This window comes from Prionailurus bengalensis, chromosome B1 (genome assembly GCF_016509475.1).
Source record: "Prionailurus bengalensis isolate Pbe53 chromosome B1, Fcat_Pben_1.1_paternal_pri, whole genome shotgun sequence".
Classification (NCBI taxonomy): domain Eukaryota; kingdom Metazoa; phylum Chordata; class Mammalia; order Carnivora; family Felidae; genus Prionailurus; species Prionailurus bengalensis.
The window spans coordinates 120593071-121169786 of record NC_057344.1 but is presented as its reverse complement, the minus strand read 5'-3'; the positions used below and the strand labels follow the sequence as shown (position 1 = coordinate 121169786).

At 37.2% G+C, this 576716-nt stretch overlaps 1 protein-coding gene across 2 annotated transcripts; it reads left to right on the top strand.

Annotated features, from left to right (window-relative positions):
• Positions 1 to 216797: 216797 nt before the first annotated feature.
• On the top strand, positions 216798 to 525576 carry BANK1 (B cell scaffold protein with ankyrin repeats 1). Of its 2 annotated transcripts, none has more exons than XM_043571701.1 (17): positions 216798 to 216947; positions 250891 to 251289; positions 297506 to 297660; positions 306200 to 306338; positions 315547 to 315686; positions 338626 to 338731; positions 367051 to 367247; positions 476768 to 476843; positions 480354 to 480665; positions 485433 to 485729; positions 499921 to 499986; positions 512239 to 512414; positions 516845 to 516908; positions 522174 to 522203; positions 523222 to 523277; positions 524551 to 524568; positions 524840 to 525576. In XM_043571701.1, exons 1-17 carry the CDS (start codon positions 216878 to 216880, stop codon positions 525014 to 525016), a joined length of 2478 nt encoding a protein of 825 aa, XP_043427636.1. In that variant the 5' UTR covers positions 216798 to 216877; the 3' UTR covers positions 525017 to 525576. The 2 variants fall into 2 exon arrangements, with proteins under 2 accessions (XP_043427636.1, XP_043427628.1); XM_043571693.1 differs by having other exon boundaries at positions 216800 to 216947; positions 524504 to 524568.
• Positions 525577 to 576716: the final 51140 nt, after the last annotated feature.

Below are 576716 nucleotides of genomic sequence, written 5' to 3'. Positions count from 1 at the left end.
ATCCCTGCTGCTTTAATGTTAGATAATGAATCAATATCATTATGATAACAGACCTTTCACAAATCAAAAAAAAAAGTATGCCTAAGCAACTCACAGGAGAAAAAAATTAATATTTTTTCATTGGTTTATTATCATTTGTATTTTTTAGATTTATATTTCATACTGTTTGATTAAAGAATTCAAGTTTAAAATGGAACCTATAAAATGTGTGGGAATTAAATGTGTGGGAAATACCATTCTTATGCATTTTCTGTGGGGATGTAAATCGGCATAAACTTTTTAGAGAACAATTTGGCAATATATCAAATGTCTAAAAACTGACTTATTTCTGACATAGCAATTCTGTCAATGAAACTTAAATAAATAATCATTAATGTTTAGAGACATCCATCAATTGTTTTGTTATATTATCTTTATAATAGCAAAAGTTTGGGCTCCAGTTATATGTCAACAATATGGGATAGATAAACTTATTCAGTTAGAATCACACATCAGGATACCAGACAATAAGATTATGTTATTGATGACTGCTAAATGAGATGAAGTAAATTTCTATTCTGTTATTAAGTGAAAGAATAGGTTAGCAATTATTTTTGTATATGTATACATATACAAACACACATAGACACATATATATGGATATTTATCTATGCAATGTATATATGGATATATATCCATATGCATATATTCTCAACAAATTTTTAACAGTAGTGGCATCCTCTGTGTGAAAGAATTATAAGCTATGACTTCTTACCTGTAACTTCTACATTCTGTAAAATGAATATGTATTTTTGTTTATAATGAAAAGAAATACGAGAGGTGTTATATACATGCTGTAAGAAATTATTTTTAGATTTATAGAAAGTAACATGGAGTGAAACCTACTTCTTAGATTTTTGTGTTGGACCCATCAGTCACAAGGCCACCATGTTCAATATCCTTCTCTACCCGAAAGTGCACCTCACTTCCATATCTCAGTGGAGCAACACTGTTTCTTTTGCACACAAAGAGGCACTGATTGGACTGGAAATGTACCTGATCCAAATGTGTTCAACACATGCCTGTGGGAATCCATAACTCATCAGGGTATAAAGGGTTTTTCTTAACGTAGGAGCTGGTACTTAGATATCCCAATTACTCCTGTTCTCTCTGGAATTTATACGGAATGTGTTAGATTAATGGCCTTTTTTTTTCATGTTGAGAAGACAGATCATACACTCAACAAGAGGCAGAGAGGTCAAGAGAAAAAGATAACATGAGAAGGGAGGATGGGAAGAAGAAGAGATGGAGGAAGAGAGGGAGAAGCTTGGGTTCATCTCCATCTCCAGCAATGGCCTGCCCTAATAGTTTGCCAATTCTAATTTATACATATCCTCAAGGTGGTCTATGTAAACCTTTCATCCTTGCTGCCCCAAACTGCCAAGTGGTCATCTTCAGTTATGGGAAGGAAAGTTGATAGATACAATCACTCCTTGGATACTACATTTAGTTTACACTTGTTTAGGCATGTGGTACTAAGAGCTACTGGAGTGCATGATAGCAGAGGGGATTGTCTTTGAGACTTCTTCCTCTACGTTCTCTATTCTGAACGTGCGTGTGTGTTTGGGTAACCTATTTCACGTAAGTAGAAGTTATATTTGGGAAAAAATTTTTTTTTAACTTGTAAACAAAGGAGATGCTGAATGTGCTTTCACGATAGTGCCAGCTGGATTTCTAGAGGTTGGGCTCTTTTACAGTTCCTTTTTTTAAGTTATTTATTTATTTATTTAGAGAGACACAGAGACAGTGTGAGTTGGGGAGGGGCAGAGAGAGAGGGAGAGAGAGAATCTCAAGCAGGCTTGGCACTGTCAGCGCAGAACCCAAAGTGGGGCTCGAACCCATGAAACCACGAGATCATGACCTGAGCTGAAACTGAGAGTCGGATGCTTAACCAACTGAGCCACCCAGGCACCCCTCTTTTACAGTTCTGTAGAGCTGAGGTTAACCTATAGATTTTTCTCTGGTAGAGATGCAGATAATTTCTTTCCTGTAGAAGAGACAACCCCAAAGGATATGGCTCACTGATTTCTAAGAAATAAATCAGTTTTGTTTCTAACCCAGCTAGTCTAACCTAACAGTTCTATATTTAATTGCACATCTGAGTAGCTTCTTAAATGCTCCTTGACCTGGTCATAACATTTTACAAGTTCTCTCACTAATTAATGAATTGAATAAAATCCTTGGCATGTGTTCATTTCATAGTTGTATGACAATCCTGATTTTTACTTTTTTTTTTTTTTGAAATTATACTTTAACAGTGCTTTTCTCCATAAGTCCTCTTTTTCTTTTGGGGAAAATACTCAGTATGGTACAAGCTGACTATTGTATTTCCAGAATTCTTCCTTAATCCCAGATTTAACAATTTCTTCCTTACTATGACTCTTATATATTTAAATGGAAATATTTCATATAGGTTTTTGCTTTTGTTGTGTTTTATATGTAATTGTTGCTTGCCATCTCCAACAGATTTTGCTTGGCATAGAGCAGCCCATTCATTCTTTTGAGTTTCTTTTCATGATGCTTTAAAAACAATAGGCGGTAAATAAATGTTGTTTTATATAAGTGTTTAGTAGCCAATGTTTACTCCCTCAGAATGTCTTAAAAATTTGTTTAACTTGAAGATCACTCTTTGTCACCTACTTTTAGTCATCTGTAATGATGAGGAAGTCCACTGAGTTTTTCTCACTCCTTTACTTACAGTTCCCACTTGGTAAATGATGACATAACAAATGAGATCATTTTTTTATATCCTCCTTTATTTCTTTTTCCTGTTGACAAATATTCATTGAGACCCTCCTCTGTGTTGTGTACTGATCTGGAATTTGAATACGTACGTGAATTCAGGAAATCGCATAATAATTAGGAAGGATTGTTTGCTAAACATAGGTTTAAAGCAAGGGAGTTACCTGCAAAATTTCCAATTTCTATTCTAAGATTATTTTTTTTCAAGAATAAAGATGGAAGAAAGCAATGGAACAAAAACATCTTCCCCCTTGAACAATTTCCTTGAAAAACTAATAAATTCCTTCTAATTCTTCTATTTCATAGATTCAATGATGATTTATGCTTTATGATTTCCTACTCCCATTCTGATCTAATTCTAAACACAATTCTTTTACTTAAGGTAAACAAACTTAGTTAATAATCATTGCCATTTTTCAAATGACCTACCTTCACCAGTATTAATCTTTGCTTTCCCTAAGGAAAATCAACCAAAACAAAAACAAAAAACCAATTTGTGCTGGCATTTTTTTTTTAAAGCAGCAAAAGGGGAGCCCAAGTGGTTCAGTCAGTTAAGCGTCCAACTCTTGATTTCCGCTCAGGTCATGATCTCATGATTTGTCATATCAAGCCCTACATGGGGCTCTGTGCTGACAGTGTGGAGACTGCTTGGGATTCTCTCTCATCCTTCCTCACTGCCCCTTCCCTGCTCACTCACTATCATTCTCTCTCTCTCAAAATAAATAAATAATTTTTTTTAAAAAGCAGCAAAAGCTTAAGGAAAAAAAATTGGCCGTTAGAACTTGAAGAGAAATGTTTCATTTTACATTATTCTTTTGCTAGAAACAATACAAGTGGTCATTCACCATAGATAAAATAGTGTAAAAAAAAGGAATTGAAAGCAAAATAAAATGACCCAATATTACAGTTGACCTATTGATCACTCTTTTCAATCCATACACTAACAAAGGAGTATTCACAGAAATTGACATAACATGGTGAGTCATGGACCCAAAAGTGTCAATTAACATGTATGAGTTCATACAGCAGATTAAATTGTGCCTACATACAGCCACTGACTCAAAGATTTGGGGCAGGAATGTCTTTGGCAACCATCTAGGATAGGGTAAAATTATTTTCAAAGTTAAATGAACGTTGTGGGTGGATCCATCAACATGCCAAAAGTATTGAGGTCAGTAGTCATAATTCCATTGGCTTTGTGTGATTTCTGAGGCTGGTTTGGGGGGCAAGGACAGAGACTGTTGCTGGAGTAAAATGAGAGGGAACTTGGAAACAAAATCCAGAAAGAAAGAGCAGAATGTCACCAAGTATTGAGACAGTACTTTCCCTGCTAGTTATTAATCCAGAAGTTGCTCTCTTCCTGCTAAAATCGTAAGTGGTCTAAAAAATAATGCTCACTGCTGCATGAGATGCAGAACAATTGCTTCAAGTGATTTAATTTAGTTTACTTGGTGGAGTATCAGCATTCCATGCAGATAGGGAGAGCTATAGGGTATGAAGTAGTTAGAGTTTTCAAAATAGGGTTTAATTAAGCTGTTCTTTTTGAAGTCTGAACTTTGAGCAAATGCGGTATCAGTTCTGGTCTGATAGAGTAACCATGGTTCCAGTCTGGTATGTAATGCTGACTAGATAGAAGCACACAGGATAAGAATGATGAAGAAAGAGATGATATAATAAGTGATTCCAGTACAGAGGGAGAGTCTACTACCTGAAGAACTTTAATCCTCATAAGAAATCTTTGAGACAGGTATTATTATGCCCACTTTCCAGCTCAGGAAATTGAGGCTCAAAGAGATTAAAATATTTATTGAAAACCTAAGGACTATCACCATTTTTGTTTTCACGGCAAAATCCCACTCTGCTACTCCTGGCTCAGCATTTAATCACTTCTTTAGTGAGCAGAACTCTACTTACCCAGAAAACGATTTTGTAATGACAGCCATATGTAATATAGGGGCACATCTATGCATCTACATGGATAACGGCTCTGCTGAGGAATTCTCTTTGCATGCAACAACCTGACTCCAACTACTTACGGAAACCATAGAATATATAGGCAGGACGTCAGGGTCTGTCTGGAATGGGTGGTCAAATTGGAGAAACTGACAGGAATTGGGCCTGCTCTGAGGACTTCAGTATCAGAGACTTATGTTTTTCTCATTAGGCTTTCAGTCGCTTGTCTATTTCCCTTCAGATTTCCACATCCTTAGTAAGAAATTCTTCATGGCTTCCGCCATTTCATGTGGAGGTCAAGTGGGTTGTTATGAGATATGTGAGGGAGTGTTAGCAGCACTGATACGGTATGCGGGGATAATTGTTACTTCTATGTGTGATATGTATGTGCATACAGATAAGCATACAGTTGTATTTGACTTTGGTAAAGCATAAAGACTAAATTACAGTGGATGTATCTAATTATTCTTAAGACTTTGTTTAATCTAGGGTTTACTTTTTTAGACATTACTAAGAAGAGGTGCACAAACTAGATGGGCTAAAACTAATATTTCGCAGTAAGATTTTCCTGCCCCAAGTGAGAAAATCAAGTCCCTAAAACTTTAACTTGAATCTTAAACCTGAACAAGACCTAATATTTTTCAGAGGTTTTATACTTAACACTTAACTATACAAAGTGCTTGACAGAACATTAATTTCCTTCCTTTCTATTCATAGTTTTTCTTCACAAAATGTGCATAGGTGCTTAGCCCAAGAGAATACACAGGAGCAGTAGTAATGTTTCTAATTTAATGAAGCTAGGTTTTTCAGGATGAAAGGCTTTGGGCAGATTAACAACCACCAAAGACTTTGTTATACATTTCACTTTAAAATATTTTAGAGCGATATCATACACATGAATTTAGTCGCTCCCACAGTCTTCTTACTGAAGTGCCTCTTCTCATCGCTAGGAACAGCTTATCATGTTTCCTAGAAAGGAAGAATGTACTATACAATGATTGACATTGAAAAGATCAATTTGTCTATCTACTGAGAGTGATGCATTTACCAATACTGTGCCAATACTATCTTCTGGCATTCTGGTTTCTTCTTCTTGTACTTTCTTGTAGAACTAATAGGTGCAAAATCCAAAAAAGTCTATTCATAATAAATACTGTGAGTTTTCTCCAAAAGCAAAATTATTCGAATATAACAAGAAAGTAATGCAAGTGAATTCGTGTTCCTTAACTTTTGGGAGGCTTAGGGGAGAGAGAGAATCATATGGAGGGGATATTTTCTTTCCTCCTGTGCAAGGGCACATGGCTTTGCTCATCTGAGCTCTGAGAAGGGAAGTAATCAGCAGTTGATTTTTCTTTATTGACATATTTTCTGTTGATTATCAAAGTAATCTTCAAAAGGAAGTAAGCAAGAATTATGATGTATCAGATGCCTGGGTGGCTCAGTTGGTTAAGCAGCCAACTCTTGATTTCAGCTCAAGTCATGATCTCACAGTTTGTGAGATCGAGCCCTGCATGGGCTCTGCACTGACAGTGTGGAGACTGCTTGGGATTCTCTCTCCCTCTCTCTACCCCTCTCCTGCTCATGTGTGTTACATTTTCTCTCTCAAAACAAATAAATATATAAAATTTCTGAAAAACGAATTATGATGTATCAATTTCATATTAAGGAACATGAAAACACTGAATTCTGTACCCCAGAAACATTCATCCGCATGCCAACCAAATTCTTAGATCTTGAAGCCTGTAGGCACTATCTTCCTGGATACAGATCCTGCTCCTTTTTCCTGTTTGTGAATTCTGGAAAGCTTCAAGAAAGCAAGATGCCAATCATAGGGTAAACTGACTTTTGAGATACAACCTCCCTTGAGGCTTTACTTTATTTATTAGCAAGTGTTTCTGGTGAAAGTCGCTACATTTTCTGATGACTTCCAAGTTAGCTACTGGTAAAAGATAAATACAAGTCAAAGTAAACTTTGAAATAACTGACTTCTGAGGGTCACCTGGGTGGCTCAGTCAGGCGTCAGACTTCCACTCAGGTCATGATTTTGCAGTCTGTTGAGTTTGAGCTTGTGTTGGGCTCTGTGCTGACAGCTCGGAGACTGGAACCTGTTTTGGATTCTGTGTCTCCCTCTCTCTGCCCCTCTTCCACTCATGCCTCTGTCTCTCTCTCTCTCTCTCTTCCTGTCTCTCAAAAGTAAATAAACTTAAAAAATATATTTTTTTAAATAACTGACTTCTGAGAGCTCTGTGGGCTGTGCGTGTCTGTGCATGGGGGACAAGGGATGAGGTTGGTCACTCCCTTAGCCAAGTTTTACAGTTGTCATATATGTGAGTTTCCAGAATCTTAAAAGACAGTGAAAGCACCCTATATGTAAACAGTGTTTTAAATTATTTTTATTAATGTTTATTTTTAAAAAGAGAGACCGAGAGTGTGAGTGGGGGAGGGGCAAAGTGAGAAGGAGACATGGAATCTGAAGCAGGCTCCAGGCTCTGAGCTGTCAGCAGAGAGCCTGATGTGGGGCTCAAACTCATGAACCATGAAATCATGACCTGCGCAGAAGTCAAGACACTTAACTGACTGAGCCACCCAGGTACCCAAAGAAAACTGTGTTTTAAATAAGTAAAGACTTACACAATCCATGAAGGGAAATGAAAGAAAATAACCATATTCTTTCTATTTCATTTGAAAATGCAAAATATCCAGAAGCCCAGGAACTTCCCAGTTGCCAAGAATGCAAACCCTGGATTATATCTTCCTTCCCCAGACAATATCCCAAGTAGGTGTATGTTCTTGCAAATGGCTCAACATGCTGTCTCCCCAAAGGGGTAGCAGACAGTGTCTCTGTTATGTGCAGTCCTTATGTCCTTCCAGATGTATATGATTTATGATCTAAGTCTCAGAACTAAAAATAGTATATTTATGATGAATTTTTATGTAATCTGGCTTTTCACCTGTCAAACGGTAGGGGTGGGTACAAACATTTCTTTTTTTATATATATAAAACTTTTTAATGTTTATTTATATTTGAGAGAGACAGAGACAGTGCACAAATGAGGGAGGGGCAGAGAGAAAGGAAGACTCAGAATCTGAAGCAGGCTCCAGGCTCTGAGCTGTCACCACAGAGCCTGACACAGGGCTCGAACTCACAAGCCCTGTGAACCATGAGATCATGACTTTAGCCAAAGGCAAACGCTTAACTGACTAAGCCACCCAGGTACCCCTGGGTGCAAACATTTCTATTCCCAGAAGAAAAATCTCTTTGGAAATGGACTCTCTCCCTTGGTTCCCTATAGGATGGCCTGAAGATTGTAAGGGTATCTCTTAACCTCCTATAACATTGTTACTCTAGAACATGGAAGAAGTCATATAAATGAAAGCAAAGAAACGTAGCTGCTATCCAGACGTAGTTGTTAAGAGTTCAAAGGTGGACATCCAGCAAAGTCTAGGCTGCCGCCTACTAGCTAGTTGTGCAACACTAGGCAATTTAGCCTCCCCAAATCTTAGTTTCCCCATATGTACCAATGATATTATGTATTGCATGGGAATTTGGGAAGATGAAATAAATAAAGCAAACAGCACTATGTCTAGCATATAATAACATTAGCTAGATTATTGTTGTTGTTGTTACCAGCATAATTGTATTAAAATTAGGAGATTGAATCTAATGGCTTACGACATTGGTCACCCTTCTTGTATCTACATACATACTATTTTGTGTGCACTGCACAGCGATGAAATTCTGCATTGATTTGTCTAGTCACAATCACCACTGATTCCACTCCTAGATATGCTCTTATCTGGTTTTAACTGGGCATGTAATTAGAATGTTTTCTAAGTTATCTTGTGCTCCTATTGTTTCCTGTTTCTAATAGCATGGATCATTGTTCGGAGGACACAATATCTGTATGAAACATTGAACTTCAGGGGCACCTGGGTGGCTCAGTTGGTTAAGCATCTGACTTCAGCTCAGGTCACGATCTCGCGGTCCGTGAGTTTGAGCCCCACGTCGGGCTCTGGGCTGATGGCTCAGAGCCTGGAGCCTGTTTCCATTCTGTGTCTCCCTCTCTCTCTGCCCCTCCCCCATTCATGCTCTGTCTCTCTCTGTCTCAAAAATAAGTAAAAAAATGTTAAAAAAAATGAACTTCATAGTTCATGAGGAACTATGAAGGTAGTTACTTCATACTATTCTTTAAATTTAAAACTTTTCAGCTATCTATTACATATCATATTAGCCTTTGGTGAAAACCTCGCTCACTGAATTACAAATCTTGGTGAAATAAAGAGAACAGATTGCCATCTGTGTAGGAAAAGAAGCATAGTGTGGGTCAGTGTACTTGACCACAAAATAAGAACTGGAAACAGAATTAGAAATGGTTCTTAATGACCCAGACTGGGTTCAGTTTTCCATTCAATAAAACAATGACCACCCAATTCTTTCTTCAAGGATCTCTTTCTGCATTCTAATTAGACTCAGTGGAGCAAACTTCACCAAACATTTAGCTTTTCTTGTATAGTTCTTTCCACCAAGTCCCAGAAATTAGAGCTTTCTTCCTTTCTCAAAATTCTTCAGGCATTACTCTATTGAGGTATTGCTCCTCGAACTTTTCCTAACCTTTGGCCTGGAAAACTACTAAAACTACAGGATAGAGATGAGAAAGGAATGGCAAGAAAACACATGGTTTGACCAGGACACATTAGAGAAACGATATTCACAAGCCAGGATAATAAGAGAGAAAGGATGGATGTAGATGTCGTGTACTTAATTATAATAACATGATTCAAAAGGCCAAAAGAAAATCATAGTAAAAATTCTATATCCTATCTCTGCCTAGTCACCTAGATATTTTCTCCAGAAGCAAAGTGATTAGTTCCGAAGTGTAGATTACTCATACACTTCCACATCTGTATCTTTCCCTATATCAATATTCACAAATGGTAGCATACTATATACTCTGCACTACATTTTGCTTCTTTCATCCAAAATACATAACTTGGAGGCGTCTGGGTGGCTTAGTCGGTTAAACTTCTGACTTCAGCTCAGTTAAGCATCTGACTTTGACTCAGGTCATGATCTCACAGTTCATGAATTTGAGCCCCGCGTTGAGTTCTGTGCTGACAGCTAAGAGCCTGGGGCCTGCTTCAGATTGTGTCTCCCTCTCTCTCTGCCCCTCCCCCATTCATGCTCTGTCTCTGTGTCTCTCTCAAAAATAAACAAACATTAAAAAAATTTTAAATAGACAATTTGGAGATTATGCCACATTAATACCTAAGAATCCCCCTAATTATCTATTTAGTTGCTATGATACCTATTTATATAGTCTCTACATATTGATATTCAGCTTTTTGCCATTACTAACAACATGCAATGAACAACTTTGAATACATCTCTTTGCACATATGTGGGCATGCATTACTCAATGTTCATCTCTGAAAACAGAAACCACTGCATTTTAGGGAGGCAGGGGTTTCATACAGCGAGCTCTGTACTGACAAACCATTAGAGGTTTTTTGGCACAGCTAGAGCTCTTAGGGTGATCCTCGAGGAGCATCTCAGACTTGACAGGCCATGGGAACTCTCCTGCAAGCTCTCCAGCTATTCCTGCAATATTGAGTTCCAAAACATATCTCGTAGCTGTCATTCAGGGATCAGGAGGCTGAGATCAAGAAAAAGTTGCCACCACGGAAACTGCCTTTCCTTAGAATAGTCCAAAGAAGCAAAATACGGCTTCATGTGCATTTCTGCCTTCTAAATTTACTTGATCACATATAATTGATGAAACCCAATTTGCTTTTAGGACCCTGATCCATAGGAGTCTGAGAAATAGGATTTTGGTTTTCTAGAGTGTGCAGCAATATAAGAAGGCACTCTAGAAAAAAAGGGAGGAATCAAGGGTGTCTGAGTCAATCCAACAGAGAACACAACTGTCACTTTAATTGATGATGTTGTTCTAAAGAATTCAGAAAATCTCACACAGAAACACTGAAGATAAAAGTTTCATTAATATTACTAATTGAAATGAATGTTTTTTACTGACATTTTTGACTACTGTGGGTCAGAGCAACACCCACCTCCACTCCTCCCCAGCAACCTGCCCAACATATTCCCTTTAGCCAAAGAGGATGGTCCCAAAGAAACAGAGTTTCTTCTAGAGCAAACAGTTAGGGGAGCTTCCATATACACATATAGCTCAAGCCATGGTGATTCACTCAGGGAAGCAGCAGTGGGATTCAAGACTGTGATATTAAAGCCTCATGCCCATGGTAAGGTAAAAACAGTGGGGAAAAGGGGAGAAAGCAATACCAAGATGCTAGGAACTTGATAAAATATTCGTTTCTTGGAAGTAATAATGTTAAAGAGATTTTCTTTTTTTAATTTTTTAATGTTTATTTAAACGGAGACAGAATCCGAAGCAGGCTCCAGGCTCCGAGCTGTAAGCACAGAGCCCGATGCGGGGCTTGAACTCACAAACCATGAGATCATGACCTGAGCTGAAGTCAGATGCTCGGCTGACTGAGCCACCCAGGTGCCCCAAAGAGATTTTCTAATAAAGGTTGTCAAGTCACTGTAAGGGGCAGAAAAGTTAAGACGCAGTGTAAAGCAAAAAGACTGGATAAGCTATTGATTGGAATATGAGGTAATGGCCCATGATGTTAATAAGTGATCAAAATAGAGAAATAAAGCATAGTGATTGCTGTTATGTATTTATAGAAATGAAGAACCACGTGATCATGCTCATATTAAACTAGAACGTTTAAGATAGGAGCATATACTTACTCACTATTTGCATGTAGAAAATGACAAAGTGTGGTATGAGCAGCAGCACCAAGAAGGAATGCCCAGAAAGAATATATTAAACTCCTCTTAGAGGAGAATTTAACTAAAAGTATCAATGCTATGACTTTGATGGAGAATCACCCTACCTTAGACTGTGGAGAACTCTGTTCTGATTTTTCTGAGAATTTCTTGGAAAGGGTGAATACTAACACCTGGGCTAGGTTTTCTCTAAGCTTGGCATATCCATTCTTTCATTTGCTTAGGCTAAAATACTTGCTGTCATCTTTGTTTTTGGTTTTTTTTAACGTTTATTTATTTTTGAGACAGAGAGAGACAGAGCATGAACGGGGGTGGGGCAGAGAGAGAGGGAGACATAGAATCGGAAGCAGGCTCCAGGCTCTGAGCCATCAGTCCAGAGCCCGACGCGGGGCTGGAACTCACGGACTGCGAGATCGTGACCTGAGCTGAAGTCAGATGCTTAACCGACTGAGCCACCCAGGCGCCTTACTGGGTGTCATCTTTGACTTAGAGTTTGCTTGCTTCCTTCCTTCCTTGATTGATTGATATTTTAGAGTTAAAGAAAGAGCGTGAGTGGGGTAGAGGGGCAGAGAGTATCTTAAGCAGGCTCCACGCTCAGCACAGCCTGATGCCGGGCTGGATCCCATGACCCAGGGATTACGACTGGAGCTGAAATCAAGAGCCTGATGGCTAACTGACCGAGAGCCACCCAGGTGCCCCTAGTTTGCTTCCTAAAACGCAAAACAAAACAAACTTAAAAAAATTTTAATTATGGTAAAATACACATATCATAAAACCTGTAATCTTAATCATTTCTACATGTAAAGGTCAGTAGTGGTTAAGTACATTCACTTTCGTGCAAAGCGTCTCCAGAACTCTTTTCATCCTGAAAAATTGAAACACTATATCCCTTAAGCAACAGTTCTCTATTTCCCTCACCCCAAGCCATGCCTTTTGTGGCAACAAGCCTTCCAGTTTCTGTCTCTGAATCTGACTACTGTAGGTACCTCATATAAATGGAATCAAACAGTATAATGTGTTTTTGTGACTAGCTTATTTTACTTAGTGTAAGGTTCATCCATGTTATCAAATATGCAAGAATGTCCTTCCTTTTTAAGGCTGCTTCTTTGTTTCTTTTGGACTCACTTATCTCTCTCCTAGTCCACATCCAATTGTTATGGAATCCTCATACCTTCAAAATTAATGCAGCCCTGACCACTTCTTACTACTGCCACTGGTACCACGTGATCCCAGCCACCATCATTTCTCACCTGGATTTCTGCAACTGTCCTTCTACTTCTTCCCTTGTTCCTTGTGGTCTCTTTTCAACCCAGAACCCACAGCAATCTTGGAAAAATCAGGTCACTTCTTTGCGCAAAATTCAGCAATATCTCCTCATTTTGTTTAGAAAAGAAACCAAAATCCAAGGCGCGAGGAGCCTGCTAGCTCACCACCACCATCTTTGCTCTCCTCCAGCTCTCCTTGTCCCACCCACCCCTCTACCACGTCATACTCGCTTCCTTGTTCGTGGAACAGGCAAGCATGATCTAATAGCAATGCCCTTGCACCGGCATTTCTTTTGCTTAAGCATTTAAAGGAAATCACCTTATTGAAAGTACAGTCCACCCCATAACCCCTTATTCCCTCCACCAGGCCTTGTTTCCTCTGACAATTATCAGCATTTAAATTGCTATGTAATCTCCTTATTTATTGTTTCAATGTTTATTGTCTGTATCCCCTTGCTATATATGTACCTTTACCCATTCTGTTGATTAATGTATCCCAAACATTTAGAGCTATGCCTGACAGTGTGGGCATTTAATGAACAAATGACTGTTCTTACTGAGAAGATCACCTCTTCACACTGACAGCAGGTTGGGCAGGTGCTCTCATAGTTCATACAAGGCTGTGATAGTATATGAGTAAAGAGGGAAGCAATTAAATGCTCCCTATTTCTAGTACCCTTTCCATCCACATTTTCACACCATTAGTGCTTGCTTGCTTTTCAGGGTCCGCTGAAAAGGAGTGTGGTGCAAGCGAGGGGTTGGAGTCTAACACTCTCCAAATCCCAACTCCATTATCTAGTGACTGAATGGCTTGGTGGAAGTAAGACTTTTTATACTGAAGTTTCTTCATCTATGAAATGGGGATACTGTAAATTTGGTATGCCTCATAGGTTATGAGAATTAAAGGATATAATACATGCAAAATGCTGAACATTCAATAAAATACTTGTAGGTAAGTATAATTATAAAACACTTAAAGACAATGCATTTAGCATGCTATCTATTCCTCTATAATCTCACTTATGATTTTAATTTGCTTAATAAAATTCTCTTTTTATAGGAAGTGTATAGATAAACTTCATCCAAGCTCAGATCTGTATTAGCAAGAACTCTGATATACTAATATGTGAATTACTTTAGCATTTGTCAATTCTCAGAAGTTAAGTCCATATTCAAGTGAAAGTAAAATATATATATATATATGTTCAAATATAAGAGAATTTTGATGGTCTATTTAGCTTTTCTATAGTGCTGATCATCAAGATATGACTCACTATACCTCCAGTTCAATGGTATTTTCTCAAAATAATATTACAAATAGATAATGAGCTCTTCATAGGTTCATCTTTCAAACACTATTATTTGATGTTTCTGTTTTTAACAAAGCTTTTTTCTTAGGTAGGCCATCTGGATTATACCAGTTTAACTTTTTAAAGTTGCTATTTCTAATTAGCTTCAATTTGTCAGTTATACATCTGCATTAAGTACTTGTACTAGATATTAATCACCTTTGGGAACAAATACTTGCATAATTGATTAGTAGCTCTTGATATGGTAGCAATTTCTTCAAGAACATCCTTTAATTAAATGTGGAGGTTTAAACCAATTGTAATATATTTTTTCTTATATAAATCTGGTTTTCAATTTTTGAACCCATTACCCTAATGTTCAGTGCTATTTCCCATTTTGAAAACTCATTTTATGTGTGGGTATTTGAAATGATCAGAGATATTACCAAGAAAATGACCAATAAGCCATAAAGCTACTCAACTCATTACTGGTACAATTTATTTATTGCTGGGAAAGTTCCACTTTAGATTAGTTTGGAAGAGAGTATAAGTGTATATGTAACAGTTCCCTGAGTGTAAGGACTTATTGTCCTATCCATAATTTATTCAGGGTTTCTGCACTACCTATTAAATAAGTGTAAAATTAAGGCCACCGCGTTTAAAAATGTAGTACAGAAATATGAACTTTGAGTGGAATCAGATAAGAAACCTGAGAAATGTGCACAAATCAAAGTCTTTATTTCATTCTCCCTACTTGCATAAGAAAGCTATCACCTCCAAGTAAGACATTTCAATCTACAAACTCACCAGCATGTGGAACAGCATACAAAAAAAACACCCCAGAAAAGCCTTCTGCAAACAGGCTTCCCCAAACAGGATACATAAATCTTTCTACCAAGACTGAATGAATTAAACCCAAACCAAGGACTTAAATTATATCTAACCAAGGTGATTTCAATCTGAATTCAAACTTTTCATCATTTTCTGATAACTGGAGAGGATTTTGAATCACTTGCAGGAGATCTTGGTCAAACTCTTCAACACAAAACATTTTTTGAGAGAAAGCATGAGCGGGACATGGGTAGAGAAAGGGAGAGAGAGAATTCCAAGCAGGTTCCACACCATCAATGCAGAGCCCTATGAAGGGCTCGAACGCATGCACCGTGAGATCATGACTTGAGCCGAAGTTGGATGCTTACCTGACTGAGCCACCCAGTAAAACATTTCTTTTAAACTTGTTAAACAAAAGGAAAAGAGGAAGATGGCAGAGTGGTGTTCTGTGACCTTCCATTGGCTAGAAAGGAAGGCCCTATCTGTTAATCTTTAGAAAGCTTCACATAATCACTGAAAAAGATTTCAGGTACACTTCAGAGTGTATTTACTTTTCACCTCTGCCAATAAGTGGCATGAAGGTACAGCCTATTTTTCTTTGGCTTTCAGTGGGATTAAAAGCTCTCCTTGAACATTTCAAAAACTTGTAAGAAGAAGGTGCTTTAGAGCAGCTGGCAAAGTATATAAGACTATCGTAAAGCTTAGTTAGTTGTCTTTTATAAACACTTTAAAGATCTTTGGACCAAAGGAGCAATTCGCAGAAAACATTTTTAGTTGTTAAATAGAGTATGTGTTCATGTATGGATTTTCTTTATTTTTATTTTAGTTCATAACTACTCTTTGTGGTAAATAGGGGAAAACAAAAGATAAATATGAGGTGTTCCCTTCCTAGAAAGCAAGTGATGAGGATGGGATCCGTTTCTAGAAATGAATACGGTGAAGCGGGAATTGCAAGCCTTTGAGACATGTAAGCCGTAAGCTATGATAGTTATCATTGTTCACTGTGAATTCACAGAGTCCATGCAAGTAGGCTATTGCTGTAGATTATGGAAGAAAAGGTGTTAGAGGATGAGAAAAATTCAACTCATGATTCACCATAACAATGGCTATGAAGAAGCTCTCTCTCCAGGGAAGTGTTGCAGTGTTACAGGAAGTAGGGGTGCATCCAAATGTCTCCTGATATGAGAAAAGATTTCTAGCCTTTGTCCCAATCAGTAAGTTATTCTTCCTGACAACACTGGAGGTATGTAATCCTTTCCCTCACTGTAGTGCAGATAGAATGATACAGGAGAAAAGACCTAAGAAATAGAATGATCAGTTCACGGTGGAGAGAAATACAACACCATGGTAGAAGCCAAGAGAAAAAGCATTTCCCAGCATAGGTTGTGGGTTTGCTTGGAAGAAGGGGCACAATATAAAGGTTAATGACATGATTTTGAGATCAGTCAGACTTGCATTCACATTATAACTTATGGATTTAGGCAGGAACCCCAAGCCTCCATTTTCTTTGTTATAAACTGGAAATAAAAAGACAGCAAATGAACTAACATAGTTGCTGTGAGAGTTAAGTTGTATAATACATGTAGAATGCTTAATTAAATGCCTGATTAAAGGCTATGTGTACAAGGGCTATAGAGTTTGGGGCTGCTCTTATTTGCCTCAAGAAATCACTGATAAGAGCTATAGCTAAAATTAATTTTTTGCAAGTACATGTGCACTATCTGAAAGCAAAAGCTTTCCACTGAAATATGGACTGTTAAGAGGAAGGACAAGTGTGGCAAACAAAAGTGTTCTCAGATTTAGGAGAAACAGCATGGATTGAACTAGAGATAGGATTAAAGGCTTTTGCAGTGTCCCTAAAAATTAACGTAAGATTTGTTCTTTGTTGTCTAGATTTACATCAAGATTAACTGCAGCGTGTCCTACAGATGGTTCTTATTCTAAAGTATGTGTTTATTTATTTTCAGTCCTTACTTTTCATCTGTCTTGAATTAATAAACTTCTCCAGGTTTAGAAGATCCATTCGGGTTAGTTTCCATATACTTGCTGCAGTCTAGATTTTGGTGCCCAGAAAGAGGAAGAGTTAAAAAGTAACATTCCTTTATAGGAAACTTGCCTTAACAAGCTCTGTTCTATCTGTGTTAGTGTTATATATACACATTTGAATGTATTGATCTTAAAATGCTATGTTCTTAAATATGGTTAAAAATGTCATTTCGAACTTCCCATGAACTTCATGGGTGTCCAAGGAAACAAAAGAAAAAAATCTCTCTGTTCAGCTTTCCTCGTCTTTCTGACCAAAGGAATTGGAGAAAGAAACATTGGATTCGTTTCTCTCTGATTGCTTACTTTTTGGCTATGGAGCCCTTTTTAAGGGATGCAATGTTCTTGGATCGGACAGATTTGGTTGGGAAAGCAGAAGCCACTCAAGATATAGTTAGTGGAAAGAAAATTAATATCAAGAATTTGAGCTAGATAACTATTGGAAGAGCTGCAAAAGCAAGGATCTGAAAAGGCTCTTTCAGGAGATCTGTAAGTATAGGATTTCATGGAAGCCCCCAACAATGATTTTAGTTGCCAGTAGAGATGAAATAGGACCACAGTGAAATGCCCATAACATAAGTGAGCCACACTTCATCTATTTTCCTCTCCAGATCTTTTCTTCATCTCCCCTTCCCTGCTTTCTGTCCCAGGACACCGACTTGAATGAACTGCACTGGAGGTCCTCCTTGTCCTCCCGTTTCCAGTGGGATTTGGCCCATGAAGAGTACCAGTAGATTAGGGGTGGGGAGAAAAGTGACATTAAGAGAATTATTCTCCTGCCTCCCTTCTTTCAAGCTTACTTCAGAAAGTCTGCGTCCTATGGCTACAGGTCCTTTCTCCCAACATCCTCTTTTCAGGTTGTGGTAACTATTCCCTTTTCTCATCCTTTAAGGCTGAGGGATGATAAGAGCTCTTATTTGCCCCAGGATCCTGCACCATCCCTTATAATTCCACTATGTCTTGCAACATCTTTGTAAATACTCCTTTAGTAGATAAACACTCCTTGAGTTATTCTACCATGAGCATACCAACTGCTTCCTGGTGGGAACCTGGCTGATATGGTATTTCATACTATAAGTGGACCCAAGAAATGATCTTTAAAGATGGGTGTCAGGATTTGGGTGATTCACATTTGAAGGAGCTCAGGGATAACCTCCTGGCCAGGATAAAAGGGACATGAGTAATCTATGGCATGTGGTAGAATCTCCCTTCCTCACATTGTCATTTTCCTCTTTGGGCCTCAGCAAGCGTAAATGGGAATTAGGAACCATAAACATATGAATAAGAACATGGGATTGGAAGGCCCCATGGCAACTTGGAATGCTTTCCTCCTCTCCTGAGGTTGCATATCTGGAAGTATGCCTGCAGAGTTTCAGCCCCAAATTAAATGCTCAGTCCCTGCAGATCTCTCACCCTAAAACAGGGACACTGGTGGAAAGAAGTGGGACCATGAGATCTGGGTCGAAGACACTTGGGAAAATACGGGCTGAGACTGAGATCTTTAATCTCCATCTTCCCCTGAAATTCCCAGGCATACTGGAGGAAGGGCCTTCTCTTTCCTTCAGTCCTCCTCTGAACTAAAGTTACCATATCGCAGGCAGTTGCCTCAGGAGCTAATACTGATTTATCCCCCCAGGGCCCTCGCTGACTACTCACTGCCTTTGATCTGCCTTAATAATTAAATACCAACAAAGCCCTAAGAAGTAAAAATTATCAACAATGGCTAAGTAAAATATTTTGAAATATTTGATAAAATAAAATAAAGATAAATATGTCCTTTATGACTACACTATCTTTGGGTTTTCAAAATGGTCATTGGGTAACACAATGCTTCCCCTTTCACCCTGTAAAAGAAAGGACCATAAAAGTAATCAGGCTTGCCTAAAAATTCTACAAATATTAACTAATTCAAAGCTGTTTTGAAAGGTTTTGTCTACCATACTTAATATATATTTAAAAAACTGATAATTCAAAGAAAGCTTGACTTTTTAGTAAATTTGTGGATGTAAATGATCTTTTAATGATTGAATATTTTTCAAATTAAAAAATAAAACATATTCCTATTTCAGCTCAAAGATAGGTATATAACAGTCACCAAAGCAATTTGTTTCTCACTTTAAAAACTTTTTTTTCTCTCCTCTCTCCTCTCTCTCTCTGTCTGTCTCTCTTTGTTTTGCTGTTGTTGTTCATTTAAAGTCTGAATAAACATTAGGGGTATGATTCAATAACATGAAAATCATCAGAAGCCTGTTATTTCAGTCTTTCTTTAGATTCAATAACCAAAACATATCCCCTTGACTAAGAGTGATACAGGAATAGAAAAACTTAAGGAAACCAGAGCTGATTTAGTTTTAAAATTCCAAATAAGCTTAATGGTTTCCCATATTATACAAATTCTTCTATTGACAAAATCCCTGAGTGCTTTTTGGCCAGGTGTCAAACTATGAAATAGTGTTGCTTTCTCCATTCACATGCAACTGCTCAGCATTGCAATGCTCTAAAGCTGGATAACTTCTTCTTTTACAGGAAGAAGAATCCCATGATTATTTAGCTTATCTCAGGGAACATTCCATACCTTGTACAGATTTCCTAGATTGAGACTCTCTTGGACAATTCTGATTTACTTATGTTTATGAATGTTTGATTCTTAAATTTTTTTTTCCAAGTAGGTTATTTTATCAGGCATTATTTTTCTTAAAATTTAAGTGTCTCACAGAATTAAGTCAATTTAGGTAGCTAAATTAGTTGCTATTGCTCAGACCTGCCTTCTGGAGGAAAAAAAAAAAGGTAGAAGGCTATTTATACCTAAGGGGATATAAGATTTTATGTTAGTCCATCGCTTTGAAATGCTTGAGTTATTGAAATTTCGTGACTGCTACAGAAACCCTTAGAAAATGAATGACAAACTAAACAAATTGGAGCTTGTTTGCTATCATTTAAGGAGATTGTTATGATAAAGGAATGTACCAAAAAAGCTTCATGGTATGACTTATAATAGCAAAATAAATATAAAATAAATTAAAAATATTTAATTAAAAAACTTAGAAAAAAAATTAGCCTAGATTCTACTCTCTTAGAAGCTGAGGTGACCAATTATGCAGGAGACTCAAATGATACCTCTAGCTTTATCGCCAATAGGTAAAACCGTATTTCCAAAATGCCTAGTTAAGCAGCCTTTGCATGATCTGAAACCTGGAGATCTGAGCTTCTGAAAAAGGCATCAGAAAAAAAAAAACCTGCCCTTAAACCTCAACAGAAAAAAAACTTAAAGGTACTGTTAACAATTGGTACTGCAGTAAAATTCCAAGGTGTTGATCCTTGGGGTCACGTTTCTCAAATTGAAATATATACAGCAATTGCTTCCGACTACCGGACTTCCATTCCAGCAGGAGACCCTAAATTGATGATTTTTAGGAATTCTGAAGCTGCTGACTATATAAAGTGGACAACCTCTGCCCAAAATGACAAACTGCTGACTACAAAAGTTGGCAGTTTCTGCTCAAAACAATGGAACAAGATTAATTCTCTGATTTTTCAGCACTTCTTCCCTTTACCACCAATCTTGCTTATTGTGTTTTGTCATTCTCTATTTACCAACTAAAAGTTCTCAATAGGACCATCATCTCTACCCTTTTACTTTTGATCCTTCTTTTCTGCCAATTAAAGATCAGAAGTCTCAGGTGGTGTCTTTTTCTTACACTGTATCTACTGCTCTGATTTAACTGACTACTGACAAAATTTAATAGCCATGCTTTTAAACGCTTCAGAAGTAGATTCACTTTCACAGGTACCTCTTGGCACTTATGTTGACTTCATACATCACAAACCTCAGGCTAAAAAAAATTAGACTTTGACTTCATGTCAACAAATGCATCTGCTAATGTTATTACCATCCCATCAGTAAAATCTTATTCATCAGGAATGAGATCTATTTTAGGGCCATCCTTGTTACAGTAGTCAGTTAGTTTTCTTGAGAGATGCCACAAACTGTTTTCAGGAACTCTTTGTACTCCAGGAAATTGCCCATCTTGAGGGACAGAAATTGATTTACTTCTTATGTAAGATGATATTATTAATCTCAATACAGTCAGTGTCCCACTGGGTTACTACTTCTTACGTGGACATCAAGCTTACTCCCACCTGTCACATCTCAACTTATCCTGCGTTTTCAGGATAACTGTTTGAGATTTTCAGATTTTTATAATTGGCAACCTCCAATGGGTTATGTTTCCCTGAAAGAAATACTCAGAAACCTCTCCAAAGAGGCAAACACAGGCTACTTAGGAAAACTAGAGTGAATAACTGATTCTTTGTGCCTATTGCAGGATAATACAATTGGAAAAAGTATTCCAATGCTGGAAGACAAAATAAATGACACAAATTCTATCTGTAAGCCCAAAAAAATCATTTTAAATCTAAATTTATTATCAGAGTTGTCATGGTTAATCACATAGGTCTTAATTTTTACTTAGCTACACAAAAGGGAAAAAATTATTCTATAGCAAACACTTTTTTTTGTTCCTATGATGTTATAATTCAAGTAGAGTAGTGCATTACTAGTCTAAAGAAAAAAACAAAAGCCACCTGCTTCTCTAAAACAAACTCAGATGGATTCTGGGAAATATTTTTATTACCTGGATTTTATAATTTTGCCCCTGATTTTGAGATTTTGTTTTTGGATTTTTTTGTTTGTTTTGTTTGTTTGTGTTGTTGTTGTTGTTTTGTTTGTTTTTACAAACAGAAATATTGTATTTAGCTATTTTTAGAGGGAAAAATGTTGCCCATATTGTAACTGAAGCTGGTGGGGTAAGCCATACCAAATCCAATTGTTTTGAGAAACAAGAATACATCATGAAGACATTTTAGCTTGATGTGGTGAGGATAGAAGCTAGATTGTAATGGTTTGAAGAGTCATTGGGGAGTTAGAAAGTAGAAAGCAAAGTCTAGACTGCTTTTTCAAAAACTGTTATTTTGAAGGAATGTGCGAAAGAGAAATCTAGAGATGTGAGTTATGGAGATGGGAATGCCATCCAGTGCCCAGTTGTGGGGTTAGCCATCAATAAGACAGAACCACATCTGGTAACACATGAGGAAAGAGGTCTGTCTAAAGAATGGGGATGGTATAGGCAGGTTGTGGGCAAGATAAATGGAACAAGAAGTAGGTACTTAGGACATCACTGTTTTGTCTGCGAATTAGGTATTGAGATTATCTGCTGAGACTGAAGGTAAAAGGAAAAGGATAGAAGGTTTAAAAAATAGATGGAAAACAGATGTTGAGGAATGGAAGAGGGAAGTGAGGCCACACAGAAGGTTTTTCTGAGGAGCCTCAAATGCCGTCTTCTATTGGAAACTGGATTTGTAAGGGAACCAATGTGCAGGATTGTATATATCTCTCTAGTAGGACTCAGAAGTAGCTATTGTTTAGGAAAGGAGAAAGTGAGTTGGTGGATTGGTGCAGCTGAGATTATGTTTTATACACATGTGGTAAAATGACAAGGGAGGGGTAAGTCATCAATTAGACAAGAATGCATTTAAAGAGACGGGCCATTGGATCTGAGGTATCAAAGGCATGGACAGCTTGATGATTCATTTAGGGAACTGTACTATGTTTGTGAGGCCTCCAGCAGAAATTTCCAGTGAGCAAAAGAATGAAGATGTAACGTGAAGCAGAATAGAAATGTCCGGTAGACACTGAGACACCTGAAGAATTTGAATCTGCTATAAAAGTCAGCAATGCAAACGTAGTGAAGGAAAGGGAAGGAAAGAAGGAAGAAAGTGAAGGAAAACAGAGTTGATGGGAGAGTGACATTTCAGTTAAGGGAAAGCAGTATTCAGTCATATGGTAAATTTTGGTCTATGAAATGTAAACATTGCAACTAATTTTTTAAAAAGGGAGAGCTCTAGAAATATGTTGTTTTGCCGATATTTTAAGTATCTTGCCCACACATTATGATTTTTAGAAAGTTAAATCATTTCCCTTAACTTCAGTTTCCTCATTTGTAAAGTGGTGGCAATAATGCCTGCCTTGAAAGATTTAGGAAGAGGATTAAATAATATGGTAGGAAAGTGTATATCATAATGACAAGCATAAAACCAATGTAAATTTTCCCTATATTTTCCATAATTAATACTCACATCATGTCGTTTAAGTATTTAAAAAAAGCAGTTGGTCCTAAATTAGAAAATAGCCAATATCATCTTTTCAATTTATCCCTATCAACAGAAACATAAATTTAAGAATAGGATAGTCGAATTGGAAAATTATGTAACTTAAAATGTCAGTGCCAACAGCAGGAATAATTTAGTTAAACGGGGTACTTGGGCTCTGCCTGAAACACCAGGGAGTGAACCACCCCCGGAATCTCCACAACTTTCTCATATCTCCTTTACACCAGGCAAAGAAGTTGTGTGACTATGTGTGGGTGTTTAAATCAGAGCTCTGGAGGGCTTGGGTGTAACTGTCATGTTGCCAACTGATAACTTCCAAGGTACACATCTAGACTAGATCTCACTCTGGAACTGCTTGCCACACTTCTTCCCCTGGATAAGGCTGTACGTATATTCGACATTGTCCAGAAATAAACTCAAACCCCAAACATGCTCTCAGTCTATATTTCCTACTGTTTTGGGGGACAACTCCACACATTTAGATACCCCAAACTAAAAATATCTCAATTTCATTTTTGAATATTTTTCCTCCCTCACCAAATACCCAATAATCTAAGATTTCCCAAATTTTTCTCTGTCTGATTACTCACTTTTCATCCCTACCATGGGTCTCAGAATCTCTCACATGGACCGTTGCATATTTTTGCTACTCTAAGAGTCTCAACTTTAACCCATATCTGTGGCTGTATCTTTCTCCCTCGTCACCCATAAAACTTAAATGCAGGATCCTTATAAAGTTCCTGGTCCATGGCGAGTACTCAACAAACATTTGTTGAACTAAACAGAATTGAGGGAAAGTGGATAGTCTTTATCTGAGGAGACTCTGAGAGTTGCCATTGGAGATGAAAACTCATCTCGATAGGGTGCCCCCAGACTGTATTTTCTTTCCACCTTTTTAATTGAAGTATAGTTCGCACACAATGTTACATCAGTTTCAAGTGTACAACATAGTGATTGGGCAACTCTATACATTATGCTATGCTCACCATAAGTGTAGCTGCCATCCGCCACCGTATAACACTATTACAATAGCATTGACCATATTCCCTATGCTTTACCTTTTATTCCCTTGACTTACTCCATAACTGTAAGTGTGAACCTCCCACTATCCTTTACCCATGTTTTCCATCCCCCACCCCCACCTGGTAGCCATCAGTTTGTTTCTCTTAGTGGTATATGATAAAATACAGGAAGAGATATATAAGGTAGAAGGAACTAATCAGTTTGCAAGCAGAAATTAGAGAAAATAGACAAGACCCAAGACTTTCTGGGTTGAAAAGTAAATCACCTCTCATCCCCTCTCTTCCAGCTGGTAAAAAATTCTCAATCAAATGAGGCCTGTGGATAAATACAAAATTGTGTGAGTGACTAGGCAACCCTTTGCTAAAGGGTATTGCTATACTTGTGCAATCTGGAAGAGGGGGACATCTAAAAACTTTAAGAGTGTTCTCCCATTGCAGTCACCCACACAAACTAAATTCGAAATTTGGAAGTCATCAGCAGGTAGGTAGTACATTAAGCCAAAGAACCGAATGAGATGGGCAGACAAAAAATGGCAGGTCAATGAATAAGGGGAATCAACACAGTCAAAGAGTTATAGCAGTCTGGATTCTCTAATAAGCAAGAAAATAGAAGATGGTAATCAGTATTGGCTTGCTGTTGAGATTTCAGAGGTGCTACTCTAGTTATTAGTGATGACATGAGAGTATGTGGCAAAGGGGGAAGCAGAGGAAAAGATGAGCAGGTGTGAGGAGCCACAGTATGTGATGACTTCTTTGTGGTTGTTGACATCACCAGGAATGATAGTGGGCTTAGTGGTGGAGGGGAATCCCATGTTCTTCTGTTTTTATCCCTTGTTATATCAAGATCTGGGTGCTTTTGTTTTTGTCTCTGTCTCTTCTAAATGTCTTAGATTCTACAGAGAAATAGAAGAGATTTTAAAAAATAAGTTCTTAAACTATGGCAACTCATGAGGATTATTTTGGAAGACAATAAGCCCAAAAGATATAGGCATGAGAGAGACCAGAGCTAAGGAAGTCAGGTGGCAGATCTCTCATTTCAAGTATGTCCCCCCTTCTAGAGTGAGCTCTTCTGGAGAAGGAGGAATCTGAAAGTGAATGCTTGGGACATATCAACAAATGATCTAATATATGAGACCATATTCTTTCTAATGGATACATTTATCCATTAGAAATATGAGCATATTCTCCAGAAAACAATGGTGAAAACTAAATGAGAGGTAAAATAAAGTATTGCATATTTAGCTCTTATTCTGTTGCTAGAAATAAGTTTTTTTGGAGTCACTGAAAATTCATATTCTCCACTGCAATCTTTTAAATTCAGCAGCAGAAACAGTTTGAGTAGGAATATATCTCTAACATCATTTCATACTTAATATTATATAGGTATATGTCCATACTTTTTTCCACAGTCACTGCACCAATTTACATTCCCACTAACAGTGCATGAGGGTTCCTTTTTGTCAACACCCTCATCACTTGTTATTTCTTGTCTTTTTTATTCTAGCTATTCTGACCAGTACAAGGTGAAATCTCATTGTGGTTGATTTGCATTTTTCTGATGATTAGTGATGTTGAGCATCTTTTCCCTTGTCCGTTAGCCATCTCTACGTCTTATTTGGAAAATGTCCTCTTAAGTCTTCTGCTCATTTTTAATTAGATTGGGGTTTTTTGGGGGGTTTATTTTTGGTATTGAGTTGTATAAGTTCTTTATATATTTTTATATTATATTTTGGATATTAACCCCTTATCAGATATATCATTTGCAAATATCTTCTCCCATTTATTAGGTTGCCTTTCTGTTTTGTTGATGGTTTCCTTCACTGCTCAAAAGCTTTCTATTTTGGTGTAGTCCCAATAATTAATTTTTGCTTTTATTCCCCCTGCCTGAGGAGACATATCTAGAGAAATTTTGCTAAGGCTTATGTCAAAGAAATTATCGCCTGTTTTCTTCTATAAGTTTTATGGTATCAGATCTCACATTTAGGTCTTTGGTCTATTTTACTTTTGTGTGTGATGTAAACCAGTGGTCTAGTTTCATTCTTTTGTATGTAGCTGTCCAGTTTTCCCAGAACCATTTATTGAAGAGACTGTGTTTTCCCCACTGTATATTCTTGCCTCCTTTGTCATAGATTTAATCAACCACATAAGTATGGGTTGTTTCTGGCTGTCTGTTCTGTTCTATTGATCAATGTGTCTATGTTTATGCCAGTACCATACAATTTTTATTATTATAGGTTTTTTTGTAAACAGTATGGGAGTTCCTCAGAAAATTAAAAGTAGAAATACCATATGATCCAGTAATTCTACTACTCGGTATTTACCAAAAAAAACAAAAACAAAAGCATTTCATTGGAAAAGACATATGCACCCTTATGTTTCTTTTAGCATTATTTATAATAGCCAAGATATGGAAGCAACCTGTGCCATTGACAGATGAATGGGGAAAAAAAGATGTGGTGTGTATCTATCTATCTATCTATCTATCATCTCACATCTATCTATCTATAGATAGATAAAAAAGAATGAGATCTTGTCATTGCACCATCATGGATGGAGCTAGAGGGTATTATGCTAAGAGAGATAAGTGAGATAGCAAAAGACAAATAGCATACGATTTCACCTACATGTGGAATCTAAAAAACAAAACAAATGGGAGAAACCAACAAACAGGAAGCAGAAACAAACCCATAAATAAAGAGAACTAACTGATGATTGACCTAAGGGAAGGAGGTAAGGGGATGCGCAAAATGGGAGAAGGGGAGTGGGAAGTACACACTTCTAATTATGGAATGAATAAGTCAAGGGGATGAAAGATACAGCGTAGGAAATATAGTTAATGGTATTGTAATAGTGTTGTATGGTGACAGACTGTAGCTATACGTGTGGCGAATATAGCAAAACATAGACTCGTCAAATAACCATGTTGTATACCTGAAACTAATATAGCACTGTTTTTCAACTGTACTTCAATTAAAAAGTATATACATTAAACGGGTCTACATTTTCATGCTGACTAGACCTAAGGAAAATGGTCCAACTTTCATTACTCAAGAAGATCTATTTTAACATCTCCAAATTTCAAATATTTCCACAGAATCGCTCCATTTGTTGAAAAAATATAAAATGCTACTTAAAATGTTGTAATGCTTTCAAGTAAATTTGTACTTTAATAACCATGATAGTAACATACATATTTAATAGCAACATATATATGTATATGTATGTAGGTATGTATGTATATATGTATGTAGGCATATACAAAAAAATATATATATATACACATTTATACATATGTATATATACAAATATATATATAATATTAAAACCAATGTTTTTTGTGGTTAAGACATTTAAGTTAAGATCTATTCTCCTAGAAAATTTCAAGTATAAAATATTGTTTACTATATTTACATTGCTGCAATTAGCTTTCCAGAACTTATTCATCTTGCATCACAGAAACTTTGTAGCAACATCTCCCCATTTCATTATGTGAGGTGATGGATATGTTAATTAGCTTGATTGTAGCTCTTCTTTCACAATGTATATGTATGTCAAAATATCAAGTTATATATCTTACATCTATTCCACTTTTGTCACTTATACTAGATAAGGACGGGGGGGAATTAAAAAAAAATATATCAAATGTAGGCACTGCAGCATGAGGCCATGGAAAGAGGTGCTAACTGGGTGTCCATGAACCCATGCTCTAATTCCAGCTCTCCTATTAGTCTATCCAAAGAAGATGTTAGAGGTATTAGGTAAGATCAAGCAGCTAATCTACTCCCTCTTTTGACTCTAGTCATCATAGTCTATTTGGGACTTTGGCAGGTGATCACCTAGGATATTCTTCTTGTTATTTTAGCAGTCATCTCTGTCTCCCAGCTATGTCTGTCTTTATTTCAGTTTGGCTCCTTCTAGGATATTCAAACCTCATTCCTCAGCTAAGAGTTGTTATATGTAAAGGCATGACCTGTAACTTTAGATCAACATAAGGTCAGTTATGATTTTATTTTTCTATAACTGTAAGTTTTCAATATCATAATGAATATGTCACTTTTTTCTTTGTTGACATCATGTGAATGAGAAGAATCCATGTAGCTATGGTAGCTATTTAAAAAAACAAACAAACAAACAAAAAACTCCTCTAAGGGCGCCTGGGTGGCTCAGTCGTCTAAACAATTGACTTTGGTTCAGTCATGTTTTCACAGACTGTGGGTTCAAGCCCTGCACCAGGCTCTGTGCTGACAGCTTAGAGCCAGGAGGAGCTGGCTTCAGATTCTGTGTCTTCCTCTCTCTTTGCCCCTCCCCTGCTCACACTCTGTCTGTCTGTCTGTCTCTCTCTCTCTCTCTCAAAGATAAATAAACATTAAAAAAAGTTTTAAAAATTAAAAAAAATCTTCTGATCCTCCATGGAAAATGCACATGGACAGTGCACAAAACTAGTGTCTCCTCAGTTCTTTCTTCTTGCCTTTCTTCTTGAGCTTCTATCTTTTAAAACGTACTCCCAGTATTGTCCAATTTGCTTCATAGTTTTGACTTTCAACAGGAGAAACCAACACAAGTTTTTGTGTGGCCACGAACAATGAAGAGAGGTCATAAAAGAGGCACTCATTACCTTTCAGCATAAGCATGGGGTGGGTTGTCATATGTGGAGAGAGTACATTGAAAAGGCTTAATGCTGTAGTTTCATGTGACACACTTTTGAGAACATGGGCCCCATCTTGCTCCATTGGCCGTAGGCAACCAAGGTAACGATGAGTGCTCAGTGGTGATTAGACCATGTAGTCCGTTAAGATAAAGATGAGAGCTCAGTGGTTCTTTCCCACCAGGCCCTCCACCTCCTCCCCTTTCCCTCTCTCTTTTTTTGCGTGTACTTTCTTCTCTTTTTTTTCATTGTTCAAGGTTTATTTGGTATTTTACTTGGCATGACACTCTGATAGTTGGTTGCATTGCTTATACGTACATTTTTCTTTTTATGCTATATGGCAATGTTTGCTAGCTCCTCTGACACATATAGGTCATACAATAAAATCCTTTAGAGCAGTTTTGCACTATTGGATCACTCCCTTTTCCTCCTCCACAAATGTCTATCTTATACTAGCATTTTAGAGATTTTTAGAGGAGGGGTGCTGGGGAAAAACTTGCTGAATAACAACCTGCTTTAGCTTCTGCTTGAAATTTCACTATTAGAAAGTCATTCTTCCGGGGCGCCTGGGTGGCGCAGTCGGTTGGGCGTCCGACTTCAGCCAGGTCACGATCTCGCGGTCCGGGAGTTCGAGCCCCGCGTCAGGCTCTGGGCTGATGGCTCAGAGCCTGGAGCCTGTTTCCGATTCTGTGTCTCCCTCTCTCTCTGCCCCTCCCCCGTTCATGCTCTGTCTCTCTCTGTCCCAAAAATAAATAAACGTTGAAAAAAAAAATTAAAAAAAAAAAAAAGAAAGTCATTCTTCCATGTTTGGCAATTTTTATCCAGGTTATTTCTTTAAACTAACTTGGGGCGCCTGGGTGGCTCAGTCAGCTGAGCGACAGACTTCGGCTCAGGTCATGATCTCACGGTTTGTGGGTTCGAGCCCTGCGTCGGTTTCTGTGCTGACAGCTCAGAGCCTACAGCCTGTTTCTGATTCTGTGTCTCCCTCTCTCTCTGCCCCTCCCCCACTCATGCTTTGTCTCTCTCTGTCTCAGAAATAAGTAAAAACATTAAACTAACTTGACAGAACATTATGCATTGTCATAAGAAAACAATTTAAATTAGCTAAGCTACTGTCATGCTGCAAGTGACAACAAATGTTTTCTCTGGCAATAAGAGAATTAAAATTGTAATTAACTCTGCACTAATGGATTACAGTTCCTTTCTTGAGATAGCCCCAGGAGATAACTTTTTTTTTTCCTATATGATTGTGAATATTTCTCATAATGTTAAATTTCTGTTGCTTTCAGAGGTGCCGGGGTGGCTCAGTCGGTTAAGTATCTGACTTTGGCTCAGGTCATGATCTCACGGTTTGTGAATTCGAACCCCATGTCCGTCTCTGTGCTGAAAGCTCAGAGACTGGAGTCTGCTTCAGATTCTTTATTTCCCTCTCTCTCTGCCCTTCCCCTGCTTCTCCCCCTACTCTCTATCTCTCTCAAAAATAAACATTAACTTTTTATTTTTTATTTTTTTGCTTTCAAATAAATCAATATTTAGATTTTGGAGGGCCTATTCACCTGGTTTTCTGACTAACTTCAAGAAGACATGAAATACATTATACTACTGACCCTTGAAGAACAGGGTTTGAAATACATTTATACACGGATTCATTTTTAAAAGAATTAAGCACAGTACTCTAAATGTATTTTCTCTTCCTTATGATTTCCTTTTCTTTAGCTTATTTTATTATAAGAATGCTGTATATAATAGATATAACATACAAAGTATTTGTTAATCAACTTGATTGGCAAGGCTTTCAGCCAGCAGTTGGCTAGTAGTAGTTAAATTTGGGGGGAGTCGAAAGTTACATATGGAGATTTGCAGCTAAGCGGCAGCCTAAGGGGAAGGAGAAGGGGGTTAAGTAGGAGGTCTCTGTACCATGGCCCGTACAAAGCAAACTGCCCCAAATCCACCAGTGATAAAGCACCCAGGAAGCAACTGGCTACAAAAGCCACTCACAAGAGTGCTCCCTCTACCGGAGGGGTAAAGAAACCTCATCGTTACAGACCTAGTACTGTGGCACTCTGAAATTAGACATCATCAGATTCACAAACTTCCTTTCCAGCGTCGGATGCGAGAAATTTCTCAGGACTTCAAAACAGATCTGTGCTCTTAGACTGAAGCTATTGGTGTTTTGCAGAAGGCAAGTGAAGCCTATCTGGTGGGCCTTCTTGAAGACACCAACCTGTGTGCTACCCACGCCAAACACAGAACAATTGTGCCCAAAGACATCCAGCTAGCACACCGCATACGTGGAGAATATGATTAAGAATCCAGTATGGTGGAAAACCTTTCATTCCTTAAAAAAAATTTATTGGGGTGCCTGGGTGGCTCAGTCAAACGTCTGACTTTGACTCAGGTCATGATCTCGTGGTTGGAAGGCCCGAGCCCACACCTGGCTCTATGGTGACAGCTCAGAGTCTGGAGCCTGATTCAGATTCTGTGTCTCCCTCTCTCTGCCCCTCCCCATTTTGCACTCTATCTCTCTCCCTAAAAAATAAATAATACGCATTAATTTTTTTTTTAATTTTGTCTTCTTTCTGTTATTGATAGTTCTGAATGTTAGGTATTTTTTTTCCATAGTGTCAAAAGATAACTAAGTATATGACTGCAAGTAGAAAAATAGGGGACAGAAATCAGGTATTGGCAGTTTTTATATTTTCATGTGTGTGCGAATGTTTAATATAAATGTGGGGCCATAAAGCATTAATGTATGCCGAAATGTATCAGTAAGCAAATTTTAGTAGTTTGACTTTATCACAATTATAAACAAACCTGTTACATTTTTCTGGACAATGCAAGCATTTGGATTTTTTAGAACAAGTAAATTTCTTCTTGATAGCAACTAAATGGTGTTTGTAGCATTTTTATTCAATAGATTCCATCCATTCACTATACTTTCCTGAGTTCTCCTACATGCAATTATGTGTTTTTAATGTTGTCTGTCTTCTGTGCTGTTCCTGTAAGTTTGCTATTAAAATATATTAAACTATAAAAAATAGATTATACATGGATTTTCAACTATGTAGCGGGGGTTGGCACCCCTAACCCCAATGTTGTTCAAAGGTCAACTATATTTGTTTTACAATCAGAACTGCATGTTCTACTGTATAATCAGAATGGATCAAACATAACTATGGCACCCATCACCAATACAGCATTTGTAAAAATTAGAAAAAGAAAGGTTCCTTTTTACACTATCTTTTTATGATCATTTATATGTGTAAATACATATATGGCTTCATTGTATTTATTATTTATTTATTTCCTTATAATTCTCCAGACTACAAGCCACTCAAGAACAGGAGCCATGTTTGTTTTGTTCATTGTTTTGTTTTGTTCGGTGTATGTCCAGCGCTGTAATTAAAGGAGACAATGATATAAATCCAACAATTCTATGTGTATATATATATATATACACACATACATACATATATACATACACACATATTATATATGTGCAATACATATGTACACAATATTATATACATACTATATGGATATATAACCAAAAACAAGAACAAATATTGGTTTGCTTGTTTCAACTACACAATTTTTAGGAGTGTGGGTGGAGAGAGGGTAAAAGGTGTGGCCGTAGGTAGGAAGTAGTTCATAGCTAGGAATAAACATCGTTTAATGAAATTCATGGTTATTTCCCAAATCTCACTGTAAGCAATAGTTTTAGCATACTTTATCCCTAAATCTCTATTTAGAATATTTTTTAAATGCCATATTTTCTAAATATTTCCATATTTTCTCTTAGAGCTAGGGATGATTAGTTTACATGTACTAATCAGGAGAAGGAAACAAGAACAAATAACCCTCCGTGTACAACATATAGTAGATTATCATCCCCTTAGCAAACATTAGCCAGGCAGAGAGGAAAGTGCATAGGCTTTACAGTCAGGCAGATTCAGATTTAGACGCAGGCTAGAACACACTTTCTACAAGAAAGCCTTGGTCAAATCATTCTGACCTTTAGCTTCCTCTTTGGAACAAAAAGGGATGATAAAACCTACCTCAATGGATGGTGTGGGGATTAAATGGGATGAACTAGGGAAAGCACCCAGCATAATTCATAACATATGGTAGAAGGTCATAATTTTCCCTTTTGTTTTTCTCACCCTTGTCAAGGAGGAAGTGCTTTTCTAAATAGATTTGATTATATCGTTCATCACTTTCCTGTTAAATCTTTGAACACAGAAGGTCAGTATATTTAGCAGCTTACAAAAAATTCTATTAAGGTATCACTCTATGTTGTAACTGTTCACTTAAGGACTGGTTATGAGTCTACAGTCTGAACATCTCCAAGACAATTCTATGCCCATTCATCTCTACATCCCACTAGCTTTGTGCCTGGCATGTGGTGGGCACTTGATAAATGCTCCTTAAGCAAATATAGAGAACATAGAGTATATGAAAGGATGGAACTGCCATCATTTTAAAATTCATGAAGGTTCACTAGACAATGGTTCCCAAACATGGCTGCCCCTTGAAATGATGCCAAGAACTAGTGAAAAATTGAGGTAATAGCCGCTTTGCACTTTGTACCCAACAAATCAACAGAATTTAAACCTGGAGGTTACGGAGCAAAATAATTTGTGGGGTTTTTTTGTTTGTTTGTTTTTTTGTTTTTCTTTAACATCCTGGGTAATTTTGATGACCATGCAGGTTTGGAAGCCACAGTCTAGTGATTGGTAGTTACCAAATCATGCTTCTTAGTCTAGCTGCACCCAAATCATCTGGAGTGGGGCAATTTTATGAAATGCAGACTGTGCAAAACAAGGGAACCAAAATCTCTGGGAATGTGTCCTAATGATCTGCATTTTTTATGTACCCCCCAAAAATGTGGATATATACCAGGAAATTTGTGAACTTGTGTGCTAAGCAGTTGAAAGACTTTTTTTTAATTTCTTAAAATTGAGAATGGGAAGTGAAATAAGTGATTATTTCTTCAATGAAGAGCAGAATCATTAGAATCTCCAAGAGGTTTTCTTCAAAATAAGCAATGCCTTCCAAATTCTAATGTGCCTTGGTTGGGGGGAGGGGAGAGTCTTTATGTTGAATTTTAAAGAGCCTTGAGATTAGGATCATCTGCCCCAGGCCACTTTAGGAGACACTTTGTTTCAGAATTTTAACACATCTAGGAAAATCCCATGTGAGTTGTGATTTAGAAACTTTTGCTTTTTTGCTAAGAACACTTCACTAAAGAAATGCTACTTTATATTTCAGTTTGGGATAAATCAGTAAGAAAATTTGTTCTGCCAAGACTAATGTTTCATATCTTTAAAAAATGCTATTTTTTCTAATAACAATGCAAAAAAAATTCTATTGATTGATTCAGAAAAGATCTGCAATTTTCTATACCTACCTAACTTAATTTTAAGACTTCTAATTCTTCTCAGTACTTTTACCTATTGGCTTAGAAATAAACCTGCTGTCAGTCTTTGCAATGAAAACTCAGTCCAGAGCTGGTGGAAAACAATGCAGCAACCTAACATTGTACATTAACTTATGAAGCTCCTTCTGAGCAGAAGGAGTGATTGCCTTGTTTACAAACACCACTTAAATAAAAATCTAGGGGCACCTGGGTGACTCAGGTGGTTAAGCCTAGCTTCAGCTCAGGTCAAGATCTCAAGATCTCACGGTTTGTGAGTTCAAGCCCCACATTGGACTCTACTGTTGGCACAGAGCCTGCTTGGGATTCCCTCTCTCTCCCTCCCATCCCCTGCCCCACCCCCCCGCTCCAAATAAATAAGATATCTTTCATATATCTTCAGATATCTTTTCTCCCCGTCTGTAGCACGAGTTTCCTTTCTGTCGTTCACAGAGGCAAAGTTTTGGTTTTGATAAAGTCTAATTTATTGACTTTTTCTTGTATGGATTGTGCTTTAGATGTCACATGTAAGAAATCTTCACCAATCCCTACTTCCTAAAGATTTTTTCCGATATTTTCTCCTTAAAGTTTTACGGTTTTACATTTTACATTTAAACCTGGTTTGTTCTGAGTTAATTTTTGATTAAGTTGTTTCAGTTTAAGGTCCCAATATATGTATTTGCCTATAGATGTCCAATCCCTCTAGCACCATTTATTGAAAAGACTATCTTACATGCATTGAATTGTGATGGCATCTTTTCAAAAATGAGTTGGCCATTGTATCCTACTGCTGCTGTAAGAAATCACCACAAACTTGGTGGCTTAAACAATAGCAAATTATTATCTTATACTTGTGGAGGTCTGAAATACAACAGTGGGTTTCCCTAGGCTAATTCAAGGTATTGTGGAGGTTGTATTCTTTCTAGAGGCTCTCAGGGAGAGTTTTCTTTTTCCCTTTTCTACTTTCTAGAGGCTACCTGCATTCCTGGGTTCATGACCCCTTTCTCCATCATCAAAGCCAGCGACATAACATCTTCAAATCTCTTTTTGACTTTAACTCTTCTGCCTCTCTTTTCCACTTATAAAGACCCCTGAGATTACATTGTGCTCATTTAGGTAATCCAAGATAATCTTCCCCTCTCAGGATCCTTCATTTAATCACACCTGCAAAGTCCCTTTTGACTAGTAACCTACTATAGCACAGTTTCAAGGATAAGATATCTTTGCGGGAGACCATTACTATGGTGACTATAGTTTTGCTTGTGTGGGTCTATTTCTGGCTTCTCTGTTCTGTTCCATTGATCTGTGGATCTATCCCTCTGCCAATACCAGTCTTGATTACTTGAGTAGCTAAGTAGTAAGTCCTAAAATCAGGTAGACTGATTCTTCTCACAATATTCTTTTGTCTCAAAACTATTTGAGCCCTCCTGATTCCTTTGATTTTCTGTATAAATTTTAGAATAATCTTATCTATATAAAAAATCTTGCAGATATTTAGAAGAGGAATTGTGTTAAACCTCTATATAAATTTGGGGGAGATTTGACACCCTTAATATGACGAGTCTTCTAATCCATGAACATTCTTCTAATCCATGAGTCTCTGTTCATTTAGATTGTCTTTGATTTCTTTTTCTCAGCATTGTAGTTTAGCTTTCAAGGCCTTTATGTATTTTGTTAGATTTACAAGTAAATATTTCATTCTTTGTGAGCATTTGTAAATAATATTTAATTTTGGTTTTCATGTGCATGGTCCTTACATATAGAAATACAACTAATTTTTATATGTTAATTTTATATCCTTTGACTCTACCGAACTTGCTTATTAGTTTTAAGACTTTGTTTCTGTTGTTGATTCCTTGGGATTTTCATGTCATCTGCAATTAGAGATAGATCTTTCCTGATTTGTATGCCTCTTCCTTTTCTTGCTTTTTTGCACAGGCCAGGACTTCCAGTACTATGTTGTATAAAAGTGGAAAGATAGGAAATCCTTGCCTTTTTCCTGATCTTAGGTGAATTTCCCCTCTATTCCCAGTTTTTTGAGAGTTTTTACCTAAAATTTATGTTGAATTTCATAAAAAGCTTTCTCTGTACTCATTGATATAGTCACATGATTTTTCTTCTTTAGTTGTTAATATGATAGGATATGTTAATTGATTTTTGAGTGTTGGATCAGTTTTGCTTTTCGAGAAATTTTTTCCATTTCATCTATATTGTCAAATTGATGCATGCAGAGTTGTTGATAGTATTCCAGTACATGCTCATTTTGTAGTTATCTATGACATTTTATTTACTTATTTAGAATACATTGTTTTATTTATTTTTTAAAAATGTTTTCAGTGTTGAAAGAGAGAGAGAGAGAGAGAGAGAGAGGGAGGGAGCAGGGGAGGGGCACAGAGAGAGGGGGACAGCGGATCTGAAGCGGGCTCTGTGCTGACAGCAGAGAGCCTGATGAGTAAGCCAAAGTCAGATGCTTAACTGACTGAGCCACCCAGGTGCCCCAAATATATTGTTTTATTATAAATGAGTCTTTGGAGTACTTGAGATATGCATAATTTAGGTGATCATTCTCGAACAGGTGTCATGGGGTACCCAGTGTTGAATAGAAAAATGAAAAACTATTTTATTCTATCTTTGGTATAGAGAGGACAAGTAGATATGGCATAAAATTTGTTACGAGTCCTGACAGCCCAAAGTATTTTGCAAAAGCTTTTTAGATTATATTTTAATCCTTCATACAAACAACAGTCAGATTCTTTTTGTAATATATAATACATATATATTTACTTCACCTTGTATTCCAAATATCCCAAGTATACCAACTTAATACCTACCTCCAAAAAAGCTACAATCTATCCTATTAAAGATGAAAATATATGTAGTATTAGCAATGATTAGGTGTAACTCTATTTTTGGTTCTCTAGGAATTTTATTTTGCAACAAAATCACAGTGATGTCGTTTCACGTTCTGCAGAGTTTTGTTTCTTATTATCATTTGTACTTATTTTCAGTGCAGCCTAAGGCAAAACTGTTGCCTTGGTACCACAAAAGAATATATACCCTTTTATTTCAGCAAAGCTGAAATTCTTGTAGTTTACGCCATGCCCATTTTGATGAGTATCTCAGGATGGGGATGTCATGTACATCATATTCCTGCTTCCACTCACCATTTCTGCACCAATGGAAACGTACCTCATTAGCCTGCCAGGGCACTCTATTCCAGAAAGTAAGGCAAAAGATTGTTATTCCTTTTAACATAACCTTTCAGGCAACTATTTCCTACCCAGAAACATTACCCACAAAATGAAGTCCAGCAGCCTTCCCTATTCTATATGTTTTATGAGGAAATTATTTGAAAATAAAACAAAATAAAAAGCATGACACTGAGTTTAGACCTAAAACTTACAGGTGGTCATTTATAGGTAACATTTAAACAAAAAATTATTTGGAAATGAAAGCCTCTTTAAAGTATGCAATAGACTGACAACAGAAAAATATTATCCGAACACCATTATTCTTACAGCCATACTGTGCAAAATATGCTGAAAATTGTATGCCGCCAGATTTCACATTAATCTATGGTTCTGTATGGTTCAACAGGGATGTTTTTAAATAGTGAACACACTGGATCATCATTATCATTGTCATTATCATTATTATGATTATATTATAACTTCAAAAAGTTTATCTTAAATAAGATACCGTAAGAAAGATTTTTATTCACTCATTCCACAAATATTTCTTGAATGCTTAATAAATGTCAGCCACTATTTTCAGCTCCGAACATAATTGGGAAACAAGGAAACCAAAGTTCTGCTCCCATGAGGGATGATAAAGACAGCGAGAAATGCACAAACATTCATACATAACTGTATGCAGAGTACTGAGATAGGATGGTTAGCTGGAGAATACTTGGTAACTAATTTAGTTTGATGGGGGAGGGGTGTCTTCTCAAAGAAGCTGATAATGTGATCAGAGATGTGAATTACATAACAGAGTCAGCTTTGTGAAGTTGGGGACAGAGGAAGAACATTCCATGCAGGCAGCTGACCACATAATTTATAGACCCCCTCGCAAAGGAAAATGTGAGACCCCTTGTTCTAAAAGCAGAGAAAGTTACCATTAAATGTATTAAAATATAAAGCTTTCTCATTTCTTCTACGGTCTTTCTTTGGACTTGCCATAGTGGTTTTTTTTGTTTGTTTGTTGGTTTGTTTTTGTTTTTGTTTTTAGTTTGTTATATTAACATTACTGATATATTAATGTTATTCTAAGTGAAGAAAATTAAAATTTCTAATTATTAGATAAATGTTTCCATTCACCTTTACATTGTGTAGTGCCTGTTTTAAAAGCAAAAGTGACAGAATTTAACTCACAGTTGGCATCACGAATGCTACACAATTTTTGACTTCATAGTTTGGATATACATATACATTTAACTGATACCAGAAACATTGTACAAAATTGACTCAACTATTTTTTCAGCTATTTTTTTCACTTCTTGATAGGCACACGTTCTACAAACATTCTCTAGTTTGAACTTAGTTATAAGTAAGGAAGGATTAAAAGAGAATGAACCAAGGTTGCCCTATCTTTCTCTTTCTTTCTATACCATCATTTCCAGAATAGGTGGTTAGCTATAGCTGGGAAGATACATGAGCAAAAAAGGTGATGGATAGGGCTCTTTGATTATTCGTGCTTCTTAGGACACCACTGCTTCCTTTCTATGTTTGAAGCAAGTTCTGGTTCTCAACAGAGGGGGGTCCTCTCGGAGCTCTCGGTGTCCCTACTTACTCCGTTCTAGACATTTGCTTACCTTGTACTCATTTTGAGCCACAGTGAACTCCTACTGCACGTCGTAGGTCTGCCAGAATTCTGTGCTCCTGAGGCGCTGTAAATGCTACATGCAAATGAGCTGGCAATGAACGATGGAAATATTGTATGTATTTCCTCTGCTCACCCACGTGCTCCAGTGTGCCACTGAATTTCAGTTATGAGACACAAGTTAAAAGATAAAATTATTAAAAGATTGGAGATGGCATCAGTAGAGTACCACACCAAGTACAGTGCCCTTTTGACACCAGGGCCCTGTGTGATTGCACAGGTCACACACCCATGAATCTGGTCTTCCAGGCAGATCAAGAGCTAATATAAAAGCCTGAAAGCAGAAATGAACTTGTCACTTTTTAGAATGAGAAAGCAGCCATTGAAGCTTGGTGGGTGGAGAATGGAGGAGATGAGTTCGTTGAGGAAGGAGGTAACAGATGACCTTTGCCAGGCTTTGCTTGCCAAGGTAAGAGGTCTGATGTTTACTCTGATTTTGTTCGTTTGTTTTTTTTTTAATGTTTTTATTTATTTTTGAAGGAGAGAGAGACCGAGCATGAGTGGGGAAGGGGCAGAGAGAGAGGGAGACACAGAATCTGAAGCAGGCTCCAGGCTCTAAGCTGTCAGCACAGAGCCCGATGCGGGGCTCGAACTCACGAACTGTGAGATCATGATCTGATTTTGATGGGAGACTGTTGAAATATTATACACTAGGAACAGCATGGTTTGGTCTACATTTCTAAAAGACCATTCTTCTGTGGAGCATGATGTAGACTCAGAAAGGTGGTGGGTTGAATTATGGTGTATATAGACCATAGTATATGTCTAAAATAGTATATAGACAGAGAGATGCGCAAGATTCAGGATATTTTTGAGAAGTTACATGAACATGGCTTCTGTTGGGTTGGGTGTATGGTATGAGGGGAAAGAGCAAGAAGAGATTATTAGGGTTTTTTTTTCCTTACTCAGTGAGGTGAGGAAGTCTAGTGGTAGGGCAGGTTTGGTGGAGACAGCATATTTCTTTTGGCCAAAATGATTCTGTTGTCTGCTAAAACTCCAAGTGATTTTGCCAAATTGGCTATTTAGAATGATAGACCTAACAGTTGATGAATAAATAAATATAAACCAAAGCAATATATAAACTTACAAAGAATTGTAGATTATTTGTTAATTTCTCTCTGTAGGAGAGGTGACTAGCTCTTCTTCAGATGGTGCCGAGCTAACAAGTGCACAAATAAAATCTTCCTTTTATTTCCTCCTCTTAATAATGGGTCACTCACGGTACATACCCAGGAAGGTCTGTAGGCTCATCCATTAGAGAAGAAACAAAATCTTAGGAGCAGTGAATCATGTAGATTTTGGAATTTGTGAAGGTGGTATAAAATTTTGTTTTAATAATTACTGACAGATTACACATCCAACAGAAATAGCCTCAGATGAGATTCCAGAGGTCCTTTACTTTTGTTAGTCTTCTCTGCACTTTTCTGTTTTATTTCTCTGCTTTTTTGGATCTCTTAAATTTAAGTAGTCAAAATCAATGGGTCAAAACTGATCCTGGAAGGTTACAACCAGAAGACTAGTATCTTGACTCTACCTTTAGCCACGTGTGTTGTGGTGACTCATGCTTAGTGAGAACTTGCTTGGGCTGTTTGCGATTTGCAAGAGTGACATTAGAACAGTAATGCACCACTCTCTTACTGATATCTATCACTTCTCATCCCACAGCATCTAGGAACGATTATGTGAAAAAGAGTCACTTTCCTACCACAGGTGAAGATGTGAAAGGGGAAAGGGTGACGGGAAAAAGCACCCTGTTACGCCTCAAATAGCTACAATGATAGAGTATCTATCATATGCTAGCATTTTCTATCTTCTGTTTTTAAAACTTGAGACACCAATGCAGGATAAATGACTTAATTCCTCACTTTACAGATGATAGAACTGGTAAATTTCATCTTTGGGAATCAATTCATATTGTCAAGTGACAAAATCTGTTTTCCACTATACAACACTGCCTCTATAAACACACACACACACACACACACACACACACACACAACTTTGCCATGGAAAGTTTCCTTTTTACATACCAAATATCCATTTGCTTTTGTGTTCTAACTGGGCTCCCTAGAACGTTACTTTTAGAGGCTGATTCAATATCTAATGTTACAAATAAGAAAACCAAAGCACAAAGAGGTTAGCTGACCTATCCAATGCCACATAATAAATACATTTAATGATAGTAGCTTATTAATGTTATATATGAATTATCTAATGACATTTGCAAATTGTCCTGTTAATCAGCAAGAAGGTGTTTAATAACTGGAAGATGGGCTTGAATTTCACTTTCCTCCAAACTTCTGTGTAAAATGCAAGTTTTTATTTTGCATAGTTTAAATGAATTTGAATAGAGAAATGCAATTAGAGATAGGATTAGATTGTCTTCTGTTTAGCCTAATTCTACATTTTAGGACAAATACAACTTGTCCTTATTATTTATGAAAATTGGTTCAACTGTAATCTCATTATGTTTATTCTCAAATAGAAGCAAATATCAGAAACTATACATCCAACATGCAAATGACCATTTTTTTTTTCTGAACACATAACAAGAAAAGGATACCATAGAACTTTCCTGTAACACAAGTTAAATTGGCATGATTTACTTGGGACCATAGCAGGATCCACAAGGATTTGGATATTTCTTAGTATCTGCAATTAGATAAAATGTTAGTCACTGCATGAATGAGGCTAAGAAGGAGGGTTTTTCAGATATTATACAGCCTGAAATAAAATTAGAATGCGCTTCATTAAGGAAAGAGGTTAAAAAATTACCTCTTGGGTTTTTTTGGGTTTTTTTTCAGTGTCTCCAAAGATTTCTGAGACCTACATAAGCTGTTAACACTGTTTCAAAGTTTGTGATATTTAGGCGTTAACTCTGCAGGATGGAAACTACTTGGTTAGAAAAATAGGAAGAATAGGTAATATTTTGCAGCACTGTGAAATTCATCCAGGACCAAGTGGCCGAATGCAGTTAAGCATAACACAGTTTTAGTGGCTTATGCAAACTAGTGCTAATTTGTCCAGATCTTAATTGGAACAACTTTTCTCTGGGAGAAATGTTACTGTTCAATACAGAATGCAAGAGGTAGATGGAACATCAGGTAATGATGCCTATGCTACATGCCGAGGGAACTGTGTAAAGACTGAAGAGCAAGTAACAAAATTGCAAGAGAGAAATGTGCTCATAATGTACTCTTCGGTGAATAAAGGTTATGCTTCTATAAGGAGAGACCTCTATGAAGTACTTGACGCCTCCACTAACAGTCGCGAAATTAGCAATTAGCCAACAAATAGATCTCAAGAATCTGTGTGCTCACAGTTGTGATTGGTCCAGTGAGAAACACAGTGGCCTGTGCATGCCTGCCTTCAAGGAGTGCCCAGGGACGTCCCTAGGAAAAGAGGCTGTGACAGCAAGCTGTAAAAGGTACAGCCAACATACACAGTGATATTTTCCCACGAAGCCTAAATGTGACTCACAGAGCCATTTTGTATTCAGTTTTATAATCTCTATCATGGTAACTGTTTCGGGAAATACTATGATGAATGTCTAGAGCAGATTATGTGGATGTAGCTGTGCAATTAGGGCAATTCTCTCTGTGCTGGGCACGTGTAAAATGAGGGTAAATGAGAGTACTTCCAAGTACGGTCGTGAGATTGAAAAAAAAAGTGCCAAAATTGCTTAGCCTGATCCCAAGTCCTTCCATTCATTGTCATCAGCATCATTATCGCCATCATCATCACACAGCAAAATCTGCATGGACATTTTTGTTAATGGATAGAATTAAATGAGAATAAGAATAGAATTTTCCTCCTTATTTGCAGTAGTTTCTCTACTGGGGAAAATTGCGAGTGTGTACCTATCTTAATAGGGAACCTCAGTCCTGACATTGCAATTGCATTCACTCTTTAAAAAAAACAAAGGACTGATTATAATTCATTTCAATAAACAATTACTCAATGTGTGAATATGGTAGGCATGGTAGTAGGCATGAGCATACGAAGATACATCAAATTCATCCCACTTTCAAGAACTTTCGGCTATAGAGAGAGATTCCAACAAGTAAAGACGTTTAGTAGCTTGTGATCAGCGCTCTGATAGAGCCATTACAAGGTGCTATGGGAGCAGATTGGAAGTAGGCCTATCCCAGTCTGGAGGAGAAAGGAAGCATCTGTGAAGATTTCTTGGAAGCATTATGCAATGGGTGAGTTATATTTAGATGAAGGGGATTATAAGAACAAAACAAGGAGGCTTGCATAGACATTGTGTTTTGAGGGAACCATAAGTAGTTTTTGAATGCCTGGACTAAAGTGTAGTGTAGCAGACTTGAAAAGAAGGTATACATGTCAGCAGGGTCTAGATCACTAAAGACCTTTGATCCGACTAGAATGGCTGGTCTAGATGTGATGGCTGATAAGAATTACCATTCAGCTCATGTTCATATGTTCTTTTACTTCAATTTACTACCAATATCTGCAAATAACTCATGAAAGGATTCATGAGTGAGGAAATAAGTCAGTAACTGGCCTCAGATCCCACACCTATCTGAAGTGATAGGCAGTGTGAGCTATTGTGTGAAAAGTCAGATAGCAGAGAAACTATCCCGGCTTCTAACCTTTATCACATTGGCCTTGGGGAGAGACTAAGTCACCACTCCCATGCAAAGCAATCCTAGCTGAAGCCTGATTACATTCCTTAGATATCCATTTCTTCTTCATTCATAAGAATTAAAATTGGCCATAGCCTAACACAGCCTTCTATGCAAGTTCAGGGAATTTGGACTTGACCAAATAAGAAGTATTTCAAACTAATTAAGTTTCAAGTATAAAAACAGTATGATTCCTTCCATTTTGGAAATCACCCCCACATCAGCATGTTTCCAGATATCATTCAAATATATTGAAGATTACAGTAGGAAATGACTGAAGGCCGCAAGTGGGGTGAGAAGACTTGACTGAGTCTAAACAAGAAAAAATGAGAACCTCAACTAGGTCAGCTGCAGTGGGCATGGACTGTGGGTAAGTCTAGGAAAGACAGTCATGAGACAAACCATCAGGACTCACGACTGATATACAGAGAACCAAACAGCGATGACAAGTTCTATGTGCTTTGGCTTATTTCTGAGATGTCCACTATTCTAGAAATCTGTAACCCAATTGGCTTAGTTCATTTAGGATCAGGCCCATCTCTTCAATGTGGAAATAGATTCTACAACCCTCTTTGGACCATCTTTGTCTTAAGAATGCTGTAACAGCAGATCATAGGGATCTTACCAGTTTTACCTCTCATGGTCATGGACAATGAGAAACCAGTAATACAATATTTGATTGTATTCTCTATTTTGTATCAATCTCCTTGGCCATAAGGCAGGACAGATCTAATGCATACACACACATACAGAGGTACAGACAGTTATGGCATAAACTCATGATGAAGACTTGAGAGTATTTGAAAATTATCAAAGGAGTAAAAGTAAATACGGAACAATTCTACCCTAATATCTAAATGCTGAAAGGACCTCAACCAAATACACAATATTTGGTCAATTAGGACCTTCACACAGTGATATCTATATGTTTCCATATAATTCATGTTCAGTATGAAATTCTAATTTTCAAAAGCAGAAAAGTTTCTCTGTTTTTATTTTGATATCAGTTCCTGTTCCAGTGATATGTGGGGAGCAGTAAGAGTTCAGGTCTGGATTAAGAGGGGTGTCTGGAGGGGGCTCTGTCAGTTAAGCATCCGACTCTTGATTTCAGCTCCGGTCATGATCTCAAGGTTTGTGGGATCAAGCCCTGCATCACACTCTATGCTGCCAGCATGGAGCCTGCTTCATATTCTCTCTCTCCCTCTCTCCCTCTCTGCCCCTCCCTCCCCTCAAAATAAAGAAAAACTCTTTAAAAAAAAAAAGTAGAATAGCCTTACCTGTAACTAATCTTATTTAATACGTCTGAGTGGGCCTTGAAAAAATTTATCTTTGAAAAATAAAGGTTCTCAGAGCGATTTTATGTGCATTCAGGGTTGGAGGACACGTTTCCTAAATAAAGTTCAAATTCCTTATTACGCCATATATGGTCCTCTATTCTCTGACCCTTGCCTGCTTCCCTAGCCCCACTTCCCCACGGCAGTCTGCTTTCTACCCGTACCAAATAGCCTGCAACTCTTCAGGCATGTTAGACTGAGTTGTGTCTACCTGCCATGTCTGTCTGTATAATGCAAGAACCCAGGTTAAAATTGATTACTGACTCCGTCGGCTCCTCCTGCATTCTATAAGGACTCCTATCACAGACTATGAACACCTTGTATCAGGATCAGAAATAAGGCATTTAAAGTTGCCTGCAGGCTGCAGCTATTATATACCAAGACTGTTGGCAAAGCCAAAACATTCAGAAAAGCCCTTCCTTTGAGGAAAAACACTTTAGTAAACCTTTTTTTATGCAAAGAAAAGATCCTGATCCTACTCTGAAGGGAAAAATGGGGAGCCATAGGGGACCTAAAAGCCTCAGGATAATAGGGCTGTAGAGAATCTTGGTTTTCTGGGGAAAGAGATGTTCTGACAAGGCAAGACCAGCTTCTGACTGACAGAGAAGACAGAGAGTCCTGGATTTCAGCGTTCTTGGAGGGTCTCAAAGCAGCAGGCTGCATTCTGATCCCAAAGCAGAGGCTCTTACCCCTACTGTTTGACTTGATGCTGACTAATGGGTCTAAGCCAGAGGAGGTTAATGGACACAGAAGGAAATTTGAGAGTTCCAGGTGCCCCCCTTCTTTCTGTCAAAGACAGCAGTACCAGAAAGTGTTCAAATAACCATTCACTCTCTTAAAACAAAAAAAAAAAAACTGTAAAAGGTGATTGTTATTAGCTTATCTACAACTCTAAAAGTCCCTGGTGTGGAGGATAAGGTAAGATCTATAAGCACACAATGAACTAACTGGAAGCAAAGACAATGTCATAGGGTGGGTCTGTTTGCATTAATAATTGATACCCTTTGAGTGCTAACTATACTAGGCACTGGATGTTTCTTGGTTCATGTAATCCTCACTGTTACTTCCACCCTGGAGTGAGATAAGGTTGTGGAAGTAGAGACGTAGAGAATTCAGGGTCAAAACATTGGGCAAGTGCCAGACTGTGGTTTGCCCCTTCTCTCAGTCTAGCTAGAGCCCCTTCTTTTGACCATGTAACTTAAGAACATGCAGCCCACAATGGCAAAGGTAAGGAAAACCTACCGAAAATCTTTATTACGAATAGCAAAGGAGATTCGAATAGAAATTTTACCAGGCAATCACTTAAGTACAGCACTGACCACTGAAAAAAACATATATATGCTACAAAACAAAAAATAAATCAATGAAAGTTTTATTTAGGACCTATTTCACAGTAAAAGCAATCTCTTGGTCTGTTTGTGGCTAAGTTGCTTTTTCAGTAATAAATCTCGTTTGACGGAGTCAAATTTCTTAGTATTTTGCCTGTACCGCCATAAATTTTTATTTTATTGAAATGTATCTTCTTCCTTGTTCCATTTTATTCCATTTAATGATACTCCCCAGCTTTAATTGTACTAAAAAACCTCCTTCACCTTGTTAAGTCGATTTGGGAGTTTGTAGAAGAATCCCTCTTTGCTCCTAAGTAATTCATTTTTCTATTTGTAGGGAAAGAAATATTTTACCAACACTTTTAAAAAGAACCTGCACTGGATAGAATCTCTTCTAATTTTAAGAAAGGTAAGTACCTTTCCCACTGAAAATACAAATTCCCATAAATATGAGATAATACTGAGGAAGCCATACAAGATAAAGCCACATACATAAAGTACAGACACCAAGCTCACTTAGTATTTCTTTAAGAGATAGTCTTATTGTGATACCATAAAATGACCTATCTGAAAGGCTTTTGCTTTTTCAGTTATCTGATATAAATTGAATTTGGATAATATCGCATTGTGTTTCGCACGAGTTTCAGTGGCTGCCACTAAGCACATATTCATTTTGTCAGAGCAGTAAACTATAGAGTCTACTTGGTGGTTTTGGTGATGAAAAACTATCAGAAGGTAAAGAGCTCTCAATGGATTTGAACTAATCAAATCAGTAAAAGTTATTTGCGGCCAACTCAAAACTGCTAGAAAATGGCACATCAAGTCCTAAAGAGTAGGATAAGGAAAAATAAGTTTTTTTTTTCTATTCTCTTATAGACCAAGATGTTGTGAAGCATTCTTTGCCAATATAATACTCCAAGGGTTAGGTTTTGGTAATTAAAACTATTCACCCTTATTATTAAAATTTATCTGTATTTAAAATCTGAAGTCAACCAGCATGAAGAGCTAAATCATAATTAGTTTAATAAAACTAACCAGGGAAGTTATATGATTTGGCCGAAAACACAGAAAGTCAATGAGATGGGTCTTCATTTGAGCTTTATAATTGAGACCTATCTGTTACTGTATGCCCTAACTTACACTTTTTATTTTTTAAATAAGTTTATTTCTTTCTCTTTGAAAGAGAGGCAGAGACAGAGCAAGGGAGGGGCAAAGAGAGAGAGAGAGAGAGAGAGAGAGAGAGAGAGAGACAATCCCAAGCAGTCTCCACACTGTGTCAGTGCAGAGCTTGATGTGGGGTTCGAACTCACAATCACAAACCATGAGATCACGACTTGAGCCAAAACCAAGAGTTGGACGCTTAGCTGACTGAGCCACCCAGGCAGCCCCAACCTACCTTCCTTAATATGAAGATAATAAACTTCATCACAGGGTGGGCATTATACCAGTCATTCATCACTGCTGTTTTCACTACTGATGTCTGGCCAACAGTCAGTGTACTGTTGACAGGGTGTTTGTTTTTTTTTTTCTGTTTTCTAATGCTGGTCTTCCAGTTTTCCCATGGATGAACTGCCTTCTCCCAACTCCCCTGCTACTTCCCATTTTCCATGTGGGTCCAACTCAAATGGCCTGGCATGAATCGTTTTAGTGTTAGAAAAAAAAGTTTGAATCACCTTTAAAGATTTTTAAATTGTGAGTTATGGTCTAAATACTTGTCCTTGCATCCCAGGACTTGTCGTGTATTAATGCTTTGGGGGGAGGCTGAACATTCTCAGGCACTGATGGTTAGTTTTCTATTTCATTTTTACTGGTATCTAAGTTTCCTAATACTAATAGTAATACTTCCAGGTTAGTATTAAAATAGATTTGTGATAGCTTCCATTCCCAGATACCCAACTGCTGGACAGAGACAGAAGACAGCTGAGATCACACAGAGTGGCAAATTTAAGGTGAACATAAATAGAGTAGATGATTCCGAAAAGACTTCAATCCTCAGATCAGTAAATGAACCTGTCTTTTTATTCCTTTCAGTTTGTTTTTTAACAAACTTGGGTATTAAGTACCTATAAGCCTAATTAGTGGAAACACCATTGATTTTGGAGTCAGACCGATTTCAGTTCGAATTTCAGTTTTGCTTTTCATTAGCTATGAGAGACCTGGATAATCTGTTCTTGCTAATTCTCAGACCTGCCATTGATGAAATAAGGAGAATAGAAGACTGTGAAATTTAATGCTGACATGTAAAGTACCCAGCACATGGCGAACGTTGCCCTAGTTTGTAACGTTACATTAGTGCTCCCTCTGCACTCCTACCCCTCACCCCCACACAACATACAAAGGTGTCAGGGAAATAGAAATGAATATGACAACAGCCACCAGACTGTAAGTTCTTCTAGGACAGATCCTCTTTCCTATATACTTTTGCTTCTCCGGTCCCTGGCTCAGTGGCTAGCGTATTGTAACTCAACATGTTTGTTGGGAGAACAGGCTGTGTCGGCATATAGGAACTCACAATCTATACAGGCTAAAGATGGGCCCTCAGAAAAAAGTAGGAAAATTACACTGAAAACCACCTAGGATGTAACTCATGTAAATAGCTGGTAGGGAGAGGGAACTTAGTAGTAGCTCAGCTCCTCTGAGAAGGACTAGAGCCCAGAGGAAGAGACTCTAGGAAAGGTTAGGAGGTACTATGAATGAAATAGAGAAAGAATAGGTCACCGTTTTACACTCTCTGTCAGATCTTCGTGAGACTTTGGGAGAAGAAAGATCATGGGGGAAAGATTTTTATCATGAATTTTGGGTCATTGCTGAGAAATATCTTTAAATTAAATAGCACTAGACACAGAATCTAGGGAATCAGCGGCCTGGCTCTGTCTTAAAGTAGCCAGAATGCATTTTGGAAATGTTCATAGTCTCAGGCCTCATTTTCCCATATGTGAGTAAAGACCAATCGTTAAGATTATTCACTTAACGTTGATTCCTCACAGTGATTTTCTCCAAGAGCCCAAAGCACTGTTCCTTTACCTGTTCAGAGCTCTGAGAGAAGGGTGGGGTCTTTCCTCCAGTTGTGAAAGGCTTCTTAAAAGCACTACTGAGAAGACAGACTTTTCACTACCCTAAATTTACCTGCTTTCATTTTTATCATGACAGGACTTATTCTATATATGTTAAATAATGGTTGCAAATGGATTCTGTTACTGTGAAATAAAAGTTAAGATTCTATTCCAGTATGGTCTTAGAATATATGTTAGCAGAGCTTAATTATTACTAAATTGCGAGAGAATAACAACATGGCATCTTTACACCTGGGAGCTATTCCACTCCCTCGGTGCCTTCTATCATCCACTTTAAAAGAGTTCTCCAGCGGTTTGGCTTCATATTTTCATTATTTGACAGGCATTGACTATAGCACATGCATAGCAGTTGACCACTTCTCACCACCTTCACTGCCACTACTGTTGTCTAAGGCGCCATCTTGCTTCACCTAGATTTCCCCAAAACTGTCTTTAATCGGTATCCTTTTCTCCACCCTCATCCCTCATGAGCCCCTATTACTGTCTTCTCCATATCGCACATAGAGAGATGATAACACATTGTGAGTCATGCCACGCCTCTGCTCAAAATCCACACTGACTCCCCTTTTGGTGCTTCATAAAAAGCCAAAGGCCTTATGGGGATCCACATACTATGAGTGTGTATAATCTGTCCCCAACTTGTCTCTGCTTTGCCCTCTTCTCTTACTCTCTCCCCGTTCTCTTCATTCCAGCCATACAGGTTTTCTTGCTGTTTCACAAAACTGTCATGAATGTTCTCACTTAAGGAATTAGTGCTAGCTGTTCTCTCTGCCTATGCTGAAAAGGCCCATATGGCTTTTACCTTCACTTCCTTCATGTCTCTGTTCAAATGTCATTTTCTGTTTGAGGCCAGCCCTGACTCTATTTACACCTGGAAACCATGTAACTCTATTTACACTTCTAAACCTTTGTCTTTGGCCCTCTCCATTCCTCCTATTCTGTTTTTGTTTTTTTTTTTTCTTTTCATAGCATTTATCACTTTATAAGAAACAAAAATTATTTTATTTATTATGATTATTATTTATGTCCTTCTAAACTGACCTAAGCTCAATGAGGGTAGGATTTTGATGGTTACTGAATCTTCGCTGCCTGTAATAGCGCTTGGCGTATAGTAGGTGATCAATAAATATTTTATATAAATAATGCATATTTTATTTTTTTACTAAGTTTATTTATTCTGAGACAGAGAGCAAGTGGGTTAGGGGCAGAGAGAGAGGAGGGAGAGAGAGAATCCCAAACAGTCTCAACACTGTCAGCACAGAGCCCCTTCCAGTGCTAGAACCCACGAACCATGCGATCATGACCTGAGCCGAAATCAAGAGTCAGATGCTTAACCGACTGAGCCATCTAGGAACCCCTATGATGCATATTTTAATATTATATGTAGACATAATAAAGTCCCAAATTTTTTAAAGTGCCAATAATTAAAGAAAAAAGAACTATATATTATTTATCACTTGTGTGAAGTAAGTGCAAAAGAAAGAAACAAAGAAACAAAGAAAGTAAGATCCCTCGTAGTATGTATACTTTACAAAGACTGCATTTTTTCTGTTGTTTGTTTTGGTTTACTACTAAGAGATTGAACATACAAATGGACAATGGCCAGACCATATATACAAATAGAACTTTGACCTAAAATCTTCAGCACCTACCAAGGAAACCAATCCCCTTATCTATAATAAACAATCCAGAAAGCCAGCTTGCTGAAGTCAGACTTGCAGGAAGCCAGATTGCTGTCTCCAGTGACAGTCTAGGAAGCTAAACAATAACTTCTGCAACAGTCAGTCCCAAATGGCTTGGACGTCATGGATAACTGACAGCTTCTCTAGTTTTCGTCCCTGTTTCCAACTTAAGACCAACCAGAAGAAGCCAAATATGTGTCCCGAAGCAGTCACATAGGACATTCCACTTCTAGTTAGCCCACCTATAACTTCCTCTTGGAAAGACCCTTCAAGCAGACCTACTTTCCACTGTAAAACTTTCCAATTTCCTTGAATCTCTACCAAAATGCAAGCGACAGTAGCTGACTCCCTTACTATAGCAAGCTCAGAATAAATAGCATTTGCTTTTTTTCATTTGGTTGGTCTTTGTTTAGTATGTCTTAGTATGTCCTGAACTCCTAGAATAACACACAGTACAAACTAGGTGCTTGGTGAATACTCATTAAACGAATAAATGAATGGAAGACTAACATCATCAAGGAAAATGGCACTTAACGTCATGACATTTTTTTAACTTGCCTTAAAAGAAAAAAATGGAAATTGTTTCCCATGTACACTTCCATCTTGAGGCTGTTTAAAGCTATCTTAACTCTGTCCTGAAGAAAAAGAGAAAACTGAGTCATATTAGTAGAAGATAGGTCTTTCTGTGTGACTCAAGAAAGGATAATAAATATAGCATCTGAGGACAAGCTTTCCTTTGCATCCTGCTCATTGATTTGTCTTTGGTATCCTGAACTTCAAGGATTCCATGTAGTTTATGTGGTGGAAAAGTATCTCCTCTCTATTTCTTACCCTATCTCTCAGAGGAGTTGTCATAATCCACACGTGGTCCAGGCCAGCTTACCAGGAAACTAGGTTAGAGTCGAAACCCCAGTTAGTAGTAGAATGTGACTGTTTGCCTATAGTTTCTATAGACAAGCCAGACAAGTATATAAAAAGGGTGTCTGTGACCATAGTAGGCAGCTGGTAGGAAATTAAGAGGTTTCAGAATATGGCTACCTTTTTGTTATTTTCTACTAAAAATACTTTACCTGCTTTTCCTAATAGAACTTCTGGAAAGGTACAGGGCTGGAAATGGAGAAGGTGACTAGGTGTGAACATTGGGAACCATTGAACAATATGGTCTATAGATCACAATCAGATTTTGCAAAAGGAGTTTGAATATAAGGTAAGCAGGGAAACAAGATCCTTGAAAAGAAAAGAATACAATATAGTGGTGTTTTACGAAGACTGGGCTACCAGCCTGTGGTATTTGCCAGTAAAATTAAATTGTCAGATTTCTGTAAAATTAAATAGAATAGGTGACATTACCTCAATTTAATTTATTTATTTTAGGGGCGCCTGGGTGGCGCAGTCGGTTAAGCGTCCGACTTCAGCCAGGTCACGATCTCGCGGTCTGTGAGTTCGAGCCCCGTGTCGGGCTCTGGGCTGCTGGCTCAGAGCCTGGAGCCTGTTTCCGATTCTGTGTCTCCCTCTCTCTCTGCCCCTCCCCCGTTCATGCTCTGTCTCTCTCTGTCCCCCAAAAAATAAATAAACGTTGAAAAAAAAAATTTAAAAAAAAATTAAAAAAAAATTTATTTATTTTAAATAACTTTCTGATAATTATTTTGGATCAAATTCAGGGAAAGAAATTTCAAAGAAAACAAAAGTAAGCCCATTTCTTCCTTTTAACATCAATCTTTTCTCATAAAATGTTATTAATTCATTTTATATCAAAATATAGATTAATTTTTTGTAATGAATTAAGGCAGACAATTAACATTATATGGGTAGGAAAAATTTAAGGTGTATTTAGACTATTAAAGGGTTCATGTGGTGCACAAAGTGAGCTTTTCAAATATTAATCATGTGTGTGTACCTCTGTGTGTGTATGCGTGTGCATGCATGTGTGTGCGTGTGAAAGAGGAAGAGGAGAGGAGAGGAGAGGGGAAGAGAGGAGAGGAGAGAAGAGAAGGGAAGGGAAGGGAAGGGAAGGGAAGGGAAAGGAAGGGAAGGGAAGGGAGATAGGTGAAAAATGTATCACAATTTTTCTGAAAATTCAGTCAGGGATTGTTAATGACAAGTTAGTGGCTTAAAAGGAAAGAGTTTCAGATTTGAGAAAACCAATATAACTCACTCACCATATCCTTTTGTATATATTTAGTAAATATATATAACTGAATTTTAGGATCTCTGTTCATATTTTGAAGATGCATTTCAATGGCAAAATAGAGACAGCTTGCTAAAAGCCTTAGCAAATTTAATCGCATTAAAATTTGGAGTTAGATTCAAAAGATAATTGCAGCTGGTGATTAACAACTATATTAATAAGTGAATCAGAAACTCAACCCAGGTAACTTCCTTTATAAACGTTTTCTGGTGATACTATTATAAAAAAGGAACATTAATTATTTAATCTACTATAGTTGATTTTCAGATATTAAATTGCTGCGCTGAGCTTTTGGACTCGTGATAATCAAAATGCTAAGAACTGCAAACAAGCATTCTCTGAGCCCAGAACCACTCAGCAGCTCACCTATGATTGGGAAGAGCATTTAAGGCTCATTTGTCAATATTCATGGTCAGGTTGAGCTAGGTGAAAACATTTTCATGATATTAGAGATTATATTGTAATAAGAATTCCTTGGGAAGCCTAAAGAGATGTGTGGTATACAGCTGTTATGCTACACATTTCTGGGAAATTTTGACCAAAAGAACTAGGTTTAAACTAAACCATCTGACCTTCTAGATGTGTGACCCTGGTTATATTCCTTCTTTTTTGAGTTTGTTCTTAAGGGTAAGATCTATGACGTAGGGCAGTGGTAAACATGAAAGAAAGCATTTTTTTAAGTACTAAGAGAGTATCTGTTACATAACAGGGTCTTAGTAAATTATTTGAACAAAATAAATATTATGAAAATCTGAATAAAAGAACGAGTGAGCAAAATAAGTCTTTTGTAGTGAAGACTGGATACTGTCAGGCTCCCTTACTTCAGGAGTGTGTTTACTGGTACCACTTGAGAGCCTCGCAGTAAAGTTTAAAAGGGCATAATCTTAGGACTCTGCTGCCTGACCAATTTAAGTTCAATCATTTACTAACTTTGTATATTGGACACATTCCTTCATTTCATTATACTTCATTTCCTCGTCTGTAAAACAGAGATAAATTATCTATATACAGAGTCTTGTAGGATTAACTAATATGAGGCAAAGAAATCACATAATACCATGTCTGCAACTTGGAGTGTGGTCTTCAAATTGAATGTGTGCTCCTCGTGAGGTACATGAAGTCTTTCCAAAGGTTGCATGGGCATCGAGAGTTCGAGTGAAGTGACTAGACATATCCCGGTTTGTTTATCACAGTCCCCACTTATGTCTATTCTTACTGACCTATTATAAATGTCACCCCTCTTTACTTACACAGTGTGTGGGTTTGGTTAATAAATGTACAGTCACACTGGTTTTAAAAGAATCAACTTCCAGAGTCTCAACTTCCCTATGAATCTTTATTAAAATAATTTATCTAAAAATGCTCCTATTTCTAAAAATAATTTATCTAAAAACGGTCAAAAGTCATGCCAATTGTTCCTTCTCATATTCCTTTATGTAAACCACCCTTCTCCAACTTCATAAAGGGTATCTTTTTCTTGTCTGAGACCTTGGAAACAGAAATTCAAGGGGGCAAAGCAAAGAGGGAATTGGTAACTGTTACACCCAGACATCCAGTCCATGTCCAGCTTTCCAGATCTGTCTTTCTTAAAGTTGGGACTCAGAGGTCAAATGATTGGCAAAGGGATGTATATTAAAACATTTACTTTAACTGAAAAATTCAGCCATACGTTACCTGACCGAAAATAAATTTCATTGGCTTGATGAGGAGGACAGGTTTTGCCTATTTAATTTACAGCAAACATTTTATAATTTTAATGAGCTAAGTTTGCAGTTCCAACCCTTTTGAAAGAAACATATTTAAATTGAAGTTAAATAATTTCTTTAAAAAGTAATGTGCTGGAAAGTGTGTATTAAATTTGACAACATGTTGATATTTTCAACCTTTTCTAAACATACCATGGCAATTCTAGCAAGAGAGCTATACGCATAATTAGTAGTCATTTGCTAAGTCTTGATAAAGTTTTTTTGGTATATTTCCCAGAAACTGAAAAAGTGAATGATTCACACTGACTGGGTAAGAAATCCTTTGGTGAGTCAGATGGCTTCTACTTTACTTTAAAAAAAAAAGAAAGAATTGAGTTGCCCACTGGTATATAATTAAAAATATCTTCTGGTGAATGTTCACTATGTGATTTGTGATATGTAACTCTGAAGGAATTCAACAAATTGAGTGATAGTGCCATAATAAACCTCTTCCATTTTCATCAACTTATTTATATAAGCAACTTTTCTCATTGCTTCTATATATATACATATATATATATATATATATATATATAAATAAGAAAAGTTGTTCTAGTAAGAGGTAACATTTATTCACAAATTAATAAACAAATTAAAAAGCCCCATTCATTTTCTTGTGGGTTGAATTTCCAATAAAAATTACTTTGCATATTTAATATTTTTCAACAATTAGAAAATAGTTTTACCTGAATGAATTTATATTAGTAATGATTGCAATAGTTCAGTCAGATGATTGAATATGTTATTGCAGTAAGCAAAAGGTAAAACACTTTTAATTATTTAAACTATGAAGAAAAATTTTAGATGTGTATGGGAGAAGCTTGAAGATCAGTAATCTAGGAAATCTATCCCTGTCTCACCCCAGTTTTCTAATATATCTCCTTAAAAATTCACAGGTATTATTTTTAAAGAATATAAAGTATATTTATTTCATGCACGAGATTTTCATTTGTAAATGTCATTAATTTTGTAATTATGATTTCCTTAGTCCTATCCCTATCTTAATCTTTCTCAACTTTCCCTTCATTGTTTTCCAGTACAAATGCCCAGAGGCCTCTTAAATATGCTCCAGCTTGACCCACCGCCTCTGTCGTTATACTGATCAATTTTAAAATGTTGTTTGCTACTTGCTCTGTTAAAAGCCTCTGTTCATGGGGCGCCTGGGTGGCGCAGTCGGTTAAGCATCCGACTTCAGCCAGGTCACGAGCTCGCGGTCCGTGGGTTCGAGCCCTGCATCGGGCTCTGGGCTGATGGCTCAGAGCCTGGAGCCAGTTTCCGATTCTGTGTCTCCCTCTCTCTCTGCCCCTCCCCTGTTCATGCTTTGTCTCTCTCTGTCCCAAAAATAAATAAACGTTGAAAAAAAATATATTTATTAAAAGCCTCTGTTCATTACCACATAGCCCCAAATCTCACCTTCTCAACAAGGCCTGTTCTCACCAATTTCTCTTCTGGGTCATTCATTTTATCCTCAAATACCCTGCATTCATACTTCTCTATTTCACTTGTGCACATCTTGAAATACAGTTAAATTCTCACATACACAATCTTCCTCCTATGCTACCACCTTCCACAAGCACGTCATGCTCCAGCTATGTGGAGATGCAAGCCACTTCTCTAATAAAACATTTCCTCCGTCTAAAGACCCTTTTCCCCAATACCAAATGATTTTACTCACGTGCGAAATCTAAAAAACAAAACAAATTAATCCGTAACCAGAAACAGAATCAGATCTATAAAGACAGAGAACAAACTGTTGATTGCTAGAGAGCAGGGGTGGGGGATGGGTGAAGGAGAGTGGGAGGTACAGGCTTCCAGTTATGGAATGGATAAGTCAAAGGAGTAAAAGGCTCAGCACGGGGAATATAGTCAGTGCTATTGTAGTAGCATTGCATGATGAAGACGGTAGCTACACTTGTGGTGGTTGAATCACTGTGTTGTGCACCTGAAACTAATGTAACATTATGTGTTAACTATACTGAAATTGAAATGAAAAAAAAAAAATTAAAGTGGCACCTGGGTGGCTCAGTCAGTTAAGTGTCCGACTTCAGCTCAGGTCATGATCTCACTGTCTTTGAGTTCAAGTCTTGCGTCGGACTCTGTGCTGACAGTTCGGAGCCTGAAGCCTGCTTCATTCAGATTCTGTGTGTGTCTCTTTCTCTGCCCCTCCCCCATTCACACTTTGTCTCTCTCTCTCTCTCAAAAATAAATACATATTAAAAAAAATTAAATTAAATATGGTGTAAAGAGGCAAAGCACAAAACTACATAAGATGTTAATATTATTTTATTAATCAATAAATAATTTTCTTAGCTCTTAAAAAATAAAATAAAATACCATTTCCCTCTGGTTTCCAATTTCTCCAGCTCTCAAAATTTCCATTCATTCTTTAAGGTCTAGTTCAAATGTTACCTGTTTTAGGAAGACTTCCTGGAGCCTCCGAAGTTTTGAGTCCCACCTTTGTGATCTCATTGAATGAACTTATTTATATAACTTGTGAAATATTGTATCTATTTATTTTTGTTATTTTGCTCCCCAATCAGAATAACCAGGAAAAAGTGCTAATAAATATTTATGAAGGAAAATATCTCATGACCCTGCTCATTGGGCAGGGTTTGAATCATATAGTAGGAATTAACTGAATACCTATTGAATTACTATTTCTCGGGCAAATAGTAATTAACTGAATGAATAAAAATTTTCTTTGTGTATTTATCTTCAGTATATTAACTCAGAAAATATAAGCAACAAAAATATTGAGCTCTGTCTAATGGGTATAGATAGAAATTTAAATTGGCAGAATATATGGAACTTCTGGAAAATTGTCTCATTAATTTCAAATTTTTGGGAGCATTCACACCACATTATATGACCACAATGAAATTAATTTAAAAATAACAACAAAATATAAACAAAAATTGTCTTTAAAATTAAGAAAAGTGGGGCACCAGAGGTCCCAGTTGGTTGAGCGTCTGATTCCTGATTTCTGCTCAGTTCATGATCCTAGGGTTATGGGACCGAGCTCTGCATCAGGCTCTGCATTGAGCACAGAGCCTGCTTAAGATTCTCTCCACCCTCCTCTCCCCTACTCACTTCTCTCTCTCTCTCTCAAATAAATAATTAAAAATAAAATTAAATTAAAACCTTTAACTTGTAAGTAAAAATCATAATATAGAATAAAAATATTTATAAGCAAACAAAAATGAAAAAGCTATATAAAAAAGAATCTATGGGATACAATCAAAGCAATACTTAGAGGGAAATACAGAGCCTCAATACTTACATCACAGGGGGCAGTCCAAGATGGCAGCATAGGAAGACCTTGAACTCACCTCCTCCCATGGGCGTACCAAATCTATAGCTGTATATGGAAAAACGGCCTTGGGAAAAAAGCTAGTGAACTGTTGCTCTATCGCAAAGAAAAAAGGACCACACTGAGACAGGTAGGAGAAGCAGAGACATGTTCTGAGAAAAAGCCCAACCCCACCATGGCAACCCACAATAAGGAGGGATCTCACAAGTCCAGAGTTTCTCCCAGAGAAGAGAAGGGCTTGTGTCCTACATCTAGTGCCCTATGCCTCAGGACCTTCCCCAGAGGTATAAGCCTCTAAAACATTTATCTTAGAAAACTAACAGAGCTTACCTTCAAGAGACTGGTAGGGAATGGAGATATGCCTATTAAAGGATTCAGGTGCATTTTCAATCACTCTGAGACCCAGAGCAAAAGCAGCAGTTTGAAAAGCACCTAGGCTATAACTGAGGCAGATTCATTTGCTGATCTTGAAGCATCTGCCAGTTGCGAATCTCTCCAGAGATGGAGGTCTAGAGAGTACCAGATGGGGCACCTACCACTGCCTTGCTAGGGCCAGTGGGGGTGAGCAGGTGCAGCATTCTCCTGCTGCCATGCTGAACTGGAGTCATATGTAGACACAATACTTTCCCGCCACCTTGCTGAAATCAGCAGATGTGTACAACCAAGGCATTCTCCCACTTCCTTGCCTGCCCCACCCCCTGCACATTCCAACCGAGTTGCTAAAACTCCTGGATGCATTCAATCCACACAGGGGATGCCCCTTTACTGCATGTCCCTGGTGGCCAGGAGGGCTTGTGTTCTTGGGCTTAGTGGGATTATAACAATTGGAAAGGAGTTCTTGGTCGGCTACTACACCCAGGGCACTGCACAGAGTGTAAAATGAAGCACACCCCCCAGTTTTCTTGTGAAAAAAGACCTATTTACTTACCCTGCAGCTTCAGCCTAAGGAATAGCCTTCAGGTTTGCCACACATCTAGAAATTACGGTGGAGCTCTCAGGGAAAACAGGTAAGGAAACATCATCCTTGCATTCTCCCCTGGTCTCCCTACAGTTCATCTGTACCTCCCAGAAAGGAGCTTATTTATCCATTTGGAGCCCCAATTTTTGCAGCTATCAGCCAGGGGACACCTTCAGATCTCCTGGTTTGGTGGCCAACAGGGTTTACAATTATGGTCCCACAGGTCTGTATATATTTGCATATTTTATTTTATTTATTTTTTAAACATTTATTTATTTATTTTGAGAGAGACAGAAACAGTGTGAGTGGGAAAGGGGCAGAGAGAGAGAATCCTAAGTAGGCTCCATGCTGTTAGCACAGAAACCAATGTGGGGCTCAAACTCACGAAATCATGAGATCAAGACCTGAGCTGAAACCAAGATTCAGAAGCTAAACCGACTGAACCACTCAGGTGACACTATTTGCATATTTTAAAAGCTGCCGCCTGAGGGTCTGGCTTCTAATCAGCATGAAATTAGGTGCCCACTGAGTTCAAACCACAAGATCATTCCTCTTGGAAAATGACAGGTCTTGGCACACTCTCAACAACAAGGACCTATCCAGAATAAATCAGGCTGCTTAGACAACCACAAAGGTTCGGGAGACAAAGAAGAGCTGGGGCAAGGTTGGACAGTAAGGTTCAAATGGATCGGCAATCTAGAGGATGGGACAGCATAACTCACACAAATAGAGTAGCAAAAAAAGAAAAAGAATTTTAAAAACTGAAGATAGCTAAGGGCCTATAGAGCACCTTGAAGCAGAATAACGTCTGTGCTATAGGGGCCCCAGAAAAATTAAGAGAAAGAATCAGAAACTTATTTGAAGAAATAATGGCTGAACATGTCCCTAACCTGAGGACAGAAACAGACCCTAACCTGAGGACAGAAACAGGAAGCCCTCAGAGTTCCAAACAAGATAAACCCAAACAGATCCACACTAAGGCACAATACAGTTAAAATGTCAAAAGTCTTTTTTATTTAACGTTTACTTATTTTTGAGAGAGCAAGAGAGAGTGAGCAGGGGAGGGGCAGAGAGAGGGAGACACAATCTGAAGCAGGCTCCAGGCTCTGAGCTATCAGCACAGAGCCCGATGCAAGGTACAAACTCACAAACCACAAGATCATGACTTGAGCAGAAGTCTGCTGCTTAACTGACTGAGCCACTCGAAATTAATGAAGAAGAAAATATGTAAAGCATCAGCAAAACCCCTGAATGATGAAATTGACAATCTTTGTGGGAAGATAAAAAAAATTTTTTAACGTTTGTTTTTTTGAGAGAGAGACACAGAGCATGCAGAGAGAGAGGGAGACACAGAATCTGAAGCAGACTCCAGGCTCTGAGTGGTCAGCACAGAGCCCGATGTGGGGGCTCAAACTCACAAACCGTTAAGTCATGACCTGAGCTGAAGTTGGACGCTTAACCGACTGAGCCACCCAGGTGCACCACATGTCACTGCATTTAAAGCTTTAGAACATTTCAGTCCTATTGCCACGTAGTGCTCCTTCTCTATCCTATCCTGTTGTCTCTTTCGGTTAAATAGAACCCTGAATTTTGTATGTTTATAATAGATTTTCTTAATTGAAGTATTTAATAAAATGCACAGACCCTAAAACATTTCAACAAATAACCACACATATGTAAGATACTTCATTGCACCAAAAATTCTCCCTCCTCCTGCCAAGGCAACCATTCTTCTTTACTTTTCTGATTTCTACCACCACAAATTGGTTCATCTGTTTCTGACCTTTACATAAGTTGACTCATACTGCGTATATCCGTGTGTATGTGTGTGTGTTTCTTTTAATCCAACCGTCTCGTCTTCGTAATTCATTTTCTTTGTTGCTGAGCAATATCCCAGTGTATAAATATACCAATTTGTTCATACATTTTCCTGTTGATGGAATCTCAGACTGTTTCTAGTTTGAACTTGTTATAATATGAACAAAATATTGTTCAACAAAACCAAAAATAATATGAACATTCTTTTTCTAATTTGTTTAATGTTTATTCATTTTTGAGAGACAGAGCACTAGCAGGGGAGGGACGGAGAGAGAAGGAGACACAGAATTGGAAGCAGCTCCAGAATCTGAGCTGTCAGCACAGAACCCTACGTGGGGCTTGAATCCATGAACCGTGAGATTATGACCTGAGCCAAAGTCAGACACTAAACCAACTGAGCCACCCAGGCGCCCTGTGAGCATTCTCACACATACTTTTTTGTGGACATATTTTAACATTACTTGTGTAAATAGTTTGCAGTAGAGTTGTATTATCAGTGGGTAGGTATATATCTTCTTTATTATAAGAAGCTTCCAAGCTGTTTTCCAAAGTGCTTTTACCATTTTATATTCACACTAGAAATTTATGAGACCTTCAGTGCTCCCTTTGAAAGTGGAACTTTGAATGTCATCAGTCTTCTTAATTTTAGCTATTCGAATGTGCAAGGACTGGTTCCCACTCGAGTTTTTATTTGCATTTCCCTGATAAATAAGGTTGAACAACTTTTTATGGGCTTAATTGGCTCTGAAAAGAGTTTCTGAACTAAAGAGTTTTCCTCATTTTGGACCTAAAATTTTAAAAATAATACTATTTTTGGATTAAAAAGATGGCTTCTAGCTTGTCTTCATTACTTTTTAAAAATCTATAGACTTCTGAGTAGAAGACATTTCTTTCTCCTCTCTTAAAAATAAAGAAGGCCCATGGAAATATACAAATGACTTGGGTCAATATGTGAGGAAAAGCTTCACATGCAAACAAAAAGGAAAAAATAAACTTTAAATTGTACCCTTGGCATGACCACCCACCCCCATTCTGACCAAACAAGCACTGACAAAAACCACAATTAAAGAGTTAGAGGGAATAAAACCATAAATTCTAATTGACTTCCCTGGACTGCCTGAGAGTTCTATAATAACCCTCCATTGTGTGATCTGAAATATTTGGTAAACAAACAGAGTGATACATAACTGTCTCTCTCCAAAGATAACTGATTGATTGGATTATAAATTCACTTAAAATAAACAGAGCTCTTGTTTTTATTGGGTTATTGTAACTAGTAAAGCCTACATAAATTTAAAGTTAGAAAATTCATAAATTTCCAGAAACAAGAAAAAGAAACTTTGAATACTTGGAGAACTGTAAAGTTATGACCTTGTTTGCTATGTTACAAGATAAGGAGCATAGAAATGTGATTTATATCACACAAGTAGCAAGGGGAAAAAAACAACTAAGAACTTCAGTACTCCTAATATGCCTTAAAGGTTAAATCTGATTAAAATCTATAATTTAGGGGCACCTGGGTGGCTTAGTTAAGCGTCTGACTTCGACTCAGCTCATGATCTCAGGGCTCATGAATTTAAGCCCCGTGTCGGGCTCTGTTTTGACAGTTCAGAGCCTGGAGCCTGCTTCGGATTCTGTGTCTCCCTCTCTCTCTGCCCCTCCCCTGCTCGCTCGTGTTCTCTCTCTCTCTCTTTCTCTCTCTCTCAAAAATAAACATTTAAAAAATAAAAAAGTAAAATCTATAATTTAGTTAATAGTAATGTACCAATATTCATTATTAAATTTTGACAACTGAACCAGGGCTATGTAAAATGTTAACATTAAAGAGTACTGAGTGACAAGGAGCACAGGGACTCTCTACAACAGACGCAACTTTTCTGTAAATCTAAAACTATTCTGAAATAAATAACTCATTTAAATATATTTAGAAAGAGATAAAGCAAATATGGCACATGTTAATCATTGGCATATCTAGGAGACGGGTATATATGGGTATTCACCAGCTGATCCTTTCAACGTTTCTGTACGCTTAAAACATGTCACAATGAGATATACTTAAAAAATCACACTAGGGAGAAACAAAACAAAATGCTAGAGTTAAAAATATATATTTAGTATATAAATGTTGAAAGTCATTAAGACCATATTCCTCATCTAGAACAATTTATACTGGTTTAATAATTTTGATTTAAATAATACGTGTCATCTCCCAGATTTTATTACAGTGTGAAAAAATGATGTTGATATATCTTGGTTTATTTTAGTTTAGTTAGTAATGTTTTAGGTTATGTAAGACGTGTTTATTTTTTCATCAAAATCTTAATTCTTCTGAAATTTCTAATTTCCTATACTGATTCTAAGAGTCAAATAATTTATCATTGTTTCCAAAAAATGTAGGGAATATTTAATACACAGCTGAACTAAACTATAATAACAGTATTTTCTAAAATGGTTTACTATTTAAACTTCTTATCATGTTGCAAACCAATAGAATTAATTATTCCAAATACACTAAAATTGGCTAAAAATATTATATACTAACAAGTGACTATCAGTAGGTTTAAAAGAACATATTTTGTATTAATGTACATGTTTCTTATTAACATTCACAAATGTAAAAAGCATACATATGACCATGTCGTGATTGAGTCCGCAATAATGTTCCATATCTAACTACCTCAACTCAGTGGATTGAAAGAATAAATATTTATTTCCTTGCTCATACGTCTGTAGGTAGTCTGCACATTGGCTAGGCTGGGCTGGACTTTCAGCTCTGGGATTCAGGCTCCAGACTCTATGATGCAAGTGTATTTGTTTTGGGGTATAGACAGAAGGGCGTCAACTGCCTAGGTCATGTTTCTTTCATGGCAGATCACTGGAGCGTAAAACGGCACGTCGTATCATGAAAGAACATCTCAAGCCTCCACTCGCCTCATATTCACTAACATCCCAATGACCAAAGCCAGGCACAAGGCCAACCACAGGTCAAGGGGCAAAGAAATACACTTCATCTACCATGAGGACATGGCAAATGCCTGAAAATAAAATATTACAACAGAGCAGTGAAGGATTAGGACCAATAATGTAATCTACCTTGTATGGACATGTATAATGGTAGGCAGTTGTTTCTGGAAATTCGCTACTCTGCTCACATGTATGTCTGTGAGAGATAGTTCCAGATTTATTTGCTAGTACTTTTTGGTCTGTGACTGAAACTAATAGTGGTGATTGAGACTCTAATAAATTCAACAGCTGCAAAGAAATATAAATGTTTATGGAGAATAAATGGGTCTGATTTTTGTCGACGAAGGGAAAAAAAGCATAGATAAGTAAAATGGTCTGTTACACTAGAATGTGAAAGATAATAAACTAAGACAAATTGAGGCTCTACAGTAAAATTTAGAATATCTGAGGTAAAGTGAACCTTATTTGTCTCTGTTTATAGTGGCTGCAATAGTGAGTTTAAGATGAACAAGAAAATTTATTTAATTTTGACAAAGTGTTAGTGAGTTTATTTTAAGAAAGTTTTGGTTCTCACCGACAAATAGGATCATTATTCCCTTCCATCATTCCTCCCCCTGTTTCCTGCCCCTGGGTGACGCATCCTCCTTATTGATTCTCTTAATCCTGACTACACCTCCACATATGGTCCCTTCATTTAATTCTTTACAGTTTAAACCCTTTGGAGATTGACATCTGTTTCCTTGTGGGATCTTAACTGATATATATTCATCTCTTTGTTTTGTTTCAGAATTGCACATTTTAATGTTTAGATTTTACTTTATAGCCACCGTTGCTCGTTGTTTGGAGTATAGGAAAAAGTTCAAAATGTAACCCGATGGTCATCTTTTAAATAAAAATTATGTACATCCTTAGTGATTATCTTGGAACATATATCTATTTAACACAAAGTTTCTCAATGTTTTGTTTCCATCTTGTCCTTCAAGACACAGAAAGGTATTTCTGAGGACATAAGTGTATTAAAAATGATTCACTAGTCTTTTTTTTTTTCCAGAAGAAACACATAAAACTCCCAATTTCTTCACAAGTTTGGATCTTTCAACGAATGCACTACTCACCTTATCCCTTCCCTTTCTTTACAATGCATCTCTCTGCTCTGGTACATGAAAGTATCTGAATAAAAAGGCCCATGTAAATGCTCAGCCTAGATGGAAAAAGAGATCACACTTGCATTTGTAGCTTCAGACGTTTTATAACAAGTCTCAGACCTAAAGCTAGCATACGTGTCTGTGGTGCAGGAAATATTTCTGCATTTCCGGAAAGATGCTCTGATAGCCCTTCAAGTCCTTGCTTTGAATAAATACACTCTTTTTTTTAATTTTTCTTGATTTATTTTGTGGAGGTGGAGGGGTGGTGGGACAGAGAGAGGGAGAGAGAGAATCCCAAGCAGGCTCCGTTCGATCCTACAAACCCTGAGATCATGACCTGAGCTGAAATCCAGAGTCCACAGCTCAAACCGACTGAGCCACCAAGGTGCCCCCAGAGAAAGAAATTCTTAAGGGGAAAAGCATTGCTATCTGTCAGTTGGAAACATGAGGGACTAAAGAACAAATTTTAACAAATTAATACAGTGGGAAGTGCATAAATTCATAATTAAAACAAACCTGAGTTCAAAACCAACTCGAACAAGTTATTTGTTGGTGGAGGTCACGCAAAGAACATGACCCCTGCTTGACGCCAGCCCGACCAGCAATAAGAGGCTCCCTTGCACTTTGGAACTTACCTTCTGTGCACCGTTTCTGTAGCCACAGTGCTTTCAAGGATGCACCCACGACAGAATAATGAATTGCTGACCATATACTGACTGACTCCCTTAAGGCCGCTACATAAACTTTAATTTTTGTTTTTTTAACATTTATTTTAGTTTTGAGAGACAGAGCGTGAGCAGGGGACGGGCAGAGAGAGGGAGACACAGAATCCAAAGAAGGCTCCAGGCTCTGAGCTGTCAGTACACAGCCCGATGTGGGGCTCAAACCCTCGAACTGTGAGATCATGACTTGAGCCAAGGTCAGAAGCTTAACTGACTGAGCCACCCAGGTGCCCCTAAACTTTTAAGATTCTTATGGCAGATGAGGAGATCTACTCAAGTCTCATATGTAAGCTCTCATGCTTATTAAAACTGCTGCCTACCAATCTGGGGTGGCCTGCCTCTCTCTTCCTCTCTCCTGGTAGGCTGTGGACTGGGTCAGTTTGCGATCCAACATAATTTCATCCTTTCCAGTCTCTTCTTTTGCAGAGGAATGCCTACTTTACCCACTATGGATCATAGAAAAGGATACTAAAGAACATTTTGTCTACACTTCTTATTTATGGAAGAGTTTTTATTGAACTGGACTGAATAGAGCATAAAAGATTCCCTGTATCCTGATTGTCTTCAACCTTTCCTTGTTCCTTGCTACCTGGTAACCTTGAGCAGGTGGCTTAAAGTTGCACTGCTTCAGTTTCTTCACCTTATAATGGGGTGAATATGTGCCATGTACCCAGCACATTGTTTGGTTCATAGGAATACTCAATAAATATTATGGTTACTATTTTTGCTTTTAGAGAAAACACATACATGAGTGATATGATTGAAACAGAAAGGGCAGGGAAGAGGAGTCTAAGATATAATTTTGAAAGGAACTCATGAATAAAATAACCCAAATAAGAAATATTTAGAAAATAAGATTGGGGAACCTGGGTGGCTCAGTAGGTTGAGCATCCGACTTCGGCTCGGATCATGATCTTGAAGTTCATGAGTTCGAGCCCCACATGGGGCTCTGTTCTGACAGCTCAGAGCCTGTCTCTGCCCCTCTCCTGCTTGTGCTCTGTCTCTCTCTCAAAAATAAACATTAAGAAAAAATAATGATAATAATAAGAAAATAAGAAGATTGCATCTGGCCTTAGTATAATCATGTTTTTTCTCCTTTAAGATTCCATTGTGCTTTTCATTGCATTTCATCCCAGTTCACCTCGATGAAACAGCTGCACGGTGGTGATTGCCTGCCTCCAAAATACCGCGGGATAAGCTTGTGTTGGACAGTCAACAGGGGAGGGGTGGGTGATGCATTTTACTTTGGTAAAGTACTTGCCTTCTATGTTCATTATGTAAGTCTTCTGGATAATGGGATTACAATATTTATCTACCTCATAAGGATTGACAAAGTAAATTAACACCTCTTCATAGAAGTACATATTCAAATGTAAGTTCTAAAATTATTTATTGCAAGAAAACCAATCTCTTCTGCTGTGAACAGACAGAAAGATAGATTTTCCTGCATCCTTTGACAGTGATTTGGGGGTTTTCATGAATTTTGAAAGCTTATGAATAAAGAAAAGAGTGTAATCCCAGCAGTGAGTAGGAAGTTTATGATGAAGGATGGCATATGGATGGATGTCAGCAAGTATCAAGAACATTCAGGCGGAGATAAGGGAAGACATTGTGTGGGAGGAGTTGGCTCAGTTCTCTCAGGGTGCCAGAGATAGACCATCTCAAGTATCACCAAAATGCCGGATCCTGCCATATATTTTTCATTTATTAGCCGTGATTAAAATGTCCCCTGGAGAATTCAATTTAAAAATGTTTTTCACTCTGATAAATTGATTTTCCCACCTCAAGTGGAAGAGTTTCAGTACGACTATGAATAATAATAAAGCCAACAAAGTTAAGAGCAAAATAACAGCAATAAAATCAGATCAATGCATTCCTCTTTTGTGCCAGGCCCTTGTCATCTCATTGACTATCACAGCAAACATGTGAAGAAGGTATTATTATCCTTACTTTGCATTATGTGGAAATGGAGGCTCATGGAAGTTAAGAAACTTTGCCACAGTAACACAGGTTGGGAAGGATAGAACTAGAATTCGAACCCCAATCTATCACTTTTCAAAGCTGAATTTTTAATCCGTCTAAAATGGCATATACAACTGGTTTATATTTTCCATTGTATAGTTGACATCTGAATTGTCCATCAGCAATAAGAGAATGAATGTGAAACTTATGAACTATATTGGCTTTAATTGCTACTCACTGTTTATCCTTTTGGAAATGTTCCGAGAAAATATACCAAGAAAGCCAAGCTGCACAAGAGGTAATTTATACACTATAGAATTTTGGCTAAATAAGATTACAAAGCATTTCTCTTTTATGATAAAGTCACAATTTTTTATAGATGGCACAAATTAAAAATATTTTAAAAATAAATTGGGTTTAGTATTTCTTGAAGTATACTTAATTTTCAAAAATTCTAATACAAACCGCTGGATCTTTAATTAGAAGATAGCAGATATGCTGACATGACATCAACAAGTTAAATTGCAAATTATTTTTAAAACCTTTTCTTTCTTCTTTTTCTCCTACTCTCAAATACTCCCACTTTTATACTTCCGATTTTTTTACCTTAATTTCTAAATATTTGGCTGTGGGTTTCCTTGATGTAGAGAGAAGCATGTTTATGGTGGGAAGACTATAGAGTCTCAAATATGCCACACACATATAAACATACGCATGGTGAGTGAGAAATATTCATAAATAGTTTTGGTGTTATTATTACCAATCTCAGAATTTTTTCTTAGTTGTAAGAACAGTTAGAATATAGAAAGAGCCAAATTAGTTGACATACGCTTTACTTCTTTAATTCATATAAACAAAGATTATGAACACTGATTCATTTTCAGTTGAAATTTTTAACCTCACAGAGAACAGCTTTTAGTTGATACCTTTTAATTATACGTTTTAATATTCAGCAAGATTATTATCACCATAACTATGTGTGCAGCATAGCCTCCCCCCTTTAAAGGACTACTCTTTTTTTTTTTTAATTTTTTTTTTCAACGTTTATTTATTTTTGGGACAGAGAGAGACAGAGCATGAACGGGGGAGGGGCAGAGAGAGAGGGAGACACAGAATCGGAAACAGGCTCCAGGCTCTGAGCCATCAGCCCAGAGCCTGACGCGGGGCTCGAACTCACGGACCACGAGATCGTGACCTGGCTGAAGTCGACGCTTAACCGACTGCGCCACCCAGGCGCCCCTAGGACTACTCTTAAAAATATGCAAGTATTTGCCTTATGTCAGGTTTTCTGCTGATATCTCAGAAGAGGTGTTCCTTTAAGATAGTTATTTCTCTTAAATATGCATTTAACATGATCTAAGTGAGCTTTAATCAAGTGAACAAATTTATTTTTCATTGTTGAATCACTTAGGCAAACTGCCTCACAATGCAAGTGAAATACAAAGTGAAATAAATTTGATCAGCTAAAATATGTCTTTAAGGTAAAAGTCGCATTCAAGCTATGTTTTTATTGTTGTTGGAGGCCAGCAAACTTTATTGGGTGAAAAGAGGTGAGGCATTATATAGATAAGACATCCCATGTCCTATTGTGTAATCCACAGCCATAGAAAAACTTACTTACTAAAAGTGAAGATTGAATATACCAGCTTTAGAAATGACATGTTTTGGGGCGCCTGGGTGGCGCAGTCGGTTAAGCGTCCGACTTCAGCCAGGTCACGATCTCGCGGTCCGTGAGTTCGAGCCCCGCGTCAGGCTCTGGGCTGATGGCTCAGAGCCTGGAGCCTGTTTCCGATTCTGTGTCTCCCTCTCTCTCTGCCCCTCCCCCGTTCATGCTCTGTCTCTCTCTGTCCCAAAAGTAAATAAACGTTGAAAAAAAATTAAAAAAAAAAAAAGAAAAAAAAAAAGAAATGACATGTTTTAATGACTATTTTGCCCCTCCCCCAAACTGGGCAAAACATATACATTTTTGACAAAAATAATCCACGGATATAAACATGAATGTAAGATAGATAGTGGTTCTCAATCAGGACCAATTTTGCATCTCAGGAGACCTTTTTGATTGTCACGACTTGAGAAGTGCTTCTGACATCTTTTGGGTAGAGGCCCAGAGTGCTTTTTAATATCTTAAAATGCACAACTCTCCACAATAATTATCCAGTCCCAAATGCCAATAGTGACATTGTTGGCAACCCTTCATGTAAAGACATCTCTGATTAATATGACAGAATATTAAAAGCATTAATATGCAGGATGTCTAGAATTCAAGATCTAAAGTTAGTATATTTTGGGAGGATTGAAGTACAAGAAGGCATGTAAGAATGAGGAGGAAAATGAATAAGGCATTGAGTCTGTAGGCATCATATTCAGGAACTGAATGCAGTGAAAAACTAAGCCACGTTCTCTAAATAATACAGGTCAAGTTAGAAAAAACCTAGAGAAAAGTAGGAATGTATTAATTATATGTAAGTATTTCAACTTTAGAGTGATGAGACAACTCAATGGGAACAAGAAAGTCTTTTTAATAAGTGGTGTTGGAACAACTGGACATCGATACGAACAAAAATAAATGTAAATTCTGACTTCATACCACACACAAAAATTAACTTGAAGTAGGTCAGAGACTTCAGTGAAGACCTAAAACTATACAACTTCCAGAGGAGAATCTAGGGGGAAATCTTTGTAACCCTAGATATGTGCAAAGGCCACTGACATAGCATACAGAAAACAAGAAACAAAAATATATGTGTATATTAAAGTGTATTCAAAAGTAAAAATTTTGCTCTTCTAAAGACATCGTTTAAAAAAAAAGATAAACCATAAATTGGGAGAAAACACAAAATTTATATCAGGCAAAGGGCTTATATTCAGATTATAGGGAAAGCCCTATACTTAATTACAGGAAGACAAGCAACTTAATTAAAATACTGGCAAAGTATTTGAACAGATGAATCAAAGGAGAATAGCCAATAAACACATGAAGGGATTGTCAATATTACTCATCATTTGGGAAATGCAATTTAAGATCGTATGAAACAGCACTACCCACCCAATAGAATGGCTAAAGTTGATAAGACCAAGTGCCAGCAAGTGTGTGGAACAGCTGGAACTCTCATATACTGCTGGAGGGCGGGGGGGGGGGGGGGGCGGGGATGTAAAATGGTATGATCACTTTGGAAAAAAAGTTGACATTTTCTTAACAAGTTAAGCATATATCTACTTTATAACCCAAGAGTAATACAAGTATATATCTCTTCAATAACTTGTACTTGACTATTCATAGCAGTTTTATTTGTAATAGCCCCAAAATGGAAAAAATTCAAACGTGGATAGACAAATAGAATAGATAAACAAAGTGTACAATGTCTAAACAATGTCATACCACTTAACAATTAAAATGAACAAGAGCTGTATTAACATGCAACAAAAATGATACATCTGAACATGATAATGCTGAGTGAAAGAAGCTAGACAAAAGCAGTATATGCTCTACGATTTCATTTTCGCAAAATTCCAGAAGCAAACAAACCATATTTACCTAAATAAGTTATTGGTTGCCTGGTGACACAGGTAGAGGGAGGGATGGACTGAAAAAAAGAACTGAGGAAACTTTTGGGGCAATGGAAATATCTAAAGTGATGATTGTGGTAAGAGTTTCATGGGTATTTATATCAAATTAGACACTTTAAATCTGTGCAGCAAACTGTGTATGAATTACCTCAATAAAGTAGTAAAATTTAAAAAACTCTATAAGTATTTTTGATCAGTGTGGTGGAAGGGGCAGTGATTAAAAGCTTCCCAGTTATTTTTTTTTCTTTCTTCTTTTGAATTTTTAATTTTTTTTTTTTTTGAGAGAGAAAGAGTGCATGAGCAAGGGAAAAGGGGCACAGGGAGAGAGAGAGAGAGAGAGAGAGAGAGAGAGAATCCCAAGCAGGCTCTGTGCTCAGTGCAGAGCCAGACATGGGCATATCCCATGACTGTGGAATCATGACCTGAGCCAAAATCAAGATGCTCAACTGACTTAGCCACCCAGGTGCCCCAATGTTTCCCAGTTCTAACCGTAGAGAAGAAAATTCCCAGGCACATTCTATGTATTGAGAATTTTGAGGTCTAGTTGCCCATAGAATTGCCAACTTGATAATATATCTGAATATTGGTTTTCTTTCTTTCCCTGTTACATTCTTTCACATTCCCTACTCCTATTCCTGGGGATCCATTCTTGAAATAAACTACCTAACCTATTCTTCAGAGTCTGCTTTCTGCTGAGTACTCAAGGAAAGATATATATCGTTTCTTCAAAGTGTCTCCATACTGTAAAAATGGCGGATGATAAAGATGGCATAGGTCTGTTAGGGTCTTTCAATACAGAAGATATTTCTGAGTGATGCCTTCAGGGAGGGAAGAGCTTCCTTCTGTAGATTCCTGAATGTGTTCAATTGAATTATTCATGTGAAACTTCTCCAACTTTAAATTGTTTCACAACTTTATTTGATGTAAATATACCATGATGTTAAGAGACATATTTGCAGCCTATCCTAACACAAGGATTCACTTGAGCTCCTGTCTTCAATGAGAATTTGCAAACTTGCAACCTACTTTAGTGTCAAACGAAACTGAGATGTGTTTTGTGCATTTCATTTAGGGCTATTAGGTTGCACTTTTATTTCCCCAAGGCTAAAACAAATGGGTACTGTGTATCTTTTCATCCAAATAGGAAAATGTTCCCAGGCAAAGCTTTGGTTTGGTTTGTTATTAAGATATCATTTTAAAGTGATAATGGATGTTTGTTATCTATATCTTAAGAGTAAGCCTTAGATCTGGAGAATGGAGTCAAATGTGTGCTGGAACTTGATTGTGCCAGTTCCTGAGAGTTGAATTTGCATATCTCTTCCCAACTTTGTGTTTAGTGACATCGCATAGGCACCTTGAAATTGGCAAAGGTGAGAAAGTTTATACCATGGAAATCAGCAAATGCCACAAATCAGAGCTTTTCTTCTCCCACCCGCACCCCCTGGCTTAGTTTGTCAGGCCCTCACTGATAGAATCAACAAGAGGGCAGAGGCATACTGTGGCAATTACCCTCAGTTTATCCTCCAACCGGATGATCATTGAGCTGCCTATACAAAGTAACCATAACTTAGAGGTAAAAGGGAATGGAAACCACTTTTAAACTCTCTTACTTTGCAGATGAAAGAATGGATGTCTAGAGGGGTTAATTGATTTACTCAGCCTCACACAATTGGTTTCAGGGCTTAGACTAGAATCAGCCTCTTGATTCTTAGCAACTTGGTAGGAAAACAATTGTCTAATTATTCAAATCTGCAAGATTTGTAGATTCAACTTGACCTTAGGGGCCCAACCAAAGCTTTAAACATATTTGGGTCCAAAATCTATATTCATGCTATTCATTATGGCAAATCCTAAACAAGCCTGTAGAGATGTTTTTGTAGTTTGTTTCATTAGCAACTTCAAGTCTTTTGAGAGTTGAAGAGTCCAAGTTAACATCAACACGTAATGTACATACACAGACTCAAGTGAAAGTTAGTGCTGCTCCATGTGTCTTGAGTTCTATTTATTGGATCTAACAATAAAAGAGAGCAGTGAAACAGATCTGACTTTTCAACATCTTAATGCTTAAATAAATGACATAAAAGATACCATAATATAATATACCTAAGACCAAAAAAACACATTTATAAATATTTAGAAACAGAAAGGCAAATACATAAACACAATGTTCTCAATCTTGGACTCACAGTGCTAAAAGAGTTTTGAAGAGACCCTTAGTACACCTTTATTAGTCATTTACAAATTGGTATTTATTGAGTTAATTGATCCCAGATGACAGTCTAGACTTCATGTAGCAACTTTGTTAGCATAGTCCTATGTGTTTCTAAGTGTCTTATAGACTATGGGACATCCTGGCAATGAGAATTTTAATTCCTGTAATAGAAATATGGAAAGCATAATGTTAGTTGGGGGAAGCCTTCCTGAAGGGAGTACTTTGTTTCTCCCCCTTATCTGTGGACTATGGAAATTCTTCTCACTGCTACTTGGATGGTTTTGGGAGGTCAATGTCTCCCACCCTTCTGTGGTAAAATTTTGAGATGCAAATACTTCTAGGTATGCTCTGGGAAGAATAGCCACATCATTCTCTAAACTTTACAAAGAATTCTGTGAATCCCCCAAAGATGACAGTAAGGGAAAAGTTAATTAATTTCATGTATGGGCAGCACTGTACAATGCATTTAAATGCATGATTGCATTTATTAATCCCTCACAGTTTGAAGAAATAATATTTCCTGGCTCTGATCTGTTAGTTCTGGCTTCCTGATCTGCTCCAGCATGTTGTTAACCTCTTAACCCTCACAGTTGTTGCTAGTCAATTCTAGAGTTAATCAGGTGAATCAATATGCAGGATGGTAAATAGCTATTTTATTCATTTTGTAAATCCTTATCATTCAGTTTGCTTCCTTGGATTTATCATTATTTATCCACAAATTCTATAGAACATTGGCATCTTCTAACAGGAGCTCCCTCGGGCAAAAACTAAAGAAAGGAAACATCGTTCTGTATATAACGATAAAATATTCTATAAATTTTTGTAACTAGCCTATGAAACAAACATGTAGAATTCTATACTTAAGTGGCCCATTTTCCCTTTGATTATTCAGTACTTGGGTTTCCTTTGTTTATGGGTGAAATATGTGGCTGTAGTTTTCCACCATTCATTGGAAAGCTTTTGTCTGGACACAAAAATCGGTAAAAATATATATTGTAGCTTGATCTGAAGTTTTCATCAATTGAGCAGATGAGAAAGCAGGTGGTTACGATGAAGCAGGACAAACCTTAGATTGCTATAGGCATGACCCACTATAAAGTACAAGGGAGCAATATATAAAAGCAGCAAAGAACTGAAGGGATGGAATAATTTCATATTTCTACACACACACACACACACACACACACACACACACAAATTGGCCTAGGATTTTTTCCTCTTCAAAAGGAGATATATGACCTTCTTTCCTGGCTCATAAACGAATCTATTCAACATTTTTCAGCATGCCTACTCTCTCCCACCTTGTTGAATATATCCCACAGCCTCGGGAGAACAGAGACAAATGCTCTAATTCCTCCCCAACTATTTGAGAAGAACGTGAGATCCCAGGGTTCTACTCTGTTTATAGAAGCAGCTTTCAAAACCCAACTTAAGCTGAATTTTTTACAAGGGAAAAAAAGGTGTATTGAGTGAGATATGAGCATGGGGGGGGGGAGGGGGCTTCATGCTGTCAATATGCCCGAGAAACTATGAGGCATAGAGTAGGAATATAAGTACCATTGGTGAATTGAGTTACATCTTTGAATATCAGGCCACCAATTCTTTATGGTGCTTAAGTCCCTTATAATGAATTAGGTCATTAGGGAAATATGCTATCTATTTTTTTAATTGTTTTAATTCTTTTAGTGTTTATTTATTTTTGAGGAGAGAGACAGAGACAGAATGTGAGTGGGGGAGGGGAAGAGAGAGAGAGAGGAAGACACAGAACCTGAAGCAGGCTCTGGGCTCTGAGCTGTCAGCATAGATCCCGACGTGGGGCCCAAACTCACAAACTGGGAGATCATGACCTGAGTTGATGTTGGACACTTAATCAACTGAGCCACCCAGACGCCCCAGGAAATATCTTAATGACCTTTGTGATTTTAATGATCTTTAGAGACTTCCAGGCACATCACCATTAGTATGAAGAAGTTTTCATGTGAGACAACATAGAATAGTGTTTAAAGGCACGAGCTTTGGTGTCAGAAGGCCTGAATTGACATGTGGCTCCTTCACTAGCTGGTTGGGACCCTTGGGCAGATTTAGTAACTTGTAATTTATTTGTATGTGTCACAGTTTCTTCATGGGTAAGACTAGAGTTCTAACAGCAATTGCCTTTTTTAGGGTTATTTGTAAGGATTTCATGAATTAATGGATGCAAAATTCCCAGCACACTGCTTGCACAAGACCTTCCCAGCACAAGAGGAGGCACTCTGCCTGCAGGTTAGCTCTTGCCACTACTTGTCCTTTTGGATGTAGGAAGAGGCCAGAACTGGAGTGAGTCCCGGTATCCTGATTCTGCCAGATGTTGTCAAGTTGACAAGGCAATCTTTGGGTTTAGAGTTCTTATCTGACATAATGGCAGGGTTAATTGGCTATAGTTTATATGAAGAATAATGAAGAAATATTTAATTAATTATAGTATAATAATAACTAAAATTTATTGGTTAGTGGGGTGCCTGGGTGGCTCAGCTGGTTACGCATTTGACTCTTGATTTTGGCTCAGGTCATGATCTCCAGTTTGTGAGTTCAAGCCCCACATCAGGCTCTGTGCTAACAGCACAGATACTCTCTCTCTCTGCCCCTCCCACTCTCTCTCTCTCTCTCTCTCTCTCAAAATAAATAAACTTTAAAAAATAATAAAATTTATTGGTTAGTGTATGTGTTACTAGTTTAAATGTTTCGCATATACTAACTCATTTAATTCTTATAACAACCCTATGAGATAAGAATTACTTTGTATTATCAATTTTATAGATGAGGAAATTAAGATAGAGAGATTAGGTAACTTGATGCACAGCTAGAAAGTGACAGAGCTAGGATTCACTGCATTAAAAAGCAGGATATATAATATGATCCCATTTTTTTGAAAATAAACTATTTTATGTACATATGAACTGCATTATATATACAGTTGACCCTTGAACAACATGGATTTGAACGTTGCAGGTCCACTTATATGCATATTATCTTTTTAATTTTTTAAGTTTATGTATTTATTTTGAGAGAGAGGTAGAACAAATGAGCAGAGGAGGTGCAGACGGAGAGGGAGAGAGAAAATACCAAGCAAGGTCCGCATGATCAGCTCAGAGCCCAATGTGGGGCTAAAACTCACAAACCATGAGATCAGGACCTGAGCCAAAACCAAGAGTCAGATGCTTAACCAACTGAGCTACCCAGGTGCCCCTATCCAGGTTATTTTTGATAAATACAGTATAGGACCGTAAATGTATTTCCTCTTTCGTAGGATTTTCTTAACATATTCTTGTCTCTAGTTTACCTTGTTGTAAGAATACAGTACATAATATGCATAACATACAAAATATGTGTTCATTGACTGTTTATGTTATTGGTAAGGCCAATGGTAAGCTATTAAGTTTGTGGGGAGTCAAACGTTGTACACAGATTTTTGACTGTCCAGGGAGCACCATCACTAATCACTGTGTTGTGCAAGGGCCAACGGCATATATAAATTATATTATACACACACACATGCACACGCTGTCCAAAAGACAATTCAAAGAGCTCTAGTTGATATGAATATGTTACTGAACAAGAAACAAATCTTTGGTGAACCGGGAGACTTCAAATCTGAAAGGGGGGTGAAGCTCAGAAGCATGATGTTATAGGATGGCTTATAAACAGAGAACAAGAAAGGTGTTTAACCTTTACAATGATTTCATAATTTACAATGAGGATTTCCAGACAACAGGAGATTGGTTAAAAGTGATTACATTATACCATTTTAGGAAGACAACTTGTTTCATTTATCAGAGCCATTTACAAGGAATAACCTAAGTTAAAGTTTGCTTACGTTCATGGAATAAGCTAGATTAAGTTTTGTTTATGTGCTTTAACCAGTGGATCTTAAGTCTGATCTCCATTTAATTTATTATAATAATAATCCCCTTTTGGTCAACCTTTCAGCAAGCTGACATAGTCACCAGAACAGATAGTCATGTAGTTACTGTTGCCACCAAGGGATATTCTCCAAAATGTTAAAATGTTAAAGGAAATATATTTAAGAAGTAGAATTTAGGGTGACCTTACATTTCGTATCTTTGCTCATTGACACTTCTAATATTTCTATAGTAAACATATTACTTGAATCATAAAATAAATTGCATGCAAAAATAAATAAATGGCTTGGACTAGATGAACTTTGAGGTCTTGCTGAAAATAATATTTTGCGATTCCACATACCAGATAAATACAGTAGCAGGGAGGTTTAGCTATAGGAGGGTGAACAGTAACTACTCTCCAACCCTGGCCCCATCTGTCTCAAAACATTCCAGTAATATGCCTATTCAGGAAGGGTCACCATTGCCTGTGCTCCTGGCATCAGGAGAACTGCTGATATGGAGGGACTTGTTAATCTGTGGTAACTTCAGTGCAACCTGGAGCTTGAGCGCTTCTCCTCTGTACTAGTTCACACAGCAGCAGGGGACTAACCGAAAGGGCTGGGGGTGTCAGTGCCTGCGGTGTGTTTGGGAGAGCCATTATACAGTGACACGCAACTCGATTCTGTATGAATCCGAAAGTATGCTTCTTTTAGGTAATTCAGATGTTTCCACTAAAATGATTGCTGATCAAAATGTTCAAGAAAAGGAGGGGAGAGGAAACAGAGATTAAATACTAAAGTCTGCTGCTACTGCAGTGTTCATGTTTGAGACATTGCCATTGTGAAACATCGAAGGGGCAGGTCAAGGCTGTGCAGAGGTCTCAGGAAACAAGAAGACCAAATTTTGTTGAAAATAACATATATATATATATATATGTATATATATATGTATATATATATATATATATATATATAAAATCAAAGGCTCTATGGAAAAAATATAAACTCATTACAATTTCTTTTTTTAATGTTTTATTTATTTTTGTGGGGAGGGGTATTGCGAGAGAAGGGGACAGAGGATCTGAGGCAGGCTCTATGCTGACAGCAGCGAGCCCAATGCAGGGCTCGAACTCACGAACCATGAAATCATGACACTCAAGGACATTCATGCCAAAGGACACTCAACCAACTGAGTCACCCAGGTGCCCCAGAAACTTACTACAATTTCTAATTGTACTTATTTTATGTTAGTACTGGTCATGCCTTGAATGTGTGTGGGGTATGTTCTCTTTACAATATTTAGGATATCTTAAGGTCTTAAACTAGCTCTTGGCATCATCACACATATGATTAAACCATATGACTCTTTGGAGACAGAATAGAAAATAAAGTCTGAATGAGCGGAATATGAGCTATCGCAAATATTTCTAAGCTGCCGGCCGTGATGTTTACTTAAGCATAAATCACTGATTATTGATCACTGCATATAACTCTTTGCCAAAGATAAATACCCTTTCTCTCTGGGCCTCACTATGAATGTGATAGTATCTGAAGTATGATTTTTTTATACATACCTGAATACATCTTAAAGTTTCTCTCCTTCATAACTGAGTGAAGGGGAAAAACATTTCTTACCTGGATTAAACTTATTTGACTATTTACCATTTTAAGTCCCATGATCTCTCGTCTTTACCATCAGAGGATAATATACCCAAAGGATAGAACCAAAGGGGTTGTCTTAGGTTGTTTTAGAGAAAAGAGTAACTTCTTTATTAAAGAGGCATCAAAGAGCATTCTTCTTTATTAAACAATACGTTTAATTCTAACTTTATGTATGCATAAATATTTCCCATCTGAAATCTGATTAGTCTGTATACAGTACTTACAATCTGCTGTAACTGTTTAAGAAAATAAACATGAGCAATTTCTTTCTATAAGGAAAGAAGCTTAAACGTCAAGCGACACGTTGAAGCCAGATTCTAAGAAATAACAGAATCCTTAGGTTAGAAGAAAAGGAAGTGGATTCAGTTCTTCTGCTTCCTTCTTCTTGTCTATAACGTAAGAAGGCAAAAAACCCAGAACATGTCATGGTGGTCAATAGCCATTTTAAAAGACGAAAGGAGTATGTTCTAGGAGAGAGAGACTATATTGGGCCAATTTAGACTGAATCCCTGATGAAACACCTCACAAATGTTTACGGGTTAAATAATGACAGAAATGGAATCAATTAACTTTGTTTTAATTTGTACCATATGAACGATTTGCATGCATTTTGGAGGAAGCGATTCTGAGCTCAGTACTACCTGGGGTCCTCCTCATTTTCACTCCTTGTCACAGCCTCTGAGTTAGAGTCACAGAGCATGGAAGTCTTGCTTGCTTAAGAGACAGACAGTGCCTTCGTATTGCAACATCCTACCCTCGCTAGAATTTAGAAAGAACACATTTAAGACTGCTCAACTGGAGATTTTAAGAGTTGACAGAGGAAAACCAAATGAGGTAAAATGGTCTTGCTCTGTCAATGATTCCAATGGTGGTTTCTTTCAAAATGGAGCTAAGCCCTAGCAAGGCCATGCCAGAGCACCGGATTCTCCCCTCTTCGATAATAGCATTGAGGCCTCAAGTCTCTGGTTGTTAGCAATTCTTTGACACTGCGCAAGTGAACACATAACTCCTTTACAATTTTGATCAAACGTCAACACGTCGTTTTTGCATTCAATGAATATTTGTCTGTACTTCCTATATGCCAGGGAAATTAGTTTTCTCTAATAAAGCATCAGGAAAAAATAAGTGTGATACATATATAGCTCTAAATATGGGGCCCGCATTCTTCCTTCTCTCTCACTCTGAGGAACGTCTGTGATTGGACTTTTTTGTATATGCCCAATTGATGCCTGCCCAATTAAATAAGATATTAGAGACAGGATTTGCCAGTGCTTGACTCTGAGGCAATTCAGGAATCTCTAACCCTCAAGTTTTTTTTCAAGTATTCACTATTGATTGAATATGATTGTGATTTTCTTCTGAGAAACTCTGAGATATTCACTGAATAAGTGAATATCCCAGAAATGGGATGCTCTGCAGTTGGTTCCCAGAGTAAGATTAATGACACCATGTAGATGGTGATGACAAGGCCATGCTGAGCAGTCATGGTAGATTAGGTTATAACCATCTGTTTTCCATGTGATGTCTTAATAAACACCACTACCTACACTAAGGTGTTATTACAGTCTCCTGAGTATTTGTAGATCAGGGCACTTGGGCACAAGGAAGGACTTGTTGCATTTCCTTGAGTTACCACATGGAATGTTTGTGGCCTCCATTAAAACAGTGGTCTTATTTTACGATGCGTGTGTGTGTGTGTGTGTGTGTGTGTTTTAATTGCAAAGAACGTTTGGTGAAAGGACGCTGAGAATGGAAGGTTAGGATGAAGAGGTTTGTGTAGAAAGAAAGTAGTATGAGAAGTTAGAAAAAGTAAGACAGAAGAAAAGATATCTCTGATTTTTGACAAGAAAGAATTGAATAGAGAAAATTCTGGTTATGTATTATACTTAATATGAATACCATAATAAAAACAATAAAGAACCCCTATGATTATTTTCTAATTAAAACTACCCACCCATGATGAGCAATAGATATATATGTGTGTGTGTATGTATATATACTACCAGCAGAACACTCATTCGCTCAATAAATATTTGTGATATTTATAGGAACTTATTATATGCCAGGTAAACCAGTTTTTCCAAATAATAGATGTCTAATTTTCTCTAATAATAGATCAGGAAAAAAAAAACAAGTTTTTTCTTGTATGTATCAAACTTATTACTAATTACTATTAATTTAACTTATTAAACAATGATATCATTGATATATATTAATACTAATACTAATGTAATATATACCTATACTGATTTATTTTCATTTAAAATGCAATGAGTATATAAGATTCTATTTTTGTATAGACATCGTAACTCATGAGTTGGAAAATAACTTATTTGGAACATAACTAGTGAACACAGATGAAAAACCAAATTGAAAAAAAAAAAGAGAGCGAGAAAAGACCTGCAGAGAATAAAATATATATACTTGGGTTTATGCTCATGGGCCTTTCCACTTTATTCACAGAAGAACTCCTCAACCCTTCATTGATAACATATATCTATATATTTTTAATACAAACATCATTATGACAGTTTTGTTTAGGGGCCATTTCCAGGGAGCAAACATAAGGAGAAGAAAGGGAAACGGCCCTGTTTGAGTGAGAGCAAATAGACAATATGCAAGTTGGAGAGAACACAGTTACAGTAGTCACAATAAATAAAATGAAATGAATCTTGACCCATGTAGTTTAGGGGTAATGATCTGGCCTACCTCAGCAGCATTATTTTTCCAATATGTATTATAATTGTTGATTTTAATAACGAATTTGAGCCACCCACAAAAGGTTGCTAGGTTGACTCTTTTTTTTAGTGAGATAGAAAATTTGTAATCATTTTAGCAATATTTCTAACTAAAATTGTGAAGAAAAATTGAAAGCTTGACTCAAAACTACTTGTGAAATTTGCTTTTATAGAACATTTTCTTGGGGCACCGGGGTGGCTCAATCAGTTAACTGTCTGACTTTGACTCAGGCCATGATCTCATGGTTCCTGGGTTCAAGCCCCACGGCGGGCTCTGTGCTGACAGGTCTGAGCCTGGAGCCTGTTTCAGATTCAGTGTGTCTGTCTCTGCCTCTCCCCCACTCGTGCTCTTTCTCTCAAAATTAAATAAAGAAATTTTTAAAAAGTAAGAAACACAAAATCTTCTCTGACCCTATGCAAGATAAGGGAGTTTTTATATAATATTTAATCATTAAAACAAAAAAACTCAAAAACTGTTCTTTTGTAACCTGTCTCATTCTTCTAGATTAAATGGCTTTTAGACACTACAGATTCAGACCAGATCTTGCCAGCAAACGTCTTCTCATATTGGCTGAACATAAAATAGGTCTCCTCCTGGAGTTTTATTTTAAGCAAAGTCTATGTTTGGGCACCTGGGTGGCTCATTCGGTTAAGCATCTGACTTCAGCTCAGGTCCTGATCTCACAGTCTGTGGTTTTGAGACCCACGTCTGACTCTGTGCTGACAGCTCTGAGCCTGGAGCCTGCTTCAGATTCTGTGTCTCCCTCTCTCTTTGCCCCTTCCCCACTCACGCTCTGTCTGTCTGTCTCTCTCAAAAATAAACATTAGAAAAAAATTTTAAAAGGGGCGCCTGGGTGGCTCAGTCGGTGAAGTGGCCGACTTCGGCCCAGGTCATGATCTCGCGGTCTGTGAGTTCAAGCCCCATGTCGGGCTCTCTGCTGATGGCTCGGAGCCTGGAGCCTGTTTCGGATTCTGTGTTTCCCTCTCTCTGACCCTCCCCTGTTCATGCTCTGTCTCTCTCTGTCTCAAAAATAAATAAACATTAAAAAAGAAAAATAAAAAGAAAAGCAGAGGCGAATGTTTAAAAAACAAGAAAAAGAAAAGAATTTTTAAAAAAAGAAAAGTTTATGCTTATGAGGTCCTAGATTTGAAGATGCTGCAGTTCCATGCCAAGTGGCCATTGGCATTGTACATTTCCTGTTCCAAAAAGCCCGTTTTGGAGGCCAGGCAGGGTGAGGCCAGTGAGAAGTGGAAATTTTGCTATATTACTACCCATATCTACAAATATCCTGTTTCCTTTTTTTATTTTTTATTTTTTATTTTTTTGGCTTAAACAACAGAACTTTATTTTCTTTTAATTTTATTTTTTATTTTTTTAAATTTACATCCAAATTACCTAGCATATAGTGAAACAATGATTTCAGGAGTAGATTCCTTAATGCCCTTTACCCATTTAGTCCATCCCCCCCTCCCACAACCCCTCTCGTAACCCTCAGTTTGTTCTCCATATTTATGAGTCTCATCTGTTATGTCCCCCTCCCTGTTTTTATATTATTTTTGCTTCCATTCCCTTATGTTCATCTGTTTTGTATCTTAAAGTCCTCATATGAGTGAAGTCATATGATTTTGTCTTTCTCTGACTAATTTCTCTTAGCGTAATACCCTCCAGTTCCATCCACGTAGTTGCAAATGGCAAGATTTCATTCTTTTTGATGGCTGAGTAATACTCCATTGTATATATATACCACATTTTCTTTATCCATTCATCCATCAATGGACATTTGGGTTCTTTCCATACTTTGGCTATTGTTGATAGTGCTGCTATAAACATGGAGGTGCATGTGTCCCTTTGAAACAGCACCCCTGTATCCCTTGGATAAATGCCTAGTAGTGCAATTGCTGGGTTGTAGGGTAGTTCTATTTTTAGTTTTTTGAGGAACCTCCATACTATTTTCCAGAGTGGCTGCACCAGCTTGCATTGCCACCAACAATGCAAAATTTCTCCGCATCTTTGCCAACATCTGTTGTTGCCTGAATTGTTAATGTTAGCCATTTTGACAGGCGTAAGGTGGTATCTCATTGTGGTTTTGATTTGTATTTCCCTGATGATGAGTGATGTTGAGCCTTCCTGTTTCCTTCTTAAACTATAATGCTTTCTGCAACTTCACATTTATGCACCTCCCTGTCTTTTTCCTACTCAATTTAATATCTAATATAGCCTTTGCCCTAACTTGATATAGTGATGTTAAAATACTTTAAGTCCACTGTTTTAAAGGACATACTAAATTGATTCATGCCCAATAAGAAAATGCTAAATCCATTGCTGCCTTCCTGGGCCTTGCCTTCCACATTTTGTTACAGGCAAGAAAACAGAGCCTAATGCAAAAAGCTTGCTTAGGGGATTGAGAGAATGAGGTCTCCTTCCTGATTAACAGCAGACTAATTATGAGTTACTGTTAGGCCTGGAGGTAAATTGCCCCTATTCTGGCTTTTATAAACTCGGAAGTGTCTATGTGCCATTTTGAAAATCCTCATCCACATTCCAAATTCCACATCCAAATCTTCTCTATTAATCACTGCCCAGACTAGTTCAAGTGGGAAAAGGAAAAAGCAAAATGAAATCAACCAGAAAAAAATATATATACATAATAGGTTTTTAAAAGCTTTGAGATAAGCTGGAAATAGATCCACACCCTGTTACCCATGTGTATGACACACAAGAAAACAGTTTTAAATTTTTGAGTCTTTTTCCTTTCAATATCCAATTTGTATTTAGTGTTCATTAAACACAATAAATACTGGGAAGTTCTGTGTGTGTGTGTGTGTGTGCACACACGCACACACGCATGTTTGTTCTTTCTTTTTACCTGTAGTTTCCTGATAGTCTATGGAAATAAGACCTTCCTTTGCTGTTTCTGTGATGTACACCTGCTTTCTTGGAAAGATAAGCCACAGGTACATTTGAGAAATGGGTAGCAATGTTATTGGAGTTTATTTTAAAGCATCTACAAGGACATTGGCAACTACAGCTAAAAATCTGACTTTTGAGCTGAGAGTGGGGCTGACTATTGAGGTCTAAGGAATTGCCTCCAGTCTTTGCTAAGATTTTACCTCCTTCTATTGATTATTTTCACCCTTTTCTACTAGACAATTCTCCAGTACTTCTCTAGAACATTAGAATACTACCCCTCTCTAAAAAGATATAAAGAGACCCGCTTCTATAAAAAATAGTTCTCAAGTTAAAAATGCCAGGAAAACCTTCTCTTCATTATCCTTAAGAAGTCTTTTCAATAAATACACAAAACTCATTGAGCTTTTCTATTGATAATTCAATAGATAATTATATCTATTTGATATTATATAATTGATTACATAATCAATTATATTATATCTATATTATATCTATAGATATAATTATAGATATATTATATCTGTATATATAATATATATTAGATATTATATAGATAATTAGATATCTATATATATAATAGATATATTATATCTACATTATATCTATCTATATAATATCAATTAATTATATCTATTTGATATTATATAATTGATTATATCTAATTGATAATGCCTTGTTTATGTTTATCCCTAAGAACCATGTTCAGAGGCATATTTTCAAGTAAAGATATCAATGCCTCAGCATCTCTAAAATCTGGAATAATTTCAAAAAAGGGGGAAATACTCTTACAAGTTTGGTATTCTGTAAAATAAAAAATGAGAGCAACAATTTGAATTTTATTTTTAAATTATTGGAAATCATTAGAAATAATTGTAGGGTGTTGATTACCCAAACGCTATGAAACATCTTGATTATTTTCATTGCAACAATTTGTAATGAAATGTCATGAGTTTTATTTTTAATGCACTTTATGGTTTTTAGTTCTAAAGTTTTAGCAAGATAAAATTCAATAGCAAATAGTAAAAATAAGCTATTTAATAGCTTTTTCAGATAAATTATATACTTTCAAAAATGATTGGCTCTACAATGTTCTCCCTTGAATCTTTTTTTTTTCAGTTTTGTTTATTTATTTATTTTAAAATGTTCATCCCTTGGATCTTTAAAACGTAAGATGTAAGCAGAACTTTATATAAGAAAAAAAGTGAGTAAAAGTAAACCAATAGTTTACTATGGTAAACTATTTTCATTTACTATGAAAGTCACAGCAAATAACCTACTTAGGTTTAATGTGTTGTTGCATATTTTAAATAATATCCTTAGTTCTGAGTTAATTACTTATTAAAGCAATCATGATTATCATCAAATATGTAAGTAGGTATGTATATGGCTTGTAATAGAAATTTTGTATCTATGCCTCTCAGCTTACCTTATGACAGAAATAAGGACAAGTTCAGTATCACCATTTATTTTCCCCAGGATGGTATACTGAACCCAAGCCTGTAGGCCGTTAAAGGTTATAAAAATAGAGTTCTGTGGTCAAATAAAAATCTTGGAAATGTTTTGTAAAATTCAAACTCGTCCTTTAATATAAAGCTTCTTGTTCTATTTATGTGTTAATGTGAACTGTGGGCCTACAACAGAATGATTATTTATCGGGTTTGTTAGACAATTGCATTCGTCAGGGTTCCCCATAGAAACAGAACCAATAGGCAATACATAAGGAATTTATTACAAAGGATTGGCTTACAAGATTATGAAGGCTGAGAAGTCCCAGGATCTGCCATTTGCAAGCTGAAGGTCCAGGAAAGCTAATGGTGGATTTGCAGTCCAATCCCAAAGGCCTGAGTACCAGGGGAGTCAATGGCAGGAATCAATAGAAATAATTAGGGAATATCTCAGGGCCCGAGAACCAGGAGGCCTACAGTGTAAGTACAGAAGGCTTGAGAACTAGAAGTAGTAAGGTCTGGGGGCAGGTAAAGGAGGACGTTTCAGCTCAGAAAGCAAATTTGTCCTTTGCCTTTTTTGTTCTAATCGGGTCCTTAGTGGATTAAATGATGCCCACCTGCATTGGTGAGGGAGGTCTTTTCACTCAGTCTACACATTCAAATGCTAATCTCCTCTGGAAACACCCTCACAGACACACCCAGAAATAATGCTTTACCAGCTACCTGGGCATCTCTTAATCGAGTCAAGTTGACACATAAATTAACCACCACAACCTTGGATGTGATGAAAGATCTAAACTTTACCATTAAAATGATAGAAGGATTTTGATCATGACATTTTTAGGTAACTAAATAAAAACACATAGCTTTCGCATTTTAATTGAATATTTTTATTATATTTTATGTCATAAGGTGCCTTTTCTTTCAGAAATTGTTTGTTGACCCCCTATTAAAAATTAGACAATTTAAACTTGACCTAGATATCATAGTATGTTTTCCTGAGTTAAAAATACAACTCTCGTTCACTGTTAATCAGTCAAAGACCAGAAAAATAATGTACTGAGCTAACAAAGCTAGGTTTATTAGACTTATTGCAGTTAGGGAGAATGCCAGCTTGACCAAGTCTTCATGAGAAAGGAGACCATCTATATCAAGACATAGCTGTTAGCACTGAGAACTGAGATGATCTTGGCTTTTTCCCAAATAATCTTTGCTCAGCAAAGATAACACCATAAACCAATAAATGTTTTCACTGTTTGCTCCAGGAAATTCATGTAAATCAATTTTTCTGAGATCACAGTCTGCTCATCTGGGTAAACAGCTCCCTTTTCAAACAGCAATTTACTCAGCAAGACTCACGTCAAAACTTTTGTTTCACTGTATCTGTCAACCCCAAATTATTATAAACTTTGCCCATTCCCAGTACATTCCTGTCCCTAGAAAATTTTGAAAGACCTACTACTAGGTCTTTTGAAAGACTAACTACTTGAACTCAGATGTCAAAGTCTATAAATCTTTCCCTCTACTGCCCCGCTTCCAAGACACCGCTGACATGGTATTCTGCTTTTCTACAGTCTTCATAAACTCAGCTTCATTAATTTATGGTTTGGTGATATTTTAGAAAATTCAGCAGTAGGGTCTCAAAGAGGGTAAATTAAGTAAGGATATTTTTAGAGTGTTACATCCTGGGCAGTGTGATTTTGTAAGTCAAGGAGCTACCTGGGTTTGGGCAGAGTTTATACATAATAGTTTTGGATTGGTGAGGACAGCAAAGCAAGAGTTTTGAAGCAAATCTTGATAAGCAAGCTATTAGTCTTAATATGCGTACTCTTTTCCTCTACAGTGGTTTACAGTGTTATCTTTTAGGAGCAAATATATTTCATTGAGCAGGCAGAACATTTCTCAACTTGGTCCCAGTGTTGTTTCACATGGGAACAGAAATATATGCCTCCTCCTTGTAAATGTTTAATAAAAGGACAGGAGATCATGTTGGTTTTAGGTCTCATTGTCATGCAGATATACGATGAATATATATTCATTTGTTCACTGGAATACCTCGTTCGTTACTGGAGCATTTAAAGTAGGTCAAATTAAAAGAAGATTGTGAGGCTAACTATAAAAAATGGCTAATTTCCTACAGGACAATAAAATTGTAACATTTGTGTCTATCTTTTTTACTGGATAGACATCATGTAATTGCTTATAAGTGAATTTTTATTCACATATAAATAGCAAGTTTAACCAAGAACATTAACCTAAATAATTAAGTAATTCTTGGTTAGGCTTTTAAAAAAATATTCAGGTATGACATTAAAAAGATATGCCACCCTGCACTGGTGAGAGAGTTTTAGAAAAATTTCAAGTCTTGGAAAAATTTTAAAATACAGCAAAACATTTGGCCTCATTGCAAAATAAATAAACTCCTTCATTTAACTGTCTGCTCCACAAAACCCAGCACTCTATCTCATTAGAAGTTTTAGACTATTGTACCCAGTACGTGTTCAAGAAATCTCAGCTGAATTGCCTTTCCCTCAACCTCTACAATTCTACAGTCCTATGTGTTTATATGTAGCCCTGTTGATTCTGAGGTTTATGATTCAAGGTATTTACTATATATTACCTCATTTCATGTCTTGCTTTCCCTCCTCCCAGTCACTGCCATTACAGCTATTATCATCAGAATGCTTTAGCATAAACAACTTAAAGAGAGATGAATGAATACTGATGGTGCTTAAATGAGGCAATTTTCATAACTTTATCTGAATAACTAAAATAAAATCTTAAACAGGAAGACTGTAAATTAGGTGGACAATGATCTAAATATTTTAAATTAAGAAAGCACACTCATAGTTTTGGGGTTTTGTTCAGGGGGTAACCATCCCTGGAAAGGGTATAATCTTTATCATGGGACAAACAATCGTTACCCAGATTAGGAAGAAAGTGAAGCATAGCGATGAATGTGGTTGGAAGGAGAGTGTTGTTCTTGGATGGGATTTTGATGTATGATTTTCATCTGAAGAAAAGAACTACAAAAATCTTTGAGACAATGTGGAGCATGGAATGCTTGTGTATGATGGTAGTGGGAGGGAAATATCAGACAAAAATTAGAGGAAGAGGTGAGCAAACACAACCGGAGAGAATGTTATGTTTCAAAGCAACAGCAGTTTGGAGATATAAGTGAAACCACTTTTTCATAAACTAAAAAGCCGGAGTGAGAAATTTGACTTGATTTTTATGTGTTGAAAACAGGACTGTCATGTATTAGAAAGCTAAACTGAACACAATGTTCAGGATGTAGAAAAAGACTGAAATTGGATTGACCAGTTGAGAAACCATGGCAATAACTCAGACAAGAAGCTGTGAGAGTTTGGATAAAATGAAAACACACATCTTAGACATTTTGATGGATATGTTTACAGAATTTGATGACTGATTGAATATAAGAAAGGAAAAGAAGATAAGCAAAGATAAATCTACGATTTTTTAACGTTCATTTCTGAAATGAGGAGTTAGAGGTGTGGAGGTGGAACGGGGACAGAATCGTGAATCCAATTTAGGCATGCCAAATTCATGGGCTGCAGCTTCCAGTTGTGAGATGGATGCTAGAGGAAGAGGCTCAAAGTTGGGGAAGAAATCAGAGCTTAACATAGAGATTTGTGAATCCAGCATCATTCAACCCGTGAACATGGGTGATGTGTCTCCTGAAAATGGTACAGAAAATTAAGAGCAACTGGCAAAGTTCAAGGCCACAAGAGAAGATGCAGGAATCAAGAACAGGCATCAGTTTTTATAAGGAGGAACAAAAGAAAAGGTGCTAGGGAAAGAATATTAATTTTGGTCAGAAGAAAGCCATTCTTGGCCTTAGGGATTAAGGTTTCATTTAGGGAAAGGAGAATGTAAATAAGTTAAGAAGACATGGAAAGGTGAGAATATAGAAACAACAAGTACAGACAGAGTGCATTCAAGAAACCTGGGAGGAAGAAATGGTAGCACATGGGTGGGCACACTGAAAACAATGTTAAATGCAAGCATGTTGCTAATGATACAAACAAGAATATGATGGTTGAAGGAATGCATTAAATTAGTGAAAGAAGGAGCAAATTCCCCCAACAGTTAGGAAAAAGTAAGATCTAGATATTGGGATTAATTTTAGAGAAAATATATTTTTCAAACTAGATGGAAAGATAAGAGGATCAATATAAATGTATATATTGGTGGTATATACCATACCTATGATATCAGAGAAAAATTATGTAGATTCCCATAGGTAAGATAAGATGCAAACTTATTTTGGAATGATGCAATATTTGGGAGATGAAAAGAAGTGGGAAAGAAAAGAGAGCTTTTTATAGCAAGAGTGTATCTGCACGTATTTAGTAAATCAGCATGGAGAAGTGACCCGATGCCCCTTCTTCCTACTCATTGCTATGGGTAGCAGGGAGTTCTTGGTGAAAAGCTACAAAGATTTGTTTTATGAGCACAGAGATCTTTTGGGCAGGAAGGGGTCAAGACCTGAAGTTCTTTGCTGTGAAGTAAAAAGTTATCAAAAACTTTAGAATAGATCAGGTATCTTTTAACAAGGCTGTACAGTAAAGAAAAAAACAAGACTGCTGAAATAAGAGACAGAAAGAGGAACAATGGGCCTGAACTAAAAGTTGGAAGGTTGTAGCTCCCTTAGGTGGCTTCCACTGGAACCGACTCTAACTCAACTGTCCTGTTGGCAAACCATGTGTCCTAAGGAGGAGTCATGCAAATGAGTAAATAAAAACCCAAGTTATAAAGACCTATAACACTGAGGCTACACCTATGGGACAGCTGTTGCTGAGCATAAAATTGAAGATAGGTGCGTCCTCTGTGAGGACACTTGAAGAAACACTGCAAGACCAGCAGTTGCACTGAGAGGGCCTCGCACCAAAATGTTGGACCCTGTTGGTATTAGCAATGACAACAGACCCTGCTCTTTACAAGTATTGGAGCTACGTTGTGAGAAACCGATGTAGGCCAGCAGGGGGTGCTGCTGTAGGTCAGGTCCCACAGAGTCATAATGGGTATATCTAATCTGTTCAAATGACTAATTTGGGGGGAATCTTTATGAAACCCTGGAAAGGAAAACTCAGTGAAAGACTGTTCTTCCTGCCAGTTTGGACATACAGAAGGTGAGTTTTTATATATTTACATACGAAGACTTCTGACCCAAATTTGTCTCCCATATGGATATGGATATGGAGAAATGGAAAGATACAGGAGTTTGTTATATTAAAACAAAAAGCCTATATATGTGTGAGTGTGTGTGTGTGTGTGTGTGTGTCTGTCTGTATACACATACATATGATATTTAGACTACAAGCTTTGCTTTGACAAATTATGATTTAAGTTCTGGTTCTACTATGTACTATCAAGTTGTGTGGTTTATATGAATTATTTAAACTCTGGGAAAGGTTAAATGAGAAAAATAATACCTGCTTGGAGATATTTTACTAAGTAGTACAGATAGAGGCTATAGCTCAGTGCCGGGCTTAAATGTATGGTAATGGCAACTGCCATGATGACTTTTACCGTGTGAATTCTAACATCATGTCAACACCTAACTTACTGAGTAAATTTCTATTTCAAATTTTAGAGCTGAATAGCAGAAGGATTATTTTTTAAAACTTGTCTGTGTTCAATTAAAATGTGTGTCCCAAGAAGAGGTTAGTAAATCTGTCAATGTTGACTGAAGAGGTGTTTCTTCCCTACTCTGGGTGATCTCTTTTTATGTGGAGAGTTTTTTGATAATGATATTCTCCTGGCCCCCTTCCACTTTCTTGCACATTTTGCTCCATGGAGGATGAATGACTTAATTTGATGGGTCAGTTTGGTAGCAGAAATTGTTCATGCCTATCTCCCCCATTTGTTCTTCTTGGGAAGTAAGCTGGATACAAGGATCATGTATTTACCTTTCTTCCTGCATGCTGTGTGTACATCCTATCAGTAGCCCTGCAGGTGGGGAGGTCTGCTCCTGGGTGGGCATGCTTATCTGATTCTGGATGTCCATTTTAGACAACCCACTTGCCCAGACACTTAAACCACATTTTTCAGTTTTTCCTTCTCACAGAAATTTTAATTTCCTCTTAGAAGCGTTCACCCTCATATGGGAGACAAATAAAAACTGGTTCGTTATCAAAAACTCATATATTTTAGAAATTAGGAAAATTTTAAAAAATACAAGTGAGAGACAAACTTTAGCCTATGAAAGTATCCCAACCATCAACGTTTCTCCCAAGGGAAGGCAATTTATACTTAATCATGTGTCTCATGCAGTAGCAGCTAAAAACTCCAAATGAGGATAATCTGCTGCTATTATAGTTGCCAGCATTTTAGAATTTACAAAGTTGTTTCATAATGATTGTGATTTTTATATCAACCATACTTGTAAATAGGCACAAGAAGGGTAGGGAGATTGACGTTAAGTGACTTAACTCACAATTGTTTTATATCCAATATCTCTAATATCTATTTTATGTCTAAACTAAATAGTATGGATCCCATTTTACAGACGTGGAAACTAAGGCTTGGAAAAGTTAGGTAACTTAATTAAGATAACAGAGTTGTGTTGTTCCAAAGCTCATGTTCTCTCTATTCGATCACCCTTTGTCTTTAGAACTGATATGTGAATTCAAGTCCTATTTTACGTTCATGATACTGCTTAAAGTATTGAATTGGTTTTCATCTTACTGACATTTGTTTACTTTAATCCGATAATACCTACAGAGTTATTGCAATTCCATTTCTAATTTTAACATCAAAGGATAGAAACATAGGGTGTTCAGATATCTTCATTTCCTCAGCTAATAGCTTTGCTTTGCACAGACCACAAAGCTGAGCGCACCAAATTTGAGGATCAAAAGAATTTTAAATCCTACATACTTTAAATGTATACTTTATTTTAACCTGCTAGTGTCATTCATGCAGTTAGCAGCATGGCTAAATGCAGAGACCATTTTAAGTTGTGATGGCTATACCTGGTCGGACAAGTATGCAAGAGAGAGAAATTATTTTTCGAGAAAATTATCAAAAGAAGGGTAAACACTGAGGGTCCACAAATGAGATTTGTAATGAGTCTAAGTCTGAGGTGCTTGCATGCATGCGGGAAGTTTCTCAAAAGGAATGTATAGACTAAACACAACATTATCCTGAACCCTAAATGTAAACTTTACACAGGAAGTAATAAATGAAAATAATATTGAACCATTTTCTTTATCTTTTCAAAGCACTGTCATTTCTACTCCATTTCTACCATCTTCTAGAAAATAAATGAAAGTAACTCTCCAGGTTTGGGGAAATATTTTGAGAAATTTGCCAAGGAGAAATCTTACTGATTTATCATCCTTGATCTTATAAAATTTGCTCTTCCCTTGAAAATTGTGACTTTTGTTGTTACTCAGAAAGCTGCCCCTGGGTGAGATAGTCTCAAATAGCTGATGGAATGGGCTTATTTCATAGGCATACTTTTTTCATAGAATGGGAATGAATGTTTCCTTTTCTTGAAAAATAGAACTGCATTTTGAACCAGATGAGCTGAACATAAGCAGGGAGTCAGGGGAGGATAGTTTCCCAGAGGACAGGCTCTAGTTCACGTCAGGTACCCTCTCTTTAATGACAGAACAACTTCAGCCAAAGTTGTTCTGCTCTAAGAATCTTGTTCTCATCTATAAAACGAAAACAATGATACTACCTATTTGATATCTATATAGTTATTACTCAGAATACATTAAACAGTATTTTTTTTCCCAAAGAGAGAGCATTCACAGGAGAGAGGGGCAGAGAGAGAGAAAGAATCTTAAACAGGCTGCCCTCTCAGCATGGAGCCCAACACGGGGCTTGATGCCACAACATTGGGATCATGACCTGAGCCAAGTTCAAGAGTCAGCCACTCACACAAGTGAGCCACCCAGGCACCTCTAACCAGTGCTTTTAAAATATCAGATACATTATAATGATTCAAGGCATATTGGATATTATGATAGTGGCTATAACTCGTGCTCTGTCTCTCTCTCTCTCTCTCTCTCTCAAAAATAAATAAATGTTAAAAAAATAATAATAATTAAGAGAAATTCCTGCCCATGTATTTAGAAAGTAAAGAAAGTTTGATATGCAAAAAATATATATTTTTGGGCTTTGTACCAAGATGCACTTAAAAAAATTTCTTTAATGTTTATTTTTGAGAGAGAGAGAGAGTGTGCGTGCAAGTGGGTGAGGGGCAGAGAGAGGGAGACACAGAATCCAAAGCAGGCTCCAGGCTCTGAGCTGTCATCATAGAACCCAATGTGGGGCTTGAACCCACCAAACATATGATTATGACCTGAGCTGAAGTCACACCCTCAACCGACTGAGCCACCCAGGTGCCCCAAGATGCACTTTTTTAAAAAGTTTACTTATTTATTTTGGAGAGAGAGAGAAAGAGAGAGAATGAGTGAAGGAGTGGCAGAGAGAGGAGGGGAGACAGAGGATCCAAAGTGAACTCTGGGCTGACAACAGAGGGCTCGATGTGGGGCTCAAACTCATGGACCCTGAGATCATGACCTGAGCTGAAGTCAGACACTTAACTCACTGAGCCACCCAGATGCCTCAAGATGTACGTTCTAAGTGAAAACATTTTATGAAAGGGACCTCTGGTCATCCTAGCCTTAACTTGTGTGCTCACGTGTCTGTGTATGTGCATGTGTGTATGTGCGTGTGTGTGCGTGTGTGAAATTTTAGTTCTTTATATTCTGTGTAAATAATGAATTAGAAAAAGATTGCTCAAAGTTAATGAAAGTATTGAACTCAACTTTGAAATATTGGTATGGGTAGTTGAATTGCCTCAGCCAACTTTCTGCATCAAAGATGAAGGGCATCCTTTCCCAATTCTGGTTTATAAAGTCTCTTCCTCATAATGTCTTCCTTCAAGAAGAGAAGCTGACCAAAATGAGAAGAAGGGAGGAGTATTGAGTGGAAATGATGATTCATTACCGCAACTCCCAGCAATAGAATAATCCATTCACACAGTTCTTGGTCATCTGTTTTTCTATGCTATTATGCTAATGAATCACTGCTGTTTACTGCTTGGGAGTAGCACCTTTCAACACCTGTAAGAAAGAAACGCTGTTTGAAAGTTGGCTTCTAGGTTAGAATGCCAACAAGTTTTGTGACATGCTCTGGTTCCAAGAGCCTAGTAGCAGAAAGGACTACATTCATATTCTAAACCTGAAGAGACTGCTTCTCTTAGGAAGTGTCTCACTGGAGTGAGATCTGAAAGTCACTGTCAGGCAAAAGAGACCTGATCTGGAATTTGTCCCTATTGACTCTGGCTTATTTAAAACAGAGAAGTACAAATAAGGAGATTGAACACTGCCTTTGCATCTTAAAGAGAATTTATTCTGTTTTGGATTTACTCTCTTGGCTGTGAACTTTCCAAGATATTTTGGGCCAAGATAGCAATTACTTCTTTTCTTAGCTAATCTTGGTCTGCAAATTCAGACTTCCGAAATTAATTCTAAAATCAGTCAATTATAAAAAATATTCAAAAATGAAATAATTTGGGGGCACCTGGGTGGCTCAGGCAGTTGAGCATCTGACTCCTGACTTCAACTCAGGTCATGATCCCAGAGTTGTGGGATCCAGCCCCACATTGGGCTCTGCGCTGAGCGTGGAGCCTGTTTGGGGTTCTCCCTCTCTCTCTCTCTCTCACTCTCCCTCTACCTCTCTCCCCACTCATGCTTTTACTTGCACTCCCTCTCTCTCACAAAATTTATTTTTTTTAATTTTAAAAACTTAATTAAAAAAGAAAATGGAATAATTTGACATCTGGGGATATCACATTTAACTATATTATCCTAAGATTGTTTTGCTCAGTGTTTTGTTCAATCATTTTGTTTCTCATGCTGGATGATAAGGATAGCAAACTCCATGTTCCGGTCCGTTGGAGTTGACATATGAGGTACTTTGTCTGACTATTTTGAACATTTATCTGAGTCTGGTAATTCATTTTTATTCCTCTAATGATGTATATTCTTATTGTCTCAGTAGTGCTCTTGTAAAAGAACCAGGTTATCATCATCTATATATCTGAAAATTCCATCTCCGTGAAAGTGACTTTGAGTGATAGGATTCTCTTTGAGAGTATGATGCAGTCCCCCCAAAAGAAAGACAGAGGCTTAGAATACAAAACGGGAGACCAGTACAAACACTAATAATGCTACAGTAGCCAAGAAGTCCTAGAATCCTGGCTTCCCACATCTCACAATCAAAGGAAACAATTCCCCAGAGAGAGGCACTCTCTCCAGCTGGACATGGAAAAGAGTAAATAATACAATAAAAAATGTGAGGGATTAAATGGCAACTCAAATAATCTCTTTCCTTTTAGGTTGAGTACATTTGTTTTCTAAGCAAATGGAAAATGGGTCTTAGAAATATTATTTTAGCTAGTGTGGTGCTTTTACTCAAAAACCATTTTAAGCCCAGTCATGGTTCCAGATGGCTAGCATGGAAATCACTCAACTCACTGTAGAGGTAAAACTAAAATTTATAGCTGGGAATTTACTAGCATTTTGTTGTATGCTAGAAATTCTGAATGTTTTAGGACCTTTAATATGTCTGACTATGGTGCAGAGATATAATAAATACGCATGGTATGGTTATGCTATGACAAAACAATTTTATGCAATACACATTGTCAACTGACATATGTATGAAAGACATCAGCCTTGTCAACACTTGATCACGCATAATTCAGATGGGTTCTTTAGCAATTTAATAATTTCTTCATCCATGCTCCCTAGAGTAGACTCATTCTTTCAGAGAATATTAGTAAGAATAGTTTTTTTAAAGATTAAAATATTGACTGTTTCCATGGGGATGTTACTTCCTATCTCTTGCTGTGGGCTGTTGCTCCAGGGTTGATAGAAAAAAGTATGGATTTTTGTGGTTCTTGCCATTTGCTGAAAGTCAGTGATAACATAGTGGCACATAAATTACAATAGTTTATCTAAATTATTCTTTATCTTATGACTTTCTTGGGGACTACAACGTATCTAAATTTCCCATCATCACCTGTCACCCCAAGATATATTAAGGCATTTAATAAATTCCTTTTGTGGATTATATCCAATCAAAATATATTTCTTCATAGTCTGAAATTTGATTTTACTGAGTTAAATAAATATTTACTTAGTAGTAAATACCTGGATGATATTTACCAGGTGCTGAAGATATCGTCCGGGTCCTAGTAGACCCTGTGAAATTGCTAGATTGTAGAAATGGTAAGGACAAAGACTTTTGTGTCTTCAGCATAGATATCTTCACGGAAGCTACAAGGGCTCATAAGGTCTCTGAAATATTTTTGAGCTGTGGGATCCTAGGTTTGTAAACTATACAACATTATTTTTCCTTCTCTGAGCCTCATGATTGTGTGTAAAATGGAGATAACACCTATATTACATGGCATTCTGAGAATTAAATTAGCATATATAAAGCACCTAGTATAGTAACTGACAGAAAAGATACTCCACAAAAGGCCTTTATCCTAGTGCTAATGTTCTTAGGAGGACCATTTTCATCTAGAAACACTAGGAATTTAGAAAAGAGCATCATGGTTTGATTTGCTTGGAAGTCTTTGTGTTTACAGAGCAACAGTGATACCAGTGGCTCCAGTGCTGAACAGCTTATGTCCCAGTCAGATTCAGAGGGCAGAGCAGTGGTAGGTGCTGGAATCCAGGAGCACTGTCCAGCTTCCATTGTATTATTGTGCATCATTCAATAGAAGGGTGGTGGGTGACAACTGTAGGGAAAGCAGGGTGACAAATGTGGCTGTGGCCTGAGGCTGTGCACCAGTGGCCCTAGTACCAGAAGTGAGGCCTAAAGTAGCTGCATGTTTGGATGTATCAATGTGGATTGAAAGATTAGAGTAAATGGGAACTGACATTGTGGCAGGATGATCTTTTGTAATATTAAGAAGTAATTTAGGCATCTGGGATTTGCAGCATCAATTGCCTCAGGAAAGGAATGTTGCAGCAGAAGCTCAGTGAAACTTCAAAAGTCCTATTTCCCCGAGAGAAGTCAGGGTAGAGAGAATAATTTGTGAATCAGAACAAGGCTTACAATCCTCTGAGGCTTCAGGTTTGGGGATGAGGAGAAGAGGAAAAGGGGAAGCAAGAGAGGTAGTCATTGTGAGTGTCTGAGAAAGAGGGGAACAGTTGTATTCTTCACACAAGATGGGATTCAGCAGGGATGACCAAACCCTGAGAAGTTTTGTGGCATGTGATAGCAGAGGGCACTTGTGCCTCTTTTGTGGGTAAAGCCCAATGAAAGGTTAACACTATTTAGAGGAAAGACCAGAGTGGTTTGTCTAGGCAGATGTGTGTGTGTGACATAGTCCTGAATTGTCTGTATTACATCAGGGGTCAGGAGAAGAATGAGTTAGAGAGTCCAAAAGTGGCCAACAAATACAGAATGAGCAGGATACGGAGAAAAAAAGAGAATGAGAGGATGAAGAGAGCCCTGATGAGCATTAATTAGCCCTCCCTTTGCAAGGGATGAGAAAAAATGCATCTGTGACCCATGTGGGACAACCACTAGGGTCCATACAGGATGGCGGACATCTCAGAAAGTGATGACTAATGGTCTGATTTCCTGCACTCCCCAAATCACAGAGAAACATCGCTGAATAGGGAATCATGTGGGGTTGGGAATGAATGTCATGGACTTGCAAAGTAGGCATTGAATTTATGGTACAATTCCGTTTTTGAATTGGGATTTGTATTTGTGATACATTGGTAGGGCCCTACTTCATTTTAATCCATAGGGTTAAAAAATATGGAAATAAAGCATTTCTTTTTCCCAACTGTTCACACCCACTACTTAGAAGCCCAAACCAGTCACTGTTAAAAATAAACAACAAAATTGGGTGGGTGCTCTAGGCAAAAATTTCTTAGATTACAATTTAGCCTTTTGATATTTTTTTCCCCAAAATCAAAAAAAGGCAGTGGGACATGTGGACAAAAAATGTGACTCTATTAAAGGCAGATGGGAAGGCAGGAGGCACATGGATAGGGAAAGATGAAGATGTTGATGGGGAGGAATAACATGGGGGCCCAGACTGTCCCAAAGTAGGGAGGAGCAGGTCAAGTAGGAATTAAAGTGAGGAGAGCCAGTGAGGGAATTTATGCTGGATATGCCCCCTTCTTTGGTGAAGTGGAAGGCAAATCACCTGCTAGCTAGAATGGGGTGGGCAGAGTGGACTAGGGGAAGTAGGGAACAGGGAGCAAGGAAAGCAGAAGGGAGTGAGGGCCACTCTGGAGAATGTGTGATGAAGTCAACAAGGAAAGAACATTTGCCAAGTAGCAGTGAAAACTCAGTTGAAATTAAATAACATGAATTTATAATATGCCAGGGTAGATGTTTGCCTACTTCTTTCTTTTATCAATCTTTGCTTTATTCTAGTGGTAGTTGTTTAACCTGTTTTGTCACATGAGGAAATTATTGGTCATGTTCCTCCTTCTTTTTAAATATGCTTTTGTGTTCTCTATGAACTTTAAAATGAAATTATTTGTTTTAACTCATTGAAAGAGCATAAAATATAAGCCTAAGGAAATTTTCATATATTTTTATCGGCTTTCATATATAATAGATTTATATAGATCACTTTTATCTTTTAAATATATTTGGCATGTTATCTATGTTAGTAATACTATAGGACCCTGAGACAAAAAGAGAAAGACAAAGAGAGAGGGGAAGGAAGGGAAAGGCAAGGAAGGAGAGAGGAGAGGGGAAAAAGAGAATGGAGAAGCAACATAGTCCAGGAATTTAGAGCATCCTTCTCACAAGGTTTCTCTTATATATACAAACATGGCTATGACATTTTAAATGGCTAAGCATCCTTGAGTAAAGAAACATCTTTAAGCTTCTACTGTCTCACCTTGTTTTTTTAAACCTATATAGCCTGTAAGAAATATTGACCAAAATTAGTATACGTGGTGCACAAACAAGGCGTCTGAAGTTAGACAGACCTATGACTGGCACACAACAAGCTTTTAATAAATAACCATTATTGATAATTTTTAACAGCTTTTTGAGACTTCTTTTCTAAGGCCAGTTCTTATGTTGTAGGAGTGGAGCCGAGAGAAGAAATCAGAAGTGGGACTTGTGCACTTAGTGGCCTGAATACCACTCTGTGACTATTCATGACAGATCAGGAGCTGGTGTACTCACTATAAGAGGGACAGGTAATGCACTAGCTAGAACTATGGGCAGAGAAAGGTGATGGATGCTCAGATTGGTGCTAGGCAAGATAAAGAAGCAAGCAGAATCTATTATTGACAGACTTTTATTACAAGACCTATCTATCAAACAAAAAGAAAGGTAGAAAGGTAGAAAGAAAGAAGGAAGGAATGAGGGAAGGAAGGAAAAAAGAAAGGAAGGGAGAAAGGAAGGAAGGAAGGAGGGAAGGAGGGAGGAAGGAAGGGAGGGAGGAAGGAAGGAAGGAAGGAGGGAGGGAGGGAGTGAGGAGGGAGGAAAAAGAAAACAATTTTTTCAGTCTTAACCAGTTTTCCCTTACCTTTACCTTCACCTCACATACTCACAGAATCCACAAACTCTTGCCTTCCAGTACTTCAATTTCCTGCCAAACTTACTCAATGGCAACTAAGACTTCTGTGCTGTAGCAGCATGTTAATGGGCAGCATTTTCCTGTAAGCTGAATTACATTTGTCCCTCACCTTGCCCCAGCACATCACTTTTGTCTTATTTCCAGGACCTGATTTAGGAAGATTTGGCTTCACCCATATTTTTAAAGATGGAGGAAGAGAAGCTTTAATATCATTTTTCAACCTTACTCTTTGAATCATATTTTAGACAGATAGGAAGTGGCCTAGAAGGAGTTCAATATTCCCTATTTTCTTGCGCTTACTCCCTCTCTGCTCATTTCAGTCTTGCCAAACCCTGTGTCTTTGGGTAGCTTGCTTTCATTTGAAAGCAAAATTGATCGTGCAGCCCCTGCTTTAGCAACTCATGACTGTACACAGAGAAGGCCTTTGGCCTGGAAAATCCATCCCACTCATTTGGTTTCTAAACTCACTGGAACCTTGACAGAGAGAGTGCAAGCCTGCAAGGGAATCTTTGCTGGAAACAAAACACAGCTCCTCACTAGAGCCTTCCTTTGTGAAAAGAAGTCTGAAAGACACCTTGTGAGTACATATTAATGTCTAATATGTAAATAAATTATACCTAATAAGTTCTCAGAGGGCTATTAGCTTTTCTTAAATCCAATAAAAGCTGTCTCTCTCTTGCACTGGGCACAAATGATGAGGTTCCTTGGAAATTTTCCAAGTAAATTATTTTGGAATTATGGGAAGGGCTTTCATGGCATTAATAGTGCCTCCCATTAATTCCAGAAAGGCATTTCCCACTGACCTCTCAGTTGGCAAATCTCAAGAAACAGTTTTGTTTCTGAAAAATGTGTCTAATTTAAGTCATATCTCTAAATAGCAGCACATAAAAATGTTTCTGATATCATAAGTAAAAGAAAAAATAAATTCCATCTATGCTATGATTACAGTTATTTAAAATTCTGCATAAATGAGGATAACACGGATTAGAAAAAAGAGATGGTAAGTCCCCTGGGCTATGGAAGGTTCTCAATAAAGATTATGAGTGAACACTTAATGCACATGACAAAAAAAACTAATGTTTTATTAGAGTAGTGTAATTGTTGATAAAATTGCCCAATATTCCTTTCAATATTATATTTATTCAGCAAGTAAGTTTTTAAAAATCAATTGGTTGTATGAAATTGTTATTAAAACCCTCTATCTTTGGGGCACCTGGATGCCTTAGTCAGTTAGGCATCCGAATCTTGGTTTTGTTTCGGGTCATGATCTCACAGTTTCATGAGTTGGAGTCCCATGTTGGACTCTCTACTGGCAGTGTTAAGCCTACTTGAGATTCTCTCCCTGTCTCTCTGCCCCTCCCCCATTCACACTGTCTCTGTCTCTCTCAAAATAAATAAATGAACTTAAAAAAAAACTCTCTATCTTCTTTATAACTTTACTCTTCCCCCTGCCTCCCACTGAACTGTTCCCATCCTTCTGAGAAGTCTCTGGTGATACCAAAGCAGATTTAAGCACTATAAATATAGATTACTTAGCAGATACAAGACAATACCAGGTATATGTCACTGCATTCTCAAATTCAACACTGACCAATAACATGGCATAATTAAGGGACTATGTGATGTGTTTTCAAATAGTTTTGTTCCCCCAAACCAGCAATTTAATACTGATGCTTAAATTTTAACTTTTATAAATGTGTTCCACTGTTTGGCTCTAAATGGAGGAAGATACCTGGAGATTTAATACTTGAAGAATCTTTGGTCGTTTGTACATCGGTGTAAATAGTTTGGGAAAGGGAGAGGAAATGAGCAAGAAATTCTGGAGGTAGAAGTGCTTTCGGGACAGGGTACATTGAAGGGAGAAAGTAGCAAAGAAAGGAGAGACCAAAGGCCTACTTCCCAGGTTCTTCCCAGAGTGCACCCTGCTGTCCAAGAGTGAGCTTCATGACCATGTTGCAGTTGGGACTTGGAAGTTGCTGCTGCCATGTTCAATTGTTGACAATGTGGTTGGGATTTATGGCTTAAGAGTCAAGACACTCATGTCCAGGCTGCCTCCTGGGCTGAGGGATTCCTGAGCCAGTAGTGAGTCTATTTAGGGATTAGAGCTTTACATTTTCAGACAGGATTTGTAGTCATAATACACAGCTAGGATCATGGCACATTTAACAGTTGTTAAGAGAGTACTAGGATAATATTAAGACCAAATGTCAGGGCTTTTAATACAGTTTTCTGCTATACATTCTGAATCTACAAATTCCAACCTTTCACTTTCAATAACAAAATAAATATCTCTGATGTTAATTACAAGTTTTTTGACAGGTTTTACTACTCAATCTCCAAGCAATCCAAATTGTTTTCTTTTAGTAATTATTAATCTGTATTTTCTTTTAAATGATGAAAATTTTACTTTAAACAGAAACGATCTATTGGTCTTAGTTGTGAGAAGTTCACATTCAGCTGTTTAATTAATTATGTAACTGACTCTTGTTCAAAGTAATGAAGAATGAAACTCAGAACTCACACATCAAGGAGCCTGTAAGAGTTGTGTTTCCTGGGTTAAATATAATGACTAAATGTGTGTGTGTATGTGTGTGCACATACATACACCTATACATACATAATAGTGACTATTAGGGTAAGAAAACAAGACAGATATAATATGGTAGCAACATTTTAAAATGCTTATCATGTGCCAGACATTGTTTCAAGTACTTTACTCATTAAATTTTCAGAATTACACCATGAGGTAAATACCATTATCTTTCTCATTTTGTGGATTATGAAACTGGTTAAATCATGAGTATGTGGGGTTTTTTTTAATAGAAAAGGAGTGATTAAAACAGAGGAAATTTAGAAGGGAAAGGGAGTAGCAATTTTGTCATTTCCTTTCCTTTCAGAGCTGTTTTTAAGCATGACAGAATGAAAGATGACAGATTTTCTGGGAACAGTAACCCTTCCTTGCCACGGTCAATACTGGAAAATTAGATGAGCTATATACATGGATTTTCATTTGTAAGTTGACTTCCTTATCTATTTTATTTACATCTCATTGAAATAGTTTGATAGTTATTTCCTTTGAAGTAGATGGTATTTCTTATGACACGACATTGAAATCCATACCAACTGAGAATGCTGCTTATAGCCATGATGATACTTTTGATAGAAATAGCCTGTAAAGGGGTCAGAAATAAGTGACGCACATATTGCTTTCACAGGCAATATGTATTAATGTATTTTATGTACAGCACACACACACACACACACACACACACACACACCTGAAAAAAAAGACTAAACCATCAAAAATGCTGAGCAGTTGTTTCTGGGCAGTGAATTGATATTTTTTCTCTTTTTGGCTGCCTTTTAAAAACTGTCCACAATAAACAGGCCTCCATTTTCTGATAAAAAAACTTATAGAAGTTAATTAACCAATATTTATTACTTGGCCACCAAATACATATTATTGTACCAGGATCTTTATAGATGATACAATAATATATTAGGAAGGGCTCCTACCCTCTAGGAATTGTTTATATATTGTGGAAATAGGCACAAAGAATGGAGGCAGCATATAAATGGCATAGATACTGATTTCTTTATAACAGGAGGGAGTAATCCCTAAGAGTTGAGTTGTCAGAGGAGATTACAAAAAGGAAAAGAAATCAGGCTGGCTCTAAAAGCTAGTTCCAGTCCAAGGGGTCATGTGACTAGAAGAAGGCAGGGAATTCCTGTCAGATGTAATGGCTTCCAAAAAAAACATAAAGATAAGAAAGCACTATATTTATTTGAAACTGAGAGAATTAGTGGTAAAGAGAAACAGTGAGGTTGGTCTCAATTATGGAAGCCCTTGACTGTCATATTAATATCTGCCAAAGAGCAGATAGCTTCAGTTTCTTACTATGTGAGCCTCTCCATAGGGCTGCTCACAAAATGACTTCCCCCATAGTAAAGCGATCCAATAGTGACAGAAAAAGTGCAAGAGAAAGCTATCAAGACAGAGGCCACAGTGTCTCTTATAACCCAATCTCAGAATTGAAATTTATTTACTCTGCTTTCTTCTGTAGGCCACAGAGGCCCTGGTACAACACAGGAGGGGACTACACAAGAGTATGAATACCAGGAGGCAGGGGTCATTGGGAACCATCATGGAGTCTGGCTGTCACGGATAACTGGGCAATTTTTTCTGAATCATCTTATAGATAACTCGTTTACAAAGATGAATGTGACAACTACATGTAGTATATTTCTGCATTTAACATGATGAAATGGAGTCTTTAAAAAGAGTCATGTGCCTGATCTATTTGACATTTTTTAGTTACACTGAGAGACACATATTCCCTTGAAAGACCAATTTTAGGAAGAGTGGCACAATACTATATCCAGGAATGCCAACTATGAAATAAAACCTGAATTTTTAAAAATTTTATTGATTTATTTTGAGAGAGACAGAGACAGCACAAGCAGGAGAGGAGCAGAGAGAGAGAGGGAGAGAGAGAATCGCAAGCAGGCTCCGCTCCGCCAATGCAGAGCCCGATGCAGAGCTTAAACCCATGAATGGTGTGATCAGGACCTGAGCCAAAATCAAGAATTGAATGCTTAACCAACTGAGCCACCCAGGTGCCCCTAAAACCTGCATTTTGCTGCATATGTGAGCAGAGAAAGAGGTCTGCACTAACTCCTACTATGGGGCATACTATATGGGCAGGAGCACGGGGCCAGAGAAGTGTAGGTTTACTGCAAAGCCCCTGGAAGGATGCCATTCTGTGGAAGAGCCCTAAGTCAGGAATCCAGACTTTCAAATGCTGTGTGACACTGTCACCCTTTCTGGTCATCTGAAAAGTACATGAGTGCACTGGGGTAGGTAAAATATTTTAATTCTCTAATGACTTTGGATGTCTACCCTCTCTGCTTATCCAAAGGCCTCAGTAGCAGAGGGCTGGCCCCGACAGCATGTTAGCAACACAGTGGTGCACCTGGAGGGCTGATGGGGGCAATTAGGCTGCCTCGGCTCTTCTTGTCACTGATGTGTTTGATCATGGAAGTGAAAGTTGAAAATTGAAGAAATAAGAAAGTGAGGCCCAGAAAGATTCAGTAAGGTCACTCTTGAATATCAAAATTTTAAGGAGAAAAAGGACTATCAATAATTTACACCTGAAGAAGTAAATCTCTTAAATAATAAGTAACCAACTAGTTATTTCTAGTGAATTTTTGAAAGTGTAGTATTCACCTAAATATGTGATATATTTTTTAAGTATAATTTTTATAAGAAATAATGGCATCACAATAATTCCTACCACATATATGTGACCCAGAGTTCTGTGACCAGGTTGAGTCCAGCACTATGGGGTCAAATTTTCCTCTAACATTTATGAAAATATCATTTATGGGGTGCCTGGGTGGCTCAGTCAGTTAAGCGTCTGACTGAGGCTCAGGTCATCAGCTCATGGTTCGTGAGTTTGAGCCCCGTGTCCGGCTCTGTGTCGACAGCTCAGAGCCTGGAGCCTGCTTCAGACTCTGTGTCTCCCTCTCCCTCTGACCCTCCCCTGCTCGCACTCTGTCTCTCTCTTTCAAAAATAAACATTAAAAAAAATTTTAATATCATTTATTAATTGCTTTCTGGAAGGTCAGTATTTTTCCTGTGATTTCTGGAAATTTTCAAGGATTTATGCACACCATTCCAATTCCCAATTCCCACCTCAACCTGATTTGCACGTCTTTCTGGGTCTGGGTGATCTGTCCATCCAAGATCATCACAAACATGGGTCACAAGCCCGTGTCTGTGGTTCCCCCAAAGCATACAAGAGACACAGTATACAACATGTATTACTCTGGAGGTAGGAGCGCAGGGGGACAGGTGCTAATGGAAGGTTACACACTATCCACACAACAGAGAAAATAATTGAAAATTGAAAATTTGTCTTAAAAGACTCTGTATGGCTTCCTACTCCTAAGAGATCTTCTGAGCACAGCCTCTTACTGTGTTGGGCCTTTTTTCTTTCCAACTGGTTGTTGTATCATCCTCATTTCCATCTAATTTTTATTGTTCATTAGTTCTTGACTCTTCGTCTCCTCCTCCCCCTTATGCCCCACCCGGCACTTGCCCTTATAGCATTCTGCGTGCTCTCTGAAGACAATGCGTGTAAGGCTTCTTTCATACCCACAGCATCCACTGAAGTTTTTTCCTAAACAAAAGGCCATTTCTTCTCATATGAGCTATAGTATTCCCTGGTATGCTGAAATCCACGGCTATCATTCTGTATTATAGAACAAAGTTTCTTCATTCCTAAATATAATGTGAAAATATGAAATTATAAGCAAAAAACCAAAATAAACGTAGGACGATTGCTCTGTTATTTCTGGCACTGGTGCTGAAATATTATTTTATGTTATCAATAATAATAAACTGAAACCGTTCAGTTTTATCGGAGGTAGAACACTTTAAACCTTGTAACCAGTTTATTTGACAAGAATAGACCTTTCTAACAGTTGACAACTCATATAAAGTCAAGTGCCTAACAACCTCTTTCTATTTTGAATAATCGTGCATTATTACTTTAAATACAGTATGTTAAGCCATACACATATGTTAAGGAGGTATAACTGGCAGTGAAATGTTATGTTAGGGTTTTTTACTATTTGTTCAATAATTCTTTTAAATGTGTAGTCACCAGCTAACGTATAGCGTGTACTCAGTACATTCCATCTTCAAATGACTTCACCCACATGAGTTAATTTTTTTCCATAAGACCTCAGGGAAACAGATGAGAACTATTATCCTCTTTTCCAGGCAGGACTACGAAACAGAGAAAACTGCCTACCTTCACACAAAGAGAGAATTAGGACAAAGATACAAGAAAGGCTTTCTACTGTATTCTAACCTTGCTTATTATGATATCTATGTAGTTTTCTTCCAAATGAAAAAGAAGTTGAGTGTGGAGTTGAGACTGTTTCTCAGAAGTCATGTTGACTTCACTCTTGGTCCTTCTTTAGATCTTTTTTGGGACATTGCTTATCCTTAACCTTCACCTTGCCTTTGTTTCATTAATGTGGAAGAGAGTGACAGCTTTAGATTTTCATGTCAAGATTCTGTGAAGATAAACATAAAAAAGCAAAAGCCAAAATCAGCTATATTTTTATTTTATTTTTTAAAGTTTATTTATTTATTTTGACAGAGAGGGAGAGTGTGCATGCATGAGTGGGGGAGGGGGAGGACAGTGCAGAGCCTGATGCAGGGATCAATCTCATGAATTATGAGATCATGACATGAGTGGAAATTACGAGTCAGATGTTTGACCAACTGAGCCACCATGGGGCCCCAAAAGTCAGTTATAATTTTAAAGCCTCCAAAAGCATCACAGGAAATATCCTATGCATCAGGAGCTCATCAACCAGAGGAGCCCAAGGCCCAGGCTTTTGTAGCTGTGCTTCTAGTTTGTTTCATGTCACTGGAAATCATCTCCTTATGTGAATTTTCTTAATTCTCCAACTAATCAAAGTTTTGATTGTGTAAGTGACTTAAGTGACAGGAAAGCTTATGAATTTTTACTCTGGTAGCCAATAATTGGTGATTGCTTTGAACATTTGATATATATCTTTTTTAATATGAAAACACTCTTCTCTTCAAAATCCTCTGCCAACTTCCCATTCCACACAGAATAAAATGTGTGTGTGGTTTTTTTTACAGCTTACAAATCCCTCCTGCAGCTCTCTCTTTGCCTCCTCTATTCCAGTCACGCAGGCTTCCTTGCCCTTCCTTTGAAACAAGAACATAATCTTCCCCCACCCCCTGTTGGGCCTGTGCATTTTTTTCCCCTCTGCCGTAATTTTCCAGACTGTCTGACTTTGGGGTACCCCGAGCACTTGAAAGTGAGCCTGCTCTAAATATATGTCGGGCCTTGCTTCTTGACACAAACTTGTGACAAAGAGTTCTTAACTGTGAGAATTGTACTCATGTGCAAATATCTAAGTGTAAGGCTGTGGGTTCTTAATATGAACATCCACCTAGAAAGAATGGCATTCCCATTGAGGTCTGAAAATTATATCCTTTTTAAAAGTGCAAAAAGACACTCAGATTCTATACACAATTTTCTCTTTAAAATATCTTCGGACAATTTAGGCATAGAAAATACTGTAAGGGGTTTTCTAGTTTGTCTCCAAATTCCATAAAACATTTGCAACTAGATCAGTCTGTTTCCACCTACAAATCAGAATATTTATTGAGCTCGTATGTAATGTTCAGAGTGAAGAAAGAAAAGCCGGAAGGTCTGCCTTTAGTGTCTATTCTCCTTTCAAGTTACTGTCCATTTGGAGACATAACATAATAAGAATATAATCAGAGAAATTTCTACTCTTATCCTCTGATCCCAGCACCAATGATAAAAAGTATCTCAATATTCTCAAAGGCTGACTTCATCTCTGAACACTTCTCAGGGATAAAATCTAGGTATGCTTGCCCATCCAAGTGTTTAGGGCTGAAACTCTTTCGAATAGACTCAATGACCTTTAATAAAAATGTATTTAATCTGAATGTTTGCTTCAAGCTATAGTGATTATATTCTAGCAATGTGCTTGCACATATTTATGATGTCCTGAAAATGTGAATTCTACATGGTAAAAATAGGAATATCAATTACCACAATGTTCTAACTGCACTACACATGGTACGTGGGCAAATGACTATCACAGATACTTATAAAATTCGAGTTTTCAATAGCAATGGTTTCTTTTTCATTCCTACTAATCTCTAGGGATGCTGCAGCTGAAAACTGTTTCAAATAATATAATGCTTCTCTGCCCTTTCCTTAAAATGATTGCTATAATAGACCCATTAGCACTACAGGTATTTATATTCTGATTTTCAAAGGGTAGGCTCAGGAGATGTATGCCAAGAGTTCATTTAGTGAATTTCTACTGAGCAGCATTTTCCAGCATGTTTGAGAATGTCAATTGCAATGTGACAGATTTAATTGTTCAGCAAAGTGGAAATGTTTGCTTGGTTAATGGTGTCTTTTTAAAGCAGGGTCAGATTATTATGGAATTTTTCTAGGAAACCCACCCTTAGAACCAGAAAGAAAATTCTGATGTTATTAATTAGGAGCAGGAGAAGTTATTAGCTTTAATTTCATCAGAAATTAATCCATTATAGATTTCTCAACTTTTGTTTTTCCCATTAGGACCTTTAATCAGATCCTAGATATATCAGCAAACTGGGATTAAGAAGATAGGTTCAGACAGCCAGGCTCAGTGGTAACTCCGTTAGGATCTTCCCTGAAGAGCAGAAAAATGGAAATATTTGTGTTTATTGGGTCACGCAGATAACAATGCCAGGAATCTGTTCTATAATTCATAGGTTACAAATGAAATAAAACTGTGTCTGAGATAGTAGAGCCCAGTATTTGCAAAGATGGCCATGTTAATCAAATTCCTCTTCTCTGGGAATGTAGAAATCTGGTTTCCTCAGGCTTCTCTTGTGAGAAAACTTTTCTCTAAAACCAAAGGATTGATTTTTTTTCTAGTAAATATTTCTAGTTGATTCTAATAGTACTACTTATTTATAAAGACAATTGTTTAATGGATCAAAATGAAGTAGGCTCATCAATGAATTTCGCATTGAAGACTTGCATCTGACAGGATTTCTGCTATTTCCAAATACAGTAAGACATCAGTCTGTGGTTTGATACCAGTCCTGGGATGAGAATATCATAGAGGTTTTGAAGATTTTATAATTGTGCCGTTATGGAGTTTATTGAATGACGATAGGGAAGATGGTGTTTAAGAAGTCAGAGGCAAATCCAGCTGTAAGGAAGTTTGTGGCACAATTTTACTACCATCCCTAGGTGCAAGTTGATGCATACCATGACCGAAGTTCAGCAACGTGATGATTCAGAGATGGGAGGCAGAGCAAAAGACTCAAGAAAATTCCTGGAGCTGTCTCTATAAAATTTTACCGTTTCCTCAAAGATTCCATGTATGTGGCTCTAATGACATTCACACAGTGTGGGGCCTTAAAGAGATTGACGAAGATAGACAGCTTCACATTCAAGCCATCCAGGAAAGGACAAAGTTTCCTAGGTTTTTCCTCGTGGGACATGTTGGAGGTCTGCTATGATGATGCTTGGAATCCTAGCTGAGTTTCAGCCCATAGCTGCCTTTCAACCAGATATTTCATCCAAAGGTCACAATCCCAAGAAAACTAATAATATTAAGTGTTCCAACTTTCCTTCCTTGAGAGACACAGTAGGCCACAGTAAATATATTAGGTTACTGTCAGCTGCAAGTAGCAGGAAATCCATGTAACGATAAGGAAACAATAAAGAAAATCTACTATGACGTGGAAACTTTGGGGGATGGCACTTGTAATGTTGGTTAATTCAACAGCTTAGTGACAATATCGAAGATCCAGGTTTCCCCATACCCCACGTTTGTGTTGTCTCATTGAGCATGTCATCTATGTTTGTTCATGGTTTCAAGGCAGTCGCACCAGCTGAGGTGCATTTCCTGCACAACAATACCCACAGTCCAGATGAATAGACAGTGAATCCTTTGTTGTTGTTTGTAAGAGTGAGGGAGGTTTCCCCAGAGGCTTGTGAGCATTTACAATCTCACAACTCCTTTGACAGAATTGCACTTTTCCTCTAGTCCCAAACTAGAGCAAGAGAAAAAGAAATTCTGATTGGTATAGACCAACCAAAGAGCCCAGAACCCACTGAAGTTCATCTGATGCTTAGGAAAGAGAGGGTTCTTTGGGTGGTAGGCTGTAAATTCAGTTTCCATTTTCCTCAGCTTAACAAAGAGAAATATAGAGACACAAGCACAGGGTTTCTCTATGTTGGCACTATTGACGTTCGGGGCCAGATAATTCTTTACTGTGGAGGCCGTTCTGAGTACAGGAGGACCTGTAGCAGTTTCTCTTGCCTCTACTCAATAGATGCCCCCCCTCCTTCTAGTTGTGACAACCAAGTTGTATTCTTGGGCAAGTAGGAGGAAGAAGCAAATTCACCTCTTACTGAGATGCACTGATGTAGTGCATAGACATGAGAGAGGGAAACTGCCAACGGGTTGGCTATCATATGATGGCTTTAGGCTTGACCTGGATCTATGAACCCAATCAATGCTGAGATAGGTTGTGCATGAGTGATGTGAAGCTAAGTATGTCTCGTGTACCTCCTGAAGGCTGCTGTTTAATGTATGGGGCTTTCTGGTCAGATTTGCAGCTTTCTTTGGTGACCTATGAGCCTTTTTGTGTGTGTGTGAAATCTTCCAGGTAGTAGTCAATGTCAGAGAAAGTGCTGATGCAGGGGTCAGCAGGAAAAAAGGAAGAGGCTGACATCATGATTTCACTGGGAAAAAATATAGCTTCGTATGGGAATGTAAAGTGAGTTGTTATAATGTAATTTAATTTGGCCTGCTTAACTTATAACAGTCTTAGTCCTTGATGAATTCTCCTAGTAAATAGTTAAATGCTGTGGGAGGAGTGCACCTGAACTAAGGAACTTTAAAAATTGTCCTCCAACGTTGGGGCGTGACCTGAAGCGCCTGCTTTGAAACACACTTAACTGGAAATGGTAGAGTTTAAAAGTTTAAATTTCTTGAGCATGAAGGTAAAAATAGTCACCATATTAGATAAATTTAATAGCTAAAATAAGGCAGTTATTTAGAGAGAATGTTACTTCAAACATAAGTAATTCTGACTGCTTAGGGTCCTCTCCCTCTTTTTATTACATGTTATGTCTCATTTCGATACAAGAAAGCAATTTAAACTGCACAAAATCATGGAAAATTTGCAAGACATTTTGGGAATAGAAATAAGAAAAGATATCCCTAGAAGAGGGAAAAAAAGGTGAAAAAGAAATGAGACACACACAAAAAAATGAATAGTTGGAAAGAATGAGAGGAGATGCATGGACTGATACAGAACAAAGTACCAGGAGCGCCATCCTGCACGTAATTCACTCGGTTAATTCAAAGATTTTTTAAATGGTGTGTTCATAGTGGTGCTTGGCTGTCTCAGTCGATTAAGCATTCAACTCTTGGTTTGGGCTCAGGTCATGATCTCATGGTTCATGGGTTCAAGTCCCGCATGGGGCTCTGTGCTGACAGCACAATAATAAATAAACTTTTTTTAAAAGGTGTATTTATATTTACAAATGAAAATTTGCTACATGTTTTATGCATTGACGCTTATTTTGATTGCTCCGTGATTTTGTTTTAACATTCAACTCTGTACAGCAATAGTGGTAAGAGCACTTAATAGCTATGTGACATAGGGAACAACTCTGTGCCCCAAGTCCTGTAAAATGTGGCTACTAATAGAACCTAGTGCAGGGGGCTGTCGTGAACATTTTCCAAGTTATTTCAGGGTAAATTACCTATCATCCAGGCTAGCCTATGCCTTGAGAAAATGTTTAACTGTTGTTGCTGTTTTTAAGCTTTTAAAATTCCTATCCAGCTGATCTTGTTACTTATCTAGATTTAACCACTGTGTTCAACCTGCTAAGGTGTCAGCCTTCCCCACTAACTGAACTCATGTTTAGTGCTTCTCATCCTAATTCAGAACAGCAGAAAAACAATACTGGAGTGAAAATGTCTAGGTAGGAAACACTGAGAAGTTCAAGAATTGATCATGATTAAATTTGGGGACACTCAGATGAGTAAATACCAGTTTGTGAAGAGGTAATAGAAGCTCAGGAAGACAAAAGAAATTCTCCCAATTATTTTGATAATTGGATTTTTGAAATTGTTCAGTTGTAAAAGAGTTTGTATATGTAAAATAATATATATGTGTGTGTATACACACACACACACACACACATATATAATGCAAAGACTAATAAAACAAATATACTCATGATACAGTTTAAAAAAATAAAGCACATATTGCTGTTTAAGACCCCTGTGTGCCTCTCACTGAATTCGTGTTTATCATTCTGTTGCTTCTATTTATAAATTTATAATATATTAATAATCCCTAAGCACCATAATTGTTTGATTGTACTTTTATTTGAACTTCATATGCTAGTATCTGCTCTCTATATTTTTCTGAAACTTGCTTTTTAAAAGACAAAGTTTACTTTTTTGAGAGAGAGAGAGAAAAGGAATACAAGAAGGGAGATAAGGAATACAAGAAGGGAGATAGGGAATACAAAGGAATACAAGAGAGAGACAGAGAGAGTGAAAGCATCCCAAGCAGGCTCCACACTGTCAACACAGAGCCCAACATGAGACTCATATTCGTGAACCTTAAGATCATGAACCGAAATCAGGAGTCAGACACAGATGCTTAACCAACTCAGCCACCCAGCTGCCCCATCTGAGACTTACTTCTTATTAAAAATCAAAATTACGTTTTTGACATTCATCCATCTGGGTATGTTAGAAATCTTGTTCATTTATTACCATTGCTATACATGTTATATTGTACGACGTTTCTATTTCTTGTTTATTCACCATTCTATGGACATTTGGGGTGTTTCTAGCTATTTGTTTTCACAAAAATGTCACAATGTACATGTCTTTTGTAGCATTTGGGCAAGAGTTTTTGCAGTAGATCTTCTGGGTCAAAGAATTTAAGTATGTTTGTGGCTATAAGATAATGTCAATTGTTTTCCAAAGTGAATATGCTAATCTTTACCCCCACCAGTGGTATATAAAAGTTCCAAATGCTCTACATTCTTACCAACCCTTAGAAAAGTGAGACTTTTCAAGTTTTGCAAAATGAGGGTGTGACATGCTCTTAATTTTGGTTTCTTTGCAATAAATTTGAGCCTTTCTTTCCAATTGTACTTCCATGATTTCTTTTCTGCCAAATGCCTCTTTCTATCTTTTGCTGCTCTTAAATTATATCAGTTGTCTTTTATTGATTTGTAAAATATGTTTTTATGTTTGGAAATCTAATCAATTGATGGTTATATATGTGGTAAATATTTTCACCCAAATTTTGGCTTTTCGTATGGCTTGAGGTATCTGTGGTTGGTAGGAATATTGGTGCCAAGTTTTCACTCCTCTGTAATAGAGTGATATGTTCATACACTTTGCCATGTAGACATAGTGTCCCATGTCCAGATAAGGGTGACTATGACACCTGCCATGTTAGTGTTGGGCTTGGCCGAGTGTCTTGCCTTGGCCAACGGGCTATGAGCAGATGTGATGGCAAGCAGAGGCATTAACGTGCTTGCACGGTTCAGCTTGCCTTCTTGTGCTCCTGCTATTCTCAATAAGAAGATCATGTCCTGATTTAATCACTTGTCCAGGGAAGACACCTGGAGCAGCTGTGACCCAGTCTCAAGTCTGGAACTAAGCCCAACTGACTCACGGCTGACCCGCAGACCCATGAGCAAGAAAAATAATGCTTGTGGTTATAAGACATTTGGTTTGACATGATTTGTCACACCACATTATTACCACAAAAGCTAAGTCAGAACTAATGGGCAGAAGTCCTATAATTTAATATGGTTGAATTTATCATTCTTTTCCTTTAAAGTCTGCATATTTTATGTCTTGTTTAAATCTAGTTTCCTCCAAAGTCATAAACATATTCTCTGCATAAACACATTCTCAAACATCTTTCCTGTCCCAAGGCTATCAAGATAATCTATTATGTAGTCATTTAAGCCTATTAATAACTCAGAACTTATTCCACATATGTGTGGAATAGGGTGCAAATTTACTTTTTTTCTCATAAATTCCACAATTGTGTTAACACAATTTATTTATCCATTCTCCACTGATACACAAGTCTATCTGGTTTCCAGATGGTGGTGTGTAAACCTGTGTCAGTATCACTGTCTTTTTTTTTTAAGTTTATTTATATATTTTGAGAGAGACAGAGAGTGTGAGTAGGGGAGGGGCAGAGTGAGAAGGAGAGAGAGAATCCCAAGCTGGCTCTGTACTGTCAGTGCAGACTCAAATGCGGGGCTTGATCTCATGAACCATGAGATCATGACCTGATCCAAAATCCAGAGTCCAACGCTTAGCCATATGAGCCACCCGGGCACCCTAATATCATTGTCTTAATTCCTATAGTTTTTTTAGTATGCCTTGCTATCAGATAGGATAAGTCCTCCCTTCTTATTATTTCAGGAAATTTTAGCTCTATTTCCTCCCTTTTTTATCCTATGCATTTAAGATTATCACCTAGTTGGGGCGCCTGGGTGGTGCAGTCGGTTAAGCGTCCGACTTCAGCCAGGTCACGATCTCGCAGTCTGTGAGTTCGAGCCCCGTGTCGGGCTCTGGGCTAATGGCTCGGAGCCTGGAGCCTGTTTCCGATTCTGTGTCTCCCTCTCTCTCTGCCCCTCCCCCGTTCATGCTCTGTCTCTCTCTGTCCCAAAAATAAATAAACGTTGAAAAAAAAATTAAAAAAAAAAAAAAAGATTATCACCTAGTTAAATTCCTTGAAAACCCAGATTCATTAAGTGCTTATAGATAAATTTGGAAATATTGGACAGTTTTGCAACATTGTTTCATCATTCAGAAATTTCTTTTTGTTTACATATTTTTTATTTAATGCCTCTTAGTAAAGTTTATTATCACCTATTTCATCAGGTCTTGCACATTGTTTAAAAAAGCATTATCCTTGGTTGTTTTTTATTTTGGCACTGTTTTACAAAGTATCTTTTAAAAACTACGTTTTAAAAATGTTTGTATCTATTATGTAAAAATGCCATTATATTTTGTATAATTGATTTTTTAACCCAACACCCATGTTTAAATCCATGATTACTGTTAATAATTGATCTACATAATATTTTGAATTTTCTAGGTAGAAAATAATATCATCTGGGACTAATGATTAGATTGTTTATTCCTTTCCAATATTGATAATGTTTATTTCTTTTTTTTCATTTTCGTAGCTTATTTCCCTCAAGCGGACCTTAAGTACAATGTAGAACAGCAGTAAGAGTGGACTTCTTCCTTATTCATGAATTTAAAAGAGATGGTTTTAATTTTTCACCATTTACTATGTTTGCTGTAGGCTTTTTGTTTTTAAATTTCTTTTTTTTTTTTAACATTATTTATTATTGAGAGAAAGAGAGACACAGAGACACAGGGCATGAGCAGGGGAGGGGTAGAGAGAGGGGAAGACGCAGAATCTGAAACAGGCTCCAGGCTCTGAGCTGTCAGCACAGAGCCTGACGCGGGGCTCGAACTCACTGCGAGATCATGATCTGAGCCGAAGCCGGTGGCTTAACCAACTGAGCCACCCAGGCGTGCCTTGTTTTTATATTTCTATCACATGAGGGAAGTTCACTTCTATTCCCTACATGGTTGATGAATTTATTAAATGCTTTTACTGAATCTGTTGAGGTGATGATATACTTTTTCTCATTTAATTTGTTAATGAGGTGAATTACATGAATAGATTTTTTTTTTAATTTTTTAATGTTGATTTAGAGAGAGACAGAGAGACAAAGAGACAGAGCACAAGCAGGGGAGGGGCAGAGAGAGAGGGAGATACAGAATACTAAGCTGACTCCAGACTCTGAGCTGTCAGCACAGAGCCCAATGCAGGGCTTGAACCCACAAACCGTGAGATCATGACCTGAGCCCAAGTCGGAGACTTAACCGACTAAGCCACCCAGGCGCCCCAAGAATAGATTTTATTTTATTTTATTTTTATAATATTAACTCAACCTTCCATTCTTGGAATAAACTTAGTTTGATCATGACATCATCTGTCTCTTGATAGGTAGATAGATAGATAGATAGATGGATAAGAGATATATAGTAGCTATTGTAGCTATATTTGTAGCTATTATATAGAAATGTAATTGAATTTTGTATAACTGATTTTTAGCTATCTATATTATAGGTATATAGAGCCGAGTTTGTTTTGTTTATGTCTTATTTACAATATTGGCTTGTAGTTTTTTCTTCTTTATACTGTCCTCCAGTTTTTGAAACACAGTTATGTTAGCCTATCCAAATAAGTAGGGTGTTTTCTTTCTTTCTAGTTCCAAGAATAATAGGTGTAAAATCAGAATTATTTTTTTCTTTAATGTGTGGTGGAATACATTTGCAAAAGTCATTTGGACCTGCTGTTTCCTTTATGAAAATATTTAAAAATATTTATTCAATATCTTTGAAGGTTTTAGTATTATTTGATTTTTCTGTTGAGTTTCTATTAACTCCTATTTTTTAGGCATCTGTCCATATTATGCTGATTTTCAAATCAATTGACAAGGCATTTTTTTTAAAATATCTGCTGCATTTGCAATTATATTCTCAATTTATTCACCAAATTTTGTTTTTAGCAACTTTAGTGGCCCCCCCAAAACACCTTTTGATTTATTTGATTTTGTATTTTATTTTATGTATTTTGTATTTGGTTTCTTTTATTAGTATCTCCCAGGAGTTGTTTCATATATGTCTACTCTAAATATCATTTATTTGATATTTACAGTTGGTATAAAGGTCTGAGAATCTTATTTCCTTACGTGAAATATTCAAGCCATTCACATTTAATTGTGATCTCTGATATATTTGGGCTTATTTCTATCATCTCATTTTATACTTCCTATTCTTATTGCTTGCCCTATTTTTTCTACTTTCCTCTTGTAAAGTTTATTTTGTATTAACTGATATTTTCCTCCATTGTTACATTTTTTCATTTTCTCTTTGTTTGAAAGTTGTACAGTTTCTTAATTTTTTATGGGTTATAGTATTTATGATGCTCATGTTAAAGTTTATTCAATATTAAGTTCAAATTTAATCAGTATATTTACCCTTCTTCTTTAGAATGATTTCACTATACCCAACTTACCCAGATTTATAAGCTTCAGATTTATAATAATTCAAGCCTGTCTTTTTTAATATACACACATTTTACATTATTATTATTATTGTTTTATATTATGAACCCTTCATTAGATTTAGCCACCTCTATACTTTTCTTAATTCTCCATTCTAATGTGAATTACAAGCCTATGTCCTGGGATCATATTCCTTCTTCCTGAAATATATCTTATAAGTTACTTTAGAAAAGTTTTTGGTGATAAACTCTCAGATTCTGTATTGTTTACAAATGTCTTTGGTTGTATATAGTATGCTAGGTTGATAGTTTTTTTCTCAGCACTTCAAAGAAATTTTTTGATTGTTTTCTTGTTTTCAAAAAGTTAATAAATCAACTACCACCTGAACTGTGTGATTTTAAGTAATCTTTCTCTCTCTTTACCTGCTTATAAATTTTTTTAATGTTTTTATTTATTTTTGAGAAAGAGAGAAAGACAGAGCATGAGCAGGAGAGGGTTAGAGAGCAAGGGAGACACAGAATCCTAAGCAGGCTCCAGGCTCTGAGCTGTCAGCACAGAGCCCAGCATGGGGGTGGAAAACTCACAAACCGTGAGATTATGACCTGAGCTGAAGTCAGACACTTAACTGACTGAGCCACACAAGTGCCCCTCTCTTTACCTGCTTATAAAACCTTCTCTTTGCATATGTGTTCTGCAGTGGTGTTGCATTATGTCTAAATGAAAATGTCTTTAAAATGTATTTATCTTGCTTGGCATTAGGTGGATTTTCTAAACTTAAATACTTATTATTTAATCAATTAAGGAAAATTATCAAAGAGTCTCTTCTCAAAATTTACCATTTCCAAATTTTCTGCCTCACCATGTTCCAGAACCAGAGGCAGAGATTTATTACACCATTTACTGCACTTTCCTCACATATCCTAGTCCCTCCTTCATACTCATTATTGCTTTGTTTCTCTGTTTTAAATTCTGGGTTATTTCTTCAACTTCAATCTCTTGTTTCCTTATTATTTTTAGGTATATTTAACCTGACATTTAAGAGTCTTATTGATATAAAACATATATTCAAGGAAATATACCAATTATGCATATTTGTTTCAATAAATTATCCCATCCAGTAATTAAAACAAAACAAAACAAAACAAAGCAAAACAAAACAAAACAAAACAAACCAGACTTTATCTTTTAGAGCAGTTGCAGGTTCACAGTGAATTGAGTGGAAGGTACAGAGATTTCCCTTATATGCCCTGTCCACTCACACACACATAACCTGTCCCCATTGTTGACATTCTGCACCACGACGGTATGTTTGTCACTGTTTATGAATCTCCTTTGACACATCACGATCACCCAAAGTCCATCGTTCACATTAGGGTTTACTCTTGGTGTTGTACATTCTATGGGTATGGACAAATATATAATGATTTGCATCCCACGTTACGCTATCATACAATGTATTTTCACTGCCCTAAAAATCCTCAATGGTCTGCCCTTCTTCCCTCCCTCCTCTCTAACCCCTGCAAATCACTGATCTTTTTTGCTGTCTTTACAGTTTTTCCTTCATCAGAATGGCATATAGTTGGAGTCATACAGTGCGTAGCATTTCAAGTTGGCTTTTTTCACTTATCGATATGTATTTTAGTTTTCTCCATGTCTTTTCATGACTTTTAATAGCTCATTTTAAAAGTTTGTTTATTTGTTTATTTAGAATCCCAAGCAGGCTCTGCACTGTCAGCATAGTAACTCCTTTCTTCTAAGCACTGAATAACATTCCATTGTCTGGATGTGTTGCTGTTTATTTATCCACTTACCTACTGAAGGACATCTTGGTTGCTTCCAAGTTTGAGCAATCATAGATAGAGCTGCTATAAGTATTCATGTACAGATTTTTCTGTTGACACAGCTTCCAATTTATCTGGGTAAATACCAAGGAGCATGATTGTTATATGATATGATAAGAGTATGTTCAGTTTTTTGGAAACCACCAAATTATCTTCCAAAGTAGTTTACTATTTTGTATCCCGTTAACAGTGAGTGAGAGTTCATACTGGTCCACATCCTCCTCAGCATTTAGTATTGTCAGTTTTGGGGATGTGGGCCATTCTAATATCTGTGTGGTAGTATGTTGTTGTTTAATTTGCATATCCCTGATGGCATATGATGTGAAAAATCTTTTCATATAATTATTTACCATCTGTATGTCTTCTTTGGTGAAGTGTCTGTTCAGGTCTGTTGCCCATTTTTTTATTGGTTTGTTCATTTCTTATTATTGACTTTAAGAATTCTTTTTATATTTTGAATAACAGCCCTTTATCAAATATGTCTTTTGCAAATATTTTCTCCCAGTATGGCTTGTCTTCTCATTCTATTGACATCATATTTTGTAGAGTAGAAATTTTAAGTTTTAATGGAGTCCAAATTATCAGTTATTTCTTTCATAAATTATGCCTTTAGTGTTTTATTTTAAAAAGTCATTGCTATAACCAAAATCCCCTCTATTTTCATATATGTTATCTTCCAGAGTTTTGTAGTTTTGGATTTTACATTTATGTCTATGATATATTTTGAGTTCATTTTTGTGAAGGGTATAAATTCTGTATCGTTTCATTTTTCACATGTGGATATTTAGCTGTTACAGCACCATTTGTTGAAAAGTTAATCTTTACTCCAATGTATTTCCTTTTTTCCTTTGTCAAAGATCATTTGACTATACTTATGTGTGTCTGTTTCTAGGTTCTCTATTCCATCCCATTGATCTATTTGTCTGTTCTTTTATCAATACCACACTGTCTTTATTCCTATTATTTTATAATAAATTCTGAAATTGGGTAATGTCAGTCCTCTGACTTTGTTTTTCTCCTTCAGTTATTCTCCTTCAGGCTATTTTGGATTTTTCCCTTGTCTGTATAAACTTTTAGAATCAGTTTGTAAATATCCATAAAATAACTTGCTGAGATTTTGACTGGGATTGCATTGAATCTATAGATCAAGTTGGAAGGAACTGACATCTTGAAAGTATTGAGTCTTCCTATCTGTGAACATGGAATATCTATTTACTTCTTTGGTTCTTTCATTTGAGTTTTATAGTTTCCATTTATAGATCTTATACATATTTTGTTAGATTTACACCTAAATATTTATTTTTGGAGATGCTGATATAATGGTTTCATGTTTTTAATTTTAAATTCTACTTATTAATTATAGTATATAAGAAAGCAATTGACATTCTTATATTAACTTCATATCCTATAATCTTGTATAATCCCTTATTATTTTCAGGAGGTTTTGTTGATTATTTTGAATTTTCTACATAGATGATCATGTCTTCTCTGAACAAGGACAGTTTTATTTCTCCCTTCATAATCTGTGTACTTTTTATTTCCTTTTGTTTCATTTTGTTTGATGACATTAGCTAGAACATCCAGTGTGAATCTAAAAGGAGTGGTGAGAGGGAACATCTTTTCCTTGTTTCTGATCTTAGGGGGAAAGCTTCAAATTTCTCAACATTAAGTACTGATGTTAGCTGTTAACTGTGGCTCTTTGTAGATGTTGCTTATCAAGTTGAGAAAGCTCCGCTCTATCCCTATTTTGCTGAGAGTTTTTATTATGAATCAGTGCTGGATTTTGAGAAATGCTTTTTTCTGCATCTACTGATAGAATCATGTGATTTTTCTTCTTTAGCTTTTTGATGTATTGGATATATTAACTGATGTTCCAATGTTGAATCAGCCTTGCATACCTAAAGCAAATCTCTCTTGATCATGGTGTATAATTTTTTTATATATTGCTGGATTTGATTTGCCAATATTTTTTGAGGAATTTTGAATTTATATTCCAGAGAGATATTGATCTGCAGATTTCTCTTCCTGTAATATTTTGTCTGGTTTTGGTATGAGAGCAATACTGACCTCATAAAATGAATTAGGAAGTATTCCCTCTCTTCTGTCTTCCAGAAGAAATGATAAAATTTGGTATAATTTCTTCTTTAAATGGTTGGTAGACTTCACCAGTGAACCCATCTGAGCCTGGTGCTTTCTGTTTGGAAAGGTTATTAATTCTTGGTTCAATTTCTTTTTATTATTTTTTTACTTTAATAATTTATTTATTTTTTATAATTTACATCCAAGTTAGTTAGCACAAGGTGCAACAATGATTTCAGAGGTAGATTCCTTAAGCCTTTTACCCATTTAGCCCATCCCCCTCCAAAAAAACTCCTCCAGCAACCCTCTGTTTGTTCTCTATATTTAAGAGTCTCTTATATTTTGGCCCCTCCCTGTTTTTATATTATTTTTGCTTCCCTTCCCTTATGTTCATCTGTTTTGTATCTTAACATCCTCATATGAATGAAGTCATATCATATTTGTGTTTCTCTGACTGACTAATTTTGCTTAGCCTAATACCCTTTAGTTTCATCCACATAGTTGCAAATGGCAACATTTCATTGTTTTTGGCTGCTGAGTAATACTCCATTGTGGGTGTGTGTATGTATATAAATATACTATATATATATATATATATATATATATATATATATATATATATCTTCTTTATCCATTCATCCACTGATGTACATTTAGGCTCTTTCCATACTTAGGCTATTGTCAATAGTGCTGCTATATGTTTTTTTTTCAACGTTTATTTATTTTTGGGACAGAGAGAGACAGAGCATGAATGGGGGAGGGGCAGAGAGAGAGGGAGACACAGAATCGGAAACAGGCTCCAGGCTCTGAGCCATCAGCCCAGAGCCTGACGCGGGGCTCGAACTCACGGACTGTGAGATCGTGACCTGGCTGAAGTTGGACGCCTAACCGACTGCGCCACCCAGGCGCCCCAATAGTGCTGCTATAAACATCGGAGTGCATGTGTTCCTTTGAAACAGCATGCCTGTATCCATTGGATAAATACCTAGTAGTGCAATTGCTGGGTCATAGGGTAGTTCTATTTTTTATTTTTTAGGAACCTCCATACTGGTTTCCAGACTGGCTGCACCAGTTTGCATTCCAACCAGCAGTACAAAAGAGATCCTCTTTCTCCACATCCTCGCCATCTGTTGTTGCCAGAATTGTTAATGTTAGCCATCTGACAGGTGTAAGGTGGTATCTCATTGTGGTTTTGATTTGTATTTCCCTGATGATGAGTGATGTGGAGCATTTTTTCATGTGTCGTTTGGCCATCAGGATGTCTTCTTTGGAGAAATGTCTATTCATGTCTTTTGCCCATTTCTTCACTTGATCATTTGTTTTTTGGGTGTTGAGTTTGATAAGTTCTCTATAGATTTTGGATAATAACCCTTTATGTCATATGTCATTTGCAAATATCTTCTCCCATTCCATCAGTTACCTTTTAGTTTTGTTGATTGTTTCCTTTGCTGTGCAGAAGCTTTTTATTTTGATGAGGTCCCAATGGTTCATTGTTGCTTTGGTTTCCCTTGCCTCCAGAGACGTGTTGAGTAAGAAGTTGCTGTGGCCAAGATCAAAGAGGTTTTTGCCTGCTTTCTCCTCAAGGATTTTGATGGCTTCCTGTCTTACATTTAGGTCTTTCATCCATTTTGAGTTTATTTTTGTGTATGGTGTAAGAAAGTGGTCCAGGTTCATTTTTCTGCATGTCGCTGTCCAGTTTTCTTAACACCACTTGCTGAAGAGACTGTCTTTATTCCGATCAATATTCTTTCCTGCTTTGTCAAAGATAAGTTGGCCATACGTTTGTGGGTCCATTTCTGGGTTCTCTATTCTGTTCCATCGATCTGAGTGTCTGTTTTGACAGTGTCATACTGTCTTGATGATTACAGCTTTCTAATACATCTTAAAGTCTGGGTTTGTGATGCCTCCAGCTTTGGTTTTGTTTTTCAAGATTGCTTTGGCTATTCAGGGTCTTTTCTGTTTACATACAAATTTTAGGATTGTTTGTTCTAGCTCTGTGAAGAATGCTGGTGTTATTTTGATAGGGATTACATTGAATATGTAGATTGCTTTGGATAGTATTGACATTTTAACAATATTTGTTCTTCCTCTCCAGGAGCATGGAATCTTTTTCCATTTTTTTCTGTCTTCTTCAATTTCTTTCATAAGGTTTCTATAGTTTTCAGTGTATAGATTTTTCACCTCTTTGGTTAGATTTATTCCAAGATATTTTATTGTTTTTTGTGCGAGTGTAAATGGGATCGATTCCTTGATTTCTTTCTGTTTCTTTATTGTTGGTGTATAGGAGTGCAACTGATTTCTGTGTGTTAATTTTATATCCTGCAACTTTGCTGAAATAATGGATGAGTTCTAGCAGTTTTTTGGTGGGATCTTTTGGGTTTTCCATATAGAGTGTCATGCCATCTGCAAAAAGTGAAAGTTTGATCTCCTCCTGGCCAACTGGATGCCTTTTATTTATTTGTATTGTTGGATTTCTGAGGCTAAGATTTCCAATACTATGTTGAGTAACAGTGGTGAGAGTGGACATCCCTGTCTTCTTCCTGACCTTCGGGAGAAAGCCTCAGTTTTTCCCCATTGAGGATGATATTAGCCTTGGGTCATTCATATATGGCTTTTATGATCTTGAGGTATGATCCTTCTATCCCTACTTTCTTGAGGGTTTTTATCAAGAAAGGATGCTGTATTTTGTCAAATGCTTTCTCTGCATCTATTGAGAGGATTATGTGGTTCCTGTCCTTTATTTATTGATGTGATATATCACATTAATTGTTTTGCAGATATTAAACCAGCCCTGCATCCCAGGTATAAATCCCACTTGGTCATGGTGAATAATTTTTTCAATGTATTGTTGGATCCAGTTGGCTAGTATCTTGTTGAGGATTTTTGCATCCATGTTCATCAGGGAAATTGGTCTATAGTTCTCCTTTTTAGTGGGTTCTTTGTCTCGTTTTGGAATTAAGGAAATGCTGTCTTCATAGAGTTTGGAAGTTTCCCTCCATTCTTATTTTCTGAAACAGCTTCAAAAGAATAGATGTTAACTCTTCTTTAAATGTTTGGTAGAATTCCCCTCGAAAGCCATCTGGTCCTGGACTCTTGTTTTTTGGGAGATTTTTGATTAGTAATTAGATTTCTTTACTGGTTATGGGTCTGTTCAAATTTTCTATTTCTTCCTGTTTCAGTTTTGTTAGTGTATATGTTTCTAGGAGTTTGTCCATTTCTTCCAGATTGCCCATTTTATTGACATATAATTGCTCATAATATTCTCTTATTATTGTTTGTATTTCTGCTGTGTCGGTTGTGATCTCTCCTCTTTCATTTTTTATTTTATTTATTTCAGTCCTTTCCTTTTTCTTTTTGATCAAACTGGCTAGGGATTTATCAATTTTGTCAATTCTTTGAAAGAACCAGCTTCTGGTTTCATTGATCTGTTCTACTGCTTTTTTGGTTTCAATAGCATTAATTTCTGCTCTAATCTTTATTATTTCCTGTCTTCTGCTAGTTTTTGGTTTTATTTGCTGTTTTCCAGCTCTCTAAGGTGTAAGGTTAGGTTGTGTTTGTGACCTTTCTTCTTCTTTAGGAAGCCCTGGATTGCTATATACTTCCCTCTTATGACTGCCTTTGCTGCATCCCAGAGGTTTTGGCCTGTGGTGTTTTCATTTTTATTGGCCTTTATGTACTTTTTAATTTCCTCTTTAACTTCTTGGTTAGCCCATTCATTCTTTACCAGAATTTTCTTTAGTCTCCAACTATTTGTTATCTTTCCACATTTTTTCTTGTGGTTGATTTCAAGTTTCATAACGTTGTGGTCTGAAAATATGCATGGTATGATATCTATCATTTTGTACTTGTTGAGGGCTGATTTGTGTCCCAGTATGTGATCTATTCCAGAGAACATTCCATGTGCATTAGAGAAGAATGTATATTCTGCTGCTTTAGGATGAAATGTTCTGAATATATCTGTTAAGTCCACCCGGTGCAGTGTGTTATTCAAAGCCATTGTTTCCTTCTTGATTTTCTGTTTAGATGATCTGTCTATTGCTGTAAGTAAGGTGTTGAAGTCCCCTGCTATTATGATACTACTATCAATGAATTTATTTACATTTGTGATTTATTGTTTTACATATTTGGGTGCTGCATATTTGGAGCATAAATGTTTACAATTATTAGATCTTCTTGGTGAATAGACCCTTTAATTATGATATAATGCCCTTCTTCATCTCTTGTTACAGTCTATTTTAAAGTCTAGATTGTCTGATATAAGTACGGCTACTCCGGCTTTCTTTCAACGACCATTAGCATGACAGATGGTTCTCCATCCTCTTGCTTTCGATCTGAAGTTGTCTTTAGGTCTAAAGTGGGTCTCTTGTAAACACCATATAGATGGATTTTGTTTTATTATCCATTCTGTAACCTTATGTCTTTTTGTTGGAGCATTTAGTCCATTGACATTTAGAGTGAGTACTGAAAGAAATGAATCTATTGCCATTATATTCCCTGTAAAGTTGGAGTTTCTGGTGGTGTTCTCTGGTCCTTTCTAATCTTTGTTGCTTTTGGTGTTTTTTTCCCATCTTTTCTCCCCTCACAGAGTCCCTCTTAAATTTCTTACAGGGCTGGTTTAGTGGTCACAAACACTTTGGGAAACTTGTTATATCTCCTTCTATTTTGAATGACAGTCTTGCTGGATAAAGAATTCTTGGCTGCATATTTTTCTGATTCAGCACATTGAATACATCCTGACACTCCTTTCTGGCCTGCCAGTTTTCTGTGGATAGGTCTGCTGCAAACCTCATCTGTCTTCCCTTGTAAGTTAAGGACTTTTTTCCTTGCTGCTTTCATGATTCTTTCCTTGTCTGAGTGTTTTGTGAATTTGACTATGTGCCTCGTTAATGGTCGGTTTTTATTGAATCTAATGGGAGTCCTCTGTGCTTCCTGGATTTTGATGTCTGTGTCTTTCCCCAGGTTAGGAAAGTTTTCTGCTATGATTTGCTCACTTAACGCTTCTACTCCTTTTTCTATCTCTTCATCTTCTGGGACCACTTTGATTCTGATGTTGTTCCTTTTTAATGAGTCACTGATTTCTCTAATTCTTAAATCGTGCTCTTTTGCCTTAGTCTCCCTTTTTTTTTTCCTGCTTCATTGTTCTCCATAAGTTTGTCCACTATATCGCTGATTTGTTGATCTGCCTCATCCATCCTTGCCACTGTGGAAATCATTCGAGATTGCAGCCCAGTTATAGTATTTTTTTTATTTCATCCTGATTAGTTTTTATCTCTGCAGAAAGGGATTCTAACCTGTTTTCAACCTCAGCTAGTATTACTATTATCGTGATTCTAAATTCTGGTTAAGACATCTTGCTTGAGTCTGTGTTGATTAAGTCCCTGGCTGTCATTTCTTCCTGTTCTTTCTTTTGGGGTGAATTCCTTCATTTTGTCATTTTGAAGGAAGAAAAGGAATTAATAAGGTAAAAAAAATTTAATTAAAAAATTATAAACAACACAAATAAATAAACAACACAAATCAAATAAAGGACGCTAGATCTTAGGTGTGTTTTGGTCCGGTTGTTGAAAGGAGCTTGATAGATTAGAGAAAAAAAAGGGAAAGATAAGAAAAAAAAAAAGGAAAATGTTTGAAAATTTGAAAAAATGAATACAATGAAATAGAATAAAATGAAAGGAGGGAAGTAAAAATATAGAATTTGAAAAAATTTACAAAAAAGTAAAAAATTTAGTAGAAAAAATTTAGGAAAATAGTTTTAATAAAAAGAAAAGAATAATAAATTTTTTCTCTTTCTGTATTCAAGAATAAGAAAAGAAAAACTGAATAGATGGACCAGCAAACAGACTGAAGTATGATTGAAATTACATCAGTTTCCCCCAGAAGTCAAATTGTGAAGCACTTTATAATCCATAAACTAAGCAGGTGGAGAGACCTGTGTTCCTGAAGGGCGAGGTTGGACCGGTTGGGCAGGGCTTAATGTAATGGCTCCATTCTCCACTAGATGGCGCTACTTAGGTTAGTGGGGTGGATTGTAGTGGTGCATGTAGGTGTGTACGCACATGCATGGGAGGGGTGAAAATGAAGTCACCTAGCTACCCAGTCTCTAGTATCAGAACTCTGTTTTCTCCCAGATCAGAAATTGCACACCTCTCCTTTGTCTCCAGCTTCCATCCACTCCCTGCTTTTACACTCTCCGTGACCAAGCCATCAGGTACCAGGTGGCACCTCCCTCCTGAGTTTTATCTCAGATGCAGCTGTGTTTCCTAACCCCTCACTTCTAAGAGACTGCGGCTTTGACCCATTCTGACCCTCTGGGGAAGGGTCTTACTGAGCAATGGCCAGGTGTCTGCCAACCCCCAGGAATGTTTGTGAGACTGTGCAGCTGTCTATGCCCAGAGATTGTAGCTGTGTGCAGCCTGCCCCAGAAAAATTTCATGCAATCGTGTAGCAACAGTGTTTCATGTATTATGCTAAATCACAACATCCATCTGGTACCAGGCTTCTCCATTAATGTCCTTGTTCCAGCACCAGCTAATGTGGTTGTTCTCCAGGGTCCACTGGGACCTTTGCCTGGAGGGTGGCCCCACAGCCTTTACCAAATGTCCTCCCATCAGGGGAACTGCCTCTCCTTGTGTGGCCCAAAGGCCCCTTGGACCTCGTTCTCTGTTCCTGGAGATTTGCTCTTCCACCAAAGCACCTCCAAGTATTCATCTGCACAGTTTCAGACTTTGTGCTCCCCTGGTTATAGAGCCTTAATGGAATTTAAACCCTCTCCTTTCTTCTTTCTCCCTTTTTTGTTCAGTCCCTTGTGTACTCTTTCTTTTCTCTCCCGAGGCTTTCAGGTGTGTGGGGGGGGATGCTTTCCATACTCTACCTCCATCTCTGTCCTCTCTTCACAAGCAAAAACAGCTCCCTGCCTTCCACAGCTTCTCTCTCCCCCAGTTCACCTATCTGTGCCATGTACCTGCTGAGTTCTGTGGTTCAGGTTGTGCAGATTGTTGTGTTAATCCTCAAATCAGTTTTCTAGGTGTGAAGGATGGTTTAGTGTTGATCTGGCTGTATTTCAGAGATGAGAGAGGCAAAAGAAACTGACATGCTGTTCCGCCATCTTTGCCCCTCCCTGGTTCAATTTATTTAATGCATATAGGCCTTTTCAAATGGTCCATTTTTTTTGTATGAGTTTTGGCAAATCGTATCTCTCAAGGAATTGGTTCATTTCAACCTGTGTATCAAACTTGTGTGCATAGAATTGCTCATAGTATTCCTTTATTATCTTTTTAATGTTCATAGGATCTGTAGTGATGTTCCTTCTTTCATTTCTGACTTGTGTTTTTCTGTTTTCTTTCATAGCCAGGCTAGAGGCTTATGAATTTTATTAATATTTTCGAAGAACCAGATTTGGTTTGATTGATTTTCCCTATTGACTTTCTGTTTCCAACTTCATTTATTTCTGCTTTAACTTTTATTATTTCATTTCCTCTGCTTACTTTGAATTTAATCTGCTCTTCTTTTTCCAGTTCTATAAGGTGAATACTTAGACTATTAATTCTAGGTCTTTCTTCTTTTCTAATATATGCACTCAATGCTATAAATTTTCCTGTAAGCACTGCTTTAGCTTCATCCCACACATTTTAATAAGTTGTGTTTTCATTTTAATTTAGTTCAAAATATTTAAAAATTTCTCTTGAGATTTCTTCTATGACCTATGTATTATTTATAAGTGTATTGTTTAACTTCCATATATCTTGAGATTTTTCAAGCAATCTTTCTGATATTGATTTCTAGTTTAGTTTCATTGCAGTCTGAGAGAAGACATTGCTCAGTTGTTATTTTTTTAATTTGTTAAGGCTTGTTTTATGTCTCAAAATGTGATCTATCTTGGTGAATAGTCCATGTGATCTTCAGAAAAATGTGTAGCTTACTATTTTTGGATGAAATAATCTATAGATTATCATTTATATGATATAGATAATATCCAGTTGATTAATGGTGTTGTTGAGTTTAATTATGTCCTTACTGATATTCTGCCTGCTGGATCTGTTTCTGGGAGAAGATTGTTGAAGTCTCCAAGTATGGTATATGGTTTATCTATCTTTCCATGTAAGTCTCTTAGTTTTGCCTGACATAGCTTGATGCTTTGTTGTTAGATACATGGATATTAAGGATTGTTCTATCTTCCTGGAAAATTGATTCTTTTATAATAATGTAATGTCTTTTTTTAGCCCTGAATACTTTTTCTTGCTTTGAAGCCTGCTTTGCCTGAAATTAATATAGCTGCTCCTGCTTTCTTTTGATTTATATTAGCATGGTATATTTTCCTCCATCCATTTATTATTTTTTAAAATTTTTTAAATGTTTAATTCTTGAGAGAGAGGGGGAAGGGAATGCAGAGAAAGAGGGAGACACAGAATCCAAAGCAGGCTCCAGGCTCTGAGCAGTCATCATAGAGTCTGACGTGGGGCTCCAACTCATGAACCATGAGATCATGACCTGAGCCAAAGTTGGACACTTAACAAACTGAGTCACCCAGGCACTCCCGTTTATGTTTAACTTATATGTGTCTTTATATTTATAATGTGTTTCTTGTAGACAGCATATAGTTGGCTTTTCGTTTTGGTCCTAGCTGACAATCTCTCCCTTTTAATTGGTGCATTTAGACCACTGACATTCAAAGTGATTATTAATATAGTTGGATTAATATTTACCATATTTGTTACTGTATTCTCTTTGTTGCCCTTGTTTGTTGTTCCTGTTTTTGTTTTCTGCTCTTTTTGTACTATCTGTAGTTTTTACTGAACATTTCCTATGTTCTGATTTCTCTTTCTTTGCATTCTTTTCCTCCTCCTCCTTCTTCTTTTTCTTCTTCTTCTTCTTTTTTCTTCTCCTTCTCCTTCTCCTTTTCTTCCTTCTTCTTCTGTATTTAGTGGTTTTCCTAGAGTTTGCAATATACATTTACAACTAATACAAGTCCATATTCAAATAACACTATACCACTTCACAGGTATTGTTAGTACCTCATAACAAAGTAATCCTAATTCTTTCCTCCCATCTGTTGTATCATCACTGTCATTCATTTTTCTTATATTTATATATATATATAAGCTTATATATACATGAGATATATACATAAGCATTTATAATTTAATACATTGTTGCTATTATTTTTTTTTTAATTTTTTTTTCAACGTTTATTTATTTTTGCGACAGAGAGAGACAGAGCATGAACAGGGGAGGGGCAGAGAGAGAGGGAGACACAGAATCGGAAACTGGCTCCAGGCTCTGAGCCATCAGCCCAGAGCCTGACGCGGGGCTCGAACTCACGGACCGCGAGATCGTGACCTGGCTGAAATCGGACGCTTAACTGACTGCGCCACCCAGGCGCCCCGCTCTTATTATTTTGAACAACTGTTATCCTTTAGATCAAGAATAACAAAAACAAAAGCTTTTATTTTACCTACATTTCTTCCTTCTCTGATGCTTTTCTTTTGTTTATGTATATCCAAATTTCTTATCTGAGTTAATTTTCTTCTCTCTAAAAAACTTTTTTTAACATCTCCTTTTCAAGGCAGGACTACTGTTAAAAATTATTCTAATTTCTGTCCTAATTTTACTAAGCATAATTTTACTGAGAAACTCTTTATTCCTCCTTCACTTTTGAAGGATAATTTGTAGGGTACACAATTTTGGACTGGTGGTTTTTTTTCTCTTACACTTTAAGTATTTCAGTCCATTACCTTCTCGTGTGCATGGTTTCTTAGGGAAAAACAGATGTAATTTTTTGTTTCTCTATAGGTAAGATTTTTTTCTGCTGTGGCTTCTTTCAATATTTTTTCTTTATATTTTAATTTCTGCAGTTCAAATATGATATGCCTAGATTTTTTAAAATTTATACTAAGTGTTATTCTCTGAATCCTGGATGTTTTGTTTGATGTCTGACATTAATTTCGGGAAATTCTCAGTTATAATTGCTTCAAATATTTCCTCTGTTCCTTTCTCTTTCTTGTCTTTTGGTATTGCCTTTACATGTATGTATTATCTTTTGTAATTGTCCCAAAGTCTTTAGAAACTTTTTCTGTTGTTTTTTTCCCAGTTTTTTTCTCTTTTCTTTTTTGTTGCAGAAGTTTCTATTGACATATCATCAAGTTCAGAGATTCTGTCCATATCCTTGCCCAAACTAATGACCCATAAAAAGTATTCTTCATTTCTGTATGGTGTCTTTTATCTCTAACTTTTATTTTTGGTTCTGTCTTATAATTTTCATCTCTTTGCTTACATTGCCCATCTCTTCTTTCATGCTGTCTATTTTATTCACTATAACCTTTAGCATATTAATTAGTTATTTAAATTCCTTATTTTATGAATTCAACATCCACGCCATGTTGGAATCTGATTTTGATGATTGCTTCATCTCTATTCAAACTATATTTTTTGCCTTCAGTATGCCTTGAAATTTTTTACCTGGTAGCTGGACATGATGTACTAGGTAAAAGGAACTGTGATAAATAACCCCTTAGCAAGGTGGTGGTAAGGTGTGGGAAGGAGGGCGACATTCTATAGTCTATGATTAGGTTTCAGTTTCTTAGTAAGTCTGTGCCTCTGAATTATGAGCTTTGCAAGTGTGTCTCAGTTTTCCTTCCTTTTGGTAAGGCAGGATGGCTAGATTGGAATGAAGGAACTATCCTTTCCCCAAGATAATTAAGTCTTTGTAAAATCCCCATAATACAGGCTCTGGTAAGATTTTTTTCTTGAGGGCAGTCCTTGTTTAAAAAAACAGAATTCTCTGGTGTATTGCAAAATAGTTCCTTTTCCTCTCCAGTTCCTTTTCCTTGCCGGAATCATGAGGAGATTTCTCTCTGATATTCATTGAGAAAATCTGAGCTCCTGGAGACAAAACGCAAAAGCAGTGGAGACTTCTTATGTCTGGGTCACCCTGGAGTTTTTATTTCTTAAGTTTGTCTCCACTGAGACTCCACCAATTCACCAGTTACAATTCAGGGTTCCTGTGGGGGTTTCTGCTTGGGGTATTTACTTGTCAGTCTGTCCAATTTGGGATATAGTAATTTGCCCTGTGCCATCATTTTTCTGATGGATCTAAGAAGAGTTACTGGTTTTTCAATATGCTCAGCTCGTTGTTAGGATGGAATGTGACTTCCAAGCTTCTTACATGCTGGTCCAGAAATCAGAAGACTGCAATTCTCCCTAATGAGTAAATTTTACATTTTATGTTTTTTTTTTAATTTCTAGAATTTTTATTAGGTCGTTTTTCAAATCTTCCTGCATCATAAGCACACTTGTTTTGTTTTCTATATTTAACCATCCTGAAAATCTGAAATATTTGTGGATCTAATTCTAGTTCTTTATTCTATTTATCCAGCTCATGTATTTTTATCATCTTGTGCCTCTTTTTTTTCTTATTCTCATTGCAAACCTATGTTTATTGAAACTTTATTTGTGAGGAGTTGTGAGGCTTAGATTGAGGGTATATTCCTGCAGAGATGAATTGCTTTAATTTTTGCCAGCCACATAGAATCTCTTCTATAATTGGGCCACTTTCACTTCTTTCCTTGGTGTTTTTTGCATCATGCAGTTATTGTAATTTCAGACCTGCAATCGCTATATAGTGACTGATTCATACTTACAAATTTTCAGAGAATATTTTAACTCTCCCAATCCCATCTTTTCATCTCACACCCCCAGGGACAAAGTTACTCTGGAAAATTTTCCTTGCTGAGTTATCTTGTGGACCAGTTTGTTTCTCGTTCATTTCATAGAGGATGTAGCACATTATGGCTCCTAGATTTATGGGTGGGTTTCCAGTACAACAGCTATCCAAATGTCTTTTATCTCATATGTGGTTTTGAAATTATAACTCTATATCATTGAATATTGGTAGATATCTCATGGAAGCTGCTGACTGTAGGGCCTCTTTGAGTTCCTCTCTAGAGTCATAAGCCTGTTTCATTTTCAACCTTTGAAAGAGTTTTCCTCATTTGCTTTCACATATATAGTACATATGTGTACTAAAATAGTTTTGAAATATTTTCTACCCCAATTTTAGATACTGTGTAATGAGTTGTTTTTAGATGTATAGCTACATATTTAACTTAAAAAGAAAGCTCCTTGACAATTTAATTTTACTATTGTGTATTTCTTCACAGTAGAAAATAAAAATTCCATAGAGTTGGTATTTAAACTGAGTCATTCCCTTTGTAACAATAGTTTTGAGGTTTTCATATGTTCTTTTCATTAATTTCCCACTTATATAAGTGATTATGTCTTTTCTGCAACACACACACACACAGGCATATTTATTTGTTTTCTCTTTGAGTTAAGGCATTGGTAGTACCGGAACTGCATAGAGTCAGCTTTTTGACTTGCATCTTTATTGCACAATAATGCAAGTTTCATATCCTAAGATCTCTAGTGCAAAATTAAATACTTATTGAAAAACATTAAGTACTAAGTACTCACTAAAATGCGTTGGACTGTAGAACTAGTAACATTTAGTGTGTTGAACACAGTAAAAAACAATGGTTTTCGAACTCTCCTAAGCCCCCAACAAATTAAATAAATTAAGTAGATGGTTTAAAATAAGTATATAATATTTTGCCTATTGTTTTTGGTTTGATTAGTTTGGTGTTTATAGAATTTAATGTGTGTGGGAGGTGTTCTGTAGATATTTGTTATAGAAGCAACAGCACAAATGATATGTAGGAAGGAACCACAGTTATTTTAAAGTTTTTATTTCTTTATTTTGAGAGAGAGAGAGCAGAAGCAGGAGAGAGGCAGACAGAGAGGGAGACAGAAAATTACAAACGGGATCTGCACTGTCAGTGCAGAGCACGATGTGGGGCTCAATCCCACAAACTCTAACATCATATCCCAAGCCCAAATCAAGAGTCTGATGGTTAACTGACTGAGCCCCTAACCCTGATTAAAGTAGAAGTAATCAATACAATTTTCATGTAAATGCAATTGTGAATGAGCAGAAATCTCTACTTCTAAAAATTCATTAAGTTTTTTAATGTATATGATCAAGGACTATCAAGGAATTAAAAAAAACAACTAAGTATTTTCAGTGCAGGCAAGTTTAGTGACATCCTTTTTTTTAAATCTGCATTTTTCACATTTTTTTTTAAAGAAATCTAGTACATTGACTACTCAGTATTTAATGGTATGTTAGACATTCACCAATGTTGATCTATTTCTTGGCTATAGAAGACATCACTTCAAACCATCTTAAATGTATGCAAGACAGGATGACTTTCTCTGGCCAGTGAAATGTGAACAGGAGTGATATGTGTCACTTCTAGGCTATTTAATGGCTAGGTATTTAATGGCTAGTGTTCTGGTCTTTGAGCTTCTCCCTTGTCCTGGGGCTCTTAGAAGCCTACTATGATTTGCAGCTACCTCAAGTCTAATGTAGCCCAGAAATCTGAAACAAGGTGGCACAAGTGCCTTGGGAGTTTTCCAGATCTGTAGGTGTGTGTGTGTGTGTGTGTGTGTGTGTGTGTGTGAAAAACTAAAATTTCATTGTAGAATAGCACTGAGATTAAGAGTTATTTGTAATTGTAACAGAACTTAACCCCCACCCCACCCCTAGTATAATAGAGGTACTATAAACAAAAACATAGAGAATACAACAAGATCAGGCAAAAGAGAAAAGTTGAGATGAAGTGTTTCATATTAGAAGCATTAGCCATGTTTTAAACACACCAAGATTTCAGGGAAAACTATTTGTAGAGTGCTTATAAAAATTAGTTGAAATCTACTTCACCCCATTTTCTCAACTTCTTGAGTTTAAAATTGCTTTTTGTAGCCTATTTTATTTTGGTATAAGGTCTATGAGTCTACCTTAAATATTTTTTATGCTAGCATTCTTTGCTAAGCACAATAATTACTTATTGAATTTAATTAGTCTGGTCTGTTTCTCTGTATCTTGTTCTTCCCAGTCTGGGGTTAGCATTGGAACAAACCTCAGTTGAAATTTTAGAGGGGGTGTGATGGGGACCAATACGATTTCATAATTAGAGGTAGAGTAGACTTTATTTTCATCTTGTTTTGTTTTATAAAATTGGCTTGTTTGGGGGCGCCTGGGTGGCGCAGTCGGTTAAGCGTCCGACTTCAGCCAGGTCACGATCTCCCGGTCCGGGAGTTCAAGCCCCGCGTCAGGCTCTGGGCTGATGGCTCAGAGCCTGGAGCCAGTTTCCGATTCTGTGTCTCCCTCTCTTGCTGACCCTCCCCCGTTCATGCTCTGTCTCTGTCCCAAAAATAAATAAACGTTGAAAAAAAAATTTTTTTTTAAAATTTGCTTGTTTGGCTTCTTGGCCTGTGTCTGCATTGGGATCTTGTTGAGAGCTATTTATTTGCAGCTGTAGTACAGTGCTGGTCAGAGATGCCAGGGAGCAGCAGTGGCACAGCAGTGTTCTTCCGGACTGTTCCTGTGGTAGAAAGTTGGCTCTTGTTCCCCACTCTTGCTGCCTAGCTTTCATTTTCCACATATTTTCCAAGCCTGATTCTCTAGCCATGTAAATGATTTTTAGAAAGTTGTCCTGTCAAAAAATTCCTCTTCTTTATGATAGTCAATTTCTGTCTTTTTAAACTAAGAAGCACTCACTCTTTTAGTTTCTATATTGACAAAGTACTGAGGTGTTTTTTTTTAACTTTGGTGCAGAACACATAAACCTTTGGCTTTTTGAATCTTATTTCACATATATTATTATGTTTCCATTATTTAATCATTCATTTTGTCATATATTATAGGGATCTGTTGGGACACAGGGATGTCATATTATAATATAATATTATGTATATAATATATAATAATATATAACGTTATACAAAACATATAACTACAATAATAATATAATGTGGGTGAAGGACGTGCATGTGGTAACCTGAAGAAAAGTTCTGTGTGTGCATGTTTGTGTACGAGAGAGACACATTACATGGAATGCCTTCAATGTTAGCAAAATACGGTGAGATCTTTCTCAAATGATCAGTGTTTACAGTGAGAAAATGATCTTTGACCTCATAGAAATCTCTAAGAACACAGCTACCATTAGGAAAGGTCCGAAGGCCTCGAGAGCAGAAGTTTTAGATCAATTATCAGTCCGTTTGTCAAAGCTAATACTACAAATGAGTGGAGAACATGGTCCCTCGGTAATGTTGACAAAATACTGTTGAAAGGATAGAACCAGTGGTGCTCTATATTAACCTGAGTTTTGATTCCACGGCGTGAAGAGAAAGAGATGTAGGAAATTTGTAATTATAGTAAAATCAAGAGCTTCAACTTAATTCATCAAATATTTATTGATTACCTACTAAATGTAAGACAGTTTTCTAAATGCTATAGGTAATCAAAAGAGGAGTGACCTCTGCCCTCAAAGTATATTATTCGACTCAGTAAGTGCCTGAGCCCTATGTGTTCCAGGTACTAGTTAGTGGCAATACAAAAATAAATAATAAAAGATATTATCTCTCACAGAACACATAGTTTAGATGATGAAACAGAGCATAGAGATCTACAATATAAAGTGACAGTACAATCATAGACATGCCCCATCTAGAGAGACATCTTTAGTTGCTGGACACTTTACTATCAAATGACAATGGCACCAATAAAACAATCTCTCATTTTTTAATAGTCACAGGAAACTTTGGCTATAATGCTGCTTCTTTTTTCAGGCATGTACTTCCTAGCTTATTCATTTATTCGTGGTGTCTGCTAAACGTAATTTTACTGGGAGTAAGAAGTAAACAAAATAGACATTCGAGAATGTGTCGATCCTTTCAGGCTCCAGGTATTATAGTTGGTCCTATTCCAGAGCCTATTCAGAGGCTTTTCTTTCTCTTTGTCCTATCTCTGCACACCACTGCTGTTCTTACACCTAGACCTGTGAGTCTTTCCTAAATTGAAGCATTGCATATATAGTACTGATAATGTGATTTTTTTTTGTCGGGCATCTTATTTTCTGTCAACTTATTAACTATCATAAATGTCCATGATACAAATCAGCAAGCTTGTAATTGACTCAGAGTATGCAGACGGTGGTTTCCTAGTAAAGAGGCAGCTGAGTTTTTAGTGGGTATAGCCAAAATCCTTTACCTATTGACATACTTTACCTGGCGTTTTGAAGTTCATTAATGTTCTCCATATGTATGCTGAATTTTTCATTTCATTGTGTACCTTGGAGGCAGCGTTGGGTGGCGGAATGAGTAGTGAGAAGACCTTTTTTACAAATATTACTCACGCGGGGCGCCTGGGTGGCTCAGTCGGTTAAGCGTCCGACTTTGGCTCAGGTCACGATCTCGCGGTCCGTGAGTTCGAGCCCCGCGTGGGGCTCTGGGCTGATGGCTCAGTGTCTGGAGCCTGCTTCCGGTTCTGTGTCTCCCTCTCTCTCTGCCCCTCCCCCGTTCATGCTCTGTCTCTCTCTGTCTCAAAAATAAATAAACGTTAAAAAAAATTAAAAAAAATATATTACTCACGCAATGACAGGGCAAAATTACTGGGGGCATCTGCTAGGAGCCTCAGTTACCTTATCTGCAGAAGGGGAAAAACACTCCTCATCCCATGGGTAGCATAAGGATCAAATGAGGTACCAATTCAAAAGAGGTGTTATAATGCATATTAAGTATTCAACTAATTTGTTGCCTTCTTTATCTTAGTTATTAATATGCTATTGATTAATTTGTGTATGTAACTTACCAACAGGGGCATTCATTTTTGTCAAAAATTTTGATAAATTCACCATGAAATAAATTTCCAGACTTTCACACTGTGATTATGAAGTTCCTAAGGCTCATAAGTAGGAGGTTCATTGTTTAAAAATAGACTCACTCAGTTTCAATTTCCATGGAATAAGGTTCTGCTATTTTGGATATTATTTTTTTATCTTTCCACTTTTTTTTTACACTGTTTTCTATGATTCATTTCCATGGCTTTTAAAGGCCTAATTTTCAAAGACATAGTCTATACTTCTGTACCACTTTTAACCTTATATTCATTTAAACCTGATCTTGGTTGGCAAATACATATGACAATGAAAAGAGACACATTATCCTTGAGAAGGAACGCCTCATCTTAATCAGCTATTTTTTTTAATTAACAGCAAATGGAAAAGAGGTTTGGGGTCAGATTTAGCCCTCTCTGAACTTTATTTTCTTTCTTCATGTATTTAGAAATCACACAATTATCTTAAGCAAAATAATGTATGTCAGAACTTTATAAGTTAGAAATTACTACGTAAATGTTCATTTTTGTTATGAAAATAAGAATTGGCCTATGTTGCTAGGATAAAATGAATATAGCAAAAAACCTGATTTGTCTATTGTTTGATTAGGATGCTGTTCCAATCAGAATTGAAAAGACAAGCCCAGCGAGCGATTTATTACCCATTTTGCATTTTCTCTATTTCTTATTTTTATTTAATTTTTACTGAACCTAGATATTATATTTATTACATGGACAAGGTCAATCACAAGAGCTCTGTATTACTGATACATTTTATGAGCAATCAATCTGTTCTTAGCTTGACTATCCTATAGTACTAATACTTTTAGGTACACTTTGGACCCTTAGGGTTTTTCACTCTGGCACTTTAACTGAAACAACATCTTTTCTTTCCTCCTTAGGCCAACCAAAATCAACTTTTCTCTTTGAGAACTGAGAACCGTTTCAATCAACTAGTCCGTTGAATGTCTCAGGCTAGGGATAAAAGGGAATAGCATTAGGTATAGAAAGTTTAAGTCCTATAGGAGAGTAGATGTGGTTAGGGCTAGCAAAGTTGATTAAGGTCATGGGGAATGCATAGAGACACAGCATTTCTAAAGGTAAAAAAAAGTAGCTGAAGTCAATTTAATATTCTTAATATTTAATGTTAAACTTCCTAGCCGTGAATATGTAGAGAAAAGGTATTTTCTCAGTATAGAAATTATTGTTGAGACCACAATATCATTGAGAAGATGGTTTGCGAAGCCTGCCTCAAGGTCAAAGCTGAACCTGTAGCGTTTTAATATGAACTGAACTCTTTTGCTTAAGCCCAGGGGAATGGTTTACTTGCTATACTGGAAGGAGGAAGGGAAAAGCAGAAAAAATTGGGAAGGGAGCTAGTGAGACAGGAAGAGGGCAGCCTCCACATGATGTCTTTGCTGCTTCCCTCGTATTATTGAATCAAGTTACTAATTTCATGAAATAATGAAATACTTGGGGTGATTATTTGAGAGTAAGATTAGATATTGAGCCTGGACTTTGTGCTTAATCTAATGTGGGTTGATCTGAGACATCGTGTCCCAGGGACAAATGTGAGTCAGGGAGAACTGCAAGGAAGTGTCTGAGAACTCACAGAAATCAGAGGCCGAGTTCTATACTTTCCCATGGAAGGAAGATTAACCATTAAGATGCCACGCTAAGTTTAGGCAGGCCAGAAGGAGCCAAGGGACCCCAACACAGCATCTAAGCTGTAATACCAGAAGTTATTTTTGCTTACACATTACAAGATCCTATCTTTTCTCTTGAAAGGTAAGAAAATGGAGGCCTAAGTATCTAGGGGACTTGCTTAAAATCACAAGCCTGCACCTCTTGGCTAATAATACAATGAAGGAACCAGAATCCATTCATGCACTATTTGCAATAAGTGAGGAAAGTCCTGCCAATGAAGCGAGTCGATCCTTTAGTAAACCAGCTCACCAGTTCTGGGACTCTCTTAGAAACACATTTGACTCAGGGTGGTCCTGTATTCTCAGTCTTAGAACTAGTGGTTTTAATAACCCATTATGACCTCAAACCTCTGTATCTCATGACTACTACCCTTGGGCCATCCTTATTCACTCATCACTTCCCCTCTCTTAGCTCTTTCGTGTGCTACAATTTCTCCCTCCTGGTTTCATCCCAACCTTCTCTCTCTCCTTTAAGCCTCTTCACTATCCTTTCCTGAGTCTCCCTGTCGTGGTAAGCCACTGTTCCCATATCCCAATCTCTTCACTGTGTCCCTCATCCCCTGCTTTGCCTGACTGCTCCCCTCCCTGACACTTCTCAATCCACTGCAACTTGGCTTCTGTCCCTAATCCTTCTGCTGGAACATTTCTTATAAGAATTAAAGCGGTTGCAATATAAACTCACAAGCCTATGATCTAGGTACCATTATTATCCTCATCTGTATCAAGGAGATAATAATAGAACTGATTTCATAGAGCTAGTATGCTGATTTCATAGACTAGTATGAGCTGCAAATATGCAGTTAGCTTTCACCAGACATTTACTATTGTTACCTCGTTGTTGTTGTTGTTGTCTTTGCCCTTCTTCTAGAAATGCTATTATTCTTGGTTTCTGGCACAAGCTAAAGAAGGATTTTCATTCCTTTTTGGATACTCTCTCTGTCTCCCTTATAGCTCCTCTCCTTTTACCAGTCCTTCAAAAGTTAGTATTCTTTGGGGCTCTTCTTGAGTGATAGGCCATAAGCATTCTCTTCTCTTCCCTACAACTTCATCTACAACTCTTCATCTCTTCAACTGCATCTACTTATTGGTTCTTCTCAATTCTACCCCTAAGCCATAATCCTACCAATCTCCAGACCCTTGAGCGTAATCACTACTTCTGTTTTCCCTAGCTCAGTGAATGGCAATGCCTGCCAGCAGCCCAAGCCAAAAACTGGGTATCGTCAATGACACTTCTCCATATTCAGTCAATAATTGGACTTTTCAACTGTATCTCCTCAATATTTCTGAAATCTGTCTGCTTTGCTTCAGCCTCTGTGTCAATGACATTTCAGGACTGCATGGTCTCCTAATTGGTCTCCTTTTCTCCAGTAAAGAGTCTTTTAATCCACTGTCACAGTGAATTTATCACAGTTTGACCCCAGACCCATCCCTCACCACTTTCTGCTTGATCACTACAGTCTAACCTCCTTAAACGACCCTAAGTTCCCTCAAGATGTCCCATTCTCAGTTTAGCCCAGGGTTTTGTACATTCTTTTTTCTCTCCTTGGAAAGTCATTTTCTTCCCTTGTTGCACCCTTCATTTGGTTGATTCCTTCTCATCTTTCAGGTTTTAGCTCAGACGTTATTTTCTCTACAAAGCCTTTCCTGCTTCACTCAATCTCTGAATGAGGTCATTCTGCTATAAGCATCTAGAATGCCTGTTGTGACTCTCATCACATTGTATTGTGATTACTAACATAGTCGTCTGTCTCTCCCACTAGCCAGTAAGGACTCTTTAGCACAGAGATTGCATTTTATTTATTATTGCCTGTCTAGAAATAGTGCAGCATCTAGCATATCGGAAGTTTTTAGGGAGTGTTTATCAAAAGAATAAAAATGGACAATAAAAACCCATTTAGGGGCATCTGAGTGGCTCAGTTGGTTGAGCATCCAACTTCGGCTCAGGTCATGATCTTGCGGTTGGTGAGTTCCAGCTCCACATCAGGTTTGCTGCTGTCAGCCCGTCAGCACAGAACCTGCTTCAGATCTTCTGTCCTGCTCTCTCTGCCCTTCCCCCGCTTGTGCTTTCTCAAAAACAAATAAACATTAAAAAAGACATTTAAAATTTAAATGTGTTTTCTAACAATGGACCTCCAAATGGGGCACATACTTATATATTGTAGCAAGTTACTCTGTTTCTCAGTTGTCTAACCTGTAGAATTAAGCGGCTGCATGAAAAAAATATATATGTATATTCTTAAGCCCTTTTCAGCTCAAACGTGTTATTTTTTTCTGAAGATTACCCAATGAGAAATTCCAAATAATACCATCAAAAAACCCACTAAACTTAAACAACAACCCAAAAGAACAGTTGCCTTTTGGCTGAGTCAACAAATACTGTCTTCCTAGATCCTAAATGTAGGATGATTGTCTAATTCTATTCTAGAGTGCTTACAACTAAAGATCAATAAACAACATTCTAGATAGGAATCTAGACCATTCTAAAATAACCAAGACAATGTGTACTTTTGAATCCTGGTTTCGTACAATTGTTGATTTAATGCCGGGCCAATATTACAATGTCTGTGTTTTCACTTGAAGTTACAGCAAATGTAGAATAAAACAGTGACTTGGGAGTCACACTGCCTGGACATAGATCACTACTCCTCCAATTACTCACTGACTTTGGGCACATCTCTATTTTCTAATCTGAAAATTATAATAACAATAGTAACTAACTTAGAGTATTTTATGAAAATTAATGCACTGAGATATGCAGTTATTAAGACAGTGTCTGATATAGAGCATGAAGTCAATAAATATTGTATATTATTGTATCATCAACTTAATATTACTTTAATTCTTTTCATGTTTACTTAACTTTCAGTTAAGGGAATTTCAATATGAGATGGTCTTATGCCGTCTGTGGTATCCTTCCATCTGCCTTTCCAGAACAACCCCTTCATTGGACCACAAGATGTCACTGTTTCTGACAGTTTCCAACTTCTTGACCATCTTAAGATATTACACAATTTCAAAGGAAAGGAATGTGTGAAATTTTGGGGAGAAAAAAATGTAAAGCTATGGAATCCTTAATAAAAGTTCTCTAAAATCGTATATAACTATCAACAAAGTGTATTTTTCAAATACTACTCAAGGAGTTCATATTATACATGCCACCTCTGCAATGATGCTGACAATAATGAGGACCTGAGACTGACTGCTAAATGAATCATTTGGGGTCTTTTTATTAATTAAACCACTCAATAAAAATGTTTTCATCAGACGCAATGTATAAGATACTCAATAGGAAAGTAAATTAAATTAGACATGGAGACCACTCCAAAATAGAGGCTGATAACAGAGATAAGAGAACTACAGATAGCTGAAACCAGATTAAGAGTGATGAATATTATTTAAACAAGAAGAAATATTATGCAACAAAAAGACAACAGAGGAAAAGATGTTTCTTCAGAAAAAAAAATGTTTCTTGATAAGCAATTAGGGATGATGATATGGAAGAGAAGTATTTAAGTGAGACTTTAAAAACCAGTTGAGATCTGACATAGGGAAACGGTTTGGGGATGGTTAGTATGCGCAAAGATAAATATAGGAAAGTACAGAAAATACATGTAGAACAGTAAGAGGTTCACTTCACCTTATATGTAGGGCATATGGTAGAGGACGATAAGAAAAAAAGAGTAAAAGTATGCATTGGGATCAGATTGTCCAAGGCCTTTAATACTTCAGAATAATTGTAAAAGTGTAGCAAAGTAGGGGCACCTGGGTGGCTCAGTCAGTTGAGCATCCAACTTCGGCTCAGGTCATGATCCTGTGGTTCCTAAGTTGAAGCCCCACATCAGGGGCTGTCAGCACAGAGCCTTCTTCAGATCCTCTGTGGCTCTCTACCCCTCCCCTGCTTGCACTCTCCCCCAAAACAAATAAATATTGAGAAAAAAAAGAAGAGTAGCAAAGTAAAGTAGAGCACTGGAGATATGCATAGGTGAGTTTGAATCCTGGTTTAGGGTCTTACTATTTAGGCAAACAAACCCCACCACTTAGAGAGAAACAGAAATGCAATTTCTTGAGCTACAGGCAGTTTCCTGATTAGTAAAACGAAGCAAATAGCATAGTTGAGAAGATTGACACTAATGCCCTGTAGGCACTTGACACAGGTAAGCTATTACTGTAATTTCATCTATAGTTGATGGTTCCTCTGTCATCAGAAATTGTATTTCTATATTTAGTGAAAAGTGAGAAAGAGTTGAACTAAAGGGGCATTGAGAATGGACTTGTCCTCCGGTGAGAGCATTAGAGACCCTGCCTTGGGACCCCTTGTGTTTACTGTTGAACCAGATATTAGTGTAAATGGAGACCCTCTCAATGGAGCAAGAGTCCCTGGGACTCTTAACATGTTGAAATGCTTAACTTGCAGGTGTCAGCCTTACAACACATAACAGAATGTTAGAGCCCTGTGGGCTTTAAGGGGGAACACTCCTGGGACGGTAGACTCTTCACCTCTTCACTTTCACAAGTTCAGAAAATATGCCCTGTTTGAAGAGTTTTCAGAAGCCTGCTCATTTTGTTTTTAAGAATGAAAACCAACTCACTGATATTTGCTTCCTCTTTAGGGAGATCCTATGGATTAGGTTACAGTTAATTTTTTTTTCCTTTACTACAAATAAAAAATAAAAAATAATTATTACAGATCATGTGAGCCAAACATCATACCAGTTAGAATCTAGAACGGTGTAAATCCTCACACCCCTTTTGGAATAGTACGGCTTCCTCTAATATGGCCTTTCATGTTTTGTAGTGATTCACCTGTCCCATATCCTGAAGGACGGAGTTTTGCCTAACTTCTTTTCAGAGGCGATTCTGGAATATGTAACCAAACTCCTAATTCATTTTTTTCTCTCTTTGGGATATTTCTCCTGACAGACAAAATTGACTTTTCTGAATTTCATATCTACCTCTGTTCCCTTGAACCAAGCTAAATAATTCATTTCTCTTCCATTTCAGCTTTTTATAACATATAACCTGTTATTCTCCTCCCAGTTTGCTCTGGTTTAACCAAACTGTCCACATTTAGAGGCTGAATCATCCCTTATTTCCCTTATCATTTACTGTTGATTTGTTACTTGTGCCACTTGAATATACAGCAAAAATGCACAAAGAGCTTTCCAAGTTTGAAAATTACTTTTGTAGCTATTGTTGCCAAGGAAACCACTTTCACTGTATCTCAGTTTTATTTAGCACATGGAGTCCATTATGGGCTAGATTTTGAAGTATCACTGATAGATTTTTTTGTCTCCCTATCTTTTTCTGTAGGAAAACCAGGCATCCGTTTCAGAAAGAAGTTGAGGAAAACAGTAACTGCCCTAAGCATCAACTCTGAATACACAGACTTTATGAAACAACCAGTGGTAGGCTGAAACACTTGCTGGTGAAATATTTGGAATGAGATCAGGGGGAATGGATTTATCACAGAATTTTTGAGTGAGCCTCTAAAGATTTAACCTTGGAGATATTACTTAAGTTTCATTTTCAGCATGGCCCATCTGACCACATTATTCTTCATAGTGCCTAGTCCATTCTTTGGTATGCTAGCAGAATATTCTCCATAAACTTGTGCTTGCCATTACTATATTTTAGGAGATGTTAGACAATTATGAAAATGCTATCCAATTGTATATTTGTATCATTATATTTACATACTATATGCATTCACTTAAAAATTACCATGCTCCCTTTTCAATTAATTCAGTTAGCTGACCAGATGATAATGCTTTTTCCATCAGATTCCTCAGAATACTTGAGAAATCTAAGAAAATATTTCTAATACCTGAAAAGAATAGCTATTTGTTGATTGCAGTTCCTTCTTATGAAACAAATCACCATTTTCAGCCTTTAACAGCCCAGATTTTTAATATATCTGCCTCATATTGCCAGAGGCAGACAAGATTAAGACCCAATGAAATCAGATTTTTTCTATTATCAGTAAGCATGAGTAGCTGTTCACTACAGGCAGGTGGCTGCTTGCAACGCGGAAGTCCCATCCTGGCGTCTTCTTCACACTTCCTACCCTCCTTTATTCCTGTTAATAGGCTTGCAATCTCAGCAGGGAGGGGGGCACAGGATTTCTGCTCACAGCATCTATTTGGTTTTTGCACAGATGAATATTTAGATAAACTGGCAGGCCCTTGTTAAAACTGCAAATAAGTTGGTATTTGTCCACTTTAGTCCTGTTCTGTCTCATCTGTGGCACCCCCATTCACCCCCATTAGAACACCTGCTGTCAACCTCCTTCCCCCTAATAAAAGAAGAACATTCACACTTTGGTTGTCATATATTCACACCCATTCACACATCACTCTTTCAGTTCCAGAAAACTTACATTTCGATTGCTGCTTTGTACTTGATTCTGTACCAGATTTTTTCACATTCATTAACAGTGAGATTATGAAAAAATGATTTGTCTCCATTTGAAAAAGCTGTCACTTCTGAAATCTTTTTCAGAGGCTAGCAAATTGCAACCAAATAAACTGGGTTTCCCCCCCCCCATCTCCCCACTCCTCTGAAATTTGAAGATTTAAATGGGTAGTTTGTGGGAAAAGACAGCTTCTAATTACTTTTGCTTTAGTTTTCTTTAAAGCTGCATGAAATCTTGGGGCGCCTGGGTGGCTCAGTTGGTTGAGCGTCTGACTTCGGCTCAGGTCATGATCTCGCAGTTGATGAGTTCAAGCCCCGTGTCGGGCTCTGTGCTGACAGCTCAGAGCCTGGAGCCTTCTTCAGATTCTGAGTCTCCCTCTCTCTCTCTGTCCCTTCCCTGCTCATGTTCTGTCTCTCTCTGTCTCAAAAATAAATAAACATTAAAAAAAGAATAAAGCTGCATGAGAGTTAGTAAAGTGGTCTGAGTCCCTCCCCACTTCTAACCCTCACTACTTCCCAGGGAATGATAAACCCTGGATGTGGTTGTGTATGACCCATTTTCCAGAGCAGATAGATATACCAGAAGATATCTGAGCACCCAGTGTTTAAGTGCTTTAACCGGCCTTGCCTTTCTGTTCTCTTTTTTACCTCCCTGTACCCTGATATGCACCAACTCCCTTCTGTCCATCTTTTGGTGCCAGGCATCTAGCAGCACTTACGGGGACGTGGTTTTAGGCACTGCACTGACCATTGGCAGGTATGAGGACAAGAAAGAATTTGGTCTTCACTTTCATGAAATTGACAGTATAATAGGGGACAGAGACATAAATAGGCCTTTACAATGTGTTGTACAACAATAGGGCTGAGTACAGACTGCTACGGGAGCTGACTTGAATCACAGAACATGAGTTAGACCTAGCCAGAATAAGTGAGGGGTTGGTCAGGAGGATCCTGAGCAGGAGTGACCCATGAAGTGGGAACAGCACAGGCCAAGAATCGGGAGTGAGTAGGTGGGAGCCAGTGAGCCAATTGGCAAGAGCTGGGGATACTTCAATGTGGCCAGGCTTTTAGTCTTCACCATAAGAGAATATCAGTGTGAGGATGGCAATAATGATGATTCATTATTGATGTTGACAGTAATTGCAGATGCTGGAAAAGTAAACGTTAAAGAAAAAAATGATAATCTCGAAGAGTGATACAAGAGAAATATTAATTATAACTGCTTGCAATAACTCTTTATACTTTGTATCAAATTATATAGCAGAATATGTAGGTTCAGGATCACACTTACGGATCTAAAAGGGACCTTGTGGACCATTTGAGTCAATTCCTCATTTTACAGATGAAGAAAATGAGGATCAGTGGTATTAAGTAATAGTTTCAAGGTTGACTTGCTGGAGCAGAGCAAGGATGCCAAATTAATGAAAACATGGTCTGTTAGCTTAGCTGTAGTGTAATTTTATTACAACTAGAAACTCCACATTTATGCTTATTTTCAAGAAGTGATATTCGTGGGGCATAGTTACTTGTCCACCCTTAATTATTCCTTTTCCTTAGTTGAAATCTTCAGTGCCGTGGTTACAAAACAATGATCAACTCTCATGCCTATTTTGTTTAGTGTTGCTACTATTCCATTGTTATAGATATGAATTGGCACATCTGAAGTAATTTCACTAAATTTGCAGTGAGAATCTGGACCGTGAGTTATCAAAATGAATCCGTGCAAGTATAGAATAGAGAGAACCCATAAAATACAATTCTGAAATTAATCAGTCTGTTGGAGGACTTTGTGATGATTAAAGCCAGTGTTTGCATTATTTAAGCATTTCCGTTGGCAGATGGAGTACAGCGTGCTTCAAAGGGGACTCCCCCTAACAGAGAATAAGATTAACCATTTATTGAAATAGTAAGGATTGCACTAGAGCAGAGTAAATGGAAATAAATCTCAGGAGAAACCAAATGGGAATTATACGGGCCAATACCACAAGTTAATCCTACCCCTTTCAATCCCCAAATGCAAATGGCAAGTTGTTTTAAGGCAAAGTCTAATCTCTTTTGCATCTGTTCTCTAAAGCCTTGTGTTAGACAGATATTTCACTGAGGAGCTGGCATGCAAACGGTTTCAGGAAAATGCAAATCTAGCACTAGAATTAAAACTAAGAATTCTGAAAGTTGATAATCATTTTCTCCATTTTTCTATTTCTGATTTTAATTTCCTGAATTGAGGAAGCAAGATGGCACACCCATACATTGTCATTAGTGAACACTGGTACATATTCTTGGAACTCCCTTTTCTCAGTGAAAGTATATTGGAAACTAAAGACAGGGACACAGGTCCTGAGATACAGCTGACCTGCGTGTCAAGTCCCTGTCTTTGGCCACATACAACAACGTGCAGTCCCAAACTCAAAATATATGTACACAAGATGAAGCAAGACAAGAGTTAACATTTAATACTCTATCACTAGATGGGAAATTAATCCCAACCTCAATTTTAGTTTCCTAAAAAGCTAGGCTTAACATGTGGAAATTTCTCATTGCTTTGGTAGAGATGCCTTTTAGGTAAATCCAAATTTTTTCAAAGGGACTTCTTTGTATCTCTCTTAAGCTCATTCCGAATCTTGGCTCTTCACGTCCCAACTGTGAGGAAAAGCTGGCCTAGAAAGATGAAATCAGTAGCAAAAGAGAAGCCCAAAGAAGTGCCAGGAGCTGGGAGACAGTTGCTAAGACTTGTTTCAAGTGTTAATTTCTTGCAAAATCATGGGACTCTACTGTTCTGGAAGAAAGAACATTCAAGAGCTAGAAAGGAAAAAAATTGTCCTCTATAGACTTGCTTATGTCTCTAGTAACCTATGGTCAACAAAGTGCTCTTGGCCCCAACTGTAACTACCCTGAGGGCAAGAAACAGAATCCTTGAGGTTTCCCCCTCAAAAGAGGGAGTATAAGATAAGATCAGCAAGATAAGAAGGGGCCAATGATTATCATAACCTGTGACATGTGTAGGTTTGCATAAAAACTGTAGCAGTGGCTCAGGTGTTGGTGTGGGGACCCACGGACCACTCTTTCTTTACTTGCTTCTGGAATTAGAATCATAGGTTCACAGTATGCCAAGGTTGCAATCAACTTTTTTTTTAATTGTTTTTAAACATTTATTTATTTTTGAGACAGAGAGCATGAACAGGGGAGGGTCAGAGAAAGAGGGAGACACAGAATCTGAAACAGGCTCCAGGCTCTGAGCTGTCGGCACAGAGCCCGACGCGGGGCTCGATCCCACGGACCGCGTGATCATGACCTGAGCCAAAGTCGGACGCCCAACCGACTGAGCCACCCAGGCGCCCCTGGAAGCAACTCTTGAAGGCAGTCTAATTTATGAAATGCTTGGACCCTTTTTACTCCATTCCTGCAGGTTGGCTATGGTTCCTCCTAGAATAATTCTTGCAGACTGAATGGAAACAAGAAAGATGGAAGGAAAACAACATTAACTGTTACTATGTAGCATGTTCTGTGTTGAATGTTGTACGTATTTCACCATTTCAAACATACCATGTTTGTGAGTTATTGTATTCAATATATAACAACAGCACAACTTGTTGAAGGGTACAAATAGTCCGGCTAGGATGTCCAGTTCTTCCCGACCCCAAATCTTATCCTTCTGGCACAGCAACTTTTACATTTTTTTTTTTTAAAGTTTATTTATTTAGGGGCACCTGGGTGGCTCAGTCGGTTAAGCGGCCGACTTCGGCTCGGGTAGTGATCTCACGGTCTGTGAGTTCAAGCCCTGCGTCAGGCTCTGTGCTGACAGCTCAGAGCCTGGAGCCTGTTTCAGATTCTGTGTCTCCCTCTCTCTCTGACCCTACCCCGTTCATGCTCTGTCTCTCTCTGTCTCAAAAATAAATAAACGTTAGGGGCGCCTGGGTGGCGCAGTCGGTTAAGCGTCCGACTTCAGCCAGGTCACAATCTCGCGGTCCGTGAGTTCGAGCCCCGCGTCGGGCTCTGGGCTGATGGCTCAGAGCCTGGAGCCTGTTTCCGATTCTGTGTCTCCCTCTCTCTCTGCCCCTCCCCCGTTCATGCTCTGTCTCTCTCTGTCCCCAAAATAATAAACGTTGAAAAAAAATTAAAAAAAAAAAAAAACGTTAAAAAAAATTAAAAAAAATAAAGTTTATTTATTTATTTTGAGAGAGACAGAGAGACAGAGAAAGAGAGCACAAGTGGGGCAGGCGCACAGAGAGGGAGAGAGAGAATCCCAAGCAGGCTCTGCACTGTCAGCGCAGAGTCCCACGTGGGGCTCAATTCCATGAACCCTGAAATCATGACCTGAACTGAAATCAGTAGTCAGAGAGATGCTCAACCGAGAGAACCACCCAGGCACCCCTACAACTTGTACATTTTAATCCATGGAGCACTAATTATCTGGCACACTTAAAGGTATTGTTGAAAGGGTAATGAAGCAATTTGGGGAAACACTGAGGTGAACAATTTGAATATATTCTTTTTATTGTAGGGATTCGCAGTCTTCAACATGTAGGTGCCCTCTGTATTTCTCCCAAGTGTGATAAAAAATATTTAGTATTTATGACTATGTATTTATTTTTTTAAATTTTTTTTAATGTTTATTTATATCTGAGACAGAGAGACAGATCATGAATGGGGGAGGGACAGAGAGAGAGGGAGACACAGAATCAGAAGCAGGCTCCAGGCTCTGAGCTGTCAGCACAGAGCCCGACGCGGGGCTCGAACACACAAACCATGAGATCATGACCTGAGCCGAAGTCGGTCGTTCAACCGACTGAGCCACCCAGGCGTCCCTATTGACTATGTATTTAATATTCACAACAGGAATTCACAACCACGTCAGGGAGTCGTATCCCCATTTTATTTATGCACAAATAAAGGTTGATTAATTTGTCTAGAGTCACCCATCTGGTAATGGTAAAACTGTGATTTTGAGCCTAGAGAGTCAGGAGTCAGAACTTTTAGCCATGACACTGTGCTGGTCTTCTCCAGGACATTCTATGTTTCCTTAGCTTATTTACAACAGACGTCATGAGGGGCCACTATTCCTTACAACAGCTTTAGTGCCCAGTACTATTCTATCTTGAACGACAGGAAATAACAATATGTTCAACAATATCCATACAGGATAGCAAAAACTGCATGGCATTCATTGTTTAATATTTTACCAAGCAGCTGACCATTATGGACAAGTTGGTAGTTATATTTTCAGAAGACAGCAAAAATTAATGTGAACATTAAAAAGAGAAAACTTAATGTAATGATTATTTCCGGAAGCAAGTATTTTACTAGTGGCCTGTTGTTTCTCTTGGAATTAAGAACTTATAATTTTAGCAAATGTGGAAGGAAGCACTTTTGATTGAGTTAATTAAATTTTAAAAATTATTATTTTTACCAAAAGAGTGATACAAGTTCAGCTTATTAAGTTAAAAATAAGACATAATTAATAAAAACATTACTATAGCAATAATTATATCTGTATATATATATCTATATATATATATATAATTATATAGCCATTATTATTGAGCTCTTACTAAATGCAAAGCACAATGAAAGTTACTTTCAGTAAAGCTTCACAAAGTTGATAATTTATCTCTGTTTTGCAGACAGGGCACCAGGTCAAAGATTTCTTTGTTTTGTTTTTAAAAATAAACAAGAAAAAGAGCTTGTAATCAAACTTAGAATTCTTTGATAGAGTTCTCAAATTTGTCTACATGAGGAAAATTGATGGCCTAAACTAAGTAATAGCAGCGGGTATGGAGAGAAGTGTGTGTGTGTGTGTGTGTGTGTGTGTGTATGTGTGTGTGTATGTGTGTGTGTGTGTATACATATATATAAAAAACATATAATGTGTATATATATATAACATATAATGTATATAACAATAATATATAACAGTATTTCATCTATAACAAATATAACAATATATATGTACATATATAAAATATTAGCTTAGTAACTTTTAACAGTCATTACTCAGATGTTTTAAGCAAACTAGTGAGTTGGGACGAGGGAAAGAAAGGAGTTTAACCCAAAGAGGATAAGGGTAGAGGAGGTTTGTGAGTGGAAGCTGTTTAATTTAGTTCTAAGCACAGTGTGTTTGTAGTTTCTATGAAACTTGCTGGTGGAAACGTCTGATGGACAGTGGAAACGTGAATCTGGATTTAAGAGATTGTTTGGCAAGTGTTCAGCATACGGTCGGTGGGTGTTCAGCATACAGCAATCATAAGATCCATTGCAAGAATCAAGAGGAGTGAAGAAAGAGGGATGACGATGACATTTTAACAAGAAAGAGCTCATTAGACGTTATACTTTCCGGTGTGATTATTGACAGGTAATGGTACACAGATGGTATACAATCAAGGAAAATTTTGTTACAGTATGTCATTCATGCTATGTAAATATGTTACATAATTTTCATTAACAATAAAATATGCTAAGGAAAGAAAGCATATGGGGTTTTGATCTTCACACACAATAAATCTTCAATGAAAGAATAAAAAGACAAAATCTCCATATCTTTCATTCCTTTTCAACAAAATACATATAATCAAGATAAAAACAGGTCTGGTTTCATCAACCATGAAGAGTAACTTTTTTTTTTAATTTCCCCAAACACTGGAGTGAGATGAACTAAAAGGAAGAGGAACTCGTCTTATAATATTTTTAGTGTGAAATGCAAATGATAAAGATAATAGTGAGTCTACCTTCATCTCAAGACAGTAGCCAGAATGACTCTTTTAAAACTGAAGTCAGATCTTCACCCATCTTAAATCCTTTAGTGGCTCTTCTGGCTTTGTCCAGAGTATAAGCCACAGGCTTCACATCTATTTCTAAGGCCCCAGCTGATCATTCTCCCATTTGTTCACTGCCTTCCTCCCTTTCTCTCCTTTTTGCTAGGCATGCTCTAGCCACCTGGGCCAGTGGGTCAGAAAATGCCAGGCATGTTCCTACCATAGGACCTCTCCTCTAGCTGTTCTCTCTAGCTGCAATGCTATTCTCCAGGGATCTGCTTAGCGCCCTCCCTCTCTTACCTTCAAGACTTTGCTCAAACGGTGCCTTTTTAATAAGCCGGAGCAAGCTCTACCACACCACCCTATTTAATATTAGCAACTGCCCCTTCCCATCTATACCAGCCTTGACCTCCACTTTACCTTACTCAACTTTTTCTCAGACTATTGATGCTTCCTAACATACTATATATATTTTCTAATATACTTTCTAACATACTGTATATGTACATTGTATATATAATGCTATATATTACTTACAGTATTACAGCAAATCTAAGAATCAACAATTTAAGATGTACTATTATTTCATGCACAAGTAAAACAGAAGAAAGACTGCCAGTCCAACTGTGATATGCCATCATTTGTTAAATATACCCTAATGTGATGTTAAAATGTGAAAAAATTTCCATCCCAGACTTAATGAAATGCATATTTATCATATCTAGTTTTGTTCCCCATCTCCCTATGCCAGGATGTAAGTCTACAACAGCAAAGATCTTTGTATGTTTTGCTCACCGATATTCCCCAGGTGTTTAAAACAATACTTGCCAAGTAACAGGTTTTCAATAAATGCTTGTAGAATCAATTTATGTTTATCATTTAGAGAGAAATCATCTTGGACTAAGTAAAAATTAAATCAGAGAAAGAACGGATGTCATCACTGGGAGCCAAACATTATAAACATTATAAACTGGGAGCCAAATAGCCCAAAGATATGGCCTCTGGATTAAGAATCAATTCATGACTTTGGATGGTCATTTTGTAAGGTTAGGGACGAGTACCTTTGCAGCCGTAGACGGGATAAACAGATCATGTTCTATGCGTCAGTTATCACTGCATACCAAGTTGCCTTAAAACTTAGCAATTTAAAACGGCATTGAGGAGGGCACCTGTTGGGATGAGCACTGGGTGTTGTATGGAAACCAATTTGACAATAAATTTCATGTTAAAAAAATATTAAAAATAAAACGACACACATTTACTGTCTCATAACTTCCGTGAGTTAGGGATCTGGGCATAGCTTAGCTGGGTCCTCTGTCTCAGGCCCTCTCACAGGCTGTGCTCAAGGTATTGCCTAGGCTGCAGACACCCCAAAGCTTGACTGGAGAAAGATCTGCTTCCAAATTCATGTGGTCGTTGGCAGGATTCAGTTTCTCATGGGTCAGTGGACAGAAGTCCTCTGTCCTTTGCTGGATATTGGCCAGAGATTATCCTCAGTTTTTTGCCACATGTGCCTTCCCAATATGGCAGCTTGCTTCATCAAAGCATGCAAATCAAAAGGCAATAAAGATGATTTCCTGGCAATAAAGGTGTCAGAATCTCTTGTCGTCTAATCACAGAAGTGACATGCCATCACCTTTGCCACATTCTGTTCATTAAAAGTCAGTCATTAGGTTCACCCAGCACTCGAGGAGAAGAACATGAATATCACGAGGTAGGAATTATTGGGGATCATCTTAGAAGTCTGCCTACATTCTGTGAAAGCATCATTGGAATTGCATATGTGGGAAGAAGCATGTGTTTGCCTGTGGAGAATCTAAGGAGGATGCTTTAGTAGACACATCCCAGAGTTTATATTTTGTGATGTTCTTAAGAGAGCCACCCCTCCCTCACTTTTTATCCATAGTGGAAGGTTTCTGTTAGTAATGTCTGTTTTACCATAGCAGATTGGATAATGGATACATATCTGACTCAAGCCAACCCAATTAAATTCTACCCCATAATTTTTTATTTTTCTCTAACAGACTCTAGTTTAGTATTGCTTTCAGAAACGTTATAATCTCAGGAACTGAGACTTGATAATCCTCTGTCATGTGGAATGAGAAGCCAGAAGAAAGATCCACAGAGAAGAAAGGACAAAGATATTAAGAGACCCACAGAGACAAAAAGTGGAGTGTCTGATGGTTTTGCTGTTCACATTTCCAGGCATTTCTGTAGTAAGTTTTCATGAGACCTTTCTACATTGTTATAAGTTCCCACTTTTCTTTAAAACGAAAGCAAGCTCAAGTTGATTTTGCAACTTGCAGCCAGAGTTGTTACTAATTATCTCCTTATGAAGACCTTGAAGGTCCCTTCGCCACCGTGACTTGAATATGGCATATCGTGATCGCATTTTCTAACAAAGATGTAGGGAAAAGTTGACGAGAAGGAAAGAAAGAAGGCCTTGAGCCTTCAGTCCAAATTACAACACAGTTTAAATTCTTGGGAAAGTGGTTATTATTTCACTACTTCAACCTTTATAAGATTTTGAAACCGAGCATGCCAAGTAGGAATAGGTTTACGAGACCCCCTGTGGAACTGAAAAGGCAGGAATCTGAATGAGAGCTGCCTCAAGGCACATCTAAAGCCTAACGCCTCTGTCTCATCTCTTATTTACAGCAATATGTTTGTTTATTCAAAACTTGAAACAAAAGAGAGATACCAAACTGCAATGCCAGGTTCTTAAAATACTGCCTTAAACTAACAAACTATACTATGGTTGAATGCAAACTTTATTTGTAACCATGCTATCGTGAAGTTTTTTTCAGTTTTTCTGCAATTGCAGAAAAAAAAATCACAGAATAGTCTAGGAATCTGGAAATACTTCGACCATAAAAGAATGAGTAATAGATGAAGTGTCGTCTGCATTGCCACTTCCTCCGTTTCAATTGTTTAATCAGTCTCTAATCCTGTTCTGAGACACTGTTAGATACCAACTCACCTTTCAAAACAATACTAAACCAAAGGCTGAGTTGGAACCTTTTTTTTTTAATTTTTTAATGTTTATTTATTTGTTGAGAAAGAGAGAGACACAAGAGTGTGAGTGGGGGAGGGGCAGAGGGAGAGGGAGACACAGAATCCGAAGCAGGCTCCAGTCTCTGAGCTGTCAGCACAGGGCCCGATGCGGGGCTCAAACTCACGAACTGTGAGATCTTGACCTGAGATCATGTGAGATCATGATCAGATGCCTAACCAACTGAGCCACCCAGGTGCCCCAAGGGACCCTTGCTAATGAAGTGTCGGTTGTTTCCTTTTTCTCTCATCTTTGTTTGAACAAGATTTATATGTGTAGCTCTAGTTATGCTTAGTTTCGCTAATGTACAGTGAGTACCTGTCTCCATTTGCAGTAATCTTCCAGATCTTTAGCTAGTGACTTCTTGGTGAATGATAGCTGCATAGAATGAACTTACTTATCTATTGTTGACTCAAAGGAGATCTCCTAAACAGTAAGATTTCAGGCCAAGCCAAAGTAAAATATTAAAAAGGGGAATAGAAGCCAAAAATGGAATACTTTTGGAACTCAGTGAGTTATGTTAAAGAGCTTTACTCTTTGTTCATATTCTCATTTAGCATAAAAGTGTTGTCCTTCTTTGGTGGAGAGGCTCTGCCAAGCCAAGAGCAGAAGCTTCAGTCAACAGATCTTGCACTTACAGCATGTTCCTGAGCAAGTCACTTCAGGACAAAAGGTTTCGTAAGAAAAATCTCTGGGCTTAATTCACTGATGATTGACATAATCACATTTGTGGGGGAAATTGGCCATCTGTGAGTGGCACTCGCTGGGAGGCGTAGGTGTGAGTGGGTTGCACAGGAGCCTCCTGGGCAAATTTCTGCCAAGCTGTCCTCAGCTCAGAGGCTAAATAAAGATGAGGAACTGCCATGTAATTTTGAGATAAAGCCTTTGCAAGACCAGAAAATATTATTATCTTCATCATAAATCCGAATTGTTATGGAACATGGCAATATCACTTTAATACAGTAAGGTCTTGAAGCAAATGACGAAAGTCTGCAAATTCACAATTTTCTCTCAACTTCCAATGCTACCACCTTAATTTCTGATAATTTCGTATGTCCGTCACTACAGACATTCTAGTGGTGGTGCCTAACTGCAGTTGCTGCTATATCTGGTTTATATAGCAAGGTTCTACCAGATTATTCAACAGTTCTGAGAACTGTTCCACAACTCAGGGCCATAGTTCATTTCCAAAGAATGTAGATGCCATCGCACGCAAGGGCTCTTCCTTGTGTCGAATCCCCCTTCTCCTCCTCCCCGTTCACTCTACTTTCCTTTCCTCCTGTTCATTCTTCCTATCCTTTCCTGTCCCCTGCCCAGCCTCCCCCTAGCCCCCCCACCCCACCCCACTGCTTTGCTCCCCTTTGTATTACCTTTATAAAAACTGAAAACATATCTGAGTTCTAAAGCCTATCTGGCCTGGAGGATCCTGGATGATGGATCTTGGACCTGCGGCATTTACTGTTCTAAAGCTGCCACCGCTTTCTCTTTCCCACTAGCATGTTACAGCTTTATCCAAATGTCTATCTCAGAAACTCTTCGACTTTCTTTTCAGAAAATTTTTATATTTGAAAATGAGTGATCTCTCTCCACAAACAATGGGAGAACCACCCTTAATACTACAATGTTTTAACAAATTAATAAGTTAATTTGTTAATTTGTTTTAAAGGCCACAAACCTCCCCCACTATCCAGTGCTAGCCACCAAAGTAATTATTATAAGGGTTTAGGTGTAACATTTTATTTTCCCATATAATATATGCCTATGCAATATATATAATCATATATATATATATATTTATGAAAATGAAAACCTACAACTTTGCTATTTAACTTTTTGATTTGATATTCTACTATGATCATCTTTCTAGCTTAGCACCAACAGATCTATTCAATTCTTTTTAATGACTCCACAGCATTTCAATACTGCAGATGTGACGTGATTTATTTTATTCTTCTCCCACAGGTGAACAAAATAAACGATAAACACCCTGGAGCATACATCTGCAACTGATGAGAGATTTATAAAGGTAAAACTGCTTAGTCAGAGAGACTTGAATTTTAAATGTTAATTAAATGTTAATTTAAGATTACATTTCAAAAGCTTGTATAAATTAGCATTCTCACAAATCGGTGTGTTAGAGGTCCTAGCACCTTGCCAGAACTCCATGTTATGAAACTTTTTATCTCTTGCCAGTCTGATAAATGGAAGATGTGTCATTCTTACTGATATTTGCATTATTCTGATTACTCCTCAGGCAGACTATATTTTCTGTTTTTCTGCTCCTACTCTTATTTTTCTGCTTCCTCCTTCTTGAATTTCTGGTTTCTTCTCCAGGAAGCCCCCTTTCATTTATTTTTCTTATTAGTTTGTAGGATCATACTGTAAAGTACAAATATCAACCCTTTTCCATCTTTCATAAAATAAAATTACCAGAGATTTTCCATTGCCTCTTGACATTCTTTGTGCTCTTCACGGGTACTTTCATGTGACTGACAATCAAATCTGTCTGTTTTTTCTGTATTTACGGCATACAGACATCCATGTTTTGTTTAGGAAGGTCACTTCTACTCGCTATGTTATTCAAAAAATATTTAGTTTTAGATTTCATTTAGATTTTAATCCCTCTGGAATTTAGTTTTTAGATGGTGCAAGGATTTAGTTTTTAAAACACCAGAAGTTTTCAACAGTGGTATTGGAACAAATGGACATTCACAACGAACAAATGAATCTAGACATAGACCTGACCCCCTTCATAAAAATTAACTCAAAATGGATCACAGACCTAAAAGTAAAGTGTAAAACTATAAAACTCTTAGATGATAACATAGGAGAAAATCTTGATGACTTTAGGCGTGACAATGACTTCTTAGATACACACATCAAAGTATGATCCATGAAAATTTCATCAATAAGCTGGACTGAATTAAAATTAAAATGTTTTGCTCTGCAAAAGACAATGTCAAGACAACGAGGAGACAAGCCACAGGCTGGAAAAAATTATCTGTAATACACACATCTGATAAAAGACTATTGTTCAAAATATACTAAGAACACTTAAGACTCAACCATAAGGATATAAACAACCCAATTAAAAAGTAAGCAAGAGACTTGGACAGATACCTCACCAAAGAAGATACATACATGACAAACATGCATATGAAAAGATGCCCCACAGCTTCTGTCATCAGGGAAATGCAAATGAAAACAATGAGATACCACTGCATAGAATGGCCAAAATACCAGACACTTACAACACCAAATGCTAAAGAGAATGTGGAGAAACAGGAGCTCTCATTGGTGGGGGGAATGCAAAATTGCGCGTTTGGAAGACAGTTTGGCAGATTCTTACAAAACTAAAGATACCCTTAGCAGACAATCAAGCAACTGCATTTCTTGGCACTTAGCCAAAAGAGATGAAACTGGGGCGCCTGGGTGGCTCAGTCGGTTAAGCGTCCGACTTCAGCTCAGGTCAGATCTCGCGGTCCGTGAGTTCCAGCCCCGCGTCAGGCTCTGGGCTGATGGCTCGGAGCCTGGAGCCTGCTTCCGATTCTGTGTCTCCCTCTCTCTCTGCCCCTCCCCCATTCATGCTCTGTCTCTCTCTGTCCCCAAAATAAATAAACATTAAAAAAAAAATTAAAAAAAAGAGATGAAAATTTGTATCTACACAAAAACTTACACATGGATGTGTATAGGAGCTTTATTCATAATTGCCAAAACTTAGAAGTAATCAAGATGTCCTTCAGTGAGTAAATGGATAAGTAAACTGTACAACAACCAGACAATGGACTATTATGTATTGCTAACAAGAAATGAGCTATTAAGTCAGAAAAGACATGGAGGAAACTGAAATGCCTATCAGTAAGTGAAGGAAGTCAATCTGAAAAGACTACATACTGTATGATTCCAACTATGTGACATTCCAGAAAAAGGCAAAACTATAGAGACCATAGAAAGATCAGTGATTGCCAGAAGTTGGGGAAGGGATAAATAGGCAAGTCACAAAGGGTTTTTAGAGCAAGAGAATGCCCTGTATGATACCATAATGACAGGTACATCTCATCTTGAACCTGTCCAAACCCATAGAATGTACAATACCAAAATGGAGCCCTAATGTTAACTATGGACTTGGGGTGCTTATGATGTGTCAACGTGCACTTATCAATTGTAACAAAGGTACCACTTTCATGGGGAGTGTTGATAATGGGAGAGTCTATGCATATATGAGGGCAGGTGATTATGGGAAATCTCTGCACATCCCTCTTAATTTTGCTGCGAACTTAAAACAGCTCTTAAAAAATCCCCAAAAGAAGTATGCTTTGAAAAGAACTTGGGGCATTCATTTATTCAGCATATAAACATTATGTGAATGCCTACTGTGTGTCAGACACAGAGAGTAAAGTGCATAATGACATAGTCTTTGTTGTAAAACATCTCACTGTCTAACGGGATTTCAAAAATTAGTGCACAAAATGGATGGTTTAATACACATACAGAACTGATACAGTGCAATTAGTACTGTGTCTATCACAGGCAAAGTCTGAGGAAATTACAAGTTTATTTCTGAGATGCTGTTACTGCTCAAAGCATTTTGGGAACTCTTCTTTTGGAACTTCCTTCAGAACCTATTTTAGCATTTGAATGGAGTCTTTAAAATACCTAATTGACTGTTCCTTGTTTAATTTGGCATAAATTCTTTCTTCAGACTTGGTGGCTTTACACGAACATAAAGCAGTAAGTCTAATTTAAAATGTCCAGATTTGGAAGAGTTGTTTAGAGATTAAGTTCATTTTTATGTTTAACATTATTTACAAAGATTTAATATTCTACGCAAAGTACACATAACAAGGGCAAATCAGCAAGTGTACAAAATAAAATAATTTGATTTAAAATAGTAACAGACAGTGGCCACCTGCTGTTTGTGTTAAATATGAATAGTGTTCAGTAATGCTATCATTTATGAAACTAGAGATAGTCCCTATTTTCTACTTCTAATCTGCAGAATAGGCATAAATGAATAAAGATGTGACAGATTTAGTAATTAAAGCGTGGCTGAATTCCAAATTCACTACATTAGCAAGTTCTTTATGAGTTGTTACTTTGTAGCCTAGTGATCCAGGGATGGTCAATATAGATTAAACATGGATATTTATAGTTACCATCCTTTTGACATAAGGGCTACCTGTTGGGATAACACCTGCTTGACTTTAAACAAGGAAACAAAAAAAAAAATGGAAGGATGGGCATAAACACATACTGAAAACTAAAAACATAGATTAAATGCTATTTTAGCTACGTTACTTAGTCAAGTACCAGGGGGTGGTCATTGTGACTAAGGCACGAGAGTAATGATTGCTAAATTATCCGTAATCTAAAAGATCTTCAAAATGTAAGTAAAATATATTCCTGATTTTATTGTGCAAATGTGAAATGAATCTGAATTAATCCCAAAGACAGCTGTGGATTTAGTGACAAGAGCACTGGACTTCAAGATTCTGTTCACCGAGGATACACCTCTGGTCCACAAGCAAGTTACTTAACATTTCTGACACTCGTTTGTTCACTATAAAATATATGATACCTAAACTTACAGCATTATTTTAGTGGATAAAATAGGACAGTATATATCATTCTTCCTACAAACTGGGTGCCTATCAACAACATTATTTAAAATAAAGGAATATTTATTTATTACCAACTTTCTTCCAAAGCAAGATTCTACTTTACAGTGATGCATAACATATGACAAAGAGCACACTGTGGAGCTGAAGTGAAAGAGATTGAAAAAAAAATGCAGAATGGAGAAAGAAAGAAACCAACATAAGACTACAGTGACAACCTTAAGGCACTATACATAACTTAAATGTAGGCCTCAAACTTGGCTCTAATTTTCTGGAACTCACATACAAAGAGAGACCTTGTTAGTTACACAGCATTTGCCCATGGACAGTACTGAGTATCTGTTCTGGGTACTAAGAGTGAGCAAAGATTTCTCCTGAAGTTCTTCAAAAGGGTACATTGTTGGAAGTAATAAATGGCATCCTCAGTGGTATCCTGAAAATAGATGAAGTGACACCAACTTTAAAGAACTGTTTCTAAATAGGTTTCTTGCATTATCCCACGGAGTAACTCAGTAAACATACTTCTGTGGCTAGAAAGGTGAGGACACGTCTGTTCAGTCTTGCTTATTTACCGAGAAATTCAGGAGCTAAAGAAGTAATTACAGTCTAGGTAACTGACTTAACATAGGAGTATATTTTAGGACATCTGTAAGAGTGAAGGACTTGTGACCTCACGTAAGTCATCTTGAACAGTTTCTCTCCCAAAGAAGTTTTAAACAAATAAACAGGGCAGTGAACTTTGATTGTAATCCTTGCAAAACACATATGAGAAGCTATTTCGTGTTTCTTGTTCCACTCATTTAATATGTTTGAGCTGAGTACCATACTGGAGATGGACATATACAGCATACTGTTGTAGTTGAAAGACGATATGTGTCTGTATATGCATGTGTACATGTACGTCCACGTCTCTACATCTACATCTACATCTATACCTATATCTATTTCTACACTTATACATCTCCCCCCACATACAGATACCCACAGACATCAGGTGTTTGTGTGTGTCATCATTGATTTTGATACAGAGAAGAAGCAATGGCAGCTCATCTCATAAATCTATGAAATAATCAATCTGAAGAATGCACTATCATCTTTTTAAGGGCATGTAGATAGTTTGACAATATGGCACATTCATGGAAGCCCATTATATCTGGTGCAGAGAAGAGAGATGATTATTTTGCCCTTTCCATGTATTATTACCAAAATGTATCCCCCAGCATTCTAGAATGGTAATTCCTTTATTGAAAGTAAGGTATACATGTGGTATTCTAAGAAGTGATTTTCTAGTGAGGTTTATCTCTTTAAATGACAATAAAAATTGATCCCCTTAAGGGCTCCTGGGTGGTTCAGTTGGTTGAGCATCCGATTTTGCCTTAAGTCAAGTACTCAGGGTTTGTGAGCTCGAGCCATACATCAGGCTCACTGCTGTCAGCGCAGACCCTGCTTCAGAAACTCTGTCCCCCTCACTCTCTGCACCTCCCCTGCTTATGCTCTCTCCCTCAAAAATAAATAAACATTTGGGGCGCCTGGGTGGCTCAGTCGGTTGAGCGTCCGACTTCGGCTCAGGTTATGATCTCGCGGTCTGTGAGTTCGAGCCCCGCGTCGGGCTCTGTGCTGACAGCTCAGAGCCTGGAGCCTGTTTCAGATTCTGTGTCTCCCTCTCTCTCTGACCCTCCCCCGTTCATGCTCTGTCTCTTTCTGTCTCAAAAATAAATAAACGTTAAAAAAATAATAAATAAATAAATAAACATTTAAAAAATTTGACCCCCTTAGATATGATTCCATTTAAACGTTTGATATTACCTATATGGCATTGAGGCTCTGTTAAGTTTGCTTTTATTGTTTTTCTCTCAGTTCTTTTGATTGGATATTTTCTATAGATCATTCTTCTGATGATCTATTATGCCATCTTCAATCTGCCAATGAGTCATACATTATATTTCTTATTTCAATGTTGTATATTTTAATTTTCTGATTTTCATTTAGTTCTTTTCTGTAATTGCCATTTTTTGCCAATATTCCTCATTTGTTCTTTTTATTATGAGGATATTTCCTTGAACATACAATGGCTGCTAATTCCAACACCTGGATAATCTGTAGCTTGTTTATTAATGACAGTTTTTACTTTAATTATCCATCTTATTTTCCTATTTTGTTCACATTATTCTGAAAATGTTTCAAATTACATTCTAGAAATTGAGGATGATATGCTATACAGACACTGGATTTTGTTATCTTTCTCTGAAGAATGTCTATTTTGCTTTAGCAGACAGATACCTTAATTGTCTCTCAGGTAGAGGGTAGCAGAAGGAATTTCTTTCTCTGTTCTTTTAGTCTTCTAAGCTTTTCCTATGATCCCTGGATTCTCTCTGTTTCCTTATTCATTCTCTCTGTGCCTTATTCATTTCCAGTCTCTTTCTGTCACTTTCCATTAACTAATGTAATGCTGAATCCCATCCTCTGACTCCTTGAAATGATAAAGCTATGAGGTCTCTGCTCTTGTATTCTAACTACCCCGTATCACACATACTGATGCATCCATACAAGAAAAGCATATATATACTAGATTATATTTATACAATTTATATAATTAAATTATATATTATAATTATAAATTATAAATATATATAATTAATATATAATATTATATATAACAATATATTAATATAATTAATATATAATATTAATATATAATATATTAATATATAATTATATATTATAATTTTATATTACACATTAATTAATTTATATAATTATATAAATTATATATAATATAATATATTTAAATATAATATAGTATAATTAAATATATAATATAAAATATTTAGTATATAAAATGTATATTTATATATTATATATAATATATATATTTTTTACCTTTCCAATTTTCCTTTTTTATTTAGTGAGAAGTCATCATACATGTCCACATATCTAATTCTATTAAGTACATGTTAAATAATATCCCAGTTAAGCAACTTAGGCAGTACATGCTACTGGAAATGAAGGAAAAAAAGAGGGAAAACAGTAGGAATTCCCAGACTGAAGGGTGGACCTAGATATTTGGACAAGCATCATGACTGTTTTATTGGATTTAACTGGCCATAAGGTCTGGGTGGACAAGGGTTCCAGTTTCTCCATAACCTGGACAACGCCTATTGTCTTTTGTTTTATTTTGTTTTTTTTGATATTAACCATCTTAACAGATGTCAAGTGATATCTCATTGTGGCTTTTATTTTCATTTCCCTGATGATTGGTGAAATTGAAATTGAAAAAAGAAGATACATATAATGTAAAATAAATTCAGTATATTAAATTGTTATTTATATTAAAATATAAGACCTTTAATATAATATATGAATATATAACATGTATTATTTATTTATATATTTATATATTATATATATTTAATATATGATAAATTTCAGAGTTTATAATTGTTATCTGTGAGAGTCAGTCCAGCATAACATCTCTGTCCTAGTAGAAACAAAAATCCTCACTTTGATTATGGCCTCTGAATACATCAATATATTCTTTGCCTATTCAGTAATAAATCTTTAAAGTATTCATTTTTATATTGGCAGGAGTTTTAGAGTGTCCAGGCTACTCTGAAACAAAAAGTGCTAAAACACTTTTAGCTTGATAGTGTGGTAAAACTCCATTACAGTGCATTTACCTCAGAAAAAAGTAACTTCTATAAAGCAGAACTAGATTTGGACTATGTTTTGGAGTATGCACCAAGATAAACTATTTGTGAAACAAACATTTAGATAATTAAATGACAGCGTTTGGTTATGGAATTTTCCTGGCTGTCACTTACTAACATTTTGACGTTGGGCAATTTAATTACCCTCCATGCAGCAGTCCCTCATTTAAAAACAAAATAGTAGTGCTAACCTTGGAAACTTGTGAAAAAAAAAAAAAAGGAGTAAATATGTGGAAACTGCATTATCTGTGCATACCACTTAGCAAGTATTATATAAGTTACAGATCAGTTACAAATTGGGGAGCAACTACAAAAATAATTTTACTTTTAAAATAATTGATTGCTAGTTATTCATTCTAACTGTAACAAATGAGCTCATTCAGTTGGTGAATATTCAAGATGTTCCCATTTAATAGTAATAGGACATCATCATTTACTTATAAAAGTATACTTTTAAAGTTTTTCCTGGTTTATGGATATATCAAATTCTTTAACTCTCCTGTGAGAAACGTTTATTGCTCTGAAGATCTTTCCTATGAAATCTTACTATTGATAAAAATATTACTTACTGGAATCTGCATGGTCATTAATAACTAAGGATTATTTGTAATCAGTTATGCTTTGGGTCCAGTCAGGCAAATCCATGCCTAAAAAGTAACCAGAGATTGACATACATCAACATTCAGTAGGTTCCAGTATTTAGAATGGTCCTAAATCAGTTCTGGGGGGAAAAAAGGTTTCTTGGTTGTTTAGTTAGTTAGTTAGTTAGTTAGTTAGTTTTATCAGTTGCGTGGCCTGGGGAACTCTTCTTGGAAAGCAGTCAAAGATTTACAAAATTGCCTTGGTTTAAAACTTGGGGCTTATCAATATCAATGGCCTCTAAACTATCATTTCACTCACCAGATTCATGCTGTGTGTTACTACGCCCCCAAATGTGCTTTTATTGCCTAATTGCCTGTACTCCTACCTTTCCATAAGATTGTAGCCAAGTTTTTGCTTTTTTTAAAAAAAAAGTTTAAGTGTTTTTGAGAGATAAAGAAATTTATAATAACGTACCTTAAAATGTATAAAGCCTTATGCAACTACTATTGATTTTTGTTTTAAATGGAATCGCATTCAAGTGTTTGTTCATGTTTTTGTTTCAAATGACAGAAACCTTTTCAAGTTTCAGGCTCTAGGAAAGCGAGACTAGTATTTTTAGTGACATTTGGAGCTCAAATGAAGTATTATATATCTATCAGTGAACTGCTGGAGAAATAGAGGACAACTCACCTTGAAAGCCAGATTTAAAAAAAAAAGATGATGGGGACATGGGAGTTAATAGTATAAAACCCAAGCTTCTCACAAGCATATAATATTAAATTCATTCAGGGGCGCCTGGGTGGCGCAGTCGGTTAAGCGTCCGACTTCAGCCAGGTCACGATCTCGCGGTCCGTGAGTTCGAGCCCCGCGTCGGGCTCTGGGCTGATGGCTCAGAGCCTGGAGCCTGTTTCCGATTCTGTGTCTCCCTCTCTCTCTGCCCTTCCCCCGTTCATGCTCTGTCTCTCTCTGTCCCAAAAATAAATAAAAACATTGGGAAAAAAAAATTAAAAAAAAATATATTAAATTCGTTCAAACAGTCCACACTTTAGATCCTTAACTCTAGGGTCAGAATTGGTCACATTTCGGTATACGAATCTTACTTGTGGAAAGTGCTCCAATTGATGGAAACTATGTCCTGATGGTTATCTCCTCATTTTCCAACTTTTGCTGTGTACAGAACCTCAACCCTTGTTCTTTTGGACTCTACTTTGCACACAGAATCCAATTTTTGTTCCTTTATTGCAAGCTTGTGTCCTTCAGAGGAGGGTGGGATAAAGACCAGTCCTCAGATGTGGGTCTAGATTAGGTCTCACAATCACAGCAATGCCAGAGGAATTCTTTTCTCTTTTCAGTGACTGCTTTAGGAGTAGGAAAGTAAATAGATTGCAGTTCTGCCCAGTGAAATGTAAAGAGAAATTGTTGAGAGGCTTCTGGGGAGTTTTCTCTACTCTTAAAAAGGAACTAAAGGAAAATATATCTTTTCTTCTGGACTTGAGAAATTATTGTGCAAGGAACTAACAATGACTCAGATTGCTGCAGCCTTTTTGCAACCAAGAAAAACTTAGATATTGATTTCAAGATGGCAGAGCAGAGAGGTCAGATGACGATATGGTGTCATCATTATATTAATGAATCTTGTGATTACCTAACCTATGGGTTTTTTGTTATGTTAATGTTTTTGTGTTTAAGCGTTTCTTGGGTCTTTGGTTATTTGAATCCAACCGCATTCTAAATAACACAAAAATAAGAGTAACTCTATGTGTTATACTTTCTGGAGGGAAACCCGAAATGCAGAGGCTGAAAAAGCAAGATATTGGACAAATTTTGAAAATTCTCATGAACTGTTTACTTATGAAGTTTTTGAATCAGGCCTAGTGAAACATTCATAGGTCTGCAAAGCATTGTTAATAAATATTCAATTAAATCATTTTATTCAGGAAAGAATAAATTTGACCAAAGAAGAGAACAGGAGATATTCACATTTCTTAAAAAAAGTTTTTCTTTAAAATTAATGACAGCAAGGGGCGCCTGGGTGGCGCAGTCGGTTAAGCGTCCGACTTCAGCCAGGTCACCATCTCGCGGTCCGTGAGTTTGAGCCCCGCGTCAGGCTCTGGGCTGATGGCTCGGAGCCTGGAGCCTGTTTCCGATTCTGTGTCTCCCTCTCTGTCTGCCCCTCCCCCGTTCATGCTCTGTCTCTCTCTGTCCCAAAAATAAATAAACATTGAAAAAAAAATTTAAAAAAAAATTAATGACAGCAAAATACTAGGGACAATTTTTTTAAGCCCCAAACTAGAAGTATTTGGATCTTACCAAGGCATGTATAATGTTAAAACTTGATTTCTCTCTCTCTCCAAGAGTTTTTCAGTGCATATGGTCTTTTTATGGGTTACGATTAGTTTTAGGATTTTAGTCTGACTCGGGGTTAAGGGCTGCATCAGCTAATCAGAGTTGTAAATTGTATTAGACAAAAGCCATAACTCCACTGTCCTACTTCATAATCTTACTACATTTCAGACACACCTCCCAGTCGTGATCCTGCACCTGCTGCCTGGCGTCCTCAGTTACACAGAGAGAAGTTGTCCCCAGTGAAAGGTAAGCCATTGATTCACCTGTGTTTTCAGGACATACAGAGTGTAACTGATTTTCTACAGGCAAATTATATAGAGAGTGCAGGGGCACCATCATAGAGAAACAATGGGGAGAGAATTTACATAATTAGCAGCCAAAGGAGGTTCTTTTGTAATTATAAAGCAGATTTTATTTATGATAATAAATAATAATTATAATTATAATACACCTTATTTATTTGTTGATTACTAAGATTTTTCTATTTTTGGTTACTATTGTGTTCTGAACTTAGCTTGTCAGAGGTGGGAATCATGACTTTTCTTTCTAAATAAAATGAAGAAGAACTTAATAAGGAAGAAACCTCAGGTGTTCAATGAATGATTGATCATACATTCATTGAGCATATACTATGTGTCAGGAATGTGCTAGTTTATAAAACAACCTCTTTTCCATTTGAGAGCAAGGTGGACTACATTACTTTATTTCATGATTAAATATGTTTTAAATCCAGGAGAGTATAATTAAATGTTAAAGGCATTTGAGAGTAAGTCCTCTCTGACACTACAGCTCTTATTTGTAGTAATCTAGAGGACAGAAACGCTTTCCATATATACAGACTAACAGTTATAATGAATACCTTGACTTTGTAAAGTGGTAGGCATCCATGGAAATTTATACCTCCCACTTACATTTAGATATAAAAGCAAAATATGATATATTATTCTCCACAAATGAGCTTAACACTGAATTTCAGAAACTTAAAGCCAAGATTTTATTTTAAAGTTGCTCATAGGAACCAAGTTAAGAGTTGTCTATAGTTAAAAATTGAAAAGATCAAATCATTTAAGTGCCACTTTAATCCCAGATCAAATAAGCCCTGCCTGTCCAAGAACTAAAATCGATTTTATAACACCCATCAGAGCAGGCTCATGATTATTTCCATACTTTGCTGAAGGAAGGGTATATGTAGAAGATAGATATTCTCAAAGCTAGCTTTACCCAGCTTAACAATGCTCAGATTTAGTCAGCATTTCCAACAATTTCTGTATTTCTTATTCGCATTTTTTAAATGTCCTTTGCCCCCAATGCTAGAGTGATAATTCTTGTTGCTCAACGAAAGAATGCATTTGTAGTTGCAAAAGAAAATATTTCTCTTCACAACAGTGTTGTTCGTTTACGTGCTACCTTGTTCCATGAAGAGTTTTGAGGCAGCTTGGTATTAAGAGTACATTGCAGGGGCATCTGGGTGGCTCAGTCAGTAAGCCACTTGATTAGGGCTCAGGTCATGGTCTCACTATCATGAGATCGAGCCCCATGTTTGGCTCCATGCTGGTAGGGAAGCCTGCTTCAGATTCTCTCTCTCCCTCTCCCTCTGCCCCCACTACGAGGAAAAAAAATGAGTAGATTGCAGCCAAGTAATGGGGGGCTATGGGTGAAGTGACACAATCTGGACCACAGACATCAGAGCACATAAGGTGGGAATGTGTTGAGTGATGGCAGAACACCGGGAATGGAATAGTATGGACCCCTCCCTGTCTTCTTGTTCTGAACCTCTACAGAATGATGGGGCTGTCAAAGTCCAGGCACTGTTCACAGGTTGGAGGGAGGAGCATGGATGCAACATTGTCAGAAAACCTGAGCTGTCACTTCAGGAGGTGACTCAGACGCTCCACACTCCTTTAGAAAATGAAAGCTTAGCTCTCACCTGTCACTCAGGAAGAGTGATTTCTTCAAATTCCAACAGTCAGTAAGGTGTGATGTCAATAACGTGGGCTCTTCTCGTTCTCTGCCCTGCCTGATTATGAGACAGCTGGGGAGGGCTGTCTACTCACAGAGTCAGTCCTGTGTAAAATTGTGAATTGTGAGTTTATCTTTAGGATGATTACCTCATGTTCCTAATGCTGTGTGTCCCAGTGTTCCCCTTGCGAAGCCTCATTCAGGCTCATTTCCCCACCGGGTCAAAACTGACCTTTGTCATTTCCCAATTCCCAAAGCCCCCCTGTTCTCTACAGAAGGCTAGTAGACCTGTTAAGAAAATTACTGGTGAATATTTACATTTATGGTTAATTCACGCTATAAGGGAATTTTAACTCCACAGTCTCATTTCCCAACGAAGTTGTATTGGTATACACCTGCCCACATAATCACACGGGAGGGGAGGACAATGGGATATTTTCATTATAATTAGTATAACATGCATATAATGAAGCAATAACTTGTTGAAAATGAACAAAAGCAGGTAGTGAAATAGAGTTGTTATCAGGGAAGTTTGATGAAATGGCTACCCAGAGACATCCCTCTGCTATATTTTCTTTTTTTTTAATTTTTTTAAAAATTATTTTTCTTTATTTTTGAGAGGCAGAGACAGAGCGTGTGTGGGGCAGGGGCAGAGAGAGAGGGAGACACAGAATCCAAAGCAGGTTCCAGGCTCTGAGCCCTCAGTGCAGAGCCTGACATGGGCCCGAACTCATGAACCATGAGATCATGACCTGAGCCAAAGTGGGATGCTCAACCGATTGAGCCACCCAGGTGCCCTTATATTTTCTTTAATTTATGACAATACAGAGTTTTCTTCTAACCTTGGAGAATCTCAATGATGCAAGTGTCAAACAGTTGACTAAATTCAGGGCTTCTGGCTTATACCTACTAAAATTACAGAAGACTCAAGTAGAAAGCTGAATGTCAATGTATTAATAAACAAAAAAGAAACATAATCTTGACTTGGTGGAGTCAATGATCTTTTAGAGAGGATGAGATAAGTGAAATTAATAATAATGGTAATTAGTAGTTAACTAAATTTATTAATAAAACATTAAGTACCAGGCACTGATTAATATGCTTTACAAAAGTTGTCATCTATGGGCACCTGGGTGGCTCAGTCCGTTAAGCATCTGACTTCGGCTCAGGTCATGATCTCACGGTTCATGAGTTTGAGGCCAGCATTGGGCTCTGTGCTGACAGCCCAGAGTCTGGAGCCTGCTTGGGATTCTGTGTCCTCCTCTCTCTGCCCCTCCCCCACTCATGATCTCTCTCTTTCTCTCCCCAAAATAAATAAACATTAAAAAAAAGTTGTCATCTAATCTTTTCAACAATCCTGTAAAGTTGATGCTATCATTCTTCCTGTTTTAGAAATAAGGAGGCTGAAACACAGAGAAGTCATAAAAGTCAATTGGCCGTAGAGCTAATAGATGGTACAGCTGGCTTGTGATCTGGTGTCACCCACTCTTTCAGAGCACCTCAGTAGATGGCTTAGTAAGCACCAAAGCAGAATAAATGTTTAGATGCCTGATTTACTTCTTTAGTGATTGGTGTAAGGAACCAACCAATCCTGATTTGTTCTTAACTGGGAGAGATTTTGCCCCAGGGGACATTTGACAACATCTGGAGGCATTTTAAGTTGTCACATCTGGAAGAGGGCATTTCTACTGGCATCTAGTCCACAGAGGCCTGAAATGCTATTGAACACCCTACAATGCACAGGACATCCCCCAACAACACAGAATTAACTAGTCTAAAATGTGAACATTCCGGGGGTTCTGAAGCCCTAGTAGAAGGCAATGGGAATGAGGATTCAGTCCCTTTAGGCCACATTTGAGGAGTTCTTGGGCCAGGGTGTCTTATTATTTGCATGTTGCTTAAATGTGCACTCCCAACATGCCTTTCTGACTTGTGTTTTTCCATGTTTCAAAATGATCCATTCCCAATATACTCAAAAGTTTAATTTCCTTAGATCTGATGAAATAATGGTGTGACCATTCCCTTCCTTTCCCAGGTTATTGGTAACTCTAACACTAAAACTATCGAAGCCAACTGCAAATATTGAATTCATCTGAGGTATGATGTGACAGAAGCCAGAGTTCTGTTTTTTTCATGAGTAAAAATCACATTTTTTCATCAGGTTAGAAAACAAAATAAATTAACGAGCACTTCAAAAACATTCGATAAGCTAGGGTATTTCACTCATGTGTTCTATATCATGCTGCCATTTTCTCCTCCAGACTGCACGTTTTTATTGATTCATGTTGACACCTATCCAGCTTTATATCATTGTTTGGGGCACAAATGTATTTCTCTGTTTCAGTTGTTTGATATTGTAGCCATGTTCAATTGTGATTGCCTTCTTATTAAATGCCATTATTTTAAACTTGTGGCCAAAAAGTCCATGAGATAGTTTTTCACCAAATCCCTCAAACTTTATGAGTCAAGAGATTATGCTGAATTCCCTCCAAGAAGATTTGAAGACATATATTTTCACTAGGAATATAGAAATATATTGAGATATGAGGCCCCTGGGTGGCTCAGTCAGTTAAGCATCTGACTTTGGCTCCGGTCATGATCTCACAGTTTGTGGGTTTGAGCCCCGCATCGGGCTCTGTGCTGATGGCTCAGAGCCTGTAGCCTGCTTCAGATTCTGTGTCTCCCTCTCTCTCTGCCCCTCCCCTGTTAATGCTCTCTCTCTCTCTCTCTCTCTCTCTCTCTCTCTCTCAAAAATAAATTACCATTAAGATTAAAAAAAAGAAATACGTTGAGATAGAAATATATTGAGATATCACTATGCTAATGCACATTGTTAATCCCTGAAAGACAGCCAGATTTATTTAACCATAGAATTATTTTACTATGGGATACATATTAATATCCTTGGCAGGACACTATGGTCTCCACGACACAGCTTGAAAACCATTAAGTTTTGGTAACAAGTGAAAAAGTCTTGAAACAGTCTCAGTAGTGTGAATATCTTGTACAACCCTCTTCCATCTTGAATAGGCTAGAAAATTTTGAAACATTTGTAAACTAAGAAAAAGTATAACATGCAGAAAACGTATAGAACTCTAAGCAGTTTGGGGTTTTTTTTGTTTGTTTATTTTTAAATGTTTATTTATTATTGAGAGAGAAAGAGAGCATGCATGAGCAGGGAGGCACAGAGAGACAGAGGGAGAGAGAGAATCCCAACCAGGCTCCATGCCACAGAACCCAACACAGGGGTCTATCTCACAAAGAGTGAAGTCTTGACCTGAGCTGAAATCAAGAATTGGGCACTTAACTGACTGAGTCACCCGGGAGCCCCTAAGTAGTTTATTTTAAAAAGACTTTGAATCATATGTCATCAGGAATATCTGGAAGGAGTCCAGTGATAACTGATGAGCTTAATATTTTGTGGTTTCAAATTTGACTTCATTGAATACAATTTCCTTATCAAATACTGTTTTATAAAAACATACTTAAGAGCATAAACTGTAGAACTTATAGTTTGCCTTCAAAAGCTGAAGGCGTGTTTTGTTTTTTATCACCTGACAAAAAAATCTCAAAACTGTTTGAGAAGATAAAGTAGTGGTAGGTCAAAAAGAATCTTTAAAATTCTTCCCTTGGAGCAATACTTTCAGATGTATAGTGGATTACTTTAACTGGAAATCCCTCCCATTATAAAACCACCGCATCCTGAATAAAATGTACTTATAAGCGCATTGTTCAGCTTACAAGAAGAAAAGGCAATCTCTAGGCTAGCCCCCATAATATGCCGGTGAGCCAAAACCAGAGCCATGATCTCTGACCAGTGGACCAAAGAGACAGAAAGAACAGACAATGAGAGCAAATGTGGTATCAGGTTAAGCACAAAAGATAGCAAGGTGAGAAATTTACCTGAGAGTCCCACTTGGCTGGGATCCGCCTGGAAAGAAAAGTGGTCCCAGGCCAGCAGTCAGTAAGAGCAAAGTCAAATGATCTTGGAGGAAGCATCTCCAGTTTCAACTCTAAGGATTGCCACAGATTAAGAATGAAGGACTGTAAACTCAAAACAAAAAAACAAAAAAGGAATAAAACACAAGGAAGTTAGACTCCGCTTTTTTCTCTTGGTTTTTCTCTAACGGTTATTGTAGCAGAGATGCTACTTAACTCCAAAATCCTTTTTTCTGTCTTCTTTTCCACACACAGACCAAAACTCCCAGCCTCCTTCACGGTTAATTGTGGTCATGTGACTGAGTTCTAACCTCCGTGATGTGAGCAAATGTAATGTATACAACCTCTAGGTCTGGCCTACAAAACCCTTTCCATATGCCCTCCTCCATCATCTCTCTTCCCTTTGGCAACAGTGGTGCCAATAACCAAATGGCCTTAAAAGCCATTAAATGCCGATGGCAGGGTTTCCATCTCAACTTTCTTGCCAAATGACCATGTGGAGGCAGAGTGGGGAGTTTTCACTATATTCCTCAGCAGGAATCCCACTTTGTCATAGGAAGTGACTCATGAGTGTGATTCACTCTTGCCTGGGGAATCTTCATCGTGTCTATCCCTTCCATACTCCATCATCAACAGTCTGGACCTGAGAACAGTAAAGGTTACAAAGAAATCGGAACATTTGGCTAGATGGGACTTTGAATTGCCTTGCTTCAGGACAGCATTTGTTTTCCTGATTGGTTACAGAAGCTCTTTATATTTTAGGTATAGTAAAATCTTGCTTTTTAAAAAATTTTTTTTGATGTTTATTTATTTTTGAAGGAGAGGGAGACAGAGCGAGAGGGGGGGGAGGGGCAGAGAGAGAGGGAGACCCAGAATCTGAAGCAGGCTCCAGGCTCTGAGCTGTCAGCACAGACCCCGACGCTGGGCTCAAACCCGTAAACCACAAGATCATGACCTGAACCAAAGTCAGAGACTGAACTGACTGAGCCACCTAGGCGCCCCTACTCTTGCTTTTTAATGACATCTTTGACTTATAGAGGACAAGAAAGTAGTGTTTGACGGGGTTAATTGATGTGCTTGTGGTACAAGTGGCAAAATCATAACTAGGTGCTAGGCCTTCTGATGACAGTTTTTGGTTTTTGTTTTCCATGTGTATTCATCATTGCCTTTCTTGAAATGAGGCAATTAGAAATCCAATAAATACACGAAAGAATAATTGCACTTTGAGGATACATTTCTCCTACTTCTTGTATATTGCCCCATAGGAAAGTAATTTCTTGCTTTTTCTTGAAGACAATGTGCTGATATAACTCCTGGCACATAGTAGGTGCTTCATATGTTGTGAATGAACGAATGAATAAATGAATGTGCAGTCTCTTATGGTTAGAGAGACAAAATATAGGCTCTGCATTCAAAGAACATTCAATCTTATGGAGGTGACAAATGAGAGATAGACAGAATAACACAAAATGGGGTAAATATTATAATAGAAATAAGTGTAGCATTAATCTGATATCTAAGAAAATGTTAAAATAATTGGCAATGACTACCAAATCCCCTTCCTCAAATATATTAGCTAGGAGCACATCACCTTATAATATGACATTTCTCTTTAGTGAGAAGTAAGAGTGTAATTAGAAGTACACTGACTTTGGGGTCAGATATACCTGGGTTTAAGGTCCAGCTTTACTATTTCCCATCCAAGTAATCTTGAATGAGGTAGCTTCTTTGAACCTGAACTTCTTTGTCTATTAATATCATTAGCAATTCTAGGCCATTAGAAGGACTATATGACAATATATAGACAATATATAGAATATGACTATATTCTAGGCCATTAGAAGGACTAAATGACAATATATAGAAAGTGTTTAGCTCTTAGGAGATGCTCTGGAGACCTTGGTTCTTTTCTATGCTCCTCAGATAAATTATCTTAAATGTTGCCCATATCAAAGATTACCTGACATTTTTTGCCCATGATTATACCTTTTTAAAAACTGCCAATTTTTTCTTAGTATTTATTTATTCTTGAGAAATAGACAGAGAAAGAGCAGGGGAGGGGCAGAGAGAGACACAGAATTGGAAGCAGGCTCCAGGCTCCAAGCTATCAGCACAGAGCCTAACGCGGGGTTTAAACCCACGGACCGTGAGATCATGATCTGAGCCGAAGTCGGACACCTAACCTACTGAGCCACACAGGTGCCCCAAAGATAATGGTTTATTATCTTAACGTGGCTTTCTCCACTAGCAGAGCTTTGGACAGTTAGCAGCATACCTTAACCCTGAGACTGCGTACCTCTGTCTTACACGGAAAAACTTAGAGACAGAAATTATGCACTGATTTTAAATTCTTCAAAAATACATATGGCCTGTGGCTTTTAGGTCCCCACGATCATAGAAAGGATTAAATAAAAATATAAAATACTGAAATGCTATTTTTAAATTTTTTTTTAACGTTTATTTATTTTTGAGACAGAGAGAGACAGAGCATGAGTGAGGGAGGAGCAGAGAGAGAGGGAGACAGAATCAGAAGCAGGCTCCAGGCTCTGAGCCATCAGCCCAGCGGCCCACGCGCGGCTCGAACTCACGGACCGCGAGATCATGACCCGGGCTGAAGTCAGACGCTTAACCGACTGAGCCACCCAGGCGCCCCTGAAATGCTATTTAATAGAAGTTATACAAATGCTGAAGGGATGGCTTTCAGTAAAGATTACATGGTGTTATGTTGCCTGTTCTTAAATCATTATCTGATTTCCCAAATGGTGTGAGAGACATGTTATTGATCTGGTATACTATGCAGAACAAGTAACCAGTGGCAATTCACTGCAGCCTGTTTATGTTGAAATCTCATGTACTTCCTGCTGTGGGAGTGGGACCAGGACAGGCCCTGAAGGCCGAAGTTTACATTTCCCAAGAAGTAATTATTCTAACTCCACAAGGAATTAGTTCCTCCACTCTTTGGGTACCGGATAGTAACTGAGATATCTTCTTATTTCTGTTCCTTTTCTGGAAAACTTTGGACTACCGTGACGTGTTTATCCATTACTTACAGTTCATACTGCCATATGAAAAAGAGGGATTTTGACTTTTTTTTTTAATGTTTATTTTTGAGTTGGGGAGGGGCAGAGACAGAGGGAGACAGAGAATCCAAAGCAGGCACTGTGCAGTCAGCGCAAAGCCCTGCATGGGGCTTGAATCCATGAAGTGTGAGATTAACCTGAGCTAAAGTCAGCCCTTCAACTGACTGAGCCCCCAGGCACCCCAACAGCTTTACTTATAGAAAGTATGCTGAGTGTCCCCAAGTCACTAACTAAATCATTAATTCAGTGGCAAAATAAGTAAACATGTTTTAAAGCCATAGTTCTTTACCCTAAACTGAACTGATCTTATCAAATATTCAATATTCAATGTTTTTTTTGAGCATCAGAAATCTTAATTTTCAGATTATTTGCTTCTTTACTAAAGGAAAGTTGTTTTGGATTTTTCTCCACTATGGTGTGATTACAAGAGTTACAATAGAATCTAAAGCCTAAAAAATACTTTAACAATTGTATTTATAAATATAAAAATATGACAGGCTATCTTTTTATACCTTTGAAATATTTTTTTCAGGAAAGCCCATGTTTTGGTTCAAACTAATTTAACTGATAACAGCCTCAATGCCTCAAATTTGTAAATACAGTGCTAATATTTATGAAAAGGATAAAATTATTAAACCTTCCTTTAAAAACAACTTAGAAATTTCCTATGATTCCTTTATGTGAAGACAGCATAATGCATTCCTCTAATCATATAAAATGAAAAAACTCGGTTACTGAAACAAATGACAAGCTTTCTTGTAAAAATAAAGTATCAGAAATAGAAGTAGAATAAACATTTTTCTTCTTCCACTATTACTAATAAACATAGTACAAATAGATACAAGTGATAAATCATAAGGTAATCAATCAGATTACGCAGCACGGAGACATATATCCATAGGTAAATGTTTCCCTTATTAGAATAAAAACTCCATCCAATTTTCTCTGTAATAAAAATTATTTTTTCCTTACCTTCTGTTTGTCTTTCCTAAATCTAACCTCGAGTTCTTTTTTTTTTTTTTAATTTTTTTTTTTTCAACGTTTATTTATTTTTGGGACAGAGAGAGACAGAGCATGAACGGGGGAGGGGCAGAGAGAGAGGGAGACACAGAATCGGAAACAGGCTCCAGGCTCCGAGCCATCAGCCCAGAGCCCGACGCGGGGCTCGAACTCACGGACCGCGAGATCGTGACCTGGCTGAAGTCGGACGCTTAACCGACTGCGCCACCCAGGTGCCCCTCGAGTTCTTTTTTTTATTATTAATTAAAAGAAAAAGATAAGTATGGAAAAGAGCAAAATATCAGTGCATAGCTGGGTATTACCAAGAGAAAGTGGAAAAAAATAGGATTTCTGAAAACTTTGCAATAGACACTATCAAATATCAAGCACAAACAGAAATAAAACAAAAAATTAAGAAGAGAGTCTCAATGACCTCTAAGACAGTATCAAGTGATTTGATCCATAGATCCAAAAATTACAATAAACTTCAAGAAACATAAGCAACGAAAATAATGCAAAACACATTATAATCAAATTTCTGACAAATTCTTTATCACTTTATCTTTGAGTGACAAAAATAAAATATTAAAAGCATCCAGGAAAAAAAGCTACATTACATATAGAAACACAAGGAAGATAATGACCTTAGACTTCATATCACACATCGAATGTTCCGGAAAATTGTGTTCAGGATTGCTTTTGGTTTCCCTTCTTAATGTTCTTGACTCAGTATTTCCCCCAAATTGTCCATGGATAAAGTGTTAATTTGCTACTTCTAGAGGAAGCCTTATCTCCAAAGGTATGTCACTAATTAACTTTATCAGATTACTAAAATAAAATTTAGTATTGGATTTCTAACTTGACATACATGCAACACTCTTTTAATTGGAAAAAAAAATGACTTCAATGAACTTTTCAGTTTAGACACAATGAATGTACTTCATTAAAAAAAAAAAAAAACTTTTATTTAAAAAATGGTGTGTTTCCCCCATGAAACCTTTTCCTGAACTTTGATTGGTTCTAGTCATGCTTAAAATGGGATTTTTTATTCCACATGCCTTTACTGAGAGATATCCTTCAAGTTTCAGTCAGATAACAATTTTCAGATAGCTGAGATATCAAATAGTATGTAGGAAAAACTGAAAAACGAAGTGTCAGAAAAATTAAGCAAATGATATCTATATAATTTTAATCACTTGGAAATGTTAGATTTCTGGATTCTTAAAAGCCTACCCTCAAATTCCTCTCTCGTCTTTACTGACCTCTGTCTAGAAACATATAAATGAGATGAAACCCAAATCCATCCATTTTCTTTTTCAGGATTTTCTTTTTCTTACTATTTCATTGTCTTTCTAGGCCATGTGTTTTGATCTTTAAGCCACTTACTTGTTCTTATCTATTAAGTCTGGGTTGTTAACTCCTCAAAGAGTTCATGACCTTCACTAAAGTCTTACCACCGTGATTTTTTGCTTTTGTTCACTTAGACTAGGTACCTTCTTTCTGATATCTCCTGGCCTCGGCCTGGATTTACTCTTCCTTTTGCTTCCTGTTTCTTGTCTCTCTACAGTCTGATTTTCTTCCTTGCTTTCTCCTTTTCTGTTGGGTCCTCACATTATAGACAACATGGATGCTTCTTACTTTCTATATTGTTCTGCCCAGTCTCTGTGTTTGCCCAAATTCTGAAACTTTCCTTTTGTTTTGGTCATTGAACTTCCAGGTGCAGACTTGAATATTTCTTGCCAGTGTCCTTTCTTGGCTGCTTTTCTTGTCATTATTCACTGGGCTCACTCCCTGTCTCTTTGTTGTCAAAAATTATATTTTTGGAGAAATGCAAGCAAAAGATTTAATGGGAAAAAGGAGGGTTGAAAGAAAGAATTATGATAGAGAAATGAACTATCTGGTTTTGATAAATAAAACTGTTTGAAACTTTGGATGACAATGATGCCAGTTGAAATTATTGTCATTTCTTCCCCAACTGGAAAGGCCAGATTCCCGATAATACCCCATAGCAAAGTACATCGTTGAGAAATGTAAGAATTTATGGGGAGCACTAACAGTTGGGAGTAGGCATCATAAATGAAAGGCTTTTAGAATGTTAAGCATTATTCATATTTATTAAAATAATAACATATTAAATCAATATAATGTTGGTGACATTTTATACATACCAGATGACAAAAACTGCAAATTACTTTCCATTTATCAGCTCTTGCTTTCTTAGAAATTTTAAGTATCTATTCTCCTGAAGTCTACATATGCTGTTCACTAAATTGGTCTTTTAGCAAAACCAATTCTTACATGAGGGAAATTCTGTTACTTTTTTCCCTATATCTTTTGTTCAAACATTCAGTGCTCATACCAGCTCTGATCTTCATTGGTGGGCCCTTAAAGTGCTTTTATCAAAGGTCCGGTAATTCAATATTAAGCAGTATTACTGTTTCTTGTTATGACTTTACCCTGCAATTTAACTTTAATAGGGTAGTGTTCCTACTTTAATTCGGTGACCATCCCCTCAAGTAATATCTCTCATCTGTGGATTAAGTTCCTACCTTATTCCCCTTCTGCATGATTCTGGATCTTAATAACCTGCTAGGAGCCTATTATTTTCAAAATTTGGTCCTTTCTTACTTTCTTCAGACACCCCCTGAGCCTTTTCTCTTCTGTCACATGTTCCTTTTGTCACTGCCTCCATGGCTGCTTAGAAAGCATCAACTCTACCAGGACTCCACAGACACTTTCCTTCCTCATTGTTATCTCTTGACATATTGCAACAATCCCCAATTATGCTAAAGCACGTGTTGGGGTGTTCAGATCACCCCTGGATTCAGCCTACAGGCCTGATAGAACACCAGGATCCAGGGGCGCCTGGGTGGCACAGTCGGTTAAGCATCCGACTTCAGCCAGGTCACGATCTTGCGGTCTGTGAGTTCGAGCCCTGCGTCAGGCTCTGGGCTGATGGCTCAGAGCCTGGAGCCTGTTTCCGATTCTGTGTCTCCCTCTCTCTCTGCCCCTCCCCTGTTCATGCTCTGTCTCTCTCTGTCCCAAAAATAAATAAACGTTGAAAAAAAAATTTTTTAAAGAACACCAGGATCCATCCCCAGGGAGAAAAGGAGATTCAAAATTAGCACCTCAGTTTTTCAACATTTTCAAGATTCTCAGACAACTGAATCTGACTTTCATCATATTTCATTGACGTGGTAGTGGGTCACATCTATTCTAGACAAAAGAAAGAATAAATTCTACTTCTGTTTAAGGGGTTCATTTGACAGAACTTGGTGATTCTTTCAATGAGAGGGAGGGAGAAGTTAAGGATGACTCAGTTTCTGGTTTGGGGAACTGGGTGGCCACTGGTTCATCATCTTTCATCTGACCTGTTGCAATGACTTCCTATTAGTTCTTGCCCTCTTCTAACCTTATGTTATCTTTCTAAACAACATTTTTTTTTGTTATATTACATCCCTGCATTTAAACCTTCCAAACCTACAGTCTAAATATTTTGTAGCAGTTGAATTTCCTCACAATTCAATTATAAACTTCATGTCCTGTTCCACACACATAATCCCACTCTGACCAATCACCTGCTGAGCATATACTTTTGCATTTCTACCTCCAAACATAACATTCTGTCTATCTGCAATGTTGTTGCCACTATCGCCACCTAGAAAAATCCTGAATAGCTTTCAAAGTCTCTGTATGTGTAATACTGAAGAGGAAAGGGATATTCAAAGGCCTTAAGCCATCATGAATGTGATAAAAGACCGCTTCATTGCCCATAAAATTTAATCCCCACTGTTAAGACACATTACAGCTAGATACCATGATGTATTTTCCAGTGTAGATATTATCTTTATTTTTAATTAATAATACATGGCAGCAATATCTGAGAGCTGTCTCTAATATCACTATGTGTAGATCTTCATTATTGTTCTTTGGATACTGTGTCATGATTCGCTTACATACCTCCACCATTAAAATGCAATATAATTCATGCAACTAACTTCTCATCTTATTCTAAAAAGGAGATTGTAGACAGTTTTTAAGTTCACTAGTCAGGACTACATTTTACTCATTATTTCAAGTAGATACATAATTGACTGTTTCAAATTTTTCAAAATTAAGAAATATATAATTTACTGTGCTTAATGTAAAAATTTTTTAATTACAGTATTAGTTATTGTCTTATTGTATTATATTTTGGGCGGTGTGTTTGTTAAAGGACATAGGAAGAAGATGCTGGTTTGTGGGGGGAAGGAATATTTTCTAGACACTTCCAAGAAAAGCCTCCATGAAGGAGGAACCCCTACCCTATTTCATGTGGCTGAATTCTGAAGCATCATGGGATTTCTCTGTACCTTCAGGATGCAGAATTAAAGAGAACTGAAGCAAAAATACATGTCCAAGGTAGGCAAAAAGTCAAGAAGAGAAATGAAGAGCAGAGTTTGCAATTGAGATGAGAGAATTGGAGCAAATGGCAAACACAAGTTTGTGCAAGGAGAGATTCCTTGAAGCTTCTGGCAGAGGAAACCCAGTTTTTTTAGACTGTCTGTGGCCCTGCCTATGGATGGAAGTGAATGGGCTACTAAGCGATCCCGCAGTTCAAAACAATTCAAGGATGACACTTTTCTGGATCTTCCTGTAGGCAGTAGGCTTTCATTTCTAATGGCAAAGTGTACTGTGACCAAAAACCATGGTTTTCAGCCAATTTCACATGTGTATTGTATTTCACATGTACACATGTGTATATGTATAAATACAGAAACAGACATGCAGGGAAATTGATTTATTGCAAGAAATTGATTTATTGCAAGGAATTGGCTTATACAATCAATTATGGGAGCTGGTGACTCTAGAGTCTATAGGGCAGGCTGGCAGTTGACGCTCTTGAGTAGAGGTTGATGATGCAGTCTTGACGCAGAATTTCTTTTCTGGAAAGAAAAGATTTCTTTGCCTGTAAAGATTAGACTGTCAGCTAATTGGGTGAGGCCCATCCACATTGTTGAGGGTAATTACCTTTACTTAAAGTCAACTGATTATAGATGACCACATCTACAGAATATCTTCACAGCAATACCTGTATTAGTATTTGATTAAATAACTGAGTGCTATAGCCTACCTAAGTGGCACATAAAACGATCAAAGTCCATCTCTTGTCAACTTGGCACTCATATACATATCTTTAAACCAATACAATCTCCAAATAAAGAGAGTAACAAAGTCATACTCGTGCCCCACATGATATAACTATCCTGCATACAAGCAAAACATACTTTTTCGAAGAGAATATAAAGTCCCCGAGTGGTATTCCTTCTTCTCGATATCTTTTAACTTAACACTGTGATATAAGGTTACCTACTATTAATACATCTTATGTTACACGATAAGGGAATGAGGAAGGCAAGAAAAAAGCTTGGTGTGGATGTGTAGACACCGGGTAGGATCTCTGATTCACGTAAGTCTGATTCGGCAACCGAGTTCTTTGTGTGAACTCAAATATTAATCTTGATCTGAGGCCAAACGTTATTTCTTTTTCTCATTAATTTGGTAAGCACATAAGACATAAGACTCTATTGTCAGGTTTTTCTTTGCAGAGTAATTTGCATACCGTATGTCAAACGGGAAATTGCAGTAAATTAAAATGTGCAGCAACAAGTAGTAAGTCTGTCTCCAGAATTTAAGCTCAGCCTCATGAGACATCAAAAAAGAAATAAGTAATAACAACTGAAAATACAACAGTGAACAAGATAGATTTGGTCTTGTGAAGTCCTACCAAGAGGTTGGGAACAGAGAGCTTGTCAGAGCTTATGTAGAATAGGAGAAGGCATGTGAGCCTCGGAGGCTAATTAAAACTTGTTAGTATCACAATCAGTGCTTTGTAAGTCTGACTTCTACTGCTTGTGTTTATTTTCCTTTGGTAATCCCTAGTAGAGTTTATAGAGCTACTTAGAATATTCCAGAATTTTTCAGATGTGCCAAATAGAAGAGTTTATTCCTGCTTAGGCTGGAGATGTCTAGGGAGCATCGCACAACATGAAACTCAGGGTGATGGAGGCAAATAATCACAGGGTAAGCACTGCTTATGTCCAGATAAATAATAGAACCAGCTTACTGTACTATCAAGCATGCAATGGACAAATTTGGGTGAGTTGTATTCCAGGAAGGTTACCAGAAAGAGTGAGTTGAATATTACCAGAAAAAAAAGGTGAGTTTTGAGGCCAGTCTCTAAAGAAGCATGTGTAATACTAAGGAGGAATAGAATATTCAAAGGCCTTGAGCCATCATGAATGTGATAAAAGACCACTTCATTGCCCGTAAAATTTAATCCCACTGTTAAGACACATTACAGCTAGATACCATGATGTATTTTTCAATGTAGATCTGATCTTTATTTTTAATTAATAATACATAGCAGCAATATCTGAGAGCTAATCTATTATTTATATATCTCTTTCAAAAAGTCATTCATGCATTATATATTCAGACAGAAAATTCCTCTTATTTTATTTGAAGTTAGTTTTCAGTAGAAAATATATTAAGATGTTATCATCTACCCTGCAAAGAAAAATAAGTACAATGAAATTCACAATTCTCCCAGGTATGTGCATGTCCTGCATACTGAGGGTTAACAGTGGTTAAGACTGACTTATCACAGAGGATTTTTCTTAATGTTAAATATTTTTATTTAAAGATAAGAGGTAGTTCCATGTGTCAGTTTCAAGCTATAATTCTAAATGAGAATTAAATTAAGAAAGAATGAAGCATTTAAAAAAACTACTTCCCTAACTTGTTTCCCAGTGTGTACTTTCCCAGTGAAACTAATATGATTACCCAAGCACTGAGCACTTGTAAAAATATTTTAATAAGGCATTATATAAAAATTCAATTCAAACTGTGTTCACTAGCACTTAAAATGCAAAATACCTCACCCAACTTTGTCAGTACACAAACCATCTGCCAGTTTCTTCAATAGCTTAGAACTTTTTTCAACATCATGTAGCATTATTATTAATTTCTGTTCTTACCAAAACTTCTCAGTAACATTAGAGAAAGTAAATTAGATTTAGAGCAAACATAAGACTAAAAACTAAGGTAAAAATTGGGGGAAGTATGCTGAGAGGGAGAAAGAGAGAGAGAGGGAGAAGAACTTACCAAATACTAATCCTTGTATGCTAGAGACTGCTTCACTCATTCAACATTTATTTAACCCTTCTACAGGTAAGTTACCGTTCTAGGAACGTAGGATACATCTTTGAACCAAGCAACAGTTTACCTGTCTCAGAGCTTCCATTCTGTCTCCATATGTTTGGAATTTTTTTTTTAATTTTTTTTTCAATGTTTTTATTTATTTTTGGGACAGAGAGAGACAGAGCATGAACGGGGGAGGAGCAGAGAGAGAGGGAGACACAGAATCGGAAACAGGCTCCAGGCTCCGAGCCATCAGCCCAGAGCCTGATGCGGGGCTCGAACTCACGGACCGCGAGATCGTGACCTGGCTGAAGTCGGACGCTTAACCGACTGCGCCACCCAGGCGCCCCATGTTTGGAATTTTTAAGAACAATAAGAACAATGGCAAAAATTGAAGAAATCTTTAATTCTAATATGGGTAGTAGGAAAATATTGAATATTATTTGTAATCCTAATTATTTTTGTAAAAGCTTATTGGACAGAGCTTCCCAGAAAGTGTTAAAATAAACACCTTGCATTTCCCCTACAAAATTAAGAGCAAGTATTATTTTGATTGAGACATTTCCAATGAGTTAGCTCTCCTTTTAATACTGTCATTGCAACCCCAAGCATCAAATTCAAGATGGACGCGTTCAGTCAGTTATTCAGACATTTCTTACAGATTCACATCAAATACAAAAGCTATAGTTTCCTTAATTATTTTAGGTCTCAATGCAGCAGTTGGTAAATTACTCTTTGGGATGTTGCAGAAGCCCTAAATGACACTTAACAAAATACAGATTTTTTTCTACAAATGCATTTTCTTTTTTATTTATTTATTTTTCCATATGATCAGAGGGTGAGTCAGCCTCTGATGTTCATAGGGAAAAAAATGTTCTTTTCTTTTAAAGTTTTTTTTTTGTTTTTTTTTGTTTTTTGTTTGTTTTTTTTTTTTGAGAGAGAAGGGCAGGGGAGAGAGAGTGGAAAAGAAAGAGAATCCCAAGCAGGTTCACACTGTCTGTGGGTATCCAGACATAGGGCTAGAACTCACTAACCCTGCAATTGTGACCTAAGCTGAAATCAAGAGTCAGTCGCTTAACCAACTAAGCCACCCAGGCACCCCAAAATTATGTTATTCTAAAATTCAGTCTAACAATTTTTATTTCATTGAAACATTATGCAATTTACATTCAAGCACATTTAAAGCACAAACATTTGTATTAAATCTAAATCTTATTACTTATTTTCTTTGTATCCTATCTTTTTTTTATTAATTTAAAAAAATATTCCATTTCTGGGGTGCCTGGCTGGCTCAGTTACAAAAGTATGTGACTCTTGATCTAGGGGTTGTGAGGTAGAGCCCCATACTGGGTGTAGAGATTACTCAAAAATAAAAATAAAAATAAATATTCCATTTCTTTCCTTATTTGATGTACAGTTAACATGTTACACAATTTTTGCTCTTTTATTAGTAAATGCTTTCAGCCAGAGGTCAACAACTATGACCCATAGCCCAAGACTAGCCTGCCACCTGCTTTTGTAAATAATATTTCATTGGAACAAGTTATGTCTATTCATTTAATAATAAATTCATTTATTCATTGTCTATGACAGCTCTCATGCTACAAAAGCAGTTAAATAGTTACGACCAAGATTATATGAGGCACTTAAGGTCGTTTAGAGAACCTGCTTGCTGATCGCTGCTCTAGACTTGAACATGAATCCCTGAATTGTTACAGTCTGTCTTAAATTAGTATTACTATTCAATGGGCAGGGCAAGGTTTGCATCCTATTTCCTTTCTCTTTTTTCTTGTATTATTTGTATCATGTTTTATTTCTATATGTATTTGGAGCTTAAAAAAATGTTACTATTTAACATAATCGCTCATTTAGATTTACATAAATAATTGCACTTCTGGTCTTTTCTTACCCTTCTACATTGCTGTGGTTTCATCTAACACAATTATTCTTATCCCTAAAGAACTTCCTTTAGCATTTATATTATTGTCTCTACTGATGATAAATTCTTAGTTTATTTAATTTTTTGGTCTGAAAATGTCTTTCTTTGTCTTAATTTTGAATAATGATTTTGCAGATTATATTATTCTGTGTTGACAAAAATTTTCTATTAGCATTTATAAAATGATACTTCATTATCTCCAGACTTCAGTAGTTTCTGTTGTGTAATCAGCTGTTAAAATATAGTTGTTCCTTTGAAAATGATGTGTCTTTTTCTTTAACTGCTTTTGTGTTTTGCTTCTAGCAATTTTCATATGATGTGACTCTGAGCAATATTCTCTTTGTTTTTCATGATCAGCTTTACCAAAGTTCTTCAATTTGTAGTTTGATGTACGTATTTCACTTGTTTTGGAAAATCCTCAACCATCATTATCTTCTCAAATATTACATCTTTTCCTTTGTCACTTCCTTGGACTCCAAGGATTTCTAGGAATTTTATCACTGTGTCCCCTCTCCTTTTTTTCTGTGTTTCAATCAGTTTTCCTGTCTTCTTCCCATCTGCTAAGACCTTGATCTGTAGTTAAATCTATTTATTTAATTATTAACTTCAGGTAAATTTCCAGTTTTAGGGCTTAGTATTTTTCAGCATTATGATTTTTAAAAATTAATTTTATAGAGGTTCCATTATTCTGAGGAAATTTTCCTTTATCTGTTTAAACATATTAACTACAAGTACTTTAAGGTTCAAGTCTATAACTCAAAACTTTAAATCAACGATGTGTGTCTTCCTATTGCATTGTGTGTGTGTGTGTGTGTGTGTGTGTGTGTGTTTTCTCTTGATTTTGGACATTTATTCCTATTTCTGGACAAGACTGTTATAGTTAATTTAATGCTGGACATTGCTAATGAAAGATTGTAGAAGCTGTGGTTTATAATATCTTCCAATGGATAGAATTTTTTTTTTAGTAGACAAACTGAGGAAGATCAGCCAACTTTGATCCTAGGCTATTCCCAATTTGCATTTAGTTGAGTGGAACAGCTTTTCTGGATTGTCAGTGGATAGGCTGAGGTGCTTCCATTGGCTTTTTCTCTTTGGCAGGCACTAAACTCTAATTTTTGTCCCCTCGGCACTTGAAGACCACAAGAATCCCTGCTTAATATTTTGCCACTTAGCAGCCACTTTCTGGTGGGCTTCTGAACATAAAACTCTGTGCTTTCACAAGTTAGGAATCTGCAAATGTATCTTGGGAAAATTGTGATGTGTCTGCTGGATCCATTTTTCTGTGACTTGTTTTTTCTGAAAGTTTAGCCATCAGTTCTAGCAGCCTTGATAATCTTGAACTTTGAATTCTGTTTCTCAAGCTCAGTAAGACTACTGCAGGCTTTAACCTACTCCCTGCCGTTCTATACCTCTACTTTATGGTAGACATCAGCAATTCCCAAAGAGGTTGTGTGGGATCTAATCACAGAGTTTACTGCTCTCCTTCACTTCCATTTTCCTGGGGATTTGGTTCCTTATGTTTAGTTTGTCTTGTTCTGCAATGTTTTGAAAAAAACAGCCTTTAAAATATTTATTTAGATTTGCAGTTGTAATTGTCTTGGGGTGGGTGTGGTAGAGAAGCCATTGTCTGATAGCTACTGCAACAATAGCCAGAAATGATATTCCTACCTTAATGATTTTTATTTTAATTTTAAACTTCATCACTTCTGCTTTCCTGAGGTTTCTTTCATTGTTCTTTTTCTTACTTGTTAACTTGAAAGCTTTCTTGATCTGCTTGCATTCTTTCTTGTGTATTTTTTAAGGTTCTGTATTTTCTTCTGAGTTTCACTGTAGCTATATATTCCACAGGTCGTGGCTTTTGCTTTGTGTCCAATTCCCCTTCCTTACCTCACCATCCTGAATGTTTTGAAATTTCCCTTTGATGTCGTATTAAACCAAAAGCATGTAAGAAAGAATTGTACTGTTTTAAAATTTCTGGATGCTAAGTTTTATATCCCGGTTTTGTTACTAATGTACAATTTTATTGCATTCTAGATCATAAATACATTATTTATATTTCAGAATTTGTGGAAGCTTTTCTCAGTTTAAGATATGAATTTTGATGAGTGCTTTCATAGTGCTTGAAAACAGAGTATATTCTCTGTTTTCAGGGTACTGATCCCCTCTCGTCTGTCTCTCTGTCTCATTGACTATTTTCTGACCTGAATTCAACCTTTTTATGATCCTTATACTTCCATTTTGTTTGCACTTATACTTTACTCAATATTTTATTTTTCAACTTTCAAATCAGTTTTTCATTCTGCCTCTTGTATGTAGCTCGCAATTTTATTTTTCATTTTGTTCCCATATTTTACTTTTTAAAAAAATCTGCTTCATCTGTTCTACCTATCCCTGTCCTGCCTCCCCATTGACAACCACCAGTTTGTTCTCTGTATTTAGAAATCTGTTTCTTGGTTTCTATTTTCTTTTTCATTGTTTGTGGTTTTTTTCTTAAATTCTACCTATGAGTGAAATCAGATGGCATTTGTCTCTCTCATAGTGACTGATTTCACTAAGCATTATACCTTCTAGTTGCATCCATGTTACTGCCAATGGCAAGATCTCATTCTTTTTCACAGTTGAGTAATATTTGCGCATATATATCATATCTTCTTTATCCATTCATCCATGGATGGACACTTGAGTTGCTTCCATATCCTGGCTATAGTAAATAATGATGCACTAATGATGTTTATATCTTTTCGAATTAGTGCTTTCATGTTCTTTTGGTAAATATTCAGTAATGGAATTACCGGATTGTATGGTAATTCTATTTTAATGTATGAGGAACCTCTATGCTGCTTTTCACAGTGGCTGCACCAATTTACATTCCCACCAACACTGCACAAAGATTCTTTTTTCTCCACATACCTGTCAACACTTGTTATTTCTTGCATTTTTTTTTTATTTTAGCCATTCTGACAGGTGGAAGGTGACATTTCATTATGGTTTTGATTTGCATTTCCTTGATGATTAGTGATGTTGAACAACTTTTCATGTGTTTGTGGGCCATCCCTATCTTCTTTGGAAAAGTATTCATTCAGCCTATTCTTAAAAAAGTTTTAATTTAAATTCCAGTTAGTGGCGCCTGGGTGGCTTGGTCGGTTAAGCGTCCAACTTTGGCTCAGGTCATGATCTCACAGTCCATGAGTTCGAGCCCGCGTCGGGCTCCGTGCTGACAGCTCAGAGCCTGGGGCCTGTTTCAGATTCTTCCTCTCTCTCTGCTCCTCCCCTGTTCATGCTCTGTCTCTCTGTCACAAAAATAAATAAACGTTAAAAAAAATTCTGGTTAGTTAATATACAGTGTAATAATAGTTTTATGTATACAATATACAATATAGTGAATTCAACACTTCCATACATACTCAGTGCTCATCACAGGCACACTCTTTAATCCCTATCACCTATTTAATCTATCCTTCCACCAACCTCTTTTCTGGTAACATCAGTTACATACATCAGTTTGTTCTATTTAGTTAAGAGTCTGTTTCTTGGTTTGCCTCCCTCTCTTTCTTTTTTCCTTCACTTGTTTGTTTTGTTTCTCAAATTCCACATATGAGTGAAATCATATGGCATTTGTCCTTTGAACACTTATTTCGCTATTCTCTAGCTCCTTTTATGTTGTTATAAATGCCAAGATTTCATTCTTTTTTATGGCTGAGTAATATTCCCGTGTGTGTGTGTGTGTGTGTGTGTGTGTGTACCACATCTTCTTTATCCGTTCATCAGTTGATGATTACTTGGGCTGTTTCCATAATTGGGTTATTGTAGATAATGCTGCTACAAACATCAGTGTGCACGTATCCCTTTGAATTAGCATTTTTGTACTCTCTGGCTAACTACCTAATAATGCAAGCGCTGGATTGAGGGGTAGTTCAATCTTAAAATTTTTGCAGAACCTCCATACTGTTTTCCAGCATGGCTATACCAGTTTGCATTCCCACAAACAGTGAAAGAAGGTGACCTTTCTTCACATCCTCCCCAACACCTGTTGTTTCTTGTGTCATTGATCTTAGCCATTCTGACAGGTGTGAGGTGATATTTCATCGTCGTTTTGATTTGCATTTCCCTGATAATCAGTGATGTTGAGTATCTTTTCATGTGTCTGTTAGCCATCCGTATGTGTTCTTTGGAAAAATGTCTATTCTGTCTTCTTACCATTTTGAATTGAACTGTTCATTTTGGGGGTATTAGGTTTTATAAGTTCATTATATATTTTGGATACTAACCCTTTATCAGATATGTCATTTACTAATATGTTCTCCCATTCTGTATGTTGCCTTTTAGTTTTCTTGATTGTTTCCTTCACTGCGCAGAAAACTTATTTTGATATAGTTCCAATAGTTTATTATTGCTTTTGTTTTCCTTACCTCAGGAGACATATCTAGAAATAAGTTGCTATGGTGGATGGCAAAGAAGTTACTGCCTGTGTTCTCCTCTAGGATTTTTATGGTTTCAGGTCCCATATTTGGTCTGAAATCCATTATGAATTTATTTTTGTGTATAGTGTAAGAAAGTTGGCCAGTTTCATTCTTTCCCATGTTGCTGTCCAGTTTTCCCAACACTAATTGTTAAAGAGACATTCTTTTTCCCATTGGACATTCTTTCCTGCTTTATCAAAGATTAATTGACCATATAATTGTGGGTTCATTTCTGGGTTTTCTATTCTGTTCTATTGATCCATGTGTTATTTATTATTCCATGTGTTATTATTATCCATAATGTCTTGATCACTATAGTTTTGTAATATAACTCAAAGTCCAGAATCTGATGCCTTCAGCTTTGCTTTGCTTTTTCAAGGTTGCTTTGACTATCCAGGGTCTTTTGTGCTTCCATACAAATTTTAGGATTATTTGTTCTAGCTCTGTGAAAAATACTGGTGGTATTTTGATAAGGATTGCATTAAATGTGTAGATTCCTCCGGGTAATATAGACATTTTAAAATATATATTTATTTATTTTGAGAGAGAGAGAATATGAATAGAGGATGGGCAGAGATAGAGGAAGAGAGAGAATCCCAAGCAGGCTCCACACTGTCAGCACAGAGCCTGACATGGAGCTTGATCTCACAAACCACTGGATCATGACCTGAGCTGAAATCAAGAGTCGTGTGCTTAACCAACTGAGCCACCCAGGTGCTCCAGGTAATACAGACATTTTAACAATATTTGTTCTTCTGATCCATGAGCATGGAATGTCTTTCCATTTCTTTGTGCCATGCTTCAATTTCTTTCATCAGTGTTTTATAGTTTTCAGAATACAAGTCTTTCACCTCTTTGGTTAGATTTATTCCTAGGTATCTTACTGGTTTTGGTGCAGTTGTAAGTATGATTGATTCCCCAATTCCTCTTCCAGCTGCTTCATCATTGGTATATAGAAAAGCAACAGATTTCTATACATTGATTTTATATCCTGTGACTTTACTGAATTTAATTTTCTGTTCTAGCAGTGTGTGTGTGTGTGTGTGTGTGTGTGTGTGTGCGTGCTTGGATTTTTGGGTTTTCTATATATAGAATCATGTCATCTGCAAATAGTGAAAGTTTGACTTCTTTGTTTGCTGATTTGGATGTCTTTTCTTTTCTGTTGTCTGATTGCTATTTCTAGGACTTCCAGTACAATGTTACATAACAGTGGTGAGAGTAGACATTCCTATCTTGTTCCTGACCAGAGAGGAAAAGCTTTCAATTTTAATGGCAATGTCCCTTAACTGTTTGACTTCCTCATTCTCTACTGGTGCTTACTTGGATCACCTCTCTTTAAAAAATTAGTTGTACTCAAATCTTTATCTCAGAGTCTGCTTCTTGGGGAACCTGATTTAAGACACACTTCTATCTTCCTTTATCTCTAAATTTCTATTAGTTATATCATTCTTTAGCCCTACAGTAAGTAGAATCAGTGCTTACTGCTTTAATATGTCAATCTGTTTCTTATTTGGCTAAATTTCTATCCACAACTAGTTTTTTTCAAGAAGGTCTCAATGGAGTGATAGTCCCAGAGTTCTTTTATTTTGAAAAAAAATATTTATTTGTTGCATTTATATTAAAGAACAATTTGGCTGTGTATGACATTCTTAGTTCAAAATTAAATGTATAGCACCATTGTCCCCCTGTGTTTAATAATGCTAAAGAAAATTACATATATTAATCCCCTTTACATGTATTAATGTTTACAGGAATAACTTTTATCCTTGAAGTTTAAACACTTTATTACAATATACTATTCAAATTTTATTATTCTCAAATATGTTATGCTATTTCAGTGTGTAGCTGCAATACTTTAATATCAAAAAATTTTTCTTGAACAAAATCTTCATTCTTTTTAAGTTAATTTACTTATTTTGAGAGGGAGAGAGAGCACACACAGTAAAGCAGGGGTGGGGCAGAGAGAGAGGGAAAGAGAGAATCCTAAGCAGGCTCCACACTGTCAGGGAAGAGCCCATCACAGAGCTTGATCTCCCAAACCATGAGATCATGATCCGAGCCAACCAAGAGTTGACACCTAACTGACTGAGCCACCCAAGCACCCCTTGAGCTAAATCTTAAATATTTATTTGTTCATTTACTCAGATTTTATTGTTTTGGGACTCCAATTATGACTATATTGAATATTTTTCTTCTGGCTTCCCTAGATAAACATTCCTTCCATATTTTTTTAAGTAATCTCTACACCCAATGTGGGGCTTGAACTCATAACCTTGAGATTAAGAGTCACATGTTCTAATGACTGAGCTAGCCAGGCATCCCACCTTTCATATTTTAACTCTTCATTTATATTCTATTCAGTTCGTTTTACTTATTCCTATTCTTTATGTCCTTTATATACTTCAGAAGTTTCTAATTTTTTTGTGTGGATTCCAAATTTTTATTTCAGTTGTGATTAGATTTTTAAATTTTTTTCTTCTACTTTTTTTTAGCATAGATGACCTACATTTTATCTTTTCCTTATATATTATCTCTTTCCTGAGATCTTATATCCATGCTTTATACTCTTTATACAGAGTATACTCTTTCCTCTTTATACAGAGGAAATAGCTACATTATGATTCTAGAATATTAATGACAAGATATTTGGTTTCAATTTTCATTTTTCCATGCCAATATTTTTCTGAGTTTTTATCATCTGACTTGCTTTCTATTCCTTTCTTCCTTTTTTTTAAAAAAAATTAATGTTTATTTATTTTTGAGAGAGAGAGAGACAGAGTGTGAGTGGGGGAGGGGCAGAGAGATTGGGAGACACAGAATCCAAACGAGGCTCCCGACCCTGAACTGTTGGGACAGAGCCTGATGCTGGGCTTGAACCCATGAACTGTGAAATCATGACCTGGGCTGAAGTCAGGTGTTTAACCAACTGAGCCACCCAGTCACCCCTCTTCCTTTTTTTTACTTGTAATATTTTTGTATGTATGCATCTTGATTTGTAGTGTTTCCTATTCACGTTTTTGAGGAATTTCACTTAGGAAGGGACCTGTGATTTGATCTAGATTTATGATTATTTTACATGTGATACAGAATTAAGTTTTTTCTTCCAATCCAATAGGTAAGAGGTATTTAGGCATATCTTTTTGTAATGCAAATGTCTCATATTTCCCTCCTCCTATTTACCACATGGACAGACTATTTCTTCTTAATGGGACCTCTCTAAATAATTCTTCATTTGGCTGTATGTCTTGTGCTTTTCATACATTTATGTCAGGGAATTTTTTTTCTTTGCCAACCTTTGCCCCTGTTTCCAAAAATTCCAAATAAGAGTAGTTTGTGTTCAATGTACACCCTTTACCTTAAAAATAATACCTGCTGTTTTTTTGGTGACCAATGCCGTAAATATCTTCTCTGTACTTTTTTATCCTCCACAACTTCTACCAATTTGTGGTTTGGGGGTTTGTTGACATATAATGTATTTGAATCCGGATGTTGCCTATTTCTTGCTTTTCTTGGTGTCCAAATGGAAAAGGGGGAACTGCTATCTTTTCATCATCACCTTCAAATTGGATGTTTGATCTACATTTGACCTTAGATTTTAAGAGCATAAAGGAAGTATAGAAAACTTCTGGCCCAAGGATTTTATTTTGCAAAAGGTGAAATTCAGACTAAAGTAAAATGATATTCACAAGGCCAATACCAAACCTATTATAAATAGCAAAATAGAAATCAGTGCCAGATCTCTGGACTCTCAATCTAATGCCATTTTAACTATGCAAACTATTCCACTTCAAAACTTCTACTGGAATATGTCTCAAAGTAAGTGACTTATTAGTAAGTCAGCAAACTGTAAACATTAGAAGTGTGGATGAATTTTCTCAATTATCAAGAGGTAATTTTTAACCAACATTTCTACTGGAATGAAAAACATTTATATACGTCCAAATTAAATATTACTTTAGTTTCAGGGATTAATTAATGTGACGATCTCAGCTTTTGGAAATCATGGTGGGATTATGTTGCTATTGAACACTATGGTGCCTGGCAGGCTGAAAATGTGTGATTCCGGGTTGCCTGTAATCACTCTTTTTCAGGAGTTATCTGAGGTAAGCAAAACCAAGTGCACTTAAGTGCTTTTTGAGACTTTTCTCATTCATAATACCCATGAATTTATTCTGGTCATATGGACAACACTGGATGTAGAATAAAACAAGTTTTCTCCCTAATTCCAATTTTTAATTTATTAATTCAGCAGTATACTTTTGTGCAGATGCAGTTTTAAGCATCTGGGCGGAGAGTGATGAAAAAAAAACAGACAATATCTCTGCCTTATAGAGCTAACATTTGCTCTGGGAGACAGACAATAATTAGGTTCATAGAGAGATAGAGAGAGAGATAGATAGATAGATAGATAGATAGAATATAGATAATTGATTGTTGCCATTAAAAAAAGAAATAAGGGAGTAAGTGAATGTAGTTCCCTCATGTCTCTCCTGTCACTCACACCCATGTTTGAAGAGCTCTGGAGGCTGGAGAGGAATAGGTGTAAGGATTGTAGAACTGCAGGTTCACCACCTACATGCCATTTCAGGTTAGAGGTGGGCAGTATTTCAGCACACAGGGGTCTATCTTATTAGCATAACATGGACTTCATCTTGCCCCGCGGTTACATATTTCGAATTTTACTTCATAATGTATTGCTGTGCCATTGGGTCTGATTGAAGTGCCAAAGCAATAAGACTTCTCATGAGCTACTAGAAGAGTGATAGGGATGAGAACAACATTAGGCATAATGGAAAAAAGAACCTTATGTGGTGATATTTAAATTGAAATATAACTGATGAGAAAATTAAGGCTTGCAAAGACCTCAGGGTAGAGCAAAGGAACAACAAGAGCCTCGACATGTTTGAAGCTCAGAAAGGAGGATAGTGTAGCTGGAATATTAAGTGGAAGACAGAATGTTCAAAGATAAGGTTTGGGTAATGGGCAAAATTCAAATCATAGAAGGCCTTGAAGGCATAGAAGGGCTATGGACTCTACTCTCACTATAATAGGAAGGCATTGGTGTCTTTTTGTTTTGGTTTTGGTTTTTAGACACTACAGCAGATTTTTAAAGCCACAGAGATGAAAATAATTGCTATAGTCCCTGCTCTCAATGTCTTAAAACATTAGCTGCTTTGGTTTACAGTATAAACTTACATTTCCTATTGCTTTGACCTGAAATCAAGTGTTGTAATTTTTTTGTGATTGTTAATACCTATGTGATTTAAATTATGAAAATATATAAATGAATTATTTCTTCTTCTATGATTCCATTTTTTTTTGGTATCTATAATCACATTTACTCTATTCATTTTAACTTCTCCTTTTTTATCCCACATGGTTGGCCGGTATAATTTTTACCATCTTTTTTAAGGGAGTTTTAATCCAGAACACTGAGTAAATGATGACTGATCTTCTTATATATGGCAACCTTCCATTTTATAGTTCAATCGCCTGGAAGCCTATGCTGTATTTCAAATTAGACTGTGAATAAGGTACCATGCTTAAATGATTTCAATTCATTAACAACCAGTTATGTTATTTTCTGTGCCTGTATTATCTACATATCTTTATAAAAGTGCTTAACTTCTCTGTTGCCACATAAACAAACTACCCCAAACCTTAGTGGCTTAAAATGTGTTACTTCCCACTATTCTACAATCTGAGCTGGGTCTGTTTCATGTGGTGACTGCTAATGCCTGAATGTCCAGAATGGCTTCTTTACTCGCATGTTTCACTCCTCACCTGGAGGAGTGGCTGGAATAACTAGTAACTGGATATTTCTCTTTATTCCTATGGTTTATCCATCAGGATGGCTGGATCTCTATAAGGAGTGGCTCAGAGTTCCAAGAAAAAGCATTAAAATACCAACTCTTATGTGCGGACCCTTATTAAGCCTCTGCTTGTATTAAGTTTGTTAGTGTTCCATTGGTCAAAATCAAATGGGCAGTCTCTGATTCCATGTGGAGAGGAACTATACCAGGGCATGAATACCAGGACTGGTGCATTAGTGGACCACCAATGTAACAGCTACCATTTCCAAGGAGGAAATCCCATTTAGCTTCTGATTATCACATATAATGTTTAGATCAGGATTAGTCTGCACCATATGTGAATTCAATAGAACACTTAAGCATATAATACATTCTTACATGGCTACAATAAATGGCTGCAATTTAGGCAAAGACTAGGTTCATTACCATGAACACTTGATACAGTGATGCAGGGTTCTTCTTCCTGGGAATCTCTCATTCAGTGGGGTCTGACACTGTGAAATGGCTCAGGTTTTAAAGCTAATTTTCTTAAATATAGTTTGAACAATCTATAGATTGAACAATATCTTTGTAAGCTGCCTAGTTATTTTGTCCTAGGAGCTCCGTGTTCAATTTATCATCTCCATGGGTTTCTGCAGATCAGGCTCCCTTTTTGTCATACCAGCCTTTCTGTTAATTACGATAATTGTGCCCATTTTGGTGTTGGTGGTTAAAATGCCGGATTGCTTATTTGGGGATCCTATCATCCCCTTACCACCTGGGATCCTCCTTATATAAAAACCCTAGCCTTTAGATGACAGCTGCCACTAAGCTTCTTCACAAAGCTGGTTCCTCTCTCTGTAACACATTCTTTGTCACTTTGATAAACAGTGTTCTCTGGGCCTCTCCATAAAATAGTCATCTCAGGAGTTTTCTGTCTGCTGTAACATATGATCTTTAGCAAGCGTATCTGAACTTCTGAACTTTTAATCCCCCACGCTCTACCATTTGCCATAGCAGTTCTACTTCATGTAGTAAGAGCCATCAATTGCCCTGGGTTTCAGAGTTCTAACTAAGCAGTGTATTAGCACCATTTCCATCTCCCAAGGCTTGCCAGGATGTTAAAAACTATATCACAGGAAGGCGAACCCATGTTGAAAACCCTCCATTATTCAAATTTATATCTCACTTGATTTGCTTCGCCTCCTTCGGGATCCAGTCCTGATTCTTGCTGGCACATGTTGACATGGTCTTCCATCTTTTGATATATTGACCCTTTCTTCCTTTAGGGGGCCTATTCTTTTTTACCTGGTCATATTGCTACTGGACTCTAATTATTACTCTGGTGGTCAGGAGAGAAAATGGAGATGCATCATGTGGAGAGATGAAATATCTTGTTTTCTAAGGCCCAAGCTTGTGCATTGTTGTCAAGCGAGGGGGAAGCACCAGGCTTTTTCATGGAGAAATGGTATATTTCCTGGGAATAGAGTTTAGACGAATCTGGAGATTAAATTTTTATAGTGCATTGATCCAGAAATCCAAATATCACCGTCTCAAGTTTCAGGGTCCATTCGTTCCCAGTCAGAGCCCTGATTTTGGCATAGCACACTTGTCAGTGTTGAGAATTTGAACTTCCCTGGAGGTCTGCTTCTCATAAAATTAAGTCTTGGACCTGATCCTTAGCCTTTCCTGACCTCCAGCCACAGGGGATGAGAATCTCTTTATTCTTTATATGCTTCCCTAGGAGGAGGTTCTCTGTCTTTCAAAATTTGTTTATATTGATGATTAATCACCCTCTGCCATTTGTTTTCTTCTTTCCATGAACCAATAGCTTTTGCTACAGCCATCCAATTCCGTAGTCCTTAACACTACTATCCTCCTCAAACCTCTCATATGTCTGAGATATTACAGCCGTCAATTGACTATGTTCTACTCGCATCCCATCCGAGTTCAGCACTGAAAGATTTTTAACAGTTACACTGAAACCGCATGCCAGGAGCTATCAGTGCCAGTGATGATGTCCTCAGATTCAAATTTCATTTTAGAGTATATTTCCTAGGCCTCTCCTGGTACCAATTATCGTAAGTTCTCTGGAAGATGCATTTTGATATTTACATGTAGGAGGTTTGTTGAGAGACCCTTCAAAAATGTCCCACTTGGATAAGAGGTCCAGCCTTTTACTGTCACATTAAACACCCACTCCTGGATGCAGGTTGCCTTATAGTGAAGGTGAGCCACATTGAGCAAGACAGCTTGTTTTTGCCAAGGGCAGTTCCTAGAAAGAACACAGTTACGAGCTGTCCTTAGCCAATACTCCCAGTAGCTGGGAGGCACCTACCACAGAACTGAAGTGGCTGCTGCAGTATATATACCACAGCGGGCACTACTTTAGCCAACAGCTAAAGCCATATCTAGGCTTTCCAAGCTGATCTCATATAGTAGACATCTATTTTTTACTTATTTTTTAGTTTCTAAATGTTTATTTCTGAGAGAGAGAGAGAGAGAGAGAGAGAGAGACAGAAAGCAGAGGAGGGGCAGAGAAAGAGAGGAGGTCAGAGAATCCAGAGCCGGCTTTGTGCTGACAGCAGCAAACCCAGCGTAGGGCTTGACCTCACGAACTGCAAGATCAGGACCTGCGCCAAAGTCAGACGTTCAACTGACAGAGCCACTCAGGCGCCCCTAGACATCTATTTTTTAATCTATGCATGCCACTTCTCCCTTCTGGGAATAATTTTCCCCTTTTCCTAGGAAATTATTTCCTTCTAATCCAAGCATGTGCTCTGAACTTGTGTAGCCATCTTCCTAAATAAATATCCTGCCTCTCCAATTGGTGACTGTCCCAAAGATAAGCACCGGACCTCAGCAAGATGAATTAACATGCTCCTCACCTCCCTCCTTAACTGCAAAGATTAGCTCTTAAATCAATCTAGGTCAATTGAAGCCCTTCTTTATGAATTTTTATAACAGTTTTACTGCGATATAATTCAAATGCCATAAAATCCACCCTTTAAAAGTGGATAATTCAATCATTATTAGTATATTCATCAAGTTCCACAGTCAATCCTACTTTCTAATTTTAGAATATTTTCGTCACCACCCCCAAAATCTGAACTCTTTAGCGGTCACTCTTCATCTGCCCCTAATGCCAAGCTCTTGGCAATCACTAGTCTACTTTTTGTCTCTAAGGATTTGCCTATTCTGGATGTTTCATATAAATAAAATGATACAATATGTGGTCTTTTTTGACCTCTTTAAGTTGACATAATGTTCCATGTTGAAGCATGTGTTACTACTTCGTTGGTTTTTATTGTAGGATACTATTCCATTGTATATTACACGGACCACATTTTATAATCCATTCATCAGCTGTTGGACATTTGGGTTGTTTGCACTTTCTGACTTTTATGGAAAATGCTGCTTTGAATAGTTGTGCGCCGCGATTTTCTAAATTTGGTACCAAGAGCAACTCTCAATCCTACTCCGTTTGCCTGAGCTGGGCATGTTTTTAACCTTTTGAAAACGCTATTCTAGAATAAGAGAAAAGGAGTCAAGGGAGAGAGAACAAGCCCTTTATTTCATTTTCCCACATGTACATTGCCCAGGTACATACACCACTGCCCTTCCCATCACTTACTTAATATGATCAATTAAATATCCCATTTTGCACAAGCAGCTTTGGGCTGGGTTTCTATCATGTGCATACAAAAGAGTTCAGGCCAGTTCATGACTTCTGATAAAATCTTAAATAATACTACCAGCAGGGAAGCTATTTAAATAACTAAAGTCTAAAGTTTAGAAAAACTCACAGAGCTTCCCCCTTTCTACCTGCCTCATCTCCTTATGGAAATGAGCTGCCTGTGGAAATATCCCAAATCTTAAAGCACTAAACTCCAAAATTGACTTTGCCCAGAAGGCTCCCCAATGATATTTAATAATCTCTTCCATTTTAGGCTTAAAAAAATTGTTTTGTACCTTTATTTAGGGTTCTCTTCTATGTGAGTTAAATTGTCATTAGTTTACCGTCTGTCTCTTCATCAGACTGCACCCTCTTTGAGACCTGAGATTTTTCTTGTTCAACTTTGTATTTCGAATAGTTCTTACAGAAATTTAATCAACAAACACTGATTAATTTTTACATATTAGTCACCTATTCCATACAAGAAACTGTGATAAGCCTGGGGATAGAAAAATAAGATCTTGTAAGGGGCTTACATTTTATTATGGGAAGGCTATATTTAAATGAATAAGAATAGGGGCGCCTGGGTGGCTCAGTCGGTTAAGTGTCCGACTTCAGCTCAGGTCATGATCTTGCGGTCCGTGAGCTCGAGCTCCGCGTCGGGCTCTGTGCTGACCGCTCAGAGCCTGGAGCCTGTTTCAGATTCTGTGTCTCCCTCTCTCTCTGACCCTCCCCCATTCATGCTCTGTCTCTCTCTGTCTCAAAAATAAATAAATGTAAAAAAAATTTTTAAAAAATAAATGAATAAGAATAAACTACAGTAAGTGCTGTGATGCTAAAAATAAAAGTAAGTGCAGGGACATAAGATGTAGCCAATTCTACTCAGATCATTGAATCTTAGACTTATAGGCAAATCCACTCTTAAGCCCAGGGAGGAGATTTCCTTTAGTTTCTGACAAACGTATATAATGGTTAAATAACGGTTAATCTGTCCTGTATGTCAGTTCACTAACTAGCCCATTTCAGATTCACAAAGGAGCCACAAGTCTCAAACTAATCCGTATTGTGATTTCTGGTTCATTTGGGCCCATCTCAAATGGTGGATCTCTTCTCCCCTCTGCGTCTGAGTAGGAATTAAATAGCTAAGCTTTCTCCTGGGAACTGGAAGGATCCTAGCAGACTATTAGACCATTTGCACTAGTTATGCTTATTTGGGAGGGGATTACCCAGACCCTTGCATAAGAAGTACTTCTGCAAAGAGTGAAAAAAAAAATGACACACTTACCTCACATGTAGCTTCTTTCTTATTCTTTAAGGTTATATTGCTAATTTAAAAAATAAAGAAGTGGTGGGCCAGATAGAAATTGCAATCTATCAGAAATTGCAATCTATCATCATAGATATCATGTTCCTTTTCACTCAGTGTGAAATGTCACGAAAGAGGAAATTATCAATACAGTTTTAAAGGTATTCTAGTAATGAATAAGTTATGGTAAATATTTAGAAAAGAAAATGAACTATTTAGCTCTATGCTATATTAGTTTCACTGATCTATTGTAATTTCTTATTTTTTTGTTTTAGTGTAGGTTGGAATTCACTTGTGAAAGTAGTTTCAATGTACCAAGAGGCACTTGCCTTTTCCTGAATTAAGACTTCTTTAGAGATTGTATTTTAATTACTTTACATTGGTCAGGTGTAGGGATAATTGAACCTCAGGGAGGATCTCCCTTACTCTGAGGCTAGGCCAATTTCCTCATGCCCTTCTCTAATCTGTTAAACATCTCATATGACCCAGTGCCTACTCTATAATAATATTATTCCTTCTCTATTATAATATTGGAATACTCCACTACAATTATTTTGTTACTATTACCATTACTGTTACTATTTGTCTCATGAGAAACACCCTAAGGATAGAAATCATGGACATGACACATAGCAGATATTCAAGACATAATTGCTGAGTGACTAGATAATAATACATTAATATTGTTTTGAATATTCACTTTTTTTTCAAATTCCTTAATGCAATTTCATGGCAAGTATTCATTGCATCTATAAAACAGAGTTCTTTAATTTTTAAGTTGAATTTTTGTTAAACCTGTTAATTACTGTATTATTAAGGTCTCTTCATGAGATGCATTTTAGCACATGAAATGTCCATCCATTATATATCATTATGAGAATATTATACACATAGAAGATGCTTAGTAAATATTTATAGAGTGAAAAATAACTTTTCTTTTTAATCTTACATTTTTAAATTTATCATCCTCTAGTTCAGTTACTCTTCAATGTTATTTTCAGTCTTCCAAAATAAAAAGCACATTTTTATCAGTAGGAAACAAATGTCAGAAAATGTATATAAAATACTTTCAGTGGCGCAGGATTAAATATGTTTCTTAGATTTCTGGGCCAATTTTTCAAAGTGCTCTCCTACTTACATCTCTAGCCATTAGACAAATTCACTATACCCTAAACTTTCTGTTTTTGGGCTATTTAGGCTACCTCCGAAGAGGTAACTATACTCATGCCTTAAACTATGTATTTTCAATATAGTTTAAAATGTTCCTCTCCTATGTATATTTGACTTAGACGTGCACCACTGCCCATTCTTTTCTTCAAAAGCACGTATGGTTTTGATTCCAGGAGATCTTGAAGAAATATTTTTCATTGTTCCTTAGGGCTTCTCGGACCCAATTCCAACACGTTCGTGAGTGTGCGTGTGAGTGTGAGTGTGAGGGTGTGTATGTGTGTAGAGGCTTCCCCATACCAGCAAACAATTCTCAGACACTAGCAGAGTGTCTGAGAATTCAGCTAAATTCTGACACTACTTACCTGGAGATAGCATGAGATTTCACTTCGGGAGCTTTCACTTCAGACAGCGGTCACAAACACATGTTGTTACCTATGCTTCTGACCAAATGATTCTGAGGTTCCCATGCCTCTCTCCTTTGGCTCAATTAATTTGCTAGAATGTCTCACAGAACTCAGAAACATTTTATTTACTAGATCACCAGTTTATTATAAAAGGATAAAAATCAAGAATAGTTACATGAAAGAGGTGGATAGGAAAGGTAAGAGGGAAGGGGCACGGAGCACGGAGCCTCCAAGTTATCTCCAGGTGTACCACTCTCCCAGCACCTCCAAGTGTTCACCAACCTGTAAGCCCCTTGAACCCAGTTATTTCGGGTGTTTATGGAGGCTTCATTACGTAGGCATGACTGATTAAATTATTGCCCATTGGCAATTGAACTCAGTATCCAGCCCCTCTCCCTCCCCTCCCTAAAAGTTCAACCTGTTAATCACTTGGTGGATCCTCCTGGAAAACAGCAGCATCCTTGGGTGCTTACAAAAATGACCTAATTAACATAACAAAAGATATTATTTATCACTCTTGAGGCTTAGAAAATGCCAGAGATTTTGGTATTGTGGACACAGACCAAATATATCTGAGAAGTATATTTTGGTCATCTGAATGACCAAATACATATTTCTTATAAATCATAATATGGCAGATCCAATAAGGATGGCCTGAGATTCCCCCCAGCATTCCTCAAAAGTTCAGGATGCATGACCTCTGTATGAAGTCTTCCAAAAGAATGTAGAGCTCATGCCATTGAGAACCCCCATCCTGAAATCTTATAGATGACTCACTAAGGTAGCACAAATCCTTCATAGGTATTCTCTTAAAAAGAGGAGTTCTTACAACACAGCTGGTCTCTCAGAAGGTGGAAATGATCTCCAAACTAGCCCAGGAAAGGAGTAAAAATAATTCTCAGAATATCTACAGGAGATACTATTCTCTTGGCATTGGTTTCATGTTACAAACATTTTTGTTATTTGCTTTTGGAGAATTAAGACTTAACTTTTAGTAAGAATTCTCACCATAAAATGCTACTTTCTGTTCTTATTCCCTGTTTTAGCTTTTTAGAGAGTCCATTTTGCCACTTTTTCTTCTCTGAATGAGTGTTTCAGACACTAACTACAAAGATCTGCTTTTCATGTCATAGTCCAAGATGATCTGGACTTCAGAAGGAAATTTATTCACTTGCTTCAAATAAATGTCATTTTCTCTTCTCCTAAGTGGTTACCAGGCTACTCACCACCCTATGAAATTATGTGTTAGATGTGGAAAATAATTTCTATATTCTCTTCCAATGCTTGGATTCTGTCAAGGGGGTGCAATACTTAGAACCTGACCAGAAAACAGTAATAGCTAGTTACACCACTGGCCGAAAGAAACATCTTTGCTTCTCTTTCTGTTGAAATTTTCTTCAACTACTTTCTGTTATTGTCTTCTTATTCCAAACTCTCCCAATGTCAGTTTTTCTTTAATATGATTTATTTATAATGGAAACTTCCTCAACAATTACATTACTTACAAGAATATTCTTGATCCATCTAGTAGTCCAAAGGTATTTTTCAATTACTATAGAGCCATTTAAAATTGCTTTATCTTACACAATTCTCCACATAAACTGAAGCAGAATATCTAAAAAACAGACTTTTGAAGCAAGGGCTGAATCTTTCATCATTGTATATTCAGTGCCCAGCACTGTGCCTGGCATATACCGGCACTTACTAAACTCTTTTTGAAGGAATTAATAAATGAATAATGAAAACATGAGGAGCAATGTCTCCTTTTATCAATCCTGTCGAGAAATGAAGCTAACTGATTCAGATATTGAGAACCGTGGTGAGTTAGGTGCTAAGGAAAACATCATTAAAAATCACATTCGGATGGGGCACCTAGGTGGCTCTGTCGGTCAAGCGTCTGACTTTGGCTCAGGTCATGATCTCCCGGTTTGTGAGTTTGAGCCCTGCGTTGGGCTCTGTGCTGACAGCTCAGAGCCTGGAGCCTGCCTCGGATTCTGAGTCTCCCCGTCTCTAGGCCCCTCCTCTTCTCATGCTCTGTCTCCCTCTGTCTCTCAATAGTAAATAAATGTTCAAAAAAAATTTTAAAAACATTACGTTCGGAGTGGGGATGAAACCCGAATCTAATCAATAATTATATGGTAAAAATGGAAGCGAATTATCAGAATTCACAAACACAGAATTTTAGATTTCTCAACATTCAAATACTTTATAGTTTGGGTGTTAAAACTTAGTTATACTGGGGTGCCTGGACGGCTCAGTCCCTTAAGCGTCTGACTTCAGCTCAGGTCATGATCTCGGGGTCTGTGAGTTCGAGCCCGCATCGGGCTCTCTGCTGTCAGCTCAGAGCCTTCAGATTCTGTGTCTCCCTCTCCCTCTGCCCCTCCCTGACTCATGCTCTGTCTCTCTCTGTCTCTCAAAAATAAATAAACATAAAAAAATTTTAAAAAAGCCCTTAGATATACTGAGCAAGCTCCATTATAGCAAACTCACTTTCACCTGTTAACACATGCAGGCATATGGAAGGGGGGCAGAGTCGGCTACAGTATAAGCAGAAAACTCAGTTCCACAAGTCATCCTCAACTGAATGGAAAAGAGAAGATTCAGCATATCTACTCAGTCAGTAGAGAACAGAAGCAAGTATATAATTCAAACAGCCCTGCAGGAAGGAATATCAAATAGCTACCACAACCACGAATTGAGAATGAAATGTTGTTCCATATGGATCTAGCAAATTAATGCTAAAGGCAACTAAATATTCCTTTTTATTATTGTTCATCTCGTGCCTTTTATTTATTTTTTATCGAGGTATAGTTCACATACAATATTAGTTCCAGGTGCATAACATAGTGGTTTGACAATTATATTTTATCAAGTGTTCATCAAGATAAGTTTCATTACTGTAACCAAAAGTAAACTATACCAATATTATTTACTAAATTCCCTATGTTATGCTTTTCATCTCTTTGACTTATTCATTTTTTTAAATAATTTTTTAAGTTTATTTTGAGAGAGAGAAAGAGAGAGATCGCACATGTGCCAGTGGGGGAGGGTCACAGAAAGAGAGGGAGAAAGATAGAATCCCAAGCAGGTTCCGCACTGTCAGTGCAGAGCCCAATGTGGGGCTCGAACTCAGGAACTGTGAGATCACAACCCAAGCTGAAGTTGGACACTGAACTGACCAAGCCACCCAGGTGCTCCATGACATATTAATTTTTAACTGGAAGTTTGAACCTCTTAATCCCCTTCATCTATTTCACCTCTGGTAATCCCCCACCCTTCTGGCAATCACCAGTTTGTTTTCTGTATTTATTGTTGCTGTTGGTGGTGATGGTGGTTTGTTTTTGTTTTTTAGATTCCACATATAAGGAAATCACATGGTATTTGTTATTTTCTGTCTGACTGAGTTCACCTAGCACAGTATTCTTTAGGTTCATCTATGTCGCTGCAAATGGCAAAAATTCATTCTTTTTATGACTGAATAATATTCTGTTGTGTAGCTAGCTAGATAGATGATAGATAAAGAAGATGTGGTATATCTATCGATGCACACTTAGGTTGCTTTCATATCTTAGCTATTGTCAACAATGCTGCAATAAACATAGAGGTGCTTATATCTTTTTGAATCAGTGTTTTTGTTTTCTTCAGGAATATACCCAGAAATGAATCATATGGTAATTCTATTTTTAATTTTTTGAGGAACTTCCATACTGTTTCCCATAGTGGCTGCACCAACTTACATTCCTACCAACAGTGCACAAGTGTTCCCTTTTCTCCACATCTTCATCAACACTTGATATTTCTTGTCTTTTTTTTATATTAGCCATTCTGACTGTGGTGAGGTGATATCTTATTGTGGTTGATTTGCATTTCTCTGATAATTAGTAATATTGAGCATCTTTTTATATATCTGTTGGCCATTTCTATAACTTCTTTGGAAAAGTGCCTATTCAGATCCTCTATCCATGTTTTAATTGGATTATTTGTTTTTTCAATGTTAGGTTATATGAATTCTTTATATATTTTGGATAATAGCCCCTTATCAGATATATCATTTGCAAATATTTTCTCCCATTAAGTAGGTTGCCTTTCTGTTGATTATTTCCTTCACTGTACAAAAGCTATTTAGTTTGGTAGAGTCCCAATAGTTCATTTTTGCTTTTGTTTTTCTTGACTGAGGAGACCTAGCCAGAAAAATATTGCTAAAGTCAATGTCCAGTGTCTACCTGTGCTTTCTTTAGGGAAATTTATGGTTTCGAGTCTCACATTTAGGTCTTTAATCCCTTTTGAGTTTACTTTTGTGTATGGTAAGAAAGTAGTATGTAAGAAAGTAGTCCAATTTCATTCTTTTGCATGTAGCTGTAAAGTTTTCCCAACACCATTTATTGAAGAGACTCTCCTTTCACCATTGTGTATTCTTGCCTCCTTCATTATGGAGTAATTGACCATATAAGCATGATCTTTTTTTTTAAGTTTGTTTATTTATTTATTTTTATTTTTTATTTTTTGAGACAGAGAGAGAGAGAGAGAGAGAGAGAGAGAGAGTACACGCAAGGGAGGGGAAGAGAGAGGGGGAGAGAATTCTAAGCAGGCTCTGCACTGTCAATGCAGAACCCAACATGGGGCTCAAATTCCTGAACTATGAGATCATGACCTGAGCCGAAACCAAGAGTCAGATACTCAATCAACTGAGCCACCCAGGGGTTCCAGCATGAGTTTATTTCTAGGCTTTCTATTCCTTTCCATTGATCTGTGTGTCTATTTTTGTGCCAGTACCTCACTGTTTTGACTACTAAAGCTCAGTATTATAGTTTGAAACCTGGGATGATGATACCTCCAGCTTTGTTCTTTCTTGAGATTATTTTGACTCTTGAGATTATTTGGCTTTTGTGGCTCCATATAAATTTTAGAGTTATTTGTTCCAGTTTTGTGAAAAATGTTGTTGGAATTTTGATGGGGATTACATGAAATCTGTAGATTGCCTTAGATACCATGGATATTTTAACAATATTCTTCTAATCCATGAGCATGGTATGTTTTTACATTTATTTGTGTCTTCTTCAATTTCTTTCATCAATTTTTTATAACTTAGAATATGTTTTTCATCTCCTTGGTTAAGTTTATTCCTAAGTATTTTATTCTTTTTGATACAATTTTAAAGGGGATTGCTTTCTTAATTTATCTTTCTGTTATTTCATTTTTAGTATATAGAAATAAAACATATTTCTGTATATTACTTTTGTATCCCATTACTTTGCTGAATGTCTTTATTCTAATAGTTTTTGGTGGCGTCTTTAGGGTTTTCTGTATATAGTATTACATTATCTGCAAATAGTGACAGTTTAACTTCTTTACCAATATGGATGCCTCTTACTTCTTTTTCTTATCTGACTGCTGTGGCTAGTACTTCTAGTACTATGTTGAATACAAGGGTGAGAGTGGAAATACTTGTCTTATTCTTGATATTAGAAGAAAACTTTTCAGCTTTTCACCATTGAGTATGATGTTAGCTGTTGGTTTGTCATATATGGTCTTTGTCATGTTGAGGTATGTTACCTCTAGATCCATTTTGTTGAGAATTTTTATAATAAATGGATGTCAAATTTTGTCAAATACCTTTTCTGCATCTATTGAGGTGATCATGTGATTTTATCCTTTATTTTGTTAATGTTGTTATCATGTTGATTAATTTGTGAATATTGAACCATCCTTGCACCCCTGGAATAAATCCTACTTGATTGCAGTGAATGATCTTTTTAACATATTATTGATTTCAGCTTGCTAATATTTTATTGAGGATGTTTGCATCTATGTTCATCAGTGATACTGGCCTGAAATTTCCTCTTTTTTTTTTTTGTAGTGTCTATGGTTTAATTATCAGGTTAAAACTGGCCTCATAGAAGGAATTTGTAAGCTTTCCTCCCTCTTCTGCTTTTTAGAATAGTTTGATAAGGATAGATATTAACTCTCCTTTAAATGTTTGGTAGAATTCACCTATGAAGCCATTTGGTCCTGGACTTTTGTTTGTTGAGAGTTTTTAAATTAGCAATTCAATTTTGTTATGAATAATTAGTCTGTTTAGATTTTTTATTTCTTCCTGAATCAGTCTTGAAAGATTATATGTTTCTAGGAATTTATCCATTTCTTCTAGGTTGTCCAATTTGTTGGCATGATTTTTCATAGTGATCTCATACTTTTTAAAAAATTTAGTCTCATTTAACTTCTTTCTCATTTTGATTTCATTTATTTGAGTCCTTTTTCTCTCTATCTTGATGAGTCTATCTAAAGGTTTATAAATTTTGTTTACCTTTTCAAAGAACCAGGTCTTAGTTTCACTGAGCTCTTCTATTGTTTTAGTCTCTATTTCCTTTATTTCCATTCTTTTCTTTATGATTTCCTTTCTTCTACTAACTTTCAGCTTTGTTTTTCTTTTTCTAGTTCCTTCAGATGTAATGTTATATTGTTTAAGATTTGTCTTATTTCTTGAGGTAGGTAGGCCTGTAATGCTTTAAAATTTCCTCTTAGAATTGCTTTTGATACATCCTGAAGATTTTGAACCATTGTGTTTCCATGTTGTTTCCAGGTATTTTTTTTTAATTTTCTCTTTAATTTCTTTGTTGACCCATTGTTGTTTAGTAGCATGTTGCTTAGCTTCCACACATTTATGTTTTTTCCAGTTTTTTTCTTGTAATTGATTTCCTAGTTTCATACCATTGTGATTAAAAAAGATGCATAATATGATTTTAATATTCTTAAATTTATTGAGAATTATTTTGTGGCATAACATGTGATCTGTCCTGGAGAATGTTCCCTGTGCAGTTAAAACAAATGTATACTCTGCTATGAATATTCTTTAATATATGTTTATTTAGAAGAATATAAATTTTATTTTATTAATGAATTTCCCCACTCAATTTATCACCACAACTTGGTATGTTAGTTTCCTATTGCTGCTATAACAAGTTACGACAAGCTTAGTGGGTTAAAATAACACAAATTTATTCGTACAGTTTGGAAGTCAGAAGTTCAAAACCAGGCTTACTTGGGTTAAAGTCAAGTTTCGGCAGGGCTGGCTCCTTCTGAAGGCTCTGCAGGGGAAACCATTTCCTTGCCTTTTCCATCTTCTGGAGGCTGCCTGTATTTGTTTGTTTGTGTCTCCTTCCTCATATTCAAAGCTCATTACTCCAATCTCTGTGTCCTCACTACGTCTCTTTTCTGACTTTTCTGCCTCCATTTTATAAGTACCCTTGTGATTATATTGGGCCCACCTGCATAATCCAGGATGCTCTTCCCATCTCAAGATCCTTAACTCAGCCCCATCTTCTTTGTAATGCAAGGTAATATATACACAGGTCCTGGGGATTAAAATGTGGGAGTCTTTAGGGAGACCATTACACAGTTAGATTAGTATTAAATAATTAAGTTAAATGTGAGGAAAGATAAGACAATGAGGAAAGTTTTCAGTAACAACAAAAAAGAATTATTGCTAAGAGATTCCTTCGAACCTTCCGGGTGTTTCATCTCGTTTTGAGCTAGCAAGTGAGAAGTGTAATAACACCCTATGAAAATAACATATAATTCTAAAGATCTGGATATGTTCTTCAGAAGGAAAACTGTCCACTTAATATATATAGCCATGAAGAAGCAAAATACGACTTCACTTTTACAGGTTGCTGCTTTCGGAACAAGCAAGTAAGCAAACAAACAAACAAAAAATAGTTTTGTTTTTTAAAAGTATCCAGAATCTAAAAGTAGAAATGAAGCCAACAGCATTAGCAAAAGCACCCAGTCTGCAAAGGGTACGAAGAATCAGCCATGGCAAGTGCAACAGGGCAACAGCGAATAGGCTGAGCTGTCCATTTATTGTAACATAGTCAGCATGAGGCTCTTATAATCTCCACCAAGTGAGGTAATGATACTGAGGCCATCAGTAAGCTGCTAGGGAAAGAATACAAGGGAAGAAGTCAATGGATCCAAGAGTTTGATATATGAGAAACAAGAAACCAACTGTGGCTAGCATTTTTTGTTATTCTGTAACACAGGTAAAATCAAAAATCTGTGATTGCATGCTGCTGGTGGCATCCTGCCTGAAAAAGCAGCTCAGTGTGAGAATTACTAAGTGCCTCTTGCCTGAGAACAAAAGTGAAGCAAGAGATAACCCAGTATTTCAGACAGTATCCCTTCCTTAAGGGAGAAAGCACAGGAAAATTAAGTCAACTGTGACTAAAGATGTTCTGGACACTAAGAAACAAGACGAAATGAGTGAAAACATTTCTAAAATATCTTTTCCTAGATGCATGAGGAGTTAGAATACATGTGAGACTTAGGCCACAGCAACTGCGTGTGTCTGTGATCTCTACACGTTTTCCTATCTTTGTGAAAACAGTGTCTACTATCCTCAACAAACAGTGCCAATATTATAATGAATTGTGAGCGCAGTTCATGCCTATTCTTAAAGATATAGATGTTTATTTCTGTGACACTGTTTTTGCAGGAAAACAAAAGCACCTTTTCGATACAAATATAGGTATAACCTTGCCTATGATGTCCATGTAATCTTTAGCAATGACTTTACATCACCTTAAAAGGAAGGGGAGGATTGTAATTAAGAGGGCAAGCTATGGAATCAGATCTAGAATTGAATTCCACCTCTGTTACTTAAAACTTTTTTTTTAAGTTTGCTTATTTTGAGAGAGACAGAGACAGCACAAGTGGGGGAGAGGCAGGGAGAGAGGGAGAGAAAGAGAATCCCAAGCAAGTTCTGCACTGCCAATGCAGAGCCCCATGAGGGACTTGAACCCATGAGATCATGACCTAAGCCAAATCCAAGAGTGACTGAGCCACCCAGGTGCCCCTGTTACTTAAAACTTTTAAAATCCAGATTCCTCATTTGTAAACTATGGTTAAAGCCACATTGCTTTAAGAACCAAAGGACATGAACATTCTGAAATACTTACATAGTTGTTGGCACGTAGAATACAAAACAAAACAGGGTAGCTGTTAACAGCAACAGTAATGAAGCACAAGAATAAACAAGTAAAGAAACTAAACGTTACCTCATAACTTTTGAATAAGAGTTATATTCCCATTCAAGTACCTAAGACAAAAACAAAGCTGGGATAATTTTTGAACTTTAGTGGAGGGTTTTTAAATATTTTCTAACACAAAGTCTTATTAAATAAAGTGGTTTGAAAAAAATCAGCCCAAAATTTTAAGCACATTTTTGCTTTCATTTTTTCATTTACCAGGATTATGTTGATGTAAATTGTCCAAATGAGCATCTGAAAATGTACTTAATTATCCTGTGTATTTTAAATCTTATTCTATGTATCTTAGAAGGACGGCGTCATAAAATTACATAGCTGGCAAAGACTTCAAGGTAATTATTTCCATTTCTTCATTTAACTATGATGGTACAAGGCTCAGAAATATTCAGAATTGGGGCGCCTGGGTGGCGCAGTCGGTTAAGCGTCCGACTTCAGCCAGGTCACGATCTCACGGTCCGTGAGTTCGAGCCCCGCGTCGAGCTCTGGGCTGATGGCTCGGAGCCTGGAGCCTGCTTCCCATTCTGTGTCTCCCTCTCTCTCTGCCCCTCCCCCATTCATGCTCTGTCTCTCTCTGTCCCAAAAATAAATAAACGTTGAAAAAAAAAATTAAAAAAAAAAAAAAAAGAAATATTCAGAATTGTCCTCGTTGCCCAGATAGCAAGGTGGAGAGTCAAAATGGCAATGACAGCCTTCTCACTTCCAGTCCAGGGCTTTCCCCACACGAGGTTGCTCCATACATAGGACATATACAATGTGCTATCTGAGACTATCCTTATTAATAAAGCTTTGTGTGCGTGGAGGGAGTGAGCATTGTGTATTTCTATGGAATAAACTGAAATGCCTTTGAAGATTTGGACACTTACTTGGGGAGCATAAGGTGTAATGCTTATGTCTCTTCCTTCCTCCTCAAAGTCATCGTTGAAGTATCTTTTGTGAAGAATGAATATATTTTTATATAAACACACACATACACATATATGTAAGATATGTATATATAATACACACACACACACACACACACACACACACACACATGCAAATGTATCAGTTAGGACCCTGTCTCCACAGTGGCTTGTTTAAAAAAGACTTACACATTAGTTAGAATTGAATTCTGAAAATATTTAGCAAGGGTTTGTATGTTCCCTGCAAACCAAACCCTCTGTCTTCATTGTACTGAGCTCTCTTAGTAAACAGGTATTTATAGAAGACTATACACTTAACTTGTCAATATGATAAATTAGACAGTCTCTTGTTATGTTAGTTCCAATAAAGAAAGTCAACTTAAAGTTAATAACGACATTAAAGGAACTACCAGAAAGTAGAGAAATGTACGTGACAGTTTTCAAAATTGCTGACATTTCACATATTTCTCTAAGTTTTCTTCATTGTGGTATAAACTACAAAAACTAATCGAGTTATGTGGAAAACGTTAACATTTTGGATACTTTTATATTTATGGTATTCCTAAAAAAGACTGTATGAGATAAATAGTGGCTACACAGCTCTCCCTTTTAGATTTCTTTTCTAAAAAAGAGGGAGAGGAACATTTAAACCATGAACTATTACCGAATCTTCAATTTGATCTTCAAAAATATTTTCAATTTCAAAAAGTAAATTACTAAGTTAGAGAACCTTGAGAGAAGAAGGGACATTTATATTAAGGATCTGGGCGAAGTCTGAGTATTTCTCAGTCTTCAAAGCAAGCGAAGTTAAACCCTTACTTGGAGAATCTATTTCAATCCACGTCTTATTTTTTACCAGTTCTGACTTGGAGCAGGAGAGGGAAATAAATTTTATACGGTTTTTAAAATCACTTTGCAATTTATGAATCTAGCCTACACAGTATGGGCAAAATGAAATATATAAAAAAATTCAACTGTATATCTGCATCTACATCTTTATATCTTTATTTCTATAACCAGATCCATATATCTGTATCTATCGCTCCCCTTTCCCAGCAAGTGTCTACATCTGGTATCCCTATTTCTTCCCGGAAGTGGGGACAAAGTGGAAGACCTAGAATGGGACAAAAGCTGGAGTCACAGGTATCGCAGCTCTAAGATCTCCGGAGTGAACAGGCCCAGAGAGTGTTAGGAGAAACGAGAGCAGCCTAAAAAGCAGGCAAGCGCAAGCCCCTGGGCAGTTTCACTTCCTCAGGGCGCCCTCGCAAGGCCTCGCGGTGACCCTGTGGCCTGAGCCCACGGGCTGCGTTTCCGGGCCCTGCGGCCAGACCCGCCCGCGGTGGGCTGACGAAGGGGGGCGTCTAGAGACGATCTCGCCGAGAATCTCGGGCAGCAGAGTCCTGTCCGCAGGCTGCCTGGCTTCAGCCGCCGCGATGCTGCCTGCAGCGTCGGGCCGGGCGGGCGGGAGCCGGGAGCGGGCCCCCGGCAGCCCAGCGCCCCCAGGTGGGTGTTCGCGCGTGCGGGCGGCGGGAGGGCGAGGCCGGCCGCGCGGCTCCAGGGCTCGGCGGAGACTGCGCGCGCACCCTTCGGCGATCATTGCGCTCGGGCTGCTGAAGCCCGCGCGCGTCGGGAACCGGGGCACCGGAGCTGCCCCTTTCTTCCCGCCGCGTCTGCCGCTCGGCTGGCGACCGGGCTCCAACTGTAATGGGGGGGGGGGGGGGAGTGTGGTCTCTGGAGGGGCGGCCTGTCCGGGATCAAGTGGGAGCGCCTCTCGTTCGTCCCGTCAAAGTCCGCAACTTGAGAGTGCCTGGAACTTTCCAGAGAGCGTGGGACAGGGCCCTCTAGTTTCTCCAGGCACCTTGGAATGGGTTTTAAAGTTAAGCGCGTGTTTTAAGTTCTGCGTCATCCTAAAAATTGTGTCAACATTTTTTTTTTTTTTTCAAAACCGCTTGTCCGGTTTACCTGCCCAGCCTTTCAGAATCCAACCCGGTAAATTTCTGGGATGGACTGGGATCCGTTTAGCGGACGGGTTACTCTGGGTAGAGACCCCTCACTCCGCAGATTTTGCTACCTTGGTCAAAGGAGAAGCAGTCAATGTGGTTGAATAATTCACATAAATGGATGTTAAGGCAGTTGTACTCAGTTCTTTTTGAGTGTTTTAAATGGATTTGTGAACTAATGGTTATAAAGTGTCCAGTTTTGAAATAAAAAAAAAAAAAAGCCTTCACTTGGGTATTAAGATTACTGGAGTTGTTCACAGTGAGAAATGCAACAAGAAAATCTGAAAATAGTAAATTAGCCGAATAGAATTCTTCATAGCTTCCTAGCATTTTTAAAGGTCATGCTGCTTCTCTTGGATAGTGTGCATGTTTGACAAATACATTTTAAAAGACTGCGTTTCTTAAAATGGGAAGCATGTTTGTGACGATTTAAATGAGAAGAAAAAAATTAGAGCCCACGATATCTTGATGTGCTAACATTTGTGATTTCAGCTTAACAATTTAGTTAAATAGAATGGACTACGATTTGTTCAAACTTCATGATTGAACGGTTTAGCCAGAAAATGACTTTTATTCTCCTCGATAGTCAGGTAATACTTTGAGGGACTTGCTATTGTGAATAATGCTAGAGTGATGCGACCCAGTATTTAGTTCTGATTATTCCTGTGCTTCCTGTGTGATTTCCCCCATCTCCTTTGCTCCTTCCCAATGTGGTATTTATCACTTGCTTCATTTACCTCCTTTGGCCAAGGTAATTACATTTTTTTCTTATAAGGAGCTGACTTTTGGTATTAACCCATGCCTAGGAATAGGCCTATTCCTAGGCATGGGTTGTCTTCCATGAGTAGTTCTGATTAATTCTTCTCATATATGGAGAGCTTTTTTGTGTGTCCTTTCTGTCTGCTTTGGACAAATGTTACCACAGCATGGTAGATTTTAGCTTAATGTGGCACGTTGTGGTGAAATTAGTTCACTGCTTCATTTTAGAGAAGAGAAAGCTGAGACCCAAGTAGTGATTTTCCCATGGTCACATAACTAATTATTATTTGAAGATCATCTATTCATCACTTCGCCAACAACCTTTTATCCCCCTACAAAAGTTGTGTAGTTATAGGAGTATAAAATGGTAAACACTGTGAGTATCCAACTTGTCTTTTAATGGAAGCAGGAAGGATATGATACCCAGTACTAAAACAATGTAAAAATATGCATAGTGGATGAAAATTCCATTTAGAAATGTATTTTTCTGGTTTATGTTTAACTAGATACTGGCCACCAATATCCAAATGAGAAATTGTTTCTTTGCTTTGTTCCAAACCTAGTGATTTTAGAAACAAATTTAACTACTACCTCCAATAAGGACTATTTATTTATTAAAGCACAGACTGTTACCCACCCCGTAGTTTTTGTGTATTTTTTATTAATATTATTTGATGCCTTTTATGAAGGGAGTTAAATAAATAATTAGCTTAAAAACAAATCATCTGGGGCGCCTCTGTCAGTAAAGTGTCAGACTTCGGCTCAGGTCAAGATCTCAAGGCTCCTGGGTTTGAGCCCCGTTGGGCTCTGTGCTGACAGCCCGGAGCCTGGAGTGTGCTTTGGATTCTGTGTCTCCCTGGGTCGGCTTCCCTCCCCTGTGCACTTGTGCTCTCTCTCCCCCGGCCCCTCTCTCTCTCAAAAATAAACAGTAAAATTTTTTTTAAAAACCCAGAAGGCATCTACCGTGATTCACCATGTGCTCAATGCTTATGTATAGCTTGTGAGAGACACGGTTTGTCTGGGTCTCTCTCTCTGTCATGAAGTTCTTGAAGATTTGAAGCTTTTTATTCTGTCTTCAGTCTTCTAACATAGCAAATAACCTTGATTTCTCCTTCCAAGAAAATACCTTGGTTCTTGTTCTGGCAACTGGTGAAACTTGCCTTCTTCAGACCAGCTGGAAATGTTCAGATAAAGTTGCTTTTGCTGAGATTTTAAAAGAGAGGTAGCTCTCTTAGGGCGTTTTCATTTTAACGGGAATAATTCTGTAATATCTAATGCTTAGGGTTCCAGACTTAAACAGCAGTGTATGTGGTGTGTACTTGGAGAATCAGGGGGAACTTTTTCACCACATCTATCTGAACACATTGTAGGTGATCATGCCCTACTTTTGAAGGCCTGTGGACTCAGATTGCCTCACATCAGTCCAGCTTTATTGATTATTTGCTGTTCAATCTTAGACATATAACTAAATCTGTTATTACCTCAGTTTATCCATTTAAAAAGCAAAAGTGGAGACAATAATAATCCTTATTCAAAAGAGTCTTTTTGAGGATTGGAAGAGGAAATACATGTGAAGTGATTTTCAGGGTGCCAGAGCAAATGGTAATTGCTTAGTACATGTTAGCTATTATTTTAATTCTTAGGTCATTGGTCAATAGTGTAATATTTACATATAAAAGAGAGAGTTTTTTTGGAGAAAACAAACTCTCTGTTTATGGAGAAAATAAAATAAAATTGGGGGAAAACTTGAATGAAGCCATCAAGTTCCCACATGAAACAAATTAGGGCATATGGCTTCCTGTAGAAAGATAGTGCTATATCCTTGGGGAAATATTGTGGGTAATAGTTGTGAGAGGAGAAAAAAAAACCCACAGTGAGAAGAACTAAGGATAGAGTGATTAAAAGGGCATTAGACTAGGGCATTTACAGGAAAGAATAAAATGGGAATGATTAAGACAAATTGAGAGCATGTTTTATTTACCCATATCACAGTACCAGTTATGATCTAGTTAAAAAATATAAATATATGTGGAAAAGTAAGCATCAAACGGAAAATTATGGGATCATTCATTGAATTATAAGAAGATAGAGAATCTACCCAAATATTTACTGCTTGGTTAAAAAAAATCCAATGTAAAGAATATCATTCCTGCCAAATATAAGTCACACGTTTTAAGAATTTAAATAGCTGTTACCTGATTACCTAAGTTACAGTTGCTATTTTATTACTTTATATATTATGTAATATCATACAGTAATTTTAGAGACAGCTATGAAATAAGAATAGGAAGGGCAAACAATATAGAAGTTATTATTTAAAAATAAGCTGTTATATGGCCTTGTGATTCTTTCCTATTCTAAATATAAAGAACAGTATCCAAGTTTCACTGCAGACATTGAAATAGTCCGGGTGGTAAAAATACCAAATATTATATGGAATTATACCCCTTTGTATTTATTTTTCACTCAGATAAAAAGAATGATTTTTTTTTAGACATTTACCACTGAATAGAAATGTCTTTGTTGTTTTCAAGTGCTCCTCACTGAAATAATCCAGAAAGACCACTTCCCTTTATAATCCTAAGAAGTGATTTATCAATGCCTTACGTATGGTCTTTTACAAGATTTCCTTTGTATCCAATTAATTAAAATAAGTTATGTTTTATCATACTTTGTCATCTTTTCCTTTCTTTTAAGCTCTTCTGCTTTTCTGTATTAGTAATTCCCATGCTTCATTTTTTATGTGTTCTGTTTTATAAAGAAGACATACTAAAAAAGTACAAGAATAGTTTCTGACTTGGAATTTCATTTGCCATGTGCCTCATTTTGGGGTTATGATCCATGCTGAAGACTAAGCATCATCCTTTGATTAGGATCAATATTTTCACTCATTTTTTTTTTTGTTCTAATATAGCCATAGAAAGGCTCATGCCTAACTGTCAGAAAAATAACATAGTGTCAAGACCACTTGAAGTTTTGGCCTTCTTTTAATAGCTGCCACTAATTGTGTTACTACTTTGAATTCATATGATATGGATGTCACATTACCTTGATAGGTGAGAGCATCAAATTAGCACCTACTTTGAACAAGAAGTTATATGGCTCAGTATAAGTATATGAAAATATTTAATAATTCATTGTGTTATTTCATTTCCTACAAGAACTTGTCTAAACTATTAAAGTTGTAACTTCCAAGTCATCATATCTTTTTAGGAAGAGTTTAGAGAGCAGAGAGATACATCAAAGATGTGGGAAAGAAGCATACCACATCAAAGTGGTATGATTCTGTAAAATCATGTCACTAGAATGACAACTTGTAGAGTATTTCTTGTGACTGTGCAAAATCCCTAAGGTTTACACATTTTCCTCATTGGTTGATCACATTTTATTTAGATTTAATAGAGTGATTAAAAGTTTCAGGAGACAACTGCATTTTTAGTACAATTAGTGAACTACTGCATCACTAATGAGAAAGTCAGTGAGATAAAATTGAGGCAAAATTCTACCTTTATTTCAGTTAATGAGAAAATTTCCTTAATTCTCTCATCACTTGTCAATAAAAGTTTAAAACTTTCACTACTCCAGGCACTTATCTATAGACTGAGAACCATCCTTTATCATGTCCTATCCATCCGTGCTCGTGTTAAATGGGTAAAACCGTGGGTCATTCAGCTTCCTGGAAATAGTCACTTGGGTCAAGTATAGGCATTTAAGAGGCAGCTTGCTGCCTTTGCTTACTGGCCAGTGATGTGTGTTGTCTGCTTTTACAGATTTGTTGGACTCAACAAAGCCTTTCTTTCCTTTCAAACAAGAGATAATAAGACTGTTGTCAGTGGAAGGGGGAAGGATAATGTTTAATGACACACAATAGAGGATGACAGCCAGTTGACTCTTGTCCGCGTTGGATCATTAGCAAGATGAATGGAGAGAATTAAGGAGGACTGAAAGAGGGAGTAGTCTTAGTTTCCGACTTTCCATTTCCAGGCCACCTGCACTTGTTTTTCTGATCTGGTCTCCATAAGATGACTGTGGTATCTTTACACTCATATTCTTTTTAGGTAAGGTAGTTTGAATGAGTTTCTCTTTTTTTGGAGGAAAAAAATACATGTGGGGCTAGAATACCTGTATTTCTCAAATACCGTCTCTTCTGTTTCCATAAGCTTCTTCCCTTTTAGAGAGTTATTGTTAAGATGATGTCTATTCTGCATCTTTCATCGCAAGTTAAACAATCTGTGAATTAGGTCTTTTATGCACTGAGAATAGGATGCCTTCTAAGTCTAGTGGTTCTCCTGATAAGAATATTTGGAGTTATCTCACTCGATTACTGAAATTGAAGAAAATCCATGCAGTTATTTTTGTCTCTAAACTTAAAGTCCCTAGAGTTGGTGAGGAAACAATTCACTCAAAGGTTAATATTCTAAGAGTTAAGCACTATTAAGAAGTTTAGAATTTTGAATTATATAATTATAAAATTGTATTAATCATAAAATTACAATAGTGTTTTTTAATAGTTTTAATAGGATGTTTTTACTTCCTTAAAAATTGATAGCATATTACTTCTAGCAGATTTAAAAAATGTATTTAAATCAAGGCCTACAGAGAGAATGCTTATGACATTTAATCTTAGTAAAGGAGAAAGAGGAGGTATAAAAGTAGCATAATTTACTAGCTAGTATCGCAGTCCCTCTGGGAGATTAAGTTTTTCAAACTTAAAGCCAGCTGAGAAATCAGCATTTATTAAATGAACCATACTCTTCCCAGTAAACTGAAATACAGTTGATGCTTAAGCAACAGGAATTTGAACTGTAAGGGTCCACTTATACATGTTTTTTGTTTTTTAATAAATACAGTATAATACTGTAAGTGTATTTTCTTTTCTACATGATTTTGTTGATATTTTCTTGTCTCTAGCTTATTTTATTGTAAGAATATAGTATATAATACATATATAAAATCTGTGTTAATAGACTGTTTATGCTATTGAAAAGGCCTCCAGTCAATAGTAGGCTATTGGTAGTTAAGTTTTGGGGGAATCACAAGTTATAGGAGGGTTTTTGACTGCATAAGGGGTTGATGCCTCTAACCCCCACATTGTTCAAGTGTCATCTATTCCATTTTTGCCATACCACAAAGTCTCATGTATCCTGGAATCTGCATTCTGAATTGTCTGTTCTGTTCCACTCATGTATTTGTTTATTTCCAAGCCAATATCTGCTAAGGAAAGTTCTCCTGAGGGATCTTCTTTATTTGATTTTATTTTTTAATTTTTTTTAATGTTTAATTTTGAAAGAGAGAGAGAGAGAGAGAGAGAGAGAGAGAGAGAGAGAGAATGAGTGGGGGAGGGGCAGAGAGAGAGGGAGACACAGAATCAGAAGCAGGCTCCAGGCTCTGAGCTGTCAGCACAGAGCCCAACACGGGGCTCAAACTCATGAACTGTGACATCATGACCTGAGCCAAAGTTGGACATTTAACCTACTGAGCCACCCAGGTGCCCCCTGAGGGATCTTCTTTTCCATAATTTTCTTATTTAAGAAATCCCATAAATTTCTTATTTATTATTAATTTTTCATTACTTACGTTAAGAGATTGTTTTATCTACTTCTCCCCCTTCCATGAAACAATTGGAATATTGTGTAACACTTGATTTGGAGACATTTAATGAAAGCAATCTAGCCATTTTAGGCAGAAAGAACTTTGATATAGGAAATTAGCTTTTACATATTTGGTGTAAAGGATTTGGGAGCGATCTCTAGTCTGGACCACCAGGAGTAATTTTCCTAACTAGGCTATGGGATCCAGTTTTCATAAGTGGCCAGGGGCATCTGCTATTTTATAACCATCAGGAAGCTGGGGAATCAGGAAGAACGAGCTGTTGGCACCTGAAAGAGACTGGTGCCAGGATCCCAAGAATTTCTGGCTCATGAGCCATCTCCTATTTGCTGGATCTGCACCAATAAAAATAGATGCCTTTCATTGCATTGGAATTGTATTATATTTATATACTTATTTGGGGAGAATCAACTTTAAATGCTATTAAATCTTCTATTGGATTAATTTGAGTAGAAAATTCTGTGTATAAAAGGTCCTAGGTTTCAGAAGAAATATATAGTAACTTGGTTTATTTAAACCACATGACGAAGTTGGAAACTTTCCACTCACTCATGTTATAACCACATGAAAGTTGAACTTTCCTGTTGTGGTTCTATGAGTAAATGTAACAAGAGTTTGCTTTCTATATTTAAAATGTCTTTCCAGGTAAATGAATTTTCTCACAAAATTTATTCTTTGAATCGTTGATTGTGACCTTTGCATTAATATTATAGGAAGGAAAATATCTAATGTTTTATTAGTTTTAAACAGTATAAGATGTTACAATGAAAAAAAAGCATGCACAACCTTTTTAAAGGAATTTTGTAAATGTTTTATTTATTTTTGACAGAGAGACAAGAGTGTGAACGGCAGAGGGGCAGTGAGAAAGGGAAACACAGAATCCAAAGCAGGCTTCAGGCTCTGAGCTGTCAGTACAGAGCCAGACTGGGGGCTTGAACTCATGAACACGAGATCATGACCTGAGCTGAAGTAGGAAGCTTAACTGACTGAGCCACCCAGGTGCCCCTTAAAAGAAATTTAAGATAGATCTTTGGATATACATATAGAATTGCAGTTTAAAATATATCAAGATTTTTATTGTATTATAGAGCAGTCACCTATTCTCCTAATCTCTCACCTGTTTTCCTATACATTTTTCCAATTTAACACCGTAAATATATTTTAAAGATAACTAAATATGTCTGTGTTTGTGGATTGACTCTCTATATCAATATCTGTAACTATTCATATCAACTCAAATATGGAAACTGTCACTTATTGTGTGATTTTAAACAAATTACTCATCTAAAATCCAGTTTCTTGGGGAACCTGAGTGGCTGGCTCAGTCAGTTAAGCTGTGGACTCTTGATTTCAGCTCATGTCATGGTCTTATGGTTTGTGAGATCGAACCCCACTTACAGCTCCACGCTGAGAGTGCACAAAGCTTGCTTCTGATTCTCTCTCCCTCTCTGTCTGCTCCTCCCCCACTCATGCTTACTCTGTCTCCAAATAAATAACTTAAAAAAATTCTAAAATCCAATTTATTTATATCTGAGATAAGAAACATATCTATTTTTTATATAATTGAATGTAATTCTGTATGTTAGATGCCTGGAGCATTTATAGCAGGCGCTTAGCAAACGGCAGATATTAATACCTTCAGTATTCAAATTTCACTTTTATTAGATGGAATGTGTTTACATGATTCCTTGTCTGTATTTCTGGTGTCACATCTGAATCTCAAGATTGAGAGCTTCATGTAAATGTCCTTTTTTGTTCTCCTGTTTAACCTTTCTAATTGTTCTATTAAACACAATAATATCTCAAACATGTCTCTGGTTATTCCCTACAGATTGAACTGGATGAAACCTATGGTCTGCCAGGAAAACAAATTATGTGATTTTATATGTGAAATTGTGTGTTGTCTTCAGGGAAGCTAGTTAATGGGTAAAGAACAGTTTTCTCCCATTTTGAGAATTCAGTTTTTAAAATAATTAATGTTTATTTATTTTTGAGAGAGAGAGAGAGAGAGAGAGAGAGAGAGAGAGAGAGAGAGACAAAGCACAAACAAGGGAGGGGCAGAGAGAGAGGGAGACACAGAATCTGAAGCAGGCTCCAGGGTCTGAGCTGTCAGCACAGAGCCCGATGCGGGGCTCGAACTCACGAACCACGAGATCATGACCTGAGCCAAAGTTGGGCGCTTAACCGACTGAGCCGCCCAGGCGCCCCAAGAATTTTACATCATATTCTTTTAAAATAAAAATGTGATTAATTTTCATTTCTTTCTTCTTGAAGATTTAGCCTACAACTATAAAGTATATTATCATACATCCTCTCTGCCCCTCCCTGCAAAGAAGAAAACCAACACACACACAAAAACTGGATAATAGCAGATTCAAAGTGTCTTAGCTTTTGGGATGAAGGCATTTCTAATACCATACAAGTAAAAATAACAGTTGATTTAGTTATATAGGTAAAGATTTAGTGATATCTTCAGAATTGCTTGAATTATGTCTAAGCAGTTTACTCCTAATAGAGTATAAATCTATATAATGTCTCACTTAGATCTTTCAGGGTCCAAAGAATAATAGGAAGGTTCTCCTAAGCAAATTTCTGGTTGAGAGTAACCTATGGGTAATTAGAAAGCACATGTAATTATAGAAAGAAAGGGAGAGCTTTTCTATTTCGTTTGTGAGGACCAGTCTGCTGTGAAGTTAGCTATTAACACATGTTTCATTCCTGCTTCTGCTTAGGAGAATATAGAAGATTCATTAAAAAGTATGTTCATATTTCATTTTATTACGTTAAAATATTTTATTGCTTTATGACTCCTTAGAACAATTTTCTCAACTGGTACATATAAAAGCCTAGGCTCCTCATTCTTTAGGTAATTCTGTTACAAGACCTCTCTGTACTCATGATGAAAAGAGGAAAGAACATTTGGTAATACTTGCAGCATAGTAGGTGCTCTGTGATTGATAATTGTCATGCCTGTTGCTAGGTGAAAATGGTGGGCCACGTGGGAGATTATGAAGGGTGATTCATAATTTCTCTTACCTGATGGCCAATATCTGGAAAACCTGAGCTCATGCTTCCAGGGCTTTCTTTTTTTAGTACTGTGCTGTTCAATCTGTATTGTGTACCATATGTGTTCCTTGGAGAAAGTGTTCTGTGAAATAACTTTTGAATGTGCATACTGGGACATTCCATACTGGTCTGATAAATTTCTGCAACTAACTATGTATCTTCAGTTTTCTCTAATCCAATATTTCACGAACATATTTAACCATGGAATGCATTGTCATCTGAACACTGGTAGAGAAAGAGGGTTTTTTGCACCACGTTTTCATCCCTGTTAAATGGCAAGTAGTTCTCGAGAGGATGGTTCTTTCAAGCCCGAGATCGGTAACACTGCTTTTTGTGCGATTCCCTCAGCTCTTGGGCCTGGCCATCTTTTGAATGAGAGGGAGGTGGGCGTATAATAAGAATAGAAACAGAGGAGGGTGTACAGTAGGGAAAATGGCATTGACAGGTTGAGTAAGACACACACAATATGCCTATTTCTTTAATTCCCTTATGATTAATTCTAACTATTCAAATGAGAGCTTTGTGAAATGTGTTAGAGAAAATAGGAATAAAATCAGAAGGGGATTATCTGTTGGGGAAAGTAAAGTAGGAATGAAATGAAACTGGGAACATGTGTAAGGCATTCTAAATATAAGAATATTTTGGACTGTGTGTGTTCACGCAGTTGGTATTTCAATAGCATGTATGCATCTCAACTGATTTTGTAGGTATTTTCATTTGTCAGACTATGTAAACCTGCCACTGTGTGAATAATCATGTAAGCTATGTAAGTGACCTCACATTGTTCAAAAATTGGCATATTATTCATCAGAATATTCCAAAAATAATATCAATTTGACTACTTGGACGTAACCAGATTGTTTCCATGTTAGAAATGTGTGTCAATGAAACACACGTTTGAAGCAAGCGTATAGGTTATTAGAAGTCACCCAAATAAATTATTGCTGAAATATTTTCCTAATGGAAAAAACAGTAACTGATACAAATGCAAATAATTTAAACTGACAATTTTAGTCTTGGAGACTGGCTAACAGTTCAGGTAAGCAACACTGCTATGACAGTGACTTTTATTATTCTGATAGATCCGGTAGCCTCTGGCATCCATTCAGCAGAGGTAAGCGCATTAAGAGATGTTTGCTGATTAGCTAGTAGCACAGGAGTGACAGTAAAGTAGCCAGTTAAATTTATGAAAAAAGGATAAATGAAGTCGTTGCCATTTCTGAATGCCCTATTGCTGGGGTGTAAATCTAGTCTCAGATAATAACAACCCTGGCTTTGGCTTTCTTTTTCAAATTGGTTTGCAGAAAAGCTTTCTTTGATTATGACAAAAAGTATTAAAAATTCACAAAACCTGTCACACAAAGGTAATTTAGGGCATTTTCCAATATTAAATTAACTTTTAATCTGATAACAAGTAGTTTAGTTACTTTTACTAAAATGTCTGTAACCTTTTAATAAAACTTAGCATATTAAAAAATCTTCTGGGGCAAATAGAAAAACTATGATTAGGGTAGAAAAGTAAATGAAATTTAATACCCTCCATTTGTATCTGGAAGATGAAATAATTTTATTATTCTTTTTCTAGAATAATACATACACGTAATTGAAAGTATGTAGAGTGACTAAAAAATAGGAAAAAACACAGTGTATATACTTCTACTTTTTATTTTTCTATGTTTACTTTTAACAGTTTTACTTGTTCAGCTTTCTAGTGTTAATATATTTACTATTTGTGTATGCACTTTAAAGTTACATTTGCTTGGCTATTTGGTGACCTGTCATTTATAAATATTTCAATTTTGCTCTCCATATAAATTATTGCACAATGTTTAAAACAAAAGGAGAATCCACAGTGATTTTTTTGGATAAAGAATAGATCATTATCCATACAAGAATATTATTAATCTAAAGAAAGACTAAACAGTTTTTAATAATATAGGAAATATTTTTCCATTGCACTGGATTTGAAGCCAAAAAAGCACATGACCACCTAATGGCTCTGTCACTAATGAACGCTGTGATCGCTGTGATGCCCAGGAGACATTATGTATATTGATGATCATATTAATTATTTATGAGAATGATTGGCTCATAATAATAGTTCAATTAGTATCTATTATTTTAAGAGAATAACACTGCAGAAATTAAAATTGCTTTCTCTTGGGACACCTGGGTGGCTCAGTCAGTTAAGTGTTCAACTTAGGCTCAGGTCATGATCTCACAGTTCATGAGTTCGAGCCCCGTGCCGGGCTCTGTGCTGACAGCTCAGAACCGGGAGCCTGCTTTGGATTCTGTGTCTCCCACTCTCTCTGCCCCTCCCCCACTCACATTCTTGCTCTCTCTCTCTCTCTCCCCCAAAAATAAATAAACATTAACAAAATTAAAATTGCTTTCTCTGGGCATTTAGGATTGAGGATATTCGTCAAGAAAGAGTGGACTAATGCCTTCATTATCTTATGCCAGATTAATTATCCTTCATCATTCACTCTTCAAACATGTATTCCTGATCTGTGCTAGGCTCAAGAAATACATAAAAAGGTAGCTCCAGCCTTCAGGGACTGTTTTTAAGTGAAATAGGTATGGAAAAGCTGAATGGCACTATTTCTTTTTATCTTCACTCTAAGTCAACGTCAGATGACTCAGAAACCTTCAGCCTTCTGAGATCTCAGTAATTTAATCATGAGAACTAGTTAGCAGGGTGAGCTACAGCTAAGAGTGTTTACTGTGGCTATTGGGGGTGATTCCTGATGCGTAACTTCTGTTCCAGAAAGCCACTACTCATTTCAGAATGCAGTCATGAGTACAGTCCCTTGGGACAGAGTTTTGCAAATTTCAGTCATTCTCACAAAACCTTCCTCACATTTTTGGCTATAGTACTCTCTTGTTTAAGAAAAAAAAAATTCTTTAAACTAACTTTTTTTTTTCAGCTTACATATGTTTTAAAGGAACATTTATATCAGTACCATAAATGAAAAAATCATTACCCTTTGCCATAAAGAGAAGGTGACCATACAAATAAACAGACTGAAAGTAAAGTAGTCTTGAAACAATTTTAAGTAAGGGCAGGCTCTGGACACACAGGTCAACCTCTATTTGATAGTATTGGAGTTCATGAAGTTACAAGAGCTCCAATCTGAGACACTGTCCTTGACCGAGTCAGGATTAAAGAAGTATTCTAAAGGGAAGGACTTCCTCGCTCCATGATTCCCTGCTACTATGTCTCTGGGAATTGGGATCCCACCCACTGGCAAATGCTGTCCTCCAAAGACCAATTTCAACTTAAAGAAAAGTGTTGAAATGAAGTTTTAATCAGCACTTACAGGTGTCAGGAATGACGATAAATCCTCTATATAGTTTATCTCATTTAATTCTCACAATAACTGATTTTGTAGGTGCTATTATCTGTATGTTTCATGGGGGAAATCTAAGCTCAGAGAGGTTAATTATTTGCTTGAAGCTGGCTGAACTTGGATTCCAAGACAGCCTGACTCCAAAGCCTGGCTTACTAGCCACTCTATAGCTCTCTGAAATGAACTCATTTTATTCTCACACAACTGCATGTGTGCACCCATTTTAGAAAAGCATCCTCCCATGTGGACATTTCCATTTTTATAGTCAGTGAAGTAAGCATGTATATAGAAAGCCATTTTAGTAGAAAATAAGCAACTAATGTTACCATTAGTAGGTCAACATGGAAACATTTTTTGCAAGGGATAAAATAGACACAACTGTTTCTAACTAACAGTTGTAAACATTTAGAAAGTTTTGCTGCTCTCAAGGTCCTTGGAGGTGAGTGAAATAATAGGAAGTAAAATATCTACAACATAATGCTAGAAAAACAGTCTTTAATGAAGGCCATTAGGACATTTAAAATCATCAAGGCTATAATACAGATGTGATTAAAATATATTGAAAATGCCTGCCATAAAGAGTACTCTAAAGATGCAAGGCTAATAATTTGCATCTGCCTAATGCTTTGCATCCTCAAAGGAATTTTCAACCCCCTCCTAATTGACTCTTAGAAAATGCTTCTAATGTATCATTTACTTTGACTCAACGAGAAATCTAAACAATGATCATTTAAACTATTTAATCAGTGTTATCCTGCAAATATTCTGTGAGGAGAGGCAGAAGGTATACTTGTACATATATCTGTTTTACTTCAGAAGATTTTAAGAAAGGGAGAAAAGAACTAGAGCTGAAAGTAGTATTCTGTTGTTTGGTAGATGGAATAAAGCCTCCCCAAAGGTGTCTACATCCTAATCCCCGGAGCTCTGAATATGCGAAATTACATGGAAAACAGAAATTAAGGTTGTAGATGGAAATAAGACAGTTTACTTTGAGATGGGGAGATTTAAGGTTGTAGATGGAAATAAGACAGTTTACTTTGAGATGGGGAGATTATCATGGATTATCCAGGGAGCCCAGTGTAATCCCAAAGACCCTTACAAGTGAAAGAGAGAGGTTGTGTGTGTGTGGGGGGGGGGGTATCAGACACGTGACAACATGAGAAGGACTCAGCCCAATTTTGCTGGCTTGAACATGGAGGAATGGGGCCATTAACCAGGAGCTGTGGATGGCTTCTCGGGACTGGAAAATGCTAGTAAGTGGATTCTTTCTTAAGGCCTTCAGAGGAACAAAGTCCTTCCGATGTCTTGATTTTGGCCTCGTGAGACCAGTTTCAGACTTCTAACCTTTTCTACTGTCAGATAATTAATTTGTGTTGCTTTATGCCACTAAGTTTGTGGTAATTTTATACAGCAGCAACAGGAAATGAATGCAGATTTTTAAACACATGTGGACAATGCAGATTTTTAAACACATGTGGACACCACAAGGACAAAGAGTAGCATGAATACCACAGTTAGGGCTGTATCCATCAGACGTTCATACACCATCAGTCTAGATAAAACCCTGGATATAACCATGAGGAAGTAAGCTTTTATAAAGTCTAAAGAGCATATCAATATTGCCCTTAGGTTGTCATCCTTGGCAAGATTTATACTTATTCATTGTTGAAACATCTCTCTGGAATTCGCTGTTGTTTCTACAGTGAAATACAAAAGAAAGTCCCGTTATCTTTTGTTCACATTTGGTGTTTTTACCAGTTTAATAATCCTTATCATTAATGCTACTGGCTGCTGCTGCTATTACAATTCTTACTAGGACAGAGATGTGAGCTTCAGCAAGGTATTTACTTTCTCAGTGCCTCAGGCACCATAAGTGCAAAATGGGATAAGAAGAGCACTTGTTCATGGGGTGGTTATGAGGTTAAAAGAAGTTAATTCTCATGAAACACCAGAACAGCCATTGGCACATTTTAGGTACTAGCTACATTTAGGTAGCCTTTGTTAGAATGACCATCATCATTGTCGTACTCACTGCTACACTTATCAATGACTGCTGAATGCCAGGATGTAGTCTGACATACAGGCTTCAGATTTTGTCTCTCGGAATTAGGGATCAGTATCTTGATTTTTTCAGGTTAAGAAACTGAAACAGCTTAACCGTGCTGAGGAGTGAAAACTGTTGTGAAATATTTGGCTAAACTTCTTCTGGGCTTTGTGCAAGATGCCGTATCTGCCTCCATTACATCTGTCCCGACCCCTCAAAGGGCAAAAGTGCTCTGAGAGACAACTGATTTAGATGTGCACTCCTTACAAAAGGTCACTAATAGTATTTTATGATCCCACTTAGTTTAACATCTGAACATGAACCAGTTCTAATCCTGGTAGGGAATTATTTTGAGACTGTTTTCTCTGAATGATAAAAAGTTGGTTGGAGCCAGGCTGGTTAGCCATGCATAGAACCATATGGGATAATTTTTAAGGATATTTTCTTATAAATGTAATATATGTGCATTATAAAACATTGAAAAATAGAGAAGAGGGATAAAATTATAATATACGTTTTCCCCTCAAAGATAAGTGTTGATAATATGCATCTTGAATCATTTGAGTGTGTGTGTGCATACATAAAAAAGCTCACGTTGTTTATATGGTTTTGTAATATTCAGTGTGATTTGCACATTCATTCATGATACATTTTCAATTCTTTATGTCAGAAGAGACATTTTGTGAATTTAAATCTTTTAAATTTGTAAACCATTCAATTCGGTATTTTGTGAGACCGAAAGATTTATTGATACTTTATTTCCAAGATAATACTTTTACAGTAACCCTAGGATAAATAAAGATTCTTCAACTACAGATCTTAATGCAATATTATAATAAACTACCTTGTGCTAAGGTAATTTCTAAAAATCTACTTCTTTTTTTATAATATGTAAGTTCCTTCAAGGGCAGGAATTGTGCTTCATAATCTTTATATCTCTTAAAGTCTGAACAGTTGTTTTGGATAATGAACATTAAATGGTTATTTAGTAAATATATGAAAATATATAAATGATTAGGGAATTGATATTGAGGTATTTTTGTCATCATTATGATACATTTGGATGATTATGGTAAATTCTCCTGCTAAATTTCAGAATGTTTGATCTGAAAATCCAAGCAATGAATGAGACTGTAAAAGGTTAGAATGGTTTAAATAGGTGGTGGGGATTAAGGAGCTCACTCGTGGTAATACACAGCAGGTGATGTATGGAATTGCTGAATCACTTGAAACTCATATATATAACACTGCATGTTAACTAACTTGAATTAAAATATTTAAAAAAAGAAATTAAAGCAAAGGTAATGTTAGAGCAGTGAAGATCCGGATAAAGAAGGTTAGGGATGATTATCTGTTAAATCTGATTAATCTGGAAGTATCAATAATTTCCAGTGAATGAGCTGGTATCCTTCGTCTCTGTATTTTTAAATCTGTTGCTGATTTTCAACTTTCCTGCAGTTGTAAACTACGTTAAAATATAAGAATTCCTCAAGTTCAAGCTGCAAGATTTTTAATTACTAATAGTATCTTATTTTTACACACTCAGAAAAAATATATAGGGGAAAATTCATCATTTGGATAGCTCTTCTCTACACTGTGTTTAAATGTAAGTAATTAAGCCATCTGACTCAATAAATAAAATGGATTACTAAAGTTAAGAATAAATTTAAAACATTTATTTTCATATATTCTTTTTTTTTTAATTTTTTCAACGTTTATTTATTTTTGGGACAGAGAGAGAGAGAGAGAGAGAGAGAGAGCATGAACGGGGGAGGGGCAGAGAGAGAGGGAGACACAGAATCGGAAGCAGCCTCCAGGCTCTGAGCCATCAGCCCAGAGCCTGATGGGGGCTCGAACTCACAGACCGCGAGATCATGACCTGGCTGAAGTCGGACGCTTAACCGACTGCGCCACCCAGGCGCCCCTATTTTCATACATTCTTGATAGCTCTGTCTTTAAAACTTTATATGGTGTAAAGCTTCTCCTTATACATTTTAATAGGAGAGAAGAAATATAGAAAATGTAAAAAATTCTTTCTGGTTCTTCATATTCTAAAATCATATTTCTTTGTCTGAAACTTTACATGTTTAAAGAATTCATGCATAGGTTTTATTATACATTTCCAAATGTCAAATATTAATGAAAATAGCCCTATCAGGAATTCCCTGTGCTTTGTTATTTTAGTTCAGAATAGAGTTCAGTATTTAATCTGGTGCAGAATATCAGCCATGGGTAAAGTAACTGAACATTAATTTTTGTAACTTTGGCTTTTGTAACCAGATTAGTGCCTGACTTCTGGGCTGTTAATTTTCCTAATACGGCACCTAGACTATGGTAATTAATAATAGTAAAACAATTTTTATAAACGTTAGCATGAAATGGAATACTTTTAAAATTGCCTTTATTTAACCACATATGGCTTAAATCCCCCTGCCCCCCATCACAGTTTATATTACTTTATTTAGTTTTGGATAAACATCATAAACGCAATATTCACTTTAGAATTACAACCTAAATTTTAGATATATAATTTCAAATATTGTGTTCTTTGTCTGGAAACAGAGAATTTGGCCCTCATAAACAAATCATATTGGTGAAATAAGGCAGACTTTGAGCAAGTTAGAGACTTTAGTGAATTAAATATAAATATGCATTCATTCTTTAACAAACAACATAAGCCCTTTGGATTTTTTTCCTCATTAGGAAAGACTAAAATCCTGTATTTTTATACATCAGCAAAATTTCAGAGATAATAACTGTAACTGTAGTCATCAAATATAATACTAGAAGTACTATCTGTATAAAAAAAGACTACAGTTATTCTCAAACTTGAGTGGACCTAAGAATTACTGGGATGCTTTGGATACTTTGTTACAAGGTGGATAGTTCTTTGGGCTGTGCCCCAATCCCAATTCTGATTCTATCAAGCTCCCAAAGTGATACAAGTAAGCCCTTGACCACATTATGAGAAGAGAATGGAGTCACAACAGGGCAGTATAGCTCTTATCACATGCTTAGCATGGTGGAGGACGTTTCTCGAGGTGCCCAGGGTTTTGATCCTTTGCTACTGTGTGAGCTCTACCCAGAAGTCATGTTTACCAAGAGTATAGGCCTCAGGAGGCCTTGGGTTGCTTCTGAGAGTGGTAAGAGACACACTTTGCTAGGTCTGCTATTTCCCTTTTAGTCAAAAATGGCTACAGAGGATGCAAACATCAGGAAGGGGTGGGGTTTTACATGCTTGCTGGTGTTACTTTCAACAAATGAGTAGAAAACTCTCCTGTTTTTGAATTTGGTATCAACATATTCCTATTATATAGCCACTTTACAAGCCCCACAGTAGGCTGACTGTGAGATAAACTTCCCACGGAGGGTTTTGCTAAAAGTATGTTCTGACTCAGTTATATTCTCATATTATGACATCGTATGTAATTCTGCACCTAACAAAACTGTTGAAAGACATTAGTGTCTAAATAATAATCAAATATTAGCCTATGTAATGAGAATGCAAAATTTCCTTATAATTCGAGGACATGGAGTATATCTGTCATGCCCTTGATTTATATATTTTAGTAATAGAGACTACACAGCATTCATTTGCACAGTTGGATCTCCCCTAAAGTCCATGAAAAGAATTCATGAAGAAAAAGAAACTATTTGGTCATTGTTCTCTAGCCATGATTAGCTGTACCTTTCCCATCCCCCCCCCCCCCCATCATCTTGTGTTTTGGAAAAAAGAGGTAGAAATGGGAAGTGAGATAGAGCAAAGAAACAAGGGAATATCAAAACAATTTTCTCTAGCTTAGAACTAGGACAGCAAAATTAGATTTGCCAATGTACCTAAAGTTAATTCTCTTTTTAATCTGATCAACGGATCATATGCTCTTATCCACTGGGGACGTCAAGGAAGGGACTGCAGTTTAATTCATTTTTTCAAGAATATTACCTGTACTATGGTTTGATACCCAAACCAGAGTTGGGAGTCGATGTGAATTTAAGCCCAGCTCTGTGACTTACTCTTGGTGTGATGTTGGGCAAGTCTCTCCAACATTCTAGCTTATGTTTTAAGTGTAAAATATTGTTTTTGACTTCAATTCAGCTAAAAAACTATTCTTAAAACTGTAACACTATGAATAAAAAACATATGTACCGTAAAATTAATGTGAATGCCCTTTGTATATTATTAGTATTGAATGGAATTTCAGTTCCTTTGAAATATGTCACATTTATAATTAAGTGTTAAGCCACTTTCCAGTAAAGAAAATTCAGAGACTTGTATTAGGGATGGTGGTGGGGATGGAACAAAAAATATCCCTCTTCAGTCCTTAAGTTGTTAAACAACCAAGGAATAAAACAAAAGAATAAGGCAGAGGGGAAATCAGATATTGCCTTTATTATTCCTGGAGTTGGCACTGGCTAATGTGGTGTGTATCTGTGAGTTTATAACATGAGATTTCAGAATTAGACAGAGTTACCCGCCAAACACAGAAGACCTTGGACCATAGACCAAGAGCTATCAAGAGCATATGCCCTTATATGCTACAGAAACTAAACAAAACCACAATAAGTAAGAACTGGGATACTAATTGCAAGCTTATCCTGAATCCTGGTCCTTGCTAGTGTTTCCTGGTCACGTAAAGAAGATTCAACTTTTAGATTAGAGATTTACTGAAATTATTAGTGGCTAATTTAGATTTGTATCATATTCTGTCTTCGTACATTTTTAGTGTTAGGTAATATGGGCATATCATTATCAATAGAATTTAAGTATGTTATAAATAGCTGAGTTACTCTCTTAGGGAGTTACCACTCTGGACATATTTTTTTTTCAAGTTTTACTAATTTTTTAGCAGATTTATCTTTTATAGTCAGAGATATTGAGGTACAAACTAAAGTGAAATTAATTTTTAGTGTACTTTTCTGTGTAATTGACAACCCATGTATTTATGTAAATTTAGTTCTAGTGACAATTCCTCAAGGATATCTCTGGTTTGTGTCTTCAGTATCTCTACCTTTACTGCCCTAAGTTTGTTTAATTATATGCTTTTCTTTGAAATGAACTTTGAATGTTTGTGGAAAGTGCTTTGCCACAGGGCAAGATACTTCCAAGATGAATTTTCTTACAACCATATAAAAACTGGTATAACCTTGAACCTATTGTGACTCTAACAAATACTCAGCAAGCATTTGTTGATTACCATTGTGGCGTTCGTGGTACCTGTCGTTACATTGTCCAGTTATACTTGTTATACTGCTCCAATTACTTAGAAAAAAACTAGGAAACATGAATTCAAATACATCTTTTCTTCATGTAAATCACAAAGAATATAAGGGTATCATTGCGTGGAAGAAAGTAACTTGTAGGCTCATGTTTTCCAGATAATGTTGTAAGTTTTTATTTTAATTCCAATATTGTGAGCATACAGTGTTACATTAGTTTCAAGTGTACAATGTAGTGATTCAACAATTCTGTACATTACTCAGTGCCCATCATGACAGGTGCACTCCTTAACCCCCATCACCTATTTAACCCATCCCTCCCCACCTCTCCTCTAGTACCCTAGAGTTTGTTCTCTATAGTTAAGATTCTGTTCCTTTGTTTGCCTCTCTCTCTCTTTTTTCACTTTCCCTTTGCTCATTTGTTTTGTTTCTTCAATTTCACCTATGAGTGTGAGTGAAATCATATGGTATTTGTCTTTCTCTGACTGACTTATTTCACTTAGCATTAAGCCCTCTAGCTCCATCCATGATGTTGCAAATGACAAGATTTCATTCTTTTTTATGGCTGAATAATATTCCATTGTGTGTATATACCCCATCTTCTTTATTCATTCATCAGTCAATGGACATTTGAGCTACTTCCATAATATGGCTGCTGTAAATAATGCTGCAATAAACATAGGGGTGCATGTATCCCTTTGAATTTGTGTTATTATATTTTGGGGGGTAAATACCCTGGATCATGGGTTCTGTTTTCAACTTTTGAGGAACATCATGTTGTCCAAATGGCTCCATCTGTTTGCATTCCCACCAGTAGTGCACAGGGGTTACTTTCTCTTCACGTCCTCACCAGCACTTGTTTCTTGTGCCTTTGATTTTCTCTATTCTGGCAGATGTGAGTTGATATCTCATTGTGGTTTTGACTTGCATTTCCCTGATCATTTCATGTGTCTGTTGGCCCTCTGTATGTCTTCTTAATGTTTTCTTAATTAGTAACCTCATTTGTATATTTTAAGTCTGAAATGAGCATATTCTTTTCCACTCTTTCTTCTTTTACTAAAAGTAGATTATAGATCAGGTCTTTTCTTCAAAGCAAAGTAGACATTTGAGAGATATAACCCAAAGTTTTGTTAACTGGGAGAATTTCCTTTCATTGTTCTCCTTCAGGAACAACTATAAATGGGCTATAATGCAGCAACCATTTACTCTGGACTGTTGACAGTATATTTTCAGACCCACTCAAACAGTGTGGCCATGCTTCTTTTTTTCTATTGACAGGTTAAATAATTCCCCATGAGGCTATAGGTATGTATGGAGGGAAAGATGGTAAATAACATTGGGATCTGGTGTCATGGAAGTTTTAGCCACATGCTCGTTGAACTTATCCCATACATACCTACATGGGTCTGGTTGTGTATTTATTACTTAGGTTTCCTAGTTGAATATGGTTACAACTAAATTTGTAATTTGGTGGGTAGTATATCACCCAGTTTATGAATGACCAGTTAGGCTTCATAAACACTTAGTGTCCTACAGGAAGACCTTAATCTCTTTCTGGGCCCATTTATAAGTCACAAGTTAATTTTCCAATAGAATAGGATCATTGGAAGAATAAAGCATAGTCTTGTCTCCAAAACCTTCGGGGTATGAATTATGGATTTTTTTATTGTGAGTTATCAGAAGTACAAGATAGTATTATTATAAAGCCCAAATGACAGGGAAGTTTGCACTGCAGCCTGGCCTTGTAGCAGAACTCATTCTTATTGTGGCCCCACTCAAAACTGATATCCTTATTGGTTGCCTGGTAAGTGGTCAGGATGCTGACCTAGGTACATATGCTTCATTCAGAATGCAAAAAGGCCTATTCGTTGGTGATTCAGCAACTTATTTTTAAACAAATAAGGGTATTCTGATATTCCTTAAACCATCGGATGTGTAGAAAGTTTGCCAATGTTACAGGACAATGAACTTCAACATGGTTTAGCACTCACTCTGTTACATATGTGTCATATTAAAGCTTCTAGGGCATTTTCTCTTTCTTTATGAGTCAACTTAATTAGAATCATGGCATCAATTATACATTACATATGTATTATGATATACCATAAGGTATATCTGTAGATTTTATTATGAGAGAGAGCATAGCCTTGGAGTAAGTCAATGACAGGTGCTCCTGCCCCTGTCAGATGAATGCAAACTGCTTATTATCTTTATTGATTGCCATTATAAGGAAAGTATTTACCAGGTCAATATCTATAAGCTGGCTGATTTGCTCCAGTAAAGGTATCATGTGTAGAATAGCAGTTGATATCAACACCTAATTATGTTTATGAAAATCTGCAGTTATTTTGTACTGGCAAACTGATGAGTTAAATGAAGATGTGAAGATATAACTACTATTACATCTTTCACATCTTTCTAGGTGGCACCAGTCTTTACAGTTATCCCAGGAACATAGTATTTGTTTTAGTTTATGATTTTGGTAGTGGGTGGTGGATAGATGGAGTTGAACAATTCCAGGGACTTATTCATGTATTTCTTATCCTACATTCCTTCATTCTCTGTAAGGATTCTGCCATTTGCTATCTGTATGTATTGCCACTATACACTCTTGGCTTAAAAAATGCCCACAGGGTATCTCTATGGGCCCACTGGAGCTATTATTAAATATACGTAAGGCAAGATGTCATTTGTCATTACACCTGACTTTCCTAAGTTCCCATTCTTACCAGGATGCCATGCTGACATTTTGGGTCTTCAAGGAATTTGTGTCAATAGAGATCAGTAACTAATGAGCACTGGGAGATATGGGTATTTCTTTTATCCCAGTACTCATGGCTGGAGTTCTCTGGGGAAATGCCTGGAGGAAGATTCACTGTATACATGTTTAGCAGCATAAAAGAATCCTTTCTCAAAGGGACATGGCCTTCCTTCAGTCAAAGTGCTCTGAGTCTGTAAACCAGAGAGAAGACTCTGAATCTCCACTCTTGCAACACAAGTCATTTTCTGCACCCAAATCTAGAGTTGTTTTGATTATAAAGGTAAAATTAAAGCTCCATAGGCTATACATATATTTCATTCACAAGGACCTTCGGATCAATTAGTTACCACAACAGATCCCTGCAATGAAAAATATGCTGATTACATTGCCTCTAATGATTAAATGATGCCATCCATTCTCTACCAATATGGACGTCATTATTCTTCATTGACATAAAAAAGTTTAATTCAAAGGTCCAATTGTTATAATTTCCAGGCTATACAGGAGAGATATCACAGAGCTTTTCATGATTGAATTTCTTAATGTTTAGTGAGGAGAATATTAGAATAGAGCAGTGGTCAGCAAACTAGAGCCAATAGGCAAAATGCCTATTTGTGAACAGGTTGTTAGCTGAGAATAGTTTTTATACTCTTATTTTTTTAAGTTTATTTATTTATTTAGAGAGAGAGCACGCAGGGGAGGAGTGGAGAGAGAGAGAGAGAGGGAGAGAGAGAGAACCCCAAGCAGGCTCTGTGCTGTCAGCAGAGAGCCTGATGTGAGGCTTGATGTCAGGAACTGTGAGATCAAGATCTGAACTGAAACCAAGAGTCGGATGCTTTAACTGACTGAACCACCCAGGCACTCCTAGTTTTTATACCTTAAAGGGTTATAAAAAAAAAACAGAAAGAAAAGGAGGTGGAGCAGGAGGGTAGAGAGAGAAAGAAAAAGAAGATATCCTATGTGGCCCTCAAAGCCTGAAGTATTTATTATCTAGCTGTTTACAGAAAAGGTCTGCCTCCTGACTCCTTTTCTCCATCATAGAAGGCAAGTTCTGACAATCTAGTCACATTGACTCCATAGTCATGGAGTCTAAGCTTTAAGTATCTATTCTAACAGGCTTTTAATGCCACCCCAAGCACTTAAAATAGCACATTAAATTCTGAATCCTGTATGAATACAACCATATTGATGAATTCAGTCAGATTCAATCTTCTCTTGTTGCTCTTGGTCTAGTAACTCTTAAAATCCATTCCATAGGTACTTTCCGGACCCAAGTTGATACATATTGGCAAGATTCTATAATAATTTTGTGTGTGAAATAGTTTCTCTAGAATTCCTTTTACTTATGGGATCTAACTCTAGTTATTGGTCTTATGGGCAGTCAATGAGGGGTGTTGGCATAAGTGCTGAGAAAAGTTGACATTTGTAAGGCAGTTGCCTCAGGTAAAGTTCTTAAACTTTTTCTTTTTGATTTTGTTATAGTTTTGTTTGTTTTTACAAGGGAACATAGGTTCCCTCAGTTAATGATTCAAACATACTTGGGAATTTAAAGTTCTCAGCTTCATCTCTGTCTGCAATCTTTCTTGAGTCTTATGATTCCACACTTTCTCAAACAGTGTCCTCAGATTACTTTCAGAATCTTGTAGGGGTGTGCCTGCTATTGGAGTTGTAACCCTGTCTTTGTGCATATGCATGCTGTCCAGGACAGTCAAAAAAGCCATTATATGCCCCTCTTCCCATCTCCATAATTCCCGTTGGCACCATATTAACTAAATTCCAGAGACACTTGATCTCCAAAAGCTTTTCCCTCCATTGACAGTCCATACCAAATCATCCCTGGTGAAAAATTGAGTCATTATGTTGCTTCTGCTTGCCATAAATTGCCATCTATTATTTTTCCTTGGCAAGGGGTTGCTTGTATTCTCTGCAATATGAGAGCAACACAGTTCAGAAATCCATCTCATAGAATCTATTTCCTATGGCCACTCCTTGTAATTATTAGGATCCTACCAGGAAACAGATGTCACCGTCAAAGATTTTAACTGAAAAAAATTAATAGAGGGATTATTTATTAACATGTGCAGGACTGAAGAACCCAAGCAGGGATAGTTGAGTATGGGAAGAATAACAGCAGGAATCCTTTAACACTGCTGTGAGAAAGGGGAGGGAGGATGGTTGCTAGAGGTGTGTGAAAACTGGAGCCAAGGAAGAAAAGCCACAGAAATGAGGGACACAAAAGAAAGCAGCTCCTGTCAAAGCTAGAATGTGGAAGCGAGTGAGAGCTCCCCCCCCATTCTTAACTGTACCATTCTTTTCTCTCACCTTCTAACGGTCTGATGGTGCTTTCCATTGGAGTGGGCATGGGAGCCTGGGTGATGTAATACATAGGGGAGGAATCAGTCTGTACAGATCATAAACAATATCCAGGTCCTAAGGAGATCATTCTTGAGGGGGAATTGGAGAAATGAGAAGCACTTAAGAGACTGTGTAAGATGATACTATTACCATATTTAATTAATTCTGACAATGTTTTGTTTGTTTGTTTGTTTGTTTGTTTGTCTGGGCTAGTGAGATTCCCTGATATCAGAATTCATCTTACAATTTATAGTATATTATGGTTCATTTGGTCACAGTATTTTTTTCCCCAGAGGAATATCAAATAATAGCCTGTCTTACGGTCAATGTTGTCTTAGATTCAATTATCTATAGAGTAATGGCAATAAAAGGAAGGAAAAGATACGGACATTGCAGAAGTAGAATTCCACAAATTTGCACAAAGTAAGTTAGAAATATTTTAAAATCTGCTCACAGATGCAGAATCTTTTATGTTTATATTTTTAAAAATAAACTACTAACAATTTGTGTCAGATTAAAATTGATAGAGGTGGAGGAGTTGAACATTTGCAGTTTATATATGAAGGGTGGGAAGTCTTTGCAAAATAATCCTGTAACAGTTAACACCGTGCATTTTTTTACAACAAAGGAAAAGAACCTCTCTTACAAGGTTGTTTTGTGAAGCACAAAAGCATTTGTTTGCATCTTAAAAGGAAGAAAGAGGAAGGTTCTACATTTGTATAAAAATAACTTTTCTTGATGGTTCTTTATCATAGCTGAAAAGCATAATCTTGAAGTGATGTGTTGGTAGCTTCCTGTATTTGAAAGGAAGAGCTATGTTTATGTGTTTATAAACTATATACATAAACCTATAAATACACATATATGGGGAGAGAGAGAGAAAGAGAGATTTCCCCTGAAGAAAACTCTGAGAAATGGACATGAATGGAAGTAGTTGATTTAGAGGATGAGCCCAGGAAGCACTAGCGGGAAAATAGGGCATGTGAGACAAGGTGTGAAAAGCCAATAATGTGCGTATTAATAAGCGGAATAACACAGTAGACAATTACAGTTCAGCATCACTGGGGATCCTGTAACTACTGTGTAGAACAAGCCTCAGCATTGTCCCACTGAAGGGTGGGAAAGCTGTTATGTACACACTGGTTTCTGTCCCTCACTGACTGAGGGTTGCCTCCCAGCCCTCCCTGCCCTAAATCCCCAGCACCTCTGTGCTGTCAGCCAGACACATGGGCTGCAGAAGCTCCCTCTGAGCAGAGAAAGTCCTCAGGCAGCAAAACAGAGGCTGGAAATGGTCAGTGTGCTTAACAGCTGACCGCTAAGTGCAGCCTTTGGGCCAGGAAGATATGGGATGTACATTAGCAGCATCTGCTACACAGATATATACAGAAACACCTGATATTTTTTGCCACTATGAATAAGTGAAATTAACCAACTTTCCTAGAGGAGAAACATGAGTTAGAGGGCATTTTACTACAGTAATGCCTTTGAAAAATCCCCATCCCCAGTTTTGTTTCCTAGTTGTACTAGAATACAAAGTTAGAGCATAAGATAAATTAGGTTACACTGCTATAAATTTTGAGTATATTTGTGTGTGATCATATCAAGATTAATGTTCATGTTAGCACAATGATTCCATTGTGACTGTAAGTCATTTCTTTGCAATTTTCTACTCTTTTTTTCCTGCACTGCGGTCACCAGGTAGAAAATCTTTCTGCATTATGCACAGACATGGTTAGAGATGGGATCTTATTCAAAAAGAAGAAAACTTGCCATTTGAAATTATGCAGATGTACTAGGAAGGACTTTGATTGATGATCAATCAGTCTCATTCTTTTGGGAAGACATAGAATAATCTGCTCTCAGTGCAAAAGCAAGTATTGATATCAGTTATCGATACAAATTTCCTTCAAGTTAAAAAAATTGTTATAGCACTTTGTAGGATAAATAAAAAGTGTCATGGAATCCGAAAGAACACTTTAGAATAAATTTATAAAAATTAATATGACTTTACCCTATTCCTACATTGTATAATGCTGTCATTTACCTTATGTTGCTAGACTGGAGATTTACATTTTAAATAATTTATTTACAGACCTTAATTGAATCTTCAAAAGCAATTTCCTTTTATTTTGATGAAGCTTTCCAGGAAAGAAAATTTTGTGTTTCTGTATTTCGGATCCATCATTTATTGTTTCATTTCACAGCCTATAAAAGTTGGCCAATCTTAATGACAATAACCCTCCTTAAGTTGGCAAATAATGATTTAGGTTTGATTATTTCACGTGTGTAAAACAAAGGCCAGTAGGTTCCTCGTGAGAATCAACAGAGAACTATTGTTGCTCCAGATGTTACTCAAGGACAATCTTGATAAGGAAAAAGAAAACGGTGTCTATGAAAAGGCCTTTGATTAACTTTTGCACTTTGACTCATCATTTCAAAACAAAAAGACTGGAAGGCAGCACAAGGACCAATTACTGTCTTTGTGGTCCTGACAAGTTACTTAACCTCTCTGAGGCTCGGTGTGATCACCAGTAAAATAAGAATAACAGGCTAACTCCATATAGTTTTATTAATATTAAATGAAACAATACATGTTACAGGCTTAGCAACATGCCTGGTACCTGGAAATTCTCAGTAAATCATAATTGAGAAAATTAAAGATTAAAAGGTAGGAATGATTTTATGTATAGAAAGGAAAGGAATGGCATTTAATGCTAATATTCAAGCTTGAAAATTATCATACAGAAGTTATTGACTAACTGTAAGTCAAATATAAATTTAAAAGGAAGGCTCAATTTCAACCTAAAAATAAAATGGTCACAGAGTATTAAGAAAGACTACCTGTCTATTTTTTCTTGGGAAGTTTTGAAAGATAGGTTATTAATGTCTCTAGAATTGATTTTTTTTATGATAGTGTGATACCCAATCACGTAACATGAGAATGTTCATCCTGTACTTTAAATATCCTCGTAACTTGTTCTGTAATTGTATTGATGTAAGTTTTAGAGTCAAGAAGAAAGTTCTGTAAGTTCTTCATAAATAACCATATTCTTGGAGTACATTGTTTGTTCTATTTCCTCTTTTTCCTCGGTAGGAAACCAGTCTTAGTAAGCTTTCACACACTTTACATACTTGAGATTAACTCACACACTGCTAAATATTGACTAACCTAACTCATATCACTACAAGGAATCTATTTTTAAATAATGTTATTGTGTCCTTAGATGTTAGAAATTAAAAGTATAGACTGTAGGGTGAGACTGCCTGCATTGGAATCCTAATCCCAGTACCACTTCAATTTTCTCATCTGTAAAATGAGAATAGTATTTGTACCTACTCACTAGGGTAATTTTGAGAATAAAATAAAATGATATATGTAAAAGATGTAGAGCCCTATTTTATTTGAAGCACTTGATAATTTATATCATTAGTTTTATCTTTACTCCCGTTATTTTATGACTATATAGTACCTTACTCTGGCTATATATAATAGAAAACTCTTTCTCGACTGTTCCTCAAACATAAAAATACTGAATTATGGCACCATGTTTGTGTTTGTCCAGCAAGTATTTAACATCCAGGCGGGGTGAGACACTATACAGAGAATGACCGAACTATACTGATGACTCATATACAACTTGGGTATGATTCCCATATGTTTTCTACCAGATGTCTTTTTTCATTCTGTATACATGAATATATTTAAAAATCTATTGATTATCTATTCAAGAAATTGTGCTAGGCATTGTTTAGAATTCAAAGAGTTGAAAGAGAAAGCATCTGTCTTTGGAGAGACTATTTATATCGTGAGACAAGTCATAGATAATTCAATAAAAATACAGTAGCTCTCAAATTGTTGTAGTATTAATCAGCACATCAGTGTTGTAGAAAATACAACCTTTATATCCTGAGGAAAAAAAGATAATTGTGGATTACGAGTTTTGGTGTTTTCTCTTTGTATTGATGATAATGACTTACAACTGGCTTTTAAGGATGATTATTTTGTTTTATGAAATAATACAAGTTTACTACAAAAATATAAGTAATATGGAAGAGATTTTAAAAAAGAAAGCAATATATCCCCCATGATATTATCTTCCATGAATAACTTGCTAACAATTTATAGAATTATTTTAAGTAGATGCTCAGGGGGTCATTGTTTAAAAATGAGATCAAATTCTATATGCTATTTTTAAATAAAATAAATTAATGTAAAATTGAAGGACATATTAATTTTTGGAGAAAAATCTTTACTTGGAATACTCTCTAAATTATTCATTATTGTTTAGGGAAAATGGTGATACAAAAATAGTGTATGGAATCATTTTTTAGCTTCATATTTTGAATTTAAGAGGTATTAAATAACTAAATACTATGAAAGATGAAGTTAATATTTTGTACTATCTTTTCCCCAAATGCTCAGCTTTCCCATTCCATGATAACTTTTATTTCAAGATATTTAACACATGCATTTTGTAGTGCAATCACAGTCCCCTTGGTATTTTGATTTTGTTCTGTATGCACTTGTATTCAACTTACCATATCTTCTTTTTTTAAACTTTTACATTTCCATTTTGTTCACTTTGGTTCTTCTATTTGTTGCCTGGATTTTTCTGTTATTTAAATTCTGATTTTGGTTTCACTTGCATATTGAACAGTGATAAAACATTTGTAATGTAAGCCCGTGGTCGGCTGCTCTCTCCCTCCCCAATCAAAATTCCATTCCCCACAGAACCTCAGGAACCACAGATCTTTCACATCTTCCTTTTTTGTTATTGCAGTCTATCTTTCTAAAAGATACATCTATATACTACTTCTTGATTTACCAATTCTAACTAGTATCTATTTGTTTCCTGTTGTGTGCTAGATAAGGATTTTAATATTTTTTAATAATTTTTTTATGTTTTTTAAAATTTATTTTGAGAGAGAGAGAGAGCACAAGCAGGGGAGGGACAGAGAGAGGGAGACACAGAATCTGAGCAGGTTCCAGGCTCTGAGCTGTCAGCACAGAGTCCAACACCGGGCTTGAATTCGTGAACCGTGAGATCATGACCTGAGCCGAAGTCGGATGCTTAACCGACTAAGTCATCCAAGTGCCCCTTGAGCCAAGATCAAGAGTCAGACCCCTAACTGACTGAGCCAGCCAGGCAGAGCAAGGATTTTAATATTAAGTCTATCTGATATTTAAATCTCAATTTCTAGTTAAATCATCAGTCATTTTTCACATTATTATGATTGTCAGTCCACTTAGGCTGCTCTAGTAGGATACCATAGACGGGGTGGCCTAAGCAACAAACATGTATGTCTCACAGTTCTGGAGGCTGCAAATCTGAGATCAGGGTGTCAGCAGATAGAATTCTGGTGATAGCCCTCTTCCAGGTTGCAGATTGCTGACTTCTCTCTGTGTCCCCATGCAGCAGGAGGGGTGAGGGATCTCTGGAGCCTCTTTTACAGGGGCACTAATCACATTCATGAGGGCTCCACCCTCATGACCTAGTCACCCCCTAAGGCATCACCTCCAAATACCACCACATTGGGGGTTAAGATTTCAACATATGAATTTGGGGGAAGACATAGATACTTTGTCCATGACAATGATTATATACACATTTACACTATATCCAAATAGTGTATAATGATTCTACTTTCTTTTATAATTTTTAGGCATTTTGTTTGTTTCATTTTGCTGCAACTAATTTTACCTAATTTTGTATTTTACGTGCAAAAGATTGTAATATATCAATCCTGAATTGTTTGTCGAAAAGTTCTGTCAGAACTGTCAAACCCCTATTCTTAGTATTTTCTCCTCAAATTTTCAAATATATGAGATAATCTTACAGTTGCTTTATTTCCTCTGGATCTCCCTCCCAAAATGCTCCATTCACCTGTGATAAGTCCTAACTGGTCTGTAGGCCTCTTGAACAGCTGTCATCATGGAAATTTCTTCTTTTGATACTTGACCTTTTTTTACGGCAGAATAACTTACATACATAATCTAAGGTACATGGATGAATAAGTTTTTATATATGTACACTTTGTGTGACAGCCATTCAGACCAAGACAAGAACATTTTCAGAATCCTGGCAGGCCCCCCCATGCCTGTTTTCATTCGTTTATCCTATGTCCAGATATTCTATCTGTATCATCATGGATCTTTTTGTTTTTCTGTCTTTGAACTTCATATAAATGCAATCATATAGTATAAACTCTTTTTCTTCTCTCATTCCATATTAAGTTTTTGGATACATCCATGTTGCATGTAGCATTGTTCATTTTCATCGCTGTACAATATCATATTCTGTAGTATGAATTACTAAAAAATTATTTTTGCAAGAATTTTCTTATGATTCTTGGCTTGAAATTGCTCTGATGAAATCTGTGATCATTTTAATATTTTCCTCCTCCTGGGTAACTTGGTCTTCCTTCCTGAATACGTGAAGACATTTTATAATAATCATTAAACCTAAGGGCAGTTTAATCAAGATAGGTTTTTTTCTTAACAATTTTTCTTAGAACATGATTATTCCCTGCTGATACAGGAACTGGTTCCTTTTTCTTTATATTTTAGGGATTTTTTAAATTATGTTTTAACATATTTTAATGTGTCTTTTGTTCTCTTTTACTTTAGCTTTTAGATTGTCTTTATATTGATATTGAAACTTTTCCTTTTTTGTCTCTTACCCAGATATATCATATTTTCACCAGCTGTTTTAGCCTTGTTCTCTTTTTTGCATTTACTGCAAACATATCAAGCTTTTCTTTTAGTTTGGAAATTAAAATATTATCTATGGTTATTGGTTTTTCTAATTTATATATTATCTGAACAGAAGTACTGTTTTGGCTCTCAACTTGTCTCTTTATCTCTTATACACTTTTAAATGATACTTTTTTTTAAAAAGTTAAATCCACTTGTCTTTGAACTATGGTCTTATTTAATCTATGGTCTTTTTATACTATAGATAACTTTTATGAAGCCTTTTCCCCCCGTTTATGATATCTACTAGTCTTTGCAGGCTGTGTTACTTTTATTATTTTTATGATCATATTTTCACTGTTAATATTATTTGCCATAATCTCTTCCCATAACTAAAAATTTGTATTGCTCATCTTTTCGTCTTGCTCGTGTTTCCCTTAGCTCTGTTTAGGCTTACTGTTTGCTTAATATTGTGTGGGCAAATTGTTCTTGAAATTCCCCTCCCTATCTTTTTTGCTACTTTTATTTTTCCTTCCAAGCTACAGTTGGGGTGATAAAATTGACATTCCAGTATTTTATGGCCTGAAAGAAAAGCAGAGGAGAAGCAAAGTGTCCTTCACTAGAGGTTCTGGGTTATAGTCTCTAATGAGACCTGTTGAATGGTGTCTGCAAGGCCCGTCTCTTCTGCCCAAGGATGCACTTGGGTTCTTGTGGGATTTGACTGGCTTTTCTGACTCACCCGTGGGCCCTGCTACCCACGGGTGGAGGGCCCTTGTAGAGCGGCCTTTCCTACCTCTGCAGACACCCTCTTGAATTGTTTCCAGATGGGGAAGAGATTCATAAGCACCCTGCTGGTTTTGGTGATGACTCAAGTTTCTTTATCAGTATTGATTATAGGATCAGGGAGAGGTTTAGGATTACTGCTGTCCCGTCAGAACCTTCTAATTATTTCACCAGCATGAAATTTAACTTATGACACGTGATCTGGTACCCTCTTATTTGGTTTCTGCTATTGAATTTATTTCTTTTTAAAAATTTTTATTTTGTTGGTATTCTGGGCATGGAAATTCTGTCACCTATCTTTATGTACTCATCTCTGCTTGAAAAAAAGATTTAAACCCTGAGTGTAAATTCCCTCATATCTTCACAGAACAATCTGATTGTTTTGTGGCTTATTTATTTTTTGCCTTCATTTAGGAGATGAAGAAACAGTAGTTCAAAGGAGTTAAATACTGTGATCTAGGTAAATTTTGTGGTTACTGGCACAGCCGTGTCTCGTAGCCCAGCTCCCTGTAATCCTACAGAACATTATTTTCATCCCTCCATGAGATTTCTCTTTTATTTCAGTTGAGCATCCTGGTTCACTTTGGGACAATGAGTACAGCGAAGACTTGCACAAAGCATGAACTGTGTTTACATAAAGGATTAATTTAATCCTGTATGATTATGATGGGGATAACAGGAATTATATTATTGGTCCTGTAATATGTTCCCTAAAGAGCACGTACAAAAAATTTGAGGTTAATAATATAATCTGCTGTTAGCATTTCAAACATAAGAAAATTAATACATTATTTTCTCTTTTTCCAGAAAATACCAAAGACATCCTACTGATACATGGAGAAGATGCTGAGGAATGGGCTCTGTACTTGAGGGAAGTTTTTTTGCATGTTGTGAAAAGGGAAGCGGTCCTGTTATATCGCTTGGAGAATTACTCTTTTTGGGATTTGGAATTGCTGAGTTTAAACTCTTACAAATGTAAACTTTTGATCTTATCAAATAGCCTCCTTAAAGACCTAACTCCAAAGAAATGTCAGTTTCTCGAAAAGATACTTCATTCACCAGAAAGTGTGGTTACTCTGCTGTGTGGGGTGAAGAGTTCAGATCAGCTCTACAAATTATTAAATATCGTCAGAGGCAGATGGGAAATGTCTACCGAGCAGGAGCCCGAAGATTACATCGCTGTAATCGAGAGTATCATATTCAGAGGTAGTGTCGCCAAATCTCCTTTATATTTTTTTATAATTAAGAAATTTAAAGGGTTTTTTTTTGAACCAATGGAAATCCGATATTAGGATACAAAAGAAAAAGAAAAATGAAAGTTAACTTTATTTATGTTGTATGTCTGTTACACTTTCCTCAAATGCATGAAGGTTCTTAATTTTTAGCGACATTCCGTATTTTTTTCACATTTTATTTTATTTTATTTTATTTTATTTTATTTTTTTTTTAATTTTTTTTTCAACGTTTATTTATTTTTGGGACAGAGAGAGACAGAGCATGAACGGGCGAGGGGCAGAGAGAGAGGGAGACACAGAATCGGAAACAGGCTCCAGGCTCTGAGCCATCAGCCCAGAGCCCGACGCGGGGCTCGAACTCACGGACCGCGAGATCGTGACCTGGCTGAAGTCGGACGCTTAACCGACTGCGCCACCCAGGCGCCCCTTACATTTTATTTTTTGAGAGACAGAGAGAGACAGAGTGTGAGTGGAGAGGGGCAGAGAGAGAGAACAGACACAGAATCCAAAGCAGGCTCCAGGCTCTGAGCTGTCAGCACCGAGCCTGACGCGGGGCTCGAACCCATGAACTGGAAGATCATGACCTGATCTGAAGTCGGACGCTTCACCAACTGAGCCACCCAGGCGTCTCTTCCCACTTTTTTTTTTTAAGCTATATTCCAATCAAGTCTTATCAGTTGTTCTAAAATGTTTATAAATATATTCCTTAGGGTAGCCTGTATGCGATCATACTTGGTAGAATAAATATGGTATGCTATACTATATGTCAGTTTGGTTCTAGAAGCTGGTTTCTTATTTAACTGCTGAGGCTTGAGTTAATATCTTCTCTAGTACTGTTACCAGTAAGTAGCCGTCCAGGCCTTGAAGGTCTGCTTTAGAATTACAGATCTCCTGTTGTGCTGATAACTGTATGATATCTATTACTATGGTATGAAATACTATTTCTTTTATTAGTTTTATATTAAAAATTTAGTTTTCATCACATAGCCACATGTTAAGCAGAACACAAGGTTCCCCTCCATTAATTAATTACATTAATTACATAATTAATTACTATTCCATGTAATAGTCAAACTGTGAAGCTGTCTAATGTTAAAGTTTGTCCCTCCCCCCGTCTCTTCTGTCCCAGCCTGGGTGAGAGCTGGATGCGGTGCTGGGTCAGCTGCATTCCTGGTTTTCTCAAGGTGTGTTTCGCCTTTTGTACCCAGTGTTGTAGCACTGGTTCCCTCTTGCACAGGGAAGAGGTGGGGTTCTTATTTTCTATTGATCATATCAAATATTAAGTGTTGCCTCTCCTTCTTGGGGCACATTTCCGGGTTGTTTGGAGTTCCCCTCATTCACTGGGACGTGTCACCTGCTGCTCCTTACTGAGACCAATGTGTCCTCTCTTCAAGCTCCTACTTGTGGTGGTCTGCCCGCTGTGGTTTCTTGCTGTCGATATCTATGGCTCCCTCATTGTCACTTTTGATGAAATCACTGATGTCCCCTCGCTGGCCTTTTCTACCTCTCCCGCTCTCTCTGCCCCTCCCCTGCTTGTGCTGTCTCTCTCTCTCTCTCTCTCTCAAAATAAACAGTAATTTAAGAAAAAAAAATCCTCTTCCTATTTTCTACATTCCATCCTCTTCAAATCAGTAGTTTCTAAGCCTTGTTTTATAGTTAGCTATTGTTGCGTAATAAATTACCCTAAGATTCAGCAACCTAAAACAGCAAATGATGATTGTGTCACAGTTTCTACAGTTAAGGAATCTAGATGCTGCTTAGCGGGGAGGTTGTGGATCGGGGTATCCTGTAAGGTTGCAGTCCAGCCGCCCGGAGCTACAGTCATCTGATGGTTCCACTGTCCATGGGGGAAGATTTGTTTTCAACAGGAGCTTACATTGCTGGCTCCTTTGTTATTATTTTTTAAATCATCTTGTTGTATGAAAGTCACCCCTCGGAGATTCCTGAGGAAGGGCCCTTGGAGCAACGTTTCTGCAATCTTGCATGTTCACAATTCTTGCATGTTTGTTTCTTGGAGTGTTTTTTGGCTGAGGACCATGTCGCTCATCTTTTTTTTTTTTTTTAGCATTGCAGAGTTTACAGAATTCTTATTTACCTGACTGAATAAGTAATTATTAATTTATATCTGAAGCCTAGAGATTTTCACTAGAATTTTATCCTAGTGCTGACTGTTCAGAACTATTTTACCCAGGGACATGGTTATTTTTGTTTTTGTTTTTGTTTTTGTTTTTGTTTTTGTTTTTGTTTTTGTTTTGGTCTTTCACCCAAGATGGAGATTCAAGTGGTCTTGACTTATGCCTTTTTTAAAAAAATTTTTTAAAGTTTATTTATTTTAGAGACAGAGAGACAGAGCCCAAGCGGGAGAGGGGCAAAGAGTGCTGGAGACATAATCTGAAGCAGGCTGCAGGCTATGAACTGTCAGCACAGAGCCAGACGCAGGGTTCAAACCCACGAACCATGAGGTCATGACCTGAGCCGAAGTCAGACACCCAACCGACTGAGCCATCCAGGCGCCCCTCTTGACTTACATCTTTAAATCTTTGCACTATTATTATATTATTTGCACTATTTTATCATTATTTTCTTTTTGGGGGATTCCTTTTATATGTATGTTGGGTTTACGTTATCTGTGTTGCACTCTACAATTTTTCTCTAATTCTTTTTCATGTATTATTAATATATATTTACTTAGTTTGTGTCTTCCACTTCAGTCTTTGCTACCTTCTTATGCTTTCAGGACTCTCTCTTCCCCTATATTCCTCCAATTTCTCCTTCATTTTTATGGTGCTTTTACTTGTTTCCATTATGCCATTTGGTTGAGGACTGGAGGCTTATAATTCATCCCTTGTTCTTGTACTGCTAACCTCACCTTGCCACCTTGCATTTTTGCCTGAGATAATTGCTTGAAAAAGGTGCTTGCTATGCATTACTATGCATTGCTGTGCATTAAAAAAAAAATCCATGGCAAGGTATTTGGCCACAATTTTTAGCTTCTTTTATGGTGACATATTTTTAGTGTGTGCTTCCCTGTGTGCCGCTGGTTTTCTGCCCCACCCACCCGCACTCCCCCACTCCCCACCCCTCTCTCTTGTTCTTGTGGTATCTTTATATAGATCCAGTGGGGTCCACTTTCACTTCTGCATCACCGAACTGAGTGAGTTTTACTTGGTCTAGCCAAAGGAGACAGGCAGTGTGGTCTTGTTGTTTGTTTTGTTCTGTTTCTCCCACATACGATGAAAGACTTCACTTCTCTGTTTCCACAGACACAGACTGCTTGTATGAATCTGTCTTTTCTGTACAATTCCTCATTTAGCCTCACTTTCTCTGCTTTTTTGGCATTGTACTGCTTCCACAGATGCTTCCACCTGACACTGCTGCATGATGTCTACAATATAAAGAGACATGGCTCCTGTGGCCTTAAGGAAGGTTGTGTTCGTTAGCTCTTTTTGAAACCTGCAGCTTCTGGATTATTTCTTCAAGGCTTCTTTTCCTTATTTCCTCCTGCACACCCTTTCGCTCAGTCACCACTGATTTGGGAACCATCCCATTACTCTGGAGGTCTAGGATTTCACTGTTTCCCATTTTTAATAAATAGGGTATTTGCATAATTGTTTTTCATTCTCTATGTTTTGGAATGATTTCCAGGACTAAAAAGGGGGAAATGTTGACTCGGCACGACAATTTTCAAATTGGCAGTCCTCAACTCTCTTATGATCTCTGTCTTTGTTTTTTTTTTTTTCTTCTTTTTTTAGTACTCCCCAGGTACATTGTGGTGGGTTTTTTTTGGTTTTTTTTTTTTTTTTTTTTTTTTTTGGTTGTAAAGGGAAAATGTTACAGTTGGAAATTATGGAAACTGACAATGATGCACATAAAGTGCAAGTGATTTTATGCCCTGAGACAGAGGAGCACTAAAAATTGGTGGCAAAAATTTTGTGTGGTTCTGCACAGCCATCGTTTCCATTTCCTGGAAGAACTCAGGTTGTTTTGACCACTTAAATTACGATGTTACTGGTAGGTAAAAATATTGAAGAGTATCTTTTTGCCGTTTTACTTATTTTATTTTATGGTGAGTACCCTTGGGTGGCTATGTCAATGGTGTTCTGCTCTATCTTCAAATTATATTTCTATTGATATCTGATAGGGGAAAAGCTTACACTTTATGGACAACGCAGGACTGTTTTGAAGACACTCATTTTGAAGCTCTCGTTTCCCCATATTCAAGTTTTAGACTCTGATTTCTTAAAGTAACTTAGATGCACCTACCAAATGGAAAACACAAAAAGTTGTGTGGGAAAATACATTCCAAGATGATAAATTTGTCTGAACTACAAGCATGCAACCAGAATGTAGATCCATAAACAATTGCAAACCATGCATAAAAGAACTTTTATGTGTAGGTTGTGTCCTTTGACAAAACTGGTGATAAATGCTACGGTTTAGGCAGTAATAAATTTGTTTTCATAGACAGTTTAACTGCTAAACTATTTTGTTCCATATTGCTGTTGGTGTTGAGTGTTGCTCTTTGTTCTTTGTTGTGATTACCTTTTGCCTTTAGACTCTTCCAGGCCCTGCGGTTTGTTCCGATAGTTGAGTCCGTGCTCTCAAAGATTTATTTTATCATATTTTCATATAGTCTAGTTTCAAAAAATAAGTGAAATATGATAAAGGTGTGGATTTCAATTTTTATTGTCCTTTTCCTACAACTCTCTGTCCCGTAGAGAAATAATACAAAGACAAAAGGAAATTTACTATTCAGAAACATGAGGGGCGCCTGGGTGGCGCAGTCGGTTAAGCGTCTGACTTCAGCCAGGTCACGATCTCGCGGTCCGTGAGTTCGAGCCCCGCGTCGGGCTCTGGGCTGATGGCTCGGAGCCTGGAGCCTGTTTCCGATTCTGTGTCTCCCTCTCTCTCTGCCCCTCCCCCGTTCATGCTCTGTCTCTCTCTGTCCCAAAAATAAATAAACGTTGAAAAAAAAAATTAAAAAAAAAAAAGAAACATGATAAAGAGAATAATAAAAAAGCCAGAAAGTCGTGGAAATAATTAAATGTTCTAATATATTCACATAAGGAAAAACCAGAGGAGATTTTATAAAACTTATTGAAAAAGAAAGGTATTTTATAATTAATCAGGGCTCCAGAGAAAAGTTTTTAATATTAAAAAAGACGAAAAAAAGATACAGTGATTTATGTTTAATCTGAGTATTTTATTTCCTTTTAGGAATTAAGAAAGTTAAATTTCCTGTCTTCTTAATTCCCAGATTGCAAGTAATACAAACCAGTATGTGTTTTCTACATTTTTGTGTGTGATACAACCACTTGACCATATTTCTTCCTTTATAGGTCTTCTATTTCTTTTTTAATTTTTTGATCTTTGCCTCATTTTCTCCATCTAGTCTTTCTACATATATAGGTTTCATATAGCATTGTTTATATAGAATATAAATTATGTAATCTCAAATTTACATAAGAAAAACTAACATTTTTGAGGGTCGCCTGGGTGGCTCAGACAGTCAAGATTCCGACTCTTGATTTTAGCTCAGGTCATGATCTCAGGGTTCATGAGATCGAGCCCTGCATTGGGCTATGTGCTGACAGCACAGAGCCTGCTTGGGATACTCTCTCTCTCTGTCTGTCTCTCTCTCTCTGCTTCTTCCCTACTCTCTCTCTCTCTCTCTTAAAAAAGAAAGTGTTTTGGTGTACCATCATGTACTTTATTATTTATAGATCTTCCCCTTAAAAAATCATTAGTAATTTCTGTGATCATGGCACACTTATTGAGTCTCTTTCCACCCTTGCTCTTTGTTTATTATCGTGACATCTTTTGCCTTTGGACTCTTCCACGCCCTGCAGTTTGTTCTGATAGTTGAGTCAGTGTTCTCCAAGCTTTATTTTTATCATATTTTCATATACATATGAAAATGTATGTTTCCTACTTGTTTTGTTACTGAGAGTGAGATGGAAAAGGAAAGAAGCCTCTGTTCTTTTTGCTGCCACGGTGAAGAATTACAGAACAGTGAAACGAAAGTAAAGCAAAGTTTTATTAAAGTATATTCTAAGGGAGAAGGCCAATCAAGAGAGACAAAGACCCTGGAAACTCTGGGGTATGGGCTTATACTAACTTTTTCTTTGGGGTGGGTCCTAGGGTCATAACACTGGAGTGACAGGCCTGGATTATATAATTAGCCAACTAAGCATCTCTTTTTTGCAAGATGTATTCAAAATGCCTGCACAGGATAGGCAACGGCAACATTATTTCTATTCTAGAGACCCCAGTCGGTCGAGTAAGGACCAGGGGCTGCTTTCTGCACAAGTCCAACAAGCACAAGGAACTTAACTCTTCTGCTGGGATGCTGTAACTGCAAAGGGACTGCTAGATGGGTGCAGTGGGGTGTTCCCTGGGCAGTCCTCGGTTGGGGACATCTAAGGTCCATCCACCTTAGGTCGCTCAGGCCTAGCTTCCTGCCTAACATTTCCTATTTCAATATTTCATGTTTATCTCACTTTCTTCATTGTCAAATGGTAGATGTAATAGCAGTGGGAAACCTGCTAATTCTTTCATGACGAACCTTCACATTTTAATTTTGTTATCATATTCCCAAACCAAGGATTCTGATGTCTGGCTTCATTAAACCTAAAGAAGAAGCCTAAAATTAAGAATAGCAGGGCTAACAGTGGAGTTACTGGAAAAACAAAATGAGAACAAGGGCAACCCACTAGAAACAAACTATGCAGAAGCATTTGTTTTTCTTTCCTCCTGTTTGAGCCATGTCCTGCTGTAAGAGCTCTGGTTCGCTGGTCAGTGAGGTCTCACGGCCCTTCACACGAAGTCCATCCTTTTTTGCTGATCTTTCAGCTCTCTGAGGGTGTGGCTCCAGCATAGACATCCAGACCATTTCTGCCCTTACTGTTGGTGTAGACACATGCTGTACACTAGGGTAATTGCATCACCTCCTGTTGATGCATCACCTTCTAGTCTCACCTCCCTCCCATTGTTCTTATGCTGCCTTCTTTATCTGGCTTACCTCCCCACCCCCGTATTTTCAGTTGAAATCCCAGCCGTTCTTCAAGGTCACCTGAAAAGCTGCTTTATCAGTGAATTCATCTCAGATCCCTTCTGCTTGAAAAATATTTTCCTCATCTCTAATTCTATTAAAAATTTATCATTTACTTATGACTCTCAATTCTTCATAATTATTTTTGACAATTCCTTTTTGTCTCCTTCAAGTTTAAAAATGTAATGCTGGTAACTTTGTTTTTAAAACATTTCAGCTTTCTAAACAGCAAAAACAACAACAACAACAACAACAACAACAACAACAGAAGAGTACAAATTTTGCTTTTTAAGTGCAGGTTTATAACTGTTTATTGGTACAGTTGGGCTTTTCTCTTTGATAATTATGAAAAGGTTTACTGCAGTATTCTTGCCAAGAATACATAACCTGAATCTAATCATGACGAAAATGTCAGACAAACTCAAACTAAAAGATTCCACGGAATAATTTTTTTGTACTCTTCAAAAATGCTAAGGTCAAGAAATTAATAGAGAAGATGAATTATTGCTCCAAATTAAAGGAATCTAAAGTTTTATGAAAACTACACACAATGAATAATTTTGAATTGGATGCTGGACTAGGAAATATGATTCTACAGGAAATTACTGGGACAATTGATGAGATGTGATTATCGACTGTGTATTAGTAGTGTTGTAGGATGTTCACTTCTCAGATGTTGAAATTATGTTGTGGTTACATAAAAGAATATCTCCTTTTTAAGGAAGAACACATTGAAGTAGGGGTAATATGGCAGGATATCAATCGGCATATATACACACACAGATATATACGTACATATACGTACAGATATACACACACACGTATAGATGTATGCGTCTGTTTACACAGACATGTATCTGTGTATGTGTATGTGTGTATGATCATTGGTTAATTACCCTGAGTTATTTACTATGCGTATCTATAGTTCTAAGAGATGAACAAAAAGCGGAGTAAGCACATTCTTGTTCTATGTGCGGACACTTGTGCAGCTTTGAGAAGCGATGCTTTTTGGAAGACATAGTTCAGTGCATGGACTGTGAATTTAGACCTAATTATCCTGTGGTTGGCATCCACGGAGACTCTAAATGTCTATGTCATGTAATGATACAGCATTCTCCTGCCATTCTTAACTGTGGGAAAGGAAGAATCATCTGGCATGAGGCATGAGAAGTCATGTTCACTCTGTATTGTTTATTAGTCTTATTTTTCCCTCTACTTTATCCCTTATGTCAAGTACCATGCCTTGTGTCTTATACTCTGGTTTGTTGTATATTGTGTTTCCTTCTTAGAAAAATGGCGTGGTTCAAAAACATTAGGTGATGATTAGGAATCATCAACTTACAGTGAGTTTCTCCCCAAAATGTCCTGTATAAGCTAATGTTCAAAAGAGAAATTTATTTTTTTTTCTGTTAAACAAATTTTAAATAAATATATTTCACACAGAAATCCTACTCCCTGCCTCTGAGCCCAGAATAATAGGTGTAGCAGAGAGCTGAGTTAAGTAATAATACTTTCATCTGATATTATTATGTGGATTAAATTGTTTAATACACAAAAAGAGCTTTAAAGAGTCTCTGCCAAAGAATCAGTGCTCAATAAATGTAAGCTGATTTTATTACTTTTTTTTCTATATATAAAATGAGAGGGAGGGAGGAAGGGTGGGAGGAAGGGTAGAGATGAAATGTGGGAGAAGGAGGAGAGGGAAGGGAGGCTGAGAGTGGGGGAGAGAAAGAGGTTGGGACAGACAGGAGTGCTCTAGGATGATACATAAAGGGCAAGGTGTTCATGATTGGGCAAGAAGCAGAGATCAGAGTAGTGAATAGAAAACCAAAGGTTAAAAAAAATGGCAAGGAAAGAAGTGGGTCAGATACCAGGTAAATAGTAAACAATCTAGGAGGGGTTAAAGTTCAGGAAACAGAAAACAAGTGGAAATTGAGGAAGTAGGTTGAACTAGGAAGAGGAGCACTGATTTAAGTCACCAAGGTTAATAACAAAGAACAGCTTCATGTACCTCAGGATTTGCACCTACTCCTTTAGAGGGCCCAGGATGATCAGCAGGTGAAGCCTGAGACTAAGCTCAGAAAAAAAACACCAGCATGGAGTGGGAAGGAGAAGTCCGGAGAGATGTGACATTTCTCTTTCTGGTAACTTCTCATTTAGATAATTGGGTTTGTTTTTCTCACTAGCTAGATGTGGTAAATATGAAGGAAAATATATACATGTTAAAAACAAATAGAAATCCCGTTTTCTGGTGGTTCTAGTTTTTCATTTTTATAATTTGATGGGTTTGGGCTTTCTCTAATAAAACTACTCTTAGTTTTTTTTTTTAATGTTTTATTTATTTTTGAGACAGAGAGAGACAGAGCATGAATGGGGGAGGGTCAGAGAGAGAGGGACACACAGAATCCGAAGCAGGCTCCAGGCTCTGAGCTGTCAGCACAGAGCCCGTCGCGGGGCTCGAACTCATGGATCGTGAGATCACGACCCGAGCCGAAGTCGGACGCTTAACCGACGAGCCACCCACGCGCCCCTACTCTTAGTCTATTAAATGTTTGTAATTTTCAAAGTTGAAACATTTTTTAAGAGTAAAGGGGACTCACGAATGGTAAATTAAATTTGCTGGTTTTATGAAGTAATGGAAGTCTTCCTGTATTGTTACACGAAGTAAGTACAGGAAGCCTTCCTACACTGTTCCAACTTTATATAATAGCAAGAAGAATGAACACAAATCATTATTCCCTGTGTGAGTCTCTATCCATCTCAATCAGACTATTCAAGGAGTGGGAAGGGGGCTTGCCAGAATTTCTAATACCTGGCACAATGCTAGTCCTACTGAATGAATTACAGCTCTGGGGAGTGTGTTGTGAAAACAGAGAGCAGAGGTTTTGGGAATAAATATCAAATGAGTTCTTCTGTGGCTGGTGCACCCTGAACTTTAAGAACCACTGATCTGGACCAATTTTCTCATGAATATAATCTCGGTTGATGGATAACAAGGCACTGCTTAAAGAGTTAGAAATAGTGGCATTGTGCGTTTTAAATCAGTATCTCTCCTTTGTTGTTTGAAAGTTTCCAAATTTTCTTTTAGAAAAGGAACTCATTTATGTTGATTTTATAAATGTGTACACAATTATGATTTACCTCATTACTCTAGAAAGTAATGTTTGCTTTGAATCACGACTCCTGATTATTTTTACTGGTATGAAAAAATTATTTTTGAAATTCTTTTCTTGTACTCTAATGTGCATACATAGCAGAGTACATATGTATAAGCATTTTATAGAGAAATTTAAAAATCACACACCTGCAGGCTCCCCTTCATCTGAAGATATAGAATGTTACCAACTCCCTTGAACTCTCTGGAGACCCCTCCCCTATCATCTTTTCTCTTTCCCCATTTTCTTAGATAACCACCATTCTGTACTTTCCTTTTATAGTTTTTGTTTTGGTTAGTTTATAATTTTACCGCATGTGTATTTATCTGTGAAGTATATTATCTGTATTGTTTTGGGTTTTTACTTTATATTAATGAAAACATATTATATTAACTCTTTTCTGACTCAATATTATGTTTTTGAGACCTATCCATGTTGATGTATATACAGTTCACTTATTTCCATTGCCCCATAATTAGAATGCACCCCATTTTATCTATCAGCCTTACTATTCATGTAAATGCTAACTCGTTGGGGCACCTGAGTGCTTTAGTCGGTTAAGCATCCAACTCTTGATTTCGGTTCAGGTCGTGGTTTCACAGGTCTGTGAGATCAAGCCCCTCATCGGGCTCTGTGCTGACAATTCAGAGCCTGCTTGGGATTCTCTTTCTCTCTGTCCCCATGTGCACGCTCTGTCTCTCAAAATAAATAAACTTAAAAAAAATTGTAACTATTTACAGAGCTTTTTGGTTTTGTCTTTAATTGATGCAGTTGCAATCCTGGTGCACTGTGTTAGTTTGGGGGCATCTGTCTGGGAAGAGAATTGCTGGGTCACAGGATCTGTGCATATAATAGTTAATGTAACTTGTCTTTCCAGGACTATTGTACCAGTTTACTTGATAGAAATATAAGAGCTCCCAGTGCTTCCATTCTTTCCAATACTTGGTACTTCCTGAATTTTTCTTTTTGCAATATAGTGAGTGTGAAAGGCTTATATATTTAATTTATACTTTCTTGATTATTAACGGGCATTTTTTCTTATATTTACATATTTATGTTTTTCATATAATCAGTGTCCAATTTTGTTTTATGAGGGGCTTCCTTGTGTCTTTTTACCCACCTTTTTTTTTTCTTTGTAAAAATGCTTTATATGATACTTTAAGACATATTTGTTATATATTTTACATATATCTTCTCAAAGTTTGAGTTCGGGGCTTCAGTTTTTAACTTAGTTTTTAACAGTTGTGATAAACATGCTCTTAATATAGTTAAGTGTGTCAATATTTTTTTTAGCTTACTATTTATTATATCCTGTCTAAGAAATCTTTGCTTCTCTTAGGTCATAGAAATATCTTCTAAAAATTTGAACCTTTTGACTTTCTCATTAAAGTCTAACATCCATCTGGAATTAATTCTGTATGTAGTATAAGGCTGGCCTCCAAATTATGTTTTCCATTGTGAATTACCTATTCTTTGAATGTTTCAGCTGAATATATTTAAGAGTTTTGGATCCACTCAGGTTTTCTATTTGAGTCACTTTTGTTGTTTTATTTCTCTAGGAATTTGCTGATTTCATTTGTTTTCACATTTCTCTGTTTAAAATTGCTTATACCATTCCTTTATTTTTTATATCTACTCTATAGGAAATTGCATGTTTTTTTTTAATTTTTAAGATCATTTGTCTTATTTTTTAAATTTTTTTTTCAACGTTTTTTATTTATTTTTGGGACAGAGAGAGACAGGGCATGAACGGGGGAGGGGCAGAGAGAGAGGGAGACACAGAATCGGAAACAGGCTCCAGGCTCTGAGCCATCAGCCCAGAGCCTGACGCGGGGCTCGAACTCATGGACCGCGAGATCGTGACCTGGCTGAAGTCGGATGCTTAACCGACTGCGCCACCCAGGCGCCCCTTGTCTTATTTTTTAAATATCAATGGAGCTTATCAGTTTTTCAGTGTCTTTTGTCCTTTCAGAAGACAACCTTTACATTAAATTATTTTTCTATTGTATATTTTTCTATTTTTGTTATTTTCGTATTCCATTTGATATTTATTTTCTTCTGCTTTTTTTTGAATTTTATAAATGCTTAGCTCATGGGCATGGAAACTTTCTGCTTTTCCTTTTTACAATAAACATTTCAGGCTATAATTTCTCCAACAGGTTCTTACAACTCTTTTCAATATTATTCAGTTCTACCTATTTTCTAATTCTATTTTGATTTCTTATTCAGAAAGTATAGGCTTTAATTTATCTTTTTGGTGTTGATTTCTAAATTTTGTTGTATGGTCAGAGAATGCAGTCTATATTAGTCAGGTAGTTTGAAATTTATTAAGTTCTATTTATGGCCTACTTTTTGACTGATTTTTAAAATATGCCACATGTGCTTGAAAAGAACACTTATCTCTATATTTGGTATGCAAGGTAATTTCTGGCCATTGGATTAAGCTTGTTATTTGTACAGTATGTCTTTTTACATTCTTTTATTTTGAGCTGTCTTTATATCTTTGCTCTGTCTTTATCGATTAGGTGTATATTTTATAAATAGTACATAGCTGGATTTTTTAAATTCAGTCTTAGCTTCTTAATCTTTTAATGTATAATTTAATTTATATATATTATGATACCTGATGTATGTGAATTTAATTCTGTCATTTATTGTTTTTTATTTGTTCCAGTTTTTAATGTTTCTCTTTTCCTTAATCTTTTTTTTTGCCTTCTTTTAGCTTGAGTCCTTCCCCATTCCATTGGCGTGCTACTTTAGTCTTTCAGTGATATCTTAGAAATTTTAAGATGTATACTTAAACTAGATTTAAATTATTATTAATAATTATCTTTAATTATTAACTATTGTCTTTAATTGTTATATTTCCTTCGTACTGAAAAATTAAAAGGCCTTTAGTAATGCTTTAATCATCTCTTTTTCACCTTTACAGGATAATTATTCTTAGTTTTTTCCACATTTTATATTTACAGAATCAATGCTTGTTTAACTTAAGCCACATATTTACAGTTCTCTTTGAATACTGTTGTTTCTTGCATCTCAAACTCTCTTCCTGGGATCATTTTTTTCCCTCAGGAAGTATATCTTTAAAGATTTTCTTTGGCGAGCTCTTTTGGTAATAAATAAATTAAATAAATCTCGATTTCATTTTGTGCAAAATATCATTATTTGCATCATAATTGAAGATAGCCTCAGTGGATATAAGAGTTGTTTTTTTCTCAGTTCTTAAAAACATTCTTCTCTTCTCACATCCGTGTTGCTGTTGAGAAGTTGGTTATATCATATCCATTCTTCATTCTTCTGTAGGCAGTCTATTTTTTTTCATTAACAGCTATTAACATCTTCTCATTGTATCTGAGTTTCTTAGTTTATAATGATGTGTCCTAGATATTTAATAATTGTATTTATCCTGTATGTAACTGGCTTCTTAGATCTGAAATTCCATGTCTTTCCATAATCTGGAAAATGTTCAGCCGTTTAGAGTTTTTAAGATCGTTCCTGTCTCCATTCTTTCATTGTCTCCTGAGACCCTAATGAAGCACATGTGCAGCTTTCTCGTGCTGTGTGTCTCTTAAGCACCCAGCCACATCTGTCTTCCCTCTGTCCATCTTGCTTCATTTTACTTAGTTTCTTCAGATTTGTCTTTTGGATATCAGATATCTCAGCCATTTCTCATCTGCCTTTGAAATTTCTCATAATTTTCTAAATTCAGTTATTACATGCCATTACATATTTTATCTCTAAGAGTTCCATTTGGGTGTTTTATCAAAGGCTAGCCCATCCTAATAATCTTTGGTTTCACCACAGCCTCATTTTCTTTTTTTATTTCTTCCACTATATTAACACTTATTTATATTCTTTTCCTGGAAATAGTAATATGTGGATTGCTGGCCTGGTTCTCTAATACCATTTAAGTAATTTTTTTTTCATTGTAATTGATGTAACATGGAACTTTATCTATGGAAATCCTTTGAGGCCTGATTTTAATGTATTTTGCTAAAGAAAGGATTTAGGTCTCTTTCTGCCAGGAACTTGAATTTCCACCTGGGACCACTTTAAACCAAATTTTTGGCTTGCAGGTTTTTTGGCAGTTTTTTGGGTAGAATCTATCCAGATCCTAAACCTATGTGAATGCTTATAGCTTGGGAAATCTTAAGAAGCAGTCTTTCTGCATTTTAATTCCACCCTGAGCCAAGGCTGAGAAAGAAAATTTCCTTTTGCAGGTTTTTGTGCCCCAGTTTATAAAGAGATTTCTGGTCTGATCTCTCACTCTGTTCATGCCCTGACTTTTTCTCCCCTTCAGTGAGTATGGAGCTCCTTAAAACCCAGCAGTACTAGGGATCAGCAGAAAAACTCAGAGCAAATATGGGTTCCAATGTATTCCTTTAGCACCATGAATTTTTATCTCTTTACTATTTGGCCCCTGAGATATTTTCTTACTTTACCTTCAGTCATTCATGAATGAAAGATTATTGTTGTTATTAATATTATTTTGGGGTATTTTAGGTTTGATGTATAGAGATGGGTACTTGTGAATTTCTAGTTTGTTACATTTCTGTAAACAGCTTACTAGAAATACTTATTATATTTTGAAACAAGAATTGTTATCACTTACGAGTATAACAAGGACTGTGAACAATTAGAAATTTCAGCTAATATAACATTTCTGACATGCATCTTGAGAAGTGGCCTCCAGGAGACTTTGAACCAAGTAGCCAAAATGGCCTTTTCTCTGTTTTACCTCTAGATGTTTTATTTTCATTGTCACAGTCCACTCACAAATTAAAAATCCATAAAGCCTCAGTAGATTGTTGGCATAAAATTTGTAGACATTCCAGTTTGAGAAGGAAAATGTTTTTAAGGGAATCTAAAATGCCAGAAATAAAAGTTCTTTTAAAAACTTCCAATGAGGGTCGCCTGGGTGGCGCAGTCGGTTAAGCGTCCGACTTCAGCCAGGTCACGATCTCACGGTCCGTGAGTTCGAGCCCCGCGTCAGGCTCTGGGCTGATGGCTCAGAGCCTGGAGCCTGTTTCCGATTCTGTGTCTCCCTCTCTCTCTGCCCCTCCCCCGTTCATGCTCTGTCTCTCTCTGTCCCAAAAATAAATAAACGTTGAAAAAAAAAATTAAAAAAAAAAAAAAACTTCCAATTAAATAGGAAGTTATACTTAAACATATACAAGGAAGGGATTTCTTAGAAATAATTGAGATTTAATCAATACTTCAAAATAAGCCAATTATGGTTCTTTAACTGGAGAGAAAAATATTTTATAAACATTGACTATTTTCTGCTTTTCCCATCATCTGTTAGTCATAAAAGATATAATTTCATTGTAGGAAAGATGTGATTTAATTAATTTTCATGTTTTGTGGGCATTCATGACACTGCAATAGGAAGTTGAATATAGACTCAAATCAAAGAAGATACTGGTTTTTCCATAGTGGACTTTAGAGTGGAAGAAAACTTACTGATTTACAATAATAGCAAATTGGAAAGAAGTGTGGTATGGTACATTAATTAAGCGGAAACATTTGTATTATGGTTCTTTTGCAAATTTCTACCCTGGGGATACCTTTGGGGGACCTTACTGTGTGAGAAACCATGGTATTTTATAGTAGAAAAATGTCCAGTAACTATGCATTTTCTGTGTGCTGACCTTTGGTCAGATGTGTTTAGGGAAATGTGGCATAAAACCTACCTTTGGCTTTATTGAGTTGTTCTTTCTACCAATTTATTTATTTAATATTTATTTTTGAGAGAGCGCAAGCAGGGCAGGGACAGAGAGAGGGGGACAGAGGATCTGAAGTGGGCTCTGCGATGATAGGCTGACAGCAGCAAGCCCAATGTGAGGCTCAGACTCACAAACTGCGAGATTATGACCTAAGCCAAAGTCGGACGCTCAACTGACTGAGCCACTTAGGTGCCCTGAGTGTCCTTCGTCCTAATGCACTCTCCTCCAATTTAGTGAGTTATGAGGGGGTTGGGGCATGAGAGGATGTATGATGAGAGGAAAGTATAGTTAAAAAAGAATGTTGTAGATAAATTCATAAACTCTTAGACTAGATTACATGAATAGTAACAATGAAGTTCATTACTTCAGTCCATTACAACTTTCTTTAAATCTCCAGTCAATTGCAATGATCAGACAGTGTAAATCTTACTTGGGTGATTATTTTTCAGCTGTGTAAAAATCCGATTCAGATTATTTCTGGTCAGTTCTGCTCTTGCACAATTGTTTACCAGATTAGAAAGAAAACCAATGAGTATCAATTGATAACCACTGAGTATCAGTGATACTCAGTGGTTTTCTTTCTAATCTGGTAAACAATTGTCTGGTCACCTATTTATAGAAATATCTATTACTCATAAATACAAAGTAATAAAAAATGACTCAAGGAAGGCTTAATTACTTGCTTTTATTTATTTAAACTCTTTCATTCTGGGTTTATGTGACAACATGGACAAATACTCTGATGCTAAGGCAAATCTGTTTCGCTGAGAAAACTGTGCAGCTTTAAATGACAATAATTCATGTGTAGGCATTCTTTTTAACTTTTTTTTTAATGTTTGCTTATTTTTGAGAGAGAGAGAGAGACAGAGACAGAGCGTGAGCGGGAGAGGGAGACACAGAATCTGAAGCAGGCTTCAGGCTCTGAGCTCTCAGCATAGATAGAGCCCGTCGCAGGGCTTGAACTCAGGAACTGTGAGCTTATGACCTGACCTGAAGTCAGACGCTTAACCAAAAGAGCCACCCAGGCGCCCCTAGGTGTTCTTGTATAAAGAGACTGGAGAGCTAGCCTGAGCTAGATGCAATCTGAAGGGATTTTTTTCATAGTTTTATGGAGTTTGAATTTTAACTTAAAGGCACCAGTTTCAGACCTGTCTTAAATGATAAAATATAAGTAGACAATAGTTTGAGAAGGGTTTCTCTGACAGATAATGGCTATAATGAGTGGACAAGGAAGATACTGCAGTGATACTGAAGAGAAACAATTGAGAGCCTGAATTAAGGAATTAACAGGATTCTAGAGAACAAATTGGAAAGATGTTTCTAGGATAAAATAAACAAGTCCCAAGGACAGATTAGATGTATAGAGGTTGATCGACCGTAAAAAGGTGGATATCTCTCTCAGATTTCTGTCCTTGGCCCTTTTATTCCAAGTAATGCTTCCTAAATGTGGTTTAAAAGATTTTCTTTAAACTGAATGTTTTCATATCTGTAATCTTAGGCTAGCAATTCTTAAACTTTTTGTTCTCAAAACAACTTTATATTCTTAAAAATTTTTGAGAACCTCAACGAGCTTTTTTATGTCAGTTAAATCTATGGATTTTTATTATGTCAGAAATTAAAATATAGAACTTTAAAAATCAATTCATTTAAAAATAATAACTCAATACATGTTAACATAAATAACATATTTCTATGTAAAAGGGCTGTTTTTCAAAAACAAAAATCAATTAGTGAGAAAACTGGCATTGCTTTACATTTCTGTGCAACTCTTTAATATCTGGTTTAATAGAAGTCAAATTCTCATACTGGCTTTGGCAACATGTTTTATGTAAATAAAACCTTTCCTCACCCTAATACGTAGTTAGAAAAGAGAGCAGTATTCTTTTGTAATACTACACTCAAACTTCGTAAGTGGTAGCTTCTTAAAGCTTACTTGCAGTGGGAATCTAAAAATCCTATCCGTGAACTTTTTGTACTCCATTAAATTACAGATGTTTGGCCTGTCTTGCACTTCAAATGACCCTTACCCACACATGAATTGTATCACCTCCTACTGGGCATTGGGGAAAATATGGGCTTAATGAAATGCAAATATTTTAAGTATTGACAAATATCACTATAAAATCAGGTTTGTTAATATCACCATTGATTTCTAATCAGAAAAGTATTAAGTACCGGGGTTGTCAAGCTTATGGTATGCATGTAAGATTTCCAAAGTTCTGTTTTTTTGCTTAAAGAATAAATTTTCCCATTGCCAGCAAATATTGTCAATTTTCCTTGAAAATTTCAAGATGTCTGCTGGTATTCAAATTTGAATAGCCATTTTTTGCCTATTAGTTGTTCTTTCTAGTACAAAATTTGTTTCATGTTGGCAGGATTAAGTGAGGGGGAGCCTAATGACTTTTTTTAGGAGCCTAATGACTTTTTTAAAGAATTGCACAGGTGCTGTGTTTTTTTTTTTTAATAACTAGTGAACTTTAATACGTAGCAGAAGTGCAATACGCATTTTGCCACATGGAATATTAAAAAGACATGTACTGGACTGTTCCTTATTGCCAAATAAAGTAATTAGGATTCAATACAGATAAACAAAATGGAGAACATATATGAAATAACTGTTTGCAGATATTGGCCACCAGACAGTTCAGGGATATTATCTCAGAGCGAGGAAGCAGTAAGGTGAGTCCTGTAATTGCCCCTGCTTACTACCTGGAGAGAAATTCTAGGCCAAAACACAGGAAGGGGTAACCAAGGTGGAGTCGTGGCATCCCAGTGTTCAGAGATGGAGGGGGGAGAGATGGGGGCATCTCAAGTTAGCATGCGGAGTTCTGGAGCAGTGAACGCTGCACAGAGAGGAAACTTTGGAGAGGTGCAGACGATTCGCCTTGAATCCTCAGCTGAATGCTCATCAGGACATGCCTGCCAGGAAGCCACTCAAGACCTACCGAAGAAACATCCCGAGGGCACAGAAGAACATCTCAGGAGCTCACTCAGAGCTGGAAATAGATTTGTGGCCACCAGCAAGAGTGGAAAAACCGTATAATCCAAGAAACACTGAGGAGGATAACTTAGAAAAGTATTGCCTCAGTAGGGAAGGCAAAATTAGACATAGATGAAAGGCTATTCTGGCCACTCATAACAAATGTAAAAGCAAGCCTTAAAAATCTGAAACTGGTTTCCAGTAACATAACTGCATCCCAGAGCAAAGCTCAGGAATATCTGTAGGAATATAGCACGCAAGCAGATAAAGTTCATAATACCCACCAGCAGATCAAAAATTATCCAGTATGCAGAGAAGCAGGAAAAATTTAAGTATAAGTAGAAAATTCAACCTTAAAGGGCTTGGATCTAGAATATGTAGAGAACTCTGAAAACACAATAATAAAAAAGTAAACATCCAGTGAAAAATCCAGGCAAAGGGTACTTTAAAAAAAGATAGCCAGATTGCAAGAAAGCACATGCTCAATGAAAGATGCTCAATGTTACTAGTCATTGCAGCACAAACTATAAAACTGTTTTCCAAAGTAGTTGCACCATTTTACATTCTCACCAGCATGGTAAGAGTTCCAGTTGCTCAACACCTTTGTCAACTCTTGGTCAGTCTTTTCAATTTCAGTCATGCTCATGTTGTGTAGTTGTATCTTACTGGCTTTTCTTTTTATATAAAATCAACATGTATTTTAACCACAAGTGCATAGCGGTTAATACTACAATTTGGTGTGACTGCCCTTATTATTAATGTCTTGGATTATACAGTACTTCTAGAAAGTACTGTCGAGGTGACAGTTGTTTTACTGTCCATTACTTTTGCGCCATTGTACGTAAATTGCATCTTAGTATTATCATGAAAATTGTTTTGACCTCATGGACTCCTTGAATCACTGTTCTGGTCTGCACTTTTCTCCTAGTCTTCATGTTGTTTATCAGTGTCCCACATTCAGATTTGCTAAAATCATTATTTCTTCTGCCCCCTCATAAAAAAAAATAGCCCTATTCATATTTTAAAGGCATTCTATATTTTAAAGGCATTCCTACTCCCTCATCACCCCAGTGCTATCCCAGAATCCTCTCTCCCACATTCAACTAATTTCTGTGCCTTAAATGCCTCTGCTTTCCCATTCTCCATCCCCATTGACCTATAGCATCATCTTTCTTTTTACAGTCGTCTGCTGGCGGCCTCTTTCGTCTTTTTCTGAAACACACACTCGATTATGGGGTCTACATTACCAGCAAAACAAAGTCAAAGGGCCTTAGAGCAGCAGCAACTTGTTCATCATCAAATATTATGTAAAATATATTTTAAAATTTGCAGTATGGTTTAAAACACATTGTTCACTAATTTAGACAATAATTAATCAATTCTAACAGTAAATGCATAATGATCACTTTGTATATTTAGGACAAAGGCTGGTAGAACTGTTTTTGTACTTCTAGAATGTATTAAGGTTTGAGAAATTATTAGCTGCCAACTTTTAGATTCAAGGATTGAATATCTGCTTTTTTTCTGTCTCTAAGAAACTAATAGTTCATTATAACTTCAGAATTCCAATTAAAATGATGGATTATTTGAAAAGTATATTACTCAAAAAGTCTGAATTATAAATGTGAGTTCAGGTATGTGGTGCTCTACACAGGGTTTTAGTTTGTCCCAGTAAGCTTTTCTGGCTTAGATGATTTAACAAAGTAGCTCGAATTATTTCCGAGGCTGCAGACACTAACGTTTCAAGGTGTTCTCACTTCATGATACATATCCAACCTCTCTTTAAAGTTTATGTCCTTAGAGTTTAATCAGTTTATCTTTTTTGAATTCTGTTTTTCTTTATTTTATTTTGTGTCCTAATGCCATTTTTGGGGTCATCATTATTTTATATACAGAAGAATGAAATTCAAACACCAGAATTGTGAATAGAAGCTTTTTAGTCCTGGACACCAGAGTGTAATTGCAAGTTATTTATTGCAAATAAAATAAAGGCATTGGGTCAGAATATTTTCAGTTGTATTGGCAATGGCATTTTAGACACCATGCCAGGTAGCTTTTCACCATATTCATATTGTAAGTGTATTGCCCTCTATTCCAGATTTCTACCAACTCCATTCTTTGAACCAAAGCTAAGGTATAGTGTTGCATATTACTCAGAATCATTAACTACATAATAGCTATTTTATGTCATTCCTTGCTACTCCAAAAATCCTGCTGTCTTCATTTTTTGCTGAAAACAGTCCTTTTCATGTTTCAGTTACGCATGGAAATGCTCCTCTGCTGCATTAACAGCGCCAATCAAAGGTTTCTCTGAACATTAACTCTAGTGTTAAAGGAAATAAACTATGTATCGAACAAGAATGCAAAATATTGCCATCTCTTATTGCAGAATATCTGTCTTTGAAATCTATGTCAAGATAGTCAGTATCCTGAAGCCTACAGAATTGGAATCTGAGGTCCACAGAACTTCACTCTTAAGTGAAGATTGAACCTTTGAAGGGAAATTTTACACATAAACTGCATTTTACTTACACATGCCTTGTTCCAGCTGGTAACTAACCACTTGCTAGTCTTGGTAATTATTTTCCTAGGCAGACACTTTAAACTTTATTTTTTTAACAACAGTAACATTTTCCCATCCACACATAGGTTTATGCTAGAAGATAAAACATAAGATCATATCAGATTAACTAACAGCTTGAAACAAAATGATGTCTCTAACACTGATTTAGCATATTTTTATATCTCACACATGGACTAAAATGAGAGGTCCTTGTATTTTAACTTAATTCTTCACTGGGAAACACAACATGCAGCTTTAAATTATGTTGAGAAATAAAAAAGGATTTAAAAAGTCAGATATTTTATGATATCGCCAAATGGGAATTCACTTACCTTCATATATTAAGGATATATTTTTTTCACCTTAGGTTTGCATGAGATATTTCAAATTACTTTTACTAGTGTGTTAATACTCCTGTATATGGGGAGAACCAAAAACATTTTAAACACCATTTGCAGTTGCATAATAGCAGAATTGGAATTACGAGTCTTCCCAGGAACTATATTTATCTATTAAATTTTTATGGTTGTACTCTTTACTAGGCAATTAGGATTTCCTTTTGAATTGTAATGGGAATGTTTAGGCAGATGGAAATCAACACAAGTCCTCCTCTTAAGTGTATCCTGTATCTGTATTTTTTTTTTGAGTGTTAGTAGTATCATAATGCTATAAAGTGTATTTATAGGGATGTAAGTAATGCTCATCAGTCTCTTTAATAGCTTCCCATATGAAGAAGCTTAGCTTTTATTCAACATTTCCTTTTATTCAGGTACCTCATTATTGTTCCATTATTCACAAGAGTAGAACCATACACTATAATTTTGTTATTCAACTGACCAAGTTCTTTATAATTCCTTTAAGTTCTTTAAAAACATATGAGAAAGTAAGGTTTATGTCTAATTTGTAATTGTTTCTTCATCTTTCAAAGCTGTTTAGAAGTTAAGAAAAAGGGACTATACAATTGGTTTTTTCCTACTTTCCTTCTTAAGAAGGATACTATATAATTTCAAATATTTAATTTTATAGTTTTTTTTGTCTCAAAAAATATATGACATTGACTTTGAATGATGGGTAAATATTAAATTTTAAAGTAAAAATTTTAAATTAAAAAAGTATTTAAAGGTTTGATTCTTTCTAATTATAAAAATAATATATGCTTATTGTAAAAAATCTGAATACTACAGAAAATATAAAAGAAGCACACACAGACAAAAATGTCAGTCAGAATGACAATACCTAGAGGCAATCACTGTTAACATTTTGGCATTTTTCATTTCAAAGATAAATTCTTATATGTAGAATATAATAAAGTTAAAAGTTGAGAGAGTGTTTGCCAAATATGTACATAGAATCATTTTAACACAGAATCATAATTTTATGTTCAAAGAAAAAACACATATAAGTATGGGACTATATTGCTAAATTAATATGGGAATAAAAATTTTCTTTAAGTTTGAGCACATCTGCAGTGATAGGCCAGGATGTCAAATTTTGCCTTTGGCTTGGGAATGATATATTAAGTACTGTTCCATGAGAAAATGAAAATCTCCCCCCAAACCAATGATGCACTTTAGCGAAAGATTCCAGTTTGGAACAAATAGTTCAAAATAATATAACAAAATATTAATCTGTGGAAACATAGATTTAAATGGCAACGATAATTACACAGAATTGTGCAAAATATTGATGTAGGGAGAAGCAAAAGTAAGCGTTTCGGACTATTATGAAAAATGGAAGACGTTATAAAATTATAATGAAGATTTTTCTAGTACTTCATATGAGGAATTATTTTTTAAAAACTTTTTATAAATCATAGAGTTAAAAGTTAAAAGTTTCAGAGTTAAAAGTCACCTCAAGTAATATCTTCTCCAACATTGTTACTGACAGATAATATAATTAGACCTGAAGACATTACATTATCTGCGCTGGTCCCCTGCTGTCACACTGGGGAGGAATCTGGGAAAATCCACGATGAGTCAGAACGTTGGCTCCTTCCTTCTGAAGTTCCATTCTCGAATGGCACTAGTGCTTGCATGAGAAAGCTTATTACCTGTCTTTCATTTTCTGTTCATGATTGATCCATCATTCCTTACATTTTCGACAAAATATTTTCTGATGTTCACTGATGAATTTCTATGAGTCAAGCTCTGTTATTATAACAATGTAAATATTTAATTGTCACAAAACCAGTGAGGTCCAGACACTTGTACCATTCTGATTTTCAGGTAAAAATACAAACAGGAGGGTAAGAAAATGACAGAACTGGTGGACCAGATACTTCCAGCCCCCGCATTTCCAATAAATCTCCACTAGTGAAGAAATCTGGGTCGATTTTTAAAAAATAACTTTTAGGGTACTTTGGGAATGTCAGACCATTTTGAACTTTTTAGATGTATGCATACTCAGCTCTAATCAGAATATTCTTAAAATGTCTAGGTCTTTACATTTCAGAGTTTGGGATGAAAACTCTGTAACTAGAGTACTACTGTACACTACTGACTATTGTAAAAAGCAGTAACTAGAATGAGCTTTGCTGAGGCTATCCTGTCACCGGCGGTGAATCTTCTCCTTCCCCATCATCTCTATCTTCATTTGTGGGGAGAGGCTGAAGTTTCATAAAGCACTTCCAAATTCTAAATTTAATAGGAGTGTTAGGATGTGACATATTTGTGTCTTAGGCCCTGCATCTTGACTTACGTAATTCTTCAATTCCAGTTATCTTTCTCACGCTGAGCGAGCTTTAGAACATTTTCCTGTCTGAACCGGTATAGCAATACTTTTAAAAATTAAAACTTCTAAAGTAAATACGTTTCTGAATTTTCCATTCGAAACATTTCCTTTTTTTATCCAAAATGTATGCTTTTTCATGTTAGGTATCATATTTCAAAATCGCTGATAAAAAAAAAATATTACTCACTTTTTCTGACCTACTATCTTCTGAGTATGTGTACCTCCCTCATCGATCTCATTTTATTATAATAAGAACTGTTTTCATGTTTCCTTATCACTATTACTTCCCTATTTTGTACTTTCTATGATAAATATTCTATCATATTAACAGATTCAACAACATAAAATGGTACACATAATGCCTTCTTTATATGCATATTAATCATACCAAATTTCTCTGATCATCATGCACTTAGACAATTTCTTTGTATTAGCCTTTTGATTTTCAGAATGTATTCCCACATTGCTAATTGAAACATTAGAATCAAGCGTTCGTTTTCTCCTTTATTGTTACATTTAGATATTAAGAATTTTTTCATAGTTCTGAAGTCATTTAGATATAAGGAATGCTTATTCCATAGCCCAGAAAAGTCATATTTTCTATGTCTAATATCTGCCCTCACTTTCTATGATCATTTGTGAGACACCTGTCTTATTTCTTTTTCTTCATTACTCAATTTTACATGATTTTCCTTTGAAATAATGTATTGGCTATAAGGATCCTTCTTTCTCAATACATGTTTTCCCCTTTAGCTTGGTTGATTTTCTACTAAATGATGGTTTTAGCCAACTGATGTTTATTGAGTTTCTACTATGTGGCCAGTCTTTGGTAGTCACCTGAAGTTGAGGTAGGAACAGAGATTATCAGTTTCTACTATCAAGAGCTCACTATCTAATGAAAGAGAGAGGAAAATAAATAATATGTAAATAATATGATCCATGTGACACTTTCTAATGATATACAGTACATCCCAAGAGCTATGCTTATGGGGAAGTTGGGAAAAGTCTTCCACTGGGAGTAACCATTGATAAAAGAGTTGAAAATTAATTAGGAGGAAAAACAGGACTAGGTACAACAGGCAAAAAGGAAAGAGCATACCTGAAAGAATGAAAGATTATGGTTATATTCAGGAACTGGGGAGAAGATTCAAATGGCTGCAAGGGAGTAGAGCATTGTCACAGATGGAGCAAACAAAGTGGGTCGTGACGCTTTTCTTAGCTCTTAACAGAATCAAGTCAGCTGATGAGGCCCACTTGCTAGACTTCTTGTGTGTGAAGCTGGGGATGGGAACGATGTATGTGAATCAGCAAAGAGTGTTTTCTCTTTCGTGCAAAGTAGAACCCTGTGGCCAAGAGTGCAGTGTTTGGAGTCAAAGTTTTGACCCCAGGTCTGTGACCTGTGACCTTTAAAAACTCAATTCTTCGTCAGTAAAATCAGAAAATAATAGTATGCATCTCTTAGGATAATTGTGAGGATAAAAGGAAATTATGTATATAAATCTCTACCTAGGATATTTCAGACTTAGTCCGAACTCAACATGTTACCTCTTATTTTTACCTCAACCCAAAAAGACTTCTTTTTAGGGCTTATCTGTCAACAAGGCAAGCCTTCCCTCAAAAAGAAACTTTTAGACCTAACTGCAAACATTTATTTCTCATTTTAATATATCTCACTGAATAAATGAGGGAAAAAGTAAAACCTATTTTTGCATCAAAGGTGGGTAGATTCAATTTCTATGATTTTTATTCAAGGTGAGGAAAAGTCATGCTTGTATATAATATTTCTGAGAAAGTGAAAGTATTACTGAAAGTATCATTGTTTTTATATGAAAGCAGGCAATATCAAGGTCATTTTGTCTATTCACAAGAAAACATGAAACTAAAAGGTATAACACATCCTAAAATTATTTACCTATAGCATTAGAATTTTTTTACTTAATTTGTAAGTTAAAATAAAATCCTCAGATACAGAGTCTCTGCTGCTTTATGGAAATAGTCTTAGCTATATCAGGTTAAGATGTCAATTGCTATTTAAAATATGTTAAATGCTGGGAGACATTTTTAAAAAACAGCAAGGAAAGTTTGCTAACATAGTTCAAGCCCGGCTCTTAGATAATTGTAAAGAATTTGAAGATACTTCAAAGAAAAAAAATCAGAAATGTTTCTTTCTCCTTCAAATCCAATTTAGATGGAGAAGAATCGTCATTACCTGTTGATAATGATTCCACATGTTTGGCATTATAAAAAGAGTCATTTTCTCTGGCAGCAAGAGTCAATCCAACAACACCTAAACTGCTCCTGGGAATTCTTTGTAAAATAAAACATTCTTGTGAGATAATTCAGTGAGCATCAAGACTGGTAAACACACACTCACACATGAACTGCCATTTCTATGTAAATTAGCGATCCTAATTGGAACATCAATTTAATGTCAAATGGAGTACACTCTTATGCTATCGCAAGAATTAATGCTTAGACATTTTCACTGGAGTTTTGGACCATATGTTGTTTTTAACAGCTCTGAAAATTTGTGTCTTTGATTCTATCAGATCATCCCTGTGATAAATTGCCATATGTATGATTTCACTGTGGGTGGAGAGACGGTAGAGTATAGTGATTAGGGGTCTCTGAAGTCTGACTAGCTACTTTCCTCTTTGTCTTCAGCGGTAACTAGCAATGTGGCCTTAGAAGACTTAATTCACTGCCCAGACCCTTATTTTCCTCATTTAAAACAGCAACGCCTACTCCATCTCCTTAAAGTACCTTTAGGCTTCCTGGCTTTAATTCACTCACCAGCATTTCTCAACATCTGCTGCTCTCAGCTTTTGACTCAGGTATTGTTTGCCTCCATCCACATTAGATTTCAAGGCTGGGAAGGAAGGCTTACCTCAGTATCCTGCACAACACCTGGCACATAGTTAGGGCTTCATAAATATTTGTTCAAAGAACAAATGAATTTATAAAATGAGGATGATACTTTCACCTGTCGGAGACTCTGGGTCTGGAGTTCTCTCCTGTCCGGCAGAGAGCAGATGCAGGATTGAAATGCGAGAGAGGCTAATGTCCTGGAAGAGGCAACAGCCCAGAGTAAGGGTCCTTGCTCCATTTTTATTAAGATCAGAAGGCTTACAAGTGTGATGGGCATGCACAAAGAGATAATGAAACCGTGAACATTAACTCATGGGCATGGGGGGAAGGGGGTTTTGAAGATATGCGGTGTTAGGGATTTGGGTCAATACAAAACAAACTTCTGGTGCTGGGCAGAAGGTTGTTTACAGCAGACATGAGGGTCACCTCTGTTTACCTGAACTGGCCTGGGGGACCAGAAGGACTGTGCATACTACCTCAGGGTCAACAAGGCACCTTTCTTTTGCTAATTAGCTCCCCTCTGGGCAACTTCATCCTGCTATGTCCAAAGACCTATTTTCCTGTTTTTTTTTTTTTTTTTTTTGTCCTTCCTTCCACTGAAAGCGCCTTTCTGCTATTGTAGTAAATTGGGGGTGGGGGTGGGGGGCGCTTCCATCCTGAATACCTAATCTTGTTTACCGAATCTTGGATGTTTATCATCCTGAGATTTCCTATTCCTCTACCTTTGTCCTATACCAGGGGCCTTTGCCCCCTTTACCTAGTCTTATTTACCTAGTCTTGTTTACCCAGATTTGGGTGTATGCATCCTATGGCTTTCCTATTGTTTATGCCTTTGTTAACCCATCAGTGCAAGCTCAGGAAATTCCTAAGCTTATTCCCCACAATCACCTACTTCAAGGAGTTGGTAGTAAGTGTGTTAATATATGGGGTGCCTGGGTGGCTCAGTTGGTTGAGCATCTGACTTTGGCTCAGGTCATGATCTAACAGATTGTGGGTTCGAGCCCCGCGTTGGCACAGAACCCTGAGCCTGCTTTGGATTCTGTATCTCCCTCTCTCTCTGCCCTTCCCCTGTTCATACTCTGTGTGTGTGTCTCTCTCTCAAAAATAAACATTAAAAAAAATTTTTTAAGTGTGTTAATATATGCAAAGCACTGAGAACACTACTTAACACATAGTAAATGTTCAGTAGTTGTTAGGTGTTGTTAATAATCCTGAGGAAGTTCGTTCATAAACATTTAGATCAAATCTCTATTTAAAATTCTCTTCCTTTCAGGCAGTGAATTGATTATAGCTTCCTTTTCATTTGCTAAACACCATCACTGAAATTCCAGCTTTCTGACAGTAATTTATGGCTGACCTTGCTACATTGGGAGAAGAAAAGTCAGGAATTAAATCTACTTGTGAAGGCAATATATTTGCTCACTATTGATACAAGAGAAACTCAAGTCCAGTGGCAAGGGCGTGGAATTTGAAGTGAATGGTGATATTCTTATATATTTTTTCATGCTTCTATTATTTAATTTAATCTAATTATTCATTCATGGATGTTAAAAAAAAAAACAGTTCTCATTACTTAAACTTAGGTAATTCAAACATACAACCTCTTTTTTCTAACTCTTTCCAAGGGCAGAACTCTCTCCAACTTTTAGGCATTGTAGAAGGGTGTGCCTTTCTAGTCTGTCTTGCTAGGATCCTGTTCTTGTCCGTCTGGGAGCTTCTCTCGTTTTCTTTCAGCCGTTGAATCATTCTCCAAGTCTAGCTATTCCATAGGCTGATACCCTTCTCTGCCCAGGCACTGAGGAAATCCGATTAGACACACTTGCCTTGCTCTTGCTTCCCTGCACTTGGCCCTTTCTTTGTAGTCTCCCGAAATCTACCACATTCGAATCTGTACCTGTGTGTAAATACCTGTACCAAAGGCAGTATACCAAAGTTAAAAACATTAGAATTGCCATTAAAGTGGGCGGTTCCCCTAGTTTCAAAAGGAAGACAATTACGTACAGATCCTTCAGAGCGGCTGGCACTTCTCTGCTCTTAATCCACTTCCCCTAGCCTCATCTTCTTCAGGCATTTCCAATTGAAATATATTAACTCATCCATTTTACAAATTACTGTTGAGCATTTGTCATGTGCTCAACAATGAATAAGGTATTTCCTCAGTCTCGTGGAGACTGAAGGAAAGAGTGATAGGAGCATGGTTCCAATGACTAGAATGTTCTCCACTCAGCAGTTTTATATTTAAGGCCCACTCTGAGAAGGCCAGTCTGAATGCTTGATCCTCACAGTGGCCTTTATCTTAACAGCCAACAAGTGGAGCATTAGTGTTCTTAGGAAACAGACACACAGACACACATGGACACACAGTTATTTCTCGCTAGTTAAACTACTTAAAGCTTGAGGAGGAGTAATCTCAAATCATATATAAACACTATGGAAATTTTATTTCCTACACAAGGATCAGAGGATCTTCATCATTTAATTTGTAAAATTTAAGATTTTGCTGTTGAATTTACTACTTATGGCCCTAGTACTTTCTTCCTGAGTTAATTTTATCTAGTTTTCATTTTTTAAAACTCTTTTCGATACAAGGTACTGTATTGTCTTCACATTTTTGAGATGTAATATAAGAGGAATAAAAGATTCTGTTTGGCTGAAAAATTTATGGGTGATGAAAAGTTTCTGATACAGAATTTAAAAATTCTCTGCAAATAGTTTCAAATGGTTGACATAAATTCAGTAACCCAGCATTGAACAGGGATCATAGCTTTATGTGTGTGTTTAAAATAAAATACAATGTACGTGAAAATCTTGATTTCAAATAGCCATTGAAATACAGCCATACCCCTGTTTTACTGTGCTTTGCTTTATTGTGCTTCACAGTTAGTGTGAGGTGTTTTGTTTTGTTTTGTTTTGTTTTTCAAATTGAAGGTTTAGGGCAGCCCTGAATCAAGCAAGCTTATCAGCACCATTTTTCCAACATTTGCTGACTTTGTATCTCAGTGTCACATTTTGGTAATTCTTTCAACATTTCAAACTTTTTCATTATTATTGTATTTATTTTGTTGATCTGTGATCAGTGATCTTTGAAGTTACTGTTGGAATTACTTTGGGGGCACCATGAACCACACCCATATAAAATGATGGACTTCATGGATAAATGTTGTGTGTGTACTGTCTGCTCCACCCACCCGGCCTTCCCCGTCCTCTTCCTCTCCTTGAGCCTCCCCATTCCCTGAGACAAAACCCTATTGAAATTAGGCCAACTAGTAACCCTACAGTGACCTCTAAGTGTTCAAATAAAGGGAAGAGGTACATGTCTGTCACTTAAATTTAAAAGCTATACATAATTAAACTTAGTGAGAAAACCCAGATAGGTTGGTTGAAAGGTAGGCCCCTGGTGCCAGTTAGTGAAGTTGTGTATGCAAAGGAAAAGTTCTTGAAGGAAATTTAAAGTTCTACTCCAGTGAGCACACAAATGATAAGACACTGAGACAGCCTTATTGCTGATATGGAGAAATTTTTAGTATTCTGTGTGGAAGGTCAAACCAGCCATAACATTCCCTTAAGCCAAAACCTAACCTAGAGCAAGGCCTCTTCAATTCTATGAAGGCTGAAAGAGGTGAGGTGGCTGCAGAAGAAAAGTCAGAAGCTAGCAGAGGTTGGTTCATGAGGTTTAAGAAAAGAAGCCATCTCCGTAACATCAAAATGCAAGGTGAAGCAGCAAATGCTGATGTAGAAGCCGCAGCAACTTCTCCAGAAAACGTAGTGAAGATTGTGAATAAAGGTGGCTACACTACACAATTTCAATGTAGATGAAATGACCTTTTATTGTTTTTTTTTAATTTTATGGTTGATTTATTTTGAGAGAGAGAGAATGCACGTATGTGGGATACAGGCAGAGAGAGCGAGAGAGACTTCCAAGCAGGCTCCACACTGACATAGTGCAGAGCCCAATGCAGGGCTCAAACTCAAGAACTGTGAGATCATGACCTGAGCTGAAATCAAGAGTCAGAAGCTCAACCAACTGAGCCACCCAGACACCCGGAAACAACCTTTTATTAAATGAAAATGCCATTTAGGACTTTCATAGCTAGAGAAGAGAAGTCAGTGCCTGGTTTCAAAGCTTCAAAGGACAGGATGACTCTCTTGTTAAGGAGGTAATGTAGTGACTTTAAGTTAAAGCCAATGCTCATTTACCATTCCAAAAAGTCTCTGGTCCTTAAGCATTGTGTGAAATCTACTCTATCTGTACTCTATAAATGGAACAGCAAAGCCTTGATGACAGCACATCTGTCTATACATGGTTTACTGAATATTTTAAGCCCACTGTTGATACCTATGACTCAGAATAAAAGATTCCTTTCAAAATATTACTGCTCACTGATGATGAATTTGGTCACCCAAGATTTCTGATGGAGTTATGCAATGAGATTAATGTTTTCATGCCTGTTAACACGACATCCAATATATAGCCCATAGATCAAGTAGAAATTTTGGCTTTCAAGCCCTCTGATTTAACAAATACATTTCTTAAGGCTGTAGATGGATCTGGGCAAAGTAAATTAAAAACCTTCTGGAAAGGGTTCATCATTCTATATGCCATTAAGAACGTCTGTAAGTCATTGGAATATCACATCAACATTAACAGGAGTTTAGAAGAAGTTGATTCCAACCCTCATGGATGACTTTGAGAAGTTCAAGACTTCAGTGGAGGAAATAACTACAGTTGTGATGCAAACAGCAAGACAAATAGAATTAGAAGTGGAGCCTGAAGGTGTAACTGAATTGCTGCAATCTCATGATAAAACTTGAATGGATGAGGAGTCACTTCTTATGGATGAGCAAAGAAAGTGGTTTCCTTTTTTTTTTTATGTTTTTTTTGTTTTTTTTATTTATTTATTTTTGAGACAGAGAGAGACAGAGCATGAGCAGGGGAGAGGCAGAGAAAGAGAGGGAGACACAGAATCTGAAGCAGGCTCCAGGCTCCGAGCTGTCAGCACAGAGCCCGACGCGGGGCTCGAACCCATGGAGTGTGAGATCATGACCTGAGCCGAAGTCAGACGCTCAACCGACTGAGCCACCCAGGCGCCCCAGAAAGTGGTTTCTTGAGATGGTACCTACTCTTGATGAATATGGCTGTGAAGGTTGTTGAAATGACAACAAAGAATTTAGAATATCACCTATACTTAAGTGATGAACCAGCAGCAGGGTTTAAGAGGATTAAATCCAATTTGGAAAAAGTTTTGTTATGGGTAAAATGTTATCAAACAGCATCACATGCTAGAGGGAAAGCATTTGTGAAAGGAAGAACAAATCGACATGGTAAACTACATTGTTGTGTTATTTTAAGAAATTGCCACAAGGGCACCTGGGTGGCTCAGTCGGTTGAGCATCCAACTCTTGATTTCAACTCAAGTCATGATTCCAGGGTCATGGGATCGGGCCCCATGTTGGGCTCCGCACGGAGCATGAGATTTACTGCTTGAGATTTACTCTCCCTTCCTTTGTACCTCTCTTCCACTCACGCGTGCACTCTCTCTCTCTCTAAAATAAAAAAAAAAGAGAGAGAAAGAAATTGCCACAGTCATACCAGCCTTCAGCAACCCCACCCCTGATCAGTCAGCAGCCATCAACATCAAGGCAAGACCCTCTACCAGCAAAAGATTATGACTCATTGAAAGCACATATAACGGTCAATATTTTTTAGCAATAAAGTATTTTTTTAAATTAAGGTATGTACTTTTGTAAAGACATAATGCTATTACGCACTTTACAGACCACTGTATAGTATAAGTTTTATATGCACTAGTAAACCAAAAATTATTTGACTTGCCTTTTTGCAATATTCGCTTTGCAGTGGTCTGGAACTGAACCCACAGTATCTCCAAGGTATGCCCATATAAAGCATTATTATTATACCTAATAGAATAAATACATACAAGATTGTCTCATTTTACTTTTTTAAAAATACGCATTTGCGTTCTTCAAACGAAGGCTAAAAGAATATGTATCAAAAAGGTAACTGGAGTTGAATCTCTAGGAAATGAAAGTATAGGTGATTTCACTTTCTTCTTTTTGTGTATTCTAAATTACATACAATGAATATTTATTACTTTTGTAAAACATACATAAATTTGATTATGAAAAATAAGATTGCTACTGTCCTCTTATCCAATAAAAATGATTAATAATTTTTTGATGTTCATTTTTATCTGGTGACTAGCAAATTAGTATTTATGGGTTGTTGAAAGTATATTATAAAGAACGAAAAAGAAAATTTTCATAGTGACTTTTATTCCCACCTCTCAGAAATAATCAGTTAAGATAATAGTGATTTTTCTTGTCATGTTACATATATATGTACAAATAGTATATTTGTACAAATGCAAATAGTATATTTGTACATAAATATACACTTACATATATGTATGTATATCTATATATGTGCGTGTGTGTATACATATACATACACTTTTTTTATTCAGGTAACAACAAAAATTGTCTCATGCTATTGCAACTTTATATAGAGCACTGCTCTGACTATATATTCTATGAATCTCTATTCAAATTGTCTATGCTTTTTTCTTTTTTATTGTAAGAAAAGGATAACAAACTGGCAAATTGCTGAATATGTCACGTTTGATCGTGCATTACCATATCCTAGATATTTCAATGGGATATTTCATAAGACAAAAAAAAAAAAACCCAACCATCTCTCTACTCATGAATTATATGTCCCACATATAATTTAACACTTGAAGTTAGAATGATCAGTTCATACACAAAATTTTCTTGTAGCCTAGATTTTGAAAATATAGCAATCAAATAGATTAAAAACTTTACAATGTTATTCCCTAAAGATAATGAATGAAAATCTGATGGTCAGTTTTGTTTGCAGTCTTATTCAACATATCTTGACTTTATTTCATTCTGGACAGTCTACTTAAAGGGATTATCTTAATACATGTTGAAGCTCTTCAGAGAGGATATAATTAGAGTTTGTTTCATTATCTGGCCTTTCAGTTCCTTTATCTCAGTGCTTCATATATCCAGTTGTAGGAGACAATGTTGATAATATAACTAAAAACTAAAACTGCCTTAGCAACTCTCAGAAAACATAAATAATGAAAATGTGTAGGAAAAGAGGCAAGCTTAGTGCTTTCTATGCTATGGTGATTTTCTCTAGCTTTGTTCTGCTCCTGTTTTTAGAGTTTTACTGACTGAAGCAGAGGTACCTTTTAAAAATTTTTTTTTAATTTATTTTTTAATGTTTATTTATTTTTGAGAGAGAGAGACAGAGAAAGAGTGTGAGCAGGGGAGGGGCAGAGAGAGAAAGGGAGACACAGAATCTGAAGCAGGTACCAGGCTCTGAGCTGTCAGCACAGAATCTGATATGGGGCTCAAACTTACAGACCACGAGATCATGACCTGAGCCAAAGTCAGATGCTTAACCGACTGAGCCACCCAAGCGCCCCAAAATATTTCTTATTTAGTGTCCATTATAATGTACAACATACAACAAAGATTGTTTAAGAATGCTACTGACTAGACTAATATGTTGGTGAAAATTACATCTCTTTGTACAGTACATTTGTTTTTTTAATTTCTTGTGGAAATATGTGTTTACTTACCTGAATGGTGGAGAGTACTATAGTCTTGGGTATGATAATTAAAACTCCAGAGAAGCATGCTAGATTCTATACTGTCTTAAGCATACTTAGTAAAATCAGCAGCATTGTGATCATAGAATCATTTACCAAGATTATAAATCTGACAAAAACAATGATGTTCACTTGTTGAAATTTCAGGGAAATGATGCAGTCCTTTCTAATAATAGTTGGATTATATATTGAGAAAGATTGATTTAGAATATTTTGAAAATATAAAACATTGGTTTTATTCATTTTGATACAAGAAATCAGAAAAAAGAGAAGTAAACTAATATTGAATGTCTATTTTAGGCCTGGCACATCATACATATTACTAAATGTATTGAAAATAGTCCAACAAGAAAGGCACTATTTACCCTGTTAAATAATTGAGGACATTGAAGCTCATAGTACATATTACTTTTCCCAAGGTTACATGGAAGGACAAGAGGGTTTTATTTGCAGTAGGTATATTTCTTCTAGATTAATTTCTGTTGTTGTTTCCAAATCATTTGTGATGAAAAGTGAATCTTTGGTTTCTCTATGAATGATTGTTAGATTTGAAGAGTCTTTGGGCATTTAGGAATAACTTTTTTTATTTTTTTCAAATCAGTGTAACAAAAGCAATTCAAACATGATAGAAATAAAAGATTTCACTTTTTGGGGAGCCTGGGTGGCCCAGTCAGTTGGGCGTCCGAGTTCGGCTCAGGTCATGATCTCCCCATTCGCGAGTTTGAGCCCTGCCTCGGGCTCTGTGCTGACAGCTCAGAGCCTGGAACCTGCTTCAGATTCTGTGTCTCCCTCTTTCTCTGCCCCTCCCCTTCTCATGCTCTGTCTCTCTCTGTCTCAAAAATAAATAAAACATTAAAAAAAATTTTTTTAAAAAAAAGATTCCACTTTTTTTTTCAATCCTTAGTTTTGTTGATTATTCGAAAACCTGTCCTCATGCCACATGAGGATTTAATCAATTGACAGATACATAGAAACAAAATTTTAAAAGTCTATGCTAAAGATTTTTCTTTGAAAAAAAAGATATTATTAAAGGGTGTCTGTTTTGAAAGCACATGAGAAGTTTTAAAAATTACGTATATACCAGTTTTTGTGACTTAATTCATAAAGGAAAGTTTATTTTCTAGTGCTTTACTATTTTATGATGTTTTACTATTTACTAAGTCTGCAATGCAATTTTACTAGTTGTTAAAAAAAATACAAAGTTATCTTGCCTTAAGCTATCTGTTATTATTTTTGCCTAATATTAAATTCATTTTGAAAGAGAAGAGTCATTCTTCTAGACAATATCTTTTGGAATTGCTTAGATCACTTTAACATAGAGGTGATTTGTGAAAATCTGTATAGTGTAGTATAGTATTTCACATACTAATTGCAGAGCAGTGTTTTTCTATCCATTTTTATGTCATGACCCATAAGGAAAATAATCTTTTCTATTATTTCATTTACATGTGCAGAGGAGGGGTAGAGGACCATGTGCTCAGAATGTAATCTTGATCAGTTCATTTTATTCATCAATTATTCTTGATAATTTAAATAATTCAATTATTTGAGGAATGTTTATATAGTTCGGTCTATAAAACAAATACATTTTCATTATAGAAAAATACATATTATGTATGAGATATTTTTAGTTAATATTATTATTAATATATATAATAAAATTACCAATAACCCCTCCAGTCATAAATAACTACTCTTGATATTTGTGGAATATGTATATATACATGTAATATATACATATATGTATATTATATTTGTATATGTATATATTACATATGTAATATACATATATTTGTGTGTATATATATGTATATACATATATATATATGCCAGTGTATTCTTATGCATTCAAGAATATATTTTGAATCTGTACCACATAGTTCTGTATATGTATCGTTTCTTTAAAAGACTATTTTTTTAGAGCAGTTTTATGTTCACATCAAAATTGAGAGGGAGATACAGAGATGATATACTGCCTGCACCCCACCCCTGCAACATGCATAGCTACCTTCATTATCAACATCACTCACCAGAATGGTACAGCTTTTACCATTTAAGGATGGACCTACATTGACACATCATAATTACCTGAAATCCATAATTTACTTTAGGATATACTCTTGGTGTTGTATGATCTATGTGTTTGGACAAATGTATAATGACAAGTACCTATCATTATGATAGCATACAAAATATTTTCACTGTCCCAAAAATCTTCTGTGCTCTCCCTATTCATCTCCCCACCCTACCCAAGATTCCTGGCAACCACTTATCTTTTTACTGCCTCTATAGTTTTGCCTTTTCCAGAATGCCATATAGGTGGTATAATACAGTATGTAATCTTTTCAGGCTGACTTCATTCACTGAGTAATATGCATTTAAGTTTCTTCTATGTCCTTTCATTGTTTGATACCTCATTTCATTTTAGCTCTAAATAATATTTCATTGTTTGGATGTACCACAGTTTATCCATTCACCTACTTAAGGACATCTTGGTTGCTCCCAAGTTTTGGCAATTCATATAAATTCATATTATATATATATTCATATAAAGCTGTGCTATATAAATCCATGTTCAGGTTTTTGTGTAAATGATTTGGGTAAATGCCAAACAGCACGATTGATGAATTACATGGTAAGACTATGTTTAATTTTGCCAGAAACCACCAAACTGTTTTCAAAAATGGCTGTACCATTTTGCATTCTCATCAGCAATGTATGAGAGTTCATGTTGCTCCAAATCCTCACTAATATTTGATATTTTTAGTGTTCAGATTTTGGCTGTTCTATTAGATATGTAGTGCTCATTGTATTTTTTTTAATTTCTCATTTACCTGATTACATATGATGCAGAGCATCTTTTCATATGCCCATTTGCTACCCGTATATCTTCTTTGGTGAGGTATTTGTTAAGTTTTTTGGCTTATTTTCTAATGTGTTTGGTCATTTTCTTATTGTTGAGTTTAAGAGTTTTTTTGTATATTTTGCAGAATAGTCCTTTATTATATATGTCTTTTGCAAATATTTTCTCCCAGTGTATGGCTTATCTTATAATTCTCTAGATATTATTGTCTTTTGTAGTTTTTTTTTCCATTTTAATGAAGTCGTGCTTATTAATTACTTATTTCATAGATCATGTCTTTGGTGTTATATCTAAACAGGCACCACCATACTCGAGTTTTATAGTTTTGCATCATAAATTTTGGTCTATAATCCATTCTGAGTTAGTGTTTGTGAAGGGTGTAATGTTTATATGTAGATGCATTTTTTTTGCATGTAGATTTCCAGTTGTTCTAGCACCACTTTTTGAATAGACTGCCTTTGCTCCACTGTATTGCCTTTGCTCCTTAGTCAAAGATCCAAACACCATTTTTATGTAGCTCTATTTCTCAGCTCAGCTCTCTATTCTGAACAGCTCTCTTTTCTGTTCTAATCTTCTGTTTGTATGTTCTTTTGCCAAGACAACACTATCTTTTCTTTTTTTTTTAAATTTTTTTAATGTTTATTTACTTTTGAGAGAGAGACACAGAACGCGAATTGAGGAGGAGCAGAGAGAGAGAGGGAGACACAGAATCCGAAGCAGGCTCCAGGCTTGGGCTGTCAGCATGGAGCCTGACGCAGGGCTCGAACTCATGAACCACAAGATCATGACCTGAGCCGAAGTTGGACACCCCACCAACTGAACCACCCAGGCACCCCAAGACCACACTATCTTGATTGTTGTAAATGTTGAGGTTGTATAGTGTCATTCTTCCAACTTTGCTCTCCTTCCATATTGAGTTGGCTATTCTGGGTCTCTTGCCTCTCCATATAAACTTTACAATCAATCTGTCCATATCTATAAAATAACTTGCTGAGATTCTGATTGGAATTGCATTGAATCTATAGATTAAGTTGAGAAAAACTGACATCTTGACACTACTGAGTCTTCCTATCCATGAACATAGACTATCTCTCCATTTTTTAGTTCTTATTTGATTTTGTTCATCAGAGTTTTGTAGTTTTCATCATATAGCACTTGTATGTATTTTGTTAAATGTATACTTAAGTATTTAATTTTGAGGGGTGCTACTGCAAATGGTATTGATTTTTTTTTCAAATTTCACTTGTTAGCATATAGAAAAGCAATTACTTTTTTGCATATGAGCTATATATCTTGCAACCTTGTATAATCGCTTAGTAGTTTCAGGAATTTGTCGGTGCTTTTGGATTTACAAGGTAGACAATCGTATTTCTCCCAACAAAGACAGTTTATGTCTTCCTTGTAAATCTGTGTTTTGTTTCCTTTTCTTGCCTTAATTGCATTAGCAAGAACTTCCAGTAAAATGATGAAGAGTAATAGTGAGAGGGACCTTCTTGCCTTCTAAATAATCTTAATGGGAAAGCTTGGAGTTTCTCACATTAAACATGATGTTAGCTCTAGGGTTCCTGTAGATAATCCTTATCAAATTGGAAAAGTTTCCCTCTATTGCTGGTTTACTGAGAGTTTTTATTAATGCTTGGCATTAGATTTTGTCAAATACTTTTTCTGCATCTATTGATTTGATCATATGATTGTTTTTACTGTTTAGTCTGTTGATGTGATGGTTGGTTGTTAATTAATTTTTGCACGTTTAACAACTTTGAATAACTGGGATAAATTTCACTTGGTCATGGTGTATAATTCTCTTCATTCTTCATTGGATTCAACTTGCTAATATTTTGTTGAGGATGTTTGTGTCTATGTTCATGAGAGATTGGTCTATGGTTTCTTGTAATATCTTTTCTATAATGTCTTTCAATATTCTTTCTTTCTTGTAATATTTTGGTATTAGGGTAAATCTGGCCTCGTAGAATGAGTTAGGACATAGTACCTCTGCTTTTAACCTCTGAAAGCAGTTGTAGAGAATTGGTATATTTTTTTCCTTAAATGTTTTGTAGAATTCACTAGTTAACCTATCAGGGCCTGGTGGTTTTTTGCTTTGGAAGGTTATTTATTAATTATTGATTCAATTTCTTTAATACAAAGAAGCTATAGACCTATTCCTATTATCTATGTCTTTTTGTGTGAGATTAGGGAGATTATGTCTTTCCAGGAATTAGTCCATTTCATCTATGTTACCAAATTTGTGGACATAGAGTTATTTTAGTATTCTTTTATTATCCTTATAATGTCCATGGGATTTACAGTGCTGTTCCCTCCCCTTATTTTATTTCTCATGTTAGTAATTTGTGTCTTCTCTCTCTCTCTGTCTCTTTTTCTCTCTTTAGTAAGTGTGGCTAGCAGCTTATCAATTTTACCGGTTTTTGCAAAGAACCAACTTATAGTTTCTTAATTTTTTCCTATCAATTTCCTGTTTTCAGTTTCATTGATTTCTACTCTAATTCTGCTCTAATTGGTTCTTTTTATCTGCTTACTTAGTATTCAATTTCATCTTCATTTTTTTAGTTTCTCAAGACAGAAACTTGGATTTGGTCTTAGACCTTTCTTCTCTTCTAATACATGCACTCAATACTGTAAATTTCCCTCTAAGTACTGTTTCCGCTGCATTTCACACATTTTGATAAGTTGTACTTTCATTTTCATTATGATTAAAAATATTTTTGCAATTTCTTTTTTCAAATTTATTCTTTGACCTCTATGTTATTTAGAAGTATGTTTAATCTCCATATATTTGGGGATATTCCAGTTATCTTTCAGTTATTTATTTATAGTTTAATCCTTTGTAGACTGAGAGCAGACATTGTATGCTTTTTTTGTTGTTGTTGTTAAAATGTGTTTTGTGGCCCAAAATGTGGTCTATCTTGGTTCATGTTCCATGTGAGTGTGAGAAAAATATGTATTCCTTTGTTGTTGAATGAATTAATCTATAGATATTAATTATATGCAGTTTGTTGGTGGTATTATTGAGTTCAGTTATACCCTTACTGATTTTCTGCCCGCTGGATCTGTTTCTGAGAGAGATGTATTGAATTTTCTAACCATGAGAGTGGATTCATTTGCAGTTCTGTTAGTTTTTGCCTCACACAGCTTGATGCTCTGTTGTTAGGCATGGGCACATTAAGAATTGTTAAGTATTCTTGGAGAATTGACCCCTTTATCATTACATAATGTCTTTTTTATCCCTGATAACTTTCCTTACTTTTATGTCTGCTCTGTCTGAAATTAATATAGCTACTCCTCTTTTCCTTTGATTAGTATTAGCATGGTATATTTTTCTCTATCCATTTACTATTAAGCATTATATACCTTTATATTTAAAGTGGATTTCTAGTATACAAAATATAGTTATGTCTCATTTTCTGATCTGCTCTGCAATCTCTGTCTTTTTATTGGCGCATGTAGATCATTGACATTCAAAGTGATTACTGATATAGTTGGATTGATGCCATATTCGTTACTGGTATTTTTTTTTTTTTTTGGCCCTTGTTCTTTGTTCCTATTTTTGTCTTCCACTCTTCATCTATCTTTTGTGATTTTAATTAAACATTTTATTTGATTCCATTTCCTCTCTCTTTTTAGTATATCAGTTATTCTTTTTTGTCACTTTTTAAGTGGTTTTCCTAGAGTTTCAATATACATTTACAACTAATTGAAGTCCACTTTCAAATTACACTATACTACTTCACAGATAGTATAATAACCTTATAATAAGAAAATAATCCTAATTCCTCCCTTCCATCCTTTTTATCACTGCTGTCATTTTTATCTGTAATATATATAATATACCTTAAGTTATACACACACACACACACACACACACACACACACAAGCATACATACTCAAATACACCGTTGTTATTATTATTTTGGACAAATTGTTATTTGTTAGATCAATCATCATTAAGAAAAATAAATGTTTTTATTTTACCTTCAGTTATTTCTTCTTTGATTCTTTTCTTTATGCAGATCAGAGATTCTGACCTATATTATTTCCTTCTTTCTAAAAATCTTCTTTTATCTTCTCTTGAAGGTGGCAGCAGTTACTAGCAACGGATTATCCTAATGTTTGGCTATCCCAGAGAGTTTTTATTTCTTTTTCACTTTTAAAGGATAATTTCATAGGGTGCAGAATTTTGTTTTTGTGGTTTATTTCTTTTACACTTTAAAGATTTCACTCTACTCTCTTCTTGCTTACGTAGTTTCTAAGGAGAATTCAAATATTCTTGTTTTTGTTTTTCTACATGTAAGGTTTTTTTTCCTCTAGGTCATTTAGGATTTTTTATTTATCTTTGATTTTCTGCAGTTTAAAATTTTTTTAATGTTTATTTTTACACACACACGTGAGAAAGAGAGAGAGAGAGAGCAGAGTAGGGGCAGAGAGAGAGGGAGACCCAGAATTTGAATATATTCTCCAGGCTCTGAGCTGTCAGCACAGAGCCTGACATCAGAACTGTGAGATCATGACCTGAGCCAACTTCAAACGCTTAACGCACTGAGCCACCCAGGTGCCCTATTTTCTGCAGTTTGAAGGCAGTATCCTTAGGTGTATTTTTATTTGATATCTAACATTAGTTTGGAGAAATTCTCAGTCATTATTCTTTGAAATATTTCTTCTGTTTCTTTTTTTTTCTTCTACTTCTAGTATTCCCATTACATGTATGTTACACTATTGTAGTTGTCTCACAGTCCTTGGATATTCTTTTCAGTTTTTTTGTTTGTTTGTTTTTAGGGTTTTTTTGTTTGTTTGCTTTGATGTATTCTCTAGCTCAGAGATTCTTTCCTCAATCATGTCCAGTCTACTAATAAACCCATCAAAGGCATTCTTCATTTCTGCTACAGTATTTTCAATCTCTAGCATTTCTTTTTGATTCTTTTGTAGGAGTTCCATTACTCTGTTTACATTACCCATCTGTTTTGCATGCTGTCTACTTCATACATTAGAGCCCTTAGCATATTAAATCAGAGCTGTTTTAAATTCCCAGTCCGATAATTCCCACATCCTTGCCCTGTCTGGTTTTGATGCTTACTCTGTCTAATCAAATTTGGTTTTTGGCCTTTTGATATGCCTTGTCATTTTTCTCAATAGATATGATGTACTAGGTAAAAGGAACTGCTATAAATAGGCTTTTGGTAATGTGGTTCTGAGATGTGGGGGAGGGGAAGCTTTCTAGAGTCCTATGCTTAGTTAGGTTTTAGTCATTTAGTGAACCTATAGCTCTGAACCATGAACTTCATGAGACTGCCTTAGTTTCCACCCCTTTTATGTGGGACAACATGGCTACAGAGGGCTGCTGTTGGGTATTTCTCATCCCCAGGTCACTTAGACTCTGAGAATACCCCAGTAGATTAGGCTGTCATTAACCAGTCTGCCCTGAGGACAAACCTTTCTTAGAAGAACAGAGTGCTATGGAGTATTTCAAAATGATTTCTTTTCCCCTCCCCCTGCCAGCAGCAGGAGGGGAATTTTCTCTAATATTTTCCGTGGGAATCTAGTCAAGCTCCTGGAGGTAAATCTCAAAATAATGTGGAGGCCCTCCTTCAGCTGGATTCCTTTGCAGTTTTTAACTCTCAGACTTGTCCACACTGAGCATCAATTACAGTTGTGGTTTTCCTACCCCGGCACTGGTTCCTGGGTGGTTTGCAGTCCTAAGTCTACTCTGTAAGTTGAGACTCCCTGTACTTCCCTGACTGTCTCTCCAATTTGGGGGACAGCAGTTTGTTCTAAGTCCACCCCTTTCTTAAGCATCAAAGAAGACTGGTGATTTTTCAGTCAGTTCAGCTTTTTGTTAGGAGGAGTGTTGATTTCCAAAGCTCCTTACATGTGGAACCTGAAACCAGAAGTCCTATACTTCTTATTTTACTAAAATAAGAACCTACTAAATTGATAATTTCATAACTTGAAACTTTTTCAGTTATATTACGGACCTGTTTCTTATCAGTAAATACTCTGATAGAGTTTTTATTGGCGACAGTATCTTTTTCACAGTGCAGATTTTTATCTAGTCCCTTATTGCTTAAACTGCTTCCAATTTTCTGCAGTATAAACAGTGATTCTGTGAAGGTTCATGGAGATAAATCTTTTTGTATAGTCATGATTATGTCCTCAGGGTAAATAAAATAGCTCTTCTTAACCTAATACCACAGGGGAATTAGCAGAAAACATCTAGATGCTGCTGTGCTAGAATAATTTACACCCCCTTCTTCTAAAGTGTGTTAAATAAAATGGTTTCCTTGCTCTTTCATCAATTCACAAAATGATCGAGCCAGTTCAAAACAACCTTTCACTGTTCTGGGATGTGAGTGTGTGAGTGTGTGTGTGTGTGTGTGTGTGCACGCGCGTGTGTGAGAAAGAGAGACAGAGAGAGACACAGACAGAGACAGAAAGAAAATGAAACCGTTTATGAAATTGTTAAAGAAATAAAGGCTATTTTTATAGCCTTAGTACTAAGAAAAATCTGGAAATCCCAGATTTTTTTTGGTTTTATTCTGCAACTTTCATAAGACAGAACAACACCAGAAAAACCACTCTCTTTCTTAGATGTGGCATGCGGATGTTCCTCTCTAGAGGGCATGTCTTTTTGTTATTCTGTTTCACTGACAGAATTACCTATGTGAAACTGGCAACTTCACTTTTTTGGGGGTAAAATAACCAAATTCTAGCTACTTCCATCTATACTGCCTTTGACTCTTCTTCCTTTTTATCCTGTCAGTGTCCTTTAGCCACAAACCACTAGGAACACACCTGCACTTGAACTATTTGGACTTTTTGTTAGTTGCAATGAAGAGAAGGCACACCATGGAGAACCATGGGCCATCTCAATATGACTATTAGAAAAGACTTACTGTAGGATTTAGGTTTGTTAAGTGATTTGAGGAAGGTTTCAAGAAAGCAGGGTTTTGCTGTAGTTTGCTTGCTGTCAAAAAGCAATTGTAATGTTATGATTTGGTATATTAGTGATCTTTTTCCAAAATAAGGTGACCAACTGTCCCAGTATGCTTGAGACTGAAGGGGTTCTTAGGATACAACATGTCAGTGCCCAAACCAGGAAAATTCCCAGGAAAACTGAGAGGAGTAGGTTACCCTAACTAGAGGGCAAGAGAAAAAGAGACAAAGGCTGAAATTGGTAAAGAAGTGATAGCTAGTGACAGGAGCTAGGATTTGGGATGTTTGGTCTTTCTTTGTGATTTAGGCAGTGCTCATGTTTTCGCTTGGATTCAGAGACTACAAAGTGTTCTCACCCCCGACTTGACCCACCATGGAGGCAGAGTGGCCATGTCTGATTTCTGTGAAATTGTTGATTTCACTAGGACACTGGGCCAGCTCCCAGCCAACACCAAGGTTTTTACACAGTCTTGGGGCGGTTTCTAGCTATCAGGGGCTAGTTTCTTTTTTTCCCCAATTATCTTCTTTGTGGATTTAGGAATACTTTTGGGGTTGACTTAAGAGCTTACAGATGTGATCTAGTTGTTAGAGACTCAGTTTCAGCCACATTGGTCTGTACTCTAATGAGAGGCATTTGGGCTTTGAAATATTGAGTAATAAAAAAAATTATCCTTCACTCTTAACACAACGTGTTTTTCTTCAATAGAAAAACATGTTTTAATGACTAAGACCAAATGCTAAATTACTAAATGTTAAAAAAAAAATCAAATATCCTTTCCCCTTAAGATTGAAACTCACATTAACATATTTCACTGTTCTAGTAATGCTGCCATAAAGAAAGCCAGTTTTTTGGTATAGAACACACTTTTCACAGAACATATCAACATTTGGATGAATACTGATATTTCACTCTTAAACCAGTGTTGTGCAGAAATACTAGTTTATAAAGTGACATTTCCCAATTTTGCTTTTTTGTTTTTAAAATTAGAAATCTTTTTCACTCTTATGTGGATCCTGAGAAGCTTAACAGGAACCCATGGGGGAGGGGAAGAAAAAAAAGAGGTTAGAGTGGGAGAGAGCCAAAGCATAAGAGACTCTAAAAAACTGAGAACGAACTGAGGGTTGATGGGGGGGTGGGGGTCTGGGTGATGTGTATTGAGGAGGGCACCTTTTGGGATGAGCACTGGGTGTTGTATGGAAACCAATTTGACAATAAATTTCATATATTAAAAAAAATTAGAAATCTTTTTGAAGTACAAATAATTGTTCTCATTTAAAATAAAATAAATTTCCTTACAGTCATTGAAAAGAGATAGTTCCATCTTTTTCAGGTGTGTTAATTTAATGTTAAGAAAAAATATTACATGGTGGTTGGATTTTTTTTTCGGGGGGAACCTTAAACTAGTAGGTGAACATATGTAGTTGGTTTAGATTAGTCACTAAAGTTATAATAATACCAGTTAAATTGTGAAGTGTTATTTTAATTATTAACATTGGTTCAGTTATTTTCAACTCAGTTCTGTTGTCCCATATATTAATCCAATTGATTGTTTAACAATTAGTCTTTAAAACAATGGATGGAATAATATGACCTTAACTATATTATAATTGTGATGTAGTTCACATTCATGTACTTTTCTCCAGGTTCTGATGACTACCTTGAGGTCAATATTCCAACAGACCTAAAAGTGGATCATTCTGGGGAAATAAGTAAGAGACAGGAAATTGAAGAATTATCAAAAGCTTCAAGAGATACCATACCACAGGCAATTGTGCTTCCTGCTGAAATTCCATGTGAGGTCAGTAAGAAACTTTGTTATTTAAGTGGCTCTCTTGTTTTCATAACAGAATGTGGGCTCTAAGATGGTTGGATACTTTGTTCATGGCTGTGTCCTCAGAATCCAAAACACTCTCTGGCCATTAGTAGGTATTTGGTAAATATTTGTTGAGTAGTTAAATATTAGAGAATATATGAAAGCTTCATTTTATCAAATGTTATTTGGCACATTGCAAAAAGATATATAATTGCTATATATATAAAGCTACTTAAGAATTTTTTATTTCATTTTAACCAGACCAAGAATTTTATTCCCATAAGTAAAAACATATTCTTGAATAGAATTTGAAAACACTTATTTTCTAATATCACCAGTTTTTCAATTATTAAACATATATTAAAGGCCTGCATTATTAAGTGGAAATATCGTAAGAGTTGGAAGAGTTGGTCCTTTCAGGAACAGAAGTATAATGGAGCAAGGAATGTAGTGTGGGCTTCTGAGAAGGTGACTATATGAATACATGCCTTCCTGCTAAGTCTTCATTGAAATGGACTACTAAAATAAGCACACTGGTAGAGCTTGGCCTGAATCTGTGTCTCCATAATCTCCAGACAGTGACCCTCAATGTCTGTGTTGTCCTTCAGTGGGACAAGCCAAAGACACTCCTGAGCCTTAGGAGTTGCATGAAAGGATCCTTCTGGTAGAAGCCAGTGGATGTATGCCACTCAATGACAGGGGTTGCGATTGTCTGTCTGCTAGGAGTGTCTTTAGGAAGAGAACCCCCAATCTTGCTGGTATTAGCAGTCTTGGGGGAAGCCGAATTTTCTGTGCAGTTGGGCAAAGTCTAATCCCTTCACCCCTAGACCTGTTACTTAAGCAGAAGAATCATTGTTTTAAGCGATTATGCTGTTCATTCCAGAGAAACAACAACTTCTTTGACACTACCTTAGAGACTCCAGGAACTGAATCATTCACGTTTGAGGGAACCAACACATGTAGCCAGGCAAAGAAAAATTACAACTCGCTTAAAGGACTCAGGAACTTGAGGGAGGACAGGCTGAACAATCAGAACCTGTGGCTCTGAGTGAGTCAGAAACAGTGGAAGAGACAGAAGTAAATATAAAAAACTGTAATAAACAGAAATGAGAATTATTCTCAAGGAGGTAAAATCAACACAAAAAAGAAAAAAAAAACCCTCTGGAACTAAACATTGCTCACTGCGAATTATGCAGTGTGTCTTAATAGCTGCTTTGAAAAATACATACAACAGTAAATTTGTTTTAATTTTTTTAATGTTTGTTTATTTTTGAGAGAGAGAAAGACAGAGTGTGAGGGGGGGAGGAGCAGAGACAGGGAGACACAGAATCTGAAACAGGCTTCAGGCTCTGAGCTGTCAGCACAGGGCCTGATGCAGGGCTCCAACTCCCAAACCGCGAGATCATGATCTGAGTTGAGGTCGGACACTTAACCGACACCCAGGTGCCCCAAGTAAATTTTGAGTAATATGAAACCGTCCCCATTATTAAATTTGCAGAGAAATTGAAATCTAAAAATTAAACGCCACTGCCCTCCAGGCTGCAATAGCTCAGGTAGATGGTCGGGTAGAATCAGGGTACTTTCAAAAGCAGGATCATGAGCTGTCTTTTATTGACATGGATACAATTCTTTCAGACTTTCTGAAGTTAAATTATTTCAAAGCTCACTTAGGTACCCCACATTTTAAGGAATCTTAAGAATTGAAAGGTCATACGAGATTACTTTAGCACCAGCCCCACACACTAAAGAATTCAAAATAAACTAATTCCCAGACGAAAAACAGTTGTCCCAGCCAAAATCTTGTGCTCTCGGAACCTAGATCTTAGTACAATCTGAGTCCATGTAACAATGGCCAAGTACCAAAGGAAAGATCATTTGTATCCAAATGACTGAAAATCATGTTTCAGATTTGCCAGGGTAACTTTCAGTCAATGCTGGTTGTCTGAAAGCACAACCTGTGAACTTACTCATTTCTGAGACATCTTCCAGTCGGTGGGTGAGTGGAGACACCTGAATATATGGCCTCCTCCCTAAGTGATACTTGAGACTTTGCCACCATCTTACAAAAGTTAGGGGGTGCCTGCGTGGCTCACTTGATTGAGCATCCGACTTCGGTTGGCTCAGGTCATGATTTCCCAGATCGTGAGTTCGAGCCCCACACTGGGCCCACTGCTGTCAACGCACAACCTGCTTTGGATCCTCTGTCACGCTCTCTCTCTGCCCCTCCCCACTTGTATGCTCTCTCTCTCCCTCTCAGAAATAAAATAAACATTACAAAAGCTAGAAATTTACAGTGCTAAATTGCCAGTCACCAGGTCTTTTGGGAAACATGCCTCTTTCATACCCAGCACCTTTGAAATCTACAAAGTGCCCTCTGGTTTTGTGTTTCCAGTATGCCAGCGCTGAGTTGAGTAATGCTATGTAGTGACATAATCTTCATTCTCTTTGACTAAGCCGGGGGGGGGGGGGGGGGGGGGAGGGTAGGGGGTAAGGTCCCTCCTGCTGCTGCTTCTTGCTGTAAAATTAATTGGGTCTGTGGACTTGCCTCGTAGAGGTTCCCTCCCTGTTCCCTCACCTGTGCTGGAGAATCAGCTTTAGTAGATTGTTCAACTGAGGCCGTAGGTAATTTTGCTGCTACTTTTGACCCCAGGAGCATGGGAGTGTTGATCCCTCTGCCTATTCGTCATTCCAAGCATTGTTCCTTTCTATGGATTTTAGATTTCCTAAGCCTTGAAAATCTTGTACCACTCTAAAAACAGCAGAAAATACATTTTCTTCAACATTGTTTTTCATGTGGTAGTGAAGATAGGCTTCCAGTGTTCTGTTTATGTAAGTTATTCCCTGTCTCTTTGAGAAATACCTTGGTATTTAAGGTATTTAAGGTCTTAAAGGTGCAAATCTACTTAATTTGGCTTCTTCTTTTACCTTTTCTAGGATTAGTATTCTGTGCTATATTTTAGTATTTTTATTTATTTATTTATTTTGTTATGAGCCAACGCATTTGTTTTTCTAGCATATTCCTCTTGATTTTATCTTGTGGAGTAATTGATCGTGAGAGATACGATATCCAAGTTCTAAGCCTGTCAGACACATTCATTGTATAAAAGAGGCTTATCCAACTTTATGTCCCCAATGAGAAATCCACCTGGGAGGCATTCTTCCATTGGAATAACATATAAACTAGAACTGGACCTGGCCTATTATTTGTTAGCTTCTCCGCCCTATACCGTGTATTACTACAAAGTCCAAATTTCATTAATTCCTCAGACAAACTCCCTCAGAGCGGTGGTTCTCATCTGGGAATGATTTTGCTCCCCCTGCCTCCAGAAGGGATTTGACAAAGCCTGCAGACAGTTTTGGTTGTCATCCTGGGGGGATTGCTACTGGCATCTAGGGGTGGTCCCCACAACAATGACTTCTCTGGTCCCAAACCGTCAATAGTGCCAACGTTAAATCCTGTCTCCAAGGACAGGAGATACATTTATGGCCCTTACAGTAATAAACTTCCTTCACATCACCTAATAATGGCATCAAGAATTAGTGCTCCCCTTCAGAGGCTTTTCTGCAATCTGCTCAGTTGTTCTGTAATCACTCGTTAGAGCTGCACAATCTGTAAGCGGTGACTCTTGTCCCTCTTTTTTTTTTTAATTTTTTTTTCAACGTTTATTTATTTTTGGGACAGAGAGAGACAGAGCATGAACGGGGGAAGGGCAGAGAGAGAGAGGGAGACACAGAATCGGAAACAGGCTCCAGGCTCTGAGCCATCAGCCCAGAGCCCGACGCGGGGCTCGAACTCACAGACCGCGAGATCGTGACCTGGCTGAAGTCGGACGCTTAACCGACTGCGCCACCCAGGCGCCCCTGTTGTCCCTCTTTTTATGGATTTTACCTGAAGCCTTAAGAGGGAGCCTCTAAATGTTTTCCTCGGTGGGCCCTCTTGGAAAGTACTGTCACTTGCCCTCTGATGCCTCCTGTCTCTTCAGTTACCTCCGCAAGCCTCAGTCATAGGTTCAGCAACGGCTTCGTTATTTCCCCTTCACGAGCACTATCCTAAAAAGCGGTTCGGAATGAGCTTATCTTCTTTATCTTGTTTTATCTGCATAGACAGGCCTTCAATCTGTTTTCCCTTCTTTTTGGTAGAATTTGTCTACTGCAATCTCAGCTTTTCTCCCCCCAGAATCTCTTACTTCTTTGAGTGTAACTAACTGATATTTCTTAATTTTTATGTTATTCTCCCACTGCTGCTTTTCTAATGATAAGACTGAAATTGTTTTAAAACTAGTCCAGTCACTTGTTGATCTCAGGAGCAAATATAATTCTTCAAGTTATAGTGTAACATTGAAAGGTCTTTTAAGTGGCTTTAAATCAACATTTGGATCTATATTAATTTCATTGAAGTGTCTTTGTATCCAAATCCTAGAACGTGGCACATTCCCTCAAAAAGACCTTCATTTTATTTGACCTGTTCCTTGACATACCTCTGTAGCTACCACTGTAATGTGAGTCTCCAAACCCACAGTGCAGACCTGATTATGTAGCCAAAAAATCTAGAGAAATCCTTAGACTATATGGAGAGGTGTGATTCTGAGGGGCCCATGGGAAAGCCACAAGGATCTCAGAGATGACCTCCTATGCATTCATTCCTTGGCCCAAGATAGGGTTTAAAATAATATACAGAAGCTAATGGCACTTCCCACTTAATTTCTCATACCAAATCACACACTAGTTCTTGGTAATCAACCTTAAAGTCTGATCCTGTGACTTCACTGAAAAGTACAGGAAAAGGTGCAAAAGACTATTGTGTGTATCAATGCCGAAAGGCTTATGTTGTAAGGTGCCACCCCTTTTGGTGGTAAGGTTTTACAGTGACCGAAAGAGGTCTTTACCTTTAACCAAGTGGCTCTCAAACTAAGCTGCGGACGGCGGTTACTGGGGGAGGTTTAAAAAAAAATCGTGCCTAAATCCTACCCCCAGAGATTTGGATATAAATGGTCTGGTTTATGGCCTGGACACTGACAGTTTTAAAAGCTGCCCAGGTGATGCTGAAGGTGAGAATTAACAGCCCAATTTGGAACCATTGCCATAACCTAATCCTGGCTGTGCTGTCATGGGTCAGGTAGAGGTCAGCTACAGGAGCCTGCACAGTCCTGGCTTAATGAAACACATGCAACTATGCTCATTAAACTGGTGCCTATGAAAGTAGTCGTGAATATATGAAAAGAACCACTGGTCTGTGTAAAAAAGTCATGGTAAGCTGATATGATGATCCACTAGGGTAAAAATCCTTTGTTGCCTGTGCGTGATATATCATATAAGCCTAAAGACACCAACCCTAGGAGACCCGGAAACTTCACCCTTTATGTGTTCTATTATAGACCAAGTTTTAGCCCCTTTGTTTAGGTCTCAAGGTTTTGTGACCAATGCCACAAAACTAGGCTTTGGAAGGGATCATTATCATAATTCTCTCTGTCCCTGAATGTTCAGCGCCAAACAGGGGATAAACAGATGAGTCAGAAAGATTGAAAGCAAAACAGCAGCTTTATAACTGATAAAGCCAAATTTACGATCCTTTGAGTATTTTCTCCGTTGAATTAAGTGTACCCACATAATTAGATTTTTAGTTAAGATGTCATAATAGTTAAGGACAAGGCTGGACAATGCAGGCCTTCCCTCCTAGAGCAGGCCACTTTCTCCGTGGACAGGCAGCAAACAGCTGAAACTGGGAGTCCTGAGGGATGTAAGGAATGGAGCTGGGTGTGTTCAATTTTAAAATGTCACATTTTAACAGACTTATTCCATCTTCATTTTAAAAATATGTACAGATTGTCTCTTATGTACATAATTTTTGCAAGATGCCACAATGATATGAAAAAATAAAAATACTTTCAGGATATTGAAACTCTAGCCAGGAAGCCAACACACAGACAGGAAGAACTAATGAAGAGCAGGGGGCGTGACTTCGAGAAGGTCGAATGAGGAGTGTGAATGTGAAAGGCTCCATGATTCCCTTAGAAGTTGCTGTGGGCTGCAGTTGTAGGGAGGGTTTATGGAGCTTGTGAAACCCCGAGTCAAGCCTTGTGGGAGAGGAGAGGAGAAGTGGGGAGATGGAGGGAGAGTAGGAACGAAATGGCACGCCAACATTTGGTACAAACAGGCCTGGTGCAAAATGAAAGTGTAGGGGCCCTTGTTCAAATTAGTAAGCGCTTTAAGGCAGTGACAGCAGAACATTAAAGCAAGTGCAGGGCCTTCTAAGTGCATGGCCAGTGCAACAGTCCAGGTCATACACCTGTGAAGCTGGCCTTGGGTACAAATGAGGATGTGAGTCCCTCATTTGGGGTGGTCAGTATGCTTGTCTTTCCTTTAGAACTCTTCTCTGGAAAAGGTTGAAAGGTGGAGTCCTGCCCTCTATTAAGGAGGGAATCTGATGCATTAAGAAGCAGCCTGTGTGAGCACTCATGAATGAGAATGGGTGTGAGCACTCATTAGAATGAGAATGAGAATAATACACTGGGAGAAGATGCTGAGGCAAACTAACTTTGGAAGGGGAGAGGCCAAAGTTGAATAAGCCACAGTGGAAACTCGAGAGGGAGCTCTGAAGAACTTTGATGCAGAGGATCTTGGGGATCGGGGCCAAAATAAATAGGAAGTCATGAAAGGTTTGGTGACAGGGGTGAGCAACAGAGGAACTAAAAAACTGAGCTAGACAGGAGGCCCCGTGAAGAGGAGGTGGTAGATGAGACGAACAGGAGGAGCTCACATTCCTGACCTCGGGGGTCACATGAGGCAGTGCTTCGGTGTGGCATAGGGAAGAATACAGGGAGGCATTCTTGACATGCGGGATGTGTGAGGCCAAGAATGTGTGTCCTGTGGAATAGTGACATCTTTTCTCCATTTGCAATGTAATCGATGAGGAGAAATTTAGTTTAAAATATCCTGCAGCCAAATATTGGGGAGCACCGGACTCCGGTGAAAAAATGGCCGCAGTGGAAGTATGTAGGCTGAACCAATTCTGTGGCATCAACATTTTTTTTAAGTTTGTTTATTTATTTTGGGGGGGGGGAGGGGCAGAGAGAGAGAGAGAGAGAGAGAGACAGAGGCAGAGAGAGAGAGAGGCAGACAGAGAGAGAGAGAGAGAGAGAGAATCCCAAGCTCCACACTGTCAACATAGAGCCTGATATGGGGCTCGAACTCTGAAACCCTAAGATCCTGAAGTGAGCGAAATGAAGGGTAGGGCGCTTCACCAGCTGAGCCACCCAGGCGCCCCACATTAATATATTTGTAGAAAGTCTTTGGTACAGAGCGTTAAAGTTGTAAGTTTTATCAGCAGGTGATTTATGCATACACAGATAACTTTTAAATAAGAGAACTTTGAAGTTAATGACTTTTGGGTAAACACAATTTTATAAGAGTATATAAATGAGGTTTCTGTTTATTTTGCGAGGGACTGAAATTTAGTTTGACTTTGAGGAAAGCATTTGGAAGGTGATACCTGAGATAAACATAAAAATGGTATTTCATTTTAGTTATTCTGAAGGGTCAAAGAGCACAGTGTAAAGGAGAGTACAGATTGTGATTTAGATAGTTCTGATTAATCTTCAGAATGTAACTCTCTGTATTAGCTACCCTGTTCTTAAAAGAAAACTAATAGCCTTCCATTTTGGTTTCAGTGTATATATGTGTGTATGTATGTTTTGGTTAGGATTAAAGGAAATATCTTTATATTAAAAGTGCTTAACATAATTCCCAGCATAAAATAGATATTCAGCAAATATTTATTCCTTCTTTTTCTCTGTATTAATGTCAATCTTTTTATCCCTAATTATTTTTTCTGGCTTTTTCCCCACAATGGTTTTCAATAACTCCTTTTGACTTACATCCATAGATTTAGCTTTCGACGTTAATAAAATCTTGAAACTTTCAGATTTATAACCTTCAGTCATTTCAGTAACCTTCATAGATACTCATCACACATAAAGAGTAACCAGAGAATCTCTATTAGGTAAGATTTAAAACTATTGGATATTTAAAACATTGGACATTAAAACTCATATTTAAAATGTTAAGAGATCTTACAGCTATACCTATTCAGTCCTGTCATTTATAGGTGAATATACTAAGTTCTGGAAAGGCAAAGGAAAAGGATTCAGGGGGGAAAAAAAAGCTTTGGTTAGCAAATGACAGCTCCCTGGAGGTCTATAGGTGATGCTCCTTACTCTGAGATAGGGATCCTCTTGGACAGGGAAGAGTCAAGGCCAAAAGGAAGCAACTGTGTCCTCACTTTTTTCAGTTGCAAAAGATGGGGTTGGGGAAAAAGTTGAGAATTCAATAGACACCAAGTTGGTAAAATTAAAATGTGGTGAGAATCACATTTACATATTTTATTTCTGACTGTGTTTGAAAAGATAGGACATGCTAGAAGACATAATTATCCTGTGCAGACTTTGTTGTTATTAAATATAGTGGGTTCTTTGGTTAATGTAAACTTTTTCAAGGTCCTCATTGGGTTACATGTTTTGTCTTATAGAATCCTGGTGAAATATTTATTATTTTGAGAGATGAAGTCATTGGTGATACTGTGGAGGTTGAATTTACATCAAATAGCAAATGTGTTAGAACACAGCCAACCCGTTGGAATAAGACAGTCTGGTGTATGGAAGCTTTAGGTAAGAAATTTTTTTATGCATTAATAAATATAGAACATCATCCTGAGTTTCTTTCAATAAATTAATGATAAATGGTTTCACTTCCTTACAGAAACTAATATTGTTCTGCAGGTGTTTCCTGTGTTTAGCTTTCACATACCCGAGGTTGTTATTATTAATCTGGATTCCCAAAAGTATGAATGTGTAAATTATGAGAAATTAGCTTGTGTACCATGTGGTGAAATGACTGTCAGCAATATCACATATTTTTAAATATGTCAGCAGAGAGCACTTTAATATACATCAGCCATTAAATATGGAACTAAAATTGTTTGCTTTATTATAATAGGATTAATGAACCCTTGGGCTGTCGTTCATGAACTTTTTACTTTTTTTTTCTTGCCATTCTTTTTCACTATTTATCATCATGGTTCCATTTCTATATACAATCCTCCATCTTTTACTTATTTAATTTATGAGGTTTACCATTTTATTATCCACCTTTGCTTGCAGCATGATAAATGGTATCAGATTTAAAATTCCAGATGGAGTAGCCACACCTGCCACAATATTGTACTTAAATCAAAGTTTAATAGATTAATTTCTGAATGTTTTGATACAAATGTAGGACTACTTTGTTTTTGAATTTATGATATCTTTTTACAGTCAGAGAATAAAATTACCTTATAAAACTTCATAGATATGAACTTTGTAAAATATTTTAAAGTACAAAAGTATATACAATCTTATTATGAATCTGGAAATGTAGTAAAAATATTTAAAATTAAATACTGTGTCAAATACATCCTGAACTTTTTTTTTTCCTTTTGGAATGTAGCTATTATGAAGCCCATTTATAGAGCACTTACAAACCTTTTCTATTGTGCTATGCAAAGCATGTGTCCCCTCTATGGATTTCCTTGCACAGCCTAGGTGAGAGTTGAATTATAGAAAGGAAGGCCTATACACCAAGCATTTTATAAACGTTTCAGACACTGGTTCCTGTGATGGATGAAGGTATGCAGAAGTGAGATGAGAAAGAACTTTGTCTCTTCTCTTTCTCTTCCAAAGCCCCCTACTTCCTTATGCCACATTTTAAAATGATTTAATTAACATTAATTTCTAACTAATTAGTTTTCGAGTTTAAACTAAATCTAGTTAGACTAAAATTGCTACAGGAAAATCAATATTGCAAATTAAGAAGTACTTAGATAATATTTCCCAAATAGCAAATCAAAGTGTCATATAAAATTATTCACATTAAGATTATATATTCAGTTTACCTAGCACTAAGAGCAGTGCAAAGAATAAATTATGTCAAAATTCAAATGTTTTTCAGAAAAGCAGAAACCTAATAGTCTATATCTTCCAAGATACCAGGCCATAATACTGTCCATGTAGCTGAACAGCAAATTTGTAGTAAAAAACAAATAAAACACTATTTACCAGTTATGCTATTTAACCTCTCCAATTCTTATTTTCAATTAGTATGTTTTATAAATTAATAGGTTTTTTTTTCTTTTACCAAAGGTAGCAATAAATAGGATGGTTCCATGAATGTGTATGGAAATATGGATGGGACATACCTCAGCAGAAATGGCCCAGAGTCTTATTTTTTTTCTGCCTTGTGCCACTGTTTCTTAACATTTTTTTTAACCCTAGCAAGAACTACATTTTACATCATAACTCAGTACATATTCAGAAATACATACTTAAAACAGAGGTTTTAAAAGTTGTCATTAGATAGGCGCCTGGGTGGCTCAGTCAGTTAAGCGTCTGACTTCAGCTCAGGTCGCGATCTCACGGTCTGTGAGTTCAAGCCCTATGTCAGGCTCTGTGCTGACAGTTCATAGCCTGGAGCCTGCTTTGGATTCTGTGTCTCCCTCTCCCTCTGCCCCTCCCCTGCTCACGCTCTGACTCTCTGACTTTCAATAATAAATGACCATTAAAAAATTTTTTTTTAAATAAATAAATTAAAGTGGTCATTAGAGTAATGGTTTCAGCCCTGACATGTGAAGAACTTGGAAATTGTCACTCCTTTTCCTACCATAAGAAAAAGCTAAACAAACTGAAAATCAGTGACTTTTCTTGAACTCGTCAGAGCACTAAGGTTGCAGGGGGAACAACTTTCCCAAAATCTGAAGGAGAAAGTAAATCAAGAGAGTGACACCCAAGATCTGCTTGACTGGACCAAAAGTCACTGGAGCCATAAACTGGTCAGCACATTTAAATCGTAATTTTGATGAATTGCTGGGGGTGGAGTGTGGACTAGCTCAAGAGTATGAAACTCCTGGTGGCTACAGTCTTAAGAAGCACCCGTAATTGTGTGGGATTCCCTTCCAGGAACCCCACCACCACCAGGTTCACATAGGAAGACCTGGGGAAGATCTTCTAGAGGCTCTGACAGCTCTGAAGGAGAATAATCATGGTGAACCACTCCAGTATATTCTCCATAACAAAGCCCTACTCTCTAGGGGAAACCACTTTACCAGTGCCTTATCCCCACTGAGGAAGGACATCTATCCCATTGTACCCCCTGTAGCTTTTCTATCTCACTTAGGGTGGGGAAGGAAAACTCTGCCACAGCAGAAATACTTGTGAAGGTCACAGCCTAGAGACATCAGCCCACTTAAAGACCAAGACTTCATCGCAAGATTAGAATGCTTCCGACTGCCCCCAACCTGACCACCACCACAAAGGGGTTTCAGTATAATGAATGGAGATGGTTCCAGTTGGAAGTACTGCAAGATGCAGGATCTTTCTGAGGAGGAGTAGTTAGGGAAGCACAAGGTCAAGAAGAAAGACAACAACCAGGATAATAGAGGACTTTGAAGCCTCTGGCATTGACAGCTATAATAGACATGAAATATAACCCACCTTCCAGCCATATTCTTATAAAGTCTTCACTGCATGCTCACCTCCTCAGTTCTTATACCCAACACACCATGTCTGGGTTTCAACAAGAAATTACAAGACATGCCAAAAAGTAAGAAAAAAAACATAGTCTAAAGAAATAAAGCAAATATTAGGCCAGACTTAGATGTGACGTGGATGATGGATTTTGGAGTTATCAGACAGAGAATTTTAAATAACTATGATTAATATGTTAAGGATTATATTGCAAAAGTGAACAACATGCAAGAGCATAGGGGTAATGTAAATAGAGAGATAGAAATTCTATTTCTTTCCGTTTACTTCATTGCTAGTCAAAACCAAATTAATTGACGTCGTGAATTAAATGGTAATTCACTGTTCATAAAGTGGGTCACAGGCCACAGGTGGAGAAACTATGCTTTGTAGCTGTGCTGGCCAATATGGTAGCCACTAGCCACAACTAGTTATATAAACTTTATTACAATTAAATGAAATCTAAAATGAATTCCCTTAGTTGCACTACCCATAGTTCAAGTGCTTCATTACAACATATCCATCCTCTTAGAAAGTTCCATTGAACAGCACTGAACAGCACAGTACAATTGAGTTCTTTTTTCCCTACAACAGTTATAAAATAAGAGAAAGTGTCCAGCATGCTCTTAAAGGCTAGTGATTTGTCCAGAATCTTCAGTGGCCAAGGAGCTGTTTTTATTTTGTGTTGAGCCATTTACTGGGTAACTTTAGACAATTCTCAGTTGTGCCTCAGTTTCCTTGTTGATAAAATAACTGCTCTAATTACATTCCAAATACTCACTTATAGTACATTTGGAAATAAGGGAGATAAGATGTAAGACAACAAACACTTAAACACACATCCAACTGAGGAATAAGGTGTAAATCTCTTCCTCTAGCAATTCCCTTAAACATAGGGAGTGGCTTTTCTGGAGTAACTCACCCTCAGCTTCTGGACAGAGTGTGATAAAACATTTGAAAATTCAAGGGAACCGTCTTTCTCTCTAAGTATTGTATTCTTCATATTATACTCTTCTCCTAGTCCTCTGTTTATATCCCTTGATATGAAAGCCACCAGATCTGTTTGTTTCCCCCTCACCCTTGAGGAATCATGTTCAAGGGAGCTCCTAATTCTATATCATCTCATATATATAATCCCTGAACTATTGGTGATTTCCAGAGGCAGAAAAGATCTCAATCAGTATCCCACACCATCTAATAAGAGTCTATACAGATTTAAGTCTCAATTTTTTTTTCCTGTACTTCTTTGAATACCAAGTTAAGATGGAAGGATCTAAAAGTAAAGTGGAAACACACCAGGGATCCTTCCCCATTATTGATGTATCAAGTTCAGAGATGGTGTCCATCTTTCCAGTCTCTTTCCAGTGTAGAAAAATGACTCATGTGATTTGATTTATGATCCCCTGGTTCATGATTCAATCAGTCGTGTGGCTCAAAATGTGGTTTGTTCTCCATAAATATTCTCTTGTGTAATACCCAGAGCTTCATGTACTGAATCTGGCTGGTATTGAGGGCTGGTATGGCAGCTTGACAATATTGTCCCAGAGCAGACTTATTTCTAGTCAACCTTCCATAGTCCCTAGAGTATAGCCATAATCATCATGAAGTAAGATGACTTCTACGGCCCTTACTGTCACTCTCAAATTTTGAGCAATCTGATAAAGCAGTGGTGTGCTAACACCATCTCATATTGGATTCAAAAGCCAATTCTGTGCATCTCTTCTCTACTTCATATTCGGTGACATTATCTTGACTATTAGTCTTCCCTGGCTGCCATGGTAAAATACCACAGACTGGGTGGCTTAAACAACAGAAATTTATTTCTGGAGGCTGGAAACCTAAGCTCAAGGGGCAAAAATTTGGGTTCCTGGCAAGACCTCTTTTCTTAGCTTGTAGTTGGCTACCTTCTTGCTCTGTCCTCATATGGCCTTTCCTCTGTGCACAGGCACTTCTGGTGTCTCTTCCTCTTCTTATAAGGAGACCAGCCCTATCAGATAAGGGCCATACCCTTATGACCTCAATTTAACCTTAATTATCTTATTAAAGGCCTTATTTCTAAATACCTTGGGAGTTAGGGCTTCAACATATGAATTGAGGGATTGGGGGACACAATTCAGTCCATCACACTTTGGTTACTTGAAATCAGCCATGGTGGAAGTCTATACACCACAGAAATTGGCAAAAACCATAAATCAGGGTTTTTTAATTTTCTTTTTGGAGAGTCAGTGTATCAACACAGCACTGGGATAAAGAAGACCTCATTAAATAAAGGAGCTTTCTGTAAGACACATATGCTTATATCACATTATTCAGAAGTTAATCCCAAAGTCACATCTAGCTGAAAGGAAAAATAGAAAATCTAGTCTTTTGAGTTGGATAGCAATGTGCCCAGCAAGAAAAAAAAAATCAGGATTCTGTTTCTAAAAGGAAGAGAATAAATAGACTTTGAGATAGACAACTAGAATTCTCTTTTAGAGAATGGTACCTCTTAAAACCAACGATTATCCTTCCTTTGGATACTTCCTCTTAGTCATTTTAAGGGGGTGTGTGTGTGTGTGTGTGTGTGTGTGAGAGAGAGAGAGAGAGAGAGAGAGAGAGAGAGAGAGAGAAATAATACTCTGAACACTAAGGCATGTCACATACTCTGAGACCTACCTGCAGTGCTCAGAACTCTCAGATCTTTCACCACCCAACCCAACCCTTTGCCTTATTAATGTTCTTTTTATATGTATATTTCTTTCTAACTTGGTAGCAATTCAGAAAAAAGAAAATTATGTTAAATATAAATATGCTAACCAGTGAAGAAATCTTAAGTGCTCTTTTTCTAAATGGCATCTTTCCCTTCTGACACACTTGCACATCTTAACCTGATTTTTTTATTTGAGAAAATATCCTCTAATTTTGTGTTCTTTTTTCCTTTCAGCTTAATAACTTCATACACTTCTAATTACTTCATTTTCTAAAAGACACACCTTTCTAATGGTATCCACAGGTTTGTCACTGACAGGAACTGTTTTGTGCTAAAGGAATTTGAAGTTACTCAGGAACTTGAATTAGTCTCAGCTTATGCCAGAGGTTATAAAAATACATGCGACATCTTTAAACTAGAAATATTAACTAATGTTTACTCAGAAGGAAGAGGTATTCCTCTGGTACCTGCAGGTCAGCCAGAAAAATATTTTACACAGCAGGGGGACAACCAATTAAAAGTTGAGAGGAATGTAAAAATATCTACAAAGATACTGAATGTCTTTATTAATTAAGAAACTATTCTGGTTAACGTAAATTATAACTTCATAATTCATTAAAAGAGCATGAAAAATACTTTAAGATGTGCCAAATATTACACTGAACCTGCTTAGAAAAATAACAACAATTGATAAGAAATTTTTCTAAGTATCATAATTGAGGGGGACAATTTTAACATATATTAAATATACCAATATTTAGGCAGACCACAGTTTTAAAGCCACCGATATTTATTTATGAGTAGTGTTCTGGGGCACCTGGGTGGCTCAGTCGGTTGAGCATCCGACTCTGGCTCAGGTCACCATCTCACGGTTCAGAGGTTCCAGCCCCACGTCGGGCTCTGTGCTGACAGCTCAGAGCCTGGAGCCTGCTTCAGATTCTGTCTCCCTCTCTCTCTGCCCCTCCCCTGCTTGTGCTCTGCCTCTCAAAAATGAATAAATGTTAAAAAAAAATTTTTAATGAAAAAATAAAAAAATTAAATAGTGTTCTAATCAAAAGAAATCCATATTGATCTCAGTTCCCATAGAAACATTAGGTAGGTTCATTTAAGGTTTACCATGTGATAAAAGGCAAAAATTGGTTCATAAAGGAACACAGCTTCTCAGGCAATGGAAATACAGAAAGAAAATCTCTTAAATTGTTGGATTTGTGAAATATGTATTTTTATGGAATTAGTGAATGTAGTTCTGACTATTCAAAAATACTTTATATTTTCCATAAATTGCTTCATTCCCTCATCTGGAAGGACAGACCACTTAAATCAAAGAGACAGTGCAGGTTGACAAAGACTCTTGAATGGCAAGATGTGAAATTTGAATAGAATTCCTTTTTTTACCATTGCTCCTTTGTAAGTTTGCTTTCTTGTTTATCTATGTTTGATATGAGCAAGGAATTCCATCTTCTTCCACTATAAGCCTTTTTCTCCTCTTCACAGCTGACTCCAGTACCCTCACTTAGTTTAGTGATCTCTGACCTATATTAAATGTATTAAATGTTACTTCCCTACTTTAGCCTAGATAGCAAACAGCAGGATTCACTTTCCTTCTCTTCTGAGTCCTTAAATTAATTGCCTGTATTTTTATTAAAGAGCTATAAAATGTAGATATCATAATGACTATAGTCAAAGTAAAATAATGCTCAGGTGGTACAGGGTGCTATTGACGAAAGGCCAATTCAATAACACACATTTAGGGAAGGCCTCCCAATCAGATGAATCCATAAGGAATCCTCCAAGGTCTTGATTTAATAACTGACGTTCAATAGATAAGAAAATAAATAAGCAAAGACAGTACTTCAAAGGACATCTGTCTCTCGGGAAGATTATTCTAAAATCAATAGAACTAATGGTACAAGATATCAAAAATAAATCAGTTCATTTGCTTTCATGTTAGAGTTTAAAGAAATTAGAATATTTTAAGTATCCTTTATCAAAGGACTACCAAGCATATCTTCTTATCATGTATTTCTCATGATTCATCACTTGACTTTCTTTCAGAAGGTTAACACCCCATTGTAAACTCTAATCTTTTTTCTGAGTGACAAAATCCGTATCTTCTTTCCAAATCATCTTCCTGAAATCTACCAAAATTGATTTCATTCGACTTCAGTAACTCCAGAACCCTCTTTACCAGATGTGGGCAACTTCAGCTGATGAGATATATGTTATCACTTTCAGGTTTTGTTGCATTTTCTCTTACATTATCTACTGGATGGATACTTACTTTGGGAAGAGAGGACTTTTATACACATAGTTTCTGTATAATACAAGTGAGGTGTCTAGTCGAGCAATATGGGAAGAGAATATTACAGCCTCTTGATCTAGTTAAGCTTAAGATTGCTTTTGTTGGCTTTAAATCTCTCTGAGCAAAATTGTAAGAGGCCCTTTAATCTCTTCAGGAGATAAAGTAAAATTAATGCTTAAACCTTAGAAACTTTTAAATATTCAAAACCTCATCAGGTGGCTAAGGTTAGAGAATAGGCATTTTTGGTCTTGTACTTAATAGCTTATTTTCCAAACCCCAAATGTCTGGGTGACAATTTTCCAGGACTATTTGGGAAATATCTCCAAGACAGGTAGTCAGAGTTTTTAAAGTATGTTCTATAAATAGATTAAAGTTAGGCTTAATTTTGTTTATTTTTGTTATAATAAAATAACTTTATTTACTGAAATGATTATTTATTGGTACTCTTTCCTAGTGAGCCCAACATTCTTAGGAAACTTTAGCTGTGTTGGTATGTTAATGCAGAATTCACAAGGCAGTATATCAGTCACTTTAACAACTTGTCCACAAAAAGCGTTTTGATGAATGTGTAGTATAAATAGTACTTAAATAGCAGGATATTAAACCTTGTTGCCTTCCCAAAGGTGTTTTTTTTTTTACTGTAACCACTTGCATAAAAGTTCTATAGTTTCAATTGATTCTACCCTTTCTCCTTCCAAATACAATTTTGAGAAATTTGTCTATAATTAATGAGAATTTTCTTCATGAGATTATTAACAGATACACAACTTTTAATGAATTGTTGTACCATCCTAAATTCTGAAGTATTATGTAAACATAATTACAGATTACGCCAAAAGAGAGTGTTAGTAGTAGAGAGAAAAGATTTAGGGCTTTGCTTTTGCCATAATTTTAGCATGTGTTCAGATTCTATAAGGTTTTATTTAATTAAGTCTAAAATTGTACATTATATTCTGTGGGTACTAAGGATAAAAAGAAAACATTTAGTGTCAGAAGTTAGTAAAATTGTTATGAATTCTTTTTTTTTAATGTTTATTTTTGACAGAGAGAGACACAGAGCATGAGCGGGGGAGGGGCAGAGAGAGAGGGAGACACAGAATCCGAAGCAGGCTCCAGGCTCTGAGCTGTCAGCACAGAGCCTGACATAGGGCTTGAACTCACAGACCGCAAGATCATGACCTGAGCCAAAGTCGGACGCTCAACTGGCTAAGCCACCCAGGCGCCCTAAATTGTTATGAATTCTTAAAGATTCCTTCATATTCTCTGCAAGATGTAATACTATGATACATGCATTATATACTCAGCTCCTAACTCTTGTTTGCATTTATAAGATTTTCCTGCTGGGTCTGTCAATGTCCACGTCTACTGTGATGGAGTCATTAAGGCCACAACAGAGATTAAGTACTCTACAAGTGCAAAGGCTGTGGAATACCTATTGGGAGTGGCAAGTCCAGGAGATGGTGTGCGCCAGGTAAGTTGATCTTTGCATGAAATTGCTAATAAACTGAAGGGCCAATGCTGGATAACAGTATGCATGCTTTGGTATAAAGTCTGAATATTGGTTGAATACGAATGAATTATGGCTTGATAGGAAGGGAAGAAACGGACTTCTGTGGTGCAGAGATGCAGATGAATTAGTTTGCTTAACTCAAGTCATTCTAGATAATGTCACTGGGAGACAGGTTGTCCATTACAAACTCGCTTTTGTGATGGGCTCACTTTAAAGCTGTCACAGAGCAGATAAAGAAAGACAGAAGGGTTAGAGCAAACTATTAAGAAATGAATAACCTCTCGATCCAGATCAAGACAGTACAAAACAAAAGTACGATCATCTGATGCTTTGAGGTTAAGGAGTAAGACAAACCAAGAAAGAGAGCATATGGCATTAATCTAAGAATTGTTATTTTCACGTGGAAACTTCCAAGCCCAGTGTATATTTTTCTTAGTTTCATTTATTACTGTTAACCTGATAGTGAAAATTACTGCTTTATTTTTTTAATGTTTTTATTAATTTTTGAGACAGAGACAGAGCATGAGCGGGGAAGGGGCAGAGAGAGAGGGAGACACAGAATCTGAAGCAGGCTCCAGGCTTTGAGCTGTCAGCACAGAGCTCGACGCGCGGCTCGAACTCACAGACTGTGAGATTGTGACCTGAGCTGAAGTCAGATGCTTAACCAACTGAGCCACTCAGGCACCCCGAAAATTACTGCTTTAAATTGACAGTGTCTATTAGGAATTCCAGAACTGTTAAAATTTTCAGGGAAGTATGCAAAGAGTCATTTTCAAGCCCCAGGTTCTTTCTCCAGTGTGACAAAGCATTACTGAACAATGAGGATTTGGTGAGGAGTTTCTAGTCTCAAAAGGCCCTGGTTTGAGACATTCTCCAGTGAATGTAGATGCTGCCAATGTCCCCATGGATGTGGAATGGAACAATTGCATTTTGATTCGTCTTAAGCCATTGGTTTAATTTCTGTATTTTTTTTTGTTTGGTTTTTGTTACTTGACCCACTTTCAATAGAGAGAAAGTTTGTTTAATGTGGAACATTTATCCTTTATGTGCTTATCCCATCAAATTTTCAGAGTGAAATAAATGTCATTTTTATAGTACCTGATAATTAGATTATAACCATATTTATCACCTTGGGTTTTTGGCAGTGAATGGAGAGAGTGAAGGTGGAAAAAGGGGTAACTGAACAGCGAGATCTTCAAAGTTACCGCGGAACACTCTATAACAAAACCATCAATGATAGTGTGGTTGGCAGATTGTCATGAAGCCTTATCATATGTTTAAACTAGTTTGCAATGGGAGGCTTTGTTATTTACTTGTGACACATTTTTCTGTTAGAACAATGGCAAAGGTAAAAATGTCTTAGAGAAGGACAGGGAGTAAAATACCATTTGTCAAACTGGCGAGTCTGAGGACATTTGATAAAATGTCTATATTGTCATTGCAAAGCAAGAACAAAAGTAATAGCTTGAAATATGGATTGTTTCATTTTATTGTGAAAAGTCTCCCTGTCTTCCACTTTAAAACATCCATTCATTACAAAAGGATTAATAAAAGTGATACATTTCATTATTAATATTTCAGTCAGCATAGAAGTAAAGGAACTCTCCAAACACATTTTTGGAGTCAGCATAGAAGTAAAGGAACTCTCCAAACACATCCCTTGGTTTTGCCGTTGGGGGAGGAGAAAACATTTTGTACACAAGAAAATTAAATATGATTCATGACTCTAGGATAGTTTTTCAGAATGCTCTAATATGCCAAGTCATAGATTGTTCTACAGCTTTGAGTGAATAAAAACTGTTTTGCATAGTTTTCAGATAACTGGAAAATACTATTTCCTTTTAACCCTCAGCATCCGAAATGAGAGGTGAGAAAAGATTAGGGTTACATTTTAGGATTCTCCTCTTTACCTATTCCTGGTAGCTTAGTGAAAGGAAGGATGCTAGACAGCCACAGCTTGATTCAGGCTTTTCCTATCAGAAGAGAGCCACTTGGAACCTAAGTGAGTACTGAAAGGAAGAATTATTCTATCTTGGTGACAGCAGACCACAGCACGGTAAGAAGAGACACCGAAAGATTAAGTTTAATCTACACAACTTAAGACCGCCTCATGAGTTTTGCTACTGTCATCAGGGGACCGAGACCTGTTGTGGAATTTGGAGCAAACAAATTCTGAGTTAGAGATTTCGGACTGGACTGAAGTGTACTATCCCAGGCCTGAAGGAAGGACAAGGCTGCAATTCAGTTAGCCTCCATCAAATCTTAGACTAAATATGGCATGGAATTCTCCAGTCCACTGATAACCTGAGTTATCCCTTTTATGAAGTCAGAGACAGTGAAAGGCAGACTCCACCCTTAATGAAGAAGAAAGAAATACAGGGTCATTTCCTTGGTGTGTTTTAGGATTGTTTGGCCTCAAAAGAGGTGGCCTAGCCCACCCTGTGCTTTGCAGGCATTTGGATTTCCCTTTTGACGTTTGGCTTTGTTCCCAAGTAGATCATATTTTTTTAATTGTACAAAAGCTTTGCTTTTCCAATCCAGCATAGAACATTACAGTAATTGTTTCTTTCATATGCTCACTACTCTGTCACTAAATTAGGAAATTTGAATATTTTGCAAATAGTCTACTGAACATCTCTATTCAAAGAACAACATACATTGTAATTTTATTCACTGTAGTTATTGTGTATTTGTAAGAACATATACCAGCAGATTTCAGTTTTTTCAGTATCTTATCTACTTAGCCGAAGTGGAATATTGTAAGAAACATCCTCAGTTTTCCTATAAATTTTAATGGCAGATGTGATTTAAGTAATCTTAAAAATTAGTAGTGAGATACTTCCTATAATCATTTAAAAGCTATTAGGCATATAATAATGTGAACACTCTGTGAATTTGAAGAAAGAAATAATAAGAAGTCTGTGAGTTTTATTTGTCAGTAATCCTAGAATTTATAATAGGAGACTTTATATTATCATTTAAGAGCTGTTGGGCATATAGCAAAATGACCATTCTGTGAATTTGAGAAAAGAAATGATAAGGAATTTGATTTACTTAGTTTATTTTTAATGATGTCCATTAAATTTTGAATGCTTTACCTAAATCAGCTTAGTTATCTAACTGCTTCCTAAATCATTTATCTTTTTTGGATATATATTAAATCCCAGCACGTAGCCTCATAAAGGTGCAATTTCCAGAGCATTACCCAAAATAACAAGTTGAAGAGAGATCGAATGAAAAAATGAGAAAATCCAAAGCCCACCTTGGGAAGATAATTAGAATTCAAGTGCTAATGTTAGAAATACTAGTAACTCCTATTTAACTGAGATAATTAAAACCTTTGAGATTTTCATCCTATTTACAGAACTGTCTGGGGACAACCATAAAGTTAACTTCACATAGGAACAACTAGATACAATATAAGAAACCAAATTAGGTCAAAATGCTGAAAGAACATAGCAATTATTGATCAAAGTGTTAGCATCGTATTCATTAAAAGAGGTTTTGAAATGATACCACATAACTCTCCTTAGTTGTACTTCTTGTTGGTAAAATATCCTTGTGTTTCATGTGTTGATCACTTTGCATGGGTTGCTTTATATTTATTGAAATCTTATTTTTGTCTTCATGTTAGGTACACCTCATTTCGAGTTTTTATTAAATTGTATATATGATTCAATCTTTGGTTTGCTGCCTGCAAATATTTAATACAGTATGAAGCCAGCTACAGTAGGATGAGGGACACACAGGGAAGACATAGAAAACTCTCATATAATGAGGAATTTCCTAGTTATGAATAGTTCTCTTAAAGGTTAGTTTTTTCACAAGGTTAAGTTCAAGTGTTAGCAGGACTCTCCCTTAAAGAATTCTCCGGGAGATTCTTCCCAGGGCCTTTCAGTTAATTATTTCTCGGTCCTTGTCTCCCTGGAAAGACTAGTGGACACCTTCCTTCCTCTTTTCATCAGCTCCTGTTGATAAGAGGTGCAAATGCATCTGGTCTCTAAAGTATACTTCACCACAGTGCCAGTGTTCTCTAAGACCTCCTTTGCTTCAGACTTTCAGTGACTCACTGGATAGGGTCCACACTCCCCTGAATGGCACACAAGGCTGCAGAGTCACAAATCTTACTGCCCATCGCCTCTTACCACAGCATACCCTCCATGTCTTCTTTTTAAATTTTTTTTTTCAACGTTTATTTATTTTTGGGACACAGAGAGACAGAGCATGAACAGGGGAGGGGCAGAGAGAGAGGGAGACACAGAATCGGAAACAGGCTCCAGGCTCTGAGCCATCAGCCCAGAGCCTGACGCGGGGCTCGAACTCACGGACCGCGAGATCGTGACCTGGCTGAAGTCGGACGCTTAACCGACTGCGCCACCCAGGCGCCCCTCCCTCCATGTCTTCTTAATTCTCTCCATGACTCCCACCATTTTAGCCCCTCAGGATTGCTCGCTCTTAGCACGTATTCTGCTATTCCTCCTCTCCTCCTTCTTTAAGGCATGGACATTGTGTTTTTCATCTTTGCATACCCCGTTACTTTCGCACAATTAGTTCCTGACACGAGACACCATGAGACAAAAATGGGAAAACACAAGTACTTGCTTCTTCTTCTGGTGCTCTTTGAAGAAATAAGTGGAGAACTATAGGATAGGACTATCAACGATGAGATGGGGAATGACAACTGTCCTCTTGAAATACACTGTTATTTATTTCTCAAATTGAATAAATGAATCTGATACCTACCAAAGCGAAGAACTCTCAGAGGCCCATGATACTAGAAAAATGAAGAATGTGTGCTGTAAGCTTGTCTTCATGTTCTACCTCAGTGTGAAGTCTATGTTGCTAATGCCGTTCTTTACAGACTTTTAACAGCTATAGAATTCCAGATTCCAGGCTTCTTTCTCTTGGATATTAAGGAAATGTTTGCTACTCAAAAAATGCCCAAGATTTTATCTCTCTTTCAAAAAGCTTCATGTTATTGTTTCTTGTCCTTTCCTGGAACGTGGCATCATAGCATAGGAGAATGAGTTCTAGATGGGGCAGGAGCAGGAGTTAGATTCTTTAACTGAATCAGCAATCAGTTCATGAGAGCTCATTTTCCTTGGTGTGAAAGAAATTTCCTCCTGTGTACATAGAGGAAGCTAGAATATATGATCTTCAAGGCCACTTCCAACTCACGTATTCCATAATCTTATGCCAAGAAAAAAAATACTTAAATTAGGAATTATGACCACTCTTATCAGAGAATTGACTTGCAAATATGTGTATTCTCCATGTAGCCTTTATTTCACTTTTATTTGTAATTCTTCCTAATTTTCCCTGCCAAGAAGGAAGTGATTTGAATTTCATCTCTCTTATCACCTTTATTACTTGTTTCATATTTCTGATGGGATATTTGAAATGAATATGGAAAGAAAAAATAAAATGCAATTTGGACACTTATTTCTAGATTCATTTTTCATATTGTTTATACCCTTAATAAGAATGGATCAGTAAAAATAAGTCATATCTATTGAAGCTTGGTATTTTACTGATAAAATAAGTGACATTTCCTTTGTGCCATGTCTCCACCTGTGGTAACGAATAAGCAGTGGTTAATGATGCCTTATTAGAATAGTTCAGACGTAAACAGTAATAGTCACCCCAGGTACCATTGAGTCAAATAGGAACATACCACTTAGTACCCTCATCCACTTATTTAGGAAAAAACAAATTGGTTAACTTTAACAGCAGACATAGCAGCTGATGTAGGGGAAAAAATAAATATTTCTGGGTGCAGGTACTTAGCCAGTAATACAACATAATTTTAGTTCTCTGTAATTGTCTTTTTTTTAATCTATTAATTTTTATTTATTTTATTTATTTATTTTTCAATATGAAATTTATTGTCAGACTGGTTTCCATACAACACCCAGTGCTCATCCCAACAGGTGCCCTCCTCAATACCCATCACCCACCATCCCCACCTTCCCACCCTGCATCCACCCTCAGTTTGTTCTCAGTTTTTAAGAGTCTCTTATGGTTTGGCTCCCTCCCTCTCTAACTTTTTTTTTCTTCCCCTCCCCCATGGTCTTCTGTTAAGTTTCTCAGGATCCACATAAGAGTGAAAACATGGTATCTGTCTTTCTCTCTATGACTTATTTCACTTAGCATAACACTCTCCAGTTCCATCCACGTTGCTACAAAAGGCCATATTTCATTCTTTCTCATTGCCAAGTAGTATTCCATTGTGTATATAAACCACAATTTCTCTATCCATTCATCAGTTGATGGACATTTAGGCTCTTTCCATAGTTTGGCTATTGTTGAAAGTGCTGCTATAAACATAGGGGTACAAGTGCCCCTATGCATCAGTACTCCTGCATCCCTTGGGTAAATTCCTGGCAGTGCTATTGCTGGGTCATAGGGTAGATCCATTTTTAATTTTTGAGGAACCTCCACACTGTTTTCCAGAATGGCTGCACCAGTTTGCATTCCCACCAACAGTGCAAGAGGGTTCCCTGTTTCTCCACATCCTCACCAGCATCTATAGTCTCCTGATTTGTTCATTTTGGCCACTGTGACTGGCGTGAGGTGGTATCTGAGTGTGGTTTTGATTTGTATTTCCCTGATGAGGAGCGACATTGAGCATCTTTTCATGTGCCTGTTGGCCATCTGGATGTCTTCTTTAGAGAAGTGTCTATTCATCTTTTCTGCCCATTTCTTCTCCGGATTATTTGTTTTTCGGGTGTGGAGTTTGGTGAGCTCTTTATAGATTTTGGATACTAGCCCTTTGTCTGATATGTCATTTGCAAATATCTTTTCCCATTCCGTTGGTTGCCTTTTAGTTTTGTTGATTGTTTCCTTTGCAGTGCAGAAGCTTTTTATCTTCATGAGGTCCCAATAGTTCATTTTTGTTTTTAATTCCCTTGCTTTGGGGGATGTGTCAAGTAAGAAATTGCTGCGGCTGAGGTCAGAGAGGTTTTTTCCTGCTTTCTCTTCTAGTGTTTTGATGGTTTCCTGTCTCACATTCAGGTCCTTTATCCATTTTGAGTTTATTTTTGTGAATGGGGTAAGAAAGTGGTCTAGTTTCATTCTTCTGCATGTTGCTGTCTAGTCCTCCCAGCACCATTTGTTAAAGAGACTGTCTTTTTTCCATTGGATAGTCTTCCCTGCTTTGTCAAAGATTAGCTGGCCATGCATCTGTGGGTCTAATTCTGGGGTTTCTATTCTATTCCATTGGTCTATGTGTCTGTTTTTGTGCCAATACCATGCTGTCTTGATGATGACAGCTTTGTAGTAGAGGCTAAAGTCTGGGATTGTGATGCCTCCCACTTTGGTCTTCTTCAAAATTACATTGCCTATTTGGGGTCTTTTGTGTTTCCTTACAAATTTTAGGATTGCTTGTTCTAGTTTCGAGAAGAATGCTGGTGCAATTTTGATTGGGATTGCATTGAATGTGTAGGTAGCTTTGGGTAGTATTGACATTTTGACAATATTTATTCTTCCAACCCATGAGCATGGAATGTTTTTCCATTTCTTTATATCTTCTTCAATTTCGTTCATAAGCTTTCTATAGTTTTCAGCATACAGATCTTTTACATATTTGGTTAGGTTTATTCCTAGGTATTTTATCCTTCTTGGTGCAGTTGTGAATGGGATCAGTTTCTTTATTTGTCTCTCTGTTGCTTCGTTATTAGTGTGTAAGAATGCACTGATTTCTGTACATTGATTTTGTATCCTGCGACTTTGCTGAATTCATGTATCAGTTCTAGCAGACTTTTGGTGGAGTCTGTCGGGTTTTCCATGTATAATATCATGTCATCTGCAAAACGTGAAAGCTTGACTTCATCTTTGCCAATTTTGATACCTTTGATTTCCTTTTGCTGTCTGCTTGCTGATGCTAGCACTTCCAACACTGTGTTAAACAACAGCAGTGAGAGTGGACATCCCTGTTGTGTTCCTGATCTCAGGGGGAAACCTCTTACTTTTTCCCCATTGAGGATGATATTAGCTGTGGGCTTTTCATAAATGGCTTTTATGATGTTTAAGTATGTTCCTTCTATTCCTACTTTCCCGAGGGTTTTTATTAAGAAAGGATGCTGAATTTTGTCAAATGCTTTTTCTGCATCGATTGTCAGGATCATATGGTTGTTACCTTTTCTTTTATTTTTTTTTTCAACGTTTATTTATTTTTGGGACAGAGAGAGACAGAGCATGAATGGGGGAGGGGCAGAGAGAGAGGGAGACACAGAATCGGAAACAGGCTCCAGGCTCTGAGCCATCAGCCCAGAGCCTGACGCGGGGCTCGAACTCACGGACCGCGAGATCGTGACCTGGCTGAAGTCGGACGCTTAACCGACTGCGCCACCCAGGCGCCCCATCTTTTCTTTTATTGATGTGATGTATCACATTGATTGATTTGCTAATGTTGAAGCAGCCCTGCAGCCCAGGAGTGCATCCAACTTGATCACGGTGAATAATTCTTTATATATGCTGTTGAATTTGATTTGCTAGTATCTTATTGAGAATTTTTGCATCCATATTCATCAGGGATATTGGCCTGTAGTTCTTTTTTTACTGGGTCTCTGTCTGGTTTAGGAATAAAAATAATGCTGGCTTCATAGAATGAGTGTGGAAGTTTTCCTTCCCTTTCTATTTTTTGGAACAGCTTGAGAAGGATAGGTATTATCTCTGCTTTAAATGTCTGGTAGAACTCCCCTGGGAAGCCATCTGGTCCTGGACTCTTATTTGTTGGGATATTTTTGATAACTGATTCAATTTCTTTGCAGGTTATGGGTCTGTTCAAGTTTTCTATTCTTCCCATTTGAGTTTTGGAAGTGTGTGGGTGCTTGGGAATTTGTCCATTTCTTCCAGGTCATCCAGTTTGTTGGCATATAATTTTTCATAGTATTCCCTGATAATTGCTTGTATTTCTGAGGGATTGGTTGTCATAATTCCATTTTCATTCATGAGTTTTTCTATTTGGGTCATCTCCCTTTTCTTTTTGAGAAGCCTGGCTAGAGGTTTATCAATTTTGTTTATCTTTTCAAAAAACCAACTCTTGGTTTCGTTGATCTGCTCTACAGATTTTTTTTTAGATTCTATATTGTTTATTTCTGCTCTGATCTTTATTATTTCTCTTCTTCTGCTGGGTTTGGGGTGTCTTTGCTGTTCTGCTTCTATTTCCTTTAGGTGTGTTGTTAGATTTTGTATTTGGGATTTTTCTTGTTTCTTGAGATAGGCCTGGATTGCAATGTATTTTCCTCTCAGGACTGCCTTCGCTGCATCCCAAAACGTTTGGATTGTTGCATTTTCATTTTCATTTAGTTTCCATATATTTTTAAATTTCTTCTCTAATTGCCTGGTTGACCCATTCATTCTTTAGTAGGGTGTTCTTTAACCTCCATGCTTTTGGAAGTTTGCAGACTTTTTTCTGTGGTTGATTTCAAGCTTCATAGCATTGCGGTCTGAAAGTGTGCATGGTATGATCTCAATTCTTGTGTACTTATGAAGGGCTGTTTTGTGACCCAGTATGTGATTTATCTTGGAGAATCTTCCATGTGCACTCGAGAAGAAAGCATATTCTGTTGCTTTGGGATGCAGAGTTCTAAATATATCTGTCAAGTCCATCTGATCCAATGTATCATTCAGGGCCCTTGTTTCTTTATTGACTGTGTGTTAGATGATCTATCCATTTCTGTAAGTGAAGTATTAAAGTCCCTGCAATTACCACATTCTTATCAATAAGGTTGCTTATGTCTGTGATTAATTGTTTTATATATTTGGGGCTCCCATATTCGGCACATAGACATTTATAATTGTTAGCTCTTCCTGATGGATAGACCCTGTAATTATTATATAATGCCCTTCTTCATCTCTTGTTATAGCCTTTAATTTAAAGTCTGGTTTGTCTGATATAAGTATGGCTACTCCAGCTTTCTTTTGACTTCCAGTAGCATGATGGATAGTTCTCCATTCCCTCATTTTCAATCTGAAGGTGTCCTCAGGTCTAAAATGAGTCTCTTGTAGACAGCAAATAGATGGGTCTTCTTTTTGTATCCATTCTGATTCCCTATGTATTTTGGTTGGAGCATTTATTCCATTGACGTTCAGTGTTATTATAGAAACATATGGGTTTAGAGTCATTATGATGTCTGTAGGTTTCATGCTTGTAGTGATGTTTCTGGTACTTTGTCGTCCTTTTAACATTTCACTCACAGAATCCCCCTTAGGATCTTTTGTAGGGCTGGTTTAGTGGTGATGAATTCCTTCAGTTTATTTTGTTTGGGAAAACCTTTATCTCTCCTATGCTGAATGACAGACTTGCTGGATAAAGGATTCTCAGCTGCATATTTTTTCTGTTCATCACATTGAAGATTTCCTGCTATTCCTTTCTGGCCTGCCAAGTTTCAGTAGATAGGTCTGTCACTAGTCTTATCAGTCTCCCTTTATATGTTAGAGTGTGTTTATCCTTACCTGCTTTCAGAATTTTCTCTTTATCCTTGTATTTTGCTAGTTTCACTATGATATGTCATGCAGAAAATCAATTCAATTTACGTCTGAAGGGAGTTCTCTGTGCCTCTTGGATTTCAATGCCTTTTTTCTGTCCCAGATCAGGGAAGTTCTCAGATTTGTTCCAGTACACCTTCAGCCCCTTTCTCTCTCTCTTCCTCTCTGGAATTCCTATTATACAGATATTGTTCCATTTGATTGCATCACTTAGGTCTCTAATTTTCCCCTCATACTCCTGGATTTATCTCTCTTTTTCTCAGCTTCCTCTTTTTCCATAATTTTATCTTCTAATTCACCTATTCTCTCCTCTGCCTCTTCAATCTGAGCTGTGTTCACCTCCATTTTATTTTGCACCTCATTTATAGCATTTTTAGCTCCTCATGACTATTTCTTAGTCCCTTGACCTCTGTAGCAATAGATTCTCTGCTTTCCTGTATACTTTTTTCAAGCTCAGCCATTAATTTTATGACTATTATTCTAAATTCTTGTTCTGTTATATTGCTTAAATAGTTTTTGATCAATTCGTTAGCTGTCGCTACTTCCTGGAGTTTCTTTTGAGGAGAATTCTTCCATTTCATCATTTTGGATAGTCCCTGGGGTGGCCAAACTGCAGGGCACTTCCCCTGTGCTGTCTGGAGTAACTTGTGTCGGTGGGCAGGGCCGCAGTCAGACCTGATGTCTGTCCCCAGCCCACCGCTGGGGCCACAGTCAGACTGGTGTGTACCTTATCTTCCCCTCTCCCAGGGGCAGGACTCAGTATGGAGTGGTGTGGCCCCTGTCTGGGCTACTTGCACCCTGCCAGGCTTGTGGTGCTGCTTTGATGGGATCTGGCCTATTAGCAGGGTTGGATCCGCAAGGTGCACAGGGGCGGGAGGGCCAGGCTCAGCTCACTTTGCCATAGGTGGTCCCCTGCGGGAGGGGCCCTGCAGCACCAGGAGGGAGGCTGAACCATCGGAGGGATAGATCCACAGAAGCACAGTGTTGGGTGTTTGCACGGTGCAAGCAAGTTTGGTTAACTGGTTCCTTTTGGGGTTTTGGCTGGGGGATGGGCGAGGGAGATGGCAGTTCCCAGCGCCTTGTTCCCCGCGTAGGTGAGCTCTGTCTTCCAGGACTCAACACCTCTCCCTCCCGGTGTCTTCTCTCCCTCCCGCTCTCTGAGCAGAGCTGCTTACTTTTAACATTCCAGATGTTAAGTCCCGCTGGCTGTTAGAACTCACTCCATCTGCCCCTCCGCTCTTGCAAATCAGACTCAGGGGCTCTGCCTTGCTGGGCGGGCTGCCCCTCCACCGCCCCGGCTCCCTCCCACCAGTCCGTTTAGTGCTCACTGCCTCTCCACCCTTCCTACCCTCTTCCATGGGCCTCTCGTCTACACTTGGGTCTGGAGAGTCCATTCTGCTAGTCTTTTGGTGGTTTTCTGGGTTATTTAGGCAGGTGTGGGTGGAATCTAAGTGATCAGCAGGACGAGGTGAGCCCAGTGTCCTTCTATGCCGCCATCCTCCTGTAATTCTCTATCTTATAAGCCATCTCAGTCCGTATTGGCCCCATTAGCTTATGTTTACTGTTTAGAATATAGTTTATTAATGACATTTTAATTTATGGTTTCTGCTCACTCAGTGGAAAGAAATACTCCCTCCATTTTTTTATTTTTCCCAAACTAAGTATGTCTCTCACTTCTTACATTTCCCTCTCCTCTTGTCACTGGGGTGGCTTTGACTGCCCTTTGCAGAGGATGTCTGTGTGTCGGTGTGAGTGCTGCCTGTTACCAACCCCATTCATGTGCAGCCTCCTGCTTTACTGCTTAGTTCTTCAGAGGTTTCAGATCTTCAACCATAAGGAATGTTTCTAAACATTCCACAAGTCAGAAAACAAAGCACAAGTCAAACACAGTTAACAATGTTCCTCCATAGCTATTATTCATAGCAAGATAATTAGAGAAAATTAGAGAATCTGCCTCTGGAATGAATCCCAAATTATCAATAACCCTTTGGAAATTAGAAGACTGAAAAATCCTTGCAGCAAAAATGTGTTTGTTTGCATTTTTTAAAAGTCATTATGCATTCGGTGGGCCTCTTAACTAATAATAGTTAATAGTATCAACAGTAAGATAAAGAAATAAAGTAAATATGTAATCTGGGAACTCTAAATTGTGTTTAGCATTCATGAACTATGCTTCTACAGTAAACAGCATCAAGACACAGGAGATGAAGTAAAAGAAATATCTGGCAAGGAAAATTCAACTTCTAAGAATCCTGCACCCTGTCCCACTTCTTCCTCTCCCCCCACCCCCCCCCACCCCATCAATCTTATTTCCTTAAGTAGCAGCACACACATTGATATGGTACATCAGTTTTGCTAAAGTCCCACACAACAAATCCAGTGGACATTTTTCTTGTTCAATTTAACATTACTTTCAGTAGCAAATGACACTATTGACCAAATTCACTTTCTTGATGTTTTTTCCCCCCTTAGTTTTCATGAAGCCATATCTATCTGGCTTTCCTCCTACTTCCTTACTCTTTCCTTCTCAATATCTTTTGCCATCTCTTCTTTCTGTGATCTGGAAAATAAAGTTTCACTTTCAATATTTCAATTCATAGTCTGTCTTCCTTTTTTTTTTAAGTTTTTAATGTTTTATTTATTTATTTTTGAGAAAGAAAGAGACAAAAAAGAGCATGAGCTGGAGAGGGGCAGAGAGAGATGGAGACACAGAATCTGAAGCAGCCTCCAGGCTCTGAGCGGTTAGCATACAGCCTGACGCTGGGCTGAAACTCATGAACCATGAGATCATGACCTGATCAGACACTTAACCGACTGAGCCACCCAGGTACCCCAACTGTCTTCCTTTCTTTATAAATATTCCCTTGGAAGGTTATCTCATTAACTTATAACATCAAATCCAAATACGGTTTTCCTTTAAGGCCCAGTCTTTCTACCTCCGGATAGACGTCATCCTCAATCCCGTTGAAAAGACTCTGATACATCAGAGTCTCCCTAATACCTTCTATTGTCTCTCCCAACAAGTTTAATCCATGACTAAGCTGTTATCAGTTTTACTTCCTAAATATTTCTCATCCCTCTCCACATCCCTTGAGTTCTAAAACTTCAGTCGTCTGCTTTCCCTTGTGCCTAAACTACAGTGGGCTCCTAACTCATCCCCCACCACGTGGTCTCACACATGACCTTCTTATCTCAAGTCCATACTGTGAAGGTTTTTTTTTTTTTAAGATCTCAGCAGGTGATGTTCCTACTCAAACTCTTCAATAGATTCCAATTATAGTATGGATTAAAAAAATAAAATCTTTAACGTGGACAATATGTCTCTATAGACACCATCCCCTCTGTTTTTCTCCAGCTTAATCTCACTCCCCATTCCTGGCCAGCTTTCGGTTCCTGGACTTACAAGTTCCTAATCTCCTACCACAAGGCCTTTATATAAGCTCCATTTTCCAATTGACACACTTCCAGTCTCCTTTCCCCTCACTGTCTTCCCCTAGTTAATTCTAATTCATCCCCCAGATTTTAATTCCAGCATCTCTCCCTCAGTGAAGCCTCCCTTGACCTTGTACATCTCCCTATGTATCTCTTGATAACACAGACCACATTCTAATTTGACATCTATGTGTGTGACACTTTGTCATATTAATATCTGCCTCTCATTAGACTCCAAAGTCAACAGGGCAGAGAAATTGTCTGTTTGGTTCCCCTGTTTCATCTCCAAAGCTAAATATGCTACCAGACATATGGCTGCTGAATACCTAGTTGGTCCAATGAAAGAATGAGAGGGTGAAAGCATTTTTGTACACTAAGCTCCCACCCAACCTCAAGCGATGCAGCTCTCAGAGCCCCTTGTTCCAACAGCCACCTGCTTCACATAGCGCAGGCACAACCCTTTTGCAGAGCTCCGGGTAGTGGACTGTTGGCTGAAGTGGGGGTGTTTCTGACTGAAGCAGAAAGAGCATGGGAAAGAAGGGAAAGACAACAAAGGAAGAAATCAAGTGAAGATAAGAAAATAAGACCAGTTCTAATTGTCTACGTTGGGAACTAGCACCTAAAACAATGCAAAAAATAGTTTCAAAAATGTAGGAAATCATGTCATTGTTAGAGGCTTTTTTGAAAGACATTTCTTTGACTATGTTAGTGCTCTATTTGTTTTTTAATTTCTATCTTATTACCTAATTAACATTAAGCTGTTACAAAATGGTTGCTAAAAGGAGGGAAGTGTGAGAAAAGTCACGGTTCTTATGACTGTGCTTTCTAAATGCCTACGATAGGTAAACTTCGGTTTTTTGTTTGCTTAATCTTATGGTCTTAATCTTAAGTATGCCCATTGATGAATCTATTAATGTCCTTAAATATGTCTAATATCATTAAATGTATATATTAATTAATTATTAATGTCTATTATTAATCTGTAAAGGTTTGATCAAATTAAAGCTTTGAGACTTTTTGGCTGTTTGTACAGGGGAGTCACACTGAGAAATTCAGCATAATCAAGCTTCTATAAAACTTCCAGAAAAGTTTTTTTTTTAAGTTTATCCAATTGCCTTTACATAAATTTTTATGTTTATGCACGACTGATGGAAATGGCACAAAATGCTACTTGTTCCCCAGAATTTCATTTTCCTCAATTATGTGATAATATAACTTTTATGTGGGCACAGGCTTGCACTTCCTCATTCCCTTGGAGCTCAGGCGCAGCCATCTAACTAACTAATGGCCAGTGGCGCATTGGTGGAAGTGATAACGTGCACATTCCTGATCACGTCCTTCAAAGAATGGTAGAGTCTCTCCTTTACTGGTTTCTTTCCCAGACTGGCTACAGTGAGAACAAGGGAGTGACGGATGAACCATCTAGGACCATGAAGATGAAGTATCACAGCAAAATAAAATAGAGCCTGGATCCCTTATTCGGGGAGTCACCACATCAGTCCTAGACCACCTAATTCCAGGCTTTCATGTTAGAGAAATAGGCTTCCATCTTGTTTAAAGCCACTGGCATTTTGGGTCTCAGTACTACAGTAGCAAAACCTATGTTCTAATTAATTTAAAAGATATGTGTTATTTAATTTAAAAATTTAGAAGGAAAAAAATTATTTTGTTCAGTTGCTGAAAAAGCTACTTTGGGGAGCAGGCTCCTCATTACGGACTTGTGCCCTTTTCTAAATCACAGCGACTATATTTTACGAGTAGCTCACATTATAGTATTTAGAGAAAAGAGAATTAATATGTACTGAATATTTTACATATTTACTCATTTGAACTCTTACATAATTTTGTCAGTTAAGTATTTTTAAGGTCCATAACTAATGAGTCCTGGAGCAGGAATTTCAACACAAATTACTCAGATCTAAAAACATATTTTTTTTCTTGTTATAATATTATTTTCATGTTATTTAAAGATATTCGAGGGCACCTGGGTGGCTCAGTCGGTTAAGCGTCCGACTTCAGCTTAGGTCATGGTCTTATGGTTCGTGAGTTTGAGCCCCACATCAGGCTCTGTGCTGATAGCTCAGAGCCTGGAGCCTGCTCTCAGATTGTGTGTCCTTCTCTCTCTGCCCCTCCTCCTCTCACTCTCTGTCTCTCTATCTCAAGAATAAATAATTAACATTAAAAAAAAAGATATTCCACAATTCTATGGATACTGACTCAGTAATAAATGTAAAGTATTTGAAGGGAGTCTTAAACCGCAGTTTTATGTTCTCATATTTACTTTTGCATATGTAGTCACAGATATGTTGAAATTCTAAGAACTGACTCACCCAAAATTAGAAAAAATAATTTAACAAAGAAAAATATCTCCTTTAGCTTACCCTATTCACTTATTTAGATTATTCCTTTAACTGCTTGGAGTCAAATACTCATAAAGTTAAAAAAAAGGAAAAAAAAAAGGCTTTGCATAACCCCGACAAGTGTTTGCTTTGTTCCTTTACCTATTATTTTCTTTACAAGCTGCGGTAGGAAATTTTGGTTAAGATATGTTATATAACCTGGTTATCAAATTCCTTTAAATGGCTATTTTGGCTCACTTTCACAGTACACGTTATGAACAGTGGAACAAACAATGACCTTTCTTTTACTAGTTAAACTTAAACAAGCATAAAAATTTGTTATAATAAGAAGAACATGTTTTCAGCTCAACCATTGACTTTCCTTTTAGATATCTGAAGGTAAAGAGTAAAATGTTGTAACTATTTAATGGGCTTGGCCCTATAACATTTTATAACCCTCCCATGGTTATTTCACCGAAGTTGTTTGTCTTGCTAACCAAGGTACTTAATTATTACTGTCTTTCTCTATCAGATCTGAAACATTAATATTTTGTGGCCAACCTTACAGATTTCTTCACCCACCATCAATGCTTAAAACCCCTCTTCTTCGTCTGCCTCTACTATGGAAGATGGGAAAGATAGATTCTCACCTTTTTAACCACCCATTTAGCTAGAGGCTGTCATGTAAGACAATTTTAGATGATGAGACACAAGGGGACATCTTTGGAGCTTTTACTTTCATGGTTAAAAAAAGATGTGGTTGGCAGTAGACACCTTTGCTGTCCCCCTTCCACGTGTGTCCCTTTCCTTCTAGTTTCTGGATTAACACATGATGTTTGGAACTGCAGTGGCCATCACGAAGCTATGGGACCATAATTTATTCTTTACTCAAATACTATTTCAAAATGATTTTATTCCTTTCTCTGTGGCTGGAATGTAGTATTAAATGTAGGGTGTTTAGAATGTAAAGAAAGACATTAAGTTAAAATACTTACTAGCTTTGCACTTCTAGGTGTTAGCTAAGGGTTTTTTAACTAATTTTTTTCACCATAGTTATCACATCTATTAAAAAAAGGCATTTAAAAAAATCTACCTTGCAGGAATGTTATAAAAGTTTTGAGGCAAATTATGTAAAGCCTTTGGAATTCTAGGTGCCCAACATGTAGTTATTATTACAACCTATTGAGTCTGTTTCATTGTATAGACTTAGCCTACACCTACATATAGCCTTTCCTACCAATCCAGTCATCTGAACCATCTCCTAACTGCTTATGATATGGTATGATATGATATGATATGATATGATATGATATGATATGATAGTCCTAAAATCCTGTTAAGGATAGTCTCTCAATGACATCATGCTCAAGCAATGTTCACAACACTTATTCATAAAAGGAGCAAACCAGACTTTGAAAGGGTGCTCCTATGTAAATAGATAATCATCTCAAGGAATTCAGGTTTGTGTAAATAAATATTTCCTGTGTTGTTTTTATTTATTTTTCTGGTTCATTATTTTTCCTGATTGGTTTGTTTTTATCTAAACTTTTAATTATTAGAAAATGTAGATTCATAGGTATTGTAAGAAATAATAGAGATTATGTGTTTGGTTTGTGTTTTTCAGGGACTTGGTCCATTTCATCTAACTTGTCAAATTTATTTGTGTAAAATTATTCACAGTACTTCTTTATTATCCTTTTTCATGTCTGCAAGGTCTATAGTGATAGTTCATGTTTCATTCATGACATTTGTCATTCGTATCTCTTTTTTCTTTAGTCTTGCTAGAGGCTTGTCAATTTTACTGATTTTTTAAAAGAATCATCTCTTTGCTACATTGACTTTTTTCTATTTTTATGTTTTCAATTTCATTGATTTCTGTATTGTATTTATGCTTTTCTTCTTTCTGTTTGCTTTGAGTTCTAATCTTTTTTTAGGAGTGGAAGCCTATTTTCTTTACTTATATTTTTTACTTACTATGTTCTTTCTCCCTTCATGTTCCAAGATTCTTTCTTTTATCATATTCTTACTTTTAGAGAGCTTCCTCTCTCCATTATTGTAGGGTGCATCTGCTGACAATAAATTTCCTCTTTTCCTTCATTTGAGAATGTCGTGGTTTTCACCTCATTCCTAAAGGATGCTTTTGCTGGGCATAAGATTCTTTGTTAATAGTTCTTTTCTTTTACCTTTTGACAAATATTGTGCCACTTCTTTTAGACTACTACTAATACCGTGTTTCTAATTGTTTTTACCCTATAGGGTAAGGCTTTGTTTCTCTTTAGCTTCTTCTAAAAATTTTTCTTTCTTTGTCTTTAATTTTCAGAAATTTAATTATGATGTTTCTTGGCATGGAATTCTTTGGCTTTAACCTGTTTGTGGTTTGCTCAGTTTCTTCAGTCTGTAGTGTTTGTCTCTTGCCAAATCCAGGAAGTTATCAGCCATTATTTCTTTGTGTACTTTTCATCCGCATCCTCTCTCTCCTCTTCTCCTGGGATTCTGATCACAGCAATGTTAAACCTTTTGTTATAATCTCACAGGTCCCTGACCTTTTGTTTGTTTGTTTGTTTTCACTCTGTTTTGTCTCTGTTGTCCAGATTGAGTATTTTTCATTGTCCTATTTCCAAGTTTCTTTCCTTTGCCCTTTTCATTCTGCTGCTGAGCCCATTCACTGAGCTTTTTGGATTGTTGTATTTCTCAGTTCTAAAAATTCCAATTGATCCTTGTTTATACCTTCTATTTCTTTACTGAAACTTTGTATTTTCTTGCTGAGGCTTTCTTCTCCTTCTCCTTCTCCTTCTCCTTCTCCTTCATCTTCTTCTCCTTCTCCTTCTTCTTTTTCTTCTTCTTCTCCTGAGAGAGAGAGAGAGAGAGAGAGAGAGAGAGAGAGAAAGTGTGCACATGAGGAGGGGCAGAGGGAGAGGGAGAATTTTAAGCCTAGAGAGGATCTCTGCACTCATCGCAGAGCCCAATGCTGGGCTTGATTTCAGGACCATGAGATCAAGACCTGAGCCAAAATCAAGAGTTGGACACCTAACTGACTGAACCACCTACACATCCCAACTGAGGCTTTTTTTTTCTTTTAATTTATTTCAAGAATTACCGTAATTGCTTGTTGAAACATTTTTTCATGTCTGTTTTAAACTCTTTTTAAGATAATTCTAAAATCTTTGTCCTCTTGGTATTGGCATTTATTGATTGTCTCTTTTTATTCACTTAGAGATCTTCCTGGTTCTTTGATGTTTTATTTTATTTTTTGAGAGACAGAGGTCAAGCAGGGGAGGTACAGAAAGAGAGGGAGACACAGAATCCAAAGCAGGCTCCAGGCTCTGAGCTGTCAGCACAGAACCCAATGTGGGGCCTGAACCCATGAACGTGAGACCATGACCTGAGCCACAGTCAGAGACTCAACCGACTGAGCCACCCAGGCGCTCCTTTCTGGTTCTTTGCATAGCAACTGATTTTCTATTGAAATGTGGACATTTTAGTTGTATTTAAGGAGAAGAAAAGGAGAAAATACAACTACTCCATCTTCTCAGATTTGGATTTCTGTAATTCTAGCTATCTTTTAAAACAGATATTTTATATATTTTTCTCTTTTAGGAAGGAATACTTATAAGAAAGTTGTTTATTAGAGATAACTTTATATATGTATATGTATGCATATTATACATATGCACATATGTATAATGTGCACATATATATGCATATATATATATAATATTGAGTGATTCAGATTCAGATATATGCAGATATATATAATATTGAGTGATTCAGATTCAGATAGAGTTGTGATTTATAAATATGTATGTTAATAATTTTTTTTAAAAGTACATTAATCAATCCCGTATTTCATCACAGGACACTGAAAGAATTCTGGAAAAAGTCATGTATTAATTTCATATGTACAAAGTTTTTATTATTTTGTAATATCTTTCTATTTCATATCTTAGTTTTTTCTGATTTCTTTTTCTAATATTCTTGATAGGTATAGATCTACACAAAAATGCATATGTATATATATTACTTATATATGTAATTTTTCCTATAACCAAGTACTAGCATCAACATGATTTTATCATTTTATTCTACTCTTATTTTCACATAAGATTACTCATTAATAACTAAAATTTTAGGATGTTGTGAATATTGCTGAATAAATATTAAGCTACTCTATTTTAATCTCTATTTGAACAATTGCATCAATTTCATTAAGTATGTCTTGTGTTGCACAATTTATTTTAAGGAGAGGAAAATCTATGGCATTTTCAAATTTCAATGCCAGTGTTTATTAGAAAGGATGACTATTTGTGTCCTTAAAATTTAAAAATAAGCATAACTATTTGTATCAGATTTTTCTAGTTAGAATACCTTCCAAGGAGAAATCCTTTTGGAATTATTTTTAATAGCCATTTCTGTGATTTTCACAGAATGTGAAATCTTATGTCCTATACCATTTAGTGTGTGTGGGGTGGGCATAATACTAGTAAAATTATTATGAATTTGAAAATAGAAGTGATTCAACGATTTATGGTAAGCTGGAATGTGAAAGGTGTCTATAGTCTCTCCTAGTTAAATACATGTCTACATGGTGAGGGTTTTTTTCTTCTTCTGATTTTAAAAACACTGCTACTTCATTTTTTAAAAATTCAATGGTATAAGCTGTAGCCTTTTTCACATTAAAGTGTCACAGTGCCTCAGGGGAAGAAATGGTACTTCTCAGATTCCTACTGGGAATGCCTGCTCTTTTGAATTCTCATCTGTGTCTCACAATCTCAGAGCTGGAAGGAATCTCAGAGGTTATCATATGCCTAACTTATACATGAGTATAGTAAACTCAATAACACGCCAATCTTTCCATATGAAATCTTGTATACTTTAGGAAAGAAATAGTAAGTTTATCTCCTCCTACAGAAGTATCGCTGACTAGATCATAGCCTGTGGAGAATCCGTGGCCAATGACACAATTTTTAAAGAAAATTTACAAACTGATTTTATGATTTTAATATTTTCATAATCCCTTTCATCAGTTCCTAAGGCTAAGACATGTTCTTTTTGAGCTTTAATATAAAGAAAGTGTAAATTTATTGCCAGTAATGTTTTGCCCCACCACTCGTATCAAAGACTTCCTGAAAAGGCTGAGTAATTACTAATATAAAATTGTCACATTGATATTTATAGGATAGGTTCCATTCAATATCAGTATCCAGCCACATAAGCATTCATAGTCATCCTTAAACTTAAATAAGCTTAATTTTATACACATAATAAACATTTCCATGTTAAGTATTATAGGCCTTAAATAACTCCTTCTTGCTTACAGGATTAATTACAAACTTTTTATTACATATAAAAATGTCCACTTTTTTTGAAATGTCCACTTCCTTCTCTCTCCTTCTGCAGTCTTGTGGAAACTCCTAAAATCATGAAACAGATCATGCTTTATGATACCTCCATGACTATATGCAATTTGTTTCTTTAGTCTAGAATGCTCTTTATGTGCATGGCAATCTCAGCGTAGCTCATCTCCTCTATAAAGCCTCTTCTGACCATTTCATCCTGTGTGGGATTGAGCCGCCTCCCTTTTGCCTGCACTGTACTTGACCCAGAAAGACTTTCTATCATAGTACCTAGAATTCAGTTCACTGCCCATGTGTAATTGGATGACTATGACTTTCTTGAAATCAAAGCTTGTTGTCAAATCTCCCCTTCCTTTACAAAAACAAAAAAAAAAATGGCCCACAGCTAATGGTTTCACATAGTCCATAGCATTAACTATATTCATATTGGTTTTACCTAACATTCTGTAGCTGTAAGTTGAGAAGACTTCACCCTTTCTCCCCACTTCTAAGGAGGACTTTTAAAAAATCCAGAGAAGGCTGAAACACTTTATTATTTAAGGCATCTAGATTTATTGAAAAATAAAGATATAGAGTAATAAAAATGTGTTTTTTTCTCAATCTAGTCATTTAATTTCTGTGACTATGTATTGGCAATGTCTAGTTTTATTTGGAAGTCATATCAAAAGTATGAACGTTTGTTTTACAGTCCTCTCTCCGTTCCATGGCCTTGTTGATTGGTACATGTCTTCAGATACAGTTACCTATATCTCACATCCACTTGGTCCCAACTGTAGCTTCACAAAACACAGTTTTAGGAGAAAGGTGGCCTCTGTAATAGGTTTGTCATCAGTAGTAGGATTCTACACAGCTCATCCCCAAATGCTCAGTTTGGGGAAGTAGAATATCTGACCTTTAAGTTGAAGAATGAGACTCATCATTTTATTATTTCATTTGTTAAAATGTAACATGTATTTTAACAGAAGTTTATTTTTGAAACAAAGTTCAGTGTTGCCATTGACCTGCAATAGTACTTTTTTTTTTTAATTAGTAACTATTTAAGTAAAGATATTCATGCAGACACAAAGGCTTTTATTTATTGCATTTATTTTTCTACTATTTTAATAACTGACTTTTAGGCAAACCTCTAATGTTTTGTATTATTCTTTCAAAAGAGGTTATCAGTATTATTAGAAAGATTAACCAGTATTTACTCTAGCTAATACTTTTTATTATGTTGCACTAAGATGAGTTTGTGTGTGAATAATTTAACTAAGAAAAATTCTCCTTTTCATTTGAAAACAGAAAGACATTGACGAACTTGATGATATTCTCACATCCGTATTCAAGCATGAAATACCATATTATGAATTTCAATCGTTCCAACCTAACATCAACCCTCAAAAAGAATGTGAGTATTTTCCAACTGCATCAATTATTTACTCTGTGCAACAATTTAAATATTATCTCTAAGAATATAGGTAGCTGCACTGTTGACTTTAGCCAATTCCTATCCCCTGGCGAGAGAGCACATTTATAACAAACTTCTAAGGGTCCATTTGGTAAATTTTTACTTTTTTTTTATCTCAAGCCCTAAAAATGTGCATAATTTTTAAAATCAGCGAACCTACTTCCTGATTTTTATTCTAAGGAAATGTTTAGATAATTGGTAATGGAGACTATTCATCATAGCATTATTTATAATTACCAAAGGTAAAAATAACTTAATCTTCCAAACATTGGTAATTGATTAAATAAATTTTGGCACATCCATTAATGCAACCATCATAAACAACTTTTATTATGAATTGATTTGTTGGCTGGAATGACGCTTTGATATATACTTAATTGAATAAAAGCAGGGTGCATAGCAGTAGATAGAGTATGATTTGCTGCTTAAAATAGTACATATGTTTGGGGCACCTGAGTGGCTAAGTAGGTTAAGCATTGGCTCAGGTCATGATCTCAGGGTTGGTGGGTTCAAGCCCCATGTTGGGCTCCATGCTGACAGCTCAGAGCCTGGAGCCTACTTCAGATTCTGTGTCCCCTCTCTCTCTGCCTCTCCCCTGCTCGCACTTGCCTCTCTCTCAAAAATAAATAAACATTAAAAAATAATTTAAAACAGTAGTATGTATGTTTATATATGTATATTATATGTATATGGAGAGAGAGAGAGAGAGAGAGAGAGAGAGAGAGAGAGAGAGAGAGATGGTCTGGACAGACAGGCACCTGTTAACAATAGTTATGTTTAGTTGTGCAATTTCAGGTAGTACATCTTTTTTTTTTTCATTTTACTTTCTTTATCTGTGTTTTCTACAATGACTGTATTATTTGTGTCATAAGAAGAAATATACATATACATATGGAGAAAAGTATATAAAGGAGCTACTATGAGAAAAATCATACTTCTACCTTTTATCATGAACTCAGCAGTATATTTTCAAAATTGCCTGCTCCTACATAGTTTGTTGACACGCTGTTTATAATTCGCTTATATGCCCAGTATGTGCCAAACACTATGATAGGGATGTAATGATGCATAAGACAGGCATGGAGCTAAAGAATATGAGAGGTCTAGTGCAGGTATACTGTAGGACTATTTAGCAGAGGCTTTTTCTGTACTTTCTGTGCTGTTTGAGGCAATTTTTTCATCAGGCTGGCAAGCCTCAGGGAAGCAGGAAGAAAAGAATAGAAGTCTTAAGGCACAGCCAGTTGTGTTTTACCTCCATGTGCAAGAACCTGTAAGATGTTTACATCATGAGTTTGCATTATGCGGAAGGGGTAATAATGCACTAGTTTTGAATAAGTAATCTTGTGAGAGTGGTGAAAACTCACTTTAATATTTCCACATACATTTAAACAATATATAACTCACAAAGGTTAGACCTGAAGTTAGGTTAGAAAAGAAACATGACATGATTTGTCACTTACGACGCTCATCATTTAATTGGGAAAACGAGAGAATTTGTAAGTCATAATAGAAACAATGTACTAAACTCTATGGAATTGATTACGTCAACAATAGAATTTTAGAGAAAAGCTGTATTATTTTTCAGGACGTGCTCCATAAAGGAGGTAGGATTTTACATGGGTCTTGAATGATGTGTTCCAATGAGGAAAGAGAAAGGGAACAGAAAAATTCTAGGCTTAAGAAAGTGCATGGAAAGGTATGAGGATGGCATTATGACACAGTTTTAACAAGTTCCTTCAGCGTTGTGTTTCTTTAGGTTTGTGGAATAAGAATTGTGAGATTGGAGAGGATGGTGTGGTCCTTCATTTTTATGGGTTAAGAATTCTAGTTAAGTTTAAAACTGCCTCTCAATATGTAGCTTAGATTATACAATGTGAATTTTAGAGTTAGAAAGGATGGAAGAGTTCTCATCCCTTATTTTCATAGAAAAAGAATTCTGGATGGGTTAAATCAGAGTTCCTGGTAATGTGGAAGAAGTCCAGCTTCTGTTTTTCTGATAAACTTCCAGGTAAAGCAGATGCTGATGCTGCTAGACCTTTCACAGAGTGTTAAGGGTTTAGAGCAGTGGTTCTCGAACTTGGTGCATATTATAATTAGCTGAGGAGCTTTTAGAACCTTTGATGCCTAAACCATACCTCCCCATTAATGAAGAATCTTGGATGGGATCTTTGGCGTAAAGAAAATATTACACTCTCTTTACAGAGGTTGGAAAGTTAGTAGCATGTAAAAGTTTTAAACCATTATTAAATTGTAATGATGAACCTGTATTTGAAAAATATATTTATAAAACAATTGCATTTTTGAAAAGAAGCTACAAGGGGAAAGTTCAATATAATCTAGGTTATTCGTTCAGATCCCTCATTACTGAGTATTGCTAGATGATAGATGCTATTAGACCTATAATGGAAGCAAAAAAACCTTAATAACATCAAGCTTTCATTCCTAGTAGATGTACAGAATAATAAAATGCAAATCACAGAACAAAAATATGCAAAATGGACATGAATATGACTGAACTCATGTATTTCTTGCCTCCTTGGCCTCATAATCTTGCATTAGTGTTGGCTGCAAAATATTTGGAGTTTAAGGGGCACCTGGGTGGGTCAGTCAGTTAACTGTCTGGCCCTTGATTTTGGCTCAGGTCATGATCTCATGGTTGGTGAGTTCAAGACGTGTTAGGCTCTGCACAGACAGATTCTTTCTCTCTCTCTCTCTCTCTCTCCCCCTCTCTTTCTCTGCTCCTCCCCTGCTCGTGCTCTCTCACTCTCAAAATAGATAAATAAACTTAAAAATATATATTTCTGGTCCTTAAGACCTTGCACCATATTTTTATTGATTTATTTTTATTTTTTTATATAATTTCTCATCAAGTTAGCTAATGTATAGTGTATACAGTGTGCTCTTGGTTTTGGGGGTAGATTCCCAGGATTCATCACTTGTATACAAACCCAGTGCTCATCCCAACAAGTGCCCTTCTCAGTGGCCATCACCCATTTTCCCCTCTCCCCCGCCTCCCCCATGACTCTCTTGGTTTGTTCTCTGTATTTATGAATCTCTTATGGTTTGCCTCCCTCTCTGTTTGAAACTATTTTTTCCCCTTCCCTTCCTCCATGGTCTTCTTTTAAGTTTCTCAAGTTGTACATATAAGTGAAAACATATGATATTTGTCTTTTGCTGACTGACTGATTTCACTTAGCATAACACCCTCCAGTTCCATCCACATTGTTGCAAATGGCTGGATTTTTCTTTCTTATTGCCAAGTAGTATTCCATTGTATATATAAACCACATCTTCTTTATCCATTCGTCAGTTGATGAACACTTTGGCTCTTTACATAATTTGGCTATTATTGAAAGCACTGCTATAAACATTGGGGTACATGTGCCCGTATGAATCAACACTCCTGTATGCTTTGGATAAATTCCTAGTAGTGCTATTATTGCTCAGTCATAGCGAAGTTCTATTTCTAATTTTTTGAGGAACCTCCACACTGTTTTCCAGAGCGGCTGCACCAATTTGCAGTGCAAGAGGGTTCCCATTTCTCCATATCCTCACCAACATCTGTTGTTTCCTGAGTTGTTAATTTTAGCCACTCTGACTGGTGTGAGGTAGTATCTCAGTGTAGCTTTGATTTGTGTTTCCCTGATGACGAGTGATGTTGAGCATCTTTTCATATGTCCTCTGGCCACCTAGATGTCTTCTTTGGAAAAGTGTCTATTCATGTCTTCTGCCCATTTCTTCACTGGATTATTTGCTTTTCAGAGATTGAGTTTGTTAAATTCTTTATAGATTTTGGATATTAACTTTTTATATGATATGTCATTTGCAAATATCTTCTCCCATTCTGTCAGTTGCCTTTTAGTTTTGTTGATTGTTTTCTTTGCAGTGTAGAAGATTTTTATCTTGATGAGGTCCCAGTAGTTCATTTTTGTTTTTAATTCCCTTGCCTTTGGAGATGTGTCAAGTAAGAAATTTCTGTGGCTGAGATCAGAGAGGTTTTTTCCTGCTTTCTCCTCTAGGGGTTTGATGGTTTCCTGTCTCACATTCAGGTCCCTCATCCATTTTGAGTTTGTTTTTGTGAATGGTGTAAGGAAGTAGTCTAGTTTCATTCTTCTGCATGTTGCTGTCCAGTTCTCCCAGCATCATTTGCTAAAGAGACTATTTCCATGGGATACTCTTCCCTGCTTTGTCAAAGATTAGTTGGCCATGCATTTGTGGGTCTAGTTCTGGGTCCTCTATTCTGTTCCAGTGTTTTGTGTGTCTGTTTTTGTGCCAATACCATACTGTCTCAAAGATTATAGCTTTGTAGTAGAAGCTAAAGTCCAGGATTGTGATGCCTCCCTCTTTGGTTTTCTTTTTCAACATTACTTTGGCTACTCAGGGTCTTGTGTGGTTCCATACAAATTTTAGGATTGCTTGTTCTAGCTTTGAGATGAATGCCAGTGCAATTTCAATTGGGATTGCATTGAATGTGTAGATTGCTTTGGGTAATATTGATATTTTAACAATATTTTTTCTTCCAGTCCATGAGCAGGGAATGTTTTTCCGTTTCTTTGTGTCTTCTTCAATTTCCTTCATAAGTTTTCTATAGTTTTCAGCATAATATCTTTCACATCTTTGGTTAGGTTTATTCCTAGGTATTTTATGGTTCTCAGTGCAATTGTAAATTGGATTGATTTCTTGATTTCTCTTCCTGTTGCTTCATTATAGATGTATAGAAATGCAAACAATTTCTATACATTGATTTTGTATCCTGTGACTTTGCTGAATTCGTCAGTTCTAGCAGCTTTTTGGGGGAGTCTTGGATTTTCCATGTAAAGTATCATGTCATCTGCAAAAAGTGAAAGTTTGACTTCTTCTTTGTCAATTTGAAAACCTTTTATTTCATTTTGTTGTCTGATTGCTGAGGCTGAGACTTCCAACACTATGTTAAACAACAGTGGTGAGAGTGGACATCCCTATTATGTTCCTGATCTCAGGGGGAGAGCTCTCAGTTTGAGGATGATATTAGCTGCAGGCTTTTCATATATGGTGTTTATGATGTTAAGGTATGTTCCTTCTATCTAGATTTTCTTGAGGGTTCTTATTAAGAAAGGATGCTGTATTTTGTCAAATGCCTTTTCCGCATCTATTGACAGGATCATGCGGTTCTTGTCCTTCCTTTTATTGACGTGATGTATCACATCGATTGATTTGCAAATATTGAACCAGCCCTGCAGCCCAGGAATGCATCCCATTTGATCATGGTGAATAATTCTTTTAATACACTGTTGAACTCAATTTGCTATTATCTTGTTGAGAATTTTTACATGGATGTTCATCAGGGATACAGGCCTGTAATTCTCCTTTTTAGTGGGGTTTCTACTTGGTTTGGGAATCAAGGTAATGCTGGCTTCACAGAATGAGTCCAGAAGTTTTCCTTCCATTTCTATTTTTCAGAACAGCTTGAGAAGGATAGGTATTAGCTCTGTTTTAGATGTCTGGTTGAATTCCCCTGGGAAGCCATCTGGCCCAGGACTCATTTGGTGGGAGATTTTTGATAACTGATGCAATTTCTTCACTGGTTATGGGTCTGTTCAAATTTTCTATTTCTTCCTGTTTGAGTTTTGGTAGTGTGTGGGTGTCTTGGAATTTGTCCATTTCTTCCAGGTTGTCTAGTTGGTTGGCATATAATTCTTCATAGTATTCTCTAATAATTGTTTGTATTTCTGTGATGTTCATTGTGATCTGTTCCTTTCAGTTATGATTTTATCCATTTGGGTCCTCTCCCTTTTCTTTTTGAGAAGTCTGGCTAGGGGTTTATCAACTTTGTTTATCTTTTCAAAACACCAGGTCTTAGATTTATTGATCTGTTCTACTGTTTTTATTTTTGTTGTTGTTGTTTTTGGATTCTATACTGTTTATTTCTGCTCTAATCTTTATTATTCTCTACTTCTGCTGGCTTTGGGGTTTTTTTTTGATGTTCTTCTGCTAGTTCCTTTAGGAGTGCTTTAGGTTTTGTACTTGGGATTTTTCTTGTCTGTTGAGATAGGCATGGATTGCAATGTATTTTCCTCTTAAGACTGCCTTTGCTGCATCCCAAAGATTTTGGACTGTCATGTGTTCATTTTCATTTGCTTTCATGTATTTTTAAATTTTGTCTTTAATTGCCTGGCTGACCCATTCATTCTTTAGTAGGATGTTCTTTAACATCCATGCATTTGGAGGCTTTCCTAATTTTTTCTTGTGGTTGATTTTAAGTTTCATAATATTGTGTTCTGAAAATATGCATGGTATGACCTCAATTCTTTTATATTTATTGAGGGCTGTTTTGTGACCCAGTATGTGATCTATCTTGAAGAATGTTCCATGTGCACTCAAGAATAATGTGTATTCCATTTCTTTTGGATGAAAAGTTCTAAATATATCTGTCAAGTCTATCTGGTCCAGTGTATCATTCAAGACTATTGTTTCTTGATTGATTTTCTGCTTAAATGATCTGCCCATTGTTGTATGTGGAGTATTAAAGTCCCCTTCAGTTACCATATTCTTATCAATAAGATTGCTTATGTTTGTGATTGATTTATATATTTGGGTACTCTCAAGTTGGGAGCATACACATTTACAACTGTTAACTCTTCTTGGTGGATAGACCCTGTGATTATGATATAATGCCCTTCTTCATCTCTTGTTACAGCCTTTTGTTTAAAATCTAGTTTGTATGATATAAGTATGGCTACTCCACCTTTCTTTTGACTTCCGGTAGCATGATAGATGGTTCTGCATCCACTCACTTTCAATTTGAATGTGTCCTAAGGTCTAAAATGGGTCTCTTATAGACAGCATATAGATGGATCTTATTTTTTTTATCCATTCTGATACCCTATGCATTTTGATTGGAGCATTTAGTCTGTTTACATTCAAACTTACTATCAGAAGATATGGATTTAGTGTCATTGTGTTATCTGTAGGTTTCATGCTTGTGGTGATGCCTGTGGTCCTTTGTAGTCTTTGCAGCATTCCACTCACAGAGTCCCCCTTAGGATCTCTTCCAGGGCTGGTTTAGTGGTCATGAACTCCATCAGTTCTTGTTTGTCTGGAAAAGCCTATATTTCTCCTTCTATTCTGAATGACATCATTGTTGAATAAAAGATTATTGGCTGCATATTTTTCCTGCTCAGCACATTAAATATTTCCTGCCACTCCCTTCAGGCCTGCCGAGTTTCAGTGGATAGGTCTGCTACCCTTACGTGTCCACCTTTGTGGGTTAAGGCCATTTGCCCCTAGCTGCTTTCAGATTTCTCTCTTTATCTTTGTATTTTGCCAGTCTCACTATGATATGCAGTGGAGTTGACCTATTACTGTGAAATCTGAAGGGAGTTCTCTGTGCCTTCTGGAGTTGGATGTCTGCTTCCTTGCCCAGATTAGGGAAATTCTCAGCTATCATTTGTTCATGTAAGCCTTCTGCCCCTTTCTCTCTCTTCTTCTTCTGGAACTCCTATGATATGGATGTTATTATGTTTCATTGAATCACTTAGTTCTCTAATTTTCCCCTCATGGTCTAGTATTTTCTTATACCCCTTTTTCTCAGCTTCATCATTTTCCATAATTTTATCTTCTATTTCACTACACTCTCCTCAGCCTCTTCCATCCTTGCTGTCACTGCATCTAGTTTGTTTTACGTCTCTATTTCAGCATTTCTTAATTTGTCATGACTATTTCTTAATTCCTTGTTCTCTGCAGCAGTAGATTCTCTGCTGTCTTCTATGCTTTTTTCAAGCCCAGCTATTAATCTTATACTTTTATTCCAAATTCTTGCTCAGATATATCCTTTATATCTGCTTTGAGCAATTCTCTAGGTTTTATTTTTCCTGGAATTTCTTCTGAGGAGAATTCTTCCATTTTGTCATTTTGGCTAGTCTCCTGTCCCTTAGGTGTTTTAATAGCTTGCTATGTGTTCTGCATCTGTGAGCACTACCGTATTATGAAGGGGCCGTATGCTGTCCAGGGCCTGGCCTTTCAGGAGGTATTTTTGGAGTGTGTTGCGTGCTCTCTGTTGTTGTGACTCTGGTTGCTTTATCTTCCTACTGGTAACGGTGGTTTGGACCTTCCACCAGGTGTGCTTTGATTTGTTCTTTGAAGTAACCCTGGAAAAAATTTTAAAAAGGCTGGGGTGGTGGAAGAGACCTTATCCCATGCAAAGAGAGAAATGGCAGGGGTGGGGGAAAAGAAAAAAAATTGACCAAGCAGAGAATCAGAGAAACAATACAGCTTAATCCAGAGAGAGAGAGAGAGAGAGAGAGAGAGAGAGGAAAATAAAGAAGAAGAAGATATAGAAGAGGTACAAAAAGAATAGATTAAAAATCTCTGCTTAAACAAATCTCTGCTTAAACAAATCTCTGCTTAAACAAACCAACAAGCGGAACAACCAGACTAGAGAAGGGAAGAAATAAGAGGAAGAAAAAGAATGGGGGGGGGGGGGCGGAATATATATATATATATATATATATAGAGAGAGAGAGAGAGAGAGAGAGAGAGAGAGAGAGACCAAGAATCAAATCAGAAAATGTACCACCACTGGACTGGTATCTGATGGTGCCTTGGAACCAGTGGCTGCCGGAAGAGAGGCTGTCTGGTTCAGTCAGTTTCAATCTTGCTCTGTTAGATACGCAGTTACCAGGCACAGAGAGGCATAGTTTGGTGTAGAAAGGGCCTGCTGTCTGTTCCTTAAACTCCACCTTGTTGGTGATGGGGAGAAAAATGGTGACACCCAGTCTCTCCTCCCCGGACGGGGTGTCCTAAACCACTCTGTTCAGGCCATTCTCACAGCACCACGCAGGTATGAGCAGGCCGGTTTGTCCCACTCTAGTCTCCTGTGCCTCCTAAGTGCTTGGCTGGATTCAAACCCAGATGTCTTAAAAGATCCTGCTCTGCGTACCCCGATTCTGGGGTAGTGCCACTCCACCCAGCTAACAAAGGGCATCTGGCCGACAGGTGCCTGCAGGGTCTTTTGTCCTTGGAGCAGCTATTTGCCTTCTTCCCACAACACTCAAGGGAGGGGATTGCTCTCTTTGACTGCGCCTCTGAGCTGGGTACCAAGCCCGGGGCTGCCTCTCTTCCTCCCCAGGTGCACACACAGAGCTGCAGGCCCCAGATCAGAGAAAGCCCTGCGGTTAGAAATTGGTTCTTTCTCCGTTTTTCCATTCCCTGATCTGTGGTTTTTCTCTTGTCCAAATACAATCCTACACTTCCACATCCTCTCTTTCTCTTCCTTTTGTCTCCCCCACAGAAGGGTATCCCTTCCCTCCATTCCTATGCTGCCTATTTTATCTCTCCCAGTTTTCAGTCATGCACCTGTGACCCGCCAAGTGGCTCTGTGGGCCCCTGGAGATGTTTCTGCCACTCTGTAGCCTGGATTCCTGTAATTCCAAGTCTTCTGGCCTCAATACTGCTGAGTTTGAGGGACGAGGGAATTTCGAGTCCCCCTACTTCTCCGCCATGTTGACTCCTGTGTCTCTTGCACCATATTTTTATAGTGTTGACATTAAATTCATGATAAGATTTGAGAGGCTTTTATATCTAATGTGGAATTAATTGAACAAGAGAGTTTGGGAAAGAAATGTTAGGTTGCTAAGAACTTCCATAGAAACACTTCTAGAGATGCACTGAGAGGTAAATTTAACAATCAGGTATTATTCCAGATGTCTGTCCCTGAGGACGATTCTACAATTACTTGCTGAAGTTTTTTTTATTTATTAAAAATTTATTATTTATTACTCCATATTTTAGCTGAAAAAAATTGGAGGTTAGGACACAGTGGAGAAGATAGTCATAAGGAACTGATAGGGTACACTTGGTATTGACTTACCCTAATGGTGAGCCATGGAAATTACACACAGATATCTATGGTTCTTTGAAAGTATGGCCATAATGCTGTATTAATCAAAACTGTTATATTGTTGCACCATCCTCTTTTCTTTTCAAGTTGATTTTAGTAAATTCTGGGTTTAGTTCCCTGTCACTTCATTTATAATAAGTAAAATGCTATCTGTGCCATTATGCCTTGGTCATTTTCACTCCTGCCTGCCAGTCTGACAGGTGTGAAATGATGTCTTTAATTAATATTGTTATTACTAATATAGCTGTGCATCTTTTATTCTATTTGAAGTTTTATTTTTCTCCAGTGAATTTCCATTTCATAGACTTCATGTATTTCTAATGACTGCTATCTTTTTCTTATTGAATTTGGGATTTCTTTTTTCGTTTTCAGTATGTATATGCTGGATACTATTTGCCAGTTTTATACATTGCACATATCCACTTAATTTGTTCCTTGTTTTTCAGTTTATATGGTATTTTATGTAAGCATATAATTAAATTCATTATAAAACTTGATATCTATTAGAGCTGGTCTCCACCTGCACTTAAAATTAACTTTGCTCTTCTTTTTCCTTTATTTATCCTTGATATTTAGGATCCACTGATCAAATTCCATCAAAACCCCTAATAAAATTGAAGTAAAATTATATATTAATTTGATTAAAATTGCCACTTTTGTCATACTTAACTCTTTCTGACCATAAACATGATACTCTATTTATTTCGGTCTTTTTTATTATAGCTTTCAAAAAAATTGTATTTTTATAAATTCTTGAAAACTTCTACCAGATTTATTTCTGATTATTTTATGGTCTTGTTAACACCAAAAATACTACATTAAAATTATGATTTTTAATTATTTTTGACTGTTCCTTTCCTTGATACCTATGGTATTGAGCCATGTACCTTATAATGTATCTTATAATGTATAATGTGTTCTATATGGAAAAGGAGTTTTCACAATGAGGAATTACTGTTCTTACTCCCTGAAAAGAAAATTAGGAACAGATAGAATCAACATTAGGGATATTTTTACAAAAATAATTTTTAATTCACTGTCTTCCCAAAATATGAATTTTGCAAAACATGAAGCTGTATGGACCTTTCTAGTGTTCTTTTTAAAATTCTTTTGAGTATAGTTGACACACAATGTTGCATTAGTTTCAGGTGTACAACATAATGATGCAACAAGTTTCTACATTATGCTGTGGTTACCACAAGTGTAGGTACCCTCTGTCTGGATACATTGCTATTACAATATCATTGTCTATATTCCTTATGCTGTGCCTATTCATTCCATAACTGAAAGCTGGTATGTGTTTTCAGTTTAAATCACTTAAGAAGAAAATCAGAAGCAATGAAATAAGCAATCTAAAAGGAAAATAAATGATCAAGATTATTCCTTATTCTGAGATAAGAAGCAATAGGTGGCAGAAAAAATATATAGTCATGTAAAGTCACTTTAAATTAGTTACAAGCACATCACCGTTCAATAAATTCACTAAATTAGGGAAAGATTTACATATAACACACTATCAAAACTTGTAGTGATTGAGTAAATTGGAGATTTGGTATGTAAATTAACTGTAAAATTACAGATTTTCCCATTTCATTTTCTTGATAACTCAACCTACATGTATAGATTTTCATATCTCCTACTAAGGACATTTTGTAGCATACTCTCAAGTTAATTTCATGAACTAATGGTAAAGTTTGTATCAAGTAATAATAAATAAAACAACCACTTTGAATCCTTTAAAATGTTTTTCACTTGAATAACCAAAAAAAAGAAGGCTATTCTTTTAGTATTATACTACTGTTATTCACTTTTACAGTATTTTTTAAAAGATTCTATATTTCTCCAGATGTAAAGTTTCAACAGTTATGCTAATAAGCATCATAACTGTTATTGGAGGTTGTAAATTTTTTTTGGAAGGAAGGAAGGAAAAGAAAGAAGCAATGTAGGAAGGAAGGAAGCAAACAAAAATTAAGGTTGATACCAGGGCAAAATTTGGCCTTCCCTGCACTTGAATTATCCCCAGACAAGAAGCACCTCTGGCCTTGAGTCCATTGAGAGCATAGGTAAGAAAGAACAGTATGTCCTACAGAGTCAAATAAACATCCCTGGCCTCAGGATGTATCCTAACACTATGAAGATAAGCAATGTGAGATCCTGAGTCCAGCAACCATTTATGAATGGTCAGTCCTTCACATTTCAACAACATTCATAATTCTTTCTCATTATGCCCATTACGATTACCATAACAACATATATTCTGTGATCATTGAGAAATCTGTGATTATAGATGAAAACGATGGGCTTGAGAATGCAATATTGTCTCCCAATCAGGAGAATTTGGATCTATAAAATTCTATGAAGCAATCTTATTAATTCATTCATATTACAAGTATAAACAAAGTACCAGACACTCTCCTAGGTACTCCTAGGTGGCCACTCTAGAAAAGTCTGTCTTCATGAAACTCTTAATGAGGGCAATAGAATAAGCTATTAAATCATCACAACAAAATAAAATATTGCTTCAAATAGTAATATTGGTTATGAGAAAAATAAAGTGAGATGGTAGAGAGTTGAGAGGTGATGAGATACCATGCAAAGATTATAATATGGTTTAGTATCATCTAATTTACATGTTAAAAAATAGTATTTTGCAGGGCACCCTGGTGGCTCAGTCGGTTAAGCATCCACCTTTGGCTCAGATCATCACCTCATGGTTCACGAGGTTGAGCCCCATGTCAGGCTCTGTACTGACAGCTCAGAGCTTGGAGCTTGCTTCAGATTCTGTGTTTTCCTCTCTCTCTGCCCCTCCCCTGCTCATGCTGTATCTCTCTTTCTCTCAGAAATAAATAAAAACACTTAAAAAATAGTATTTTGCTGCTATGTAGAGAACAGATTATAGGTGTGTAAGAATGGAAGCAGGGACACTGGATAGGAGGCCATTCTGATAGTCTCGGGGGAGATGTGATGATGGCCTGGTGGTGGCAGTGGAAGTAATGACATGTGCCCTTACTTAGGTATTTGCAGATAAAGAATACTGCTGACAGATGACCAGAAGCCCTGCTACCAGGTCATCATGGTATTCACAGTCATAGCACAGATGAGACCATTCTGTAGAGAGGTAGTTCAGAGCAAAGGTCGAGTCCTGGGCAATGCAATATTTAGAGGTCTGGAAGAGAAATTTCCATAACAAGAGACAGAGAAGGAACCTTTGTTGAAGTAAGAGTGTGATGTCTTGAAAGAAAGTAAAGAAAATGTTTCTGAGAAAAGGAAGTGATCAACCACAACTTATCCTACTTCAGAGAGTAAGAATGAGAAAATGTCACAAAATAATTTGTAAGTTACAAAATCATTCTTCAATGCCAAAATGTCCCCAGTGGATCCAGGTATTCCCCAAATCTTTGCAACAAAAGTATCACTTGGCCTATCAGTTTCTCCTGAAAGTCTGTATCAATAGATAGTATCTGTAAAACAAATACTGGCTAGATTAAGAACTATAGTTTTTATTAATTCCCCAAGGCCTCCAAAATTCTGCAAAAACATCTAAAAGTAATTGGAAACATACACTGATTCAGAGAATGCAAGTTGTTAATGAGTCAAATAAAGAACTACCCAGAAGAAACAGAGAAGAGGATTATGTAAAGTTTTAATTAACTGCCTCTCAGGTTCATTTTCCATTGTAGTAGACTTGAATTAAATTTGTTATATTCTCTTCCCCCATTTGAAGCATCTCTAAAGTTGAAAGTTGTGTTGAGATATATCCACATGGCAATAAGGAATGACTGGAAGCTTACAGGACAAATTATGAACAGGGCAGTGTAATATACAAGGGACAGGAGAGCAGGTAAGTAAAAAAATAAGTAACAGATTAGGCTGAGAATCCAAGAATCTGCAAGAGCAGAGTTAACAGCACATAATAAAAAACAGGTGAGGCTTGAAGGCTAAAGCAGTAGGCTGCATTGTCTACAGCTATTTTCACAGCATTCTAATCCCAAGAACGAGTTCCTGACTTGGCTCATTCTGGAAGCCAGAAAGGTGAGCTGGAAAGGCAAATTTGTATCCTTATGGAAGACATTGTTGACAATAATGGAAATCTTGGAAATAAGCATGACCTCTACCCATGATATCTGACTGGCTATAAGAAATAAAATCCTCGGGGCACCTGGTGGCTCAGTCGGTTGAGTATCCGGCTTCAGCTCAGGTCATGATCTCACAGTTTGTGGGTTTGAGCCCCGCGTCGGGCTCTGTGCTGACAGTTCAGAGCCTGGAGCCTGCTTCCGATTCTGTGTCTCCCTCTCTCTCTGTCCCTCTCCTGCTTCCACTGTCTCTATCTCTCAAGAATAAATAAACACTAAAAAAAAATTAAAAAAAAAAAAAGAAAGTAAATCCTCTGTGCTCATTACCCACACAATCTGAATGGAGATTACCTCTGTAAGAATGTAATGTGTGGTGGTTGGTGGAAATATTATTTCTAACAATGTTTATTTCTCAGGTTGCTGTCAGATTGTATATTTTTCTAAGAAATAAATAAAGATAAATTTATTTTACCCTTGACAACATGAAAAGATACTTCAAAATATGTAAACCATGACAAAAGAGGGAATCTAGGAAATCTCTTTGAGAAACCGAGACTAGTCTTTGTATAGCTTTCTGTGAGGTTCACTTCAGTTTTCCCAGCTACCCACTCTCATTTATTTGATCCAAGCCCCCATTCTTTCTTGTATTTAGCATTTTGCTTAAACTTCAGTGGACATCAGAATTACTTGAAAAGTTTGTTACAATCCAGATTTGTGGCCTCTACTCAGAATTTCTGATACAGTAGGTGTGGGATGGGCCCAAGAATTTTGCATTTCTCACAAATTCGTAGATGATGCTGATGCTACTGGTTTGTGAGTTACCAATGAAAACCACTGAGTAAAAACAACAGTAATGCGTGGTACTGCCCTCTACATAAATAAAATGGACATGAATAAAATTCAAGTCAAGATATCAGATTTATTTTTAGTTTATCACTCCATGTCCTGGGATTTAAAGTGTGGTTGCAGAATGAAGTAATCTTAGAGTACTTATCTAAAAAATTTATTTTTATGTGTGTATCTTTAAAAAAAACCCCTCATGAATTCTTAGAAGTTTAATGGACTCTGCTTTGTACTAGGTTTTCTTCCAGGTACTGAGGGAAGGTAGAGGAATATGAGATAAATAAAATACAACCCATATATGCAGAGGGCCCCAAAGACAAAGGAAGAGAAAACATCACAAAAATAAGTGCCATTAATACAGCATATGCTCTGCTAATAAGAGCTAGCACTCGCATTTTGTGCACTCTGTGTGAGGAACAATTAATTCTAAGCACTTTCCTTACTTTAATGCATTTAATTCCTCCCAGGAATCCTGAAGAAAGTACTGTTTTTCATCTCTGCTTTACAGATGAGACATTGTCTCACTTGCCCAACTAGTGGAAGAGCTGGGACTTGGATCCAAACAGCCCAGAGGCCATGGTCATGGTATTAACCACTCAACAATGACAGCCCTACATGCTGTAATGAACTGTAGCTCCAGGGAAGTGTGGGAACCCAGAGGAAGAAGGGCAGTCAGAGGAAGCTTCCTAGGGAGACGATCTTAAATTTAGAGGAAAGGTGATGAATTATTTTTGCTAAATTATTTAAAATTACCACTTTAATAAATAATTTGTAGAAGCAAGTTTGAAATTATCTTGATGCCCTCTGTATGTTGTTTTTTTGCAATCCTACAAATATGATGATTTTTGTTTTGTAGTGCATGATTTCCTTCCAATCACCCATTTTGCCTCCATGTGAAAATACTATCCTTTAGGAGGGATCTCTTTACTTTCTTCATAGATTTATGCCCAGTGCCTATGAGAGTTTCTAGCACTTGATAAGTATTTACTATATTAGTTAAGTTGTTAATGGCAACCAAGTTAACTACAAGAATAACATCAGTAAGACCTCGGTCACCAATATATATATATAGACTAGTAATATTTGAGACTAATAATATCTGAGACCAGTAATATATAAAGGAGCTCTTCTTTGTAGAAATATAAGGCAGCTACTTGCAGTCATTATTAAAATAAGGCAGTCATTATTTTGTCTTTTCTATTCTTTTCTACCCCCGATCTGTGGCATCTGCCATTAGTAGAATGAAAAAAAAATGGCATATGAGCTTTCTGAATATAGTGCTTGAATTGTCTGTGCTCAGATAACCAAGACACCTATGTTTATCTTCTGTGGGCCAACACAAAAAATATAGGGTTTTCAGGGTCAAAAGTAATAAGTTAAACCTATAAGTTTATCATAGGGTTAGGGAAAAAACATACACATACTGTCCATTAGTAACTGGTAACAGGAAAGAGGCTCTGTAACATCCATTTTATTAAGAACTATGCGTACATGGGTTAGCCTCAGTTACACACACACACACACACGCGCGCACGCGCGCGCACACACACACTAGGATTTTTTTTTATTATAAATTGAGTAAGTCATTATTTAAGGAACTTCCTCTTACTTTTGCAGCTGTTGTGTAATAATGGTCCTCAAACCCAGGGTTTCGGTCCTCTGAAATTCTTGACAGGTCTAGAGGAAACCCCCAACAGTACCCTATTACTAAGCTACCCCCAAATATCTCCTTTTGCTTCTGAAAGGGACTCATCTGCTCTCTGGATTCTACCATTACCAAATAGTTACAGAAGATCTTTGTAGCATCACTGCAGGTGTAAAGACTCATTGTATTATTCTAGAAGGATAGGAAGTCAAAGAAGAACTTGTTATTATGTCTTGTTCCTTTAAGTGATGGTTTATCAAAACTACCACATTTTCCTCACCAAATTAGGATGCTCCAGAGAAACAGAACCAATAGGATGTATTCAGAGAGACAGAGAGACAGGAGGAGGTTTATTTTAAGGAACTGGCTCACATGATTGTGGAGCTGGCAATTCTGAAATGTGCAGGGCAGGCCAGAGGCTGGAAATTCCAGCACAAGTTGATTTTGCAGTCTTGAGTCCAAAGGCAGTCTGGAGACCAAATTTCTTCCTCTTTGGGGATCTTCCGTATTTTTCCCCAGGGCCTTCAACTGATTGGATGAGGCCCGCTCACATGATGGAGGATAATCTGCTTTACTCAGAGTCTACTGATTTAAAGGTTAATCACATCTGTAATATACTGTCATAGTTACAACTAGACTAGTGTTTGACCAAACAATCGGGCACCATAACCAAGCCAGGTGATGCATACAAATAACAGTCACACTTACCAACATTCTGTTGTTTAGAGGTCACCAGCTCTAAACAAATTTACTACACATCTTTGGGGATTCCTAGCAATCCGTTTGAAGAATGCTGGTCAATAGATTTGTAAAGTAACTGTAACTTACTAGGTAAAAAAATCTCCTAAAATATCTTTTTCTAGTTAGTAAACTGAAGATGTATTGATTGTGCAGTTAAGAGATATACTCTGAATTTATCAGATCAAGGCAAAACAGATATTGCTTAGAATATTAAGACATGCTGAATTATAGAGCTATTACTACTTTCCTGTTTCATGAGCAGGTCTTTTGGATTAATATCACCTGTTTAGCATAGTAAACTAAATTATTCCTAAAGAAATCCATGTCCTAATTCCCAGATCTGTGATTATGTTACTTTCTATGGCAAAAAGGACTTTGCCTTATTTCAGAATATTTTCTCTTCCACAGGACAAGTTTTCTGTGGTGACTTGGGAGCTAATTTTATAACCAATATTTTCTACTCAAAGACACATCTGTCAAATTTGACTTACTGCTTTATAATTTATTGTGGTAGCTACCCTATCAGCACCCACACCTATACTTCTCCATGGCCATCATTGTCACCTTCCCTGATGAATTTCTCTTTCTGTTACCTTGTAACTTTGTAGCCATGAACCTGAATGTTATCTTAATCCACCTCTTTCTTTCAGAGCAGCAGACTCAAACATCAAGTCCTATTAACTTTTCTTTTGAAGTGTCTGACATTTCTGGCCTTCCCTGTCCATTCCTGTCTGCCTCCACTCTAATTCAGACCATCAGTTATTTCTCCTTGCTCCTGAAAAAATCTAAGCCCTAACCAGTCCCTTTATTGCCCCCATACTGCCCAGATTTTCCTCTTTGCTTTAGTTCATTTTTACTGTCAAAATTACTTAACATATTTAAAGAATAAACCAGTTGCTCAATACCATAATAAGTCCTCAAAAATGCTGAATATTCCTTACTAGTGAAATCAAGCATCCTTGCCTGATATGTTGGTTTACTGCTGTACATCCTTTGAATTTCCACATAAGACCCACACCAAGGCCACTGGGTAGCTTTCTACATGTAAGTCTGGCCTCATTGGAGAGGGGCCAGCTCTCTGATCTCAACTTAGCCCATCTAGTTTCCACGTTTATGTTGTTCTAGGTTTCCTGACTCTTTCTAGGCTCTTTCCTGGCTTCTTTCTAGGTTCTTGTTTTTTATTTTTTGTTTTTTACTGTCAAAATTCAGCAGAGATAAAGTTGGTAATTTTAATAAGTCATTTTTAGATGAATGCAGAGAAACAGAATACAGTCACACATGTATAGAAATAAAGTTTCTAGAGATTTCTTATTTTATTATATATATATATTTTTTTCTATTTTAAACAGAGGTTAGCCATAGATTGACTGGATTGGTTGAACTTGGAGCAACCCCACTCCTTTTATTACCTATCACTGTCTGATAGTGAGGAATGGATAATAAACCTATTGAAATGTTGTGAGATTTAAGTTTAATTGGTACCATTCTAAGAACTGCTAATAAAGACACTACATCTTCTTTTGCTTCCAACATCACCTCCAGGCATAGAGTCCAAGCTCCCAGACTGTTTATTGTCACCTCATGAATGGCTTCAAACTTGTTTGTATGTAGCCTTATTTCCCCTGGCCATTCCTGACCCACTGCCCTGGATAAGGTGTTTTACAGTGCATCCCCAGACACTCCTTCACTGGAATCAGACCATCTTGCATCAACCTGTCACTTAAATGTTCTGCTGCTCTGCTAACATTCATTCTGAAACTATGCGCCTGAAATTCCTACTTTTCAGCTCCATTCATTAGCTATCATGTTTCCTTCCCTTCTTCTTCCTTCTTCCTCTTTTCCTCTTTCTCCTCATCTTATTACCACTGTGGCTCATTTCATGGTGGATTCTATCTATTAGAGTATTCAGTGAGCAGTGAACTCTTTTTGGATTTAAGGTTACATGCTCCATTCATTTCTCATGCTTCTTGTCACTTCATCATTCAGATGTTTTGCATGCTAGAACATCAGTCTTTCAGAACTCTGTTTTTAGTTTTACAAAACTCCCAAGTCTTAAGCATTTAGTTACAACAAAATATACAGATTTCACCAAAATTAAAAAGATGTATGATCACTCAAAGGAATTTATATTATCTGAGAACAACAGAATAAGGATTCACCTTCATCTAGTTTTTCCTGTTGTTTTGCCTAAGCCTGGAAAGTAGGAAAATAAACAACACACCGTCAAGGCCCTAGAATTGTTCTTTCTGCCGCTAGGGTGGTTGCCAATGTGGGCTCTAACCATGCTCAGTTTGGATTTTAACTTTGTAATCCCTAAACACAGAGACAGCCAAGGTGAATGCCTCAGAAACCATGGGCTAGAATGTTCACAGCTTCCTCCTCTAGCCCCATGCCTTTCCTGGCTTCCCCCTGAGGAGCAGTGCACAGGATTGAACTCAGAGCCTCCTTAACTGTGTGGAAGAGAGAAGAGAAGGCACCATGCTTTTAAAAATGCCTGGCCATGATGGGAAACAAATTCTGAGCTCTCTCTCTCTAAAAAGGAAAAGGGACCTTTAGATTGTGTTAAAATATAGTTGATTCTCACTATTCACAGTAGTTACGTACTATAAAGTCACTGAGTAGAGAATACTGAACCATTGCTCTAGGAGAAATACAGGGTTAGCCTCCTGCAAACCTGTGGTCACATTTCTGTCAATCCATCAATACGTAACCTCATTTTAGGCATGTTTCTGTTTAAAAACACAGCACTTAATATATATTTTTGATTCACTAACATTAAACTCAACAAAAATATCACTATAATTCATGCCTGAACAAAGCCTATCTGACATTTTTTCTTCATAAAGTACATCACATCCTTCTTGTGCTTAGGATCACCAGGCAGCACCTCTGTCCTATGCCAGAGGGGCACTTTCAACAGCTGAATCACCATCACCACCACCAACAAACCCACAAAAATGGGAAACATGTGGCACTACATAGACCACAAAAAAGACATTTGTTTCAAGTATAAGAGTTAAATTAAGGCAGGGTGTTGCCTTGTCTGACCTGTTGGCAACATGCACTTTGAATGACTCAGAGTTTTCACAGCTCTGTACATTTCTTCAGATGACCACAAAAGGGCCACAAGTTTTGATTTGGGGGTATACATAAATTTTTATGAGTAAGAAAATGCAAATATGGAATTCCCAAATAATGAGGATCAACTATAAATGTTTGTATGAAAGAATACATTGGACCTAGGTTTAATAGCTTATTGATAGACATTGTTATCCTCATTTAAAGGTTGAGAAAATTGAGACAAAGAAAGTTCAAGTTACTTGCCCAAATTACACCATTAGTAAATGTTAGAGTTAGGATCCATACAGTCTGGTTCAAAAGCCCCAATGTTTGTCTACAACCATACCACCCTGAACGCACCTGGTTGATCTCGTCAAAAGCCCCAATGTTTAAGTTTTAACTGCACAATATTGCTTCTCAAAATAAATAAGTATTAAGTTTTAGAATTTTAAGGTCTATAATAATAAAAGGTATGATTTTGAACTTTATATATTAAAATGAAATCAGGATTGCTTTGAATATAATGTTGATTAGGAATTTAACCATTTTAACTAAAACATTTGTAAAAAAAAAAAAAAAAAACAAAGAAGAGAAAAAGAAGAAGATCTTACATGAGGTTTCTTGAGATAATTAACAAGGGACATACAAAATGGATACAGCTTTCAATATTTTCTCTTAAATATTTAAGAGACTATTTTAGTGACAAGAATGCAATGGGAATAATTAAGGAGGTGAATACAAAATTGAGGTTCATACTAAAATGTGTATCTATGCACTTCCCACTCTTATTTTATGTAATTCAAAAGATAATAACCAAACTGCAGCAAAGAGATTTGATAGACCATTATTTCCCTTGTGCATTCAATTTACATTGTCAAGGCTTTAGAAATGTAATAACCCTGGCAGTATTTTTTGTTGCTTGAAATTGTAAATAGGATTATATGTCTACTATTAAGACAGGATGTGAAGAATGGTACCTCACCTGTCACATGGGTGTTTCTCCTGTCACAGAGCAATCAGATTCCAACACCCAGCAATGCTCCACTTTACAGCCCATAGAAATACTAATATTTTATCAGACTCCAAATCCTGTGATGAAAGGAATGAAAATTATTACCTTTCTTCAACTTTCACAAATGTCATCCTTACTCCTTTAATTGGCATCCGATTAACATCCAGGGAAAGTGACCCTAAAACCATCTGTGACATGGCCTCTAACCAAGAAGAAAATCAGAAGTCCCCAGTCCTCTAATTTTGTAAATGAAGAAACAAAGGTCCAGGAAGATGAAGGAACTTTCTTAAGCTTTATAGATTTTGTGGCTGAGCTGGGATTAGAAGGCAGATCTCCTGACTTTTTATCTTCTCTTTGTTTTGTGTCTCATTGTTTTGTCCTATGGTGGCCACCTGGTCATTCTACTTTGAGTGAATAAATATTTATGATTCCAGATAGTGATTTATGAGAACAAATGGATTACATGGTCATGAGCTTCCAGTTTGCGTAGTCATCTTTTAAATTTTTAAAGCTTATATTCTAACCTTGGGTATATATTCCCATTCTATTATTCTGGTGAGCTAGGTTAATCTTTTGAAAGCTTTGGTTTGATTACTTTAATCTAATTATTGGCCATCATCTTTTATAGGGATTATCTTGAACTGTTAGAAATGGCTCAACACAAATAAATATATGACTCAATTTCTTTACTGTGTGCCAACTCACCTATTAATTTTTATTTGCAAAACTGGTGAAATTGAATTTTCCTTGAAAAATACCCCCAAACCATTTAATTCTGCTCTTCTGAAATTACCATTCAACAGACATTGGTTGAAACAACTGAAACCTGAAAATTTATTTTCTCCATAAAAAAAAAAAAGTCAAAATCAAATTGACCACTCTTTAGTGTGAATTGTGGCTTCTTATTTATACCTGATAATAAAAACAGACCAATGAATCTTGATTAATTCAATGAAAATTTCCGTGAAATGAAGCAGAGGTACACTGCAGATTAAGCAAACTTTAAAAAGCCTTTTATATATTGTTAAGGAATCCATTATTTTAATTCAATAAGTAAGATTATAAACTATTTATAAAATAAATACTGTAAGTTTAAGAAAATTGCTAAATGGTGTATGAGCTAAGATTAATAGGACTTCTGTTTCTCATTACCATGTGCAACATCACAAGAGTCTTTTGCTCCCATTGTAACAACAACAAGCAAGATGATTTTCAAAATCAGTTCAGCAGAAAGTGAATGACAAAAGAAATCTAAATGAACTAAATTCCAGAAAGAGACAAGGCTTTCACAAGAAAGAAGAAATTTATGACTTCCTTTGTTCCTTACAGAGCAATAAGAACTCCATAAGAGACTCTTAAGGACTGAGAACAAACTGAGGGTTGATGGGGGGTGGGGGAGAGGGGAAAGTGGGTGATGGGCATGGAGGAGGGCACTTGTTGGGATGAGCACTGGGTGTTGTATGGAAACCAATTTGACCATAAATTGTATTTTGTAAAAAAAAAAACAAACAACTCAGTATTGATGAGGAATGAAGAGAAAGCAGCTGAACATTTAGCAGACTTTTAATGGCTATATTTAGGCTAGTGTGATGGACAAAAATCCGAAAGAGCCCCAATTACAGGGTGGGTCTGCATCACCCACTACCTCTCTTTTGTAGGCTGTTGTAACTGCACAGAGCTAGTATACCAATAGCTGGAGGGCAGAAAAACTGAGAGAAGTCCTTGGAAAACATGCCTGAGTCTTCCCTGAAGACCTGCTTAGTGGCTGCTGAAGAGTGAAAGCGGGACAGGTTTGCTGAGACAAATCCCACCAAAGCTCTTACCGTATGGAAAGAAAGTTCTAAATACAGAGAGGCATAAAAGCTGGAAGAAATCCCTCCAAGCTATTGGGATGGTAAGGAGTCTTCCTTAACTGAGTGTACTACGGAGGTCCCATAAAATCCAAGGTACTCTGATGTGAAGAAGTCTGGAGGTATAACTAGAGAGAAGAGAGAATTATATGGTGACCCAAAAGCTGATAGCCAGTCTGTACAGCAACTGAGATTTCTTGATTCTCACCAGGGCTCAGATCCCAAGCTGTTCTGCAGAAAGTTATGATCCTGCCCTCAAAATATTTGAGGCCAGTTGGTAATTGAAGCTAGGTAAAGACACAAAATTGGCCAAGCTCAGCTCGTCTACAGATAAATTTGAGTCAGTTGTCTGATTCAAGAAATAGTGTGCCTTATTCTGGGGATAGATATTTACTTTGGTTCTTTAATACAATGCTCAGCATACAATAAAATATTACAAGAAATATGAAGAAGGAATAAAAGGTGACCCTTGGTCAAGAAAAGAGACAATGATTAGATGCAGACAGAAGTATTTCAGTTGTTGAAATTATCAGATGGAACATTAAAGTAACTATGATAAATATGTTACAGAATGTATTGTCAAAGTCTGGCAACATGAGTAAAATGAGAACAATTTTATCAGAGAAATGGAAATTATAATAAAAAAGGAAATCCTAGAGATAGACAATATCTGAAAAAATTTAAAAATTAGACGGGCTTCATTATGGAAACAACAAAGTGAATCAGTAAATTTGAAGACAAAGTAAATTATTCAAACTGAAAAAGAGACGAAAACTCCAGATTCAAAATAAAGCCATAAAAAAAGAACAAGCTCAGTTCATCTATACATTAATTTGACTTAATTCTGATCCAGACTATATAGGATAATATTAGATAATCTAATACATGTATAATTGTATTTCTTTAGTAACGGTGACAGAGAATGGGGCTACAAAGTATTTGAAGAAATAATTGCCAAGAATGACCCAAAATTGATGAATGACATCCATCCACAGATTCAGTAAGCCCTGTCACCCCACGAGCAGAATAAATGCAAAAATGTTGGGGCACCTGAGAGGTTCAGTCAGTTAAGTGTCCAACGTCGACTCAGGTCATGATGTCAGGGTTCATGGATTCATGCTCTGCGTCGGGCTTTGTGCTGGCAGCTCGGAGCCTGGAGCCTGCTTTGGATTCTGTGTCTCCCTCTTTGTCTGCCCTCCCTGACTCATGCGCTCTCTCTCTCTCTCTCTCTCTCTCTCTCTCTCTCTCTCAAAAAATAAACATTTAAAAAAATTGTTTTAGGGGCGCCTGGGTGGCTCAGTCAGTTGAGCGTCCGACTTGCCTCAGGTCATGAACTCTCGGATTGTGAGTTAAAGCCCTGCAACGGGTTCTGTGCTAACAGCTCAGAGCCTGGAGCCTGCTTCAGATCCTGTGTTTCCTTCTTTCTCTGTTGCTCCCCCGCTTGCTCTCGCTCTCTCTCTCTCTCTCTCTCTCAAAAATAAATAAAGATTTAAAAAAAATTTTTTAAATCATTTTAAAAGAATGAATACAAAAATGTCATACCTACACACCATAGTTAAACAGCTGAAAATCAAAAATAAAGATAAAATCTTAAAAGTAGTTGAAGGAGGAAGGGGGCGAGGGTGGGGAGATTGTGCTGGAGAAAGCACATTCCATACAGGAAAACAATTACAAAAATGATATCTGACTTCTCATCAGAAATAGAGGCCAGAAGGCAATGCAGTACACAAGTATCTATGACTCCACTTCTATGAAATCCAAGAAGAAATAAAACTTACCTATGTTGATAAAAATTAGCAGGTAGTTGCTTCTGAAGTGGAGAATTGACTAGAAGGGAACATGAGAGGATTTTCTGTGGTAATAGAAGCTTTCTTTAGCTTATTTTGGGCTGTGGTTACATGGTGTATAGAATTGTCAAAATTCATCAAACTCATCAGGGCAAATTTAAATTGTACTTAAAAAAATAAACTCTATGAACATAAATATCTTTACACAAAAACATTAGTGATTATGTGATTACAGACAGGCCTATTTCAGATACAGAGGAATCCATTCATGTCTTAAATTCCCGTAATAATCAAAGCAAGGTGAAGATAGAAAAAGTATGATTTTATGAAAAGTACACCTAAAAGCCGGAACTAATTCTTAGCATAATGGTACCTTTATTGACATGAATACCTTTATTCACATACATATAAATATAATATATGCACATACTGAGTATATTTAATTTGATGTTCTACAAAAATAAGCTAAAGATCATGATTCAATTAACATTAAAATAACTAACATAGCTCCTCTGCATCATTTCAAATTCTGTGAAAGGTTAACTCTGTCATGCTTTAATTAAAAAAAAAAAACTTAAATTAGAAATTTTTAGTTATTGACCATGTATATTAGCAGGCTGAGCATTTCCTACTTAGTGAAAATAAGCAGGCAAAATAACCCGATCCAAGATAATGAAAAATATTGCTGTAAACGATTGTTTAAGCAGGTTTAAAACTGATTCATCGTTTTGTAAAGGACCAACTATTCTGGAGTCAAGCTCTCAGGATGGTTAGTACTTGGGAATAATGGAAAGAATCAGAGATTTTAATGTTGGAACAAAGATAAATTAGGACAAGGATGGCTTAAACTATTTGATGCAGTAGAAATAAAGGGAGGAAATGAATATTTATTGAATGCCTACTATGTTTCAGCCACTTCCCTGGGCACTTTTTCTGTTAAGTCACTTAATTATCTCAATAGCCCTATGACTTGGAAGAGAAGGCTAGGCTCAGATAATTAGTAGCTTGTTGAAGTTCACGTACTAAATACCTGTGCCTTTGTAGCTATCGTATTCTATATTGCCCAAAGGATTAGAATACATGAGAATTTAGAGGAAATACATTTCACCCCAACAGAAGTCGTAATTATCCAATAATCAGTGTTGTCTAGCCAAAACACAGGCTGCCTTAGGAAGTAAAGAGCACTCTGTCATTAGTGGTATGCAAGCAGTACCCAGATCATCTCTTATGGCCTCTGGGAATACAATTCTATTACTGGGTAGGAAACTGGAAAGATACCCTCTAAGGCTCTGTCATGTCTATAACTTCAAAAAGCATTCTAGTAGATTAGTGGATTTTAAGCTACCACTAAAAATGAAGTAAAGAAACGGAAAATAAAGAAGCCAAGCTTCAGACCTCTAGTATCTTTAGCATGATCACTACAATCTTAATTTGTGTATCAGAAAACATGGTTCAGCACAGCTGTTAGGAAAGGTACCCTGGAAAACCATGACTGTTTGTTGCTCTTTTTGATGCACAAGAGAGATTCTTAATGAAGTTTGTTGTTTTTAATATTATATTATCTTAAACTTGAGGAATTTACTGAAAGGAGGTAGGTGACTGTATTCCTATAATGATTAAACATTTATTTAATGAAAATAACATTATAAGCTGTATTGACAGTGATGTAAAAGTTCACCAGAATAGCAATGTGCAGGAATAATGCGTAAAGCATTGATTGGGAGGTGATGATGTTTTTTGTTCATTGTATGATGGGGCAGTGAGAGAGATGACCCAGGGCATGTAAAAATCTCATGTTATCATGTAAATATTTTTCTTCCTAATTTTTCCCTGGTTTAATTACAGCAGAAAATTATATTTTATAATGACCTTTAATGAAAATAAATAAAAAATTCTACCTTAATACCTTTTTAAGAAAATACATAATTTTTCATTTTGAAAATGGTACCTACCTTAGACAGTTTCAGCTTTCACAAGCTCATCTTCATAAAATATTTGATAAATTTTGACCCACTGCACACAATATAAGAACTGCATAGCCCCTGGAGGAGCTGCTTGGGATTCTGTGTCTCCCACTTCTCGGACCTTCCCCGGAAGTTTCTCAGCTGAGACCCCATGGTCTGGAGGCTGTGTGGGATTCTCTGACCCCTTTCTCTCAGGTACAGGGAGAGGATTCAGGCATGATGAGCCATGGTAAGTGACAGCCCCGGGCGTGGAGGCCCGGGGCGAGCAGCACTTATCATTGAAATATAACCACAGATTTACATAGAGCTGTTTAGTTCTAACACATTTTGAAGGGTAAAATGTTGCTTACAGTAAGTTCTTAATGTATCCTGGAGGTTTTTCTTTTGTTTTGTCTTCTGTTAAAACATGCAAACCAACAAACCTAATTTACTGTGCCCCAAGACACTCAGGTGAATCGAAAACTCAAAGTCTAATTCTGCTCTCTTTTCCTTTTGTTTCCCTTTAGCCTACAATATAGCAAAGAGGAAAACGAGGCCAGATTCAGTTTTCCAAAACACTATGGAAGAGAATTGACTTTTGCTTTGACACCTTTCTTTCTGTTGCCATACGTCTTCACACTGCTTGCTTCTGATAATGCCACAGCTATTAAAGCAAGCTGATGTGTAGTTTCTATACCACATTTTTTCTAGCTAGTTGTGAAAATAAAGACTAATAACAAACCATCACTCATCTGTGTGTGTTTTGTCACTGAGGTAGCTGTTTACATTCACCATGTTATAGTGATGCATAATTAATACTTCTAACTGAGAGCTAATAACTAATTATGAAATTCAAACTCCAAAACATTGATACGAAAGCTGTAAAGTCCTGATGGAAATTTCCGTACTGAAGATGTCCGTAAAAGTGCCCGCCTGTATTTTCTGTTGCAGTTCCTTTTTGAAAGAATCTAATATAACCCCTCCAGGAATTATGTGTCCATTTCAACTTCAGAAGGAAGCAAACCAGGCGTGACAGTAGAAAACACAAAACGGTTTTATAGATGAACCTATTTAATATTGTTATTTAGTATTTGCCTCATGTCCAAGTATCTTCAAAAGGAGTTATTACAATATGATATTTTTGTTCTGTTTTATATTTAAGAGGTTGGTGTGTCTTTTCAAATTAAAATTATCCCACAAGTAAGAGTGAGGCATTAATACTAATGAGAATATTAGTTTATATTCATTGTAAGATGAGAAATAGAAAGGAAGAGATGCTACATTGTTAAAACCACCGATGAAAAATCACACAAAAATCTGTTCTGCTTTGTGAGAATTACTTTTAGGACTAGATTGTGTTCGACTTTTTCTTATGGAGTTCCAGGTATGATAAAAACATATTAATCCTATTACCTCTCATCCTTACAGATACTCATTTCAAGGAACTTCCAACCCTTCTCCACTGTGCAGCAAAATTTGGTTTAAAGAACTTAGCTATCCATTTGCTTCAATGTTCAGGAGCAACCTGGGCATCTAAGGTGAAAAATTTGGAGGGTTCAGATCCAGCACATATCGCTGAAAGGCATGGTCACCAAGAACTCAAGAAAATCTTTGAAGACTTCTCAGTAAGTTTTTTTTTCCATTTTATCTCTAGGACGCTTTTTATAAAATAAGTGTGTTTGCACGCGCACGTGTGTGTGTGTGTGTGTGCCTGTATGCACATTGCTCTTTCGGGAATGATGCTGCTTCTCAGCTAGTTTGTAGTGCCTTTTGGTCCTGAAAAAGCATTTCGCAAGATAGGTCAGTTTGTTTTAGCATCACCATAAACCAGCTCTGACTCCACCCTCCCTCCCCTAAAAAGCTTTTAAAAAGCTTGTCTTTCTGGTTTCTATACAGCCTGTTCCATATTGGAGGGGAGATGGTGAGAAGGAAATGAAACCCTATTACATTTATTCTTTCATTCAGGAGTCTAAGTAAGACACTGTTAGGCATATGAAATTAGATGAATAATTGATAGGTTAAAAGAATACATTTTTTAAATCATTCGAAAAGTCTATTTAATAAAAAGTTAATTCATGTTACTTAAATGTGTTTCTCACATGGGCTTCCTTTTCTCACGCTGTTAAGTCCCTCATCCTAATTATGTAGGTTAAAGCCTCAAATTTCAGAAGCATATTAGTCTAGATTTTAGCAAGAATACAACCAAGGGACGATTTTGAAGGAGGGGATACTACCTTAATACATAGAACACATTTTGTGTTTTCATGATCAACTTTAGAAGAGCAATTATTTTCTCTTGTAACAAGAGAAATGTTATGTACATTTTGCTTGTGAAAGTGAATTATGCTTCTGATGGCTCTTTGGAAAACATAAGAAAATAATCGTCTGGCGAATATGTCAAAATTTGTCTTTTGACTCTCATAAAATAAATAATTTTATTGCCAATGAACAGTTAATAAAGAACATTGAAATACAATGAGTAGCTTCTGGTCATTTTACCATTCATTCTGATTATTAGGTTAAGTCAATGTAATACTGGACTTCCATAAACGAATCATATTTGTGGATTCCAGAGAGTCAAATGACAACCAACTAACTTTTTCCCCACTTTTAAGAAATAACAAAGTAGTTACCAGAATAGCATGGATATCATTCACGATGAATTACAATAGGATATCTTTTGCTTTTATTTAAAATAAATACAGAAACAAAAATAAATAAATACATAAATAAGGGTTTGTAACAAAATTTTTAAAAGTACTTATTATTATTCTGTGTCCTTCAAATCGTGAATAAGAATTATTTTTATTCCTGAAAAGATTTTAGATAGTGATTCTCACATATCTGATGAGTGCATTCACTTTAGTAATTATCCACTCTATATAGCCATTGACCAATGGTATGGTATCTGTCTCAGGTAAGCTAATGAATCAATTCAGCTTTGCATAATTGCCTACAGTACTGTTGTGCAGCACATCTTGGTTGCCTGTCTCAATTCTCTACAACCTTATTCTCAAATTTTTAACCACTGGTAGACTTAAGTTAAAATTTCCCTGTGGAAGGGGCGCCTGGGTGGCTTAGTCAGTTAAGCATCCGACTCTTGATTTCAGCTCAGGTCGTGATCTCACAGTCATGAGATTGAGTCCCACATAAGGCTCTGTGCTGGGCGTGAAGCCTGCTTAAGATACTCTCCCTCTCTACCCCTCCCCCGCTCATGCTCGTGCATGCACTCACTCACTCTCTCTCTCTCTCTAAAAAAGAAAAGAAAAGAAAAGAAAAGAAAAGAAAAGAAAAGAAAAGAAAAAAGAAAAGAAAGAAAAGAAAAAAAGAAAGCCTGTGAAAGTCTTTAGCATCCAGGGTTACTTTCTAACATAAGCTCTGATTTTTTTTTTCAAAGAGTAAGGCTTCCACTTCTCATTCTCCAGTGAAGACTCCCCTTTTAACAGATGCAGCCTCATGCAAACTGCATGTGCCCCATAAATAACATGATACTAGATAATAATGGCAGTAGACAGGAATGTTAAGTTCAAAGGTAGGATGTGATGGATATGGGAAATAATTTTCTTTTTCTCTTACATCCCATGGACATTTGATCTCTGCTCTTGTAGTAATAGCACTGATTCAAGTTGATGGCATTATGGTTTTATTATCCATAATAGGACTGAAAACATGAAAGAAGTATAGGTGTTAATTAGATAACATTCTCAAAACGTGAGAGGTACTCATTTGTAATGAAGAGATTCTGTTCATAGATTAGTATGGATAACATAGCTAATAATCACTGCCTGTAGGTGACTCTTCACTCTTTTATAATGGCTGCATTCTAATTTTGCAGTTATACTTGATAATTATGCTATGAAACTTATTAAATGATGCTATATATTTTGTTTCTTCGTGAGCTATTACATTTTGTCAGAATGTCCATAGTGGACATTGCCATTATAAACAGGTTAGATTAGTTACTTTGTGAGTGTTCTGATGTCAGTAAGGAAGTGACTATAACTGTTGCAAGGGACAGCAGTTTTATAAAGGTATATTATGGTTATGGATAATTAGGTACAATAATTTTTCAAGCTACCAAAGACCTTTTTGCAAATGTGTGGTAAATAAAATGGGAATGTATCTGTTAGGTTGTGACACACGTGAAAAAGCATGTTTCCTGTTGATTTACTTTTCTGACTATTCTTCTAATCATCAGTTTTATTTAAAATAAATCCAAATATTTTATCTCCTTAATGAAAACCAGAGAAACACATGTTGAAATTTTATATTCAAATTATGGTAACTACGTCTCTTAAGAGTATATCTGAACCTGATAGAGAAAAAAATATACAATCTCATTAGGCTGCTACAGTACTTTATTGTTTCATTAATAATATTTACATAGCTTTAATGTTATAATCACGCTGATAAATCTAGATTGTCACATACATGTTCAAACTTTCCTTTAAAAAAAAACCACTTTCCATTAACGATTGTTTCAGAATGGTTGAAAGAAGTTGATATTCTTTCAGGTTTGAGGTTTACAATCCAATGAACCATACTTCTGTGCAGAAGAAATACATATTTTTAATTTCAAACATATTTTGCCCCCAACTAACTGACTGATACGTTCAATTCTTCCTCATCGCCCATCAGTGAAACACTGTTAATTTTAGGATTTCACAGAGAATTACAACATGATATGTTTGAATAAAATGGGTAGAAGGAAAAAGCCAATTGTGATTTTTTAAAACACAGGGAAGAAAAAGAACCATTGGCAAGCATTCACAAACAAAATGCCCTCCATATCTTAATGTAAACTATTTGAAGAATAAGAGAAAAGAAAAAAAAGAAGGCTCAAATAACATCTCTTAATTTCTTCATGACATTTTTCCTTTGAGAAGTTAATGATTTATACACAATCTATAAGTGGAATTTATTGTGAACAGATAGCTTTCATGTTTTGAGAATGTTATCTAATTAATACCTATACTTTTTTTTCATGTTTTCAGTACTATTATAGATAATAATACTATATATTTCTAAAATCCATAAGGTCTTTCAAATAAACTACTCTATTTTCAGTTTCTGACAACATCTCCTCAGAAAATTACTATGAAAGGTGGATGGACCAAGAGGATAAGGGTTGGTGCTTAAATCTACAATTGAGTGAGCCACGATTTACTTAACAAAGTTCTAGAGGAGATCCCAGATTATTTCAAATAAGAAATAGCAATATTGACAATTAATTCAGTCCTCTGAAATGTTATCTTTTAAATAAAAAATACCTGAAAAATTGAAAATAAGCTGAAACTTTGGTCACAGATAAAGACATAGTCTCTGATTCAATATAAAGTATGCAGCAAAAATTGGAATTTCTTTTAAGCACGTACTTCCTTATATTATCTTGAATATGTCACCCCACCCATCTCCATCAGTTTAAAACACTTAACAAAATGATGACATCATTATGTAAATGGACAGGGAGATATATCCTCCTCTATTGGCTGGCATGGAATTGGAGAACATATGTTTATTTCTCTTAGGAACAGCATTCAGACTGATTATATTTTTTCTTCCACCACAGTGTTCACTTATGTAGTTTTATGTATATGTTAATAAGATCTTAATCATAAATCATTTCACTAAAATTTAGGAATTACAAAATCAGCTTTCCATGTACTTTCTCTAGCTGGCAATTTCAGACAGACTCTTCACTGGGAATCTTTCCGTTGTTTTCATCTGTGATGAGATTCCTATAACATCTTGCTCTCATTGACTTAATCTAACACTGCTGTTTGCCTCTGTGGACAGTGGGCTTGTGTGTGTGTGTGTGTGTGTGTGTGTGTGTGTGTGTGTGTGTGAGGGGGAGGGGGCTGTTGCCCTCTAGTGTCTGGCTGACCGACAATGACCCTGAACTTTTTCAAATGGTCCAGGGTTTGGAATGAAGGTACAGAAAGGTAGAAGTTAAACCACTTTGAGAATCCCTGTATTAAGCAATGATGGACTGACTGCTGTGGAGAACCTATCACTCAGAAGTTAGACTTTATGTTTAGGCCAGTGAACATCACTCTTCTTGACTATCTCCCTCAGTCTTAGTATTGCTCACTTGGTGCTTTATATACTATTTGTTCTCTGGTAGAGTGTTCATTTAATTTAGTATATATTAGTGTATACTTATTCTGTCTAAGTAGCTTCACACCCTGCTTTGCCAATGTAGTTCTTCTTTCTTACAAGTCTAGAAGCTGATAATGGGTAATGGGCTCCCTTCCTCTCCCACTGTTATGGGCACTGGAGGTGCTCAGCATCTATTTACACAATGAGGGGGCAGAAGGTAAGTGTCAACTTTAAGGGCTTGTTTGATCTCACTTAACCAATAATATCCTTAACTAGGTCCCGTGATGTAAATAAAATAATTGGTCAGATTCTCTCTCCATTCAGGATTTTTTAAGTTTAGTTTTAGAGAATTCTAAATTATCCCAACTGCTATCTTCAGTATATATTTTTAATAGGCCAGCCTACAGTACATTTTAGAATTCTGGCCTTTGTTCAGTATTGATGTTCTGTTAGAACTAAAGAACCTGGAACAAGTCACATAACTGCACTCAACTGCATGCATTACAAATTCATTTCTCTGTTACGCTTTTGGAGCTACTTAGCAACCTCTTTCTAAAATCCCATTAAATGCACCATAGTGGCTATTACAGTGTTTTACCCTTCTGCAAGTCCACAAACCCAGTTTTAATACCCTAACTCTGCAGCTCTAAACATCCTGTTAAACTCCCTGAACTCCCCTCACTTGTTTGCCAAATTTTCCATTTTTCTCTACACTTCGGGCCTCAGGATTCAGCCAGCTCTGGATTTGAATTCTAACTTCATCAAATACCAAGTTTGCATCCTTGGACAATCTCTTTGCTTTCTCTCAGCTTCAGTTTCTTTATCTGCAAACGGAAAATTCCTTACAGGGTGTTTTTAGGACTTAATGAAATAAATGTGAAAGTATTAAATATATAGTAGATCCACAATAAATGATATTTTATTCACCCATTTCCTTCGATTTATTGTTGTTTATGTCAACTTTAGTTCTCCGCATCAATCATACCCTCTCTTTCTTTTGCATCTTTAATCTCTCCCATTATATTGACTCTTCCCTGAACAAACATGTTCAAATATAGATATGCACACATGTGTGTGTGCACACACAGGTACACACTCCCAAAAGCTCTGCTTTCTCTTCAGTCTGTTTTTCAGTATCAGAGTTAACTGAAATAAATGTCTCTTAACTTCACTCTGAAGCTCTTTTGTCAAATGCCGTGAATAATCTATCATGGATCTGATCCGTTGGATTCCTCGTACGTGTCCTTTGGCCCAGGCCTTCGCATGGGTTTCCATGACCATGCCATCTTTCTAAATGTCCACTGACTCCTTCTGAGTTTCTTCTCTTACCCCAACAGCTAACGTTCTTCCTACACAAGCTTTTCCTGTGTCTAATAACTCAGTCGTTGTCTTTAACCTGGGTCTTTCTCCTGGCTTAAGACTCCAGTTCAATTTTGCAAGCATCGTTATCTTTGATGTATTTACTTCAGACACTGGCAGTCTCCAGAATCCTAACAAGGGTCACACCGATACTTATGGTGGCTAATAGAGAAGAATTGCCAAGACTCATATTTTCCCAATGAAATTTCAATTCGTTTGCTTTTGTAGAATTTCATCCTGAAAGCATAATGTCATTGTGTTTATTTCATGAGGTCTACTCTCTAAAGCTATGGTGTCAATACTGATTGCTCTAATTAACATGTGTGATGAAGTTTACACTCACTGAAATTGCATTTCCTTTTGACCAGCAGGCATGTAAGTGACATCTCTAGACTAGTCTCTTCTATACAAGCTAATTGGTTTTAAAGAAGCCAGAGAAAAACAAAAGGACTCAAGTTTAGAAGGTTTCTGAGAAATTAGAAGATAAATGATTATAAACACACAGGGTTGCAAGGGACTTTAAAGACCACCATTTAGCCACCATCAGTAGGCTTTGAATTTCAGTCATTCTTGATGCTTGATGATAAAAAAGGTGTTTGATGTAATTCAATGTAGGCAGAATATATACTTCTCTACTGGTGTTGTGGTGTGGCTTCTTTCTACATTATATAAAGCCTTCTCCAAGGTCAGATTACATATGAGAAAAGTGCATAACTACATGTATTTTTTAAAAATATTCATCAAATATCATAGCTCTGAGCCAAGCAATATGATTTCTTCATTTCTCCTTATGTAGCAACACCTTCCTTGTGATATATGTGGATGTGAGAAATTAAAGATTATGTCTGACTTGTTTTGCCTCCAAAAATATAACGTAAAAGGAAAATAGATGGTACCAGTTGAAGGCTAAATTCTTGGGTTTGTTTTAAATAAAGTAATCAACTTTCACTTGAGCCAGGAAATCAATAGCCTCTTTGATTTTAGTTTGGCAAGTCAGTTCACTGATTGATTCAACAAATATTTATTGAGTACCTATTAGGTATCAGGTATTGTTCTAAACACTGGGAATCCAAAACAGACCAAAACTCCTGTGATCATGAAATTTAAACTTTAATGGGAAAAAAGACCATAAACAAATAAATAATTAGAACATATAATGTGTCAGATGGACATTAGTGTTTAAGAACGAGAAGAAATAGGAAGGACCACCTTGTTTTGGGTGGTATGTGGGGGGAGTTTGGGACAGCGATTTTGAAATGAGTAGTTGGAGAAGTCCTCACTGAAAAGGTAGCCTTTTGGTGACCACTTGAAACCTATGGAAGTCATGCAGATATCTGGAGGGGAAATGTTCCAATAAGAGAAAACCAGGACAGCAAATGCCAAGACCCAGAGATGCATTTGCCTGGCATGTCCATAAAAGAACAAGTTGGCAAATGTTACTGAAGCAGAGTAAACAAGATAGAGAATAGTCATCGGCTCAGAAAGGTAACAAAGGCCAGTATCTGTAGAGTGGTATAAGCAATGGTGAGGAGAATGAATTTTGGAGAATGAAAGCCATTAAGGAGTTCTGAAGAGAGGTATGGCATGTTCTGATTTAACTGTCTAGCTGCTGCTTTGACAACAGACTCTACAGGGCAAGAGCAGGAGGGATAAGCACGGATTAGAGACCATCCCAGTAATACAGAGGATACATGACAAAATGAGAGCAGTTTAGACTAGGGTAACAGTAGCAGAGACTGTCAAAAGTGGTCAGATATGAAATATTCTAGCACTTTACAGGAAAGCCAACAGGTTTACTGATTATTTGACAACAATATAGAAAAGAAGTTGGTAGTTACTGATGTCTCCAAGGATTTTGGTAGGAGGAATGAATTGCTTGCTATGTACCGAGATGAAGATTGTGTGAAGTGCTGGGGAAGATCCGCAGTTTGGTTTTGGATGTGTTAAAATCTAAATACCTATTAGATATTGCAAAGTTTAGAAGTTGAGGTGATAGGGGGTACCAGCAGAAAACAATGAGCACTAGCCCTTGAGGTAGAAAGAGATACCAGGAAGTCTAGTGACATTGAAGCCAAAGGGGGAAAGAAAATTTCACAGAGGGGGTAGAGTAGTCAACTGTGAAATGCTACTGACAGGTTAATTGAGATAAGGACAGAGAATCAACCTTTGGGTTTAGCACTGTGGCCATCAAGAGCAGTTTGTGGGGTGTCTTCTGAGGGAGGGAGATGCGGTCAGAGGTATGGGAGAGGTTACAAACCCTTGACATGACTACAGAGAGTCAAGCAAGGAAAGAAAGAGTGAAACTGAGGGATCATGAGTATATAGCAGTTCTTCAGGGTGTTTTACTGTGAAGGTAAGCAGAGAAAAGGTATTGTAGCTTGTAGGTCAACAGACGTATTTCTTTTTCATTTTTGTAAAGACTGAAGAAATTACATGCTTGGAAGTTAACGGGAATGACCGAGAGAGAGAAAAATTAATGGTTCTGAAAAGGTGAGAGCACTGCCCAAATCTCTTAAACAGGACAAGAAAGATGATGATATGAATGATATGTGTGTATGTACATTTATGTATGTATATGTATCTATTTCTCCTTAAAATTAATCATAATAAAAAGTCTTTCCAAGTATTGAAAAGATGGAACAGCGATTCACTAGGAGACGAGAGATTAAGATAAAATTTTCTAATGACACATGAGCTCCATGATACTTTGGGAATGGTTCTAGTGAATATTTTGCTCTTAGTTTGTCCCAAATATGTCTTATTAGCTGTGTGTGGAAACAAGTGTGAAGCATATTCTATATCAGACACACATTCCGTGATTAGTGGTTCGGAATCTCTGGCAGAAATCTTCCAGGGGAGGAGACACACATGCAGCCTCCAGCTGGGATGGGTGTCTTGGAGAGAAAGTGAGCTGCCAGGGGTAAAAATTAGAGTGTTTTCATCTGTCAGACATTAATGTCCACTCACACTGACAAATCTTAAACCCAAATCCTCAGTTTGAGCCTGTGGCTGAGACTTCAGCCTAAACAGGCACATTTCTCCCTTTATTAGTGTTTAATTTGCTTTTCTCAGTACTGCCGAGTCCGCTTATTCAAATCTGGCTCTCGCTAAAATATCAGTAAGCCAATTAATCCATTTTCTTAATGAGAACTCTCTATTACAAGAATGGGTTACTGCATAGATTCATATTGAATCAATCGATCTTGCATCTGGTGGGGAGAATGCCAGTTATCCGAGCAATCTGGTTCATTACCGCAGTATTGGACCGCATTGCTGAACACGCCTGCAGCTTGATTACAATTGCACTATGGGAGTGGGGAAGGCTTGGAGTTGATTATTGTTATGTATTGGGTTGGGCTAGAGACTTTATCCACATTTCCCTGTTCCATGTTCTCCACTACTCTCTGAGGGACGGCTGCTTATTTTACATTTTGGGAAATGGAGGCTCATAAATTGGAGAGGTGGTGAAATTTGGAGCCAGAGTCCTCATCAGATGGCTTCCAAAAGAGATGACTAGCCATAAAAATAATAAGAACCTACTAACTTTAGGGTATCACTACATGAATTCTATAATGATTAGAATCATTCTTCTCAATTTTAGCCTGGACTATAAAAGTGGAAGAGAAAGGGGATGGGCACAAAGGGAGCCATAAGTGATCTAGATTTTAATAATAAGTACTCACTGAGTGAACCAGTTCGTCACCTCCAATCTCTTTATGTGCTCTTTCCTTGGCATTCCAAAAATTATGTCCATATAATGCTTCCAAATAGAATGTCTACCTCATCATCATATTATTACCATTATAATCATTTCCCCCTATTTATTGAGCACTCATTCTGCACCTGATATAACAGGATTGTTAGAGGAGGGAAGGAGAACAGAGAAAACCCTGTACTTTTATTTTTCTCTGAAATCTACTTTGTTGAATGTCAGAATATTGTAAGGGTCAAATTATGTATACGAAAAGCCTGTGGAATTATACTGCTTATCATTCTTTTTAAACTTCACCACGACCATATTTTTTAAAATATTTTTTTAATGTTTATTTATTTTTGAGAGAGAAAGAGTACAAGTTGGGGAGGGGCATAGAAAGAGAGGGAGACACAGAACCTGAAACAGGCTCCAGGCTCTGAGCTGTCAGTACAGAACCTGACATGGGGCTTGAACCCACGAACCATGAAATCATGACCTGACCCGAAGTCAGATGCTTAACCGACTGAGCACCCAGGCACCCCCACCATGACCATATTTTAATATTTCAATCGGTTTGTGCTGTTTTAACACTGAGTATTTTATTTTAAAAATTACATATATGACACATGAATAGTCCAATTATAAATTTTTTTCTTTCCTGTTTTTGGATATCACTCCTGAATTTAGCAAATAATATTCATCAAATTTTCTGTTAAACAGGTTATACTGTAACATTTCCTCAAACAAGGAATTGTTTGTTATGTTTTATTTTAGTCTGTTTTCTACCTTTATGTCAGTAGAGGTTTTCAGTTCCAAGAAAAACTTGAGTGGCCATAATTTGAATAGTAGACATTGGCATTTAGCAACTTTAAGCTAATGTTGGTAGGCCTTCCTGGTGCTTATATTCTAGTTGGTTTGAAGAGATAGTAAATGAATAAACAAACAAGGTAATTTCAGAATGTGATAAATGCCATGAACATTTTTAATTAAAAAATAAAATTCAATTGAAATCTAGTTATAAAAAAATGGAAATTTGTCACATTATGCTTAGTATCATATATTATAAATATAGACTTCCACTTAATATTAGATTTCATGGTGTTTTCATAACATAATCAGTGTTGATATAATTAACATATTAATAAATTCAAGCCTAGAATCTATTTCCTTTATCACACTATAAATTTGATGACAGTACATCTTATTAATGTATGTGGATATGTGTTTAACATCTGTCCCACAGAACTGTAAATTCCATAGAAGTATACACTTATTCACCACTGTATCTGCCATACGCATCATGGTGGCTATCTCAGTAGATGCTGTCTTTCACACACACACACGTATACATATATGTGTAGTATATGTATTTACAACGTGAAAAAGAATTAGTTCTATAAATGCTAAGCATGAATGCTATGTTGCATATTACTATATTTGCAATAATAAAGTCAGACAAGTCACTCCTCCATGAGCTCACATTTAAATGGAGGGATAGACAGTAAAGTGTTCTTTATTATCTGTCCTTCACATTCTGCCATAATTTTACCCCCATATGCAATCTCCAATAAGCAGTTGAGTACTTTGGAAAAAGAACATGTCAGTGTAAGAATCAAAAAAAAAAAAATTAGCAAAAAGTTATACAGAATTTGCTATGTACTGATAGCTCTTTCATTGCTTTATGATAACAGCTATGTTTTATTACTCCTATTTCACAGATAAAGGAATGTAGCATAGAGTGGTTAAGTGACTGCCCAAAGTCACACAGCAAGTAACAGGTAGAGCTGAGGCTTGAACTCAGGCAGTATAACTCTAGCTTGCATTCTTTAACACTGTACTAGACTATCTCTCAATAGCCAGTTCCTTATAATAATGTGATATATATATATATATATGCACTAGAGTCCCATAATGTGTGTGTAATATATATATATTACACACACACATACATCATGTTGGTTCTGTTTCTCTAGAAAACCCTGACTAATACAAGTATTCATTTTATTTTAAATTTCTATGATTTTTTTTTCTCAATCACTCAATGGTACAAATCAAGATGAGAAATACTTTGAGTGCTAGATTAATCCTGTCATGTTGCTGTTTGCTGTTGGGGCTGTGACCAGGTGTTGAGTTCTTCTCATGAGGGGAGAGGGAGCTGGAGTATGAGAAAGGAAGCGAGAGGCAGGCAGAGCTCTAGAAGGCAGAAAGGGAGGAGCAGACAAATGGGCCACAGACAAGCAATAAAAATCCATAACAATTCAGGAATAGCTTACTAAAATTGTTCTAGGAAAATATGGGAATTGGTTAAAATGTTTCCTTAAAAGAAAATGCAGTTTGTTTAAGAGCTTTGTAGTGGTTTCTACATAACTCCTAAAAGGTGTGTGGGAAAGTGGGCAACCTATTTTGATACCTGAAGAGTCTTACTGACTGTCAGTAAATGAGTGAAGAATGGGCCTGTCCAAAACGCTAGTAGAACTGCCCTTTAAGAAATACTGGCAAAAGATTTTCAGCTAATCACACTGTAATCTCAGTAAACATGGAATCAACTTTTTTCCATATTCTCTCTGATTTCCTTTGGCAAGTGGATATGTTAAACAGAATTTAAACAATGGCCATGTTATATATGCTTCTATAACGATGTGAATTTGTCTGTATAGAGGGTCTCTGACTTATAATGGTTTGACTTTCAGTGATTCAACTTAATGCTTTTTCAACTTTACAATGGTGAGAATGTGATATGTATTCCGTAGAAACCATACTTCAAATTTTGAATTTGGATCTTTTCCCAGGCTAGCGATATGCAGTACAATGCTAATGTCAGGGAGCAAGAATTCCTGCCCCCTTCGGGGGTCCTTCTAGCTGGACTAAGATTCCAATTGATGTGAGACAGATTAACTGGAGAAGATCAGACTTAATAGCACACATATGGAGAATCCGCACAGACATGGAAACTCCAAAGATATTCAGGCAAAATGAGGTATATATGTCCTTCTGAACTAAGGAAGAGGGGTTAGCAGTCTGGGATTTCAGAGGAAAGGCATGCACTTCACAGGACAATAAGAAGAGATGTTTGGCAATTAGATGTTTGCCCTGCCATACAGATGGATCATTCAGATAAAATTTATCTCTGTTAAAAACCCTTATTCTGGGAAAGACACCCAATTTAGCTTCTTCTATATAATCAAGGGAGAAGCAAAAGTTTCTCTCCAGCCCCCAGGGTTTCAGTTGCCTTTGGTTCAAAATAATCCATATGCCAAAGTGGTACATTCTGGGGGGAATGTCCCAAACCCCTTCACCGGGCAGTGACAGGAAACTGCAGCTCCCAGTCAGCCATCTCATCACGAGGGTGAACAGCCAATCCACTTACAACTATTCTGTACCCATGCAACCGTTCTGTTTTTCACTTTTTGTACAATATTCAATAAGTTGCATGAGATACTCAGTGCTTTATTATGAAGTCGGCTTCATGTTAGATGACTTTTTCCAATTATAGAGTAATATCAGTGTTCTGAGCATATGCGAGGTAGGCTAGGCTAATCTAGGATGTGTGGTAGGTGTATTAAATACATTTCTGACCTACGATCTTTGCAACTTGTGATGGGTTTATTGGAGCATAATCCCATTTCAAGTCAAGGAAGATCCGTATATGTGTCTTGATAAATGATAAACTGAGGCATATTAAAAATGTTCGTAGTTTTTTTGAGCAACATTTGTTTGGAATCAGGAAAACTGGAAGTGGTTAGGAGCATTCCACTGACAGGAGCTGGGGGAGAGACTTATATAGAGGAAAGGTGGAAGCCAAGCAAAGAAGTTATTGATTGGCTATAGCCTAAAGCTTAGTTGGATGTTTGTTATTGGTTGTCCATAGGTTTTAATTTTGCATCTTTGAAACATTTGCAGATGTAGATTTTAGTTTCCCAAAAGTAGGCCACTGTGACATTGGAGCCACCTCAGTCTAATGGCACCCTTGTGTAATTAATTTAACAGTCTGAATGTGTTCATAAAATTTCTCCCAGTTCCACTGACTATGAAGTCAGAATTTGGACTTTTCTAAGGGGACCTTTTTATGGTTTCAGATTAGTTGCTCTATTGTAATTCCATTTTCTTAAGTATTTATAAATTAAATATTTTAGTAAGTTGTAGTATGTCAGAAGGTGGAGGGCTCCCATTTTTCAAGACACAACTGTCACCACCATCATTGCCATAGAGCTCAGCTTGAACAGCTTCTGAAAATAAAACTGAAGATGAAATTGTAGCTTATGTCGTAGTACGTATCATCCCCTAAGTGGCTGTGTCCCACTTTAATGAGGTGTCTTTCCTCTGTGTCAATAACATATTTTGCATTTCTGAAAGAAGAAACAAGATGAGACCACCCATTCTTCTGGGAACTATATACATGTACTAGAGGAGGTAAAACATAGAGTTAAGCCTATCCCTCAAATGTAGATAAGAAGCAAAACAATAGATTTTGTGGATGGGCAAAAATGATAGCCTAAGACTAAATATAAAGCTTTGCGATAAGAGTAATCATTAAAATGTATCTGGTAAAGGTGTTTATATAGGGATGTCTGGTATTATTGTACTCCTTTTCCTGTGATTTTGAAATGGCCTGTGCTATGGAGATACCATAATATCATCTGGAGAATGTACCCTGAAAAATATTCTTCCCTCCACAATTTATGGTGTAAATCAGTTACAACAAAAACTCCGCTCCCCTTCAAATGTAATCACGAGTTCTAGACATACAAATGTCATGAATCATTGGCAAGTGGCTGTTGCGAAATTTATCATAAATAATGGTCCATGATGGGACGAGGGCTATAGGAAGGGAGATTATTTGGAGAAACTCATGGAAGCAAGATTAAGAATTTTATTTATGTTGGAGTAACTATAGCATATTCAATGATCAGAAGAGAACCAGATAAGAAAAAAATAAAAGTAGGGGCGCCTGGGTGGCGCAGTCGGTTAAGCGTCCAACTTCAGCCAGGTCACGATCTCACGGTCTGTGAGTTCGAGCCCCGCATCAGGCTCTGGGCTGATGGCTCAGAGCCTGGAGCCTATTTCCGATTCTGTGTCTCCCTCTCTCTCTGCCCCTCCCCTGCTCATGCTCTGTCTCTCTCTGTCCCAAAAATAAATAAAAGTTGAAAAAAAAAAAAAAGAAAAAAATAAAAGTTAAGCACGTGAGCAGCCACAAGTAGTTTCTTTTTCAGAGAAAACCAGTCATTGGAAGAAAAGCATATTACAGAGGGACAAGGTTTTACATGGTTGGTGCATCAGTATGTTTGGTCCTAATACAAAAGGCTATTGTATCTGTACCCTAATAAAAAAAAAAGTGAGTGTTTCCCAGTGTTTTCCCAGCTGCTCTCACTGCTATGTTGCAGTCTCTTCACAAATATATCATCAAATTTAGACCCACATGTATTTTAAAAATAATTTAGCATATATAATGTTACAGTGATGACTGTCAAAAAGAATATTGAGCTAGGTAGCACAATGTAACATGGAGACGGAAACAAATTATTGCAAAAATAAAGCAACATCAAGTACATACCAATTGAAGGTCAAGTCTTTATTGAAAGAGTGACAGCTCTGCCTTCCAAGTTTAGTGGAAAGTGTCCAGGACAGAAAACAATTCTACTCAGACCTCGTAACAGTGCTGAAAGGCTGCCAAATGGATAGTGTCGTGACTGTGGACACTTTTATAAACTCTGTGAGACCCTGCCACTCAGCAGTCAGGATTCTCCTATCATTATTGCTGGCTTGTTTACGGTGATTTGAGTCTTCTCATCCATTCCGGTTGGCTGCCAAAAAGCTGGCATCTCATAGTGTGTCTCACTACAGCTGCATAAATATTGTGAACCCCGCTTTAGGGCCTGGGTGCCATCAGCAAGCTCCCAGTGTAAATGTGAAGCCAAGAGCCAAAAGCAAAGGAGTGAGCACAGGGCATAGGATCTCTTATTGCCCAAAGAGGACTGAGCATGTGTTAGCATTTGCTATCGTGAAGCTTCCAGACTGAATTATAAAATTGCGTCATTAGCAGTTTAAAGGGTATGCTGAGTCTTTTGAAACGGTTTTATGTTCAACAAATGAGACTGTGGCCCTACAGCTTACTTATTTAAAAATGGGTCTTTTGCTATCACTACCCAGTTATAACTAGATGAGTAGACTCAGTTGTGTATGTGATATGCTTATAGGCTGCAATAGGGAGGAATAAAGGGAGATTGATTTAGTGGCTATTATGTTTTTTTTTTAATAGTTGTTTTTGAGAGTGAGGGAGAGACACAGTGTGAGCAGAGGCAGGAGAGGGGCAGAGAGAGAGGGAGAGACACAGAACTCTAAGTGGGCTCCAGGCTCTGTGCTATTAGCACGGAGCCTGACATGGGGCTTGAACTCACGAACTGTGAGATCGTGACCTGAGCTGAAGTCAGACACTTAACCAATTGAGCCACCCAGGCTCCCCAGTAGCTGTTATCTTTGAAGGAAATGAAAATGTTAAGGAATGAGAGCCTCCACCACAGGCATCCCAAGTGAATTCTAGAAATCACAGCTACTCCTTTGTTTTATGTTTATGACAAGATTTTTAGATGTTGTTTCTGTCAAAACAAGACAATCAAAGGTTGGTAAGCCTTCCTGATTGGTGTAGCCAATGGCCTCATGGCCATAGCTTATAAATAACTAAAATCAAACCAAACTACAACAAAACCACTAGCTGACCTCCAAACTCTTAGAACCATTCATCAATGAGTTAAAGATTCCATATGTGGCACCATAACAGTCTCTGTTGTGCTGTACTGATATTATAATGTCATATTCAAACAACGTTGCTAGGTAACCTTTTCCAAGTTACATACATATTCGCCAATACTCCTATTCTTCATTGTACTCTAATTTGGGGGGCAGTGTTTGCCTACATTTTTCATAATCAGCACCATGGCTAATTCCCTCTTCTTCGGGGACCTGCTGAAATGTCTTCTCAATGAGGGGTCCTCTGACCTCTGCTTAAATTGCCAACCTCAAACCCCCCTTTACCTGGCATTCCAATTCACCTTTATGTTGCTCAACTTTTTTTTTTCCCCACAGCACTTACCACTTTCTGAAATACTACATAGCATTATCTGCCGCCACCCTACCTGAGAAAATAAGTATTATGAGGACAGGGATCTCTGTTCTGTTCTCATTGCATTAAAAATCTTTCTAGAGTTGAAGAAAGCAGATTATCTAAATTAACATAGTAAAATTGAACACCCACGCTGCATTTCTAAAAGCAAAGCAATGAAAAACTTATAAGAAAAGTTCTTAAGGAATCAATCAGGAAAACATCTGTGTCCAAAAATTGCCTTGTGGATATAAATTAAAATATAATTTTTGCTATGGACTGTTAATTTTCTGAAAAATACATTTGGTTCATTAGTGGGGCACAGGGACTAATTAGTGGAGTAGAGAGAAATATACCATCAATACTTTAACCTAATGCCCATAATCTACTTTTTTGAGAAGTTATCTATTTTAATTTTTTTTTAATTTATCGAGATAAAAAGGGGGAGGAAAAAGATATCTTCCCTGAATTCAACACATTTATTCAATTTATCATTAAATGCCATTGAAAATACTGTACATGCATAATATCATAATTTATAGAACCTGCCATATTTCCCTCAAGTAATTAGTTTAAGGAGGCCCCTAGGGAATGTATGAAACATGGAACAAACCCTGTCACTACAGTCATATTAAAAAGTTTAATCACTAGGAAAAAAAATGTGGCAACACATGTTATCAGGAATAATTAAGAGAATGGTAGATAGCTCCTGGGGAACCTCAGTCCATAACACCCATTTCCTGCCCTGACTGACACTATTCCAAAGCTGATCTGTATGACCTTTGTGTGCATAGTATGAATACATGTTCTCTGTTCATACCCCCATGTTTTTAAAAATTATACACAGTATCTTATAGATAGTCCTCAATATACTTTAAACTGTATTCAATCAAACCCATTTCTCTCTACTTCCAGGAATAGCATAGCCTGAGTTTCTGAATCCCATGTTCCTAAAATCACAAGCGGTAAATATGAATTAGCCACTATGTCTACCTGAGATGTATCCATACCTGAAACATTATGCACTGAAATCTTAATCTTTTGCTGAACTCCCCATTCTTTTAATATTTTTAATTTATCTCATTTTTCTTGGTTTGACAAGAGTAACTTTCCTTCCCAAATGGGTTTTACAAGGGCCTCTGTCCCTACCCAAAATTCCTATACCTGCTGCCTTCTAAATTTTACAATATTCTTTTGTGGGATAAAGCATTATGATTTGGGTTCTGTGGCAAGTAAACTTTATAGCAATCTTAAAAGCTACTTCTGACTACCTATTATAAGATAGCCTAAAATGTAATATCAACTTCTTAAATTATTAAATATTAACTTCTTCATTTTTTTGTTAAATGTTGTCATAATTGCCATTGAATATAGCAACAGACAAACTCCAGTGTCTTATCGCATAATACAATATGTAGAACATATCACATATTCAACATAGGCTGGCAAGGTTTGGAGAGAGGTATCTGTGCTACACAATAACTCAGAAACTTAGGCTAATGGATAATACACCATCATTCCCAGCAGCACCTAGAATATGACTTCTGAAGTCACAATCTCAGAAGAACAGAGAGATGGAGGTTTAGAGACCTGGTCTCTTAACTGCTTCTGCTAGAAGTGACTAGCATCATTTCCTCTCACAAATCATTGGCCAAAACAGTCACATGGCCCCAACCCAACGACGAGGAATTTTGAGAAATGTAGTGGAATGCATGGATTATTTTTGGTAAGACCTATCTTTGCCACACACGGTTGGCACATCAGCCATAGGCACTAACTTAGAATAGATCAAATTTCAAACCATGTAATTTTAATAAAAATGCATTTTAATGTGTCCAGATGTTCTGAAGGCATAAGAAAAGATAAAATATGATACAATAAGAAAGTAATTTTCAAAAATAGCGCTAAAGTCACAAATTGATCTCCTTTGACAAGTTAGCTTCTCTGACATTACTCATATATCCTCTAAACTTGAGTAAGAGCGAATTCAACTTTTACTTTCCTTACTGAACATTGGATGAATCCATAAACCAAGCTACATAGGGCTCATTCATCTGTTGTCAATTTGCTTCAATTTGTTTCTTTGATGATTGGCCCTAAGAGGTGTGTTCTTTCAGTTTTCCTCCCCTGCACATCATTAGGAAGCATTCATGTATTTCTCTAGATAAATGAATGTAATTAGAATGATTAATGTTCTGTATATTAAATATTGCAATGGTAAGGACTTTGCGCTTTTCCAGGTAGGAAAAAAAAAGATATATAAAGTTATTTTATTTAGTTTTTTAAAAAAGTAAACTTTAGGGGCACCTGGATGTTTCAGTTGGTTAAGCATCCAACTTCAGCTCAGGTCATGATCTCACAGTTTGTGGGTTCAAGCCCCACGTCGGGCTCTGTGCTAACAGCTCAGAGCCTGGAGCCTGCTTTGGATTCTGAGTCTCCCCCTCTCTCTCTGCCCCTCCCCTGCTTATGCTCTGTCTCTCTCTGTCTTAAAAATAAATAAAACATTTTAAAAAATTGTTTAAAAATAAACTTTATATTTAAGAATACTTCTAGATGTAAAGGCAAGTGGTGAAGATAGTACAGAGTTCCCCTATACTCCTCCACCAGTTGTATTCTCTATTGTTAACATCCTACATTGTTATAGTATATTTGTCCCAATTAACAAACCAATATTGATATATTACCATTAACTAAAGTACATACTTTATTCAGACTTTCAGATTTCCTTCATTTTTACCTAATTTTCATTTCTGTTCCAGAATCCCATGCAGGATACCATATTGCATTTAGTTGTCACATCTCCTTAGGTTCCTCTTGGGCCATGACGGTTTCTCAAACTTTCCTTGTTTTTGATTACTTCTCTGTGCTAAAGAGTACTGGTCAGGTATCTTACAGAATGTCCCTCAAGAAGGACTTATCAAGTGGTTCTCTCACTGTTAGACTGAGGTTATGGGTTTGGGAGAGGAGGCCCGCAGAGGTGGAGTGCCAGTCTTCTGACATCACACCAAGTCAATAGAACAGGCTGTCAACAGGACTCACCACTGTTGTTATCCTTGACGGCCTAGCTGGACTGGTATTCCTTAGGTTTCTCCAGTGTAAAGGTGTTTCCCCACCCCCACTTCATTCTTTCCTCGTTGAAAGGAAGTCACTATGGGCCACCTGGATGGCTCAATTGGTTAAGCAACCGACTTTGGCTCAGGTCATGATCTCGCAGTTTATGAGTTCGAGCCCTGCATCAGGCTCTGGGCTGACAGCTCAGAGCCTGGAGTCTACTTCAGATTCTGTGTCTCCGCCTCTCTCTACCCCTCCCCTGCTCATGCTCTGTGTCTCTCTGTCTCTCATTAATAAATAAATGTGAAAGAAAAAATTAAAAAAAAAAGAAAGAAAGTCACTATGCACAACCTCCACTTAAGGAGTGGGAATTTGTGCTTCACCTCTTATTTCAAACCCCAGTCCTGGCCAAAACCTCCCACCCCAGTCAGTCATGGTGTGGTGGCTCACCTCAGAGGTATGGCCAGGTTTCTATGCTCCACTTCCCTGAGGTCAAAATATTTACATAAAGGGGCACCTGGGGGGGCTCAGTCAGTTAAGCGTCTGACTTCAGCTCAGGTCATGATCTCACAGTCTGAGTTCGAGCCCCATGTCAGGCTCTGTGCTGACAGCTCAGAGCCTGGAGCCTGCTTCAGATTCTGTGTCTCCCTCTCTGTGCCCCTCCCCTGCTCATGCTCTGTCTCTCTCTGTCTCAAAAATCAATAAAAATATTTTTAAAAAAATACATAAAGTGTACCGAATTCTGCACAGGATAATTGTCTACTCTACCTCCATTTACTTATGTTTATGCAATCATTTATTTATATCAGCATGGAGTCAGATGTTTATATTTTGATTTATAATCCAATCCTATGTTATTTTGTTGCCCAAATGTTCTAGCTTTGGCCATTAGGAGCAATTTCAGTTTGTTTCTTTGTCCCTTTGATATACCCATCATTATGGGGTTTTTTAAAATACTTCTTTACTTTCTGGTGCTATAGTTTGTATACTGTCTTCTATATTTCCCACCCCTGCCCTGGTATCAGCCATTTCTCAAGGAGCTCTGGTTCCTTTTGTTGGAGAATGATACTAGAAATCAAGATTTGAGAAGAGCTCATTGCTCCTTGGTTAGCATTCCTTCTAGGCCCTCTCAACTGACAAAGCAAAGAAAGATAGGAGTTTTTCATTCCGTTTTGACTGGGGTCATCCTCAGGTTTACTGGGATTCCCACCAATCCTAGTCTAGAATAAAAGGCTTTTCCTTCTTACCTGAGTTACCTTGACAGTTGTGGAAATCTGCAAGAAGATAAAGAACTATCAGTTCTGAAAAGTGAATGTGAGGGTCTTGTCCTAGAGGACAATATCCTTCATTTATCAGAAGTGTAAGGTGGGACTATGTATAAAGCCAGTATTCAATGTGAGAAAAGTATCGGGGTGCCTGAGTGGCTCAGTTGTTTAAGCATCTGACTCTTGATTCCAGCTCAGGTCATGATCCCGGGTGATGCGATCAAGCCCTGCATCAGGCTCCACCCTAAGCATGGAGCCTGCTTTGGATTCCAGTCTCTCTCTCTCTCTCTCTCTCTCTGCATCCCTCCCCTGCTTGCATGCATGTGCACGTGTGTGCTCTCTCCTAAAAAAAAAATGAAAAAACTAAAAAAAAAAGCGAGAAAAGTTTGATAACCATGTATATCTATACCATATACCATATACATATATATTTCATAAAACTGATAGTTTGAAGTTTATTTTTGAATAGAAGTAGGGAGGTTTGAATTTATTCCAAATTTTTCATTTTAACAACTGAATTAGTACTGCTGTTATTTCCCCCATATTTCTTTGGAGTTGTTTTTGCTCCTTATATTTTTGTGTTATCGCTGCTGACTCTTCTGATATCCACTTGTAGAGGGTGGCTGAGACTCCTAAGCATGAAATGGAACAGTGGAATATGGTTTTTACTGTACCACGTTGAGCCTCTCCAGTAACTGTACTTCACCGAGAGTGAGAGCAATACTTATTTATATCAGGAGGTAAACCCAAGAACCAAAAGAGAAATCAGGAAGAAGGAACACTGATGTGCTAGTCAGCAGGGCTGAAACATCTGGGTGACTACCAGCCTCAGCATCTTCATTTTTCTGCTGTTACTAAGATTGGCAACCAGGGACTTATTCAGCCTTAATTGATTCTGCAGCTGCATCACCCAAAGGCATCCCATAAAATTTCTCTCACTATTAGCCAAGAGAAGGAGTAAAGAACAAGCATTACAGGCATAAAGAGTGGGATGAGCAGAGACTAGAAGTGAGAGAGAATATGATTTATTTGAAAAACTTCAAGTACCTGTAATAACATTAAAATAAATATGTGGCATGTGACAGGAGAATTTGCAAGAAACCAACTAGGAAGGTGAGCTTGAAGTAAGTCAGATTAACCAATTAATACTTAGTCCTATGGGACAATGGAGAATATTAAAGGGGTTTGGAAAGGAGAGTGATAGGATAGTAATCAAGATTTAGAAAGAACAATCTGGCCACAGGTTGGAGAATGTGTTGTAAGGCAACATCAGACACAAAGGGACCAATCAGAGGAATGGTGATGGGGAGCCAAATGGAGAGAGTGACACAGGGGAAGGTGGCAGGTGTTCAGGGAAGCATTGAGGTGACAGGACACCAGGCCGTGCTGGCTGCATGTGTATGGAGACTGAGGGGGCAGGAGGTTTCTGGACTAAATTCCTGAGTAAGTGGTGGGGCTTTTAACTGGTACAGGGAATAAAGGGGAAAGAGGAGATCCTAGAGGGAGATAGAGCCCAAAGGGAGGGCGGGTTCGGGTTGTGCCACAGTGCTTGTCCTATGATCAAATTTAGATGCCAGAAGGAAATCTGACACCTAGACCTAGCTTTCAGGAAAAAGGTCCAGACTGCAGATAGTGGTGTAGTAGAGACAGTGGGAATGGGAAAAGCAAACTTACCAGAGCACACTTTTTAAAAAGTAATAGGAATTAGGGAAAACATACAATATTCCACAGCATAGTGATTAAATGCTCAGGCTCTGAAGCTATACTACCTAGTTTTCCGGTTTTGATTGCCATTTAGTGGTTGTTATTTTTGAGAAAGTTATTTCATTTCTTTGGGCCTTACTGTCCTCTGTAAAATGAAGATAGTAGATAAGAGGATTACATAAACTAATATGTGTGATTTGCTTTAAATAGCGCCTGGTATTTGTAGATAACCAGTAAGCGTGTGTGTGTGTGCGTGTGTGTGTGTGTGTGTGTGTGTGTGTGACCCACATGCATATGTGCATAGTCCTTAACTCGAGACTTCTTAACATACTGGTTTTCTTTATAGTCAGTCATTGTGTAAGTCAACAAATTTTAGCAGGTGGCGTATTGGTTAAAACTATCTGAGAAGCATAAAGCATGGCACTTTCCAAGAAATTCACGATTTACAAGGGTTAAAACAGAGTAAAACAACAGTGGATAATGCTACATTTTCTCTATTCTCCCCTCTGTCTCTCAGCTTCATCCACGTTAGACTTCCTTGGCGCCTCCAATGCCATGATGTCCCCTGCATTCCTGCATTCCTCCTACGCACTGACATTGTACTGGGTTTTATAAGAAATATCACATAGAAATAATAAGGGAACAAATATGTTGTACTTGTACAGTACCTCCTACTTTTATAAGCTTTTCCTCATTTGATAGCCCCTCATTCAGAGATAAGCAGAACATTATTTTGTTTCCTGCATGTAATTCTTTATTCTAACTAGGAAGCAGAAGCATTTGGAAGCCCATGTGTTATTTCTGTCTCCTCCCCTAGTTGAAGTCTGTGACTTTGGAAACTTCTCATATATGAGAAGTGACTAGATAAATACACTGAAGCCTTCAAAGAACAGACTTGAGCATCCTGGGATTGCTGCATGGTAACATAATGCCCATTTGCAGTGGAGGCATGAGGTATCTTACGAAGACTAAGAAAGAGATATTTCCAATGGATACACCCACTGCAAATTAAAACTACTGTAATCTGATATTTGTAGGGGAAGGAAAAAATAGAAAGATGAAACAGAAAAACAGAGTGCTTGAGGGTTTAGAAACCAGGGCATTTTGAATATTTCAGGACAAGAATATGCTGGGCAAGAGTACAGCGATCTAGTCAAATTGTGACCGCTTCCCTGTTTTTGTCCTCTTTACCTCTGTTCCCGTAGCTTCCCACTCTTGGTTGGTACTTTTGTATTTGGCTACCTCCCACAGTCTGCCAGACTCTGCCATCCAGGTGTAACTTGATGAACATCAGGTGTGAGGCTTATCATACCAAGTAGCCCTGGTAGAAGAGGCCCCCAGCGATTTTCAGGAGAAAGCAAGATAGAGTCCAATGGCTGTTACTAGCGTTGATAAAGCAGAGATTGTAATAATATAAAGGAGATATATGTGTGTGTAAATTTCTGCACATTCTGATGGAAAACAATGGAAAAGATTTTACTGGATAAGATGCATAAATAGAATACAGCAGTGGAAGAAAGGCAGGGACGAAGAAGGGTATAGAAATGCTATTCCTATGTGGAACATTTATTTTTTAAATGTTTTTAATGTTTATTTATTTTTGAGAGAGAGAGACAGAGCGCAAGGGAGGGGCAGAGAGAGAGAAAGAGAGAAGGAGACACAGAATCTGAAGCAGGCTCCAGGCTCCAAGCTGTCAGTACAGGGCCCAATGCGGGGCTCAAACCCACAAACCATCAGGACCTGAGCTGAAGTCGGATGCTTAACTGACTGAGCCACCCAGGCATCTCCCCTAAATAGAACATTTAAATTTCATTATCTTCTCTACTACAGTTGTAATTCTGATACCTCTTACTCTGCTGGGGGGTTTTCTTTTCTGTGCTTATCACTTATGAACATACTAGACAATTTTCTTATTTATAATTGATTGTTTTGCGCCATTATCCTCCAAGGCCTAAGTATAGAAATTTTGCTATAATTTATTCACTGTTATATCCCAAGTATTTAGAATGGTGCCTGGCACAAAGGAGATTCTCAGTATATATTTGTTGAATGAATGAATGAGAATAAAAAAGATGTGAGTGGCAGCCTTTTAGAACTTATTTGGGCTAGTGTAAAAGAAGATAGAGATATGAGAACATCAGCACATAGACTCCATACTGCCCCACGAGAAGAGTTTGGAATATGCTTTCCTACTGAGTATATAAAGCTGGTAAAAACACAGTATATATTAGTGAAAGGGGTCTTCATTTGTCTAGATGTCATGGGAGCCTGTTCTTTTAAAAGTAACACAAGATACATTCTTTCCTTACCCTGCAGAAAAATTTCTCTCTCAGCTGAACTAACAACAATAATAAGCAAACTCAATTTTGGATATCAAATAGTAACAAGCAAATAATAAATTTAAGCCAGTAATAAACACAAACGAATGAAATTTTAACTTTCCGGTCACAATAAGAAAACACGGAGAAGAAAAGAAGAAATTTTATAAAGACATAAATTAAGCGTTACAACAAGTTCTCTGATGAGTTCATATTTTAAAAGAGCATGGGGGCTCCTGGGTGCCTCAGTCATTTAAGGTGTCTGACTCTTGATCTCAGCTCAGGTCTTCATCTCAGGATCATGAGTTCAGGCCCCACGATGGGCTCTACACTGGGCATGGAGCCTACTTTTAAAAATATATATAAATAAATAAATAAATAAATAAATAAATAAATAAATAAAATAATTTATAAATAAATAAAGCATATTAAAGGAGAGGCAACCAGACCAATAAGGCCAAACATAAACAATATGAAACCTACAAATCTAAAAGCTGGTTCCAGGAGAGTATGAGTGAGGTTTGATGTTAAAGACACTGTAAACACGTATTATGTATTCTATTCCTCAACAGATTCAGGAGTGATACCCTCTATTTCATAGGAGATGATTCAATATGTGAAACTTTGGGTGTCCATGAGGGTCCGGAAATAGAAAACTTAACTGAAGGGTGCCTTTAATTGAATTCATTACAGGTGTCTGCCAGGTTCAAGAACCACAGATGCTGCAAGTCTGATTCACAAAAGCTCCCGGTGGCATTATTTTACATTACCTTTCCATGTACATTTTACATTTTGTGTTTGCAGATTTGTTCCTTACGATTCATTCATTCCACCCATAAACCATGGAAATGTAAATTATAAAATTAAATCCATGCATACACAAGGAAATACACATGACCATGCTTAACATCTGTGCATCTGAATAATTCCACTGAACTTTGGTCTCACAAATTGTTTTCTTTCACCCCTCCCAAATAACGTATTGCTGTAAGCATTTCAAGTCTTCTCCCATTGGATTATCATTCTCTTCCATTGTATCAAAACAATCAATGACGTGAAGTATTTGTGACGAATTTATTTCTCCCTTCCTCTCTCTCATTGAAAATCTCCTGGGACTGATGTAAGTTCATAGTCAATTGTTCTTCCAGGGCAACAGTTCTTTCCTTCTTAGGATTTTTCATTCATTTTTAAACATTAATACATACTTTCTATATGCTAGACACAAGAAATAGTCATTACTGTTGTAATTTTATGACTTTGACACTGCAGTGGTAAGTGATGTAAAACAATACATATGTGTTGCTTATTTTAAATACCAACTTTTTAAGCACTCCTGTTACTGGTGTTTTGCAAGGAAAAGAGTAGAGTATGACCATAGCCCTACACAAGGGGGAGATGACAAAAATTTTTAAATTGCAGTAATTTGGGGGACAGCCACTAGATTGACACCTAATGGATACTATTGGTACACCACCCATATACTCTTTCCCTGGCCTGTGCACCAGCCACAGCAGAATTGCCCTATGAATTGGAACTTCTTTTCACCAGAGGTTTTTAAATCATGCAACAAGTTGCAGAGTTTCACAGTTAGAACTCAGATGTGCAAACAAAACATTTGATTTAGATTTTATCTTCTTCCCAGTGTCCTCATCCCAGAGCAGTCGTTTTAGGAAACTCAGTCTCTGTTGGATGTCTGGTTTTCATTACTTTCCCCCCAGCCCCTTACTTCTGTCTAAAATGGCCTCGGTCTGACTATGTCAGACTCTTCTATCAAGAATCCTCACCACCACCAATGCACCTCTGTTCCCAAGATACAGTGATCATGGTGCTAGAAATACGGTTGGGGCTATCCCAGGGGTCTTGACGTTCTTGGGCTCCTCCTTACCAGGATGCAACATTCAACACTCCAAAGGGTTGTGGCTCCAAGAGGAGCAGGGATGGTGGCATCTCACCCATACACTCCATAGCTATCTTCCTTCCTCCCATAATCTACCAAGTCTAGAAGATAATGCTTTCCTATATTTATTTAGGTCTAAATGGTATTTCATTTGTGTAACACTCCATGATAAAAAGACCAGTCCTGTTTCAGATATAATAATAGGAGCCAATGAATTTTAGACAATTTTTTTTCTATTTCAATAAAATATGTCTCTGAAAATGAAGGCTGAACAGTAATCTTGTTCTGCCCTTGCCTTTACTTTCCCTGTTAGGGTAAGCTTCAGTGCAGGTTAGGCTTCAAAGTAGAGGGTATTAAGGAGCGTAATTTAAATAGACAGTGGAAATACATGGTTTCAGTATACTCAAAATAAAATAACATTTATTGAGCACTTTCTACATATCAGATTCTAAACTGTATTAAGCCTTGTAATATGAGTATTCTCATATAATAAAAATTATGGCATAAAATTTACTAGTCACATTTTCGAAAAAGGGATACTAAGTTAGAAACTTTCCAAAATAACATAGCTGGTAGGGTGAAAGCTTGGATTCAAACCTAGACCCGTCTGCCTTTAGAGTTTATACTATTAACCACAATAACATTCATTGTCACGTCTCTCAGGATCAGGTTTTTTCCATGAAATTTATATATAATGTAATCTATATCTGGTTAATAAAAGGGTGAGGACGTGAACTTTGTGGTAAAATTGCTTTTATTGAATATAAGTTCCCTAACTATCATCTATGTGGCCTTAAAACTACCCTTATCAGAGTGTTATTGATGTGTAAGAAAAAAATCCCAAAATGTAGTAGCTTAAAGCAATAATAATTTGTTATTTTTCATGATTTCTTGGGTTTGGTAGGTGATACGGATAAGCAGTGTTGTGTCATACTGTACTGGGGCCTGAAGCAAAAGGAAAAATCAGTAATATTGATGCTGTCTTTATTTAAAATGTTGATACTTTGTCCATCATGGATTTTTTTACATCATTTTTCATTTTTTGAACTACTCCATTAAAATATTATTTATTTTTACTTCTGAGTTCTTTGCCGCTCCCTTAAATTTTGCACATACTGCAGATGCCTCAGTTAACTCATTCTGGTCTTGGTTCTGTCACTGAGTCTTGGGATTACTCATGCGTCTGTGGTCAGCTGACTGGTTGCCTGGGTAACAGTTTATTTAGGATACTCCTGACTAGGATGGCTTGGTGTTGCTCTGTGTAATCTCACATGCATATATCTCTTGTATCTTCCCAGAAGCCTAGACCAGCCATATTCTCAGGCTGATGTGGGTGTGTTCGCTGGATAAACACAGAGAACTGAGTCAGAAAGCAAAGGCATGCAAGTTCTTTTTCAAGTCTCTGCTTCCATTAGGTTTGCCACTGGCCTGTGGCCAAATCAAGTCACAAGGGCAGAGTCAGTGCAGGATGGGACTATGAAGTTGCAAGTTACAAGGCAAAGGACCTGAATTCAGGAAGGCCATTAATTAGAACCATAATTTAATCAATATAACATACTCTTACATCTAGAGTTCCTCAAATGTAAAGTAGAAATACTGTGGAACCGAAGTTAGAATACTGAGGATACTAAATCAGAAATTTTCCAAAATGACATATCTGGTAGATTGAAAACTTGAATTCAAACCCAGACCCACTGCATAACATTGTCGAGGGCACTGAATGATGCATTTCAAGTAAAGCTCTCAACATAGTTCCTGGCATGTGTTAAGCTTTCGGTAACAGCTATTATTTTATTATGTATTTGAATGTATGTTACATTCTGAACTACCATTTTAAACAACAGAGATGTGGACTATCCTTTGGTATGGGAGCAAGGATCCATGTTCCATTTTCTTATCTAGATAGTAGAAGCAGTAAACACACAAGATCAGTATGTAGATTTTTAAATACATCATGTATGAAAATGTCTATCAAAGTGCCTCTCATATGCAAACACTTTATGGTATTTGAAATTCAGCCTGAATTTCTTTATCAAGAAGTACATGTGGTCTAACAAAGTGAAATTCTGGAGACAAATAAACAGCAAACATAGGCCACATGAGAGAAGCCTTGACTTTTCTAGGATCAGATTGTCTCTCTAGCATCTTATTAATTTAACCATAGGAGGCAACTATAAACTAAATTCAGTTAAGGAGGTAAGAGGGGTGTGTGTGTGTGTGTGTGTGTGTGTGTGTGTGTGCCTACACAGGTGAGACCCTAAGAAATCATATTCCCAGCATTTCTGGGATTGTCAGTCTTCTTGCCTCTTGAGGGGCTGACTGATGAAGGAAGGGGGTAGAAGATGTGACTGTTTGGAGCTGGTGGAAATTTTCCATCATTATGCTATTCTCAGTTTCTTTTAGTAATAACTACAAAATATATAAGCCATGCAAGAAAGGCAATGACCAGACAGGCGCCTGGGTGGCTCAGTCGGTTGAGCATCCAACTTCAGTTTAGGTCATGATCTCACAGTTCATGACTTTGAGCCCTGTGTCAGGCTCTGCACTATATCAGCAGAGCCTGCTTGGAATTCTCTCTCCCTCTCTTTGGTATTGGACACTAAATATAAATGTCTAAAGCAATTATTGGCATAAGTATAGGTGGAGAATAGTGTTGGTATTATATGCTCAGATAATGTAGAAATAACTTATGAAGAAAAGAAAGAGGAAATTTTATGTAATGGCTAGAGTGATGGTGTCAACTTGGCTGGGCCACAGTGTATAGATATTTGGTCAAACATTATTCTGGATATTTCTGTGAAGGTATTTTTTTGGATGAGATTAACATTTAATAGACTATAAGAAAAGCAGATTACCCTCCATATGAGGGTGGACCTCATTCAATCAGTTGAAAGTCTTAACAGTACAAAATCTGACCACCCCTGGGGCACCTGGGTGGCTCATTCAGTTAACTGTCGAACTTCAGCTCAGGTCATGATCTCACAGCTTATGGGTTCAAGCCCCATGTCAGGCTCTGTGCTGACAGCTCAGAGCCTGGAGCCTGCTTCAGATTCTGTGTCTCCCTCTCTCTTTGCCCCTCCCCGACTCATTCATTCTCTCTCTCTCTCTCTTAAAAATAAATAAGCATTTAAAAAATTGTAAAAAAATAAAAAAGAAAGGCAATGACTAGAAAATTTAAGGAAGATGACTGTTATAATATGCACTGTGGCTAAATGCTTGAAGAGCAGAATGAGAGGTATTAGATACATATAAAACTCTGTGAGTTCTTGGAATTCTGCAAATTTAAAAAGAAATTGGAACCTAAACCAATAAAATTCTCTAGGTGAGGAATTGTCCAATGAGTCCTGTCACCATTTAGAACATCCCTCCCAGCTGTGTGCTTCAGTAAGGGAAGAGACTGTTGTCCTATTAAAATGTTCTTATTTTTTCCTTAGAAACCAAATATTTCCAAATATACTTAATTACTACTTCATATTCAGAAAAAATTCAATCAAATTTAAAGCTTAAAGTACGCTAAATCTTCACCCCTAAAGTGTAGGTTTCACATAGTGACTTCCTTCCGAAACTGCAGTATGAAGTACATTTACAGAAGAGAAAACTGGCACACATTAGCCCAGCCAGGTGATCAGGGATTACATCAACAGTGATGAGTCGTGCTGACAGTTTGTACTGGCGATGTCATGTCATGTCATGTCATGTCATGTGATGAAACTGGCTCCCCACCTCTTTCCCTGTCAAACCCATAACCTCTGTTTAATCATGAGACAAACAAGCCCCTCTTGAGGAGCTTTCTCCAAATCACCTAACCAGTGATTTTTAACACTGAGAAGTCATATTATTTTTTTTATTATTGAAGTATAATTGACATACAATGTTATATTAGTTTCAGGTGTACATCACATTGATTCAACAATTCTACATTACTCAATACTCACCATGAAAGTGTAGTCATCATACAATGTTATTACAATACTACTGGCAATACTCCCTATGCTGTGCTTTTCACCTCTATGACTTACTTATTTTATAATTGCAAGTTTGTATCTCTTAATCCTCTTCATCTACTTCTTCCATCTTGCCACCCACCTGCCCTCTGAAAACCACCAGTTTGTTCTGTTTTTAAGAGTCTGTTTGGTTTTTTGTTTGTTTGTTTATTTGTTTGTTTTGTCTTTTAGATTCCACATATAATGAGAAGATTACTTTAAAATACTGATTCTAACTTACTAATTGGTTAAGAACTCAGAATTTTAAACAAAACATAAAAAATGTGTTTTTATAAAAATGTGAGTAATTTTTATTAAATAATCATATTGTTTTTTCTATTTACCAAAGACTATTTTATTTTATATTTTTTAAGTTTATTTATTTATTTTGAGACAGAGAGACAGGGAGGGACAAAAGGAGAGAGAATCCTTAGCAGGCTCCTCATTGCGCAGAACTAACTCACAAACCATAAGATCATGACCTGAGCTGAAACCAAGAGTTGGACGCTTAACCAACTGAGCCTCCCAGGCACCCTAAAGACTGTTTTAAGAAACTGTAGCCTAAACACCAATTTATAGGGAAAAGTTGGTGATAACTAAAAGCAGTTGCTTCAGTAATTCACATCTCAAGTTGAAGTATTTTATAACTGCATTGTTATTCTACAGTTCCTTAAACAAAATCTAAAACATTTTCATTTTTACCATTTGTAATTCAAAAGCTCTTAGCTTAGAGTATCCCTTTGTAAGAACGAGACCTTAGATGTACTCATTTATACAGACATTTATGGGCTATAAGGATAAATCAAAGAAAACAAAAATGCTGGTTTTGGCATTTTAAAGATATTGTTTTGCTATAATAAATTCAAGTCCAAGAGGATACCTCTAATTGCTATCCTACTCTGCCAATGTAGGAAATAAGAATAATTATGAAACGTCATAGTAAGCAGTAGAAACAAACCTATAAATATTTGGTGGGATTTTCCGTCAATAGTCTAGCTAAAATTAAATAATTGTCTATACAAGTGATTTTAAAAATTTTAATGTTTAGTTTTTATACTCAGTGCCCATTCATATTTATAAAACAAAACAATCATAAATTCATGTTCGTAAATGGGAAAATATGAAACTTGTGACCATTTCAGAGCTCAGCTGTACCAAGTGAATGGCCACATGCTGTTTTTGTATATTTCCCTCTAGAACAAAGTGGATACCTGATGGATGCTTTCTCATAACTGTCTAGTTGGGAGGCCATATACCAGTGGCTTTTAACTATTACAGAAATAGGTGAATGTTCTAGAGTACATTATATCTAAGAATGCAGGCCCTTGTATGTGCACTAATAATATTCTGATTACTGTGATTACTTGTGTTTACCTTCACAGTGAAGTTTCCTGAGGACAAGAATTGTTCTGTGTACACAATAGATTCCCATGAACTGCTCTGATTAGAAAATACAGTTTTAACAAAAAGAATATTTGTATTTAGTAATTCTGTAGTAGTTACAATGAAAATAGTAATAACAGTAGAAATAACTATTAGTATATGTAATAATAACTAGTATTAACTATACTGTTACTTAAGTATATTATACTAAATATACTAATTGGTAAATTAATAACTAGTATATGCTTATTATGTGGTCAAATATCCATTCTATTACAAATCAGAAAACAGAAATTTGTTTGAGTCACCATTGTGTCTGCCGCATCTAAAACAATGGCGGATAATAGGTATTCAGTTAATATTTGTCAGATAAGTGAATGCCAGGCCTTGGGTATAGCAAATCAGTGAGCCAGGAGCTTGGGGTTGGACATGTTAGCAAAAGTGAGATGAGGACTATTAATAAACTCTTTCAGTGAAAGCACATTTTCAAATCTAGAACTTGATGTCGAGTCTTTGCTCCTCCCGTGTTGCTACATCACCATGTCTCATTCATGCCAGGTAAGTTTTACATAGAATTAAAATCAAATCAGTACTTTTGATCTTCCTAGTTACTTTTTTTAAAATTTTTTTTAACGTTTATTTATTTTTGAGACAGAGAAAGACAGAGCATGAACGGGGGAGGGTCAGAGAGAGAGGGAGACACAGAATCAGAAGCAGGCTCCAGGCTCTGAGCCATTAGCCCAGAGCTCGACGCGGGGCTCGAACCCACGGACCGCGAGATCATGACCTGAGCTGAAGTCGGACGCTCAACCGACTGAGCCACCCAGGCGCCCCACTTTTTTTTTTTTTTAATGAACTGACAACCAAAGAAGAAGAAAAAAAATTCTTAAATTACTGGTTAATGATCACTAGGTAGGCAAGGTCTTTCGCCCATATCTGCACCAATAGAGGGCACTCTACACCTGTTTAAACAGGTGAAGTGGATAGGTTGGAGTCGAGTCAAGTTTCATTCTTACACCAAGGCTTAGATGACAGAAACGGAATAAACAAGAAATTTTGTTACCTGAAGCTTTACTGTGCCTAAGAACCCTCGAGGTATACAGTAGTGCTCTTTCAGCCATAAAGTTGATGTTATTTGGATGAAAGCAAAGGTAGCATAAATAATAGGTAAGTTGGGATTGAAATGTTCCCATCTGTTTTTCCCATCTCTTGTCATATTTATAGAAAATGCCCTGTGCAGAACACTTACTCTTGAAAAGAGTGAACAATGAGAAATCTGCCCACAATTATGGCATCTCTGTTCTTGCTCAGTAAATATCAAGATCCCAGTATGGCAGGATGGTATGGCGAGAACAGACTGATTAGAAGAGATGTATAGAACACATGTAGAACAAATGATCATAGCACATTGAAATTTCGCAGCAGACTTCTCCTGCATTACTTGTTTTCTGGATCCATCTAGCAGAAAAGCCAAGTGTTCCAAGTAGAGTGGATGCAGTATACTGCCAACTGCCTTTCTCCTCCTACACTTCCCTCTTTCCCTCCTTGATTGCAGATACTGGATATCTGGTAGTTCGTTTTGATATGAATTTGTAAGTTGTAACTTTTGAAAAGTGGAGAGGTTGCCTTGTATTTTGCGAACAAGATGGTACATATGTTGAGTCGAATACTTCTTTGCTATCTTGTACCTCTTACCTTCTGTATTTCCTAGGGCTTTGGTAACAAATTCCTGCAAACAACAGGAATTTCTTCTCTCACAGTCCTGGAGGCTCGATGTATGAAATCCGCTTGTCAGCAAGGTTGATTTCCTTCTCAAAGCTTTGTAGGAGAATCTGTTCCCTGCCTCTCTCTGCGCTTCTTGTGTTGCTGGCAATTCTTGATGTTCCTTGGCATCACATGGCATTCTCCTTGTGTGTATCTGTGTGCCTTTGTCTTTACATGGCCCTCTTAAAAGGACATATGTCATTAAATCTAAGACACATCCTCAACTCATCTGTGAACTCATCTTAACTTGATTGTATCTGCAGAGATCCCATTTCCAAACAAGTCTCATTCACAGGTACCAGGAGTTAAGACTGCAGCATATCTTTTGGATACAGTTCAACTCACAACACCCTCCTCATGAAGCCTCCCTTTGAGGAAATAGTGAAGGATATTTTTTTACATTCTTGCCAATTTAGGGCTCATTTGTAGTGGCTGGCTATCCTCTTGACCTCCAGACACACAGTGAGAATATCAAGTTCAGACAAAACTTCCTCAACATCATTATGCCTGGAAAAGGCGGCAGTAAACTCCAATGTCCAAGAACTTTGTTTTGTCAGGCAGCCAACCAGTAAGATGACCAGACTGACAGTGGGAAGAGACTGAACAAGGGCTTGGAGGCCTGGCATGTTGACAAAGGAAATACCAAGATAATACTATGGAAAAAGACCCATGGACCTAAATCCATTGAGTTCTGTGAATTTTTCTGAGTTGATTGTCATCACAGTTCACCAAATATGCAGTCAGTTTTCTGAGAAGAATTTTTAAAAACTACACACAGTTACTTGAAATTTAATAGAAACATTTTATTTAATGGCACACACATTCAAGTCACAAAGGGAGAGAATCTTGCATTTTACCAAAAAGGACTCTCCCACTGCTAGATGAGACAGCAGTTTTGAGCACTACACAGAATATTTTCTAAGTTTTTGGTTTTCATGACGAGCAATGTATGGTTTCTAGAGCTAAACATTAGAAATGTAAAGTTCGGTGATGGGTAGACGTGAACTGGGTGAATTAATGAAAAGAAAAAAGAAATCTTTCTTAATGAGGGATTGTGTTAATATGTTGGCTCCATGGGTATAAGCCGCGCAGTCCTCATTTATAGCTCATAAACGCTACAGTGACAGGTGCTCTAGAAGAGAAGATGACAGATGAGCTATTGTACGTGCAGGTAACGGTGCAGCAAGGGAGAGCACGTTAGACCAAATGAGCAGCCAGAAACATCAATGAAGTCATTACTGACGGAGACTATGGTTAACATGGGAATACATCTTTCTGGCACAGCCATTGTATTTACTGATGAACCACACATTTAAATAGGTTGTTCAAAAGGTCCATTCTGGATTTAGATAGGACAGACAATTAGCAGGTCTAGGGCTGTTTCTTCTTGCTTCTCAGTGTTACTGACATAAACTGTATTTTCATTTCCTAGTGCAGTTCAGATATCCTTTCTATCTATAATCCCACCACATAGCTAGAGCCATTGTTTCTTTTCCTTTCATGTCATGTATTTTGCCAGTTAAGTTGTTATTCCATTTTACAAAGCAAGAAAAATGGTGCCCTATGTGTTATTCTGCCCTCCACCTCTTGAAAGATAATGCAGCATAGTTATGTAACAGGAATTTGATACTTGGTTTCTTGTTGAGAGAAAAGTGTCTCCTGGCCCTTTCCTTGGTTAAGGTTATATAAGATTTTTCACAGTTCTGAATTATAAAATTTCTCTCCTTGGAAGTGACATGTAAGAATCTATTTTTATGTGTATTAGCTTTGGTGCCAATTTTTTGCAGATGAATTACCTGATTATGGTGAGGAAGAGGAAGTAAATCAGCCCTTCATTATTTTTTCTTGTGTGTACGACACAATAATTTGATATTTGTATGTATATTGCGAATGATCACCACAAAAAATCTAGTTAACATCCAAAAAAAAAAAAGAACCTATATTTAAAGCAAAATAAGCTAGAAAACTCTTTAATAATAGCTTTATGCTTAAGAGTCTGTGTTTACATCACAGTTCCATGAATTAACTATAGGTGTTTCTTGAGACAAAGCATTCAAATATCTTAATCTGTAAACTAGGCATAACAGTGTCTATGTCACATCTTGTTGTGGGAATAAATGAGATCATTGATGTAAACATGTTTCACAGTGTCTGTATACCAAGTGCTTGATAACTGTTAAACCAAAAACTAAAGTATTTCCAAAATAAACATTCAAAATAACTTTATGGGATTTTTTAATGCTGCCATTTAATTAAAAATAATATTAAAAATTTAAAAATACATTTTTTTCACATGATATGTGGGGAATACAAGAAAGTATAATTTGGACGCTCAAAATAAGTAAGACTGTTCTAACAATCAATCTGTTAAAACCCGAATGGGCTTCCTTGCAACAACTGTGTGCCTTGTCACCAGAATGTTCAAGCAGAAGTGGGAGGGCTAGTGTGCGCAGAAGGCAGGGCTAACTAGCCATGCTTCCCTTCATGACTGTCCTGTTCCAGGGAAACCAGGCCTATCATCTTGTTTCCTATCATCGTCTTTGCCTTTACTTACTGTTTTGTTTTTATTCTTTTTTTTATTGTAGTTTAAAAACCCAGAGTGAAGGGCTAAAACACATGATCCTCAATCACCTAAAGATCCTAGACATCTATTTCTGGCAGTTTGGACCATCCCTTTGGTGATACCCCAGCCGCTGAAAGCGCATCAAGTTGGTCACAACCTTGAATGTAGCACTTGAAAATAATAAGACCTGGAGTAGTGCCAGGCCAACTCAGAAGCTTCAGCTCTCTGCTTATCTGGAGAGCAAACCAAAAGCCATTCCAACATTCATCACTCCTGCTCAGTCCCCCCCCCTCTGTCTTAATGCCAATGTAAAACAAAGACAATAATGAAATCTGCCCACTTGAAATTTTCAGAGAAATTGCCCAATATATATATTTTTCCCCTTGAAGAATTATGTAGAAAGGAGAAACTTCAGAGTCCTCACAGTACAGATGGAAAGTTGAGAATTATAGGGAGTGCACATGAGTTGCTCAAGGTCAGATAACTTTACAGCAGTGTCCTTGCAAGAATTGAGTTCTCCTGCTATCTTGCTCTTGCCCAGGCTCCATTGCTGCTGAATATGGAAAGAACATTGCCCATTACCTCCTTCCAAAGGTCCATGGCCAATTTTTCCCCTATAATGATATAGCCAGTGAGTCCGTTCCTTCCCATCAGTTATAAGCTCAATTTCACCAGAAACCATATCTACTAACGAGAAGACAAATACAGAATCTCCTTTAGCTCTGTATCATTTTGCTGAAAGCCAGAAGTGCCTTTGATGATCTTAACTTTTTCAGCTGTATGTCTGCATTTCATTTTTCTTTAGTTAAGCAGTATGACTGCCTTGGTCTATTCTGTTTCTCTGCCCGCCCCCCCCCACCCCCAACCCCCAACCCTAGTATCTTTCAGGGTTTCATTGACAGGTTTTCATTACCGTTGCATTAAAATGAGCTGTATTCCTGTGGACCGTGAGTCCTGTTACTTGCCATTAAAGCAGCGTTATTATTCTAACAAGTACTAAGAAGTAAGCCACACTTACGTGAGTATTCGGGGCCTGACACACACAGAAAGGTGTCCTTTCTCCAAAGAACCCACCATTCAGGCAGTGAACAGCCCTTTCTTCTATCGAGTTGTGGTCTATGAGCCTACCATGACTCACTGGCTTAGGGACAGTTTACACACCATAAAGGAATTATTGGCTAAACCCACTCTGGAAACTTAGAAGGGAAACTATTGGGACATCGTCCTTCCAGTTTCTGAACACTTTAAGATTATGTGGAAAATTTTAAAGTGTTTCCATTTTCCACTTAAAATGAGAAGCATTTTTTTGGCATTTGACTTAATTTATTAATCTTGTGTTGGAAGATCTTGGTGTTATAAGTGTAACTGGAAACATAGACTTGGAAGTCAAACCTTCTTTTTTCCATTTTGTGCACATGAAAACTACCCCTAAGGTTTCCATATAGGCATCAATGTTTGTTTATACTTACCATTTCTTTACTCTGTGGTGTGTGTGCTGGTTACTGGGTTATGTAGTTGACTTACTGAATCTTCACAATAACTCTGCAAGAAAAACACTACCTCCCCATTTTTTATGCATTCTTTAAAATTAAGACTCGGATTTGCTACATAGTTTCCTAAAATAGATTAATAGAGTGAGTTAAATAGCTGGGATTTAAAAGCAACTCTGCGAATTAAAAAAATTAAAAAATAAATAAAAACGAGCCTGAGATGAAAACCCATACCCTTTTTCCTAAGTGATGTTAAAAACACTCACTGTCTTTTCCTTTTTGCTTTGCAGACTGCCCCAATGCTTTTTTTGCTTAAAATATTTCTTGATGTTTCTGATAGTTATATGCCAGCGTGGCCCATCTGGTGCTATTTTCCCAGAATTTTACAGGACTGCCTTTCTGCTCAAAGATATACTTTAAAATTTCCTTAAACCATTGCTTATGCTCACCTTGCAATGGTCACCCTAGCATGGTCACCTTGCTGCAAACTGAATCTTGAGGACCTAAGCATGTGGGCCTGAGGATGTCAGCAGGATCCCAAGCAATTGTGTAGATAATGGATACTGACACCCATCCTCTACACATGCTCAGCTCGGCAGAGTTCTGATGCAGCAAGAGCAGTTTGCCGCTGGCACAATGGCTGCATTCCAGAACTCTAGTGGTAAACTGAATGGTGGTGCAGGTATTTTGAGAAACTCTTACACCTCAACTAGCTAAGAATGTATGTGATCAAGAGTCTTTGAGAGGGCTGTGTGACGTGTTGATAATTTCACTGTGAGGCACAAAAACTTCATGGATCATCTTATAAAATCATCATTCTCCTATGGTCTCATGATCGGGCACAGAAAGTTGAAGGCACACAGTATACAACAGAGAAACCTATGTCCAGCCAGAGATGTGTACTTTCAATACTAAAAGCTATTATTATTTTACTTCCTTAGAGAATAAATTTCTGATGTTTTTATTTTTTTATTTTTTTAAGTTGATTTATTTATTTTGAGAGAGAGTCAGAGAGAGCGAGTGAGGGAGGGGTAGAAAAGGAAAGAGAGAATCCCTAGCAGGCTCCAGCCTATCAGCACAGAGCCTGAAAAGGGGCTCGAACTCAGGAACCATGAGATCATGACCTGAGCCAAAACCAAGAGTCAGACACTTAACCAACTGAGCCACCCAGGTGCCCCTGATGTTTTAATTTTTTTAACACATGGTGTTATATTAGTTTATGGTGTACAATGTAGTGATTCAACAATTCTATACATCACCCAGTGCTCATCATGACAAATGCACTCCTTAATCCTCATAACTTATTTCACCCATCTCCCCCCTCCACCAACCCTCCCCTCTGGTAATCATCAATTTGTTCTCTATAGTTAAGAGTCTGTTTCTTGGTTTGTCTCTATCTCCTTTTTCCACCTTTGCTCATCTGTTTTGTTTCCTAAATTCCACAAAATAGTGAAATCACATAGGTATTTGTCTTTCTATGGCTGATTTATTTCACTTAACATTATGTGTCTAGCTCCATTCATGGCCTTGCAAATGGTAAGATTTCATTCTATTTTATGGCTGAATAATATTCCATTATATATATATATATATATATATATATATATATATATATATATACACACACACACACATATATGTGTGTGTGTTTTGATGTTCTAATTTATACAGACAAGGAAATTTGAGACAAGACATCTTTTTTGGAATTTGAAAAATCAACGATAACATGAAAATGCCCACAATGTCAATGTAAGAATAAAAGTATAAGACTAATAGCATTATCTATGAAAACAGCAAAACAGTATCACAAGGGGTTTCTCCAATATATTCACCCATGTTATCTGCAAGCACCTTCACCATTAACAGGAAAGACAGTCATGTTGGCTACTTAATGAAATGTGTTCAGTCTACTGGAATGGAAGTGATGCTTGTTTCCACACAGCTTCTTTGATCAAGCATACAGGAGCAGAAATCCATCCATCATGAGCTAGGTTGACAAAAAAAAGTTATATGACTAAATGCTGCACACTTTAAAAAAAACAACACATAAATGATGGTGTAAGTAGTCAAGAGATTTTTAAAATTCAGTATCCTCCCTCCCTTAGTAGCACACAGTGTCATTTTTAGAAAATGTGGTCATTACCTTCCCTGATGTCATCATCAAGAGTCAGGATCCTGACACTGATCTGTTATATGTTAGAAGAGGAAAGGACATCAGAAATGGGTTGCATTCCCACACTTTATAAATGAAAAGCATGGAGTCCATGTGAATGATTATGGGCATATCAAGCAGTAAAACCTCTAATTCTCATTCATTGTTTCTTTTATAAGGGAAAGTAGGAGGGCATTTTTACTGGAAATCACCGAATCATCATAGTCTAAAAGTGCCAGTGGAACTTATTAAGGGGCTTCTGAGTCCCTTAACACATACTGCACTGTGCTGTCTTGTAAGAGAAATGGATGAAAGAAAGTTGGGTCGTCACGGTCCTTCTTGAAGATCTCATTTTCTACTCAAGAACACATGTAGGTAATTATACACAAGCAAGTGTAAATCCATATGGTGGGATTGACAGCCAAAAACAATAAGAAGCTTTGGTCATTGAGAACGTTGTGTCCTTTAGTTAAGAATGCTGGCAGTCGCATTGAATTCCATGTCTATGCACGTTTACAAGTCACCAGTGTGGTATGACTATGCAGACGATTATTTAGTGGGCAGTGGAGAACTGGAAGAGGTCTGAGGAGGCCACAGACTGAGACAGCATGCAGTGAAGAAAGAAATTGATAGGGCCAAGCAGGGGAAGAGAGAGACGATTTCCACCTGTGGTGCAAGAAAACAGAGGTGACCAGGAGAGTCTGTCTTCACACTCTAAGTTTTCCTTTTATTGCTCTAGCCAGCTTTGCTCAAATGTACCAAACCTTCATGAATAAATAATCAATGAGCAACTCTAAAGCAAAGCTATGTGCCATTAACCACCAACAAGCTAAGTGATGTATGTGTAGGGAGCAAGGACTGAGCGCAAAGTGACAGGAGGTTTAGCTCTGCCGCCTCTGCTAACAAGCTCTTAGACCCCCCAGACAAGGCGCCTCTCAGAGATTCAGTTTCTTCATCTGTAAGATGGACAGATTTAACTGGATGATCAGTGAAGAGATTTTACCGTCTTATCACTATCTTTCTGACTTTAAAATGAAGAAAAGATGGGGCACTGGGGTGGCTCAGTGGGTTAAGCATCCGTCTTCGGCTCAGGTCACAATCTCACGGGTCATGAGTTCGAGCCCCGCGTCGGGCTCTGTGCTGACAGCTCGGAGCCTGGAGCCTGCTTCAGATTCTGTGTCTTCCTCTCTCTCTGCCCCTCCCTGCTTGCTCTCTCTCTCTCTCTCTCTCTCTCTCTCTCAAAAATAAATAAATATTTTTTTAAAAAGGAGATAATATTGGTCAAATGCTGAAAATATGTGGAGGGGAAATAGTGATACTCCTTAAATCTCTTTCCCCAGTTTTTCATCACTTGCTTGGATTACATGGGAGAAAATTATTTGCCAGTTAATGTAAAAATGTCAATAAAAATATTGAGTGAGGGATAATCCAGAGATGATGCTGTAGTCTTTTATTACTGACTTTAGCACATTATGCATTCTGTAGTCAATATACCATATTTTACTAATGAAGTTTGGGTGGACACACGTGTTTAATAAAATGGTGACAGTGCCATTCCTATTGTCACACCACAAAGTTAGCATTGCCATGTCTGGACTTTCATGTTGCCAGATCACTCTGTAATGATGAGGGCCTTCTCATTAGCTTGTTTACCAATCAGGGGAATCACTCCCCCTCCGCCAACACACACACATTAAAGCATTAAGCTACCAGCTCCGGGAGGACTGGAAGATTCATTTCCCTGGTGGGTTAAATCATATTTGTTTTAGTCACTCTTCTTTTATTCAACTAAAAAAATTTCTCCTCTGCTTAGAATCTCCTTCATCTTCTTTCTGGTCACAGTCTCCCTGCCTTTTTGTGATCACACTGATTTCACTGTCAAACTATTCTTTTGAAATAGATTATTTTCAGGAAAATCTACAGCAAATAAATGGTTCTTTAAAAAGTCAGTTTGCTTTAGGCAAAAAGGGAAACCAAAGGTTTCAGATAGATTAGAGAAATGTGTCTCATTTCATTGATATTCTTTACCAGAGAGAGAAAGTAAATATAGGCCCTGCAGTGCAATTTCAAATATTGTCATCCCCGGCCTTCCCCTCCACCTCTTGGCACCATCCATCTGGGTCCCTTAAGAATGGGAAGCAGTTTACCCTGCTAAGTGGAATATTGAAGTGTCGAGTGAGAAAACTGGAAAATTTTATCGGAAGGCCTACAGGTGCCTCTTTATGTAAGTTCAGTCACCAGGAATAATTTTACTGTCATTGATGTTTCATTCTTTTAGCTCTTACTCATTTCTGATGCCTCACTGATGAAACAATTAGAAAAATTACAAAGCAAGTGGAGATATAAATCAAATATATAATTGAGGTGCTATCACCCACTCCCTTACCATCTGTCTTCTGTCATCATTCATTCCCCTGGATTGTTCTCTCAAAGGTTATCAGTAACTCAGTGCCCAATCACGTTTGCTCAGGTTTGCCGCTGGTGGACTTCCCTCTGTAGCACGTGACATGGTTCACTCTCCTTAGACTCTCTTATGTCAATGGCATCATGCAAACCAAGTTTTTCTCCGTGGTCTCTGGTTCTCTTACTCTGTGCTCTTTCCTGCTCCTTTTTTTATTGCTTAAACACAGGTGCTGCCAATATTTTGTATTTGATGATATTTTTTTCACTTTCTCTGTTACCACAGGAAGCCCGTCCACCATGATGTAATTCTCATCTTTATGTAGATGACCCCAAATATTTGTCTCTCTCAAACTCTCCACTCAACTTCTTTTCCAGTCTCCTGCTTAATGAATTCATCATTCAGAGCTATTGACATTTTAAACACTAGTTCACCAGGGTGCCTATGTGGTTCAATGGGTTAAGTATCCAACTTGGTTTCGACTCAGGTCATGATCTCATGTGAGTTCGAGCCCCACATGAGACTCCCTGCTGGCAGTGCAGAGACTGCTTAGGATTCTCTCTCTTCCCCTCTCTCTCTGCCCCTCCTTCACTAGTGCACTCTCTGTCTCTCAGAAAATCACTTAAAAAATTTTAAAAATAAGGGCACCTGGGTGGCTCTGTTGGTTAAGCGTCTGACTTCAACTCAGGTCATGATCTCATGGTTTGTGGGTTCGAGCCCTGTGTTGGGCTCTGTGCTGACAGCTCAGAGCCTGGAGCCTGCTTCAGATGTCTCTCTCTGCCCCTGCCCCGGCTTCTACTCTGTCTCTGTCTCTCTCTTTCTCAAAAATAAATAAACATTAAGATTTTTTTTTAAGTAAAAACAAGCTCACCATCACCACCAAACCAACTCCTTGTTCCTATTGCCCTCTTTCTTTTTTTTAATTTTATTTTTTTTAATTCACATCCAAATTAGCATATAGTGCAACAATGATTTCAGTAGATTCCTTAGTGCCCCTTACCCACTTAGCCCATCCCCCCTCCCACAACCCCTCCAGTAACCCTGTTTGTTCTCCGTATTTAAGACTCTCTTCTCTTTTGTTCCCCTCCCTGTTTTTATATTTTTTTTGTTTCCCTTCCCTTATGTTCATCTGTTTTGTCTCTTAAAGTCCTCATATGAGTGAAGTCATATGATTTTTGTCTTTCTCTGACTTACTAATTTCACTTAGCATATTACCCTCCAGTTCCATCCATGTAGTTGCAAATGGCAAGATTTCATTCTTTTTGATTGCTGAGTAATACTCCATTGTATATATATACATTTTCTTTATCCATTCATCCATCGATGGACATTTGGACTCTTTCTATACTTTGGCTATTGTGGATAGTGCTGCTATAAACATGGGGGTGCATTTGTTCCTTCAAAACAGCACACCTGTATCCCGTGTGCCATTGCTGGGTCATAGGTAGTTCTATTTTTAGTTTTTTGAGAAACCTCCATACTGTTTTCCAGAGTGGTTGCACCAGCTTGCATTCCCAACAACAAGGCAAAAAAGATCCTCTTTCTCCACATCCTCACCAACATATATTATTGCCTGAGATGTTAATGTTAGCCATTCTGATGGTTGTGAGGTGGTATCTCATTGTGGTTTTGATTTGTATTTCCCTGATGATGAGTGATTTTGAGCATTTTATCATGTCACTTGGCCATCGGATGTCTTCTTTGGAGAAGTGTCTATTCATGTCTTTTGCCCATTTCTTCACTGGATCATTTGTTTTTTGGGTGTGGAGTTTGATGAGTTCTTTATAGATTTTGGATACTAACCCTTTATCTGATATGTCATTTGCAAATATCTTCTCCCATTCTGTTGGTTGCCTTTTCGTTTTGCTGATTGTTTCCTTCACTGTACAGAAGCTTTTTATTTTGATGAAGTCCCAGGAGTTCATTCTTGCTTTTGTTTCCCTTGCCTCTGGAGACGTATTGAGTAAGAAGTTGCTGTGGCCAAGATCAAAGAGGTTTTTGCCTGCTTTCTCCTCTAGGATTTTGATGGTTTCCTGTGTTACATTTAGGTCTTTCATCCGTTTTGAGTTTATTTTTGTGTATGGTGTAAGAAAGTGGTCCAGGTTCATTCTTCTGCATGTCGCTGTCCAGTTTTCCCAGCGCCACTTGAAAAGATTGTCTTTATTCCATTGGATATTCTTTCCTGCTTTGTCAAAGATTAGTAGGCCATATGTTTGTGGGTCCATTTCTGTGTTCTCTATTCTGTTCCATTGATCTGAGTGTCTGTTCTTGTGCTAGTACCAAACTCCTTTAATTTTGTTTGGGAAACTTTTTATCTCTCCTATTTTGAATGACAGCCTTGCTGGATAAAGAATTCTTGGCTGCATATTTTTCTGATTCAGCACGCTGAATATATCCTGCCACTCCTTTCTGGCCTGCCAAGTTTCTGTGGATAGGTCTGCTGCAAACCTGATCTGTCTTCCCTTGTGCGTATGCGTGGGAGCAGTGAAAATGGCGCCACCCAGCTACCCAGTCTGTTCTCCTGGATCAGCAATCGTTTACCCGTCCTGTCTTCAGCTTTCTTCCACTCCCTGCTTTTTCACTCTCCATGACCAGGCCCCAGGTAGTACCTCTCTCCCGAGTTTTGTCTCAGATGTGGCTGTTTTCCCTGTCCCCTTACTTCTGAAGGACTGCAGCTTTGACCCGTTTTGCTCCTCTGCAGGAGGGTCTCACTGAGCAATGGCCAAATGAGCGGTGGCCAAATGTCAGCTGCACCCAGAAACACTTGCTGGATGCTGCTGCTGCCGGTGCCCTGAGACCGCAACCAGGTGCCAGGCCACCTCAGGAAAAGTTCGCGAGATAGCGTATCAGCAACATTTCAGGGATTATGGAAAATCACAACACACATCTGGCACCAGGCTTCACCCTTAAGGACCTTGTTCCAGCACCAGCGAATGTGGCTGTTTCCTGGGGTCTGCTGGGACCAGGTGGCTTTAACAGCCTCTACCAAATGTCCTTCCAGCAGTGGAACTGCTTTTCCTGGTGTGGCCCGAGAACCTCCCAGACCCCACTTTGTTCCTGAGGATTCTCTCCTCCCACCAGACCACCGCCAGGTATCCAGCTGAGGAGTTGCAGCCTTTGCGCTCCCATTGTTTACAGTCTTAATGGAATGTAAACCCTCTCCTTTCTCCTTTCTCCTTTTTTAGTTTAGTCCCTGTGGCTGTTTCCAATTTTCCACTTTCTCTCCAGCTGCTTTTGGGGAGGGATGCTTTTCCCGTATTCCCACCTGCTCCCCAGTTTCCGTCCTCTCTCTGCCCACAAAAGTGGTTCCCTACCCTCCGGGGCTTCTCGCTCCCCAAATTCACCCCTCCATGCCAAGTACCTACTGAATTCTGTGGTTCAGGTTGTGCAGATTGTTGTGTTAATCCTCCAATCAGTTTTCTAGGTGTGTAGGATGGTTTAGTGTTGGTCTGGCTGTATTTTGGTTGGGAGACACACAAAAACTTCCATGCTGTTCCGCCGTCTTGGCTCCTCCTGCCCTCTTTCTTTTAATGACTCCATCATTTTCCCAGTCATCTGAAGTAGAATGGATACTGTTGAACTGTCTTTGATTCTTTTTTTTTAATGTTTATTTTTATTTTTGAAGGAGAGAGACAGAGATCAAGTGGAGCAGGGGCAGAGAGAGAGGGAGACATAGAATCCAAAGCAGGATCCAGGCTCCAAGCTGTCAGCACAGAGCCTGAAATGGAGCTCAAACTCATGAACTGTGAGAATCATGACCTGGGCCAAAGTTGGACACTTAACCGACTGAGCCACCCTGGTGCCCCGAACTGTTTTTGATTCTTGCTTTTCTTACCACCAATTTCAACCAATTAAAACCATACTATAAAGAGTATTCTATAACTTGCCTTTTTCAATTTGAATATAATGTCAACATTTTCCTTGCCAATATTTTCTTTCTAGTGGATATATAGTATTCCAAAGTATTGGTATATGGTAATTTCCTTAATCGCTTGTTGGTATTTGTTTATATTGTTCCCAATTATTTTTTGTTATTATAAGTAATACTATAATGAAATCAATACTGATATATATGTGGAATTGCTGCATTTAAATGTATGGACAGTTAAATTATGCGAATGCTGTCAAATTTCTCCTCAAAATATACAAATTTACCCTGTTGCAACAGTGGACTTGTACTTTCTCTAGTGATCTGAAATGCCATTTTGTATTCCTATGATTGTGTGTGTGTATGTATGTGTGTGTATATGTTAGTTTTTAAATGTTTATATATATGTATATATATATATATGTATATATATTGAGCTTAATATATATGTATATATATTTTGTTTGTTTGTTTGCTTTTGTTTTGGGGCTTAGACTGTATTTCCATTGATCTTCACTGAGACTTTTGCCAGTACTATACAATTTTATTTACTTTAATTTTATAGTATTTTCATATCTACTTAGGCAAGTCTTCACATATTAGTTTTTCTTTTCAAAATCTTCATGGCTGTTCTCCCAGTGAAAGCTCAGCATTTGTAAGAATTTATAAGGCATCCTGCACTTACAACTATTAATTGATAGTTTGACTTACCTGTATTAAATTCATACATTTGAGGATCTTTATAATAGTGAATCTTTTAATTCACTAGATATAGATATAGATATAGATATAGATATAGATATAGATATTTCAATTATTTGATTTTTCTTAACATCCTTTATTAATGTTTTATAATTTTCTCCACTTAGGCCTTGGACACTTATTATTAGTCTCCTATTTAGGACATTGTTGTTTACGCAAATGCATTTTCTATTATATTTACTAACAGGATACTGTTGACCAATATGGTGGCTTTTGATGTCATTAGTTTAATTTGGGTTTTTCCACTCGACCTATTTTGTTTATTTACTAATTTTCTGAGGCTTCCATACTTGTCATCAAAAAATTCTGTTATTATAATTTATCTTAGTATGAGACATAGTAGTTCTCAAACCATAAACATACCACCACCTATGATTTTCCTTTTGGAAAAAATAAATCCTCAACCAAACCATTTATCCGAGGTCTGTTCTCATACTCTGTACAGAATTAACTGTCCCACATTCAAGCCTTCCATCCACCTGTAATGCTCTTGCCCTCGTTTCTCCATTTCAGTCCGCCAGAAATCTATCCATGCGTCAGGTTCTTTTGCTGCCATTAATCCTTGCCTGATATTTTTAACATCACTTCAGGCTTTCTCTGATTGATAGCTCCCATCGCACTTCTTTTTGTGCAAGTCATTTGACATCAACTGTAAGTCGGTGTACGAGTTGGAGGCAGGGGCTATCTTTTGTCATCTTCATTTCATCTGCAGCATCCACCGGTACTTTGTTCTATGTTGTTAGAGAGCTCAATATACATGTTTGTATTCACTCTAATATATCAAGTATCTGGAATGTAGAATCGGAGCCCGGGGGGTGGGGGGTGGTCCATTTTCTATTCAGCCCATTGATGTACCATTAATCATGGGTGGACAAAAGTTTGGTGGCCATCCATCACCGATAGGGTAATTAGATGATGAGGTCAACAGAACACAGGCTTCTTATACACTCATAAAAAATGCTATTTGATTTCTTCCTGATGAATAGTCCTTCCACTTTACCTTTAAAAAATGCACCATCACACAGCCCCATAGAAACAAAAGAGTCTGAAAAATCTTAACCTATCTATAGCACTGGAGTTGTAATTGCTTTCTCTTCTGGCTGTTAAAATGTTTTACTTCAGAAAAAAAATGTCCATTTTATTTTTATAATTTAATTTTATATCCTATAGGTACATAATGTTATTTTATATTGCAGTCTTAACTAGCATGTACCTTGGAGTTCAATTATGAAACTTACAAAATCCATTTATATTAAAAGCTATAACAGGTTATCATTTTTCACAAAGGCTCTGAATTTAATGACTTCTTTATTGACACAATTTTTTCCTCTTCCTTAGGGGTGGAGAAGCTCAGCTATTTTTTTCATTAGAGATGAGATTAAGTTAAAATAAATACACGAGAAGTATTCTAAAGAAGGATATAAATAGACAAAATACTGACCTATTTTTATTTATAATATGTGAAAGCCATCTGCCTTTTAATCTGCTCTTTTTACTAAAAACATTTTCAGTCTAAAACAACAGGCTCTTTGAAATCCAGAAGAAACTAAACAGCTTTTGCCACTCTCCACTGCAATGTTTCTACATTGCATAACCACCTAAATAAAAAGCAGTGCCACAAAGTATACAAACAACTAGGTCTGGATTCAAGCAAATGTGACAAGTAGTGTTATAAGCCTGGTAATGGTAAAGCCTGTTTCTTCTTAATTAAATTGTTCGGTTTCTTTGAGCTGTAAGGAGAATTTCAGATTGGTTTTATATGCCAAGCTATTCTTCATTTAAAACAGTCTCCTAGGGTTGCTGGTGGGATGTTGGGTGGGGGGATGGGTGTTAAGGAGGGCACTTGTTGGCATGAGCCCTGGGTGTTATATGTAAGTGATGGATCCCTAAATTCTAGTCCTGAAATCGTTATTACACTGTGTTAACTAACTTGGATTTAAATTTTTAAAAATAATAAAAAAAATAAAACAGTCTCATAGCTAAGATACTGAAAAATCCAGGCGTATTTCTCTATGAAGCCGCACAGAGTGCCTGTGGAGTGATATAGCCCTTATGGTCCATGAACCCTAGGTATCAGCAAGTGGTTCCTGTAATATAATACCATAGCTTTGTGGAACTTCTCTGCAAAAACTGCACTCCTCAGAGTGTTTGGAGACTCACTGAGACAGATACAAATAGCTGAGTACCCACTGAGCTTTCTGATTCTCTGCCATATAAGTTCCAGTGATTTCTAATTGCTACACTGACATAACCTTTCTTCAGATTTTTTTTATTTTATAATAATATAAGACATGCTGGAATAATGCACTAATTTGCAATATTATTCAATATTGTAGTATCAAATTATTGCAATAATTTTGAACTAATTTATAGGCTTGTGATCTTTGGGAAGGCTTGGCAGCCCTCTTATCCCAAAGGTCAGCATCCATCTGTTTGGTGGTTTGCTGCTGAAACCCAAGTGAAGTCGTAAGTAAAACATACCAAGAGATGATTCATTTTCCAAGGTTTTTTCTAACAGAAGTTTATTTTTCTTACCATTTGTTCTTCTAGTAGAATACCAATAAGATTAAAATTCACATATCCTGAAAATTATGATACCAATCAAGAAGCAATTTTATTTTTAGTCAGCCTCTTCAAGGGGGCTGTTCAAACATAGCACCTTTAACCATTCACTGAATGGTTTATTCTACTTTTCCTTCCTCTAAGAATCTTTTTCTCTTCCTTCTTCTTTTTTTTTTATAAAACAGAGGTCAAGAGGTCATGAAATAAGGAAGAATTTGAAATGAGTACTTGGTTTTGATTTTAGGAAACGTTTATTAAATTTCTTTTTAGTGCAAAGAAGCAAGACAAGAGTTTGGTATCTAGTAAAGTAATAGTTGGGCCAGGAGTGTGTAATTTAACTACCACTACTAATAAACTGTTTAAGCTGGCTTTAACAGACATCGTGGAAAGCGGTTAATATGGAATTTGATAAAAGGAATTCCTTGAGTTTTCCCAAGCTTCTAAAAGGGTGCATGAAGGAAAAGCAAGCAGCTTGCCCTTTGTATATCAAGGAGATACATACATACATATATATATATATATATATATATACACACACACACACATATATGTGTATATATATAATTAATATTATAATTAATATAACATTAATTATATACAATATACTTACCATAATATATTAATATTATAATTAATATAATATTAATATATTAATATATATTATATATTACATAATATAATATATATTACATATTACATATTGTTATATATTATATAATACATATTATATATAATTCAATGATATTTCATTAGTCTTTAATTTAGAAATAGGTTAGAACTTCGAGTGACAGACACGTACACATCCCTTGAGCCTTGGCTAACAAAGCCAGAATAAATCATAGGAAAACATCTTCAAAGATAAGAAGTGTTCATCGTTAGCCAGGATTTGAGACTTGGAAGGTGTGGACACAAGACCCATAGTCAGCTCCTGAAACAGCATATCTTAGCCTGACATTGAGAACACCCGGGCTTCAGCACACCAGATTTCCAATTATTAGGCTATTGAAAACACACAGCTTTTCTGTGACAAACTTTCTTCCGATCAGCATAACAATGTTCTGGTTTCCTACAGGGAAGTTAATAAAACTTGTCACAAGAAAAACATGTGTCAAGTACCTTACCTGAACTACGAAGCATTCTAGGTGCTTTCCCTCAATTTATTCAAATTCATTAAGCATTAACTAAGCATTTACTGTATTCTAGGTAATGTGCTTGCTGCTAAGGAGAAATAAATGAGTGGGACCCAAATGTTGCCATCGGAGAGGTTACAGTTGAATGAGAGTCATAATGTTTACTAAGCAGTGACTGTGTTCCAGACACCATGTTAAGTCCTTTACATGCATTAAATTATTTATTCTTACCACAGTTGTGTGATGCAGATGCTATTATATTCCTCATTTTATAGATAAGAAAACCGAGAGACAGAGCCCAAGGAAATGACACAGAGTATTCAGCAATTTAGAACCAGGACTTATGCCCACTCTTAGGGCTCCAGAATTCCCAATCACAATCACTCCACTGTCTCTAGAGAAATAGTTACAATGAGATGGTGTCAGTGTGGTTTTAGAAAACTTAAGAGTCACAGAGCAGCACCAAGGAGAGAGTGGCAGATTTAATCAAACAAGCGGGGGAGTGAGTATTCAGAGAAAATAACATTAAATTCAGTAAACCCACAAGATCTTTATAATTATCCTAATTTTGTTGTCTTACTGAAATGAAAAAGGTGTCGTTGCTCTGAAAGTTTTAAGGTCACGCAGCTTACATATAATAGGATCAAGCTTCATATCCCAAACTATCTAATTTCCACTCATATGTGCTACTTCTTAACTCAGTTGTTGTTCATGAGGGACAGGCCCAAGTATGAAGCTTGAAAGTAGTGGGAGTAGGAAACACAAAAAGTAACCGGGAGAATAAGAAGAGGATTTGGGGAAGAGGTGAAGTTAAGATGAAGCAGCCGTGTAGAAACAAGGGATTTGTAGGATGATTGGGAATAAGATACAGAAGCATAGAATTTAGCTGTTTGCAAGCAACCAACTGCAGAGATGTAGCATTAGAGAAAGCAAGAGCTGGAATAAAGCTGGAGGTGGCCTGGCATAGAAGGCAGGGGAGGGGCGCCTGGGTGGCTCAGTAGGTTGAACATCTGACTCTTGATTTCGACTCAGGTCAAGATCTCATGGTTGGTGAGTTGGAGCCCCACGTTGGGCTCTGCACTGACAGCGTGGAGCCTGATCGGAATTCTCTGTCTCCCTCTCTCTCTGCCCTGCCCTTGCCTGTGCTCTCTCTCTCTCTCCCTCTCCCTCTCTCTCTGCCTCCCTCTCCCCCCACCACATAAATAGACATTAAAAAAGGGAGAAGGCAGGGGAATGCTGGAGAGCAAGGCAACCATGTGAACCTCTGAGAGAGAAAAAACAAATCGACACAACCTTTGAAACAACAATTCCATGTCAGTGTAAGGTGCAGCAGAGGATAAGGAGAAATGCCCACATAGAAGGCTATGTGGGGGAGGGGTGGGAACATCAATAATTCATTGAAAATTCCGTCAAAAGGTATATTTACTGCAATTCAAACTACCTGCAAGGAATAATTTGATTTAAACTTTTGGGGTGGAATGATACATGACACATGTTAAAATCCATATACAGAGAAGCCACAAAATTGCTGGGAGGCATTTACAGAGAAACTATTCAATACCACAGGATGAAAACAGTGTATTCCATTTAGGCACAAAATGTAAAGAACACCGCAGTGTGACTGCACAAATAGCACTCTCATGTTGTGGACTCTCCCAGCGAGGTTTCAGATAGATTGGGCTTTACGTGGAAAAGTCAGGTGTGCAGGAGAGTTGTGCAGAAAAGTCGCTTTTTTTTTTTAAGACCAAAATATAGTCTCAAAAGCAGACTGCAGACTGTACCAATAGACAGAAATGAGCTTCCAGGCTCACTGCTGGGGGCTCTGTGCCAGTTGCATTTAGCAGTTGTCACCGGTAAGTGACAAGATGTTTCGTTGACTGCAGCAAGAGAACCAGTAGAAGTTACAAGGAGATGGGTGGGGTCTATGCTTCTAGAGACAAAAGTGCAGGGCACTGACGAAGAAGAAAATGAGACCAATTTGAATGTGAAATGGAAAGTTTTAAAATTGCAGGGGATAACAGAGAAAAGAAATAAAAATCAGGAAGGATTCTTCCCTCACATAGCATGCAAATGCCAGAAAATTTCTTATGTAGGAAGCAGAGAGAGGAAAATCCAAATAGACAAAACTCTTACTCATGATAAAGCAAGAGAAAAATGGACTGTAAAATAATGAATGAATATTTTGCAAATGATGGGATGCTAAAATTTCAAGAATGGGAACACCCAAAAATGATGGTGGCAATACAGAACAGATGAGAAACCGTGCCCCTTTCCCAGACGTTTGTGACTATTGAAGGTTTCTGAAAACAAAGAAAGATGTTGTGAGATAATGTCTGAGATTTGAGCTCATCAGAAGGAGAGCCACCTTTACCAGACTGTTCTCAGCAAACTTAGGTATGACTTAAAGCTTCTTGTACTTGATGAAGATTGGATGTTCTGTCTCCTTGGGAATTGGATCAAAATACAGAGAATAGGGTCAGCCCAGGGTCCTAAACTATAACCTTCTCTACACTTAACCTTGAAGAAATGGAAATGCAAAAATCTGAAAAAGTCAAACTAGACAGTTAAGCCATCGAAATATATGGAGTTTATATGTTATCGTTTGCTAATATAAGTGAAATTGGAATTAAATAGTTTCTTTGGCTATTGATAATGCCTAGATGACTAATTATAAATTAACTTAAAAGCTGGCATCATGAGAAGCATATTGATAAAAGTGAAGTTTCAGATATTACTTGGCTAATGTACATATCTAAAAATATCTTAACAAATGTTACACAAACTAAGAAAATTCCAGTAGGTTATTAAAAGTTAGCAGTTTTATCACAATACACTACCTTCAATTCCAGATACTGTAATATATTTACAAATTCCAAAACGTTTTCTTCTTAATAACATTTTACTAAGGCAAATAGCCACTTGAATAGAAAATAAACTCTATTGGAGCGCCTGGGTGGCTTAGCCAGTTGAGCGTCCGACTTCGGCTCAGGTCATGATCTCGCGGTCCGTGAGTTCGAGCCCCGCGTCAGGCTCTGTGCTGACAGCGCAGAGCCTGGAGCCTGCTTCGGATTCTGTGTCTCCCTCTCTCTCTGCCCCTCCCCCATTCATGCTCTGTCTCTCTCTGTCTCAAAAATAAATAAAACATTTAAAAAAAAAAAGAAAAGAAAAGAAACCCTATCATTAAATTTGGTGTCCAAATTTATCTGGGCTAAGCATACAAGTGTAGGTAGATTCTGGGGAATTATGATAGTCAATGAAATAAACACCCTATTGTTTCTATGGATGGACTGAAAACAATCTTCCTTGGCAGCTAGAGTAAAGAGAAAGAGAGAGGTGGTGTTTGCCCCCTGCACATCAGGAAAACTGTAGGTAGGGACCATTTTGGACTTCCTCCTATCATGATGATTTTCAGATAAAATAATATATGATCATAAGTCAGCAAAATTCATCATTTCTCCACGTAAGACATTGTGTAAGGAGTGTATTTAGGGACAGTTATTTGTATAGAATGGGTCCAGATACCAAAATAACTTCAGTAAGGTGCCTCTTCCTCTTGTATTAACTGTAGGTCTGGAAACAGGAACAAATAAGGGTGATTTTAAGTAATATTGTATAAGAATCTATTGTCACATTAGTGAGGAAGAGTAGTGAGCCCGGTCTTTTAAGTCGGAGAATGTCCGGTTTTAAAGGATTTTACTAGCTGTGTGACCTTGGGGAAAATATTTCATCTCTCTAAGCCTCCGTTTCCTCCTCTTAGTCCCTTCTTTTCCACCTGACTGCACTTTGTATCGAATCCCTGCTGTGGTTGGGCACAGCTATCCCACAGGACCGTTGTGAGGATTAGAGGAGCTGGCACACATTAGGAATTCAATAAGTAGCTACAACCACCTTGTACCTGGTGTTGATATTGTTATAGTGAAGTTAGAGAAACTGGAGTTTCAGGGTTATGGAGACAGTTCTAGAATAGCTGAGGAAAGGAATGTTGGCAGTTGTGTATTGAAAAATGTTTAGAAAATTCAGAAATTACCTATAAGAGTCAGGAGTGGGGAAATTAAAATGAGCTAGCTGTGGGAAAGCTTCAGAAGTAACCGTCCCCGCTATTATCATTTTATTTTATCGTTGTCCTGTGGCCACCACAGTCTCGGAAGTGTGGGAAAACCGTAACAAATAAACAAACCAGCCTAGACGTAAAACCCCATTTGCCTCACTTTGGATGAATATTCACTTTGATAAAGTCACCTTGGCCTGTGCAACTTGGCATTTTTAATTAATTAGAAAATGGGAAAGGCGGAGGTGGATATCAGCTCATTCATTGTATTTAATTTCCACCGAATATGTTCACTTAGCCTTCCAGCCGATCTCCACGGTCCTTACTTGGGAAATCCCCCATGACCCCACCATATTCCCCAGATACGTAATATTGACTAAGAGAAAACCAAATAGCTGGTAAGAGAAAAATCCAGATTCAACCCAGAGTGAGATAGGAGAATGCAATATGGTTTTCTTAAGCTTTTGTTTTCTCCGTGGCTATTTTAAAATATTTTTTGTAGTGAGATTCTGAACATTCAGCCCCAAGTAGCTGGTCCACAGTTTGTCCCACGTGTGCCCCAGCACACAGATGTGTGGTGAAGCTGCCAAAAGATGGACAACCAGATGACACTTTGGGGCCGTCCATGCAACATGGTGTAGATTGTGCTATGCGTTATAAAAAGGAAGTGACAAGAAATACAGAATAACTCCAAAGTGTTACCCAAGAAACCTTGAGCTTTCTCAGTATACAGGGGATCACTCGTAGGGCAACAAATAATACTGAAGGACGATCAAGTAAATTCAAACTCCATGGGACACTGAAATATTTTGTATCTTTTACAAAAGGTGCAATTGTAAAAAAAAAAAAAAGAAAGAAAAACAAAAGGAAAAAAAGATTTTTTAACTTTTTCTTTAAAAAGTTATTTAACAATGAAGGGTGCTAACAACATAGCTCTTTCATATTAGTGAATATTGCTTGCTATTTGAACCTTGTACCTGGTGTAGGGTGAGTGCTCAATAAATCCTTATTGTCTTAGAGAAAGAATATATATTCCATGAATTTAAATAGCAAATATTCCTATTTATAAGAACGTAGATGCTTTATCTTCTTTCTTTCAATGTAATAATCTTGGTTTATGTCAAAAGATCTGCCTGAATGGGGAGAATTTAACTGAAACCCACTTGGTTTACTCTTCCATTTCTCTGTCACAGGAGCAGAATTAGCTGTTGGCTTCCTTCACTCTTCTCTAAACATTCCTCTCCTAAAAGTACAAATGTTTCTAAACTGCCCACTCAAACAACAACAAATTTCTCACATACTGGATAGCAACCAGGGGGGATGAGTTATGGCATCCGTAATATCTCCTACTTTTTCATCAGCTTGGTCGCTAGAGACTGCACAAGTTTATCTCATTTCACCACCAAATTCAAAGCTTGAAAGTAAGATTGCCAGCAATGGACTGATGGTAGCAAACCTCCGCTGCAATGAAGAATTCTGTGGTTGCAGAGTTTGCTGTACGATAAAGGATTTTGCCGGGGCGCCTGGGTGGCGCAGTCGGTTAAGCGTCCGACTTCAGCCAGGTCACGATCTCGCGGTCCGTGAGTTCGAACCCCGTGTCGGGCTCTGGGCTGATGGCTGTTTCCGATTCTGTGTCTCCCTCTCTCTCTGCCCCTCCCCCGTTCATGCTCTGTCTCTCTCTGTCCCAAAAATAAATAAACGTTGATAAAGGATTTTGCCAATAATGTTACGTGACCCTAAATCTGACGTACTTTAAACTATAGCTCTTCTGTTATATTAAGATTCTAGTCAGCCCCTGGTAGTCTTGACTTTTTCATTATGAGGGCTTCATCTTGATGATATATTTCTCTAATAAGCTGAAACATTTAGGTATATATGCTCATGGTAGCCTAGAAGTCTGAAGGAATAAACATGACCTTCTAATTGTTTAACATAAGAGAGCGGTACTGGGTGGGCAAGAATGGTGGTAGGTGAGGGATACTGCTTCATTCTAAACCCGTTGTTGGGGATGCCAATGGAAAATTCTCTAAAATACATATAAGGAAATGCTAACCTCACAAGCAGCTACTTCTATAATGATGTGAGGGGCACCTGGGTGGCTCAGTCAGTTAAGCGTCTGACTTTGGCTAGGGTCATAATCTCATGGCTCGTGAGTTCGAGCCCTGCGTTGGGCTCTGTGCTGTCAGCTCAGAGCCTAGAGCCTGCTTCAGATTCTGTGTCTCCCTGTCTCTCTGCCCCTGCCCAGCTTGTGCTCTCTCTCTCTCTATCTATCTCAAAAATAAACATTAAAAAAAATTAATAATGATGTGAAATCCACCTAAGATTATTTTTCAGTAAATTATGTAAGTGGTTGGTTTTGTAGATAACATTTAGATGGTCATTAAATACGTTTACCTAACTATTGTTCCCTTTTATCAAATTGGGAGCAAATGATATAAAATATTTATCTGGCTAATTCATTCAGGTTCCAGATCAAAGACAGGTTCTTCATGAATGTCTGGACTAAGTTACAGTTGCCATGAAAGCATACCGATCCCTGTGTTTCCTTTGGTATTACGGTCATTACGGCTCATTAGTGAGACATTGGCGCATGAGATGCGCAGGCAGATGCTGTTATTCAAAACTTTGATCTGCTTCTTACTGGTTATTTGCCCTCAAGCAGGTCTCCTCCATCTCAGTTTTCTCATCTATAAAATGCCAGTGCCAAAAATAGAGCCTCCTTCATAAAGATTGTGAGGACTCAGCGAGTTAAAACATTACAGGTACTTTTACTAGTAGCTGCCAGTGACACTCACATGTCAGATATAATGGTTATCATTTGTTTTATTTGGCTTTTCTGATAAGCTGTCAGTTCCATAAAGACCATTTCTCTTTCTGCCCTTTATCCTTAACAGTGAGCACATGGCTAGATGTGGCGAATGGTCGGTCACTGTTTGTTAAATGAATAAATGAATGTTGCAAGCCTTGCTATAATGAGAGGGGAACCAATGACTGAATATAAGCCCTGATGATGTTTGGGAACTTCTCTCATTTTTCTCTGCCAGTTTCCTTATTCAGATATGCTATTCTTTATTGTAGACCTTTTCCCAAGGCCTTTTCTCAAAGATATTTTTACACAATGTATCCTCCCCAAACAAGGGATAGAATCTTCGTAGACATTAATTCATTCAGTAAATAATTTTCAGCACCTGCTATGTGTATAAACTGGCACTGAAAAGCATTTAAAGAAACATCTCAGGTACTCAGTGTCTAGAGATCTAAAGTATCTGGTCATAAACAGTGAATTAGAGGTATTGCTCTTTGCTGCCTCTTTTCAGTATTCTAAGTACAGCTTGGCTGTCTCTGGAACTATACTTCAATGCCACAGGGAAAATCGATAGTAATAACATGAGATGCTGAGAGTAGGGGATAGGTTTCTCCATTTTCTAAACGAGTCTTCTAGTTTGAGATTTTCCTGTGAACTGGGAAAATATTGAACTCTCCAGAATTTGGGTAAATGCTGGCAAAGAATATACAAAAATAAAATGCAAAAAGATACTTTATTTTCGTCCTCTTAATGGAATATTTAATGGGGTTAGTGTTAGATTTGGCGTCCTAACATTTTCTTTATTTTCTAGCCAAAGTAAAGTGTTGATTTGGCAATTTTCTCCTTTGAGTGTTAATATTTCTAAAATGGAAAATTTGGGTGAGAAAGAATCCAGGTTTGTTCCCTTCACATGCCAAATAAACATCATATTTTAATTGTCAATTACAGATTTCATTGGATTCGCACAGGAGTGCCATATGCTTCATAAGAATATCATACCATTTTATCTCTTGAGTTTTACTCAGTTTTATAACTAATACTTTTGCAAAGCTTATTCTGTAGAATAATGGCGTTAACAAAATAAATTATCTGCAAGCTTAGTCAAAAGAGGCATTTTTCACGGCTTCAGTTTTTTTAAAGGTTTAGTAGTAGCAGAGTTTTTATATGCAGCCTGAATCTTGTACATTGTAATATTCATGGTAGGATTATTTTATAGAATGCAATATTCAATTGATTTCTACTATAGCAAAAAAAATCAATCGTATTACAAAGTAAAAAATATTGTGAATCAGAAAGTCAAATTACTTAGTGTCATGGAAATCATCAGGATTTTGTGCCGTTAGTCAAGAGTGATGCAGAGTCAAAGGGGGAGAGAGTCCTTGAATTTTAAGAACTGCTGTTTTAGTCAGGATAGGCTAGCTGCAGTGAGACACCATCAAATTCTCAATGGCTTAGAACCATGCGCACACCCTCTTCATGTTAAAATGCAGTGCAGCCTGTGGGCCTCTGCTTACCAAAGTCACTAAGGGACCCAGGCTGGCGGACTCCAGCACAGTTCACGTTTCCAAGCTTCCTGCCTCAGGAGAAAGGAAGTGTGGTGAATCACATTCTGATTCTTAAAGCTTCCTGACAAAGCAAGACACATGTCTAACCTAACTCAAAGAGGGCAGAGAAGTATAAGCTTACTTTATGATGTGCCCGAAAGGAGGAGCATCAAAATACCTAGGACACAAATTAACCCTAAAACTGTTCTTGTCACTGTGGTCATTAGGTGCTACAATTTGCATCCTTTTTGCCATACACTCCATTGTTACTTATCAAATCAAGATATTCCTTTTTTTTCTTCTTAATTTACCATCTTTTTTTTTTTTTACTTTTTAAAATGTTTATTTTTGAGAAAGAGAGAGAGAGAGAGAGCTCATGAGCAGGGGAGGGGCAGAGAGAGAGGGAGACAGAATCCCAAGTAGGCTCCACACTGACACACTGCAGAGCCCAACACAGGGCTGGAACTCACAGTCCGTGAGATCATGACCTGAGCCAAAACCAAGAGTCAGATGCCTAACTGACTGAGCCACCCAGGCGCCCCTAAATCAAGATAATTCTGTATGACCCATTCTATCTTACTGATTATTTGGTTAATTTGAGGAGCAAGGTGGCAATTCTTGAGAATTCAGTGATTTTATGATCAGTGAAATAGCTGAGTTCTATTTCTTTCTTTCATGTATTTTCTGACCTTGTATCAACAGGATCACATGAATTCCCATACTGAGTCGGACCCATGGTCATTCCAGCCAACAATTTTATCCTTGGCAAAAAAAAAAAAAAATGAGTCACTTCTATTGTTTCTCCATTGTTCTTAAAGAAAAATGAGAACTATTATAAGAATTGCTATTTTAAAAATAGATGAATCTATTTAATATGCATAAAGATGAATATGCACTTTCTAAAAATCAAATATTTCTTTCTTGAATTTCATCAAGTCCCAATGAAAAATACAGCATATTAAAATTCAATTTTAAAGAACTATTTCTAAAACAGTTCTGAAAATTATCATAGAAAAAATAAGTTACTTTTGGGGGCGCCTGGGTGGCGCAGTCGGTTAAGCGTCCGACTTCAGCCAGGTCACGATCTCGCCGTCCGTGAGTTCGAGCCCCGCGTCAGGCTCTGGGCTGATGGCTCAGAGCCTGGAGCCTGTTTCCGATTCTGTGTCTCCCTCTCTCTCTGCCCCTCCCCCGTTCATGCTCTGTCTCTCTCTGTCCCAAAAATAAATAAACGTTGAAAAAAAAATTAAAAAAAAAAAAAAAGTTACTTTTGAAGAAAAGGAAAACAATGAAAGTCTAGTGATTCCATTTACCCAGCCTTATAATTCCAGGTCCAAAAATCATGGTATTGTTTTAGAATCACATTTTTTAAGTAGCCTCCACACCTAATGTGGGGGTCAAATCATGACCCCAAGATCAAGAGTCACATGCTCTACCTACTTAGCCAGTTAGGCACCCCTAGAACCAAAGCAGCGGAAAAAAAAAAAGAGGAGCAAGGAATTCCTCTAAGACCATAACCTCAGCCCAATCATTTAATAAAGGAAGAAACTGAGACCCGAGAAATATTCTGGTGAATAGCATAGACCAAATCCCTGCCTTACTAATATTAAATTCAATAGCAGAAGATATCAGATATGAATTCTACAACAGATTAATTATAAATATGTAACAATGTGTCTGCAATATAGTAAGTGCTCAGTATTATTGTTACTCCTTAGAGGTAGTCATTTATTCCGACTTTTCTTCTAATATTTTATTCCCAAGTACACCTGACATATAAACATTTAGCTCCTGATTAAACACCTCCAGATCTATAGAGTTTTCAAGGCAATTAGAAAGCTTTCTTGGTTATATTTCTGAAATGTGTTGAAAGAACTTAGATATTCGTGACCATAAGCTGTCACAGTTTATTCTATGTCTTTCCAGTTACAAAAAAAAAAAAAAGTATAATGGCTTGACCACAATAATAATGTCATTGTATTTGGTTAATTTTCTTATATACACAGAATTCTGCTTAAAATGTTTTTTCCTATAGAAATATAGACTTAGATGCAGTATATTCATTGGAAACACTAAAATTTTTGTCACATCTAACTGAAAACACCAAATTTCAAAAATTGAGATACTGTGACTTTCGTTTTTTTCAGGGTGATGAGTCATTCATTGTTTCTTTAAGGCTTAGCCTTCCTACTTAAATGTAAACTGGGTAGATGTCATTTGGCAAGTTGGCTGGGGGATGATTATGTTTGGAATAACACATGGCTTTTTCATCTAATTATCTTCTTGATGAATTATCGAAGACTATAGGACAAGCAAAACAAAGCATTCATTAAGTATTAGGCACAGTTTTATAATATGGAGACCCCAAATACCTGTGAAATGTAAGACAAGAAGAAATCAACTTAAGTGAATGTTTGCAAGAGAATAGCCAATGTAAAAAATTATCCTTTGAGAAGAATGGTAGCATTGTTCTATGTCTCTGCAGCAAAGCCTTTTTTAAGGAAAAAAAAAAAAGACTGCCTCTGGTAGCATTTAAATTTGTATAGCATTGGTTTTTGACCATGTAAAATTAATTTGTATAAATGGTTTCAAAGGAAACCAATAAAGCTATGGATGTAATCCAGAAAGAGAAAGAACAGTAAACAACCCTTTATTATTCTGAGTAGGAAAACTACCTGGCTCTTACGGGAATGCTCCCAATGACACTGCTATTAAATGTTTCCTTCTCATAAAGTCGATTATCAGCATTTTTAAGTAATAAGCTGTTTTCAGAAAAACATATAAACTGAAAGCACATCACAGAAGTTTAATACACGACGTGAAATTTGCTATTTCCGTTAGGTCATCAAAACAAAGTCTTGCCTATCTATATGATTTTGATTGCCACATTCTTAGGGGCTTCTAATTTATATATTTACATATGTGTGCATATATAATAAATATACACTTTTGTAAATATGTAAATAAACATATGTATTTTGACAGGGACTGCCAAATTGCCCTCCATGGTGGCGAACCATTTTTTATACCTTTCCAAACTCTTCCAATGTAGAAGAGTGTCCAATTTCTTTGCTATGAATTATCAGACTTTTGGAATTTTGCCATTCTCAGAAGAGTAGAAGAATATCTCACTTCTCTTATTATGAAATGAGATTAAACATCTTTTCATATATTTTCAAACAGTTTGCATGACATTTTCTGTGAACATTCTGTTAATATTCTTTTCCTATTTTTGTTGTTATTATTGCCGGACTGTTAGTCTTTTCCCTTTCCATTTTGATGAGTTGTCTAGATCTGGGGGAGACTAACACTGTTCTGTAATATAAATTGTAAAAGTTTTTCCAGTTTCTCCTTTGTCATTTGACTTTACATACATTATTTTTTTTCTATGAAGAAACTTAGTATTTTTGTGTTGCCAAGTTCATCAATTATTTCTTTTTATGGTTTATAGACTTTTTTTTTGTCAATGACAGATTATTGAAGAGAGTAAAAAGAATTCTGTTATGTTTCTTTCATAACTTTCTTTAAATTTAAATCATTTCTCCATTTGGAATTTATCTTGGTGAAGCTTGGATCCACTTTTTTTTTTCTAAATAGGTATATAATTGTCCTAACAATTCCTGGTTTATTTTCCCCACTAATTGCTATTCCATAATAGTCACAGAATAAATATCCATGTGTATTTGGGTTGATTTCTGCATCTTTTGCTGTTTTGTCTCTTGCTCTCTCTTTCTACTCATAAATAAGTCATTATAATGTGTTTTAACCTGGTAAGGCTGGTCCCTCTCATTCCACTGAGTTTTCTTTTTCAGAATATTGTTGCATAGTGTCATTTCTTTTTTCTTCTAAACTTTGGAAAAATCTTGTGTAGTTCTGAAAAATAAAATATTATTGGAATTGCTTTTATTTGTAAACTAATCTGAGAGACAATTGACAACCTTGTATCTATCTTCCTCTTCGAAACACAGCATGTCATTCCATTTATCCTCATGTTTTCTTTCATGTCTTTAAGGATAGTTTTATATGTTTCTTTGTTTTGCTTCTTCTTTTTACATTCATTCGTCAGAAGTTGTTTGTTGCGATATGAATAAGGTCTTTGTACCTTGTAACAAGTTATCATTTATACCTATGGAGGCTATTGATTAATGTGGATTATACTAGTACCTTACTAAATTATTACTTTTTATCTTTATTGAGGTGTCTTTGACAAATAAAATTGTAATATATTCAAAGTGTACCACACAAGCATTGTGAAAGGATTCCCCCAATAAAGTTAATTAACAGATTTGTCACTTCACATATTTACCTTTTGTGTGTGAGAGAGAGTGCTTAAGGTCTCCTCTCTTAGCAAATTTCAGTTGTACGACACAGTATTACCAACTATAGTCACCATGTTATATGTTAGACCTTCAGATCTTATTCGTCTTATAACTGAACATTTGTACCTTTTTACCAACTTCTACCCATTTCCCTCCATCCACCACCTCCTAGAAACCACCATCCTACATTCTGTTTCTATGAATTCTGAGTTTCTACGTTGTCAAATACCTTTTTAGTATCAATGAGGAAAATTATCTTGTTCTGTTTGAACTAATTAGTCTAAAATAAGTGAATGAATTTAATAACATTGAACTACTTCTGTATTCCTGGAAAAATCCTCCTTGATCATGATATATTTTCTTATACGGTGCTGATGGATTCTATTTGATAAATTGTATTATTTAATATTGAAATACTTAGTATAAATATTCTATAGTATATTTTTTGTGTAATTGTTGTTAAGTTTGAGTATTCATGGTTTAAATAGATTTTGGAAATTCTTTCTTTTTTTCATATGGTCCAGAACATTTTAGTAACACTGGGATTATAATTTTGATTCTTTTTTAATGTTTATTTATTTTTGACGGAGAGAGAGAGAGAGAGACAAAGAATGAGCGGGGGAGGGGCAGAGAGAGAGGGAGACACAGAATCTGAAACAGGCTCCAGGCTCTGAGCTGTCAGCACAGAGCCCGACGCGGGCTCGAACTCACAGACCACTAGATCATGACCTGAGCCGAAGTCGGACGCTCAACCGACTGAGCCACCCAGGCACCCCTGGGATTATAATTTTAAATATTTATCCTGATCTATGGCAGGGGTTTCTGATAAGAGTAACTTTATCCATTTACACGGTCTGCTTTCTGCACCATGTTTTTTTCTGCTGTCTTTTCTTAGTTATCATCATACTACTTTTTTATAATTACTTGACAATCAATAGTCAGATTTTCCTGTAAGACATTTACCTACTTGCAAAAGGGCCACAGTGGTTTTAGAGGATAGCCAAGTTTCAGCTGCCCCCAAATAAAACATTTTCCAGAAGAAGAAGCTCTTGGCTGTTTGGTATAGTTCTTGATGCACCACTGCTGCCCTCCCCACCCTTCTGTTTCTCTGAGCTCAACTAGGTAAAATTATAGGGTGAAGATGGGGAATGTGGTTCTACTACCAGTCAATTCTCCAGCGCACCTCCTATTACAGGGGAGGCTTTTGTCCCTCCAGGTGGGCCCCTCACCTTGAGGAAGTGTACTTGTGCCATTTCTCCCTGGGGTCTGTTGCACCTGGAGTCGCTCCAAAGGATCTCTTCACCTCCTTCATCTTCCTTTTGACGACTGCTATAAGAGCTCAATAGCTTTTAGCTACATTTATATTTTTGCTTTCTTCCTTTTAGTTTCATTAACAATAGAGTTTACTATTTTTGTTTCCCTTTCTTGTTAGTTTTGTATGACTTCCAGAGGAGACAGGGAAAATGATGAGTTACATAGCCATGAATCTAAACACCTAAGAGTATTTTTAAAGAAGAGACTTGAAAAACCCATGCAAATTGGTATTGATGGCCTGTGGCTCTGGTATTAGTCCATCTTCTTTCACAAATAAAAATTATTTGGTCTCTTGGTTACTTGAAATTCCTACCATTGTGAAGTCTAGCAAAGAATTGCTTTTCTCTTTATTGTGCTATGTATCACAGTTTGGAACACTTCAGCCAAACAGGTACACATTTACTTTGTGATAAACAGATATGACTTATTTAAATACTAGATTCTCTTTAACACATATTGTGAGTGCTCAATAATTTTGTAAAGCAATCCTTTATTAAACAAAACTACTTACAATATTCATAAAATATAGAACTACTATCAGACATTTGGATTATCATGTTTCACAATGCCTGGTTTACTTATAATGTTTCAAGAATACATCATTACTATGTAAAGAGTGAAGCTTTTTGTATCATATTGTATTCAGTTGACAAGTAGTTTTAACAAAAATAACCAGGAAGTATGACTTTCAAATACCACCCAATCAATGCAACAAATTAAAATGATTTTATATGGGGGCGCCTGGGTGGCTCAGTCGGTTGAGCATACAACTTCGGCTCAGGTCATGATCTCGTGGTTCACAAGTTTGAGCCCCACATTGCACTCTGTGCTGACAGCTCAGAGCCTGGAGCCTGTTTCAGATTCTGTGTCTCCGTCTCTCTCTGTCTCAAAAATAAACTTTAAAAAAATTTTTAAAATTAAAAAAAATTTTAAAAATAAATAAAATGACTTTATATATTCAATAATCTTATTCTGAGATTATACATACATTATATGCAGGGAATTTCATCAAGAAATTTCGTCATTTCCCCCCAAATTGATCTCCTTAAGTAATGAAAATGTGATTGGATAGTTTTGATGGCAAATTTTTAAGATTTCGCTTTGTTTTCTTCCAAGGCACACTGTAAATATTCTGCAATAAAATGTGATTTGGAAGTAACGAGTAACGGAAAAATCACTGATTTGTCTTTAAATTTTTCTCCACATCGGGTGCGAAGCCAAGTTTATGGATAATCTGAAGTTAGAACTGAATTTTTTATTTTAAAATACCCATTTACCCCTTACTCCCAAACATGGCATTTACAAGTAACGATATTATACATTAGGGGGAAACTACATAAAGTGAGGGGAAATCTTTTAGAAGTTATTGGCAACTTAGTGTAGTGTTCAGAGATCAGACTTGGCGGCCATACTACCTGGATTTGGGTCTTTACCAATTAGGAGCCATTGTGACTTCAGGCAAATAATTCGATCTTGGTAGCTTAATTTCCTTATCCATTAAATACTCCTTTCCCTAATTTGTTCTGAAACAAACTGCTGGAAGGATGAAGTGAGTTAATATGTGTAAAAGTACTCACAACAATGCCCAGCACAGAGTGGCAGCTATAACCATAGGAGGTATTGTTGCATTGTTTTTGTCCTATTGCATTGTATTGTCCTATTGTTGCAAGACCAGATCTTGAATAAATGATCTATCTGAGGCATAACACAGTCCTCACAGATACTTAAAAGCTGACCATGAGACTGAAGAAAATGGATGGATCTGAGTAAAGACTTCCCACCACAAAGGAATTTTTGGAGGACGGGAAAACAAAGGCTCCAAATATTTAATGCAAAAGGAAATCACCTAGTACTTTGTTAGTACTTAGAAGTCTCCCCCAAATTATCTTATTCATTTTCAAGATTATTTTAATTCACTTGGCAAAAGGTAACCTAAATATCATATAGAACAACGTTATCATTTTTGCATAGGCACAATAGAGGAGGAAAGTACGCAGAGGATACTATGAAAGCCTGTAGTATGTGAGAAATAAAATTCCATAATCAATCATACTATGTTTTCGGTGTATTAAAACACAGTTAATGCTTACAGCAGATAAGAGAGGGCCATATATAACTATGTCAAGACATCCTGATATCAGATATGAAGCACATATCATCCAGCCTGGGTGAGCAGAGAATTTCATTTATGTTATATTACAAGAAACCTAAATATTTATTAGTCATAATTTTACTGAAATATGGTGTCAGTTTAAAGTGCCAGACTTCCAAAAGGATGTAAAAGACCTAAGCTAACTTGAAAAAGAGGAATTAAAAAAAATCTTTGGAAAAGAAGTACTAGGAAGAAAGTTACAAATTATGGTCACTAGCCTACAAAGTAGAAGTCAAAATCAACCTTATCTTCCCTTTAAGGATGTAATGGATTTTGGGGCTCCTGGATGGCTCAGTCGGTGGGGCGTCCGACTTCATCTCAGGTCATGATCTCATGGTCCGTGAGTTCAAGCCTTGCGTCAGGCTCTGTGCTGTCTCTGTGCTGTCTCAGGATTCTGTGTCTCCCTCTCTCTCTGCCCACCCCCCTCACACTCTGTCTCTATCAAAAAATGAATAAATGTCAAAAAAAATTTAAAAAAAAAGAATGTGATGGATTTTTATTAAAGTGACGCTAAGCAATTGTTCTCTGTGTATAAAACATAGCTCTGTCCAGCCTCAAGACCACACTTGCTTACCAAGAAACTCTTTGATGAAATTTCCCTACACAGAAAAGAAGGATAATATTTAGTTTACCACTGACCTCTCAGAACTGTATACACATAGCATGCAAATTAAAGTAAAAGTACTATATGTTATTACTTCCATTGATAGTTTTATAAAATAACCATAATTCTTAAGAAACCAGATTAATTGAAAACAGAATTTCAGTTAGAACTAAGAATAAATTTGCTGATTATCACTGTGATAAATATGAAATGAGATTCTTTGGGGAGGAATAAATGCCATTCCATTCTCAGGCCCTTTAAAAACAGAAAGAAAACTATCCTACTAGGTTACCCAGATTCGTTTAATTATCTACTGGCATAAGAAGTGGGAGAGTGGAACAAGATCCTTTGAGTATTTTAAGAGATCTGGGATTATCTGCTCATGAATGTGTCCTGCGGTGACATCCTGCTGGCAAAGATGCCTACCTATGCCCATCATTGACCCGGTCGTGAGGGGAAAAGCAACTTTACCCACATATATGACCCACATATATGATTCTTTCATTTTCCAAGTGTATTACCACTTGATATTCTTTTTTTTTTAATGTTTTATTTATTTTTGAGAGAAAGAGAGGCAGAGCATGAGTGGGGGAGGGTCAGAGAGAAAGGGAGACACACAGAATCCGAAACAGGCTCCAGGCTCTGAGCTGTCAGCACAGAGCTCGATGCGGGGCCCAAACCCGGGAACAACCAGATCATGACCTAGGCTGAAGTCGGACGCTCAACCAACTGAGCCGCCCAGGCACCCCGACCACTTGATATTCTTGAATTCCCATAGCAGAAATTCGTAATATTGGGGAAAGGATGTTAAGTTTTAATTTGTGAGCTAAAAATGAATGTTACTTGTGAAGGTTACTGTTTTCATCACTGCAGTGTTAGTGGATTCTGCTTTGTACCTCAGAAACATTTTTTAAACTGGTGAATGTAAAATACACATTCAATCATGTGTTACCATTTTTTTAAAATTTTTTTAATGTTTATTTATTTTTGAGAGAGAGACAGACAGAGTTCTAGCAGGGGAGGGGCAGATAGAGACGGAGACACAGAATCTGAAGCAGGCTCCAGGCTGTGAACTGTCAGCACCGAGCCCTATGCGGGGCTCAAACTCACGAATCGCGAGATCATGACCTGAGCCGAAGTCAGATGCTTCACCATCTGAGCCACCCAGGGGCTCCACCATTATTGTTTATTATCAATACAAAGTATCTTCCAATAAAAAAATGAAATGAAGTAATTTTTAAAAGTAGAAGACTGTATTCAACAAATAAAAGAAGATCCAAAGGTCCTATAATTAGGTATAAATAAAATTTACCTCTGACAAAATAATTCTTTGTATATTTTATGCATTTATTCAAGATTTACATGTTGCTATATCTTGGTGTCAAAGGACTTGAGACAACTTGCTAAGAGTCAAGGAAACATCCCAGCATCAATGAGTATATCTAAAAGCATTAATTCATTTATTCCTTCATTCACTTATTCCTTCAACAAATATTTATTTGTTGTCAACCAGTCACTGAGATGGGAGTTTAGAGATATGAAGGTGAATAACATGGTTGGTGCTTTCCTTCAAGAAACTTAAAACTCTGTTTTACAGACCCATAAACAAATCACTTAAAATGTTCCAACAAAGGCATAAATGTAGCAAAGCTAAGGTATGGGAGATGGGCTCAATAAATGTATGTACAAAGTGCCAAGAGACCCCTGAGGCAGATTTTTCATTCAAGCTGCATATATTATAATTTAGCTTAAGTTTTAGACAATAGAAACATTATTTTTTTAATTTCAGAGAGAGTGAGAGCTGGGGAGAGGGAGAGAGATAGAGAATCTCAAGCAGGATTCACGCTCAGCGGAGTCTGATGCAGGGCTTGATCCCACAACTCTGGGATCACCACCTGAGCCTAAATCAGAACTCAGATGCCCAACCAAGGTGCCACCCAGGGGCCCTGAAGCAAATTGTTTTAATAGTATTTTAATAATATTAATTTATATTTCTATAAATAATATCTTAATAATTATTTTAATACATGGAATAGTCTTTTTTTTTTAATTTTTTTTCAACGTTTATTTATTTTTGGGACAGAGAGAGACAGAGCATGAAGGGGGGAGGGGCAGAGAGAGAAGGAGACACAGAATCCGAAACAGGCTCCAGGCTCCGAGCCATCAGCCCAGAGCCCGACGCGGGGCTCGAACTCACGGACCGCGAGATCGTGACCTGGCTGAAGTTGGACGCTTAACCGACTGCGCCACCCAGGCGCCCCAAGGAATAGTCTTTTTTAAGTTACATTCCTGCTAACTCTGTAAATAAACAAAATGTCCCAGGCAAACAAGATTTCTCACTATTCTCCCACCCTACTCTTACTTTCTCCCCTTCTCATAGAATAACATCAATGAAAAAAATCAGTGGCTTTCTAGGGCTAAGACAGACCAGGATTCAAGTTACATGGTTCTTATTGAGCCTCAGTTTCTTTATTCTTAAAATAGAGATGATAAATTCACCTCTCAGAGTTTTTTGATGATAAGGAATAATAAAAGTAAGTGTTTTTGATATTTTGTAAGCATTTAATAAGTGACAGTTACTGTTATTAAGATGTCATGCTCTGCTCTCTGTACTGAATACTTTATCACATCCACCCTGCTAAAATTATTTCTGACTCTAAAGCTCTATATTTCATGTAAAACTTACTTTTAATTTACTCATGCTTCTTCTTTTTTGAATGTTTATTCATTTTTTAAGAGAGAGAGAGAAGAGTGTGAGCAGGGGAGTGGCACGGAGAGAGGGAGATAAGGAATCTGAAGCGCGCTCCGGCTCTGAGCTGTCAGCAGCTCAGCATCATTCCCCAACTTATAAATGAGGAAACTAAGTCACAGAGAGGATAAGTTACTTCCTCAAGGTCATGCTGCTGGTGAGTGGCAGGGTCAGGATTCAAACCCAGCTTCCGTGGTCTTAACTAGTCGGTATACTGACTCATTTTTCACTTTATCTTACACACTCATTTAAAAGTGTACAATTACTAAAATACTTCATACCAATAAAATTTATCTCTGGTGAATTATTCTCTCTCAGTGACCCTGGGGACTTTGTTTGATTAGTCCCTGTTACTTTTCCAAGTCATTCTCAGAACTTTCTAAGTGCAAAGAAGCCTTTCTGTTCACTATAAATATTAAAAACAGAGCAGAAATTATATTTCACCCCAATTGCCCTTACTTTAACTTCAATGTGATACAGGTTTGGGAGAGTTGTTAGACCTCTTTTCCAGATATTTCTAGTTCTCCTCCTGGACATATGGTTGTGTGCATTTTGGGGGGTGTTTTTGGTTGTTTGTGTTTTGCGTTGCTGTCATTGTTGTTAGTCTGCCCTCTTGAAATTAGGTATGGACCCTAGGCTTGGTTGGTCAATGAAATTTGAGGTGCAGTGATGTGTATTGCCTGTGGAAGAAAGCATGAAGAGCTGGTGGAAGATTTCTACACCCTCTTCCCAATGTGAAGGTCATCGTAGAGACAAGGCTTAAGATAAAACCTGAGTCCCAGAATAGCCATGCAGAACAGAGGTCCCCCGGCAATTCATAATGAGCACATAGATTGAACAACAAACATTTCTTAAGTTAACTCCTGAGATATTTATGGCTACTACCAAAACCAGCTTTTCCTGATCCTTTTGAGGTGTAAGTATCATTAGAAATACTTCATATGGTTTATATATTTATCCAAAGCAGTTTGATTTTAGAATAGTTAGCAAACTACATGGCATCCTTTGACTCAAATTTTACACTGTGAGTTTTCACAGCATATGTATTCTATAAATGTAAACCATTAAAACATTTCCTAGGTGTTAAGACAGCTTTTAAAGGCCTAATCAGCACTGAAATAGTCTATGCTTTCACTTCCAGGGATGGTCCGTGGGATATGAAGTTGTTCATAATTACACATATGATAGTGCCATGAATGTGCAGTTTCTGTTTTTATTGTTATTTTTGAGTTGCTATGAATGCTTTGCTCACTGTTCTTTCTTATCTGCAGACTTATGGGCATAGGGTGCTCCAACAAAACATTTTCAGATTGTTTTAATACAGCTTGATTAAGTTTTCAATTACAACATTTCCTTCCCACTCTTACACTAGCTGTTGACTCTAGCTGCAGCACATAGTGTGTGTGTGTGTGTGTGTGTGTGTGTGTGTGTGCTCACCATGGCCTCCAAGAACTGATTTTGATAAATCTTTAGGGAGCCTCCCAGGGACAGCAACAGTGGTTGACTCATTCCAGCTTGGATAATTCTGGACCTTCATTTTTCTAACGGTCAACCCTTGATTATTCAAACTCATGGAAGGAAACAGCACTATACATAAATTTAAAACCAGAACTGATCCAAAAGATATTAATGTTTGGCTCTGGAGATCATTATATAACATTTTATGAAAGCAGCATCTTTATCACCCCAGTTTTGCAGCCCTTGGCCCTCCCTGGACATATATTAAATGAGCATGGAGGTGGAACCCAGCAGTGTCCTGGAGGAGGGAAAGGCCATCTGCCCCTGACATTTACCACCTCATTTTATCTCCAGAGTTGATATGTTTATTAAGTAGGTATCTGATTACTCTTTCTCTGCTCTCTATACATCTATCCAGAAGCCGAGTATGCTTGAAAAAATCAGACTTTCTAGTTCTGAAAAACATCCTGTGTGCCAGGAAAAAGCCATTTTTAATTCAGATTTTGCTCTCAGGTTTTATTGTATTTCTGTCAAATTTTTCCTGAGTCATGCAGCTTCTGAAATGTCCAACTCTCTTTCTCTTTTTTGAAACTACTGTGTTTCACACCAAGTCCACAGCAGGTTTTTCTTTTTTTTAAACAGATGAGTGTTGAATGGATTAGTCTTTAATAAACATTATAGTAAATATAGTAGAATGTTATGTGAACACTTTAAAGAAGTAATTGTCGAGTGTGGCAAAATATTTGAATCATGTGGAAGCTTTTAATTCTTGTGCTCCATTTCCAGAGATTCTAATCAAGTTGGTCTAAAGTGGTCCCTGGAAAATCAGTAGTTTTTAAAGCCCCTTAGATAATTTTATATGCAGCCAAGGTTAAGATCCACTGCTTGGAGTCAGAAAGAATTACGCTTCATTCCTCACACTTATAAAGTGTTTTTTGATGTGTTTTGGATCATCACAGCTTCCAGTATGGGGATTTTTTATTCTATTTCTTGTGTGATATAGGTCCTCATTTTCCTCTCACTTCTGTGCTTAATTGTTCCAAAGGCATTGAAGCAGTTCTGAGAAAATCACTGGTTAAGGCTCCTAAAATTATAAAGTTCTACTAATTAAGATTGCCTATACATTTGCCAATTCCCTTCAGCCAAAGACCTCCAGGAACACATTCGTGGACAACAAAGTTAGGTTTCTTACTTGCTGCAGCAAGAGAGACTGCAGCCCATAGGTAATGGTGGAGAAGGTGTCTCAGAAGGGATAACATAGGGTAAAGACACTTGTAGGCTTGGGCGACAGCCTTGGCAGGTATTGATTAGAATGTGAAAATTAGGAAGTTGCTGGAACAGTCAGTGGTCTTAATTTTGGGACACAAAAGTTTATGAGGAGTTACAGTTAGATCAGTTTGTCAATAGTCTTATCTTGGGACATAAACATTTGGATGAACTGGTGTTAAAAGCATTTGAGTTTTGGTAGTTGATGATGGACCTGATGGTTCTGATTTGGTGCAATTTATCATTTTTGAGGTTGTGAGTTTTAATGCTTTAGTTTTTCATCACAGCATATCTACTGCACAGCAGAACTGTTTTACATTGCAAGACTCATGGGGAAAAATGTTTTTCCATCTTTAATAGAGTAATGCTTAGCTATCCATGGCCACAAATCGATATATTACATATTCCAGGTTGAAAGAAAACTATATAAGCCATGCAAAATCTGTTTAATAAAGTTTTTACTCTTACTCATTGATACCAAACAAAACACTGTTCTCATTGTTTGGCTCAAAAACACAAAACCCAGCAAGGTAAGCCACCTTTAATTTCTGACTTGGGTGCTGATACAGATCAATTCTGGAGGCCATCAAAGGTTGGGAGTTGCAGTCTTCATGAAAATCACAGAAAAATGTCAAGGGGGTTGTGACTCACTGGGAATGGTTTTCCTCCTAATTTACCCCACATTGCAAAGAAATAGTGTATATTTAAAAGAAAGAAATAATAAGTAATGATTTCAAGTCTTATGATTTTGTTTGTTCGTTTGTTTTGGAAATTCAGAATGGGCAATATAGTCTGTATCCCTACACATAAAATCATAGGGCTGGGTTTAAGAGTATTTAAATAAGTGCTTAGTATCCATGTCTTACTGACTATCTTTTCTATAAAATGATAAATCTGGTGTTCAAGTGTAGCAATATAGTATAAAAAGCTGAGTTTCAAACACATTACAGTTGCATTTTTCAGTGTTCTTAGCAGCATGGCTTTGGAATAAAAGTAGTGGGGTGGAACCCTCATGGGATACCACTCACCGCTGTGTTTATCTAGGACACATTGAATTACCTATGGTTTTAAATTTGAAGTATTTATTTTTAAAAATTCCAATCTGAAATCATTTCAGACATGTAAAATGTTACAAAAAATAGTGCAAAGAAATTCCATATACACTCACCCAGCTTCCCCAAATGTTACCATTTTACATAACAACATTAGAGTTTTCAAAACCAGGGAAGTAATACTGATACAATACTATTAATTCATCTAAGGAACATATTCCATTCTTGTCAATTGTTACTGATATACTTTTTCTCAGCCAGGCTCCAATCTGGACTCACAGAATGTATTTAACTGTCATGTCCCTTAGCTCTTTTAATCTCAGTTTTTCTTTTTCTTTCATGACTGACACTTTTGAAAATTACAGTTATTTTGTAAAAAAAATTCTTTCCATTTGGCTTTGTCTAGTTTTTTTTTCCCCCCCTCATGATTAAAATCAGGTTACTTATTGTTTGGTAAGAATGCCAAACCAGTGACATTGTGCCTTTTTCGGGGCATCATATCAAGAGACATGATGTTCCTTATTCTCATTAGTGTTGATATTAACTTTCTTTGATCAGTTGGACAAAGTGATGTCTGCCAGATTTCTCCAGTATGAAGTTGTTCTTATTTCAACAAATGATTAAAAAATCATTTTAAATGATTGTACATGCTCTCTCTGCCTCCTTTTTTCTCTTCCCAAATATGATATGAAATGATGATAGTGGACAATTTTGAGAGCCACCAATTAAGCTGCTGTGTTCCCAGTATTATTTCCCTGCCTATTCTATATATTTTAGAATAGTGAATTATTCTGAATGGAAGACGCAATTTTGTAGGAACATGGTCTTCTACAAGTTGTCCTAGGTAATTTGGCCAATAGTACCTTCTTGAAAAATTTGTCCTAGACATACTTCAGCCCCAGCACCAGCCATATGGTAGAGAGAAAGAAAAAAACAAACTGCATTCTGCTCCATTCTAGAACTTAAAGCTTTCAAAATAAAACTAGAATTATATGTCTTTCTAGCTATTTTATTAACAAAACAAAAAGAAAGAAAGAAAATTACATGCTGTGCTGCATAGAAATTCATTATAAATTCCCTGTGTTTACTTAAATAATCCTTCCCCAGGTTTTCTTTTTCTACTAAAGCCACACAAGCTTGGTCTCAACCCATTCTACAATTTGTGAATGATTTAAAGAAAGTGCCTTGAAAGCGGAATCACTTAGAATCCAATATACATTTGGCAGTGCAGATGAAGAATCCAGACTTTCTACTTGGATAACTTGAATATGACTGAGCTCAATCCAAGGTTCACAGAGGCCAGAGCAGTGATCTCACACCTTTCAGAAAATGGGCAATTAATGGCACTTAGGCTGACTGCAACCAGAATACAGCCTGACAAGAGATAAAGCTACATGCTTTGCAGCTATGAGCAAGATGTCGAAGAATGCCTACAGGGACCAGAATGGGCTGGAACACTCTCTTGCAGTCAGCATCATGGTCAAGAAGCCGGACATGGATAGCAGGGTCACAGACTGTCAGATAGCACATGAGATGATGAGCCTGGAGCTCCCTCTCCTAATTAATAAGGAGAAAAACCAGTCAGTAGATTTTGAGCACAGTGACTAAAAGGTAATTCCCTTGTTTCCTATAAATAATTCTGTTTAAGTGAGTTATATCTTAGTGTATTATTTGAGCTAAAAAAAAGTGTTAACATCTAAGAATTTTAATTTACATCTTTTAAAACGGCAATAAATTTAGTCATGCTTAATGTTTTACCTGGTGCTTTCATATTCAATATCTTGCTTGATCCTCCTAGCCCCCATATGAGTTAAGTCCCTGCCCCATTTTAAAGTTGAAAAAGCTGAATCTTGAAGAGAATTAACCAGCTTGCATCAGATGACATAACCAAAAAATAATTGGTGTCAGGAAAAATTAAAATTATCAGGATGTTGTTCATATATTTTATCAGTGAAGGTTTTTTTTTTTTAATATAACTCAATGGAGGTTGGAAATACTAAGCTCCATAGGCTAGTCATCTCACAATTCATCTCACCAATTCTCAGGATCATGCGATTTTCCTTTGCGTGCTGATAAATCTGTGCAAGGCTATCCTATTTTAATTTCATGGGGCAAGATGACTTTAAGCTGTGTATCGAGATGAGAACGAAACCAAAATCATAGGTAGGCTAAGATCAGCTTCTGAGAGACCACGGGTATGATACAAAAATCTAACCTGGAAAACCAAAATAGGGTTAAGAGTATGTGTGGTTGGTAAGGCACTAGGTTAATCTTTCTTTCTAATCTGTATAAGCATTTCAGATAGAGTTAAGACAAACAATCCGAGTTTGATATTGATAGGCCAACTTTGGAAACTGAGGCAAGTACACAGCCCATCCAGATGACTTCACCAGAACATAACCTGTTTGGGAAGAAAGAGCTCCATCTTTAGGCTTATACCTGGAGGTCCACCTCCATGAATAGTAAAGGCATGGCCCTCTGATAATGACAAAGATAGGTAAATAATCAGATTGGCACTAATAAATTGCTTAGTAATTGAACAAGCACAAGGAAAGACAGGAAGCCTGGTTTTGAGGGTGCCAAGAAAAGCCAGCAAAGTAATGGGCATAGTGTCTGGATCATTTGATGATTGCAACTTAAACCATCGTAAGATTAATAAAATAGATGAAGGAAAAGGAAGTTGAGGAATTAGATGTTTAAATGAGATTAAAATGGAGGCAAGACAGAAACAAAGTGTTCATAACTATGGAGACGGTAAAAATACCAGGTTACCAGGGGTTAAGAGGGAGGGACAGTGGAACAGGTAGAGCACAGAGGATTTTTAGGGCAGTGAAACTATTCTGTAGGCTACAATAACAGTGGATACATGTCATCATGCGTTTCTCCAACTCCATGGAATGTACAACCCCAAAAGTGAACCTTAATGTAAATTATGGACTTTGCATGATAATGACGTGGCAGTGTAGGTTCATCAAATTGTAACAAACGTACCATTCTGGTTGGGAATGTTGATAATGGAGCAGGCTCTGAATGTATGGGGACAGAGAGTTATATGGGAAACCTTATACCTTCTCAGTATTGCTGTGAACCTACAAGTGCTCTAAAATACAGTCTATTTTTTTTAAAAAAAGACAGTTAAGAGAGGGTAGGAGGATGTGGCTTGAAAATGGGACTCCAGAGTTTAAGATGAAGAATAAGAATGGAGAACATAGGCAGAGATGGGCAGAACGGACGTGGTTAACCAAATTATTATCAGAATTTTAAGATAATGTGGTTATTGATTGAGCAGCCCATCCCCATCCTGCCACTTCCAACCTAATCCTGTCTGCAGAGTGATTGCTTTAAATGGCAAAAACAGCAGAGCATCCAAAAACATGACACCACTCTCTACCACTTTACTGGGGTTCTATCTATATGATTATCTGATTACACATCCTTGGGAAAGCTTCCAGAAGCAGATCCATATACTCTTTAGCCCTGGACTATAATAATTAATAACCACATTAGTGAAAAAGCAAAATATTTGACTGTGATTTTAGAGGATCTTGGCATATAATCAGAGAACATCCTAGGCATTGTTTGGATTTACAAGAGAAACTCAATTTTTCTTGCTCAGCTCATTAAAAAAAAAAAGCAAGCAAAACAACAGACAAAAGAGAGATTCTTTGGCTTTGAGAATTACCATGAATGACTTAACAATTACAAAATTTTCTCACATAAAATTTCTAATTTAATGTCCTTAAATGCTTCAAAATATATTACATTCTATGGATACTCTGCAAAATCTAATAATTATGTAGCCTTTCCCTGTGAGTTCTGAGACTCTTCCCTTAATTTTCACCATGTTTATGTTAACATTTACTGCTATGGTATTTTCATAGAACAAGCATTGTCATTTGCCAACTTTCCAGAAAAAGCACTGTCATTTGCAAACTGTTTTGACATGTAAAAGATGGAATACATTTTCCATCCAAATCTTTAGGAGAATCATAGGATCTCCAGAAACTCATTAAGCAAAGAATATCTACATCCAAAAGTCCCATGCTTGAATCCCAGCTTCACTACTTACAAAGTGTAGTTACACCCCTGTTAGCTTTTACAAAATAGACCACAGAATGCAATATATTTTGAAATACTGAAAATCTTCAAGATACAAATTCTTTATGCAAGAAAACTTAGGCAAGATGTTTAATTTATCTTTCCCCCCGTTTTCTCATGTGTAAAACTGAGATGATAATGGTATTTAACTCAGAAGGTTCTTGTGGGGATAACGTAAATCATGTAAAGTGTTTTGAACACCTGGCAGGTAGTAAGTGTTCAATAAAATTGACCAAAAAAAATGCTTTCTTAATAATGGCTTCCAGGGGCACCTGGGTGTGGCCAAAGCCTACCAGCTGGTGAGGGTCTGAGCTGGGATTTGAATCCTGCTGCATAGGCTCCAGAGCCCATCTCATTAAATCCTTTGCTATCCCAGTCTCCTTAGGTTTGTACCTGTGAGAATATTCTCATTTATCCTTTGAAAGAAAACAAATCTAGAGTGATTACAATAGTTTTTGCAACTGTAGTCACTTACAGTTGAAAACACTAATGACTTCCAAGACCAATAGCAGGCATGACCACATACAGCGTCCCAAATGAGCTCTTTATTTCCTTGATGGATAAATTGTTTGTTGTTACTGCTTTGTCTTCTGTTTTTTACTTTTGTACATCTGTAGACATCATTGTCTGAAGGTTAAAGTGAGAATAGAGAGAAGCTAAAAACGTCTCCTACTATATCCCATAGGAGTATCATGTTGTTGGCACACTTGTCTTTAAAAATGAGCTCAGACTGGGTGTTGTATGGAAACCAATTTGACAATAAATTTCATATATTAAATAAATAAATAAATAAATAAATAAATAAATAAATAAATAATAAAAATAAATAAAAATGAGCTCAGGGGGCACCTGGGTGGCTCAGTCGGTTAAGCGTCCGACTTCAGCTCAGGTGACGATCTCACGGTCCATGAGTTCGAGCCCCGCGTCGGGCTCTGGGCTGATGACCCGGAGCCTGGAGCCTGCTTCCGATTCTGTGTCTCCCTCTCTCTCTGCTCCTCCCCCATTCATGCTCTGTCTCTCTCTGTCTCAAAAATAAATAAATGTTAAAAAAAAATTTTTTTTTAAATGAGCTCAGAAAATGGCTCTTTGGCCCATGCACAAGTGACCATGTAGAACTCCAATTCATATAAGTTCTACCACACTAGAAGGCTTCATGAGACTTTCCAAACATTCCACCTATACTTTACACAAACCAGTTCCATGTATATCTAGAAGAAAGAAAACAGAGTGACAAACAAACACCAAGTAGGACTTTTTGAAGATGAACAAAGACTTTGCATTTGAGTGTGTGCCTCTGGTTCGGTCATTGCTTTCTTTTTAGCAGACTCAGTCTTTAAAGGCTTAAAAGAGAAGAGGTTGCCATAAAATTCTCACCAACATCTATGAATGTGCAAAATTCTTTCTGAAGTCTGAAAGCAAATGAATGAAGCCCTTTCGTACTGCTTCTTGGTTCACGTAAGCCTGTAGGTTATAAGCAATGCTTTCAACCCACAAATTTGAAATCCTTCCATTTTACAGCTGCAAAACTGGAGGATGGTTAAGGGCTTGTTAAAAATTATGTGTTTACCAGATGATAGTGTGAGGAATTGAACTCGGGTCTTATTACAATCATATGCTTTTCTTACTGAACCATATTGCCTTTTTAGTTCAAGGGGGAAAAATAAACCACAATGCCAAAAAAATCACAAGGCAACAGGAAAGTTTTTGGAATCACATATTGGTGATAACCATGTATTGTTGTTGACCACATGCAGTGGGCTCTTGCAAAACAAACCAACTATAACTGAAAAAGGACAACAAAATAATGCAGATACTTGTTAGTAAATCCTCCCTCCACCAAAATCACAAAATGAGAGCATAGAAAACGTGGGCACCAGTGTTTCTTCTTTGTACAATCGAGAATATCTTAGATTCCATGATTTTAAATTTTAAATTTAACCATTACTTTGTCAGTCTTTTTATAGACTTTGTGTTTAAAGACTGAATGTAAGGGGCATAGCAGTTCATAAAAACTGTATTAGACTAGAGCATAGCAGCATTATCAAGGATTTTTTCTTTTTATACATGTTTTTTGAAGATGGCCCATTCTACGTATCACTCCTCTCCACCTGGCTTCTGGTGAAACATTTAAACTGCAAAAAAGAGCAAATGATACATTTCCCAAAGTTCAAAACATATGCATGATCTGCTAGACATCAAAAAGTTCTGGACCTGTGGGGGGAAAAGAAAAGAAAAAATATAGTCTGGAAGCCTATACATAGATAATCAATGACTATTCTCTGCTTAGTAAGATTACAGACTTATTGTCTTCCTTATAATTCTCTGTATTTTCTACTTTTTAAATGAGCATATATTACTTTTGGAATGAGAAAAGGGGTCTTGAAAATTTTTGTGATTAAAATCATATAAAGGAAAAAGTTATGGATGTAAATGCCTATTACTGAGGTAAGCACGTGTTTTAATATTATGACAAAAATATAATCCTACGACTTCCCCCAAATACTTGGAGATCTAAAAAATAGTATTTAAGAAAATAACAACACTTTGCACGATGGGAGACCAACTGTCCTGGTTTGCTCAGAAATGAGGAGTTTCCTGAAATTTAGGATTTTCAGTGCTAAAATCTTAACAGTCTGATCGTTTGATTACCATACAGTCCACCAAAATCTGTATGGAGGCATGGGTCCACAGTCCTCTCAGGAAGTGTTTATCCCCCAGACAGCTAATCTGGACCACTCAAAGAGGCACAATCAGTTCTTGTGGAGTCTATAGATTATTTTCCATCTTTCTAGATCACAGTTTTTGTGGAATCTGCTATATGTGAATGTAGTCATTGATTCTGCAAAGGACTTGCCCAAATAAGTGGCTATGAATATGCATGTCTGTATGCTCTGGGTTTGAAAGAATGTGAAAGCAACTATTAAACAGGGCAGACAGGAGCCCTAAGACAATTGGGAAAAGTTTTTTACTGTCTTCTAATACTTTTTTGTTAGTGTTTCACCAACAGTAGCAATCATGGTTTCTTTCAGCTAATTTACTTTATTCTCTCCTTAAATACTAGCCTGGCAAATCCTTTCCAGTTTTCCAATTCTAGAATTCTCGATCACAGAAAGCAATGGGAAGAGAGAAGTGCAGCTGAGGGAATAAGTGTGGTACATTGGGGCATGGGGCTCTAGAGATTTTTAGGGCCTGAGGTTTATAAATGCATTGCCAAAGCTGATCCAGCATATTTCCTTCCCAGCATTAATAATTGCTTGGCACTAAAGAAACACTTGCTGATAGAACATTTTATGGTATGGTGTTTTATTATCTCTGTCTTGGAAAAATGGTAGCCACTGATAATCTAATAGAGAGGAGAAACTCACTTCATTAATTTATTATAGCCCAGAATCCTAGGCAGGGTGTTTGATTACAGGGAATATTCTTTATTTCTGCCAAATTAAAAAGCTGGTGCAACCCAGTGGATGATGTAAATCTTTTGGTTAAGGCCTTCTAGATTCTGTTTTCTAATAGAGCCACCAAAAACTGGTTTAAACTTAAGCTTTTCCTACCATTTTTATATAAACTTGGTTTTTCCGAATTTGTGTGTACTTTAATAACAAACTCACACTGGCGATATTAGGTACTTGTGTCGTTACCAACATGGTGCCATGGAGTCAGAGACCTAGACTCTGATCCTGGCAGTGCTACTGATCACTGTGTGTGTGATCTTGGGCACAGCACTTAATCACCCTAGGCCCTGGCTTCTTTATCTGTGAGATGGAAAGGTTGGAGTAAAGTCTCTTCCAGCTTTAATATTTTATAGTTCATGTTTTAATTAAAAGTTGGGGATGAATAAGTACGAAAGAAAATTTCTTTCAAAAAATAATACATTTAGAGGTGGCTGGATGGCTCAGTCAGTTCAACATCTGACTCTTGGCTTCACCTTAGGTCGTGCTCTCACAGTCCGTGGGTTCAAACCCTGTGTCGGGCTCAGTGCTGATAGTGAGGAGCCCTGCTTGGGATTCTCTCTTTCTCTCTCTCTCTCAAATGCATAAATAAACTTTAAAATATATATTAAAAAATAATATATTTAACTTTTGTTAAATTCCAGTTAAAGATTGAGTTATTTGATTTTAGTTTGCCATGTAGAGCCTATAGAGCCTAGGGGCTGTTGTCATGTATGCTTCAGAAATTATTATTGCAGTTCATGTACTATGCTTGACGGAAGGAAGCATCTGGGGGATTTCTGTAAAAGCTGGGATTCACTCATAAAAGCCCCTTTGCTTTTGGACGGGTTGTACGTCATCCCACCTGCTCTACTTTGTACTTTGTGAGAGTTTCACCATCTGTTAGCAATTATTTGTTTCCTTAATTAATTGGTAGAATCTGTGATATTTTTAAATGCTTCATGTCAACTTTAAAAAAGCAGAAGGCTGGGAGATACATACTGTTGTGCACGGTATGTGAAAATGGAATCAAAGAAATAGCATGTTAGAGCTGAGCGAGGTCTTAGAGATCAGTTAGTCCAACTCCCTCATTTTGTAATGAGAAACACATCCAGCTCATTGTTGGCAAAGCAGAGAACCTGTTTCACTCGATTCCCTTTTTTTTTCCATTATATCATCAGCAAATCACATCTTTCTCATTCCCAGTAGTACATGTCTTCTGATTTTTAAAATTCTTTTGAGTTTATAATAAGAGTTAAACCAGTTTTTTAAATTATTTTATTGAATGAAAGTGTTACATGGACACAGCTGAAAAGTCCAATATATCCACAAGGTTTATAACAAAAAAAAATAGATATTGTCTATTCTACTCTTTCTGTGCGCAATTTTGATGTCCCAAAGGGATCACATTCATTTCATTGAGCTGTTCTTTTTTATATCTGCTTTACATTTCTAAATAAATATTTTATACTATTAGCTCTTGATTATTACTTTTAGATATTAACTATTGACTTGCTACTATAGAGTATGAGATTAACCTTTTTCATGCACACCTCCATTGAAACATATCCTTCTTTCCACTTCACCACCCCATCTTCGAAATACAGTTATGACATTCATTTTGGTTAGATTATATTCAGTGTTTACATCTTCAAATTATTTACATAACATTCACAGTGGCGCTATTCAGAGAACAATTTTTACATTTCCCACCTTGTTCAACATTTTTCTCCCTGGAATTGGTATGACCTAGTTTTTATTGCTATTGTTTGCTTGCTCACTTAATATCCTGCATTACTATCAGTCATTCACACCCAAGCCCTCCAACACAAGTGTAAATTTCAATTCAGTACATTCAAAGTCATCAGATGCCCATCAGTTTTATGTTTTCCTGAGCCATTCTGTTGTAATATACACTGATGGCCTTCCAAGCCTGCTACCATCTCCTGCCTTCACTATCCTTTGGTCACTCATTAGCTCTTTCACATTTGAATTCCCTTTCCTTGATCTCGCATCTTCTTGTTTCATCATTTCCGTATTTTGTTGTTTTTTTTTTTAATTTTTTTTCAACGTTTATTCATTTTGGGGACAGAGAGAGACAGAGCATGAACGGGGGAGGGGCAGAGAGAGAGGGAGACACAGAATCGGAAACAGGCTCCAGGCTCCGAGCCATCAGCCCAGAGCCCGACGCGGGGCTCGAACCCACGGACCGCGAGATCGTGACCTGGCTGAAGTCGGACGCTTAACCGACTGCGCCACCCAGGCGCCCCCATCACTTCCGTATTTTGAAGAGGACATTCTTCCATAACATCCTGAGAAAGAGTTCATGGAACATAAAATATTTTCACAATCATAGGGCTGAAAGTCCACATTCTGCTCTCACCTTTGCTTGATGATTTGTCTGGATATAAAAATCTACTTTGGAAACCATTTTCCCCTTGCAGGTTTGAGGCATTCCCCCCTTTTCTTCCAGCTTCCAGTATTGTTCCAAATTTCATTGTGATATGCCATGATTTGGATCTTTATTCATCACTTTCACTTGACACTTAGTGGAACACTCTCACTATCAAAACTCTTCAAGTCCAGTTTATAGATATTTTGATTTAAATTATTTTTTGAAAAGTCCTCTAACTCACTAACCAGAGTTTGATCGCACAGTGCTGGCAGATATGTGCTTTTTCAAGCCTCTGCATATATCAGTCTGCTTATACACTGTGAATTTCCTATGGATGCTGTAACAGCTTACCACAATCTTGAGAGTTTAAAACAATACAGATTTATTTTCTTATAGTTCTGGAGGTCGGGAAGTATGAAATAAGTTTTATGGGGCTAAAGTCATGATTATGGCACGGCTGGGATTTTTTTATAGGCTCCAGAAGAGAATCTGTTTCCTTGCCTTTTCCAGCTTCTAGAGGCTGCCTCCACTCTTGCATTCATTAACTTTCCCTTTCTCTGTCTTTAAGCCAGCAGTAGTGGAGCATTTTCAAATCTCTTTCTGCTTTCAACTTCATACGACCTTCCCTCCTAGGGACCTTTGTCATTATATCAGGTCTACCCAGAAACCTAGGATGATCTGCCCATCTCTGGATCCTTAATTTAATCACATCTGCCAAGTCCTTTTTGTTATAAAAGGTAACATATTCACAAATTCTAGGGCTCAGGACATGGAGCTCATTGGGAAGCCATTAATCAACTTACTGTACACACCATTGGCTATAACAAATCACATCCCTAAACTCAGTATCAACAGGTGGTGAAATAGACATCACCTCTATGGTGAGAGAAACTTCAGAATAAAATGGCAAAGGGCACTAATACAGCATGGAATAAAGGAATGACGCCACTAGTGTAATTAGTCAATGGCGTATGTGGATCATGTATTTTTATTTAGATCTTTTAAAATATACTTAAAGATTTTTAATTTTCACCATAAAGTTCTTGTACATTTTTTGTTAGATGTATCCCTAATATTCAATATTTTGATGGTATTTAAATGATATATTGAATTTTTTTCACTTTCTAATTCTTTATTAATGACATATAGACATGTAATTGGTTTTTATATCAGTTCTGTATCCAGTAATTTTCCAAGTATTCCCTTACATCTCAGTGGTTGGTTGGTTGGTTGGTTGGTTTGTCTTATTTTGCTGAGATCACTAGAACAATCTTGAGTAGAAGTAGTGACAGCAAGAAGCCTTCTTTTGTGCCATTGCATTTCAACATTAATTATGTTTGCTATAGGGTTTTTGTTACTGTAGATATCTTTTTTTTTAACCTTTATTTATTTTTGAGACAGAGAAAGACAGAGCATAAACGGGGGAGGGTCAGAGAGAGAGGGAGACACAGGATCGGAAGCAGGCTCCAGGCTCTGAGCCATCAGCCCAGAGCCTGACGTGGGGCTCGAACTCACGAACCGTGAGATCGTGACCTGAGCTGAAGTCGGACGCTCAACGGACTGAGCCACCCAGGCGCCCCTGTAGATATCTTTAATCAGTTAATAACCATTTCTTTTTATTCCTTATTTGCTAAGCAATAGTGTTTCTTTTATCATTAAATTCATTTGAGATATAGAAACAAATATTTACATTTTGATAAATAAATTCACCTGCTGGTAAAAAGCTCTTTCTACAAAATGCCTAGGCTCTTGATATCTTACTTACACATGTATCTTGAAGTTTATATAATTTTGTTTTAAATCACAGTTTCTAAGAATTTATATCAGTCACTCACTAAATATTCTCCCTAAAGTGAGTTTTGAAATGGATTGGTTAACTGTGCCTACCACTGACAATAGAAAATAACAATTTCCAATAATATCTTTATTCCATTTACCAACTGAAAAGAACTGCATCATGAAAGAGTCTTGGAATTCTTTGGTCCCCATGTAGAATATCCATAGAAGTAGCCTGCCAAGACTGAAGTTTCCCGAGCTAATGAAGCTAACACAAAATACTGTGAATATATTGTATTCCAGATGTAGAAAGGGACACAATCTTATCTAATTCAAGTGAGCTCTGCCTCATTCAGAGAGGATCAGTGTTGCTAACACATGAATGTTTTAGCGAACAATTTTTAAACTCTCTGGATATATATCTACTCTTCCCAAGTGCCTCTTCTTTACTAGAGTGTAGATTAATTCAGGTATGCATCACTTAGTCATTTAGGAAATATTTTTCAAGAATCTTCTATGTATTAGGGACTTCATAGGCACTGAGATACAACAGTGAACATGAGTTTATCAGTACTTTAAGCAGTTTACAGTTCTGTAGATGAAACAAACAAATATATAAACAATTACCATGTAGAACACGTGCTACTGTAGAACTGAATGTGGAATGCTACGGGAACCTGAAGGAGACTCAGTATCTTAGCCTTGGGAAAGGAGAAAAGGTTTGTTTGTTTTGTTTGTTTTGTTTTTTTAAATTTTCCTTGGACACCTAAAGTATAAGTAGGACTCACCTAGACAAAAAGTGGGAAAAACCATTTATATAGAGGTAATAGAATGTGCAAAGACCTGGAAGTGAAAGAAGGAATACTATATTCAGGAAAAAGATTCCTATAATCCGAGGCTTAGACAAATAGAAACAAAGATGAGTCTGGAGAGTCAAATCATGAATGAGCCTATAAGTTGAGTAATCATAAAATGTGTTGGAGTTTTTTGAAAGTGAAAGAGATGATACTAATAATTATTGCATAAATAAACTGGAAATCACAACAAATTAGAACAATCCCAGGCAAGCCAAGATATGTGACCTTGCTTATAAGCCATGTGAAATTCTCCTCTTTACTATGATGCTATGAGGAACCTTTGATAGGTCTTAAGTAAGAGGGTAAGAAGGTAACATATTTAGATATTCATTTGACAAAGATTGCTTTTGCTGTAGGTTGGACGACTTATGGGTTAGGGAAGCAAAGATATACAAAAAGAAGAGAAATAGAGAACAGGAAACAGATACATGTGTTGCAGTAATTCAGGTTGACAATGGGGTTGTGTCTTGACTAGCAGTATAGAAGTAATGGAGATGGTAAAAAGTTGATAAATTCTGTAGAAATTTAGGAAATTAAGTCATCAAGATTTGCTGATTGAGTGTTCAAAAGACTTAGTAGTGAAGGAGGAAGCTGGAAACACCAAGTTCAGTATTCACGTTTCTGCCCTCTGCAAACCGATTGAGCTAAAGGATCCAACACACAAGGGAACAGCCACTGAAGATGTTGTTTATAAGGACCTGCACTGTGTTTTGAATGAATTTTTTGTGAGCCACGGTATTTGGGGGGTTGTTGTTGTTGTTGTTGTTCTAAAGTGTTGGACTAAGCCCTAAATGATCTGAGCTGTACCAGTGAATGATTGTAGTTGATGCTGGAACAGAAATACAAAGACCAGTGAGTAGAATACAAAAGCCCATGAAGAACACCAAAGCAAAGGCATGCAGGAGCAAAGGAGTGTGTGATCACATACTGATTTCTTGAATGTCAAAGGGGCAACACTAAAGTCCTGTGAATAAAGGCAGCCTTTCCATTCCCAGGCATGGACAAATGAGAGGTCACACCATCTGAGTACGATCTTGCACAGTGTGTAGTGAAGTCCTTTAAGAACACCTGAGGGTTTTTTTCTTTTGTCACTTCTTCTTCTCTTGAAGAGTTCTGATTTTATAGAGGTACAGGATGAGAGAGCAGGTTCAGGATATGGTAGGAACAAGAAAGAATTAAAGATCAGAATATGGATGGCCATCAATTATAGATGATCCTTGTGAGTCTCTAGGAAGGTTGGGGTGGAACATAAACAGAAGGACTGTGGCCAGAGAGGCTCAGAAACCAGGCCCTGGGAGGGGAAAGTAGAACCCAGACCAGATGAAAATTGGGCAGCATTCATCATGAAGTCAGACTAAGTAACAGGGTGCCACAGGCTGAGTCCAGCACAAAGCCCTAGAAACAAGATTTAGAAGTTCAACCACATTAACTGAGCAATCAATACAGGGCAGCAAAACCAAGAGAGAAGCCCGTTGCTTCATTCCCTTGTCTGTTCTACAGCCCGTCTCTCTGAAGCCCTACTTTTCAGAGCAGGAACACCACATTTAGGCTGCCTGTCCATCAACATCACCATTCTTTTGGCTTTCTACCATAAAAGGGTAGTGTGGGCAGTGTCAGCAGCATCCAGCCTTTCCAGAGTTCCCTCTCAACTCATTTGCTGTAGCATTCCTGCTCCTTCCTTACGTAGATGGAATCCTATTCTACTCTCTTTGTTCACTTACCTGTTTTCAGCACGTTACATCTTTCATGCATATGATCTCACTTGATATGCCACATAGTGATTAAGAGACCTGACTCTACTAGCAAAAAGACTTTTTTTTAAACCCCACTCTGATATTTAACATCCAATCTTGGACAGATGACTTAATCTCTCAGTAACTGGGTTTCTTCTTCTGTGAAAAAGGAGGTAACCTAAGAAATTGAATGGTTTTAAGAGTTATGATAATATATGAAAAGCACGCAGTACATTGCCTACCACATAATACTCGCTCAAAAATATTAGCAATTATTACTGTTGTTAACCTTGAAACCTTATATGGCAGACAACATGAATACAAATATGTAGTTTTAGTAATACAAGTACACACACACACGTACGTCCAAAGAAAGTCTTAAAAATTAAATGACTATTTCAAAGTTATACATCTCCCAACTTACAGAGTTTCAGGACACAACTTTAGACCTCAGACACAGAGCCTTATTAGATAAACTTGGACATAGTTTAGAGCAATTCCAGGAAAAATATCTAGACCTTCTGTCAAGACTCGACAGAACCAAGCAAGGGTGTAACCCTACTAAAATAGGCCATCCTGTTGCTTTTAGTAGCTACGGTGGGTAGCACAGTGGTCCCTTTCTCAAGTCACTTAAGTTGTTTTATTTGCCATCTAATCCTTAAGATTGGAAGGATACACTCAGTCCAGCTTTAACTGAATCAGTTATGCATATGTGCATGTATTGTCCTGGCTATATATTGTTGTATAACATGCCACCCCAGAACAGTAGATTAAGACCATGAGGATGATTGATTTGTTCATAAATGTGCAATTTGGGCAGGGTTCAGTAAGGGAAGTTCATCTTTACTTGAAATGATTTCAGTTGGGACAGTTAAAACTAGGATTGGAGTATATACTTTCAAAAAATGGATCATTCAGATGTCTGGGAATCGGAGCTCTGGACTGAGAGCTCAACTAAGGCTGGGAGCTGGGAACCTCTGTTTCTCTCCATGTAGATGAAGATCTCCATGCTTCCTGGACTACCTCATCGCCTGGTGGCTGGGTTTCAGAAGTAAATATCCTGAGAGAGTTGTATCACTTTCATGACCAACTTCAGAAGTCATGGAGAGGCATTTCTGCCCTATTCTTTATTCAAGGCAATCACAAAGACCCACCCCTTTTCAAGGAAAGAGAACATTAATACTTAATCTTAGTGGGGATTGGCAAGATTCTGGAAGATCATATGGAGCAGGAAATGTAAGAGGTGCGAAATATATACATGCATCTACTTCTACATAAAAAGTATATGTGTGTATATTTCATATTCAAATGTACATACTTGTAGTCATCTATATGAACTATTTGAGCTATATAAAATATCAGTCCTACTCTGACACTACCTATATCCCTTTATTTTTTCTATAATAATTATAATACCTGGCATATCGTATATTTATTTGTTTATTATCTGTCTGCCCTCCACTAGAATGAAGTGCCACAGAGACAGAAACTTTATCATATTTTATTTATTGCTATATCTTTGTTACCCAGAACACTGCCTGGCATATAGTAGGTGCTCAATTTTTTTGTTGAATGAATGAATAAATAAAAAAATTTCTGCATGAATAAATGAATACTGCCTCCAATCTGTAGGGCCATAAATTCACCACCATAGATGCTGGCTCTCAGGCTGGACTCTGAGACATCAGTTAAAAGAAAGGTTTGTGGCACTGTCTTCTATATATAACAAACTTGATACATAACAAATAAAATGTTATTGAAGGTCCTGATATTTGCATTTGCAATCCCATGGAAATTATAACTCTATAACCCCTTCTTCCTCTGCATTTTATTGCTCTTTCATAGACCAGCCATTGCTAGAAGCTTCAGCACAGGGATTTTTTTTTTGGATGGTAGCTGTGAAGTATTAGAAAAGCAGGGACAGATACAAGGATTTTATTTGCCTTCCACAAGATGCCTCATAAAGCCGTAGTTAATAAGTTGCCCACATTCCCTTAAGGTGTTTTCAGTAGCTCATAATAGTATTTATTTCAGAAAGTATATCTTCTGTCACATTAAGGGTCAAGTAAAAAATGATGTGAAATGACCTTGTTTGGCTTTAGAAAAATTAAAGCCCTAAAAGCATGGAAAGCAATAAAAGATTATTATGTGCCTTTTGTCAGATATGAGATGCATTATAATGAATCCCTTATGACAAGTACCTTTACAGCTTTAGTTGTAAACACTTATATCAGCTGCTAATTGTGATATCTAATAAGATCCTTGACACTATAAGTAGCCTCCTCCATAGACATTTTGGTTGTAATGAAAAACACTAGTAGCTACAGTGAGGATAAAACAAACAATAAATTCATGAATTACATAATGTTTCTCTGGTAAAGCATTTTTGGAATACTAAATTTTGATAAAATATACAAAAAGAATAATATGAAATTCTAAAATATGATATTCAACACTATTTGGGGAAAAGCAAATATCTCTTTACTCAAGATCTCTGAAGATGTCACTAAGAATATTTATATTAAGAACCCCCCAAAGAAAGCTTTCATATGAGAACTGCAATTCTCATTTTTAGCAATATAATATAATTTTTAGGTTCTCTGTATTTTTAGCAATATAATTTTTAGGTTCTCTGTATTTTTCCCTTATTATCAATATCAATATGTGATCACATATGACATATGACCAAGACATATTTATGAAACAAATGTATATATAAAGAAGACGCTACTTGTTAACCACCAGTAGAACATGTATATACCATTTGCAAGAAGTGGAGATAGATTTGAATCATTACTTCTAAAAATTCTGTGAACTGATAGATAAATAAGAAAGATGTGAATCTTGTCCTTGGAAACTTTACTCTTCATACATGGTTCTCATAAATACGGTATGGCATTCCAGTGGATCCTGTGTGGGGGAACAGCTAAGAAGAATGGAAAGGTCTATTTGGCACAATATTAGACTTTTTCACTCATGGAAGATAGACCCCTTTGTTGGAAACATCAATAAAGGACTTCACTTATTACCATCATCATTATCATTATCATAATCATGATAAATTACACTTATTTAGTACTTTATAATGTTCTGGAAACACACCAGCTCTTTATATATTATATTCGTTAATGCATTTACTCATCACAACATCTCTCTGAGGCAGGTACCATTAGCCAATTTTTACAGATGAGTAAACTGAGGGACAGAAGTGTTGAATGTTTGGTCAATGTCACAGAGCTAATACAGGGCACAGTTAAGATTCAAACTTGTCTATTGGCTCCTGAATTTATGCTCTTAACCGTGCTGTTTTCTTGCTTCAAGAAGGCACAAAAGTACCTCTAAAGAAAAATTTAAAGCCCTAATTCAGAAAGTGATATGATAATGAAAATCTGGAATGCCATCAGGTATTGGGGTGCAGGCACTAAAACTTCAGAACTTGACACATGCTGTCACACTTGACCTGCACATGAAATGGCTTCTTCCCACTGCATAATAGTAACAGTACTTAATTTATGCCAAGAATTAGCTCATCTAATTCTTGAAATAACCCAAAGAAATGGGTACTTGATTTACAGATGAAAACTAGTACCAAGGAAAATTAAATAATTTGTTCATAGTTAATAACCAGGAGCCACTTAGAATTTAGATCATCTTACCACAGATCTGTGCTTATAATCACTGTCTATGTGGTTCCCCTCATGAGTGAATAATAGAATCCTCAGCAGACCCATTAAAAAATGTAAATGGCTGGGTGTCACTTCTAGAGATTCTTATGTAGTTGGTGAGGCCTGGGAATGATAGTTTACAAAACTTCCCCATTTGAATTTAATGTGCATCCAAGGCCAAGATCACTACACTATCTTGTACTGTTCCTCATCTTAAAATTATCTTTGGTCTTAGCCCCCTGTAACTCAAGAATCTGCATTATTCTCTCCAGGGTACGATAAGGTATGAACAGGAAACTTAAGTAATTTGTAATCTCCAATGCTTTCTAATATGGATTTTATTATATAAAACATGGACATTATATGTGAAATGGATTTCCTTATCCAGTAACAAATAATAGATAGTTCTGAGTAGGATGTTATAATTTTAAATTTAATTTTTTCTGATCTTTCTGACAGATAATCTTTCCAAAACATATGATCTATTTAAATTGTCTTCTTGCTGTATTTTTATTTTTAGTATACCTGGCCCACACATTTTTTTAGCTAGTGCAGCTCTGATTCACAAAAGGATAATAGAAGGGTCATGCTGAGAGTCTCATTAAACTACAGTTGAAAATGGCAGTAAAGATTTGTTAACTCATTATATAAAAGCCCATCTTTCTGTGGCTTGTGTTTATTTCTTTTTAAAAGTGAAAAAAAAAATAAAACATTGAGCTAATGGGCAAGTCTGAAAAGAATAAGTTAATCTAAGGGTGAAGAAATATAGTCCCTAAAATGTAATACCTACTACCCGGATGATCATGTGTTAAATATTTGACAAACTGGAAATGCATATCTGTACAGCTGTTATTTGGCCAGATGAAAACTAATTAGAAAAAAAGCACAACTTCAACACCTCTCTTTTAGCAAATGACCTGTCTATAGGCTTTGAGCTGAAAATGTTGATAATGATTACAGAGGCTGTCAAACAGAAGTGGGTATTGTGTTCCAGAGACAAATCAGTGCTGAAATGCAGAGTGCTTTGGCCTATCTTTGAAATGTTAACTAAAGATTCAAGAAATAAGAAAGAAAGCATGGGTGTAAAATTTGCTGTGGTAATAGGGACCACAGAAACAAGATCATCTGAAACCACAATTTAAATTTAATTTTAGGGGTGCCTTGGTGGCTCAGTCGGTTAAGCATCCCTCTTTGGCTCAGGCCATGATCTTACAGTTCGTGGGTTCAAGCCCCGCATTGGGCTCTGTGCCGACAGCTCAAGCCTGGAGCCTGCTTCTGATTTTGTCTCTCCCTCTCTCTCTATCCCTACCCCGCTTGCAGTCTGCCTCTCTCTCTCTAAAAAACAAACATTTAAAAAAATGTAAATTTAATTTTAATCTTCTTGTCACAAAGCTTAAACAAATATAACTTATTAATATGTGGATTTTTCCTTTTCCTTTTTCTTTTATTACATCTCTCAAGAAACAGATAAAGGCTACCTGATCAAAACATTTCTCCTCTGGGGGTGCCTGGGTGGCTCAGTCGATTAAGCATCCAACTCTTGATTTTGGCTGAGGGCATGATCTCACAGTTCATGAGTTTGAGCCCCTAGTTGGTCTCCGAGCTAACAAGTGCAGAGCTTGCTTGGGATTCTCTCTTTCTCCCTCTCTTTCTACCCCTTCTCCAATCACACTGACTGTCTTTCTCCCTCTGTCTCTTTCTCTGAATAAATAAACTTTTTTTAAAAACGTTTCTCATCTGCAAAGGGTAACACTTTCTGAAAGAGTTAACTACTGGTAAATAAATAGACAAAAAATATAGAGAGACTTTTCTATCATCAGGAATATTCAGATTCATCTTTTAATGACTTTTAGGTCATCTTTCTTCCTGAACCATATCACGGGATTTTAATTGATTACTAGATTTTGTTGGATTAACTCCACAATTTTGTCTTATTATTCACATTCTCTAGAAAGTACATTAATCAAAGATAGAGACTATGAATTACAAACTCATTTTTACCACCAACATCAATTTTTAAACCCTCATTGTCGTTTATAGAATAGAACTCTGATCAGACATGATTTTTTCATTGAGTAAAAAGTTTCACTTCCTAATATCTATTATTTTCACTGCTCTCTTTTAGTTTTATCTATATATGGTGCAGATTTTTTATCTCAACGTTTTTTTTTTTTCTCAACGTTTTTTTTTTTTTTTTTTTTTTTTTTTTTGGGGACAGAGAGAGACAGAGCATGAACGGGGGAGGGGCAGAGAGAGAGAGGGAGACAACAGAATCGGAAACAGGCTCCAGGCTCTGAGCCATCAGCCCAGAGCCCGACGCGGGGCTCGAACTCACGGACCGCAAGATCGTGACCTGGCTGAAGTCGGACGCTTAACCGACTGCGCCACCCAGGCGCCCCTGGTGCAGATTTTTTAGATAGAAAGTGCCATCTTACAGTGTAAAGAGCATTGGACTTGGACCCACAGATACTAACCCCAAAGCCCTGGGTTATCCGGGATTTGAACCTCTGCTTTAAACACCAAGAGCCGTGGACAAGCCCCCATCTCTACATTTATCTTCTGTTGGACACACACTCCTGTGTGGCAGGACTGACCGGAGGATGGCGGTGTATGTGAAACTGCCTTGAAAACCATTAATTGCTTTATAAATGTAGAGAACAGTAATCAAACCTTTCTAAATCATGGAATCTGCTCCCCTCATTGTTTGACAGCAAGGCAAAAGGGAGTGCCTGTAGCCCCATATCACATATGTTTCAGAAGGGAAGTGTGGATAAAATCCTGATGAGGAGAAACTCACTTCCCCTAGTGACCATGAACAAATCATTAAAAAAAACTCTGCCTCTGTTATCCCATTTGCGATATGAGTAGTAACAGGTAATTGTGTATGTTGCTTGAGGTAGATTTAGAAGGAATAAGAGCCACACACACTTTAGTTCTGTGCTGCCAAGGAGACACAGCCCATTAAGTTATCAACTGATATTACTGTGAAACCCATATGTTCTTACTTGTAACATTTTCATCTTACAACAGTTTTTCTTCCTGAAAAATTGGGCCCAAAGCAAGATTCTCTGATTATAACATATGTCCATTCATCCCATTTTTTATTTCTCAGAACACAAGAAACATTTATGAGAGATTTTTTTTTCCTGTATTTGTACCAAGCCAAATGTAAAAACGTAGCTGACTCCTGCTTCTCAAAAAGCACCTAGCTCCTTTGCAAGCAGGGGTAGCAGAGAAAAATAAACAGGGAAGTCTGGAGTCCTCTTCGCTTTGGCCTCTGGACCCAGTGCCTCCGTTAGTTCTCCTCCATTGGCATCTGCAAAGCTCAGATACGGTTTTGTGATGTCTTGCTTGTGCTTTCAAATGTCATTATTGCTGTTCCGCCCATCTCTTCTTTCGGGACTAAGAGCGCACCTTCTGTTTCCTTCTAACTCAGATAATAGCTGAGACAGTACTCCTCTTAGCCTGTGCCCTACAGCCTGCACTGACACACAGCTGACTCCCAGGCACCCGACCTGAAGGCTGGAAGCACAGAGGAGACAGGAAGGACTGTGCCACTAGGGTTTGCCTGCACCCCATACACAGACAGACGTCAGTTGCCCTACCCTTTAGTCAAGCTGGACAACCCACTGTGTGAACACAACCTCTGGTCTTCCATGTCCACATTTGATTATGTTGCTTTGACTGCCCAGGATGCCCAACCCCTGCCTCTATCCCTGCTTTTAAACGTTCTCAGAGATGGGTCAAATCCCAGCTATCGTCCTGAGACTTGTGTGTTTCTGGCAAATTTTTGTCAGCTCTCTCTCCTGTGAATCCCTGCAACTCTTGATTCATAGCACCATTAGATGACTTCTCATGTTCTTCCTTGTGTATGCTTATTTACTTATTTTCATTATTGTTCAGGCCCTCTAATAAGAGACATTACCTGTGTAAACTTGGACAAGTCATTTAACCCGACTGTGCCTATTTTTTCATTCATTAAGTGAGGCTTGCAATATCAAACTTACCTCATAAAATTGTTTTGAGGATTAAATAAGTTAATGTAAGTACAGAACTTAGACCTGTGTCTGGTACATAGTTATGTAAGTTACTATGTTTTGTAATCACATTGTTACACCTCTCATATGTATTATAAGCATCTATGTGGATGCCTGTGTTTTTAAGAGAAATTTATGCTTCCTTACAATTTTATCTCCTGGTATATTTTCTGCTATTTGTTAGGTTATTAATAACTGTTTTTAAATAAGTAAATTTAAAAAGTGAAGTTTCTTTGCCATTGTTGTAATTCTTTAGAGACAACCTTTAGTATGATGAGCAACTCAACTTTTTAGTAAGGCACATATCTTTGTAAATTTCAAAATGTCCTCAAACATAGGGCATAATATTTAAATTTTTATTCATTCACTTAATTCAACTGTTAATAAATGCAAATCCCAGGTAAAGTAGTTCAGTCCTTATCTTACTGTTTCAATTTCATGATCTATAACAATGCAAAGTGGTTCAAATATCTAGACAGAATGTTAATATTAATCTAGAAAGTTAGATGACCTAGTGATTTAGTAATCATATTTATATATGCTAAGCCATTGTTGATTTCTATAGAGTTTTACCGCATAAAGTTTCAGAGACACATCCAGACAAAATGAATAACATTAAATTTACTGTCTAGTGGCATATGAATTTCTTTTAAATTTTTATAGATTTTATTTTGTTAAAGAAATTTTAGACTGGCAGCAAAATTGAAAGGAAGGTAAAGGGATTTCCCATATTTCTACACATACATAGCAGCCTCCCCCACCATCGGTATCACTCACCAGAGTGATAAAAGAATCCTTTTTACCAAGGATGAACCTACATTGACACATCATAATCCCCCAAAGTCCATAGTTAACCTTAGCATTCACTCCTGGTGTTGTACATTCTGTGGGTTTGGACAAAAGTATAATGCCATATATCCAACATTATAATAGCATACAGAATATTTCATTGCCCTAAAAATCCTCTGTGCTCTGCCTGTTCATCTCTCCCCCCACCCCCACCCCAACCCCTGGGAACCACTGATCTTTCTACTGTCTGCAGAGTTTTGCCTTTTCCAGAATGTCATATAGTCAGAATCATACAGTATGTAGCCTTTTCACATTAGCTTTTATCACTTAGTAGTAGCCATTTATGATTCCTCCGTGTTGTTTTTTTTTTTTCAACGTTTATTTATTTTTGGGACAGAGAGAGACAGAGCATGAACGGGGGAGGGGCAGAGAGAGAGGGAGACACAGAATCGGAAACAGGCTCCAGGCTCTGAGCCATCAGCCCAGAGCCCGACGCGGGGCTCGAACTCACGGACCGCGAGATCGTGACCTGGCTGGAGTCGGAAGCTTAACCGACTGCGCCACCCAGGTGCCCCCCTCCGTGTTTTTTATAGCTTAATATCTCATGATTTTTTAGCACTGCATAATATCCCAGTATTTAGAGGTACCACAACTTATCCATTCATGCACTACAGGACATCTTGGTTGCTTCGAAGTTTTTGCAATTGTGAATAAAGCTGCTATAAACATCCATGTGCATGTGTATACCTGTTTTCAACTCCTTCGGGTAAATACCACAGAGTGAGATCGTTATGCTGTATGGCAACAGTGTAGTTTAATTTTGTAAGAAACTTCCAACTTGTCTTCCAAAATAGGTATACCATTTTGCATTCCCACCAGCAATGGATGAGAGTTCCTATCACTCCATATCCTCACCAACATCTGGTGTTGTCAATGTCCTGATTTTTGGCCATCCTAATAGGTATATAGTGATATTTTGTTGTTTTAATTTGCATTTCCCTGATGGCCTATGATGTTTATTTGTCAACTGTATGTATTATCTTCTTTGGCAACATATCTGTCAAGGTCTTTAGTTCATTTTTTAAACTGTCACTTGTTTTCTTATTGTTGAGTTTTAAGAGTTCTTTGTGTATTTTGGATAATAATCCATTATCAGGTGTATCTTTTTCAAATATATTCCTTCAGTCTGTGGCTTATCTTCTAACTTTCTTGATGTTGTCTTCTACAAAGCAGAAGTTTTTAATTTTAATGAAGTCCAGCTTAGTAATTATTTCTTTCATGGACTGTTTTGGTTCTCATCCAAAAAAGCATCACCATACCCAAGGTCATCTTGGCTTTTCCTAGGTTATCCTCTAGGAGTTTTATAGTTTTGCATCTTATATCTATGTCTATGATCCCTATTGAGTTAACTTTTGTGAAGGGTCTTAGGTCTGTGTCTAGATTCATTTTTTGCATGTGGATGCCCGGGTCTTCCAGAACCATTTGTTGAAGAGACTGTCCACCATTGTATTGTCTTTGTTGCTATGTCAAAGATGAATTGGCCATATTTATAGAGGAAATGAATTCTAATTTAAAAAGACTATTTTAGGGATGCCTTGGTGGCTCAGTCAGTTGGGCATCTGACTTTGGCTCAGGTCATGATCTCATGGTTCATGAGCCCACATTGATCTCACGGTTCACAAGCCCACGGTTCACAAGCCTACATTGGGCTCTGTGCTGACAGCTCAGAGCCTGGAGCCTGCTTCGGATGCTGTGTCTCCCTCTCTCTCCACCCCTCCCCTGCTCACGCTCTGTTTCTCTCCTTCAAAAATACATAAACATTAAAGAAAATTTCAACAGACTATTTTAAACTATATATATCTTATTGTGAAGCAATTTTTCAGTCAACTGCCATGGTTAGCTATTTGGAAAAAAATAGCTGTCTACATTTAAAACCAGAAATCCCGCTCAGAGGATATGTAAAAGTAAAACCAAAGGTGAACCTCATTAGGCAAATTTATTTAAACTTTAGGTTACACACTCATGGAGTTGCTTCCAGATGAAAATGCGTATTAAGATACACCTTGATTTCCATTACACTAGTCCTGATTTCTTTCTCTTTTTAAAAAATTTCTAAATTTATTTATTTTGAGAGAAACAGAAACAGCATGAGTGGGGGAGGGGCAGAGAGAGAGGTAGAAAGAGAATCCCAAGCAGTCTCCCCAGCACTGTCAGTGCAGGACCCGACGTGGGGCCCAAACTCACAAAACTGAGAGAGTTCAGAACCTGAGCTGAAGTCGGACGCTCAACCAGTTGAGCCCCCCAGGAGCGCCAGTCCTGATTTCTTTTAGGTTATGAATGTGAAAATTAGGAATTATTTTCACAAGTGAAATCTGCTAAATAAATCACCTGCCGTTTAAAAATGCTAAGCTACCCTCTCACGACAAGCCTGTTTGCAATTCTCAGTGATGGAAGGAAGTGGGATGAGGCTCATTTGACTGTAATGATAGACTGTGAACAGTACCCTGAGTGTCTTGATTGGGGCCCCCACAAGATAAAATTTATTTCATTGTTACAAGTTAAAAGCTTTCAGATTTCTGAGCTAAAGAAAATGGCATTTTTCTTCCAAAGAGAGCTTATTGGTTTTACTGATTCTCTTCTATTTTGATTTTACGTGTGGGTATATGGGAAGTATATTTCTTTAACATAGGACAATGCTGTTTCTTCTGCCACAAAGGTTTTCCATTTTATTTTACCTTAAATGGACTGAAAATTTCTTTCAACAAGTTCTGTTATCAACTTACCAAATTTATTCTACTGCCATTTTTAGTTGTTTGGAGGACATAAAATGCATTTTTGTAATGTTCCTTAAATAGATTCCTATTTAGGTAACATCTAACGTCCTGCCAATGTACTCAACAAAGTTAATGAGAATGGGAAAGGTCTTCCGATAACTGATTTGAAGGGAACCTGGGAAATTGAGATGGGGTGAAAATGGTGGCTTTTAATAAAGAGAACTATTCACTGAGGTTTTTCTTATTATGAGACACTGCTTTGCTACTGAATGATTTTGAGAGTGTAGCTAGTTAAACTCCACAATTTAAATATAACATTGTAAAGTGAGAGGAAATGCAGAGTACTATGGTGCGTTTCAGTATATAGAAAAAATTGAATCCACATATATAAAATGTGTATTTTTTGTATATTTTTATTGTAGTGACTTTTTCTGTGGGAACAGCCTCTTCTGAATTGTCACCTGCCTTCAAATTGAAGCTGGAGGCTAGAAATTGTATTTACATTCCCACCATGTCTTCATTAATTTATGATTCACCTTTTCTGTTTATCTTCCATGTTTTAAATGCTCTGATCAATAAGAATTGACTCTTCTAATTCTGTGTTCGGAAGCAAGGGACTATTCCAGCCACATAAACACCTACTTCAAATAAATTTGCAACAATATAAGCTTTAAGAATCGTTCTGTTTAATTTGTCAAAAACACTTATTTTCTGATAGTAATAATGTAAACTTAAAGGATCTTTTGTTTCACATGTCCAATAATATTTATTATTTAACAACTGAAGAGTATAATCTTTGTTGGAAACTGCTGGGCCTCTAAGTGATATTTAATGTTTGTTTCTGGCTTGGATTTCAGAAACCACCTGCTCCTCTGTTTTCAGATAAATGATATGTCCAGCAACTGTGGAGATGACAATGCTAGCCTTTTGTTAAATTCAGCTTGGTTTTTTCCATTGGTTCTCCTCGACCCTCACTCAGATTATCCAAGCCTTAGAAAAAAAAGAAAAAGTGACTTGTAGTAATGACCAACCTAAACGTAAACCTGGCTACCTCTTTACTAACTCCAAGCTGCCAGCTTGGAGACATGTAAACCCATCCATTATTTAGTGTCTATCTAGTTTTCCTCAAAACAAAAGCATGTTTTTTTTAATTTGAGTTTATTGGAGCATTCAAAACAACCTATAATGACTTATACTTCTGACCTCACGGTATTTTGCATTTCCTCTGCAGAACTTTACCTTTTTTTTAGCTTAGGCTTTTGAAACTAAAACTTATTTCAAGATTTTAGAATTGAGAATAGCAAAGCTTCCTGCTGCTGTCACATATGTGCTTTTGTTCTTCTTATAGGAATAGAAAAACAGAGTTAAGGTAATGAATGCAGCAATTACAGGCTCATGGTTTATTAAAACCAAATTCTTTAGTCTCTTCTTAACTACTCATCTGTGTGCTTTGAGCCTCATCCATGTCCAATTTACTCTTCCATGCTCTTGGCAAACCCATTAAGAAATACCCTTCTGAGCTACCACCTGTGTTCCCTTACATCAGTCATTTAAGCTAGAAGATATTCTAGGACTATACAAGTCCTTGCTGTGGTATCAACATCATAAAATCAAATATAACTTATTTGTGAATTCCATACTGTAAGAATCACTGGAGAGGCCCTTTCCTCAAGTCTGCTAACATCCAGTTCTTAGGGTGCTCTATATATCATAGTCCATGGAAAAAGTACCCCAGGAGAAATTCCATGTATAGCGTACATGATCATACCAAGGACCCCTGCTTAATTTCCATTCGTTTAATTGGTCCAATATTGATCACCATCACATCTTTTATAATTCCTCACACTCCAAAATAAGTATTTTGTTTAATTGTAAACTACAAAAAAAATGCCTACTATTTGGAGGTCTTTATTTTTTTTTCTCTATATTCCAACTTGAGTAGAACTGATCTGGGGCGCCTGGGTGGTGCAGTCGGTTAAGCGTCCGACTTCAGCCAGGTCACGATCTCACGGTCCGTGAGTTCAAGCCCCGCCGTCGGGCTCTGGGCTGATGGCTCGGAGCCTGGAGCCTGTTTCCGATTCTGTGTCTCCCTCTCTCTCTGCCCCTCCCCCATTCATGCTCTGTCTCTCTCTGTCCCAAAAATAAATAAACGTTGAAAAAAATTTTTTTTTTAAAAATAAAGATAAAAAAAAAAGAATGATTCTCTTAGCTTTGACCGTTGACTTCTGTGATTACATCCTCCTTCTGACTGTCTCTGACATTTTTCTCTCTGTGTTCTTCTCTCTTTTATTACTAAACCCTTTCTTTCTGGATGTCTCTGTTGCATTTAACTTCGTTTCTGAATGAGGGGTGCAACTACATGGTTCTTGTTTTCAGTGTATTGTTCAGAAGCCCCCAATACCCAATCAACCCATATAATTTCATGGCAAGTCTTTAATTTTTTTTCATTTCCAAGAAAAAAATATAGTAAGATTTGATTGAGTGTAATTTATAGTTTGTTGTTCAATTTTTGTATCTAAGCACTTCTTTTGGTATCTTTATAACTTAATTTGGATTTTGTACTTATTCTTCAGTTAAGTTCTGTCAACCTGTTTCATAGTTAAGAGTCTTGGGGCGCCTGGGTGGCTCAGTCGGTTGAGCGTCCGACTTCGGCTCAGGTCATGATCTCGTGGTCTGTGAGTTCGAGCCCCGCGTCGGGCTCTGTGCTGACAGTTCAGAGCCTGGAGCCTGTTTTGGATTCTGTGTCTCCCTCTCTCTCTGCCCCTCCCCTGCTCATGCTCCGTCTCTCTCTCTCTCTCTCTCTCTCTCTCTCTCTCTCTGTCAAAAATAAATAAACATTAAAAAAAATTTAAAGAAAAAAATAAATAAAAAATAAAAAAGAGTCTTGCTGACCAAATTGAAAGTTCATTTGACCACCATATTTGTGCTTTCTGTTTTCCCAAAGTGGTAAGCTTCTTAACTTCATAAAGAAATGTGAAGAATCATCATTTAATGGCCATGAACCCATTCCAGATATATTTTCATATGTTACATGAAATAATGCAAAGCTTATCTAAGGTGTTGGTAAATATCTTGACCTCAGACTCTGACCTCATATTTCATAGAAAGATGTTTTTTTTATCAGTGCCTTCATCTCTAAATGACAAGAGTTCTTTCTCTAGAGGGTACCAGATAGCATTGAGCTGAACAGAAATTTACATTGCCATATTTGACCCCTTTTCAACTGGGCTTTGGCATCAAAACTGTAAAAAATCTTGTTCGTCTCATCTCCTTGATATTTATTAGATCTGCCTTCTTCATTAAGTATTTTCTTTAGTCCTCAATATTCTTCACCTTGGTTATTAAAAATAGTACCCTTTCCTCTTATCCACTGTCATAAGAATTCTTTTTCTCAAATATAGGCAGGAATATGCTACTTCCCACTTCTTGGGAAGTAATTACTTACTCAAGAACTTTTAAAAGCTTATAAAATAAAATCTTAATGTACCAACACACCTTGGCATTTCAAATATATCCTTCCTTGCAACCTAATCAAACCAACTAGGAACCATTCACCAAGTCGTCCTGCTGTTTCAGTCACTTTTGCCAGCCAGCCAAGAATTTGCTTCCTCCCTTTCTTTACAGATTAAAACCATACTTACCCTTTAAAACCTAGTTTCACTACCTTTCAATACCACCTACCCTGAAATATTCGCTGTTCCATCCTCTTAATCAAAATGATTCTGTTTCTCTGTGTCTTGTTGCATTTTTCATGTATATGTATATTTTAAAAGCTTGTTTCGTTTTGCCTTATCTATATTCCTTCTCTTACCCACAGTTGTAAAATGCTTGAGGTTTTGGATCATGCAATTTTCATATTTGCATATCCCACTCTTGCAAGTACCATGTTTTGTGCATGTGTGCTTTGGGTGTTATTACCTGCTATCTTCATAGCCCTTGCCTGCAATAAAACATGTTTGCTGACATGTCTAATTCATTTTTTGAAAAATTTTAAGCACAGTTTCCCTATGCACATCATTGTTCTTGAAACTCTATACATGTTGCCTTCCATTCTTCACTTCCACTTTACTCTTTAAGATTCTTCAATCCAGGATGAATTTACCCAGTTGCATTATAATTCCCTCACCAAGGTCACCAGTGACCTTGACTGAAAAATATTATGAACTGTTTTCATAGCTGTTCTTTTTCACTCTTCTGAATCGTGTAATATTGAGATTTACTTGAAATCCTCTTAGTCCATTCAGGTTGCCATAACAAAAACTGTATAAGTTGGTTCTTATAAATAACTCTCGTTTCTCACACTTCTGGAAACTGGGAATTCCCAGAACATGGTCCCAGCAAATTCAATATCTGATGAGGGCATTCTTCCTGGTTCATAGATAGCCACTTATTCACTGTAGCCTCATACAGTAGAATGGATAAAGGATTTCTGTAGGGTTACTTTTATAATGCACTAATCCCATTCATGAGGACCCTTCCTCGTGACCTAATCACCTCCCAGAGGCCCCCATGCCTAACGCCATCACTTTGAGAGAATTTCAACATACAAATTTTCTTTGAGAGAATTTCAACATATGAATTTTGGGGTAGACACAACCATTCTCTCTCCTGATTTTTCTGGTATCTCTCCCTCTAGGTTTTCCCCTTTGCTTTTATGACTGTTCATTCTAATATCCTTGACTGAATCGTAGACAATAGACCTTAGAATAGTTTGAAGCAAATGATATATCCAAGAATCATCATGATATAGATATAAAGTAAAGACAGCAGAGTGAATAAGATCACCTAAAGAAAATGCATTCTGTGAGAACAAGACAAGCATGGAACCCAGGAAAAGCCAACTTGTAAAGAGGGTGGGGCAGTGCAGACTATAGACTACATAGAAAAACAACTTTTAGTCGGAAAAATATCTAAATCCTTACATTTTCATTGTGACACATTGTTTTAATATTATATCAGTGTGTGAACAAGAGAATAAACCAATTATCCACAAGCTCCTTTCAGACTTTGGATCCTATAATTTTAAATGAAGATTAACTATTTTTTACATTTACAACTACAATCCTAACAAAGGAATGAGTTTTAATTTTATCATTCCCACTTTAGTGACAGAGATGGCTGAAGTCAAACCAAGTATATGGTCCAATAACAGTGCAGGTGCCTGATCGCTGAAGCCACAACTGCGGTGGGTTTGAAACAAACGCTACCAAAATAGAGCGAGAATGTGGTGACAGGGTCAGGAGCCAAGCCTAAAGTTTATGGCAGTTGTCAGAGCTGCATCATGGGCAGAGATTAAGGTCAAAACTTGTCTAAACCTGAAGCATATTTCCTCAGGCTATTCTAATGAAATTTTGGTCCGTACTAAGGAAAATGTCCACTTTTCCCCCCTCACAGCTCTGCATCTATTTTATTCTCCTTTTTCTTCTCCCAATCATGGGTGGACTTCCTATTTAATTTTTACACTCCGGATTCCAATTCCTATTATATAAAGAGAACTTTGTGGGGCACTGGGGTGGCTCAGTCGGTTAAGCATCTAACTGTTGATTCAATTCATCATGAATTGTACAATTCATCTTCAAAAAAACTTTTTTCAGACTCTTATTCATGGCTTTAGTAAAACATTGTTCATTATTCTTAGCATTTAGTAAGTATACTCTTTATTATTTCCATTGGAATATTATTTCGGATTCTGCAGCTTAGTACATACATTTTGGGTAAAATATAAAATGTTACAGGCCAATTTGTTATTCTTCGAACATGTATGTCTTCTTACTCTCATTCCACAGACTGCCATGTGCTTTACAGCTGGCAAAATCGTTTAAAGTCAACACTGTGGAAAGTTGGGCAAGAGTTAAGCTAATTATAATATCTTCAGAATCTCGTAACAAGATTTGGAAACCAACTGCCATGTGAAGATTGTTTTTATTCACTCCCTCAAAATCAGAATATTATGATCAATTTGTACAGTGCTGGATGCCAAGCCATGTGGAGCTTTATAAACCTTAGTCAACACGTTCTCTTCTTAGTTTATCTTTGATAATGAATGATTTTAATTTCATTAAACATTGTCTGTGGGCTGGAATATTACACTGAGCATATTCAGCTAATAGATTACATTATTTAAGCTGAATTTTTCATTTAGAGAAGTAGGACTCATGGCAAGCATCAAGATAATTTTTTCATCCAAACTCCTCATACAGAAAGCAACTTAATAAAATTTGGCGCTGATTATCTGATTCTTCCTTAATTCTCCTTTTCACCTCTAAGGACTGAATTTGTGTAGTGAAGTAAGTAAAATATTGTATTCTGATAATTTCATTATTTTGTCTTCTCTTCTATAAAAAATATGAGAGTTGTGAGAATGGGAATTATGTCTCTTATTTTTAACTTATTTTCCTTAATTGCTAACAGAGTAGTTAGCACATAGTAGGCCTGCATATTTATTTAACAAATTAATGAATAAAGTCAGACTCTAGCTTTAGAAAAAGGAACTTATTAAAGAACTACTGCTTTTTCATGCCTGTCTCTATTATCTTATAAATTATCAAAGTATTTTTAATAAAATCATACTGCCACACTTCAATCAGATACGAAGTTTATATTCCAGTTATTTTTCTGTCAGCAAAACTTCTAGAGGCACACAACTGAGAAGAAATAAGCTAAATAACTATTGGTTCATTCCTGATGATTTCCCCATCAAATCGATGTGATTACTGTACTTTATTAAATGTAGAATTACATTTTGTAGGATGAAGGAAAATCTAACATGTGCAGGTTACATTCATTGAGCAATTACTGTGTGGTTACAGGTACTATGTGTTTTGCTTACATTATTCTCATTTAGCCCTCTCAGCAAACTGATGGCATAGATAATACTATTCACATTTGGCAGCATAGAATATTGAGATATAGAGTTGCCCAATATAACACAGCTAATAAATCATAGAGCTGTGGTTTGTTCTTAGATTGACTTCACAAGCCATGCTCTGCCCACTGTACCACACAGCCAAATACTAAAGTCAGATGCCCAGCACACTTGTCTTTGAAACCATCATCGATTTCCTTGAACAGTTATTAATGTGTCACCAATCTAACATACTTTTGAAAATAAATATGATTATAAGCATAAGGAATTCAGGTAAGAAACAACTATCTTGTCATTTAAACATTTCTAAAGATCTCTCATTCCTGAGAAAACGACTAATCTCTGCATAGCCCGATATACAAAATGTCAATTTTGCATGATAGTTATAAAAGTGCTCAAAACCTGTCAAACTTAGCTCCTTTTTAAATTTGGAAAGCTTCTTCCTTCAGTACGTTTTTGGGCTTGCTTGTTTATTAATACAAATGTCATATAGCTTATAACATAAAAATGATTCCATTAGATTTTAACCTCAGTACATACACATACATCTACATGCTTGCCCACAGTCTCATTATTCGTTCACAGATTTTGTGCTCATAATGTCTAGGCTTGTGAATATAGTATGTAGAAAATTTTTACATAATTTCTGAAATCTTTGAACACAATCCCTGTTATTCTAGTAAAAACTTCCTGGATATGATTTTAAAAGTATTATGGATTTTTAAACATATTCTTGATCTATCTTATGAAATAAAGAGGTGAGGCTAATTGGAAACAAAGAATGTCTGTATTAAACAATGCATTTAATAGCAAAGCATACAAGTATCAATCAACATGTCAAAGTTATATGACTTTTCATATTAGCATTTTATTGAGTCCACCAAGGGGAAAATATGATTTAAATATGAAATGAGCTTCTGCACCAGGTTAACTAATAATAATAATAATAATAATAATAATAAAGACACTTTTACTTTCAAGATTCCACTGGAAATCAAAGACCATGTTGCTTCTCTGGATAGCATTAATAGAAGGAAAGAAAGAAAGAAAGAAAGAAAGAAAGAAAGAAAGAAAGAAAGAAAGAAAAGAAAAGAAAGAAAAGAAAAAGAAAGAAAGGAAGAAAGAGAAAAGAGAGAAAGAAAGAAAGAGAAAGAAAGAAAAGAAAGGAAAAGAAAAGAAAAGAAAAGAAAAGAAAGGAGGGAGAGAGAAAGAGGAAAGAAGGAAGGAAGAATAAATTCCATTGGGCTCCCATTGGCCAGAGTGACTGACCAATCAAATTGATGACGTCCATATATAGCTCAAATACCCTTGCATACCAAGGCTATTATAAATTTAATAATTTTTCAATATGGATGCTTCTAATTTTTAAAGGAACATTCTAGAGGCACCTGAGTGGCTCAGTCAGTTGAGCATTGACCTTCGGCTCAGGTCATGATCTCACAGTTCGTGAGTTGGAGCCCCATATCAGACTCGCTGCTGTCAGCACAGAGCCCGCTTCGGATCCTGTCCTCCTCTCTCTCTGCCCTCCCCTCGCAAAAATAAAACATTTTAAATAGATAAACAAATAAACAAACAAACAAAGGGACATTTAAAATGCAGAGCAAATGGACTAATCATTTAAGTTGTAGTAAGAACAAAAGCATAAATCATTTGAATAATCACTTGAGGTTCATGGTAACAAAATGTGACCTATATTGATGCATCCAACCTCCATCTTTTTCTCTCGATGCTTTTGCACAAATAGAACTGTCACTGGTATTACTTACCTTTCTCTAGGAGCACCAATATGTTCCACTACTGTAGATCCCATGTCTCCTTCAGAGATTATAAACAAAGACTAGCAATTCAGAGATAACAGGTTTCTGTCTTTTCTCAGTAATTCCCCCTTCTAAGTGTAGGGGAACGGACTTCAGAAAAACAAACGTAAATCCCCTTAGTCTGTTTCTTTTTTTCTTTTTAAAAGATGGAAAATAAGCCATTTTGCAGTTTCACTGGCTTTCACTGTATTATTATACTTGATGTAATTAAGAAGTCTTTTGAACTGGTAAAAGATACAGAAATATTTTTTTAAGTTTACTTATTTATTTTGAGATAAAGAAAGAGAGAGCCTGAGCAGGGGAGGAACAGAGAGAGAGGGACAGAGAGAAACCCAAACAGGCTCTGTGCTGTCGAGTCTCAAAACAGGCCTGGAACCCATTAACCATGAGATCATGTCCTGAACCAAAACCAAGTGTCGGGCTGTCAACCAACTGAGCCATCCAGGCACCCCAGAAATGTTAAAAGAAAGGAAAGAGCGTGGTTTTTAAGAGAAATAGTGTGTTCAATTTTCAGATCTTATTTATTGCACCTAAATTTCATGACCATTGCTTTGAATCTTAAAGTAATTGCAGTAAGCTTCATTTTCAATCAACTTATTATTTATTGGAAATGTCTAATTGCCGCAGTATACTTTTAATCCTTTATGTCATTGAACAATTGTATTGTAGCTGGCACAAATATAATAGCTGAGATATGTAGTATAAACAAAGTACTTAAAGAAATACTAAGACAATTTCTTATTTCCACAGATATTAACTTTCCATTTGATATATGTAATGATACAGATGCATTAAGATGAACAGATAGGGGCCCCTGGGTGGCTTAGTCAGTTAAGCGTCCAACTTCAGCTCAGGTCATGATCTCATGGTTTGTGGGTTCGAGCCCCACATTCGACTCTGTGCTGACAGCTCAGAGCCTGGAGCCTGCTTCAGATTCTGTCTGTCTCCCTCTCACTCTGCCCCTCCCCACTCATGCTCTCTCTCTCTTTCAAAAAAATAAACATTAAAAAAAATTTTTTTAAGATGAATGGGTATTATTAAAAACATTCATTTTTTTTCAGATCCCAGAAGTTAGCAGAAATGATCAAGAAAATGACTATGAAGATGATTTTACTTCATTATTTGCATATTCTTCTAGTAAGTATTCCTGTATGTTATGAATACATGTATATATGTAACATTTATATTAAGGTACCTGTAACTGGTCAAGTAAGACCGAAGAGTGCATGGAGAGCATGGAAAGGCATTTAATTAACTGAACGTCCTCTCATTTATAATACGGTAGAGATGTTACTACATTATCTTGCCAATTGAAATACTTCTATTAAGTTCAGTGTTGAATAATCAAACCCCAGTTTTTCCTACCCAGAGAGAATACACAAGTCAGATTGATGCAAATATTTTGACTATTTGACAACTCTGCTTTTTCAGTATTTTTTAAAACAAAGTCACATTCTTTTCAGACCTTAGTTTTCTCTGCTGGGAAATGAGAAGCTTGGACTAGGTCTCTCTCTAAGGTCCTTCCTGGCTGTCATAGGATGTGGTTCTATATTCTAATGTCTGAGGGCTAATTCAGTCTCCCTACGTGTGTATAACTACCCATTATGCCAGATTCCACTGGTATACAATAACTTCCTTCACCAGCACATCTGAAAGGCATCCCCCACGCAGCATTTCCAAATCCAAAATCCCTAATGCTTGGTGCTTTCAAACCTACACCACCTGCTGACTTTCCCATTTCAGTAAGTGAAGATTCTTTCCTTGTTTCATTCCGTCCAAAAACCTGGAAGTCCTTTGGCTTTTTTACTTCCTCTCTCACCCCACATCCAGTCTGTCGGATAATAATAATGTTGACTCCACCTTCACAGCGTAGCCAGCATTCAGCGGTTCCTCAATCTGTCATTATTTACCCTAGTTCATGCTGCCATCAGCTCTTCCTTGGATTATTGCAGTGGCACAATGGTTGTCAATGAAGGACTATTTTCCACTCAAAACCGGCAATATTTGTCAATGGACAGAAGCTGTTTTATTATCATGATTTGAGAAGGGAGCTTCCCAAACTGGCATTTAGGGGGTGGACACCAGCCATTCTGCTAAATGTCCCATGATGCATAGGAAGCATACCACACGCAACACAGGATTATCTAGTCCGAAATCTCAGCAGCACTGCTATTAAGAAACCCTGAAATAGCAGCTTCCACATTTGCTACTCCTAATACTCTATGCTTCGTGAAGGAACTAATCACTTTTCTGTTCCAAATTTCTCTTTACTTTCTCATCATACTTATAATCTTTATCATCATCTAAAGATTATCCCTGGATAACCTTTTTGGTCCCATCTCTGACCCCTGTCTTGTTTGTTCACAGCCACAGTGACATCTCACATATCAAGCATGCTCTTACCCTGGGGCATTGCCCTTTGAACACTGCACAGTTGATGCTCAATAACCATTATTGACCACTAGTTTTTCAAATGGTAGGCTGATCTGCAAATCAGATAAAATTAAATATGATGTCTCAACTAGCATACTTTGGCAAATCAGGAAACAACCTCAAAAGTTATGGCATAACACAAAACAATGCTAAAGTGATGAATTAATGCACTGAGTTTTAAAGACATACATTTTATTTTTATTTTTGACAGTAATAAAACGGATGATAAAGGCCATCATTGATAATGACCATTTATTTATTATGAAATTTAATCCTCAGAAGAACTTCCTATAAAGAGAAAAACATGATTTCAATTATTTATAGAGAACAACCTCGTTTCTAAAGACCATTTGGACCTGGAATTTTCTTGTTTAGGAAATTCTGTGTGACTGGACTCAGGGAGCATGGCACACCTAAGCAGATTTCCATTAGTATCACGATCACTGTGAAGTTGCCAAAACTCACTGACCTACTACATCCAACCCCCCGCCCAGGGCTGGATTCCAGGTTTGGGCATTTTTTTTTAACGTTTATTTATTTTTGAGACAGAGAGAAACAGAGCATGAACGGGGGAGGGTCAGAGAGAGAGAGGGAGACACAGAATCCGAAACAGGCTCCGGGCTCTGAGCTGTCAGTACAGAGCCCGACGCGGGGCTTGAACCCACGGACCACGAGATCATGACCTGAGCTGAAGTCGGCCGCCCAACCGACTGAGCCACCCAGGCGCTCCCAGGTTTGGGCATTTTTGACAGGGACCAAGTAGACTCTGTTGCTTAGACAGTGTAAACATAAAACATAAATACTGAATACATAAACATGAGGGTGGCTACAAGTAATTTCCTATAGTTGATGATCGATTTGCCCAGACGGAAATAGTGAAGTCCCTTTGCTAGCCTGAGCAGTAATTTCTTTCCAGTCACTGCATTGTCTACTCCATCAGTATTTCTAGAAACTACTTTATTTTGGGCTCAGTGTTTGGTGTTAGAGGTAGAAAGATGAATGAGATCTGTGCAAGAATGAATGGCTGGTTGCTCTGCCCAACCTACTAATTAAAGAGTCTTGGTCTGTAGTTCTAATACGGAAGCTGTATCTTTCTTCTTTCTCATGTAGAAAGAAAGAACAATAAAAAATAAAATTCCACATAGAAATATGGGGTACCATCATGGGCACAATTTTTCTTCGTGACTGATTTTCTCCCATAACTGAAAAGTTTCTACAGCATAACTCTTTGTTGTTTAAAAAAATAAATAAATAAATAAATAAATAAATAAATAAAAAGGCCTTTTTCTCCATACTCTGCCAATTGGCTTCTTTAGCTGTATTTCAGCTTAGCAACACCAAAACAACAGTCATTTGCTTGTCTATTGCACTGACAATGACAGTAATTCACATATTCCTTCCAATCTAGAGATTCCAAGGCTGTCTTAAAGTTTTGTGAATCCTTTATTTAAAGCGGAATTTTTATGAAAATTTAAACAACAAAGTCTTAAGATTTGAAGTTACTGCCTTATAGTATCTTTTTTCAGTTTTCTTCCTGGGTATTTATTGTGTACGTTATAAAAACAAATGATGGAATCATGATTCTTAGGATGGAGGGAATTTGGATTATTTGGTTAAGTTTCAGGATAGGATATATTTCATAGATGACAGAACTGAATCTTAGATTTACCTACCATTGGTGATTTGGATGCTTCTCCACCAAAAAATAACACTTTCCTCAAGTAATGTTTTCAAGAGTTAAGATATAATCTGGTGATAATTATATATTAAAATAGTCACTAAGTAAGAGGACAGAGTCACTTTTATTGCATTATTTACAAGCCAGTTAAGGTTTATCATTTTTCCTTGAATTTAGCTTTTCCATAACTTACTTATCACTTCTTAGGTCAGTTATGCTGTTTTCTAATAAAAATGCAGTCATGCAGTCATATATGAATCTGCTCAAACAATAACTCTAGAGAATCCAAGTGTTATTGTATGTATGAGTGCGTCGTATTGTGAGGTAGCAAGATATAAGGAAGCTTTAACTGTTCGTTTGGTATTTTAAAAGCCCAAGAATGACTGTTCGCTAAAATTATGCATTTGTCAGCTTTCCACTGTATCAGATCATAAAAGTTTTATTAGCAGTACTATCACTTCTGTATGAAATTAGAAAATATGAAATGCCTCCAGATGGTGTGTTTAAATGAAATCTACTGTCTTCATCATAAACAGCCATACAGACCCCAGCATTTCATCCTGAAGGTGGACAGACATACAGGCAGTGGGCAGAAGGAGCTGAGGCAGATGAACTGGCAAAGGAAGATAAAGAGGGTGAATCGAGCACAGAGGCCGAGCACAGCCTAGCAGAGGTTGGGGTTGGCACTTCTGCGAACCAGTATGATGATGACTTCTATGTGTTCGTTCCTGGAGACAATCCAGAACATACTTCACGAGAGCCACTCGTCAGCAACAGACCACCTCCCCCCCCTCCACGACCTGTAGCTGCTGCCTTCCCACTGGAAAAACCTCACTGCACATTGCAGGGTAAGTTTAAGGGTTAAAACAACAACAACAAAAGTTTGACGGGCTTCCATAGCATATAGTGCAGTGGCAAATCTGTACGGGGAAGATCAGCTTTTAAACCCAAGAACAACTTTCTTGCTGTTCCTTTAAGGCCTCAGAAATTAGGCGATAGATACCTGCCATTCATTCACTTTCCCTTTCTTCCTCCCCCCTCCCTCCCTCTCTCTCTCTTTCTTTCTTCTTCTTTCCTTCTTTTCTTTTCTTCCTTCCTTCTTTCCTTCTTTCCTTCCTTCCTTCCTCTGTCCCTCTGTCTCTTTTTCTTTCTTTCTTTCTTTCTTTCTTCTTTCTTCTTTCTTTCTTTCTCTCTATTCTCCCTTTCCTACCACCTTTCCTTCCTCCTTCCCTCCCTTCCTTTCTTTCAGAGCAGTCTCATTACAAAGCTTCAAGTAGAGAAATAAAACTTGGAAGGAGTCTGTACTCCTTCACGTAAAATGAACCTCAAGCATCATGTGGAAAACTAAATGACAACTTTCCTTTAAAAAAAAAAAAAGTCATCTGGCAAAGGAAAAGGCTAACGTTTCACAGATTTGAAAATGACCTTGGGCACGTCACTCAGTTGGTAGCTGCAGGGGAAGCAAGTGGTAAAGGGTTTCTCACACTGCACTGAGACCAAAGCCTAAGAACACTAAATATATTGCTAACGTGGAAGAACAGTTAAATGGCTGTGATTGCATTTGTTCCCAGATACAAGATTTACCATGTGTAATGGGGGCAGGAGTCGGGGGGAGGACGGGGGCGGTGTGGGTAGTATCGACACGAGCTTCCATATCGGGCTTTCTGGCTGGAATGTTCAACAGCCTAACAGACTTCTATCTCCAGGCTCACTCTTACAGTCACTAATGATCACCGACATTATTGATTACTATTTTACACGTACTTTCCAAATTCAAACAATGTCCTTACAATGAACTTTTAATAAGGTGAAAGAAATATCTATTATTAAAACTCTGTTTGCCATTGTACTTTAGCTGTTGAATCCTAGAGGGCTATAAAGTATAATAAACACTGTTTCAAAAAGTGAATTGGAAGCCATGAAATTTAGCATTTATATCCTTGAAGGTCCCGTCTCTCTAAAGGTTCAAGTTGATGAACATAAACCTTTACTAAGGTCATGCACTGTACTCAGAGATGAAAAGTCCTGCTTAATGGAAAGTATGGAAAACCTAATGGGCACTCCTCTGATTCTTTCATTCATTCAACAAATATGTGTTGATTGCCTACTATGTGCCAATGGTCTCTGAGAGACCGTTGTGATAGATCAGGGAGGTAGGTGTATCAATACTGGGGGTGGGGAGAGAGACATAGGTAAGCAGTACCCTGTCGATAAAATTCTTGTATATTTTCTCACTTTTTACAGATAGGAATAATGTTATGTAATTATTAACATAAATTGTAAAGAAGACAAACTTGTCTTCCATCAAGTTAAATCTCTTAAAGGAGCTAATAATAAATTGTGTTTTCCCTAATGTAAATTTTGATATGCCATATGTTGGTTAGAAGGCCTAAAACTACAGAGAGCAATCACCAGATTTCTAATACCAGAAGTGTAATGTTGGCAAGTATATCTTCTGAAAAGTACCAAATACAAGAAGCAAAATAAAACAAAATCCACACTTTTTATTTTAAAACCTTATACTTTTACATTTGATATGCAGTGTTAGTTTTGACCACATGTTTTCATCGGGCTAATATTGGAAGTAATGGAAAATAACATGTCAATATTTTTTCTTAAAGTTCTTCGATTACAGCCTTTGAAAATAATACTGGAAGCTACCACTTTTTCTTTTTCTTTTTTCTCTTCCTTTCTTTCTTTCTTTCTTTCCTTCCTTCTTTCTTTATTTCTTTCTTTTTGCCAGGGAATTTGTGTGGAGTCTTTGATTTTAGCTAGTGATACCTTCAGAATTGTTTTCTGGGATGAGTTTCCTTATGCCCTCAAATTACCGAAGAGGAAGGGCCACCTCCCCATATCCTAAGCATCAGATTCCCCAGGATGGATTTATGGACATATTCGCTGGAGGAAAAAAAAAATATATAAAACACTATAGAACACTTGTCAGTTTATGAAGAACACATTGTCCCTCTTTCTCTCCAGAACACACTTGCAAGGCAACAATCACTATTCCTCTTTGACTCAGACCCAAGACCAAAAGCCTGTAATTAAACTGTGTCAAATACTTCTATAAACCAGTTTCCTCGGCTTTTAAGATTCTTCTCTTTGTTACACAGTCTGCTACTATTGTTTTTTTCAAAAATTAGAATGATAGGAGTGATTTTGTTTCATCTTTATTTCCTGATGCACAACTTGAATTGAGGATGCTACGGCCCCGCTCTGACGTGAAAAGTAGAATTGGATACATAGGGAAATAAAAAAGAAAAATGTATTATTTCTGCTACAAGCCCAACTTTAGAAAGAGTTGGGAAGGAGGGTGGGTGGAGAAACAAAGAGTTTAACAGCTCAGGAAATGGGTTGATAAAAGTAAGATAGTTGACACATTCCGCTAAAAATGAAACACTGTAAAAATGTTTCCCACACACTTAATCTGGTTTCACCTGTTATGCTGTCAGTGAAACAGAAGTCATGAAGTCAAAATCTTAGTACCATATTATTCATAAGGAGAAAGGAAAATCATGCAGATTTGGAAGTTGGTGGTAGGCAATTAGGCATTACTTCTTGGCTTAAACTAATTGAAGCAATCGGATCTAAGACTGGTTGGGGAAGGATCTTGGCCTCTCATCATGAGCCTACCCGTACAATTGCTGAACTACTGAAAATAATATATTTTTATTTGTTCTACAACTTGTCATTCTCCTTAGCTTCCACATCTTTCCACTAAAATAGCCATAAGTAACCCAGAAATCATTTGGTCAGATTGTCACCAAAGAGGAAGGAGAGTAGTTCTCCCTTAGGTCACATGCATGATCTCTCAGAACAACCCAGAAAAGCATTGATTTTTAAGTCAATAACTTTAATTCTTTCCATTTTATTGTTTTCATTAATGCTTTAAGCAAAACATTTGTCAATAGTCTAATGTTTGGGGCATCTGGGTGGCTCAGTCAGTTGAGCATCTCGGCTCAAATTATGATCTTGCAGTCCGTGAGTTCAAGACCCATGTCAGGCTCTGTGCTGACAGCTCAGAGCCTGGAGCCTGCTTCAGATTCTGTGTCCCTCTGTCTCTGTCCCTCCTCCATTTTCTCTCTCTCTCTCTCTTTCTCTCTCTCTTTCTCTCAAAAATAAACATTAAAAAATTTTAAGTCTTTTTTTTTTAATTTTTTTTTTCAACGTTTATTTATTTTTGGGACAGAGAGAGACAGAGCATGAACGGGCAAGGGGCAGAGAGAGAGGGAGACACAGAATCGGAAACAGGCTCCAGGCTCTGAGCCATCAGCCCAGAGCCCGACGCGGGGCTCGAACTCACGGACCTGCGAGATCGTGACCTGGCTGAAGTCGGACGCTTAACCGACTGCGCCACCCAGGCGCCCCAAAAATTTTAAGTCTTTTAATAAAAATTTTCATTAATAAAAATTTTCATACTCATTAACCAAAGAATGTGATACTTTGTCTTCTAAATAACTGCTACTAAAATATTTTAATACATTCCTTAAAAAATATGTAAAGATTTTGCTGAGTTTTAAAACCATAAAAGATTAGTCTTTTCATATGAATTAATCTTTAAGCCTTTGATTATCCATGCCATCATGTCACAAACCCTACTTTCAATGTCCTTTATCTAAGAATGAGGTTCATGCTGGCTTATAGAAATCAAGAGTTACATTTTTGAAACTCAGTTTGTCAAACCACTGTGAGACTTACTGTAAGAAAGCGAGTAATGGCACGTTTGGCTCTTCCCCCCTGTCATTTTCAGAGAAATTGAATGTTAGGCAAAATACCCAGTGCAAGCCCTATGAATGGTAAAATGACTTCAAATGGAAAAAAAAAATCTTAGCATATTCTGCTTGAAAAATAAGTTTTCAAAGCATTTGGAACTGGAGGCTTAGTTTTGTCCTTCAATTTTCTGGTATTAAATCCCTTGTAAACTATGTGCTTATATTCAGCATATATTTATATGCTTATTTATATGTTTTCAAAGAAATATGTGTTTTAAACACTTTTTTAAGATTTTTTTTCTGGTTGTGAAATGTTTTATTTTTTTTAAGTTGTTATTTTACTTCCAATTAATTCACACGGTGTAAGATTTTATTTTTAAGTAATCTCTACACCCAGTGTGGGACTCGACCTTACAGCCCTGATACCAAGAGTCACATGCTCTACTGACTGAGCCAGCCAGGCACCTCTAACAAACTTTTTTTTTTAAACAAAGGCAACAATTACAAACTGCAGGAGAATGGTAGTAAATTATACAGTTCACTCTTCTTTTTGACATCTATAGGATAGGGGCGCCTGGGTGGCTTGGTCGGTTAAGTGTCCGACTTCGGCTCAGGTCATGATCTCACGGTCCGTGAGTTCGAGCCCCGCGTCGGGCTCTGTGCTGACAGCTCAGAGCCTGGAGCCTGTTTCGCATTCTGTGTCTCCCTCTCTCTCTGCCCCTCCCCTGTTCATGCTCTGTCTCTCTCTGTCTCAAAAATAAATAAAGACTAAAAAAAAAAAGGAAAGAAATCTATAGGATAATGTACAAATTATTCAGGGGGGAAGTTTCAAGAAAGTGACAGAAGGACATCAGTAATATTGCATGTAAGAGAAGAGTAACCACCACCTAAATATTTCATAAGCAGGGAAAATGGTGGAAGGCCAAATGGAAAGAAGTCAAAACTGGTGTGATCTCGGAGCAAGACAGGAAACAGGAGGTGAGACCAAAGAAGAAAGGAGAGAAAATGAAGAGGAGAAAGAGGAAGACCCATATACATTTGCTGAGATTGAAGACAGTGATTATGACATGATATTGGCCAATATGAGTACAAAGAAAAAAAATGGGAGTTGGTCTTTTATAATAAACAGACCTCCTGCCCCTACACCTCGACCCACAAATATCCCTCCAAAAGAGGAAACCACACCTTACATAGCTCAAGGTAATGTTTTTTGTTGTTTGTGTGTGTGTGTGTGAATGCTTTGAGGGTGGGAGGAGTTGTCCTGTTTTTTGGTGGAGTCAAAAACCCCATGGATGAAATATTCTTTTCAAGTCATAGGTGAATTTTACTGGCACATTTTTAAATATAGAAACACAATGAATAAAGAGAATAAGAATAACGATAGGGTTCTGGTTTCTAGTTCTTCATTAAGAAGAATAGTTTTGACAGATTACCCAAAGACATGAAACCACAGCTTATGTGCAGAAATTCTATTTGAAACTTTTTCTATAATTCTGCAAGAGGAAAGCTCACCTCCTATGAATAATGTGCAATACAAGAGAAAGAGGGAAGTACTTCTTACCACAACTTTACTTTTTGCTCCTAATTCCACTTAAAACAACTTTAAAAACTGAAAAAGTTGTGAACACTAGAATCTCAGATGTGCAACTCCAATTACTCTCTTAATTTTTTACCCCAACAATCTGCCGTAGAATTTCTACTGCATTTTAGACTCCAATTCTTCTTCTTCATTTTCTACTCAGTTGAATCTAAATTAAAAAAAAAAAACTAAAAAATTGTTGAGCTTTTGTATATCTATAGCCTCAGCAAGGTATACTTACTCTATTGTTATTTTCCAGCACTCTTCTATACCGTTTGGTTGGATGTACTCCATGAATCCATAGTGTCTGCGAGATGACTTTGATTTATCAGCTCATTGTATGCACATGGACTGAGTGCCTTTTTGGGCTAAAATACCATCCTAGGGACTGAGAAAATGGCATAAAACAATTTCTTCATCCTGGAAGAGTCCCTAAGTGACAGATATGCAAATACATACCTAGAGTACAATGTGACACTTTATTACAGATTTTTGAACAGAATGGAACACAAACAAAATGTTTGAGGGATAACTAAAGCTGAGACGCAATAGATTATATATTCAAACGATTCGAACCAAGTACTCCAACAGAACATTTAAATATATACCGCAAACCTACAGAAAAGAAGCACAAGTTACTCATCTATGCTTAATATGTTCCAAAAAAACCACTCCATTGCTTATGCATTATGTATTGGGAAATATATAATTCGTATAAGAAAATTTATCAAGTACGTGTAAAGTTAATTACCAGTGTACAATGTACTTACTCAACAGTGTTCTGCTGACAATGTTCAAGAAACTATTACAAATTGGAAAATAACAAATTAATAAATGTGTCAGCTAAAATAAAATGTCAGCTGGAACAATCATCTAAATTATTATGTCAGGGAGTAGGTGCAATTAGAAATTCTTAGATTGTCGAATATAGTGACCTCTAGAATACTACTAGGCCTTAGACAAGGATACTACCTCCCAATAAATATTTTAAAAAAATTTTTTTTAATGTTTATTTTTTTTTTGAAGGGGAGAGAGAGACAGAGCACGAGTGGGGGAGGGGCAGACAGCGAGGGAGACACAGAATCTGAAGCAGGCTCCAGGCTCTTAGCTGTGAACTCACAAGCTGTGAGATCATGACCTGAGCCGAAGTCGGATGCCCAACCGACTGAGCCTCCCAGGCGCCCCACCACTAAATTTTTTTTTAAAGAAAGAAAATAGACACAGCTCAACACAAGAATTTAGTTTTATTCTAGAAGTTTCTGAAGAGGTACATCGTCTTCTATATCCCATTCCTTGGGGTGTTCTCAGGACCACAGGTAGAGACTCCCATGTTGCGATGTTCTACTTTTTGCATTTTATCTTCCCATTCTTTTATTGGCTGTCATATTCTCATTTTCTGTTTGGTTGGGTGTACTGCACAACTCCATAGTGTCTAAGAGATGACCTCTACGTATCAGTACCTTGTATGAACATGCATTTCTTGTTCTCAATTTGTTATTTTTGTATATTTATTTTCTCTTTCTTTGGAAGTGGTGAGGGCAGTGGAATTCAATACCTTTGTTACTGTTTTCTTTTATTTTGTTCTGATTTGATTTTTAAAATTTTTGTGATTTTAATTTTTCTGTAGTTTTCATATTATCTCTATTACCTTTGTTTGCTTTTTGTGCTATCTGGAATGCTTGATACATCCATCAAATATCTTAACTGTGCTTTTATGAAGCTCCAAAAACCTAAATGGAAACTCTACTTATTAATTTGTGGACTGCATTAGAAGGGGAGATAAACAACTTTTTCATTGAATTACCTACCCACAATGTTAGTTTATATAGATCTATTTTTCTATCCTTTTCAGTTTTCCTAGAATAAAGTCCAAAACTCCAACCTACTTTATATGTCTGGTTGCCAGAAGTCTGAGATGAAGTGTGGGAAGGAAACTGGGAAATTTCACTATTTAGAATGCATAATTCAACTTGTTCTCCCTGTGTTCAGCCCAGTGTGTAACTCTTGTGACCCACTGTGCCTCGTGTCCATGGCCAGAACTACTTTTGTTCGGTTTCTCCAAAGAATAAACCTTCCATCATGGATGATTGCCTCAGTTCATTGGAGAAGGACTTTGGAGCTATGATTGCTTTAGACCTTTAGTTTATCCCACATTAAATAAGATAACTGAGATGATTTTTCTCCTGGTTCATTTATTCATTAATTACATAAAGATGTATTGAGTACCAGATGATAAAATCTTTCTGTGTATTAATTAATTCCCTACAAGACAATGGTACAATTTGTCATACACACACACACATACCCACACACACACACACAGAAACTTTAAAGAATCTTAGAAATCTTGAGTTTCTAAGAAATTTTTGAAACTATTTATCTCACCTATTTCAAGTTTGACACCCTTCAATCTTTATAAGAAATCTCTCTACTTCAATTATACAATGTGGTTTGTTCTCACTCTATTTGAGTTTTATGAAGACAGGTACCAGGGTTACAATATGTGGGGTTTTTGTTTTCATATTTTTTTGCACTTAAGTATATAAAAGCATATATGGTTTTTACCCCATATCCCAAATCAGTAGCAAAATATGAACTGTAAATGAGATCACCACAGTTCCTTTCCATTATTTCTTCCTTTCCTCTTTCACTGAGACACACTTGCTTGCCTCTTCCTTTTATGCTATTGATTGTTGATCATTCGGTTCCCACGTTAGGAAAACATTGCCTCATCAGCTAATTCTTTCTTGATGTTCTTTGCATTTCACAGGGTAAGAGTCTTTCATCACATCTTTGCTTTTTTTTTCCATAGCTCAGGCAGCTCTATTAAATAAAATTGCCATCATTTCCCAGAAAGCCACCCATTCAATTAGAAGAACATTAATTTACCCCAATTCTTGCCAGAGCACAGAAGTAGTAGCAGAATGTTGGCACATACAGAGTGTGTTAACATAGCCAAAGAGAAGGGTGTAGAATAGGAGATGGAAGAAGAATTCAGGGTGCACAATCCTAACTTACTATTTCAGAAATTCAAGAAAGTACCAGCAAGGAAACTAGGCAGATAAACCAGAGAGATACAGTAAAATTATGTTGGCTTTTGTGAGATAATAGAAAATATGTATGTTTATGTCCACCCCCCAATTCCTGGCACAGGACTCCTGAAACCTTGTAATTTCCTCAAGTTATTTCCTGGATGGCAGGAGTGTTTTTTGCTCTAAAGAGGAAACCCTGAATGGGCTCCTGGATGAGGACTAGGCATTAAATACACCAAGTCATGATTAGCAGCAAGGAATCTTCAGCCCCAGTCCCCCATTTTCTGGAGAAGGGCGAAGGGCTGAAAATCGACTTCTTGATCAATTGTGCCTATGTGAAGAAGTCTCCATAAAATCCTACTAGTAGGAGATTCCCAGAGACTCCATGTTGGCAAACAAATCCACACAGGAAGGGTGATACATCCCTACTTGATGGGAACAGAAGCTCCTACACTTGGGATCCTCCCAGACTTTGCCCTATGGATTTTTTCATCTAGCTATTCACCTGTACCCTTTATCATATCCTTTAATATATTGGAAAATGTAAGTAAATGTTTTTATGAAGTCTGTGAGCCACCCTAACAAATTAATTGAACCTGAAGAGGGAATCATGGGAATCTCCAATTTGTAGCCAAATTAGACAGAAGCTATGGATAACCTAGGAATCTACTACTAATGATTGGCATCTGAAGTAGAGTAGAAGCAGTCTTGTGGAACTGAGCCCTCATACTGTGAGATCTGACACTATCACCAGGTAGATAGTATCAGAATTGAGTTAAATTGTAGGACACTCAACTGGTGTCATAAATTGCTTGATGGGGGAAAAACTCCGCATGTTTGGTGACCATAAATGAAGTTGAGAGTTATGAGTGTGGCAGAACTGTGAAAGAAAAGGAGACACACATAAAAGACACAGGAGGAAAACGGAGTTTCCCCATTACACCTTTGCAGAAAGTATTGAGATTCAGCCGATGTTATCTAAACAAATAATGTCATATATCTGAGATTCAATTTCCTCATTGTAAGTTTGGGGTAAAAATAATATCTACCTCAAAGATTGTTGTAATCTTTAAGGGAGATAAAATTAACAATAATTACCCAGCACAATATTTGGTATGTGACATACACTCAATAGATCATAATTAAAAGCAATTCTACTTTGTCTTCCCTCAGTTTCTGGGCAGACAATGACTTTGATAAACTAACTTTAAATTATAGGAAAAGTGTGTGCTTCCTGGATTCTGGTAGAATCAGAGGGTAAGAAAGCTATTAGAGACAGAGAAGGGGAGCTGAGGGGAGTTATCCTGTCCTCTAAAGGGATAAATTGGCTCAGTCTACTCATTATAACAATTATTATTAGACAACCTTACCATGATAATTTCTAATTCACGGGACAATCCTACATGGTTGGCATTAATAGCCTCATTTTATAGATGACGAAACTGATGTTTGGTGAGTTCCAGTGTCTTGCCCATGATAATAAAATTAGGAAGAAGAAGATGTAGGATTTGGACCCAAATCAGCCTGGTCCCCATGCCTGCTCACAGGACACCACAAATTTCCTTTACTGATCGATTTATTTCTGGATTATTTGTTAATATTTATTTCCTGCTTCTGACCCATAAGATCCATGAAGAAAGACCAATCTTTTCTGGTTTTGCCCATCCTTGTATCTTTGGTGCCAAGCTTAGTGCTGAATTCATAGTAGAAACTATGAATAATTGATGAATATTAATTGAATAAAAACAAAGATGAATAAATGATAAAAGTGACCAAAACCACATCAGTGTGGTTCATTAGGACACTTTATTAACACTCTGGAGGATGGTCAGAATAATATATCAATCTACTAATTCCAGAATTTCTTTTGTTTTAAACCATCTTATGGTTTGTTTTTGTTTGTTTTGTTTGCTTTAGTGTAGTGGACACTCAAGGCTATGTTAGTTTCAGGTGTACAACATAGTGATTCGGCTTCTTTATACATTATGTTGTGTTCACCATTTGTCACGATGCAGTGCTATTACAATACCATTGACTGTATTCCCCATGCTGTGTCTTTCGTCCCCATGACTTATTCATCCATAACTGGAAGCTGGTCTCTCCCTCTCCCCTTCACCCATTTGGCCCCTCCCCACACATCTCCTCCCTCTGGCAACCATCAGTTTGTTCTCTGTGTTTATAGGTCTGATTCTGCTTTTTGTTTGTTTGTTTATTCATTTTTTTTAGATTCCACATATGAATGAAATCATACTATATTTGTCTTGACAGTTGAACCATCCTATGTTTGAAATACGACGGCTGTGAAGTTCTCCTATTTAGAATTAAGCATTCTAACCGCTTCACACAGCATAACGTGTCAGAGAGAAGCTCTATTTCAACCATCACCACCGTCTCCTGCCCCTGGAAATGTAACTTATTAATGCAAAACCGAACCCGTGGTTCATTTTATTAAGAGATATGTTTCTGATTTTTTCCATTCCTTGACTGTTATACTAAACCTACTTTGTGTGAACAACCACAAAAAGACTAACTCATCTTTCTTAAATGAAAAGTTTTTGAAATCTGTGTGCTCAGATCTGCGTTCTCTCCATCTTTTTCTCCACATAATATGGCAGAGGATCAGGTTCATTAAGCTTCGAGAATATGGAGGAATTAATATGGATTCACAGTCCTCCTTAATGACAGAATTCTTGATTTAAGACTAATCAAGGAAGGAAAATGAACGCTGTGCATAGTGTATATAGATTGGTAGTAAAACTATAGCTATAAATCATGCAAAGAGATGACTGCCTATTGGGGGAAAATTTTTCAACATCAATGGACAATTTCCCATTTTCCCATCACACAGTTCATAGAACCAAGATCCTTCTTCAGAGTCTATGCTGCTGATTTGGGGTAGAATGTAATTTCCCTTTCAATTTTCAATTGCCACTGAGTTGCCCTTGGCATTTTGCAGAGCAACACAGTTGTATGTGACCTTTCTGAGAGCTACTCAGCTACTGGGACCCCAAAATGTCAAGTGCAACTCAGTTGCTCTCAGAAATTTTCCACTTGCAATTCATTTGTACTTGAAATTGATCACATACAATGTAATTGAAATGCAAACAGAAAAAAAGACCTTGTAGACTCTCTTAGGAAAATTAATCCATATCATTCATTGTGTATGTGAGAGAACAGAATGGTCTCTGTTCTCATTAGTGAAGAAATGTGGTCAAGTGGATTAAAGTAGGCCTTACGTCAAGTGCCTTGGATCCTACTCACTGGCTTGGTGACCTTGTCCAAGCCATTTAGCTCCAGGACTTCATATGTATATCACAGGCACTCTCAGGACAGAGGGACATATTTATCATTCTGTTTGTAAGCCCAGTGCCCCTGTATGCCCCTGTGATTCTCTGCCTCTCCCCTTTCCTTGACAGGGTGCTGGTAGAGCTCTGCAAAGGAACAGTTGTTCAAACCTGTGCTCACACTGTCCTTCAGAGGGAATCGAGCCTGCCTGTGTAACCCAGGTGTTTTGATTTGTTCTTTCCATCCTTCTCACAGTGACGCATCACAGAAACATTGAATGAAACCTAAGAAGGGCTTTGCTAAACATCTGCTAAGAGTGTTGGCATAATAATGAGGCGCTCTTCCAGCCTCCTCTTCAGAAATTCAATTCCTGTATGTTAGTGAATGGAGAAAGAGGCAGAAATCAACTACGGTGTGAATTGACATGAAAAGGTTTATATTACATGTGAAAAAAAATGCAAATATTGTCAAGCACTTAGATTTTCATTCAACAGCAGGATGAAATCTGGCCTTTTTCCCCTTAACTTTTGATGCTTATAGAGACTCTATTAAATATCTCTTTAGTAAGAAGTTTAATTGACCTAGAAGAGTAGTTTGTAACTGGTGGGGATTTGCCTCCCAGAAGACATTTGGCAGTGTTTAGGTACACTTTCAGTTGTCACCCTTGGGACAGTACTAATAACTAGTGGGTAAAGGCCAGAGATGCCACTATACCTAATACTTATAGAGCACAGGAAAGGCCCCATCACAAAGAATTAGTCAGTCCAAAATGTCCACGGTGCCAAGGTTGAGAAACCATGTAATGGATTGTTTCCATTGTTGAGACAAAGTAAACATCGGAATACTTCAGGGAAGGGCCGTTTGAACATAAAATCATAGATGCCGAATAGCTATCCACACAAATTGTCTTTTTTTCTTTAGATTTCGTAAATGCACAATATTTTTCATCAGCATTTTGAGTGTGTGCATCTTTTTCCCTCTAAATGTGTAGTAGGTGGAGAAAAAATGAGAAAATTGGCACACTGAGAAGAGCATCCTCTGAGGGACCAGAAGCATGGTAGAGTGAAATTCATGAAGATTGTGAAACTAGATGAAACGGAAGTAGAATCATGACTTAGCCACTTAAAAGCTGTGTGAGGGGCGCCTGGGTGGCGCAGTCGGTTAAGCATCCGACTTCAGCCAGGTCACGATCTCGCGGTCCGTGAGTTCGAGCCCCGCGTCAGGCTCTGGGTTGATGGCTCAGAGCCTGGAGCCTGTTTCCGATTCTGTGTCTCCCTCTCTCTCTGCCCCTCCCCGTTCATGCTCTGTCTCTCTCTGTCCCAAAAAAAAAAAAAGCTGTGTGACTTTGTGCAAGTTATATCACCTTGTTTCATTTGGTGAAAAAAAAAAAGAATGCTAAAACCTCCTTCATAGGGTTTTCATGGGAATTGAAACAACACATGCATAGTAGCCAGCACAAAGTAGGATGCAAAAATGGTAATCGCTGGATGAAGGGTATTCTGTAGACACAGAGGTGAGACAGGGTCAGCTCTTTGCAGGTGATATACCTTTGGCTTTTTACCTTGGGTTTCATATGCCAATATCTCATCTTGCATGACTTTTCCAAGTTGTTTATTAACTATCCATAATGAACACCACATTGCACAAATGGGACAGCCCCGTCCTCTTAGAATTTTCAGTCTGCATTTCTCTAGTCTGAGTCTTAAGAGCGGAATTAGCATTTAATGCCTGTTCAAAGTGAGTGTGACCAGATCCTATTGGTTACCTCCTAAGATAGCAACATTTCCTCATATAGGTATAAAAAGAGAGGCCAGAGAAGTTATTTCTGGCAATCACCAAGCTTGAACCAAAAGGTGAACTCATCATAATTTCTAAAGTATTATAGTGGCTTCTCAACAACCCAAAGCACTTCTCTGCAAAACAAAGATAAATTCCTAAGGATGTTACTAGAGTAATGTCTTCTCTTGTATCATTATTGAATACAAATGGTCAAAAAAAAAAAAATTAGGCAGTGAACCCAAATGAAATCATATGGGAGGAGACAAACCCCCAGATTAGTGCTATGCAAGCAGCCTGGTAACAGGAGGAAGAAGGATCTGCCTGCTCGGTGGTGGGTTGGAGATCTTGCTAGTAAACTCATTGCAATGGCCTCAAGCTCTAATTACACAGAATTCCACAAACCAACTGCTCTCTCTCCCTCTGAATGTCTCAACTTTCTGGATAAGAAACATTTCTAGAATAGAAATTATCTTATTTGCATCAAAAGGAATAAATATGCAAATAAAAACAGTTTGCATTCAACTCTAGTAAAAATTAAATTCCTTAGAAATAGAAAAAAATAATTTATAGTAATATTTCCTAGTTTGGGAGAAGATTTTTATGGGAACATGCCTATTAGACTTAGTTTCCATTACAAATTGGAAAGACAATTCATGCTTTCTCCTTAGGAGAAAATTGATATTGCCATTGAATTAGAATATTTATGCCATCTTCCATCTGATAGTTATGTGATTTCCAACTTTCCTTCTCTACCAATCTCAGAAGTAAGCCTCCTGTGTGCTGGTTGACCTCGGTGACCTCCTGTGTGCTGGTTGACCATTTGCAGATTCTCCTGTTAAAACAGGTCGGAACTCCGGACTATATACATCTCCCAGGCCATAAATTGCTTTTGTGTGGAAGACCTTCATAGTATGTGGCTGATGTGACTCTCTGTAGCCATTCCCACCCTAATGTGCCTAGTCAAATGTAGTGACCTGTGTTTGATAAATTTGTTCAAATTAATAACCTGTAGCTATTGCTAGCTGAATGAAATGGTGGTTTTAAGCCAATTCGAGTGCTCGATCCATCTTGGTCAATTTGCAAAGAAGCTATATCTCTCCTCTGAGCTTCAGTTTGATTAGCCAACTTGACTACTTATTGGATTAGAACGTTCTGCTAACTTGTTTTTGCTGGTTAGACAAGGGGGTTGTTTATAGTCATTCTACCTTTTTGTGATTAACTTTCCCAGGGTGTAAAGTTGAGGTAACAAGGTGGGAAGAGTAAGGCTAAGGGGATCAAATGACCACCCTCACTGACCTCCTTGATTCTCATTTCTATCCCCTCTCCTCAGTAGGTACTAATGACACCTTTGACCTTTGCTTAAATGAATACATCAAAATGGAGGACAGAATAGAAACTATGACTGGATCTTATTTGCCTTTGCATCTTCAGGACCTAGCACTGTAGTTGATTACACAGTAGCAACCTATTGAAACGTTGTTGAATGAATAATAAACACACTGCTGCTACCTGTGCAGTGACATTCCCTGAGAACCCAGAGCACAATACAAGTCTGCATATTTTTTATATCAAGTCTCTAGTTTCAGGAATAATCTTCAGTGAGAGCTCTAAACATTTTATGTTGCACTAACAGGCATGGAATATCAAGGGGTTTGTTGTGCGTAAGTCACATCTTTATGAACGCGTTTGGCTATTGCACAGACTTTGCATTACCTTAGCCACTTACAAAGTAATTCCAAATAAGTTTTGTCAGATGTTTTAGGAGAGTGGCTTTGGAAGGGTCCCTTTGTTTGAAACAGGCCACAAATGAAGGTGACATGAAGAATGTTCTTACAGAAGCAACCTGGGAAGACAGATAGTGCCAATGAATTCGTTACATTTCACCTTCTCCTCCTCCTCTGTTCTTCTGATAGTTCTACTTTGCTTAATGTTTTGAATATTTAATACTATGCTAATTTTCTCCATTTAGTGTCATTTCTATTCTTGAGAAAATTTTATAGAAGTTGTTCCTCCAATATTTAAAATAAATGGAGGTGGTATTTGGGACATTTGCATTGTTTGAGATTATTTTGAACCTCAAAAATTGTTTTTCTTTCTCTATGAACTTTTTTTAATGTTTAAAGGTGGTGACAACTACTAATAATGTAGTCATTTTCCTTTCTTCTCAAGTTCCAATTTTAGGTAGGAAAGAAAAATGAGATTTCACTGGGGTAGAGTCATCAAAGTTGATGTATGTCAGAATTGCCTTAATAGCATTTTTTTTGAACATTGATGCAGTAAAATATGGTAAAAAAAAAAATGTACCCTCTAAGAATTCAAACACATAAGGACAGGATCACCTCCATATATTATTTAAAAAATAGCCTTGGTCTGTGATTTAACTGTCTAGGTTTTCTATTACTCTAAGGCCTTGAGACACATAATCTCTTCCTCAAAACAGAGCCTCCTATTTAAATTCATACTTAAGAATTTATTCAGGATGCATGGGCCTAGAATGATTTGGGAAATAAGAATTGGTAGCATCTTAGAATGTCAGAGTTGAGTGAGACATCAGAGATCATCTGTCTGAACTCTGCCTTTATCAGCAATGAAATAAAGGCTCAGGAGGAGAAAGCCATTTCCCCATGTCACACATATTATTAGCATTAAGACAAAACTATGCCCCTTTCACTGTGCCAAATTGGTTAACATTCTGGCATACAGGATGTGGTTTTTGTTTTTTGTTTTTCAATTTCTGTATATTTACAACAGACTCTCGTGTTATTCACCACAAATCTTGTACAAAAATATGTACTTTCATATAGAACGCTGAGTGACCCATGACCCAATGTTCAATTCTCACGATACCATGGATTGTGTATTTACCTCTTATAAATAAAGGTTTGCGTGAGTGAACATGGTAAACAAAAAAAACGTGTAAAGCTTTTTAGAACAAAGGCTTTACTGGTAAATTTAGAATGTTTTAGCTAATATTAACTGTAAAAAAAGAAAGGTTCACGAATTCTTGTCCTTAAACTAACAGAGTATGTTTCCTTGTGATGCATGTTTGAGTCAGTGATCGTTTTGATGGACTAGCTCTTTCTTCAAGAAACGAGTTAATGTAGGCCTTTTTCCAAGATGACCTCATATTCAAAAACACCTCCTATCTTCCACAGCAATGAGAAAATGGTGTGTTTGGCAAAGTGCTAATTGCTAAGTGAGTCTCTGTAAGGAACTGAGGCTTGTCTGTAGGTGGTAGGAAGGGACCAGTTGAAATGGGTGCAGCTGGAGGTGACTTAAAAGGGAATTGCAAAGGAGATTATCCAGGTAGAAAGGGCCTTTGTACTGTGGGGTGTGACATACACCCTGCTTTTAAAAAGTTCTGTTATCAGCACTTTGATAACCATCCTGCTCAGACACCCTACTCCCCTTCCAACCTTCCCTCAGATCCCTGGCTCTCCCAACTGTAAGCCCTGGTGAAATCTCAACAATAAATAAATATGCTCTTTATAATTCTTAGACTAGAAACTCAGAGAGAGTGTAACGTTTACGATAGTTCACAAACGCCAGGCATCTGTTGTCAGCAGAACAACATAGAGGATGTAGCAATTAATGCCAAAACTCTGGAAAAACGAATTCCATGCCCAAGTACTCTGTAGCTCTAAAATTCAGCAGAATTGTTAAAACTGATCAATTAATGTACTTTTTATTTGGAGAATTTGTTGTCTGAACTTATCCTTGGATTCAGATTATTTTCCATATTAATGATGCCATACTACAGCTCCTTTGTCTTAGACAGTTTTAGTTACTATCTTCACAATATTGGCTAAAAAAATCACAAAGACTCTGCCTGTTATTAAAATTTCAAAAGTGTTTCATTTTTGCAAGACTTTTTAGAACTAGCCAATGGGAAAAAAATCAAGCATCACTTGTAAAAATTTTTCTAATATCCTAAAATATATTCACACACCATATATCCATCATTATATTTAAGGAAAAATATAAACCACAAACCCAGAACTTGCCATTAAGTTATACTTAGCATGTTTTCCAAATCCTAACAAGGCAGAAAATTGGTTTTCAACCAGAAATGTTATTATATGTGTATAATTTTTCTTAAACACATCATGCTTTGAAAATATATTTGCTTTTCCTCTTTGAAAGAGGATAGTAGAGCTGAATAGTCTTTCTCTTGACAATAGCTGGCAAACGATATATGCTTAAAAAATGCTTTTTGGTGTGGTATGAATTTTGGTGTGGATTAAATGCAGGTATGACCTTGAGAATAGATTGGCTTAAAGAATATTAAAACCGGGGCACCTGGGTGGCTCACTTGGTTAAGCGCCAACTTCCGCTTATGTCATGATCTCACGGTTCATGGGTTCGAGCCCTGCATCCAGCTCTGTGCTGACAGCTCAGAGCCTGGAACCTGCTTCAGATTCTGTGTCTCCCTCTCTCTCTGTGCCCCACCCCCACTCGCACTCTGTGTGTGTCTCTCTCTCAAAAATAAACATTAAAAATAAAAAAAAAAAAGATAAGGATATAAAACAACACCTGGGATGCATCTTCCAACCAGAGTGGTCAAGCACTGTCCAGCTGGACCACTCCCACTGTCACTTGCCTCAGCTCCATTGTCCCAGGAAATCCTGATGACCTGCCAATAAGAACGAGAGGCACAGTGTGTCGGAAATGCTCAAAGGTTCCTTTGAATCCCCTCCCTCCAGCTCCTTCTTTATCTTTAAAGGGAAATAGTTATGGAAGAGAAGAGACAGCAGTGTTATGGAGAACCAAGCAATAGATTGCAGTTAAAGGCTTGAGGCTCTAAATCACATTTCTACTAACAACAGTTCTGGGATTATTGTAAAATTACTTAGCCCTTTTACGAGTTAGTAAAACTTCCCCTTCCCTCATCTTTAAACATATGAGGTTGGTGTAAATTTCCAAGTCCTCTTGCAGTTCCCAGACCCTGTAATTCAGACTCCCCATAAAAAATAAATGGAACGAACCCTGGGATGTTCAATTTTCTAAAGTCAAGTTGTAAAGGGTATAGGCTTTTTCACTAACAAATGCCAGAGTTATACGGAACTTTGTGGGTGCTCAATAAATATTAAACAATCAATTTTATCTTTCTCTGCAAAATGAGGTGAGTAATGCTGACTTGTCTCATGGAATTTCGTGTGAGAAATAATAAACGAGAACAAAGCACTTTTCAGATAATGAAGTAATTCGAATAAGCCGCTTTAATATCTGAGGTCTAGCTAGGTGATGCAAGAATAAAGTGTCTTTTTTTATTATTACATCTGTGAGATACAGCAGTCTTTTCATCTGTTTAAGAAGAAACAGTCATTATCCTTGCTTATCACCAAAAGTCAGCATGAGTAATTTCTGTGCAAATGGGATTTCTCATGTGATTTTAACATTTATCATTTTTAGCACACCGCACCTTTTATCTTTACCTGATATCAAAATGGAATCATGTCTTGATTTAAGTAGTTTAACGAGGTGTTCCATCAGCATTGCACTATTCTGCCTAAAGAAAATGCTTTCTGAAATGACTGATAAGCTGCACAAATGAGAAAATTGTAAATTTAATAATCCTCCTACTCAAAATAATACAATCCAAGAATTGCTGCTAAGGAAAATGATGTATCGTGTTCTGGTTTCCTGGAGAATTCCACGCTCTGTTCTTTTTTATGTTTGTGTTCTATAAATATTATGTGCTATTTTTTTTTTACAGTGTTTCAACAAAAGACAGCCAGAAAACAATCTGATGGCGACAGGTTCCACGGTCCTAAGAGACAAGGTATTCACATGAGCTTCAGTTTATTTAATAATCTCTAAGTAAGATCTAAAGAAGCCTTATGAATATTGAATAAAGTCTCCGAGGATAGAAGTAAATAATTGTAAAACAAACAATAGTAATAATAACTGTGTGCCTGATGAGTTTTACTCTTAAATTAGTGTCTTGCCCAAATATAATTTTGCCATAATAAGATTAATACAAGAAAATTATTGTAATTTGTAAAGGCAAGAAACAGCCTTGTGAGAATGTTTGTGGCGATGTTGATGATGTTGTTAGCAGGGCTCTAGGAAGGTCAAGTAAGACAAATCCTCTAACATGCATGGAGACCATGCTCTTATAGGCCTTTAGAGAGAGTAGCCTCTGGAACGTAAATTGGGGGCAGTGGCGGACAGATGATTGATTCCGCAATGAAGGGAACCAGCGTGGGATGTCTGTACTCTGCACTGAACTCCATTCAAAGACGGTGCCCTTTTCTCACTATTCTCTTGCCTTCAGCACTTGATCCAGCATTTTGGAAAACACGTACTTGTCATGCAGAAAAGAGCTGAATACTGAAGCTATAGAGACATCACACACAGTGGAAAAATTTTCCTCTTGCTCTACAAAGAGGCAGCTGCCTCCGGTTTACCCTGACATCCGTGGTTCCTATTGAAAAGAGAAACTCTAGTGGGTTATTTATTGTGATCCTCCCCCGGCCCCCCGATAATAAGGGCTTGGTTAAAGTTCAAAAGTGAGAAATGTAAAAGGTGACAGATGTAGGGGGCTGGCTCTGATCACCAGTGAGCACGTGCTGATGCTTTTACCCTCTGTCCAACCATTTTTCTCTAAACCTTTTCAGATATTTTCTTATTATACCATGAAATCCCAGGATAGTTAAAGACTAATCACTAATTCAGTAATAAGCAGTTTTGATCAGCTAGTATGTCCCATGGACTGGATGGTCATAAATATCCGAAAATAACTTCAGTCCAAACAGCACTGCCTTGAAATTGCTACCAGTGAATTATTGAGAGAGACATTAAAATAAAATCAAGAGGTTATCTCACAGCAGCCACTAAACACCCCCCTAGCCAGTTTCCTTTTGTGCCATCATAGAGATGGCTAGGCACTGACTGCACCAACTTCTAACACCACCAAGCTGGTAAATACACCACCTTGGAGTGTCTGGGTGGCTCAGTCGGTTAAGTGTGTTGTTACCTCTGCTCAGGTCATGATCTCATGGCTCATGAGTTCAGGCTCCTCATTGGGCTCTGGGCTATCAGCACAGAGCCCATTTCAGATCCTCTGGCTCCCTCTGTCTCTGCCCCCTCTCCCCCATGTCTCAAAACTAAATAAACATTAAAAATAAATAAACATTAAAATTTAATAAACTTTAGTAAACTTTAAACATTTAATAAACATTAAAAAAATACACAACCTCAGTGGACCTGCTTCTAAGACAGCCATGGATTGTCTTCCAAACAAAGGTGTGTCCTTAAATGAGAGATCTTCATCCATCACTTCAAGTGGCATTTCCAATGGCAGCAAGGTTGTACTTAGGTCATTCTCCCAGTTAAGTACATGATGCTTGAATGCAGCACATAATAAAGCAGGATTTCTGGTCCTCCCTGAACCCATAGATATACTGATTACAAATTTATATGCCAAAAAAAACCCCTGTATTTGACACTTTCCATTTCTAGTGATTCACTAATATGAGGGAAAAGATTATTCTTTTTAAGGTCACCACTATCCTTCCACTGGACCTTTATACCTGTCTCAAGAAATAAGTGCAGAACTCCATATGAGATCATTGTACAAGGAGAATCAAACAGTTCCTGCAGGATTAACAAAGTAGAGATTATTCCTATCAGGACTCCCCCCACATACCTCACAGCATTTGGGAAAGAATAAAGAGAAAGGGTGCTTTGAGCTCTTTAGGAGAATATTTCCCTGAAGCATTTTTAAATAAATTATTCAATTTTCATTATTCCAAACGCTGTTGGAATGAAGGGGGAAACGTGAAGAAGGCCACCAGAGATGAAGGAAGCTGACAAATAGCAAAAATAATAAAAGATCCTTGGAATTCTTGCTCTTACCGGTTGTCCTCTGGCTTTCCCCCAGAGAGCAGCCTAAGGAAAAGCTGTAGTGTCCATGAAGCCTAAAAGAGACCAATCATTCTTCTATCGTTTGAACAGAAAACTAGTCTCTTCTGTACCAGAAAAAAAGGGGACAGTGAAAGGAATCAAGAACCTAATTGTAAAATATTTTATTGGGTCAAACTCTGCCCATCTCTTGTTACCTAATTGGTTTCATCAAGGTCAGCGATCGCTAGATTTTTTTAAAATGATTTTAGGGCGAGGATGCGGAAATTTTAATCAAATTTGGTATGAATTTTTTCTCTCTAGATATTTAAACCCAACTTATTGATAATATTTGAGATTAGTCACCTGAGACCAGTTTCCCTAGATCCCTCCAACCGAGGACATCAGTAATTCTGCAGAACAGAAAAGAATATTGTTCTATTGCAAGGAGAAGAGGAACATTAAACCTCATAGAATGTTGGAAAACCTCCCTGATTACTGCAGTCTTCAGGGAAATCAGAATCTACTAGGAGAAGAGATAATTAAGAATAATTGGGAAGATTTTAAAATTAAGGAATTAAATACCCCAAAGGGTTTACTCTGTCCAACCATTTTTCTCTAAACCGTTTCAGATATTTATGACCATCCAGGCCATGGGACATACTAGGTGATCAAAACTGCTTGTTAGTGAATTAGTGATTACTCTTTAACTATCCTGGGATTTCATGGTATAATAAGAAGAGCAGTACCTGCTTCACCAAACAGAACAAAACAAAACAAAAAACAAAAGGCCCTTTTCTGAAATGTTTGTCAGAATCAAGATTTTCTAAAGGGACTAAACAGGTTCTCTAAGGAAGGATAAAGAAATTATTTCATTCTTTCACTATATGCTGGAAGAAAAAGGGATTACAAGAGCCAACTATTTTCCCTCTGAAATTATAAGTGTTTCAGATGCCCTACATTCAAGACTGCCAAGGGATTGCCAGGAAGTTACATTATTGCTAAGTCAAGGAATTTTCCTGAGGAACAGAAAAAATTAATTGGCACCATTTCCATGGAAACTTAACAGATTTCTTGAACTCAATTTTCACATCCTGAAAAAATGTAAGGAAAATGGTGAGGATTTTGGATCACAGATAAAAGTTTCCATCAAAATACAGTCTTAAAATCCATATTCCTGAGTTGGTTTTGAAATTAGAAAAATGCCAGAGTGGTATCACAGAATATGCTGCTAGCACATTCCCCCTCTCTCAAAACTGAACTTCTCAGAGTGGTCAAGGGTTTATTCAGAGAGGCACCTGGGTGGCTCATTAGTTTAAGCTCAGCTTAGGTCAACTTCAGCTCAGGTCATGATCTCACGGTTTGTGGGTTCGAGCCCTGCGTTGAGCTCTGTGCTGACAGCTCAGAGCCTGGAGCCTGCTTCAGATTCTGTGTCTCCCTCTCTCTCTGCCCCTCCCCCACTCATGCAGTCTCAATCTCTCTCTCTCTCTCTCTCTCTCTCTCTCAAAAATGAATAAACATTTTAAAAAATTTAAAAAAAAACATTGCAAGCCAGAGAACTGAATTTTGTCAGTGGGTTTGAAGTTGATCAGAGCTTTGAAGGCTGCGTCATGTTAATGACACTCATAGAGGACTGATTGATAACCCTTACTTTCAATTTATTAAATCAATACTAGGGGAAGTTTCCTTCCCAGTGACTGGAATGCTTGGATTCATTAGGCCCCTACCAAAGAATAAAGTTTCTATGAAATAGTATTAGTAATTAGAAGACCACTAGGGAACGCGATCAAGTCAAAGAGGGCTGGAGGAATGTAAGGGCTGCTTCTTCAAAGACATGGAAATATCTGGTTAATTTTCCCAGCCTTAAAAACCATATAATAGTCTAGGATGCTCACATCTCCCAGACCTGTTACACCTTTTCTTTTCCCTCTGTTATATCTTTTTCTTGGACTTGCCAAGGGGCCCTTTCTATCCTCACCAGAATCATTGGCATATCATTAGTGTAGTCTTACCTCAAATATGATACATAGCAGCTAATGAGGTTTAGCACTCCTAACATTCTGAACTGCCTTCCTGTGACTGTGGGTCACATACACAGATCTCCTCAGTCACACAGTTAAATAATGAATCTCATCAAGAGTGTGCTATTGCTGTCACTCTGGGAAGGCAAACCATTTCTTTGGAAGATGGGGTCAGATGGGAGGTAGGGGGAACATGTCCATGCTAACTACCTGCCTATTTTCAGTGACTCCCAACCCTTGATGAGCCTAAGAATCATTTGTGGAGCTTCTAAAATTTGGTTGCCTAAGTCCTACTTTAGACATGGCCAAAAATGGAACACATGAGAATAGTAATGAGCAATAATCTTAAAACCAACATGCCAAAGAGAAAATATAACCAAAAGAAACTTTTCTGAAGGCCACATTGTGGTCAAATTTGGCCACTAAGTGTGTTATATTTCAGAAATCATCTGCACAATATAATTTTAATTTTTGCCATGTTTAAACCATGCTTAAATTCAAGTTTCAGGTAAAAACTCCAACCACTCCCTAATATATTCCTGTATCATTTGCTACAAGACAACTTTTGCTGTTACCATTTATTATCATGCTTTCCATGTTTTCTTATATTTGAGGCACATCCCGGTAGACTCATAATTCTATAAAAAGTGAAAAAATAAAAGGTATATCAATAAAAACATGAAGGAAAGTATATTTATTTTTCATAATGAAAACTATTCACATGTGTTTAATACTTAGGCACTAAATCTTCTCTGCTCAGTAACTATCTGCCTAGCCCCTGGTACAGTCTCTGTCTGCCCACTGATTCTTCAATACAGACTGAAAAGTCATTATTGGCTGGCCTTTTCAGGGAGTGTGAATGCTCATGGGAAAGATATAGTCAGGGAACACATCTTGTTTGTGTTCTCCAAATGCCCAGTGCTGAAACAGTCTGATAAGTGTGAAATACCCAAACTTTCTGTAAGTAGGAGACCTGGAGAAATGGTGATATTGCCCTTAACATGGGGGAAACGAGAATGCTGGTCTCTGAGGAATTTTCATCAGGCTGTTTTTGCTAGCATTGAACATATTAAAAAGGAAAGACAGAGGATTACCAAAATGTGGTCATTTGTACTCCATAAAAGAATAATGGCCTCAGTTATCTTTTTCAGTATAACTTACATTTCCATTTTCATAAAAATTTTGTTGTTGTTGTTGAAGCCAGACCTGGAAAAACTTGTGTAATAGCTGAGTTCTTGCCTGCTTTTGGTGATGTGTCAATAGCCCACAGTAAAGAGTGAGGAGGAGGGATTTAATGTTACACTTTGCATCCTGAGACCACCAAATAAAGCTCTGTGATGGAAGGATGGCATGGGCAAGAAGAATTCTTATGGTAATTCATGCCGGGAGTTAGTTGCTTACAGACCTATCAGTACACAGCGCCAAGGAATTATGTTTCACCTGTGTGTGACAAAGCTGCCCTAACAAATGCGCTAAACCCTGGGATCCTGAGTTGTGAACTGCAGTGACCAATGTCCTCTGCAACCTAGAGCAGAGAACAAAATCTGAGTGAACACAAGGAATAGAAGCAAAGGATAAATAAACACTAAATCTCCTGGTGAACATGATTCTATAGGTATGTTCTCTTTCAAGAAGGACTGAGGAAGAGAACAAATAATATGAGAACTTCAAAAACCACTCCAAGGAAAAGGCAAGATAATTTATTCATGGAAGACTCAGGATAATTATACTTCTGTAAGTGATTTGTTTCATTAGTAAGATTGTCATATATCTTCTCACAAAGCACCATGCCATCAAAACGTAGATAATGGGAAATACACACACACACACACACACACATACACACACACACACACACAGAACATTTCAACTCACAATTTGTAATTCTTTTAATCTGAAGTTTTTACAAATATTTTAACTGTGTAGAAAATTGCTTTAAGGTAGTAACTGTAAAGAAGTATGGATTATTTTGAATTTTCATTTATTAAATTTAAGCTAAACTATTCAACTTTCAGGTTCAGTACCTGACGCCTGTAAATAAAGAATTTTTCAGAAAAGTGTGAACTCACACACAAATTGAAAATACAGAGGAGAAACAGCAGTAGAAAGTCTGGGATGAAGGCCAGGCTAAGACGAAAGCAAAATATATGAAAGACATTTTAGGTGAGAGGGCAGGATGATATGAAATATATGACATGCAGAAAAGGGATCTAGTGACAAAAGGAAGTATGGTAAAAATAAAATAAGCTTAGAAGCTAAAATTTCAGCAGCAAGTTAAAATCCACATTGGTCACAACAAAAAGACCTGATGGTGGATAAAAATCAAGTTATTGAAGTTGAGAACATAATTGGAGAAGGGTTTGTTCTCAATACATAGATAGACTAGAAACAATCAGTTTCTGGAGAAGAGAGATCCAACTCACGTATAATAGATTTGTTTGTTTTAAATAGAATACAGAATGCAGTCAATGACATAGCTAAACAAAGCTTTATAGAACAGGGATGTGGGGCTCAATATAGGTTAACTGTGACCCAGAAAACAATAAGGAAATTTAAAAGCACCCTCACAAATCTTTTTAATTATAAAGATGAAGAAACAATCCTAAAGTATTGAGAAAATATGTTAACTTAGATTTTCTATTTAAAAAGAATCAAAATCAGGGGCGCCTGGGTGGCTCAGTCAGTTGAGCGTCCAACTTTGGCCCAGGTCATGATCTCATGGTTGACTAGTTTGGGCCCAGCATCAGACTCTGTGCTGACAGCTCAGAGCCTGGAGCCTGCTTCGGATTCTGTGTCTCCCTCTCTCTCTGCCACTGCCCCCACTCCTGCTCTGTCTCTCTCTGTCTCAAAAATAAATATAAACATTAAAAAAAACTTTTTAAATCAAAATCAGTTTTAAAAAACAGAGAATCTGTGTAACAAAAATATGAGATAACGGATTACACAGTTTCTTAGGAAAATATTGCAGCTTAGGAAGTTTATCTTTAGTGTGGTATTTCATTCCTGTAAGGAGAAATCAAATGCAGCTTTTGGATAACCAAGGTTTTAGAAGAATTAGAATTTCTATGTCATGAAAGTATTGCCCAAAATATATTATGAATAAATAAGAGACTAAGAAAAATAAAAAGCTTAAAGAGAACTTATGGTATTAAAGAATTTGTGGTGAATAATGAATTCAATAAAACATGGAATTGCATTTAAATAATTATTGTAGGGTTGCCTGGGTGGCACAGTCAGGTGAGCATCTGACTTCGGCTCAGGTCATGATCTCACTGTTCATGAGTTCGAAGCCCTCATCAGGCTCTCTGCTTTCAGCGCAGAACCGCTTGGGATCCTCTGTTTCCCTCACTCTCTGCTCCTCCCCCACTCTCTCTCACACACGTGCTCGCTCTCTCTCTCTCTCTCAAAAATAAATAAAAATTTAAATAATTCCTGTAAATATACTTAAAAAATGTGAATGTAAAATGTTGGTGATAAAAAATATGTAATGCAACAAATCATAACCTGAATTCGATGCTCAAATAATATAAAATGGTCTAGGAACTAGAAGAAAATACAAAACTAAAATCATGCCCTTTTCTTAATGACTTAGTAACCAAAAATATATAAGATAAATTATATATCTGAAATTTATTTTAAAAGAAAATATGTACTTTCCAAATCACTTAATATTACATGTGTGTGTATAGATATATGTGTATATATACGGATATAGATAGATAGATAGATATACACACATATGTATATGTAGTCTTTGTAACAAAAGTCAGAAACTAGTATTTTTAGTATGTGGAAAATTATTAAGAGGAAACACAGGAGTAAGAGGAATTCTGGCTAAGTTGGCCTAACAGGGCTCTTGCTGAAGGCAGGGCAACGTGATCAGATATCACCTAGGGGGCGATGGAAGGTCAAGGAACCCAATCAGATACTGAAGGTAATCTGATATCAAGGGTGGGGGACCCTGATTAAACAATAAACAAACTTAGCAGATTCTTATGAACATTGAGCAATAGGAAGACAGACAGGCAAGTACAAAAGGTGAAGCCTCACTGGAAAGAGGTCTCAGAGGAGCCTAACTCAAGTTAAGTCAAGGGAGGAGCTCTGTCAATATGCAGCCCCAATTTCAAGAGATGTGGATACTTTGCTTGGAACTTACAAATAATTCAACACTCCAGGTCTCTCCTAATTTACCCATGTGCCCCAGAGTTAATTTACTTGCCAGTCCCCTAGCTGTAGAACAAAAAATAACTTCAGATTTAAATCTTGGTCGCTGGGTGTCTCAGTTTCATTACCGACAGATTCTTTCTAATTACTCACAAAATAATATGGCAAGATGGTACAGTACGGTATGGCATTGGTATAGTGTATCTGCCATGGCTTGGAATGGTATGTATTCCATGGGAAAGCCTAGTAGCAGAACGGGAGAGAATTTTTTACTGCAAAAACCATATCATGTATCATCGCAGAAAGCTGGAAGTTAAGAATCACAGAGGGGCGCCTGGGTGGCGCAGTCGGTTAAGCGTCCGACTTCAGCCAGGTCATGATCTCGCGGTCCGTGAGTTCGAGCCCTGCGTCAGGCTCTGGGCTGATGGCTCAGAGCCTGGAGCCTGTTTCCGATTCTGTGTCTCCCTCTCTCTCTGCCCCTCGCCCATTCATGCTCTGTCTCTCTCTGTCCCAAAAATAAATAAAAACGTTGAAAAAAAAATTTTTTTTAATATAAAAAAAAAATTAAAAAAAAGAATCACAGAAATTCCAGAACAAAGTAATCTCTGATACCATCACAATAGAACAACTTGTGTCATCTTAAGATAATTTCCTTCCATGCTTTGTCTTATGAAAAACATTTATATCATTAACATTTTACTGTATATACAAATTAATATCCTGCTTTTGCACTTACTGTGATAGGATAAGCACTTTCTATATTGCCACATGATCTTTTTAATTATTGTTATTATTTTAATGATTACTTAGTATCTATTAAGTAAATATTTCATACTTTAAATTCTTTGTTGTTGGGCAATCAAGTTGTTTCCTTTCAAATTTTCAGTAAAAAAATGTTCTTGTAGCCAGTCACTCAGTAATAGAAATAATTTTAATGAAAAGCTCAATTTACTCTCTTACCTAATCTGAAGATTCATACACTCACCAGAACAGTGTTATTTGATGTTTATATGAGTGATATTTGATTAAATAGAAAATCTTGTAAAGAGGAACTGATCCAAGAGGAACTAAAACTCTAGAAACTGTAGTTTATCTTGAAGTTTTTACACTAAGAGACCAAAAGTCTGCAATATGTACAGTTAGCAATCTGGCAAACACGTTTCAACAAAAATTACATTAACCTCATACTAACTTTTCTGAAGATAAACTAATAATAAATATAAAATGGAGGAGGAAAGAAAAAACCTTCCATCCCCCATAAAACAGTGATCTAAGTGCATTAAAGCAATTTTGCACACCCTACTAAAAATTACAGGTTGCATGTTTTGGTTTAACTAGTCTGCCCTTGGGAAGAAAGATGATTTAAGTGCCTAAATCATTTTGTTTTGCAACTTGTCATAGCTAATGGCGGGGGGGGGGGGGGGGGGTGGCGGGGGGCTGGGAAGGGGGAGGGTAGTAAGTAAAAGCTGAAGTATGTAAACTTGGTCTAATTATAAACAGCTCACTTCCAGAACTTCATCTGTCTAGAACTGATACTCTTAACTTTCATTCTTTTGTTCTCTCTGCACAACCACACAAGACTGAACTCTGCCCCCCCAAAAGTCATCTTACTTATATTTTAGTAGTGAAAATTTGAAAGGTGAAGGGTAATTGAAATGAATATTGGTTGTTGTTGTTGTTTATTTTTTATTTATTTTTGATAGAGACAGAGCACAAGTAGGGGAGGAGCAGAGAGAGAGGGAGACAGAGAATCTGAAGCAGGCTCCAGGCTCCAAGCTGTCAGCACAGAGCCCGATGTGGGGCTCGAACACACAAACCGCGAGATCATGACCTGAGCGCAAGTCGGACGCTTAACCAACTGAGCCACCCAGGCGCCCCTGAAATGAATATTGTTAAGATGATTCAGTAGTTTTTGAATTTAGCTATACCTGCACATATAGCTAAACAAGCTGGTACAGTTTTCCAGGAAGACTTTCCTTGAGATAACTTCAACAAAAGAGAAAATCCAGCTGCATGGGTTACTTGAGATAAAAATGCATTCACACTTAGTCAAAGGGATGACAGAAGTGAGGTGCTAGTTAAATGTCTTAGCTATTAAATGATGGCTCTAAACCTCCGTACTCTGGCAGGAATGGCACATAGAATTCGTTTGCAAACTGTACCTTATGAATTGGAGTGGATTGCAGAGGCCTATCAAAAGCAAATGGTATAAGAAGCAAGATCTCAATTGTTATCTGTGCTTTTGGCTACTGAACCAGTGAGCCCTCTGGCTGACTTGTGCTTCTCCAATTCTCCTGGGATTTCATGCTCCGTCATCCCTGAAGGAAAAGAGTTAGAGCGTAGAATCTGTTGACATCTTGTTAGTTCTGGGGGAAGAGGACTTCTGAAAGAAAAGACAGCCAAGAAAGCCCCCGTAGGAATCAAAATGATTGGCCGTGGAGCAGTTTTATGTGTATGCGAATCTTTTCAGAAAGGAACCGTCTCTGTGTCCCCATTTCAAGATTTCCTGCTAGAATCCTTCTCAAAACTGAGGATGCTACTAAAGGTCATTCCAGGACAAGCCCAAGGTTCAAGTCCCCTTGAAATACTTAAAACCTGCTCTCAAGTACTTGAAAAGTCTGTTTTCCAGACTAACCAATCCAAACACTATCACCAAATCCTTAGTACTATAGGATTTGAATGCCCTTCCATTTCTAAGTCCTTGTCTGTCTGGTCTAGTGACGGTCTAGTTAACCTATTTCTTTCTTGAAGATGGGCTCCGGGGAATGAGTGATTCTTCAGGGACAGTTCACCAGTACACAGCTAGATTGTCTATTCTCTCCTAGACTCTGTGAACATATTTCGATTTGATAGTGCATGAGACATAGACTGCTAAGGAGTTACCCGGTCCTTCTTGAGACAATACAAGAAATAGGTCGGACTTATTAGAAATGTATAAATAAGAAGGTACAAGCTCAACTAAGTTCTGCAGACATGCAGATAACACAAGTGTGATGCCACCCAGTGACCATAAAGAGGGATACGGATTGGGATAGTCTGGAGAGCACATAGCATCCTTAAAGGCATGTAGCTTCTCTTATGTCTTTAAACATCATGTGGGACAAATAAAGCACTGACTTCACCCATGGTCTGTGGCTCAGGCTGATGTATGGTGTGGCATTAGCAGCCACACATGGAAAGTTGGACCACCCAATGTTCTGATTGTTCTGAGCAAAATAAACTCTTTTGGAAAGAAAGCAGTTCATTACAAAATGAGCGGCAATTGCCTATTTTAAATCTTTCAGGAATAAAGTTGCAAAAGCTCCTAAAACTTTATAACACTTGGATGTTGGTTGAGATCTCTTTTCCAAAAGCTAGAGATTATGTTTATTCCACATTTATTCCACAAATATTTATTATTGATAATAATGCTAATATTTATTTAGCTTACCATTTGACAGGCACTATGCTAAGAACTTTGTGCACATTATTAAAAATAATCCTCACTAGGGTGTCTGGGCAGCTCAGTCAGTTAAGCATCTGACTCCTGATTCCGGCTCAGGTCATGATCTCACTGTTTGTGAGTTCAAGCCCCATGTCAGGCTCTGTGCTGTCAGCACAGAGCCTGATGGGGATTCTCTCTTTCCCTCCCTTTCTCTGTCTTCCCCTCCCCCACTCTCTCTCTTTCTCAAAATAAATAAATTACCTTAAAAAAATAATCCTCACAAAAAGAAAGCGAAATTGGTACTGCCCACAGCTAGTAAAATGCAGAACTCTGCTACTGTTCTTTCTCTACCTGTCCCTTTTTCTGTTTCCTAGTGATGACACGCATTCTTTTTACTATAACCCTAGGTAACAGACACAACAATCCTTCGAAATGCATTAAAAATTTTGTACTGATTTATTCAGTGACTGCTTGTAGACTGGCAGGAATAAGAAACTCAACTGATTTGTTTTTAGAGTGTTTTTCCCCCCAATTGACATATATAATCTTCTTGTTAAAACATCTTCCCCTCATATTGTAGACAGAGCTCGGCTGGAGAGTCAGGCCTTTTCCACTGTGAACTGCCTTGCTGCTGGGCAGGAAGAGCTCATCCTTCTTCAAGAGAAAGTCAAGAATGGGAAACTATCTGTGGATGAAGCCCTAGAGAAATTTAAACATTGGCAGATGGGCAAGACTGAACTGGAAATGATTCAGCAGGTAATAATGACCCCAATCCTTTCTGGAACATTCACCTCACTGGCAGCGCCTGTCTGTAAATGCCTAGTCTTTTTACAAGAAACACAGGTAACTATTTGTTTGATTTTAACTACCCACACAAAAAAAAATGTTTTCAAACTACCAATTAAATGGCTGCAAACATCCAGATTTCATGTTTACAAACCATTGGTGAACTCAATGCTGGGACCCACTATATCAGAGCTAACACCTAATCACCTTATTAGGCTGTTCTTAGTATAGTGAATATTTTATGAATCTCGTTGCTGATATTAAGGTGAAGCATCTTTACATTAACACGTGCTCAACATTCTGAAGAGTGTGTTATGTGGACCAGACTTAAAGGGAAGAAGAAAATGATTTAAATCATGTTAGGCAATATTCCTCAACAAAATATAACAAGTTTTCTCTCCTCTTCCCCTTAACCTTTGGGGGGGAAAAGCCCATATAAAGTCAGGATTTATAGAGATATGCTGCCAAGCATATTAACTTCAGATAAGCTTGTCTTCTATAAATAGAATGTATATCTTGAGAGGGTATTAGAGTAGGTGGTTCTGAGATGAGACTGAAAACAAAATATACCATATACATCCCATGACATTCCTCGGTGAGGGGTATGAGGACTGTATTCTCTTTTATCCCACAGGCTTTCCTACTCCCTAAATAGTCCAACAGTTTTTCCTTCTCATCCCAGAAAACCCCAGTGCCATAGAAACCAGTTCTCGGGAACTGTTTGATAAAACACATTTAATTAGCTAGTTTAGGCCGAAGTACAAATAATCATTAATAGCTTAATATGCTACCTTTCCCAAGGGATCATTTTTGTTGAAAAACAATGCGTAGGAAAACATTTTTAAAGAACAGCAAAATGAATCCCAATGATGAAACTCCAAACAAATGTGGCATCTAGGCAGAAGGTAGTTTAGGCAAGGGACTTTCCCAGCTCATCTGAGATCACTTCTTCTCAGAAGCCACCGATCTCGAAGGGCAGCTCTGGTTGTGTGGGTGGTGGCTGCACCTGGGCCTGTTTCGCCAAACAGATGCGAAAACATGCTGATTGTGCAGTTCTGCAACTGATCTTAGTTCATGATCAGAATGACAGTGCTGCCTCTCAGTCTGGGCCAATGCCATCGCCGTCAAACAGCTCTCTTAGCCTGAAACAGATAAAATGTGCCTTAGTGCCAACCTACACACCCACTCTCCTAGCCTTGTTAGCTTGCAAGTTCTGCTGAAAATAAGCCCGTTGTACTTCACCCTCCTCAGATCATAAGAAAGCTTACAATTTAGAGGAATCCAACTGAAATACCTTCTTGAAAATTATCTCACTAGTTGTTTTACGAAAGGCTTGGTTGTTTTTAATTTGTGTGTGTGTTTATATTTAATATTCTTTTAGAAAGAAGTTAAGGCGGTCTATTAACTACTTCTAGACTGATCTGACTTATCCAATATATAGGGAGAATGGGATAATGAATATAGTTACTGTTTACGCAAAACAAAACAAAATTTAACCTGTAAAGCCAAGGAATAGGCACTCAGCCTGGTTTCCATAAAAGCCAAAAGTTCAGTAACTTTGACTGAATACTGTTTAGTGAATCAGTCCTTTTCTTTTTTTTATGTTTCCAGCTTTAATGAGATATCATTGGATAAACTTAAGGTGTACCGCCTTGTCGATTTCACACACTTACATATTGCAAAATGATTACCACCGGAGTGTTACCTAACATCTCCATCATATCAAAAAATTATCATTTCTTCTTTTGGGTGAGAACATTGAATATCTACCTTGTTATCAACTTCAAGTACATAATACAGTATTGTTTAGTATAATCACTGTGTTGTGCATTGAATCGCCAGAACTATTTACCTTACAACTGGAAGTATCTACCCTTTAATCAACCTCTTTCCCTCCACTTCCGGGTCACTGGTAACCACCACTTTACTCACTGAGTGCAGCTTTTTTAGCTTCTGCATATAAACAGTATCATACCATGTTTCTCTTTCTCTCTCGGACTTTTTTTACCTAGCATAATGCCCTCAGGGTCTATTCATGTTGCAAATTGCAGAATTTCCTTCTTATGTATGTAATCACATCTTCTTTGTCCATTCATCCATTGACAGAAGCTTAGGTTGTTTCTGTATCTTGGCTACTGCGAATAATCCTGCAGTGAACATGAGGGTGCAGTTATGTCTTCAATATCCTATTTTCATTTTCTTCAGATATACACCGAAGAGCAGAATTACTGGATCATATGTAGCTCTATTTTTAATTTTTTAAGAAACCTACATACTGTTTTCCATAGTGGCCGCACCAATTTACATTCCCACCAACAACGAACAAGGTTTCCCTTTTCTCCACATCCTGCCAACACTTGTTATCGCTTGTCTTTTTGATGATAACCATTCTAACAGGTGTCAGGTGATGATACCTCAATCTGGTTTTCATTTGCATTTTCCTATTGATTAGTGATATTGAACACCTTCTCATATACCTGTTGACCATTTGTATGTCATTTTTGAAAAATGCTTTATTTAGTCCCTCTGCTCATTTTTTTTCTCTGGCCATTTGTTAACTAGATTATTTGATTTTTGCTACTAAGTTATTTGGGGCGGCGGGGGGTATTTTTTTTTTAATTTTTAACATTTTTTTTTTATTTTTGAGAGACAGAGACAGACAGAGAAGGAGCAGGGGAGGGACAGAGACAGGAGGCACAGAATCCAAAGCGGGCTCTTGCCTCCAAGCTATCAGCACAGAGCCCGCCACACGGGGCTCAAACCCATGAACCGTTAAGACCGTTACCTGAGCCGAAGTCAGACACTTAACAGCCTGAGTCACACAGGAGCCTCACTATGGAGTTATTTGAATTCTTAATGTATTTTGGATATTAACCCCTTATCAGAAATATGATTTGCAAATATTTTCTCCCATTCTGTAGGTAGCCTTTTCATTTTCTTGATCATTTCTTTTGCTGTGTAGACACTTTTCAGGTTGATGTAGTCCTGCTTGCCTAATTTTGCTTCTTTTGCTTGTGTTTTGGGGTGTCATATCCAAAAAACTATTGCCAAGACCAATTGCAAGGAGTTTTTTTCCCTATGTTTTCTTAGTCCTTAACATAAGGGGCTGGACAACAGTCGGAATAACAGAAAAACAGGCGTTCTCCTCATTTTCCCAATATACATACACACTCATTTTCACACACTTTTCTTTAAAAAAAAATTATTTATTTTTGGGAGAGTGCAAGCGGGGGTAGGGATCCAAAGCGGGCTCTGCGCTGACAGCAGCAAGCCCAGTGGGGCTTGAAATCACAACCTCAAGATCACGACCTGAAGTCAGATGCTCAACCGACTGAGCCACCCGGGTGCCCCTTCACACACTTTTAAATATTACTCCTGTAGCTTGCAAAAACATTCATTTGTACGCTGAACATAAGTCTGTCAGGGGTAACTGTAATGTTATGTCATTATTATTGATAGAGGTATTATCCTAAGAAAATAAGAGGAAAAGTGGCACAACCAGAGAGTTAATAATAGAAGAGTTTCTAGAATAATTAAGACCCATGTAGAACCCCTGGAGTTGAAGGTGAGCTGGGTGAGAAGGTTAAAACTGCCTTTTACTCTCCTCACTCCTGTTATAACCAGTGAATGCCTAAAGAAGAATATTTACTCCACTCATAGAAGAAGAACTTTAAGGCAATGAAAATAACTCTCTTTTTAGGAAGCATGGTTTCTAGGTTTCAAAGGAAACCCTTAGGAGAAAGGGCTATTCTTAGATTCTCTTCTAAAAGATTTTTTTTAATGTTGTTTTACATTTTAGATAAAATGATAATAAATGTTCAACCTAGAATGTTTTGGAAAGCAAGGGAAGATCACAGACGAGCTAAGAAGGGGAATCCAGTTATGTCTCATTTGCTTCCAAGTGCCTGGTCCTTAAGAGAAATATGTAAGAAAGGTTGTGCCCCACAGAGGCTAGAGATGGGCTCAGGCAGTAGCAAATCACCATTGTGTCATTAAGCCCACAGCATAGCCAATGTAGCGCCCTCTGGTGTTAGATTGGGAAAGCGGCTCCCATAAGAATTGGGCTTTGGGTCCCGGGGCTGACTCTACCACTTAACAACTCTGTGATTTGGAAAAGTTACTTAACCTCTCCGAATCTCAGCTTCTATTTATGTAAACTGAGATGATGGCATATATACTTCATGAAGTTGTGAAAATTAAGTAACATAATTTAAAGTATACAAGTATTTAAAGTATCCAAGCATTTAAAGTATCCAAGATGGCTGATCGGGATGCTGTGAGTACCAAATTAGTGCAACATAGTCATGATGGTTCTGGTAACGGTAGTTGATGTTTTTCATCTTCATCTATGACAAACTTGTGACTCTTCACTTCTATTTTCTGGTCATTCCCTCATCAAGGAAAAACTACGCCAGCTACGAGATTGCATCATTGGGAAAAGGCCAGAAGAAGAAAATGTCTCTGGTAAGTAAGCTTTGTCTGTTATTCAAAAATGATAGAGTGGAGTCAACCAGGCCTGAAGTCAAATCTGCACGCCATCACTTCCCAGCTGCAGGACTGGAGAGCGTCTTAATGCCTGGTACTCAGGTTCCTGTCTGCAAAACAGGAGTGATTATAGATATATCTGGAAGGGGTTGTGTAAGTTAACATGTAGAACATTTTTCACCTTCATTGACCCAGAATGAACCTTCCATAAATGCTACGTTCTTTCCTTTGATTTCTATGAAAATTGCAAATAATTCCATTCCAGTTTACATACACACACACACACACACACACACACACACCATTATACAGATTACTGAATTATTAAGGAGTCATACTTTTTTAATAAGGTTGAACATTCTCAATATAGTCAGTTCACACAATTGTGCACATGTGGATCATTTTAAATTGTAAATCTCAGGTTGCTTTCCCCTGCAGCTAGCATGCTTCTTGGCAGTGCAGATTCCCCCTGCTAATAATTTACAGTCACTCTCACTGGAGGGGAAAAAACACTCGTTTTAATGCTAACACAAACCAAACATTATTAAGATGGTAAATCTTCTCCAAAGATAAATATCACATTCCAAAATTGAAAATAAATTATGTTGTCACTAGCAGACCACTCCTTCCCCAAGTCTTTACCCCTGCACAGATAATTAAAAACTAACAACCACTAGCAAAGCTTGAAATTTCCATCTTTTCCATTTTCAATAAGATTGCGTAGATTTTAGCTAGTGCTTCATGTTGAAACTTACCAGAAAAAAATTATTTTCATATTATTAAATTGTTTTCTACTCCTTCCTAGAAAATTCTTTAAGCTATCTTATAAATGGTTTCTAAAAACAGAAATACACGTTCTAAAATAATTAAGCTCATAAACACAGGGCTAATTTACAGATAACTGAGATCTACAGATCTCTGTTGTAATGTGGAAAAAGGTTAAAATTTTAACAATGTAAAAAATTATATAGTAAAAAATATGTATACATACTTTGACTAAGGAATGTTAAGTAGTAGTAACAGCAGCTAATATTTGACTATCTACCATACATTGAGTATTATCTTTTTAATTTCTTATAATAACCCTTTGAGGTAGACATTATTACCAATTTATAAATAGGGAAACTGAGACTGTAAGAAACTAAGAAGCCCAGGGTGCCTGGGTGGCTCAGTCATTAAGCATCTGACTTCAAATCAGGTCATGATCTCACAGTTCATGAGTTCGAGTCCTACATCAGGTGAGCACCAGCAATGCTTTGGGAGAACACAAACCCCACTTTCTCTCTCTCTCTCTCTCTCTCTCTCTGTCTCTCTCCCTCTCTCATTCCCTCTCTCCCTCCTAGGATTCTCTCTCTCTGCCTCTCACTCACTTGTGCCCTCTCTGAAGAAAGAAAGAAAGAAAGAAAGAAAGAAAGAAAGAAAGAAAGAAAAGACTAAAAAGCCCCAAAATGCACAGATTAGAAACTACAGCCTAATTCTTTTTTAATCCAAAGTCAATGCTTTTAAACACTGGTGTCTTAATTAGGAATCAGCTAGTTCCCCTTCTAACCAAAATGGGATAAGTAGTACCAGACAAACCCTCCCACCGTACACAGCACTAATGCTAGGCAAAAATATGAGGCAGTTGATTTCAGGGAGTAGGCAGTTAGCAGTCTAAGACTGTAATTCTAGTGACAAAATTGACGCGGTCGTACAAAGCAAGGCAATCCTGTTGAAATGCGGAGACATGAGCAGAATCCAGGGCAACCAAAGCTTCTGGAATGTCTGTGTGGGTCACTGAAGAGGAGGTAACTCTGTAGAGAAGTAGCTTCAGAGGAAGTGAGGGACTCCACAAGTCTGCGGCCAAGAGATGAGCAAGACCACTCATGCATACAAGATAACAGCTTCTGGACACTGAAAGCAGAACAGAGACACTAGAGTTTGAGCAGAACCAGGGAAAAGCCAGACTGGGGATGTTGGAGATTTTGCCCTGCCAGAGTGGAAAAATCTCCCTAACAACTTTGTTAAAACACCTGGTATCCTGCTGTGACATCCAAGAGACATAATGTTTAAAGACCATGACTTAGAGTGAGATCTCCTCTAGACCTGCACTAACAAACCTAAAACCAAACCCCTACAAGATACACATGGAAGGTAGTTTGTAGGCTCAGGCCCACTGCAGGCTTTAGAAAACACCTTGGGCTCTCTATAGGACAACACTGAAAATAGCATAAAACCAGGCCCATACAAGTTCATGCCAATAATCAAACTGCCTGCTAAAATAAGAACTTACACTTCTTACTTATTAAAGGAATATTACAGAATCCAGAATATACAGCTGATTGTCTATAATTTCCAGTATTCAGTGTTTCCTAAAAATACTTTTCCTTAAAAAAAATGGAAGACATACAAAGATTAAGAAAATGTTATTCATAGAAAAAGATTCTCTCAATAAAAACTGAAATGGTCCCATTGTTGATCTTAACAAACAAAGACTTCGAAGCAACTCTTATAAACATAGTTAAATTAATAAAAAAAAAATATGTTGTTAAGGAGTGAATAAATAGGGAATCTATTGACATTTACAGGACATGACGTGGAAAAAAATTAGAGTACATGTTTGTTTAAGGTGTACATGGAAGGTATACCAAAATAGAACATATGTTGGGCTATTTTAAAAGTTTCAATAAGTTTCAAAACATTTGAAATCTTCAGAGTATGTTCTCTGAACAATTTCAGTCTTTTGAAATCTTATATTCTCTTACTACAACAAAAAGAAATTAGAATTTGAGAAATTAAAAATACCTCTCAAAATAGTTAGGAATTAAGTACATTTCAAAATAACCCATAGGTCAAATAACAAATCACAAGAAAATATTTCAACCTGAATGAATTATGAAAATACAACATATCAAAATGTGTGGAATGTAGCTAAAATAGTACTTAGAGGTAAATTTATAGCTATAAATATAACAGTAGGAAAGAAGAAAAGCTGAAGATCAGTGACATCGGTTTCCACTTCAGGAAACTGGAAAGTGGAAAGCAGAGGTAAGAGGAAAAACTGTAAAGCTCAGATCAAAAATCAATAAAAAATGAAGGAGTTTAACAATAGAAAAAAATTAACAAAACCAAAAATTAGTTATTTGAAAACATAACTAAAATTGATAAAACTGTGACAAAAATGAACTGGAAAAAAGGGAAAGCGAGAGTAACCATATTGGGAAAGTGAAATGAGACTATCACAACAGATCCTACAGACATTAAAAAGATACTAATGAAATATAATTAACTTTTTATTTTTTTAATTTTTTTAATTTTTTTTTAACGTTTATTTATTTTTGAGACAGAGAGAGACAGAGCATGAACAGGGGAGGGGCAGAGAGAGAGGGAGACACAGAATCTGAAACAGGCTCCAGGCTCTGAGCGGTCAGCACAGAGCCCGACGCAGGGCTCGAACTCACGGACCGTGAGATCATGACCTGAGCCGAAGTCGGACACTTAACCAACCAAGCCACCCAGGCTCCCCTAATTAACTTTTTAAATGCCAATACATTTAACAACTTAGGCAAAAAGAACAAATTAATTAAAAAACAACACTTACAAAACTAAAAAGAATTACACTTCTCTGAACCTATCTTTCAGAACGTACTTTCAGAACTTTGTTAATATTTTACATATTCAACAAAAATGAGTCTGGAAAGGGCGCAAAATGGAATAAGAGCAGAAGAAAATGAACCTACACATATTCCAAATAAAAAACATCCACACTGAAAGGAGACAGAAGAAAAACTAACATAAATATAGAAAATAGTATATTCCAAGGATAAAAATAAAAGAAAAAATCAATACATAAAAATGTATTCTATACTCTAGTAAGTAGGCTTATTTCTCTATAGGAGTATAGGGTAGCAATTTCAAAACTGCCAGTTGTATATTCTAAGACTGAGTAAATAAATGTACTATGGATAGTAAGAATCAAATTTCCTATTATCAAAGAAAGGGGTAACTACTAAAGAAAAAAAGAAGGTTGGAATGAATTCTATGCTTCTAAATTGGAATTGGAGGTAAAAATAACTCCTGGTTATCAATAGATATATTACAAATAGATATAGAAATATAGTTGTATATATGAACATATACATTTCTTTAGCCCTATCTGCTGAAAAGGCCTAGAAGCAATGACAGCCCAGCACCAATGAGCACCTGTAGCATCTAGATCCTAGTTTACAAAAGCAAATGGCCAGTAAACATGTGAAAATATGCTCAACACCATTAGTTAGGAAAATGCAAATTAAACTAAATATCAATACACAACAAGTATAATGGTTGGAATTTTTAGATATTGTTACAATAAAGTGATTAGGACATGGCAAAACTGGATATGCATTTCATACATTGTTAATGGAAGTAGAATGTGGTGTGATGACTTTGGAACAGTTAAATGTGCACCTACCTTATGGTCTAGACAAGCCACTCTTAGGTATTTTTCCAAAAAAAAAAAAATTGAAAACATTATGTGTATCCAGACTTATTCACAAAAGTTATAGCAGTTTATAGTAGCTAAATCATAAACAATCCTAATGTCTGAGGGAAGAAGACATAATTATACTCTAGTATATTCATACAGTGGAATATTACTCAACAATAGAAATAAATACCTAGTATTACACACAACATCATGAATGAATCTCACGGATGCTATGCTAAATGAAAGATAATGAAACACAAAGGAATACATTGTATAAGATTCCATTAATCTGAAATTATAGATAAAACTAATCTATATCAATAGAAATCAGATCAGGGTCACTAGAGATAATGGTGGGATGAGGATTGATGTTGGAGGCACAAGGGGATTTTCTGTAGAGATGAAATGTTCTCTATCCTAACCAGGTGATGGGTACATGGGTGTATAGATTTGTCAAAAGTCATCAAAAATTAATTTGTACTATATATACTGAATATTGTTAATCTGAAAAAAGAATGGAGTAGCTCATGCAAAAAAACTATCAAAGCATAGTAGCAACACTTTTATTAAGTGTCTAACATACCTAAAATCATAATACCAAACATCAAAAGGAAAATAGACAAACGTAGTCAGAGACGTGGTTTCACACTTTGTAGTTGGAGATCAGTATTTGTTTAATCAAACTGTGAGATTTCATAGTTATCTCAAAGACAAGAAGTTGTCAAACAATAGAAAGAAGAAAGTTTAAGATAAATATTGAGCAAAACTCAGTAGAATGTGCTTTTTCTGTCTTCTAGATAAACTCACCATTGTGCACCATCCAAATGGTAAGTTTTTGGCATTTACTGAAGAATTTCAGACTACAACAAAGCACATGGTAAATCAGTTTCAGTGTTAATGTAAACCTAAAATAATTAGGCAGGCCAGTGCAAAAACTCACAGAGATTTTATATGTATATACAAAACCACTTGACATCCAAAATAAATTTGAGGTGATTCTAGAAGAGCAATGTAGAGGCGTTGTTAGACAATACAAGAAGCATGTGCTTTGAACTCTGATTGACCCGGCCCTTCACAACTTACTGTTATGGCCTTTGGGAAATCACTTAAGCTCTTTAGGCCTCAGTTTCCCCATGTAAGAAATCTGCCATGGGGAGTTTCTATAAAGGCAGATGATAATATGTGCAAATGGGAGCTGATGCTTGATAAACGGGAGTTATTGACAGAGTAAATGGAATTGGAGTAACACTTCAAAGGGTGATTCACATCAGTGTGGTAAGTAGGAATGTATGTAGAAGGTTGGCAAGATCAAAAAGAGCCAGAGGCCAACTGGGGAGCTCTGACTAATCTAGAAGCAATTGTCTACATTCTGAACCAGAGCAGTGACTGTGGGAATGGAGAAGAGCAATAGAACTGAGCCACATGGCTGACGGGTGGAAACTGGAAAGCCTGTGGTAAAGGCAGGAGGAGCTGTGGCCAGTGGGGAGTAGTAGGAACAAGTTTTCATAAGATGGCATACCTTGTGATAGACTGATCGTGGTCAATGGAGGAAAAACAAAAAAGAAGAAGGCATCATTTAGTGAGGGTTGTTATTCAAAGGTGTTGGATTGTTTCTGAGCTGAAGCAACTCCTCTCTGTGTCCTGTAGTCAACTATCTGGGCAGGAGAAATTAATAGCATCCTTGCCAAGGGTGCCTTTTCAATATTCCCTTTTTATCTCTTCAGTAGCTTCTCCTTACCCAATATATGCTACTCATAGCATATATTATTTTTTTAAAGTACCGAATAAATGAATCATTAAATATGTGAACAGCTGAAGAAATAGTAACAGAGTTTATATTTCTAGGTAACGAGAGTGCCCGCAATGAAAATATGTTATATAACACACCTTTCCGCAATAAGGTAGGTTGTATTTATGTTAATTTCTATAAAATGCAAAAAAAAATAACTTCTTTGTTGAGAAAGAATATGAGCCTTCTATCCTGACTATGCTTTGAAACGTTTCAACAAATATGAACAAAATAGGTTACATAAGCATTTGTGTGCAAATTACTGTATGAACAGTAATTTAAAAGAATTAACTATTTAGAAAAAAGCAAAGAAGGAACTCAAAGGAAAAAGGCACCAAGGCCAAAGTATGGCCGAATTCAACATGTACAGACCAAATAAATCTTAGAGGAATCACGGATACATCTTTTTTAGCAATAGTAATATGGTAAGTCTATTTGAACCACAATGTATACAGTCCTTAAAGTCTAGCTGTAGGAAAAAATGTAAACCCAAAACATCATTCCTGTAAATATGCATCACTTCACATGTAGAGTTAACTGAAAACGAATTGCTAAAAATAACGCTAAGCAAAGAGAGCAGCAATTGAAAAACTAGTTCAAGACAATAATGATAACATCCTGACCACCAATTTTTCTTCAAAAATAAAGCGTGTCTTCTAACTATCTACATACGTGATGTCGGAAATGTTCATTGTTACCCAGGGTCATGTGGCTGCTGGAGTCCTTGTTACACTCCAGAATTAGAGCCCTTGGTCATTTCTCACAATGAACCAATTTTAGTTGACCAAATCTCAATAACCCTTTAAGCTCTCCTATGTTTTAAATAAATCATAAGGAATCACCAAAGTCATTTACCCTTAAGAACTGATCGAGTGTTTGCATTTCTGGATCATCCTGTGGCCCACCAGTGAGCTGCACATCTAATGAGTCTCCAGGGTACAGACTCAGTAGACTCACTGGGCTGTAGCAGAATCATGGGATACTACCTAGGCCTCTGAGTTTATGAAAATATACCTGTCAAACAAAGATCCTTCTACAACATCTGAAGGACTCTGCAACCATGGCATATTTTTTAGAACAATATTTGGGGTAAGAAGAGAAGAATACAAATTCCTAGCCCTTGGGCTATTCTCCCTCCAAATAAAATACAACTTGAACTCAAGGACTTTGCTGTAGTTGAGTTGTACAGTTCTTTCCTTTTAAGATAGAGGACTGTTTTCCCAGTTGCCTCTATAAAGCTATTTTCCTGTGAAAGGCAACCATGACTTTATCATGTTCCTTTGGCCTTAAAATGGAGAAATGCTAGCTCTGTATCTTTTTTTGTCTTTTTTTTCTTAGCTTCCTACTCGACTCCAAGCTGAAAAGGAATTCGGTTTCTGTTGCAGGAAAGATTACTAAAGAAGGTAAAATATCAGCTATATATTTTTTTCAGCTATATTTTTCAGAAAGCTTAAGGCAGGCTTATTAGGGACTTGAAGGAATCATTTGTCTAGCAAACAGAATACTTTAAATATTTCATTGTCTTCTCCTGAAAGGATAAACATGTGTATTTTTCAAGCTAAAGGTGATTGTTCCTTAGAAAGATTTATGTATAGGGGTGATTTTATGCTAGCTAATCAATTTCAATTGATGACCCATTATTCACTAATACATTTCCTGTGATCTCACTTTCAGGTTATTATAATGAAACCCAAAAATCTGCAGACACTGTGCTTTCTGGGTGAAGCATGCTTGCATTTGGATTGCCTGCTGTCTTCAGGGAAAATACTATACTACAAAAGCAGAGGCAAACCTCTGGATTTCAGAATTTGTCATTGCCACGATTTATTGGCATTAACCTGCTTCAGATAGGTACATCAGGATTCAAATTGAATGCCATAGAGTGATTGCATTCTTTGACAGTTCTTGCATTTTACAATGCATTTTGCCACTGAAGCAGCTGTTCCCCATTTTGAAAATTAAGGGAAAACAAAAACAGAGAGGTGAAAACTTCTCTGTAGCAAAGATATTGTGCCTGTTTGAAGCACTCACCTGAACAGTTTACTCCTTACTCCTTACCTACTATCTTTAGAATGACCATGAAAATACACATTTGTTATAGATATATATGCTTTTTAAGTTGCTGGTCCATTTTCTGAATTTCTGACATTCAAATCTCTAATTATTACTGCTATGTTTTGAGAAACCTTCTCTTACTTAGTGCCTATTTGCATGTAACCTTGAGAATATTATTTCTTAACATTCTATAACTCAAATTAATATACATTTCCACAACCTACATTCTTTAAAAGGCTTACAATTTCAGCAACCTATTTCTTAAAAACAACTTACTAGTGTAGAATAGAATGCAGTGTTACCATTCTGTGATTCCCATGCACGATTCCTGCAAATAAAATGAATGTTTAAAACTGTGTCTGACTTTCCAAAATAAATGCATAATAATTAACCCCTAAATTCTTCTGCTTACCAGTTTTCAGAAGGAAGCCTCCTGAAAAAAATTTTTAAACTCATTTGATTTCACTGTGTAGTCCCCATAAAGTAAACACACAAACGATTTTGTCTAGCTTCTCAACATTGACGGGAATATCTATTTAAATGATTCTACAAAATATTGATCACAGGTTTCTCATGACTATTAACATTCTCAAATAAGCTCAAGGTTTAACAAATAATACATACATTTGATTCATCCCTAATAGAAGATGCTTTCATCATGACATTTTGAAATCTAGTCCATAGTTTCACATGCAAGCTTTCAAGAAATGGCGTGGCGTTCCACACACTGAGCTCCCATTTGTGTGGACTGTCCCACCCAAAGAGTTAAGGAAAGCAGTAGGAAAACTGACTGCTTTTATATAATTTTCCCCATCTCTAAATTCAAATATACGTATTATCTCTAAAGTAAGAACATCTATATAGGCCTGTGACTGATACCTAATAGTTTCACCATTGGCTTTATTGTTATTAAAATGTAAAATCCGGTGACAGGTAAAATGTCAACTTTTCTAATTATAAAACAATTAGATTGTCTCTTACCTGACAGTCAGTTAAGGGTGTAAGAGGAAGACGAGGCTTGAATATTATTCAGGTCTTTAACATAGACGGAAATCTAAAATCAGGGCCTCCAAATACTACTCTTATGAACTGGACTAACTTAGAATAAAACCATGCAAAAAGCCCCCTTAATAGCCTCTTTCCCAAGAAACTCTGCCCTTGAAATCTTACCACTTTGTCATCACAAACAGACATGGAAAATAGAACCCTAAAAATAACTGAGGGCTTCCTCATGTTGCCTCTACCATGGCTCCTTCCATCCTTGACTGATTTGGAAGATGGTTAGAGAAGGTTGGAGTTGGGGGATCTGGAGGAATCCATATCATTACCTGTCACACTGGAGGAAGAGATGAAAAGTAGAATACAAGGGTGGAGGAAGACTAATCCAAATTTAGGAAAGCCCCCAACCGAAAATGCCCCATGGAAGCAGTGTTTTTTCATCTCTGGACTCCGTCCCTAATATGTAGAATAGTGTCCATTCACTATGAGCCGCACAATAGAAGCTTTGCATTCATGATAGAAGAGATCAGAGGACAAGACAAAGGAGCAGGGGAATAGACTAGGAAGATGTGAACTTTCCTTGGAGATTTGGGGGCATTTCTCAGAGAGCCCTAACCACTGCTAGAAGGGGAAGACCTACAGGAGAGATCTTTTGAAGATTGTGTGCTGATTCTGGAAGCCTGAGCAGCCAGTAGCTAATATACCTTATCTTTCCCATCATCCCTTTCTTATATCGGGTTGGTTTCCGAGCCATTACTCCTAACTTTTGCCAAAACCCAGCCCCTTCCTCAGGTTCTTAAATTTACCAGAACTCTGTCTTCTAAAGAAATTTGAACTGGCACTGAATATAATCAGAGTTTTATGTTTAATAGTAATTCCCTTATTTTCTACCTAGTCAATTCTCTAGGATAACAAAGAGGAAGCATGTAGACCAATGGTTCTTAACTGGGCAATTTTGCTTCCCTTGCCCCAGACTTTTGGCAAATCTGGCAGCATTTTTTATTGTCATGGCTATGGAGAAGGTGCTTCTGGCCTCTGGTGTATAGAGACAAGTGATGCTAATTAACATCCTATAATACCCGAGGCAAAGAATATCCAGTCCAAAATATCAGTAGCACCAAGGTTGAGGATCCCTGATCTAGACTAGACAGTAAAATAGGATTAACACTTAAAAGAGTGTTGTTAAAATAAAAATTTAGCTTTATACAGAATTTTCTGAAAATTCTGAAATTAGAAGCCCCTACGATAGTACAAATGAATGTCTTTGTTTTGAAGTGCATATGCCTTAAGCTTAAATGGATAATTAAATACTCTAAAGAATGGATGACTCTAATATAATTTCATAAATCAAACATTCAATTAAATAATAGAGACTCCAATTTTTAGAAAATGAGACTATTCTCGGTATTGTTCTAGTAAGTATAACCTTGTAATTTGAGTCATTATTATATCCTATTTGTACACTAAGTATTTGCTCATCTGAATTCCTTCTTGTTTCCTATAATGCTATGGGGTCTGATTTTAACAATTTGGACCTACCTGAATTTTACTGCCTCCTGCTTTTCTAAATGGGTAAATATTTAGGAGAGAGGTCAGCACCATGACCTGATCTACTAGGTCCCAGCTGATTGGCTCAGAGCTGGTATAAGGCCTTACTTGTAGCTCTTTGTGTAGCTGTACTTGCCAGCCATCTTGTTGGCCTACCTTATTTTGTGGGGCTGACCTTTAAAGGCAGGGACTACCATATAAAAAGGTAAGATTCTCAATATAATTGACCTCAAATTTGTAAATTACAGCATATGATTTTCTCAACATTTTTATCTTCAAAATGCAGACAATGCTTCTAATATAATTTCCTGGTTATTAAATGACATCAGATATTTATATAAGCAGTGCAGTACTTCATTCAAGAGCATGGGCTTTGAGGGAAGACTGACCTAGTTTGAATATTGGCTGAGCTATGTCCTACCTGTGCAAAACCAAGCCAGTTTTCAGTCTCTTGAGACCCATTTAATCATTGGTAAGTGGAGGTTATAATACCAATGTTAGCACAGATTGTCTGCAAATTAAATGGAAGGAGATCATTTAATTAATTTATCATCCAAGAGGGCAGTTTTGATGGTACAATGGAGTAGCATTAATGATTACGATAGAAAAGCAGGTATAAACTGGGTCTACTCCAAGCATAAACTGGAATATGTGGGCAGTCTACTTAAATGAGATGTAAATGTTTAGAACATTTTGGCTAGGAGTAAATAATCAGTGAAAATGATTTGCAAGAAAATAATCCTCTGTGAAATGTGAATACTGTGTGATACACTAGGCTGGCTTGTTAGTAAGCATATTCTTCCAGCATATGACTAAAATCTATATAATTATTTAAAAAACCAGTGACTACAAAGTGTGGAATGACCACCTGGATCACCCAGAAAGATCAAAAGACTTGAGGTGGAAAAATCCTTCAAAATCCTGTAAAATACTACAGCAGTGTTTCCCAAGTTGTATTAAAAAGAACTCAGGGATACTGCATTAAAAAGGGGCTCTGTGACCAAGTGACATTAGAAAGTTCTGTGTATTTTAGTCCTTTTTAGAATAGCATATTAGACTATTAGACATCCAAGTACTGAAGACTAAGTAATCCTGCAATAAAATCTATATAGTTTGAAAAATACTGACTTACATTTTATGTAGATGTAAGCTGGCCTCATTTTCCACATAATGGGAAAGAAAAACTGGCTGACGGTTGCCTACAATGATGTGTTTAGATGGAGCCTGAAACTTGGGTTTAATGGGAGAGATCAAGATCAATTAATGATGTTTGCCATGGATAATGGTATCGGAGGGGGGTGGTGAGGAGAGTGGTGGCATGCATGATACTTCCTTGGCATTCAGGATTTGCATTTGGATAGCATAAAGCAAAATATTACATTCTGACATCTTCAAGTGACAAAAGTCAATTTCAGTCAGAATGAAGATCACTTGTCTTTAAAGGAATGAGTTAGTAGACATGTCTCTGAGTAGAACACTGTAATTTCTGCATAATTCTTTGCATGTCTTCAAATCAACATCAAGCTTGGTTCCACAAAGAATTGGCGCAAGGCCATTTGGAGATGTTGTGCATTTAAATGTAGCAAACACTGAAGCAATATCTGTGTCCATGGAAACTAGTGGGATAGTTTTGCTCAGAGAGCCTTTTTGCCCTGTTTAGCAATAAGTGACCCTGAGAGAGAGAAATTAGCTCTCAGCAAATGAACCAACAATCTCTTATGGATGGTCTCCTTCACTTCTCAGGGTGTGGATGGACATGCTATACCAACTATGATAAAGGTGATAAACTTTTGCCCCCAGCACTTTCTCTTTTCTTTATTTGAGCAAAACAGACACAGAGATTCCAGGAAGTATGAACCGATGCTGCTTTCGCATTCATGCCTGGCACTTACTGAAAGCACCTACAGTTACACTAAGGAGCCTTAAGGATCCTCACAAAACATTGACAATTTGTCACAATGTTGAACAATGAGGCCTTTTATAATTCAGACATGGCAAGTCATGCCCAGTACTTCACAGGTCCTCTGTGTCAGCAGATTTGGGAAATCCCAGCAGATAACCTGTCGCTAACATTGACATTGAAGGACATAGGAATCTTACGATCACCATTATGTTCTCCTCACCCTGGCTTCTAGCTACTGTGGTACCTTGACTATGATGTTTTTATTTTATTTTATTTTATTTTATTTTATTTTATTTTGGTAAGAACACTTAACATGAGAAGCAAGAATAGCATTCAAGATAAAGAACATACCTCATGCAAAGACCCCAAGATCAGAATGAACCGCACATTTTCTGAAAATGGAAATATCACTTCTATGTTCTGAATTGTGTCCCCCCAAAAATTCATGTTGACATCTTAATCCCCAGTACTTCAGAATGTGACCACATTTGAAGATAGTGTCTTTGTAGAAGTATTTAGGTTAAAATGAGGTCCTAAACCAATATGACTAGTGTTCTTTTAAGAAGACGAAATTCGGACACAGACATGTACAGATGAAAAATGATGTGAAGATGTGGGGAGATGATGACCATCTAACAACCCAAGGAGAGAGGCCTGGAACAGATCTTTTCCTGAAGGCATTCGGAAGAAACCAACCTTGCTGGGCAACTTAATCTCCAATTTCTAGCCTCCAGAACTGTGAGAAAATACATTTCTATAATTTAAGCCATCCAATCTGTACACTTTGTTATGGAAGCCCTGGCAAATTAATAGAGTCAGTGTGGTCGGGGTGTAGTGGATAAGGGTGAGAGAATGAGATGAGTTTGTAGAGGTAAGTAGGAGAAACATCATGAAAGAAGTTTGAATTTTATTCTAAGTACACTGAGAAGCCATTCAAATGTTTTAAGCAGAAAAATTCATTCTGCAAAACAGATAATGGGTTGCAGAGAGGCAAGAGTATTGACAAGGTGACCAGGCAGGGGGGTTGTGAGGGATTCACAAGATGATGGTGGCTTGAACTAGAGTGATAACTGAGGTGAGAGAGGAGGCAGATTTTAGACATATTTTGGTGATAGAGTCAACAACACTTGCAGATGGGTTTGATGTAGGGGTAAGATAAAAGAATATGGGGAATGCCTGAATTTTTGGCTCGAACAATTTGGTAGAGGAAAGTATTTGCCATGATGGAGAAGACAGAAGGATAGATTTGATGGGTTGTATGACATTGGACAAGGTAATTAACCTAATTCTGAGTTTCTCATGGGTAATATGGAGCAAATAATAATGCTGTTTCATTGGGTAGTTGTGAAAATTAAAAAATTATGCTTATGGAACACCTAAAACTTAGTAAATACTCGATAAACATTGAATTAGCAGTTATCTTGAAATGTTATCTTGAAATGCAACAAGCAATTAGGTAAAATTGGATTCAGTGTCACTAAGAACATTATAATCGAGGTGGTAATATATACAGAAGATAATATTTTATTTAAAAATAAATTTCAGATTATATGTCTAAAGCCCTTTAATCCATGGGGACCTGTGTCATATTCTGACGAAGTTAAACTTTAGACACTTGTGAAGTTGCCTGTGAATGTAGAATAGTTTGAAGAAGGTTTTTGTTACCTTCCTAAAAAACTAAAGGAGGCTATCATGAATCTTCAAAATAGACTAAGTGTGCTAGATGTGGACTTAGCATCCCTTTTCATCCCCTTCTATGAATACCCCTATATTAAGGGAGCTGGAAGGCAAACCACGCATTTATCAGGCTCCCCAGCAAGAAGGGGCTATGTGTGATATACATTCCACCAATGAGATGGTGTCTTGCGAGATCTGGAAGATGGAGGTGAGAGAGAGTGCTCCTCCTCCTGCTGTGGAGGCTGGCTGGTAGAGTAGATTCATGTTGGTGTCTGTGGCCAGTAGGATCCTCATCTGAGGCTCTGGTCACCAGCTCCGGGAGCCTGAGGCAAGTATAGTGGCATCAGTGATGGTAATGGGCACAGGCTGCTTCCTGACCACCAGATTTTAGCTACAGTCATGTTAACCAGAACCAACTTCTCTTAGCTCTCTGAAAGATCTTATAAACTCTTAATTCCCTGTATTAAATTTCTTTTTGACTGAACTATCTAGAATGGTTCCTGACTGGAACCATTATGCATCTCTGACTGGTACATTGAGTCTTATCAAGAATCTACTTTAACTCAGTTTTTCTCTAATAAGAAGTTTATCTGATAACGTCTTTCTTAACCAAAACATTTTAATCTATTTACCTAGCTGCTCAATTCTAATTTCAAACACCCAGTTCACATTTCAGGTGCTTATTTGATGTTTTTAAATGAATAAATGTTATCAGGTCACCTTCTGGGTTACCCGATTCATAAAATAATAACATTCTTCCTGGCAAAAGTCCAACTTTCCAGCCAATCTAATATAAGATTCATCAAATTCCTCATAGATCTATAACCAATATAAAATCCTTTTGAGTTTTATATGATCTAAGCATAGACATAATAACACAGCATTATTTTAGGTAACTTAAATGTCAGTATTACCACAGGTGCAACCAAAGCTTTATTCATGTAATACCTACTTAGAGAATTGAGATTCTCTTTAAGTTGTTCTTCAACAATATTTAGTTAAATAAAATGACCCTCATTAAACTCATTTTTCATCAAAGCCTAAAAATACCAAATTACAAATTCGTGAAGACTTTCACTTACATCTATAATCAAGGCACCAGCATTAAATTATTCATTAATTCTTCTTTTGTTAGTTCTCTTCTTCAAATAAAAATTTTAAATTATGTTGAATATGATTATTTCCTCTTTATGTTCCACCCTCATTGTTAATAATCTTATAATCTGACTTAACCATACTTTAAAGGTCCAGATTGCAGAAAAACAAACTTTAGAACACTGGTACCATGTGAAACATTTATCAGATCTGTAGCTTTCTCAGTTTTGAAATATAATGGATACACAGAAGGAAACAAATGGGAGGAGTTGATGAATTGAATACTACTGATGGGCGACCCAGTTAGTTTGCGTACCAGTATCATGTGCTCAGATCTATTTCCTTCCTAGATTGTGAGGCTGAGCAGAATAAAGCACCAGCCTGACACCAGCCCTTAGGACAGAGTCTTGTCTATTGGATGTGGTGGCCCCCGGAGGAAGCTCAAGACAGCCTTCTGACCTATTCCGTTCATCTTGGAATTAGACACTAAAGTTTTCTTAAGACCAAGGGCCATTATAGGTTTGCTGAAGAAACAATAGACAGCTGAGAATAAGCTCTTCTTGAAATGATGCTAGTTACCTGGCAGTGGCTGAGCACCATGGCTTGATGTCCCCTGAGGAAAGGGCATGGGTTACCCCCCGAGGAAAGGGTTACAAGAAAAGTAGACACGAATCATTTGGTACAACATTTTTACATCTTTGCTTTCCAAGACAGGGGAAGGATTATATTGGGCCATGTGTTCAGCATCCTTTATTAGAAATACACTGAACTGGGGCGCCTGGGTGGCGCAGTCGGTTGGGCGTCTGACTTCAGCCAGGTCACGATCTCGCGGTCCGTGAGTTCGAGCCCCGCGTCAGGCTCTGGGCTGATGGCTCAGAGCCTGGAGCCTGTTTCCGATCCTGTGTCTCCCTCTCTCTCTGCCCCTCCCCCGTTCATGCTCTGTCTCTCTCTGTCCCAAAAATAAATAAACGTTGAAAAAAAAAATTTAAAAAAAAAGAAATACACTGAACTTTCACCTTTAAAATGTGTCCATTCTTCTTCCTTAGCCTGCAATCCCATCTTCATGATGGCATTCACCCCTCCTAAAGCATCTCTCTAGTTATTTGGGGGACACTCATGATAATATATTGCATGTGCTTCTGCTGTGCCTGCTGCTAGTGGCTTTGTGAAGACACTGCTCCTCCTAAGATGACTGCCACCCACAGGTGACCCACTTGATTCTCAGCCAGAATTTCATGGGGATAAAAGAAGATGCCCTTGCTCCAATTTGATGTAGCTTTTGATCACCTGAAACCAGAAGATTCTCTATTTTTATGTAAGGTTTTCCCATGATTTTTATAAACATGGTAACTTCAACTGCTATGAAAAACCAAGTCCCTTAGGGAGTCAGATACCACCCTTTTCCTTCCATCGTCCTCACGTAGGTGGATGCCCTGTTACCATTTTTTCCTCTCAAAATCTGTATCTTCTAATTCCTCGTTTTAAGCTTACATGTGTTTGTCACTGGTATTCCTTCTAGTACTGATAAGCTGATGGGTAACTTAGAAGACAAAGCCCAATCTTGCTTTTTTATGAGTCCGAGCCTCTTTTTAATCCCTGAGAAGTTGATTATTTTAATTTGGTGCCATAGACTGTACCTTCCTGCAGCAAACATTTGTCATATTTGGTGCCAGTATCTGAATCCCCCTTCCCTCTTCCTATTGGCACTGCCATCATTCTTTTGAGAAAATTCCCAGTTGACTATAGTTTTAACGAGAAAGCGATTCCAACTTACTCCCACCGCAGCCTCCCACGTCCTAAGCTGAGGGTGGCAGATTCTTCCTCACTTCACTCTGACACAGTCAGTTTTCTAAATTCAATCATCAGACATTCATTCCTGAGATGCTGATTCAATGGTTGAAGTCCAATTAATCATGGTGTGGGGCAGACTAGAGGTCAGACCTTCCTGTGGCATGACCTTGGCTGCAATTCTGCCTGATCCTCCCCCAGAAGACCCCTGATTCCCGCCCATTCTCCTAGCTCAGTCCGCCAGTTTCCCATTTATTATGTCACTCCCCAATATCTTCACAATAAATTCCCAGGGTTGTTTCTGTATTTTAACTAATAGTCTAGATTGGAGAAATCAAAACACTGAGGTTTCTGGATTGAATGTATCCCCCTAAAAGGTATGAAGTCCTAACTCCTAGTACCTGTGAATGTGACTTTATTTGAAAAGGGTCTTTGGAGTCATCAAGACAAGATGAAGTCATACTGGAGTGGGGCAGGCCCTTAGTCCAATATGCATTGTGTCCTTATAGAAAAGGAGAGAGACACACACAAGGAGAGAAAACCATGGAAAGACACAGACACATGAGAGAAGAGTGTCATTGAAGTGCTGTGGCTGCAAACCAAGGGACGCCTAGGATAGGCAGAGCCAAGGAAGGGTCTCCCCTCGAGATTTCAGAGGGAGCATGGCTCTGGAAACATCCTGATTTCATACTTCTTGGCTTCAGAATTATGATACAGTACATTTCTGTCTTTTTTAAGCCCCCAGTTTGTGGTACTTTGTTACAGCAGGGCTAGAAAATGCATAATTTAAATTCTTACTAATGACAATTATACACCATTAGTTATACTGTTTGCTCAAGAAACTCATTGTCTATCTGTGACACAGAAGTCCTTTCCTGGATAACTGGTCATATAATGTTTTTCACTTACCCAACCCCAAATTTTGCACATAATAAGCATATAAAAGAAGAATCCAATTAATATACTACATGCAAATGAACAGAAGGCATTAGGAAGAGCAGGATTACCCTAAGAACTTAAGTATCTTCTGTTTTATTCTCCTCTCCTCAACACTTTTCTCATCTTGTTACCTACTCACAAATAAAATGCGGGACGCATATCATAAACCGGGACACTTTCTGAATACTTTATACATATTTACCAAAAGAAAATAACTCAAGTCCTTGACAAGCCAAGAGTTAGATACCGTATAGTAACACAGGAGTTTTAGGAGAGCTAGATTGTCATCACGACAACACTATCACCAACCCTGAAACATATATAAATAAGGAAAGCAGGTGTGACATTTCTTCATTACTATTCGTATTCAGCATACTGTGAATGATTAAGACCAGTAAAATGGAAGCATATTACAACAGAAAGGACATAGGGATAATTGCTAAAATGAGGATGTCCAGAAGGAGCTTAAATACTATGTGCAACTGTCTTACCAGTTGACCAGACAATACTATAATTAAAGTGGGCAATGACTAGATTTTCAAACTTTTTTGAAGCTTTGTTATACTTTATTTGACAAGGTCCAATTTGCCTGCAGAATACTAAGCAAACAAAAGTGAGTGTTATAGGTATTATGTTGGCATTTTTGATACCAGGATTTTCATTATATATTAGCTCCTTGGCCATTCCAAAATTCCTCGAATTTCTTTCTGATACTGTTATTTGATTTAGAAACCGGATAAAAGCAGCTGAAAGCATTTTTTGGTCTTAAATTAGAGTTGGCCATGACAAATGTTCCTACAAGAATATAGGATGAATCCCACACATTTATCACAGCATCTGGGCCATGTTTGTTTCTGTAGGACACAGGAGAGGGTAGGAAGAATTCTTATGTTGGTAAACTGGAAGTCTAAGAATTACACTTGCCATCTGGGACTGCTTTGATGAGAATACTGGCCTGTTCTTTCCACTTAATTACCAAAGTGAAGTATCGTCATGCAAAGACAATGATCTTGGTGATCGAGACTCAAGTACAACCAGTAAAACTAAATACTTTCATTTAAATGTGGTTGTATTTATTTACTGTAACATTGAACAAGCTTCTCCAGTTCTTTAGAACAAAATTCATCCGCCCATTTACCCTATACAAACAAGAAGAAGTTACATAAACCCAACATAATTAAAGCAATTTATATAGGGCATAAACTTCATGATGTTTTACAGTCAACTTGTAAGTAAAGAAGGCAACTAACAGAAATAACTTCTCCCAGCAAAAACACTTATGTGGTTTGCAGAGTTCCAAAATACCAATCTTTAAATATGTACTATTTCACCAAAGTGCCAAAAGAAGAATAGCAAACTAAATAGAGCAAAATATGGCCTCAATTTAAAGATTTGGTAAGGAACTAAAATGAAGACCTAGTTTTATACCTGCTGTTATAAAGGATCAACTTACTTTCTCCAGCATTATAATTTCATTAACTCCATTAGGGAGTGCAATTTCAAATGAAAAACTTAGGTTCACCTAAAACTATTGGGCAATTAACTCAATGGTAATACTTCCAGTATTAAATCTACTGAGTTCCAGAAATATTCAAACTTTTCCACTGCAGAATCTCCCCTTTTTTGTAATAGAAATAGCATATTTTTAAGGCCAGATGGCCAACTAAGAAACCTGATAAGTGGCTGCCTGACGTCCTAATCAGAACAAGGACTCAAGCGCTGCCCCCTAGGGAAATAGCACCGTATCAGGTTTCTTCCTATTAGCCAAGTATCTGAGTGAACCCTAGCACAGAGACCCAGACTCACAGTCCTATATTGAGCAGATGTCCATCAGTGATTTTTCAGGGAATGTGCTGGTCCCAAAACTTGCTCTTGTACAATTGTTGCAATGGTAAACATTTGCCCTGGGCACCATCTTGACACAATTCTTTGGCAAGAGTTTCACTGGAGCTGTGTAGAGAACAGATAGGTATGATTTGTGTCTAATAGGCTTAGTGGTAGCCTAACTGGAACAATATGAACAAAAATTAGTAGTAGCCACAGCTAATTTTCTGATCTGTATCCCAAAATAGAATAACCAACTGCTTTTTAGAACTGAGTCTCAAGAAATTTTATTAGCTGTACTCTCTCTTATACGAATTGTAAGGCCACTAATCATCTTAAACATTCACAATAATTTATTTTAACCCCAAAATTTTCATCTTTGGAAAGCAGCTTTACCTCTGTGGAAGGGACAGGCCAGGTCATTTGAAAGAACCCCTTAGCCAAGGGTGCACACAAGCACATCCAGATTTGATTCCAGGATAAAGGATGGAAGGCCTGGCTTTTGTGGACACGAGATTAAACTCTAGAGGAACTGCATTGGATGGGAGCCATTTTCAAAGCAGCCACCTCAAAGTCAGCTTTTTAATCTCTAGTCTTCAAACCACCTATAATATGCATCTTTTTTTTTTAATCTAGAAAGGTGTCATTTCAATGCTAAAAGCTGTTTTCCTGATACCGCTTCACAGTTCTTCCCTCTCAAAATGAAAATATTCTGTCCTGATGAGCGCTGAGAGGAAGAAGTGAGCAAAACCCAGGAGTCACTTCAGGGCAATTTATTTCTGCCTTGCCAATTGGTTTACCAATTCACTACTTTTTAGAAGCAGATGAAATGCTGCAGGTGTCTGCAGGCTGAGCATCCCTCTCAGACATGCTGGCCCTATGGTGTGCTTGGGTTTAGAGCTGAGTCAGAGATCTCAGATGCTTCCTCCTGATGGGAATATATTAGAATTGGAATGTTGCTATTACCATCTTGGGAAGGAGAACCAGTCTTATGGAGAGAAAAGCTATCTATCTTCTTCCTACCCAGAGCCAGCTTTCACACCCTTCTGTCCTTTCAAATAGGCTGGAGGTTGGGGGGGGGGGGGTGCACTTCCTAAAAAACTCTTCTTGATCTTAGAGAAAAGGATGGACTTACTTGGTAAACAGTGTGTGACACACTGTGAGGAAAAGATTTAGGAAATGTGCTAGCAAAAAATATATATATATATATATATATATATATGTCAGAAATAGCACTTATTTTGCACAGCCTCAGCTGTGGGGCGGAGATCAGTCACGACTCTCAGACACATTTTGCTTAAGTCACACATCTTATGGAAACAGACAGCCCAAATGAGCAGAGCGATTTGGGTACAGATGCCAATTTCAGAAAAATAAATGGATGAGATTTAATGAAATATTTGCTAAAACTCTCAGGCCTCAGTGGAAGAACTTAGTCTAAAACTAGCCAAAACGCAGGACATGTAAAACATAGTGACAGTGTGACAGGCACAGAGGTGCACTGCTCAGGTGGCCCTTCAAGAGAACGGGCTGCAAAGAGCTGATGAGCTGACAACATCAGATCTGCCCTCTGCAGGAGCCACTTCCGCACTCGGAGGCCCCGCCCCTCCTGGCTGCTCCCAGCCAATAGCTGAGCCTGGCGGGGAAACTGGACCAGCGATTTCTGCCCAACGCAGGACTGCTGTAATGGACAACTTCTGATTTGGGTAGCCCATCAACCTCACTGAGACTTTCTGGGAGGGACACTGCAGTCTTTGACTCTTCCCAACCTACTCATTCTTCCTTCTTCCTCTCTTTCCACCTGGGTGGGGTATGCAGTACATTCTAAATCCTCTCCCTGCCTCTTTATCTTTCACAGCACCCTCCCCCAGCACCGGTAAATCTCTCGCACTTCTAATTTTATCACAGTATTGTTAACCGTAAAAATAAAACTGTCAGCTATTTTAGCAGCAAAAAAAAGGGGGGGGGGTTATTTGGGAATAGCAGGGGATTGCAATGCAGGACAAGCAAGCTAGGGCAAAACGACAGGCACCCTAGGGAACAAATGAGAGGACAGCTATTTTATAGAGGAAAAGGGAAGGCCGGGAGGAGCTGTTATAAACACAAAGTCCATTGGACTAAACTGGAAGAACAAAGTATGGTGACTTTTCATTGGCTGAGTTGTGACAGTCTCTCATTGGCTGGACTGTTGCTGAGAGAGGAGAAAAACTCCTGCTGGGGTGGTCTCTTCTTGTTGGGATCTGCTGCTGACAATGAGGGGTAGGGTGTGAGAGTTCTCCCTGCTGGCCTCTCAACTCTATTTTAAGTGAGGCTTCCTTTTATTAAATTTCACACCATCCACTTACCAGAGACCTGAACTGAGGCCAACAACTATGCAAATTAGTACAGTTCTGGTTTATCTTGCTGGGAGATGAAAATGTAACAGAATGCTAACCATGGAGAGAACAAATCACCTCCTCTCTCCTCTACTGAAGCATATACCATTTCCAAAGTCTAACTTCTTTTGTAGTGTTGCTTTTTTCCATAACTATTTCAAATAGAATCTTTACTTTTCCTGCTTTTCCTATAGTATCCATTGCCCCATATTTCTGTCTAGTTCAAAGTAAAATATGTTCTATTGATATTGATACAGAAGTTACATGGATAGGGAGAAAATAGGCTTTTTCTAATGGACTTTGGCATTGTCCAAGAATAGGTATTCCTCAAGAATAGCTATTCACACTAGATACTCATAAGTCTAAAGTGTCATGCTTTCTGTTTTTCAGTACCTGGTAAGTGAGATAAGTGCACATTTTAAAGCTAATTTAACCTAAATAGCCTTGGTTTCAGGAGTATGTAATGCCCCAAAGCTTACAATTCATTTGATCACAACTATCGAATAAAATCAGCATTAAGACTCACCCAAGATTGTAAATTTGCTACAGGAAAGAACTTCTGGAGACAGTTCCTTAGTTCTTTAGGAATGGTTTTTCAAGTTTCCATTCATTCCAGGTTTGTCTACATCACCAACCTCCCTTTCCTGTATGGTTCATGACTCTAAATTATCCATTTGCATCACTTTCATACAAACTCTTATTTTCTTTGTAAACAGAGAGAATGGAACCTGTAAGCTAATCAATCTCCCCATGATGCTGTAGAAACTGCGAATGGATTTTTATTAGAGGGCAGAGTGGGAGGAGAGAGAGAAAAGAAAGTGCCTGCTCCATCCCCTGAGTGCCATCTGCATTCGAGGGCACAGACAGTGCCCACCCGGAGAGCACTTCTGCCCACAGATGAGCCCACACACTGCACCACTGACAGCTGTGTGAGGAAGAAATACTAAAACTGAGAAAAACATGGAACTCACTTTAAGACTGCACATATTGGTCATTAGAAGATGCAGAATAAGCCCCATAGGAACAGAAATATGAGGCTCATTTTAAGTTTTAAAATCAGCTACCAACTCCTCTAGCAAAAATGAGAGAGTTTTTCTTTTTTAAAGCCCATATAATCTCTAATTCCCAATCTGTTCAGAGACTTACCTCCCTTTACAAACTAACAAAAATAGATACGCAATCAACCTCTGAAACTCAGCATCAGAAGTAGAAATTACTGCTTTCGAGTTTCTTTGCAAAATCAACACCTTAAATTAGATGCAAGAAGGCAAGTCACCTTCTTTACCCTGGAAGAGAGGAGAAAAGGCAAGACACTGTCTGGAGTTGAGATGAGAAATCCCACTTTTTCTGACTCTAAAGTGGGCAGGGCATCACTAGCAGGTAAATGAAAAGCCTGAAGGAAATGGATAGAAGAAAGTGGGGGTGGGAAGAGGAAGAAAGGATATAGGAATGGAAAACTTGTGTAAGTAAAATCCATACTTGTTTTCTACTGCCAGAATGACATAAAAACACATTTAGACCATGTGGAGTAACTACATTACTTATGAAATGAATCTGCCATTCTAACAATCTATAACACATTTTTCTGTGATTTGAAATTTTTAAACTACCTACCTTTATTTTGATCATTATGTTCCCTAGTTTTTATTTCTTCAGGAGATTGTTAAAACATATACCAGAAAGGTATTATCTTCATCTTGGGGGCAGTGGGGAAGATCCAGAAATAAAGTCAGTGTGTTAAGTCCTTATTCTGAGTCAACAGCAGATCTGCCAAGAAGGACTCAGAACTACCTCTTGTTAGACTTGGACATAGCAATAGGATGACTGAATAGAGAGACAAACATTAGTGACAATCATAAGCTACTTTGTTAATAGAGCAGTTTTGCCCAGTGTATTGCCTCAACCCTTCATGCAAATTGGCTCCTGGTAGCTGTCCCTCTTATTCATTAGCTCTATTTGGACACCAGCAGTGGATACAGTTAGTTTCCAGCTAAGATCTCTGTAACCTAAGTACAGAGATGAATATTGATGCAAAGCTAAGAGTCCTATAGGAATCATTGTTGCCATTGTTTGTTTTTTTCTAAATATAAGCATATCAAAGATAAAAACTATCCTGTTCACCAAACTTGACTCTATGCTTGTTGACAATAAAATGGGCTGCTTTCTAGGAAAATAATGCAGGATAAGATGGTGAACAATCATTTTCCACTGGGGAGAATTAAAGGCATAGTTTGGTCAGTCATATGGTATCTTCCCACCTTCTTCATTAAGCCCTAACTCTTACTACCTATAACCTGGTCAAATTCTCCTTTGATGTAAGTTGTGGTTACATCCTTAAAGAGATCTGAATTTGCGAGTACCACAAGAGTCATTATCAAGCATTCAATAAATAATTTTAAGCACCAGTGATGCCAAATATACCAACCATCAACAGAAGACTGGAAGGACACGTTTATGTTAACTAGATTGCAGACCTCGGACCCTTTTCCAAATTACCATGGCCCAAGAGCAAAAATTGATTTTTCAAAGTAATTGTTAATCATTTGAATTATCCAAACAATTATTAACTAATAATTACCTGAATTATTTGATAATCATTAACAACATTATTATCAGTTGTAATTTATCATCCCCAATTCTCTATATTCCAAACGAAAGAGGTTTCAGCAAAGAAGTATCAAGAATGGTGGGGACAAGAATGATACACAACCATACACCTTGAGAAACAGATCACCAAAATTGGGACATTTGATGCATGAACAAAACCTAGGTACAGAAAGAATCTTAAAGACAAGCCATGTCCACTTCACATTTCTGCCTCACTCTTGTTCCCTGGAGAATCTTCCATGTTCATCACTTGTTATAAAGTCAAGTGTTTCAAAAAAAAAGAAAAGAAGGAAGGAAGGAAGGGAGGAAGGAAGGAAGGGAGGAAAGTCAAAAGTCAAGTGCTTCAAGTATATTTTTCCAAGACCTGCTGTTCTAGAACCACTTTGTACTTTCGACCTTTTGTTTAAGGAGTCTCTAGCCTGAAAAGTAAAAAGGTTTTATTCTTGATTTTAATGGAGCTGAAACTTTGAATATGAGAATAGAATGTACTTTTCCTCTTCCTCCTATGTTTTCATAATTGGTGACCTGAAAACAAAATAGGAATTGTGACACATTCATAAGACAAGTTGATATATTGAGTCCAGAATCCTTACTATAAACCCAAGGTGATAAATTACAAAAAAACAATATTGGCAGGTTTGTTAAATAGATACCTGATAGAAGTCAACTTTAAATTATTCTATTCATTAAGTAATTCAATTGGAATTCACTACTAGTCTAATATCCTACATTTGTGCATAAAATATGCTACTCAGGCAAAGCAAATGTAGTGCGTTTCCTGATGCAAGTGTGAAATATGTCTAGAATTTTATTTTGCCTATTTATTTATGTATTCAATATGTGTTTATTGAGAAGCTACTGTGTGCCAGGCACTATTCTAGGATTTCGTACACAGTAGTGGAACAAACTGACAAATCCCTTGCCTTTACCAATCTTTACATTCTCCTAGGAGGAGACAGACAATAAAAGAATACCTACTTAAAAACTTTATGCCAAATGGATGTAAGAGCTATGTATGTAAGAACATCAAGTATGCTTGAAGTGATGTGAGTGAGGGGGTGAGTGTAGAAAAGTTGTCAGAGACACATCCAAAAAACAAATTACCAAGAACCCTAGAAGCCATGATATGAGGAATAACATAATAATTAAGGCTATATGTTTTAGAAGAAGGCCACACAAAGCAAATGTCCATTGGCACCTTTGGCTGCTATGGTGATCAATGGTCCCTGTACTTCAAGAGAACTTCAAGGGAAAGGAAAGGTCAGGAGAAGAAACATGTTTGGACTCATGGTAGAATACATCTTCCCCACTGCTGTGACAAGTAACTGCTTTCATTATTAGGAAAGGTGTGTTTACCTCATTATTGGGAGAGGCTGACACATTTTCCCTACATGCTGGAATCTTGTCTTACTGAGTTCAGTCCTCTGGGGCTTTTTCTACTAAGCTAGCAAACTGGTCCTCTCTCTCAACAGAATTTTACGAATCTACTCAGCACAGGTTGAAATCACCGGTTCTGTATTCCTAATCAGTATTTCATTTCTGCGTATTACAGACAACCACGTCATAATGGTGCCAGAAATATGCCATTGGTTAAAGTAACAAGTGCAGTGAAATCCCCTTCTTACATGATGAGTTCAGATAATGATTTAGAATCCAGGCTGAATGAGGGAGAAGAAAGTGTGGTTCCTTACTCTACAATACTTCTCAGGCTCTGGTCCTTTCTTCTGCAGGTGACCACTGCTTCTCAATCTAATTTGGATCACAAAATCATCTTCCTCATAAATCTACCGTGGAAAACCTCAGTGACAACATTAAATGCACATGAACTACAATAACACACACTTCACCAGTGACCGAGAAATGTCATCTACAAAGTACTTAAAATATGGGCTTTTGCTAATGGAAAATAAGAATTTGTTCCATACCTGGTCCATTACATAGATTAAATTGAAAAAGAAGCCTAAGACCACTGATTTGCCCAGCTGATTGAGAAAACTAGTACATCAGCTGAAACCAATGTTCGTTGGCCAGCAACAGATGTTTACCAATGATCAAGTATAAATATCTAACCCCTTTAATAATGCACTTTCTTTGGAGAGTACTCTCCCTAAACCAAGTTCCAAATGCACAAATAATTGTAAGAGCTAATGAAATCTACTCTGTTGTGATTATGCTAAGTCAGGAGATAATAACATCAGGCCATGTGGGTCATAGGCACATTCTCAAGCCAGCAATGTCAGCATTTCAAACATTTTGGGAGGTGCCCATCCTGGACATATATTTCTGCTCTGAAAGTGGCTCTCCCACAGACAGTGAATGCTTACATTGGTTATGTTTGCACTGCATGACCCTGTTCCATCTCTGGCTAAAATTTATTGGACCAAAGTATCACCTGACCCAAGAGAAATTAATTATTGACTCAACAAAAGCCAGTTGGAACCTCTTCAGATCATTGAACTGAGACCCAGGCAGAGCTGGGAGATAGGCCCAGTATTAGAATGAAAGTGAAAGAGCCTCCCAGAACTATGCCGAATTCTTCCTGTGGCCTTATACTTTAATATTTCTTTGTATTTCATCAAACACTATAGAATTCTTGTTTTAATTTAATTTGTGTTTACTGAAGTAATTCTGAAAGGAATTCTTGTGATTCGAAGCAACAAAACGTTGGCAGATAATGTCAACATGGAAAAGCCATGGAAATCTTTGGCTCTGGTAATATCGCTCATTGATTCAACAATGTGAATCTATCACCTAGTGTGTACCAAACCCTATTTCAAGTACTGAAGATACAGAGGAAAACCAGACAAAACAATTACAAGCTTTCTTAGAGCTTATGTTCTAGAATACTTGCACAGTAGCTCTCTTCCTGACTTTTGGTCCAGAGGACTACATCAAAGTCTGGTTCTTTTTTTCCTGGTGTTTATGCCCAAATATCAACAACTCAAACGTGGCAAAATATCATCAAGCAGCTACGCGTGCCTTAATGTTCTCTGTAGTACCTAGTTGGATACCCACTAATTTAGCAGTTGGCTTAAGTTGGCATATGTTTTATTGTCAAACTCCACCCAACTTCACATCCTAGTTCAATATTTACAAACACTGTGACCTGTTCTCTATGTCTCCATTTCCTCATCTACACAAATGAGGGTCATAATGACAATATCAATTTATTCTGGAAAATTGAAATAAATTAACCTCTGTAAAGCACTTAGCATGTGCCGGATACAAATTAAATAATTGTAGGGGCGCCTGGATGGCTCAGTCGGTTAAGCGGCCGACTTCGGCTCAGGTCATGATCTCGCACTCCGTGAGTTCAAGCCCCACGTCGGGCTCTGTGCTGACAGCTCAGAGTCTGGAGCCTGTTTCAGATTCTGTGTCTCCCTCTTTCTCTCTGACCCTCCCCCATTCGTGCTCTGTCTCTCTCTGTCTCAAAAATAAATAAATGTTAAAAAAAAATTTTTTAAACAAATTAAATAATTGTAGCTAATATAAAATAGAAATTGCATAGTAAATTATCCTTGCAGTAAAGGGAGGCATACTGGATAGCCACTCATGTGTTAATTGATAGTGTGTGGGGAGAGAGATATAGCTGTTCTTGAGCACATTCTCCCAAGGTTGAAACACTCTAGACCATGAGGCAAGACTCAGGAAGACTCTTCACAGGATAGCTGATCTTTCAAGTGCTCACTTCCCTCATTGGCTGAGTTTCTGCAGTGAATGGGTCTTTGTGCTTCTGGTTTCCATGTGAATGGATTATCTGGGCAGAGGAATTGACCAAAGGGCCTTTCATCATACAGAGTAGCCCAAGGTTTCTCAACCTCAGCACCACTGACATTATGAGCTAGGTAATTCTTTGTGGTGGGGGCTGTACTGTGCATTTTCAGAGATTTAGCATCATCCTTAGCTGGCCTCTATCTACTAGATGTCAGTAGCACCCCTCGCCCTCGTTCTGATAATCAAAAATATTTCTGGATATTGCTAAAATTCTTCCTAAGGAGTAAAATCATCCGTGGGCAAGAATAACTAGATTAACAATATTATCAGGGTGCAGGATCCTTTCAGCAACCACTCAGCTGGCATCTAAACATTATGAGTTCAGAGTTGAGAAATGCAGCTTCTTTCAAGGTGGGGGATGGGGGAAGGAGGTTCATTTACATGGCTGGTTCTAGAAGCAGTGAAAAATCAAACCCTAAGGTACCTCAATTTTTAACAGACCTGTGCCTGCAGACAACTGTCAAGACTAAAGAGAGGGGCTCAAAGTGAATTGGTTCCGAAACATACTTGTGAAAATTGTTTATAACTGCACTAAGGAAATCTCTCAGCTATTGTCGTAGCTCTGAGAGTATTTCTCCAACAGGACAAATCTCTTTCATTTTTTTTTTTCCTATTTGCATTTTTCTTTCAAAATAGTTTTAGCATCCTATGGAGAGCATCAAATTTATCAAGATCCCTGAAAACTCCTTTTGGCAATTGAAGAAATAATTGACTTTACCTGAAACAGCTTACAGTGTCCTGTATTGTTGACTGAAGGGAAGACCCAAAGGTGTAGAGACTCATGCTTTCTGACAGCAGCTGATTTTTATATCTCAGAGCTGACGTCATTGACCTGTTGTACTCATGCATCTCTTCACATGCCCCTTGAACTCTTTTGCTATCAGAATGTATAGATTTAAATATATTAGAAAGAAAGTAATCACTACAGAGTCCATAAATGCCTACCTGGTTTAAAATGGGGGGTTAGTGCTGTTCTGAGAGTAGCAAGTTCCTCTTCACACCTGTCAGGAGAAGTGAATTACCTTGTCTAGAAAGGCATCTCTCTGAGTGTGACAGTGAAGTTTAAATAGTCACTACTGCCAGACCTCCATGTCTATGGTGGAGTTTAACATATTCCAGCCATGTCACAAACACTTTAAGGTCCTTTCTGAAAAAGAGCTTTCAAGCTAAGTTTTCTGGGGCTGCCTGCCAGAGTCAATCTCAGCTAACATCCTCAGGACTCACTTGGATCTCTTAATAATGTAGCCTCCATGGGAAGAGAATGTATGGTGCATTGCCAGAAGTTCAGGAGAGAAACTGTTCTCTTGCCCATCTCTGACATACCTAGTCAGGCATGCGGCCAAAGCTTTCCTAAATTGGATTCAATAATCTAAAGTTATTCCTTAGAATTTTTTATAACTCAACAGCTTGACGTATTCCCTCCCACTCACAGATTAATACCTATTTCCTCTTAAGACAAAGGGAAAATACATCTTTTGATTTTGTGTGAGTTCCCACAGATGCTAACTCAGAATTTACCTACCTTGTGTAGGATGGCAGGACAGGCTGTTTTCCAGTTCGCTATTTTTCCCAACTGCCACAGAACTGAATCTGCTTTAGAGTCTTTTTTTTTTAAGTTTATTTATTTATTTTTGAGAGAGAGAGAGAGCATGAGTGGGGAAGGAGCAGAGAGAACAAAAGGAGAGGGAAAGAGAGGGAGAAAGAGAATCCCAAACAGACTCCACGCCGTTAGCATGGATGTAGAGCTCGAATCCATGAACCATGAGATCATGACTCGAGCCTAAACCAAGAGTTAGATAGTCAACCGACTGAGCCACTCAGGCACCCCTGGAGTCTCTTATTTTATATGAATGGTGGGGCACAGTTGTAAGGAGAAATCTTATTTGTTGTAGTAAAAGAAAGGGGAGGAAAGCATGTAAAGGAATAAGGGAGAACGAAATGGTAAAAAGCACTTTGTCACTATTCTAATGTATGTATTCAGATGAATATCCAACCATTTCCTTCCACTCAGCTTGACATTAAACAGTGTTCCTACTGTATCAAAAGATTTACTTTTCCCCCAAATTCCTAGATAAGGTACCTAGATAACTAAAAACTACAATCATAAATTATTTTTGAAAGTAATTGGCTGATTCATTTCCCCAAGTTTTCCATTTTCCTTTCTTGTGTGGCACTATATTTGGAGGAGCAGAATTTGAGGAAATCTGGAGCCAATGCTTCCCTAGTTTCTAAATCCACCTTTAGGATTGCTGGAGATCATACCAAAACAATATGACTACGTTCTCATCTTGGGCCATCTTTCCAGGCCACACTCACAAGCAAAAGTCATATTATCAAAGCCCGAGGACGTGACTTTAACTATTCCCCTCATGTTTCGGTTGTTGAGAGCATCCAGTGAATGAAATGAAGATTGGAAGTCAAGTCCAATCCATGTTGAGATCAGGTGTCCCTGTTCTGTACTGTAACTGTAGGTTGCGAACTCAAAAGTGCTTGTCCAGGCAAAGTGAGGACCAGATGAGAGGATCTGGGTGGATGCACAAAGGTCGTCCACTCTCAGTGGAAAAACAACTTCAGGGCGTGCCCAAAGACTTGGGTCAAAAGATGCAGCTCTTCTCCTTCTCTCTCTGCCCCTCCCCCACTCACAGCCTCTCTCTCTCTCTCTCTCTCTCTCTCTCTCTCTCTCTCAAAAATAAATAAACACTTAAAAAATTAAAAAAAAAAAACTGAGTGGCTCAGTCGGTTAAGCGTCTGACTTCAGCTCAGGTCATGATCTCGCAGTCCGTGAGTTCAAGTCCCACGTCAGGCTCTGTGCTGACAGCTCAGAGCCTGGAGCCTGCTTCGGATTCTGTGTCTCCCTTTCTCTCTGCCCCTCCCCCACTCACAGTCTGTCTCTCTCTCTCCCAAAAATAAATAAACACTAAAAATCTTTAAAAAAAGAAGATGCAGCTCTTGGCAAAGAGGCAAGTGTGTTGTGACAACCACAGAATGACTTAGCCCCTGAGAAGAATACAACCCAGAGAACACAAAAATCACACAATTACGTTGTGAGGTTCATTTTTATTTATGTTTTAGTTATGTTTTTATAAGTGACCATATGAAACATGGCCTGCCACAAAATATTTTGTGAGTCATAGGCAAATAAATGTCGACTAAATCCCAAGTTTCAGCTTCTTCTAGAGTGCTAAAAGGAGTCTTGTGATTCCATATCCCAGACCTCAGCAGCTGTGCCAACCACACACAAAATATATGATAATAATAATTTTGTTCTGTTATAGCAACCACAATTGTAACTCTCTTTTTATTTACATATAATATGCTTACTAAACATAGAAGATATGAAAACAAAAACAGAGTAACACCATATTTTGCTGTAATCTAAAACAGCTTTAAAAAATTTTAAAAAATAAATAAAAAATAAAATAAAAAATAAATAAAACAGCTTTATTTTTCAAAGGCATAAGTGATCCCTTATCATGGTTTTCTCATCACCCCAAAAATAAAACCTCCTGTAAATGACTTTCCAATAACTTCTCCAATCTTATTTTTGACTTAGCTCTAGAAGGGGAAATAAATTAAGGGGGAATAAAGAGATGATTTTCCTTTTCAGAGTCTCACTCCATTTGCAGAAGCAAAATGTTCACCATGACTTGACAGCCTCCCTCTCCAAATCAGAGTCAACTAAACTTGACAATCCTATTAAGCTCTGGCTTCTTTTTTCTTTTCTGGTGACAAGTGGCTTTAGGCCTTGAAGTCTGGACAACTGTCGTCTCTTCTACATTGAAACACTTTGATCAACCATTCCATTTTGAAGCCTGACGTAATTCAGGTTGGAAAGAAAACAGCTGTTTTGCTTATACCGCCCAAATATCCTCTCTGTTCTATAAACGTGCAAGAATTCTCCTCTATTCATCTTGGGTTTTTTGATTCTCACTCACGCAACATCGAGCAATATTTACTGAGTCGCTAGGGGTCAGCAACTATGCTATTTGACAGAGATACTGTATGTACAAGACTGAATCCCTTCCTCCCAATAGATATCTAGGAAGACAAATAAATAGAGAGGAAATTGCAAATGCAGCAATTTTCATTTCATTCTATAACTCAGGTGATGCTGACCAGCACATTCTGTGAAGTAATTATCCGTAAGCTCATCTCTGTCTTCTTTATAGTTAGCATTGTCCAGTCGAAATTTCTGTGATGATGGACATAACCTATAGTTTCACTGTCCAATACAGTAGCCACTAGCCACTTGTGTCTACTAAGCGCTTGAAGTGTGACTTAAGTGACAGAAAAATTAATTTTTTTAATGTTTATTTGTTTTTGAGAGAGCAAGAGAGCAAGTGAGAGCTGGGAGGGGCAGGCTCTGAGCTGACGGCAGACAGCCAGATGCGCGAAGCTCGAAGTCATGAACCGAACCATGAGATCATGACTTGAGCCAATGTTAGACACTAAGCCAACTGAACCACCCAGGCGCCCTGAAAAATTAATTTTTAACTTAATTTCATTTTAACAAATTTTAATAGACTCCTGTGGCATGCGACCACCACATTAGACAGCGCATGAATCAAAAGACATCCTTGGTGCTATAATCATATTATCTGATTTAGTTAGAAATTAGCCTTTGAACTGTAGAAATCCCAGGGAACTAATCATTATAGGTACTGTGTAATACCAGGGAAGAAAATGCATCAGATGATTCACCAGGATCAAAGGCAGCCTCCTATCTGGATAGAATCTATAGATGTCTTCTGGTCTCAATCCATCAATCCATCATTGGGTTATATAGTATTGAAGGCATAATTCCTTTCCTGGATTCAGCTATGTTAAGGAAAAAGAACCTAGAATATACAAAAGTAAATAGTCTTTATTTTGCACATAATTCCTGCCGTCCCACCTCCAATATAATAGTAAATTGACGCAAGTCTGTACTCACTCGAAGTTATTGAGCAAAAAAATGTTTTATTTAGGGAGCTGCTGAATGTTAAATGTGCTCTGAAAATAGAAACGCAGGTCATCGGCCCAGGATTTCAACATGTAAACTACTCATAACCAAGGCACTGACTGACATGGTACCAAGAGAAAAAGACCAAAGGGACCTCAATAAAGGCAATGAATCAGCACAGGAGAGATAGGTAAAAATGCGTTATTTTGGGGGTGAGGTGATGGATTAACAGGCAGGGATGTAACAGGGGTATAGCCATTTAAGGTGGGTCTCGATTTGAATCCTTGCTCTGACGTTTATAGCTGGGTGCCCTTGGGAGATTTCCTTCAGTTTGCTCATCTGTAAAGTGAGTATATAGTATCTACCTCACAGATTGCTGAGAGGACCATAAATAATGTGTTCCAAATTCTTGGTGCATCTCAATAGCAGTATTTAATATTATTATGACAGACGTAACCTGAAGACTTATAGTCCCAACAGCCAGTGCTATTTGAATCCCATCAAGTCACTTTTAAGTTTAGGACTCAAGAACCTCTTTCCAATAAATGAGCATCTGTAAATAAAATCCCCCATCCACGAGTTTTATTTGTTATCATCAAAATTCCTTTTTCCAGCATTAAAACTCTCTCAAACTCAATACAGAATTATAAGAAGTTAAAGAAAGTAATGGGAAAAGTGACTGGCTAATCAAAGAACCCTTGTTTTTATTTGAAATCCAAATCATATGCATTTTTTGGAGAGTATCATCTGACCTCAGAGAAATTATCTAGAAAGAAAGTAATGCTGGGGCGCCTGGGTGGCGCAGTCGGTTAAGCGTCCGACTTCAGCCAGGTCACGATCTCGCAGTGTGTGAGTTCGAGCCCCGCATCGGGCTCTGGGCTGATGGCTCAGAGCCTGGAGCCTGTTTCCAATTCTGTGTCTCCCTCTCTCTCTGCCCCTCCCCCGTTCATGCTCTGCCTCTCTCTGTCCCAAAAATAAATAAAAATGTTGAAAAAAAAATTAAAAAAAAAAAAGAAAGAAAGTAATGCTCAGATTAACATTTAATGTGTTCCCACCATTTTTACCCTTTTGATTCTGACACTAGCCTGTCGCCAGACCCAGACATTGAGGAGCAGGACTGGAAAGCTGTTAACAGGACACACAGGTGACAGATGCATCTTCCTACTGACAAAGACAGGGAAACCTACAACCCTGCCCACAGCTCTTAGTTAGCAATCTTCCTTGTTTCAAGTGTGGATCTTACATTTGTTTTACTAATAGAGAGTATTTCAGCAGGAACCAGGAAATGACAGTTTGCAGGGAAAGAGTAATGAGCACATAGTACCTCTGAACTACTTCTTCTGCACAGCCGTTCTCCAGACATTGCCTTATCTTCACAATTGTACCACGTTATTATCTTATTCTCAAAGTAGTTTGCATGAAACTCCCTCTGTTGGCCCCCTCCCTGTCTCTCTGTCTCCACACACACTTATGAATACATGTATGTAATTTTTTAAGTTGTAGGTAAATAAGATTCCCCCTTGAACAACAACAACAACAACAACAACAAACTAAACTAAAGCATACATGTTTAGACTACTGATCAATTAAATACAAAGAAGTTGTCACAATGTATATGCAACTAGAGGTACAGGGTAACAAAGTGATATGAGAAAGATCTTGAGTTAAAAAAAAACAACTGGAATTAGATCCTGCCTTGGTTTCATTGTTTGTTAGCTAAGTGATCTTGGGTTAGTCATATAAGTGTCTTAAACTTCAATTCCTTCATCTCCTAAAAATGGAAACAACAATATTATCTATTTCATAAAGCCGTTGAAATGCCTAAAATATAATGCATGTAAAATTCTTTGCACAGAGGTTGCTGCCTGTGTTCTCCTCTAGGATTTTGACGGTTTCCTCCTGTCTCACATTAAGGTCTTCCATCCATTTTGAATTTATTTTTGTGTATGGTGTAAGAAAGTGGTCCAGTTTCATTCTTCTGCATACAGTTGGGCACTTGTGATGAGCACTGGGTGTTATATGTAAGTGATGAATCATAAATTCTACTCCTGAAACCAATATTACACTATATGTTAACTAACCAGAATTTAAATAAAAACTCAAGACATAAAAAAAAAACCCTTTGCACAGAGTCTAACATAATAACAACCAATAAATGGGTAGATATCATTGTTAATTATATGTAATCATTATTTCCTGCATGGTAAATAGGCAGATATGAAAAATCATTCATGTGGGTTAATATATTTGGTATTATGTTTATGCAGCCAAACCACATCTTGTATTATTTCCCCAATATCTAAAATAAAGTGTGCCAAAGAAAATCAATAATAAAAAAATCCATATCCAAGTACATTATCATAAATTACAAGGGCATCAAAAACATAGTGAAAATTCTATAAGCTATGTCCTAGAGCGAAAGAACAGACAACCTAAAAAAGAACAATAGTAAATTGATATCACGTGTCAGGGGCCCTGGATGCAAGACAAGGAAGTAATATATTCACACTGTGAAAAGAGTAGGTATTTAAACTTAGAATATATTCTGCTAAAATATTAATTTTTACTTTTTTAATGTTTATTTATTTTTGAGAGAGAGCATAAGCAGGAAAGGGGAAAAGAGAGGGGGAGAGAGAGAATCCCAAGCACGCTCCACAGTGAATTCACTTTTCAAATGCTCTTGAAGGAAGTACTCAGGAAAAAAGAGAAATCAACATAAAAATACTTTCATGAGATAAGAGAAGGATGCAAAAACAATGTAATACCTTTTGTGAGTGTAATGTAAATAAGCAATTAACAAAAAAGAAGCAGAAGACCAAAAGATAGATTTTAAAAGAAAAGGAAATAGCCATAAAATCCAGGAAATCAAAGTCTAAAGGATAACAGCATCAAAAAAATGTACCTGAGTATGGAAACAGAACAAAAGCAGTAAGGACATGCAAGGATATGCCTTCTTTGGGGGGGAAAAATAAGCTTGTGTATTGTCCTTACTAACTTAGAGAAAACCAGTCAAAGAATAAACACAGAGTATGCAACTTTCAACTTACGTAAGAAAAATTCACCTATTCAAGTGAAATGTTGAGAAAAAATATATATGACAAATAAACAATTATCAAATAAGATATCAGAAATAAGAACTAATGTAAAATTAATATAAGTAAACTAAATTTACAACTTAAAATTGTGACTCTCAAAGTACGCTAAAAAAGTATGAAGCAGCAATGTATTATCTATATGATACAAATTTAAATGTAGAAGAATACAGAAAGGTTTAAAATTAAGGGATTAATGAAGATATCTCAGCAAATTTGAACCAAATTAGAACCAAAAGACAGCTGTGGTAGGAATATTAAAATCAAGACATGTGGACTGGCTGGGTGGCTCCATCGGTTGAGCATCCCACTCATTTTCAGCTCAGGTCATGATCCCAGGGTCGTGGGATCGAGCCTCACATCAGGCTCCCCTTGTGTGCTCTCTCTTTCTCTAAAATTAAAAAACAAAACAAAAAAACAGAAGACATGAAAAGCAAACAGCACCACAAAAATTATAATATACTGGAAAAGGAAATTTAAAATTTTATATATATTATGTAATACATACTCTGTACTATATTGTTATGTACTATATACTTATAATTCTATATTATACTGATAATATATTTATAATAGTTCTAGACATATATGTATGTGTGTTAGAAACAGGCCAGCAACAGCAGATACAATTATGGGGAGAAATAGGCTAATTATCACTTACACAATCCTCTTCTTTCTGTCTAACACCATAATTTATTCTCTGTCTACTGAATCATCCCCATTACGTTACAAAATCTCTTTTTTTTTTAAAGTTATTTATTTATTTTGAAAGAGAGTGCAAGTGGGGGAGGGGCAGAGAAAGAGACACAGAGAGAGACTCAGAGTCCGAAGCAGGCTCCAGGCTCAGAGCTGTCAGCACAGAGCCTGACGTGGGGCTCAAACTCAGGAACCGTGAGATCATGACCCGAGCTGAAGTCAGATGCTTAACCAACTGAGCCACCCAGGCGCCCCACGTTACAAAACCTCTTGATGCCACTTTCCTCTTTAGCTTCTCTCTTCTCCCATTTACAGCAAAAAGGGGTTCCACACTCCCTGCCTCCCAACTCCTTCTTTGAATCACTCTTGAGCCTTCTCCAATCGAATTTACCCTCAACTCTCAGCCAAACAGTCCTTTCCCCGGTCCCCAATTACCTTCCTAGTGACATGTCAGGTGATCCAAATAGGATGCATCCTCATATTTGGCCAAAGTTGGTCACTCTTTCCTCCTTATAACAGTTATGTCCCTTGGCTTCCAGGGCACTGCTCTTTCTCCTACTTTTCTTTCCACTGCCCTGAGTGGCCTTTTCTCAGTTTCCTTTGCTGGTTCCTCTTCTTCCCTCTATTAGCTAAACATTGGAAAGCCTAGGGCTCACTGCCTTGGCTTTCTTTTCTACCCTAGTTCCTGAGGTGATTTCATCTGGTCTCCTGACTATAAGTACCAGTGTTTGCTAAGAACTTCAGATTCCTATTTCTACCGCAGACCTCTCCCTGGAGCTCCAGACTTCTACATCTGACTGCCTCCATGGAATCTCCACTTGCATCTCATCAACTTGGCCCAAATTAAATTCCTTATCTACAGCTCCAAAACCTGCTCCTCCAAGAGCTTTCCCCTTCCCCATCAATGGCAACTTCTATATTCTTCCAGTAGCTCAGGCCCAAACTCTTGCCGCTTCCTTTACTCTTCTCTTCCTCTCCCAACACACTCTCCTTATACCTGCACAATCTGTTTGCCTCACCTTCACAACAGATCCTGATTCCACTCACTCCTGTTCTCATCTAAGAAACCATCACATTGGGGCACCTGGGTGGCTCAGTCGGCTGGGGTCCGACTTCGGCCCGGGTCATGATCTCACGGTTTGTGGGTTTGAGCCCCAAGTCGGGCTCCGTGCTGACAGCTCAGAGACTGGAGCCTGCTTTGAATTCTGTGCCCCCCTCTCTCTCTGCCCCTTCCCTACTCATGCTCTGTCTCTCTGTGTCTCTCAAAAATAAATAAACATTGAAAAAAAAAGACACCATCACATCATCTCTCACCTCAAGTATTATAATAGCACCCTAACTTACTCCCCTAAAATCTACTCTCACCATAATGGCCACAGAAATCCTTTTAAAATCTAAGTTAGATCATGTTACTCTTCCCGCTCAAAAATCCCCAATAGTTTCCTATATCTCTGAAAGTAAACCTCAATGTCCTTACAATGTTCTCTGGAATTCAATTCTCTTATTTCTTGCTCTGATTTTGACTATTACCACACTAGCTTTTTTGTTCTTCTGAACACATCCCTCTTGGTTCAGTACCTCTGCATTTGCTGTTCCCTTTGCCTGGAATGACTTTCCATTAGGTACCCATACATCTTTGTGTTCTTCTGGTCTTTTCCCAAATGTCATCCTCCAGTGAGCCATTTTGCCTCAGGGAATTCTTACAGATCAATTTATTGAAGAAAACACTGCACTCACCAGAGTGAATTCCTTACTCCTCAAACCACAGTTTCCTTATCAATATTCACTTCAAGACCTTTGCCTCACTGTGTTCATCAAACCTAAATCACATAACAAACTTTGTCCAATCTCAACCAGTCTCCCTCTTTGAAAGACCCATCTTAAACTGCTTCAGCCCAGACCCCGAAACCCTATAAATATCCCACCCCTGACTTCTCCTATGAAACACCAAGACTCTGTCAAAATGGCATTTTCTCCCTTACCACAGCAAGTTCAGATAACCTTAGGGGGGTTTTTTGTTGTTTTTTTGTTTTTTTGTTTTTTATGACAGGCTGTCTGGTAATATTTTGGAAATTCAAAACTGAACCCCAAAATTCTTATCCCAGGGCTCCTGGGTGGTTCAGTCAGTTAAGCATCCTACTCTTGATTTTGGCTCGGATGATGATCTCATGGTTTGTGAGTTCAAGCTCCACATTGGGCTCTATGCTGGAAATACAGAGCCTGCTTGGGATTCTCTCTCTCTCTCTCTCTCTCTCCCTCTTTCTCTCTCACTCAAAACAAATAAAATTAAAAAAAATTCTTATCCCATTCAAGTTGCTCCACCAAGCAGAAAAAGAAGGAAAGCTTCCCATCCATTTAAAAGGCCAATTCAGTGGGGCACCTGGGTGGCTCCGTGTGTTAAGCATCTGACTTCGGCTCAGGTCATGATCTCACCATCACTGAGTTCAAGTCCTGCGTTGGGCTCTGTGCTGACAGCTCAGAGCCTGGAGCCTGCTTCAGATTCTGTGTCTCCCTTGCTCTCTGCCCCTTCCCTGCTCTCTCTCTCTCTCTCTCTCTCTATCAAAAATAAATAAACATTTTTAAAAAATTAAAAGGCTAATTCAACTTTGATTCCAGAACCAAACGAGAATCTATATGAAAAAAGTAATATGCATCTAAATTGCTTATTAATATTGATACAAAATTGGTAGATAGAAATATCAAATGGATTCTAATAAAACGGAAAGAACTGTAAACAAATAAGGCTTGTCCCAAACTGTTCTATTTTCATCTGCATATTTAAATCATATGTAAATATAATTTAACAACAGAAAATCCATCAGTAGAGTCATCACATCTCCAAAAGGAGAAAAATCACATAATTAACAATTGATCAGAAATGTTGTATGATTTTTTTTAATGTTTATTTATTTATCTTGAGAGAGAGAGAGAGTGAGCAGGGGAGGGGCAGGGAGGGAGGGAGAAATCTCAGGGTCACTGTCCATAGGGAGCCTGTCATGGGGCTTGATCTCAGGTATCATGAGATCATAACCTGAACCAAAATCAAGAGTTAGATGCTTAACCGACTGAGCCACAGAGGCACCCAGAAATGTTCTATGATTAAAAACAACAATAACAAAAAAGATATAAAACTAGGAATTGATCCTGAACTTGATTAGTCCTGTCCAAAAAAAACATGTAAAATATTTATTTGATATTTATTTCTTTTAGGTTCAGAAAACAAGAATTCTCACTCTTATCTCTACTGTTCAACATTAGCTTGGAGAAAAAGTAAAAAGAAGCATTAGAATTGGAAAGGAGAGAAAAACTGTCACTATTTGAAGATGATTTGACCATCTATAAAGAAAAGCAAACAAAAGCCAAAACTGCTAGAGGTAGTTAAAATTGATAAACAAGGTTGTTCGGTTCAAGGTCAACTTAGAAAACATTTCTTTTTACCAGCAATAACAAAACAGGGAACAAAACCGGAGTAAAAAACCATTTAAATAGCAACAAAGCTTATAAAGTGACCAGAAGTTACCTAACAAAGAATGCACATGGTTGTTATGAAGAAAAAGCAACTATATTTTGTTGCAAATATTAAGCAACATAGAAGAACAAATGGACAGCCACTCCATCGGTCTTGGATGAAAACTTATTACTGTGAAGATGTCTTATTTCCCCCAATTAATCTTTAAAGACATTGCATTGTAAATAAAACATAAGCAGATGTTTTATACAGATTGACCAATTGGTTCTAAAACTTACTGGCTGGTGAATAGCTAAACAATTTTGAAAAGAAAGAGAGGAGGATTCATTGGTTCAGGAATCAGAGCATAGGATTTTGAAACCTGGCTCTGTTTTCCTGGTTGTATGTCTTCAGGAAAATTGTTCAAACTTTTTAAGCCTTGGCTTTCTCATACACATGATAAGGTTAATAATACCACCTCCCTCAATGGTCTAATGTAAAGATTAAATGAAATCATGTATGTAAAGTGCCTGAAAAGCAGTGAGCACTCAATAAATTCAGGCAATTGTTAATATTATCTTAATGTATAGCTATTTGTGCATTGCAGCTTCCTTGCAACTCCCGAATCCTTTAGCATGAGCACTAGCTACTATTCATTTTTCCCCTGTAGTGAACTGTCCTTACGTATGAGTCTGGTTTTGTTTTTTGTCTTGTTTTGTTTTGTTTTGTTAATGTATAAAAGGAAGAGGTGGGGGAAAGGAGAACTGTTTCTTCTTTACTTAACATAAAGGAACTGGAGTCAGAAAGAGTCTATTCTTTTTTAGCCTTGAGAATATAATCTCCAAAACCAAAAAGACAAAAGAACACCAAATATGCAAGGAGAGGGCTTTGCTGGGGTTAACGGATAGCAGAAATGGTAACCCAAAATTCTAAATACCCTGCCCCCATTAGAATTTGCTATGCTCATTTAGAAAGAGACAGCATAACCCGGTCAATAGGAAAATTCAATAAGCTTAATGACAAACCGGAAACTTTAAGGCCTAATAATGTGCTAAAATATTTATAACAAGTTACTTCCCTTCTCGTCTCTCGCTTTCAGTATCTGTTAAATGGGAATAACAATTCTCGTTTCCCAGCACAACTCCTGAAGGGATTAATGAAGGTGACGGTGCTGTACAAATGCTTGCTTTAAGAGACAAATTGTGGTGGAACAGGGGTTTGGCAGAATTCCCGGTGCACTGTGAGGTCAAAAGGGTTGCATATTGAAAAGTTATCATCTGAGTAGCTCCACCAGCAAATAACATCAAAAATCATGGATTTTTGTTCTTCTCTCATGGGTCAATTTGGTCATTCCTACTTGTAGCCATCAGCTGCTAATGTCTTGGGTGATAGCTTTTCCATCCTTGGGGATTCACCCAGGAGAAAATAGAGTAAGACTCTTAGAAATTATATTGAGAGATGTCTGGGTGGCTCAGTCAGTTAAGCGCCCGACTTCGCCACAGGTCATGATCTCGCGGTCTGTGAGTTCGAGCCCCATGTCAGGCTCTGTGCTGACACCTCAGAGTCTAGAACCGGCTTGGGATTCTGTGTGTGTGTCTCTCTCTGCCCCTCCCCTGCTCATGCTCTGTCTCTCTGTGTCTCTCAAAAAATGAATAAACATTAAAAAAAAAAAAGAAGAAGAAATTATATTGAAACATGGGACACCTGATTGGCTCAGTCAGTTAAGCAGCCAACTTCAGGTTTGTTTCTTTTTTGTTTTTTTGTTTGTTTGTTTGTTTGTTTGTTTTTAATGTATAAAAGGAAGAGGTCATGATCTCAGTCATGATCTCAGTTTGTGACTTTGAGCCCCAAGTCAGGCTCTGTGCTGACAGCTCAGAGCCTGGAAGCCTGCTTCAGATTCTGTGTCTCCCTCTCTCTCTGCCCCTCCCGTGCTCTCTCTCTCTCTCTCTCTCAAAAATAAATAAGCAATAAAAAAAAAAGAAATTACATTGACACAAATGTATCCATTTGCTAAACAGTACATATCATGGGGGGAAAAAAACTGTACTTATTTGAATAGCCACCAGGCATCATGGAAATTAAGCAACATAATCCAGCTTGATCTCGTTTAGTGATTTTCCCAACAGCCTGTATTTATGATGTTTCCTGGGTTTTTGTAAAATGTGTAGTTAGAGAGGGGTGCCAGAGGGAGTGGAAGCAGGCACTGAAAAGTGTGCAGGAGGGCTGTGCCAAGACTTCACAACATTATTACACCCACACTGACATTCAAAAAACACGACCCTTAGGCATTCAGGGTCCCCAGGGCCAAGTGTTCCCCATTTCACTCTTGTGAATGAGGTGATACCAAAGAGAAGCATGTGTTTACAAAGAGGAGCGCAAGCAACAGACAGAATGAAAGGGCAGCGAGTGAGAATAAATGCTTTCGGTGGAGGATGGAGCTCTGTCCCCCTGCTCAGGCAGTTCTAACTGTCCCTGTGGGGAGAGTGAGGAGATGCAGTGACGCAAAAGATCCCGTCAGTTACGGCCGCAATGACTGCTTTACAGCCAGAGAAACCCTCCCTGACATCAAGACAATCCCGGCTCCCAGCAGAGCATCTGCAGTCCTTCTCGCCCCTCAACACCCCACGGAGCCACCTGCGCTTCTTATGACACAGGCTCTCTTGTGTGTGGGTGTCCATGCTTGCTCTTACGTCTGCCTGCAGTTGCTGTCTCCACTCCCCAACCTCCCGGCTCTGCCCAACTTGTCCCTTCGGTCTCAACTAAACACCTCCACCTCTAAGAGCTCGAAGGTCAAGCCCCGTTTTTCAGCCTTACACATAGCAGGTGCTCAATAAATAACTGGAACATTCAGTGTTAATAGGAGAAGAAGGCTGGGCAAATCTGTCTTTGTCCCCTCTGACACTTAACAATTGCGTGACCTTGACCAAGATTAGTCCCCTCTCCTATAAGATAACACACAGAGTTGATGCACAGGTGAGCATTAGAAGGTAATATATGGAAAGCATTTAGCAGGGTAGCTGACATACGCTAGAGTAAATGGTAGTTATTTTGATAGCAATATCATTAAAAAAGAACTAAAGTTGGACTTAAATGTATTTCTTTGTAAGCAGTGTTCATTTAAGTCCTAAATTTTAAGGGTTACTATAAATGCCTGGACCTGCTTTAAATTTTCCTCAAGGAAGGTCATTTGGCAGGTTTATGCTTTTTAATTTCATAACAGTATCTATTCTCTGGTTTCAATCAACAGCAACAAGTTACATGGAGTCTTGGTTAAAACAAAAACGTACAAAATGGAAGGTAAAAGTAAGGTGAACAGAGAAATAGAATTCTCCATGGGGAGAGAAATCCAAAGAAATGCAGATTTTGAAGTGTATGTCCATGTTCACAGTTCCGGAAATCTTCAAGCTCCTTTTTCAAGATTTAAAGAGACAATTTTTTTATCATGTGATAAAAATGGTAGCTTCTTAACATAGAATTTAAGCTTAAATTTAGAAATGGGAAGAAGCATATAACAAAGACAGCAATTTAAAATGACAGCCTCAAGGAAGGTCAAAGTGAAATTCCTTTTGGCATTTTCTGCCAAGTTGGAGGATTTACCCCTGACATAACATCTTTTTTTCTATCAATATTCAAGGAACAGAAATGCACTTTCTAAGGATCAGCTTACTGATCAGCTGTTTAGAATGTTATGTTGGAGATATATATGTGTATATATATACATATACACATACACACACACATCACATATGTATGTTAATTTCAGTGAAGAAGTTTGGAGATTAAAATTATAGAATTCAATTTCAATTTGAATCTATATTAGACAGAGAAGCACTATGCTTTTCAAATGATTTGAAAATCAGTTTTATTTGTCCCTTTATTTTGATGGTGGTTTGATTTTTTTTTCCTAAGTACAATCACTAAACTTGTACGATACTGGCATGGAAATTATCTGAGCTGTCTTGCATGGTTGTGCTTTAGCCAGGGTGCACATAGCTTAAATGACAAAAAAATAAGATTAAAGTACAAGGAAGTGTAAGTTCGCGCTGCCTCCTTAGAGAAGTTAGGGGCCCCTGGGTGGCTCAGTCGGTTAAGTGTCTGACTCTTGATTTCAGCTCAGGTCATGATCTCATGGTTCCTGAGATCAAACCCTGCATCAGGCTCCATGTTGACAGTGTGGGACCCGTCTGGGATTCTCTCCTTCCCTCTCTCTCTGCCCCTGCCTTGCTTGTGTTCACTCTCTCTCTCCAAATAAATAAACTTAAAAAAAAAAAAGAGAGAAGTTAGGTTCTTCATAAATACATAACATTATCATGCCACTGATTCGTGAGGAGTTTAAATGAATTCTTTGGGGTGGGACACCAGAATTATTTGTGTTCATTTTCATCTAAGATCTTTGTTTCCCTAACATTCTTGGTCCTATTGAAACATTTCAGTATATAAAAATACTGCAAAGTTAATACCCAAGAAAAAAGCCATCATGATGTGTATGCTGGTCATTATGATGAGTGTGGCACAATTTTTTTAAATAAACTATCATGCCCTTCAAAAAAATAAAATATTTTATGTCGGGACTTGCAGTTGAAAACATGTTTAAGGAAAGTTTTGCTTACATTCACTCTGGCATTTGTTCTGTTTTGTTGTTGTTATGTTTGCTTTTTTATTTTGTTGTTGTTGTTGTTGTTGTTGTTGTAAGGAAAAGCCATCTACCTCTATCCTGTCTTGTCCACAGTAAGTTATGTTCTATCGGAAAGCCCATAATTATATCAAGAATACCATGTTGAGGTCAGTGCAGTAACATGATCAAAGTACTACTTAATAGGTGTGCTTTTTCCATTACAGGGATTATAAATGATATGCTCAAAGGATAGAAATACAATTACATACATAGACAGTGATCTGTCATTGCTACAGGCATGCAACACACAGCAGAGTCCAACCGTCTTGGCTCATTAGATAACAAAGCCAAGTTGGTCTTGTGCCCCTGCTAAATCCCTGTTCACAGCTCTGTGCCTGGCACAGAACTGATGTTTAATAAACATTTATGGAATTTGTCAAATGGGTTGTGTTGAGCAGGTTTTAAGTCTACCTGCACAACTTGCTAAAAGGTCTTGTCCAAGTTATTTAACTTCTCTGAGCCTCAGTTTCTCTACGGGTAATGTTAAAATAATACCAAATGCTCTACATAATCTTAGTGAGGATTACAATGAGAAGGCATATAAAGCCCTTAGTGCAGGGTCTGGTGCACTAGGCGCTCCGTGTGTGATGCTATCTTTATTTTGATTCTTTCAGACATCAAGAATTAATCATGGAGCCCTTTGGACCTTGTTTTCAAAGCATAGTAGGCAAATGAAACATATTAATAGTGGTAGACAGGCAGTTATGACCACCTCAATCAGCCAAGATGGATGGATAATCTTGGAATAAACTAAGAAATACAGTGGTCACCCTGCATTATATTTGAGAATTGGAGGACCTGTCCGCAGCTTGTGTAGAAATGGGTTCTGACCCCAACTCTTGAAGTCCTGCTTTGCTCATGAGCAGTCACCTCAGAGTTTGGATAAAGCTGCCTAATACATGGATAACTCTACTTTTTGTGGAACATTGTTTTACTGGTGACATCCTTCAGGAAAAAGAAAAACAACAATAACAAAAAACACTTCCGGTGTAACATTGCATACAGACTGAGATTATGAGCTTTGAAATAACCGACCAGAGTTCAGTCCTAGCTCTACTGCTAAATAGCGCAGGATACTATTAGGCAAGTTACTCTTCCTAAAACTCAAGTCTTTCATTTTTAAATTGGGGGTAATTGTTACACCCAGATTGTTGACAGCAGCAAATGAAATAATGTATGCAGTACATTTATGTAACAGATTGCCCTTTCTGCCTGCCAGATAGTAAGTGCTCAATAAATATTTTATTGCTTAATAAATATTTTCCGTCTTCATCGTCTTCAGCATTGAGGAAGTATGAAATCTTGATTGGCAAGACACTTCAGTATTACTTGTTTCTAACAGAGTCTGGATGAAGTTTTAAAAGACTCATATTCATATAACTGGTTAAAAAAAAGAGAGAGAGACCAAAAAAAAAAAAAAAAAAAAAAGGAGAGAAAGGGTGAGAATGTCTTGATCTTGGTGTATTCAGCTTAGTTTTGTCTGACATCTTAACCTTTATAACCCCAAATGGAGCAAAGTCCATCAGAAGTTTTCCTGTGCCTTAGAAATCGTCCCCAGAATTGTCCAGAAGTATCAAAACAACAAGAAGAAAGCTAGTCCTTAGACATATCAGTTTGCATGTACACAAGAAGCCAATCCCACATATTGCTAAGAATGGTCTATATTTTCATACTCAAAATGTTTTCCGTTACAAAATTATCACAAAATCAAAATATTACCACTTAAAAAATGGCACTTTCAAAACAGCAAAACAAATGGAAAAGGAAACCACCATGAATAATAAACTGACCCCTGCTCACTGCACCCCACCCCCACCCCACATCACCAATTTCCATAGAATGACATTCCAGCCCCCAGAGCTCCTCTCCACCAACCTGGAGTCCTGCTCAGACTTTGTTCAATCAGACTTTCCTCCTCCTCCATCCACCCACTCCTCCTCTCTCACAGACCGGCTGCCCAGATGAGTGAGGAATCACAGGGCCTTTTTTTTTTTACTTGACATTCAAAACAGAAAGAAAACAGAAGTATATAAAATACATAGTAATGAGAATGGGTGCCAAGAAGCTGACCATATCATCAGGAGATGGGACCTCACTAGGCAAGAATGAAGAAAACTTAAGGTCCTTAGAGGAACAAATGTTCAGCTGTAGAATTTGGGTTTAATCATGTCTGAAGAGTGAAGTCACATAGTATGTAAGGAGCAAAAGTTCGAAGTCATATGTTATCATCCGAAAAGGGATATCACAAGGGAAACTCTTGGCAGTTCACTTTATACAGTGTTTGGCTGAAAACGTTCAAAACCATTTGTTGCTGCCATTGCTGTATTTTTCCAAAGTCATTTCCTATTGATTCAGCACACTAGGAAACCATGGCTGGGTTCACCTTGCCAAATAGGAGTTTCTACTTTGCTGACTGGAGAGTATCCAAAAGCCACATTATACTGGAGATAATAAGCACCTGGTCTTTGAAAGGAATCATCTGTGTAGGCAAGGAGCGAATGTCTCACAGATTTCTCTTTAGTTCTGGGATTGAGCTATCACTTTCCATCACACACTGCCATTTGGACTGTTGGTTGTAGTACCTTGGGGACAAATCCTCTACTCTGGGATGGGATGACCCTATCTTGCTTGCTCTCCTCCCCCACAGGTTCACCTAAGCAATCCCAGTATCTTGGCAAACAAATTTGTCAAAACCTATACACTTTAGAAAGAGATCCTGGTGGAATGGGGGGCACTGGGTGGCTCAGTCAGTTAAGCGTCCGACTCCTGGTTTCAGCTCAGGTCATGATCTTGCAGTTCCTGGTTTCAAGCCCCACATCAGTCTCTGTCCTAAAGGTGTGGGGCCTGCTTGGGATTCTGTCTCTCCCTCTCTCTCTGCCCTTCCCCCACTCACACTGTCTCTGTCTCTCTAAAAATAAATAAAATTTAAAAAGAAAGGAAGAAAGAAATAAAGAAAGAAAAGAAAGAAAGAAAGAAAGAAAGAAGATCCTGAATGGGAGAATAGCACAGATATGCAATATTCAGACATCCCTTTTATACAAGAAGATGTTTGATAGCACAGTATGGCAGGAGATTAATACAATAGTCACAGGAACCAAATATGATGTTAAAATGATTTCTGAGTTTCAAGATACTTATCGACAATATGAAGATAATAATGTTTGTTCTTTCTACTACATAGGGTTGTTGCAAAGAAGAAAGGAAAATGTACACAAAATCACTATGCAAGGTAGACAAATGGAGAGGATTATTTTGTTAGCCTAAAAAGATTTGCAAGGTTTGGTTTTTCCAATAAGAAATTTGTCCTTCAGGGACTAAATATTAGAATAAACAGCTTGTTCAAATGCATTTTCCCAGCTTGCTGCTTTCACAGGTAGAAAAAAAAAGAATAACGTAATTTTTTATTTCATTTTACTTTTCATAAAAACAGGTAGACAGAGCTGAGTGGACACTTAATTATCCCGTTGGGAAGTGTAGCAGAACCATATCAATCATTTGGAGGCTCCCAGATGACAAGGCCAGACTAATGACTCAACCTATTTGACAACTGGCAAATGACAGGCTTGCCAAAACGAAGGGCTTGAAACATCACAGAGGATCCAAAGTAAATCTTTGAGACAGTTCCAAATCCAAGTCCATCCATTACCAACCACACCTCCTAAAGCCACGGTATCTGCATTACGCCATTGTTGTTGCCAAGAATGCTGTGCTAGGAAAAGAAGGACAAATCACAGAGAATGTGTTACTGGAATGGAGCAGAATGGTTGTTTTCCAAGGCAAGTTTATTAGTAATTACAGTACACAACTCTACAATAGTTGTGTGCACAGGTCCACAACCTCACCTCCCTACCTCACTCATGTCTCTAGAAAAACTCCTGCATTTTTATGTAGAGTTGACAATGAAGTATGTAATCTCCACTCACAAACTTTATTGTGGAAGGACTGTGTACTAAACATCACTAGCCCTAGGGTTACAAAGATGACTTCAAATCCTAGTGATGGAGACAGATCTTTGTCTACCACAAGATAGTGGCATCATGTGCAAGCTGCTATAGGAGTCAAAACCGTAGAATTTATTTCTCCTGGAAAATGATGGGAAGTCCATGAATGACTTCTTAAAGGAAATTCTGTGAGCTGAGTTGAAAGATGGGCAGAAGTTGGACAATAAGCAAAGGGGAAATGAATTGTAGACAAGCAACGTGGACACTAGATCATCTGTGGTGGCTGCTAGAAAGTGAAGGTTCATGGCCCCATGGTTGAGGAGCACAGACAGAATGTTTGTTGCTCAACTCTTTGAATCTTGCATGATATATCTCTTCTACGCCATTCCTCACACTTAAGCCTCTACCCGTCTGTTCCTGCCTTGGCATCGGGGCTTCCCATTACAATTAAGCTCATCCTCTGGCCATCACCACCTAAATTATTGTTGAAAATGAAAGCAAATGACAAAACAAAGTCATCCAAGTGAAGAGACCCTCTAGAGCTATTGATGGTCTGTGTGTATTTGGTGGTAAGAGTGATCTGTCCTTTTACTTTCCAGTGGCCTATGAAACACTGACACAGCAGTGACAGTAAGCCATGAAATATTTCTTAGGATAAAGGTAAAAAAATAAAAAGTATTTAAATAGGGTTCAGTCATTGTGACTTTTGTCCCACCAAGTTCTGGTAAAAATAGTGAGATGCATTATAAAGCAGAAATTAATTCCTTCTTGTGAGTTACTAGTCTATCTGATCCAAGTTTCTAAAGCACAACATTATCTGAAAAGAGTGATAAAATAATTTATTTCTAATTGATTTGTACCAAGGTTTTATGGGCCTCACTACATATGACCCTTATTAAAACTCCACCATATGAAGAAGTACAGACATACCCAAAATTACTAATTAAAAACTAGTGTTAGCATAAAAGGAAGGATTCTTCATTTCTCACAAAAATAAGATAGTTTGGCAGGTTTATATGTCAGGGGAACATCCAAAAATAATGAATTCATTGACTGATATTTACATGTTGTTTGCCTAAATCATTCCTTTGCCCATAAAACCTTTAAAATATTCCTAAGGAAAATAAACATCTAGCTCAAAAGGACCATCTTTGGAATTTGGGAATTTAAAAAAAAAAAAGAAAGAAAGAAATAACAGTTGTTTCAATGTTCAGAAAGGACTGGAGATACTTAAAGAACGAATTAGTGTTCCAAACGGTGACATTCCTCCAATCCAGACAAGAAAAACTGACCACACTATTTTATCTCTGACAAATGGCTAATAACTAGGATGCCCTTGATGGCTGCAGACTCATAAAGAGAGAATAGGGCTGTGTCTGAGCCCAGCAATGACTACCAGGGGCTGCAGGAAGCACGGGGCACACGTTTGCTGTCCCTAAGCTAACCCTAAGCTAGCATTTCCCCTTGCCTGTTTGTCTCCAGATTAATTCATTCTTTAGCTTCTTTCTCTTTCTGAGTTTTGCTGCCCATCAAATGGTAAGTCAGGTAACTAAGCTCCCAAGGGCACAGATGCTTTAGATGTCTGTGAGTTTGGTACAGTGTGTGCCATTTAGTAGGCACTGAAGGAAAATTATCCTTTTCACAAAAAGCCAACCATCCGACTCTGGAATATCATAGCAAGACTGTTATGATGCTAATAACAATGATTACAAGTAGGATACAGGCTGCAACACAGATGCCAACAGTTTATGATATAGAAGCCAGGTTAGCAAGGATCTGGACTTAAGCAAACAAATAAATAAAAGAATTAAATAAAATAAAAAATAATTTGGTAAAGATTGAAGGAATTAAGAAAAGGAACTGGTGGTTGTTGAATGCCTTCAGGATTTTCATGGAAAGTATCTCACGTAATCATTGCATCAGTCCCATGTGTAGTAATAGTTAACACTTACCGACAGTTTACCGTGTGCCAGATGGCTATATTAAGTGCTTTATTATCATTAAGTCTTTTAAAAGGCAGTCACTTGGTTTCCACAACTCTGTGCAATAGTTCTTTTTTTTTAAGTTTATTTATTTTGAGAGAGAGAGAGAAAACATGTGCACAAGCGGGGAGGGGCAGAGAGAGAAGGGGACAGAGATCTGAAGTGGGCTCTTCATGGACAGCAGAGAACCCGATGTGGGGTTCAAACTCATGAACCATGAGATCATGACCTGACCTGAAACTGGACACTTAACTGACTGAGCCACCCAGGCACGCCTCTGTGCAGTAGTTCTATTACTATCCCATTTATGGCTGATAACACTGAGTCACGAAACAACTAAATAATTTGCCCAAGATGGCTCAGTTAAGTGACAACCCTGGGTTGTGATTGCAGGCAATCCAAGATCAGAGTCCGCACTCCCAAACACCCCACAGGACTATTTTTCTGATGAGGACCCTGAGGCTTGGAACAGTGACATATCCTAGAGAACTACTGAGAAGTGTGCTCAGAATTGAAACTGAGGACTGCTGCCCTCCAAGACCAGTATCCGGTGCACCGCTCCACACTGCCAACCACCAAAACGAAAGTTGCTTAAGTATTTAATTGTATTAAGTTATACTGCGGTTAAAAGAGGATAGAAATATAAAACCCTTATATTAGATTTTTTTTCTTATTAAACTTACTTCTACAACTGATCAGATATAAAACAAGTAGCAGAAACTCTCCCAGTTCATAAAACTTTTATCAGCTGGAGGCCAAACCCTAAGTGGCTTTCTCTATGCCTTGAGCCAATTAAGTGTGCTTACAACAATAAAAAGAAATGAAAAAAAAATAATAAACAGTTTCAAGAAATAAAATAAACACAATTGTTTTCTTTAACAAAAGGGATAGGGCAAGCTGAGCAGAGGATGAAGGAAAGAAGCTCAGTGGAGACCTTCATGGCTCTATTATTTTACCTTTGGTATAGAGAATGGAAAATGATTAAGGGCTTTTTCAACTCTGCCTCTCAAACACAAGTAAACACCAGGCAGCAGAGTCTGACAATAAGTGAAAGCCACAGACCAAACTAGAAGTATGCAAGCAGAAAGGGACCGAATTAGAGGAAGAAGGGTTATTTAGGTAAATTGAACAGGTTCCCACATAACAGTACCCTGATGTATAATTTTCTTATTCAGAAGTGTTTTCATCAAAGCTGCAATATAAAGGAAAGTGCATTATTCTTTTAACAAGTGAGGCCAAGTTTCTACCCAACTAAATCCTTCCTCTATGTGCCTGGGTCACTAGAACATTCGGACACCCCCCAGCTCTCATTTCTTGACTGCGCAATCTGTAGTTCTGCCAAAATTTCATTTTCATAAACAATCAATAAACTAACAGTATAACCACGGGTAGTCACATCTGAATTTTGTTAATCATATGTTGTGAGTGTAGAAATCCACATTAATTCAGCTCTCTCCCTTTCCTAGCTGAGCCTGAGCCTGTCAAGAACTATTCACAAGAGCAAAAATGCCAACACCATCCAGAAAAGAAATGTGTGTCATAGCTACCAACATTTTCACTGTTGCCTATTGTTATCAATGCAAAATGAACAAACTTTTTAGAATGTCTTGAAAAAAAGGTGGGAGGGGGGCACCTGGGTGGCTCAGTTGGTTAAGCGTCTGACTGTGGCTCAGGTCATGATCTCACGGTTTGTGGGTTCAAGCCCCGCATCAGGCTCTGTGCTGACATCTCAGCCTGGAGCCTGCTTCAGATCCTGTGTCTCCTTCTCTCTCTGCTCCTCCCCCACTGTGCCCTGTCTCTCAAAAATAAATAAATAAAATAATAAAATAAAATAAATAAAATAAAAAAAGGAAGAGAGTTTTATTCAAGCCCAATTGAGGAGCGCTGCCTGGACACACAATCTGCACAAAGAAGATCGTGCTCCTGAGGAGGAATGTTAGATATGAGGTTTTTTTGTAACATCAAGGGTTACAAATCATGATGAAGGACATTTCAGAAAATTATAAACTCTATCTTATGCTGTTAGTATGTGCAAGGGTGCAGACTTCAGAGGTATGGGATCAGAACTTTTGGGGATTTTTACTCTTATCTCTAGTTTGAAATGTTTCTTTTAGCTTATTTGGTAATGAAGCAGATGTACATTTTGTGTTCGGGCAGAAATAGAGCCCATGCTCTGAAGTTTGGTGAAGTCATTCTGACCCTGATAAGAGTATAGCCTCCCTGGGAGCCCAGGATCAGGCCCCAAAGCGTTAAATGTTGAAAATTTCCTTTACCAATGGATTCAGAAATTGAATCAGGAATTATCAGATTCAGGAATGATCAAGCAATTATTAAAACAAGTAAGATTAATGCCCAATAAAGATCACTAGACATGACCAATCTTTTTACTCTTGCATTTTAAAATGAAGGTGTTGTTGGATCCAAGGTATGGACTCTCATCCTAATATAGTACTGGGGAGATATTTTCAGATTGCATTTCAGCCCTGGTGTCTCTCTAGTGGTTAGCTTCCTCAGCCCACTTAGTTGGTTGACTCCTGGATCAGTTGGTTGACACCTCCTCATGGCTGCACCCCTCATCACAGCCATGCTGGCCTTTCAAGGTCAGCAACCCCATTAACTTTGAGTTTCTAGCATGTCTCTTAGCTCAGATTTCTGAATGACAGAAAAGTAAGGAGTGAACACCACACCCCCAACCCTGTATGCTGAGCCTCTGTCCTCTGGAAATGTCAAGAATATATACATATTTTTTTAATTAATAATTTTTTTTAAATAAGATAGTTTTGGGGCACCTGGGTGGCTCAGTTGGTTGAGTGGCCAACTCTTGGTCTCGGCTCAGATTATGATCTCATGGTCGTGGGATCAAGCCCCTCACTGAGCTCACAGCCTGCTTGGGATTCTCTCTCTTTCCCTATCTCTGCCCCTTCCCCACTCACACTCACTCTCAGAAATAAATAAATAAATATTTTTAAAAAATAAGATAGTTTCATACTCTTTTTTTTACTACTGACATCATTAAAAACTGAAAATTAAGATATTCTAATTCTTGCTTAGCTTCCATAAAAGGCAGGGAGGAGTTGAAGACCTTGATTAAAATCAGGTGAAAATAATGATAAACCCTTAATTTAAAAACATTTTTTTTCTGGTACCAAAATAGTCTATATTAAAAGCAATCTGACACGGATTGTGATAACTTGGCTAAAATGCTCTGATGTGCTTCTTATACTTGGCAGTAAGAACATATGTGTGTTTTGTGGACATTTGGAAATGTGGGCTATAAAAGATGTGTTATTCATTCATTCATTTATTCATTCATTAATTCTTAATCCCTTCTAAGTGCCAGACACTGCTCTAGGGGTATGGTACCACAGTGGATAAAACTAATTCTTTGGCTTCATGAAGTGTACATTCTAATGGGGAAAGACAGAAAATAATAAGATAAAGAAGCAAAAAACACAGTATGCTAGATGAGTATAATTCCTAAGGAAAAAAGTAAAAGAGAAAGAGATATGGTGTATTGGAGGGAGTGATTTGAAATAGGAGTGTTTTGGGGCACCTGGGTGGCTCAGTCGGTTGAGCGTCCGACTTCGGCTCGGGTCACGATCTCACGGTCCGTGAGTTCGAGCCCCACGTCAGGCTCTGGGCTGATGGCTCAGAGCCTGGAGCCTGCTTCCGATTCTGTGTCTCCCTTTCTCTCTGCCCCTCCCCCGTTCATGCTCTGTCTCTCTCTGTCTCAAAAATAAATAAATGTTAAAAAAAATTTTTTTAATGAAATAGGAGTGTTTTCTTCCAAACAGTCACTAATTACATAAATTTATAGCATAATATTCATTTAGAAACATCCTCTAACAACCTGACCGTGTATTCTTTCTCTCTCCATGACATGTGCTGTGGGAAACTTTGAAGTCTCAGAAAGATCAAAGATGCAAGATAACTCTAAATTTATAAACCTTAAGTTTATAAGCAGAAAGTCACATGCTCCAAAATGCTGAAGAATTATGAGACTATTGGAAAAAAAAAAAAAAGTTTTTCCCACTCACTTGGTCCCTGGATTCTACCAGGAGATAATCTGTCAAAGTCACAGGTAAATTTGCAAGGGATGAACCAACTGGGTTTAAGCTTTGGGAGAATTTTCAGTCTTCCCATTAACTTTACCTGCTCAAGGAATTTTCACCACTAAGTACTTTGATAGCTAAAACTATCATCTGAGTTTCTCTCTGGATTAACAGCAAAAATCTGAAGAAGCTCACTCCTTATGTAGACAGATGGTTTTAATACAAGAGATGTAGTGGGATCGTGACAGGATATCTCTATTCTGTCCTTGAATTGTAACTAAGTCCTAGAACTGAAAATAGGGTGCAGTACACTACATTTTCTGAAGAGAACCACCAAAACTGAGGCCAGAGAGCTCCCCTCAGGATTTTCTAAGAGATAGTGCAACCACGTATAGTCACCTAACACTTCAACCCTCCACCCCTAAATCAATAAAATTAGAAGGCTCGGAAAAGGAGAAGCATGCCTTGGGGTCCTCAGAGGCCTGAAGGTTCTGTTGCCAGGTTAGAAAAAAATTCCTTTCTTCCCCAGGAGCTTCCTCCTCCTCCCTCAGGCTGAAACTGCAAAGACTCTGAGTGATTCCATCAGAGTAAAATTGTCACCTCATTCCTCTGTTGGCTGTCTGCTAAGGCAGTATGACTCACTGATTTACCCCTGAATCTACCCAAAGGGAAAAAGAGTCAGAAAGAGAGGCAGCCACAGAGAAGCTTGTACCTCCCCTTGAGTTCTGGAAAGGATAGCTGGGCTTTAAAAGTCTTACTGGGGCTTCATCCAAGGAGGCCCAACTGTGGTGATCTCAGCAGCAGGAAGCTGTGAGGGAGACCATTTATGGAGAGGGTGGAAGAGGTTGGCCAGACCTGGATTCCCCATGCCAAGAATTGTACACAGGGAAAAGCCCCATGACTGTGCCCTGTGACTGAGGCAGGCTTTGAACTTTTACTCCACCAAGGGCACTAATGTTGGGTAGTGTTAATCACAGAAGCAATGACAACCAACTAGGAGAGAGCCACAAAATGGAGAAAGTTAAGTAATGAGATGCTTGCCCTGTTACTTCTTCCTTCTTCCCACTCTAGCACAGTAAAGGAAGCCGAGAAGAAGCAGAAGGACAGAAGTTTGCATCAAGATATGTGGGTGGACTGAGTGTCAATAACTAAAAATAACTAAAGAATTACATGTCCAAGATGCCAATAAAAAACCCACCACTCAGTAGAAAAAGAGATTCAACATTTTATAATTAAAGTGGAGGCTTGGAAAAAAACAAACACATTCACCAATGAAAATGTGTAACCAGTTGCAAGAAGATATGAAATAGAGAAGTGTGCTTTGGCTTAAAAACCAGAGCAACATAAGTGCCTGACTCATAGTAGGTGCCCATGTTTTTTGTTGAATGAGTCAGTGGATGGGTTGATTTAGTCTCAGTAAGAAATCAGTTAACGAACAACTGTAGTTGAATAAACATACTATAGACTCTCCAATTTATGATGTCTCTACGGTATGATCTCTCCATCCACAATTCCAATAAATTGCAAATGCTGGCTGAGAAGTCACAGCTTTCTTTTTAATTGATGAATTTGACAGTTAAAGCATACCTCTTTCACAATGGCTATTAGTAGCTGGAAAACTATTGGTGGAATAAATCATCTTGTCCAATCAACCCTTAGATCATAACTAGCTATCTCTCTCATACCATAACTAGTTTGGAGGTTTTTTTCCAGTCAAGTGAGAGGAGTGTCTCTTTGTTAGTGTAAAGAGTGAGTGATACTTCTGAGTTTTCTGAAATGCTCTTTAATGCCTCTCATAATATTAAGCTCTTAATTTCAGTAGGGCATCTGCATTTGATAACACTATCCCTATAAAGAAACTTAGTTTAGGTATAATCTGATTCTACACTCATTATCTCATCATTCCAAACCATGAAACCCATAGAGCTATGTGATTTGCCTAAGATCACATAGATGGACAGTGATATAATTGGGACTATGTTACAACTAATCACTTCCCTTTCTCACTGCTGCCTCCAATTCAGACTGGCCCCCCATTGTACAGAGCCAGCCCGAGAAACCTGCCCAAATCAAAGAGCTTATATGTTAAAGCTGCTAGTTAAATTCCCACCCTTTGGGGTTCTTGAAACTCACTTACATTAGAAATCATTGCAGCTTTCTCAAGAGATATTAATCACAGATACTCACTTAGATGAATTGATTTGAAGAAAAATGAATATTCTGGTCCCCTTTTCCAATTTTAATAAAAATAAATTACAGATGTTTTGTGGGCAACCACCCACAAGCCTCTCTTTTAGTTTTGACTTCATGATTTGATATTCCAGGATAAAAGATGCTCCCCCCAAAATCCAAATGATTACAATTAGTCCTTGACTGCAGCAAAAAAAAAAAGTAATTGAGGCAATTGTGCCTTTTTTTTCAAAGCATGCAAAGAGAGTTTAGAGGAGAGTTTTGAAAGTTACTTATCATGCTCCTGTTACTATACTGATGAGTGGAGTAAAAAGGCCCAGTATGGAGCTATTCTTCTGGCTTCTCACACACAAAATCATCAGGTTGCTTTCACCTTGTTTTTCTAAGGTTTTAAAAGCAGATTTCATCAAGCTCTATGTAGTCCCAAATCCCCTGCAGCAGATACCAACATAAATAAACTCCTGCAGTTACCCACAGCCAAAGAAGAGAAAGGTTTGAATTAAAGCTTTGTCTTAAATCAAAGGCAGTCTTGCTGTAATTACTGCCACAGCTAAGATGAGAAAGTGCATCAACCACTCTGCTAATATAAGCTGTGTGCTTCCTCTGGCTGGTAACACTCTTGTCTTATTTCTCCTCTTGGCTTCTTTGGCCAAAGACAATGGCTTTGTAAAAGAATAAACAATTTAGAAAGCCATGGTTACTATAACAACTAATACAACAAGGTTTCCTTTCTAGTAGAAGGATATAATAATTTAACAGGCTCAAAACTCACCTTTAGACCCTAAAGCTAAAAGTTAAGGTCAAAGGGTATAAAAGTAAATAATGGTGAGGGCCTTAATCACAATTTACTCAGAAATCTTTTTAAGGCTAAATTCAACACTGGAAATGGCGGCCAGTTAGGTGAGAAACGGTGGCATTAAACAAGAAGACAGGTGCAGTTAGGAACACTTCAACAAGCAGCCTGAAAGAAGTCTTTCAACGTTCTGTAATCCATCCCAAGTATGACATGCACACGATGTACAGGAAGGAGCAGATTAAAGCAGATGTATGGCTGAAGCAAAGCTCTAGGGTTGGAATACTTTTATTCTAATGGAAAGATGGGGCTGTAAAGCCCATTATCATAGATTTCACAAATCTATTTAGAACTCAGTAAAGCAAAGAACATTGCCCACTGTAATGTAACAGCTTGTGATATATTATGGGAAGACTACAAAGTAATAAAAAAGGTCACTTGCCTAAAAGAAATTTCAGTTTATGGGTTGGGAAATAAGGGAAGAATACATATAAAAATAAACACAAGCCCACAAGTGCTGGAAACATGTAAACATTTTCTTTTTTTCTTTCCAATTTACAATTTTTTTTTCAGGAGTAGAATTTGGTGATTCATCACTTACATGCAGCACCCAGTGCTCATCACAACAATTTCCCTTCTTAATACCAATCACCCAACTAACCCATTTCCCACTCACCTCCCTCCATCAACTCTCAGTTTGTTCTAACATTTTCAATTAGACTCTAGGTTGATGCCTACTGGAGAAATCCCTTACAGTGGAAGCTGTCTTTTTCACTCTTGGTTTTATGTAGCAACCTTATTTGTATAACTGAGAGGAAGATGAGTGTCATAATGATGTGTTTGTATGACATATTCTGACTATAGACAACAAATTCAAGTCATTAACATGTCTTCAAAAGTTGGAGATCTGAAAGGACATATGGTAAAACGGCACTTTCTTATTCCTAAAGATCTCTTTTTAAATCAACAACATAAGAATCTATGCAAACATACCCAAGACTCTTAATTCTTTGACCCAAGAAAAGGAGTTGAAATCACTTCATTTTGACTACATTTGGCCCATTGGTAAGGTTCTGATATGGAAGTTTGTGTTCAATTTTGGTAGAGTGCTGTTTTTAATTTTTTTTATTATATTTATTTATTTGTTTGTTTATTT

What these genes read in the sequence shown, in the direction of transcription:
- BANK1 (XM_043571701.1), top strand. Translation starts at nt 216,878, where the DNA reads ATGCTGCCTGCAGCGTCGGGCCGGGCGGGCGGGAGCCGGGAGCGGGCC. An exon ending in CGGCAGCCCAGCGCCCCCAG is followed by an intron (nt 216,948 to 250,890) that starts GTGGGTGTTCGC and finishes CTCTTTTTCCAG; the next exon opens with AAAATACCAAAGACATCCTA. An exon ending in AACTGGAAATGATTCAGCAG is followed by an intron (nt 512,415 to 516,844) that starts GTAATAATGACC and finishes TCCCTCATCAAG; the next exon opens with GAAAAACTACGCCAGCTACG.